Consider the following 576,716-nt stretch of genomic DNA (forward strand, 5'->3'; position numbering starts at 1 on the left):
TTGTACCATATTGTGCTCAGCATGTTGATCAGAAAAAAATATTCAAGGAAAATCTGTTGCGAGCAAGATTTAAGCTATGCTAAATGTACTGATTGAATTAGTTATTTACTGTCTTTTCCTAAATCAGTATGGATAAATACAATTTAGGGACATCTTTAGGACAACTCTAGAATCAGAGAGGATGATAGAGAATGTAGACTCATCCTGTTCCCATGTGGTTTTGATTTTGCTAGGTCTCTACTATATCCACAAAGCCAGAAACTTATGAATAAGGCAACAACTATTTGAAATACTGTTCTTAACTAAGTATTTGAAGGTAACTAAAGTATTGTCAACTGTAGGTTGCACATGTTACCTGGCTTTTATCATTTTATTGCATAATAAACACTGATCAGTAAATCTGAGATCTGTAAAGATAACCTTTAATTTCTGATGGTAAGGAATTGATCATAGATTGTTATCATGTACTCTTCCATTTCAGTAAATATATTCACATTAGTTATTTGTTAAAAGCTTTTTTGTTATTGTTATTGTACCTAGATTTGGAAACACTGATTCCTCTGAAGACAGAGGAGATCCTCAGAGATTATTTGTATGGGCTCCTGAGAAATGTCCTAGGGACAGAAAACATTGTTTTCTTCCTCACTTAGGAAAGACAGATAGATTCTCAGAAGACATATGGATGGGTGACAAGTCTGGTAGAAGATAAAAGGGTAAGTGGATGGAGGTTGAAAGGGAGGGAGAAACAGAGAGAGACAGAAAGACAGAGACAGGAGGTATCAGAGACTGGAATAATCAGAGAGGGACTGAAAGACAGAGACAGAGAAAGGAGTGGAGTAGCTAAGTGTTTTCTGCCAACAGATTCCATTGGGATGATTGACGAATGAAACAACTGGAACTAGAGCAAAGGATGTGTCCAATTAGTGAACTTTACATTGGCTGAGAATTGATATGGATGGTGAAATGTTTCTTTCTTCCTAAAATTATTGTGTTGTTGCTTCTTCTGTTCAGTAAAGATGGAAGTCTAATCCAAAGATGTTTTTTTCCCTCTGCTCTTTAATGTTATAGTTGTAGTTGCCTTTTGTTTAATTAATAGCAAAAAAAATCAGCTTACTCTAAATAAAATTAGGTTTATCCTAACTGCTCCTGGTTGCATTATTCATTATTGATAAAGGGAGAGAGGAAGGAGTCAATGAATGGCTTATGACATACAGAATTACCAAAAAAAAAAAAAGATCAAGGCTTGAACCCTTAGTCCTGGTTGAGGGCTCCGAAGTAGTAGAGAGAGAAACGAGGATATGGATTTTTTCAATTTTTATAAATCTCTCAAGGAGGGCAATAAACCTTGTGGTAACAAATCATGTGAATTCTAGGCAATGCTAGAACCATGAGTAAGCAGATTTAAGTGGTGAGTAAAGAGTTGGATACTTTTATTTAGAAGCAAATGTCTCAGGCAAATTTGTTCCTCTCTTAGCTCTCTCAAAAAGGGATTTGCTTCTGAGTGAAAGATGGAATAGAGGTAACTGAGATTAACTAAGGGAAAGTTATGTCCCTGAAGCCCACTGAGGGAGAAGTTGGGGAAAAGTAGCTTGGTCTACATTTTAAAGGGTCAGCCTGCCTATTGTCCTATGACGTCCAAATGCCCTCACTATTACATTATTATTCTAATAACCTACTCTTTCCAGTTTCAGGTCTATGCCCTGATCTAAAAAGAAGTGGAATAGAGAATCATATCACTTTTGGCAGTTCTGAAAATGAAAAGTTTCTGTCCAATCTGCAAAATTAGCTGAAGTCCTTTGGCTGGGTAGCAGCAGATCAAAGAGTGAGAACAATCCTGAGACAGAGCTGTCATGAAATAGATTGTTTAGAGTCCCTTCCAGAGAATGCTCAGATAGCCTTTTAAAGTTCAGATAAGGGAAGGCTACTTTTAAAGCTATAGGCATAAAATAAAAAAGGAAGAAATAGAGAAAAAAACACGTTAGATTCCTACTTTTTCATTTACAGTTTAAAAGCAACAGAAAAATGGGTGCTTGTGCTAATGATTGCCACTATTGTCTTTCAAATGGTTGCTGTCAGTTTCCAGGTATTGGAAAAAATAATACTTTATGCTCTTTGTATAAGCTTATATGTGTAGGAAATTAATAGAAGGAACCTATATATGAGCTAAAACATTCTAAATATTTTATATAAATAGCCAAAAATGTTAGCACTGAAACTTTAGAGAAACCTGGTCTGTGATTTCTCTTATAGATAAGAAAACTGAAGGTGAAAGAGGGAAGTTATAATTAAAGTCATCTAATTCAGAGGTATCAAAATCATTGTCCTTGTCTACCTGAACTCCCAAGTATGTCCTGAACCAGATTAAGATATAAATGATAAACATTTAACAAAATGAAAAAAAAGCACAATGAAATATAGATAAAACTAATTTCTAATTTTTTAAGTCAATATTCATTTCTCTTTGATTTTGATATTGCTGATTTAGTCAGAGTTGGGAATACAAGCCAGATCTCCAGACCCCTAGTCTGGTGCCCATTCTACCTATATAATACTGACTCCTGAGGATATAATGGACAAGCATTAATGCCCACAATGATATGAGAAATGGGCTGGGAATCATGAAACTAAGTAACTGGACCTGGTTCTACCATTGATGCTGGGTGATCTTGAACAAATGACTCCAACTTTCTTGGCCTCGGTTTCCTTATTTACAACATGAAGGATGGTTGAATTGTATGGTCACTAAAGCCCAAGACAACTTCAATATTCTGTGATTTTTGGTTCTTTATGCTGCAATAAGGTACAATTTCTAAAATTCCATAGTAAGACAGCATGTCAGGAAATCTTTTCATTATTAATGGTAGGCACTGGACCAGGATTTACCCCCCCTCCCCAACTTCTGTTTTTATTTTAAAGCAACTGAATATTTATGTCTCTCTTGGCAAGATCAAGTCAGTTTGCACATGAATATATGCAGTTGCATTTTGTCCTGCTATGGTGACCTGCATAGTCCATTGTTGAAACAGTCTGATATAATGAGATAGTTATTTTTGTTTGTCTCAGCAGATAAAAGAGTTTTCATTTTCTTAGCTTGTTTTTCTGGAAGTGATCAAAATGTTTATTATCAAAGAACATTATTTTTTCAACTTATTTTATATGTTATGGCCAGATGCAGCTCTGGGAGGGGATGAGGTTCAGGGATCTTCTTTTTCTCCAAAGTAACATAGAATAATGGATCTGATGATTAACTAGGACATCTGGAATGCCTTGTGCTAATATTATCTCTTGTACTCACTGTGTTATGTTTAATTTGGTGAATATCTGCCTCAGTCTTCCCATCTATAAAGGAGATATGGAAACTCCTCTTTATTAGTCTATTAATTCTAAAAAGGATTAATAAATGTTTGCTGAATTGAAATGACTTCTTACCTCCCCACAGGGCTGCTGAGGATTAATGAGACTGAAATGTACTTGAAAGGACATAGGGACTATGTAGCACAGCATGGAAACAAAAAATTTGGATGGATGTTTTCCAGCCACAGTTGATAAATTAAGGTATTGTGGATGGATCCTAGAAGACTTTTAAAAGCCAAGGTCTAAGCTTTAATAATATTAATCAAACACTTCTACATAGTTCAAAACTTGTACATAATTCAACATTTCTGCATAGTTTAAAAAGAACTTTTAGTAGAAAACCTATTTTGTGAAAACTTGAGCATTTTGTATGAAATATCTCGACTGAGATTGGTGCAACTGTGTTAGAGAATTTAGGTAGAGAACTGAACAGGATGATACTTGATATAACATCCTGTGCTATATTATAAAAATGATCAAGAGTAGTAGTTGTTGTTCAGTCCTGTCTGACTGGGATCCCGTGGTACTATATATGTGCTATAGCACAACAGGCCCTTCTATCCACTATAGCCTCAAAAAGTCTATCTCAGTTCATGTCATCATTTCTCTTTGTGATTGCAATTTGGGGGGATTTTCTTGGCAAAGGTACTTGAGTGCTTTGCAATTCCTTTCCCCAGCTCATTTTATAGATAATAAATCAAAGCAAACAACTAGTAAGAAATCGAGGCCAGATTTGAACTCATTAAAACGAGCCTTCCTATTTCAAGCCCCATGCGCTTTCTACTGTGCTATGTAGCTACTCAGAGCAATAGTGTCAAACTCAAAAAAATGGAGGCTACTATACTGCACATAAAATTTTTTGTGAGCAACATAATGATTTCGAATACTACATATCAATATTATCTTTGTCTTATTATAGTTTTGTTTCTTCTGTTAATTATTTACTAATTTAATTTTAATCTGGTTTCTGCAGCAGTTAGGAATGTGGTAAGCCACATGTAACCTGATGACTATGTTTGAAATCTTTGAATTTACAATACTATTTTCTGTCCTGAAGTATTAGTACAGTATATTAAAGGCAAAACAATGGCTTGCCATTTTTCCCCATAGTGGTTTTCAATTTTCATGTAGGTCTGACAGCATCCAAATGTTGATCAAATTTCGCCCTTTTATTAAGGCAGATCTCTAAGGATTCTTCTAGAGGACTTGAAATCAGAGGCTTCCTGGCTAATCATTCCTTCTACTGGCATATACTCCTTTCCATATGAGCCCATTTGGTTTTTTAGAGTTCCTACTTTTGTATCTTTAGTTCACTCTACTTCTATACCCTTAGTAAATCATATAATTTTCTTGTATATCATTAAGCTTACTTTTAAAAATTGTATTTTAATTATAAACTTAAGCACTAGTAAAAGAAAATTATCAGGTAAATAAGTAAAAGAATTAAATCACACATAAAATCTTAAATCCCCAGCTCGTTTACATTTTTAAAAAAGCCTTATACATTTACAAATAAAAAAAAATCTTATTTTTCCTGGTCTCAATTTTGAGCTTTTTCTTCCATAAATTGGATTTTATTGACATACTTGCATGCATGGGTGTATCTATGTATGTGTTTACACACATACATGTATAAACACACACACACACACACATATATATATGTCTTTAAGTATATACATGTACATATATTCTAGCCTGGAAGTATCAAATCAGCTTGCTGCATATATGTGGCCCACAACACTCCAGATAGAATGCCAAACTCAATCAAAATGCAATTCCTTTCTGATTTAACGTGTTGATATATTAATACATAAATATGTGTAGTTCTTTATGTAGCCCATAGGGATCCTTATGTCTGGTTTAATGGTTCCATTTATATTTGAATTTGACATCATTGCTGTAGTTTATTTATGCCATTATCTCTACCCTTTTATTTCTCTTTTGGTCACCTTCAATAATGATAACTGTGAGAATCATGGAATATAGTACACGGACTAAACAAATCAACAATCAGCAAGCATTTATTAAGAACTCCTATGAGCCAAATCTGAGCCAGTGCTAGAGATACAAGTCAAAAGGGAAATAGTTCCTGCTCTCAAGGAACTAACATTCTCTTGGATGATGACCTTTTCTCTTAGGAGTCAAAAGGTGCCTTAAAAGTCACCATCAAGAACATGAATGGCTGGGAAAAGAGACAAGATAGTGATGAATAAAGAATAAAGAATAACAAATGAATTGTTTCAGCACTCTGCTGGAATACATGGAATATTAAGAACCAGAAGACAGCCCCTATTTATATTTGCTTAAGGCTTTAAGAGAGTTTTCCAAATTAGTTGTGATATCTCCTGGGTAAAAGGCATAAAACCTTGCAACTGGGGAATATAGGGGGGCAGTAGGAGAAATGGAGAAAAATGGAAAAATGGAAAAAAATTATGGAGAACAGATATTTTTGAGTATAGCTCTTATGTAAATAACTACTTGTTTTAAAATTGAAAGCCAAGTTCAAATCAAAATCAATAAAAGTGACACTAATATAGCTAATTTGCTTCAACTGTCAGTGAATTCAACATAGCAATTACTCACTATGAAATATGCAAATAGGGTCAAATTTGAGGTGATTCGAATCAAATCTCTTGATAGAGGTGCAATCTTCTGTCACCTCACAGTCAGTCAGTGTAAACTCATGACACAAATGGATTGTGTAGTCATGATTCTTGCTGCATTCCAATAAGAAATATGCATATGCAAAGTTAAATATTTTTTCAAGGAAGTTATGAGTATTAAAATATCTGTATTTTTCTATGTCATTCTTGTTGTCAAATTTAAAATAATGAACTGGTTTTCCCCAAACTTTACAATATTAAAACAATAGAAACATATCTACAATATTCATAGGTAATTATTTACAATTTTAAACAATTAAATTTATTTACTTATTTTATTTTGATGTGAAAGAATTTTTGATAGACAAAGATTTTATTAAAGAGAAAAGCCACTTCAGCAGTTGAAACTACTATAAAAAAAAAGACAATTGAAATAATTAGTGAAAATGAAAATACAAAAATCCAGAATGTAAAAAGCTCAAATCTGGAAAATAGAAGCCACTTTCTTTTCCAAATAGCATTTGCAGGTAATGTTTATTATGTTATAGATGGAGAAGAAAGTCCGTTTTGTCTATTTTTATGCATGCTTTAGCTATAGATTGCATGAAACCTATATAATAAAAAAAATCTTCACAGTATACATTCAGAATATGTGGACAAGACTAGAAAATAATTTCAGGAAAAAAATGGACAGGATATTATTTCCTTAATATAGGGAGCTCTGGGCGAGCTAATTCACATTGACCTCTTCTCTGGAATAGAGAGAGGTGATTAAGGGTACTGAGAGGATTTATGACTTGCCCAGAATCATATATATGTCCAATATGTATAAAAGGTGGGTTGAACTGAATTTAGATTTTCCTGACTCCAAGGCCAGCTTTTTCTATGTACTATATGACTGTTGCTCTCAAAGAAAGAAGTAGATGCTTTTAAAAAGAAAAAAAAAGCCCAAAACTTTTCTGAAAATCCTGTTTTCAGAATTAAGATATTAAGAGGATTGTTTGCATTTTAGAAAGTTAGAAAGTTGTTTATAGAAATTCTAAGTATAAACATTTTAAGGAAAAATATTGATGGTACTTACAATATTTATAAAATCAAAGTGATTCTTGGTTAATCATATATAAAAGATGTAACATGCAGCTTTAAATAGTTTTATTTGCATAAAATATGGCAAGATGATCAATTATTTTTAAGTTGAAAGTTCTGTGTGAACAATTCATTGAGAAACTAGTCATTTTATATTGTACTATATATGAATAAAGCAACAGATGTAATTAAAAGCTATGTGTGCATGTGATATAGTATTGAAATTAAAGTCAGAGAAGTTTTGTTTTTACTTCACTATAGTACATAACTGGCAAAAAATACAGGCAATAAAATATTAAGGTATTAAAAAAGTCTTTTAAAAGTGTTTATATTTAGGTGGAGCCATGATGGCAGGAACTTGCCCAACCTCTTCCCCCAACTGCTTCAAATTCCTTTAAATAATGACTAAAATTTTAGAATATCAGAACACCATAAAGAGAGAGCAGAATATTTTCCAGCCAAAGACAACTACAAAGTCATCAGAAAAGGTCTAGCATACAGTCTTACTGTAGGCCCCAGCACAGCCGGGGTCCCAGCCTCAGTCCAGCCTCTGGACCCACACCAAAATAGCCGGTACGGTCAAAGGACCTCTGAAACAGTGGCAGTCCTGGTGGCTTCTAGACCTCTCAGCCCAGAGCCACCTAAAAGGACTTAGAAGGTCCAGAGAAAAGGTCTGTGGCAACAGAGTGGGAGTCTCTCGCATAATCCTAGAACAGGCCATGTCAGCACGTCCCCAACCCCAGCACCAGCAAAGCAGGACTCTGTTGATGTTAATAACACTACTAGGCAATAATATCAAAAGGGATTTAAAAAAAAAACATAAAATATATTTAGTAGCTCTCTTCTCAGGGCAAAAAAACTGGAAATTGAGGTGATGAATATCAATTGGCCAATAACTGAATAAATTATGGTATTGATTGTCATGGAATATTATTATTCTGTGGGAAATGATGAGCAGGATGCTATCAGAAAAAAACCTGGAAAGTCATCCATGACTTCAAACAAAGTGAAATGTAATATATACAATGTAATAGTAATGTTCTGCGATGACCAACTGTAGATGACTGCTATTCTCAGTAGTACAATGATCCATGACTTCTCTGAAGGACTTATGAAGAAAATCCTATTTTTACCCAGAGAAGAAACTGCTTGTGTCTGAATACAAATTAAAATATTCTCTGTGGCTCTCTTCAACAATGAGATGATTCAGACTAGTTCCAATGGTCTTGTGATGAAGAAAGCCATCTACACCCAGAGAGAGAACTGTGGGAATTGAGTGTGGACCACAACACAACATTTTCACTCTTTTTGTTCTTGTTTCCTTGCATTTTATTTTCTTTCTCATTTTTTCCTGTTTGATTTGATTTTTCTTGTGCAGCAAGATAATTGTATAAATATGTATATATTAGATTTAACATATATTTCTACCATGTTTAACATATATTGGATTACTTGCCATCTAGGAGAGGATGTGGGAGAAGGGGGGAGAAATTGGAACACAAGGTTTTGCAAGGATTAATATTGAAAAATAATCCATGCACGTGTTTTGAAAGTAAAAAGCTTTAATGAAAAAATACTTTCTCTACTGTTTGTAGGTGGTTTGTTTAGTGGTCATGAATCTGTTCTGTGTTTAAACAAATAAAGGTCTAAAGAATAATTAACAAAGTTGATGGAATTATAGAATGATTAAATATTTGGTGACCATTTGATCACCTGTGAATATACTTTCTATGAAGTCAGTCAAGGCAGGAATCAGAAAGAGATCAGTGATTTGTGTTAGTCCTGTCAAGAATCCAGGAACCAACGTATCAGAAAAGGTCACCTCACTTTTTGTTAACTATGAATTCTTTGCCATGCCAATGGTAGTGTAAAGACTCTTGGGATGAAGAGATAAGGAGGCAGTGGGCACTTCTTCCTTATTCTTTTACTTGCTCTATATTGTCTTTTGTGTTTCTCCTGTGTAGAATAGAATTAAGTGGGTAGGTTCATCAGATCATAGATCTAGTACAGGGAAGATCTCAGGGGTCATCTAGCAGGACTCCCTATTTTAGAGCTGAGGAAACTGAGGCTTAAGAATGTTAAATGATTTGCTCAACATCACCTATGTAGCAAGCATCAGAAATGAAAGATGAGAAACTTCTATCATCAAGGAAGTAAGTCTTGATCCTTTGGAGTTTCCAGAGTAAAGACCATGACTCTTTATGGAGGATGGAGAAGTTATGGAATTATGACAAGAGGCTATACCTGGACTCCAAAGGTCCAAGATCTTTTGTTAAGTAATCAAAGAATGGGCAACTGTTTGCATTACAATATTTTTACCATAACCACTGACAGATTGGTCTCCAACATAACTCCAGCATTTTCTTCAACACCATCTCTCTATTTCTTCCTATAGTCAACTTTCAGTGGAAGTTGGGAATATGAGCCCCTTATAATGGAAAGGGGAAGCTAACTTGACTGGCAAATTTTCCCTTCCACTCTTCCCAACACACTCTTTTCCCAATACTATAGTATTGGATTCTATGCTTTGAGGGAGTTATCCCTCACTCTAACAGAGTTTTCATTTTTTGACAGGAGAGCCTGAGTAGTACAGAATTCAGTCATGGATGGGTTGTGATTACACTGATTTTCAAAACCTATCCCTCCTTCTTCTGAAGGATGGCACATCTTTTAACCATGGAAGGCACATCTTTATAATCTCCCAGGTTTTCAAAACCTGCTTTAATTCTTGCCTTTTAATTCAATTTGAATTGCCGTCTTCAGAATTAAGACTGATCTCCTAATTGCCAAATCTGATGATTTTTTTCTATCTTCACTCTTCTTGACTATTCTGGAGCATTTGACACTTCTTATCATCCTTACTCCTAGACAATTTAATTTTACTATTTGCTTTGTTCTTCCCTTACCCAATATCTCCTCAGTTTGCTTTAGTCAATTGGTAGCCATATTGTACCTCCTAAATGCTGGTGTCCTTACAGAAGCACACACAAACATAAATAGGAATTATGTTTAATAAACTCAAAGAATCTAGTTATAGAAGGTAGACTTATTATTTGACAAAACTGCTGGGAAAACTTGAATTCCTATCTACCAGAAATTAGTTTTAAACCAACACCTCACACTATACACCAAGATAAGCTCCAAATAGATTCACAATCTAGATATAAAAGATGATAACATAAATAAATCTGAGGAACAAGGGAAAAATTACCTTTTAACACTATACATAGTGAAAGAGTTCATGACTATAAAAGTGATAGCATCACACAAGATAAAATGAATGTTTTTATTACATAAATTTCTCCCCCCCCCCCCCAGACACACACCCAAACTAATGTGGTTAAGTGAAAAATAAAACAGGTTACTTTGGAAAAAAAACACTTTGTGACAAATTTCTCTGATGAAGGTCTCACGTCCAAAATATGTGATAAATTAATTTGAATTTATAAACCTAAATGATTAAAAGATATGAGCAGACAGTTTTCAAAGGAAGAAATCCAAATTAATAGCAACCATATTAAAAAGCTCTGAATAATGACTAATTAGGAAAATAAAAAGAAAAGCATTTTTGAGGTTCTACTTTACACTAAGACTAGCAAAGAGGGAAATGACGAATATTTGAGGGATTATGGAAAAATAGGTACATTAGTGCATTGTTGGTGGGGCTGAGAATTGATCCACTTATTCTGAAAAATAATTTGGCAATATTCTCAGAAAATTATCACTATGTATATCTTTTGATTCAATTATATCATTACTAGACCTCTACTTCAGATAAAGAGGAAAAGGACCTATACATACAAAAATATTTTTATTAGCTGTTTTATGGTAGGCAGCAATTAAAACTGGTGAGCATTTCAGTTAAAGCACTGGGCTTAGAATCAAGAAGACTCATCTTCATGAATTCAAATCTAGTTTTAGACACTACATGACTCAGGACAAGTAACTTAACCCTATTTGCCTCAGTTCCTCATCTTTAAAAAGAGCTGGAGAAGGACATAGCATACCACTACAATATTTTTGCCAAGTAAACCTCAAATGAAGTCACAAAGAATTGGGCACAACTGTCATGACTTAACAACAAGAAATTACAAACTTATATGAAGAGTAGCTATACAAATTGTGACATAGTAATGCAATACAATTATTACACCATAAAAAATGACAAAATGAACAATTTTATTTATTTTTTTTTCTTTTTCCTTTTTATTTATTTATTTATTTTTAATAGCCTTTTATTTACAGGATATATGCATGGGTAACTTTACAGCATTAACAATTGCCAAACCTCTTGTTCCAATTTTTCACCTCTTACCCCCCCACCCCCTCCCCTAGATGGCAGGATGACCAGTAGATGTTAAATATATTAAAATATAAATTAGATACACAATAAGTATACCTGACCAAAACGTTATTTTGCTGTATAAAAAGAATCAGACTCTGAAATATTGTACAATTATCTTGTGAAGGAAATCAAAAATGCAGGTGTGCATAAATATAGGGATTGGGAATTCAATGTAATGGTTTTTAGTCATCTCCCAGAGTTCTTTTTCTGGGCATAGCTGGTTCAGTTCATTACTGCTCCTTTGGAAATGATTTGGTTGATCTCGTTGCTGAGGATGGCCTTCCATCAGGAATTGGTCATCATATAGTATTGTTGTTGAAGTATATAATGATCTCCTGGTCCTGCTCATTTCACTCAGCATCAGTTCGTGTAAGTCTCTCCAGGCCTTTCTGAAATCATCCTGTTGGTCAAAATGAACAATTTTAGAGGAAACTAGAACTTTAGGAACTCATTCAGAGCAAAGTGAACAGAAAAAGAAGAATCATTTATATGATAATAAAATTATAGAGAAAAACAATTTTGAAAGAATTTGTAATTCTATCAACGTAATGATAAGCTACAAGTCCAGAGGTTGAAGATGAAGCAGACCTTTTAATTGTTAGAGAAATAATGAACTTAAGATGCAGAAAGAAATATACATATTTAGACAGCCATTATGGGAATGTGTATATTGCACTTTTATACTGAAGGTTTTTTTCTCTCTTTTCTTCTTTTTCTTTCCTTTCTTTTCTTTTGATTCATTTGATCTATGGAGTAATCATAGTGTCAGATAAATTAATCTTGCTTTAATCTTTACATTGCTTTTTTGCATTTGAGCTCTTCTCTCTTCTCACAGTTACCACTCTAGTTTAGATTCTATTCTCCTCTAGTCTGAACTATTGCCAAAATCTTTTATTTGGTTTTCCTGCCTTAAACTTATCCTTACTCCAAACTATCATTTACACAGTTGCCACAAGTTTTCCTAAAGTTCAGGTAAAACTGTGTCACTTTCCTACTCAATAAAGTACTATGGGTTCCTATTGATTCTAAGATTGGTTATTTCATCTTTGTCACATTCTTACAAAATTTCCATATTATGCCTGATTAGTTGTACTGACACACACATACATGCTTTATAAATAAAAGGAAATATACATAAGATATGTGCTTAAAATTTTTTTTAATTAGTGAGTGATCAAGAAAAAAAAACCCAACATGAAAGATAACTAATTTAGAGTGCTTGGTTGAAATTTAGTATATTATTATAGTATTGATTTGCCATGCCTCTATATATATTTGTTATGGAATAGGTAGAACTTATGGAATAGGTAGTTAGGGCTATTGCTTTCTTATATTTTCATAGGACTATGGGGGAGGGCTGCATAACTTCAGGGGGCTACCAAGCCTTAACTAGGATGCCTAGTTTTTCTGTCCCTTCTTCACCCTCCTTCCATGGGGGACAAGTTCAATGTTCTTTCCACTGAACTACAATGCTTATTTTTTGCCATCACAAGTCATTAGGTACAAAATGCTTAATTTGGAGTGTATTTAAATATTTGGAAGAAAATTTCTAATCCTTATAAAGATCATGAACAAATTTAACCAAAATCCTATCTAACTAAGAAGAGAAGGTTACTGAATGCAAATTCAGAATGCAATCTAGGATGGAGAGTCATATATCCTGGAGCCTGTGCCAGATCCTAAACTTGCAATTCAATTCAAGTCATCACTCCTTGTCAAGTCCTTCCAGGTCCTGCTTTCACATAGACCAAATAAGCTATAAAGCATCATGATGTGGAACTATACTCTTGAACCATAACATTTACTTATCTCCTATCTTTGGGCCATACCTCAAAAAATAGACACACATCCAATAGTATCATAGATTTAGAGTTAGAAGGGAACCTTGACAATCATCTAGTCTGATGAGAGATTCATTGACTTAAGGACACACTAATAATAAGCCATAGAGCCTGGAGTGGAACTTAAAATATTTAATCCCAAATCTTGTATCTTTTTAAAAGATCAATATACTTCTTGGACCTATATTTCTGTCTATATAGATTATAGACTACTCTGAGGTTTCCAGAATTTAAGTACAACATTATTTGCCATTTGTTATATTTATCCATACCTTGTTAGCTTTGTAAAGATGAGCCATAGAAAAATAACTGATAATGTTTTCTCTTTCATGTATAGTTAGTTATACTGAAACAACTGTAATCCCAAAGGGGAGGGAGTAAGCTCCATTTGTGGCAGAGCAATAATACCACATAGAAATGATGGTTAATAAAGTTTAATTGCTAATCACAGGATCAGATGGAAAACAGACATCCATGGGAAATAGTACAGGTATGTGGTTCCTGTTGCCCCACCTTCCACAGGCAACATATAATTTTGCTGTGTGGCAGGCTGATTGAAAGCCTAGAGCCACTCAGGACTTCACTCTATATAGACAGATTTTAGACAAAAAGCTGATTCAGCATTATAAGAGACTGCCCCATTACCCGTGAAATGAGGCAGTGAGGTTGTGTGGGCCACTGGGATGAGTGCAATCCCCGAAGTACTCAATAAGAAATGAGGAGCAGGGAACCAGGAAACCTAAATCTAACTGCCACAGCTAGCAAGCAACTGAGGGATGAGGAGGCAGGGTGAGAAGGAAACAAAACCTGGTCTTCAGTTAGTTGTCACAATGCATCCTGGGGTCAGGGCTGAACCAATCAAACTGGATTTTGCTAGTTCACAACAATCTAATAGAAACTGTCTTTCTTAGAAGCCTTGCATATAAATCTCTTGAGAATTATAGGATTTAGAGTTAGAAGGGTACTTAGAATCATATAGAACAATTTCTTTATTTTGCAGATGAAGAAACTGTGGCCCTGAGAGGGGAGGCAAATTACTCAAGTTCATATAGATAGTAACACTGGGAATTTGTAGTTATATCTAAAATGTGACTGACAGTGCAGTGCATTCCACCACACTGCCTCTTGAAAATAGTAAAAAGTGAGATGCCCTTTGGCTGAATGAAACAGATGAGAAAGGTTTAGTGGACTTCAACAGAATAAAAAATTGCTGATGGCCAGCAGTACTGAATGATATATCATAAGCAAATGATAACTTTAAAAAGAATACAAAAATAAATAATCTGAATTAAAGATGATAATTTTTGGTATTTAGTAGATTGGTTATCTTATTGTGTCAGATAATAATAGATGGATTAGACTGGGATAGAAAAAACTAAGCGTAGTGGAAATAGCTTTAGGTTAGATGTATATTAAGTACCAACTATATATCTAGTATTTTGTTTGGAATTATAGCAATACAGAATTATGAGATGGAATCCCTGCCCTTAAGGAGCTTAAAGTAATTGGAAGCGCAACATTAAAAAACTATGTGGCACTGAATGTTCAATTTGTGAAATAAATTTGAAGGGTGGGAATTCAGATGGAGAGAAAATTAATGAAGACTAGAGTCCTCAGAGAATACATCATGGAGGAAGCATAATTTGAATTGAGTCTTGATGGGAAAGTTGACAGAAATCAGGACACTCAACAGCATTCATTTAGTCATTCAGCATCAACTAATATGCAGAAGATTATACTAGGTGCTTCTGAAGGAACAAAGAATAGATAAGACATAGTCCCTGCATTCACAATGCTTACAGTCTACTGAGGGGATAAAGCACCAATAAAATTAAGTATAATAGGCTGCCTGGTACTATGTGATTGAGTGTAGCAAAAAAAACGAAATTACAAAAAAACCTGAAGAAAACAATATGAGAAAGGCATGGAATGGAGAATTAGTGTGATTTATCCTTAAAATAATGAGATTGATTTGACTGAAACAGAGAGTTGACTCTGAGAAATATGATAAATAAGTTTGGGTCAAATTATGGAGTTCAGAAAGAGACATGAAACTAAGAATAGACAGATCTGGATTCTCATCTAACTTAAGAGACTCACAGAATGGTAAATATGGAAGAAGTTTTAGAAAATATCTAGTCTCACTCCTTCTAATTTTATAGAGGAACAAAACGAGGCCCAGAGAGAGGAAATTATTTGCTTAAGTTTTTAACAGAGATGGAATTCAGACTCAGGTCTTTGATTTCTTAGTGTAGAGATCTTTTGGCAAGCCCATGCTTCCTTTTGGATTCTAGATAAATATTCGTTTTCCTTCCCTCCATTTCATAACCCTGATCAAGGAGGATACTTAGGAGGGAGAGCACCAGACCAGCATCAAGAATATTTGAGTTCAGATCTCATTTCAGACACTTTTTTACTGACCTAGGGCAAGAAGTCACTAAGCCTTTCTCAGACTGACTGTTCTGAGTGAGTGACTGAGACATATTCTAGGGTTGACTTGAGGTTCAAATGAAATTATGAATATACATATGTGTGTGTGTGTATGTACATATGTATGTATGCATATATCATGCTGCAAACCTTAAAGCATTTTAAAATACATAAATTATTAATATTTCGTTTTAGTGTTTTTACCACTTGTCAATTATTTACCTAAGCCATTGTGTATTAAGAACTATTTGTATTGATGGTCTCAAAGGTCCTTTCCAGGACCAAAATTCTGTTATTATTATGAAACCTGCTCCAACCTATTTATTTATCCCAGGGACATTTGATATTTGGGGTATAGAGAAAAGCACACTGCATGTCATTTGTAACTTTCCTCTGCTTTCTATTTCCTTATTTTCAAAAGCTCTTTATTGTATCTTCCAAATAGGAAAAAAAAATCCTCTGCTTTAAAAGGGCTGCTCTTTGAAAAAGGTAATTCTGAAAAGCACACTGTAACTTTCCATTCAGTTCAGAAGGATTCATATGCATGTAGCATCTAAAGAGAGGGGGCATTACAAAAGGGCCATTAGAGAGAAGTTTTAATGTACCAAGTGCTTTCTACAACATGGATTTTTACCCGATACTGCCAGAACTATTTAGTTGCTGATAAGATAGTGCTTTTTATAACCTTACAAATAGTGAATATCTATGTATACCATTTTGGATTTAGCTTCTCTTAGCTCAGCACTGGATACCTGCCATGAACATCTATTGTCTTGAGCTTAAAAACCTGAATTTACAGCCTATTAGATTGGGAGGAGTTCAGATATGTATCTTCACTTGAAGTGGTCATATGAACCAAACTCTAAAGCAGCTTTTACCATTGTCAATGCTTTCTCTGAGCCAATGTATATCAAGTGTTATTTTCAACCAGAGGTCAATGGACACTTCCATGAAAAAGAGGTCTATCTGGTGGATATTGGCATTTAAGGCATCCTGAGCCTAAGAGCAATTTCCCTTTTCACTTAATAGGTCTCTGGAAGTATTGTCAGCAGATTTTGTTCTCCTTTGTGTTCACCTCGGGCTGTGCAGGGAATACTAAACAGAGGTGGATCTAAACATAGAAGCCTGGCTTCCTCTCCATGGAGATATGGATCACACAGATGAGGAGTCAAATGTGTACTTTTTGGGTTGCTTTTGCTGTCTGTTTCTTAGAGGGTAGCTACTGCACCCTGCTGGCCTATTTGGTCTCTGTTTGCTGTGAGTGTGTGCTTGTAGGAATAGGTAACAAAAGGACTTAAATTTGAAGAAAAATAAAGAATTTGGGAAACATCAATAATCATCTTGGGGAAATTAATGTTTTTGTCTTTTTGACTCTACTAGTGATTTCTTGAATATTCTAAGATTCCCCCAAGTGAAAGGTGGAATATTTGAGTAGTGTTTCTATATTGCAACTATATAACTTATGACTTTTTTTTTTTTTTTTTTTTGGTAATATCCAGGGCTTTTTCTGATAGGCTGTGATGTGGTTAGAAAACCTAAGTTTGAACTCCAGCCTCACAGCTGGACACCTGTGGAATTCTGGCACCCTTTTGGGCATCTATTATTTTCTTTTTATTTATTATAAGGTCACCTGACACAATAATCTGCAAAGTTACTTCTGATTCCAAGGTTCTAGTATTAGAAGTCCTTAGATAGTAGGGATACGTTTCAGCATGCAGCCTCAAACCTGTAAATTAGCCAGAACATGAAGAAAGATGCCACTATAGACTGACCCTTATATTAAGTTCCCTTCCTTAGTTCTAGTTTGGATATCAAAGGGTCATAGATAGGATCAGAAATCTAGAATTGAAAAGGACCTTATAGATCAAGTCTAATTTCCTCATTTTAAAGCTCAATAAAATGAAGTTCAGAGATAAATATATAGTTAATGGAAGAGAAAGGGTTTAAATTAAAATAATTTAACTTTAAATCCAGCTGTTTTTCATGGCACACTGATGCTTGTGGAGGAAAAAACACAGATACATAATGGTGATCCCTAAACTTCCCCACACTCTTATCAGCTCAACATTCAATACATAATGAATGAAAAAATCCCCTACATCCCTCTAACAATTCCAGCTATGCTTTTCTTAGATTAAAGTGTTCTCTGAATTCATCTGTCTCTACAAATCTACACATGCTTCAAATAATAGTTTGGGTGCCCTGTCTATACACTGCAGCAATGGTGATCACCCCTTTTCTTCATTGTATATGACTCATGCCCCCTCTGTATGTTGGACATGATACAGCGATAGATACAACTTCATCCATGTCTTTCTTCACAGCTCTTTTCACTTCTGACATCATTAGTAAAGCATCATACTAGCTTAAACTGTGGGTCATTCTGGGGTAATACTCCTCAAGTTCTTGGGAAGTCCTGAGATAGCTCTAGAATTGTAGAATCATAAGAGATAACTTCAGTGATACTCTAGTCTAGTCCAATTCCTCTCTGAAAAAGTAACGTCCTCTAAATATATTCATCAAGTGTTCATCTTTGCTTGAAGATGAAGAATCCATTACCTCCTGAGAAAGTCCATTGTACCGTAAGGTATTCTGAACTAGTCTCAGATATCCTAAATCCTGAGTATTAACAAATAGTATTAACAAACATCCTCCTCTGTGTAATGTAATCAAGATTTTCAAAAAAGATTATAAAATCCTTGGCAATACATAAGCCAATGAGTAGGGAAAATTACAGAATGATACAAAAATGAAAGAGACCTTGGAGTCTAGTTGTTCAAACCCTCCATTTACAAGTAAAGAAAATGAGATCTAGGGAGATTAAGCAATTCAGATAGGAAGTGTCAAAGGTGAGCTTTGAATATATGTCCTTGTATTACAAAACCAGTGCTCTCAGATTCTCCAAAAAACATAAACAAAATTGTCTGTAGGTTTAGCGTTGGAATGGATCTTAGAAAGCCTATGGCACAAATCCTTACTTGAATGGCTAGTTGGCACAGAGGATAGAGTGCCATACCTCGAGACAAGTTCAAATGTGACTTTGGATACAGCTTCAGTGTCTGTAAGATTGGAATCATAATGCTCTCTCTTGAGGTTATTGTGAATAGCAATTGAGATAACACGTGTATATAACTGGAAAATCTTAAAGTGTTATATAAGAATTATTATTATTATTACAGAAGAGGAGGTTGGGATTCACATAGGTAAAGTAATTAGAACCTGCATTTAAATCCAGGTTCTCTATTTCTAATGCCAAAGCATGTTTTCAATTCAGTAACATTTTTGCAAAGCACAAATTCTCAGCACAAAGTATTGTGCTAGATGCTAAGTATACAAAGATAAAAGCAAAATACTTCCATCCTTTGAAAGGTTTATGTTCTATTGAGGAATATATCTGGTACACAGAGAAAGAAATGAAAGGTAGTTTGAGGAGAGTGAGAGCATAAAAAATAGGAATATCAGGGAAACAGCATGGAAGAGGTGCACCTCAGTTGGGTCTTGAAGGAAGACAAAAATTCCAAGTAGGTGAGAAGGAAATGCTTTCCAGGCATATGGGGCAGCTTATGTGAATGCATCAAATTGGGAGAGAGAATGTCAAGGGTAGAAAGCAACTGGTAATGCAGTCTGGCTGGAACACAGAGTGTGTAAAAGGGAAGTTATATGAGATAAGGCTGGATAGTTATGTTGAAGCCAAACTGCAGAGATCCTTAAATATGAATCTAAGGAGATTATATTCTGTCCTGAAGGCCATAGGTAGAGTAAAATTTTTTTTTGTGGAGAAAAATGACATGTTCAGATTGGTGGCTTGCAAAGATTAATGTTTAGCTCTTGTGTGGAGGATGATGGACATGGAGAGAAACTAGAATCTGGCAGATTATATTTGGGAAGCTATTGCCAAAAAGGGATGGATGCAAAAGGCATTATAGATATTCACAGAACTCCTTGGTTATGCAAGGAAGTTAAGGGAGAGGGAGGAACTTAGAGTGACTCTACAATTTGCAGCAGAATTATAGCTAGGGTGGAGATATTGGGGCTTTGCCCCAAGGTTCTGAAATTTAGAGGGTACTATCAGCACTGGTAATCCCTCAGCAGGTAGAAACAACTTAAATATCAGGAATAATTAGGGAAAATGAGAAATTACCATAAGGTGCTTCATCTTGTTTTCTTTTTCCTAAGAGTACAAGCCTAATTAATTCTTGCATGGCCTGGCCTTGCCCTGTTTCTCCCCTCAACAGTGGATTTTTTTTTTTTTTTTTTTTTTTTTTTAAGCAGCAGCCTCACAATATATGAAGAGATCTTTTGTTAGGAATCTCACTTTCCCCATTAATGGAACAAATTTGGTTATTTCTTCCATGGAACCTTGTGTTTTGAGACCTGAAGTTTCTTTCCAAGGTCTTTCTTCCTTCACCCCATTGAATTTCTCTCAAAATGTTCATTTAAATGTACTTTTTATGTTCCTTACGCTTGAAGTACTTGGTGATATTTGCCCTTAGCATCAGTCTGATAGTTATAACTCTGTTTATAACCTTGGTAAACTGAGAGGATGATAAGCCCTTAACAAAAATATGGAAATTGGAAGAAAGAGCTGATTTAGTGGGAAAGATGATGAGCTCATCTTTAGACATATAGATTCTGTCATGACAAACAAATAGTTATCCAGTTAGAAATGCATGTAAGATTAGAATTCAGGACAGAATCAGGCTATACACACACACACACACACACACACACACACACAGAGAGAGAGAGAGAGAGAGAGACAGAGAGAGAGAGACAGACAAAAGAGAGTCAGAGAGAGAGAGAGAGAAACAGAGACAGAGACAGAGAAGGATTCATGACAGAGTCTATCCAATCACAGATGGTGACAAGCTGCTTTGAATTGAAGAGATTTGTCTAAATATCTTTCTTTCCTTCAGAGAAGCACATGGGGAAAAATTTCTTCAATTTGAATCAAAAGATCTACATTTATGATTTTATTCTTCTACTTACTATGTATATGACTTTGAGCAAGATAGATAACCTCTTTATGCTTTGGTCTTCTCATTGTTAAAATAAAGATAATACTCTACTTAACCTCATAGTAAATCAATCAACAAGCATTTATTAAGTGCTTACTATAAACCAGGCATTGTGCAAAATAATGAAGACACAAAGAAAGACAACAGATCACAGTCTCCATTTTCAAGGAGTTCACATTCTAATTGGAGCAGCAAAATTAATATACATACAGAAAACATACTCCTATCTCCTTATTACCTCTGATAATTCTGAATCATCTCTCCCTTTGAGACAGTAGTTATATTTCTGGGCTTGCAGTCATGAACAATATATATGTGCAGTGGAGAAAAGGAGAGAAGAGAGGAGAAGAGGGACTAAAAATGACCTTCTGTTGAAGATAGAATCTGAAATGAATCCATAGAACCAGAAGATTAAGTCATGAGATAGAATGACTTTAAGTAATAATTATAGGAAGACTGAAAAATAAGAAAGGATTAGGTTGTAAAGGGTTTTAAACATCAGAGGAGTTTCTATTTGATACTGGAAGTATTAGAGATCTCACAGAGATGTGCTAGGGATGACATGCTTAGAACTACCTCTTAGAAAATTACTTTGGCAGTTGAGTGGAGGTCTGGAGTAGGAAAAGACTTGAGGCAGGGAGATCAACAGGAAAGTATTATTACCTTATTAAAAGTATAATGATGAGAGACGGAGGGGGTTCATGGGAAGGGAAAAATTATAAGATTTGAAACCAGTATTAATACAGAGTGAGTTAAAATGAGGAGTTGAAGATAAAGATGAGTTGTGAGCCTAGGGAGACTTATTAGGAGGAATTTAGGGGAAAAATAAATTCTGTTTTGGAAATATTGCGTTTGAGATGTTTACAGGACAACTCTTTTAAGATATCATAGTCATTGGTGATTCTAGACTGCAGTTTAGAAGAGATACTAGGTCTAATATAGATCTGAGAATTATCTGCGAAGTGATAAGATTACTAATTAAAGATAATATACAAGGAGAAGAGTAGGACCATGTTGGAGCCTTGAGTAAATATCCAAAATTAGGGGTCATGACATAGATAAAGATTTAGCATAACTAATGTGTGTATGTGTGTGTGTGTGTGTGTGTGTGTGTGTGTAATTGAGGCACAAGTTGTGGATGGCAAATGAAAATTACCCCAGTACTAGAAAGAGAGATATGGGAAGTATCATTAGGAGGAATCTGGGAATTAGTGAGAGCCAGAAAATGGAAAGGAGAAAAAAAGGTCTAGGATGAAAGTCTGTTAACTATGAAGCAGGTTTTTTCCAAGAAATCATGGTGGAAGAGCTGTACACATATGGAGCAGTAGGGATGAGAAAGATGGGAGTAAGAGAGCAGCTGGCAGCTGGGGATGGGGGATAGGGTTTGTACATTAGAAGTCAGAAGTCAAGGGAGGAAGGAAGGAAGCAAGGAGGGGAAAGCATTTATATAGGGCTTACAATATTCCGAGTCCTTTACAAATATTATGTCATTTGATCCCCACAATAACCCTGGGAGGTAGTGCTATAATTATCCCCTTTTGCAGATGATGAAACTGAGGTATCCAGATACTAGGTGGGTTGCCCAATGTCACACAGCTAATAAATGTCTGAGGCTGAATCTGGAGGCAGATTTTTTTTCTGACTCCACATGCAGCATTCTCTCCATAGAGCCACCTGGGTGCCTAAGGGGTTAAGTACCTATTGAGTAAGAAAGAGAGCTCAGAGGTGAAAAGAGATAGTCTGGAAAAAGCTTCAAGGAAAGATAGAACTTGGGCAAGACTTTGAAGCATCTAGATAGAAGGAGAGTGCATTCCAAGTATGTTGTGAGCCAAGTAGTGAGGCAATAATTCACTCGATTTGTGAGGTGAAACCATGACTAGTTCATCTTTGTTGGACAGGAGTGTTGTAGCAGTAGAAGATAAGGTTAGAAAGGTTGTTTGCGGTCAGATTGATAAGTCTAATAAGAGTACATAGCCTATCCAAGAAATACTACTTATTAGTAATGATTCACTTCCACATCATCCTTTTATTTTTTAAGAGGAGAAAAAAAAAATTATGTCTTGGCTGGTGTCTTATCCATAGATCTCAAAACATTACACAAATTGTAAGTCTCCCCTTTCAACTTCTTTCCACCTGGTGTCAGGTAAGAAGTACAGAATGGAAAAAGCAAGCCAGATCTGAAGTCAACAGGATCAGGCAGGTAAAAGTTTACAGCCCAAAGTAAAAAAGTTGGGAGACATAAAAGGATGATTGATTGAGTCAGTCATATTTAGCAATAGGGACAGAGGGAGTTTACATATTTTAGATTAGGGAGCAAATGCCTAAGAATCCAATTATCTGGAGTGCTTCATTCTATTTGGAGCATCTCATTAAAAGAAAGATGGAGCTAACTCCCCACAAACTGTAAGAAAAAGGGAAATAATCTACAGGAATTATTTATGGGCTGACAAGATGAACTAAGAGAGAATAATTATAAGGATAAAATCCATATAGCAGAGATTAATAGCAGACAAGTTAAGCATGTACACGACCAGAAAGGTATGAATATTAAAGAAAAGAGAGAAATTATTTAGAATGCTGTACTATAGTGGACAGTATTAATGAGATGAAATTAGGAAAAAGATGATGGAGGCAAAGACTATTAGATGGCTGAGTGGTTTTCCAGTGGAAGTACTATAAGCTGCATTTCCTCCTCCTGCTCTCCCTCAACATCATCAAACAATATTCATTAAGGACTTCTGAGTACAAGTACTGTATTAGGCAATGTGAAGACAACAATTTAATGCATACAAAATTCCTCCATTACAGCCCTCTGAAATAGTGTCTCATTCTGATGTGGAGGTGACCTTGAGTTCTCAAAAATTATACACAAGTTGGGAAAGTTTAGAGTATGGGCTTGTTAAAGAACTGGGTATCTTTTTTTTTTTTTTTTTTTTTTTTAGGACTAATCTAGTTATGCCACAGTATACTGTATTTTCATTTACAGAAACTTATGAAGACTGTTTCCCTGGTTCTAGAAGTTTTCACTCTATATTTGTATGAATAGCATCTATCCAAATGAAATCATGGAATCATTAAGTATGCAAGTGTGTGTGTGTGTTTTAAAATCATTTTCAAATTTTAATTTCCTCCAAACTAAATATAGATGTTAAAATTCACTCATTCAATAAGTTTTTAAGTATAAACATTTAATAAAATGCACTAGATGTGGGGAAGGTCACAAGCCCATAATCACATATCTAGCTGAGTGACTGAGCTAGGATTTGACTTAAGGTTTTTCTGACTCCAGATCCAACATTCTCCACTAGGCCACGAAGCTGCTTGAAAGTTATCTCAATAACTGATAGAGATAAATGCTATAGTGGGAACTCAGGAAAAGGAAAGAGCATTGTGAGATAAGAATCCTCATAAAAGTCACTGGACTAGTCACTGGAGTATATGCAAAGACATAAATGAAACAGTCCTTCTCAAAGAGTTTAAATTTTATTGGGAAGATGGGGATTGATAAAATCAGCACAGGTAAATTTTTAAATGATTCATATTAAATGCAAAGTAATTTGAAGGAAAGTGTGATATAGAAGAAAGAACAGTGGTTTCAGAATTAAGAATTTTTTTGCTTAGTTGAGTCTAAATATTTGTGACCCCAAGACCATATTATACCAATCATAGGGTTTTCTTGTCAAAGATTCTGGAGCAGTTTGTCTCCAGTCGATTAAGTTAAGCAGAAGTTAAGTGATTTCCTCCCCTCATTTTTTAGTTCTGTTTCTTTCTCCAGTTCTATTTGTCTTTTATATCCTTAAGTATTCAATCACTCAATAAGCATTTAATAATCACCTGTTATGTGCCAAGTACTAAGATAGGTACTAAACATACAAACTAAAAAATGAAATAACTGCTGTCCAGAAGAACCCTCCTGTCTATCAGGAGAGACATCATGAATATGTATAAACATATTTTAAAAACACAGGACATTAAGGAATCTTTTTTTTTAAGTGAAGAGTGAGTTTATTTAAAATATGGGGGAAAACAATCTGCACAAAGGCACTCAGATGAAGAAATGAATGAAGATGAAGAAGACTGTGTGTGAAGAATAGCAAGATGATCAATTTGATTGGACTTGAGATTGTGTAAAAGAGAATAATTTGTAGCCTTTATAAACTTTGAGAATCCTTATTTCAACTCCCATTGACATTAATGAATTGGGTTTTCAGAGCAAGGCTCATCACTGGCTATGATCTGCCTTAGATTACAGGGAAATGCCTCCAGGATAATGGGATTTCTTTCTTTAATATTATTGGTTCAACCTCCCATTCTCATTTATTTTCCTCAATATCAATTACCAATGATTAGTGCTACAGTATCATTTAGCCACTTAAATTAGTTAGCTTTTATAAAGGAATATTTTGCTTTGAAGAAACAGCAAGAATGGAAACACAATACAAACATTTCATTATAACACCCAGAGGCAAATTCTCCTTTCTTACATTAGTTTCTGGACAAAGTGAGCTCAAACTTAAAGCTATTAGCAGTAATATTTCATTGCCCAATAAGATCACTTCTCACTGTGGCATCAAAGCAAGTGGAATATAGCAAGTGGTAGCATAGCAAGTTCCTCTTCTGGGAACTTCATGCTGATTGAAGGATAGATCCACTACTGGAACAGGGTCCCTGTTGATATTTTTTGTTTGTGATAATAGGTTTGTGATAATAGACTGCAAACTCTGGCATGGACTCCTTTTCCTGATCTATCTTTTGCATTTCAAACTCATCAGGTCATAGTTATCTCCAATATGGATGTCTTTTTACAATTTACATTTACAATTCTATGTAAATTCTATGTACTTCAATAAAAAGTGCTGGAGGCCTTTCTTCCCCTTTCCCTCCAGACCTCCCAAGAGGAGGAAATCTTGTGTATGTTTGTTCTGTTTTAGCTTAGTAGCCAATGGAGGGATCCATTCTTCACCATGTGGCAAATAAACAGAAAATTATAGGATACCTACATATATTCCAAAATCCATATGGGGTAGGGGGAGTTGCATCAGACTAAATCCTTCCACATTTTTCTAAGGTGTTGGCTCTCATAGAACAGTCCTTGTTATACTATTGTCCATATTTTTAAAAAAATGCTTTCCTTAACAAAATTGCCAGGATGAGTTTTAAACACATTGCACATATCTCTAATCTAGAACAGTTCTCTGTGTTACTGGTGAGTCATAAGCATTGTCTTTTCACTTGTTTCTCTAGCGTCACAGAGGAAAGTCTCAAAATAGTCAGCACTGCATAGATCTTATACAGTTCCCAAATAGAGTTATGCAAATTCAGCAAAGAAAGAAAGTTTCACAAAATTTATCAAAGCTTACTGCTTGCTTCCTACTTAACAAGGGCTTTCCTTGGTGTTTAAATAGACTTCTCTAATCAAAGGTAATAAAGGAAGGCAAAGAAAAATTATATCAGAAAGAAATCAAGTCCCTTTAGATCTTCCTAGAACATATGGATCTCTTTCTGAAAAGATTTAGGATCTGTAGCATTATTGCCATTAATATTAATAAAACATTTATTAAGGGCCTACTACCTCCTCACCTTCTATCAAAAAAACAAATTGTCCCAGGGAAAACTTTTTCATGAGTCCCTCAGTTCAGAGGGCTATACCACCTGGGATCAGGACACAATTTTTAATTATCTTGTTCTATGCAAGCCACACCAAATTTTCTCCAGGAGTTCCTATATTATACAACTCATTATAGATACAGGAAAATTTCCTCTGAGTTCCTCTACCAAAAGATATTTCACATTCCCCACCTACCGATGGATTCTTGCCTCTACAAAGACAAACTTATTGGAATTTCAAACACAAAATAACAAGACAAGTAGATCAAATCGAAACAAAAACGGGGTAAGTTAAATCCTGAACAAATATGAGAGTCCTCCTCATGTTAAATATATTAAACCCTTGAAGTTGATTAGTTAGGGTTTTTAGGCAAACTTCATCACATTGACCTGGATCTCATTAAAAAAAAAGCCATCTAAGTCTGTTTCTAAAAATCCCAGCAAAAATTGGGACACAAGCAAGTTTTACATTTAAAATGAATAGAATTGAATCATAATATTAAAAATCCCAGAGGGACCTTAGAGATTATTTAGTCCAATGAGTCTTCTTATGTAAATGAGGCCTAAATAGGGGAAACAACTTGCCTAGCATTACAGAGATAGGATTTGAACCAAAATCACTTAATTCCAAATTCAAGGCTTTTACTGTCATACTACTGCTTCTGCATTTTTTAGTCATCAAAGTTAAAGGGCTGGTGGTGGCAGAAAATTATCAGAGAAAAATCAGGGATGTAGTTCAGAATGTCATGTGGAACTGGCATGCTCTAAGTTTCAAAATGCAGCAAGGTCAGTGTAGTAGAACTGGTTAAGGAGCATTAAGTGAGTTGTCTGGAGCCAAAGAAGTAATATATATCAAAAGTCAGGATTTGAACCAAGGTGAGCGTAGCTCAGAGAATGGCTCTTAATCCATGCTGTTTCTCTTTATAGATAGGGACTGAGAAACAATATTAATGGAAATGCCAAGAAAATATTATGTAGGCAGTAACTATCTTCCCACTAAATGAACATGTAATAATGCTTAAGTTTCAAGGATATGCTACCTAATTTGGATTTCTTAAGCAACACTTTCTCTGCCTCACTCTAGAGGAATTTCCTAATGTTTCTACAGCATGCAATGTAATTATTTCTATCCAAGATATCAGCTCTGGCTACTTCGATTTTAAAGTAATCTCTCATTTTGCCAAGGGGAATTCATTAGAGTAAATGGTTATTTTCTCCCTGTCATGTTTCATTAAAACATGGGAAGGATCAGATCCACAGAAAGCAAAGAGACTGGGACTATAGGTCTGTCAAGGAGTGGGGAAGCTCCCAAATAACTTGAATCACTTTAGCTGGCAAAGAAATATTGAAAATATAAAATCAACTTTTATTTATTTATAGTATTTTTTAAAGTTTGGCCATAACATCTCCACTTATAGGAGTAGCTGGTTTCAACGTCCAGAAGACTGAAACTGATTGAATTTCACCTCAGCTATTAGCAATATTATGAGTCCTGGTGAAGAAAGATAAAGGAGCAGGTAAAGAAAAAATTGTTATCCTGGAAATAATACCATTTCTGTAAATACATACTATAATTGACTTTCTGAAATACCTAACTAGGAAATAGACACAGAATATTTGGAAATTGGAGCCAGATTCCAGGTAGGAAATCCACTTGAATGCTGATGCATATTCATTTTTGCAATTTATCCCATTGTAATTTCTAAAATAACTGAAAGGTACAGATTAGAGAAAGGGGTAAAGGCATAGAGCTAGAAGGGACTTCAGAGGTCCTCTAATCTAACCCCCCCCCCTTTTTTTTTAACATATGGAAAACTGAGGCCCTTAAGGATGACTCAAACCTGTAATGATTGCTGAGTGCTTTTCTGGAGCCACCATATCATCAAAAGTCTCAACAAAACTATATATTTTCCTCTTGGTTCAGCCTCACTTTCTGGGTAGCTCCATCTCTATGCCAGCTACCTTGCTCCTGTGCAAGAACCTTCCCCTATGTCCTCTTTCCATCTCCCCTTTATGTGCTGTCGTCTCTGATTAGAATGTAAGCTCCTTAAGAATACAGAATTTTTTTTTTCACATCCCCAGGACTTGCCACACTATTTATCAATACTAAACACTTAATAAATGCTCTATTTATCTCTATCATCTAATTCTCATTGTCCAAATGATCTTGAAGGTAACTTCCAGTTCTAAAGCTAAGGTCCTATAAGAGAAAACAAACATTTGCTTTCTCCAGGTATACCTCATGTAATTTCTCATGAAAATTAAATAAAAGGAGATTTTCTAGAAGGGAGATAAGAATACTTTTTTAGGCTGCTGGGTAACTTTCAGTAGGCTGATTGCTGGATTCCTTTTAGCCTTTTGCTTCTAGGTCAGACCTCATTTTTCATGACAATATCAGCATCCAAGAGTAATTTGAATTAGACCTGGCCAAGTCTTTTAGGGAAAATAGGGTGAAGCCAGTTTCTTCAATCACTTTTTATTAATATTCAAGGAATATTAAAACTCTTTTTTTTGGCAGGGAGAGGGAGATAGTAGATTAGGAGAAAACGATTTTAGATTTTGAAGTAAGGAACATACAAAATCAAATTCATGGCATCATAGAGCTAGGAGCATTCAGACATTTTTCAGTCTAACTCTCTTATTTTACAAGGAGAGAGGTTGAGGAACTGAAGTCTAGAGAGGTTTAGAATTCCTTAAAATGATCATTCTACAAAGACTGTACCTCCAAGCCCATTTGTATGTTTGCTCTCCTCATTTGTTGTTCAGTCATTTTTAGGTCAAGTCCAACTCTTTAGGACCCCATCTTGGGTTTTCTTGGCAAAATAAAAATGTAAAGTAGTTTGCCATTTTTCTTCTCTAGCTCATTTTTACCTATGGAAAAAACTGAGTTAAACATGGTTTAGATGAGTCTTCCTGACTCCAGGCCTATCTAATATATCACCTAATTAGTGGATTGGAGATCACCTCATTAGTGGAGAATCTACTGTATTACCTAACTCTCCCACATTAGTGGAGATTTATTATTCAATGCTCTGTATCTGTGCAGAGGACAGAGTTATTAAGAACTTAGAATAAGAAAAATCTTGTCTTCTAATTTCCATTTTCAAAAGAGAAGAAATAGCATTCATATTCCCTTTAAGTCCCTGAAGGAAGAACAAGACTCTGAGAAGAGATCAACTTGTAGAGGAGCAGTCATCTTGACAATGTTCCTATTCCCAGCTTACTATACTGGAGACTATGGGAATTTCCCTTTAAATGAGAACTGGGACCTCCTTTCTTGGTTAAGCCAAGATTTTGTGTTCCCAACAGAAGAATTCATTCATTCTGTGCATTATCTCATGTCTTTGCTATTGGCTTGGATAAATTGGTTTATTTGTTATTGTTACATATGTTCATAGTGGAAATGACATTTGGTGAGGTAGGAATCAAGCCTTAGATATATATATAGCTTGTGACATGCTTTCCCCATTAAGGCAAGTGATCAGGAGTTCAACTTGAATCTAACAATTATTTCTCTTTATTCCAATGGTCATAAAGATGGCTTAAACAGGTGCTGTAGAGTTCTTAGAACTTGGTCAGACATTGAGGATGCCAAGGTCATCCTATTATTTTCCCACCAGATTTCCATGACTCAGAAAGAGAGAATGAGGTTGACATTTGTGCAACCTTGCCCCATTTGAAACCAATTAATCTGCAAGTTAAGACATAACCCTGTGTTGTCATTGGTCCTCTTTGAAAATAAAGGACAAGCAGCAACAAAAAATACTAAGGGATTAGAGAGATATAATTCTAGTCCAATAGCCTTTCTTTCAGAGGAGAACAAGGTAAACAGCCTCTGATCAACCTTCTCCTCCCCTCATGGCAAGATTGTATTCTAGTTCTAATAATTATTAATAGAATTACAAGGAGTGGCTAAAAGGAAGCTTAGAGACCATCTACATATTACAGATGAGGAAAGATCCAGAGAGATATAATAATTTGTCTAAGGTTCCTAGTTATTGGTGGAGCCCAGGTCCATGGATATAATCACACAGGCCAAATAAATCTTCTTGGATAGAAGTAGAACAGGGAAAGGAGAGGTCATTTTTACTAAGGGATGCTTTCTTAGAAGAAGTAAAGTGTGAGCTGGGACAAATAGGGTGGGACAAGTTTAACTTTTCGGAAAATACTATCTTCATTTAACTGACATTTATGTACTAGTTTACAAAAAGTTTTAAATACACAATTACATTTGATATTCACAGTAACGCTATAGATGACAAAACTGAGACTTCAAGAAGTTCAGTGACTCCTTCTAGAATCTGGGACTTCTTTATTCCAAATTCAGTATTCTTTCCATTATCCCTAAATGGTGCTATATACACTACAAAATGATACTTTTCTCTTATTGCAGACAAGCATTAGTTATCAGGTGTTAAAAGAAAAATTAGCCCATAGAAATTCTCTTCCTCCAGCAATCAGGACATTTTTCTGATGTGAATATTCCATCAGTTGTTAGCGGGGAGATTGAGGACTACTAGGTTTTTTTCTCTCTGAAATAATCAGTGGTGTTTGAATATGACTGTAATCAGAGGGACAGAAAGGGAAATGGCTCTCATTCAAAATGAGAGATGGGGGTGGAATTTGGGGGTTGTGCCTTCAAGAAAGAGGGAGGATATGAAGGGGACGTCACCAAAAGGAGGACTAGCATCCTTAAGACTATTCTGTATTGCCCTCTAGACTCCTTACTTATTATGACTCAAAATATCAACAAATAGCCTTCTGAACTAAAAATGTCTTCCCAAGTCAGCTTCCCATCTGGAAGGATGTATTTCTCACCAAAAACTATTAAAATGGTTTTCTGTAACAAATTAATCCTCAGTGAATTTCAAAACTATGAGGGAGCTTTCCCTGGGATCTGATCACTCCAATATATCCTGACTTTTTTTTTTAATTATACTGGAAAGAGCCTTGGTTCTGGACTGAGTAGGCTTGGATTCAAAACTCACTTCTGATGCCTATTACCTATATATCTTTGGGCAAATCACTGAGATTCTCTGGGTCTCAATTCCTTCTTCTGAAAATGAGATGGCCTCTGGGGTCTCTTTTTTGCTTTATAATACTGTAATTGTCTGGGCATTTTAGATCTGCAAAAATTGGAAATCAATCTATGGAGTAAAGAGAATGACTGATATTTTCCTTGATGTGAATTAGTCTAACACCTCCCACAAGAAAGTAAAACACACAATTCTAGCATGATAATCTATAAGCAACTTCTCTAATTTTGCCTATTTGAGCCAATTTTGGAAATGAGGATAAGAGAATGTTTTTCCAGAGGTTTGAGTATAATTGTAGCTCCCTTTTGGGTATGTGTGATGGGTAGTGAAGGGACATCTTCATTGTTTCTTCCCCACTTTAGAGTGCACTTATATATTAATTATTTCATATCTACACTTTTAAATGGCTGATGTGCCAGAATTCCATGAATATAGTAAAGAGAGATAATCTTTAACGATCAGCCTCTTCTTTCCGTTGGCTTCAGAGCATAAGGACTATTCTATGATCTTTAGAAGCTCACTCTTTTTTTTTTTTTTAATAACTTTTTATTGACAGAACCCATGCCAGGGTAATTTTTTACAACATTATCCCTTACACTCAATTCTGTTCCGATTTTTCCCCTCCCTCCCTTCACTCCCTCCCCCTGATGGCAAGCAGTCCTATACATGTTAAATAGGTTACAGTAGATCTTAGATACAAACAGAACAGTTCTCTTGTTGTTAAGGGAGAATTGGATTTAGAAGATATAAATAACCCGGGAAGAAAAACAAAAATGCAAACAGTTTACATTCATTTCCTAGTGTTCTTTCTTTGGGTGTAGCTGCTTCTGTCCATCCTTGATCAATTGAAACTGAGTTAGATCTTCTCTTTGTCAAAGAAATCCACTTCCATCAGAATACATCCTCATACAGTATCATTGTTGAGGTATATAATGATCTCCTGGTTCTGCTCATTTCACTTAGTATCAGTTCATGTAAGTCTCTCCAAGCCTCTCTGTATTCATCCTGCTGGTCGTTTCTTACAGAACAATAATATTCCATAACATTCATATACCACAATTTACTCAACCATTCTCCAATGGGCATCCATTCATTTTCCAGAGAAGCTCACTCTTTGAAGGCAATGGAGTTGTGACTCAGCAGACAACGTATTCTCTCTGCATCTGCATCTGAACTGAAATATTGGTTGTATAGTGATGGAGGGTGGATGATTGCAGTGGGACCCTTAGGGATAATTCATCAAACATATTTAAAGGGGTATGAACCAGTGACTGGTTGACCTCAAATTTTCACCATTCTTTAACACATTTTAATTAGTCAGGTTCTTTCATAAGACCTAAAAATATAAATTTAAATCATAAATTTAAAAGAAACTTACTCCCTCCTTTCTTGAAATTTGCTTCTCCCATCTTGATTTTTTTCTCCTCAGATCCAGATTTCCCCATCTGAATTTCCAAGAGTTGTTGAATTGACAATGCAGAAGGGAGATAATGGATATTTTTCACTCTTCTGCAATACAATTCAATAAACATTTGATAAATATTATACTAATGAATACCAAGTGCCATAGGAGAGAAAGGAGAACTATGATGTAAAAAATGAACAAGGCTCTATTCTCAAGGGGCTTACTTTCTACTGGAGGAAACAAGATAACTATAGATAATTGAATATGAACAAAGTAATTAGGAGCTTGGGGAGGGGGAGGAGTCTTAACTCAAGGGACTCAAGAAATACCTCATATAGAAAAATTACCTAAGCTGAATCTTGATTCAGAATTCTAGGGTTCGAAGAAACAGAGATTAAGAAAGAGCACAATCTATCATAGGGCAACTACTAGAGCATAAAAAATGAAATGTTTTGTAAGGTATTGTATTGTATAAGAAAGAGCAAGTTGTTTTCTGTGGATAAGTTAGCATGACTTCTAATTCCCTTTCTATCTGTTCCATTCTCCAGTCTTGCCTGGCATACTGTCACTTTCTCTCTCTCCCCACTTCTCTCTACCCTTCTCTCCCCCCCCCCCCCCCCCCCACCCCCCCCCCCCCCCCCCCCCCCTTTCTTTCTCACCTTCCCTGGCTTCCTTCAAATCCAGCTAAAATTCCACCATTTACAGCAAGCCTGCCTGATCTTTTTAAGTTCTAGGACCTTCCCTGCCCTAGTCATTTCCTATTTAGTTTGTTTATTATGTTTTTGAACATATTTGCTCATTATCTTCCTCCATTAGATTGTAAATTACTGGAGGGCAGTGACTGTTTTTTGCCTTTCTTTGTAACCTCAGTAGTTGGCACAGTGCCTAACCCATAGTAGGTGCTTAATAAATGCTTAGTGACTGATTTCTTAGCATAACCCCTTTGTTTTGAACTCCAGACCTGTTACCGTAGTGATTTCTTTCCTTGGATTCTCTGCAATCTTTAAATCTTTCCAAATTGTGGCACTTAACACTACACAGTTTTATACATGTGGTCTAATCAGTGGATAATACAGAAATACTGTCACTTCCTAATTCTTCTTTGAAGTAGCCTAAGGTAGGCCTCTATCTTTTAGACTAGTTGAACTAATAAAAGTCCCTTTTAATTATTTTCTATAATGACTGATGTTCCTTCCAGGTCTAAAAACATACAAACAAATGACAAAAATACTCCCTATGAATTTCTAAAATAAAGAATAGGGGGATTAAGTTATAGGTACTTAATAAAGTATTTAATTGATACTTCAAAGATCCATGACTTTCTTGTCTAACAAGAGTATGTGAGAGGACTATTTAGGAAACCACTGGTCACTTGATCTCCCCAGTCTACTTGATGAAATTACAGGGTCTTTGCTTCAGAGTAACCCTGATGAATAACTTTGTTACACAGGTTATAGAATTTTTAATTTTGAAGAGTAAAATCAGATTAATACTGTGGAAAGGTACTAGAGCAAGAGAAGATTTATGTTCACATCCCACTTTTCACAGTTAATACCTATTTGACCTTTTTCATATCACTTGACTTCTCTGGGCCTCAATTTCCTTATATATAAAACAAGTGTATTGGACTACATGACCAATAGGGTCCCTTCTACCTCTAAATTGATGATTTTATAAAGTAAACTTTCCCCTTCTACCCTAGCTTCTACCCTAGTCACCCAGTCCAGTTGCTGAAAACAGATATGCAACCCACATTCTCAAAAGAACAGTCACCTCTGAAAAGGAAGGTACTTATGCAAAAATCCTTGGACAAAAAATGTTCACGGATGCAAATACTTTTCGCCTTCCCGTGGGCTTTAAAGCAAAGGAATATGTGGCTGATTGAGCCAAAAATACAGCCTGTCTGGCTTTCATTTGGAACACCACCTGACATGGCCAATTTTTTTGGATGGTACACAAGCTTTTTTCTGCAGAATGAAATCATGCTGCCTTTGCATTTAGTCAGTCCTATAAATTGTCCTATCTATTCATGCAGTATATTTTACCATCTATAGAAGCTTATAATTCCCATTAGTACAGTTAGGATTTTCAAATTCACATAAGGAAAGGGGGAGGGGAGGAGGAGAGCTAGAAGGCTTATTTTTTAGTTGCAGGTCATTAAGTATTTTAAAGAAGAAAAGTTATTCAGCATCACTGATGATATTGGAGTCTTTTTTTTTTTCCGTCTTCCTCAGCGAGGGAGATTTCCTCAATTAACTAATTCTTCTATGATGACACCAGCATTATTGCCAAGAAAGTTGCTAAAAATGCACCTTACTTAATCATCCATTTCTCTATGGTTGGGAGTGTGAGTTTCCATCTTAAATTCTATGGGGCACAAATGGGGTGGAAAATATTGAGTTGGGATCAGAAAGCTTCAATAAGAAACTTGGGAAGCTACTTACTATGTGGCTGACCTTGAATAAATGACTTCACCTCTAGTTTCTTCATCTATAAATTGAGGAAACAGATTTGAGGTTCCTTGCAGGTCTATGCATGATTACATGACTTGATTCTGTGTGTCCCATATGTTTATAATAGTCTCTCTATTCTCCCTGCATTTTCTTTTTTCTCCCTGACCCTTCTGCCCTCAAACAAGTTTTATCCTGCTCATTTTGTCTCCAAATTAATATTCTTGAAACAGTAATATTCTTGAAATATTATTTCCATGGCCTGGGGTAGTAAAATTTGAATCTGGCATCTAGGACTTTCCATTAGAATTATAGAATTTGAAGGGGTCTTCATAGAGCTATTTAGTTGAACCTGGACCCCAAAAGAATTTCCATCATATGCTATAGCCAGTTCTTCAATCCAGAGACAGCTCAGTATCCCACTATTTGACTAATTTATACTTCTTCAGACAATATAGATTTCCATGTAGATAGTCCTATCCTTGCTTTCCTCATTTCTCCCTCTTTGAATAACTTTCTTCTTCCTTTATTTCTTTCTAAATCCATAATTCCTTCCTTTAAATTCTACCTCAGATCTCACTTCCACCACGAAGCCAAAAGTAATGTATTTCAACTATAAACTCCCTCAAGAATCACTCACTTGGTTCTTTTTAGATGTTGCCCGGGGTCTATTTTATGACTCCACTGCTAGATTACAAGCTCTTTGAAGATGATTATATGATAATGATAATAATGATAGTGATAACCTTTTTCATTCATCTATTACTCTACCTATATCTTAGAATCATAGGAGCTATTTCATCCCACTGGCTGGGACATTCCCTTCCCCTTACCTTTTCCCCATCATCCCAACATAGGCTATATTTTAGACTTTTGAGAATCATAGTTCTTTTAGAAAGGAGGAAATCGAGACCCATAAAGTTCAAGTGATTTGCTTATCATCAAACAGCTAAAACAAAAAAAAATCTTCCTGATTTCTAGTGTGGCACTCTACCCATCATACCACATTGTCTCAAAGGTTTCATATTTCTTCATCTCAAAGTCTGTTTATCACCAAATTTTTTTTCACAAATTAGACACAGAATGATGATTTGATGATTGATCTCAGTTTACTTCATGAAGTAAAATATACTTCATAAATTTTGAGTTAGGCAGTTGATGATTGTCCAAGCCCCTCATTTTTCAGGTGAGGAAACACTCTCAAAAGTATGAAAGAACTTGACACATTATATTACTGTTTATTTTAAATTGTCATTACACAAATATTTATCTACCATTTGCCATGTATATAATTCTATTTATTCATTCCCAAGTTAAATTATAAGTTCCTGAGGGAAAGAATTACACACTATGTTTATATGGTACATAGCAACTGGTAGTGTACTGGGCACACTGGAGTTTAAATATTTGCTGATTTCATGAATGAATGAAGTAGAGCTCATTTCATTTTTATGATTTACTAGTAACCTTTCTGAATTTTGCTTTGTCCCCATTATTTAACTTTGAAAAGATTACATAATTCTTTGCTAGCTTCCATTTCCTTTCTGTATTTAGAAACGAATTCCCAGAAATGAAGGGGAGGGAAGACATTAGCAAGATAAAGGAGAAAAATGCGGGTAGGAGATAAATTTAATACAGAAATATCACTTGAAAATTTTGTTTTGTGGTTCCCTCCACCTCATCTTCTAAACCTTAATACTTTTTTTAAAGCTAGCTTTAAGTTGACACGAAAATATATTTTTAAGGTCAGCCTTCCATCTAGCCCCCAACCCACATTCCCAAACATTGATTTAATCTGTTTCCATAGCCTTTCAGTTAGAATGGAAGGAATATGTTTACTCATGGTTGGGGAGTTAGAATCCAATTGCCTTTGTAAGGGAAGAAAATAGTTTGGTATTTGACCTCTTGGTTATAATTTTTCATTAATTGTCCATGATAAATCCTGGGTATACTGGGGGCTGGGATGAATAGATAGGCATAAGAATTACAAGGAGAAAAGGAGAAAAAAGAAAGATTTAGGGATGATCTTCAAAAAACTACTGTTCCCTTCTCAGAAATGAAGAATTTACGGAGATTGCTGACTTGGGAGAAACATCATTCAACAACTTTTTAATTTGGAGTATGACAATAATTTCAGAACACTTGTTAAAAGTTCATTCATTCATTCAATATTTATCAAGTGCCAATGTTTACTAATATACTGTGCTAGGCATAATGAATAACAGAAATAAGAATAAATTCAGCTTCTACTCCTAGTAGATGAAAGCAGGAATGGATAAGACAATAAACAGATAGCTACAATAGAAATTGCTGTGTTATAAAAATAGAAATCAGTAATTGTTATAAAATAAATTAAAATAATATACTATGGTAGGTGGGAGAAAACAGCAAAGATAATATTTTTTTTAGGTTAAGTCAAGAATGGCTTCATGGAAGAGATCAATTTTGAAGGGGATCATAAAGAATGTTAGGATTTTGACCAACCCACAGATGGGGAAGGAAAATAAGGCATTACAGGTGAAGGATAACAAAAATATATGTGAATGGGAGTAATTGGAAAAAGAATTATAAAAATAAATAGCAAGGTAGACAAATAGATAAATAGAAAAAAATAGTAGATACCTTAATTAATCACTTCTTATGTACCAGGTACTTTTCTAAGAACTAGACATAAATAAAAAACAAGCAAGTCTATGCCCTTCAAAGGCTTACATTTGAACAGAGGAATACAATACATAAAAGGAAGCTGGAAAGAGAAGATACATTTGTGACATGGGTTGGAAATCATGAGTGGAAAATAAAGCAGATATAAAAGTTCACTTATCAAGTATTGCATCTCAGAAGCAGAGTTTAAGATTTCATTTGTGGACTACTACATCTTCTAAATTTTTTTTTCAAATGAATTGCTGTCTAATCATCTGGTCTTCTCCAAAACTTGTCTTTATGAAGTTGAATTTTTGAATCAATGTGTAAGACTTTACATTTATTTTGATTATATTTTTTATTCAACTTCTCCCAGTAATTTAACCTGCTAAATTACTTTTGAAGATTAATTTTGACATCATATATGTTATGCATAGCAGTTTGGTTGAAATATAGGCAGCATAGTCTGAAAATGGTGGCCAGGAAACACAAGAAACATTGTGTCTAGACTATAAAACCAAGTTAAATGGTTGAACTTGAATGCCAAGTTAAAGAGTTTGGGCTTTTGTAGACTGGTACAATAAAGAGTCACTAAAGTTTTTGAATAGGGAGTTGATAGGGTCAGACTTTTATTTTAGGAAGATTAAACTATCAGTACTATGTAAGTGGGAGTAAAGGTAGGTAAGATTAATTAGGAGACTATTACAATAATCTAAGTGAAAGGGCAAGAAAGTACAAATTAGAGTGATGACAATGGGAATAGAAAGAAGTGTACTGATATAAAAGATGTAGAATTGTTTACTATTAAATATGAGAGGTGAAGCTATGAGAAAAACCATCACAGAATTTCAGAATTGAAAGGGACCTCAGAGATCATCTAGCACAACATTTATCTGGAAAAGAATTCTCTTTTATAACATGCACAAGTAGTTATATAACATTTGTTTAAAGTCCTCCAATTTGGAGAAAATGACTGCCTCTACTAGCTCTAATTCTCGTACAGATTTTCCCTTGATTAACAGATTTAATTCCCATCTGTGCGACATTGACCTCTGGGGCAAAACAGAACATCTGTCTTCCAAGTGATAGTTCACACCACTACAATCAACTATCCTATATCAAGTCTTCTCTTCTTCAAACTAAACTAAAAGAACACTAGTTCTTCTAAATCATTTTCAGATGGAATGAACTCGAGGTCCTCAACCAGTCTAGTTGTCCTTCAGACACTCCCCAGATTAACAATGTTTTCCCCCAATTATGACACTTAGAACTAAACTCTATATACCAAATATTGTCTTATAAGGGAACAATATAATGACACAAGAGTAAAATTTGATGCTTTATAAATTTTTTAAAAAGTCTGATAGTATATTAATTTTCTTGACTGTCATGTTACATGGTTAATTCATCTTGATTCTGTGGACTACTACATCTTCTAAATCTTTTTTTTTTTTTCAGATGAATTGCTGTTTAATCATCTGGTCTTCTCCAAAACTTGTCTTCATGAAGCTGAATTTTTGAACTAATATATAAGACTTTAACATTTATTTTGATTACATTTTATTTTATTCAATTTCTCCCAATAATTCAACCTGCCAAATTATTTTTGAACATTAATTTTGACATCATATATGTTAGCCATATAGACCTTCTAGAGTTATGTCATTGGCAAAGTTATTAAAAATAGTACTTAACCTTTATTTGAGTCATTGATAAAAATAAGAAATGCACATGGTCAAAAACAGATCTCTGTCTCACTCACTCTAACCTTTATTTGAGTCATTAATAAAAATAAAAAATTCACATGGTCAAAAGCAGATATCTGTCTTACTAGAGGGAACATCTCTTTTAAAACTAACATTTAGCCATTAAGAACTACTCTTAGGGTTAGCTATTTAATCAATTAGGTGTTCTACTAGTATTCAAAAAAATTGGATAAATAATATATTATATCATATGTCATCTGACTCACACCTGTCCTTTTCCACCACAAGAAAAATATGAGAACTTAAATGTTTTGATAAAGTCTTGCTAAACTTTATTTACATTGTTACTATGATAAGGAAATAAAGTTGTTCTACCTTTTGTTCTTGATGAAGTCATGATGTTCTTTGTGATCACAACTTTTTTTTTTTTTGGATATTTATTAACCACCCCTTAAACATGTAGTACATGTAGGATCTGGGCTCACTCTCCCAATCTCCATTCAAATTAAGTCAGCAATCATTTATTAACTACTTACTGCATGACAGACACTTTGCTAAGCACTAGAGATAACAGAGAAAGGCAAAGATATAATCCCTGTCTTCAACGACTTATTGTAATGAAGAAGAAAACAAACACCAAAGTCAGAAAACTAGTGGTACCATCTATTCACAGTCAGAGTTGGGACTCCCTAACCTAGCATTTAACATTTTTTTCCCCTTACTTGAAAGCTACCAGGGAGAAAGAAATTAACTTCATCTGTTCAAGCTTTTTATATGCATACACTCAGTTCAAACTTAGCTTTTCTTTATTCTGCAGCAAGCCAACAGGAAATAGAACACCATGCTGGTACGTTTTCTGAAGTTAAGAAAGAATGTGTGTACATAATCCATATATATATATATGCACATGAACACACACATGCACAAACACAAACAAGCAGGAGCAATTTCACCAACTCTCTAAGTGGGTTGATAGAAGGGCAAGCATTCTGAATATGCTATAAATACTGGGCTTTCCTTAATCAGACACCCAATTACAAATATAATTCATAAATCAAGCTCACTAGTTGAAAGTTTGTGGGTCCCATTGAATTCTCTTTTATTAAAATCAGGACATTTGCCTGTCTGCAAAGCTATTATCAGTTTCCCATTCTCTGTAATCTTTCAGATTACTGAGATTAGCTCAACAATTATAACTGCAAATTCTTTACGTATTTTAAAATGGAAGCCCATCTGGGTCAGATGATTTTTATTTATGAGAGGAAATTATGTTCTTTTAAGCTATTGGTTTATATTGGGTATTAATTGTGCTATCAGCTGTTCTTTTTTTCCTACTCTTTCCAGTCCAAACTCTATTCTTAGAAGGAAAAATAGAACCAAATAACAGTTAAATATTTCTATCCTCTTTCTGTCACTAGTTATCATTGTCCCACTTATTCTAAGCAGAAATCCAGACCATTCTTTGGACATCCATTATCATTAACTTTTTTCTTCTCTAAAATCTCTAAGATGGAATAGTCATGTCTCCTAAATTTGCTATCTTTTCCATCCAAGTTGCCATTCTTTGTGTCTGAAAATCAGATGCATTGGAGTTTTTTTCTGTTTGATTACTTCTACATAAAAGGTCAATGGATTAACAGAAATATGGGAGGTAGGGGATGGAACTGGTTTAGGAAGATAACAAGATCAATTTTTGTTGTGTTCAATTTAAGATGTTAGTGAGATTTTAAGATGTCCTGCAAGAAACTGAAGGCAACATATTGTACTCACAAGAAAATTTGGAAATGGCAATAGAAATATGGGAGAAATCTGGAGAGAGGTGATATTTGAAAACTTTGGAGTAGTTTAGATCACCAGGAAATGGAATTTAAAGAAAGAAAATCACTTAATAAAAACAATATTGGGTAAATATGTGCTGAGTAAATAGAAGTCAGTAAAGGTTATCTCATCTTAAGCCTGAGTAATATAAGGGTAGACATACATTTTTCTATTTTCTTATCAATAACTTGATTATTTAAAAAAAATCTTTATCAGTAGATGAACGAAGGAATCTTGAAGGCATAAATTGTTTTCATTTTGCTTTTGTGTCTCTAGAATCTAGCATAATGTTTTGTACATAGTAGGTGCTTAAATGTTCACTGGATTGAATTTTTATTACTTCTTTTATTTTAAATAACTCCCAGGCTTGTTTTTCTGATATTTGCAGTTCTATTTCACATTTACCTCTAAATTATGACCTGAATTGCTTGCTTTTTTGTTTGCTTCTTATCCATTAACCCACTATATTTTATTAGCTTCAGTTTTTTTCTTTTAATGAATCTTTCTTTTGTCTAAAAGTATTCAAGCTGCTATACTTTCAAAATGTGCATTACCTTCTTAATGTTTCTGATTCTAATATTAGAAGATCATTACCAACTCTAAACCTTAAAATTATATTGAAAAGCTAATACCGATTTCCCTTCTTTTTATATCACATGCTCTCTCCTTCCCCTTTAATAGGAGTCATTGTCTGTGTTCATGCTTCAGATTACATGCCAAAGAGGGCAGCTGCCTCTGAGGAGTGCCAGGTACACTCAAGCACATTCTGGATTTTGAAATTTTCAAATGGATGGGTTTTAGACACATTCTTATCTACTCTTAAGTGTGGAGCAATTCAGGCTCTTCATGTTTTCCTTGAATTGCCAACTGGAACAAAAGCAATGTCTGCACAAACTGGGAATTCCCTAAATACTGAGCATCTCTAAATACTGCTTAAGAATTAAATCCGCATAATAAATCCTTTAAAAAGCCAAGTTTTACTTTTATGAACCTGCTAATAAACCCTGAGTCGTGTGACTTATATTAAGGAAGGTGATCTGAAAAACTGATTCTAACTATTACAGAACCCTAATGGGCAAAGAAAAATAGTGATACAGTGATATATTGGTTAATGAAATTTTGGGGATAAAATCTGATTCCTAAAAGATCTTAAAAGGTTGGGACGTTGGGCTAATTTGCATGAGATGAAATTCAATCAGGATAAATATAAAGTCTTATTCTAGGGTTCAAGATGTTGATTTATATCAGAGATATGGAGACATGTCTAGAAAATAGCTCATCTAAGAATTTTAGTAGATTGCAAGTTCCATAAAAATTAATGGTATCTTATGGAAACCCAAAAAGCTAATACAACCATGGGCTACATTGAGAGCATTAACTTCCAGGATGAAGGAAATTAGTTCCATTGTACTCTGCCTTGAATCAGGCCAAATCTGAAATGTTTCATTCAGTTCTAGACTTCACATTTTAGAAAGAACTTAAATACAGTACAAAATTCAGAGTAGAACAACCCAGATAATAAGAATTCTGGAGTTTATGCTGTATGAGGGTTGGTTGAAGGCACTGGGGCTAAATTGAGGTATAGTGAACTGGTGGTTTGGGAGTCAGCAAAACTGGGTTCACATTATAGATCTACTACTTCCTACCTCTGATTTTGGGAAAATCACTTGGCAGGTCTGGAGCTCAATTTCCTCATCTGTTGAAATGAGGGAGTTAGCATTTCTTGCTATAAATATATTATCCTGGACTTTCCATGCCAAAATGGCAGAGTGAGGAAGAAACTCCCAGGAACCCTCCAAAATTTCCCTCCAAACAACATTAAAAATGTCTCAGAATCAATTTAGAAAGGGAAAAGCAACTTAGCAGCACAGTAGGAAAGGTCTGTCTCATTGAGGTGGGAGGGGAGCCCAGCAAACAAGTGATAGCAGCAGGGAATGCTGGAAGGGTTCTGCAGCAAAGCTCTGAGCCTGGAACAATCTACCAGCAAAGCCTCACCTCCAGCACAGGCCACCAGGAGACCCTGTCCTTGTATAAGCCAGAAATGAAGCCTCTGCCTTAGGGAAAGCAAGCAGCAAAATCACAGCCTCAGAACAGAGCGTCAGGAAGGCTCCACTCCCAGCATAAGTCAGCAGGAAGCCCTTCCTCCCCTGAAGGCTAAGTAGTAGCTAAATTCTCAAACCCAGTGAAAGCCAGCAGCAAGGCCCCAAGCCCCTGTACAACATCTTTGAGACAATTTAGGAAAAGAGCCCTATTCTAACATAAAAGAACAAAATTACAAAACAGGCAGAAAAGTGAGTAAAAACAAAATAAAAAACTTTATTATAGAATATTACTATGGTACCAAGGAGGATCCAGGCACAAACATAGAAGAGGAAAAGTGTCAAAATGGCTACATGTGAAGCCTAAAAAGAAAAATGTAAATTGGTCTCAAGCTTCAAAAGAACTCCTGGGGCAGCTAGGTGGGACACCAGAGCACCAGCCCTGAAGTCAGGAGGACCTGAGTTCAAATCTGACCTCAGACACTTAACACTTCCTAGCTGTGTGACCCTGGGCAAGTCACTTAACCCCATTGCCTCAGTAAAAAAACAAAAAACAAAACACACACAAAAAAACTAAGAACTGGCAGAGTTTAAAAAGTATTAAAAAAAATAAGAGAAGTAGAAGAGAAAAGAGATGAGAGTAATGCAAATGAATTTTGGGCAAAAAAATTCAATAACTGGTTTAAGAGAGACAAAAAATGTTAAAAAAAAAAAAGAAAAAGAAAAAGAAACCCATGCAAAAACTCATTGAAATAATTCATTAAAAAACAGAATTGGCCAAATAGAAAAAGAAGTACAAAAATTCATTGAAAAAATAATTTCTTAAAAATTAGAATTGGACAAGTTGAAGCTTATGATTCCATGAGACATTGAGAAATGATATAAACCAATTCAAATCTTCGTCCCTTCTTCCTCCCTCCCTCCCTCCCTTCTTCTTTCCTTCCCTTCCTTCATCTCTTCCTTCCTTTCTTCCTTTCTTTCTTTCTTTCTTCTTTCCTTCCTTCCTTCCTTCCTTGAATTCTCTTACATAAAATGACTAATATATAAATGTTTTATGTGATTGCATATGGATAACCCCATATCATACAGGTATCTCAGGAAGATGGAAGAGGAGAGAAGGAAGGATAGAATTTGGAATTCAGAACTATAAATGAAGGTTAAAATTCTTTTTACATGTATTTGGGGAAAATATTCTTAAAAATTACAATCTTGTGATCCTGTGCTGCCTCATATTTTGGAAACTGTTTCAATAGAATTTTATTTCTTTGCAATCCTATGCTTTTTATTTTATGCATTTAATTTTGGAGGGAAGCAATTGGGGTCATGACTTGCCCAAGTGTCGGAGGCCAGATTTGAACTCAAGTTCTCCTGACTCCAGAGTTAGGGCTCTAACTACTGTACAACCTATCTGCCTCTTCATCCTATGCTTCATCCTATTTTAGGAAAAAAAAGATTTAAAGTAGACTGGATAGCTATTTGTAAGATTTTGATAGGCTGTCACCAAAAGACAGATTAAACTTGTTCTGTTGACACAAAAATGTAGAATTAGGAATGATAGGTGAAGAGTACAAGAAGGCAAATTTATTAAAAAAAATATGATGGAATGGTTGTTTCAGTAGGTAAGGAGAAATCTCCCCTTCCTTAGACTTCGTCACAGAAAATTTCTGTTCCTTATAAAGTGAGGTTTGTTCTCATTAAAATAAAACTGGTGCTTTTTTTTTTTTTTTTCATTTCAAGCTCACTGTATTTTAATTCAACAAATATTTGAGGCACAATGGATAGAGTACTTGGCTTGGCTTGGAATGAAGAAGACATCTTTAGGAGTTCAAATCTAACTTCAGACACTTACTAGATATATGATTTTAGGCAAGTAGCTTAATTATGTTTAGCTGAGGTCCTATGTATGTATGTAAAATGAGCTGGAGAAGGAAATGGCAAAGCACTCCAGTATCTTTGCCAAGAAATTCCAAAAGTGAGGTCACAAAGAATTGAACATAATTGAAACAACTCAACAACAATAAAAATGTATGTCTGTCTCTCTATCTGTTTTTCTGAGGACAGACTAAGCTAAGTACAAAAAGATTCATCACCAGAAGGCTGGACACTATGAATGTGTGCAAGTTGTTGTCCTCTGTACTTGAGAAGGACTAGAATGACATCACTGAGTTGGAATTAATGTGTAGTGTGCTCGACTGTGGCTGATGAGACCAACACAAGCTCTACCACAGGTCAGGCACAAATCATCCAGATAATGGAGATGGTTCTAAATTTGCCCACCTTACATTTCTTTTGAGTTACTGTAATTCTGCTTTACTTATAAAACATAGTATCTTCATTAATGTGGGCATTGATACAGATGGTCCTATGTCAGTCTCTATGTATCACAATTAATTTCAGAGTTTTTCAGAGAAATTTTGAGAGTATACTTGTATCACTTTTTTTTCCCACCTCCTTGCCTAGCACTTTATTTTGCCAAATAATTTTTGAATCTTCCTAAAGCAATTCAGCTGGAAGCAATTCAGTTTCCTGGAGTGGTGTTGGTACAGGTTTCAAGGCATACAATAAGGTCACCATGAAGTGTCTGTAGATCTTCAGTTTGTTAGGTACCTGATATCTCTTCTTCTCCATGTTTTCTTTTACAGTTTCCTAAACACCAAGCTAACTCTGGCATTGTGTATGTCAACCTCATCATCTATGTGTACATACTGGAAAATATACAGTCAAGGTTAAGTGAATTTATACATGGATACATCTATAGATCTCTGTGTATACATAAACAAAACATACATAAATGTGTATATATATATACATACACACATATACATATATAAAAAGTAATCTATACACTTTCTCTGTACCCATCTTTAAATAACTATGTACCTATTGACCAATTTCTACATATCTATCTCTGCAGAACTATCCATCTATATGTTTCTTTTTACACTTATCTCTCTCTCTGTCTCCTTCCTTTCCTCCCTTTCTCTTTCCCTCCTTCCCTCCCTCCCCCTTCTCCCTTTCTCCCTCTCCCTCCCCTTCTTTCTCTCCCTTTCTCTTTCTCTTTGTCCCTCTTCATCTTCTCTCTCTCTCTCTCTCTCTCTTTCTCTCTCTCTCTCTCTCTCTCTCTCCCTCTTCCTCTCCCTCTCCCTCTCCCTTTCCCTCCCTCTCTTTCTCCCTTCCTCACTCCCTCCCTCTCCCTTCCTCCCTCTTTCTCTTCTCTCTCTCTACATGTTTGGATATCTGGAATGGATTTGGATGGGGTGTAGAAGATAGTGTGGGGTGTGAGTATCCTCAGAGATAGTTAAGTAAAGAAATGGGTACAAAATCATTAGTATTTTTCTATAGCATTGACAAAAATCAGGAAGATAATAAAAAATAATAAAAGATAAAATCCATTCAAAATAGTTATAACATGCATAAAAACCTGGCAATTAATTTACTAACACACACACAAGATTATATGAGTACAACCACAAAATGCTCTTCATAATTATAATGGAGATCTTAAAATATTGAGAGAAATTTAGTACTTATGTCTATACCAATATATTAAAATGATTATGATGAAAGTGTTATAAATTCATTTATAGATTTACTATTATAGCAATCTACTTACCAAAACCATACTTCATATAATTAGGCAAGAAAATTCCTCCATTATTTGAAGGAATAAAAGTTCTTAAATCTCAAATAAGAAAAATGTAGGAATAAAGCAGGCAGAGCATTAACAGACTTTGAACTACCTTATGGAGCTATAATTATTGTAATTATTTTGTACACTTCAAAAAATGGCAGAATAGAACAGTAGAAAAGATGGCATAGACAAGGATTTGAAGCAATTGTAATTGTACACATTGTAAACATTTGGCCAGTATTTTACAAACCCAAGAACATAAATTATTGGAGGTAGGGAGATGAGAAGGAATTCTTACTTGATAAGATTGATTGAGAAAATGGAAACACAGGTTAGCAGAAATTAGGTTTATAGTAGCATATTCCACCAAATATCACAATAAGCTCCAAATTGGTAGGTACTTTAAAGATAAAGTGTCAAACTTTAAAAAAAATAATAAAATAAAAGAACGAAAGATTTCCCAACTATGTTTGTGGGGAAATTTTTTTAACCAAAAAGAAGATAGGTAATAATAATCAACAAAAACATAAAATTAAAGAGCTTTGTTAAGGACAAATAGAACACAGTGTTTCTATTGGGCCTATGTCCCAAAGAGATCTTAAAGGAAAGAAAGGGACACACATGTGCAAAAATGTTTGTGGCAGCCCTTTTTATAGTGGCAAGAAACTGGAAACTAAATGGATGCCCATCAGTTGGAGAATGGCTGAATAAGTTATGGTATATGAATGTAATGGAATATTATTGTTCTTTAAGAAATGACCAAAAGGGTGATTTTAGAGAAGCCTGGAGAGACTTACATGAACTGATGCTAAATGAAATGAACAGAACCCGGAGATCATTACACACGGCAATAGCAAGACTATATGATGATCAATTCTGATGAACATGACTCTTTCCAACAATGAGATGATTGATGCCAGTTCCAATGATCTTCTGATGAAGAGAGCCATCTACACTCAGAGAAAGGACTGAGGAACTGAATGTGGATCACAACATAACATTCTCACTCTTTTTGTTGTTGTTGACTTGCATTTTGGTTTTTTTTACTCATTTACTTTCCTTTTTCATCTGATTTTTCTTGTGCAGCAAGATAATTGTATAAATATGTTTACACAAATTGGATTTAACATATATTTTAACATGTATAACATATATTAGATTGCTTACTATCTAGGGGAAGGTGTTGGGGGAAGGAGGGAAAAATCTGAAACACAAGGCTATGCAAGGGTCAATGTTGAAAAATTATCCATGCATATGTTTTGAAAATAAAAAGCTTAAAAAAAAAGAACAAATAGAAGAATCATAGGATATCATATTTTGACTTGAAACGTATATGAGGGGTCACCAGATCTAATTCCCTCATTTTACCAATGAGGAATTTGAAGCCTAGAAAGATTAATTGATTTTTCCAAGGTTACATATTAGCAAATGTTTGAGGTGAAACTTGAATTGGGATCTTCCTGATCTCATGTTCAGTACTCTATCTCATACACCACCTAGAAACATGACAAGTAAGTTTAAATCATGGCCTAGGGTCTCCTTAGATTAGGTTTATGCAAACCAAGTTATCATTGGTGAGAACTTGATTAATCCAGTATAGTCTCTAAGATAAAACTTAGATACAGCTTGTGTCCAGGATCTCCCCTAAAGTGTGTGCATAATAGGATCCTTTCCCACAAAAGTAATCAATGGACAATATGGTACTACATATAAAACAGCTTTAGTTTCACCCTACAGAAAGTACATAAGAAACTAATGACTCTTAGGCAGTCACGAACATAAAATATAAGAAGCATAAATCATTTAAATAGCCTCAACTCTCCCAGAAGGAAATTGAACTTGGGATTTACTGACAAGATAGTTATTGTCATTTTAGTGAATCCTTCTTTCCCACAGATTCCTACACAACCTCTAAAACACTCATAGTAACATTCTGTGGTTTAGACTTTTCCCAGAAGGTAAATATGTTTAATTGCTTGCTGAATAGGCAAAGCTCTTTTCACTAGACTTGTACTGTCTGATCCATCAGCTCTCTTCTTTAAGTAGGATGCTATGTAAGAACCTGTGAACTCTCTCCTTAATTAATTAAAAATAGCATTTATATTGAGTTTTAAAGTTTGTAAGCACTTTTATAAGATATTATCTCATTTTATTTTCACAACTCTGGGAAGTAGACTATTATCACTCTCAATTATACAGATGAAAAAACAACCAGAAAAAAATAAACAACCTAAGTTCCTACAGCTAGTTAAATGTTTGAAAAAGAATTTGAACTCAAGTGTCCTAGCATTTCCCGCTATACCACCTATTTATCTTAATCCTCTAAGGAATTGGACATGTTAGGACATCTTATTTCTCTAGATAGTCTAAGGCTCAAACTCTTGATTTCAGAAAGTATTGAACTTGGAGTTCCCCCACAAGACAACTTTCAAAGCTGGAGCTGTTTAGGAAATCTTTCTTTCTTCAAAAATAGATTCTGGGATCAAACTGCCCTAGAAAGAACAATGTAACCAAAAGATCACTAAAAGAAAGCCAAATTCTGAACAACTGAAAAACCAATAGTTGTCCCTGAGACTCAATAATGAAACATACATCCTTTCTTTCAGCAGAGAATTGGGCTACTAGAGCAGAATATTTTATATATAGTCAGATGTAATCAGTATATGAGATGTTTTTGCATAATCCTTTTCCTAGGGAGGGTACAGTTTTCTTCCTGGGATACAAGAAAATTTAGAAATTCCTATAAATGATTTTGATGAAAAATTTTAAATTAATACTCTGGTGGAGAGTTTCCAATTTAAAAAGTATTTTATACACTTAATATATGTAAAGCTCTTTGTTAAATGATAAAGGAGATAGAGAAACAAATAGAATATGTCTTTACCACTTAGGAGTTTAAAGTGGAATAAATAATAACTATAATACAAAAGAGCATCTCTTTGTTTTTGCTCTCACTGATAGGTCTAATGTATCCATACTTACTCTCTTTCCCTGCTGAATTACTACCCACACTTTAAAGGCCAAATTCCATACCACCTCGTCTAAGTATCCTTCCAGGATCTTCTTTCATAATCAATTTTTAATCAGATCTCAGGCAGCATTTTGCTTTAGGATTCTCTAATGAACTCAAGATGTGATAATATATATTATCTATGTTTAGATTCCATCTCTAATTGATTGGTTGCTATCCTTAATTCAAAGAGAAGACCAAAATCATATCACTATGTTGGGGTCAAAATATACTTGTCTGACTGTGATCAGACCAGCAGGAGTTCAAAAAGAGCTTATTAGTAGACTAGTAACATGCCTAGAAAACATGAGGGAAGGAGCCATGTCTTGAATAAACTCTGTCTCCTTAGGGGCTAGCATAGTTCTCTATATTTAGTAAGTTTTTAACAAATGTTCATAGTTTTAGACTATGTATAAGAAAGGTATGAACAAAGGACTATTAGAATCTAGAATCAGGGGACATTTTAGGCTGCTAAGAATTGAGAAGGCTCAATGGAAGAGATAGATTAATGCCTTTACAATATTTTATACCTCAGATGTGAGATATTCCAGAGAAAACTTTTTGAGGAAATGATTACTGCCTTCCAGAAAAATCCTATGTGTGATTAGGTCATATAACTTTGGGACAAATAATTATATTGCTATTCAACAAAATAAAATTCATGATGTATAAATAAAACTATTGTTATAGACCAAATATGCATGGAAACCAAAATATCTAGCTCTATCATTGTTCTAAAAATCTTTGCCTAGTTTCCTTAATCGGGGCAAAAATACACTTGCTCTTATGTTTATTACTGAAATCCATGGTTCAGCACTACCTAATCCTGGGTTCACATGCTTTGGGCATACATTGATCAAACTTAATCTTTGGGGCTGAACTAATAGATTACTCTTTATTTGGGACACATTACTCCCAGCCTGAGTTAACAATGGGGAATCTCAGAATATAGCTCATGTTTAGGTTTCTAGAGATGTGGATAAAATCAATCTCTGAAGTACATATAAACACTTAGCTTAACAAATTTATTTCTCTGATGTGGGACAGCTTTCATTTCACTCCACAGATAATGCCAAAGATATAAAGGACTCATAGGAGGCCATAAGTCATACAGAAAGCACATAAATGATTCACAGTAATCCATAAGCAATCAATAACATTTCTTCCTAGAGTGGACCTTACTTTCCTGTAAAGTCTTAAACATGTCAGTCTCAGTGCCACTTTGTAGTTTGGCACTTCTCTAAGAAGAAAATTGAAATTGGAGCTTCTAAAAAGGTAACACCTTGATATTATGATGTTCTTTATTCCCATCAATCCACAGTAGGACTACTATAAGATCTTTGATTCCTCCAGAATGGAAACACACCAGGGGATGCTAAAAAAGAAACATCTCTTCCCATCAGACAAACCATATATTGTGATGGTGAATTAAAGAATCCAGGTTCCATAGCCTCATGTGGGTTGTGTGGATAGAATTGTAAATAGAATACCTTTTGTGTTTTTTTTTTCCAGCACTGAAGGTACACATGAACAATCTCAAGACAAGAAACACATTTTTCAGGAGATTCCCTTTCTTTCAATAGAGGATTTGGTCTTTAAGCTCCTGAACTTGTATCATCCATGAGACAATCTCCTAAATTAATATTGTCCAAAAAACTACCTCCTCTTCCCCATAGAAGGGAGGATTTCAAGTAAACTTGTTCAGGAACCTCCCTCTCAGGTCATGTTGGGGAGTATTTGTTAGATTTCTCTCCAAAGCTCAAGAGTAGTGACTCTACCACTCCCCAGCCTATTTGCTGTCCATTCTTATACAACAAAAATTCTATCTTGGGCCCTTAACCCTAAATAAAAAATGAAAAAAATGAAAGTAAAGGGAATTTAAGAAATTGGGGACCAGGAATTCTCTTTTCAGATGATGTGAGTGATCATATTTCCTTCTGACATGTGCTTATTTCGGAGTTACCATTATTGTCTTCTTAGAGTGGAGTGTATCTTCTTTCTCCCTCATACCTATATATCTATTGCGTTCTCTGGTTCATTCTGGGGAGGAAAAAGGGAATGGTGAAAAAGAAAAGTTGAGTCTTCCATAAAGACTCCTTTTTGTCAGGGAGCAAAACAGGTAACACTTTGAGAATTTATTCATCCTCCTTAATCAGTGATTGATGCATAACCTTACCCAGACTCATAATTGTTCAAAAACTCAGATTAGGGGTGAGGGGCATCAAATCAAATAACAATTGCTCCAACCCTTCCACAGAATATATTTGTCTCATTGTGTTTTCTTACCCTCTTCCCACTTACTATCTCACTCCAAGTTTTTGGATAATGTGGGCAATAAATATATCCAATTTGAGAATTTTCTGTTCATCATTTCCAGCTGTAAATTTTGTGCATCCTGGCAGCTTGAAAAAACAGAAGTCAGTTCCCTAAAGCAGTTGTCAAGAGGTACTGAGACAGAAACAGACTATAAAATGGGGCCTTAAATGAACCCCTCTTCTTATTACAAGTAAAAACTACACACATTAGCCTAAATATTTGCTATTTGGTTTAAAATCAATCCTGACTGCAGTCAGTAATTATTGATCATCTTTTCCATGCACAGTTGTAGCTTTAGGGAGAAAAGGGCCTCCATGGCAACTCCTCCTAAAATCCCTCATTTGGGTTCCAGATTGTGAAAGCAGCACACAACCTTGAGTGTGCTTTATGCTTTATGCCTTCTCTTTTTTGTGACCTTGAGAAGGACTGGTGTCTGATTGACTCAAGGTATCCTATATCTTGATCATTGGACTGGTGAGAGATACTTTCAGGCTTAATTTGTTATGATATGTTGTTGGAAAATTTAATTTGTTGAGAAAACATGAAACAAATCAGTTTATTTCATAGGCCTGACATCATTGTCTGCAGGGTGAGAGTGGTTTTTTTAAGGACATTTTTCTCTAGGACAGTGAGGAAATCATGTGGCCTGCACTGCCACCTTGTTAGTTAAGGACAGAAAAGACTTTAATGTTTAGAAAAGCCTCAAGTCTACATAAAAGATAAATTTAATCTTCCCTTAACTAGGCAATCCTTTCTCCTGGGATTATTTAGTTGGCAGATCAGAAGCACCTGGCTTTGAACAGGAACTGAATACAGACATCTGTATTTTCTAGAGACTAAATTAAAGTGTGTGCTCAAGTAGTCTGTACACTTAGACTCTCTAATCCTTTTCTCAAATCTGTCTCACCTGTTAGGTTTGCACTATGATGCATTGGAAGCAGAATAGTTGGGCTATGGGACAAGAAAGTGGAAGAAGCCAACAATAATTCTAAGGTGTGTTTGTGGGGAAAGTTGACAGCTTTTTTCTAATTCTGATATTATCTATAAGCAGCAGTAAAATAAAAAAGAATAAAATCATTTAGGCTGGTGTTCCTAAACTGGATCAAAAGGAGTTAAAGCAGAGGAGCTAGTGAGACCTTATTGTGGCTGAGCAGTGAGGCTCTGGAGTTGGTTACCTAATAGTAATGCTTGAATGTCTGAATTACCTTGTATGTATCTCTTTATTTTGTTCATCTGAAAAAGGTTCATAGTGGGCTATGTTGTAAGTGTGAAATCTTAAGTATGGAGTAGACCAAAGGAGCTGTGTGTGGTGTGTGACTGAGTCATAGTTAGCTATAACTAAATTCCTGGCAATAATCTCTAAATTCTTCCCCAGTCTCTCAAATGGGCCTGCATGAAAGTTTCTAGAGTTGTGGTAATCAGTAGACATGGGACTGTAACAAGGAATAATAGATGCTTTCTAGAATTCTCAAGTTCTATGTATACATATAGATAAGTATAAGGTTTTATAAAGTGGGGGAAATTTCTACTTTGTTTCCTTTTCTTCTGTTTCCCTTGTTTATTTAACTACTCAATGCACTTCATCTCATCAATATTTGCCCTTAACAAAAGACCCAATATTGGCCATTTTCACTTTTTTGAGCCCAATCCCAATTACGGAATGAAAGACTTTTTACCCTATGAAAGTAGTTGGAGAGCTATTTGAGTGAGCTAATAATGTCCTTCCCCTATGGCCTGAAAAAAAAATAGCACATGGACACTCTTGCCTATAGATATATCCAAAATCTCAACAGAAAACATTATGACCATTTGCATATTATAAAATATTTTAGAGAAGAGATATTTTTCTGTATCCATGTTTTGCCTCCTAAATTGACAGCTTGCCTGATCATTTCATTGATCTCACTTTTTTTGGAGCTCCTACATTTGTCACATAACTTAGTGCCTGATTATATACATCTAATATTTTTAACTGCTCTACAAAGTCCAACTCTGATGCCTTATCATGTTGTAATTTGAGTTCAACTTAAAGTCTGCATTTGCAGAGGTTAAACTTTGGTAGGTTCTTTCATTCTGGAAAGACTGAGTATGGCCCTGGCAACAGACACAAATCTCCTTTTTGAGGACTAGCCCAGTTAAATACAAAAACAAAACAAAAAACTGACAACTTGATAATAATTTTTGTGGCCATTGACAAAAATTGAAATTAAGAAAAATACATAATGATCCTCAGTCATATCTGACTATTTTCCATTTCTATAACAGAATAGTTGGAAAGGGAAACAGATAGTACTAGAATTTATGTAACTTATTAATCTATAAACTTTGATTTAATGATTGGTACTCTATATGTGATTTCTTTCTCTAATAAGCAACTAATATCCATATTGTTGAAGTTGAATCTTATTGGTCTTAACATTCCTATTATAAGCAAAACCAGAAGGAAGAAGAAAGTTGCAGCTCAGTGGAAAGATGGATCATAGGTATTTCATAGGCAAGGTAGTTAGCAAAACTAGTTTTATCATGTGCAAAGGCAACAACAGTTATCATTTCCTGGCATTCCTTATTATTTTAAATCACAGTACTGATGATGAGTATTCCCAAATTAACAAACAAAAGTAATTTAACTTTATACACTAAAATTAGTTGCTAAGGATGAGGAAAGGGAGAAATTTTATGAAGAATTCAATAAAATCATCTGAATCAAATCAACATATATTTTAATATTTAATAACTGCATTGGAAAAGAGGAAAAATGAGGATATGTTGGAAAATACAATTTAAGAAAATAATGCATGACTGTGGTTTATTTATATTGTGGTTTATAAAAATATTTTATTTATTTTATCTATTTTTACAAGCATTTATGACATTTATTCTCTTTCTAATCTTGAACTCTCTAGTTGAACAATTAAAAAGATTCACAACAAACACTAATACTCTAGCCAAAAAAGCAAATTACTACTTTGCTTATGTTAGGTTCTGAATTTTAAATCTATTATCTCTGTAGCAGGGGGAAGATAACTTGTTTCATTGCTTCATCTTTGGACCTCTGGAATCTTTTTTATTGTATTAATCAGAACTTTAAAGTCTTTCAAAGTTGTTTTTCCTTATAATGCTATTGTTATTTTGTAAAATATTCTACTAGTTCTAATCACTTCACTCTTCATCAATTCCTACTTTCCTTTGAAGCTGTAAATGTTCCTCTTACTTATAGCACACTATTATGAGTCTTCTCTTTTTTAAGAAAACAGCAGTTGCTGAAAATGTCAAGAACCAAACAACATCACAAAAATAAAGTAGGATATATGATATATTTTAACAGACTGAAAAGGAACTATTATTTGATATGGGAGTTAATCCTTAATCAATCAACTGTCTATGTTATTCTAACATTGATTTATTTGAATAGATTAAAAAAAAAGAAAAGTTAGGACAAAGAGAAAGTCCTCAAATACTTATCAATGAAAATTGGGAAATGGATAATAGAAATAACATTGACCCCAATTATAATAGTCTTATACAGAAGTTTAACCAATAAATATACTGTCATAATAAGAAGGCAAAAAAGAATGCAGAAAACATTTTACTTGCCAAACAAAAAGAAATGAAGACCAAAGGCAACATTGCTTTACAATATAGACTTTTTAAAAAAAATCTTATGAAGAAAGATTTTGGATGATTATCAGCAAGATCATATTGTAAAACAGGGCAGCAGTGGAATATAGGTCCAATTAAAAACATTTGTCAAGAAGCTCAACTAAGTACCCAAAATGTCCTTAAGAATGAAACACAACATAAAGGAAGCTGAAAAAGAATAGGGAAAGGTAAAATGAGAGGAAGAAAAAAGAGGAAAGAAAGGAGGAAAAAAGGGGAGAGGAGTAGCAAACTGTTAAGAGCAAGAGGGAGTATATATATTCTAGTGAAGCCAGAAATTTAGTCAAAAAGTGGAATGAAGACATGGTTGGCCTTGGCATTATCCTTAAAATGGGGGTTCTGAGAGGAAATTAAAAAAACACTCAACAATGAATGATATAAATATGTAATTTCTCATCTATTAAAAATCCTTATGAGATATATCAATTTTGTTGTTGTTATTGTTGTTCAATTGTTTTAAATGTGTTTGACTCTTTATGACTTGATTTGGGGTTTTCTTGGAAAAGATAGTGGAGTGGTCTGCCATTTTTCTTCTCTTGCTCATTTTACAGATGATGAACTAGAATTAGGTGATTTGTCCAGGGTCAAAACCTAGTAAACATTTGAGGTCAAATTTGTACTCAGGAAGCTGAATCTTTCTGAATTCAGGCCTCACACTTTATCTTGTGTCACCTAGTTGCCTATTTATCTAATTATCTATCTATAAATCTATAAATAGAGAACAAACTTGATGAGGGTATTAATAAGAAACAAGCAGACTTTTGGAAGTAATATTCAACAAAGAACCACATCTTAACAAAATCAAAATTTTCTGAAAGATTTAAAAAACACAATAAAATCTCATTATGCTTATTGGTTGTTGACTATAAAAAAGCATTTGGTTCAGGAAAGCAAAAAGTCTTCTTAAAGACAATTTTTCTATAAGATAGCTTCCCCATATATATATATACATATATATATATATATCATTCAAGAATCTCTGAAAGATTCAATTAAAAATATTTATTAAGCACCTACTATATACCAGGCACTATGTTAAATGCCAAATAAAAGAAGGATAATCATTGCTTTTAAGGAGCTTATAATCTAATGAGAGAAGTCTGAACAAAAGGAAGCTGAAAATATGGGGAAGGCCAGCAGGGAGTCCCCAACAAAGGGATATGATGTTTATGGAGTTCATGCACTACTAATAGAACAACTTATAAAACTGAGAGAAGCAAAACAATTGATGGAAAATGAGAATTACTTGGAAAATTCAAAGCTCTTTTTGAGGGAAAGCTTTGGGAGGAGTTGACTGTTCTAGCCTCCAATTCTCCAATTAAAGGCAGAGGCCCTTAAAGATCTGAGATAGTGTTAAATATCAAAAAGGTGATTCAATCTGCATAGTAATGCAATTTCTGGTGATCAGTTTATTCTGGGAGAGTTCTGATGTTTCTGAATAGGAGTCCATGTGAAGCAGAGCAGGTGATGGAAAATGGAGAGCAAATAGAGATCTGACAAAAGAATTTGCTTTGTTCAATGATCCTGTGTATAAATAATAGATAAGGCATAAAACATGCATATATATTCTTAACAAAGGTATTTGTCAATGTGAATGAGATCCAGCATGGAGAACTAGTTGAAGAAGGTTATCCTATAGAGCATAGGGTTTTCTAAAAGTTCTCATTAGCAGATGGTATCTTACTGGTTATATGAAGCCCTGGGACATTGCAGAGCCTCTTAAAAGATATCCATTATCATTTTTTACTGTGTCCATGCTGTTTCTTCAGCTCAAAATTAAAGAGCATGCATATTAGTTCAATGTACTTAATTTAGTCTTATCCTAGCTTGCAACTAATTACCAGGAGACATTAGAAAAGTCTTTGTCCCATTCTGGGTCTCAATTTTCTTGTCTGCAAAATGAGGGCGTTGGTATAGATGATCTGCCAACTTTGATATTCTTTGACTGCAAGTTGACCAGAGAAGCACTGGATCAACATCTCTGATTGATTACATAAGGACATTACCTTGCCCTTGTGTATTACCTTGTGATACATTGTGAGCATTAACCTGTTGCTAAGTCCTATTGACAGAAATGATTCCATGTTTGATCACTGATTATCTATGGATCTACTAAGTGGTTTAACCAGCTTAATACAAGTCAGGCACATAAGGCTCTCCTGATCATAATGAGTTTAGTAAATTTTTCTAATTATAGTGTCCTTATGATCAATAAGGGGTGGTGGTGGTCATAGGCAGCTCACTCACTATTCCTAATGTCCTCTTCCCAGTTGATCCCCATGCATCTTTCTAGAAATAACATACAGATATAAGGAAAGAGATACACAATCAAGAACTTACTGGGTTGAACATGCTACCAAAGTCCAAATAACTGTCCATGATGATCTTTAAGATTTGCACACTTATTTACATGTCTGTGAGTAATAAACAACCTGATGTCATCCTGGAATATTGGTGTTCTTTCTTGCTACCTTATTCCACAATCTTCTCACATCATTCCTTGGTAGGTATCTAGGCTGACCTGGCTATTAAAAAAAACCCAAACAATTCTTTTATTTAGCTAATATGATAGAACTTGAGGGAAAAAACCAGAAATAATGAGACATTTCTGGTCCTTGTTCAATGTGACATAATTCAATGTGGCAGTAATCCTTAAATTTTATCTATAAATCCTTCATACTTTTGCTGTATCAACTTTAAATTTTTTTTGAGGGGCATGTGATCCATTTCCCACCAGAAATCACACAAATAGAAATGTTTCTAAGGTAAACAAAAAAGTTGCAATTTTGTGCTGAATTAAATATGATGAGATTCTAGAAACTTAAGGAAATGTCAAATAAGTGGGTCTTTCTGATAACACTACCATAGTCTTTAATGGTTTATCTATTCTATGTGGCTTCATCATATGCTGATTCACTCATTTGAATGGGCTAAAGTAGAAAATTATAGCTGATTATGGCTATTTTCCTAATAGTAACAAGGGACAAATCTCATTTAGAGAGGAATTTCTTGTTGTAAGAGGATTATTAATTGCCATTATGAAAATTTAATAATTCTAGTTCTTCCATTATCAGTCAGAATGTTTCAGCATGTCATTTAATCCTGAAAAAAAATTTCCTGAATGAAATGAAGGTGAAGTATACTGATATTCCCTCTAACTTGAAAATTCCATTCTTCCACATATACATCCTTTAAATTTAATTGTAGAGAAGTGGCAAATGACAAGCCCTGAGGCATCCACTGCTTTTGCAAATAAAAGAATTCAATTTTCCAGCATAGAAATAGTTTGGAGAGTTTGCTAGAGTGATAAGCAACAGCTTAGTGATTCTCTTCTTTTGGGAGAGTTTATAGTGACTTCATTTTATCAGTTAACATTTATCTAAGAATTACTATATAGCTAATACTCTCCTGAGGGCCATGAAGATAATAAAAGATTAAAATAGGTCTTGGAGTCTTCAATATTTGTAGGAAGTTAATACATAGAAACATGAAACAATCAATGAACAAAAAGTAGCATATGTTCTGTACGTTTTCTGAGACTTATTGGAGACATGAGTTATAGGATGAACAATGCTATTCAGAAAATCAGAGATATGCCAACATGGAGGCTCAATACATAGACATTCTTATTGGAGACCTTCCTGGGAAAATATTGTAAATACAAGTCTCTGTGAAAAAGTTAGCTACTGGTGAGTATTTTCAGTGTTCATAAACTCTGATATACCTTGTATTTGCTTTCCTTAACTTATTAAAAACAAAAACAAACAATAATTCCCTCTTGTATTATGAGTCATGTATCTAATGCAAAAAATTAGAGAAGTTAGTGACCGGTCTCTAAGTTTGTGGGTACTAGATGCTGAAGTTCTGAGATTATTTATTTGGGGCCAAATGAGCCAGAGAAACGAAAAGTTTCCCAAAGTATACTCAGCCCTTTTATATCAGGAGGGACACTTGGATATGAGGTCATAAGAATAATGGGAAATAAAATAAAATAATGGATTCGGATTATGAAAACTCTTGAAATCACTGTTTCCCTGTGAAACAATTGTAACCTTCTGGATGGTTCAAATGAAATCTTCTTGGAAGTTTGGATAGAATTTTTGATTTTGTCAAGGGTTCTTATAAATGGCATCATACTTTTTATTGTATTTTGAAAAATCTAATGTAGGCATAAACTTTAGGAAATATAAGAAAAGCATGTTATTTTATATTTTGTTATTTGAGATATGAATGCTGACTAGTGATTGCCACTTTTACTTCTCTTCCTCTTTGATTAGAAAGAATGTTAGATTTAGAGCCAGAAGATCTGGGTTTAGAATTCCATTTTTTCTACTTGTTATCTTGTCACTTTGGACAAATGACTATCCTTCTCTGAGTTTCACATTTTGGTATGTGTAAAATTAAGGCTTGAGTTGGATAATCTCTTAAATTCTCCTCCAGTTCTAATTCATATATTTATAATGTTTTTTAGTGATCCCATGCAACTTGGGATCTCAGATTGGGTTTCTTACTGAGATGAATTATCTAGGTTCAAAGTACTCTCTGGGTTCATACTGTTAAAACTATAGTTTACAAGTCCCCATCTATGAGTTTATCTTTCAAAAGTTTGTTAGGGGACAGGATTACCTTAGAGTGAAGAGGAAAGGAACAAATATTTATTAAGTACTCACTAAATGCCCTCACTTTCCAAATATTATCTCAGTTTATCCTTAAAACAACCCTATGAAATGGATTCTATTATTATCCCCATATTACACGTGAGGAAACTGAGACAAACAGAGCTGAAGTTAATTGCTCTGGGTAACAAAGTTAGTAGTAAGTGTCTGAAGTCATGTTTGAACTCAGATCTTCTTGATTTGAGGTGAAGCTCTCTATCCACTGTACCATATAATTACTAGACTAATAAGAAGTTTTGCATTAAAGCATTCCTCTACAAATATAGGGCTCAATCTGTTATGCCACAGTTCCTTTCTAATGTCCTGACCCAGTTTCCCTAATTGTCCTATTCAGTTACTCTGCCTCAGGTTATAACCATTCCCTCTTAATGTTAGGATAAAGGTCTTATATCTTAGACTTAGGCTATAATCATTCCCTCTTAATGTTTGATGGGATAAAGGTCTTTATTCATTTTAGACATCATTGGAGTATCAGGACCCTCTCAGGTAGCTCCCATTATGTCATCTTAGATGCCTCCCCCCATTACGTCATCCCCATCCAGGTACCTCCCCCATTATGTCATCGGTCTTGTTACCCTATAAAAGAATCTTCTATCTGACATTCAGGGCTGGATTCTTTGAGACAATAGTCTCATTCAGCCTTGGGACCAACCATGGATCCATTTGGTCCCAGTAAATCCCTCCCATTTAATAAATTATTAAAATACTCTCTAATCTCTATTTTTCTCAGTTTCTTGCATTACAAATCTTATTCAATTATACATATCATAAATAAGGAGAATGAGCAAGTATGGGGATAACATATGAAGGCTCTTCAACATGGGTAATACATGGTCTCTAGTGTTGTACCCTTTATGCTTCATCATGATGTACTTGTAGACTGCTCCCATCTTTGCAGAATGTGGCATCTCTGTTTGACTGAGCATGTGGCTCCATTGCTTGACTATAGTCTTTTCCACTTCCAGTTTCTGGCTCAGTTTTAGATGTCAGCTAATGTACTTTCAAGCTCTTAGAGGGAGAACTAGATCTGTTACCCTAGGACAAGTGGGAAGATTTCCAAGTTCCTTTCTCTTTCAGAGTCTAAGCAATAACACTGTTCCAGGGGCTAAGCTCTCTGTCTTAATGATTCCCTTCGTAGAAGATTCGAGTTCATGAAGTCATATCTTTCTTTGGCTTTCCTTCTAATGCCAAAAGCAAATCCATCTTCTACAATGATGCACTTCTGCTACCAGATGCCATTGATATAAGTTCTTTTATCACTTTTGAACTCCTTCTAGTTGGCACAAATAAATAAATAAAAAGAGGTTGAGAAAAATGAAGAAGAAAAAAGTTACCAAGGCATTCCATTTTCTATCATTTCTTCCAATTCTTATTTGGATCTCTCCATTCTTTCATAGACAAATAGGTCATATGAATTTTCTGATACCTTTAATTTTGTTAAGGTGATTAGGAAGCTGACACTCTGCTATACTATGAACCCATGAAAGCATAATTTGAAAATAATTTTCTATTGGCTATGACATTGGTATTCAAGCAACTTTTGTATCGGTATTTGCACACACATACAGGTGTGCATGCTTTTATGTGTGTGTATGTATGTGTGTGTGTGTATTTCTGTGACTATATAAATTGGTTATGGATTTATTTTCAACTTCACCTCTGGATCTTTGGATAAAATGCATCAACTTCTTCAAATCTTTGATATAGGCTATAATAATTACCAATGTGTCTGTCTCCACAGTTTAAGTAACATGGGTATCATTTTGGCCCTTCCAATCCACATGGATTTGACATTTGATAAATGTCAAGATACCAAATGCAATTGGACTGGCTCATTAGAATTACTGTCTCCCTATCATTAAGTAAACTTCAATAGATCTTGGAAGAATCAGTCCAACCAAAACATTTAGTCCCAGTTGCCACCACTGATATAGAATGGCATGTAGCAAGGACCCTAACAGCATGAGTGGAGACAATTAGACAGGTCTATATAATAAGTAATTCTACATGTGGAATAATTTGAGGTATCCAAGAAATCTTTCCATCCTCACCTTTCTATTCCTACATCATCTCCCATCATATCTCTATTCTTTATTCTGTTAAGATACAGAAAATTCTGGGACTAGTCAAAAAGAACACATCAGCTTGGCAATTTTAGCCTGACAAGTAGGCTTTTTTGTATTCCTTTGTATTCCTTGGCAGCTGCCAAGTGCACTAGAGCCAGGCAAAAGTTGTCTAGGGCCAATGTGAAGAATATTTGTGCTCTTAGGGAATCTTGGTGAGCATACAGTCATAAGACAAAGCAGCTATGTGGTACAGTGAATAGAGTACTGGACTTGGAATTAGGAAGATGTGAGTTTAAACCCTATCTTAGACATTTTTGAGCTGTGAACCTTTGGAATTTATGTAATTTCTATCTTACTCACTTTCTTCATTTGTAAAATGAGGATAATAGTATTAATCTTCCTCAGGGTGTTGGGAGGATAAAATGAGATAATATTTGTAAAATGCTTTACAAATCTTAAGTGCTATGCAATTGTTAGCTTTTATTATTATTATTGATGTCATAATTATTAGTATTACAATAAGAAAATAGATATCTGTTGCTGAAGAGGTTAGCATTAAGTGTATGTGGTAGAAACCTGGGATAGTATTAGAGTGGACAGTGATGTATCAAGTAGGCATAGCAAGGGTGTCCTACTGGAAACTCAAATATGGGGGCAAGATCCTAGGTACCTAAGATGTAGGTCACAGAATAGGCAGTCATAAAATCATGGGACAACAAAGACTATAGGGTTCAGTAGTTCAGCTAGGGAGAGTGAGTCCCCAGGAGTGACTTGCCTGGAGTTAAATGGAAACTTAAATCTATACCTTTTAACTCCTATTTCAGGGTACTTTCCATGATGACAGACCACATTTCCATAATAAAAAAGATATGGTAGAAGTCAATAATAAGAACTACAACACTTAGTGAGTGAAAAACTTGGCCTATAATCCTGAAGTGAATTTTTAGTTATACAAATGGAACTAGGTTTTCAGGTCCCACCTTCCAAAGGCATCAGGAAGAAAGGGAATGTTATATGAGTCTATTAGGTAAATCACTTCTGAATAAATGGGTGATAAAACTTTGAGCTCTTGTATTTTTAAAATTATATTTCTTTTGTTTTTAAATTATTGAGCATTTATTGCTTGTCCCTCTCATTTTTTCCTACCCTCAGAAAACAAAACAAAATAAAAAATCCCTTGTAACAAAGATGCCCAGTCAAGCAAAACAAACCTCCATATAAATCTTATTCATGGCATATTTAATCTATCACTTCTCTGTGTATCATTCTTTATCATGAATTCTCTGGAATGGTCATTAATATCAGTGCCCTAATGGAGTTCTTTAAAATTTCCAAAGTGTTTTTTCCTTCCCTTCCCTTCCCTTTCTTCTTTCCCCTTCCATTTCTTTTCTTTTTCCTTCCCCCTTCCTCCCTTCCTTTCCTCCTGCCTCCCTTTCCTCTTTCCTTCTTTCCTTCCTTCCATCAGTTTGTAAAAACATACACAGGTTTTCCTGAAATTATTTCATCATTTCTCTGAGCTCCTATTCATTGATAAATCACAGAATCTCAGAAAATTTAAAATGGACCTCAGAGATCATTTAGCCCAACCCAGGTCTGAAGAGAAATCTTCTTAATAACGTGCTTGTTGACTAGTCATCCACTCTTGAAGACTTCCAAGGACAGGTTTTCTAGCAAAGGCCAGAAGACCAATTGTTGGGATTGTTATAGAATCAATGAAAAGATATTTATAAAATTCTTTACTATAGATCTATACACACACACATACACACATAATTTACAAACATGAAAGTGAGTTATTCCCTGTCCTTAAGGAGCTAGTGTTCTTTTAGGGAAACACTATAAGGAGAAATTTATAAAGGGGTGGTGGCTAGAAAAAGGTCTTTTGGTCTGGGAAGTCACAGGAAGGGTGAATGGATCCACAATGGCAGGAGATTGACATCCTTCTGAAGAACTTCTACTGTTGATTTGATTGCTGTTTCTTGTAGAGGGTCACAGTCAGTGGGGAAACTCTGGGTAAGCTATAAGACCCTTCAGCCCAGAGGGAACCTGCAGACAGTGTCTGGTTAGACTCCCCATCTCCCTTAAGGGTTCTCAGCCTTCTTAAGAAGTCAGGGGGCGGTGACATCTGTGTTAAGATTGAAGCAGAGTGATAGCAAATGGAAGAGTGATACAGGTGGCAAACTACATACAATAACAAGTTGTTTATGTGGTCCCATGTGCCCAGTCTTGTTTTTGTTACATTATAAAAAGGTAAAAGCCCTTGAAATAAATGGACTCCATTTTTCCACCACTCTCAGGAGTCCTGCCTCATCACTTCTCCACTAGGAAGGTATATTTTAATCACCCCAGTGTGGGGGCTCTAGAAAGCAATGGTATGTTTTGTCACCCCAACTTGGGGGCTCTAGAAAGCAGGACTCAATATTTTAATCACCCCAATTTGGGGCTCTAGAAAACAGGACACAATAGTTTCTAAAGCCAGATGTATAAAAGAAGTGGGAGAAGAGAAATGTTATGCTATGACAGAAAGATAACTTACAATGAATCATGGTCAAGGGTGGGTACCAGTTAAATAATATAGACTCTCATCAACCAGAACACAAGTTCTAAGGTACAAGGGCTTAACTTCTCATGGGCATTGTCACTGGCAGTCCAGTTTGAAGGGGTCCACAATAGTCATAAAAACAGAATATAAGATGGAAGGGAGAAAGCAGAGATAGGTTGGACCTCATGGTATCTGGGGTCTCTTTCAATCCCAAAATTTGGTCATCTCTGAGAAATTCTGAGGCTAAGAGAAGGGAAGTGATTTTCCTAATGTGACTTAGGAATTTGAATCCATGCTGCTTGATTCTGAATGCAGTGTTCTTTCTATTACATTATGAGGCATCTCCTCAAATGGAGATGAGATACTTTATTTATAGTTTGAGCAAAGCCGACTTAGCCAGTTTGGGGTTATGCAAGTGTGAACGAATTGTTTTCACTTGAACAAAGCAGAGTGACTTTATTTGGATCTGTATAACTCAAATATGTCTGACACAATAAACTTCAACCTTGGCAAGACTGTAGTCTTTGATTAAGGAGGGAAAAGCTGAGCTTAACTTGAAGAAAACCAGTTAAGTGTTCTTAATGTGATAAAGTACAAAATGATAGATCTCATCCTGGCTGATGGAAGGATGTTTTTGCCAGGTTTCTAGGTCAATTCAAAAAAGGCCACTGCAAGTATGATTGCCTTCCTCAATGCAGGGAGTTAAATGGTACTGACTAAAACCTTTCTGTAATTTCCTCTCCTTTTACTTCCCTTCCCTTGTTGCTTATATTTTAAAAGAAGGAAAGTAAATATAAATAAGCATAAGAATTTTGTAACTTCATCCTTAGGCTAAGAATGTCAGAACTCAGATGATCAGAAAATGCCAAGCGGAAGTTTTGTCCATAGGGCACTGACAACTGGATAGTGACATGCATATGTATGTAGAATATTTAATATCTGCATTTTTTTTTGTAAGAGTGATATATTAAGCACATGTAGTTTTGTAGACCTACATATGACTTCAGGAAAATCTGATTAATTAGAATTGATACTATTTAATTAGAATTTAATTAAAATTGATTATTTAGAATTGATTATTATTTAATTTTAACAATTAGTAATGGTTTAAATAGTAATAGAAATTACTATTTAGAATTTATACTATTTAAATACTATATATTGGTACAGGTTCAATGGTACTATTGCTCATAGCATAATATTCACAAATTATCAGAGCTAGAAGGAACTTAAGAGATCGTCTATTCTAAATGCTTAATTTTATAAAGAAGGACACTGGGGTAATATATTGGGAAAAGAACTTAAGTTCAAATCATACCTCTGCTATATTCTACCTTGGGACCCTGGATCACATCACTCTTTCTGGGACTTATTTTCTCCTTTTAAAAACATGGGGGTTAGACTAAATGACCTAGAAGATACTTTCTCCTTTAAAGTTATCCAAAATAGCTGGAAGAATGGAAGGTATTTGATTTGATTTTACTGAAGTCATATAACCAGCAAGGTCAAAACATCAAAGGAAAAACTTTTCAATCTTGCACTGCAATAATAATAAAAAATAATTTGAGCACCCTCTCAATATGTATATTTACTTATATGTAAATTATAAATTTGTAATACTTGACTGGAAGCTAAATGGGGCAGAGGATAAAACACTAGGTTTAGAGTCAGAATGACTTGCATTCAAATCCAGACTGGGACATGTAATCTGCTATATAATGCTAAGCAAATCAATTAATCTCTACCTCCCTTAGTTTTCTCATCTGTAAAAAGGAAATGATAATAGCACTCATATTCCAGAGTTGTTGTAAGTATAACATGAGATAATATTTGTGAATAATTTTGAAAACCTTAAAACACTGGAAGCATGCTATTATCACTACCACCACCACCTCCTTTTAATTATGCATCTTTGACATATACTCTCAGGTATTTGTCAACTCTCACTCACACTGATAAGCTGGATAGCCAGAAGGCTGACACATCTCCTCTGCACAATTCTAGAAGTATCCCTAAGGCATTGGGGGGCTTTTCTCTAATGCTAGAGCTCTGTGATTTCCCCTAGGTTATTAGTTTAGAATCAATTTAGTCAGTCAACCTTAGTTTTTAGAAAGGAATATTTACTAAGGTTTTCTTCTTAGTAGAAAACACCTCTTCAAAATTCTGCAACACATTTTCCTACAATCACATACAGAGTCCAAGGGAAAAAGTTGGCTCAACGTTAGGAAGCAAAGGAAGACTATCTTCTGGAATCTCTCTCTCCTGGCCTTTTAATTTAAACATTATTATTATTAACACTGATTGGCCATTTTATACATTTATACAAGACTATGATTAAGATTTTTAAAAATTTTTAAGTCAATTCAAACACTCTTCTTGTATAATATGACTGTACTTCATCTAGTGGACAATCAGAGACATTGAGTTGATAAGGCTTTTCACACAGTTAGATGCCTTTTAATTAATTCAGTGTAGATGTGGTAACTTCACTGGGTAAAATATGAGATTCTAAAATTTTATCACTTACCCTTAGTTGAGGTAGAACAATTTGATTTATTCCACCAACCCTTCCATTCTTATTTACAGGGATATGCTGGATTTGTGCTGGAATAGTTCCAATGGACTAAACAGAATCTGATTATTAAATTTTCAGGGTGAACATTTACTCTTCAAAATCAATAAATACCCTAAATTGGTTTTTTGTATTATTTTGTTGATTTCTAAAATTAAGAAAGTGTTGGAAGAAATGTCAAAAATGTAAATTAAATTTAAAAGTGTGTTGACCTTACTACTTTCTTTTTGGGGGGGGGGTGATGAGGGAGGTATAAACATTTACCTTTACAACATTGCTTACATACATTATAAAATGTAAAAACATAAAGGATAAAAATCAAGATAAAATGATTTTAGAGTCGATAGAGAGTCATTGAAGTTTATTGATGAGGGAGAGATTACATTAGTATATCTATGATTAAGAATCATTTTGGCAGCTGTGTGAAGGATTAGAGGGAATAGAAATTTGAATTGAGAGAAATTATTGCAATGGTGTGGTTGAGAAATGATAAGGACTTGAAGTGGAGGCTATTGGAAGGAAAAAGAAGAAAAAGATGTAAAAGTTGTTATGAAGGTAGAACCCGCAAGACATGACAATTGGTTGGAGGCATGGGAAGAAGGGAGAGAGAGAGATTGAGGATGATAGCAAGGTTAATCAGTCAACTAGAATTTATTGAGCATCTACTGTGTGCCAGGCACTGAATTAAGCCTTGAGGATACAAAGAAAGGCAAGACATCCTTACTCTCATGGAATTGATAGTATAAAGAGAGACACAGCATTCTTTTGGAAGAGTAGATTGCAACTCATCCACAATTATTTCTGCTCTTCTATTTACTCTGTCCTCCACAAAAGGGAAGGTATGGGACTTTTAGTTACTTTTCATTGTCAACATTTAGAGTCTAGCTTCTGAAAGTGCTTATCCCAATCTGGATATGAGAGAATGGGGGCCAGATACAGTAATAGAATATTTGTAAAGGCATCTATGTAGTTGCTGCTATGAATGTTTGGAAACTTGAGCTTGCAGAGTGGAAAAACTAGTGTGGAGACTTTGGGAAGATAAATATAGATTGGTTGTTTTGGAGATGAACTACCCAAATTATTCACTGTAGCAGGTCTAGATGTGACACATTTGCCATTTTCTCAAAGGCTGATAATAAGCTCCTAAAATAAGCTGATGGCCCCTTGGGGTAAGTCCCTGAAAGCCCAGGAGCCCATTTCTTCAACTTTGTAGACCACTTTCATAGAAAATAGATCAATGAGCTTCAGCCCAAATTTAGTTTCAAATTTTACCTTCGACAATTAATAGTTTTGTGGTTTTAGCCCCATCAGTAATCTTGTATAAACCTCAATTTCCTTATTTGTGTATTAAAGTAATAATGACACCTACCTCACAGGATTGTATTGAAGAACAAATGAGATAATTTTTGCAAAATGTTATGCAAACCGTAAAGACCATGAAATATGAGCTAAATGGAAGAACTAATTCTATGAGCTTCCATACAAGTGTTCTTTCCATTATATATATTTCCATTATACCCTGATGCTACCTTGCTAGGATTTTCTGTGGTCCTTTCCTATTAATTAATTTGGCAAAATAATTTTAAGGGATATTTTAGACTAAAATCATCTAGACTACATTTTCCTTTCCTTTTCATCTTTTTCTTCTTCCTGTCTTCTCATCCTCTGGTTAAACTATACAAGAATAAAGGAAATAAGTATTTATTAAGGACTTATTATGCTTCAAATACTTGCTAAGACCTTTATAATTTTTTTATTTGATCCTTACAAAAATCCTGGGAGATAAGTAGTATTTTTTATTTTCCACTTTACAGTTTAGGAAATGGAGGAGGCAGAAATAAGATGTTCTCAAGGTTAGGACTACTAAGTATCTGATCATTGGTTTTGACTCCAGGCCCAACATTCTCTCCACTATCCATATGATGACTTATGATAATGATGGTGATGATAATGATGATGCTCTTGTCACATCTGAAACAATGTGCTCAATTCTGAGCACTAACATTTGGGAAGGTTATTTATAAGTTGTAAAAGATGATTACCTAAAGGTCAAAACATCATATTGTTATGCCACAGTCTCCTTGAACTGTTCTACCTCAGTTTCCCTGCACTAGTTTCCTTAATTGTCCTGACTGAGTTTCCCTGAATTGTTCTACCTCAGTCTCCTTAACAGTTCTGCTTCAGTCCTCTTAGTTGTAAACTCCCCCCCCCACTCTGGTCCATTAAGACTGAGGACCATTTGCTCTAAGGTTATAAATTGTCAATGTGAGACTCAAGATGAGGGGGAGATCAGACTTCCTGACTCCTAACTCCTTCTGCCCTCAAGAATTTATGACATTATCCCTCTAAAATATTCCAAAAGATGAGACTATCCTGGATACCTCATTGACATCTTTACTTCTGTGTATTCAAACATTCTGACTCTGGCTTCCAGTTTCCCCCCATCCTGCTAGAACCAAATTTATGGTCTTGAAACTTCCTACTCTCAATGTTCTGATTCCACCCCTGCCTTGGTCTACCCCTGTCATGTCATTGAGAACTCACATTCACCACTGGATACTTTGAGATGAGAGTCCTGTTCAGTCAATTATATTCTCCAATTAATAAAATATTAAAAACTCTCTAATCTCTATCTTGCCTCAGTTTCTCTGGCATTACAATATAAATTTATTAAAAGAACTAGTAATTCTTAAAGGTGACTCAAGGGGGCATAATAGGTGTCTTCAAGTATTCAAAGAATCATCATGGAAAAAAGAGATGAGAATTTTTATATTCAGTCTCAATGGAGAAAATCAGCCCCAAGGAGTAGAAATTATAGAGAGATTCATTTAGTTTTGATGTCAGAAAAACTCCCAATGAAGGGGATTGATAACAGTACCTCCCCAGGGTTATTTTGAGAATCAAATGAGATAATACTTATAAAGGACTTTGCAACCTAACAGCTATGTAAATGCTAACGATTTGTTCTTAGAGCCATCCAAAAGTTCAACCAAGAGATAATAGTTCTAATTCATTGCAAAGTCTTCAAATAGCAGCTGATTGATATTTATCTAGTATGATTTAATAGGCATATTTTTGGAGGTTATGAATTGCACTAGATGGCTACTGATATTTCTTGTGACTAAATTTTTGTAATTTTATGAAAACAGAGGCAATCCTTTGGATTTGGGAACACTATAGCTATTTTATTTTCTCAAAATATTATGTATCAGATTTTTTGGGGACATAGGTATATCTATAATATACATTATAATAACCAAGCCTAGACCCAGAAAATAGCTGATAAATTGTTCCTTCTTTGCAGAGAGGGCAGATTGTGGGTATAACATGTTGCAGGTATTGTCAGACATGATTGATAAGTTGATTTGTTTTGTAGAAATGTCTTTTTTTTTTTTTTTGTTACAAGTAAAAGCTGCCTGGCATGATGGACACAGGAATGAATGCAATATGTGTGTGTTTTGTGTACACACACACACACACACACATATATACACATATATTTATGTTTTAGTAGGTTATTCAAAGTCTTTAATGATACTGGCATAGAGAGTGAGGATGATAACTTTATGCAAATCTACCTCATTTAAATCCAATTCATGAGCAAGTCAAGACATTACTTATGTTAGTGGTCCTCTGAAAATGAAGAATGAACAATAATAACAACTCTATATATTACACTGTGCATATGTGCATACGTTTGTGCACATGTATACAGATGCTAGGGTAAAAAACGATAATGATATCAGTGACAAAGCTTATCCCATGAAGTGATTTCTTTTTGAAGGTGGTTATATTACTTCTAGCTGTGCTGTCCATAATATATCTCTTTGTATTCCTATTATCTTGTCCTGAGTAGCTGATGAAGAAACATGAGCTGAGTACTGATTTGCTAGGGATTTCAAGTGAGTCTCTTCAGCAACCTTCATGACAGAATAAGGTTAGGGAACTTTGGTCATCACTATGGCAAGCTGTCAATGATGATATACTGATTGAACAATACTAATCCTGAGCACAGGATCATTGCTCTGATAGATGAATTCATTAGCTTTCTCCCAGGGGTGTAGAAAGAAAGATATATTCAAGAGTATTCTGAATCTATTAAACAACAAAACACAGAAATAGTTTTCAAAATTAAAAAGCTGCTTATTTTCAAAACACCTTTTCTTTTTTCCATTGATGGTCTTTGTCATCACCCTTATTTAATGTGAATCTAGAGTTCAAAGAAAATAATTTCAGTGAAAAATGGTGTTTTGAGCCCCAATAATAGTACACATTTAGAAAGCACCTTAAGACTGGGAGAGTACATATATTATCTCATTTGATCCTGACAAAAATACTAGGAGGTATTATTATTATTATTATTATATTATTATTATTATTATCCTCACTTTACAACTGAGAAAATTGAGGCTGACAAAGGTTAAGTGACAGGTTAGATTTCCTTACTTTACAGATGAGAAATTTCATTGAGGTGGTCAGAGATTCAGTGACTTGCCCAGGATCACACTAGGAAGTAACTGAGGCTGGATTCAAATTCAGAACTTTTTGACTCTAAGTCTAAATGTTTGGTTTTCTTTAAAATTATTCCAAGGGATTAATGAGGGGGGGAAAGGGGTTTGATGTATACCCAAATGTTTATGACAACTCTGTGTATATGTATGTATTTTAACACAGAACTAATAAAGTAGATAACCAGTGATTTTTAGAGTTGGAAAAACAGAATATAATACATGAATTCTATGTAATATTACTATCATATGAGTAATGATGAATTTGAAAAATTGAGAGAATGAGAACTGTTTATATGAATGAATGAAGAGTAAAATAAGCAGAACAAGGAAGACTATATAAAATGATTACAATATTACAAACTGAAAGAACAATAAAATTAAACTGAATTATAAGTAATTATTATAACCAAGCCTAAACCCAGAAAACTATTGATAAATTGTACCTGCCTTGTAGAGTTGGTGGATTATGGTCATGAAATATTGTTTATGCTGTCAGGCATGATTGATAACTTGATTGGTTTTGTAGAAATGTGGGTTTTTTTGTTTTTTGTTACCAGGAATGGCTCTTTGAGTATCTGTGTGTGCATGTGTGTAAAAAAATGGACATATTCAGATAAGAATGAAATTATATGAACAAAGCACAAAAATAAAAATATTTTAAAACATTTTATTTTTAAAGAACAACTATGCTGATGTTATTCCAAAGATGTACATTTGTTTTAGGACCAAGATTAATTTAGAATCCTAAATTTTTAAAACTAAAAATTCTCTTAGAAAAGATCTAATCCCAACAAGTTTTACACATAAGGAAATTTCCCCAAGAGGGAAAATTATCTATATAGGAATGTCTATAGTTAATTAGAGGCAGACCTGGGATTAGAACTGAGGTCTCCTGCTTCCCAGTCCAATGTGCCTTTCTCTGTGTTATAAAATGTTGACCTTCAAGAGTTAGCAATAGAAAGAAAATTCACATATGCACATGTTATACATATAATGTGTCCCACAAACCTAGGGCCGTTTCTGTAATTAAAACTAGAGTAGTTTTCTGTGGTTAAAAGTTTAAAATGATGATTTTTGAGGACCTTGTATAGAGAAAGTGATGGATCACAAAAACCAATTTTTCAAACTTTAAAGGTCATTTATTTGTAAATTTACACACATCTGCTAATCTCTCCTACTCCCCCTTTCTGGTACATTGCCCTTTATGAGATATTGACTGTTTCTCAGTGTGAAGAGGAAATGAAGGCAAAGATAGCTGGGAGATAGTAAAAGGGAAAGATGCAACATAACTAATGATCATAAGTAACCCAGACTAAGGGCCTAAAGGAGATTGTAGGTAATGAAAAATATAACTTTGTTGTAGCTTGTTATAGTTAGATTGTAGCTAAGGAAAAATGTAACCTTGTAAACACCAAACTTACAATGCTTTCTTAGGTAGACCAAGTATAAAGATAGTTTGGACACTAATGAAATAATGAAAATGTAAATTATGACCTACAGCATTAACATTCATACTTGACAATTCTAGCACATACCCTCTTAATAAATGTTTGTTAATTGATTGATAAGAGAGATTCTCTTACCCCAGGGACAAAAAAGAGATTGATGATACAAGGGGAAATAGAGTTAATCAAAGAAACAAAGCCCTGAAGAAGAAGATAATCAAAGACACAAGTGGAAGACTTAGCTTTTGACAGGAATGTTACTTATTTTAAAAAATGGTGGAAAAGAAAGGGTAGATGAAAGAATAGTGAAGTTTTGAGGTGACAAAAAGGAAAACAAAGGAAGTTTCTGTAAAATGACCTTTATTTTAGGAAAGTAAAAAGCAAGGTCATTTGCAGAGTGAAGGATATATGTGGAATTGGGCACCTGAGAAGAATAGAGATCATTATACATAGGTGCCTTTTCATTCTGTGGGTTCTTATCTGTTATATACCTTAAGTTTTCCTACGAAGTGCTGCCCAACATGCCGGAAGACTCCCTGTAGTTTTTTCTCTATTCTGTGAGGACCTATGGCTGTGATGATTGTTATTACAATTATAAAATAACCTGAGATTCAGACTGAGTTTTGAAGACAATTAATCGGAGAAAAGCTAATAGATTGGGAAAATAGAGAGAGATAAAAAGGGACTAAATATTGCCAGGAAGTTTGAGTGATATTCAAGGCATTTTAAAGGTGAAAGACCAAGAAACAGTGGCCAGAGAAATTTCAGAATTCAAGATTTTAGGAATGGGGGATAGTTGTGAGCAATAACCAGGAGTAAGGTTTGCATTTGCCCTGGAGCATCAGAAGAAGGGAGAATAAAGATCATTGGAATGGAAGCCACAGAACTGTGAAGACAATTGAGATTAAAGGGATCATTAGTTATCAGTGTGGATACTGAAATCACTAAAGCTGGAACAGAGTACAGGGTTGAGAGGAGGAAAGACTAAAGCCAGGTGCTAAATTCATCACTAAAGAAAGAAAATGGTTTGAAGATAGCTAGATGACACCAAGGATGGAGAAAAGTTGATACCAATGAATGATGCGAGTTTCCAGAGAAGATATGTGTGATAGCACTTTGTTCATAATGTTTCTAAATTTGAGAAACAACATTGAGGACTGATTTCTGGGATATGTTTGTAAGGCTTGACAGTGATTTTCTGAGATATTTCTTTTTTTTTTTTTTTATTTATTTATTTATTTATTTATTTATTTATTTATTTATTTATTTATTTATTTTTATTTAATAGCCTTTTATTTACAGGATATATACATGGGTAACTTTACAGCATTAACAATTGCCAAACCTCTTGTTCCAATTTTTCACCTCTTACCCCCCCACCCCCTCCCCTAAATGGCAGGATGACCAGTAGATGTTAAATATATTAAAATATAACTTAGATACATAATAAGTATACATGACCAAAACATTATTTTGCTGTAAAAAAAGAATCAGACTCTGAATTATTGTACAATTAGCTTGTGAAGGAAATCAAAGATGCAGGTGTGCATAAATATAGGGATTGGGAATTCAATGTAATGGTTTTTAGTCATCTCCCAGAGTTCTTTTTCTGGGTATAGCTAGTTCAGTTCATTACTGCTCCATTAGAAATGATTTGGATGATCTCGTTGCTGAGGATGGCCTGATCCATCAGAACTGGTCATCATCTAGTATTGTTGTTGAAGTATATAATGATCTCCTGGTCCTGCTCATTTCACTCAGCATCAGTTCGTGTAAGTCTCTCCAGGCCTTTCTGAAATCATCCCCAGGCCTTTCTGAAATCATCCTGAGATATTTCTAGAAACTATTGCGTCAAGAGGTTTGTTTTTTAGGGACAGCTAGGTGGTATGGTGCTCTACAATGTTACATCTAAAATCTGTGTGACTCCAGGCAAGGTACATCTCTATTTGCCTCAGTTTCCTCATCTGTATGATGAAAATAATAACCAAACCTATCTCATAGAGTTGTTATGAGGGTCAAATGAGGTAATAATTGTAAAGCAGATATCATAGTGCCTGACAGATAGTAAGTATCATATAAATGTTAGCTACTACTATTGTTACTATGTGTAATTGAAAAGTAGCAGTTAGGATAATAATGATAATAATAATGGCATATTTCAGTAATACCTTAAATTTTACAAGTCATTTTTAGGTTGATAACATTATAAGATAGTGTAGCTTGCCCTGGATCAGTCATTTAGTGCTAGGGCCAATATTTGAAAAGCCTACCTAGAGTTTTGGGCTTTTAACTCCAGTGTTCTTTTCATGCTCTGATTTTCATATATTGAACATCAGTCAATATTCAGAAGGAAAAGAATTAATTGAATGGAACTTGTTATTACACAGGACTCATAGCATTTTTTTTCTTTTCTTCTCCTCTGCTAACCCAATACAATCTTCTGGATTTTCTAGACTGATATAGATTTGGGTCACAGCCTCTGCAAAGTCATCACAATAGCTTTATGATATAGGACCCTAGCTTAGGCTTCAAATAAGAGCAGTCATTTTCTTTGCTTTTTGATCCTTAATAATAAGACCCACTCATTCTTTAGGGCCTTAGCACACTTGCTAGAACTATATGACCATTGATACTTTGGCATCAGGAGTTTCTTCAATAGAGGAAAGCACCAAAGTTGAAAAGAACACTGGCTAGAAGAGGGTATTATTTCCAGGAGCTGTAAACTCTTCAGACAATTTTGACAGGGACAGTAATCCCTCTTCTATAACAAGACTAGAGAGGTTGGGTAGATTTTTTATTCTGTTTTGATGGGACAGAGTGGTAATGCACTCCAAAACCTACTGTCAGATACTTGGGGTACTGCTCTTGGAAACTGTCCAGAATGTTCTATGATAAAGGAAGGATACAAGTATTTGTAAGTAATTCCTATGTACCAGGCATTCTGATAGATGTTTTACAAATATTTCAAAGGATCCTCACAGCAATCCTGGAAGACAGTGCTATTATTTTCCCCATTTTATAGATGAGGAAATTGAGGCAGATGGAAGTTAAGTGACTTGTCCAGTGGCAGAGGCCAAAGGACCTGATGGCTATCTAGGGCACTGGTTACAGGAACAATTGATCAAAATGAAAGCAGCTATATTTTTATTAAAGGATATTGCTTCACTGTAGAAGAATTGTGAATTCTTAGGACAGTTAGATGGTAGAATGGATATTATGTCGGGCTTGGAGTCAGAAAGATTTATTTTCTGGAATTGAAATCTGGGTCTCAGGTACTTCCTAGCTATGTGATCCTAAGAATTCACTTAACCCTCGTTGTCTCAGTTTCCTCATATGTAAAATGAGCTGGAGAAGGAAATGGTATCTTTGCTAGGAAAACTCCAAATGGAGTCTTGAAAATTCCAACATGACTGAAAAAGACTAAATAACAAATGCAAGATAAAAGGGAGTTTTCTGGGGCTAAAGAATGAGGATTTCTAAATGAGGCCTTATGAAGCTTCTGATGGGTACTTTAGGAGGCCATCTGATGGGAATTTCCTCAACTCAGTATGATGACTTTGGATCTTGGATCCCATCTTGGATAGTTATTTCCTCTGTGACCATAGACAAGTCAGTATATTCTGAGGTCTCAGTTTACTCATCTGTAAAATGAAGAGTTGTACTAGTTGGCTTCTGAAGTCCCTTCCATCCTTAGATAGACCAAAATGATAAGTGTGAAGAGATTGGAGGCAGGGACACTATTGGGAGAATCACACCTATAATATAAGAACCATCTTAAACCTTTGGAGTGTGTTTGTGTTAGGTGGGGGGGGGGGGCTTAGAGGATATACTAGGGGACACAAAATACAGAAGCCCAATAGAGACTAGAAGATTCCTTAGGAAATCAGTCCTTTTATAAATTGTTAATTATTACTTTTCCATTTTTAGAAAAAAGATGGATGAAACCATAATCTTGCTCTGCTCTGCCAAAAGCTTTGTGTCATTAAACAATGTTTTTCCTTTGCTTTAGTTATGAGCACATTTAGTGAGGACAGAAATGAAGTAGAATGCTATCTGATTACAGATGCTTGCAGAACTCCCTGTATCTTTGCTATACCACAGAGATCAGGCTCTTATAAGTATCATTCCTCCCTCTCTCTTCTCCTTTCTTTCCTTCCTTCTTCCCTCCCTCCCTCTCTCTTTTCCTTCATTCCTTCCTTTGTTTCTTCCTTCATTCCTTCCTTCTTTCTCCTTTTCCAACCCCCTCTGCTTTTCTCCTCAGAATTATTTGTCTAAACTTAGAATGTCATTGAGAAAGATGAAGGAATTTAAACTTTTGGAGGATTTCACATTCTCATTTAGACAAGAAGCTAAATTAATGTTGAAGTATATAAATCCAACTGTTTTGTTTCCATTGAAATGGCATTCTCAAGGAATGGTTAGTGCAATATTTAAGGAAAAATCTTCCATGCATAAATAGGAACATATTGCTGCTCCTCAGCACTTTGTAATTTGGCTGTAGTCTACCTTTTTAACTTATTTCATACAACAGTCTTTCATGCATTCTATATTCCAGTCAAGTGTCCTGAATTCAATATACACTTTCTTATTGCTGTGCTGCTTAAAATGATTCCCCTTCTCTTTATCTCTTAGAAGTCTTAAGTCCCTTTAAATCCTAGTTCAGGTGCTACTCACAGTAGGCCTTTTTTGCCTGCTCCCTAACTACATCCCCTTTCTTGTTAGTGTTCCCTCCATTTATTACTCAGTATAGGAGTTGTATCTCTCTAGTAGGATGCAAGTCCTTTGAAAACAGGGACTGTGTTTTGTTTTGTTTTGTTTTTTGTCAATTTTGTCAATGGGGTGTCCCCATTATGGTATTGTTTTTTGTCCTTCATTTTTGAAGAGGACCAATGACATCATGGGTGATGTCTTGATTTGCCTATGAATTGGATATGTGAGGCAGAGGTACACAGAGTTCTCAGCCTCACTCTCTCCAGCGAGTCCAAAGGAAAGACAAAAATCAATACATTTGGCAATATCCCAGAATGCAGTGGATGACCGTGGTGCCTTCATTGTGTGACCAAGCTCTAAGCACTCCATATACCTGCTTTTGCTACTATCCTGGCCAAATTCTCCCATTCTGTTGGGGGAAGTCTTCACAGGCTTGAGATAGAAATCTCCCTAATTCACTGACAGTTTTGAAGCTTGTTGGATACTCTCCACCTTATTTAATCTATCTCCTAAAACAGTGTAGGGCGACTAGATATGCTACAGTCAGTGTGTAAGATATATTTCAATAGGTCAAGGGCATGGGCTTATTGGTCTGTAAATTGTCAGCATAATCCTATTCTTATTGGTTGATATCCTATAGTCTGAAAGCTGCTTGAGGTTCCAGTAGGTTAAATGACTTAATCATGGTCACATATAACAATCTCTTTGCATATAGTATATGCTTAAACATTTGTTCAATTTCTTAAATCTATACTTGAATTATTGACAACTTCCTTGGGCAGACACTTTCAAAATGTAGTTGGAAAACCTTGAGAAAGCTATGAGAGATCAAGGTAATCTTTTGCATAGATATTTAAAAAGCAAGACATTTTAAAGAAAATGATTTTTTAAATTAAAATTTGTATTTTATTCTCTACCAAAATATTTAAAAGATTCTACTACTGAATTTTTAAAAATCTGGTAATGTTAACACAACTAATATTATATTCATATATTAGAGATTTTTTTCCCCCTTTCTCACTTCCCCAATTGAGAAACACCATTTTGTTTTATATTCTTTGCTTTTCCAAGAGAGCTGTTGTGAACATTTTTGTTTGTCTTTAATCTCTTTGGAGTATGTATGCAGCAATGATTTTTTATAATGAAAATATTTTTCACATTTAAAAAGAAAATATATTAATAACAGCTAGCATTTATATAGTACATGATTCACTTAAATCCAAATCAGGTCAGAGACTACTGAGTTTGGATCCTGTATTAGATGTATTTGGGTCTCTCTGACTCCAAGTTTGGTATTCTTCCAACTATATCTCCTAGCTAAAACAGATCTTTTCTCCTGAATGTGGGAGGAAGAAAAACAACTTTTGAAAGAAAGTTTTAGTAGTGGGGCCAAGATGGTGGAGAAAACACAAGTCTTTTCTGAGCTCTTCCCATGACCCTCAGATTAATTAGCAAATCCAGCTTTTGAATTAGTTCTGGACTGACAGAATCCACAAATATTGGGAGTGTAACAAATTATCAGCAGGAGATAATTTCTTTTCTTTTCTTTCTTTCTTTCTTTCTTTCTTTCTTTCTTTCTTTCTTTCTTTCTTTCTTTCTTTCTTTCTTTCCTTCCTTCCTTCCTTCCTTCCTTCCTTCCTTCCTTCCTTCCTTCCTTCCTTCCTTCCTTCCTTCCTTCCTTCCTTCCTTTCTTTCTCTCTCTCTCTCTCTCTTTCTTTCTTTCTTTCTTTCTTTCTTTCTTTCTTTCTTTCTTTCTCTGTCTGAGGCCAGATTTGAACCCAGGTCTTCCTGACTTCAGGGCTAGTGCCCTATCTACTACATCACCTAGCAGCCCCAGAAGATAATTTCAAAGATTTTAAAAATTTATTTGAATGAATGTTGAATGAAGAATAATTTCTCCAAAAAAGGTCTGTTTCACTGGAACACTGATACATTGTTGGTGGAACTGTGAATGGATCCAACCATTCTGGAGAGCAGTTTGGAACTATGCTCAAAACTTATAAAACTGTGCATACCTTTTGAATGAGCAGTGTTTCTACTGGGTCTATTTCCCAAAGAGATCTTAAAGAAGGGAAAGGAACCCACATATGCAAAAATGTTTGTGGCAGCCCTGTTTGTAGTGGCTAGAAACTGGAAATTGAATGGATGCCCATCAATTGGAGAATGGTTGGGTAAATTGTGGTATATGAATGTTATGGAATATTATTGTATAATTAATGACTATAGTAATCTAGTATTTGACAAACCCAAAGACCCCAGATTTTGGGATAAGAATCCAATATTTGATAAAAAATAAACTACTGGGAAAATTGGAAACCAATATGGCAGAAAGTAGACATTGACCGCACCATATATCAAGATAAGATTAAAATGGGTTCATGATCTAGACATAAAGAATTATATCAAACATAAGATAGTTTACCTCTCAGATCTGTGGAGGAATAATAAATTTGTGACTGAAGAAGATCATTATTTACTACAAAATAGATAATTTTGATTATATTAAGTTAAAGTTTTTATACAAACAAAACTAATGCAGACAAGATTAGAAGGGAAGCAATAAACTGAGAAAACAGTTTTATATTCAAGGGTTTTGATAAAGACCTCATTTCTAAAATATATAGAGAATTGATCCAAATTTATAAGAATTCAATCCATTCTCCAGTTGATAAATGGTCAAAGGATCATGAACAGACAATGTTCAGATAAAGGAATTTAAACCATCCCCAGTCATATGAAAAGGTGCTCTAAATCATTACTGATCAGAGAAATGCAAATTAAGACAACTCTGAGATACCAATACACACTTCTCAGATTGGCTAAGATGACATGAAAAGATAAGGACGAATGTTGGAGGAAATGTGGGAAAACTGTGACACTGATATATTGCTGGTGGAGTTGTGAACAGGGATCCAACCATTCTGGAGAGCAATTTGGAACTATGCCCAAAGAGTTATTAAATTGTGCATACCCTTTGACCCAGCAGTGTCTCTACTGGGCTTATATCCCAAAGAGATCTTAACGAAGGGAAAGGGACATGTATGTACAAAAATATTTGTGGCAGCCCTTTTTTGTAGTGGCAAGAAACTGGAAACTGAGTAGATGCCTATCATTTGGAAAATGGTTGAATAAGTTATGATATATGAATGCTATGGAATATTATTGTTCTATAAGAAACTATCAGCAGGATGATTTCAGAGAGGCCTGGAGTGATTTGCATGAACTGATGCTAAGTGAAATGAGCAATACCAGGAGATCATTGTACATAATAATGGCAATATTATAGCATGATCAATTCTGATGTACATTGTTCTCTTCAACAATGAGATAATTCAGACCAGTTCCAGAGAGAGGACTGTGGGAATTGATTGTAGTTCACAACATAGTATTCTTACTCTTTTTGTTGCTTGCTTGCATTTTTTTCCCATCATTTTCTTTTCTGGTATGATTTGATTTTTCTTGTACAGCAAGATAATTGTGTAAATACATATGCATATGTTGGATTTAACATATTTCTAACATGTTTAACATATATTAGACTATTTGTCATCTAGGGCAGGGGGGTCTGAAGGGGGGGAAATTGGAACACAAGATTTTGCAAGGATTAATGCTGCAGAATTATCTATGGATATGTTTTGAAAAATAAAAAGCTTTAGGGGCAGCTAGGTGATAGAGTGGCTAGATCACCAGCCCTGAAGTCAGGAGGACATGAGTTCAAATCTGGTCTCGGACACTTAACACTTTCTAGCTGTGTGGCCCTAGGCAAATTACACAACCCCAAGTGCCTCAGCAAAAAAAAAAAAAAAAAAAAAAAAAAAAAAAAAAAAAAAAAAAAAAATTAAATTAAAAAAAGTAAAAAAATAAAAAGCTTTAAAAAAAAAGAAAGTTTTTAACAAATCACACATTGTTCCAGTTTATCCAATTCATAACATTGCCTCATTGACTCAATAAAATATTGTTCAACTAATGCCTTTTTTTGTACCAGATATAATGTAATGGGAAGGCAGAATAGTATAACAGAAATAGAATTTAGAGTCATAGAATATGGATTCAAATGCTTCATTGTAATGGTGTAAATTATGGCTTATGTATGGTTGGTGTAAATTTGGATAGGCCACTTTCCCTCTCTGAGTTTCAGTTTCTTCTTTTGTAAAATGTGGTGTTTGATTTGGTCTCTTCCAGCTCTAATATTTAATGATCCCAAATTAATTTAATTTCCTGAATAACCCATTCAGCATCAATATCAGTCATCATCATCAGTCATATACCATTTGTGGTATAAATATTTACTTATGATATTCAATGCTAATAATTTAAATACACCACACAGTTATTATTTCACCAAAAATCCCACTGTTCCATTAATTTAGGAGCATTTTTGCAATGGTAAATTCAGATTAGTGGGACAGGTAACTCAGATTTTTCATAAAATTATCTTTTGTCCTATCAGAACGCTCCAAAGTTCTCCTTTTGGGATGGCATGAAGCTCTGTATTTTCTACCCCAAATCCAGGAGGAATTTCAAAAGTCAGGGGAAAGTTATGGAGATATCAATGGAGATAATAGTAATAAGAACATTTAATTGGCAAGTAGGAAACTTGGATTTGGTTTTGCTATCAAATAGCTGTGTGAACTTAGAGACAAGTTCTTACCCTTCTAAAGGCCATAATTTTCTCATCTTCTGAAAGAATAAATAGGACCACATGTTCTCTGAAGCTTCTTTGAGCTCTAATATTCTATACATATGCAATGATGTCTGTTCTCTTCCTGATAGAAACCCCTTAAGCTGGAGTTTTGATCAATAAGAATAGTATATCATAAAGTAGGAGAGTTGGATTTGACTTCTCATATTGCCAGATGACAGTCTTATTATGATCCTTTACTTTCATTTAACATTAAAGTCTTCTACTTTCATGAAGATAATGGTAAATGGGGCAGCTAGATGTTGCAGTGGGTAAAACACTGAGTTTTACTAGAGTCAGGAGAATCTGAATTCAAATCTGTCTTCAAACCCTTAACACTTATTTCCCCAAATCATTATTGGGGAAAGAAGAACCTCAAGTTTTACATCCATATCTTATTAGTTTATTAGCTGTGTGATCCTTGGCAAATCACTTAATGCCAATTGTGTCACACACACAAAAAAGATATTGATAGATTCAGCAAATCACAGCAAGTAGACAATATCTTGACTAATTAGAAATTGCTTAACTCACTACTAGAAGATTCAGTAGTGCGAAGCCATTTCTAATCTCTCTAGTGGCTAGTGCCATCCTTACTCAATATTTTGTATTTATTTTGCTAGTTATAATTATATGCTTCTTCCCTTGATAGAATGAATGTAAGCTTCTTGAGGGCAGAGACTATTTCCCTTTTCTTTGAATCCTCAGTTCAAACATAGTGTAAGTACTCAAATACTTGATTAATTGTTGAGATATCCTTAGAAAAGAACTCTGGACAATAACTTGTTTGTTTTCTGGCATTATATTAAACTAAAATGTTCTCTTGACCAGCATGTCTGGTATGAAATTTTAGAAATCTGAAATTTCTAAGAAAAAAAAAATTGTGTTAGAAGAGACATTGAATAACTACTTAGCCTAACCCTAGGTCCCTGTTTACAGGTCAGTACACTAAAGAAATTAAATAATGAGCCCAATTGAAGCAGCTACAATGTAATGATAGCTGTTGTTCATAATGATGTTTCAGAAGCCATAGAAAATCCTGAAATAACTTTAAATCCCAAATAAAAATTTAAATTGTGCTCATCTGTCCCTGACAGCAAATATCTACACACACACACACACACACACACACACACACACACACACAAACACACTCCTCCTTGCCCTTGCTCTGAAAATATTAAAGTGTTTATTAGGAGGAACAGAATGTAAGAATTGATTTTTAAGATCGTTTGTGGTCTGGTCTCTTAAATTTCTTTATCTCTTTGGTTCAACTGACTCTAGTCATTTACTTACAATAGAAATGATTTTACTTTCTATCCCTGGAAGCTCATCAAGATAAATCTGAGAAATGTTATGTTCTCTCCTTGTAAACTTTTTTTCCAAAAAACTGAACCTATGCCAGTGATCCCCCAAAAAGTTTATTCTGATATCAAAGTGTACAGTATCCTTTTGTCCCTGAGCAAATGGGGATGATTTTTTAAAATCAATGTTTAGCCTTGGTTTCCTCAATTGCAAAATGAAGAAAGTGAACTAAATGATGCTCTGAATTTTTCTCAACTCTCAGTTCTCAAATGCTAATTTCATTTTGCAGCTTTTAGAGTTCAAAATTAAATGTTCTCACATCAGTTTGTGTATTTAAAAAACCAAAAAATAATACTCAAAAACAAAACAACAAACTTGAAAGGTTTGGATAACTTTAATGAAATTTTCCAAAATTCTTCAACATACTGACTGAAAAGTTAGGCATTATACCCTGTGCAATGGAGTACAGAAAATACTTATTTTGATATTTGAAAGATTCATAATTTCATCAATGCCAGTACCAATAGATTTCAGAAAATTAGATAACTTGAATGAGACAAGAATACAGCTATATTTTTAGAAACTTTTAAATGAAATTCATCCTCCTTTTCAATTATTAAAAAAATAGCATTCTGAGGAATCAATAGACTTCTCTAACAAAAATGTTAAGAATCCCTGCCTAATGATTACTTTTCTAGAGTGGTTCTGGCCAAAAATATTCAACAAACTTGGAAGAGTTCTCCAAACTTAGCTAATTTGTGCCTACAACAATAGGTATCTAATCTCATTTGGCCTGTGGTTGAAATCTTTTTAGTTTGGTAAGACCTACTAGCAGAACTTTCAAAAACTCAGGGCCACCCCTCCTAGAATGTGAAGATTTTTAGTGGAGTATGGGACAAATACCTTCTTTTCTGAAACCTATAAAAGAATTATTAGTTAAATTGTTCTAGTTTCTGAAAGCTACAGAATGTATATAGCAAGACTGTCCCCTCACATATAGCATGGGAATGTCATTGTGTGGCTTGAAGGACGATAAAACAAATATATCTTGCCTCTTCTCCCTCCAACCTTCTCCAAAAAAAGTAATTCCTACTAAGAAGGGAAGTGGAAGATTCAGGTCAAAAGCTTTGCCAATTTGTTCTTCTCAGAAAGATGGGGTACTGGACTAAAATAACATCTACCTTCTCCTTTAAATATTATTAATCTAGACAAAATGTTTTTTTAGACTCAAACTAAACTGTTCAGAAATCATTATTGGGGAAAGAAGAACCTCAAGTTTTATATCCATATCTTGACTCCCCTACAAATACTAAGTCCACAATGAATACTTCTAGCAATTAGCAAAGAAACCCATTTATCCAGTCCATAGTAAAACAAATCTGAGAATATATACATAAGAGAATATATAGCAGTCCATATAGAATGAAAGAGATCTCTGATTGGAAGTTAGAAAACTCATTTAGCTCAACAGAAGGAGAATTCCCAGATTTCATCCAAAGAGAAATTCCTCAAAATCTCTAGTATATATAGTAAGCTGGAAATATGGACATGGTAAAGACTCCCAGGTCCTTTAAGTCAGTGTCTTTGAGAGTCTTATTTTTCCTTTAGCAACGTGAAATAAGATTGTCTATCTAGTTGGATTCTGGTATTTGTCTGGATAGACTAGTGTACATATCCAGCTAAATTCCACATTGCATCTCTCAGCAGATTTTTCTTTAAATCCAGGCAATTATTTTACACAGTATTCAAGTGTACATGTCTGACTAGACTGGCATATGTGACTTGCTGGACTGTGTGGATTATCATACATGTCCAGCTAGATTTCTGTATATGTCTGGCTGGACTGATAAAGTGTTAGGTCTGTCACAGCAAGGTAGCTACTGGTCCTTAGCCCTGGTACTCTGTCTTTCCTCCTTGTGCCAGTCTGGATCTGAGTTTCCTTCTCTGTGTAATGGGCATGATCATACTCTAGTGCTATAGTGATGTAATTGTGAGAGAATAGATGGTAGGTTCTCATGGAGAGGCAGACCAGAACCACAGTAAACTATGATATGCTATGTTATGCTATAAATACTATATGCTATGTAATATATGATATATCTAAATATGTTAGAGTATAGCACAGAGTAAACACGACCAATATAGCACAGTACAATATATATGATTGAATATTACAGCAGAGTTTAATGTGTTACATGGGGAAAAGAGTGATAGCACATAACTATGACAAGTCAATTATCACACTGAAATGATAAGTCAATCATTATGTTGCCATTATAAGTGACAGATAGGGTTCTGGTGTTACAATTCAATCATAACACCAGCATGAAAAGTCAATCATCATTCTGATGTAATGATTGACTTCTTGCACCAATGTGATAAATGATTTATCATGCTAGCATGATAATTTAGTCACCATACCAGTTATATCATTTATTATGCTGATGTGATAAATCCTTTGTCAAAAACACACATAAATATCACTTATTATCCTTCTTGAATTTCTCCTTTGACCAGTAATATTCTACTTGTAACATAATAACTATGGTATTTTTTTAAAGCAAAAAATATTTCTATGTGTCTTTCACAAAGCTTTAAGAATCTTTTGTTTTTTAATTCTTGTATCTTCAGTATTGATCTTTGGGCTTTTCAAATAGTTGGAGCCAACTAAAAGCTTATTGAATAATCTATTTCTTTCATTGAAACCTTTTATAGATTCTCTTCCATAAAGCTTCTTTTGAGGTAACACATTTTAAGCCTTAACAAGATACTGTAAAAGGAAGATTAAGTTAAAATTGATCAAGACAAGGACATCTGATGAGTTTATTTTCTTTAAGACCATAAAAAATGGGGTAAGATGTGGAAAGAACAATACTGTGTGCTTGCTATCCTACCTTACCCTAAATTATACTATATTATACTATACTGTACTATATCATACTACTATACTGTACTGTATTATGCTATAACATACTATATTAGACTATAATTTTACACTTATGCTTATTTAATTACATTATAAATTTGGCTTTACTATACATGTTATATTTTATATTATTTATAACATTCTATTTTATATAGCTTTGTGAAAGGTAGTATAGCATGTAGTATAAAGTATAACATGGTATAGAGTAGGATTGCATATATGTCCATGTGGGCTATTGCATATATCCATCTGGTTTATTGTACCTGCCCACCTAAATTGGTGTTCATGTCTGTCTGAAATGGTGTACAAGTATAGTTGGATTGTATACATCTAGCTGGACTCTCATAGAGTAAGACTGGATTCATGTCTGGATTGGTGTACGTGTCTAGATGGACTTGTTTACCATATGTATTCCTTTCCATGTCTGGCTGGACTCCTACACATTAGCCTGGGTGGAGGTAATGTTAGGCTTTTCTTAGCAATATGTTTATGGGTCTTTGGTCCTACAATCCTATTTTGCCACCCCTCACCTATTTGAGTTTGAGTTTCTTTATGTATATGAAAAAGATGATTCTACTTGACTTCCTAAACTGTAGTGCTCTCATGAGAGAATGAATGGAAACCAGTCTAGAAGTATAGGATATGATGCTATGCTATATAATGGTATAATACTATATGCTATGCTCTATACATGAGCCACCCCACTCCACACATTTTCTTTTTATGTTTGACTTTCTCTGGGATGGCCTTCTATAAAAATTATGTTCATTGCCATAACATGCTGTCAGAATATGTAGCCCTTTTGATTCCTGATTCCATTTCTCATATTCCAATCAATGAGTCTTTAAGAAAGGACAGAAGTATAAATTTTATCCATTATGTTATCCAGGGATATAGCTCTCCCCTTGATGAGCAGATTTCTTTGTCCTTTTTTAATAGAATAAAATAGTTGAACAATTGCCACTCCTTTGGGACATAGTTGTATTTCTGTGATATATTAAAAGTAGTAGTTAAAGTGTGTCTCTTAGGATCAATCTTCCAGATCCATTATTTATTGCCATCTGGTCCTAAAGTTGTGTTTTTATAACATGTACATTCCTTCTTTTGGCATACCTAATTCACTAATTGGCTGAAATCATAGCAAGGGACTATTAACTAGTGTTAAGGATTAGGATAATAGGGGCCTAAAATTGGGGTTGAGTATATTCAGAAAAGTTGGTATCAATGAGAAAAGTCAGATCAGTTTGATTAACAAAGAATGGAAGATGTGGCGTATCCTAGCTGTGTTTTATTGTATATACACACACACATACACACATCATAGTGTCCTATACAGGACGATACTCTACTTTATACTATACTATACTGTGTTCTACTACATTGCACTATACTATAGTGTATACCAGTGGTTCTCAAAGTATGGTCTAGAGAATCCTGGGGATCTCTGAAACCCTTTTAGAGGGTCTACAAATTCAAAAATAGTTTTTATTTCCAATATGGTAAATGTCTATAAATATAATCCAGATAAACAAAAACTCTTTGGAGAGATCCTCAATAATTTGTTCTGAAAACAAAAGTTTGAGAACCACTGGTGTATACTATGCTATATTGTTCTATGCTATACTACACCAAACATCGTCTATACTATACTATTTGGGATAGTTACATGGTACAATAGATAAGAGTACTGGTGCTGGAGTCAGGAAAATCTGAGTTTAAATGTTGCCTAAAATATTTACTGTTTGACCCTGGACAATTCACTTAACCCTTATTTGCCTAATTATTCATCTGCAAAATGAGGACACATTCAAGAAGAACATGGCAAACCACTCCAGTATCTTTGTGAAGAAAACTCCACAGACAAGTCCACGAAGTTCCAAGGAAACAGCCATAATTGAATAATCAAACAACAGAAATAGTGTAGTATTCCATCTCATCCCATGTCTTATTTAGTTATGCTATACTATGCTATAGTGGGCTATATATACTATGATAGGTTACACTAGGATATACTTGATGTTCTGTTATATATTATACTATACTTTGCTACAATTAGCTATGCTAGCCAAACATTTATAGTTAGTCTACAAGACATATGAGTCCAACCAGATGTGTACACCTGTCTAGTCAGACACTTACATGAATCCAGGTATATGTTTTTTGGAATCCAGTTAGATGTCTGTGCTGTAGGCATTTGTTTGGGTTTCTTTATATCCTAGCATTAGCTAGCTGCCTTCAAGCTGGCAAGAGTGCCATCCATTTTCTTATGAGAGCTTCACTGTAGCAATAGGCATCAGATAGGCTCAAATATATTATATGGATATGTGCCAATAGAGCTGGACAAGTACACCAGTACAAGCAGAGGTATACATCAGTGGAGCTGGACATGTATACCAGTCCACCAAGAAGTATACACCAGTATACAAGAATGTATACATAAATACTTCAGATGGACTTATACATGAATTTAGCTGGATGTTTGCATAAACTGGATTATAACTAAACCCTCTTGAAGTTTACTTTCCCTGTAATATTCTTCTTTTCACTTTTCTTATTGCTTTTTGTTTAGTAGAATGTATAAAATATGAGTCCTTTGTAGGCAGGGACTTATTTATTGATGACACATGATAGTGCTTGTTAAGTTTTTCTTGACTTAAATGAATGAATGAATGAATGTCTAAGAAATTGATACTATTCTTTGAAAGAGTTGCAAAACGTTCTAAGTTCTTGAATTACTTTGCCAGAAGAGATCTTTATATATTTCAGAATTTTTTTTTTTGTTGAGTAGAGCAATAACCCCAACCAGAAACTGTTGGAAACATGTCCTTGCTGTCTCCCTATCATGATCAGATTAAGGTAGGTGTTTGTGGAGGTAGGGAACTGAATTTCTGAGAGTTTAGCCTACTTGTTGTAAGGAATTGTTATCTTGTCTAATGAAACTATGTATAATAAATAGAAAAAGCATATACTTTACTATTATTTACCTGTATTCATTTATAAGTTTTATAAAATCTTCATAAGTCTTATAAAGTTGCATACAATACATATGCCTATTGCATACGTACAGAATTTTCTCTAACACAGCTTAATGTAGCATTATATATTTTTACTGCCTTGTTGCACGATTGGGAAGCAGCATAGCACAGTCAGAGCTGCAGAGGTTAGAGACTGGAGTCAAGAAAAACTGTACTCCGGTCTTGCTTTGGACATAAACTAGCTGTGTTACCCTCTAGCAAGTCACATAATCCCTCGGTGCCTCAGGAAACTGAGACTATAAATTTTAGATGAGTCAGTGATCTTCATTAGTGAAGGAACTATCTTTAACAGGAATTCCTAACACTGATGAAGCAACAGTTTTGTACACCTTCTATTCTACATACACCCTTCCCTCAATCAGAATTTTGCCTAATATTGAACTTCTTTTCTCTTAAAACCTCCAAATCTGTTTCATTCAAATATGTATTCATAAGTACTCAGGATAAAAAGCTTTATTCTTTTGAATGTAATGCACTGTTTCTCATCAATTATAACTTACCTCAAAAGCAAGCTAGTACAGGCCATTTACCTGGCATTTTTCTTTTCTTGCCACAAATAAATAGTTTCATAGCAGGACAAGAATTTTTAGCATAAACGAGAACTTTCAATGATCCTTTAATACTTTTGTCTGAGACTACCAACAGAAGTTGACCTTGATTTTCAATTGTAGTAAAACATTCATAAGTTTTGACTGATGGCCCTGATATTCAGGTTAGTTCAATAAAAGATTCACCAACATGAAGTAATTTAACTTCTTCAGGGCCCTGAGGCCTCATCTGCAGCTATGAGAGAAACAATTTATGAAATAATAACTTTGGTAAGCACTGAATTTTTTAATAGAACTTTGCTTATCTTGGAGCATTCATCATAAGATAAGGCTTCACATGATATAACAGATAAAAATATACTCAATTGTTATCTATCATTTTACTATGTAAAACATGGACATGCTATGTGGCTTTCAATATGCAAGAATAGATATCAGAGTATCCACTGAAGTAGAGACATCTCCCATGTCCTCGTCATGCTGTCTTTGAAGGTGACCTTATGTCTTCCAAGGCTTTGGAGTCAAACTCAAATTGAAATCATTTCTTGAGGGGACTAAATGTAAATCAACACATGCTATGTTCACTTTTTTTCTTTTTCTTCTGCTATTTTTCTCTAATGGTTTTTCCCTTTTGTTCTGATTTTTCCCTCCCAACTTGATTTATAAGGAAACATATAAAAAAATGAAGGTACATGTATAGCAAAAAAAAAAAAAAATGGCTTTTTAAATTTTACTGGGGAAAACAAAAATTACAAAAAAAAGAAATCAGTTCCTGAGGCTGCATATTGACTTCTTGTTAAGAACCATGCCTAGGTGAAGGGGCAGGTCAATTCTCTGAGAGGCTCTACAGCTGTGAATCATAAACTTGAAGGAGTTGCAAAGCAGCCTTCACAGATGTTCCTTGTGGATTGGGAATGAAATAAATTGGAGGCAAGAGGGAAGAGGAGAGAGGTCCAACAATGCAATTGCCTCTCAGTCAAAGATTCAGAGAACAGCAACTGCCTCTCAGTCTCTTTGTATCATCATCTTCCTCTCACATAAAGAGATCCATTCTACAGCTCTGAATTAGATCTCCAGCAGCCACTGTGGGTGGCTCTCATATCACAACAACTTCTAAAGCCACAAATTAACATTATTTATATTTTATTGTGTCTTTATTTTGTTAAGCATTTTTCAATTGGGGATAAAAATTTTAGAAATAATAACTCATAAAACTATCGACTATGGCACATAGAAGTTCCACCATAAGTTAGTGGAAGGAGTACCTGCAACAACAGAATTTTAGCTGTTACTGTAACTTGTGACTCAGCACCCCCATTGTTAGGTGTGCATATATATATGTGTATGTATATACTCATATCTTAGTCTCCAAAAGCATAAGCAAAAGAATCTCTATATTCCACTCAAGTACTCAAAATACTCACACCCATTCAAACTCCATATATATATACACACATACATGTAGGGTATAGGACAATCTTATTGTACTCCATACAAAATGAAAAAAATGTTAGAAAAGGATTCATAGGTGCTCACATAGAGCCCAGCTTCTTAAACTGTGGGTCATAATCCCATATGGGTTCTCATAACTGAATGTAGGGACCACAAAATTGTAATTCATTATCAGTAAATTTGATTTGTATGCCTATTTTATATACCTATTTACCAGTGTCATGTAAAAACTTCTTGATGAAAAAGGGTCACGAGTGGAAAAAGAATAACAATATTTGTGATAGAGCATTAGACTTGGAGTTAGGTATACCTGAGTTAGAGTTCTGCTTCAGATATAGAACAATTCATGTGATTTTGGGGCAAGTCACTTATAATGTTCTTCAACCTTATCTTAACCTTATGTAAAATGGGGATAATAATACTAGCATCTACCTCACAGAGTTGTCATGGATCAAATGAGATAACAGTGCAAAGCATTTTACAACCTTAAACTGCTGTTATTGCTATTTATTACAGCTCACAAATTAAAAGGACTAAAGAGTTTGAAGTAAGTTTTGTAGCCATGTAGTCCAACCTAACTATAAAAGTATTCCTTACTATAACATACATAATAAGTGATCATCAAACTTCTTGAACTCTTTCAAAGAGGGGGAAACTATCATTTCTCAAGGCAGCCTATTTCCATCTTAGAAAGCTTTAATTCTTGGGATTTTTTTTCCCTTTTTCCTGAAATCAACATTTTCTTTTTGTAATTTCTATGCATTGTACCTGGTTATCTCCTGCAGGTTTAACAGAACACGTCTAATCCAGATTAGACTCCAGATCTAATCCAGATTTTAACAACTGATAAATCTCTCACTATGTAAAGCTAACAATTATGTCTTCCTTGACTTTTGTCCAGGCTAAACATTCTCAGTTGCTTTAATGATGGGGTTTTAGATTGAAGGCAAGGTATATAGGTATATAAAATGGTTATACAAACTGAACATTTACTGATAATAGATCATAATTTCATAACCCCTAAATACATATATACATACATACACACATATACCCTATATGCAGTCATGAACCAGAGTTTAAGAAATTTTTCATCCTAAGTGCCTTTCTATTGACATTTTCTAATTTATCAATGTTTTTCTTAAACTCTTCTAACAAAATATAAACAGAATTCTCCAAGAAAGGTCTGATGAAGGCAAGATACAGTGGAGCTATCACCTCCATATTTCTGGTGGCTATGTTTCTCAATGAAACCTAAGATCATATGAACTTTCTTTTGCTACACTATTGACTTGTCATATTATTGACATACATTAACCTAATAATTCACTAAAGTTCCCAGATGTTTTTTTCTGAACAACTGCTGGTTAACCACACTTCACTCCTATCACACAGATAGAATTGATTTTTTTTGTACCTAAGTATAAGACTACATATATTTTTACTAAATTTAATTTTTATTAGATTCAGCCCAATGGTTTAGCTTGTCAATATTTTGGGGGGAGATTCTGACCTTGACAACCAATGTGTTAGTTATTCCTCCAAGCTTCATCATCATCCCCAAATTTAAACAAACTGAACCAAGCAAAGATCCCTAGAATGCTTCATTAGTGACTTCCTGACATATTGACAATATGTTATTGACAACTATTTCTTCAGTCTGGTCCATTCAACCAATTCTGAATAAATGTTACTCTTTTATGGTCTCCCTCATAAGGAGAATATAAAATACTTTCTGTAAAACTTCACTGAAATCTAGGTGTGATTTGTCATTCTCTTTCTTTATTCATTTAGCAATTCCATCAAAAAAAAAAAAAAAGGGAATGAGGTTAGACTAGCATGATCTATCTTTCTGAAACCATTCTGGTTCTTTGTAATAACCATTCCATTTGATAAGTATTTACTAATTATCTCTTACAAAATGAATTTTAGAATTTGCCGAGGAATCAGCTTCTCTAGCCTATAGTTTGCAGACTCTGTTCTCTTCACTTTAAAAAAAAATGGACATTTGCCTTTTTGCCAATTTTTTGTTACTTCTCTTACTGCTATTATCTTTCATATTTTACTGATGGTAGCCTAGCAATCATATCTATCAATTCTTTCAGTACCTGTTTATCTGGGTGAGGTGACTTGAATTTCTAAAGGGCAACTAGATGCTCTTTTGTTATCACATTACTTATTTTGGGTACTGATGCCCTATTAGTAAATTTTATTCTATCATTTCCAGTGCAAAGGCCATTCTTCTTGACAGAAAAAAAAAAACAGGGGAAAAATAAGAATTGAACATTACTGCCCTCTCTTTGCCATAAATTAATTATCCTTGTAATATCCACCTTAAGCAAATGTTCTATTTTTTCAATCCCTCCCAATATAGCTAAAACAAATGAACAAACAAAACAGACAAAAATCTTTGGCTTCCTTCAGTAGTCTAAGCTCATTCTAAATTTCTCCTAAAATTATTTTGCTAGGACTCATATATTCATTTTGTCACCTGGTCTTACTTTAATCTTCTGTACATTACTTTAAACATATTAGTTGATTATTTCTCTATGCATCCACATGAGGACAGTTAGGTGGCACAGTAGATAGGGCACTGGGTTTGAAATCAGGAAGATTCATCTGTTTGAGTTCAAATCTGGCCTCAGACACATCTTAGATATGTGACCCTGGGTAAATCATTAACCCTGTTTGCCTTAGTTCCTCATCTATAAAATGAGCTGGACAAGGAATAGGCAAACCACTCCAGTATCTTTGACAAGAAAACCCCAAAAGAGATCACAAAGAACTAGATGTGACTGAAATGATTGAATAACAACAATGTATCCACATTGGCCCCTTAAGGTAAATACCATTTTCCCTTTTTTTTAAATTGAGGCAATTCTCTTCCCTGTCCAATGAGTTTGCAGTTTCCATAGGGACAGAATTATTCCTCCATATTCATAGCACTACCTGCAATTTGGATCCTCCTCAGGAGAAAAACAAAGTTGGGATTGCTAGGATCCATCCTTCTGACATTCTTGTACCATAATTTCATTGTCTGGTTAATTCTGCATTCCATATATCTGAATACATCCCTAAGATGTATAACACCTCCATTTTGAATGGGATTCTAAATCATTTTGACATGCTATGAGAATGAAAAAATTTAGGACTTGGGGACTTACCTGAATATGAGGAGAATTGTACTGATTATTTATATATTATTGTGAATCCTTTCTGTGTCTTATATTCTTTCTGTGGTGAGTTGAAGATTGCTCTGAACCCCATTAATGACTTGTATTGGGTTAGAGAAGCATTTACCCTTTTCTGTGGGGATTCTAGACAACATGAGTTATAGTGGTAGATTTTCTAGCGGGACCTCTGACAGAAGTAATAAAATCCAGAATTGCTGATTTGAAATTTATCCTAAGATTGAACCTAGCCCATGTAAGTGTAGAACTTGGGGACATTGAATAGTAAATTACATTTTAGGGATTAATACCAATTACTGAAAGTTAGTGGAGATTTTTTTTCAGGTATGGGTTGTAATAAATATTTGTTGAGGTTCTTTTCATTTCTGAAATCTGCTGAGGTTCTTTTACCTCTGAAATTTTTGTGAGCCTATGAAAATATTCATAGCAATATTTTGTAATAGCAATTCAGTTTTGGAGAGAGCCACCTATAGTCATGGTTTTGAGAAACGTAAGTCTCTCCCTATGACGACAAAACAACTAAGGGGTTTTCCCTAATTTAATACTAGGTATATGACTGGATCTACCTTCCTAATAGCATTAAAGTTGTAGCTTTTTACTCCTAAAGTCGTTTTTTTTTTTTGTTTGTTTGTTTTTTTTTTTAATGGGGAGGAAGTGTATACCAGTTGATCAATTCAGTTGAGAATAGAAGCTGATAGCCAAATCTGTCTCCATTTCCAGTGGTGTCTCACTTGTCATTAACCAAAAGGGACAATGGCATCAGGAAGTCGCAATCAAGCAGGGGCCATGAGACCAGCTGGTTTCACACCAGGTGACACTAGAAGGGAACAGATCCTGTGAAGACAGTTTGACAGCAACAATAGAAGATATTCTGTAGTCCTGCAATATTAGGGGTTCAATTCATCCCTATGTAAATGTTCCCTAGCCTCCCATGCTCTCTCTATATGTGTGCCCTTCCATGTGGAGAGCTCGTTATGAATTTTGCTTGAGAATTTCAATTCTTCTCAAGGGTGATGTGTGTTATGAAAGAATATATTTCAGAAGTATCAAACAGCAGGCACAGAATCCTCAAGTGTAACCAAAACTAGATTAATATGTAACTGGAAAATAACAACAGAAATACCATCTCCTAACATTTATATTGTACTTACTATAAGCTGGCACTGTGCTAAGTAAGCACTTTATAATTATTATCTCATTTGATCCTTATAACCACTTTGGAAGGTAGATGCTGCTATATTGTCCCCTTCTTAAGGATAGGTAAACTGAGTCAAACAGAGGTTAAATTATTTTTACAGGGTGATACAGGCATTATCTGAGGCCACATTTAAACTCAGGTCTTCCTTAAATCCTAATATGATATCCACTGTGCCACCTTAATGAAACATAATCAGACACAAATGTTAATTCCTCTTTTTCTAAGTCAATATGTGGCTGCAGGTATCCCTTCTTATTTGAATTTGATACCACTGTACCACTTTTAAGTGTAGGAAATTAATGTTTTATTAATACTTTCTTATTATGCTATTTCAGTAATGACTTACACTAAGTGTGTTTACTGGCTGATTGCATAACACATTGGTTGAATCTGAATCATCTGTAGTCCATCACCTTTATGTAGAAGTAGGATAAAATTATGGTTTTTATATTCCCATTACTTTGCATATTATATGTTTGCTGAATTGAATTATACTGCAGTGCTCCAGGTCACATAACTGGTTATTGGTAGATTTGGAACTAGAATCTACCTGTTCCATTTCAATGTTTTTCTGTTCCACTCCACAGCTTCCCATAGGTGCTACGTGTGAGAAAAATACTCTATAATCTTTAAATACTGTATAAATGTGAATTGTTCTTATGAATACATTGTTTCCTAATCATCATATAAAGATTATGTTGTTTTGTAAAATAAAGCAAATCAATTGTGATACTTACCTATGTCTAGTTAAATAGCCTCACATCCTCACACTCTGGTGGCTGTCATTTATTTTCTGTTCTATGATTTATTAGCTTAAGGATAAGAGAAAGTCAGGACAACTTGACAATCCATCTTACTAAAGTCAATGTTCTTCATTAGATTACAGCTTCCTTAATTTAACTGATTTCATCTGTGGGTATTTTTACCTTTCCCACTCTCTCCAGCTCCCCTCTCCCCCACTTCAATTTGTTTCAAGCTGATTTTCAGGCAAGAAAATTCTTCTTCATGTTTCTCGCTCTTTCCTAGAGCAAATCCACAAGTAGTAGTATCTATCTAAGTTTTAAAACGAGTAGACACACCCCAAATAAGAGATAGCACATTCCTTTCTGACTCTTTAAATATAGAATTGTATGATTGAGAACATGATTCAATGTGAAGATAGAAGAGAACTGTCATAACCTTGACAACAGTTATGTGACTGGAAAAATCATTTTAACTTTTCTGAACTTAGATTTTCCCCAGCCCTCACCCCACCTTTGTGGTGTGATAATCCTAGTATTGCTCATATAACAGGGTTTCTTGGAGGTTGGCTTATATAAATGTGAATTATCATTGGTAATTAGATATAAAATTCTTGCATTTCTTACATTCAAAATGATTTCTAGATGATCAAGGTGATGGAACTATAAAAATTTCAAAGAAAAGCCAATTCCATTCATCAAATATTTGTTAAGTGATTACTAAGCACTACACTAGAAGATATAAAGTTTAGCTGAGAAGCAATTCCCGGTCATAGAGAACAGAGAGAAGAAAATAAAACCCCCGTGCATATAGCTATTTTACATATGCAATCTTGTTTGCCAAAGTGCAAACTACAAAGTACACGGTATCTAGCAAGCCTCAGCTTGTGTTTCAAATCTGACCAATCCATGTATCCACGGGGGGACATCAATAATTACAATTTTCCCTTTTTCCTTATACCTATAAAAAGGTCCTTTGTGGATTGGGCCTGCCATGCTTCCTCTCCCTTGTGTTGCTTTCTCAAGTAGGAGCTTTTCAAAGTCCCATGCTCTCTGTATTCTTATTATGACACAATTTCCAAGGGTTCTTACCCTATAAGTTTTAGTGTATTTTCCCATATTTCAACTGAATTTGTATTAAAGTGTTGATTTGAGGGCATAATTTGTAATGATTCCTAGACTCAAAAATTACCAGTTATGGCTTTGAGTTGAAGAAATTTGAGATAGTGTGGAGAAGACTGAGAGTTTATATGATAAAAGGTCTTCATATGTTTGGAAAGTTTTTATGAGCAAAGAGATTTCATTTTGTTGTTTGGTCCCAGAGGTTAGGTCTAGGAGCAATAGTTTGAAAGTTAAGAGAAGCAGAATTATGCTCAATGTAAGGACAATTTTTTAATAATTAGAATTATCCAAAGATTAAATAGACTTTTTACTTTTGAACTCAAATATTTAATTAGGATCGCTATAATTCAGCTGAATAATGGGTTAAATAGTCTGATTTGGGAATAAGTTCCCCAGTCTGATTTGGGAACTTAGTCACATGTACAACATTGTACTACAAGGGAAATTTATTTTATGCCCAAATACTTGACTAATAAATGATACAACATACATACACATATATATGCATATATATAGGTATGTGTTTGTGTGTATGTAAGAATTATGAAATAATTTCTCCTTTGATGTTTTTCGAGAGGCATGTCTGTAGTTGGGGTAAAGAATATAATTTTCCATTTATGACCGTAGGTAAGATTTTTCTCTCAACTTAAATGTCGGGATTGGAGCAATTTTAACCATGCTGAAATCAATTCTATTGGGAGTATGCATGGCTAACTATAGAGATGCCATTCCCCTTGACCTAACTGGGCCTTTAAAAATGTACTAATTATTTCATACACAATAAAGCAATTATCCATTTGGCATATGATTTGCTGATGCTATTAGGCTGGACTGGATGCAAATAGTGCAGTTTGATTCTGATTGGCTGGGATGCTGAATTTTGCAGAGCTCTTAATCAGTTTAACATTATCATGGAAAGAATCAGTTCCTGCATTTCCAGCAGAGAGGACAGCAAAGGAATTTTGATTATGTAACATTCAACTGATCGATCACAGCATAATCAGATTGGAAAGGAATGTAGATGGCCTCTCATTTGTCCCAGCCTCCTCTGAGGATTACAGAGAGGGCATCCAGAGTGATGGGTTCCTGTTGTATAATGCTGCCAAAAAAGACTTTTCATGACCTTTCTCAGGGACTCAGCCTTAGGCAAAAAAATGTAAATTAGGGCAAGTCCAATTTTGGCATGGTTCATTCATCCACATGGGCATGAAACCATTGATTCATTCAGCTATGTATTCAATAAAGTTTATTAAGTGCTTACTGTGTGTAGATCCCTTTGTTAAGAGGCATACAGTTTAGAGATCTCTCAAAATGGCACAATAAAACACAAATAAGGACTAACTGTTATATACAATTTCACATAATAAGTATGTGCAAACTAAAATGTGTAGTAAAGGGCATAAGAAAGTGTTGTATGAAGTTTTTCTCCCTCCCCACATATTCTATATGTTTCTCCTGTTTTGCTTCTATTTGTGTCAATATAATAGGAAGAATGGTGAAGGGGGAGGTGGAAGAAGGAACAGTGGTTACTTGAAGAGAAGAAATTCCCCTAGGATACTCTTTATAGCAAGGAATTGTGGAAGCATTTGATGCACAGAAAACATTGCAAAACCATTATTACCAGAGTATATAGGGGAAATAGACAATGGGAATGAAGCAATAGAAATTGAAACCACTGGCCTGCATCCAGTGTTATGCAAGATCATAGTGATAATGATTGACAGAGACAGTTTGGTATCTTAAAGGAATATATATTGAGTTTAGGTCAGATTCCTGCCCTTTAATATTATCTCCCATTTACACTGTATATATCTTCTTTGTAGAAAGTTGCTTCCATATTGTCTCTTCCATTAGAATATGAGGTTTTTTAAGGGCAGGGACTGTTATTTCTTTGTATCTCCAGACCTTAATAAATGTTTCTTGATTTCACTGCTGTGGGTGAATAATTACAATGTATTTCATAACAAGCAAGTTACTCACATGAGTCATCTGGAATGCTAAATGACCACATTTTAAATATCCAAATCATAAAAATAAAGTACTAATGCATCATTTATTAGGGGTAGTATCGTATGGTGAATAAAGTACTGGACTTGGGAGTCAAAAAGACATGCATTTGAATCTTGCTTCAGATACTTAATAGTTGTGTGGTTCTGGGTAAGTCACATACTCTCCCAGGGATTCAATTTTCTCATCTGTAAGATGAGAGCCATATTTTAATAATTCCAAGATCTCTTCCAGCTCTGTGTAAGTCTAGAGTTCAAGTTTTTCATGTTCCAGAACTAATTCACAGAATACCTCAGGACCACAGCCACCCTCTAGCTATGAGCTAACGTAGGCAAGAGCCCTCCATCTCTGTATGGCATTAACTGAGAGAGAAATTGTCCCAGAATCAATTGCTAGGTACTATTGACAGTCATAACCATCAATGATGCTGAGATATGATAAAAAACAGTTTATTAATCTGAGAGCATAGACTCACCATATTAAAAAAAAACAACAACCAGTGAGTCCTGAAAAGTCAGTACTTTTTGTAGCATTAGGTAGCTTTTGGTTACTTAGGCATGGTGGGCATAAAAGAATTCTACAGAAAGCAGAAAGGGAAGATAATGATTTACACATCAAAGAACAGATGGCAGAAGGGAAGTTCTGTGTCAAGTAAAAAAGGAATTGTGAAGTCATGCCCAATTCTCTATGATCCCATTTGGGGTTTTCTTGGCAGAGATAATACAATGATTTGCCATCTTCTTCTCAGCTCATTTTACAGATAAGGAACTGCGGAAAAGAGGTGTAAGTGACTTACCCAGAGTCACACATATAGTGTCTCAGGTCACATTTGAATTCAGATTTTCCTGACTCCAAGGTCTGCTGTGCCATCCATTGCACTACCAAGCTAGCCCTGGATACTGGTCGGTAAATAAAACATAAATGGAATTTACATACTAACCATTCAACATTGGAACTACAACTGGATTCTGCAGACTGTAGCTTTGTGACCTATTCAACTAGAATAAAAATGAAAGAAATGACTCTTAAATCACCATTCCTAGAGAAAGAAATGCAAGGTAGCATGTATCAGGAAAAATATTAAGATGTAATAATAAGAATAATAATAGCATTCATCTGGTGCTTTTGGGTTTGCAAGACCCTTAACAAATACTATTTTAAATTTATTCTTATGAGGTAGATGTTATTCTTATTATTACTTCACAGATGAGGAAATTGATGAGGCAGGAAGAGGTAAAATAATGTGTCTAGGGTTTTACATTTAGTATTAAAGGACAAACAAATTTGAACTCAGTTCTTCTTGGTTCAACATTCCAACCACTGTGCCATATAGTTACCCTATGTTGCACTTCATAGTTACATGGTATTTTAGAATTAAGTTTTATTTATTATCATTTATATTTATTTATTATATATAAAATATACATAAATATATAATTTTTGTATGTATATATTATTATTAGGATTATATAATCATTATTCCCATTTTACTGATGAGGGAAATAAGTTTCCTAGGTTTAAAAGGATCTGCCCAAAGTCACAGAGACTGATATGTCTATAGCGAAGATCCAAGCTCAAATTTTTTTATTATTAATTCACAATTCATTACAATCATGCTAAACTCCTGAACAACCCCATAACACTTAGGCTACCCAGAGCTTCTACTGATGTTTGCCCTCCCTGGACCTCCACATTATCTGAGTCTTTCTTGTTCCACTGGATGATTAAAATTTATCCAACCTCTTGTTGAAAAATAATCCAGTCAACCAATCCCCACTGAGCTATTTGTTACTAATGATGACTCCTCCCAAACTGGTATTTTAAAACAGAAATATTTTAAACCAGATCAATGAATCTCTAATATAAGAATTTCTATAGTGTGCCAAGCATGTGAAGTAAATGTTTTTAGTCATGTGAGTTTTTCTGGTGCTCTGCAAATCATGCCACATTGATCATTAATTAATCTAGGTATTTATTTCCCCAAACTAACCTTTTGTTACATAAATGCTTCCAGGGTCATATAAGTGGCTCTTTCCTACCTAAGATAAAAATCTATTTCTTTTTAGCCATATTGAAATCAAGAATAGATAGTTATTAGTTCCTTGAAATAATTATCTAATCATTATCTCCACTCCATTCCATTCTACACACATTAAACATCTATTATATACAAGTCATTGCATTAGCAACTGGGTATGAAAAGATGAAAAAATGATGAATCTCGGCCCTCAGGGAACATATAGTCTAATATAGGGTTTCCCAACATGATGTTCATGTTAAAATACTTTGATAATTATGTTTCAACATAAATTGGTTCCTTTGTAATCCTTCATATTTCATTTTATCCCATTTAAAAACATTTAAAGCATTATTTTAAGAAAGTGTCCATAAGCTTCACCATATTGCCAAAGAAGTGAAAGACAAACACAATAGGCTAAGGATCTGTAATAACCTGTCAGAGAAGGAGATAGAGTGGGAAGTAGATGGATGTGGCTAGTAAAGAAATAATTTTAATATCAGGTACAATATGAATGGGGTAAAGGGAAGCTTTGGACAAATTGTTCTCAGGATGCTTGAAGATGAAGAGATCATTTAGCTAGTGGATTCAGGGAATTTTTCAGAGATGATATAACACTAGAATGAGTCCTTGAAAGGAGAAGACTTCAACAGGAAGAAATGAAGGTATGAGTTACAGGTCTGAGTATGGACTTCAGTATATAAATATATGGAGAAGGGAGAGGGATAAGATTGAGGAATAGTTTATAATCTGGTTTGTCTGGCATACAAACTACATGAGGGGAGAACAGTATGAAATAAGACTGAAAAAGGAGGTCAGAGACAGAGAGTGGAGGTTATTTTTTTAAAAAAGTATTTTATTTTTCCAAATATATGCAAAGATAGTTTTCAACTTTCCCCCTTGCAAAACCTTGTGTTCCAATTTCTCTCTTTCCCTCCCTCTGCCTGCCCAAGACAGCAAGCAGTATGATACAAGTGAAACATGTGCAGTTCAGATTTTTATGGACAGCTAGTTTAAAGATGGTTATCCTCCTATTGCTTTAAGACTTTGATACAGCCAGAATTATTAGGAATTTTTTCCTCATATAAAAGCTAAATTTGCCTCTTTTCAAAGTGCTAGACCTAGACTCAGGAAGAATCATTTAATGAGTTCAAATCTGCTTAGAGTTTAGAAAAATTATTATTTTCTATTACATTAATAATCAATTAGGATTGGGTTTTTCCCCTTTTATTTTCTTATTCAAGATTCAGCCAGCCACTCCGTCTCTGAAGGATATTGCTGATAGATGAGATTGCCTAAATCCTTCAGGTACATGATCTGTGGTCTTAGGTGGGAACCCACTCAACTAGAAAATTTGACAAACAGAATTTAATCTAGATAAATTCTTGTATTTAGGAACTGTCTATGCCTTTTTAGGTCCTCCATTATAATTTAGGGCAACACAATTTAGGAAGGAAAAAACTAATCAGCTTGGTCGGAGTAGAAATGGATTCCTTTGTCCAGATTGCTGCAGGCAATCTTGATCTCATGATCAAATCAAATTCTCAATAGGAGGAGCTGAAGATTTTAAGTCCACCTCCTCAGTAATATATCTACCTACTCATTAATTGTTCACCAATCAGAGTTGATTTTTATCTGTCAGGGACACCTCCTTTTCCAGCAGTATTTAAGCATTCGGGATCTCCAAGGTTTTGTCTTTGGTTACTGAGGGAGATTGCTGATTATCAATTTATTAATTATTTATTATCCCAGTTAATAAATCAATTATCAATTATCCAGAAAACCCTTCTCTTTGACTTCTCATTTAGGGCTTCAGAAAAGTTTACAAGGACCTATAATCAAAGTCTTATTAAAAAAAAAAAAGAAAATAGTATCTTAAATTATATAATCGATGTGACTTTTCAATGGCTTAAAAAGGATATAGCTATGATAGCAACAGTTCAACAATTTCTCATGTTTAAATACTTCATACTTTTGGACACAAATTGAATGGCTGAACAACAACAAAAATGAAGGATGGATTAGATGTGAAGAAAATTGTGGCAGTGAGACCAACCAGTGCATTGTTGCAGGTGTGAGGCAATGAGAGTCTGTACAAGGGTGATAGCCTTATCAGAGGAGAGAAGGAAATATCTGAGAAATGTTATGAAGGTACAATTGACAAGATAGATTGGATATGTGATGGAATGAGAGAGTGAGGAGCTGAGAATGACTTCTATATTGTGAATGGTTTGGGTGAATGGTGGCACCCTTGACAGTAATATGGAAGTTGAAAAGAGATGAGATTTTAGGGAGAAAGACAATGACTTTGTTTTTAAATGTGTTAAATTTGAGATGTTTATAAAACAGCTGGTTTGAGATGTCTACTAGACTATTTGGAGATGCCAGGCTGGAGACCAGAAGAGAGATTAGAGATAGATTAAGTAGCAAAGAGGAAGAAGTGATATGCTTAATATCACATTACTACTAAGTGGCAGAACCAGGATTAAAGAGCACATGGATTTTTAATCCAGCATTCTTTCCATCATAGCTCACTAACTGCCTCCAAACATAACAATATATGTATCTATATATATAGTTATGATGACATACTTCTATAGCACTTAAGACTTAAAAAAGTACTTTAGTCACAACAAATCCATGGTAATGAAAATGGTGACCAGATGAGGACCCTGAGGCTCACAGAGAGAAAATAACTTCACAACACATGTGCTGTAGAACTAGAAGAAATTATAGAGTGTATATTCCTCTGCTGCCAGGTAGGACAATGTATAGAGAACTTGATTTGAAGTTAGGAAGCCTTGAATCTGAATCCTGTGTCAGTTACTTATTAGGTGTGGGACCCTATAACGTCTCTCAAACTCAGTTTTTTCATCTGTAAAATGGAGGTAATAATAGTTGCTACATCTTAAGGTTGTTGTGAAGATCAAATGAAATAATTTATGTAAAGAGCTTTGTAAACTTTGAAATATTATATAAATGCTGGATATTATTATTATAACTCTTCATTTTATAGATCAGGAAACTGAAGCCTTAAAGAGATGCATTACCTAGGGTAATGGAGCCAGTAGGTAGCAAAACTGGGATTCAGACTTGACCTGATTCCAAACCCAATGCTCTCTTCACTATATCACGCTGTTCCTCATAGGGTCATGTAGTTTGTAAGGGCCTTGGCCCAATTTTTCTTATTCTAAATCCATTGATCACATCCCAATAGCTTAAACAATTGTGTGAAAGTAACCTGGGGGAAATTTTCCCATAGTAAATCATATACATTCCTCTGAACTCTTAATTTTGAATCATTTGAGTTGGTGGGTTGCCAGAGAAACACTCTAGATTTTTAAATGAAAACCATTTAATTCTGTATGCTCTAATAATTGAAAACAATTCAATACCAACAAAAGTAATAGCACTCTATATTAATCAATCAACAAGAATTTATTAAATTCCTACTATATACCAAGCACTGTGCTACACACTGGGATTACAAATTCAGAGAGACAATCTCTGCCCTCAAGAAGGTTTACATTTTACTAATGGCAGTGATCCTTAATCTTTTTTGAGTCATTAATTCCTTTTGTTGTCTAGTGAATCCCATGGATCCTTTCTCACCATAATACTTTAAATGTATAAAATAATACAATATGATTACAAAAGAAACCAATTATATTTCTATGGCTACTAATAATACCTAGTATTTATATATTCCTTTGTAGTTTACAAAAATATTTTTTAATCCTCAAGACCTATCCTGGGAAATAGGCACTATTATTATTTCCATTTTACGCAAGACAAAACCAAGACACTGAATAGTTAAGTAACTTATTCAGGGTCACATGGCTAATGTGTCTGGTATCACATGTGAACCTAACTTCTAACTCATATGCTCTATCCATAGTGCCACCTAGCTGCCACCTCTAACTAAATACAGTTTTCTGAATATTTTTTAAAAACAAATTCATAGGCTCCAGCTTGAGAAGCCTTTATTGGAGGGCATAACATGTTATTCATATAAGAATATGCAAAATACCTGCTAAATAAATATAAGGTAATTTCTGGAGGTTTTAATAAATGCTCACTGTAAAATGAAGGCACTGGACTAGATGGCCTTGAAAGTTCCTGTCAATTATAAATTAGACAAAGCTCTTTAGTAGAAAAAATTCCCCAGACAACAACTTGTCCTACAATTCTAATAACAGTCCTGTATGAAGAGGAGTATACATATGCACACACACATATCACACCTCTTCCACACAACACATCCTTCTACCCCATCACTGCCCCTTCCCCTTTCTCTGACCCTCCCCTCTTCCCCATACACATAGCCTTCTGGCATCTACTAAGCCAGGAGAATGTTTTGCTTTTTTATCTCCAGGACGGGGATAACCTTCATCATTGTGTAAAATCCACCTGGAAGCCTGCCTATCCAGAAGGATAGGATCAAAGTTGCTCTCTCTGATTATATCTTATTGACCCTAAATGGAACCCATTGCATAAAGGTTTCCCAACAAGTCAACTTCAATTGACCACACAGAGAAACATTACAAAGAAAAGGTCTATAAATTCCTTTACAGAGAACCTCTGCACCGCCAATAGAGAGTCCCCCAAAACTCCCTATCCTTGCACCAAATCCTAAAGGGTTACAGGGGAGCCAAACCTCTCCATTTGGTTCCCTGAACCCTGAACCTGCCACTAAACCTTATTATTTAACTCTCTGACCACTAAAAACCCTAATTTCATTTTGGTTCCCTAAATCTAAACCTTATCAATTTGAATCACAAGAGACTCTTTTGAGGGGGGTCCTATTATTATCCCCATTTTATAGGTAAAGAAATTGAAGCTGAGACTTGGAGACCCTATCACTATAAAAAAAGGTTAAAAAAGAAGAAGATGGGAGATGATGGGTGGGAGAGAGAGGGAAGAGACTGGCCTCATTACTTCTGTTTCATGTGATCTGACCAGGATCACACTGTATTAATTCTTTGAATTCAACACTTAGAAATATTCTACATTTTTTTGGAAGAGGAAAGTTACTAGGATTTAGATGAAAAGATACATTAATAGTTAATGTTCTCATAGGCTTTAAGACTTGCAAAATGCCTAGCATTTATAAAAATTCCTGTTATGTACCAGGTAACCTCTGTGTTAAGATAAAAGTATGTAAATTCTCAAACACCAAACAATCAACTCCCTAGTCCTATCTTCAAGGAGTTAATATTCTACTAGAAATACAATCTCATTTATTCCTCACAACTGGCTAAGAGAAATACCTTAGGTATTATTATTCTCATTTTCAGATGAAGAAACTCAGTTTTAAAGTTTAAATTACTGGCCTAAGCTTCAGAACTGGGCTTTGGACCCAACTATTCTGACTCCAAAAGATAGACAACAACAAAAAAATTAACAAATGTTAAAACACTTATACTGTGCTTAGTGCAAAGGAAAAGCAGCGCTGAGATAAGATTTTGTTTCTCTCCTTGAGAAGCTTATTGTTAAGTAGGGAAGGGAAGGATAGGGAAGAGGACCCAATTCCTGGAATTAGGAATGACTAGGTTTTGAATTCTCCCTCTGATACGTCCTTAACTGTGTGACTGAATAAAGTACTTAAGTTTCTTGAATCTCCATTGTACACTTCAACAACAATACTAGATGATGATCAATTCTGATGGACGTGGCTCTCTTCAACAATGAGAGGATCCAAATCAGTTCCAATTGATCTGTAATGAACAGAATCAGCTACACTCAGAGAAAGAACACTGGGAAATGAGTATGGACCACAACATAACATTTCCACTCTTTCTATTATCTTTTGCTTGCATTTTTGTTTTTTCTTCTCCAGTTATTTTTATCTTCGTTTTAAATCCAATCTTTCCTGTGCAACAAGATAACTGTATAAATATGTATACATATATTGTATTTAACATATACATTAGCATATTTAATATGTATGGGACTACCTACTGTCTAAGGGAGAGGGTGGGGGGAAGGAGGGGAAAAGTTGGAACAGAAGGTTTTGCAAGGGTCAATGTTGAAAAATTACCCATGCATATGTTTTGTATATAAAAAGCTATAATAAAAAATTTAAAAAGAACTACTTTAGCTGCATTCCATAAAAAAAAGTTTCCTGAATCTCAAATTTCTCATTTTAAAATGAGTATTTTACAATACTAATACTTGTAGTACTAACCCCTAAAAATTGTTTCAAAATGTATATGAGACCCCATCATAGTGGAAAATATGTAAGAGCAGTGAATTTGGAGTTTGAATATCTGGATTCAAATCTGTTTTCCCCCTTTCTGCTTCCTTGAGTGACTCTTGCTAAATCACTTCATCTCTTTAGGGCTCAATTTGGTAAAATGTAGATGAGATGACCTTTAAGGTAACTTCCAGGTCTAAATCTATAATCTTATAATGTATGTAAGGCACCTTGCCCTATAATGTATGTAAAGCACCTTTTAGGTCTATATAAATTTCAGCAGTTATCATTAGAGAACTAAAAACATGATAGCCCTTGATAGTGATAATACACATCAATTTTATATCAGAGAGGTGGAGAACAAGATGCTAGGTGAGGTCTCAGGAGAAGGTCATTGATCTGCTCTTTGATGAAAAGCAGTGCCTCAGGAAGATGAAGGCTTCATTTCATTAGTGATGTCCTGCACTTTAAGGATTAAACAGACAGCATCAGCCTGGGTAGGAACATCCAGGATTGTTTTCTTTAGCAGATGATTTTAATTAGCTGTCTGGGACAAATGCCATTATCTTTGACAGTTCAATATTAACCTGTTCTCCTGAGCTTATATATTTTTTTAAGTCCTAATTCTTTCCTCATTTAATCATCAAGGAGGGAGAAAAACCACACCAAAATCCCTTGGTATAAATATTGTCCTAAGACAAGCCTTTGGGTCTGTCTTTTTCTTTTCAAACAGTCTAGCAGCATAGGTGGTATGGTATTATTTTCTGGCACGTGGCTCCTCCAATCAGGCTCAAAGTTAGTAATCTGTGAAATTCATGATAATGATAGCTAACATTCATAAAAAAATTTGTGTATATAAAACAGACAAACAGAAAAGATAAAAAGCTAAAACACTTATTAAACACAATGTGCAAAGCACTATGCTAAGTGTTTAGGCTATAAATGCAAACAAGCAAAGCAATCCTTGCCTTCAGTGAGTTTACAGTCTAATGGAGGAAGATAGTACATGAAGGGGAGTGGGAAAGAAGAGGAAAAGGGAGTTTGTACCACATTTGACATCATATGGAAATATCTGAGAATTGATTGGAGGTTGTGGGCAAGATATTGCATTGAAAGTCACATTGTAACTAAGTGTTAATATTTTTTTTAAAAATCTATCTCCTTTTTATTAATAACTTTTGCTTTTTATATAAAATTCATTTCCAAATATACTATCCCCCCTCTCCTATTTAGGGAACCATCTTACAATGTTGTTGTCATTCTGTATATTGTTTTCCAGGTTGAGTTTATTCTCTATCATTTGATTTGTTTTCCTTTTCTTCTCTGAATCTTCATATTTAAAATTTAAATTTCTACATATTTAAAATTCTACATGTTCATAGTAATATCCAATTACATTCAAGTAATTTATTTAATCATTCCCTACATACCCCGATGGTCGACTATTTTGTTTCTAATTCTTTACAACCACAAAAATTGCTGCTATGACCATTTTGTCTTTAAGCAGTCTGTTGGATCTTTGGGTCAAAGAGCTTGAATAGATTGCTTACAAAATGGTCACAAATAACATTATAAAGTAGACATAAAGGTCTACTCCTGTCCTCATATTTCAGATTCAAAAACTGAGCCTCACAGAAGTAAAGTGATTTGCTCCTGGTTACAAAAAAACTAGTTAGTATTAGAACCAGAATTTGAGAGTACCTATTAATGCTAGGAACTGTCTGCCTGAGTCCAAATAGAGGACTCTGCTATAAAAAAAACTGCCTCTAGTGTGGCATGGACTTCTTTATTTTGTCTATTTATTCAGGATGAGCTGAATAGGGTTTCTTAAAATTATTACAGTTTTAAAGTTCCTCTTTATCTGAGAAATGTGAATGATTCTGAGTGGAGAGATATTTAAATATACAAGTTCAGTGAATTGTTTGTCTCCTCCTCAACTCTCAGATGACTAATTATGCATGGTTTGAAGATAATCAATTATACCATGGACTGATACAAATCCTTTGATGCTCCTGTGGAGAGCTGTGCCAACAGTGTCCAAAGCCAGGGTCAGAGCTTCAAGAAGGTTTTTCCACATTCAACAAATGGACGGAATAAAATGTTTGCAATATTGGCAGAAGTGTTATGTTCTTGAGACTAATGCCATAGGCCAGGTAACTGTTTGGGAAGCTTTTTTCTTTCTTCTTGGCTGAATTTCAAGGTTGAATGGGTATTTATAATTAGAGTGTCATCTCAGCCTTAATTATAGCAATATAGCCCAGTGCTAACGTTCCTGTTTCTCTCAACCCTGTGTGCCCCTTAGTTACATCATTTCCCTAAAACATTTATTTAACCTATATAAAGCTGTTTACCATCAGTTTTATGATTACTAAATCAAAGAAAGATGAAAAATTACTTTGAGTTGTAGAGCAGGAAAGGATCCTAGAAATCACATATTCTAGCTCCCTCATGTTTCAAAAGGGAAATTGAGGCAGAGAAAAAAAATTGCCTTGCCAAAATCATGGAACCATTTAGCTGAATGAAGGAACTAGAACTCAATTTTTCTATTACTCTTATGTTTCTTAAAGATAATTCACATTGATTCAAATAGTTTGTTAGTACTTTTGTTAGTTTTTGCTAGTACTGAAGATCTGAGTTTCACAATTATTCTACCCATATAGATCATAATCTATCTATGAAAGTAAAGTTGAAGCAAATTACTTGGGGCAAAGTAACAAATCTGTAGGCTTATGCAATAGAACACAATCTTTCAAGGAAGGAAATGGATCTTCAATGAAGTAGGAGACTTTCAGTCTTCAAATAAGAAGACTCAAAAGAAGCATAAAAAAGTAAACAGGAAAGAAAAAAGGAACACATTATTTAAAGATTAAACTGTTTACATCCCTATGTTGGATGATGATACTTATAACTCTTAAGAACAGTTTCTTTTATAAGGGCAGTTAGAAGGTTTACACATTTGATGTTATGATTTTTTTTTTAAAAAGACATTAAGGGGTAGAAAAAGGATTATACTGGGAGAAGAGGAGAGGAGAGATAAAGTGGAATAAATTAGATCCCCTGAAGAGGCATTAAATACCTATTATAGTAGAGAGAAAGAAAAGAGGAGAATGAGTGCAGTCTGAAATTTAATGAGATTTCATTCAAAGAGGGAATAACATACATCCTTAGTTGGATATAGGAATTTATGAAATTCCTAAATTATCTTTATAGGGAAGTAGGAGAAAGGGGAAAAAAGAGAGGGCCTGAATAGAAGGGAAGGCAGAAATGATAGGACAAAGGGGTTTGAGAAGGGAGGAGGGAGGATAAAAGGGGTGCAGGCTGAGGAAGGAGATGGTCAGAAACAAAATACTGGTGAGGAGGGACAGGATGGAAAGATAAAAAAAAAAGTATAAACAGGGACAAAATAAGATGGAGAGAAATTCACAGCTGGTAATCATAACTATGAAGGTGAGTGGGATGAACTTTCCCATAAAATGGAAGTGGATAGTAGAATGAATTAAAAACTAGAATCCTACAGTATGTTGTTTAGAAGTAACATATCTGAAGTAGAGCAATTTACACAGAGTAAAGGTAAAAGGCTGGAACAGAATATAATCTTCAGTTGGGAAGCAAAAAAAAAAAAAAAAAAAAAAAAAGCAGGGATAGTGATTCTGATCTCAAAGAAAAAACAAAAATATGTCTAATTAAAAAATATAAGGAAAGAAGCTATATCTTCCTAAAAGGTACCATAGACAATGGTCAATACTAAAGTAATAGTCAATACTAAACACAGATGCACAAAGTAATACAGCATTCAAATTCTTAGAATTAAATCAGTTACAGGAATAAAAATACAACAAAACTATTAGTAAGGGACTGCAACCTCTCCCTTTCAGAATTAGATAAATCTTACCACAAAATAAACAAGAAAGAAGTTAAAAAGCTGAATAGAATCTTCGAAAATTTAGATATGACAGACTTCTGGAGAAAACTGAATGGGGAAAGATAAGAATATGCTTTCTCCTCAGCAGTATATGGCATCTACACAAAAATTGACCATGTATTAGGGTATACAAATCTCACATTCAAATGCAAAAATGCAGAAATAGTAAATGTATTCTTTTCAGATTATAATACAATAAAAATTACATGCAATAAAGGGCTAAGGAAAATAGACTAAAAACTAATTGGAAATTAAACTATCTAATCCTAAAGAATAAGTAGATTAAAACAACAAATCATAGAAACAATCAATAATTTTACCCAAGAGAATGACAATGAGACAACATACCAAAATTTATGGGATGAAGCCAAAGTAGTTCTTAGGGGAAGTTTCATATCTCTAGATGAATACATGAATAACATAAAGAGAAGATCAATGAATTGGCATGCAACCAAAAAAGCTAGAAAGAAAAGAAATTAACAACTCCCAATTAAATACCAAATTATAAATTCTGAAAATCAAAAGAGAGATTAATGCAATTGAGAGCAGAAAAATTATTGAACTAATAAATAAAACTGAGTTGTTTTGTGAAAAAAAAAATCTGCCTAATCTGTTATATCATTGAGTTTACTCACACATGAGTGAGTCAGATGTTAGACTCACTAGAACTTTTTATTGCAATTGTTTTTGTGTAATACTAAATGAAAAATGTGTTCAATTCAGTACTGCAGTTTGCAATGTCTTTCCTATGACAAACATTTTTTTGTGGGTTTTGTTTTACTGTTCTTCCAACTTCAAAAGGTTTGTACCACACCATAATATAATATTCCCTCCTGGTCCCTCTGAAGGCCTTTTCTTGCTTTCTGAGGATTAATCAGGCTGTTTCACAGCAATAATTTCTTAATTCTTCTTTTTTTTATTTTTTAAACAAAACTTTCTTTGCTTTTTGGTGTTACTGACCCTGTTTCAATGTAGGTTTCAAAGATCTTTAAAATGTTTGACTTCTGCATGCCAATAAATGCTGCCCTATTTCTAATAGTCAATGAAATATCTATTCGAGAACTTCAACTTTTGCACATTTCTTTGGAGTACCACCTATTCTTAAAATCCATAGAATTAAATACACAATAGAAGAATGCATTGAATGCATTGAATGAATGCATTGAATGAAGTTCCATCTAACTCCAACTTTATTGTAGAAGAACAGAACTGGAAAAACTGAATATAATTCAACCATTCAAGAAGATACCAATTCTGACTGTGAATAATGGAGGGAAATTACGGGCCTAGAACACTATGACCCTAAGTTTAATGATGGTGAATCTTTGTGTCTATAGACAGTTCCTGTAGAAAGAATATAAACAATTTTTGAGTAAAATGGTAGTATAGCACATGCATTATACATTTGTGATTCTGCTATTTCAAGTTTTCCTTGCTTTTTTCAGAGAGAACTTACTTCCCAAGATATTTTCCTCTCAGTAGTCCAATTGCTATTGATCATATTCTTTAAAGGTTCCTACATGAAGGGACTATCTGTTAGTATTTATCCAGAAAGTATTTCTATTTTCTGAATCTGCTCTCCACTGAATACAATATCTCTAACTGGGCTACAAATAAATAACTACCTTGTGGAGATCACTCTGTAGGTTTATCACCTCAAAGCTTAACATTTAAATCTCAAACTTGACATACTCTGAGATTCAACTACCTTCAACTACTTATTTATGTAATGCTCACACAAATGTGGCTAATTTTCTTTTTCAGGAAGTCATATTCCTGCTTTCTTGGTTCAATCAGAGAGGAGTTCAGACCAAAAAGAGATCAGAGAATACAGAAGTGTAATGGAACTTTTATACTTTGTGTATTCATTCTAAAACTTTTGTAAATAGATCAGCTGAGGTAGCAATGGCCACCTTTCTTTCCAGGCCCTGCAGCCCCCCCAAAAAACAAACAAACAAACAATCTGAGATATGGGAAAACCTTAGCTTCAAAGGCCAAGGCCTCCTACTGCAGCTTGGCCATTTCCAGTTGTTTTGATCTATACCTTGCCACTGGCCACAGATGGCTCACAGGGAGTGAGGCTGGTGGCTTTGCATAGTCAAGCTTCACTTAAATCCTATTCACTGGAAAAGCATGATATCACTTTCCTGATGTTATGATCCTCCTTAAGAAGGAAGAACAAATAATACCTACAGAATCCTGCCCAATTACTGGTAGAATTGTCACTGGTTAGTTGTAGTACATCAAGGTAACTAAGGGAAGGCTAGGGCGATTGGCATTTGGTTCTGTGAGTCACTATTTTCATATGCTTGGTGTTGCTGCTGGCAGTGAAATTTTGCAGTGGGAATGGGAATTTGGAAGCAATTTAGTTACTATGATCCCAATAGATGGCACTAGACTAAACCTGACACCATCATCATCATCATCATCATCATCATCATCATCTGTTTCTTTTACTGGCACAGCTCATGTAGTAATTTTTTTCATTGCAGTGCTATAAATGGAAACAGGATAAAATTTTGGTCAGAAGACCTAGTCATTCATCCCAATTCTGCTGCTTATTACTTATGTGACTGGAAAATCAATCAATCAATCAATCAACATGCATTTATTGAGCACTTATTATGCAACAGGCACTGGAGATAAAAATGAACATTTAATTCCCCTAAAGAACTTATATTCTATTTGGGAGATAATATACTTAATTAAATATACAAAATATATATGTAGGATATGTGTGTCACCAACCATGCTGGCATGATATCTATACTTCCTTTTATTCTCTTTGGGTTGCCTTACTCAGATTAACCTGACTGCACACTGGCAGGTTTTGGGAGGCATGGTAGTGGAGAGCTTTCTCAAAAACCCTGATCCATTCTGCTCACTCCCAGAGTCCTAGGAGTAATCCTGGTATAAATGCTTCTTCTCTTTCTTTCCCCTTTCCTTGCAAAAACATAGCAGAGAGACACATGAGTATGAAAACCTAGGTGTTCAGGGAAACTCATGACTGTATTGTAAAGTCTCTCATATGGAATCATCTGTACTATATATTAATTTCATTTTTTATGAAACTATTCTCCTGTTGACTGGAGTTACTTTTCTTTACATGGGTGCAGTGTTTTTTTTCTTTTTTTTTTCTTTTTTTTTCAGAAACATAGTTTTTCAGTGAAACAGAAACCTAAGAATGGAGAATATAGAATTTCAAGGCTGAGTTCTTTGGTTAGAGGCAGAAGCTTTCTAAGTGACCATTTCTTTTAATCTGGAGAATCAAAAAGTGTCTATCTGCTCTCTGGACCCTAAGGAGTTTTCCTATTTACTTATTTCAATATGTAGGTGATGGTAAAGAGCAGCACTGACAAGCCTGGTTAGCTCTTTATATAACAGAAAAATTCTTTCATTAATGAGATCTCAAAAGATTCTACACCAGTTACTAGCCTTGTTTGTCCTCAGTTAGCTCTCAAGTTATAGGTGGTACTTAATAGCAATATAGATAAGCCCAACCAGTTCTTCTCACAGTGGCATTATGTTTTTTTCAATGAGCTCTCAGTAATAATTAGATAGAGGCTGACAGGGAACAGTCGTGGGAGCTTGAGACAGTTGCTCTAATTTTCCGATTTTCTTCCACTCTATTTCTTTCAAGCAATAGGAGGTAATCTTCTTTTCCTATCTCCCTCACTGCTTCTCTCCTTTCCTTCCTTTTTCCTTCCCTCCTTCTTACCCCTCTCGCCTTTCTTTACTTCTCTTCCTCCTTCTCCTTCTTTTCAAACAGCTAAAGATGTTTTCTTCTTTTTTCTGATCTCTGATTTTCTCTTCTTTCATCTGCATTTTCATTGTAAATTGCTTATGAAATTATTGTAACCAAGGGAATGGTGGGAGAAGGCATGTCCAGTTCATTAGATACTCACCAGGAAAGACCACAGTGGAAACAAATGGGGAGTAATGTTTCAATCATATTTTAATAAGGCATAGAGACTTGAAGGGTGCAGAAACAGATAGTATGAGGACAAAAAATGGGGTGGTAGAGGTAGCATGAAGAAAAGGATGAGACAGAAAGATCACAGAAGTAATTATGGATCACAGTTGAGAGGACTTGAGCAGCATGGACCTATAACAGATGGTGCGACAAGAGTTTGGAATTTTATTTTAATAGTCTATTTTTGGTAGGGGCAGACTAACTCTTATACATGCCATTTTAGGGTTAGTTCATTGACATATATATACACACATCATCTCATTAAGCAACACCTGATGTTTTGCTGTCCTATTGCAGATATCTAGAGCTTATCTGAGTTTATAGATCATGGGCAAATAGCTGGATGAGAGAGACTCTCCCATACAGTAGCTGTCTTCTCCTGATTTAGCATATAATCTAAGGATTTTTCTAAATTGATTTATGAGACAGTTTGCAAGTAACTATTATATTCTCTTAATCTATGGTCTGTAAGTGACTTCTAAATTCATTTTCTAAGTTCTCTTTTCTTATTTATTATATTAGAAGGAAGTGGTAGTTAAAGAACCAGAACCAGATACAATTTTAACTCACTCAGGGCCTCCTCATGAGGAGGGATCCATTTCTATACTGGGATTGAGAAATCAAAAATCCAAAGTACAATACTTATCATACAAACAAATAAAAAGTAAATTTTTCTTAGAGTTTCCAAGCATTTCTTTATATTTATGGTTTCTTTTCTATATCTTTCAAATCCTTGCAAACAAATTATATGTAAATGAGCTGCTGCCCAAATATGCATTGAAGTCATTCCCCCTTTTAGTCAGTACTTGAGTTTTTGAGGGACATGCTTTCACTCAGGTCTTCTCAAGCCGATTGTGTCTCTTCTCAAATGTTGTATCTAAGAGGCTGTGTCTGTCAAGTATTTTATCAGTGTTTCTACCCTTTTTGTTAAATACAATATTCACAAACAAAAAAAAATACCATGCATATAAAAAAATGATAGTTGAGTATGTGCATGCATATGTACATGGGTAAGTGAGGAAATGCAACTAATAGTAAGGGAGATCAGGACAGAAAGATATCATGTAGGAAGATACACATGGGAAGAAATTTTGAGGGGGAAACCAGGGATTCCAAGGAGGAGAACATGACATAAGAGTATGCTTTAAGTATTCAGGATAACCAACGTAAAGGTACAGGGTTAGGAAATAAAGTATAAGAAACAGTAAGGCCTTGGATGATAGAGTACAAGAAAGGAATAATGTATAAAAAAAGTTTAAAAGGTAAGTGAGGGTACCATAATGTGAAATGCTTTAAAACTAAACAAAGAGCAGATTCCTCCCTTTCTCTAGGTTTCAGTGTTCTTCTCCTATAAAATTAAACAATTTTACATAATGATCTGTAAGGATGAAGTTTTAAAAATCTTGCATAACATTAATAAAAACATCTAATCTTTTTCTCCATCTTTATTTGATATTTTTCTTTCCTATCTAAGACATCTATAAAAATCTGATGGAAAATCCATGTAATCAACTGGCTTCCTATCTTGCTGCTTACATAGAAAGAACTATGGAAGGGATTGAACTTTTCTCACTCTAAGATGTTTAAAATCTTAGGCTTCTTCTAGTGCATAGAAATATATTGAAGCTTTAGCTTTTCTTTGTGGCACTTTCTATTTGCCATATGAAGAACCTTTCACAAAAAAGGTGAGAGTTTGAAAAATAGTTTAGTATGGAGTTTATATTATCAAGAAAAGATATCCAAGGAGACATAAGAAAAGGAAATTATGGTTTTCATTTATTCTCTCTACCATCACCCTGGACTTTTATTCTGAAAAAAATTCTATTCTTCCTTTTTTTCTCTCTCTCCTTCCCTCCTTTTTATCTTTTTCCTAACTTCATTTATTCATTCAACAAGCAATTATTAAGTGTTTACTATGTATCAAGGTACCATTAAAAGGAATAAGGGAATTTGGAGTAAGGGGAGCCTTTGAAGGGAAAATGATTAATTTAATTTAGGACACGTTGAGTTGGAGGGCATGTAGGAAAAAAAAAAAAGTTAAGTAGACTGGAAATATTAGGACCCAAGAAAAAGATATATTCATTGTGACATCCTCTGCATAGAACATATTCTAATTTTTTTTTTTTAACTGTGTGTCATGGACCCCTTTGGCAGTCTAGTGAAGCTTATGGATCTCTTCTCTGAATAAGGTTTTTAATGCTTAAAATAAAACACACAGAATTAAAAAAAAATATTTTTAAAATTATAACTGTATTAAAAATCTTTGTCAGAGAAGGAATTAATTACATGACTGAAAACACTAATAGGGAGAGTATAGAGAGAAGAGAAAAGAATAGGACTGAGAACAGAGTCCCAGGGGATATTAACATCCAGGAAATAGGGAAGGATATAAAATCACTGAAGAAACAAAGGAGGGGGTGATCACACAGGTAGGAAAACCAGAAAATCAGTGTCTTCAGAGCCCAGTAATTATCCAGGAAAAAAAAAATGGTCGGGAATGTCAAATGCTGTATAGAGAACAAGGAAGGAAATGAAGACTGCTGGGAAAAAAATAGATGTAATTTAAAAGCCATGAGTAATTTTTGAGAGAGATATTTTTGTAGAAAGCCACATTTTAATGAGTTGAGTAATGAAAGGTTAGTAAGAATATATAGATGGTGAGTGTGTCTATTCTATTCTTTCCAGAAATTTGCTAGTGAAAAGGAGAAAAGAGTTGGGACAATAATCTGCTTGGGATGATAGGGCCAAGAAAAGGTTTATTAGGCTGTTGTAATCAGAGAAGGGAATTTCAGAATACAGAATGACAGGATATCAACGTTGAAAGGTTCCTCAGTATCTATCTAGTCCAATCCATCAGGAAAATGGAATCTCTCTCTCTAACCCTGCCTGACAGGTCTCTGCTAAAGATATTCAATAAAGAGAAAACTATTTCCTTCAAAGACAGCAAATCTACTTTTAGATAGTTCTACTTATAAGCAAGATTTTTTTCTCATGAGAAGCTTTAATTTACCTCATTGCAATTTCAAACAATAAGCACTTATTACTTATTATATGTCAGAGATGAACCTAATACACTAGACACTTAGAAATATTAATACAAAAAGGAGATAACCCCAAGGAGGTTAACTTCTTCTCATTCTCCAGGTTCTGTCTTCTGGGATCCTTCAAATACCTGAAGATAGATGATATATACTCTACTGAGTTTTTTCTTCTCCAAGCTAAACATTCTCTTTTTATTCTTTCAACTGATCTTCATATATTATACTTTCAAAGTCCTTCATCATTCTGATTGTCCTCCTTTTGGATACTATCCAGAATCAATGTCTTTTCCAAAATGTGATGATAAATATAGTATTCCAGATATAGTCTGACTGACCATGTCAGATAATTAAAATCCAATGGCAATTTCTCAGTCCTTATTCACCCTAAACCTCTCTGCATCCTTTAATACTATTGATCACTCTCACCTTCTTGATATTCCCTAGTTTTTTTGGGATTTTCTCCCTATCTATCTGACCTCTCCTCTCTGGCTCTGTTGCCGAATCCTCTTCCAGACCACGCTTACTAACTGTAAGTATCCCTCTTTACTTCTCTCTTTCATTAGCTCCCAAGGATTAAATTACCATTTCTGTTGATAATTTTCAAATCTACCTTCTTTGTCCTAATTTCTTTGATGATATTTAGTCTTGATCTCCAAGTGTTTTTCAGACAATTCATTATTTTTCCCCAAAGGCCTCTCCAAAGCTTACCTTCCATATTACTGTACACTAATATCCTTCAGGCTCAAAATCTAGTCAAAACATTGATCCCTCACTCTTTGCCCCCTTATTTCCAATTTATTGTCAAGGCCTTTCAATTTCAACTTTGCAAAATCTCTTGCATATACCCCTTGTCCTCCTTCATCACCAGCACTACCCCTTGAGGGTAGACTCTCATGACCTCATACCAGGATTATTGTAATAAAATTCTGATGAGTCTAATTGCCTCAAGTCCCTCCCTACTTCAATCTGTCCTTTATTCAGCTACCAGAGTGATTTTCCTAAAGCACAAGTCTGATCATGTTACTTTCCTACTTAATAAACTCAAGTGAGTTTCCAAGATCAAATGCAAAATTCTCTGTTTGGCAATTATGGCCAATGTTCTTGGCTATGACTATGGTTATGGTCTTAATGACCTGCCCCCTTCCTACCTTTTCAGTTTTTTTATACCTTAATCCCTGTTATATATTCATTGATTCAGTAACACTTGGCTTCTGACTATTCCAGGAACAAGACACTTCATTTTTTAGCTCTGGGCACTTTCTCTGGTTGTTCTATAAGTCTATATGTTCTCAGTTTTGCCTACTGACTTCCCTATCTTCCTTTAATTCTCAACTTATATCCTATCTTTTACAGGATACTTCCCAAACTCTTGATTCCAGTGTCTTTCCTCTCTTAATACTCTCCTTTGTACCACATATGTACATTTCTTTGTATGTAATTGTTTACATGTTGTCTCTCTCATTAGATTATAAGGACTGTGGTTACAGGGACTGCCTTTTTGTTTTCTTCAGTACTTAGCACAATGTCTGGAACATAATAGGCATTTAATAAATGTTAATTAATCGAGTATTTCTTATGGTGAAAATTATCTCTGTGGCTTATTCAGAGTTGAGATATAGTATATGGGAATTAAGGAAGAAGAACTGAAAGACCAGGATATCTAGCTCTATTTATTAGCCTAACTTAAATGCTACTTCTTCCTAGGATCCACTGGAAAAGTATCCTGGCTTTGGAATCAGCAGACTTAAGTTCAACCTTGGTTATCTTTAGGTAAATTCCTTTTGTGGTGGTGGGAGGAGAGGGTTTGATTAGATGATCTCTAAATTCCTTTTAGCTTTAAATTTATACTTATAGATTTGATTGTTTCTTTTTTTGATTCTTCTAGTCAGCATTGAATCTCTCTCCACTTAGCCTTTACTTATAATCTTCTAATGCATTTATCTTATGATGTATATTTTAGTGGTCTGGATTTGTGTTATTATTCCCTACTTGACTATAAGCTCCATGAAAGTAGGTACCATATTTTATCTAAACTTTATATCATTCTCAATGTTTAATAACCATTTGTATTAATTAATAAATGTTAGTGGAGCTGAATTGTATGTATTTGTATATGTATATATTTAAAATTAATCCAAGAAGGAAATGGATTGTCTCTAAGGTAATTTAAGACATGTTTGGTAAATGACAGCTTATGATGAATTCTTCTGAGATGAACATTTTGAAAACCTAAAGACCACCTGAGTTGGAAGTTAAGTGAAATTGAAATGATAAATAATCACTATAGATAACCCTCTCATAGCTGTTTTACTAAAGGAAGCAAGAGAACGAAGGAGTTTCTTCCTTAATGGTTTCAAAGGAAAGATAAATGACATTTATTTATGGCTCTGCTTTTAAAAGTTTTATATGCTTCTCTCACTCGTGTATTGTAGAAACAGATAAAACAATTTAAAGGATTCCAATAAAAGCGTCTGGGCTTTGATTTATCATCACATCCTGCCAGCTTGCTCTCCTGCGTCAAAAACTCCCTAGGGTGGTATAATCAAAAATGGAGAGTGCTTCCAGAATTTTGTCCTTACCCTTGGTGAGTTGTCTTGGCTTCAGGGCAATTCTCCAGGTAGCCTAGCACTACTGAGAAACATCCAGTTCATTATTTCAGGATCAAAGCAACAAGAATAGAATTGATTTTTAAATAATCATATTCTGTCTCAGTTCCACAGCAAAAGTGCAACTCTGTGATGACAATTAACTCTTTCACCCCCCAAAAAAGTAATTGGAATTAACTCTTGTGGTATAGTAGGAAGAACAATGAAACGAGAAGACATAAGTCCTGGTCTCAGCTCATGTCTGACTCTGTGTGACCTTGAACTAATCCATAAAGCTCTCAGGTCTCATATTTCATATGTAAAACAACATGATTAGACCAGATGATATAAGTGAAAGGATCATTTATTAAGTGCTTATGGACAAAGCACAGAGGATACAAATAGAATAGCTAAACAGATCCTGTTCTCAAGGACCTCACAGATTCTAATAGGGGAGAAAACACATATGGAAAATGTCAACTGTGAGTCAGATTTCATATTTAAGGACACCTACTCTGACACTGAATGGCTCATTTAAGGCAAAGATTCTTAAACTGTGGGTTGTAATCCCATTTGGATCATGTAACTAAATGTGGTAGTTTTGAAATTATGATTTATTATCAGTGAATGTTTGATTAGTATACCTATTTTATATACCTATCTACCTGGGGTCATATAAAATTTCTTGGGTGAAAAGGGATTGTAAATGGAAGAAGTTTTAAGAAGCCCTGATTTAGGGAATGGTTTTGTTTATTCTATAGCTAGCTGATGTGGGATGGTTATTTGTATAAGGTGGAAAAATTTAACTGTTAGACTGCAATAGAAAGAGAGATAGACTTTCTTTCTCCCTTGGAATATAAGTACCACCAGTCTTGTCCAGCCACTCTCCTCCTCCCACTAAGGCTGACCTGCTCTCTAGTCACCTCAGTTGGCTCTATCTCCTACAGGGGAATTTCTCCACCACCTGAAGGAGAATAATAGAAAAGGAAGCATGACCACATGTCCCCTAATATGCAGGAACTATTATTTTTGCCTCTTAGTGGAGAATTTAGGATTCTCTATTTATGAATTTATGATTACTCTATTTTTGGAGATTTATAAACTTAGAAAATCAGTAACACTGTCAGAGAACTCATGGGTCCCCACTTAGGAACTCCTCCCTATAACAACTGAAACAAAAAGTCCCTTTTACCTTTGACTGTAAATCTTGCAGTTACTTCCTCCCCCTATTTTCTTTTCACTCCAGTGATGTTTACAAATTAGAGAAGGTTTTCTTAATCAAATATTTGGTACAAGTTAGCATTAGTGCTAATGAAAACAGAAAGTATAAATATAAGTTTTTTGAAAAAGGAAAACTTTGGAGTTAATATCTGCCCACATGGGCAGTTAAAAACTTGGAAGTATGGAAGAACAGACAAGATGGGGAGATACAGAGCATGTCACCAACTTTTATGAGATTTTCTGGAGACATAAATTCTAACAAATGTTAATCTGTTTTAGCTACACTTCTCCTCAGGAGTCCAACAAGTATAGGTAACAATGGCATCAGTAGCAGAGGCTGCCAGTAGTCTCTAATATATTTTCCAATACTCTCCTCTCTCACCATCTCCCTTGAATTGCCTTCTTGAAGCCTTTTCCTCAATCATATTAGGAGCTTTCTCACTCATTCCTTCTAAGGGGTCTGACAATACCTCTTACAATAGTTTCATCTCTAGGAGAAGAGAAATAACATTGCCTTATTTCATTTCCACATTTCCCAGGGACTCACATAGCCAAATACTTAAAGTCTTATTCTTTATTCAGAGAACAGGACATCACTGAACCACTACATTCCTCCCTGCTATCCATGGCAACTATAATCAACAGTATATACAATAAGATATAGTAAACTAGTCATCACAACTTACTTGATTTTCTACATATCTAAATTACATATCAAACATATCACACAACATGTCATGAAATATACACATATCCATAGAATATCAATATGAATAACAGCAATGTAAAAGTAAGGTAATAATACATCAGTTATAATTATAAGCTAGGTAGAAACATAACTTATGTATTAAAAACAAACAGAAAAACTATGTATGCAATGGATTAACATAGCTATAATACATATAAAATGAAGTCAAATTTTATTAAATTAATTAATTTTATGATTTTATATAGTTTTACTGGTTTTATAGATGAGAATGGATTTAATTACAATTTAATTACATTTAATAAAAAAGGGAAATAATAAATAAAACTTAAGCATATTCAAATTATTTAGTAATTAATAGTTATCTCAATGAATAAATTAATTTAATCTGCAAAGCATACATTATGTGGGTCAATTTTAGAATTTTCCTCTGACAATATCATTTCTATATGATCTATGTCTAGCTGGTCACTCATAGAAGAGGCCTAACTGTCCTATGACCTATTGAATCACATATCCCCATACTGGAGCTAGTTGATGGTATGAGCTAATTATAATGCTCTATTATCAGAATTATAGATATGTTAGCTTGACCCTGACTTTATAGAAGGTCCAGCCTGACTAGCAGTGATACTATACTCTGCAAAGTGTGTCTTATCTATAACAGAATGTTTTGCTTGAATTCTGTCCCCACTTACTGGGTACTATTTTCATCAGTCAAACTTTGCATAACTGGTAGATGGTCTTTTTTATTTAGAGCCTAACAAGTTCTATCAAACTTTGCCTTCCCATCAAGTAGTACAATTATAGGCAATGAGTTGAATTGTGATCCTTTGCCAATTTCTGGGGCAATTTTGTACATACATAAGTTTGCTTAGTCTTGTCACAAGAGATATGAAGTAGTTTTCCATGTATTTGGAACTCATTTACCATGAACATCACAATTTCATATCAAAACTGTTATTTTGATTAAAAAAAAAAACTTGAGCATTTTACTGTCATATGATTTTGTCAACCCTCTGCTAAGCTAAGGTTGTGGTTACATAATGGAAATTTCTTTTGTCTTTCTCAGTTGAGAGATCTACTGTGAACATCTTCTGTCTCTACATGATCACAGATAATAAGACATAAATTGATAGGCAGCCATGGCTGATATTTAGTCATTAATAGGTTGGATGTAAAGTCTGTGACCATTATTTATGATAGAATTGCACATCATTCCTGGTGGAGCTGTGTACTTGTACTAGGGAAGTAACTAGGCTTGCTTTAAGTTTTGTTCAAGTCTCATTGTTCCTAATATACCAATCAATATGCCATTCTGTCTATCAGTCTTGTTGAGGATGGTAAGATATAATTCTATATTTATTGATACCAGTCTAAGTGGATGTTTCCCACCATGCTCCTCTCCATTGCTCTGTGGGAGATCTTTAACTGATCTCCTTAAGGAAAGGGACTGCTTTATTTTTGGTTTTATATCTTCAATGCGCAGATATATGCTAGAATTAGTTGAGTTGATTTGATTGTTAAAATTTCAATATAAGCACTTACAACTTGAATATTGGCAAACAGTAAAGATTAAGGCTTGATTTATTATTTTTCTGATTTTCTAGACAAATATTGGATAAAATATTACTAACACAAGTAAACTTAAAAGTGTGTCATGCATACTTTTTGTTTGTTTCAGAGACTGGATTGTCAAACATTTATCAACACACTCTTTCCTACTCCTCCATATATAAACTAATATATGTTTAGTGATTGATTAATTCATTCATAAATTGACTGAAAATGAATTTTTTACACACAAATAAATCTCTTTGAAGAACTGGTAGAATGTTCATTATTTATACCCAAAGGTAAAAAATAAAGCTTATTGTTTATTACTTGTTTTTATATCACTCTCATTTCTCTTCCCAATCTTTACTCTACTTATCTTACTTGGTTTTCATAATTCCTTTTGAACTCTTCCATGGTCTGAGACCAAGTTTTGTTTTACTTGGAAACTTTAGATTTAGGACCTATGACTTTGATATCTTTTTTGGAGTGTGTGTTTTGATCTTCCTTGTCACCTTAGTAACTTTCTGTGGTCAGGATCTTTTACTGTTGTTTGCTCATTCTTCCAGCCTATTACTTGACTTTTAACTCTTTGTTAAAGGAGGGCTCTGTTTCCAAGAATGAGGGCTGTATTGTCCCAAGCTTCAAGGATTTTGTGCAGCTGCTTTCAAAGAGTCTTATAAGCATCTGTCAATTCTTCCAAGGTAGTATAATCCAAGGAGAAGTTTGTTTATTGCTCTCCTGGCCTATGTTCTGCTCTATGAGTTATTACAAGCACTCTTTTCTGCCATGGAACCCTGTGGCTATAAGTTCTAGTGTGATAGTATTCACCCTGGGACTGTGAGCCAGGACTGCTTCAGTGCTACTAAAGAGACCCCTATAATCTCCTCAATGCCCTTATTGCCTGTGGGCTAAGACCTTCAGAAGCCAACACCACAGCTGCTGTCTCAGTTACTCCCAAGGCCTGCTCCTGGTTTGCTGAGGCTACCCTCACACCTAGTCCCTGCCTTTACTCTACCAATATTTAGAGAAGTATTAGCTTAGTCTAAATAAGCAAATCTATCAAAATAGATGATGTTCTAAAACACATTCATCATGACAGAATGGAATTGAATTGTATCTCACCAAGAGGTCAACACTTAGATGCCAGTTTTTGAAGCATAGAAGTGACCAGATTGTGGTGTTCAACTAACTCAGACTCCATTCAAAATTTACACTCTTTACCCTGTAGCCAGGTGAATGTAGACCTAAGCAGGAAAAGGAGAGATGAAGAATTAGGAAGCCAGAGAAAAGAAAGCACATTCATGGAATCTAGAGAATATAGCTCAAGAAGGTGAGAGGAAGAAGTTAGAGAAGAGGTGTATCCCAAATTTCCACTTCTTCCAAGCTAGTAGATGGTTTTAACTGGATATATAGAATTATATCTTGCTATCTATGACATATCTATATATTTCTATATAGGTAAAAGAGAATAAAAAATGAGTTATCCTTTACCTACTCATATTCACTAGTCTATCAACCAAGGAAAAAAAGGGGAAAATAGAGAAAGAAGAGGTGTACTACTAAAATCTTCATGAAATCATTGGACTCAAGAGTTGGGAAAACTCAATTACCATCTAGTATAATCCACCAATTATACTATTGATTATGGAATCAGACAAATTGAATTTGAATCTTAATTCTGCTATTTACTACCTATGCAATCTTGGACAAACTACTTCCCATCTCTGCCATTTGTTTCTTTCATCTTTAAAATGAGAAGGTCATATCAAGACGAAGCATTTTTAGATTCTTTTAAAGCACTTACTACATTCCAGGAACTGTGAAAAATCTTTTGAGACATAAATATAGTATGGGGAGAAGTGTTTCTTCCCTCAAGGAATAGGGGATACAATATGAGGGAAACAACTTGGAAAAGATTTCTATGATCTTGGGTTCTCAGAGGTAGAAAGTACCCTTTAGTTGACCTATACATGAAGAAAGTCTTTCTCTATAATATCCAACAGGTGGACATTGAGTATTTAAAGACCTCTTAGGATGTTATATCTATAACAGCTGAATTTACATGGGGCCAATCTATATGCAGTGATGAGTCTCTTAATATTCTGGCCTCAGGACAAGACACCGTCTATCACTAGGACCTTACTAGCTTTTCTAGGTAGATAGGTCACACTTTAATTATTCCAAGCATGGTCTAGGTTTTGTCCTGGGGCACTTAATTTTAGAATAATAGCACTTTGCTCACTTGGCAGGTAAAAGTAATGGAGCTAGCAATAGTTAGAATAATTAGCTAAAATAGGCTCCCTCAACAACATTAACAAAGACTATAGCAATGTTAATGAAAATTAGATAAAACAAAGTCAAAAAATGTGTAGTTTTAATGACTGACCTTGTCCATAGTCCAGAGAATGGCAAAATCATAAAATCACTGAATTTTAGAATTAGAAAAGACCTTACAGACTACATAGACCAAACCATACCTGAAAGGAATTTCTGACAAATGATTACTCACACAGTATTTTCTAAAATACTTTTATTGAGGAAAGGCTCTATTATCTCTAAGGCAAGTCCTTTCACTTTTGGAAGGCTCTAATTATTCAAGATTTCCAGTCATTAAGCCTAAATTTGATACTTAGTAATTTCCACTTGTTGCCATTGGTTCTGACTTTTGGGGCCAAAGAAAATAATTCTAGTATCTCTTTCACATGATAGAAATATTTTTAAAGATAGATTGTTTTTCTCTTTTACAATGCAGTAGCCCCAATTCTTTCAATTGATATTTATGTGACAATGCCCCTCTATCATACTGGTTGCCCTGCTCTGCTTGCCATTCAGATTATCAATGTTCTTTTAAAATTTTGTTTTCCAGAATGAAACATTATGCTCTTGATGTGGTTTGATGTGGGACCCTCACCTTCCTTCTGGAAGCTCTTCCTTTCTTGATACAGCCCAAATTGTATTAGTTTTTTTGGGACACATATTGAATGCAAGTCCACTAAAATACTCAAAGCCTTTCAGATTAATTGATGTTTAATCACTCCTCCTTCATCCTCTACTTGTGTAGTTGATTTTCCGATTCTATCTTGTTAGATTTAGCTCAAGGCTCTTATCCAGTGTGTTAGCTATCTCTCCCAACTTCATGTGACTTTCAAATTTGAAAATCATGCCACCTATTCCTTTATCCAAGACGCTGATAAAAATGCTAATCAACAGAAGACCCATACTGTGGTATTCTACTGTAGATCACCTGTCCAATTGACACTGAGCCATTAACTACTCTTTCAGTCTGGCAATTCAACCAGTTATGAAACTAATGAAATTTCTGTCTAATCATCATTTCTCACTCTCTTTAAACAAAAATAGTAACAGATTCTCCTAATAAGTGTCTTACTAAAATCCAGGTGAATTATATCTATAGCAAGGGTTCTAGACATTGGGGTCTAAGAACTTTAAAAAATATTTTGATAACTATTTTAATATGGGGACAGCTATGTGGTAGAGTGGATAGAGTAATAGGCCTGAAGTTAGAAAGACCCAAGTTAAAATCTAGTTTCAGATATTTTATTATCTATGGGACCTTCGTCAAGTTAACCCTGTTTGCCTCAGTTTCCTCATTTGTAAAATGTGCTGGAGAAGGAAATAAACCATTCAGTCTCTTTGCCAAGAAAACCCTAAATGGGGTCATAAAGAGACAAACATGATTGAAACAACTGGACAACAAAAAATATTTCAATATAATTGATGATGAATTTATTAGTAGCCATATTTCAATATTATATTTTATTCCTTTAAAATATCAGTCTGAGAAGAGGTTCCTCCACAAATTTCACCAGATTGCCAGTGGGATCCACATGTTCCACAAGTGTCCTGATTTGTCATTGATCTCAACCATTAGTTTAGTAACAGATTGGCATGATTTAATGAAATCACTTCTTTTCCTAGATGTTCACTCAATAATTCTTTATTTGTCCCAATGAGCATTTTCCTATGCTCATTGGCTTATAATTTCTAAATTCTATTCTCTTTGCCATTACCTTTAAAAAAAAATGGGACATTTTCTTTTCTCTGCTTCTGTATACCTCTCCTGTTTTCTGTGATTTTTTTTTCCACTATCCCTAATAATAGCTTAGCAATCACACATGCCAATTCTTTAAGTTCCTGAGAAAATCGTTCTCCTTAGCCCAGTTACTTAAATTCATCAATAATTTCATGGGAACTCTTTATTTCTCTTTAGCTATGTTGAGTATCACCACTTAGGAACCATCTTTGTTCTGTGATTTCCATTGCAGATGATACAGAAAACATCAAGAGTAGCTGGGACTTCTTTCCGTGTTATTACTCATCAGATCACTATCCTATATATCCCATATAACACATGGATTCTATGTACTTATTTATCTTCCTTTTCTCTTCCATGTGGCAATTCCTCCAGAAAAAAAAAAAAAATCTCCTTCTTCCCTATCACATTATTGTTGACCTTAACTTAAGTTGAACTTAACTTAACTAGGAATGCTAAAATCCTGACACTATAGAACAGTGTCATGTTCTCATTTCACTTTTTGCTACTTTCTATTCATATCTTAAAAAAACAAAACAAAAAACTAAGTTGTTTGGAAAATTCCCTATTCATCCACATTAATCTCTTCAGTCAACTTGTTCTTTTCTCTTTTTTCTCATTAAAATTTATTTCCCTTGGTATCTTCAGAATTTCAATTTTTGAGAGTTTCCCCATTGCTGCTGGGTTGACATCTCTTATGTAATTATAATTCATAACATTATACCTACTTTTTACTGGAACAATTTCCAAATCTAAGAATAGGTTAAAAATAAAAATATGCATTTCTCCTTTTGTTGGAAAACGTGAGAGACTATAGGTTTGGAATATAACATACACTGTCTGATGTGATTGATTTAGTGATTGGTTTTTCTTAGCTGGTTTTTTCTTCTTTCTTATAAGGGCTGGTTTATTGGGAAGTGCAATGATTGATGATTTTGATATAAAAATAAAAATCATCAGTAAAACAAACAAAAATAAGCTTCCTTCCACTTGTTATTCCCTAGTCCACTCCTGAACTTCACAACATCCCAGAATCCTATTGCTTTGCAAACAGTTCCTTCACTGGACTTGGAGCTCAAGATCTGATATCTCACTAAATTTACTCCTTAAAAGGTGCATTTCATGTTACTTTGCCTTTTTTTTTTTTTTTAAGCACTCATGGCAGGTGGTAGCATGGCAGGTAGTTTGGACCTTCCAGATAGGACCTCTATTATATTATTTTAGTCATTGAGATCCCAAGGTCACCTCCACAGTCCCTGAAAATGATTTAGTTTGGGTCTCAACAATTGCAGAAATTTCATTTTTATGCCAATTTTTGCTTTTCCAAAGCAGTTCACACATTTATAAGTAGGATATTAAATAATGATAAGTCTGTGCTGCCAGGAACTCAGATAACATACTCTGACTCCTATCCTTCAGGACAAGGTTAAAAGAACACAGGGTTGATAAGCTCAAAGTTCCAACTGTTTTTTCCATGCTTAAAAAAAAGAGTTTCAGAATTTGTGCAGGAAATAAAAAGCAAAATGCTTCAATGTTGGTTTTTCTCATATAAAAATTGGTCACAATTCCAGTAGCAAAAATGCTCCAGAAGCAATGCATGTGTGTGCACATGCATGTTTGCATCAGCTTTGGGAGTGAATGAGAGACTTTCTTCTCATTAAATTAGTACAATAATTAATCATTACCTTTGATTAATTGTGTTACACTTCCATGATTTTTTTTTTTTGTTACATGTCAGTATTTTGAAATAGTAACTTTGTACATTTTTGACTCAGATTTTATATTTTCATACAATCAATAGGTAGATTATCACTATGAGATATGATCTTCCCATTTTTACAAAAGCAAGTTTCATTTGATCCTCACAATAGATAGGGGAAATATAAATGTTCCTATTTAACCACCCAACTGCACTACTGAAAAAGATTCCTAACAGATTTTCTCAGTTTCACATTCACTTCCCTCTCCTCAAGTTCAGGAAGGGTAAGAAACTAGCCTGTTCTCCATGGAAGTACAAAATTTAGGTTTTTAAAAGTATTCTATAATCTTTCTGTGTTACTCCTGAACTCTAAATTCTTCAGTAATTACCCATGTAAAGTTGAACTCTGTCTGGTCTTCCCCACCCGCATTCCAGGCCCTTCTTTATTTGGCATTACCATACTCCCTTAACTTTATCATTAAAATGTATGTCCCTTGAGGGCAGGGTCCATTTTTGCTTTTTCTTTCTATCCCCACCACGCTTATATACATAGTTAAAATTTAATAAATACTTGCTGATTGTAAATTGTAGTGTCTTTACTTTGTCAAAAGTTAATTCTTAGAGCATAAGGAATTGTAGAGATGAAATGCAAATTATTGTTTAGAAAATATGCTTCTGCCTTTCTTATCTGATCATTAGTGAAAAGAGGTAAAAGTTGATTTTTCATTAGAGCATTCTCTTCTTTGGGCTTCTCTAAAATATCTGATATGAGTCCAGGTGTGGCTGGTTATAACTTACATCATTTACTTGTTTGTAATCCCCAGAGAACACATTGAGGCTTTGGTTCTCAGGAATTCATTTCCATGATTCTGTGTCTTAATTCTCCTTACAATAAGGAGACCACACTTCCTTTGTGCATTTTTCTCTTGTTATTCCATTTCGTAATCATTGGATGACACTCTTTTTTTTAATTGCCTTCTGGTGCTAAAATGAAAGACACTTACCTGTATCTCTGTGCCTCTGTTTGCAGAGGCCATAGGCAACACAGTCATATACACTTGATCTAAGAAGGTTTACAATCAATCTGAACAGGAGGCTTCTGTAAAAAAGCCCAAAGTCATGCTTAAAAGTGTAGTCTAAGGGAATGGAGCAGCCGTGGGCAACTTCAGAAACTCTCAGTAGTCTGCTGGATGTTTCACACAGAGAATCCATAAAAGGCTTTGTGAATTCCTACTGTGCTATGTTTGTGCACTACAGAGTCAGGAGGGGGATAGCTCTTTGCTTGGATTTCCATTATTTGAGGATCAAATAAAACAACCTAAATCCTTCTCTGCTTCTCTCATGTGGCTAGTCTCAGGATCACATGAGCCAACATATGTAAAAAATGCTTTGCAGTCCATAATACATTGTATAAATGCTAGCTGCTGTTATGGGCCGAGGAGGCAGCAGGGAATAATGGATTGTACTTGTAATGAGAAAAGATGTGGGTTTGGATCCCAGTTCTAATATTTTCTAGCTGTGGGAACATGGGGAACTCACAATCTCTATGAATTTCAATTTAACATTTGTAAAAAGGGGATAATAATCTTTGTACTATCTTCCTGAGAAACAACAGGAATAATGGATAGAAAGTCAAATTTAAGAGCTATAAAGACCTGGTTGGTTCCTGGACTGCTTTTGACCATACTGGTCAAGTGATCCATGGGAAGTTACTTAATCCCTTAGAGCTCTAAACAAACCTCTAAGACTGTAAGGTTAAGAGAAGTGGTACATCTGCATTGTTGAAGGACATTAATTCCCCTCAAAGTTCCTTATAATTAATGGAATACCAAATCTAATCCTTATTTCTATTATTTTCCATTTTGTAAACCTTAAGGCCCTAAATAAATATTTGTTATTCTTATTAATAAGAAACAATAGAGGATGTTGTCATTGCAATTATTAAACAGATGCTAAATCAAAGTGGGATTAGAGGAAGTAATACCAGACTTGGAATTAGAGAATTTTGGCCTGAATCTTCTCTGGCCACTGTAATGTCCTGTAATCTTGGGCAAATCAGTTTTCTAAGCCTCAAGTTTTGTACCCAGACTAGATGACTTATTTGATTCCTTCCAGGCTTAATATTTTATCATGAAAACTTTACTTTCTTTGCTTAAAACACTTGTACCCAACAGGAACTTATAAATATATGTCCAGTTGAATAGACTTTCTTCTTTGATTATCCATTAGTGTCTGGTTAGATTTAAAAACAAATTCCTTTAAGCAGTGCTTATATTTTTATAGTATAAACCTTCTCTCTAGTTCTCAGGCCCTAAGAAATAACTTTAAGATTTTTCTAATTAAGTTAAATGAAATATTAAATATAATTAAGCCAAATCCCTTTTGTCACATCCTTTCATTGTTTTTCCTTCTAGTAATGCTTTCACATTCACAAGATAGGTTCCATAGAATGGCAGCTACTTTGGGTTCTAGTCCTAATAGGTGAGCTTCCCATTAATAGTAATCTGATAGTCCCATTGGCTCTTAAGCAAAGATATTTGCTAAAAAAGCATAGTAAAAACAGTAACTACAAAATATCTTCCTCTCCATCAAAATTTGGGTACTTTGCCGTAAACAAACACAGTGCCCCTGGAAAAATGCTTATAGATAATATGATTGTAGTGAGATATGTTTGGAGAACACAAAGCAACTCAACACTAAAAACTGAGGGATTTGGAATTCCTTTAGTTAATCTCTGCAGTCCAACTCTTGATTAGATTAATTTGATTAAAAAATTCAAACAACTCATTGTTTTGTGACAGATCCTCTAGGTTACTGATACTCAGCAATTTTTTAGTAACTGGTCATTAAATCTCTGGTTGTACATGGTATTAAGATTATGTGATCATAGATGTGGAGCTGTCAAGAACTTCCAAGGCCTTTTAGTTCAATCTTCTTTTATATCTAAAGAAACTGAATCCCAAAATTTTAGGTATTAAAGGAAGTCATAGCATCTGACTCCAGAGTCAGTCTTTTTTTTTTTTTTTTTTTTTTCTTATCACACTTCTTTAATTGTGACTTTCCCCCTAAAATTCAAAATTGTTAAAGATGCCTTTGGGAAATTTCTCAAAAGTAAGAACATATTCCTGCAACACTCATCCCCAACCCTATAGTGCTTTGCACAAATACTAGGTGCCTAACAAATTGAATTGCATTGCTAAGTAAGGCCTTTTACATCTATTTTCATTGATTAGGTCTTCCTGATTCCACATCCAGCCTTCTATCTGTAACACCATGCTGTTTTTCCATCATCCTATTCTGACTTTTTTGAAGTAAATGAAAACATCTAGTAAATATAAACAGTGTACATGTACATTCATTTCATTTTTTGATTGAATGGGTTTCATATCTAAAAGAATCTGGCTCAGCCCAAGATTCCATTTCCTCTGGTACTATAAGCAAGGGTGACTGTACTATTAAGCAAAGTCCCCTGCCTAAGCAGTGCCTGGGTTTGTAAGAAAATCTTTAAATTACTGTTTTTAGCTCTGTTCATGTTTGTGATCAGGTAGAAGCTGTGGTCTGGTTCCCAAAAGGGAGTTTTAAAAGAAAATCCAGGGGAAAAGCTGTAAGCTTGCTACAGCAAGCCCTTCAACTTTGAGTCAATTCTGGCCTTGGGCATGAGAGGAACTGAAAAGAATAGGAAAGGGTTATATGCCCAAATCCCTGATTTTTGTTTCCTTAAAATGGAGGTTATATATATTAAGAAATGGTATAGAATCCATGAAGATTGTAGTTGAGATTCTCTTGCAATAATAAAGTTTTTAATTTGCTTCAGAACCATTGTATCTAAAAAATAGCCTTTAGTATCTCATGGACAAATCTACATTTTTAAATGTTTATTTTCTTATCAATGGGTACCTGAGGAAATGACATCATTGCTTTAGCATAGGCATTTCAGTAATTCCTCCTCACTCAAGCAATCAATTATAAGTATGTATTAAGCACCTCCTATGTGTCAGGGGCTGTATTAGGAACAGGGGATACAAAAACAAAATAAGGAACTATTCCCTGCCTTCAATGAAGAGAGCTGTCTGTCCATTTCAGAGAAAGTGTTTGAAGCTAAGAAATGGGCAAAAGCTTAAAACTGAGGAAAGCAGTAAGCCTTTTTTTTAAAAAAGTATTTGGCTTTTTAGATCATAATATCATATGGCTTAGCTTTTAAAAATCCGTTACATTTTTCCCGAATTGCTTTACTATCTCTCAAGGAAAAAGGTTTCTAAATTTTCAAAGTTTTCTGGTTTTTTCTTCCTTGGCTGGAAGATCATTGAGGTGATATATAGCTTTTTCAATTTTACCATCTGCTATACTATGTGCCCTGCATCTTCAAAGCACTTCCCAATTCTATATTTCCTGTTAATATTTCTCTATGTAGACCAAATCTGATATTGGACTTGACTTTTCTCTTACCAACAGCTTGGTTTGGGGGGATCTTGGGGAGAGTTTGAGGTTAGACCTGTGATTTCATTTGTGGAGGGAGCTTTAAGTAGAGAGGATTTCTCCACTCTGCAGATCAGCAAGGCATAGTATTATAGAACTTCCTAAGGACAATGAACAGTTCAAAGATCTGTGCAAGGTCACACAGATGCTTTCTGTCTTAAAACCATATTTTACTGATATTAAAATCAATTATCTGTGTGATTTTAGGCAAATAATTTCTTACTCCTCATTTATAAAATAAAGCGATTTGACTAGATGACTTCTGAGATCCCTAGCAATTCTAGTGTTATTCTATGAGATGATTCTATTTTGTCATTCTCTTAGGGTCAGGCCTTTTCTATACTGTGTATCCTGACAGTGCAAATGGACTCCAGCAAAAGGAGTGGGCCCCAGGGAGGAGCAAGCTGACCCTTTGGAGTTATCTAGTGTAGACAGAGGTATCCTGTACTGAAGCCCACTGTTACCTTACACAATCAGGAGGTTAAGCAATAGATGTCAACCCCTAGGCTATCTTGTATAAACAGAATGACCAGGATCACCAGCTGATTTACTCTTATACACAAATTAACATAGTTAAGACCTTGTTTTGGTTCCTTTTCTCATAAAAGATCCCACCTTTCCTCTTGTTAATTATAAATTCATTAGGAACTTTCCCTGCCTTATGGTGTTAAAATATCACCTTAATCTGGAAATAGTTTGAGTCTGTGAATTCATTCCAAACTCCCCACATTCATGACTTGATGTATCTCAGCATGACTTGTTGGACTTCATCATTTCTATCTCAAAATATCAATTAGAGAGGAGAAGCAAAAACTACAAAAAGAAATAAACCTTTGAGTCGAGTTTTCCTTTATAGAGACATGAGGGGAGTCAAACAAAACCAGGGTTAATAATGGCAGCAATTGAAGAGTGTAGTTAGTATCTTTGATGAGAACAGTATAGTTAATATCTTTGATGGGAACAAGGGAAATTTTGTTTTCCCATCTTATCAAATTAGCAGATGATATAAACTGAGTGGGGAGAGCATAGCTGTCGAATGATAGTCGGAAACTAAAAATATATTTCCAGATTGGAGGCCTAGGCTAAATCTAAAAAGATGAAATTAAATAGAGAAAAGATTTTCACATAGATTTAAAAAGTCATTTCTACACATATATAAGTGGAATAGCATGGTTCTATAACAATTTGTCTGAAAAAGATCTGAGAATTTTAGTGCACCACAAATTAAATATGACTCAGGAGTATTGTGTGACCTTAGGGAAAAAAAAAGCTAATGTGATCTTTAGACATAGCATTCAGGAATAAAAATTCTTTTGTACTACGCTCTAGTCAGATCATACCTTGACTACTGGGTTCTGTCCTGTGATTGCAAATTAAGAAGGACACTGACAAACAGAACAGTTGAAAGCAATGGCAATCAGGATGGTAAAGGGCCTTGAGACCATAAACATAAGGATGAGTTGAAAGAAGTAGGTAGGTTTATTTAGTCTACAAAAGAGAAGATTCAATGGAAGACATGAGAGTTTTCATGAAATAAAGAAAAATCAATGATCCTATAACGAAAAAACCTTGTTTCAAATACCAACTGTTACACTCATTAGCTGTGTAGCTTTGATATATTACTTCATTCCTCCAGACCTCTGTTTCTTCATCTGTAAAATTAGGAGGCTGGCTTAGGTGATCTCTAAATTCTCAGCTTTAAGATTCTATTACTAAACTATTTTAAAGGTGTGAGAATAGCAAAGTTACCATGTAAAAAAAGTGAAAAGTATCTTCAAAGATAGACTAGTTTTACCCTGTCTGGGGGAAAAAAATGTATATATACATTTCAGACAGAAAGTGAATACCTCATTAAGTGGTTTTGTTTAAATAATTACTTGACACTGAATTGTTCTTTGAAAGTTGCTCCAAAATAATGGCTCTTTCCCCACCTCCCTCAATCTGCCTCTCTTACCTGCACAGATTGATGATGGTTGAGGAAAAAGGGGAAATGAGACATCTGGTTCAGAACAAAGCTGTCTTTTAGCTAGGAATCAACTTTACTTGTTCCTTAAACCACAAACAGCAGTCTGAGAGAGGACTAAATGCCAGGTTACTGTTTCATTCTGTAATATCAAAGATGTTGATCACATTTAAAGCTTAGAGGGCATATGATTTCACCATCTCCAACATGTTTTAAGGCTTGTCTGCTTTTTTTTTTTTTTTTAAAGAGAAATTTGGCTGCTGCCATTAGGAAATGTTAACTATCTTTTTTTTTGTTTGTTTGTTTGTTTTGTTTTGTTTTGTTTTGCCTCCAAGCAGGTATAGTATATTTATTATTATCCCTGGTATCATAGAGTTTGAAGAATATTTTCATTGTGCCTGTTTAAATATTATTCAAACAAACAAAGGGGGTTCATTAGAGAGACTGTAGTGGTGGATAAAGGACCAGCCTTAGGAGATAAAAATACCTTTTTTCAATTCGTGCTTCTGACACACTGGAGAGGTATTATTATTATGGGCAAGTCGCTTAACCTTAGAAAATCCCAGTCAATTCTCAAGGACTAATATCAGAAAATGGAGCTGTCCACCTTGATGAAATCACAGATCTATTTTTTTTTTAATCCCTTTAGTGTAATTACTTCAAATGTTTCCAATATCTGAAAGTTCAGTTTAAATAAGGATCTAGATTGGAAGAAGCCTTGGATGTAACTTACTCCAACTCTTTCATTTTATGTATATGCAAAAGGCTTAAGGTAGTTTGTTCAAGATCAAGCAAGTAGTAAATGATAGGGCCAGAAACTGAAATAAAAGGTTTTTATTTTGTTTTGTTTTTTAATGCAGAGAATGGTGTCATTAATGTTGTTGCTTTTTTTTTTTTTTTAAACTACTACACCATGCTACTATTCTGACTTTCAGCATTGGGATAAGAATTTTTATGTTACACTGATATCAGTCTTTCCAAGACTGGCATGCACAGATCAACTAAGAGAACTCAATTCTCAATAATTTTTGCCTCTTATACTCATCTGTGCTCAATTAATAGTGAATCTTCCAGTTCTCAAAGTTCTCTATGCCATCAGACTACAAGCTTTAGTAGGTTTTCCTCTTATAGAAAGATTTCAGGTATGGTCTCAGAAGAAAGACTGTACAATATCTCTTTTCTGAGGATTAACCAATTAAAAAGAGAGGAGGAAGGGAGGGAGGGGGAGAGAGAGAGAGAAAGGAGGGGAGAGAGAGAGGGGGGAGGGAGGGAGTGATAGGGAGCAAAGGAAGGAAGGAGAGAGGGAGATGTAGAGCAAGACTCAGCCATTCTCCAAATGATAAATTTTAAAGGATTATAGTCATCAATTTTCAGAGAAACACCATGAAAAAAATTATGTTAATTGCTAATAATTAGAAAAGGAAATTAAAACAAACCTGAGGTACCATCTTACACCCATCAAATTGAGAAAGTAGATGAAAAGAAGAAATGAAAAATGCTAAAGGGCTTGTAGGAAAATAGATATTTTAATGTACTGTTATAGTTATTTTTGTGATGGCAAAAAATTAAAACCTGAGAGATATCCATCAATTGGGGAATGAATGAATAAGTTAAATTATATGAAAATGATGGCATACTATTGTGCCATAAGAATGAAAGGGATAGTTAAAACAAAACATAGGAAAACATATTAACTGATGCAAACTGAAGTGAGCAAAACAATCAGAATAATATATCCAATAACAATAATAATATTTTAAAGGTAAACAACTTTGAAAGACTTTAAGAACATTAAAAAAAGTTTAAGAATAAACTGCAAATGTTGTCTACCTCCACATAGAGAAATTATAGAATCAGAATGCAGTGCTTTCTTTTGTTTTTAATTGGACCCGACTAATGCCAAGAACTGTTTGATTTTTACCTCTGTATTTCCAGTGCTTAGCACAAAGCTTGGTACATAAATAAGTATGTAAAAAATGCTTGTTGAATTGAATGCGATCTTTCTCCTTTGACTTCATATAGTACTTTGTTTTGAACCTCAGTAATAAATTCATTATATACTATCATATTAAAAAATTGCACCATAATGGATATATCTATTGACTGACTAGCTTTCTTGGCTTCCTTCAAGTTCTCAGGTAGCTTCAGGAAGTCTTCCGGATCCTGCTTAATGTTTTAGTGACTTCCCTCTGAAATTACTGTCAGTTTTTCTTGTAGACATCCTATTTATACATAAGAGTTTGCATGTGGTTTCTCCCTTTACACTGCGTGTTCCTTGAGAGCAGGGATTTTTTTTTTTTTTTGTCTCTCTTCATAACCTCAGTACCCAGGACCAAATAAGTATTTAATAAACACTAGTTGGCTGACTGGATAAAGAACCCTTAAAGTAAGAAAAAAACAAAAAAACAAAAACAGGTTGAAGTACTGCCATTTGCACTACTGGCTGTGTGACTTTAGGCAAGTTATTAAACATCCCAGTATCCCAAATAACTTTTAATACTTTAGCTTGCAGTGCAAATATCCATCTGTATTGGGAGATATAGTTTTTACATTTTTAGTTTCCTCTGCCAAAGAAATCAAAAGTCTGGTGTCCCTCAGACTTGGAGCAATAAAATTACCTCTAGCTTGTTTAGTCATGACTTAACTTTTCATGTCCCTGTTTTGGGGTTTTCTTTGCCAATATATCTGAGTGTTTTGCCATTTTCTTCTCCAGCTCTTTTTACAAATGAGGAAATTCAAAAAAATAAGATTGCAGGTTAAGTGACTTGCCTGGGATCACACAGGTAGTGTCAAAGATCACATTTGAATTCAGGTGTTCCTGACTCCAGGCCCAGGACTCTATCCACTGAGCCACCTAGCTGCCCTATGGTGAACTACTTGATGATAAACTGTTCTATCAGAACAGTCATCTGTGCTCAATTTTGTTTGAGAAATGCTTAGGGAATGAATGAGTGAATGATCTAGCTTCCTGTGAATGTGTCTTAGATATATTTAAAAGTCCTTACTTTCTCCAGCAGTTCCTTATGAGATAGTAAATCCGAGAATTCTGTTGTGTTTACTGTTGTTCTGGTGTTAAGGGGTATTGTATAGCAAATCTGAACTTTCACAATGTTGCCTGGTCAGGACTTTTCCCTCAGTTTCAATCACAAGTAGAGGACTAAAGGGAAAGAAAAAAATTTAAATCTGCTAGAATTTCTAGGTACCCTGACACTTGCTAGCTATATTGGCAATTAGCACTAGAATATAACAAAAAGCATCTGTTTAGCATCTGCTGTGTGTAAGACACCATATTCTATGCTGCAGGAGATATAAAATTCAATTAAAATATATTGTCTGACCACCGTGGAGCTTATGTTTAGCAAGGGCTAAAACAAACAGCTAACATAAAACCACATATGAAGTGTATTAGTGACATGCATAGTTAAGTAATATGTGAGGTCGAGGGAGGAGGTTATATTATTTACTAGGCTTATTAGTAAAGGCTTTGTGCAAAATGTGACATTTGAATTGGCTTTTTAAAAATGAGTAGGATTTCAGTAGGTAAATGGAAAAAAAGACATTTTCAGTCATAGAAATAGTGGGACCAAAGTTGGTCACGTGTGAGAGATGAAGGCAATTGCCAGTTTCAGCCATAAAGAGTATTAACAACAAAATAAATAATAACTACCACACTGAAAATTATGTTTCAGTTAGGTACATGTACAAAAAGTAGTGGACTATTTCATGGCTCCACATCAGTATAAACTACCTCCATGGCTCAGAATTCTATTGTCCCAATGTCAGTATAATGTGCGTTGGGCTATTTACTGGATGGATTGGTACTAACTCATTCACCTATGGATATCCTCTGCCTTAAATGGTATATCCTCAGGCAGGAAGGGAGTCTGAAAATGGGGAAGGCAGCTAAGGGACTAACTTACACAGAGGAGGAACACATGATCCAGACCTCAAAGACACTGTGGTCAAACTAGCTGAGGCAATAAAAACGTATGTGGGCAAGTCTAGAGATTTCTACATGTTAATGGAAGGAGAAGTGTGCCAATCATTTCAACGTTGAGGATTATAGATAAGGCAAAGATGACTGAATATGTAGTCAGAGGACCCAGTACTTTATTAAATCAACAGTTTCCTAATCTGTAAAATGAAAGGGTTGGACTAGATCCTTAAAGTATTTTTCCAACTCTAGCTTCTATAATCCTACACATACACTGTATTTGACTTAGATAAATGGCAAAAGCAGAAGGAACCTTTTGAGGTATTTTTATTTTTTTATAATTATAAATTGTATTTACTTCCAAATATGTATCCAGATGGCCATATTTGAGAACAAATTTTTTTAAAAAGAGAAAAAAAATCAGTAGTAAAACCAACTAAAACACCAACAGTGAGTGTCTGATTGTATACTCCACATCCATTGCTCCCAACATCAACAAAGAAGATAAGGGGCTAAGTAAATTTCTTCATTTATCCTTCAGGAACAAGTTTGTCATTATGATAACACAATGTTCAATTTTATTTTCTTTTTCTTTTTACATTATTGTAGTAATATGTTTGTGTGCTTGTACATACACAAACTATATATATATATATATATATATATATATACACATATATATAATTTTCTTGTTTCCCCTTAGTTTATTCATATCATTTCATTCAAATTTTCTCATGTCTAAGTTTTTCATATTTGTCATTCTAAAAATACAGTGGGACTTCTGGGGCCAAGATGGAGTAATGAGAAAGGAAGTTTCTGAAGCCTTACCAAATTCTTCTCCAAACCACTAGAAAACTGCCTCAGAACCGGTCTAGGAGAAGGGAAGCAGCTTACCAGCACGGCAGAAGAGCTCTGCTTCACTGGGGTAGTAAGGGAGAGAGAGCCAAGAGCAGCAGCAGCAGCAGCAAGCCTCACAGAAGAGGCCCTGCAGCAAGGCTCCAAGCCTGGGAATTCCACCTAAGGCATTGTCCTTCTGCAAACCAGCATCCTTCTGGCATATGAGCAGTCAATTCAGCACAGCAAGGTCCTACCCCAGGACCTCTCTCAGCACAAGCCCCCAATGAGGCCCCCTTAATTATTAGTAGTGAAGTCCCACCCCAGGGCTGGCCAACAGCAGGACCCTACCCCGAGGAGATTGCCAGAGATACCCTGTTTCCACAGCAACCCAGCAGGACAGTCCCCCTGCTGGGATAGATCAGTAACAAAATTACTCCCCCAGGCTCTGCAATCAGAGGCCCAGTTTTCATAGCAACCCAGCAGTAGGGTCCAACCAGCCTCTAGATCCCTCCTCTAGGGCCAGATGTCAGAAAGACTGTTTCCATAGCAACCTAGCAGAAAGGTCTCCCCTCTGGAACTGTCCAGGAGCTAAACCACATACCCAGGGGAGCTCAATGGAGAGTTCCACACCACCCAGTGCCAGCCAGAAAGGAAGCCTAACCTTCAGAGGAGGCAAGCAGGGAAGATCTGAAGCCATGGGAAAGCCAGCAGTAAGACAGAGTCCCAGATTGGTGACAATGTAGAACCACAGCCCAACTCTCATAAAAAACCCAAGTAATATTCACACACACACACACACACACACACACACACACACAAGCAGAAAAAATGAGCAAAAACCGAGAGCTTGACTAGAGAAATATATTATGGTAAGAGGGAGGCTGGAGACATAAATTTAGAAGAGGACACTAGTGTCAAAATAGCTATGCAAAAAAAAAAAAATGTAATTTGGTCTCAGGCTCTAAAAAAGAATTCCTGGAAAAGCTAAAAAATGAATTTAAAAAAGCAAATTAGAATTCATTGAAGAAATGCCAAGATTCTTTTTTTGGTCACAGCTTTCAGGTGGTTCAATTATTTTTATATTTTTTTCTTCTTGATCTGTTCTCCAGATCCATTGTTTTTCTTATAAGATGTTTCACATTCCATTCTATCTTTCTATCTTTATTATGTTTTGTTATTTCTTAGTGTCTTATAGCTTCTTTGGCTTCTCTTGCTCTTCTAATTTTCAAAGAATTATTTTCTTCTTTAAAGACTCTGTATCTCCTTTTCTAGTTGGTTGACTTTTTTTTTTTTCATAATCTTGTTTTTATTTATTTATTTTTGGATGGTTCTTTTTCTTTTCTTTTCTTTTTTTAAAATAGGAATTATTATTATAAACATCTCTATTCTTGGAGTGTGGGGGATGGTGCCTCTAGCTTCATTTCAGTTCTCCCCTCTGACTTGGAACCCCAACCAAAAGCTTCACCCTCTTAAAGTGCTGACAGACAGCAGCATCCCTGCCCCACTACTTCTGCACTCACTGGGTGAGCTAGTTCCTTTTCTCCCAGGGCTATATCTTGCAGCACAGTTGGGCCTGGTGATCCTAATCATCTGATATTTCCTCAGGCTTCCTGGATTCAGACCCTTGACTTTCTAGGCTGTCTGGGAGGTGAAAGTTCTTCTGATTTAGGCTGAGGCTCCCTAAGAGCCTAACTGCCCTCAGAGCTCAGCACTTATTTTTGCAGAGATATCCTGGAGGTGTTTGCACTTCACACAGGTTAAACTCCAATCTCTGTTTTGTCACAATCTTATTTATTTTTCATTAGTCTATGTTTTCCCTGAGGCACAATTTTGTTTCTTTTGTGGGGGAAATCTGGAGAGCTTTGCATTTTCTGATCTACTCTTTCATCTTCTCAGAATCCTCCCATTAAAACAATTTTTTTTTTAAAGCACAGTTCCAAATTGCTATTCATTATGGACAAATTGTTCATACTTCCACCCACTTCATACCATGGTGCCTATCTTTTAATAGCCCTTGAGGGCAAAGGGCAAAGAACAGCTATTTTTATTTTTTGTTATTTTGGGGAATCAATTTTGGGTGTATATTTCTCAGGGTTGTTTTGATTTACTTTCCATGTTATATTATTTGATGTGAAGTACATATAATTGTTAGTAATTTGAAATTTTTTGAATTTTTTTTCATGTTCTTTGACCACTTGTCCATTGGGAAATGGCTCTTGATTATTTATTCACTTGAGCTGTGTTTTAAATGAACAAAAAACAATACAGTGTAGTAAGTGGGAGAAACGAAGTTTTTTTTTTTTTTTTTTTTTTTTTTTTTTTTTTTTTTTTTTTTTTTTTAATGCATCTCTCCTGAGTAAAATCTCAGAGTCTGAAAAGAAAGGACTATGCAGCAATGAAAGAAACAAGATGAACAAAAATGTAGTATTTCTCAGGGGCACAAGCTATCCCTATTTTCAATGCTTTGCTTCTGACCTTTCCTTTAAGGAGAAGCTTAGTGACATTTAAAACACTGAAATTTCCCAATAGTATTCCAACCCATTCTATTCTTTTCAATTTTGGATGCAGGTCCTTGTCCATGTGTAGTATCTGCCTTACATACATGTGCTAATGAGTGAGCTTTTTGTATTATACATCCAACTGCACATTATAGGTAGTCTTGACATTACATTTTTGAAAATTCACTTGAGTTTTTTGTGAGAAGAGTTAAGAACAAAATCTTGAAAAAAAATTCCTCTGGAGATATGACACAAACTTTTTTTATCAAAATAATATGACTAGATAAGATCAAAGGAGTATAGTGAGTGTAAAGATTAAATTGTGGACATTTTGAGGAGGTGTCAGACTGACCAACCTTCATTCCATCCACATGTGTTTCTGACTTTCTGGACTTGAATACCTCAGTTATTTCCTTCTTCCCCTATAGAATTCTCCCTAGGTCTGATTTAAAAAAAAATTTTTTTTTCAACAGTATTTTATTTTTCCAAATACATGCAGAGCTAGTGTCCAACATTCACCTCTGCAAAACCTTGTGTTCCACATTTTTCTCTCTCTTCCCCCTACCTAAAGATAGTAAGCAATCCGATATAGGTTAAATATGTGCAATTCTTCTAAACATATTTCTATATTTGTCATGCTGCATAAGAAAAATCAGGTCAAAAGGGAAAAAACACAAGAAGGAAAAAAAGCAAACAATAACAACAAAAATGGTTTAAAAATACTATGCTCTAGTCCACATTCAGTCTCCATAATGTGGATGGCACTTGCTATCACAAGTCTATTCATATACTGTAACTTATTCAGCCATTCTCTAATTGATGGGCATCCACTCAGTTTCCAGTTTCTTGCCACTACACAAAAGATTGCCACAAACATTTTGCACATATGGGTCCTTTTCCCTCTTTTATAATCTCATAGCCTGTGTCTCCATTTTGAGGAGGGATTCATACTTTCATTGTACTTAACCTGTTTTTTAACTCTCATTCAACAGTATACTATCTAATTTTATTAAATTTTAAGCTACAGGAAGAGAGGTGCTGTGTTCTTTAAATTGCTTTTGTCAGGATGTCTGATTTCTTATTACCTGTGTGATTTACCTAGTCTTAAATTGTAGAGGACCACAGATTTTGGGGAACTCTGAGAAAAGTATACTTGAAGCAAAGATACTTACAGCAGAGTGTTAACTCAGTGTGAATGATGAGATGATGATTTTCTAGTTCACACATACTTAGTACTTTTGTATGGTGATGTAATGGTTCTCTAGTTCACACATACTTAGTGTGCTGTAATGATGTAATCACACTGAGGTATTTAAGGGCTGAGAGGACTGGAAATAAAGACATTCCATCTTTGACCATCCTTGTAAATCTCCTGCCTCCTGCACTCCTTCACTAAGATCAAGGCTGGTTCTGAGACACCTCCAGAAAGCTACTCTAGACACTATATTTTGGTGCCCGAACAGGGACCTCAGAAGAACATTACATTAAATCACTGGGTATCGCCTTTAACAAACTGAGACCTGGGAACAACCTCAGCGTATAAAGGCCAAGGTCTCTCAGTGCATTTTTAGGATATCTCCAATCATCCTGACCTATGTCTTGCCATTGAATTCAGATGATTCTGGAGGAGAAGGCTAGGATGAGGGCTTTGCACAGCCCAGCTTCACTTGCAAGTCACCTTCACTGGTCCTTTTAAGAATGAAGGACAAACAATAACTATGGTTCAATGGACAAATCTTTCTGGGGTTCAGTTTCCTTAGATACAAAGTAGAGGATGACCTCTGAGGTATTTTTAAATTCTAAATCCAAGATCTTATGCTTTCCTCTCTGGGTTTATAACTGATAATTTGAATACATCTTATTTCTGAATATTTCCAATCTTTTAAAAAGAAGACAAAAGATAAATGCACAAATTTTTTTTTTGAGAAAGAAAGAATATTTTAATCTGTATTCAGACATAAGCAGTTCCTTCTCTGGGTATAGATAGGATTTTTCATCATAAGTTCTTCAGAATGGTCATGAATGATTTTTACTACTACTAAAAATAGCAATGTTATTTACAGCTGGTTATTCCAGAATATTGGAATTAAATATACAAATTTCATGGCTTAGCCCCTGGGGCTCTTCTCAAAAACAATATCTTTTTTTTGGTCTCTTTATTGTCTATTTATTATTATTGAGTAGGCATACAAGAGCCATCTTTTGCCTCATTTCCCCCTTTTTACTAGGAAGGCTTTTAAACTTTAACCTTGATTAAATATTTTGATATCTGGTCAAAATATATCAAAATATCTGGTCCCCTACCTAAAGTTTTTTTTTAATTTTGTCACAAAACCTCTTTCTTTTCCATCCATTGATTCCTTTTCTAACTGATTTTCTTTACTACTTCAGGGTTTGAATGAGACAGAACCTGGTTAGACATTTGTCCTTATGGAACATACTAGAGATGTGTCCTCAAATGGCTTTTTAGAACACTGCTTTCTACATGCTTTGAAGTCTTTCTGAAGGCATTTTTGGTATCTCAGGACAGCCATGATTTTTGTACTCTTCTTGGATGGTTTCTGACTAGGGTGGTAGAAGTTCCTTCAAAGAATTTTTCATTTTTTTGTCTTTGTAATTTCTTTTCTGAACAAAGTACTTGGCATCTATTGGGTGGTTAATAAATTATTGATTGATTAATAACATTGATAGAGCTAAGATTTTGAGACAGAAAGATCTGGATTTGAAATTCATTATTTATTTGATCAAAATCAAGTCCCTTAATCTCTCTGATTCTCAATATCCTCATTTCTCATTTGTAAAATGACAACTAAATAACTAAATCACAGATTTATTATGATGATTAAGTGAATATATGAACATATATATGAGATATGTTTGCATATGTATGATATGTATACATATACATTATATAGAACAAAGTGCTTTGGAAACAATCATGCTACATAAATGCAAGTTATTAATAATTAATAATCATGAATCTAGAGGAAGGAAGATAATCGTGTGTGTGTGTCTGTGTGTATGTGTGTGTGTATGTGTGTTTGTGGATGTGTCCAGTGAAAAAAAAATTCTTCCCTTCTATATGATCCTTTTTCTAACCATTCTTTACATGCTCCCAAGTTCACAGCTGCTTAAGATCCATGAGAAGACAATTTAACTTTTGTATTTCACCCAATACTTAACAATGAAGTTTGAAGTTAGTAGGTATTTAATAATTGTTTGGTGAATATTAAGTTGATAAACTAAATGATTGGGAAACATTTGTATGAAGAACATTTTAGTACTGATGGTATTTAATAGATTTCCTTTTGTTCTGTTTTGCCTTGTATCATATTTTATGTTTATTTTCTTTTCTGTTTTGTCTACATGGGAGGAGAGGTAAATAAAGTGGTCATTTCAAGTAAATTGACTGTCCAGGATAGTCAAATAAAGGGTTTGGTTGACTTACACTGAATTACTAGCTGTGCTAGTGTGTAATTGGTTCAACAAATAATTAAGTACAACTATTAGAAAAGTCCTTAATTTAGTGCCAAGAATAAAAAAAAAAATTACAGACTTTGCCTTTAAAGAGGTTACAGTCAACACTAGGGGGATGTGACATGTATACAGATGAATTTGTTGAAAAGTAAGATTACTAGAATAGGAATCCAGGAAATACAAATCATCCTAAATAAATTTGAAGAGGGGATCAATTATATTTAGTTGTAGGGATGAAAGAAGTGGCACCTGAACTATGCCTTGAAAGAAGAGAAGGATTTCAATGATTATTATCACATAGTAGGTTATTAAATAGATATTATAATAAATAAATGTTGAAAAGTCATGAGAGAAACTATTCCAAGCATAGCAGTTGGTCTTTGTGAAGGCCTGGAAGAAGAAGAGAACAAGATGAATTGGCAAACGGCTTCTGGATAGTCATTTGACTGGAATGAAAAGTACAAGAAGAAAAAATAGCTTGAAATAAGACTACAAATGTAGATTGGATCCACATTGCAGAGAGTCTTAAAAGACAGGTTGAATGAACTTTTACTTTTGCCCAAAGAAGCAATATGATACAATGGAAAAACATGGTTTGGAGGCAGAAATCTTGGCTTAAAATCAAGATTTTGCTATTTTAAATTCTCATAAATTGGGTAGGAGAGGATGAGAGTATGAATTAAGTGGTAACAATGTGAATGCAGAGAAGGAGAATGGAAGTGGTAAGTATAGTAGACATAGAAGCAATTAATCAAATATTGAGGAGTTAGGAAAAATTTGGAGTCAAAGATGGTCTAGGAAGCACATTTAGGCTGCACAATGTCTAGAATCTCAACTTGGTGACAGATAAGTCACTTAAATTCCTTCAATATTATTTTCCTCATGTGTAAAATCAGGATAATAAGAGTACTTACTGCTTGGGGTTGTTGTAGGGATTAATGAGGTGATATTTTTTAAAGCATTTTACAAATTTTAACTCACTATCATTATGATTTTTATGGCTTAGTCATTTTTGTCATGTCTGATTCTTCATGATCCCATTTTGGATTTTCTTGACAAAGACACTGGAGTAGTTTGTTATTTTCTTCTGCAATCATTTTATATATGATAAAACTGACTCCAATATGGTTAAGTGACATGCTTAAGGTCACACAGCTAGTAAGTGTCTGAGGTTGGATTTGAACTCAGGTCTTCCTGACTCCAAATTCATGTCAGGACCACCTAGTTAACTCAGGAGATAATGGAAATTATTATCCTCATTTATTAATTATTATTATTTCATCACTACTAATTATTCAAAAGTTGTTAATTATGCTTTATTATTGTTTTTCTTAATGGAGCAGCTAGGTGGCAAAATGGAAGTTAGGAAAGTTACAAAAACCCAGCCTCAGACATTTATTAGCTGGACAAGTGACTTAATCTGTTCCCTCAGATTCCTCTTCTGTAAAACAAGGATAAAAAATAACATCTACCTTCAGAGTTGTTGTGAGGGTCAAATGAGATAACAACTCAGTGTTGTGTCTGATACATGATAAGTGCTGCATAAATGTTAGCTATTATTATTATTATTAAGAACCCTCAAGGTACAGGATACATAACTTTGTGATTTAAGTAAGGATAAAACTCTTAAATTCTGCCATACCAGAAATGACTACTCTCATTAGTATCAGAGAAATATTCCTAATATATAGCGCTGATCATCTGACTCAACTATTTAAAAACCTTCAATAGATCTCCATTGCCTAAAATAATATCATAGCTTTTTAAGTCTACAATTTATGAACATCTAGAATCTGGTATCTATTCATAAACTTGAAAAGAAAAGTATGTTAGAGAGAACTTGGATGAGCTTAAGTAGAGGGAGAAACAAATATTATTGTGGGTATATGCTAGAGATCCTACATTCAGAATGAGGGAATAAGTAAGAAATTCAGGTAAACCTAGCATGAAGGCATGATTTCAATAATAGTGGGCTTCAATTTTCTGGATTCCTTCTAGAGTACTATGCCAAAGCAAATTTTTTTGCTTCTCTCAATTATATTTTTGTCCTTTAAAATGTATAGGAGATGATGAAAATTTCTCTTCTGGATTTGATTTAGATAAACAAAGAGGATCTAGTAAATAAAATAGAAAATCAGGAGGAAGCAACTCATTCGTTCTTAAATTTGGTGATACAGAAGAGAACAGATGAAACACAAGTAACTTCATATGAATCTGATGCAGTATACCTTGGGATATCCTTGATGTGAACTCCTACAATGTCATTACTTGAATAGATATGTCATTTTGGGCTAGCTCACTTTAATCGACTGTTCTCACACCAGCAAGTGTAGATTTCCAGAGAAAGATTTACCACCATGTAGTAACATTCAAATTCTGTTGGAGTTCTATGAATAACTCTATTGAAGAGAATATATTTCTTACCACTCTTGATCATAAGACCTTACTATTCCATTACTAGTCACATAACCAGCCATTCATAAAAATTACACTTTAGAATTAAAAAATAGACATTTACTTAACAAAATAATAATAATATTAGAGCCATGACAAAAAATACAGTTTCAAAAGAACCTGGAAAGACTTGTAAAACTGATACAGAGGGAAGTGAACAGAACCAGGAGAACAATTTAAATTATAAAAACAAATAACTTTGAAATATTAAAAAATTCTGAACAATTTAATGACTTATCATGATTCCAAAATACCAAGAAAGAACATTACCTCCCTTCTATAGAGATATGATGGACTGAGGACATAGAATAAAACATACATTTTTGGACATAGCCAATGGAGGAATTTGTTTTGGTTGACTATGCATATTTTATATAGGTTTTGTTTTTCTTTTTTATGTAGGGGGGCAGAGCTTTGGATAGAGTAGAAATAAATGCTTGTTAATTAAAAAAATAAAATCAAGGGATGTATATTTGAAAGGAATAGCAAGAATAACAAGAAACAGGATCAAAGACTTTGATAATTTATTTGACTGTGCTCTGATAAATATTTAACAACTTAATATCAAAATTTTTGTTATGTTCCCAGTAAATTTTTCCTTATGAAAAACAATCCCTCTAGTTTCTGATGTGTACATGGTAAAATCTAGAATTTATTTCCTTTCATATTGAATAGGAGAGACAGGAAAGTTTACTGAAGGGAAGAGATGCAGAAACCAAACAAAAAGATTGGAAACCTCAATGCTACACAATTTCTGAGATGCCTTGTAAATGACGTATTCTGTGATATCTTCATAACCTTATTTTATATAACCCTTCATACTGCTGCCAACTCAGAATGTTGGCCAGACTCCAGGGGTTGCTTATGTTTTCTTATATAGAAATCTTTGTTTTTTATACCTAACTCTTGGAGAAACCTGCCCTACCATTCTCTGTATGAAATCCTAATCTTTATTCAAGATCCATGAAGTCTTCTCTCCTTTCCCTTGTTCTCAATCTCTCATCACAATATTTACATAATATCTGAACGTGTTTTCTTAACAATTATCCTACAAATCAATGTTATTCTTCCCATTTTATATATTTGGAAGTTCATATAGGTTAAGAGACTTGCCCTTGATCACAAAACTAATTATTGCTGTTCAGACTTGAATCCATATCTAAGTATAACACCATACTGCTTCACCTACAGCATTCTGTGTTTCTCTTTAGTATGTAGAGTGCAATTAATGTTACAGGTCTTTTATGTATTGTCTTAATCTCCAGTACCAAAATTCATCAGAACAAATATTAAATCTTATTTTAACTTTCTCTCATTTTACTTCATTACTTTTCAGTCAACTTAATAGAATCCATAATGTTTAAAAATATTTCTTGAATATTGGATTGAACATTGATTCTGGAGTGCTTTCCCTATCCAGCTTTATTTGTGTATATTTGTGTGTGTCAGACACACAGACACACATACACACACTTTATTCTGTTCCCACGCTGCTTAATGACTAAAAACTATTGTGTTAGGTATGTGAAAAAAAGATAAAATTCTTTCCAGTACTTACCTGTTGCTAAATTATAAATGTGAGGAAAAAAGAAGAAATATTGACAGAAAGAAGAGATTAATTTCACTTCATGTCATAGGCCTCAGGTTTATGGGGGAATGCCCTTGTTTTAAGGATAAAATATCTGGGCTCAAATTCCAACCTAGTCGCTTATTACTTATGTTACTATGGACATATAAGTTGTTTCCTCTTCTGAAAAATAAGGGGTTTGGGCTAACCAATTTCTAATTTCCCTTCTAGCTATAAATTCTATTTAGCTTTAAAGAAAGAATAAAAATGTTGATGTTATATAGATGTGTCTCTACTTCTTTGATTCATATAAAGAGGAAATGATATAATTCATTATTTTAGAAAGTCTACAGTCCTCCTTTTCTGTTTCTCTTTGAAAGTTCTAGTATTGGGTACTAAAATTTCATTTTACATTCTGGACCAGTTTTTGCTTCTGTTCTTTCAAGATGATGATGTTAGCATCTCATCTGCAGATAGGCTAGTATGGTAAGAACATAGTCTTTGCTCTGATTAGCACAATAAAAGTATTGGAATGGGGGGAGCAGGGTAGAGATCATAATAGATGATCTTGTAGAAAGATCATCATTTTCTAATTGCAGCTAATTAAAGTTTTCTTGTCACAAACTCTCTCATCAAGCACAAAGATGATGAAAAAAAAATGCATTACAGCTGGGATCCATGGTGCTTTTAGAACTCTTTTCAAACATTTTCTCTTCTAGAAAGGCCTTATTAAACAAAAGAACAAGAACTAGTGATCACTAATTAGCATTTAGTTTTGAGTCTACTGCAACACTGTGTGCTCCAAGACAAAGAACAGAACCAGCTCTTGGAAACCTCATTTCATAAAATGTTAGAGATGGAAGGAGCATTAAAGATCATCTATCTGAGACAGGTTTTTTTTTTTTTAAACTTTTTGGCAGTGTGGTAAAGGCTATGGAGTCTTTTTCAGAAACATTTTTTAAATGCATAAAATAAAATACATAGCATTACAGCCACCAATTATATTGAAAGGAAGTTATCAAAATATTAAAAAGAAAATGAAAAACAAGATCACAAACCCCAGGTTCAGAAGCCCTATTAAAGACTAATTCCCTCACCCTTTTTTTTAACAGATGGGGAAAAAATGCAGACGAGAGAGGGGAGGTAGCTTAAAGAGGCATCATAGTAAGTTTAGTTGGAAAATATATAGACTTGGAATTTGGAGATGAGTCATAATCCTGGCTCTACCATTTATAATATACAAGATTTTAGACAAGTAATTTCCCTTCCTCTGATCCTGACATCTTAAGGAGGAAACACAGTAGAATAGTAAGACCCCTGGATCCGAAATGAGAAAAACTGGGTCCCAAATGCCATGTCTGATGTCTATTTCCTATTTGATATAGGGTGAGTTACTTAACTTCCGTGGCCTCAAGTTTATTTATCTGGATAAAGGAAGGAACAAAACAAACATTTATTACCAAGTGCCTATTATGTGCTAGGCACTGCGCTAAACATTTATAAATATTAATTGTCTCTTTTGATACAATATGGATGAGAGGATGGGAATGATCTCTGAAGGCTCCTCTAGTTTGAGATCAATAATGTATTAAATATTTACTCTAACTACTTATGCCATTGTTTGTGAGTGAAATAATCAGAAGACCCTTCCTCCCATTCACCCCTCATTGTTTCCTCTCTCTAGCTCTTATTTCCTGAACTGGAGATTTCCAAGGAATTGAGCATGTTCTTAGTCTCTTTTTTGGGGGGCTGGTCCTTTACTGAGGGATATCTATATCTATATCTATATCTATACCATCAGAGGTTTTAATTGATCCTCCTGTGCAACTCTTACTACTCTTCAATCCCTCCCCTTTCCATGCAATCAAAAAGGATTACCCACCAAGAAAGAAAAACTATCCATGCAATAAACTCAAAAGGGATAGATAGCTTATGCTTCTCCTCTGAACATGTGTTTTGGGACTCTTGACAATGTCCTTCAGATTTAATAGTTTAAATTATAATAAAATCTGAAGGACAGTGATGTTGGCTGCTCACATAACAGTGAGAGTATGTATTTGTCCAGTTAAGCCTGAGAGTGGCTCTTGGTACTATAATAGAATTTTCTGCTTTGTGTTTTCCCTGTGTATTATGAACTCTAGTTATCCTTGGGGCTTAAAGTTTAGACTTTAAGAGATTGTCCTTCAAGTTCAGTTCTGAAACAGAGACAAAGAACCAGAAAAAAAAGAAAGAAAAACAAATAAACAAACAAACCTAATCCCTCTCTTTAGAGGACAGGCTATCCTATAATTGAACCTGACTTTATATGAGCCTAGGCTTCTGGTTCCTTAGCAGGAAAGGTGCCCATTTCTACTCCTTTGAACCAGTGGTTCTTTAAACTAGGAACACCACTTTGTAAATCATAAATGATATGTAAATGTAAGTTATTATTAGTTCCATTGAAAAAATTCTCAATCTGGAATCAGTGGGTTGGGGCTTCAGATTTTGGCTCTGTATCTCATTTTATATAAGACTGATTTTAAAAAAACTTATCTAGTTTCTACAAATCCCAGTTTCCTTATCTTTAAAGTAAGGGCATTGGATTAAATAACTTATATGACATCTGCCAGCTCTAAACTGATAGCCTACAAGCATCTTTTGTCTTCAAATTTCTTATCTGTAAACCAAAGTGGTTAGACCCTACATCTCTCTAAACGAAGTGTTCTATGACTTTGTCCAAGGTTACACAGATTAGTGAGCTGCAGACCTAGAATTAAGATTCCAAACGTCTTGCCTTTTTATTCTGTACTATGTTGTTTCTTAATGGGTTCAAAAATATGACTAGCTGCAAGCACAGTTAGAAATGTCTTCAGAGTCTCAGCTCTGTTGAATCTAGAGGACATCAGATATAACTCTCAGCAAGGAGGAAATGATTTTGATCATTGGAGTGTATCCTTAGAAAAAATGATAGTGGCTAGAATTGTTTTTTGAATTTTCATATTTTAAAGATTTTAAAATTTGAAGTTTGTGAGAAGAAAAAAGGAAAAGCGAGTATTTCATTTTGCTCGTGTTTTTAATTGTCAGATACATGTAGGAAAAGAAAATTTTAAAAAATAACCATCCAGAAAGAATAAGGTAGCATAATCATAAACTAGTAAAAGAAATAAATGTTGGAATTTTAGCAGCTTGCCCAAGATTATATTGCATGACAGACATCCCCTGATAGACAGTGGGTGCCAGGTGTTTTATACTGAGTAGGAATAATTTGTGTGCAGACAAGTAGAGATAAATGATAAAAATTACTAACTTAAAATTTAGAGATGGCCTATCATGGACCATGCCTGACTCCTTTATCAAGAAGGATATTGAGCAGAGACATTAGCAACATATTTGAAATAAGAAGGCTTATTGAGAAAAAGACCAGGGGAATCCTGGGATAAAAGAGAAACATGGAAGCTTTGTCAGTCCAGCTGGCAAACTTATGGTCTAATTTGTCAATTCAGGTAATGTCTACTTGAATTAACAAGTACAGTAAATTCAAACATTCTAATTTATGTTATGGTTACCTTGTGCTTTTCTTTTCTTTTTTAAAAAATTGTTTTACTTTAAAAAATTAACAAGAATCTGTTTGTTCTCCCTCCTATATCCTCCAGTGGTGAGAAAAACAACCTAAAATCCATATAAAAATAAACATAATGAAACAGCAAAACAAAATCCTAGAATTCAGCTTCCTTTTAGTGATGAATTATTTGTCATAGTAATTAATTTATAATATTTTACATATATTGTGATTTTTGTTGTTTATCTTTTATTGTGTCTGTTTATATAAATTTCCCATTTTTTCCTGAATATTTTTATATTCATAAATTCCCAATATATAGTATTACTCTAGTGCATTCATATAATTCATGTAACAGTTCTCTTGCTCTCTTCCCTCCATCCTGGTCATTCCTCAGTTGATCAAAATCTGCTTTGTTTTCAAGTCTTTGCTAACAAACATTGCTATGAATATTTTGGTACATTTTGGATCTTTGTTTTTCCTCTTAGACTTCCATCAAGTACATATTCAGCATCAGATTATCTATACTTAGGATATATCAAACCTTCTCTTACATTATTCCCAAGTGATATCCAGAGAAGATGGACCAGAGAAGTAAGACTACCATCATAATATGCCTAACTTTTTACTGTCCATCTAATACTTAATATTCACATTTTTAATCATTAAAAATTTTTGCCAATGGCATAGTGTATGGTAAAACATCATATTTCTTTTATCTTTTACCTCTTCTCTATTTATGAGTTGGAACATATTTTCATGTGTTCATTTATAGTTTGTAATTATGTTTTGAAAACTATTCAAAGATATACCCTCAATTAGGGAATAGCTAAACAAATTGCGATATATAAATAGGAAAGAATATTATATAAAAAACAATGAACTTGAAAAATTCAAAGAAACAAGATTTAATGAAATCACAGAGGGAAATAAATAAATCCAGGAAAATAAAATATAAACTATATCAGTGAAAATGAATTCAATAATAACTGCAACAACAAAAAGAACATGACCAAGCTTGATTCAAAAAATAAAAAAAAAAATGTTCTTAGCTCTCTTCATTGCAGAAGAAAGGGACTATCAGTTGGAAGAGATACTAGCAAAGTGTTTAAGGAGCATAAAGAAAAGAAGTGATCTTTCCCCTCCTGCATGGATATGGAAGGAGAAAAGGACATGGTAAGAAAGCAACTTTTGGGTCATACCACCTTGTGGTACTAGGAGCAGTTAAATGGCACAGTGGATAGAGTGCTAGCTCTGGAGGCAGGAAAATTTGAGTTTGAATCTGACCTGAGACATTTACTAGCTGTGGTACCCTGGGCAAATCACTTTACCCAGTTTGCCTCAGTTTCTTCATCTTTAAAATGGGAACACATGAGTAGTAAATGGCAAACCACTCCAATATGTTTGCCAAGAAAACTCTGTGAACTCACATAGACTTGGCTATGACCGAATGATTAAACAACACCAGGTGGTACCATAGCTACACCGTTCTTAGAGTTGACGGTATGCTGAAAACCCTATACAGAGGCAGTTGAGTAGCACATTGAATAGAGCTCAAAAAGGAGTTCAAACACAGCTTACAAGCTGTGATTTGCTATTGTAGTCGAGTCATTTCAGTTGTGTCCAATTCTTGGGATCCCATTTGGAGTTTTCTTGACAAAGATACTGGAGTGGTTTGCCATTTTTTTTTTCTCAGGCTTATTTTACAGGTAAGGAAACTGAGGCAAAAAGGATTTAGTGACTTGCTCAGGGTCACAAAACTAGTAAGTGTCTGAGGCTGGATTTGAACTCAGGTCTTCCTATCTCCAGGTTTGGTATTCTATCTACTGTGTCACCTAACTGCTCCTAGTGTCACTAAGTGGAACCACGTGGAAGTTGCTTTCTTACATGCTAACTTACTAGTTAAGTGACTTTGGACAATTTGTGATTCTTTAATGGCTCCAGTTTCCTCAAATGTAAAATGGGGAAAGTAAATCTCACAGAGTTATTATGAGAATTAAATGATATATTGGAAAAGCTCTTAACTCAGTGTCTGGCACATAGTAGGTACTTAATAAATTCTTATCACTTAAGAGTTAGGAGAAGGAATTGGGTTTAGAGATTATCTTGTATCAAACTCAAATAGAAAGGGGTGACCCCTAAACCATACATAATGATCCCTGTGGATGGCATATTGACTTAGAAAACTACATGTTCATAGATTTCTTTTTTACATTTTTACATCAAAATATTAAATTACTTTAAAATCTTTTGGGGACAGTACTTGGATGGGTTATAGCTAAAGGTGACCCCTGGACTGTATATCTGACCCCCTGATCTAGTCCATCTCTTTCATATAAAAAATGAGGAAACTGGGGCTTTGTGATATCAGTGACTTGCTTGAGGTCACACAGATAGTAAGGAACAAAGTTGGAATTAGAACCAGATCTTCTAATTTCAAATCCAGCATTCTTTCCAATTATGTCCAACTGCTTCCTCTTGCTTGTCTCATGAGTCCATGTGATGCCAAATATTAGTTCTAAAATCAGGAGAGTCTGGGATCAGTCCCTACTTTGAACACTGATAAATTTTGTAACCTTTGGCAAATCACTTAATTTCTCTAAAACTCAGTTTCTTTACCTATAAAAAAGAAATGTTTACCTACATAGTATCTATATTACTGGGCAATTGTAAGGATCAAATAAGATAATGCCATATGAATTATTTCTCAAACCAGATGATTTCCTTGTCAGGTCCTTTCTCTTCCCCAGTTCCTAACTTTTCTCTGAAATACTTGCTCTTCTCATTTTTTTTAACCATTAAACATACATCTGAAATATTTTAATGCATTTTTATATGTTGAAGTTTTCTTAAAAACAACAATAGAAATGTTTCAAAGTATTAACATATCTTAAATCCATATGAGCAAAAAATGAAGAGCATTTTAAAACAGAGAATGGAATATCATATTTGGAGAGACCTGAAGTATAATCAGTCTAACCTCTTAATTATATAAAGGCAAAATCAGAGGTTCAGGAATGCCAACTATCTGATTTGTAATTAATAATATCAATAATGTTGATCAATAATACCAACTGAAAGTTATATCTTTTGAGAAGTTCTTTATAACATTTTAGAAACATTACACACCCACACCCACACCCACACACACACCCACACCCACACATAATAATACAGCTATTTCTGGCCCTATTATTGGCTCCCAGACTTCCTAACTCTTCTGTTTGGAATTTTCCAAAATTTCTGGGGCTTTCTTGGCCTGGAACATCCAAGCATCCTGTTGACTTCTTGAATTATAGCATCCTTCTGAAAGCTGTCTACTTATCCTATCAATAAGTTCCTTCTAAAGTCTCCATTTTGTAGAAGATTTAGGCTGGTCTTAATTCTCCTCTTCTTCCTTTTCCTAATTTCCAGAATGCCAAATCTTAGGGCAGGGATTATCTTTCTTTTTGCTTGGCAAATGTATCCTCAGTATGACTCTCTCTAGTTTTAAGCCTGTATAACACTCACTTTGGGCTCATTTCCCAACTCACTCTGGTACTAATTAGTGGGATCACTGATAAGTTGGACTATTAAGAAGAAGGGCTACTTTCAGAGTTCTAAGACTAATATTGAGATTGTATTCCAAACTTTGGCAGTAATTTGTAACTTGTTTTCTTGCTATAACTTTTGAATAAATGCCTTTGTCTGCTAATCAGCCAAAATGGCCAGAAATAAACACAAATTCAAGGAATAAGCTTAGATGATATCATAGTAAAATGGTAGGAGATTTCATTTAAAGGTAACACATGATCAAGGTAACTGAAAACTTGGACCCTGCAAGATCTTTGCCTTTTTTTCATTCTCTACGCTCTAGAGGATCAATTCAAAGTTCATTGAAGGGTATTGCTGTTTAATGAGTCACTCCATGGTTCAAAGGCACTCCTCTAAAGACATGGCAGGACAGCTGAATGAGTTCAGTTATTGCTAGGCTGTATCATTCAGGTCACTCAGTTACGATCAGGGTCAGGCAAATTATTTGGATGCTGAGGTGCTCTGGATGGAACAGGCAGATCACCCAGGACTCTTCACAGAATAGTATCTGATGGATAAGCTCACTTTTCAATAGATTGTTACAGTCTCAATCACCTCTATCCTCTGTTTTGGGTGGATATGGTAGAGTTATTTTTTTTTAGCTCTATTGTTACCATAGTCTCCCCAGAGCAATAACAGTCAACCTAAGAATGGAAGATTTTTCTCTTTTATTTCTTAATGTCTCAGCTCTGAGCTTTGTCACCTCCAAGTAAGAGATAGGAGAGGCAATTCTTCCTGGGTTAGCAGAAGCTTCACCTAGTGAGGGAATCCACTAGCCAACTTGCAGTCCTAAATTCTTATGAGTGTCTGGGGACAAAGGTATTGAAGCCTATCATTCACATTCATTGGCTTATTGACCTCTTCATATGAAATTGAACTATTGAAGTTTTAGACCCTTTCTAAGGTGAAAAAAGTTTCCTTTGTATCTGAAAGGTATTTATTCATTTCTTTTCACATTTGAATTTTTGCTTTTACCCTTCCTAACCTCCAATAAAATTTCAAAGGGAGAGACTGTTGCTTTTTTATATCATAACAAATTTCTACAAAAAGAATATCCTAGACAAGACAGATAAACATCTAACATTGCCAAATAAAGTGGAGCCCAGTCTAAAGAGATATGACATAACTAGTTACTAAAATAGACTCTTTTCAAAATCAACTCTCTCTGTATAGTTAGATGGTTGACTGGTTATAACAAAGGTCAGAATTAATACCATTTTTTAAAAATGGACTATTGTGAAAGTCTTTCAGATGTCTTCCTTAGTCAGTGAACTACCATTTGCTTTGGGATATAAATAAAAGCAAAAATCAAAACTACAACAACTTCCCCTTTCCTCCACTTCAACCCACCCACTCAAGTCTCTATTCTCAAGGAGTTCAATGAGGAATTCAGAAGACAAGAATTTATTAAATACCTATAATGTTTCAGGTACTATGCTAAACACTTTACAAATATCATCATGAAACTATATTCAAATAAGACTTTATATATATATATATATATATATATATATATATATATATATATTTATATTTATATATTAGGGGCTAGTCTCAAAGGAAGGTATTTAGATTAAGGAAAAACCAGGAAAAACTTCTTGTAGAAGGTGAGATTTTAGCTATGTTGCTCCCCTGCCTCAAGTATCTATCTACTCCAAAATATCTTATACTCAGCTGTCAAAGTGATCATAAAGTGTGGGTCTAACTTTATTCAGTAAACTCCAAGGTCTTCCTATTATATTCAGGACTAAATTTAAAATTCATTGTTTGTTTGGCTTTCAAAGCCCTTCATAATTTGGTCCCCTTCTACTTTTCTAGTCTTTTTGAATGTTATAATCTTGTTACACACATATGCTCCTTACACAGTGACACTAGTCCCCTTGCATTTCCTTGCACTAGACTCTCCATCTCCTAACTACACATTTTCACAACTATTTGCAGTTATAAAGCTCTTTCACATTCACATACTAATTAGATGCTTACAGCAACCCTGTGAGATACATGGGACAGATGTTATTATTCCTGATCTATAGATGAAGAAACTCAAAATTAAAGGAGTTAGGTGACTAACTCTCTATAACAAAGTTGTTAAATACTTAAACTAGTATTTATATTCAGGCCTCTTATCTAAAGTCTTATCTTTTATTTTGTTTTGTTTTCCCAAAACACTAAACTGTCTTTTATTTAAGAATGAAGTCACATAATCTTCTCCATCAGTCAAACAGAATATTCTGTCTTTCTCTTAATGAAATGGCATATAGTGAGGCTGTTTATGCCATGCAAAATTACCTGGAGCATGAGAAACCTAGAGGGAAAATGTGATTACCTATTTTACACAATATATATTGCATAATAACTGCTAGTTGACAGCTAAATTGAATGAATGTTAATTTTAAATGAGAGAAAACAGAAACAGTAATTTATTTCTATAGCTCAAAAGTACGTTTCTTGAGGATGCAAGATAACTTGGGAGGATTGAAATGTGCATAGAACTGGAAAATAAACAACAGTTACCTATGAAAGAAAGCTATTTAGATTTCTACAAAGCAGAGTTGCTCTGCTTTTTAACAATTTCATCTATCACTGTTAATATCTTGAAGTCTAATCATTATTCTGGTGATCTTTGGATGTCAGATATAATCATTATCTAAACCTCAGGTCCTATTTTCCTTGCTTCCCTTTTCTCTTTTAGGAATAAATGTCTCTAAGCCTAATTCTTTGAAATATGGATCCATGATTCTGTCTTAAAAGCCAGCAGAGGAAGAAAGGTCAAAATAAATATAATGACATAATTTCAGTGATGTTCCAAAAGTCTCCATGCCCCACAAATATTTTGCCTGAAATTCTACCACTGATATTACATTATTTTGCCTTAAATTGGACAGAGGCTTTGTCCTCAGTTAAAATTAAAATATATCAGTTCATGGACTGTTGCAGACTGTCATAGACTACTGAATCAGAGAATCACAGAATTTTAGATTTCTTAGGGCTCTCATGAGCCATCTAGTCTAACACATAAACAAACCAACAAAAAAAGGTTATCATTATTATCAAGTGAATGAATAAATGAACAGCATTTATTTTAAGTGCTTGCTATTTGTTAGCATACATCAATATGCTAAAATGAGACGATTACTACATTTTATTAGGAGAGACAATTTATATAAAGGAGAAATCAAGGGAGGAAACTTTGGTCTCTTTGGTCATAGGGAGTTTCAGTGGAGCCAGAATGTAATATATTGCCTTTTCTACTAGTAATGGAAGCCTTGAGAGGAATATTCTCAAAACAAGAGCAACTAACCAACCAATTAATAAACATTTATTAAACACTTACTATATGCCAACCAATATGCTAAGCAGTGACGATATAAAAAAAGAGGCAAAAAACAGTCTGCTCTTGTATACAAACAAATATATACAAAGCAAGCTTTATACAGGGTAAATAGGACATAATTAACAGAGGGAAGGCAGTAGAATTAAGAGGGGTAGGGAAAGGTTTCTTGTAAAAGGTAAGATTTTAGTTGAGACTTAAAAGAAACCAGTGAGTTCAGTAGTTGGATCATAGAAGTTTGAGCAATCCAGACTTGGGGGGCAGCCAGAGAGAATATTTAGAGCCAAGAGATGGGGTGTCTTATATGTGGAATAGCCAGGAAGTCAGTGTCATTGAATCAAAGAGTAAATGCTAGAGAGTAAGGTATAAGAAAATTGGAAAGGTAGGAGGTAGGTAGGGTGTGAAGGCTCTGAATAGCAAACAGAGCATTTTATATTTACTTCTAAAGGAAATAAGAAAATTCATGTCTGAGTCCTTTCATCATACATACACATAAACATATATGTATGTGTATATGTTAGGGCTCTCATCAACCATCTAGTCTAACACATAAACAAACCAACAATGTGTATATACTTATACATACATATACACATATATTTCCATTCAAAATTGATTTCTTGTGCACAAGTATAAGTCATATTAATCACTTCTAAATATCATCTTATTAGAGGCAGAGAAATGTTTATCTCATGGAGATCCTTTTGAGTTTTAACTCTATCATCCAGTGTGTATGCTATCATTCCTAACTCTTTATAAGGCTGATGCGGGAAAGATTCTAATCTTTGATTCCCAACCCCCCTTAGTTAATGTAAATTACCCTTTGACTCACAAATCCTGGTCCCTTTGAATTCCAATAGAAAATCTGGACCTGTCCCAGCCCCACCTGGATCTGAGCCAACTTTGTTTGGGGCTACACCCAAAAGCCTCTCGAGCTAAGTCTCCTATTACAAAAGGGCCACACTGGGAACCCCTCTTTGCAGAGATTCCAAACATGCTAGCCATGTGAGGGCCCTCTGTCCACTGGACCCTCTGTCCAGTACCCTCCTTATCTCTACCTTCACCTGTCTCCTACTTCTAAACTCAATAATAAACCTCTTTTATCAATCTAGCTCTTGGGCTAATAAATGCTTTTATTGGGGACTAAGCGCCGCTACTAGACCTCATTTACCACCGTATCCTTGCGCCGAATCCAAGGGGGTTGCAGGGGAACTCTGTTTGACTCCCTGTACCCCAAACCTGCCACTAGACCTTAACTAAACCCTAATTTCATTTAGGTACCCCAAAGCTAGACCTCAACAAGGCTATTGTCCAAACTTTTATTGAAATCATTGGCAAAAGCATTAAATATCCCAAGGCCAGGCAGGGGTTCTTGAACCATTCCACTGAACACCTCCTACTATATTGACATTGAATCATTCCTGTTTCTCCTCAAGTTCCATCATTCAATCAATTTCTTTGCTGTTTATTTTGTATTACATGACAGAATTCCATGTCTTTTTCATATGAATACCACAAAATATTTTATTAAATGCTTGGCTAAATAAAGGGTTGTCATTATTCCTTTGAACTACCAGTTTAGTAACTATCAAAAACACTTAAAAAGAAAATTAAGTTACTCAGATATGATGATGTCTTGCTAAATCTGTGCTGTAACTCTTTGTGAATATCTTTTGTGTATATCTTGTTAAAATCTCAGTTTGAACTCTGTTAATCAACTAATATTAGATAAACCCCCTTTCTTATTCCTCATTGGAATTACTTCTTTTTGGGTCTTCAGAATTTTATTTGTCTTTAGATCATTATAACTAGTGGGAACCTCAGTGGTCATTTATTTCAACAATCAAAATTTTTTCAGAAAATAAACCCAGTGAGTCCAAGTGATGCCAAAAGTTATCAGTTGAATCAGAAGCATAACTGGTTTTAGAATCCAAGGCTCATGATACCCTTTTAAAGGTTTCCTACTCCACCCACTCTGTACCACATTAGCACCAGTATTAATGCAGAAAGAACGAATACAAAATACATCTACTTCATAAAAATCACCTAAAATTCGTATTGAATAAAATATCACCTGGATCAAATTATACAGTCTCAGAGTAGAAAGAACCTAGATAAAAAATTGAATTCAATCCATAACTGAACAGACATATCCTCCACAACATCCCTGAGAAGTAATTATCCAACTTTTTGCTGGAAGACTTCCAATGATAACTCTAATGAGGCAGCCATTCCATTTTAGAGAATTCTAATAATTAAGAAAATTTTCCTTACATTGACTTATAATAATTCCACCCTTCTGCTAAACAAAATAAATTTCTTATGTGTTAGGCCTTTAAATATTTGAAGATTTTTTTCTCTCCTCAAGACTAAACTTCTTTCCATATTATGGCAACTCAGATTTTTCCTAATCTGGTTACCCTTCCCTGGACATGTGAATTTTTATCAATCCACTTAATGAAAATGTAACACCTAGAAGTGATATCATATCTATTTCATTCTGGTCATCAGACCTCTCTCAATGTAGCCAAGGTCACATGAATATCCATGGGTAGTACTGAAAATAATGATTTAATTTTTGAAAGATTGGCTAGTTCTACAATAGAAACATCATTGGGAATTTCCTTTCTTACATGGTTTTGAAGATTTTGATTGTTGCTCACCTGCGGAGCTGAAATGGGGGGAAGAAAGGTATTTTATGTTTTTATAGAACTGCCTTTGTTATTTCTAGTTCTTCTCCCTTTAGAAAATCAACCTCTTTCTGGGAATGACCTTTTGAGGACCAAAAAAAAAGTACATTCCTGACTAAAGAGCAGAAGGATTGAAAAAGAGAATAATGTTACCACCCATCGTGTTATTCAGGTGATTATAATTTTAATAGTTATGATATCTTGGGTAAATCACCTTTGCAGGGCTTTAATTTATGACTCATAAAGTTAGAATAGGATCAAATACCTTCTATTTCTTTTAAAAAAAGATATCTTTTGCAAAGTGAAATGAGCAGAACCAGGAGATTATTGTACATGACAACATCATAATTTTACGATGATCAATTCTAATGAACATGACTTTTTCCAACAATGAAATGATTAATACTAGATACAATGCTCTTGTGATGAAGAGAGCCATCTATACCCAGAGAGAGGACTGTGGAAACTGAATGTGAATCACAATATAACATTCTCACTCTTTTTGATGTAGTTCATTTGTATTTTGTTTTCTTACTCATTTTCATTCCTTTTTGATCTCATTTTTCTTGTGCAACAAGAGAATTGTATAAATATGTTTACATATATTGGATTAACATGTATTTTAGTATGTATAACATACATTAGATTGCTTGCCATCTAGGGGAGAGGGTAGGGGAAAGGAGGGGAAAATCTGAAACACAAGGCTATGCAAGGGTCCATGTTGAAAAATCATCCATGCATATGTTTTGAAAATAAAAAGCTTTAAAAAAAAAAGAAAAAGAAAAAATATTTTGATCAGAAACTATAAAAAAGATATCTTTTCTTTTTATATTTCTTTTGTTTCCTAACATATCCCTCCTTATTTATTAAGAGAACCATTCTTTATAACAAGAACCAAATGCATTGTTTTAAAAATAGTTGGTCAAACTGAACAATATCATTGATATTTCTACCTCCACAATCCTTCACCTCTGAAAGAAGGGAGATACATTATAACATTTCTTCTTTGGGACCAAGAGTCATCATTATAACTCCATGCTTTTTAAATTTTTGTGAAGTAGATGAATTTTGCATTTCATATTTCTGTCTTCTCCTTTTATAGCCTATTTTATTGTTGTTTAGTCATTTCTATCATTTTTATCCAACTATTCATCATCTCATTTGGTATTTTCTTGGCAAATTTTAGATTTTTGTTGTTCTTATTTGCATTTACTTTATTATAGTCATTGTCTATATTATATATCATATACATTGTTTGTGTGATTTTTTTAAAAAAGTTTTGCTTACTTCACTTTATATCAATCCCCATAAGCTTTCACATGCTATATTTATCATGTGCGTAGTTTCTTATTGCACAAAAACATTCCATTGACTTCAAGTATCATAACTTATTTAGCCAATCACTAAATGGACATTTGCTTTGTTTTCATTTCTTTGCTATTATAAAAAGTGCTACCATAAATATTTTATTTTATATAGAAACTTTCTATATTTGACCTCCTTAGGATTTGAACTTTTGAGTCACTTTCTTAGCATATTACCAATTTGTTTTCTAGAATGGTGATTAGAATTCACAGTTCCAACATCAATTTATTCATATGCTTCTCTTTCCCCAATCCTTCCCTCATTGACAATTCTCTTATCATCTTTGCCAATTTGTTAGGTATGAGGTAGAAAATCAGAATTATTTTGACTTTTATTTTTCTTACAATTTATTAGTGATTTAGACCATTCTTTCATGTGATTATTAATAATTTGTGACTTTGTTTTGAGAGTGTTCATTTATACCTTAGATTACTTGTATATTGGAGAATAGCTTTTGGTGTTAGACATTTATGTTACTTCACATTCTGTCTTGGATGTCAGACTATCACCAGAGATATGCATCATGAAAAAATTTTTCCCAAATGAACTGCTTCCTTGTAAGCCCAATTATGTTGATTCTATGTACCTTTGAGGTTGCCCACCTCAAGATTACTGATCATAGCTGATGCCTTTTTGATCCCAGAGTTCAAATACCAAATATTCTTTGCTGTGATAATAGGAAAATTAAAGCTTTATTCAATTGCCTTTCCTATATTGAATAATAATGATGATGATGATAGCTGGCATTCATATAGCATGTTAGGATTTACAAAGTAATTTACATATGCAATATAATTTTATCCTTACAACAATTCGGGGAAGTAGTTGCTATTAACACCCCCGTTTTACTAATAAGGAAAGTTAAATTGAGGAAAGTTGAGTGACTGCCCCAGTTACACAGCATTTGAGGTATGATTTAAGGGGTTTTTAATTTGTTCTTTTTCTAGCTTTTTTAGTTGCAAGCCCAATTCAATGATTTTTTTCTTTCTCTATTTTATGCAAGTAAGCATCCAGAGATGTAAAATTTCCCCTTATTACTGCTTTGGCAGCATCCCACAAATTTTGGTATGTTGTCTCATTATTGTCATTTTCTTGGATGAAATTATTAATTGTGTCTATGATTTGCTGTTTCACCCATTCATTCTTTAGGATGAGATTATTTAGTTTCCAATTACTTTTTGTCTATTTTCTCCTGGCCTTATTATTGCATGTAATTTTTATTACATCATGATTTGAAAAAAAATGCATTTACTATTTCTGCCTTTCTGCATTTGATTTTTGAGGTTTTTATGCCCTAACACATGATTAATGTTTATATGTCCCATGAACTGCTGAAAAAAAAGTAAACTACTTTTTATCTCCTTTTAATTTTTTCCAAAGATCTATCATACCTAACTTTTCTAACATTTTGTTTGCCTCCTTAACTTCTTTCTTATTTTGTGGTTTGATATATCTAGTTCTGAGAGAGCAAGGTTGAGATTCCTCACTAGTATCGTTTTGCTGTCTATTTCTTTTTGCAATACTCTTAACTTCTCTAGGAATTTCCATGCTATACCACTTGGTGCATATATGTTTAGTATTGATATTGCTTCATTATCTATGATAACCTTTAATAAGATATAGTTTCCTTCCTTATCTCTTTTAATTAGATCTATCTTTGCTTTTACTTGATCTGAGATCAGGATTGCTACCTTGTTTTTTTTTTCCCCTCACCTGAAGCATAATATATTCTGCTCCAGACCTTTACCTTCACTCTGTATGTATCACTATGCTTTGAATGTTTTTTTTTTTTTTTTTTGTGTGTAAACAACATATTGTAGGATTCTGGCTTTTAATTCATTCTGCTATCCACTTCTGTTTTATGGGGGAGTTTATCCCATCCACATTTACAGTTAAAATAATTGATTCTGTATTTCCTGCCATCTTATTCACCCTAAATTATGCTTTTCTCTTTTCTATCCCCTCTTCCTCCTCCCCAGTATTTTGCATTTGATGATCCCCTCCCTCAAATAGTCCTCCTCCTTTAGCTTCCCTCTCCCCTTTTTTTACCTTTACCCTAATCTGTTTTTCCCTTCTATTAGTCTTTCATTTCTTACCCTTCTTTCCCTCCTACTTCTCTATAAGGTGAGACAAGTTTTTTTTATTATACTAAATATGTTTGATATCTTTTAGAGCCAAATCTGATGAGAGTAAGAGTCATACAATGCTCATGCCCTTCTTTTTTCCTTCAATTACAATAGGGTTACTTTGCCTCTTTGTGAGATGTAATTTCCCTTATTTTATCTCCTTTTTCCTCTTCTTCCAGTATGATCCCCTTTCTACCTCTAGTTTCTTTTCATATTATCATAATTAAATCAAATTATACCCGCATTCTCTAAGTATACCCGTAACAGAAATATAGTTTTTTTTTAATAGCCTTTTATTTACAGGTTATATGTATGGGTAGCTTTACAGCATTAACAATTGCCAAACCTCTTGTTCCAATTTTTCACCTCTTACCTCCCACTCCCTCCCCTAGATGGCAGGATGACCAGTAGATGTTAAATATATTAAAATATAAATTAGATACACAATAAGTATACATGACCAAACCGTTATTTTGCTGTACAAAAAGAATCAGACTCTGAAATATTGTACAATTAGCTTGTGAAGGAAATAAAAAATGCAGGTGGGCATAAATATAGGGATTGGGAATTTAATGTAATGGTTTTTAGTCATCACCCAGAGTTCTTTCTCTGGGCGTAGCTGGTTCAGTTCATTACTGTTCCATTAGAAATGATTTGGTTGATCTCATTGCTGAGGATGGCCAGGTCCATCAGAACTGAACATCATATAGTATAGTTGTTGAAGTATATAATGATCTCCTGGTCCTGCTCAAGAAATATAGTTCTCAAGAGTTCTCTCTTTTTTACCTTTTTATGCTTCTTGAGTTCTGTGTTTGGAGATCAATTTTTTTTCTTCAGTTCTGGTCTTTTCATTAGAAATAGGTGAAATTTACCTATATCATTGAATGTCCATCTTTTTTCCTGAAAGATAATGCTCATTTTAGCTGGAAGCTTATTCTTGGCTGTAATCCCAGTTCCTTTGCTTTTTGGAATGTCAGATTTCAGGCCCTTCATTTTTTATTTTTATTTTTATTTATTTATTTTTTTTAAGGGAAGGTGCTAGGTCCTAACTGTGTCTCCTTGGTATTTAAATTGTTTCTTTCTGGCTGCTTGCAATATCTTTTCCTTGATACTATAGTTCTAAAATTTAGCCACAATATTTTTGGGGGATTTAATTTTGGGGTCTCTTTCCTGAGGTGATTGGTGGATTCTTTCAATGGCTACTTTACTTTGTGATTCTAAAATATCAGGACAGTTTTCTTTCATGATTTCCTATAAGATAATGTCTATTTTTTTTTTTTTTTCATCATGGCTTTTAGGAAACCCAATAATCTTTACATTGTCTCTCCTAGATCTATTTTCCAGGTCAGTTGTTTTTCCTAGGAGATATTTCATGTTTTCTTCTATTTTTTTCATTTGTTTTTGTTTGACTGATTCTTGAAGTCTTACTAAGTCATTCACTTCCATTTGTTCAATTCTAAATTTTAGTGTATTATTTTCTTCAGTTACTTTTTTTTAGCATGGAAACTAGAATGCTCTGACTCTGTGCTCCAGTTTCTTGCCTCTGTCTCCCTATGTTTCCGTCTGAGCTTGGCAGATTGCCCAATTGAAACAGACTTTTTTCTGAAGTTCTTCCAAGGTTTCTTCTAGAAATGTGTTATACTCCAAATATTTGTGTATTCTTTGACTCCAAAACCAGTTTAGAGACTTAATCTGCTGTTGGTTTGCGGGAAGGTCAGAGGAGGTCATAGAGAGTCATGTCTGCTCTTGCTGTCTTGGCTCTGCCCCCACCAGTTCAGTCTTTCTTGATACATGGGAGAATTGTTCTTTACCCTAGAAAGATTATCAGCTTTATCTAATACACTATACATATATTCCAGAATTCTCATTAAGATGAATCTCTAGTAAGCAGCTATAGTTGTATCACAGCCTCTAAACTATATTGTTCAGTGTATCATAGAAAATCTCTTAGGTGAATACCAAACAATTTTGTGGTAAAGGCAATGTTTTTTGAGTTATTTACAAACAAAATTCGTCTACAGCCTTAGAATCTGGGGAGGAGCCTCCTTTAAAAAAATTTAAAATACATTTTAAAAAGGCTATTTTGTTTTAATATATTTTTAAATATTGTATTCTCTGAGAAGGGATATGGTTCTTTTAAAACTAGAAAGGGGAAAAAAAATCCATTCCTATTATAGGTAGCTAGTAAAGGATAATTCAGTAGATATTAATCAATAAATGTTTACTCTGGAATTAAAGGACAAGAAATGTCTATAGCTTTAGAAGGAAATTTTATTTGTGTTTAGAAAAGACCAAATTTAGAATTTTCATATTTTTGCCTGAATCTGTGTCTTTTCTTTTGTCCAGGAAAAGACAGAAAATGAAAAACCTAAGGTATGACTGGAGAGGTTGTTTTAAGAGGAGTTTTTTCCATTATAATTCTGTGAGTTAATTTGAACAAATATTATTTTCATTTTGCATCTGAAAAAAACCTGAGCTTCAGAGAAATCAAGTGATTTGCCCAATTCACTTAGGTAGGAAGTGACAGTACTCTTATTTTCCTATAATGTTAAACCTGTGAGGGACCTTATAAATTTACAAAATTAAGAATCTTTTTTCCTTTCTATCACTTCCATTTTGAAACATATGCCTTATCTTCCTACTAAGTAACCTACCCCTTATAACACAAAGTAAATAAGGAAAAGAAGAACCAAAAGATAGTTCAACAAAAGGAAACGTGTCAATCAAGTACATGCAATATTTCTAATTTATTGTTGTTCTTCATTGTAAAGAAAGGAGAGAGCTGTATTTTTTTCATCTTTAACAAACATAATCATTAAAATTCTACAACTTTCTTGACTTTCAGTTTTGCTATTGATGTTGTTCACTTATGTTTTGTCTCTATGTAATATTGTTTTCTTGATTCTTCTTGATTCTTTTTCATGCCTCTTCTTCACACTAACTAGCCTCGTGCTTCATTTCTTCCTCTCTTTTGTTTCTACCTTTGTTACTGTTTTTCCATTCTATTTTTTCAAAGTAAGAAATCAATCTTTTGGTATTAGTTTTGTCTCCAAAATATAGTAGAACAGCAACAAGATTATGTGATAATCAATTCTAATAGATTTGGCTCTTTTCAACTCATTGTTGACTGTATAGTATTTTCATCTTATTTATTGTTGTTTTCTTTCTTATTTTTTTTCCTTTTTGATCTGATTTTTCTTGTGCAGCATGATAAATGTGGAAATATCTATAGGGAGAAAAGACCCCAAAACCCAAAATATATTAAAAGAAGAAATAATGGCAGCTCCATATATTTATCTCTCTCAGAAATTATAGAAATTATATCTATGGCACCATAGATATATACGGTTTTATTTTCCTGAATTTTTTCCTTAGAGGAAATGGTAGGAGGAACCCAGAAGAGGGAGCTCTAGAGACAAATTGCCTGTTCCTTCTGATTTATTCACCCAAATTCAAACCTCAAAAACACATAGATTTCCAGTGTGTTTCTGGGGAATTCTCTCCTTTAGGTATAGAATTGTTGAGAAACCCCAGATGTTTAAAACTGGTTTGTTAATTTTGAAATCTTTATTTGAAAAGTACCATGTGGCTACCACCTCATCTATTAAACAACATTGAAGGGATTATTTTTCTCACCTAAATTTCCTGTTTCTAAAATCCTGGATTTTCCATTAAGGAGGGTGGGATTACCTATATTGCCTCCTTACTATCTGTTCATAAATCCAATTAGATGAAAAATAATCTAACTACCTTCATTTAATTATACCATGTAATAATAATAGTAATGCTTTGCATCTACACAGAACACTCCACCTTCAAAATGATTTACAAGTTTTAGCTAATTAATCCTCCTCTTAGTTCTTTGAGGTAGAGAGTAATAGCTAGAGGGAGGCCTATGGGGAGGTAAAAGTCAGTAGGGAAAAGATGGCTTATAGGTTCCCTGGGGAAGTGGATTCATATCTCTCTCAATGATCAAAGATTGCCTTTCTTTTATCTTCCCATCATTCCATTTTTTCTTCTTCCCCTTTTTCTTCCTCTCCTCTACATCTTTCTTCCCCTTTTCTTTCTTTCTCCTTTTCTTTCAAACCCATTAAATGGGACAGTAGCATAGGACAAAGAGCAGAGGCTCTGAAAACAGGAGATCTGCATTCAAAACATACCTCCTATATTTCCAAGTCGATGGGGCTCAGTTTCCTTCTCTATTGAAGGAGAGGATTTATTAGATAGCATCTGAAGTACCTTCTGTCTTTGTGCCTAATTCCTTTCTTCTTTCCTTCCAAAAATATAAAGCAAAACAGCATGGTACAATGAAAAAAAAGACTGCTGGATTTAGATTGAGAAGTTTGAATTCCACATCTGCTCTTTCTCTTTTTGTAACTTAAGCAAATCATCTGAACTTTGTGGGTCCCAGTTTTCCCCTCTGTCAAAGTGTGGGTTAGAGAAGAACATTTCTAAAGTCTCTTCAAAATCCAAAATCCTATAATGACATCATTCTATTTACTGAACACCCAGCACATATATGGATACCACCTGGATTACTCTTAGGTTAGTCTCTCAAAGAGTTGTTCTTGGGGAAAATCAATATATGCAGATGAAATAAAAACTTAATAACTATAATAAGGGGGTTTATGTTATGTTCCAAATGAATAATACAGGCCATTACTGTAATAAGAGAGTGGAAAATCACTGGAGCTAGAGTAGTCAAGGAAAGTAGAAACTGAGATGACCAGTGGAAAGTGAGTAGAATTTGGGTGGGGGAGAGACTATTTCAGATGCAAAGACTGGACAGGTTTTTACCTGTTTGTTTGAAGGTTAGCACATGGGCCAGCATATTTGGAATGAAGGATAAATGGAGGGAGAAATAGGAAAAATTCTGAAAGACTATAAATGACAAACCCAGGAATTTGGAATTTATCTTATTGATTTATAATCAATACCTTGGATTCAAATTTGAGTTCTGTTGGCCTGGATCAGATGTACTGGATTCAAATCTTGGAAGTCTGACCTTTGACAAGTCACTTAAACTCTCTGTGCCTCAGTTTCCTCATTTGCAAAATGCGGAGATACAGTAATTAGTCTCTGACATCCTTTCCAACTCTAGATCTTTGAATTCTATGAACCTGTGCGTCCTTGATCAAGCTGCCTAATTTTATGAGATACCAGATTCCTCATCTGTCCTATAAGGGGTTTGGGCTAATCCAATGTCTCATAACCTTTTTAAGAAAAAAAGAAGTCATTGACCTTACTGTGAAGTTCTTTGGTAGTACCTGTTGATTAAAAAGCTTCATTTTGGTCCAAGCAAACAAATCTTGCTATTTTTCAGATATAATGTTCCTTCTCTCATCTTTGTGCTTTTCCAGAGATTGTTTCTGATGATCTCCCTAGCTTGCTTCATTCTAATTCAAGTACTACCCTCTAATCAAGCGCTACCCTCTAAGTAAGGCCTTTCCTGATCTCCAACTGCTAGTTCCTCTTGGAATGATCTTTTATTTTATTTATATAAATTTTATGAGTCTGAAACTTTCAGTTACTCTCTTTGGCCATACTTGTAACTGGTGTGGTGAAAATAAAGCTACACTTACATATATACACATTCTTATTTCCAATAGAATGCAAACTCCCAGAGGGCAGATATGTTCTCATTTTTATCTTTGTATTTCTAATGTTAACCTAGCAGCTGGCATCTATTAAGTGCTTTAAAAATTCATATTCAATTGATATATGATGATGTGTATATGGGCTCATGGACCATTTGCAGCAACTTCTGGGACTCTCAAGTCCCCAACTTGGGAGCCACTGAAGGAAATTATTTTTAAGATACTCTTTTACTCTAAACTTTAGGATTTTATAATCTACATTGTAGTTGTGATCCAGGGGAATAATAGTGTCTGCAGGTGAAAATGGCTTGAATTCAGGCTGAGAAATTACAATTTGTGGAGTTCCCAACATGATGATTTATTCCCTTTATTCAGGAATAGCTCTGAATTGCCTTCTGGCCACAGAGAATCTGTTCTGTGTAAAGGCTCTAGAGAACTATATCCTCCCTTACATCCTCAAGTCACAATATTTAGGCTGTCACCCTCACTACAGATGCCTTTTCCCTCCCATCTTGTCCTCAGCAGTAATAGAAAGTATCTCTTCACTTTCTGTCTGTAATTCTCCATACACTTTAAAATTATTACTTAACTGCCCCCGATCCCCGCCTTCCTTTTTTCAGGTGAAATCATCCAATAAATGAGGAATTTTGGGAGAAAGGCAGCAGGGCATGTTCAGCAAAGTCAGAGTGGTTAATACAAGCTGGGGCCTTGTTAAACATGGATATGCTGCAATATAGGTTACCACATAGGGTGCCTTTACTGACTCAGAGGGTTTTTGCTGTGGTCTTTCTTTCTTTCCTTTTTGGGTTCTTAAAAAGAAGAGATCTCCTGCGGCTATGAAGTGAGTCACCTAGGCTGTTAATTGAACCACAGTAAATTAAAGCTTCATAATATAAATCCATCTTCTCGTGATGACAGCTACCCTTGGGAGGTGTTAGAACATGTAGAGAAGGAGGTGTATACTGTTCACAATAGAGGTGGGTAAAAGACTCAAAGAGTGCAGGAAAGGGGAAGGAGAACATGTTTATAGTCAAAAAGCTTTCATTCAGAGCCTGTGTTCTTGTGAGAGAGACAGAGAGACAGAGGAGGAGGAGGAGGAGGAGAGAGAGAGAGAGAGAGAGAGAGAGAGAGAGAGAGAGAGAGAGAGAGAGAGAGAAAGGGAGAGGGGTAAGGAAGAGAGGAAGCCTGGTAGTCTTTATAGCCTGAGGAGAGATCCCAGGGTTTCTGAGGCCAGAGCTGTTTTCTGCTACAAGAGAGTTCTGAAACAATTACTCTTCAGTCTGAGACTCACTCAAATATAGAACAAATTCATCTGAAAACTGGCCAAGGAAAAATGAGCCCTGCTAAAGTGGTATTAATTTATTGGCTTTGTCTATTCTGATCTAATTTCAAGTAGTTCAAGGGTATGAAAAAAAGAGAAAGAAATACCAAAAGTCAAAGAAACTCACCCAGAGTAGAAATCAGAGCTATCTCTGAAATTAAGCATGAAATTAGAATATTGGAAGAGAATGCATTTTGAGGTCACACTTGTTCCTTTCTAGAAAAACTCTCTGATTAAGGAACTTCTTGGGAAGGAAGTTTGTCCAAATGAAAAAGAAATGAATTTAAATTCAGAAAACCTAACTTAAAGTTTAAACATTGCTTTTTATGCTAATGTGACTTTGGAAAAATCACTGAAATCTGTAAGCTTTGGTTTCCTTACCTACAAAATTAAGGGGTTTTACATGTTGTCTAAGATCTCTTCTGTCTCTAAGTACTTTCTTTACTTGTATATTAACAGTACAATTATGAACAGATCATTTCCTTTCTTTGATTGTTGGAGTGCTCATTTGTAAAATGAAGGAAAAATTATACTAACATATTGATGTTTCTGGACTTAGAAGTGTCCGCCAGAGTAAGGTCAACTATTTCACTTGCCTTGGAGTACTAGAGATACTCCTTTAGGAACAAGGTGTGATTTTTTCTAATACTATTGACTTAAGGCCCTATTTATTTACCTTGGGAACAAATACTTCCCTGTACCAACTAAGTCTCTAAGGAAAGTATGTTCAACTTATTACAGTCTCTACATAGTATTTGCCACTTTAGATTAATTTCCAAATGCCAGTGGGATGATTCCTTGTCTCAGCAACAATTGGACTGGATCCCTCAGGTCTTTCCACAAGGCTAGTTGGCTTCAAATCTTCCGTGATTTTTGGGACTGCCTCTCCTGATCTTTTGGAGCTCTAAAGGTTGTGGACTTTTCGATCTTCTTCACCTAAAAACAGTAAAGAGTAGACACAACAGAGATGAAGCTTACATTGGGGCTAACTTGATTCCCTTTTCCAATCCAATCCCCAATATCCACTATGACAACAACAGGAACATGTTGCAGTCAGTCTATCAATCAACACAAATTTGCTTTTTAAAAATGTACTTTACCATGTGCCAGTTTACTATGTATTAAGTGCTGAAATATACAGACAGGCAAAATCATTGTCTAAGAGCTAACTTTGTTGTGGGAGATACAAAATCCAGAAGATTGTACATACAAGATATAAACAGTATAAATGGAAGCTAATTTTAAAAATGTATTTTTAAAATTTAAATACAAAAGGAAAAAAAAAGAAAAGAAACCATTGTTAAATGCACAATAGAACGTGAGATGATTCAAAATGTGAAATAATAAATTTCCATTTCAAGAAAACATATAAAATAGATATTACACATTGAATTCAGAACTGTCTATATTTTCTTTACAAATGGAAGTTAATTTCAAAGGGAAAGTACTAGCAGTGTATGGCAGCTCCATGATACAGTGGATAGAACACTGGCCTTGGAGTCAGGAGGATCTGAGTTCAAATCTGAACTCAGATATTTATTAACTGTGTGACTCTAGGCAATCACTTAATCTTGTTTGTCTCAGTTTCTCATGTGTAAAATGAGCTGAAGAAGCAAATGGTAAATCAGTCCAGATTTTTTGCCAGGAAAACCCCAAATGGGGCCACAAAAGGTTAGATATGATTGAAACAACTCAATAACAATAACTGACTAGAAGTAGGGGTAGGGTGAGGGGTATTTAGGCTGGGAAAGAAGTTTTGTGGAAGATAGAGTCTGAATTATGACTTGAAGGGAGACAGGGATGCCAGAAGCTAGACGTGAAGATGAAGAACATTTTAAGCGTAGGGAATAATCAATGAAAAGGTACTACATTAAAAGATAGAATATTGTCAGCAAGTTGTGGCAGGAAGGCCAGTGAGTGTTAGAAAAGTGAAATTTAAGAGGTCTAGAAAAAGTTTGAGAAGGGTTTTAAGAGATAAAAAGATAGATGCCAGATTTAGCCAGGATGGCTAAACAAGTTACGATATGAGTATAATGGAATATTATTGGTCGGTAAGAAATGCTGAATAGGCTGACTTTAGAAAAGCCTGGAAAGACTTACATTAATTGATGCTAAGTGAAGTGAAAACAATCAAGAAAACATTGTACACAGATTATATAGTGACTAACTCTAGTGGACTTGGATCTTTTCAATAATGAAGTGATTCAAGGCAATTCCAGTAGAATTGGAATGGAAACAGCCATTCACATTCAGAGAGAGAACAATGGAGATTTTCTGTGGATCAGAGCATAGTATTTTTAGCTTTATTGTTGTTGTTTGTTTGCTTTCTTTTTTTTTTTTTTCTTTCTCATATTTATTTCCTTTTTGATCTGGTTTTTCTTATGAAGCAGGATGAATATGGAAATATGTTTAGAGAAATTACACATGTTTAACTTCTATTGGATTGTTTGCTGCCTTGGAGCGGGGAAGAGGGAGAAAAATTTGGAATAAGGTTTTACAGAGGTGAATGTTGAAAACTACCTCTGAATATATTTGAAAAAATAAATATTAAAATGTGAAAAAAGACAAAGAGAAGATTTTATATATTATTTTGTTGGTAATATGGAGTCATTGAATTTAATTAAGTAAAGGGGTGACATTGACAGGGGGTGTGTGTGAAACTGTTTTCCCTTTTGATCTGTAAAATTAACATTTTGAAATTCTGTCCCCTTTGATTTCTGGCCTCCCAGACTCCAGAGAGTCTATGAGAGTGTGTTTCTCAGGCTGGGCCATTTCTAAGGCAAAATACCCCCATTAATAGCCAGATTTCCATTCAAATCCAGGCTGAAAAAGCCTTCAAAGTAATTTCAATTGTGAGATCCTGGTCTAATAAGCTCAAACTGTCCCCAGTACCCCCCACCCCAAATCTGCTCATAAAATAGGTTTCTGCTCTTTCATTTCTTTGCAGAATGTTCAAAGCCTGCCACTGTGGAGAGATCCTGTTCTCAGCAAAAAACCTTTTGTTATTTCTCTGCTAGAACTTTGCCACTGAAGAAGTCAGTCTTTCTAGCAAAGCTGGCTTCTCATACAACCATAAATTTCCCTTTTTGTTACCTAAAACTCTTAGGATTTGTGAATTCTTTCGCACTGACCAAAAGGGGATTCCCACAACTCTCTGATTGCCACTAGAACCCGTTGATAAGACTTAAGTTTTTAGAAAGATCACTTTGGCACCTGAGGAGAAGATGGACTGGAGTCAGGAGATTAATTAGAAGGCTGCTGCAACAGTCCAGGTGAAGAAGGTCTGTACCAAGAAGCATCAGAGAAAAGAAGGTGAGTTACACAAGAGGGGTTGCAAAGGTAAAAATGGTGTCTGACTGGGTCAAATAAGTAGTATGAGTGAAAGTGTGTGGATTAGGGGATGACAAGATTTCAAACCTAAGTGACTTGGGAAGATGGTACTTGGATGATATTTGGGATATATCTAAGAGAGTAGGTATTAGGAAAAAGCTTATGAGTTGTGCTTTAGACTTGTTTAGTTTGGGATGTTTATGAGAATTTCAGTTCAAAATGTTCAAAAGGCAGTTGGTGATGTGAGGCTGGAGAAGAGGAGAACACTTAAGGCTGAATATGTAGACATGGTAATAATCTACTTAGAGGTAACCATTTGAACCCATGGAGCTGATGGGATCACAAAGTGATACAGTGGAATTAAAAGAGAAGGGAATTTAGGAGAGAAGTGAGGGAAGCAACCAAGTTAAGATTGAGTAGTTAGAAAGATAGGAGGATTAGGAGAGAGCAATGTCAGAAAAATGTGAAGAGGAGAGGCTATTTAGGAGCGAGGATGAGGTGTTAGCAGTTGCAGAGAGGTGAAGACACATGAGAACCGAGAAAGTGGGAAAAGTACAACATTAGAACTCAGAAGACCAGAGATGAAGTCTTGCATGTGCTGCTTAGTACCTCGTGTGAAATAGAGTAAGTTACTAATCTTCCTTGTGCCTCAGGTTTTTCTTATTTATAGTAAGGGTGTTTGACTGTTAAGGAACCTTTCACCTTATATCTATGGTTCTCTGAACACCGATCCCAGTTACATGAGCTACAAAAGAAGGCAAATGGAAGTAAAAAAGAGAGAGAGAAAGAGAAAGAAGACAGCCATCAAAGACTCTAAACATTCAAAGACCACTAGGAAACAACTTTGTCTAATGTTTGGGGCAGAGTGTATGATGATTGCTACTTCGACTCCATGTCCAAAAACAACAGCAACTTCTTTGTCTGTCTCTGATCTATGGGAATGTAGAATTCCAGACAAACCACATTCCTCTTCACAACCTCATTTTACTTCTTCCCCAGAAATACTTAACTCTACAAAAGAAAAGAGTGTACTCAATTTTTGAAGCCATCAAGGCAACTGTGTCCTGGACAATTCAGAAACCTACCTGAAAAAGCAACTTTTGAAACGTTTTTAGGACTTAAAAAAAAAAAAAACCCAAAGCAAAACAAAAAAGTTTTTTGGGGATTACAAAGGAGAACATTATGTAAAGATTCTTGCCCTGGGGATACATGATGGCACTAATTACTGTGTACTGGGGGAAAAATCCTTTTCAAGATCCTAGTTGCTGATGCCATATATTCAACAGCTGCTGCTTACCCAGACTTTGTTTTTAGTCATTTGTCTTTTAAAAAGGTGATTTTTAGTAATCCCATCAGTTCCCGAGGGTGCTGTTCCCAGTGCCAACATTTTGGAATTATCGAGCAAATGTGGGACTAGGTTAATCTGTCTACCATGACTTTCTTTGTGAGCTGGTTGCCCCCTCCTTCCTATCCCATCATTGAGACAGTTTGGTCTAATTGTTTGAACATGGTTCATATTTCATCATAGGATTATAGAACTATTTCCAGACTAAATCTGGAAGAGACCTGAGAGGGCCTTGCCTAATTTTGCAAATGAAGAGAAAGAGGCTTAGTGAGGATAAATAACTTGTCTAAGACAATGTCAGAGAAGGAAATTGAACCTGAGCTCTTTGAAGAGTCAGTAAATACTCTTTGCATCCTACTATGTTTCCTGCATTGGTTTCTTAAACATACACATTGCCACTTCTGAGCTTTTTCTTCTGGTATGTTGATAATCTTTCTCTCCTCTTTTCAGTTTTATCTCCTTCCATTAGAATAGCAATTCTCCAAGTGTGATCAAAATTATGTTCCCAAAACACTTTAATTTCTAATATGGTAAATACTGATAGATAAACCTATACAAACAAACAAACAAACAAAAAAAAAACTTTTATGTTTCTCAGTACTTTTTAAGAGTATAAAAAGTTCCTGAGACCAAAATTGGGAACAGAATAGCAGTGCTAGGCAGGACCTCAGTTATTTTGTTATTTTGTCCCACCCCTTTATTTTACAGAGGAAACTAAACTCTATAGATAAAGTTCATGCCAGAGCTAATACTTGAATCCAAAACTTATTTTTTACTTATAAAACCTTGGATTGGAATAGCAGTAATAGTTGACTCCTACATTTTACTCTAAGGTTTACAAAACCTTGATATTTAGCACTTCATCAATCCTCACAAAAACTCTTTGAAAAAATAGTAGAAGGTATAATCCTGATTTTATGGATGAAGAAACAGATTCAGAGAGGAAATGGTCATACAGCTAGAAATTGCCAGCTTTGAATCCAGGCTTCTCTTGTTTCCAATAGTAGAATTGTGACCCAGTACACTTCTATTGTATTATATTATTTCTCTATACAGACCTACCTTTCTAGAAGGGACCTTAAGAACTGACCATCTAATTCAATCTTCTCATTTTATAGTTGAGAAAAAAGACTTAAAGAAGGGCAATGATTTTCCATTAGTCACACACCAAATAAGTGAAAGGACCAGTACTAAAATCTTGCTCAGTTTTTGGGACTTTTGAACAATATGACTTCTTGTGAGGCTAAGTCCCAATCCTGTTTGGACAGCTAGATGATACAATGTATAGAGTGCAAGGCCTGAAGCATGAAGCCTGATCTTCCTGAATAATTCTGACTTCAGACACTTAGCTGTGGGATCTTGAGCAAGTCACTTTTTATTTGTTTGCTTCAGTTTCCTCACATGTAAAATGAACTAGAGAAGGAAATGGCAAACTACTCTAGTATCTTTGTCAAGAAAGACCCACATGGGTTTATAAAGAATGAGCAAAATGACTCAAAAATAACAACAGTTTCATTTGTTTATTCATGAAAGAGACATTTATTAACTATTTAATATATAGTCCCTGCCCTTAAAGAACTTGTAATTTAACAAGAAGGATAAGATGTGCACACAAATAACTAGTTAGAAGATCATGTAAGGTCATACAATTTATACAAGCTACTGTGGAAAGTAAGAAGAAGGAACCTGCAGAGATTAAAGAAAGCTTCATAGAGCTGTGGGGATGTGAGGTGGATTGAATGGATGAAGGCAATAAAGCATTTATTAAGCCCTTACTATATGCCAGGCACTGTTGCTAAGTAATAGAGCTACAAAGACAAACATTCAAGGTAGTCTCTGTCCTTAATGAATTTATATTAAATATTTTATTTTACTTTTAATTTATGGAATAAAACAAGCATTTCCATAACAATACAATAAAAAAGATGAGTACATATGAAACTAAATCTACTACTTAAAACTTGCTATTCTTTTCAAATATCCAGCAAAATTATTAGGTGTGAAATGGTAACTCAGTTGTTTTAATTTGCATTTCCCTAATCAAAAGTGATTTAGTGTACTTTTTTCATACGCCTATAGATAGCTTTGATATCTTCATCTGAAAACTGTTCATATTCTTTGATCATTCATCAGTTTTAATTTGTATTTCTCTAATCAATAATGATTTAGAGCATTTTTCTATATGACTACAAAATGTTTTGATTTCTTCATTGGAAAATTATCTGTTCATATCATTTGACTATCAGTTGGGGAATGACTCATACATATTCTTATACCTTGGGTAAAAGTCATTGCATTCCTCCAAACTTTTGTTTGCAAGTATTGTGAAGTTACTGTCTTCTCTTGAGGATCTTTAAATTTGCAATAGCCTTTGATACTGGTTTCTTTCTCTCTCTCTCTCTCTCTCTCTCTCTCTCTCTCTCTCTCTCTCTCTCTTTCTCTCTTTCTCTCTCTCTCTCTCCTCTCTCTCCTCTCTCTTTCTCTCTGTCTGTCTGTCTCTGTCTCTGACTGTTTGTCTTTCTCTTTCTGTTTCTCTGTCTCTCTCTCTCTTTGAATTGGGACTTTGTGCCAGAGTCAGATCAGGCTCTTACTCATGCTGAACTTTTGAATGAAGTGGCCAACCCTTCTTGATCTTGCTTGGGTTTCTTGAGTTTTTATGCAAACCTCCCAGGTTTCACCCTATGCATCTTTGAGATTCAAAGAAAGGTATTTGGAGAGTACTCTCTGGTGACACAGAATAAACTTTTAGAGACCTGAGAGCCTTTGGGCCTGGTCTGGTCAGAACCCAAATAGTCATTATCAAATTTTGCTCCTCAGGGTTTCCAAGGTCTTAACTTTGGGGCTTTCTGACAACCCTGTAGCTTCTGCAGGCTCTGCGTTTGCTGCTTCTGGATACAGAAATTTTCATTATACTTAGTCCCATTTCCATTCATATTGATATTCATTTAATTCAATATCTTCCTTTTCCATAGAATTCTGCATGGGTTTTATATATTTCTACAGGGGAAATTGTTACCTACAATAACTTTTTATTACATTTCTTAATCATAGTTCAGTTAGGTAGAGACTTAAAAGGTTTTGATAGTAAAAATATATAGGAGCTGAGCGGCCTATATCTTATTCAAGTAGATATCTTTTCAAGGACCTTAAATTCCAGTAGAACACTATATGTTTCCCAGGGTGGCATAGTTGATAGGGAAGAAAGAGTGAATAGAAATTGGAAGCATAAGAAAGTTATTTAATATATCCTTATGATGAAGAAAGTAAAGACTACTGCTCTCAGAGTTAGAGAAGGGAAGTGGCTAGGAAAGCTCATAATGATGGCTAGGAAGTAGCTTGGATGGGGCTGAGACAGGGCAACATAAAATGAAGTTCATCAACATGAACCTAGACCATCAGAATTGCTTAAGGATTTTTATAAATAGAGGTAGGAATTGAGGAATGAGAAGGAATTCTTTTTAAATTGATGCAATTGAGTAAGCAAAGTCATATACAAAGGGAAGGATAGGGTTTATTCAGGGGAAAGTATATGAAAAAGAGCCTATGGGAAGTTAAATAAGGAAAGTAAGTTGGGGCCAGATCATGAAGGGCCTTGAGTGTCAATTTAAGTATGTACTTTATTTTGTAGAACAATGGATTCTTTCTTATGGTCCACACATATTATAGAGTATTCATGCAAATGAAATGCTTAGGATACTGAGTACACTATGCACAAAATGCAGAGCATAACTTGATAAGCAAATTTTTTTTAGAACAAATAAATGTCTCAAGTTTATATATTACTATTTTTCAAATGTGTCCAAATGCAGTTGTGATTAATAAAATATGAATTCACTTAAAAGTGTTACTGAATTCATAGTGGCTTTTTAATATAAATTTTATTGCTATCTTTTGGTTTTAATATCATATACATTTTAAAACATGTGCTTTTCTCTCTTTCTCTCAGAGTACTTTTTCTTATAACCCAGAATATAAAAAAGAGCTTTTCCTTATAAAAACAAGAATTAAATGGGGAAAAAAGTCCAGTAAATCTAACTAAAACATGGAAGAAGTTTGAAATTTTCTGCAGCATTTCATATCCATAGTCCCTTATGCACACATAATATACATACACATTATATACAAAGTAAATACAAAGTAATTTTAGGAGGGTAGTACTATTGTTGGGAACCAGAAGCAGATCAGGAAAGATATCATGGAAGACATGACATTCTAGCTAGGCTTTGAAAGAAACTAGAAATTCTAAAAGCCAACACTCATCTTTTCTTTCTCAGAAACCTATTGTATTTATGATCATTTATTAATATTAATGACAAAAATCACCTTTCTCTAGGATTTTAAAGTTTATGAAGCTCTTTCCGTCTAACAACCCAGAAAGGTAGGGAATGCAAGTATTATTATTTCTATCTTATTGATGAGGAAATATTATCAAATTAATCTTAGCTAATTAATCTTTAATTTTTCTTATATATGTTCTATTTCTCTAAGAGTATAAGTTTCCTGAAGGCAGGAATTTTATCTTGAGGTTATTTCTCAAATTATATAGCATAGTGCTAGACACCCAGTAATGACACAGTATGGGAACACAATATGAATAATTATATTATATGTTATCTGAAAAACTAACAATTAGAGTATGCCATTGCAAAGAACCTCTTACAATGCCAGATTGCAATAGACAATATAATTGTGAACCTTATAAATCTACACAGCATAGATTTAGCTAATAATCAAGTGGAGGACAAAACCTTTTCCAATTAACCAGAATCAATCAATAATTAGAAAACATTTATTAAGCACCTATACTTTTGAAAAGAATTCACAAAACACATTCTAAAAATTTCTCTTTCCCAATCTAATTAGCCATTTAAAAAAAAAAATTTAAAAGTGTCTTTCACAGGGCTAGGGAGATTTTTTCCTTTGGCCCAAGTGAGAAGAGAAAATACAACTGAGGAAAACTAAACTATAGCTAACCCTGGGCTAGATAAAGGGTTCAATTTATATTATGTGCAACTTTTGTTTTAAGTATGTATCTTGGAGAAATTCAGATTAATATTTTCCCCTTCTTTCTCCGTCTTCCTCAATTATAACCATAATTTCACAGTGATTTCCCCCCTCTCATTTGTCATATGCAAATCACTATATGAATCAATTTACTAATGGTATTTCCTGAAGAAAATATTTCATTTTCAGTAGTTCTCTCATTAAACTTTTAATTAAAGTAAAATTGACAACTCCTACCAAAAATATCACCACATGAGACAAAAACATTTTTTCATGAAGTTTCATTTTTTATTTATAAAATGCAAAAAGATTTGAATCTTTAAATAGTACTTGGAAACATAAGTACAAATTATTAAACAAAATATATTCAAAGCAAAAATAAGTTAATTTGGGGGGTAGGAGAGGCACCTAAGAGAATCAGGAAAGATCTAATATTGGAGGTAACATCTAAATTGAGCTTCATGAAAGCTATGCAGAGATGAGAAGAGAGTAGATTCTGGGCATATGAGACCATCTTTGCAAGTGTAGAAATCAGAGATGGAATGTCTTAAATAAGAAAGAGGTCATTTTGGCAGGAAAGTGGAGTACATGAAAAAGATTAATAGTTTGGACAATATGCATACTTGATCACTTGTTTGCTTTTGCTTTACCTAGAGCTTTTAGGTAGTATAGTGGATAGAGTACTAGGACTGGAGTCAGAATCAAGTCTCAGACACTTATTAGCTGTGTGATCCTGTTTGCTTCAGTTGTCTCATCTGTAAAATGATCTGAAGAAGGAAATGGCAAACCACTCCCATATTTTTGTCAAAAAAATCCCAAATTGGGTCATGAAAAATCAGATACAACTGAAATTACTGAACAATTCTCTCTCCTTCACTCTGTCTCTCTGTCTCTCTTAAAAGTCAGGGAATATTATTGATGAGACCTTATAGTATGACATAGGCTTGAAGGAATCAGCACAATTTAATTTGTAAACAGGAGTATCTGAATATCCTTTGATTTGGACTCTGTACATGGGCATTCTCTACCTATCTTGCCCTAGTAAACAAATTTGCTGAGTCTGTCTCATTTTTTTTTCTGCCTCATCTGTACCACAAAGTATCAATATTCAAAGTTAACTTTGTTATTGAATTTCTCAAATGTATTCTCAAGAATACATTCAAAAGAGCGTATCACAAATTTTTGAAAAGGTGAATTGTATCTATCATTCTTAGTGTACTTACTGTAGCTTATTATAGTTCTCTTTTTAAAAACTTATTATGGCTGGCTGAATGTTTCTCAAAAACAGCATGCATATTGTATAATAGTTGTGACACAAACCAAAAACATTAGGAAATCATCTTTGACTTCTCTGGGGGGTACTTCTAGAAGCTTAACTGGGAAATGTAGCTTTTCTTTGGGACCCAAGATTTTACTATGCAAATTAGAGTTGGAATGATAATTCTTATAAATTATATGTCAAATCCTCAGGTATTCTCAAAAGGATGTTATGGGAGATAAGAAAGTTGACATATTAGTCAATAGCAGATGCTATATGGTATGTCTTTTCTGTTGGTAATGATGCTATACATATCCTTTGCATCTTTTTTGAAACTTCTCCAGCAGAGATTTCTCTGGAGTGCATTTGATCAATTTAAGCTGTTCTTGCTAACTTTGTTTTCTTAAGTGCCAATTCTCTCTCCTTCTTCAGTTTTTTGACTATCATAAATTATGAAGATACATTACTGTAGAAGTACTGCCAAGTATAATCTCATCAGCTCCCAGGAGGTACAGTTATAATCTGTATGAAGATAATTCCCAGATCTATATATCTATTCTAACAGCTATTGGACATTTCTAACTGGATGTTCTCAGAGACATCTCAAAATCAGTTTGTCTAAAAGAGAACTCATCTTTACCCCCAAATTCTCCTTTTTTCTGAATTTCCTTTTTACTGTTAAGCATACCACCATCTTCCCAGTTATTCCAGGTTGCAAACTCGGCATCATACTTGACTTCTCAGTGTCACCTTGCATTTCCAAGAAAATCTCAGAAACTTTGAATAGAAATTATACAAATAGATAAATAAAAAAGCAGTTTTGTAATTTCTATCTTCTCCACTTCTTTTGTATATATCCTCTTCTCTCTACTTACACAGCCACCACCCTAGTTTAGGTTTCTTACCTTTTACTTTAACTAGTACAATAAGCTTTTTTTGGTTTCCCCCTTTCAAGCCTCTCCCCTGCTCCAATCAAATCCAAACTTCAAAAAGCTTCCAAAATTATTTCCTTAACCCTAGCTCTGATCATGACAGCTTTTACTCAATAAACTGACGTAAATTCTGCTACCACTAGGATCAAATATAATTTTTTTTGCTTGATCTTTATTTAAACTCTTCAAAACTTGGTTTCTTCCCAAATTTTTCATCTTTTCCCTCTTCACTCCTCTTGATTCACTCTACAATTCAGCCACATTAGTACATTTGTTCTGTTTTGTGTATGCCATTTCCATCTCCCATCTCTGTGCTTTTGTACTGGCCACTCCTAACACTTGAAATGCTCTCCCTTCTCATTGTTCCCTCCACATCATTGGCTTCCTTTAAGATTTAGATTCAAAGCTTCCCACTGAAGAAAATCTTTTCCCTTTCTAATTCTTTTGAAACCTAATTGGTGAAAAGGTTAGTAGAGGAAGATGCCCAAAAAAAGTGAGATGAGGAAAAAGAGAAGAAGAAAAGTAGTTGTCAGTGAAAAGTCTCAGAATTTGATGAATTAAAAGTGAAATCTCTGGCTGAAAACTAGGAGGAAGGGCTTATGGTTGGAGGTCTGAAGAGAGATGAAACAGTTTAAAACATTTGCTGTGGACAATGGATTAATCAATTAGGAAATCAATTAAAGAGGAATAAAATGTCTTGTTTCTCTGAAGAACCAGTTGAGATTAGGTAATATAAATTTATAATGGATCTGGATTACATTGTTTCATTATTTCCTCTGCAAGGGAAATAAGGGTTGAGTACTGTATAGAACTTCAAGGAGTTCTCAAACTTTTTAAATAGGGGGCCAGTTCACTGTCCCTCAGACTGTTGGAGGGCCGGACTATAGTAAAAACAAAAACTTTGTTTTGTGGGCCTTTAAATAAAGAAACTTCATATCCCTGGGTGAGGGGGATAAACGTCCTCAGCTGCCACCTCTGGCCCACTGGCCTTAGTTTGAGGACCCCTGTTACTGTCAGTTACAAAGGGGTTCAAATAGGAAAAAAGTGGAGAATATAGCTAATTAAACCAACAGGTCAGAAAGACAGAGATCAGAGGTTTAGAGATTGTAAAGCATAAAGATGAGATGATGAAAAATATTGGTTAGTAATGGAATTCCTTGTCCTTCATTGGATTTGGTTGGCCAAAAATATCATGTTTCCACCAAAGTAAATAGATCTCTTGAAAACTCATTACCATACAAATTGACTCAGCTTTTAATACTCAACACCTTCTTACTTCCCTTAGTTGCTACTTCCCTCTGACTGGAGGACTAATGGATAGAGCTTTAAAGTCTTTCAAAGTCTTCTGTTATAAAAGACTCAGAACTTTCCAAGTAATTCTTCACTTTCCATCTATGACTGCTGTGCCCCAAAGTCCCCCTCTGCTTTTCAGTGCACATTTTGTTATTGCCTTCTCCCTTAGACTGTAAGGTTCTTAAGGGCAGGGACTGTATTTCCTTTTCTTATTTGTATCCCATGTGTTAAGTATAGTACCTGACACATAGTAGGCACTTCATTAATATTATTGAACTGAACTGAAAGCTTGTGGGTGAGAGTGAGGACAAGTTTTTGCAACTAAGGTGAAGAAGACAGTAGATCAAGAAATGGGGATGTTAAAGTATTTAAGGGAATATCTATATACTAGTTAGAGGGCAGAAGGTAGATTTGCTCTGCACTAAGCTTTAATGATACAAAGAAAACCCAAAGAAATCCCTACTCTCAAAGAGCTCAAATCTAACTGGAAAGACAAAATGCAAATCTATATGTTCAAATGAGATATGATCAGTATACAAGTTAGAAAAAATTTTGTAAAATATTGTATTTCAACTAAGATTTGAAGGTACTTAAGGAAGCAGAAGGCAGAGATCAGGAGAGACAGTGTTCCAGTGAACCAGTGAAAAATGCATGTAATCAGCAGAGTGTCTTATTGGAAAAACAACAATGACACTGTATAGAAGAGTATATGGTGTGTCTGGGGAAAAGTGAGGAGTAAGATATAAGAATGCTGGAAAGATAGAATTATGGGGTCAAATTGTGAAGGTTGTAAAAGCTAAACACAGGAGTTGGATTTGATCCTGGAGGCAATACGGCAGCCATAGAGTTTATTGACCATGATCAGTCCTGGATGGTAGGAAGATCAATTTGACAATTGAGTGTAGGATGTTATTTTGAAGAGGACCAAAGACATCATAGGGTGATGCTGTGATTTGCATGTGAATTGGATTTACATAAGGCAGAGTTGCACAAAATCATCAGTCTTATTCTCTTTTTCAGAATCATCAAAGTCCAATGGCAAGACAGAAGTCAACACGACTAGTGATAGTGCAAGATGCAGTACATGATCTTGGCATCTTGAATGTCTAACCTATCTCTAAGTGCTTGATGGCGCCTGCTTCATCGGTCTTCATGACCTTCAGAACAAATTGTTCTCATTACCCATTCATTACCCATAATCACATCCATGATGCCAAGGAAACTCATAAAACTCTTAGAATGAGGTAATGAGGCAGGGCATTGGCAGATTGAGGAAAGAGAAGTGTTGCAAAGGTAGAAATGACCAGACATTGTTAATTTTGTGATGTCAAATCCTATGACTTATTCTGATAGACAGTAATAGTGCATAAAGATTATTATTCTCAAACTTTGCCTCGAGAATACAAAATCCTTGACCTGGCTCTGAGTTAGAGAAAAGTCACAGGGATGAATCTACTGGCCTGACAGCAAAAGTTCACTGATAAAACAATAAAGCAGAAGATGGATGTTTTTGATCAGAGATTCTCATATATTATGTCCATATGTTTCTCACAAAAGCCTCACAGATAAAATCTGCAAGCTAGACATTCCCTACAGAGTTTTCTTCTACCTGCACAAATTGACACATTTTATAAGAACAGATGGCGGGAAGTAGACAAGGAAAATGGTCCTGTAAGCAATTTGTCCATTTTGGTGATAGCCAGGGACATTTTGGTCCTGTCTCTACAGCTTGACAAAAAGTTTTCTGAAGTCAGGGACAATGTTCTTATACCTCTTTGTAGTTCTCATAATAACTGGAGAAGTGCTGGATACAAAGTAAGGGGTAGGTATTATATAGTGATTGAAAATTATAACTGTATTCCACTGAATACTTTTCTGGGATTCCAGATTCCAGATGCTAGTTATTTCGCACTCTCATTTTTGCACTTTCCCTGAACATCTGGAGATTTAAAAAAAATATGATTTTCCTTAATGGCACACACAAAGAAGAGCTAGAAAGAATATAAAAAGAAGGCATGGAAAGAGCATAACTTCAGATATCAAAAAGATGCTATGGAGGCCTGAAACAGAAAAAGTAAGGCTTAAGCTGATCTATCAAAGCCCAAGTTGGTTCCAAGAACAGAGTCCAATTTTCTGATGTGAAGCACATACTAACCATTGTACACCTATGTCAAAGAGTAGAGGCATTTTAATTGCTTTCTTCCCATAATTCAAAATTGTGTATCATCCTAGACAATTTACATTGATACCAACAGTGGATTATGATTTCCAGAGCTCTTCCAATATCAACTCTTCCTCTTTTTATGCTATTATTTTCTATTATTATTGATGAAATGAAGTATTCTTTCATATCTTTTCAAATTGTTTTTGATTCTTCTTTAGAGAATTGTTCCAACAAACATTTGTTAAATACCAAGTATAGCATGGGTTGTTATCCACAGAATATTATTCTGCCTCCTTGTAGTGTTCTTCTACTTTCTCAAGTGATCACTTGCAATCTGACTGGAATTCAAATTTTGACTTAAACATTTACTTGCTGTGTGGCTTTAGAAAAATCATTTAACTTCTCAGATTCTGTTTTCTCATTTGTAAAATCAGAATGATAATACCTTCAAGCTACCCATTTAAAAGAATTATTGTGAACAAAATGCTTCACAAATCTTGAAACTATATATAAACATGAGTTATTATATTATCATGTTATATTGTATATTTTAACCATCTATGTTATTACATCATTTTCCTATCGTATTTTGAACTGTAATGTTAAGTAATGTTTTGTCTAAAGGTAAGGGGTTTGTGTGGGTAGATACAGCTTTTATATATAATGGTTAGATATTATATGAAATTAATTGATAATAATCATTAATCAATAATAATAATTGTTATTTAATAATAAATTCCTTATTTGTTAATTATATTATTGAATCATATGGCCCTTTTTGCAGGGTAAAAGGACCAGCATTGCTATCACTATAACTTGAGGAGGGGGTAGGCAAACTCTCTTTCAGTTTCTAGGAGGAATATTTGATAAGAATAACATCTTTGTATAAATATGTAACACACTGACATGATATCTATCTATGTATAATATTTATCACATGTATAATATATTACCTAGAACAATATTTCCATATCTTTGGGCTTCCCCAAAGTATGAGACTGAATTCAAAATGAAAGACATTTTCCTAATCACATTTAAGGGGAAGCTGGGTAGACCTTAGGCCCTCCCCATTTAACACTAGTTACACAAAAGATCATTATGGTCTAGTAAATAGTAAGTAAACCCATTAATCCAAGCTAAACAGCAAAAACATTGAAGATGTCTTATGGATTAGAATATATCAGAAAATACAAAAGAATAAATAATTTCTTCAGGTGAGACCAGAATAAAACATATCAATTCAAATCAGGAAGAAGGGAATCGCTTTGCTAAAAGAAGGTCCTTTCTCAGTAGTATCTAGAACTATAATATCTGGAAATCAGGAACATGAGTTGAGCGACTATGATACAAATCTGTGCCTCAGAGGATTTTAATCCTCCATGCAAAAATCTTTCTCCATCACTTCCAAAAGAGATATTTTCTCCAAATGTTTCCATAAAGTGTGTTTGGTACCCAATCAATCAAACAATAAACATTTATTAAGCGCTTACTATGTTCCAGGCATACTCAATACCTTACACAGTGAGGCTATAGCATCTTGCCCAACATTTTCTTAATCTATTAGAAGTCAGATCTTCCTTTGAGTAACAGCATAAAAACCCACTGCAGTCTTATATGGAATCTGGTTAAAATAAAATTTCTAATTTTCCCTGTATCGAGAATATGACTCTATGTACAGAAGCTTTTGGTATTATTATAACAATTAGTTTTAATAGATTAATGAGACAAAATAATTCAGATTAATGTATCAGCCAGTTCTATGTTATTCATATGCCAAATAGGCTATAAAAAGGAGCAGCTTTTCAAGAAGAGGATTAAGGAAGAATCAGAACTAGATTTCTAAGATATCTTATAGTTCAAACATTCCAGTATCCTACCATTAAGCACATAGTGAGTAAGTAATATGAAACTATTGAACTGATTCTGACTCTGAGTGATTAAAAAATGCTAAAAAGGCCATATTAGTCCTTGTAAATTGGGATTGAGTATGGTAACACTCAATGGTAATCTGGCAATGGCAGAAGATAGAGCACTGAGAGAAGCATAATGCCCAGAGGATAGGAAATGATAATATTATTATTAGAGCCCCTATGGTTATTGTGCTTAGGAGGAGAAAATTTATTAAAAAGAAGGAAGATTTTTGGAGTCAGAGGACCTGTGTTCAAATCCTGCTTTTGATTTATACTTTGATTTTGGGAAAATCACTTTAGGCTGCAGTTTCCTTTTCTGCAAAATGAGGGTATTGGACTAGAAGGCTTCTAAAATCTCTTCCAACTCTTGATCTATTATCCTATAAATATTAATGCCATATTCATAGGAAAAATTGATAAAATTAAATTTGTCTTGAAAAAGTTGAAGTTCTTGGTAAAGGAAATGGAAAGTCTTTCAAAGGAACTATATATATCAAATCTAAAGAAGAGAAGATGTAGATGAGAATATAACTGCCTTTATTTGTTAGAAAAGCTGACATTCTATTAAGGGATTACACTCATTCTGTTTGACTCATAAGTGTAGGACTAGGAAAAATGGGCTAGATGTTACAGAGAGATAATTTAAGTTAGTGTTAGGAAAACAGAAAACAAAACAAGCACAACTTCGTATCAGAGTGAGCACAGTCAAAGCTGAAGGGACTGACTTGGGAGGTAATGGATTCTTTCTCATAAGAGTCATTCCACTGAATACATAAGGCTATTTTACAGAGGATTCTGTTAGCCAAAGTGACCTCTAAATCCCTTATTAACTTGAAATTCTATCATTCTATTGCAATTGATGCTCTTTAAATCATTATAACAACAAGCTTGTTTTCCTAGCTGCTTATATGAGATTAGTTTTAGTTTATTGATAGCACTTATATAGATCTTTGCCTCCTCATGAACACACTTTTGTGAGTAACTTCCCTTTTTAATAGCTTAGATTGCGTCCCCAGAGATTTATGTTATGGTGTTCCCAGGGAACAGATGGAAAGGGACTCCTACAGCTTAACTTAATAGAGCTTCATTAATATTTCCAGACCCTTTTCTACTTTCTGTGTCTTATTTTTTTCTCACTTAACAAAGCACACACACACACACACACACACACACACACACACACACATACACTCACACTCACAAAAAGACATCATGCAATGAAGAAAAGAGAAAATTAACCAAAAGGAACTGTCATACAGAGGGGATCTTTTCCCATGGCATTTCTGTCTCCAAATAGATAAGCCTATTGTCTAGATGGCTTTATCTTATTTCCAATGTTCTTTGGATATGAAGAAAGAATATGATAATTGGAAATCTAACTAATTGTAATTGGCTTCTTTGCTGTTTCTTAGCAGTGTTATCAAGAATTTAATCTCCTCCATCCTTCCTCTGGAGAATCATCATAGTGATTTATTATTATGTTTATTCTTTTTTATATCCTTATTAGCATTTGCATGGTCACATGAGAACAAATACCCACTGGCCTGGGATGCAAGAAGGAAGATGAGGGTATGCATCCCAGAGGAGTCAGGCATAGTCTGAAAGGCATGATCAGAAATCAAAATGTTCATAGTATTAAAAGTTGTAAGGGTCCTTAGAATTAATATGTAGTATATTCATTCATTTTATAGATGAGGATAGTGTGACCCAAACAGGTAAAGTGATTTACCTGAGACCACATGGGTAGAAAAATCAGAAGCAGAGTTTTGAATTTCAAAATCTGGTCCTTTTAATTCCAAATCTAACTGAGACTCTATTTCAGCAGTATTATCTTCTGTTATTTGGCAAATCACTTTGCCTCTTTGGGCCTCAATTTCATCCTGAAAATGGGAATAGCAATATTTGCAGAAGACTTGGCATTGGGTCCAGGTTCTAGCTTGTAGTCCTGGGCAGGCTACTTCACATCTTTGAGTAGCAAATTCCTCATCTGAAAGAGATGGGCCTGGAGAAGTTGATCTCTCTCAAAGTGGAAATTCTGTGTTTCTATGGAAAATTCTATGAAACCTAGAAAGTACAATGTGAATTTGTACTGGTTCCTCCTCAGTTTTTGAAAATTCTCTACCTGTATTATGGAAACAATAAAGCAGTTTATTCTCAGTGTTATAATTTAAGGAGCACAGTGACAGAAAAAAAGGATGAGAAAAATCTTATGGTGTGGTAATGCTTTTGGGAGAATTTGCTTAAACCTTTGATTTGGCATCCATCTGAATCGATGACTCAACCTTAGCTTTTTCCTGATACTCTAAATCTTAGAATTAGAAATCACAAGTGTCTATCAATTTCAAATAAGATTTAAGATGATATGAAAGTGTTTTTTAAAATTTAAATTCCTATGCAAATAAAAGTCAAAAGAACTGGGTTCTAGTCATGAATCTGCAAATAATTTAGATATCTGATCTTGGTCAAGACACTTCCCCATATGGATTTCATTTTCCTCCTCTGTTAAACAATCAGGTTTAACTAGATGATATTTAAGGTATCTTCCAATGCTGGTATTCAAGAAATCTGTGAATCTATTAACACAGAACTGACTTTCATACCTAGATATATAGGTTGGGCAAATAAGATCTTGGCTCAAGGGAAATAACTTAGGATGGGGGGGGGGGAGAGACCCTCTGCATTAGTCCATATAAAATGGGTCATATACCTTGCAATCCTCTATTTGCCTAAATCATAAGGCATAATCTTGTTTCTTCCCAGCTCTGGTCACCTTCCTTCATGATTTTTTCCCTTTTAAAAATTCTTAATGAGTAGAAATGCTATATGAATAGAAAGACTGCTGCTTCTACCAGATCTTATACTCAGGTTAGATTTTTCTTTGAGCTTCTAGTTTTTGGTCACCTCCTTTCCCATTCAATCATTCAATAAATATTAAGCATCTACTCTGTACCAGGCCCTATATAAACAGCTGAGGAAAATAGGCAAAAAAAACCTATCTCTGCCCTCAAACTAATCTAATGGAGAAGAAAAGTATGCAAGCAAATATAAAAATAAGTTATATATAGGATAAATAGTACATAATTAAAAGGCACTAAAATTAAGAGGGGTTGGGAAAGGCTTACTGTAAAAATACTGTACTGAAATTTTAATTGAGAGTTAAAGGAAATCAGGAGAGAGAACACTTTGGACATGAGAGACAGTGTGTCTTATACATAGTATAGTAATGAGACCAGTGTCATTAGATCAGGTACTAATTATGTAGGGATTTTAATGCCAGAAGATTTTAACTTTGATCATAGAGGATCAATGGGGATCTACTGGAGTTAACTGAATGGAGGAGAGAGGGATAGAGAATGGTGTGGGACATGTTAAGACTAGTGATTTAGGAAAATTAATTTAGTTATTTCCCTGTGCAAATTATTTTGCTTCAGATAGAAAAAAAATTCTAGTTATACCTCATTTTATACCCATTTCTAAAAATCCCTAGATCAGTATGGCCAAATAGCCCTTTTCTTCTTAAAATCTTATTAGCTATTATAGAATATGGAAGTCCAGAATACCAAAAAGAATAAAAGCATATATCAAGAGCTACAAAAGATTGATTACTATTATCTATAGTTCTAGTAAGGGTAATGCTCAAAGCTGTTTTTCTTAAAAGCCTACGCAAACATAAAGCAACCCCCTAACCTAGAAAACAGTCTTCATCGATCCTATTATTAGCACAGCTAAATATATTGTAAATTACTTGTGTTATTGAAATCAGGCTCTCTGAGATATGTTTTCTATGGCTCAGTTTCTTTCTATTGTGCTATAGTTTTATTATATGGGTAATAATTGATACCTTTTGACTTTGAAGTATAGGGATTGGTAACCTTTCAAAAGTACAAGTTGAAATAACACTAAACTTAAAGTAAGAAAACTAGCATTCAAGTCTCTTCTATTACTAACCAACCATATAACTTTGGGCCACTGAAATCAATGTAGATTCACTTGGCAAACCATTTTATTAATACCTGCTATGTACAAGGCACTCAGCTGGGCTCTATGAATATCAAAGCAACTACAAAATAGCCTGATCTCAATTGCAGCCTCAAAGCACTCATATGACTGTGATATAGCAGAGAGAAAATAAATGCCAAGAAGAGATCTAGAGAAAGAGCTTTGAGAAAGCCCATTACAAATCTAGGAGATTCATGGTGTATTATTTCGCGAATGAGAGATCTGAGGCTCAGAAAGGACATATGGCATAGTTATGGTCACATAGCAAATTAGGGTGGGAGCTGGGATTTAACCTTATTTCCTGCCTACTCCTGGACTCTTTTTTGCTCCACCATGTGGTTGGGCTAAACTTCAGTTTTCTCATTTATAAGATGGGAAAATATTATACTACTTAAATTATAGAGTTATTATTGTGGAGAGCAATTTGAAACTATTCTCAAAGAGCTATAAAATTGCATATGTTTTGATCTAGCAGTACCACTGCTAGATCTGTACCCCCAAAGACTTCCAAAAAAAGAGAGAAAAGGACCTATTTATACAAAAAAATATTTATAGGAGATATTTTTGTGGTGGCTAAGAATTGGAAATGAAGGGGATGCCTATGAATTAGGGAATGGCTGAACAATCTGTACTATATTATTGTGATGTAATCTTATTGTGACATAAGAAATGACAAGCAGGATAATTTTAGAAAAATTAGAAAGTTTTAACATGAACTGATACAAAATGAAATGAGCATAATTAGGAGAACCTTGCATATAGTAACAACAATATTGTACAATGAAGAATTGTGAATGATTTATTCTCAGCAGTACAATGATCCAAGACAACCCCAAAGGACTTAACAATGAAAATCTTGACCTATGTTTTCCTGACTCTTACACCAGCTCTATAACAATTCTCCCATGCTGTTACTAATTCTTCTTATTGTTAATATAATTAATAAATAATTGTTACAGTTATGTTTTTACTAGGTTACCATAAGGTGGCATCAAGGGAATCAATATTTTTAAATGAGTGTGAAATAAAAAAAAAAATGTTGGCAGTACCATGCTCGCTTGTTGAAGAGTAGATTGTTATCAAGGAAAGCAAGAATGCTTTACCTTTTGTGACAAAGAACTCTTCCCATAGATATACAATTAATACTTTGAATGCAAATGTAAAATTATTTACATCATGATTTATTAAAAGATCTTTACACATTGAAAATTCTTGAGAAAGAAAAGAAAAAAAAATCCAATCCTGGCATGAAGATGAATGACTAATGTATTTTGATCTCATATGACCTCTTCTCTTTGCTGAATTTCATTTGTACCTTTATTATCTATCAGAAGTGATACTCTGCTATTTTCTAGGAATCCAAGTGTTCCTAACATAGAAAGTGTATTTGAGATTCTATTCAGTAGAATTCAACAGAGCATTTTGCCCATTTCTAGGGTAAAATTTTCAGGACCAAAAGATGTTTCTATTTGTCAAAGTGTTCCTTCCAGAAGGATTATTCAGTTGTGAGGTAATGAAGTATAATGGGAAGAGCCTAAGATTAGGGGTCAGGGAACCTGGGCTCTAACTCCAGGTGTTAATTTACTCACTATATGTATGAATTGGGCCTTAAGTTTCTTCATCTGTGAAGTGAGGGAACTGGACTTAATGACCCTATATAAGTTCTCTTTTAGCTATAAATTTATAATCTATTATTTGGTTGCTAACTGAAGAGACTTGTAGAAAAGAAATCTCTTGAGGATAGCAAGAAGGAGCAGCAACAGGGAGCAATGTATAATATCTTATTAGAGAAACAAGATGAGAACTATAGGAAATAACCAGTACTAGATAAACAGAGGTCACAAAGGTAAGTACTAATAAAATGGAACAAATCCTGACTTAACCTTGCTGGAGCAATTATATAAGTTCCTGATGGATATTGCTACTTTTTTATAGTGAAGGATTTGAGTCTTTTTTGTTTCCATTAACATATAAATAAAATTGTTCATGTTTTGAGCCTATATACTTATGTAGGGGACCACCTGTGACTAACCTTGAGGAAAGGTCAGATAATTACATTTTCAACTCATCTGTATGGGAGCAATAAGCCAAAGAAATGAAGATTCCTAAGGTATAAGTATCCCCTTTATAGAAAGAGGAAGTCTTTGACAAGAGCCATAAATAAACTCCAAGAGAGACTTCATTTAATGTTAGAGTCAAAGGACAAATGGGTCAGCCCGGTGCAAACAGGAGGTTGAACTTGAGTGGCCCAAAAGTAATTTCTGTGACCAGAGACCGCCAGTCTTATGTCACCAACTATTGAGATAGCTTCATATTGGGAGATATCTTCCTCTCTGATTGTCTGTGTATCTGACCTCACAGACCCTACTTAAGCTCAGTGAAGGAAGAGGTCAGCCTCTTTTTCCTGGAGTAGCTGAGAGGTAAGGAAGCAGGTAGTGAATATGTGGGTCTCTCGCAGACCTGGTGTCCATGTGGGAGTTAACAGGGCAGGGCAATATGTGAGCAAGTATAATAAAATACTTTAAGTTTGCATATGGCTGTTCTTGAGGGGGCTATCCATTTTAAAACTATGGTTTTGAAACCATAGCCAGAGACCTCTGAAGACCTCAGAATGAGGTAAGCTGGGTTAAAGTTGGTTTACACTGCAAAGGTCAGTGGCCAGAGGATTCTCTGAAGCCCTGGGAATTAGGAGAGACTGGCAATGTAAAGAAATGCAGAGTGGGACTAGGACTTTCGCAAATGAAGTGACTGCCCAGGGTTAAGCATTTTTTCTTTACAGAATTATACTGACCCATTGGTCCAGAGTTATGATTGGAATTAGCCAACAATAATTCTGTGTATTTGTTTATAGAAAATGTTATTGTTCATCATCTTATTTGGTTCTCACAGCAACCCAGTAGTTATTCTACTATTCAGGAATTGTTATTTCCATTTTACAGATGGGGAAATCAATATTTGTTGGACTTAAGTGTCTTGGTCAAAGTCACATAGCTAATAAGTGTCATTAGAATTAGGATTCAAATTCTAATCATTTGATACCAAGTCCTATGTTCTTTCTCACAACTTATACCTGAAACAAATGCCCTTCAGTTAACTTGGCAATGATCACTGGGAAACTATCAGTGGTTTCTTAATTTTTAAGTCTGATTCTCCCCTTCACCTCTATAGGTCCTTCTTGTCCTCTCTTCAGAAACTGAAAATTTTGACCATCTTTTTCTCCTGGCTATTTCCTTTTTTCTGGGTTTTCTTGGTTCTCCTCCTATCTTTCTGACTATTCTTCAGTCTCTTTTTCAGGCCCTTCATTCACATCATGCCTCCTATGAGCAAAGATACTCCAAGACTCAAGTCCTATTTTCTCCTTTACTCAGAACGTTCTTAGATTTACATAGGATCCTATTTTCTCTCCTTATCTCCAGTCTTACATCACCAACTATGAATTTGAAATGTCAAACTAGAAGTGTGAGAGACATCACAAACTTTGTATATCTAAAACAGAACCATTATTTCCCCCTGAAACTCATCCTTTTTCTGATTCTCCTATTTTTATTGAAATTACAATTGTCCTTCCAATCTCCCATGTTTTCTACTTCAGTGACATTCTAGACTCATCACTTATTTGCTCCTATATTTCCAATTACTTTCCAAATCTTGTCATTTCTGTCTGTACAATATGTCTTACATTTATCCTCTTATTATTTTTCAAATAGACATCACCTTAGTTCAAGGATAAGGACTATTGCAACAGTCTCCTAATTGGCCTATCTGTTCCAAGTATCCATCCACTCTAATCCATTATCTATACAGTTGCCAAAGTGATTTTCCTTGAGTACAGGTTTTACCATGTCACTTTTCTATCTAATAAATTCCAGTAGCTTCTTATTGCCTTTATAATCAAATATAACTCTCCTATTTGGCTTTTGAAGCTCTTAACAACTTGGCCCCAAACTTACCTTTTCAGTGTAATTATACATTATTCATCATCCTGTTCTGTTATATTTATATTGGGTTTTTTGCTTTTGCGCTCTGTCTCCATTCTCCATACCTTTGCCTAGAATGACCTCCTTCATCACTTAGCCCTTAATTTTTCTCTCTCTTAGAATTCTTTACTTCCTTCAAGATCAGTACAATGACTACCTTCTTTATGAATCCTTTATTTATTTCCTTGATTACTTATGCTCTCCTATAAACAATTCAGTATTTATTTATTTGCCATTTTTCTACATTTACATATTCATATGTATTTTCCCTCAATAAAAACTTAAGCTCTTTGATAAGAGAGATTGTTCCATTTTTATCTTTGTATCTGCAGCATTTAATATAGTGCCTGGCACATAGTAGTTACTTAATAATTGTTTGTTGATTAATTGATTGGTTCATTGGTTGGCAGAATCTTAGAAACTACTAGTTGGAAGTAGTTGCCAGCATTAACTAAATTCTTCAGGATTTTTTTTTTTTTTTTTTTGCTGTAAAATAAGTCAGAAAATGGGCTGAATGCATAGTTTCCTCTCTGTTAATAGGAGAAACATTTTCTGAAATTCTTTTTTGTGAATGGAAATCAGTTACAGAATTATAGAATTATAGAATATCAGATCTGTATAGAGGGGCACAGATAGTGGGGAAACTCTGGATGGGGTATAAGACCCTTCAGCCCAGAGGGAACCTGCTCATAATGTCTGGTTCAGCTTTTATCTCCCCTAAGGGCTCTTGGCCTTCCTGAGAAGTCAGGGGGCTGTGACTGTCTGTGTTATAATTAAAGCAGAATGATATGTGGCAAAGAGTCATCTACATACAAAGCATAGTATATAGTTAGTGCATGCACAGTGTTGCTGTAGTTATATAAGTGTATAAGGTTATATAAGGCTGAGAGAATTTGGAATAAATGGACTCAATGTTTGACCATCTATGTGAGTCCCACCTCATCACTCTTCTTCTAAGACCAAGAATTCAGGCTGGTACCGAGGTCCTGCAGAGAGATAGTCCAGACACAACATTTGGTACCTCAAATGTGGGGCCCTAGAAGGTACACAACATTTGGTGTTCAACGTGGAGCCTTGCAAAGCAGGACACAAAGCAGCTCAACTTAGCGAGTTCAGTAGAGGAATCCCTGTGATCCACATAGGATAAGTATAAAAATAGGCAAGTGGGAAGATTCAGTAAGGGCTAATCTAGTCACTTTTGTTTTCCAGCCAAAATGGGCAGATATTAACAATAGAGCCTCCCTCTCCAGGGGAGTATAAAACATGCTTAGTTAGGTTAGTAGAGAAGCAAGGTTTGTTGGTAACTCAGAAACAGATCACTGAATTCTCAGAGGTTCTGGGAGTGCATGTCTCCTTGGCTCTCTAAAGAAGAGAGTTTGGAGCCAGAGATGTGGAAGATAATGGGAGAACTAATTGAATACCATGGAATACAATTGGCTTTAACTACAGTTTTACAAGTTTTTAAATGAGGAAAGATTTTAACTTGGGTGACCAAACAAGGTGAGAAAAACAGTCAGGCCTTATTAGATATAATACTGGAGCAACTTGACCAAGGCCACTTACAACCTCTCCAAGTCCTTGGAACTCCACTGTATTTGCTGTAAAAAAAGAAATCTGGAGAATGGAGAATATTGACTGATTTGAGAAAAGTAAATGAACAGATGGAAGCTATGGCAGCTCTTCAGCCTGGACTTCCATCTCCTACTCAATTGCCTAGAGAATGGCCTCTTTGGGTTATAGACATTAAGGATTGTTTCTATTCTATCCCTTTAGATAAAGAGGATATGAAAAGATTTGCCTTTTCAGTGCCCAGCATTAATTTAGCTGAGCCTTATAAAAAATTTGAATGGACAGTTTTGCATAGGGAATGAAAAATAGCCCTACCATGTGTCAGATGTATGTGGCTGCTGCTCTTACTCCAATATGAAAAACATTTCTAAAAATTATGGTATTACATGACATGGATGATATTTTGGGGTGTGTACCTGAGGAGCAAATGTTAGAAGAATGCCTACAAAAGACTATAGCAACACTAAGGAACTACCCATTGTATGTAGCCCCAGAAGAAATTGAAAGGCACACTCTTTTTCAATATTTAGGATATAAAGTCTATCCCAAATACTTACAGTACAAAATTTCTTTAAGAACAGAGAATTTTGGGGCATCTAGGTGGCACAGTGGATAGAGCACCAGTCCTGAAGTCAGAAGGACCTGAGTTCAAATGTGGTCTCAGACACTTAACACTTTCCTAGCTGTGTGACCCTGGGCAAGTTGTTTAACCCTAATTGCCTCTGACAAAAAAAAAAAAAAGAATAGAAAAGTTGAATATCTTAAATGACTTTCAGAAATTGATAGGAGATATCCAATAGATGCATCCAGTGTTAGGCTTAACTACTTATCAATTACAATCATTGTATGACATTTTAAGGGGAAGTACTATTGCTTTAGATTTGCCATGCCGGTTTACAAAAGAAGCCTAAGAGGCTCTGAGAGAAGTTGAACTGGCTTTATTCAATGTGGTTGAAAGAGTCACTCAAAAACCCTTGGAAATATTGGCTTTTGCTACAAAAGAGGCACCCCAGCGGTCCTTCATCAAGGAGACAGTGTGATAGAGTGGGTGAACCTCCCAACACAACCAGAACAAAGCTTTATTCCTTACCCAGGGCTTGTGGCTAGAATCTTATTAAAGGCCATTAAGCAAGTAATAACAATTACCTGGGATAAGACCTGACAAGATATATATGTATATATCTTTTATACCAATGCACAAATCAATGTATGCTGTGAAACCATCCCAGAGTGGAAATTTTTTTTGGCCACAGCTCCAAATTTTACACATAGGTCTTCTTTAAAGATAAACTGGCTATTACATAATTGGCCATGGAGTTTTTGAAGAAAAATTCTAAGATTCCTCTTAAAGAGCCAACCAACTTTACAGATGCACCCAAACATAACATTTGTGCTATATATTCTCCTGACTTAGCTATAAAAAGAGTAGTCAGAACTTCCTTTCAGTCCACTCAACAGAATGAATTATATGCAATTCTGCAAGCTCTTACTTATTATCCAGGAGATGTAAATATAATATCTGATTTGGTTTATTCAGTGAGTGTGGTACAAAGAATTGCCACAGCACAAATAAAATTTTTAGCTTCTAACATATTTCAGCTCTTTAAGGAACTTCAAGAACTAGTGAGAATATGTCTAGGTTTTATATCTTACATGTCTACTCACATACAGGACTTCCAGGTCCTGTTTTTTTATGGAAATTCAAAGGCAGATTGCTTTCTCACCATGTTAGCTAATACTCTTTTATTTCAGGCAGCCCAAAAATCTAATTCTAAATATCATCAGGCTGCACGAGCTTTACGTCTGCAGTTTGATATAACAAAAAAGGAAGCTTGGAGCATAGTAAAAGCCTGCACAGCTTGCTTTCCTTTCCACACTCTTACGCTCCCTCCAGGGAAGAACACTCAAGACCCAATGAAATTCAGCAGATGGATGTGACCCATTATAAATCTTTTGGTCACCTATCTTTTATCCATGTTGTTGTGGACGCCTTTTCAGGATTTACCTTTGCAGTACCAACAGCAAAGAGACAGCCCAGTTTGTCATTGAATTCCTTACACAGGCATTTGCAATTATGGGTGTGCCACAAGCAAAAAAAACAGATAATGGACCTGCATATACTTCTAAACATTTTGCACACTTTGGTGCACAGTATCAGATTTCACACACCACTAGAACACGCTTTGATCCTTGAGGACAGGCAATTGTAGAGAGGAGGAATAGAGACATGAAGACACTCCTCCAAAAATAGAAAGAGGGAGCCATAGGTCCCCTAGAGAACTTCTAAATTTAACCCTTTTGATCCAATTAATTTTTTGATTTTTGATGAAGATGCACTGGCTCTGGAAGACAGGTTTCATAACCTGCTGGAAGGGCAGTGAACAGTGTGAGCAGCTCCAGTATCTTTAGATAACCACCAGGTGATGTAGAGAGATCCAGAAAGTGGTGAATGGAAGGGACCAGATAGGTTAACTGCTTGGGGGAGAGGGTTTGCTTGTATCACTACAGATGGAGAAGGAATCAGATGGGTGCCAACGAGGAGCCGTATCTACCTTGTCCATTGGAGAGAGAAAGAAAAAGAGAAGACCCTCAAAACAAAGGAGAAGACCCAGGAAACATTTGACTGTGCCCACTATTGAAAGAGCATGGAAGTTAGCCCTACATGTATGGCAATTGACTCATAAACATCAAAAATAATTGTTAATGAGACTGATGCAGGACTTTAAAACCTGCAGGAATTATTGGACTCCCTGATACATGAAGTGATGAAATAAATTGGCTTTGGATTATCTCTTGGCTGTTGAAGGAGGTATATGTGTGGTTGTGAATCGATACTTATTTTCTACCCCTTCTTTCTGGGACTCATGGAAGTCTTTTATAATATCTTGTTTATTCATCTTGTTTGTTATATTACTACTTGTTTGTGTGATATTATTACTTGCTTATGTGATTCCTCCTGTGGTGATGGATTTAACCACTAATGTATTCCTGCTTCAATTAAAACAAGAGAAAGGGAGAGATGTAGAGGGTCACAGACAGCAGGGGAACTCTGGGTGAGGTATAAGACCCTTCAGTCCAGAGAGAATCTGCTAACAATCTCTGGTTCCGCTCCCCATGTCCCCTAAGGACTCTTGGCCTTCCTAAGAAGTCAGGAGGCATGACAACCTGTGTTGTAATTGAAGCAAACTGATACCAGGTGGCAAAGAATCATCTACATACAATAGCAAGTTGTTTCGTATGTGCAGTGTTGCTATGGTTATATAAGGGTATTAGGGTATATAAAGCTGAGAGAATTTGGAATAAATGGATAAAATATGACTCAGGCTGGTACCAAATTCCTCCCGAGAGCTAGTCCAGACACAACAGATCCGCATCAGGTCTGGAAAGTATTTAAGAGCTTATCTAGACCAATTCATACTTGACTAAGAATCCTTTCTTTACTTCCCCTGCCATCCCAGAAGGGTAGATATTTATTTAGTGTCCTCATAGAAAAACCTAGTCCCCCTAGGGGTGGGGGACCCTATTATCTGTACTTTTACACAATTCTGGTTATGAAAAAAAATATACAATAAAAATCTGAAATTTGTCTGGCTGCAGTTTCCATCCTTTTTTCTTGGTTCTAACCTCTGAGATTAAGCTAAATAATTCCCATCTTTTTTCTTATGATAACATTTTGAATTCTTAAAGACTGCTATCAAGTTTCCTACTTTTTATTTCACTTGTTCAACTAGCACTGAATCTATCTAGCTCATTTAGTGTATATCTGTCTGCTTTATTCATGAAAATATGCTGAAAGAATTTGTCAAGTGCTTTTTCAAGGCCTAAAACATTTATTCCCTTGATCTACTAATCCAGTTATTCTGTCGTGACCTTGTTGCATGATTTTAAGTGGTTACTACTTTTCTTTAGAAATGCTCACAAATCATTCTTTCAAAAATAAGTTCTAGAATATTACCATAAATTGAAATCAATCTCACAGTATAAGTTCTTGTTTTTGAAAATCAGGGCTCTTAATTTTTTTCCAGGAATGATGCACTTTTCCTGTTCTCCATGTTCTTTGAAAGATCTATGACATCTTCTCAGTAATCATAGCTTCTAGTTTTCTCAGTACACCTGGGATATGATTTGTCAGGGCCTATATCTTCATATTATTTAGGACAGCTGGGTATTACTACCATCTCCTCACTTATTTTTTGTTTCTATTCCTTATTATATCTTTTTGTTCTATCTTTCCATTGTTACATCTGTTCCATTTTTATCTTTGTATCTTCAGCATCTAGTATAGTGCCTGACACATAGCAGTTAATTAAAAAATGCTTGTTAAATGACTGATTCATTGGTTGGCAGAGTCTTAGAGATCATTAGCTTGGAGTAGTTGCCAGTATAATCAAATTCTTTAGTATTTTTCTGATGCAAAATATGTCAACTAAAGTACTGAATGTGTAGAGCTCTCTTTGTTAGCAGGACATTGCTTAACTGCATATGAAATACAGAGAAAAAAAGAAATAGAAAAGGCTTTTCAACACATAATGTAGCTGTATTCTAAATTGTCTACTTGTTCATAGGTGTGAGTAAACCAACTTTGTGATCTGGGACATTTCCCAGAGGTCTCTATATTTCCTGTTAAGAGATGAGAAGACATTTCTGCCCTAGAAAAATGAGTAAAACTGGGGAGGGGGAAAAGTTCCTTGGTTTATAGTATTTTCCAAATTGAGTACCTTGCTGTTGTGTTGAATGTACCTATAGGATCTGACTAAGCTTATTCTTTTGTGTCTTCACCTCAGTAGCCTCATCACCTTTGTTTCCCATGAAACTTTGTTTCATTGATGTTAAGGCACTGTACCAAAGTTGCGTAACTGCTCTGTTGTTCATGTATAGCTCCTGGCTATATACCATAATGCTCAGTGATGTTGCTGAGCCTTTTTCCTTACAGACCTCATCAGTTCATAAATCCTCTTGTTTCACAGACCAGGAATCTCAAAACTTCTTCCTAAGAACAGTGTATAAAGAAGGAAGGTGGAAGCAAGAACAGCTGCCAATGTGTTTCTCTCCAAAAGCCATGCCATAGTATGACTGATATAATTTTTATGCTTAATTCTAGTTTAACTCTCATATATGCACGTATATATGTGCATACAAACAACTTTATTGAATTCCATATTTGTTTATTAAGCACCTGCTATGGCTAAGATGTTGAGCTAGATTTGGGGCAAAGACCAGAATAAAACAGTTTCTGACCTTGGCCAAGAAGCTTACATTCTTTTCTTAAAATGTCAATAGTATTTTATTTTTCCAAATACCTGTAAAGGTAGTTTTCAACTTTTATTTTGGTTAAGATTTTAAGTTCCAATTTTTTATTCCTCCTTTACTTTCTCCCTCCCTAAGACAGGAAGCAATATGATATAGATTATATATGTACAATCATTTTAAATATATTTCTATATTAGTCATGTTGTGAAAGAGAAAGCGGAACAAAAGGGAAAAACCATGAGAAAAAAAGCAAACAAAAAAAGGTGAAGATAGTATATTCCCTCTGCATTCCCTCTCCATAATTCTTTCTCTTGATGCAGATGGCATTTTCCATGACAAGTCTATTGGAACTGCCTTAGATTGCAGCATTGATGAGAAGAGTTAAATCTATCATAGTTGATCATCACATAATCTTGCTGTTATTATGTCCAATGTCCTCCTGGTTCTGCTCACTTCACTCAGCATCAGTTCATCGAAGTCTTTCCAGGCTTTTCTGAAATCAGATTGAAGAGGCTTACTTCAATGTGAAATGTACACAAATAAGTGTAGAGTCATTATGCTGTAGCAGAGTAATAATAATCTTGGTTCAAGTTCTATCTCTGATACATACTTCCTGTGTGACCCTGACTAAGTCACTTAACTTAAAGTGCAGATCTGTGTTGTGGGGGGAAACTTGTTTTGTTTTGTTTTAATTGTTTTATTTTTGCTGGTTTTATATATATATATATTAACTTTTTTTTTTTTTTGCTGAGACAATTGGGTTTAAGTGACTTGCCCAGGGTCACACAGCTAGGAAGTATTAAGTATCTGAGATTAGAATTGAACTCAGGTCCTCCTGACTTCAGGGCTGGTACTCTATCCACTGTACCACCTAGCTGACTCTATATTAACTTTTAAAATGCACATTTCTTTACGAATACTGATGGGAAAGAAAAATCAGAACAAAAGGGAAAAACCATGAAAGAGGAAAAAAACAAAAAAGAAGTGGACATAGCACGTGTTGATTTATATTTCATCTCCATAGTTCTTTTTCTGGATATATAGATGGCATTTTCTATTCAGAATTTGCTGGGATTGCTTTGGATCACTGAACCACTGAGAAAAACCAAGCCTTTCATAGTTGATCTTCTCATAATCTTACTGTTATCATATATAATGCATTCTAGTTTTGCTTGTTTCTCTCAGCATCAGTTCATGCAAATCTTCCCAGGCCTTTCTAAAATCAGCTTGTTCATCATTTTTTATACAACAGTAATATTTCATTACCTTCATATATCACAACTTATTCATCCTTTCCCCAATTAATGGGCATCAACTCATTTTCTAGTTCTTTGCTACCACAAAAAGAGCTGCTACAAACATTGTTGTATATAAAGTGCGGTTTCCCTCCTTTATTATTTCCTTGGAATACAGACCCAATAGTAGCACTGCTGGGTCAAAGATTATGCCCAGTTTTATAACCCTTTGGGCATAGTTCCATATTGCTCTCCAGAATGGTTGGATCATTTCACAACTCCACCAACAATGCCTTAGTGTCCCAGATTTCCCCCATCCCCTCCAACATTTATCATTATCTTTTCCTGTCATCTTAGCCAATCTGATTAGGTATGAAGTGGTATCTCAGAGTTGTTTTAATTTGTATTTCTCTAATCAATAGTGCTTTAGAGCATTTTTTCATATGAGGAGGGAACTTCTTTAATAGAAGTTTCCTACACTGATGGGATCTCAAAATTTAATTCAAAATATATATAAAAGACATAATAAAAGAAATTAAATTCATGAGAGATAGAACAAGACTAACTAGGGAGAAGAAACCTTCATAGAAGAGGTAGCATATGGGTTGATCTTTGAAAAAAAGAGAAGCATTATGAGAACATAAGATTAAGTTAAAATTTTAAGAAGTAGTTTCTAAGACAAGGGCATACTAGGTATGTCTGACATCCATAACTATATAAATATGGGAGATAATGAATTTAGAAAAGGTTAGTAACTCGTTATGGTAAGAATATATACTTTGTCAAGACGAATAACAACACAGCTAACATTTATATAGTATCTTACACATATCTCATTTGATCCTCATCAAAAAAAAACTCTGAAGGATAGGTGATAGAGTTTTTGTAGCTAGAGGTTAAATGGCTTGTCTAGAATCATGTAGGCAAAGGTCTTAGGCAAGATTTGAATTCATGTCTTTTTGACTATGAAGTCAGTATTCTATCCATGTGCCATAAAGCTGAAAAGTAAGAAGTGAAAAAGATGTAAAGTTTTAAATACCAGGATGAATATTTCTGTAATGAGGAAGCCCTGAAGATTGTTATGCAGAAGAGAATTACACAGTTATATAGGTTTTGGCAGCTTATTGAGAATGAATTGGAAGAAATATTGGATCTAGAAAATTCAACTATGATAGTATGGTGGCATTTTAGGTAAGAAGTGATGAGGACTTGAACTAAGATAAAAATCATTTAGTTGGAGAGGAAGGGATGGATGCAAAAGATGTTATGGAAATAGAACCTTCAACACTTGGAGGCTGATGCATATTGAGGAAGAGGAAATAGTAGATGATTGTAAAAATATGAAGTTGGATAAATGGTGGGAAACTTATGTCTTCAATGGAAACAAGAAAGTTTGGAAGAGGAATAGGTTTGTGGAGATTGATAAATTGCTATGATCCACATATCATATATCCAAGCGATGGTGTCCAGTAGAGAGTCAATTATCTGGGAATGAGATTCATGACAAAGAGTATGGCTATTGTATGTAGCTTTGAAAGTGATTTGCAGAATTGCAAAAGTCTTAGGAACACCGAGAAGAAAAAAAAAACAAAACAGGAGCCTCACTAAGAGAGACACCCTCACTAAGAAAGCTGGAAATGGATAATGATCCAGGAATCTGGATTTAGGAGGCTAAGCAGATAGGGAAATATTGACATTAGAGCCAAGAACCTCTGGGAGAAGAGTACAGTTGAGAGTGTCAAAAATTTCAAAAAGTTGAAAAGAAAAGACTAAGAAATTTTTTTTTCCTGAAACAATTGGGATTAAGTGACTTGTCCAGGGTCACACAGCTAGGAACTCACATTTTAATTCAGGTCTTCCTGACTTCAGAGCCACCACTCTATCCATTGCATCGTCTAACTGCCCCAGAAATCTTCTTTTTATTTCATATGAGATTTTGGTAATCTTGGCATGAGAAATTTCAGTCATATTAGAAATTAACAAATGAATTTGTAGAGTGACAAGGAGAAATTGTTTTATATGGAGTGATGTGGAATATTTTCTTAGTTTAACTTAACTATGCCAAACATAACCAAAATTCATGGTTAAGAAGTGAAACATTTAGTTAACTAGCTTTTTATCCAAAGCATTACAAACAAGTGGTTGGAATTCTTTTTAAAAAGTCATATAAGCTAATATTTTTTTTACTGAATTTCTAGAATAAACTCTCTTTGTAGCTATAAAGAATCATAAAGAATTCATTTATTTAGTTTAAGTAAAAAAAAAAGGGAAGAAGACCTTTAGAAGTTAGATTTTTAATTCTTTTTATTATATTTTTTTGATGTACTGATGCCATTCAATCCTGAAGTTTATACCTTTGGAAGGAAAAAAGTCCTTTTAGGAGAGCACAAAACACCTGAACTTTCTATATGCCACCATATCCACCATCACAGATAAAGGTTAGTCAATCGACTACAGAAAGCAAAGATAGAGAGTGAGGGAAAATAAGACTTTCATCACATCATTTATAGCCAGAGGCTGCAGTCAATTATTTATCCTTTCATAGCTCTGAATAACTGTATGCTTTGAGGTCCAGGAGATAGTAGAAGTTCCATGTTCTTTCTAGATTTTGAGAAACAGTTAGGAAATTCTATTCTTCAAATTCAGTTAATTTCATCATGATTTAGCACATGTTCAGATTTGTAAGTATTAGAGTTTTGAATATTCGTAAAGGATAGATGATATTTTCTTGAAGATAAGCTATCCCCATGAAAGGAAGAATGTTGCCACCAGCAAATTAAAAAGGGTGAATGATGAATCAACTTTTTGCTTTTCTTCTGCTAGTGGTTAAAGCTGAATCTCTATTTCTCTCCTTCCTTGTCTTTGTGTCTCTGTCTCTATGAGATTTTAAGGTTTTTTACAGAGTTTTATATCCCATTTGATCTTTTGTTATTTTAAATTTTTCTCATCTCCTTTGATCTTAACAGAGTTGTGTGGTAGGTATTGCAGGTATTATTATCCCCATTTTATAGATGGGGAAACAGATTTGGAGCCACTAAATTGCTTACCTGAGGTCACAAAGTCAAAATCAGGCTCAAGACTTGAAATAAGATTATTTCAAATTCCACATTAAGTATACCTTCCACTACACTTCATAGCTTCATATTACTTACCAGTCTCAGAAAGAAAAGCTTTGTTGTCTCATAGAACACTATTTCCCTTGATTACAAGGATGCCAATTAAACAGATAGCAGTAATATCGTGACTAATGAATCTAACCTGATATCTTCTCAACAGATTATATTATCTATTTGGGATGCCCTGTGGTGGCTTTTGGATTGTTTTCAGTCATGTCCTGACCTGATGTAACCCCATTTGGGATTTCTTGACAAAGATACTGTAGTGATTAGCTATTTCTTTGTCCAATACATCTTACAGAGAGAGGAACCAGGGCAAATAGGGTAAAGTGACTTGCTCAGGGTCACTTAGTGTCTGAAGTTAGATTTGAATTCAGGTCTTTCTGACTCCATGCCCAGTACTCTATTTACTATTTCATCTAGCTATCTGTGATGCCCTAGTCTTGCACAATGATACAGGGTATAACTATTATGTAGCAGTGTTCTTTGAATTAGAGGAGTCTTTTTTGGCAATCTCATCTGTCCCCCTCTTCTCATGTTAAAATAGCTCACTATCCTCTCCAGATATCTTCCTTCCATTCCTTATTACCTCCAACACAGCATTCCAACTGCCACCCTGGATAATCCTTCATTAATTTTCCAGCCCAGATCCAACATGCTGCTACTCTCCAGTTATCTTGACGTATTATCATTGTGTATTAATGCACGACTACCCTTCGTCTTCCCCTTTTGAGCTCTAATCAAATCAACATTATCATTCCTGGAAAGGATCAATTAATACTGCCTTATGATTCCACTTTCTACCCTTGTGACTTCCAAAACATTCCAACCCTCCTTCAAAATTATTGTCCTCCCCTTTGAAGATAAAATTTCTCAAGGGTATTTTCTTGATTTTTATTTTTATATCTCTTATACTCAGCAGTAAGCACATCATACTTAATAATTGTTTTCCTCTTTATTCAAATAAAATTGGTCCTCACAGATTGCAGAATGTTGAAACCATAATAAACCATATTGTTTACAGAATAAAGATCAAATTCCTTAGCTCAGCATTCAAAGCCTTACACTACCAGGCACCACCCTGTGTTTGCCGTTCACCTCCATACATTCCATGTTCCAGACAAACAGGATTACTATGATCTCTTAATGTCCAAAGGTTACCTTTATTCTCTTTTATTTTTGTACCTTTGCTCATATTGTCCCTTATGTCTGGAATACCCCTCCCAATATATGTTTGACCTTTGGTGTTTGAATCCATTCTTTATAGTCTAACTAGAATGCCATCCCCTCCAGGAAGAATTCTACAACTAGTCCTTCTTCCTTTAAGAATGATTCTCTTCTTCTTCAGACTTTGCTCTTTGCAAATATTGCTCCAGGGGTAATATTATTGTAGGTTATAATTAGTAAGTTACAATTATCAGTGTAGGTTGTAATTATTGGTGTTTCTTGGTACCTTATTAGTCTATGAATTCCATGAAGGCAGAGACTGTCTTATCTAAACTGTATTACCTTTCCTTTTCCCATCTGACCCAACCCAGAATATTTCAATGTATATAATCAATACTTTAAAACTGCATTTAAAAATTTTTGTTGGTGATTGTTCAATAGAAAGAGTCTTGGATTAGAAGTCTTAAAATGTGGTTTCAGTTCCTGACTCTGACAGATAATCTTATATAATTTTGGATAAGTCATTCCTTCATGTTGTATCTTAGTTTCTTCATCTGTAAAATGAGAGTTTAAACACGATTATTTCGGTGATCATAGATTTTGAGATTTGGAATATAACTTAGAGTTCATTTAGTCCAGCTTCTACATTTTACAGATGGGACACTGAAGTGCAGAAAAGTAAAATGACCTATTTAAAGTATCAAACATGTTAGTGACAGGAAGAAGACTCAAACTCAGAACTCCTAATTTCTAGTAAAATGTTCTTTTTACTATACTAACTCCAGAGCAAATTAGGTTCAATTTATCACAGGAACTATGGTGGAAGACAATAGACAATTATAGCAAGTATATTAGGCAACCAAATAGAGTGAATTAAATAGAACTTGGACATACTTCGGTTGAATACCATAATTTTATTAGTTTTCTATGTGCTAAATTAATTGCCAAATCTTAAAACGAAGAATTTGTCTTCTTTTCTACTTAACATGATCATATCTCAGGTCATTCTTTTTCATGGGGAGGAGGTTGGGGGCAGCAGTTATTGTAATTGTGGTTCAAGATGAACAACAGTGCTGTGTTTGATGTCAAAACACGTTCCTTGTCCTATTTACTGCTTTCACTTCAGAGCACCTCTGTGCTTTTGTGTTTATTTGAACTGTTCACCTTTAGGTCATTCTCATTTATTTTTCTGCTTTGTTTGAGCCTTATGGGAAGTGAGTTGAAAGAGAGGCACAGCCACTCTGGGACTGGAAATCGTTCTGGTCCATTACCTGAGTGTGAAGCTTCTCCTGCATCCCCTGCTTCCCCAGTGCCACTCTGGAGTGAATGATTACACATTCAAGCCTCTTTAACCCTTGCAATGTCCCTTGTTCTCCCCCTCCCCCATAAGTTGTTTCCTTTTCATGACCTGATTGTCGCTCCCTTTCCCTCTGCTGGCTTCAAGGAGTAGGTACCACTCTTGCTGGATTCAGCTAGCACACAGACTTTTGATAAAGCTAAATAGAGTACAAGAGATGAGGGTGGGGGGCACATAGGGGAAGAAGTAAGAGAGCTTCATACTAGCACAAATTATTAACCTTCCACCTGAGACGTGGCATGATTATCCCTGGATAATGGATATTATCCAGCCCTTGGAAATGGAATCTGGCTTGGGTTTTACCCTGTTGGTGACATAAGTGAATGGATATCAAGCAAAATAATCACACTTGATATCTTACAGCAGCCGCTCAATAGTTAAACAGAAGGTTTATTTCCTTACTAAATAATAAAACAGTAAGGGGATGAAACATTAATGATTTTATGGTTATAGAGTGATAGATTTGCATGCATGACTTAAGTCTGAGAATCCCAGAGCTTCAGAGCTGGTTAGGAAGCTCAGAGATCCTCTAACCCAGACCCCTCATTCTTAGAAATGAAGAATTTAAGGTCTAGAAAGGGGAGTCACTTGGTCATTGTCACACAGCAATCAAGTGATAGAAAGTTTGCTGGATGTAGAGTGTGGCTCCCTAGCAGTAAGGGTTTACCATTTTATATTGGTGAATAAATATGAAAGTGAAATAAGACTGGATGGTGGAAGTTATTTCCAGTAGTAATTTATTTGTATACCTGGTACTCTCAGTACCCATCATAAAGATGTGTAAGAAACAGTTTACATGTCCTAATTAGCGTCTACTCTCATACCCAGGGACCATTAAACTGAGAACTGAGCAGCTAAAAATCTTTTGCTTTCCTTTCCTTCACTGAGTTCTAAACAACTTAATATTCTAGGTAAATTAGGAGAGGTGCACTCATGAAATTGAAGGTCTATTCAAAGAAGTATTTTCATTTACACTAATCATAAAACAATGGATAAAACCTCTAGGTTACTGTTAGACATCAGCCTGTTAATGAGCATTAACCAATCATAGAATATAAGCAATAACAGGGCCCTGAGAGATCAGAATCACAATATTGTTGGGGTTCTGGAGTTTCCCAAAATATATTGAGTCTTTGGACCACAGTTGCAGATGTTCCAAAAGAATTTGGAAGTGAGAAAATTTCTTAGTCAAGAGGCAAAATTTTATTATAATTGTAATGCCAATTAAAGCATCCCAAATACCAAGTGAGGGATACAACAGAATGGGGAGGACAAAACAAAGAACAGAACAGGGTAAATGACATCATGGGATTGGAGTTCACAGGATTGGTGGGACATTTGTTAATGGGGGCTAACAAGGACCCCCTTTCTTCTTTCATGAAACTAAGTGCTCATTGTTTGAATCCAGGTGCAAGATAGCAGCCCAGACTTTTGGATGACAAACCAGACATCCCTGATGGATAGCTGAGTGGAATAAAGATATTAGACCCAACTCCCTTTCTTTCACACACATTCTCCAAGGTTGTGCTACAATATTCCCAGTAGTTACATTCCTAAGGTAGCTACATCATTCTCAAGACAAAATGAGCCTGAGGTGTCTTGAAAAGTATTAGGCTCTCTACTGCTTCATTCCCAAGATCAAGTAGCTTGGGGATAATTACTACAATATTCCTAAGAGTTGCACCACATCAGTATCATTTGTTATTGTTATTCAGGCATTTGGTTAAATGTGACTCTTCATGAGTCCATGGACCATAGCATACCTATAATGTCCATGTGATTTTTCTTGGCAAAGATAATTGATGTTGTTGGCCCTATCCTTCTCTAGTGAATTAAAGTAAATAGAGGTTAAGTGACTTGCCCAGGCTCATACAGTTAATAAGTGCTTGAGGCTGGATTTGAATTCAGCTCTTCTTGATTCCAGGCCCAGTGCTCTAGCCACAGAACCACCTTGCTTCTATAGTATCATAGGACATAGATTTTTAGGATTAGAATGGTACCTCAGAGACAATCTAGTATATAGCTCTATTTATAAATGAGGCTTGATGATTACATATTTTGGACATTAGTCTGCCTCCTACACTCTGCAATCCACCCAAACCTCCTTCTGTTCCTTATATATGACACTATATTTCCCATCTCTGTTCCTTTGCATTTGCTCATCCTATGTGCTTGGAACACACTCTCTCCTTATTTCCATCTCATAGTCTTTCTCTTTTTTAAAGATGAACTTCAAACACCATTATCTGCATAAAGCCTTTTCTGATCCCTTCACCTGGTGTCCTCCCTTGCAAACCATCTTGAATTTTTGTTACTTTATGTACATTTGTATTTATTCACTTTATATTTATGCTGTATGAATTTTTATGTACTCGTCAAACTGCTTTAGAGTAGGAATTGTTTTATTCTTTGTACTCACATATCCAGTGTCTTGCAGAGTACCTGGCAAATAGTAAAAACTTTCTAAATACTTGCTTATTAATTGATTGACTCAGAATCATCTTAAGTTAGTGACAGAGCACGAACTAGAGCCATGCTCAATGACTAAAACTATGGTCTCTTGACTATCAACAAAATGAACTTTCTACTTAGGCTGTCTCCATAATGCTATACAAATTCATTTTTGGAGTCACTTGATAAGGTTCCAAAGCAATCCCCAAAGCAAATAGACATTCAGAAAATGCGCAAGGTGGTTTGTTCTTACCAGAAATGCCAACTAGGCCACAATTCTTTTTCAGCATTACCCTTACTCTGGCAATCACATTGCCATTCTAAATTGGTGACTAAATATGAAAATGAAAGAAATCTATGTGAAAGAAATCTATATGCTTTTAGTAAAGAGGTGGGAGTTATTTTTAATAGTAATGCCTTTGCATACTTGGTGTCCTCAATACTCATTATAAAGATGTATAAGAAAATCTAACATGCTTTAATTAAAGTCTACATTCTTATGTCCAAGGATCATTAAACTGACTATTGATTGGCTAAAAATATTTTGTTTTTCTTTCTTTCACTGAGCTATGAACAAAGAAGAATATATAGCTATGTATGGATATATAGGTCTTTAAATGGGATATTGGAGAGTAGACATCCTTGTTGCTTATGGATGGAATTTGTATCCTACTTACTTGATAACCTTTGACAAAGCCTAAAAATGGAGAGTAAAAGGAACTGAGGAGACTGTCATAGTTGTTGGAAATGGGGTCCCAGATATTTGGGGCTTCATATAATCTTGGTCTTCTCATTGCTACATACCCACATATCTTAGAAGAGAATACAATAACAATAACAACAATTACATTTATATAACACTTTAAAATATATAAAGGGCTTTGTAGATATTATCTCGATTCTCAAAATAACTCTTTAGTATCCCATGTTAGAGATGAAAAATAAAGCAACTGAAGTTAAAATGACTTCTTCTGGGACACACATAATTGTCTAAGTTGGGATCTGAACTCTACTTCAAATCTTTTGTACTTTAAGTCTAGTACTTTATCATATATATCCTTTGGCTGGCAAAAAATAAAAGTAATTTACCAAATATTGTAGAGGGAAAAAGTCAGAGGACCTGGATTTGAATCTTAGCTTTACTTCTTTCTTTTTGTGTTATTTGTATTATTGTTTTAGTAATAAACAATGGAGGAAAGAGTTTGGCTATTTGCTTCATCAAAGTGTTAGAGAAGAATGGAATCCCAGAGGAAGCTAGTCCAGCTTATATCTAAGCAAAAAACAACAAAAACAACAACAAACAACAAACTGACATTCATACATTGTTTTCATATTTGCCAAGAACTTTCCTTAAAATAACCTGGTGAAATAGACAATGTAGTATTATCATACCAGTGTTAAGAATGTAAAAACTGGGCCTTACACAGTGGTAAGTGAATAGTAATGGAACCAAAAATTAAACCTACGTCTCCTGATGTCCAACTTTTTTACTCAAAGATGTCTAATGAACTAGTTCATTCTACTTCGAATAACTCTCATTGGAAGAAAGTTTTCCCTTCTATATTTGTGTGGGATGGGTGACAGACCTCCTTCCCCAAATTAACTAATCAGAGACATCTTCAGGTATAAAGAGAAAGCATTTATTTAGTCCCTTCAGGGAGAGACCCAGATACCCAGGAGGCATCTGAGCTCTGGCCGTGTGCTCAACTGGACCAGCAGAAGTAGTAAAGCTGGTTAAATAGCAAAAGACCCGAATCTTTTCATTGGGTGGACTAAAAAGGAAGTAACCATTATTGATCAATGATCATCAAAGTTGTTTGCTTCCTGTGGGTCACCTCACTTCCTGTCACTTTCTAAAACTGACCTAGGGTCTGACCTTTAGAGATCTCTGGGCCTAGAGATCATGTGTTTTCCTGTAACCTGGGGCCCAAGGACTGATATTCCAGCTCTGCCAACCTCTGGGCCTAGTCTCACCTACTCTATCTTGTACCAGGGGTCCTCAAACTACACCCGTGGGCCAGATGCAGCAGCTGAGGATGGTTATCCCCTTGCCCAGGGCTATGAAGTTTCTTTATTTGAAGGCCTACAAAACAAAGTTTTTGTTTTTACTATAGTCTGGCCCTCCAACAGTCTGAGGGACAATGAAGTGGCCCCCTGTTTAAAAAGTTTGAGGACCCCTGTGACATAGACTTTTTGAGAAAACACCTGGTCTTGTAATCTTTCTCTCTTTACATTCTGCTTATTCTCTGGGTCCAAGCAGAATAAAATATCTTATCTTCCAAAAAAAAAAAAAAAAGATAAAACCCCAACAAGCCAGCCCTTGAAATATATAAACCCAGCCAACATACCCAGAAGTCGATTTTCTAGTTAAATGATTTTCAGATTCTTTGACCAGTCTTCATGTGGCATGGCAAAAACTTCCTCCCTTTCTAGCTTCCCCTTCTTTCCAGTTTATCAATGTCTTTTTAAATTATATTCCCTGGAATTGAACTCATTACTCCAGATGTGCTCTGACTGGGGTAGAGAACAGCAATACTTATTCTAGGTATCATAGTTCCCTTAATATAGCCCAAGATCAAATTAGCATTTTTTTCTGGCTGCCAATGTCATGGAGAACAATAATAAGATTAATAACTAGTACTTATATGGCTCTTTAAGAATTGCAAAATGCTTTACATACTTTATTTCATTTGATCTTTACAACAACCTGAGGTATATGTTACTATACTCCTTATATAGCTGAGAAAACTAAGGAAACATTAAGTAACTTACTTAGCATCACAGAGCTAGAAAATAGATGAGGTAAGATTTGAATTCAGGTCTCTCTGACTCTTATTTCATCCCCATTTCTACAGTGCAACCTATCTACAGAAATAGGCTCAAAGTTCACTGGCTACTAGTTTGAGAAACGATCTAGAATCCCAGCTGTTACTAGGGTTGAGATATGGTAAACTTAAAAAACAGTTCTTTAGTTTTCTAAATCATGATTCCTGTTTTAATTTTTTTCCCTCTGCTGCTTTTCAGTTCCTTATAGACTGCTTAAATTTTTTATTATTAGGGCAACTAGATAACACAGAGGTTAAAGCCCTTCCTGCTCCTCCCACTCTGCCAAAAAACTTGGAAGACTTGAGTCTTCAGTTACTTACTAGCAGTGTGACTCCAGACAAGTCACTTAATCTGTTTCCTCATTTGCAAAATGGGAATAATAATAGCACCTATGTCACATTATTGTTGTGAGAATAAAAAGAGATAAGATTTGCAAAAAATTAACATAGTATCTGACACATAGAAGGTATTATATAAATATTAGCTAATATTATTACTGTATTTTTATGTGTGGCCAGAGATATGGGAGCCAAAAAAAGTTGATGTAGTGGAATCCTTCTCTATCCCTCTGTTGTCCTTGGCTACTAGAACTGTTAGGGAATAATATTTATATGTAGATGTTTTAGGGGAAGTTCAGGTTTAATTGTAAATGTTCTCTCTTGTCTTTATTTATTTCTCCCTCCTAAAATGTTGGTCCAGTGTAGGAAGGGTTTACAGCTAGTGTCAGCCAGACCCAGGGGATTAGAGAGTTCCTAGAATGAACTCACTATTGGGTTGCCAGGACAGTTATCACTTCAGGTCTACTTTTGAGCCTAGCCCAGCCCTAGATGATCTATTGTGTTTATCCCAATCCAGTTTCTACCTTGGTGTTTCCTAAGCTCTAGCATTCCCCAAATGATTACATTCCAAAGGCTAATGCACCAAAATAAAGTTTTATGTATAAGCCAGAATAAAGTGACACAGAAAGAAGTGAAAAGAATATTCAGTGGGAAAGAGGAGCTAATCAAAACAATGGAAATCCCATAATCTGCCATTCTGATGGAAAGGGATGGGATTTGGAGGAGCAAAGAAGAGGCCCATGACAGGGAAACATGTCATCTGAAACATTCAGTCTTAAGCATAGAGAACACACTTTCTATAGTCTTGATGCTGGTCTAGTGGTAGAGAATTGATGTGAGAATCCCCTCTTTGGTCGGAGGGGCAGGTTCAATGTGAAAGAATTCATGAACCCGAAATTTTAGAGGTGAAAAAGGAAGTTTTATTTTTTCACTAAGAAGCTTTCTCTAAATGCACACTTGTATTTTCAGTGTCTTTCCAGATGCAAGGAAGAAACAAGTTGCTCCCTATATTTATCTCCTTCAAGATGGAGAATGTGTATGCTTTCCCCAAAATCTTTCTCTTCTCTTGTATATTCTTTGTTCTACTCTAAGTTGTTTACTGTTTACCTTTTAGGAAAGAGATTTACTAGCTATTTTTGATGATCTTTTATACAATGAGCATTTGGTAGAAGGAAATTAAAATTGGAAATAATAAGTTACCTGTTACTGTCCCCTTGAGAGAAAATGACTTTTAATCTAAAATCTTAAATCACAGATTTTTGATATGTTGGTAGATAGATATAATTCTAATTTAATGTCTCTCTTGAGCTCACCCAGACACATTGGTCCTGAACACTGCCTGCTCCTCTCCCAAAAGTTTGCTGGTAGTATCTTTCCTACCCTTCTCTTACTCTCCACAAAGGATGGAAATGTATTCTCTCTTGGTTATGAGATATACATGGAGGCCAGTCATATCCTGTGGCTTAAACATATATATCTATTAGGTGGAATATGGAAACAGGGATCATTATCTATACATTACAGATAAATAAATAGACTCAGAAAGTCTGACAGACTTATGAGAGCTCAGGATTTGAACCTAGGCCTTCATGACTCCAAATATAGTATTCTATCTACTATACAACACTGCCTTCCAGAAACCTCTAGTCATGCTAAATTGCAAACCAATTGAAAATTTTATTTTTCTGTAGAGCTGTTTAGTTTGATAAAGGTTTTTTAAGTCCATGGAATAAGCATTGGCATTTAGACTGACTGGTCATATTGACTTGGGACAGCTGGAAACATTTTAGTGGCAAATGGTAAGTAGGTTCTCACTAATGCACACTATGCAGTTTGAACTAAGAGAATGAAAGTGGAAAACTGGTGAGTTGTCCTCTGTGTGTATGTTAATGCTTCCTGATAGGGTGTTGTAAGCTGAGTCAGAGTTTCTGGAAGATGAGAGTTGGGACAGAGACTTTTAGACTTTTTTGGGGGGTTAGAGATAAATTAAGGGAAAAATCAGATAATCTTATACAAAAGGAATTATTAAAAACAATGACAAGTGAGGAGAAAAGAAAAAAAACAGGCTGGGGGGAAGCCAGGGCATCTTGCCTGAGGTAGGAAATTTGGATCAGTACAGATAAAAATAACTAAGAAGCTGACTTCCTAGAACTAAGTGAAAGAAACAATCAATTTTCTGTGTGCATTGATGGGTGATGGGCTAAGGGATTATGGATGTGTGTATGTGTGTGGGAAAACAGATGAAGTATGGCTTAGAACATTTTGATCTGTGGCTCAAAGAAAATTAAGATATTATAATAGAAATACTGGGCAGTATGGTGGAAAGCACATTAGCTCTGGAGTTAAACTTCTCAGATATTAATCTTGATTTTTCTCATTACTACCTGCATGATCTTGAGCCTGTACTTTCCTCTTTCTGGGCTTCCTCTACTGTCAAATGCAGGAATAGAAACATATTTCCCCTCAAATCCTTTTTCATTTAAATTTATAATTGCTAAATGATGAGAACAGCTGTTTTTCTGATATTGCCTGCTTCTTTGAAGGCAAAGTGATTAAAATTGAGGTAAGTCTTACAGATACAAGTTAGGAGTATGGAATTCCAAATCCCTGGGAAATGTGACTGGCTTTTGGAGAACATTCCTCATAATTATGATAATAACAGCTAGTATTTATATAGTATTTTACTTATATAACTCATTTACTATAACAATCCTGTAAGGTAGGTACTATTACTTTCATTTTACAAATGAGGAAACTGAGGCATAGAGAGATTAAATAAATGATTTTCCCAGGGTCACATAGCTAGTAAGTAGGATTCAAACTCAGGTGTTCCCAACTCCAAGTCCAGAATTGCACCAGGTGCTGGGTCTTCTCTGTGCTAGCTTAAACAGAGGTGCCTAAGATGGTAATAGAAGCCCCCAAAACACAGTAACAGGGAGTACACTTGGTTTCAGTGAAGAATTAATTTAATGGTATGCTGCTTAATGTTTAACAAGTGAATTTCTGAAAAAGAAATGTGGCCATGACATATTTTTAAGTTTAACTTTATATTAATATTTCATATATCACTTTCTTACTTCTAGACAATTGAAATAAAAAACAATAAATCACATCCTGGTTTGTAACATTTGCCCATTTCTGAGGTATAAATGCTCACACTGAAAATTTAGTCATTAGCTCTTGGGTTGCTTTGAGATGGCTCCAGTGAATTCCTGAATTAATCTTAATAAAACAGAATTTGTAAATCTCATGATCAGGTTGGAAGGCAGGGTCCAAGAATCAAAGAGAAGTCATCCTAGGACATGTTCAGGATGGTAGAGAGAAAGATTACCTTGTTCATCTTTTCATTTTTCTTTCTAGTACCTTGCACACTATAGATGTTACATAAATGCTTATTGAGATGAACTGAATTGAATAAACTTTCATTATTTCCTGCAAGACCAGCATTGGTGAAGTCCTCTGCCCCTTGGGAGCTTTTGATCTAAAAGAAGGTGTAGAGCTTGCAGGTGATTAAGGATTTGTACCTGTCCACAAAGTCAGACATCAAGGCTGGGAAAGAGTCCTGCCAGGAGGAACCCTGAGGTTAGAACACATTTTCTATTAGAATTATTTTAAGGCATTAAGCTTCTTTAACTTCCTTATTTAACTCAAGGCTTCAGGAACTGGAACCATTTTTTTTTTTTTTTTTGCCACATAGTGTTTGAAAAATATCTTTTGAATAAATGAATTTTTGCTAATTTCTGTACCACACAGAGTCAGGGATCCATGATTTCATTGATTTGGAGCACTCATCCATTAACATAATTTTCTTCCCTTCCCTTCCTTACTTCTTAAGTTTCTGTGGCTGAAAAACATTATGATATGGTAGCCAGTTCTGTAATCCTGAGCTGCTTTTTACTTAGCTAGGTTGGTTGTAGTATATATATATATATATATATATATATATATATATATATATATATATATATATATATAATTTCACAGACTGCAGATAGGCTTATTTCCTTGGATACAACAAAATCAAATAACCAAATTCCATACAAAAGTATTCAAACCAAAACCTCTTTAGATTCTATCCCAATCTGAGCCTAATTTATAGCCCAAAGTCTAGGATTTTGGGGAAGATGAGCTCTTCTTGCATATTTCTATTTTATACCAAGTGCAGAAACTGGAACCATTTCAATAATAGAGAGTGGCTCTTTGACTTTCTCTAAGCTCTGAAAGCAAAACAATATTACACTGGAGGCATTCTGCAATACTCCTGAGAAATGTTGCCAGTTACATTTTATTGCTTAATTATTTTACTTGCCTGTCATTAATTAGCTAGATCTAGTCCATGCTTGCTGTAGCCCTGTTGGTAGTGGATGATTTTTCAACTGCTTTAGTATTGGTCGCCTGATTAATGATAAATTATTTTAAAATGCTAATAGGGCATGCCAGAGAGCCAGAGTTCTAGACTGACAGCTCAGGAAAGAAAAATGCCTCTGAGACTAGAAGTAGCCAGCAACCATTTCTGAAACCCATTTCTTATTGATTGGAGGCACAATTTGGAATAAGTAAAAGCCTATTTTCACTTATTCAACTTTACTTTGTAGTGCAGTTAGGTTTGGGATCCCCACAGGTTTTTAGGGGATGCTAATAAAGAATCACCTTCCAACAAAATAATGTTTATTTTACATAATCTTTCACTCAGCAGATTTGAAAGAGGGACCTTGCTTTCTTGTTTCTTTCTCCTTCTTTAGACAACTTAAAGATCTAAACTCTGACTTGCTTTTCAATTCTCCTTCTTTGTAGTCCTTTTTAAATTGACACATGATCCTGTTGTCTAAAGAGACCTTAGAAGTCCTTGAATTTAATTCACTCATTTACATATTTACAAATACTCTGAATTTACTCTTCTACTTTGACATCAATCATATCTCCCTCTCTGAAGGGCCTTTATGTAGCTTTTAGAAATAACATTGGTTCATTTTGGTGGTTCATTTTTAGTGGTTCTCCACTATTAGCTGCCAGTTTTTTTTTGTTCAAAATTTAACTAATTTCACTTAACTAATTAATATCAATTAGCCTTTTCTTTCTTTAAATTAAAGCTTTTTATTTTCAAAATATATACATGGATAATTTTCAACATTCACTCTTAAATAATCTTGCGTTTTAAATTTTTTTCCCTCCCTTCCCTCATCCCTTCGCCTAGATGGCAAATAATCCAATATAGGTTTAACATGTGCAATCCTGCTATACATATTTCCACACATGTCATGCTTCACAGGAAAAATCAGATCAAAAAGGGAAAAAAATGAGAAAGAAAACAAAATGCAAGTAAATAATAACAAAAAGTGAAAATGCTATGCTTTGATCCACACTCAGTTCCCACAGTTCTCTCTCTGGGTATAGATGGCTCTCTTCATCACAAGACCATTGGAGCTGGCCTGAATCATCTCATTGTTGAAGAGAGCCACATCTATCAGAACTGATCATGATATAATCTTGTTATTAGCATGTATAGTGATCTCCTGGTTCTGCTCATTTCACTTAACATCAGTTCATATAAGTCTCTCTAGACTTAAATCATCTTGCTGATCATTTCTTACAGAACAGTAATATTCCACAATATTCATATACTATAACTTATTCAGTCATTTTCCAATTGATGGGCATCCATTCAGTTTCTAGTTTCTTGCCACTATAAAAAGGGCTGCCATAAACATTTTTGCATTTCTGGTTAGTTTTCTCTCTTTTATGATCTCTTTGGGATATAACCCCAGTAGTAACACTGCTGGATCAAAGGGTATGCCCAGTTTGACAGCCCTTTGGACATAGTTCCAAATTGCTCTCCAGAATGGTTGAATCAGTTCACAACTTCACCAACAATGTATCAGTGTCGCAGTTTTCCCATGTCCCCTTCAACATTTGTCATTATCTTTTTTTGTCATTTTACCCAATCTGAGAAGGTATGTAGTGAAACCCCCGAATTGTCCTATCAATTATCTTTTTCAAAGGGATATTAATTTCTAAGAAAGAGAAATGCTAGAAGTTACAAATGTTACCCCCTCCAAGCCTTAGAGAGCCTCTTTCCTATAGTAACACAATCCCTAAGGAGAGTGAGTTCAGATTTAACCCATTTTACATAGCCTTTGCTTTATCAAGTACAATTCCAAATATAGCATAAACAATTGACAGATGAGTCCACACCTCTGCTATTGCTTGATAGGGCTAAATAGGTGACTCAGTCCTTCACTATTTACTGTCTGGATTCTTGAAAGTCCTAGCATAGATTCTGTTCCCAGTCCTCCTGGTGGTTCACTCCTTTTGAAGTTCACAATGTCATTGTCATTTCTAATCTATTATTCAGATTAAAAAAAGAAGAGACATAATAGAGGTAGAGCAGCAGAAGGATTTTGTGAATCCTGATCCATTGAGGCTCTGGGTGAGAGGGCTAAAAGCCCATTCTATACCCAGAAACCCTCAGCAGCTCACCCTCCTCCAATGCCTCACAGACTAGAAAGCCAAGAGACCCTTACCCTAGCTGACTAGTGCCTTTTGGATGTGCACCAATTTTCTCTGCAATTATCAGTCAGTTACCTCATCACATGATTAACACACTGGAATTGGCCACAGGACATGCTATCAATTGAGGAAGAAGACATTTTTATTATATGTCACCATGTCTTTTTGGAAGCAGATTCCTGAACCTTTTCCACTTCCCCACCCTTTATAAATAAATAAGGAACTTGTGGTTCCTTGGAACTACTATGGAAGTGACTAACGTACCACTACAAAGCTCACTGTTATCTGTTGTGTGACAACATTTGTGTTTTTCTTGGCAAACATCCTGGACTGGTTTGCCACTTCCTTCTTCAGCTCATTATACAGATGAAGAAACTGAGGCAAACAAAATTATGGGATATTTAACTGTCACTGTAATCTGTATTTGTAAGCAAAAGGGAGGACTAGAAGATTTGTGAAACGATTGTGAAGAGATAAAGTTCACCGTTTTACCTTGGCGATATAATGTGAAAGTGAAAGTGACTGAAATGTTACTACTAAACTGTACCTGTATTTGTAAGCAAAAGGCAGAAGAGATAATAGATTTGTGAAATGACTTTCTGGAGAGATAAAGTTCACCATTTTATCCTGGTGATACAGTATGAGAGTGAAAGTGACTGAAATATTACTAGTAAACAAATGGCAGCTTCTAACATTCCTTTCCTCCCTATTCTCATTATAACAATATTTAAAAAAAGTCTGGCTTTCCTTAATTAATATATGTTCTCCTCCACTTACAGGTCATTGTGCTGACAAATAATGGACTAGAAACTCTACCTCCCTTCTTCAGATAGGTTACTTTTCTAGGTCAACCAGGAAAATTATAATCCAAAAATTGAAGGTACTTAGAAATAGATGTGAGGCTTTATGCCTTAACAACAATCTGGTGACTTCTAAGTGGGTCATTCATACATTCTCCTCTATTAAGTTTAAGACCCTAAATTTTATAAGGATTTTTGAGACAGTAAAGGAATAAACATTTATATAAAATCTACTATATGCTAGGTGTTTTGCTAAGCACTTTACAAATCTTGTATCAATTGATCCTTACAATAATTCTGGAAGCAAAGTGCTATTATTAACCCCAATTTACTATTGAGGAAACTGAGCATAATAGTGGTTAAGTGACCTGATCAAGGATATACATCTAGTAAGGGTCTGAGACTGCATTTGAACTCAGATCTTCCTAATGCCAGGCTCAGCACTGTATTCACTGTACCACCTAGCTGCCTCTAACTAAAACCTATGTCAACTATTCATATCAATTTACACTAAGACTACAAAATAGTATCTTAGGAGGTAGCTTGGTAGAAGGTAAAGGACAGGAAATTTTGAGTCAGAATATCAGAGCTTTGCTACTTTCTATCTCTGTGAAGTTGAAAGAAAATCACCTAATATTCCCATTCTCTCTATCTGTAAAATGAACATTTGGCATAGATTATCTCTAAAATATCAACAATCCAACCCTAAAACTCACAAACTTGTAGCTCTTTTTAAACACCATAGATCTTATGTGGAATGCAATTATTTTTGATAATGTCAGCATAGAAGAGATAACACTTAAAAAACAATAATAATCCAAATCAGTTGTCCTGACCTTTTTTGTCCTTTAGGTATGCTAGTGTGCAAGGGACTTGCTTGATTTTCTGGAGACCCAAGATTTCTGTCCTCCTTGCACTCACCTAGTGACCTCCCCTAGAGATATAAATGTTCATATTGAAAATTTAACAAGCTTTTCTAGTCACTTTGAAATGGCTCCAGCATACCCCAGGACAGTTGCATTCTTCTAGTTATCCAGGTTTAAAAGTTCAGTAATCTTTGATTTCTTAATTTAGCTTACTAAAATCCTTTGCAAAATTGTGTCATTCTAGCTCCATGACATTTTTTTCAGTCTTATCTCTTTTCTCTACTCATGTGGCTCCTTCCTAACTTCCCTCCTTTCCCACAACTCCACTAGTTTTTACAATATGGACTGTTTACAATAAATTTTTAATTGTTATTTCTGCTCTAGACCCTCTTGTCTCATCCATAAAGCTGTCCAAATCATATTTCTAAAGGGCAAGTTTGACCTGTATTTAGGAAGTATTGTGCTATTCAACAAATGTAAGTGACTTCTTATTGTCTTTAGGTTAGATGCAACCTCTGTTTGGCATTTAAAGCCTATCACAACGGAGTCCTAACCTGATTTCCCAAACTTATAATAATTTCCCCTTTCTTCCCCTCCCATTTGCACCCAGTTATTGTCCAGGTTTGTTGTTCTTCATATGTGACAATTCTTGTCTTAGTATTAGTAATTCTGCTTCTTCTAGATATAATTACCTCTGTCTGTTAGACTTCCACATTGCCTTTAAAATCTAACTCAAGCACTACTTTTTATAAAAAAAAATCTTTTCAAATCTTCCCCAAATCCTATATTTGTTTAGGTGTGTGTGTATGTGTGTGTGTGTGTGTGTCCACAGATAAAGATCCACATACATTCATACACATAGTCTTCCTGATGGAAAATAAGGTCCTTGGAGACAGGCAAAGTTTTATTTTTGCCTGTGCTAGGCACTGGATATTACTGAATATTACTGAAATTTATAACCACTAGGAAATCTCCAGATTATGCTTGGGCTCCTTTGATTGAGGCAGCCCTGAAAAGTGAATATTGGCACAAACCTTTTATCAAATATACTTTTTTCACTGGTGACTCCTTTTTGCCTGAGAAATTTTTTGTGCAACCGTGGATATGTAGGTATATAAAATAGCTACACAAATCAAACATTCACTGAAAGTAAATCATAATTTTGTATCCCCATATTCAGTTACAAGACCAAATGGGATCCTGACTCACAGTTTAAAAAGCTTTGAATTACAGCACTGGGGACTAACCTAATAGGACTACAGGGCAAAAACAGAGCTCAGCATCAATAATTGCCTAATCAGAAGAGGGGAATAAGTAGTATTAAACCTGTTAATATAGGCATTCTGGGAATGCAATAGTAGACACAGGCACACAGTGATTCAAAAGTTTGACAATAGCAGCAGTCTGTCGCATAGTCTGCATAGATTTCCATGGAGGAATATTCTAATGAGGTCTCTTTGGACCAGTACAGATATACAACTCTTGTCTTGCATTAAAATTTTGAACCTCAAGCTAATATTTCAGAAAAGTCTCCCTTCTCTTGTCAAAGACAGAAACAAGAACAAACAAAACAGCTCCTCCCCTATCTTTTTTTCTCATTGCGAAGAGAAACCTCCAAGTAAATAACCTCAAAACTCCTGGAACACAGAGTCCCTATCTTTTTCTCAGTATCTGTTAAATTACAGTTACTGCATGTGTACAATCTATATTTTTTTTTCCTTAAATAAAAAGGAAGATTTCCGTTGGCTTAGTTTTTGCCTGGAAGTATTCAGTTAATCAACAAGCATGTCTTAGATACATACAAGCTGCCAGATACTGTGCTAGTATACAATACAATAAAACCATCCCAGTTCGCTAAGGAAGAGAAAATAACAAATACACACAGGAGCATTCACATACACAGACTCACACACACACACACACACACAACATATTGAAGCCCTAATCAATGTGAAAGACATCTTGTAATAAAGATCGGTACAGCATGGCACATTTCTAAGAAGCTTGAGTTCAAAAATATTTAAATTTGACCTTGGAAAAACACATGAAGAAAAAAAATGAATAAATGAATAAAACATCAGAAAACAGAGTAAAAAAGATTATGACCTAGGCTATTTTTCAGAAATACATACAACTGTGGAAGGAATAAAAAAAAACATGGAAAAAAAATAGAAAGTTGAGGGACAATAAAAATGTGATCCATTTTTGATTGATTGATCCAATTATTCTATCCTGTCATGATCTAAGAGCATATGCTTATTGCCACTAAACTTTGTTATTTGATAATGTTACAGTGCATCATCTACATTACTAATAAAAATGCTAACCATAACTGACCAAGCAGAGATCACAAGACATTTCTCCCTTCAAGTTAATATTATTCTATTACTGCCCACTTTTGAATCTAGTCATTCTAGTATTTCTGAATCCAAATAATGGCACTACCATCTCAACAGTGATAAATGAAGCAGAAACAGACAGACAAGTAAAAAACTCTGGGCTTATGTTCTGAAGTAGCCGATAGGCTTATGGCAAAGAAAAAATGGGGGTAGGACAGTTGTTGAAGAAAATTTGAGATAATCTGTGTTCAATCTGAATTAGCAGTCAGATATGGCAGAAGAACTGTAAATAGGATATGGGAGGACATAAGGAGGATATGGAAAATGCAATATTAAGAAGAAGGTTCAGAGGTGGGTTTAGGAAGAATCTGTACTTAGATGAAAATAGATGAGCACATCCAAGGTGTTGCTTCAGGAAAGATCAAGGACAAAAGCCTGACAAGAGAAGCTTATAATCAGGAAAACAGTTCCAAATGGAGACAAGATAAATGGCTTGCTTGTTGGTAATTTTTAATGAAGATGGAACAGATCCAGACAATTTATAAAGTAAGGCTTGGTCTTAATTCACTCTCTTTCTAATTAGGGCTGTGTTATGGTAAACATCTCACATCAGCAAGTTTTAGTCTTGTTCCTAATAACTGCGACTGATGTTGTACAAACAGATGAATTAAAGAAGCTTCAGAGGTCCCACTGATTTCATTAAATAGGTAAACATCTTGGAGCTTCTGATCTTTTCATGCTAGAGTATTTAATTTTAGTAGTGGTTTAAAGAGCACCAAGTGGAGTGAAGTTCATATAAATTAAGCTATGTTTACCTCTGTGAAATAATCACCAATTCAGAAAAACTCATTGGAGTAATTGGGCATCATTGAGGAAGAATGAAAAGAAACTGTCTTCATCTGCATTACAGAACATAACCCAATAAAAAGAAGGAATTCTGGTTTAATAAAAGTTGTGATATGGATGCTTAGTGGTCTGCATTTGTCATAAGTGGCTTAAGTATTCAATGGAGACTTTTTAAAGTATAAAATTAAAAAAAATAGTATGGGGACATAGTATGTTTCAGAAGAAGGAACACTGGATTTGGAATCAATCTGGATTCAGTTCCTAGCTTTGGCTATGTGTGTGACTTGGGCAAGCTATTTACCCTTATAGGGTTTTAGTTTTCTTATATGGAAATAAGGAGGCTGAACTAAATGACTTCTATAGTGTTTCTCAGTACTTGAATGTTAATCCTGTACAAGATGAATGAAGCATAAGTTTCTGGGTTTCCAAGTCCTAGTTGTCAGTTGTTAGGTTCATGATTTTGAGTAAATAATTCCACCTTTCTATACCTTCATTTCTAGGTGCCTGCACTACTCTTTGAAGATGAGAACATCAGAAAAGAAAATTCATAGACAACCATAAGAACAGGTTCAAGGGAGTGAAAGGGCAGAAGAGATAAATAAATGTCTGCTTGGCTCACTGGAATAAGAGGAAACATGACTAGAGAAAGAAGTTCTGAATTAGATTCAAGATGAAGTGATATGTGACTAAATCTGCTAAGGACAGCTGGTATATCAAAGAAAGGAGGTGCTAGGAGGCTGGGAGTCATTTGGGATAGTGTAATCAAATAACCCAGTCTTAAATTTCATCAAGTCTATTGGGAAAGGAGCTTAAGTTAATGTAATATAAACTTTTCTCCTCTTGACAGACAGAATCAAAAAAATGATTAGGGCAGAATATTGTATACCTTGACATATGAGGTCACTTTGTTGGCCATTTTTGCATAAATGTTTTTCTTTGTCACAATGGAGGGTTCAATTCAGGAGGAATGGGGAGAGAAATATTTCCAGAAAGGAAAATGAATGAAAAAACAAGAGCATCACTAAAACTTAATTTTTAAAAAGGACTAATATAAAAGTACCCAAAATATTTGGTTGAGTGAAAGCAAGTTATCATGAAAATTTATTTGGCAATACTGTAGCAAATCAAAGGAATGTGATCTTAAAGGTATGGCCTCAAATCTGAAAGGGACTTTAGTGATCATCTAGTTCCATCCCTTCATTTTCAGTGGATAAAGAATGGAAGGCTCATTTAGTGACTTGTCAAATTCCAAACAATTCATTACTTACAGAACTAGGATTTGAAACTTAGTCCTCTAAATATCTCCAAATCTAGGGCTTTTCCCCCCACTGTACAACACCACCAGTCTTTGAACCTAATGTTTTCTCTTTCTTTTCTTTTTTTTCCTTTTTCTCTTTCTTTTTTTGCTAGGCAGTTGGGGTTAAGGGACTTGCTCAGGGTCACACAGATAGGAGGTGTTAAGTATCTGAGGTCAGATTTGAATTCAGGCCCTCTTGACTCTAGGGCTGATGCTCTATCTACTGTGCTATATAACTGCACCCCCTGAACCTAAGATCTCGTTTCTCCTAGAAATGAATGCTATCTGTTGAACTAAGTCAACTTGATTTTTAAGGGGTTTGAGATAATGATAGAATCAAGTAATAGAGGGAGTAGTTGAGTGTACAATCTAAAAGTTTTGGGTTCAAAGTAACTTCAAGCAAAGCACTTCATCTTTTAGGATCTCAGTTTTCCCCTCTTTTGACTACAAAATTGACTACAAAAATAAAAGGGGTACCTGGATCACCTCTAAGGTCTTTTCCATCTGTTAACTAGTATCATTATCATTTATAAAATGGGAATAAATAAATACATATAATATATGTTTATAAGTAACACACACATTGTTAACATACTCTGGATATAAAACAAAACAAAACAAAATTCTAGATTTAAAAATAAACCCAATAATTAAACCTTTTTGTACCACCAGGACACAATTAAAGTTTTCCACTTTTAAACTTATATTTCTGTTACAACCCCTTGATATGGTGTATTTTCTCTACAACTACCCTAGGAACAAAACAAAGATGCCAGTAACAGTGAAGACAAAGTGAGTACAGAGAGCAAGTACTTCTGATATTGGTTCCCCCATAGTACTTCAAAGAGACTATAATGATACTAGTGATAACAAACAATAATAACAACAACAAAAACTCAAAAGAAGAAACCAAAAGGTTACAAAGTGGAAAATAAGTATTACCAAGTCTATTTTCTAGAATGGAAAAATTTGCTGGTGAAATCAATCAGCATTCCCTTTAATGAGAAAAAGACCAAATCACATATAGACTACCAAAATGAATAAGGGGTGAGTGCACATCAGAATGCATTGTTTCATTTTGGAATCCTTAGATCAAGTAAATGTTCAGATCCTCATCTAACTTGTTCAACCTCTTCCTGTCATTTTCTTGTCAGTGTATTCTGTCTCCAGTAATCAAAAGCTCAGCCAGCTTTCTTGTTCTTGGACCTTTGGCATTATTAGATCTTCCTCTTTGTTTTTCTCTGTAGGTGGCAAAGCTGAGAGGTAAACCAGGTCTTCCTATTTCAATCCCCATGGCAACATTTCTCAGGGCTGCATTATGTAGTTTAAAAAAAAACAAAACAAAGCAAAACAAAAACTAATAACCAACAAAACTGTACTTAATGTAAAAAGACCTTGATTTTAGTTTTGACTCTGCCATGAACTGCTGTGACCTTAGGAAAATCATGAGATCCAGAGCTGAAAGGGATGTTGGAGCCCATCCTGTTCTACTTGCTCATTTTACAGATGAGAATGCTGAAGTTCTGAGTGGCAAAGTCACTTGCTCAGGTCAAACAAGCAATAAGTAGCAGAGCCAGAATCCCTCCTGGCTGACCACTTAATGTATATAGCATATACATGTTGGATGGGGGAAGGGGGTGTGCTTCTTGTGTAGAGTGCCTGAGATCTCTACGAATTTTCAAATTTTGTGACTATTGCTTTACAGCCTCCCTGAGATCATCTTTTTTCCTCAGCTGTCAAATGATAGGTTTGACTAGTTGATCTCTAAGGTCTCTTCCAACTTCAGAATTTTATGGCATTTGTGAAACCTTTATCTTCTTTTCACTTCAAAGGAAACATGAGAAAAGATTACATATCCTCTCTCATTTTAGACCTGTGGTTTTTTTCTCTGACCTTGGTATCTGAATGGGGGTGGGAGGAGGTCATGGGAAAGTTTTGAGAGGATGAATTCCTTGATTCAACCAGACAAAATTATCACTTTAATTTGCCAAGCATTTATTAAGTGTCCTATATTTAAGACACTATAATGGGTGCCTAAGAATAAAGAGATAAAAATGAAATAGTTCTAGCTCAAAGGAACTTTTTTTTTGGTGGATGTAATACAGAACAGGGTAATACTGGGCTGGGGAGGGCGTGAAATTTTTCTAGGTATGAAAATAGACATAGCATCTAAATTTTCTTTAGGGAATCTCGGAAACAGACAAGAAATTCAGCTGGAGGTCCAAATTTATCCCTTATAAAAGGAGTAAAAGTAATACAAAATAACTCCATATGAATGTGGAGATCTCAAAAAAGGTATTAAGTATTTGGAATTAATCACTTATAGTTTCTAGACCATCAAGCATTCTCCATTTCCTGTTGAGAATATGTGGCCTCATGTCATAGTAGTCAGTGTACTTAAAAATGAAAAAAAAAGAAAATGGACAAGGGTAAGTTCCTAGAGTGTGATCTAGACAAATTGCAGTCATCAGTATGCTAGGGATGCAACATCCATATTGTCCACATTAGTTTACAGCTATCCCTTCTACATCATGACTTTCCCCATCAGAGTTTCAGTATATTGTGTGGCAGCACAAGAAATTAAATGGGAATTTTTGGGGTGTTTTCTTTAAGTCACAGAAAATACATGAAAGCCAATAGACAACAGAGAAAAAATTTAGAAACTCAGGAATGAAAAAAAAATATGTATAGTATTGTATAATATCAATGTATTTTATCTTTAAATATAAATGTATACAATTTTTACAATAAGACACAGTAAACACCCCATAAAACAACCAAAAAAATCATACTTTTTCTCTGGTATGAAAGGAGGGCCAAAAATTTTATGTGAATTGGGGTAGAGGAGGGGCAGCTGCAATTCCTTAACCTCATGATTGGGAAAGTATAACTGAATATACTTGTAATGAGTACAGAAATATAATAGTCATCAATACTTAAGCATTTATTCATCCAAAAGTCACATCAAAAGAACTGGTTAGACTTCAAGGAAGTATACTAAAAACTGTATAATTACAATATTACAAAATGTGGGAGGAGGAAGCAACCCAATAATTCAACACCCTTCCCCCAGTGGATCCTTGTAATAAAAAAAAACTAAGTGGAAAAGTACTTGATAGAGAATCTCTCTAATTGAAAACACAAAGGCAACTCAAATGAATCTTGTGTGAATTCCTTCATTATAGCACCTACTTTGGGTTACTTCTCAATTTGTGCTCATATTTTCTGGTTGGGTTCTTAGTAGGTAGCTGCTATCTAAAGTTCTGGAAGTCCTGTGGATCTGGACTTTTTTAATCCTATAAATCATGAGCCCCAAATGATATCTTTCCCAATATAATTTAGCTAGGCGATGCATATAGGTCTTCACAAAAGCATTTACTAAAATGACATAATAAAAAATTAGCCACAAAATATTCTTCCTTCAGAAGCCAAGAATCCATTGTCCACTAATATATATAGTATTAGAGGCAAATGTGGACTTGAATTAAAAATGCATTGTTAGTGGGAAATATATGCAGCAAAGGCTTTTCTCATATTTCTAGAACTTGAATTCCTTTTTCTCCTATAAAGTCATCATTAAACATTCCATATTGGCACAGCATCTCTGCTGTGTAGATTGTTCAGTTGAATACTGAAGATTTGAAACTCTCTACTACTCAATTTTAAAATGCTAAAGATAACTTTCTCTGAGTCTTTGGCCAGTGGTTTGGTTCCAAAAATCCTGCTCTTTGAAGCCTTAAGTGACTGCCTCTCAATATCTGTCTTTGTGTGGTATATATTCCTCTGCTTTGTCTACAATGCTTCAAACTCCTCTACTTTCCAGCTACTGGATGGAGTATCTCCCTTTGGGTTAATAGCACCATTTTTAGACATTTTTGTCAATGAAAGAAGGGAAGAACAGAGAAATCCTCTTAAGTCATTGCAACTTCTTGCACTTTCTACTGCTTTCCAAAATGCCTTGGGATTTAGCAATTTAAAAAATCTTAAGGGGGTATAACCAATTTATTTACTTGATTAATCCTTTACCTCTTCTAATTCAATCTGAGAGGTTTTCTTACTTCATAAAGGGATCAAAGTTTTCTCAACACTTTGTTTCTCCAATGTTCCCTCAACATCTCTACCTATACTTCAAAGAGATTAAACTGGTCATAAGAGTCCTTGAAGAAGGAGAGAAGAGTCATAGTATTAAATAGTATTAAATGTCATGGCTCTACAGAAGTTGAGGGGGCTAAATATGAACTTGCACATAGTAGGCACTAAATCATATATTTCTTATGAATGCACTCTCATGATCTCCCTCTTTACTACTTCATTTGGTGATCTCAAAAACTACCATGGATTTAATTACCCCTCTATATGCTGATGATTTTCAAATCTACCTTTACTTCTATAATTTCTCTGCTGACCTCCAATTTTTTGCCTCCAACTCCCTTTCAAATGTCCCAAACTCCATGTCCAGCAAATATCTTAAATTCAGCCCATCCAAAACAGAATTCATCTTTTCTCCTAAAACCTGCTGCCCCATCAACCCTCTGTTACGTAGAGCAGGGCTTCTTGAACTTTTCCTACTCCTTTTCACCTGAAAAAGTTTTATGTGACCCCATCTTGAATCTGAGCCAAGGTGTTTCTGGCAGCAATTGTGCATGCACAGTGTTATGTGTTCAAAACCAAAGCTACAGTGAAGTCACACAATGCAACATTGGCAAGCACTGCCAGAAACACCTCAGTTTCATTACATGTTTAATTTTGAACTAATTTTTGATCATTACATTTATAAACTTTTTACTATTTCCAAATTTTTCCTGACCCCCCATATTTAGTTTTGTGACCCCATATGGGGTCATAATCCACAGTTTAAGAAGCTTCCCTGTAGAGAGAGATGCCATCTTACCAGTCACTCAGGTTTGTAACCTAGGAGGTAAATGAATTTCGCACTATTTTACACACTGAATATTTAATATGTTGCCAAAGACTATCAATTTTGCCTTTGCAATATCTCTCAAATACAGTCCCCTTCTTTCCTCTGACACTGCCAACATTCTAATGCAGGCCATTATCACTCCACACCTGGTTATTGCAATAGCCTGTTGGTGGATCTGCCTGTCTGAAGTGTCTTTTCCATTTCAATCCATCCTCCATTCAATCATAAAAGTGTGTGTCAAAATCTAGCAGGGGTGGGGAATCAACACTTTCCATGCCCCAACATTCAATAAAATCTTGTGGCTTCCTGGAAGTGTCAAATAAAAAGTGCTCTGTCCGGCATTGAAAGACTTTCATATCTTTGCTCCTTCCTAATTTATCAATCTTCCTTATTCCCCTGCTGGTATTCCTAGTGGCATTGGTCTCCTGGGTATTCAAAAAACAAGACATTCAATCCCTTGACATCAGGCATTTTCTCTGGCTATCCCCCATGCCTGAATTCTTCTAAATTTCAACCCCATCTTCTATAGGAAACTTCCACCAACCTCTTTTAATTCTAGTGCCTCCTGTTAATTATTTCCTATTTATCTTATATATATATCTCTTGCTTTGTACAAACTCCTTCATAGTAAAGACTGTTTAACTTTCTTTGTATCCCCAGCACTTACCTTAAAGTCTGGCCCATAGTAGACACTTTTTTTTTTCTTTTAGCTTTTCTATACAAAACATATACATGGGTGATTTTTTCAACTTTGACCCTTGCAAAACCTTTTGTTCCAAATTTTCCCCTCCTTCTTCCACCCCCTCCCCTAGATGGCAGGTAATCTAGTAGACATCTTTTAATAAGTGTTTATTAATTTAATTGATTGGTTTTTCATGGGTAATTCAACTCAAAAGGAATAATTGCTATTTCTATGGTATTTTACAATTTATAAATCAATTTGCTTACAACAAACCAACCAGGTAGACAGTAGAAAAACCAAGAAATTCAGAGAGATAATTAATCTAAGGTGAAATAGCTAATCAGTGTCAGAGCAAAAACTAGAATTCACACATCCAATGCTCTTTCTATAATGTTTTTTTTATTATATGCCTTTTACATTTACCAAATACTGTAGGGCACTTACTTTGTGCTAATATGGTTTCTATGTTATTTTTATGCAGATTCCAGGTCAATAGTGAATTTTGATTCCTTGAGAGCTTCCAACCAGATTTTGGTCTTTATCTTTCTCTCCACAATATCTCTGACATTGTTCTGTGTATTTCTTTGTCTTCGGGTAACATAGCCATTCTGCAATTTGACTTATTTGTCCAGATGGAAGATAAAATAATACATAAGAAACTGTTTCAGAAAGAACTCATGAAAGGCTGTTATTCAATTCTGTGAATAGATTTGGTAATAGACGACTATTGGGGATCCAATTGAATTCAATTCAAGGAACTATTTATTAAATAGTGTTTTGTTATAAGAGGAAAAACACTAGATTTGAATATCAATAATCTTGGATTCAATTTTTGTCTTTATTGAATATAATATATTATTTTGGATAAGTTTCAAACTCAGTTTCCTTATCTGTAAAATGGAAGACAGGATGATGGTGTTAAAGGTCCCCTACCTCTAAATCCTACTGTACTATGATCTTTTATGTACCTAATATGTGCAATATGTTGTTCTAAGGCAATGAAGGAGATACCTTAGTATCTCAATAAATGAGATATAATCCTTTCCATAAAGTTGCTCACAATTTAATAGGAAAGATAAATTGAATGCAATATAAAATATACAATGTATGAACTGAGGAAAGAAACCTTTTGATTCTAAGTTTGTAGCTCCCCGTGCAGTGGAATGCCATGCAAATCTTCCATGCAAGGGGGTGGTTTGTCTAGGCTCTAGAGCATAAAGTATACTAAATTAGAATATTTAAAATAATGCTGGAGAGATAGAGAAGTATTAAATAGTCCTGGGTACAGTAAGTGATGCCCTGCTCTGCCCTCTGCTCTTTTCCCTTCTCTTCACTTCCCATTTCCTTTTCTCTCCCCTCCCCTCTCTTCCCTTCTCCTGTCTCTTTTCCTCTCCTCTCCTTTTCCTTTTCTCTCTCTTCTCTTTTTCTTTCCTCTCTCTCCTCTCCTCTCCATCACACTTGGGCAAGAGATATGAAAAAGGTTATATTGACTACCAAGATGTTACTTAGTATTATTATGTAGTTTCTCTGGCATACATCCCAGATATATAAAGTCTTTAGGAAAAGATTACTAGACTCCATAGCAGTTTTATCCATGACTTCAGTGAATTTTTATTGATTCTATAACATGATGTACTCTTGTTATTGGCATATTTTGTAGGAAGCAGATTCATGGAATTTTTACTTAGGTGAAATTTTTAGAAACTAATAGGGGCATTTATTACTTTCACTTGTTCCTTGGAAAGGAACTGGGGTAGTTCTTTCCTTAGAGATGAGGAGGTGGGAAGATGGGAAGGGACCTTAGAAATTAATAAATTATTCTAATACTAAAAATGGCAATTTTTACAAATCAATCAATAAACACTTGTTAATTGCTTACTATATGCTAGATACAGAGATAAGCCCTAAAAATACAAATATAAGCAGAAAGGGTTCCTGTCCTCAAGGAGTTAATTTCTTTTTTTTAACCTTTAACTTCTATTTAATAACTTACTAATGCCATAACAGGAATAAAATCTGTTTAAAATTTTATTTTCCCATTCCAAGAAATTCAGGCCCAAAGGAATATGCTGCTCATGATGCTTTATGCCCACAGATCTGCCTTAGAAATTAGCCCTATCATATTTTTAAAATTTTGGAACCTAGATCATGATGGTTGACATTGAAGATGAAGTATTATAGAGAAATTTTACAGAGAAGTTACAGAATGTTTTTAATTGGGTCAGAAATGATTGGAAGGAAGAACACCATGCTGTTCCTTCTCCTCATCATGCAAGGATCATGCTTTAAACCTTCAAAGTTGTCCATTTAAAGATAGGGAGGGATAACTATTTTTTTCCCTTTTTAAATAAAGCTTTTCATTTTCAAAACATATGCATGGATAATTTGACTACATTGACCCTTGCATGGCTTTGTGTTTCAGATTTTCCTTTTTTTTTTTTTTTTTTTTTTTTTTTTTTTAATTTAATAGCCTTTTATTTACAGGATATATACATGGGTAACTTTACAGCATTAACAATTGCCAAACCTCTTGTTCCAATTTTTCACCTCTTACCCCCCCACCCCCTCCCCTAAATGGCAGGATGACCAGTAGATGTTAAATATATTAAAATATAACTTAGATACATAATAAGTATACATGACCAAAACATTATTTTGCTGTACAAAAAGAATCAGACTCTGAATTATTGTACAATTAGCTTGTGAAGGAAATCAAAAATGCAGGTGTGCATAAATATAGGGATTGGGAATTCAATGTAATGGTTTTTAGTCATCTCCCAGAGTTCTTTTTCTGGGTATAGCTAGTTCAGTTCATTACTGCTCCATTAGAAATGATTTGGTTGATCTCGTTGCTGAGGATGGCCTGATCCATCAGAACTGGTCATCATCTAGTATTGTTGTTGAAGTATATAATGATCTCCTGGTCCTGCTCATTTCACTCAGCATCAGTTCGTGTAAGTCTCTCCAGGCCTTTCTGAAATCATCCTGTTGGTCATTTCTTACAGAACAGTAATATTCCATAATTTTCATATACCACAATTTATTCAGCCATTCTCCAACTGATGGACATCCATTCAGTTTCCAGTTTCTAGCCACTACAAAAAGGGCTGCCACAAACATTCGTGCACATACAGGTCCCTTTCCCTTCTTTATAATCTCTTTGGGATATAATCCCAGTAGTAACACTGCTGGATCAAAGGGTATGCACAGTTTGATAACTTTTTGAGCATAGTTCCAAACTACTCTCCAAAATGGTTGGATTCGTTCACAACTCCACCAACAATGAATCAATGTCCCAGTTTTCCCACATCCCCTCCAACAATCATCATTATTTTTTCCTGTCATCTTAGCCAATCTGACAGGTGTGTAGTGGTATCTTAGAGTTGTCTTAATTTGCATTTCTCTGATTAATAATGACTTGGAGCATCTTTTCATATGACTAGAAATAGTTTCAATTTCTTCATCTGAGAATTGTCTGTTCATATCCTTTGACCATTTTTCAATTGGAGAATGGCTTGATTTTTTATAAATTAGAGTTAATTCTCTATATATTTTGGAAATGAGGCCTTTATCAGAACCTTTGACTGTAAAAATATTTTCCCAGTTTATTGCTTCCCTTCTAATCTTGTCTGCATTAGATTTGTTTGTACAAAAACTTTTCAGTTTGGTATAATCAAAATTTTCTATTTTGTGGTTAGTAATGATCTCTAGTTCTGCTTTGGTCATAAAGACCTTCCCCTTCCACAGGTCTGAGATGTAGTGTTTCAGATTTTCCAAGGAGTTTATTTCTAATGGAGAAAGAAATATAAACAGAAAGCTAAAGGAAGAGCAAAATTTTCTAAGGAAGTATCTTGATACAGAGATTTAAAATTTTAACTTGGGGAGGAATGAGACATGATTGACTTGGGGGCTTTCTTTAAAAGGAGGTTCTGAGTGGACCTGCCCAATTGGAAGGAGAAATTAAAGAAGAGGGGATAGTTTCAGTGAGTGAATTCCTGAACTGGAGTTTAGCTTCCAGGATGAGGAGTTAGGATACAATGGAGGAACTGCTTCCTTTCTTGTGACACCAGAATAGGATGATAGGGATTAACAGAGCAGCCTGAGTGAGACAACATGGAGAAGGAAGGAGAAAGTGTACTAGGGTTTAATGAGGCTCCCAATGAAGAGAGAGATGTAAAAGATGCTCTTGCATAGTTACACAGACATCACAGGATTAAGAATCCTTGATTCTTGAGATCATTTAGCACAAAAATTCTTAATCTTTTTTAGGTCACGAATCCTTTTGGTAATTGTTGAAGCTTATTGACCATCCTCTCAGAAACATACTTTTTAACTTCATAAAATAAAATACATAGAATTACAGAGAAATTATTTTCAATAACATTGAAATAGTTATTGTTTTTTTTTAAATTCACAACAACTTTGAATATGTTCCTAGTTAACTATTCATATGCAATCCAGTGCCTTCATTTGACAAAGGGGAAAACTCAAATACAGAAAATTGAACTAACTAACCAAGCAGTAAATAGTTAAACTACTACAAACTCAATGCTCTTTCCAATCTCCTACTGGAAGGTCTCTTCCTGATGCTTCTATAGGTTTCTGATACAAGTAGGGTTTTCAGGGAAAAGCAATAGAGCTGCCCCTAGGCAGGGAATTCTTTTTAAAAATCTTTTATTTATTTTATCTGAATTTAAGAAATAAAACAAGCATTTTTATAACATAATAGAATAGAAAAAAAAAAGATGATTGTACATGCAATGGCATATAAGCCAACTTGCTATTCATTTTAACTATATAATAAAGTTATCATGTAACTTTTCCCCCTTTTTTTCTTCCCCCCTCCTAAAATGGCTATCGATACAAATATTAATATGTTTGAAAATATTGCTATACATACTACTAATTATCAGTTCTTTCTCTGATGCAGATAGTGTCTTCTTTTATATATGTCCTTTGTAGTTAATTTGGGTATTTATAATAGTCAAAATGACTTAGTCTCTCAATTGTTTTTAAAACAATATTGCTGTTATTTTATATAATGTTCTCTTGGTTCTCATTTTGTTCTTTGTTATTTTGTGCAAGTCTTTCAATGTTTGTCCAAAATCATTGAACTCATCACAATCATATGCCATAGTTTTTTTTAGCCATACCTCAGTTTCCAGTTCTTTGTCACCATGAAGGGACTGCTAAAATATTTTAGAACCTATAGGTTATTTTTCTTTTTCCATAATCATCTTGGGAAACAGACCTAGTTTGGTTAAGGATATGAATAGACAGATAATTATAAACTTTCCTATGAAGTATACTCACTCTTTCCTTACTAGGGGCCAATGGTCCTGAAGCTCACTCTATAAGTTATAAAACAGCAAAATAAATTTACAGTACCTGTGACTAAGCACCATCCAAGCCAACATAATCACTTAAACATAGTAATACAGGAAGAGTAAACTTTTACTTTTTAGTCTCTAAAACATTGAGAACCTTGAAATGACAACACTTCAGAAAAAAAATTCACCACCTTATTTAGAGTAAGAATATATACACTTGATACTACTAACTAAAATTCTTAAAGGCATTTTGTTTTAATTTAGTTGTTTTTTTTTTCTTTCAGTCAAGTCCAATTCTTTGTGAGTCCACTTGGAGGTTATTATTATTTTTTTTTTTGGCAGAAATATTGAAGTAGTTTGGGTAAACAGGGTAAAATTAGTTGCTTAGGGTTGTGCATAGCTAGTAATTGTCTAGGTCATATTTGAACTCAAGTCTTCCTGTTTCCTAGTATTTTATCCACTGGGCTACCTAATTGCCTAATGCTAAGACTTACATTTATGTAGCAACCTATTACTTTTTCTTCCTACTGGAAACAAATATTTTCAAAAGATGTTTATGATTTATATATATGTAAATGTACATATATATATATATATATATATATATTTGGGTCTAGTGTGTTTGTGTGTCTGTGTGTGTTTATGTGTCTCTGTGTGTGTAATGCTAGCCATCTCTAGGGTAGAAGTTTAGAGGAGGGGAAAAAAGGAAAAAAAATACATGATAACTATATGTTTAAAAAGAATAGAAACGTGTAGATAATAGATTAGTAGTTTCATGTGTAATCATCTTTTTTATTAACCTGTGTTATAGAAATGCTTATTTTATTCCCTAAAAATAAAAGAAATAAAAATTTTTAAAATATGTTTGTGCACATGATAATATGAATTACTCAATTGTTTTTTAAATGTCATATAGCCATGGAACTATTCTTGATTCCTCACTTTCTCTCACCTTCTACTTCTAAATCCACTATTTTGTGAAGTTTACCTCTATTATTAATCTCTCATATATTCCATTTTCTCATTTAGTCCAGGTCTTCATCACCTTTTTAAAAATTTTTTATTAAAGCTTTTTATTTGCAAAACATATGCATTCCTCATCACTTTTTTCCTGGACTATTTTAATAGCCTCTTAATTGATTCTGCTGTCTCAGGTCTTTTTTCCTTTTTACTCTTTCCTCCACACAGTTCTAACCATAAGGTATTTCTAAAGTACAATCTATCTCACTCTCCAGCTAAAAAAAATTGACACAGTGTTTAGACCACCAAACTTAGAATCTCCAAGAGCTGAGTTCAAATCCAGTCTCAGAAACATAACTGTGTGATCCTGGTCAAGTCACTTACACACACACACACACACACACACACACCCCACAAGAACACCCCCCTCCCTATTTATTTAAATTTCTCCATCTGTAAAATGGAGATCATAATAGTCCTTATTTCCCAGTATTGTTATGAGGCTCAAATAAAATAATTATTATAAAGCATGGCACACAGTAAGCATTATATAAATGTTAGCTATTTATCATCATCATCATTATCATCAAACTCCAGTGGTTCCTCATTGACTCTAAAATAAAATGCAATCTCCTCTATTTGGCATTTAAAGCTTTTTACAATATGGCTCTAGGCCACCTTTTCAGATTCATTGCACATTATGCTTCTTCATCCAATCTACAGTCTAACTAAGCTATCCTACAAATGTCATCCCACCTCTGATCTATGCGTTTTGCACAACATTCCTTCCCTCTTTCCTTCCTGATCTCCCTACCCTACCCTACCCTACCCATCCCCCCTCCCCGCCCCCAGCATGTATTCCCATCTCATTTGTCTCTTCTTCCTAGTTTCCTTTAGAACTCAATTAGGATTATTAGTAATCACAGAGGTCCTCCTGACTCCAAGACCTGAATTCAAATCCAACCTTCCACATTCACTAACTGTATGGCCCTGGACAAATTATTTAACCCCAATTGTCAACTAAAAGAAAAAAAAAGAGTAAAGAAAAGAAGGAAAGAAAAGGCTTCTTGGGGAAGGTAGGATTTAACCTAAGTCTTGGGAGTAGTCAAGGAAACCAGGAGACAGAAGGGGATTTCAATTTCTTTACCTGTAAAATGAGTGACTTGGACTATATCATTTCTTTGTTTCTTTGTTTTTATTCCTTCTTTCTTTCCTTCCTTCCTTCCTTCCTTCCTTCCTTCCTTCCTTCCTTCCTTCCTTCCTTCCTTCCTTCCTACCTACCTTCCTTCTTCTCTTTCTTCCTTCATTTTTCTTTTTTTTTAATGAGAGAGGAAATTATTTATTTTTACATATGAACTCAAGCAAAATATACACCACACACTTCATCACTCTCTTTCACATATCCTGTGGTCCATCCAAATTGCCCTTTTTGCTGTTTCTAACACATGACATTTTATTTCCTATCTCCATATTTTCTTTTTTAAACCCATTGAGAAGGCAAAAATTTTACTATTACATATATGAAATCATGCAAAATATATTTCTATGAGTTTTTATTTTCTGCTCTCCCCCCCCCCACCCATGCCTAGAATTCCTTCCCTCCTAACTCACTGCATCTTAAAGTCCATAGTTTTCTTTAAGGCTGAACTCAAGCACCATTTTTTTACATAAAGTCTTTCTGATTTTTCTAGCAGTGGAAATCCTGCTCTATTCCCAATTATGTTGCATTTATTTTGTATATGACTATATATGTACTTGCCGTTTCCCTGGTTAAATTCTAAGTTCTTTGTAGGTAACGACTGTTTATTATTTTTTTTTCTCTTGGTATTCTTAGTACTTAGCATTGTGCCTGATACAAAATAATGTCTAGATAAATGTTTGTTGATTAATTGGTGGCTTATTCTCTCTGAACTCAAAAGACTTTCTCACATGATAATATCTATATTAGCTTATAAATAGCAAAACTTTCATATACCCACAGTCATCTTAATACCATGATGAAATATCTACACAAGACTTCGGGAAAGAGGTCATGGTATTTCTCTGTGTAACCCCCATCACAAAATCTACTGATATAGGATTCTGTTTATTGATGTAGATACCTATACTGCAAAAGGGTAGCATAGAACTCTATTTCTCTTTCAAGATTCTTGGGAAGGAGGTGCATAGTAGCTAAGATGGTAAAGTCAGGGACTTCCCTGAGCTCTCCTCTAAATCTCTTCAAATACCTTTAAGTAATGACTCTAAACGAATTTTAAAGCATCAGAAGTCACAAAAAGATACTGAAACAATTTTACAGTTGAAGACAACTTAGAAAGTCAACAAGAAAAAATAACATTAGATGGGAGTGCAGTGCCATTCTGTGTAAGATGTGCCAGCACAGCCACAGATACAGCCACAGAAAACCAGGAGCCTACTTTGGAGTCTCTGAATCAGTGGCAGCAGTGGTGGTTTCCAGACCTGTCAGCCTATAGACACCAAAGACAACTTAAAAATTCAGCAGGAAAAGTTTGTAGTAGTGGGATGACAAGGGAATCCCAGAACACCAGGAGTGGACTTTGAGAGTCACCAAATCATCAGCAGCAGCAGCAGAAGCAGCTTCAACAGCAGAAGAGACCAGTGGCTTCCAAAGGTCTCACCCTACAGATGATAAAGGGGTTAAAGCTGGTCAGAAGGAGATTATAGGGGTCTCTTTGCCAGCAGTGAGATAGGACTCAACTGCTTTGCCTATGCTCATATCTTGGTACAGTCCTGACATAGCTCCAGGGTGAAGAAAAATACTATTAAACTAGAATTATAGCTGGAGTGGAGAGGGAACCCTCCTCATAGTTCCAGGGCAGAAAAGAGTGTTTGTGGTTTCTCACAGACCAGAGGACAAGGCCAGAGAACAGTAAATACACTTCTGCTTGGATCATACCACTTTGGAAGAACTGGAAACTTTTAGGTCCCTATAATGATCTCTAAAAACAGCTGCACAAAAACCATGAAACTTAGGACATCGGTATCTTAAGAAAACCCAATTAAGGGGTGAGAGAGGAATGTATTGGGAGAAAAGGAAAAAGAGAGGTAGAATGGCAGAAATTATCTGCTATAAAAGAGAGGGAGAGTAAATGAACCTTACTCCTATCAGAATTGGCTCAAAGAGGAAATAACATACGAAGAAAATTGGGTAGAGAAATCAAACCTATTTTGCAGCAAAGTAAAATAGGAAGGATATAGGAGAAGAGGGAAGGGTGATAGGAAAGAATATTGGGGAAGGGCCAGTAAAACGTATATCAATTTTGAAGAGGGACAAGGTGAAAAGAAAAAAGAGAATAGAATAAAGGGGGAGGTGAATATAGTTAGCAACAGTAATTGTGAAAAGAATCTTGAAGCAAGTTTCTCTGATGAAGATCTCTGTTCTCAAACATATAAGAAACTAAACCACATTTATAAAAATATGAGACATTCTCTAATTGATAAATGATGAAAAGATATGAACATTTCTCAGGTGAAATAATCTAGCTGTTTGTAGCATATTAAAAATATCTAATTGTTAAGTCCAAGCTAGTTCCCTGGAGGCCTCAGAATCAGCCAGAGTCAGGATAAGCAAAAGTCTTTGGTCTTTAGGGGGAGAAGTGAAAGAAGTAGGCAAACTGCCAGGAGTTAGCCAAATATCTCTTCTTGATTCTGGAGTCCAGAATGTCCATCTTTCTCCTAGTCTTCCTGCAGCTAAATGAGACTCTGGCCTCTGTCACCCCACCTCTTGCCTACAATTATCTTAACCCCAAACTTTGAGCCAGCCCCAATGGTTAGCAGGGCCATTTTCCCCAACATATGCTGATAGAGTCATTGTCTTATATCGAATAGGTAATTAGTCTTAAGTGCTTGGTTGTATGATTCAAGCATACCTTTTTGGAGTTTTAGCCCTTTACATCTCCCACTTTCTTTTGTTTTAGAACACAGGTGGTCACATCCCCTCCCTGATTTCTCAGGAAGAGAGATGAAAAACACCAAAGGGAAGTGGAGAGTCAAGCCAGATATTGTTAGTGGGTTTCTGGGCTGAAGAGTCTTACTAGAAACAAGTATACACAAACCCAATTAGCATGAGAGGTATTACACAAGCATACAGCAATAAAGCCCAGGCTAGCAGTGATGACTCTCCCCACAGCTGGTGCAGGCTCAATGTGGTGTAACAAACATGAATTGTACATGCAAGTAGTGGCATAACAAATATGAATCAACATGGTTGTAAAAGATTTCCATAAGTCCTAGAAGGAGGGTATGTAAATAACAATTACACATACTTCAGCAACCAAGAGATAGTCAAAAACCAATCTATGTCCATTACTTCATGTGTCAGGGAATCTAATGATTCCTGCGGATTTTGAAGTCTTGCAACAGTCTTATCATGTCTTATAGAATGCAATGATTTCTGAGGGTTTTCAAGTACTGCAACAATCTTATCATTTCACAGAAAATCCAATGATTCCTGAGGGTTTTCAAGACCTACAACAGTCTTATCATATCTCAGGGATTCCAATGATTCCTGAGGGTTTTCAAGACCTACAACAGTCTTATCATATCTCAGGGATTCCAATGATTCCTGAGGATTTTGAAGTCCTGGATCAGTCTCATAAACAATTTTTGATGTCCATGAATCAACCGCCACAACTGCCATGCTCTTTCAGATTCAGTCAGAATCTGGGCAACTATCACCAGATTGCTTATTAGGTGTCTGTATCAGTAAACCTGATGCTACTACTTCTCCTGATTGATAAGTCACACATTGTCTAACTGTATTAGTGACTGGGATATTAGCTACACATTCCCCAGTTTCCCACATCAGTGTATGGATGAACACTGTTTTGTAAGTACTCTCAGGAGGTGAAATGGTCAAGTGTACTGTGCCTGGGGGCAAGGGATACATAGGCTGGAGAGGAACAGATTTCACCTCTTCAGGGGGTATCTCAGTTGTCCCAGCTGCATACAACTCTATTCACCCCAATTGTAATCCCTTTCTCCCATCAGATTGCTTCTTGGCTGATTGGTCATGTCTGTGTACTAAACTTCTAAATGCTCTCTGGGTGTAGCATCGGCTGCCATCATTCCCCAAGTATTTTTTGTTTTGGGCCCTGGGGCTGGGTCCCCCATCCAGTTTCCCTGAATCAGTCTAGATTCTGAGGCCCAATGGAAGCCTCTGTTGCATTTTGGACATGGGGTTTTGGGTCTTGTTCTCCCACCCTGTTTTCTCACTCTGTCTCTTTGCCAACATTGAGCTTTCAGATGCCCTACCTTATCACATTGAAAGCATTGACAAGTCTCTCTGGAAGTTCCTTGCCAAAAGGGACCCTGTCTTCTTATGTTCGGATTGGGAAGTCTGTATCATAGCCTTGGTTTAAAAAGGTATTTGTTGAGCAGGACCAGAAGATCATTATTTACTTCAACAACAATACTATATGATGATCAATTCTGATACATGACCCACTTCAACAATGAGATGAACCAAATCAATTCCAATAGAGCAGTAATGAACTGAACCAGCTACATCCAGGGAAAGAACTCTGAGAGATGACTATGAACCACTACATAGAATTCCCAATCCCTCTGTTTTTGTCTGCCTGCATTTTCGATTTCCTTCATAGGCTAATTGTACACTATTTCAAAGTCCAACTCTTTTTATACAGCAAAATAACTGTTTGGATGTGTATACATATATTGTATTTAACTTATACTTTAACATATTTAATATGTATTGGTCAACCTGCCGTCTGGGAGGAAGGGGTAGGAGGAAGGAGGGAAAAAGGTGGAACAAAAGGATTTGCAACTGTCAATGCTGAAAAATTACCTATGCATATATTTGTAAATAAAAAGATATATATATATATATATATATAAACTAAAAAGGTATTTGTGCCCACTGTGGTACAGCATCTTGTGTTCTCTTCTAAAGGAGCATCCTTGTATAGTCCTAGTATAATCCTTTAAAAAAACTTATTAGCATTTTTTTTAGCAAGTTGCCTTATCATAATTTCTGTTGCTGCATTTCCATCAATAGTTCATATGACAGCTGTCTGCAGAAAATCAGCAAAGGGTTCATTTGGCCCTTGTGCTATTTTTGTGAAGGTCTCTCCTTTGTCCTGTTTACCCAAGGTAAACCCCATGCTTTGATAGCAGCAGCAGCAATTTGCTCATTTGCTACTATGGGGTAATTAACCTGTGCTGAAGTGTCTGCATAAGAACCTGCACCTGTTAGTTGGTCACAGGTGATTGGAGTATTAACTTCAGTTTGCCTATTTGGTTGGGCTTGTATCTTACAGAGTTCACTATATTCAGAAAGCCACAACAAGTTTTGTCCAGGTTCTAAGCATATTCTTTCTATAGATTTCCAGTCCCTAGGGATTAAAATTTCATAAGCCAAATTCTGTAATAACATCTTAACATAAGATGTGTAGCCCCATAAAGAGTGCAGACCTTTTTTAGGTCTTTGATGATTTCTAGATCAAAAGGAGTGTATCTTCTACTTTCTTGACCTAAAGAGTCAAGTTGTTCAATCACAGGATACATTTCTTTTCTCAAATCAGCTGTATTCTGCCCTTCCTCTGTGGCTTTAAGTAGTGCCTTTTGTAACGGGGTCATAGGAGGGGGTGATTGAGGGGGGGGGGGGAGGTGCTGGTGATATCACTGCCCCTTCCATTCCTCTTGCTCTCTCCATCCAGGAAGGTGAAGTTGATGGGGGAGGGTCAAAAAACGTGCTTGGGTGTCAGTGGAATTAAAGCTGGGCTGTGAGTGAGAATCACATTAAGTTCCCCATGCCCTCTGGTGATATTTCCATAACCCTCTCCAGTCTCTTCCTCTTTTTCCTCACACTTCCTCATTTGGCTGTTCTTAAAACTTTTTTTTTTCTATAACTTGCAGCATTCTTTAAGGCCAATTGTATTAAGTATGCATATAGAATGTTTCCTTAGAAATTGAATCAGGACCATTATCATTGTAATATTCACATAGTTGATCTACTAGTTTCCAGTTATTTGCCTCTATTTCTTCTTCCTTGAAGAACCAAGGGTGCATCGTAATGTATTTACAAGTCCATCAATCTGCTCCCAAGTTACAATCAAACTGTCTCTTTTTCAGTCTGAGAATGCTTTCAGTAAATCTCCTTTGGGGTGGGGTTGGAAGTGGGGATGGGGAAGAATCTTTTCCTAATACCTGCCCCATTTTAGCTAGAAAATGAGTTACTAGTTTAGCTCTTAACAAAGTTTCCTGATTGTCTATTAAAATACTAACCCTATTGCTTGGTCACAGGGACTTCTTCAGTGAAATTAGGGTCCTTGGTTCCCATGTTGGGTGACAAAATGTTAAGTTTGGACTAGTTTCCTGGAGGCCTCAGAATCAGCCAGAGTCAAGATAAGTAAAAGCCCTTGGTCTTTAGTGAGGAGAAGCAAGCAAACTGCCAGGAGTTTTGCCAAAGATCTCTTCTCAATTCTGGAATCCAGAATCTCTACCTTTCTCCTCCTTATCCTGCCACAAAGTGAGTCTTTGGCCTCTGTTACCCCACCCTCTAATCCTTGCCTACAATTATCTTAACCCCAAATGTTGAGCCAGCACCAATGGTGAGAAGGGCCATTTTTCTAAACATATGTTAATAGGGCCATTGTCTTATACAAAATAGGTAATTAGCTACAAGTGCTTGGTTGTCTAATTCAAACATACCTTTACACTCTAAGTCACTATTGATTGGAGAAATGCAAATAAAAAAAAAAGTTGAAATACTACCTCATACCTATTAGACTGACTAATTGGACAGAAATGTTGGAAGGAATATGGGAGGGAAATGAGACATTAATGCATTGTTGGTGGAATTGTGAACTGATTCAACCATTATATAGAGCATTTTGGAACTATCCCAAAGGGCTATAAATTCATGCATATCCTTTGACCTAACAATACCACTACTAAGCATATATCTCAAAAGATTTTTTTAAATAAAAAATTGAATAATAATTTTTAAATAAATTATTTTTTAAATAATTTGTACCATTTGTACAAAAATATTCATAGTAGCTCTTTTCTAAGAACAAAGAATTAGAAATTCAAGGGTGCCTATCATTCAGGGAATGGCTGAATAAGTTGGTATGGTATGATAGGATGCTCTCAGAAAAGCTTGGAAAGACTTCCAAAGTAATAACAATATTGTAGGATGATAAGTTGTGAATGACTTTTCTATTCTCAGCATACAGTGATCTAAGACTACTCCAAAGAACTTATGATGAAAAATGCTATCCACCTTCAGAGAAAGAACTGATTGTGTCCGAATACAAATTGAAGCATGCTTTTTAAAAAATTACTTTTCTAATGTTTTATTTTGATGGTGATAGGGACATTTATGTTCTATTTTGCAACATGAGGTGCCTTCTCAATGTGGGGGGAAGTTGCTAGAAAGGCAGGGAGAGAGGATCTGTAACACAAAGTTTTAAAACAAATGTCAAAATTGTTTTACATATAATTGGAGAAAATAAAATGTTAAATAAACAATTAAAAAAAAAAAAAAAAAGAACAAACAGGACTGATCCCCTTTGGGAATTCATTAAGCTTCAAGTTTTCTTTGAGCATCAAGTTGCTTTGGGAGCTCCTGGATTTTACCTTGGAGAGAGGAAATGATAAAGATAAATCCTGTTTTAGGTTGCTGAAGGAACACTCTGTAAAAATATAAAAGCGGGTAGTAGTTTCCAACATGTCTTTGTCTCCAGCTTGCTACCCTTTAGAACATAAAGAGTTTCCCTTTGGGTGAGATCTAGAGCTTTTTTCTCTTGGTTAAGCTGAGTTACCTCACTCCTAATGGATGCTCCTTCATTCTGTATTGTCTGGTATATATTCTCCTATGTATATTTTATCTAATTTCTATTTTACTATGACTTAAAAAAATGGGTTTTCTTGATATTCTCTGTTAATTGGAGAATTGGTATTTGGTGAAAAAAGAGTGAAGCTTTGGATATAGATCTTGGGTTCCTCCCCCCCATCCCCCCAGAAATAATAAAGTAATAAGAAGTTAAGTAGAACATATCCCTTAATAATATTTAAGAGAGCAGATAGATATACTTCCAACCCAGGAAATCCTTTGAGGAAAGCAAAGTGGTCTTTAGGCTCAACTTCCTAATTCTCCTTTTGGCAGGAATAAAACTCTCCCTTGGAGAAGGGTTGTGAAAGAAGTTATAATTATCTATTTGATCTCCCTTTGAGCAACTCAAAAAACAGTATGTAGAACCATATTACATATATGGGGCCCATTATCATTACATCTCAAAATACAAAGAGGTATTGGACCATTTGTTTTGGAGAGACATTTTCCTTCCTGATAAACAGCAAAGGGAAAAGAATATGGCTCCCATAAAATATGAACCTTTTGTAATCACTAATAAACAAACAATTTAGAATCATGTGATCAGAGTATTAGAATGATTACACAAATATAATCACACACCTCAGAGTTACATATATTCAATATTTCATTCTTTTTTTTCTCCTTGTGCCCTTCTGAAATGTCCAGTTAGTGACTAGGATAATCAGACATTCACAGTCAATAACACAAACAAGATCAAGAGAAAAGTTTGGTTCTAATGAATTACCTATCACCCACAAAAGAGTTGTCTGTCAATGCTATCTGATTTTTTAATTTTTTATTCTATGTTTTGTAAGGTAATATCATGAATTCTTTTGTTGGTTGTCATGGTAATGGTTATGAAAAATATGATTCTCTGGAAAGGGACAAAGTTTCCTCTAAAAAGAAAGGTGCCAAGGGAGTCTTGTAATGCTGAGTCTTATGATCATTCTGAGTATTAAAAGAAAGTGAGGCAATAATGTAGGGGAAATGTACACCTTCATTACCCTTGTCTCTTAGAATCCCAAGTTTTCTTCAAGACTCAGCTCAAGCACTCCATGATATATTTTCTGTATCCTCTTACATGCTAATGGCTTTTCCATCAATTAATTGTATTTACTTTGTATATAATTTACATGTATTAATTTTGTACATACTTTTATGTATGCATATTCTTTGCTTCTATGGAATGTAAACATTTTGAGGGTAGGGACTATTGGTTTATGATTTGTTTGTTTTATTGGTTTATATCTCTAGTCCACAGTACTGGGTATCCAATTTGTATCTCCAGCTCATGGCTCATTTAAGGTACTTAAATGTTAAAAATAAATGTTTGGGGGCAGCTAGGTGGCACAATGGATAGAGCATCAGCCCTGAAGTCAGGAGGATGTGAGTTCAAATCTGTTCTCAGGCACTTAACACTTCCTAGCACTGTGATCCCTTGGCAAGTCATTTAATCCCAATTGCCTCAGCAAAACAAAACAAAACCTTAAAACAAAAATAAATAAATAAATAAATGTTTGTTGATTGACTGAAAGAATTTTTGAATGAAGACTTGTATCAGAGACCTGGTTGGGTTATTAACTAACTGTAAGAACTTGGTAAAGTAATTTTATCTCTATAACCCTCATTTTCTCTAAATCCAAAATGGTGAGGTTTGATTTTATGCTCTCCAAGGCTTATTATAGCTCTAAAATTCTATGTTGCTTTTTGTGAAGAAAGTAAAGATAGCACATTGGATGCTGAGATTTTTATAGGAATATCCATGATCATTATAGCTGCTTTTTAATGTCAAAAGATGCAGGTGATATTGTTACTGATAATGTTCAAAGTTTGAAGGTTCTATATATACTCTATATAACTGACTTTTTGCTTACATAGATTAAAGTCTTTCATGAAGTTTTATTCATCCTCATAGTTACAACCAAAAGGACCAACACCCCTACACATATTTATTTAAAGAGTTTTAGAAAGTCCTATGATAATTTGACAGGTACCAGTAAATAATAGGAGATGGAAATGGCAAACCATGCCAGTATCTTTGTAAGTACCAAATAAGATCATGAAGAGTCAAACAATGACAGCAATACATTAATACTAGAGATGTAGAAGTAGAGGACCAAGGATTGAGGGAGGTAGTGTGATATAGGGCAAGGAGTCAAAAAAATGTGCTGTGTTTGCCGTCATAGGTCCTAGGTTTGTATACCAGCTTTTCTATGATCAACCTGTATGATCAACAGCTTCCCTGAGCCTCAGTTTTCTCATTCATAAATGAAGGAGTTGAACTAGATGAGCTTGTAATACCTTTTGTGTTTTACCAGACTTTGAAAGTCTGGTGAAAGTTATGTGTCACTTCTCAGGAAAAAAAAATTATTTCAGATATATAAAATGTAGAAGATTTTAGTGGAAACCAGTTATAGTGAAAGGTAATTATATATGTGTATATGTATATATATATTAAAAAAAAAACTTCAACAACTTCAGATAAAAACTTCTTTTACAGTTTTAAATTTACAATTCTAAATCACTGGTTTGATGACCAGTGATTCTAACAATGTCTTGAACAAGAATGAATTTCTTGGTTGTTATATAACTTTGCCTCTATGTTTTTCAGTTTTCTTATTGGTGAAATATAGGGGTTGGGCTAGATCCTTTGGGTCCCTTCCAGCTTTGATGACATGCCTATAATTCTAAGGTGTGTTTTAAGATTTATTTAAAATTTTAGCTGTTTATGGCTTCTATTTCTTTTTAGACCCTCTTATTCTCTTTGGGCTTGGAATCTCAGTCCTTGGACTGATACTAATAATAAATAATGTGTAGCATTTACTATGTGCCAGGTACTGTACTATGTGTTTTACAAATGTTATCTAATTTGATGCTCACAACTACCGAATTTTTATAACAACATTAAAAGACTTCTGCAAATTTTCTTGTCCTGATTGAGCTGCAAAATGCCAACATCTGGATCTAAAGTAGCTTTTACAATGTCAGAAGTATTTAGTGAACCTTGAAGGATTCATTGAGACAGCTGTAGCCTCTGCAACCTTCTTGGTTTTGGCAATGTGGCATATATGGCCATTAAGTCATTGCATATTCATGTGTCCCTAGTGTTTCAAGACATACCAAGGTCCTAAGATACAAATTTTCTTTCAGTGTTTATCCACTCCTGCTGATAGCCGACGCTGCTGTCCAGTTCTGAGAAAGTGTTGACTCTAAATAGAACTGACTTTATGTTCAACTAAGTTAGGTCTCTACCTGAAAAGAGACCATGTGAAGAATGAGAGAAAGCAAGAACAAGTAAGTATTTCATTATATCCCAAACACTGTACTAAATGCTTACAAATATTGTCTCATCTGATCTTCACAATAACTCTCAGAGATAGGGGCTCTTAAATATCTCTATTTTATAATTGAGGTGCGTGAGGCAAATATATATATATATATCTTGCCCAAGGTCTCATAACTAGTAAGTGTTTTAGACTAGTTTTGAATTTAAATACTCAGGAGAGTCCCTAGCTCTGGTAGAAACATGCAAAGTAACACTAAAAGGATAGGCTTTCTCTACTTCTGAGGCTAACTTGTGTCTCTTTGAAAAGATACCTTGTTTCTTTGCCTTATTGCCTGTATTTTGTTTTAAATGAAAGAGATTAATTTACAAGCTCTGAGCTTAAGAGTTTTGAAAGTTAGGCTCAGCACTATATCCACTGTGCCACCTAGCTGCCATGTATATACAGTATAAATGAAGTGGGCCACTATACCTGGACCTATCAAGATTAGCTCTAATTTTGAGAGCTTTGAAAAATTCATCAATAAACAAATAAACAAGCACCCAACAACCAAGAGAATTGGGAGATGTAATGGTGTAGTGGAAGGAATGTTGAACTTGGAATTAATAAGACCTGGGTTAGAATTCCAAGTTTTTCCTTTATTACTCTTCCACCGACCCCTTACCAACCATATAATTTTGAGTATGTTATTTTATTTTTTAGTGACTACATTTACTGATATGTAAAAGGAGAGTATTGGACTCAATGATCTATAGGATCAGTGATATTTGATTCTATGGTCTCTTATTTATTTATTTATTTATTTTTGCCCTTAATTGGAGTTTCCTTTGGAAATGTGCAGAATATAGCTTCAATATAGCTTGTCTACATCTCCATGTTTAAGATAAAAGAATCTCTCGCTCTGATGGAAGCACTCAGTATAACACTACAAGGATGGGCTCTTTCTTCCTCTAAGACCAACATTTGTCCTTATGAAAAGACACCTTGTTTCTTTGCCTTAGTGTGTGTTCTTTGTTTTAAATGAAGGAGATTGATTTGGAGGCTCTGACCCTGAGAGTTTTGGGGATTGTCTCCATTGTACCAAAAGTCTCCAGGATTTTGGGAATTGAAACCCCATATTTGGTTTTGCAGGCAGCTCAGCACTAATGGCCAGAGGCATGAGGACCTTAGGGACTAAGCATTAGCTCAGTTGGGAACTCATAAGGCAGTGAGTCAGCATTTGGACATGACTTGGGCCCAACTTTGGTGGGACCAAAATTATGTAGAAACTGTGCTAAGAATGATCCCACTCTACCCAGACACTAGGACAATGTGTCCCTGTATAAGGAGAAAATGTCTGTACTTTTTTCTTACTATATCTTTGAAGTATATATTCCTTTGTAAAAGCTAATTAATGTTTAGTAGCCAAATGGAACCAGGGAGCTAATATCTGATAGCTGTTAGTGATGAGAACATAATCAGTGAGGGCTTGAGCTGATGACAATAGAGAAGAGAAGAAGTGCCTTGTGGCACTAGTAGAACCTGTGAGGAAATATAGTAGTATGGCCCTGAGATATGAGTAAGGGCAGAGGATATTCAGTATATATAGATATAAATATAGACATATCTATATTTATATCTATATATCCATTTATCATGGAGCATTTTTTTTCCTATTCCAGGCTCTTTCCTTCCATTGATCTGCCTCATAATTCCACTCAATTTTGCAACATCACCTCTGTACTGACAATTTCATATATCTCTTTAATGTTAAATTAGTGAAGAATGCCCTGTGTACTTTGGGGGAATATTTTCTTTTTTCTTTTTCCTCTATCCATTCCTAGCTCTTCTGGAAAATTTTCCATCACTGAATTGGAAAACTGTGAAGCTGAAATTTATTGTTGAAGCTGCTCCATCACATATATAAACCTTTGTCCTTTTTCCTGAACCTAAGGTCCTGTCCTCTGTTCCAATCTTCTCATGAGTCAGGCAATTTTTGGTGAAGGATTAATTGGCCTCAAGAGGCTCTCTGATTTCATAAGGTTTGGGATCTCTTGATATGGAAATAAAGCCCTCTACCAGCCATGTAGTTCAGTTTAAACTAATCTAATAAATCCTAGTGAGTTGCCCGAGGCCATAAGGATTAAGTAATTTGTCCAGTATCACAAGACCAGTAAGAATCCAAAAGGGATTTTAGCTCAGGTCTTCTTAAATCCTAGCATAGTACTCTATCCACTATATCCTTATATGTGAAATATAACAAATACATTTATCTCATATTATATTGTATTGCACTCTTTCCAATCTATACCAACCTGCTTACCTACAATAAAATAAAAATGCAAATAGAAAAAATATAATTTATCACCTCATATATAGAATAATATCAGTAGGCCCAAGAAATAAGATTTAGAAACAAAGTTTAGATAAACTATATGGACTGATTAATTCAACATGCATTTATTAATTCTCTCTTATTTTCAGAACCTTTCCTAGGCATTAGAGAAAACACAGTTCTTGTTACCAGAGAACAGTAAGGGTAAGACAAACATAGGGAACTTTAATATACAATATTTTTAGATCAATTAGATGGATATAAGAGTTAAGTGAGATGTGAAAGGAAGATTATTACTGACAGGAGAAGTCAGAATATTTCATGTAGGAGGTGACATTTGAAATATGCTTTAAAGGTTAGGTGGGAATTTAGCTGGTTAAGGAGAACAGATAGAAGATGATACAGACAAGGATAGAATGGTGAGAAAGTTTGAGACATGTTTGGGGAAGACAATTGTTCAGGGAAGACAGAATTATTCAGTTTGACTGAAATATTGAATTAGTAGAGAAGAGCAATATGAGTTGAGTTTGGAAAGTTATTCATGGTGCTAGATTTTTGAGGACTTTGTATGTTAGGCAAAGTAGTCTGAAATTACTATTAAATATGCAAGTATTATTAGCCTAAACAAAAGAGAGCAAGTGGAAATTCTTAAAAAAGAAAAGAAAAGAAAAGGAGTTTCATGATTAGGTTGATGGATAAAGAAGGTACAACTGCATGTATGTGAAGAATGGATATATAAAATAATTCATATTTAATAACTACTATATGAGGCAGGGGTTAGCTTTTTCTTGGCCCTTCAATTCTGAGCTATTTTATATCAAGGTGCCCATTTAGTCCATAGTCTTGTTTTGCAAGTAAACCATCTTGTTTTTCTTTTATACTGATTTCTCCCATTAGGCATCAATAGTTTTACGTACTCCTGGATTTCTATGAATATTCTGAACTTAATCTTAAAACTCAGCAAAGGATATACTGCTAAAGTGAATATCTAACAATATTCTATTTTCTCTGTCACTATCTAAGGGTTTTCATAGCCCATTGCTTATGAAAGCAGAAGGTTTGTGGATTTTTTTTTTTAATAAAGCAGTACCTGAAAAATATCCCATTGAATACAAAGCAATAGAACATGGCTATCAAATTTTGCTTTTAGACCTAGGATCTCCTAGTACTTATTAGCTCTGTGATCTTGGACAGATCCCTCAAATTCTTTAGATTCAGTTCCTTTATCTGTTAAATGAATCAAAGATTCAGAAGGGAAAGACCTTTCTAGTTTACAATATGCCAGCTGCCTTACATATGATATATCTATATGCAATTATCATAGGAAGGTGTCATTGCAAAAAGTTCTGGTCAAAAAACCCAGAAGAAGATGCAATCAGGAAAACAAACATACAAAACAATGAACAAATGTATATTTCTAGATTTTTTTCTAATCTGTAATAGGAGAGAATTACACTACTTTGGGTATCAGCCATATAACTAGTTTTGAATACCAATTCAGATACTTACTAGCAAGCAAGTTAATATTTATGATTCTCAGTCTTCTCCATAAAATGGTAATGCCCTAATGATGTTAGAAAAAATGTTGAGTGGAAACTTAGATGATGCATATAGAATCTAATTTATAATCTAAAAAAGTAAATTTATATAAAATTTCAAATATATGTACTTTTATTGATGTGGATATTACCTTCATAAATATAAATCTCAAGAACTACTATGGCTTTATAGATTCTTTTTAAGAGTTGTTCTAATTGAAAATTTTGTTATACTGTGCCACTCTACTGATGAGTCTCTAATAACAAAAGAATACTCCATCCTTAAGCCCATATACCAAGGCTTTTCTAGCTTGGTAATATCTTCCAGGCTTTTTTCTTCATTGAAAATTGAAAACCCATTTCCATGTTGCATGAAAGTATAATAACAGGATTTTTGTTACTTGTCTTGACCTGTAATTTTACTGGCAAAAAGAACTCTAAATGAAGTAGACCACTGTTTTAATATTTATGATCTAAAAGTGTTGCATTCTTTCCAGATGTTGGTAGATGACAAAGTGATTATTAAGAGACTAAGACTGAAACCCCTAATAATGATCTCTTAGGAGTAGTGGTCTGAGGCACAGGACTGAAGGTCTGCATCCTAGCAGTAGTTTTGCCATTAACTCACTCAGGAATTACTTTTTCTTGGCCTCACTATGTATGGAGTTTTCAAGTAAGACTATATCACCCTTAATATGATAGCTTTCCAAGGCCTTTTAAGGTATCTACTTTCACCCAGTTCTCACTTGTGGTTCCAAGAAGCTGTAGCATGTGCAGTGGCCCCACTGTAGTAAAACCATTTTGGCAGATGGCATAAACCTAGGTTGAGGGTAACCAAGTTCATATAAACAAAATCTTTTTGGTGTCCTCAATGATTTTTTAACCATGTAAAGAGTTAGTTCTGATATGAACTGGTTTGAGAACGACTGGTGTAGAGTATAGAGGGCTAGTCTTTTTAGTAACACTTTGACACTTTCTATCTGACACACACTGACTATTTGTCACTGACCCTCGAATGGTTCTGGTAGCTAAGACTATAAATTATAGATGAATTGCTAATACAAAATGGTAGAGAGAATTTCTATACCACAAGTTTCTGATTTTTGGCTAAAGTATTTACTTTATCCAAGAAAAATGAGTTAATCCCATTACCTCTAGGGGCAATGTAATATAAGGGGTGTGTGCTCCCAGATGCAGACCAGGAAGGGAACTTAGTAGCCATTTAATACAATCTCCTCCTTACACATAGGAAGCCAAAAGGATTAAATGATTTGCCCATAGCTAGTAAATAATAAAATTGGGAATCAAATTAATATCTTCCAATTTTTTCTGACTTCTAAACAAGAGCTCATTCTACTATACCAGTTGCCTCTAGCACTTATTTTATCCTAGTTGGATGCTAATACCAGCTCTGCCTCTAGCTATATAACTTCAAGCTGTTTGCTTTATCTCCTTCCTAGGTAACAGACTACTAACCTTTAAAATGAGGAATATGACCTAGTTGGTTTCTTAGATTCCTTTGAACACTAAAATTTTATGAGTTCAATTCCTTTGTCGTGGTTCTGCAAATAGAAACAGAATCTTTATACATCACTATAGTCATCATCATTGTTACTGCCTTTATTGGAAGTAATGATCAAATAATACATGGTCAGAATAAATAGTAACCTGTTTATCCTATGGCAAAATATTAATATTTAGAAACTTTAAGAAGTGCTAAAGGATAATAAAACGAGGCCTTTTTTTTTCTAGTTCAATTACATTTAAGAAGTGTAAAAATCCTACTATATGTAAGGTACTCAAGATATAAAGATAATTTTTTAAAAGTCTTTTTCCCTAACTACTTTATATTCTATTGAGAAGGAAGGTGGGTTACATGTATGCTGGTAAACGTAGTAGAAGGGTGAGAATAAAGGAAAAAAGATAGAAATTGAAAGATGCTAGGAAATTGGAGGAAGGATAAAGTTCCAAAAACTGTGGGCTTCACAAAGTATAGGACATCTAAGCTAAACCTGGAAGGAAGATACAGATGAGAAGATGGAGACTGTCAGAAGAATATCCCAGATATAGGAGACTGTCTATACAAATACAAAAGTAGGAGATGATTTGTTTAGTTTAGAGAATACCACATGTTTGTTAGGACACACACTATATAAATGTGAATGATGTGAAATAAGGTTGAAAAAGTGAGTTGGAACCAGTTTTATAGAGCCTGTAATGCTAAGGAGATTTTATATTATGTTTGGCACAAGAGAAGAAATCATTGAAATATTTTTATTTTTAAATTATTTTCATTAATTTAGGATCATATGATTTATTTTCTTCTAAAAAAAATCTAAACTTGGCGAATCATCAAATAAGAGTTTCCATATACATGGTAGATAAGAAAAAGATTGCACATGAAACTGTAAATTTCTTCTATACAGTTTACTTTAAAAAAAAAAAGTATGTAAAAATTCAGCATGTAACTTTCAAAGTTATTCTGCTTGCTGTGATTCCTTTTGGCTTTAGGAATATTACTTTGGCACCTGAGTGAAAGTTAGATTACAGAGGGGGAAGCAAAAAAGAAGGAAGTTCAATTGACAGGATAATGTTTGACCTAGAATGGTGGGCATAGAAGTGGAAGAAACAGAGGTGACATAGGAGAATGGGAATTAGAATTGACAGGACCTACAACCAGTTTTATGTGGAAAGTGACAAGGCAAGTATAAGTACAAAATTGTGAAGGGAGGTGCCTGGGGAAATGGGAGTACCTTTGATAGGAAAAAAAAAATACAGTTAAGTAGTGTCATAGGATTTAGAGAAAAATATCAGTTTTGTAAAAGTCAAGGTTGAGGTGCCAATGGAATACCCAGAAAGGTGAGAATAATTAGAAGTCAGTAGAAAGAATAGGGTTCGATATATTGACTTTAAAAGATTTTTAATAAATTATAATTGAATCTGTGGCACTAATGCAGAGAGGAGAAAGAGAGAAGAACAAATGCATCTGGACAGAGTTTTAGAGGATTTTCACACTTAACAGTGATGGTAATTCAAAATTAGAGAACAAGAGAATTTAAAAGTTGATAAAAACATTAAAAACAATTTATACTAGGATACATCTATAAAATGATGTTAAACTGCATATAAAAGGAATCTCCCCTATAATATATCCAAACAAACTTCTGTTTAATGACATCAAAAAAGGTGGTGCCCACTATTTTTCAAGGCAGTCCTTTATAGTCCATTTAATCAAAGATAGGGAACCAAAGGAGAAAAAATAAAAGAAAACAATACTATGAGAACTGAGAAAAGAGAAATAATCATCTGTTTCAAAAGGCACAAAAGAGCTCAAAGTAATTCAAAACTGAGATAAGGCCACCAGATTTTCAGTGAAATCATTGTAAACTTTGAGGGGAAAGTTTCAGTATTTAATGATGTGGTCAGAATTAAGATCGCAAAGGGTTGAAAAAACCCAAACTTTTATCATCTTCTATTAGAGTCCTCCTCCTTTCAAACCTCATTTTGCCATGAGGGTGGCATATAATCAGTTACTTATTCATTTAGTTTATCCTCCTTATCCAGTCAGCTCCTAAATTTTGTTGTTTCTATCTCCATAATATCTTTTCTATATATCTCTATCTCTCCATTAATAAAACCATTGCTCTAATTGAGATTTTTAACCATCTTTTCAGATCTATTGCAATGTTCTTCTATTTGATCTCCCTGCCTTATCTTCCTGATCCAATCTATTTCCATAAAACCAACAACTATTTTCCTAAAGTGTAAGTCTGATCATAATATTTTTTCATACAGACTCTAGTGGTCTTTTATCACCTCTGGGATAAAATATAAATTCATCTATATGTCCTTTAAAGTTTTTCACAACTTCACCCTTTCTATGTTTTGAATGTTCTTACTATATTACTCTCATTCCCATTCTCTGTGATCTATGTTCTGTTCATGTGACATGAACATCTTCTCATCTTTGCATTTGTTGTACTTGGAGAAGAGAATTAGGCTGACTACTTTGTGCAATTCTGCCTCACTCAAATCTAACTCACATATAAATCAAGATATCATGCTTATGATGCCATTGGTCCTCTTTGAAAACAAATGATGAACAATTTGGAATGTACTCCTTTTTCATCTCTACCTCTTGGAATCCCTGGTTTCCTTCAAAATTCAATTTGAGTGTCACTTTCTGTGTTGCTTTTCCTGATCCGCATAGCTTCTAATGCCTTCTCTCCCAAACTACTTTGTTTTCATTATGTATATCCACTTTATATGTATGTGCTGTCTCTCCTGATAGAATGTAATCTCCTTGAGAGTAGGAACTGTTTCACTTTTGCCTTTGAATTTTCAGAGCCTAGAAGAGTAAAGCATTTAACAAATACAAGTTGATTAATTAATATAGGCCTGTTATCCCAGTAATGTTACCCAGTTATTAGAAAGTTGGTCTAGGAGCCAGGAAAATCTAGTCGTAAGTCTTGACTAACATATATTGGATGAATGTCTCCAGGGAAGTTATTTACCTTCTTAGTGTTTAGGGTAAGTTTCTAAGACTATGAGTTGCAGAGAAAGTATTGCCCTTCATTGACTGGTAGAGATGAAATCATAGGTCCAGTGTCTATCTAAAAACTACCGTACTACTCAAATTCAGTGGCTTGTCATTAAAGGGTCAGCTTCTAGATGACAATTTTTTTTCAGTCCCAACAACTTAATAAAGGGTTACTTCAATAAGGCACTGGAGTTGTAATCTGCACTAATGAAGGGAAATCACAGATCCTTAAAGCATGCTTGAAGTTTGGCTTCTTTAGTAAACACCTACTGTATGAAGTGAATATGGTCTAGATGATTCTCTTTCTTTTATTCTGGGAGTTCAAAGTTTAATTTATTTCTTAAGAGTAGTCTGTAATAATGACTGACATTATAAGAAATTCCTTAACTCTAATTTCTGATATTGTGTAACCACTATGGCCAGGTTTGCACCCTACATAAATATACCCTGAGACCATTGTCTAGCTCCAGTTAAGCAATTAAAATGTATGAGTAATACTGAAACATCCTAGGACTGATGGGGGCAGTTACTTCCTGTTCTATCCTAGAGGGAAACAAAGTAATTATTCACCAGAAATAAAACCAACAGGAAAATGTGAGCAATATTATCTTCCTGGAACTGCAGAGAGCAGTGAAGGAAATATTAGGCAGCTATGAAGTACATAATTATATTCAAGAAGTTAGGAGAAGACTTCCTGAATGAGGATTTCCTGCAGCTTTCCTTCTTACTACTGGTGGAAATAGGGTTGCAAACTTAAACATAGGAAGAATTTCCTCGTTTCTAGTATAAAGAGGTAATCAAGATTTTGAGGCAACTAGAATACCAGACCCAGAATCAGGAAAACCTGAGTTCAAAGCTAGCCTCTAAACCTGGGCTCTTAACTATATTTGTAAAATAATCTAGAGAAGAAAATGGAAAAAAAAATTCCAATATCTTTGCCAAGAAAACCCCAAATGGGGTCACAGAGTTGGACATCACTAAAACAAATGAACAACACCAATCAAAATTTCTACTACCATTTCCCTCTTATCACCAACTACTTAGTTTAGGCATTTCCCATGGAAATAAAAACATGCTGATCCTTCTTGGTTACATTTATCTTCTGTCTGGGTGTGTTTTCCAAGAAATTAAATGTGTACCTTGGCCTTTTCTGGTGGTCTTTTGAGTATGCACTTATGTAACACATGTACCCTAGTCTCTTTGCTATGTAAACATCAGAATCCTGGTTTCACTGATAGAGGTATAGTAATAAAGATGATTGTCTATTAGGAAAAGCTATAGTCTATGCAGATTTTATGCTGTCAGCCTCTCTTCCCTTTTGTCAAGCTTGGTATGACTCTTCCAGTTCTTCCTCAAAGGAGGGTCTGAGTCAGTTAAGGGGAAGGTATCTTACTACCCTGTCTATCTTGAAAGCTATGGTGACTGCTAGCACATTGCAGAAAGTGTATCTGTTGCTTACATAAGTCCAGGAGTACATATTAAGACTATCTGTTGCTTTGTGTTTCTATATTGAGCACAAGTTATATTCAAGAAGTTGAGGGAAGACATCCACCTACTCCCTGATACCAACTCCAAATCAAACTGTCTCCATTTTGACAATTATTCCGCTGCCCCACAAACCTTCCTTCTGTACCACCTTGGACTTGGCCAGGAACTAGACTTGTATCTCACTTTGTGACCACCAGGATTAAATCTTCCTTTTCTGAGTAGAGTTCTTCCCCTTTCTAAGTGCCCTTTAAGTGGTGTTTTTTTTTTTTTTTTTCCCATTTGAACGTAAGCTATTGAGAGCAGGAACAATCTTACTTATATTCTCACCACTTAGCATAGTGCTTGGCACATAAGTACTTCATTAATATTCTTTCCCTGTCCTTCTCTCCTATACTCTCTGAAATGGTTGCTCTTAGGGCTTTATGGAAACTTTATGAGTTTAAGCATTTTAATGCTTTCCAGTCCCAGTTCGGGTTGCTTAGCAGGAGATGATGCCTGCAACAACTTCTTGAATGAGAAGAGGACCACTTCTAGTTGGAGAGAATGAATGAAAGGCCTAAGAAAACTGAAGCCAAGTTCTGGTTTACCAGAAGATAAGAGACCTTGAATGAGTTATTTCTCAGATAGTTCAGTTCTGAGGAGAAAGTGGAATGCCTATTTAGCAGTCTCACAAAGTGTTTCATGTTTTACAACCTACAAAAGGCATTTCTTGAGCCCCAGATAATTAGTGTTCTTTACCTCAAATCCTGAAATTATTTTGCATTTACTTATTACATATCATTGTATACTTAAGATGTATATATGTAGTTTCTGCTAAGGATCACAGAATGATAGTATTATAGGACAAGAACTGGGAAACTTCAAAAGCTCTCTTGTCCAAACTTCCACATTTTATAGATAAGGAAACCGAGGTCAAGGCAGGTTATATGATACCCAAAGACACATAGGTTGTAGGTATCAGAAGCAGGATTATCCCCAGGTTCTGTAGAAGGGATTGCTTCTTTCTTGTTTTTTAACAATTAGTGATTGTCAATTGTTCTACTTTCATATAGTAGGTACTCAACAAATAACATCACAGATTTAGCACTGGAAAATACCTAAAAGATAATTTGGTCCAATCTTCTCATTCTATAGTTGAAGAAACTGAGGCCCAAAGTGGGGAAGTATCTTTTTTTGAGTCCCACAATAAGCAATAGAATCACAATTTACATCCATATCTTCTAATACCAAATCCCATGCTTTGTGTACTGTACCATACTGCTTGTCCTTGCTCAATCAATTGAATTAATTTAAATTACACAGTGATGTTATTTTTTTTAAAAAGAAAATGTAGAACATTAGTAAAACATTGATCTACAAATTGCTTTTTTTTTTGAAAATGTGTTTGCTCAAAGCTAGTGAGTTTATTTCCTTCCTGATGTATCTTTGGTGAGGTAACACTTCTGCTTTGCTGATTAATCAATGACTTACCTAGTTTATGGAGGGGCAAGATTGAAACCTCAGTGTCTTACTTCAATATCAAGTTCATGTTTCTACTTTTTTATTGTTTCCATCTAATCAATTATGCTTTTGAAAATGTGTAATCATTTCCATCTTTTTTTCCTCACCCCTCTTCTCTGATACTGACAATAAATAGACCTATAAACTCTTCTTGAGTCAGGTCCTAGAGATGACATCCAGCAATTAAATTAATTCAGGGTTTTTTCCACGATTAGTCTAAACATTCCTAAACTTCCTCCTATTTGGGAGGATGAAAACATGAGTCAGCCCCATAGCCTATCAGAGAGATCAGGGAGGTGAAGCGTGTGCTTTCCCTTCATCTTTGGAAATGTCTCACCCTCAACTTTTATAGTCATACCAAAATTATACCTTTATCTAAGGAGGAGACACCTTGCCCTGACTCTGACTCCCTGAGTCAAGGGTGGAAGCAAAAATTTTCAGATTAGGTGACCTAGATTATTAGAAATAGTGTCCTCAAATTCATCCAGTAGAATTTTACCTAACATATTACCACATTGATAGTACTCTATTCTACCTTTGAGCTGTTTCTATAGGAAAATGCATTGCAAACCTTAAAACTCTGTAGACATCAGAGTTTTATTGATATTTGAACTACAAGGGAGGGACCAGAGAAATCCTCAATTTATAATAGAAGAAACTGAGACTCAGAAAGAAGTGACAAACTCAAGGTAACACAGATAATGGATTTGTGATTCAAACCTAGACTTATGAATTCAACATCACATCTCTTTTCTGCTATGACATATGACATCAGAATCATTATCTAAGAAATTTAAAATATTTTACAAACATTAATCAGTAGTTCTCAATTATTTTACCTAGAAGATATTATCCTTAAAAATGAAATTGGTGATTTAGAAAAAATAGCTTTTTAAGCAAAAAGAAAAATTATGATTACAACATCAGAAATGTGGAATTCCCACACTTTAAAAAAGTCACAAGATCATGATATTTTTATGTCTTTATGTGGTGAGCCTCATTATAATTAAGCCTTTGAACAAAATTAAATATATATACATATGTGCATACATGTATATACATATATACATATGTGTGTGTATATATATATATATATATATATATATAATAGTTAAGAAGTCTTGTAATAGTGATTCAAAATTAGTAGACGTGCAAATTGTGCATGTTTATACTTCTTTTATTGGCTTTAGTAAAGACCTTGATTGGAGATATAAATAGAGTAATATGTTGATTGAGCCTAGATCCCTGAAGTAAAGTATGATAGTTATGTTGTGGGGAACCCTGAAACTGTCCTGACTCCTTGAACCCTGCCTCTGTGAAAGACCTATCCAGGAAATCAAGATAAAGTGGTTTCATCCTGTTATCTTGGTGGGACTAGTTGAGTCCAGGACCACTCCTACTTAGCCCACACTGGAGATCTAGATTTCTATTGACCTCTATTGAGCTGAAAATTGGCTCTACTACTCCCAGTAAGCTTTTCCATTCTACTGGAAATCTAGGCCTGGAGGCAGTAATCTCATTCAATTGAAACTTCTATTCAATTCAAAGATTTTAGTCTGCTTTTAATTCAAACTACTGCCAACCCTTAGCAAAAGTTTCAAATTATAAAAAGGGGCAACTTGGGACACTTCTTTGCAGAGGCCCAAAGCAGGAATCATGCCAGGCCAAAGGATCTCCCTTGGCATATCTTCCTGTGAGGACCTTCTGCCCACTGAGAAGGCATTCTCTTCTCAGTGTCAGCCGCTCTTTATCTTTCTCACCTACTTCCCTAACAGGACTACATCCCTCTTAACCTCTCTGTCAAGATTTCTCTGCTAGGAGATTTCTCTGCTAGGAACTTAATCTTGTCACTGAAAATTCAGTCTTCCTTGCAAAGACTGACTTCTCAGTTCCAACAGTAAACTTGTTTTGTCAGTAACTTTTTGGGTTTGTAAATTCTTTTATGAAGGACCTGCAACTGACCAGAAGGGGTCCCCACAACTCTCTCCCCTGCACCAAACCTCATCAGTTACAAAATTTAAATTTGTGACAATCAAAAAAACATTTTTTGTGGGCATGAAGAACAATAATCAAGGCAAGATCTACTTAGAACAAAGACATGGCTGATCTAAATAAAAGAAGTATAAATGATAATTAGTATGACTAAAAATATTCTTTGCATATTAATTTTTCTTAATATTTTTATTTTCATCTTAATTGAATGATGTTATTAATCTATAACTGATTCATGTAAGCCAAATCAAACATATCCAAGTAAACAAGATGGAAGTAAAATAAATAAAAATGAAAAGATGTTAATCTTTCAAGGATTTTTCAGCTTGAGAGTCAGCATGTGTTTCATGGATGGAAAGCCTGTTCCAGTACTCAGAAGACCTGGGTTCAAATTCTTTTGACACATAGAGGTTCTATAGCTCTGGGCAAGTCACTTACATTCTTTGTGTTCTGGACATTTCTCCAAGCCCATTAGTTTCAGAGAAGGTGCTGTTCTTCATTGATTTAAGGTCTTTTCTCATGTTGGAGTTTCTTGGACCAATGAAATCATAGGTCTAGGTTCTACCCTTTCTCAGTATGAGGTTAATTATATTCCCCTGAACATTGTGAACTTTTAATTCTAAACTAAGGAAAGACAAATGTTCAAAATAAGATAATTTTATAAATGAGACCCTAAGATTTGGCTTTTTTTCAGATTTGGAGGCTTGGTGAGGACATGGCAAAAAGCCTAGCCCCTTCATGTGGCTTTTGGTGGAGATTTGCTACTTAACCTTAGGAGAAGAAAAAAGTAAAGGAAGTAAAAAGGAACTCTCACAAGCCAGGACAGGCCAGTACATGGAAGGGACAAGGAAGAAAAGGTTTGCATCTGGTTAAACTCTGGGAGCTGACTCTGAGGAACACTCCCATGTGGGTAAACAAGAGTCCTCAGGCTAGGATGAATCAGACTGATCTTATCAGTACCTCTGTTGAGGGGTGAGAAATGAGGAGTGAGAGATACTCTAATAGCAATGGGGTTCCAGGCAGGTGTTGTAGGTCTTTGCAAAAGAATTCACAGTTCCCAATCTGCAAGCAAGGTTTTTGGCAAAAAATATGTTTATTTTCACTGAAAAATTACTCAGTGGCCAGTTCTTGATAGGAATTAGCTAAAGTTTGGGTACTGAATCTTGACTTTTATCCAGCCTTCTGTGGTTTAGGGCTAGGAAGTGATTTAGGGGCTAATTTTCAAATTCAAATGATTATTTCCCAGACAAAAGTGATTCCAAGATGAATTGGAGGTAGGAGATTCCCATGGGAACCAGGTAGGTGAATGTGGATCATTTTGAGGAATTTCCCCAGACCAGGTAGCCCACCCTTCACAAAAATCAGGGGACACAGTTCTATTTCATCACCTTACCACCATGTTCTTCTTTATAATCCATATCTGAGAAATAAGACTTCAATGTCCACCAATGTAAACCTGGGATGTGCTAACAACATATCTAGGCAATGAAGGGAATACACAGTTTTCTTTTTGGTAATAGAATGACATTTTTGAAATACAAAAAGTCAAAATTTGGTAGGAAACAGCTTAGTATAAAGTTCCTTTTTTCAAATTTATCAGATCAAAACTGATCTCCTAAGAAATTTTTTTTTTGATGTGGCAGATATTGAAAAGTGGGGTGAGATGCAGGCAATGTTCTACAGAATTAAAGAATTTTAGAGAATAAAAGAATCTTACATATGATTGAATCTAGGCCATTAATTGGCTATGATGCTTAATAGTTCTGTATTTGAAAGTAGAACAATGGAGAAGTATGGAACTTAGTGTTATGATTACCTGAGTTTGAATTCTGACTATGCTGCTTTTGAGCTCTATAATTTTAGGAATCTCTCAGCAGTTGAGATCTCAAAGTATACTGGACTGCATAGGAGATTTTCTTTTATTGGATGGCTTCAATAACTGGAATGACCACTTTGGGGGTGTATTGTTTTTAATTCCTTATTGAACTAAATGGTCACCAAGATATTTTCTAACTGTGAATTTCAGTGATTTTATAATTCTGATTTTGATTCATGATTTTTGATTCATGCTACCTATTCCTGGCTACTTTTATGTCTAATCCTTGCATTTTATTTTTTATGTTTCCACTCTGACAAGTAATAGAGACAGAATATTGGGCAGGTAAAACTTCATAGGAAAGTGGCTAATTATCTTATTAGCTTTTGTATGACTATACTGAGAATTATGCTATCAACCTATTTTTCAGTAAATTATAATTTACTGTATATAAAACCATATTAATCAAATCTATATTTTAATAATTAAGAGTATATGAAAGTAGTCTAAGGAAGTTAATGTGTTATTTGAATAAAAAATGCTTTCTGAATGAAAATCAGGAATAGGTCTAAACTGAAGCAGTAATTATTATCTTTATCACCTCAAGTTCTTTGCATAAAGAAACAATATCTAGAAAAACATTTCTATTTCAACAGCTTTTTTTAACTTAAATTTTCTCAGACTATATAGCATGGGTCTATCACTATGTAGTTTGTAAAAATGGGAAAATACTGTTTTAGTTTTGTAATATATTGAAATTTATTTTAAATTAAAAAAAAATCTTATCTTGAAATAAAACCCTATTGTTGTAGTCCAAGATTGTTCCAAAGCAAAAATGTGACATCAAGATAGTTTGTGCTTGATGTTCTTATAGCCCTTCAACTGCTCCTTTCCCAACTTGGAAACCCTATTGCTTATCTCTTAGGTACCAGGCCATCCATGACATCCTCCCACTGTAGGACTTGTAAAGGGTCCATTCTCCACTTAAAATTCTTGTTTTCCCCCTTTTTCTAAATTCACAATATTTGTCCTGTGTCCCATTGTTTCAATGCCCCTATTTTCTACATCTAAAGTTTTAATAATGGTGTCAATATTAATTTTTCTACAGAAGATTTGCATTTCACAGAGGCACTGGGTTTGGTTAGAAAAATCTAGGTTAAAAGCTTTCCTTTCATTACTATTTTTGGCTTTGAGCAAGTCATTTTGATGGGGTGAACCCTGAAACTGTCCAAGTTCTCCTCTGAAAGAGGCCCACCCTTCAGGGCATTGAGTGGTCTCATTCAGTTGGAGATTATGGCCAGGGACATGGTCAAACATGCTATTGAGTTAAAGATTAGTCCAGAACCACTCCCAGTAGCTCAAACTCTCAAGATAAGTAATCTCTTTTCAATTGGAGATCTAGGTCTGGGGCATTGTCAACATTGACTCGAACTCCCAGTTAATTAATCTTATTCAATTTTGAATTGAATTGAAGTACTGGATACCTGATAAAAGAAGATTCTGAACCCCAAATCTTCACAGAAATCCTAAATAGGATTATGCTTGCCAAAGAAGCTGCCTTCTTAGCAAGCTGCCCTGCCAGGACTTTTTGCTCACTAGTGAAGATATTCTCTTCTCAGTGTTAACCTTTGCTATCTTTCTAACAGGACCTTTTTGCCCACTAAGAAGTCTGTCTTCCTAGCAGGCTGGCTTCTCAGTACCAATAAATCCCTTTTGCCACGCAGATTTCAGATTTGAGAATTCTTTCGCACAGGACTTGCAGAGGGGATCTCCCACTCCAATTCTTTCCCCTCATCACAACTACAACTAACCTCATCAATTTCCTTTTTCTAAACCTCAATTTCCTTCTTTTTAAAATGAAGGGAAGGAATTAGATGACCTCTGAAGTCTCTCTATAAATTACCCTGTGTTTTTGCAAAACTGTTGCAACATAATGAATGAATGGATAGATGACCATTTATTAAGCACTTACTCTGTGCTAAGCATTGTGCTGAGTTCTAAGGATATGAATAGAAAGAAAAATTATTGATCTGAATAAAGTTAAATCCTAATTAAAAGAGGGGCAGTTAGATGGCACAGTGAATTAAGTGCTAACCCTGGATCCAGGAAGACATGAATTCAAATAGCTGTGTGACCCTAGGCAAGTCATTTAACCTGTTTGCCTCAGTTTCTTATTTGTAAATGAGCTGGAAAAGGAAATTCTAAGTCCCTACCATATGCTTGCCAAGAAAACCCATGGAATCATAGCATCAGACATAAATAATTGACCCACCCAAGAAAGAGAAGATAACATTTTAAAGAATGCTCCATTTGGTGTCAGATATAAAGGCCTAAAAATCGTTAATGTTCAACAGTGAAGCAGATAGCAAGGTCCAGGGGTCTTTAAGTTAATATAATTAGACCAGTTAATAGTGTTAGGGGATTTTAGGGCATATAGTCAAGAAAATGGTAAGGCTTGAAGCACCTTAGGAAACAGTAGTAGGACATATGTAAAGACCATCTCATCTGAAGTAATAAAGTTCTTGATATCCAATTCAACCAACCCTTTTGAAAAATCAAGTTAATTCAGGCTAAAGGGCAAAGGCGAGGAGTAGAAGGAACCATAGTTGTTAAGAGTAGAAATAGTCCCAATGTGAATTATCTGGGTATGAATTCAAGCCCAAATTAAATGCAGTCTGCAATACAAAAATCTCAGTTAATATGTAACCTCTTATGATATTCTTTTCTGTTACTTTCTAATAAATTTTGCAAAAATAAAGTGTGTAGTTAATTCTTGTGTCTCAATCTCCTACATTACATGAATTATATAAAGGCAGAGACCATACTTAAAGTAAAAAGGGCTAATATTTAGCTGTAGGGATGAAGGATTTTTGTTGATCAAAATATAGCACAGGAACAATTGGCATTGCTGTAGAAAGATATGCATAATAAAATATGACTTGAGAGATAGAGAGAGCAATGATTTTATCCACTCAATTGACATTTTTTAAAATTCAATATTAGTTTCATGCCAATCAGAAAGGACATGGGGAATATCTAACTTTAAGTTAAATAATTATCTGTAATAGAGGACTTTGACCTAAGATATAGATATAGGATCCCAAAAGATTTAATTTTATTTTGGGAGTGCTCTGTCTGGCTGTAAGTAAAACATTATTAGGGAGGAGTTCTAGTCACAATATCCCAATAAACTGGAACCAAGATGGCTTGAGTATCCTTGAAGAGGTGAACAACAGGTAAAAGCACCCAGGAGAGACTCTAATTACAATCAGCAACAAAGACAGTACTTACCTGAGACTATGTGAACAATAGTCGTCATAAGACCAGGGAAGCAAATTCACAGCACTGTGTTGAACAATTAATAAACATTTATTAAGAGCTTACAATGTGGCAAGAAATTAGAAACTGAGTAGATGCTCATTAATTGGAGAATGGCTGAATAAGTTATAGTATATGAATGTTATGGAATATTATTGTTCTATAAGAAACAATCAGCAGGATTATTTTAGGGAAGCCTGAAGAGACTTACATGAACTGATGCTAAGTGAAATGAGCAGAACCAGCAGATCGTTATACACGGCAATAGCAATATTATACAATGATCCATTCTGATGGAGGTGACTTTTTCCAATAATGAGATGATTCAGGCCAGTTCCAATGATCTTATGATGAAGAGAGCCATCTACACCCAGAGAGAGGACTGTGGGAACTGAGTGTGGATCACAACATAGTATTTTCACTCTTTTTGTTGTTGTTTCCTTGCATTTTGTTTTCTTTCTAATTTTTTTCCTTTTTGATCTGATTTTTCTTGTGCAGCAAGATAATTGTATAAATATGTATACATATATTGGATTTAACATATATTTTTAACATTTTTAACATATATTGGATTACTTGCCATCTAGGGAAGGGGGTGGGAGGAAAGGGGAAAATATGGAGCACAAGGTTTTGCAAGGGTCAATGTTGAAAAATCATCCATGCATATGTTTTGAAAATAAAAACCTTTAATAAAAAAGAAAGAGCTTGCTATGTTAATAAAGCATGGAGAAGCCCACAAAGAGTGGAGGTGTGTGTGTGAGCATAATTCCTGTCCTGAAGAAGCTTACATTGGATTGAGGGGGGACAGTTTGATAATTTAACTATATACATATAAAATATGTAAAAAGTAATTAGAACATAATTTAGAAGGGAAGACATGGGGATGGATTACTGAGAAGAGCCTTCTGCAGAAATGGAATTTAAGCTGTCTTAAAGGAAACTAAGGAATATAGGAGAAGATTAAAAGGGCAAGCTTCCAGGTACAAGGAAAATTCAGAGAAAAGAAACTGGAATTGCAGAAACTGGATTGTAGAGTATGTTTGATGGAGTAATGTATATGATTGGAAAGATAGGAAGGAATGAGGTTATGAAGGCTAGTTTTAATGTCTAACTGAGGATTTAATATTTGAGCTTCGAAATAATTGGAAGTCTCTGGAATTTACTGAGTTGGGGGACTGGATAAGGTGATATTGTCAGCCCTGTGACTTAGTAAAATCATTTTGATCATTCAGTGAAGGGTTACTTTGAGTAGGGAGTAGGAAGATACTTGATGAAGGGAGATCAAATAGAAAGCTACTACAATAGTCCAGACATAAGTTAATGATGACTATAATAGGGTGGTTGCCATGTGAGTTGCAATATGTATATGAGATATTTGAAGGTAGAAACAAGATTTGATAACAGATAGCAAATGTGGGGTGAGTGTGAGTCAGGAATAGATGTTATCAATGTTGTGCTTGAATAACTGGAAGCTTGGTTATTTCCTCAATGAGAACAGGAAAGTTTTTAGAGAAAGATGATAAGCTCTATTTCAGAATATTCAGTTTCAGATGTTTATGGAACATCCAGTTCAAGAGGTCCAATAGGCAGATGGAGATGTGAGAAAGGAGGAGAGAAAAACAGGAAAGAGATAATTTAATTATATACATATAAAATATATAAAAAGTAATTGGAATGTAATTTAGAATGGAAGACATGGGGATAGATTACTGAGAAGTGCCTTTTGCAGAAGGTGGAATTTAAAAAAATTTTAATAGCTTTTTATTTACAAGTTATATGCATGGGTAATTTTACAGCATTAACAATTGTCAAACCTTTTCTTCTAATTTTTCCCCTCCTTTCCCCCACCCCCTCCCCTAGATGGCAGGATGACCAATACATGTTAAATATATTAAAGTATAAATTAAATACAAAATAAGTATACATGTCCAAACCATTATTTTGCTGTACAAAAAGAATCGGACTCTGAAATATTGTACAATTAGCCTGTGAAGGAAATCAAAAATGCAGGTGGACAAAAATATAGGGATTGGGAATTCAATGTAATGTTTCTTAGTCATCTCCCAGAGTTCTTTTGCTGGATGTAGCTGAACTGTAGTTCAGTTCATTACTGCTCCATTGGAACTGATTTGGTTCATCTCATTGCTGAAGATGGCCAGGTCCATCAGAATTGATCATCATATAGTATTGTTGTTGAAGTATATAATGATCTCCTGGACCTGCTCATTTCACTCAGCATCAGTTTGTGTAAGTCTCTCCAGGCCTTTCTGAAATCATCCTGTTGGTCATTTCTTACCAAACAATAATATTCCATAATATTCATATACCACAATTTATTTAGCCATTCTCCAATTGATGGACATCCACTCAGTTTCCAGTTTTGGGCCACTACAAAGAGGACTGCCACAAACATTCTTACACATACAGGTCCCTTTGCCTTCTTTATGATCTCTTTGGGATATAAGTCCAGTAGTAACACTGCTGGATCAAAGGGTATGCACAGTTTGATAACTTTTTGAGCATAGTTCCAAATTGCTCTCCAGAATGGTTAGATGTATTCACAATTCCACCAATAATGTATCAGTGTCCCTGTTTTCCTACATCCCCTCCAACATTCTGCATTATCTTTCCCTGTCATTCTAGCCAGTCTGACAGGTATGTAGTGGTATCTCAGAGTTGTCTTAATTTGCATTTCTCTTATTAATAATGACTTGGAGCATCTTTTCATATGACTAAAAATAGTTTCAATTTCTTCATCTGAGAATTGTCTGTTCATATCCTTTGACAATTTATCAATTGAGAATGGCTTGATTTCTTATGAATTAGAGTCAATTCTCTATATATTTTGGAAATGAGGCCTTTATCAGAACCTTTGACTGTAAAAATGTTTTCCCAGTTTATTGCTTCCCTTCTAATTTTGTCTGCATTAGTTTTGTTTGTACAAAAATTTTTCAATTTGATATAATCAAAATTTTCTATTTTGTGATCAGTAATGATCTCTAGTTCTTTGGTCATAAATTCCTTCCTCTTCCACAGATCTGAGAGGTAAACTATCCTGTGTTCCTCTAATTTCTTTATAATCTCATTCTTTATGCCTGGGTCATGAACCCATTTTGACCTTATCTTGGTGTACGGTGTTAAGTGTGGGTCAGTGCCTAGTTTCTACCATACTAGTTTCCATTCCCAGCAATTTTTGTCAGACAGTGAGTTCTTATCCCAAAAGCTGGGGTTTTTGGGTTTGTCAAACACTAGAGTATTAAAGTTATTGACTGTTTTGTCCTTTGAACCTAACCTATTCCACTGATCAACTAATCTATTTCTCAGCCAATATCAAATGGTTTTGGTAACTTCTGCTTTATAATATAATTTTAGATCTGGTACAGCTAGGCCACCTTCCTTTGATTTTTTTTTTCATTAATTCCTTTGAAATTCTTGACCTTTTGTTTTTCCATATGAACTTTGTTGTTATTTTTTCTAGGTCATTAAAATATTTTTTGGGAGTCTGATTGCTATAGTGCTAAATAAGAATTTAAGCTATCTTAAAGGAAACTAAGGAATATGGGAGATTAAAAGGGAAAGCATTCCAGATACAAGGAAAATCCAGAGCAAAGAAACTGGAATTGTAGAAACTGGATTGTAGAGTACATAAAGAGAAACTGGGATAGAGACGAAGACAGAGAAGAGAAAGAGAGGGAGAAGGAGAGGGAGAGATGGAAAATAAGAGAGAATTGATAGGAAAGGTTCAGTTAAGAATATACAACATTCATTTGTAGTCCCCCACTCTGCATGGTTTGAGGATTCAGTTCTCCAGTTCTCCAGTCTCCAGAGACTCCAGTTCTATTTAGCATTCTTTGAATAGGTAGCTAAGGAGGCAGATGGTAGAAATTATGTAAGATTGTTGCTTGACTAGGTTTGATTGGTGATAAGATGGGGAAGCAAAGGAAGGGAGTATAGATGATAATGTAGAATTGAATTAATTCACCATGGGATCAAGCAAGGGAATTTTCTTGCATGCTATTTCATGAAGTGCTCTTGCTATGAACTGACTCTGTCTTCTGAGTGACCAGTAGGAAAGTGACCAGTAGAGGCTTGCAAACTACAAATAGAAACCTAAAGTAGCTGTTTAAGGAACTTCATGTGAGAGAGATATACCTGGAAGTACATAGAGATTTGAGGTTTATTAATCACTTTATACTTTTAATAAAAATGTGATTTTTATAAAATAATTTGTGTGATAGGTGATATAGATGGCAAACTAATCCTCAAAGAGGTCAAATTACTTCTGTATGGTCAAACATCTAGTAAGTGTTAGTGATATTCATATATAGGTCTCTCCCAAACTTTGCCACTATAGCTTTAAATTCATATCTTTTTTAGTTTTGCTCAATGTTCTACATGGAGATGGTATTTAATAAAAAAAAAATTGTTGAATGAAATCTGTCTCCTGACTTCAAGTCCAGTGCACTTTTTACTACAGCATAATGAGATTAGGGAAAATAATTGTTGACAAGAATACTGTTACTCTCTTAAATCAATCAGCATTTGACAGCCATTAACTCTACAAATCTAAACAAGGTAGACTACAAGGGACTGTTAACCTTGGATCCAGAACTTTACAAAAAATTTAATAGCTATATTTTAGGATAATAAGTTTCTTTTGTAATTCTAGATATTTTATTTTATGAATATAAAGATATTATTCTAAGAGGTCTATAGATAACCTGCTTAAGGCCCAAACACTGTGACATTTTCCTTTTCCAGATATTGATAGAGTTTTTGAGAAAGCTACTATTGAATGGGATCTCAGGCATGACTTTTGGACCCTTGCTTAGCACCCTACAAGGATTCTATAGCATAATTTCCAAGTGAAAATCACTAAGTAGAACTTATCACTGCCTCCTAAAATTACAAATTTGCCCATGGTATTGAGAAAAATCTTCTCCCAAATGTTGGTAAAATAAATCTAGTTCTTAGAAAATACAAAGTTCAGGAAACAACCAAAAAACCATATCCACCTGATAACCTGAATTCATAGAGTGTAGAGCAGAAGGATAAGAAATCAACATAAAGACATATAGCACATAACACTGCATGTTAAGTAAATTAGACACTTGCAAACAAAATACTGTTAGTTTCCATGAGAGAATTTTTCTTATTGAAAGAGATTAAGAGTAGACTTCCTGAGAAGGTGATATTTAAGTTGGGTTTTAAGGGATAGATAGAAATTTGACAGATAAAAGGAGGGTAGAGAGATATTCCAGACAGAGAATTGTGTGAACAAAGGCACCTAGGAGAAGAACTCATGTGGGTATATGTGTGTGTGTGTGTGTGTGTGTGTGTGCATGTGTGTCTTGTCTGTCTGTCTGCCTATATGACTGTTTACTTGTATTGGGAAGGATACAGCTGTTTAGTTTGACTAGAATAAAGAAATACCTGAGGGGATTATATAAGGTTGAAAAGAGCCAGCAATGTCAGATTGTGGGATAGCCTTGCATGTTCAACAAAGGTCTAACTTTACTTGGTCAGCAATAAGAAATCACTGAAGAAATTGGAATAGAGTTACTTTTCTACATGACAAGATCTAAGCCTTAGAAAGATTAATCTTCCTCAGTGAAAAGAGAAGGTTGAAAGAAGAAGCATGCAGGGACCATCATTTTTTCCCAACTTCTTTAGAGCTTATCTGATGGCAATGGTCCTCCAAATCAAGAAGAGAATTGGGGGTAGATAGGTGGCAAAGTGGATAAAGCCCTGGAGGTAGGAGGATCTGAGTTCAAATCCAGCCTCAGATTCTTAATGCTATGTAACCCTGGGTAAGTCACTTAATTGCCTGAAAAAAAAAAAGAGGGAGAATTGTCTTTTCGTTGCTGTTATTTTTGGTATGGAATTGTGATTTCATTTTAACAAGGATGTCCTATACCTTCACCAATGCAGATCAGAATATCTTGGCAACTTAGAGAGTTTCCTAGGGCACTGAGAGGTTAAGTAATTTGTCAATATGTTACAGACAGGATTCAAACTCAAGTTTTCTAATTCTGAGACTGACCCAGTAATCATTTACTTTATATATAACTTATTTTAATCATTCTTTTCTTTTTAAATGTTGAGTTCTAAATTTTCTCTCTCCCCATTTTGCTGAGGAGGCAAGCACTATGATGTTAATTATACATGTAAAATCAAACAAAACCTATTTCCACATAAATCATACTGCCAAAAAAAAACCTTCAAGAAAAATAAAATGAGAAAATTATACTTTAATTTGTATTCAGAATTACTCACTTCTCTCTCTGGAGGTAGATAATATTCTCATCATAAGTTCTTTGTAATAGTCTTGCATCATTGTACTGATCAGAGTAGTCAAGTCTTGAAGAGAAGATCATCATGACAACATCGCTATTACTGGACAAATTGATGTCCCAGTTCTTCTTACTTTGTGTCAGTTTATAAAGATTTTGCTTTGCTTTTCTGAAATCACCCACCCTGGTCATTTCTTATGAATAACAGTACTTCATCATAATCACTTGCTGCAAGCTAATTTGGCCATTTTCCAATTGATGGGTATGCCCTAAATTTCAAATTCTTTACCATTTCAAAAAGAGCCACTATAAATATTTTTGTACATATAGGTCTTCCCCCTTTTCTTTAATCATTTTGAATTTGACCTAGTAGTGGTGTTGCTGGGTGAAAAGATATTCACAATTTTATAGTTTTTTAGGGATGATTCTAAATTGTTCTTCAAAATGGTTAGAACAGTTTACAACTGTACCTTTAGTGCATTAGTGTACCCATTTTCCCCCAGACCCTCCTGCATTTGGATTTTCTAATAGGTATGAGGTTACTTGTTTTAATTTGCATATCTCTAATCAGTAGTGATTTAGAGAATTTTTTGATAATGACATTTTTGATAGTCATTAAATAGTAATTAACAGTATATTAAACACTTAAATGATTAAGTGGAAGAAATTAAAAGCATGAATTTATCTTGTCTATGTCCTATATCAAAGATAGACTTATTTGATCTCATTTTAATCATGTATATATATACATATATATACACACAAATACATCCCTCCCCACCATATATGCATGTCCACCAAAGTCATACTCCAAAGTTTGTATTATTATCTTTACTGGAATTCTCAACAAGTCCTGTAGTTTCCATGAAGTGCAACCTCAAGAAACTTCTTCCAACTTGTAAAAATTTTGAATATAGTCTAGCGTCCCCTTTGAGGACTTGCCTACACAAGTGTGTATGTGTGTGTGTGTCCATTAGATGTTGAATTTCTTCTTCAACTACAGAAGTTGTAAAATCAGTAATAATGTGAATTAGTAGGAATTATATCAGTAATAGTTAGTCAAAGGAGTAAGTCAATCATTTAGCCAATCAATATTTATTTATTAAGTGATTACTGTGTTTCAGCATAGCATTACTATGCTAATGTTGAATCCTATTTTATTTATATGTTTTATGTAGAAAGGTGATAGTCAATAGACATTTATGAAGTGCCTACAGTGTGCCTTTCAATATACCAAGCACTGGGGATACATAAAGTGATAATAGACAGTCCCTGCCTTCAAAAAGCTTACAGTCTAATGGCAAAGACACACACACACACACACATACACACACACACACACACACACAAATTATATAATATGAATCAGAAATAAGAAAAAGAAGGCACTAGAATTAAGATGTATTGAGAAATGTTTCCTGTAAAAGGGTTTTAGTTGGAACTTAAAGGAGATGCTGTAATAGTACCTGAGTTCAGATCTGACCTCAGAATCAAACTGTTTAATTCTAGGCAACTCACTTTAACCTGGTCTGCCTCAGTTCCTCATCTGTAAAATGAGCTGGAGAAAGACCCAGTATTTTTGACAAGAAAACTCTAATGGAGTCACAAAAAGTTAGACATGACTAATTGACTAAACAACAAAAGGAAGCCAGGAAAGTCAATAAACAGAGATGACAAAGAAGAATAATCAGGGGACAGCCAGAAAAAATGCCTAGAGCTACATTGCCTTATGTTAAGATGTTACTAGAGAATTTAACTTATGAAATTTTAACCCCTAGTGATTGGAAACCTATAGCAAAGACATGTTTAGAACCTAGACAAAACTTGTGGTTTTTTGAGTATAGTGAACTCTGTAGAATACAAGCTCAATGGAATAGGCAAACTGGAGTATATTAATACTAGTCACCTTTGATCAACTAGCAGCTATAGGTCTTTTTGCAGAAATTTTAGAGCAGATTAATTACCCTACAACAGCATATGAGCAAATTGCTTCAAAGCATAGCTCTCCCAGGAAGACAAGATAGAGGGAAAACCTTCATAAAAATAGTGCAAGGTCCAAATGAACCCTTTGCTGATTTTGTGAGATGTTTGCAGACAGCTGTCATATGAACTATTAATGAAAATGCAGCAAAAGAAATTATAACAAGACAACTTGCTAGAGAAAATGCTAATGAAGTTTGTAGAAGGATTATACTAGGACTACACAAGGTTGCTCCTTTAGAGGAGATCATAAGATGCTGTGCCATAGTGGGCACAAATACCTTTTATATCACAGGTTTTGATGAACATGGGAAGGCAGGGTCCCTTTTGGGAAGGGACTTCCAGAGAGACTTGTCAATGCTTTCAATGTGATAAAGTAGGACATCTAAAAGCTCAATGTTGGCATAAAAACCAGGGTAGGAGAATAAGACCCAAAACCCTATGTCCAAAATGCAACAAAAGCTTCCATTGGGCATCAGAAAGTAGATTGACTCAGGGAAACAGGAAGCAGAGGCTAGTTACAGGGCCCCAGACAAAAACCACTTGGGGCATGATGGCGGCCAATGTTACAACCAGAGAATCTTTAAAAATTCGACATGATCAATTAGCTGAGAAGCAACCTGATTGGTTAAAGGGATTATAATTAGGGAGAATAGAGGTGTATGCAGCTGGGACTATTGAGATATCACCTGGAGAGGTAAAATCTGTCCTGGTCCAGCCTATGGATCCCTTGTCTCCAGGCACAGTAGGTTTGACCATATCACCCTTTGAGAGTGTTTACAAAACAGTGTCCATCTATACACTGATGTGGGAAACTGGGCAATGTGTAGCTAATATCCCAGTCACTAATACAGTTGGACAATGTGTGACTTATCAACCAAGAGAAGTAGTAGTATTAGGTTTACTGATACAGATGCCTAATAACCAATCTGGTGATAGTTGCCCAGATTCTGACTGAATCTTAAAGAGCATGGCAGTTATGGCGATTGATTCATGGACATCAAAAATTGTTAATGAGACTGATCCAGGACTTCAAAATCCTCAGGAATCATTGGAATCCCTGAGACATGATAAGAATGTTGTAGGTCTTAAAAATCCTCAGGAATCATTGGATTTTCTGAGAAATGATAAGATTGTTGCAGTACTTGAAAATCTTCAGAAATCATTGCATTCTCTAAGATATGATAAGACTGTTGAAGACTTCAAAATCCTCAGGAATCATTGGATTCCCTGACACATGAAGTAATGGACAATAGATTGGTTTTTGATTATCTCTTGGTTGCTGAAGTTTGTGTGACTGTTATTTACATGCCCTCCTTCTAGGACTTATGGACCACTGGGATATTAGCTACAAAGCCACTAATGCAGGTAGACAATGTGTGACTTATCAACCAGGAGAAGTAGTAGTATCAGGTTTCCTGATACATATTTCTAATAGGCAATTTGGTGATGTTTATCCAGATTTTGACTGCCAACAACAGAATTCTGGAATATTTTGGACTGCTGCTATTACAGCTGACCATCCTATGCTCACTATCTATGTAAATGCCATACCATTGGAAAGGTTGGTAGACATGGGTGCAGATCGTAATCTTTAGAGGTACCAATTGGCCCAGTCATTGACCAAAGATTAAGGTAGACACTTATATGTCTGGCATAGGAGCATCAATAGCAGTTGGAGTTAGTGCTACCCCTTTGAGATGGATATTTGAAGGTGAAATAGGAGATTTTACTCCTTTTGTAATAGAAAAAAATCCCCATCAATTTATGGGGAAGAGACATCTTACAACAGTTAGGACTACAATTGAGTACTTGGCTTTTTAAGCAGGGCTGCTGTTGAAGGCCTGCCTGCACTTTCACCTTTTCCTATTCAATGGAAAACTGATATATCACTGTGGGTAGAACAGTGGCCCTTAGCAAGTGATAGAATTCAGGCCTTATTAGATATAGTACAGGAGCAACTTGATCATGGACACTTACAACCTTTTCTAAATCCTTGGAATTTCCCTGTATTTGTTGTAGAAAAGAAATCTGGAAAATGGAGGATATTGACTGATTTAAGAAAAGTAAATGAACAGATGGAAACTATGGGAACTTTTCAGCCTGGACTTCCATCTCCTCAATTGCCTAGAGAATGGCCTCTTTGGGTTACAGACATTAAGGGTTACTTATATTCTATCCTTCTAGATAAGAGGATATGAAAAGATTTGCTTTTTCAGTGCCCAGTGTTAATTTAGCTGAGTCTTATAAAAGATATGAATGGACAGTTTTGCCACAGGGAATGAAAAATAGTCCTACTATGTGTCAAATGTATGTTGCTGCTACTCTTACTCCAGTAAGAAAAGGATTTCTAAAAGTTATATTGTTACATTACATGGATGATATTTTGGGGTGTGCATATGAGGAGCAAATGTTAGAGGCAAGTCTATAAGAGACCATAGAAACACTAAGGAACTACAAATTGCATATAGTTCCAGAAAAAAATTCAAAGGCATGCTCCTTTTCAATATTTAGAATATGAAGTATATCTTAAAGTGCTTACAGTACAAAAACTTTCTTTAAGAACAGGAAAGTTGGGGGCAGCTAGGTGGTGTAGTAGAGAGCACCAATACTTAAGACAGAAGAACCTGAGTTCAAATTTGGTCTCAGACACTTAACACTTCCTAGCTGTGTGACCCTGGGCAAGTCACTTAACCCTAATTGCCTCAGCAAAACAAACAAACAAACAAACAAACAAACAAAAAAAAAAAAACCCAGAAAAGTTGGAAACTTTAAATGACTTTTAGAAATTGATAGGAGATATCCAATGGATGCATCCAGTGTAAGGCTTAACTCTCTATCAATTATAACCATTATATGACATTTTAAGGGGAGACAATGCTTTAAACTCAGCACACCAGCTTACAAAAGAATCTCAAGAGGCTTTGAAAGAGGTTGAACTGGCTTTATCCAATGTGGTTGAAAAAGTTACTCAAAAACTTTTGAAAATATCAGTTTTTGCTACAAAAGATACACCCACAGCAATCCTTCATCAAACAGACAGTGTAGTCAAGTGGGTGAACTCCCCAGAAAACCAGATCAAAGTCTTACTCTTTACCCAATGCTTGTGGCTAGAATTTTATTAAAGGCCATTAAGCAAGTAATACAATTATCTGGGATAAGACCTGACAAGATATATAGCTTTTATACCAATGTACAAATTAATGTATGCTGTGAAACCATCTCAGAGTGGCACATTTTATTGGCCACAGCTTCAAATTTTACACACGAGTCTCCATTAAAGATAACCCAGCTATTACATAATTGGCAATGGATTTTTGAAGAAAAGGTTTCTAAGCTTCTTCTTAAGGAACCAATATCTTTACCGATGTATTCAAACATAACATTTGTACTGTATACTTTCATGACTTAATTATAAAGAGAGTAATCAGAACTTCTTTTCAGTCCATTCAGCAGAATGAATTGCATGCAATCATGCTAGCTCTTACTTATTATCCAGGAGATGTAAATATAATATCTGATTCAGCTTATTCAGTAGGTGTGGTAGAAAGAATTGCCACAGCCCAAATAAAATATGTAGCTTCTAATATATATATATATCAGTTCTTTAAGGAACTTCAAGAGCAAGTAAGAAAGAATCCAGGTAAGATTTATATCTTGCATGTCCACTTTCATAGTGCTTTTCCAGGTCCTATTTTTTGTGGGAATTCAAAAGCAGATCACCTTCTAACCATGTTAGCCAATACTCCTTCATTTCAGGCAGTCCAATAATCTCATTTTAAATATCATCAGGCTGCTCAAGCTTTACATTTGCAATTTGGGATAACAAAAGGAGCTAGGAGCATAATAAAAGCCTGTACAGCTTGCTTTCCTTTCCACATTCCTATACTCCCACAAGGGAAGAACCCTCATGGTTTAAGACCCAATGAAATTTGGCAAATGGATGTGATCCATTATAAATCTTTGGGTCATCTGTCTTTTATCTATATTGTAGTAGACATCTTTTCAGGATTTACTTTTGCAATATCAGCAGCAAAAGAGACAGCCTGAGTAGTCACTGAATGCCTTATACAAGTTTTTGCCATTATGGGTGAGCCACAAGCAATAAAAACAAATAATGGACCTGCATATGCTTCAACATTTTGCACACTTTTGTGCACACTATCAGATTTTACACACCACTGGCATATCTTTTAATCCTCAAGGACAGGCAATAGTAGATTTGAGAAACAGTGACATCAAGATACGCCTCCAAAAACAAAAGAAAGGGGGAGTCACAGGTAACCCTAGAGAACTTCTAAATTTAGCTCTTTACACTATCAATTTTTTGATTTCTGATAAAGATGCACCAGCAGACAGGTTTTATAACCTGCTGGAAGGGCAGTGTCCAGTGTGAGCAGCTTCACTATCTTTAGATAATTGCCAGGTGATGTGGAGGGATCCAGAAAGTGGTGAATGGAAGGGACCAAATAGGTTAATTGCTTGGGGGAGAGGGTTTGATTGTATCTGTACAGATGGAGAAGGAATCAGATGGGTGCCAACAAGCCGTATTTGCCTTGTCCATTGAAGAGAGATGGAGAAGACCCTTGAAACAAATAAGAAGACCCAAGAAACATCCCGTACTTCTATCACTGACTGTGCCCCCCACTGAAAGAGCATGGCAGTTATGGCAGTTGACTGAATATCAAAACTGTTGATGAGACTGTTGCAGGAATTCAGAACTTGCAGGAATCACTGGATTCCCTGACACATGAAGAAATGGACAATAGATTGGTTTGCGACTATCTCTTGGCTGCTAAAGGAGGTATATGTGTGATTGTTATTCTTTTAGGATTCATGGACATGTATAATTCCTCATGTTGATTCATATTGTTTGTTACATCACTACTAGCCTGTGTTATGTTACTATGTGCTTGTGTAATACCTTCCAAGCAGATGTATTTATGTATACTTGTTTCAAGTAAGACCCTTCAGTCCAGAGGAATTTTGCTAACAGTATGTGATTTAGTGTTCTCACCTCCCTGAGAAGTCAGGGAGCGTGATCATCTCTTTTTTTTTTTTTTTTTTTTTTTTTTCACCTCCCTTCCTGAGAAGTCAGGGAGGGCATGACCACCTGTGTTCTAAAACAAAAGAAAGGGGGAGATATAGAGGGCTGGAACTCTGGAGAAAATACTTGAAACAAGGATACTTACAACAAGGTGTTAACTCAGTGGAATTGATGAGATAATGATTCTCTAGTACATATATACTTAGTATGGTGATATAATGGTTCTATGGTTGGCACATGCTCAGTGTGATAGTGTAATTATACTAAGGTACATAAAGGCTGAGAGGACTTGAAATAAGCAGACTGGAGAGAGACTCAAATGAGTGTGTGCTTGAGCTTGAGCTCAAACACAAACACAGAGGAGACACAGAAGACAGAGACAGGAACAGAAATCCTCAAGAAAGCTAGTCCGGACATTACAGATAAGTTTTATGGTATAGTAGATTAAGTGCCAAATTTTGGTCAGGAAGACCTGGGTTTAGATCCTTTTTCTGACAATTATTAGCTATGTAACCCTGGCCAAGTCATTTAATAACTCTGAGCCTCAATTTCCTTCTCTGTAAAATGAAAAGGTAAATCCTTACCATTCCAAATCTATGATCCAATTATACAAATGTATATATATATATATATATATATATATATATAGAGAGAGAGAGAGAGAGAGAGAGAAAGACTGTACCTGTGATTTCATTCATAGATCAGTTATTTCTCTGCAAGTTATAGTTGTCGCCTAGAGAATTATTAGTTTAAAATCACTTGCCCACAGTTACACAGCCAGTATTTGTACTTAAACTCTGGTTTTCTTGTTTGTCTCTATATATACTATGTCATATTGGGTATCATTTTATTTATATGTGTGCATATGTAAACACACAGATATGTAGACTCCTTTATAACAAGATTTGTGTGTGTGTATATATACCTATACATATACTTACATAAAAAGTAATCTATGTAACCTTATTTTACTTATTTGATGCCTATTCTGTCCTGTCCTGAACATTTCTCCAGTCAAGTACAAGAATACTTTTTAGTTAGAGGAGTCCCCTTACATGGGATCCAGGGGATGATTGTGGTCCAAGAATGGATTTTGGCTTGATTATTAAGGAGTTCTTGTATAAAGCATTTATTAATTAAGAGAATTAAATCCTATTTCAGAACTGTATCTATGACCACAGTGAGCTCAAAGGTTACACTCTGAACAGGTAAAATCATCAGGAATTTGGTAGTAATTCTCCAAGTAAGAGATGGGATTGATCTTCATTGAAATCGTAACATGCTACAGTCATTTTTCCAGGACAGGATATGACAAAACCAGACATTAATTCAAACAACTTTAAATCTGAAAAAAGAAATAGTTCTCTCTATGGTGATGGGCTTTTAATCTTGCTAACATAAATTAGAAGATAGGACAATGAAGTTATTTTTAAAAATCCTTCTATAAAGAAATCAATTCTATACAAACTCAGAAAGTATTGCTTTATAAGTCAATGATGTCCACTGATTTCTTTCCAGAGAGAGGTCATGATATATAATAACATTTGTATTATCTGTACAGTGATACTATTTATCATTAGTAGTAAAGAAATATGAGAATCAAAAAGAAAACATAGAAGAAATTTTTAAAAAATTAATTATCCTAATTTTGAAATACATTCTATTTTCTATTTTCATTCTATGGGAAATCAACCTATTTCTAGATTCTATATTCATATTTCTATATTCATTCTTTTTTCTATAAAAGAACAGAATAGAAACAATGTGAAATTTTCATATATGTAAATGAAATATACAACTTTATTTTTGTTATACATCATAAACAGCATAGTAGTTCTATGGCAAAAGCAGGTTTTAATATGAATCTAAATAGAAGTACCTATAGTATAGAACTGATCTCTTTATCACAAAACTGTCCTGTAATTATGGACTTTAAACCCTATAAAAGGGGCAATGTACAAAGAATATCTTTTAAACAAGCAAACAAACATATTCATTAGAATAGTCAGTTCTCTATATGGTACAGGCAGATATGATCATAATTAACTTTATACTTGCATATATATATATATATATATATATATAGTTTGAAATGAGGCCAACTGTTTCTGTATGTGAGTAAAAAGACCACTGCTATTTCTCATATTTAATGATAGTTTTGCCTTCTATTATCTCTAAACGTGTTATTTCTAATAAGAGCATTCTTTTAATAATGAAATTTGTTTGAAGGTAGATTATTCCTTATTCTGGTGGTTAGTGAATAGTCCTCTTCTGGTAAGGTTTAAGACAGAGAGGGATTAAGTGATTTGTAGGTCAGATTTAGGAGAAAGGTGTTCTCACTCCCAATCTTTTATTAAAGCAGAAGTTACAATTTTTTATTTTTGGATCTAGAACTAATAAATACCCAGAACTTTGTCACCAGATGATGAGCAAAGCGAACAGTATAAAATGGCAATACTTACTTACTCTGTTGGCTACTTTATAATTTCTAGGTCACAGATGGGTATGGGTTACTGAAGCAGGAGATCTACTCTTCTATTCTGAGTACTCCTTTTACCTTTATCTAAATGTTCACTTTCCAAGGCATACCTAGGTTCAGCCCCCATACATTTAATGAATGCTCAGTTGTCTCCTAATAATTTAAAAGTGAAATCAAATTCTTTTCCTCCATTCTATGAATAGATGTGAGTGACCATTTTGGTTTAAGGTACATTTGACTCATAATGCAGCAGAAAAGTACTAAATTATCTTGTCTGAAACAATACATGTCCATTTATGTGAAGAATTAACTGCATACTTTCAAATAAAAGAATTAGTTCCCCCTATCTTTACATTATCTATTTTAACCAAGGGCATCACCTAATGTTTAGATAAACAGCAGCAATTTTAGAGTAATGACTAAAGAAAAATTCTCATAATGGAATATCAGTTGGCAAAGAAAAGAATCTCTATCAATGTTATGATGTATTTTTTCCCCTCCCATGACCCACAGAGATGCTGAAGAAAATAATTTCATGCTTTGTTACAAACATTCATTAGAGTAGTCAGTCCTCTATATAGTACAGGCAGACATATTTATATAGAGCTTTATCATACAAAAATATTTGACTATTATTTAACAAAACCTCCCCAAAATAAGCTACATATGTTGTCTGGTGGTTTTACAACCAGCTTAAATAAATACTTAAGTAATTTAAGAGCTTAACCACAATAAAGTAAGTACAAAAATAGAATACAATATTTAGTTTAAGCTAAGTGTCTTTAGGTCTTTCTACAGGCAGAGAGATAGGTAGATATCCTTTTTATAATCACCTAATTCTCATCTGGTTCAGCATGATATCATGGCACAGACCCACCTTCAAAATAATAAATATTTTAGCAGTTTGTTGTACCATTAGATTCATCTAAATTTGATGTTCTTTCCAAATATCTCAGCTGAGCCTCCAATTTCTCTGTCACTCAAAGATTCACTTCTCTTGCTGGAGAGCCTCCAGACTCTTTTGAGATGAGAAAAGTTTCCTCTGGGGAAGCAACAAATCCTTCCTTAAGTTCTGTCAGACAAGTAGAAACTTTAGGGAGATTAAAAGCAGTCCACGATCTGTTCTGTGTATCCTCCATCTCAAGGAAAGTTTCTGGGGAAGAAGGAAAAGACCAGAGTTATCAGTGCCAGGAACCTGGAAACATTCAAATCCCAAGTCATTAGGGTACCAAGTTTCTTCTTTGATTTTATGACAGTCTCTCCACTTTTAAAATAACTGGTGGGATTTTCTAAAGAATGAGAAAAGAAATTGTATCAGGGGTCTTTCTTTGTAACTAAATGCTTGATTTTTATATCTTAGGTTCAAACTCTAAATTCAAATCTTTTTTTCAAGGCCTTCTATAATTCTCTGCCATCATCTTTTTCTAGATAGTAATAAAAAATGTTCTCCATTTCATACATATAGAAACTGAGGTTTACAGAGATTAAGTGACTTGCCCAATATCACCCAGCTAATAAAAATCCTCAGATAAATTCTTATTCAGCAATTTATCAATCTAAGAAAACTATGCACAGAATAAGCTGAACCTGAAGTCAGAAAGAATGGAATGTACTTTGTTCTCTCTATGCATTTACCATTCCCTATGCCTAAACTGGTTTCTTCTCCTATTGAATGCTTATGCATCCATTAAAGACCAATTTAAATGCCACCTCCTTTAGGAAACTTTCCTTGATCTTTTTCTTCTCCATTAGTGACCACCTTGTTTCTTCAGATCTAACAGAAATCTGTTTTGCTGATGTCTAATGGACTTACCATGTTACATTGAATATTAAAACTAGGGGCAGCTAGGTGGCACAGTGGATAGAGCACCAACCCTAAAGTCAGGAGGACCTGAGTTCAAATGTGACCTCAGACACTTAATACTTTATAACTGTGTTACCCTAGGCAAGTCATTTAACTCCAATTGTCTCAACAACAAATAAATAAATAAATAAATTCATCTTCTTAAAAAAAAAAAAAGAATATCAAAGCTACCTGTGTCTGCATTTTATCCTGCACCTAAATTGTGAGCTCCATGAGGCCAGACAATATGGCTGACATAAATTTTTAAGACTAGGTAGAGAATGTACTTAATAATTTTTAAATGAATGAATGAATGAATGAATGCTTGCATGTAATTTCTCTAGCAATTCAATTTCAAAAGCATTCATTAATTAAATGATTGCTACATGAAAACATTTTTCTATCCTTAACCACTTCAGTGGACCTTGGGGTTTAAACTTATAGCCACTCTAAAGAATCATGAAGAATGAAGTGAAGATCTTTGAGTATTAAAACAGTTACTGCTAAAACTTCAAAGATTTGAAAACTACAATTCACAAAAAAGCAAGAAAATATTTGAACACATATAGATGTCAACTTTTTCAAAGGCTTCAGAAGTACTCATAAGCTTTATTGAATGAAATGCTTGCCTTTTTGATTACTACAGAGTTTCAAGTCTAGGACAAAGGGGAAGAGAAGAAAGGCCAGACTTGATTCCTTACTTGCTTATTTCATTTATTCTGTTTCTCCACTGCATTGTTGCATATGTTGAGACCAAAAAAATTTGGCCTGTGCTCACACTATAGTGTTGTCTTAGACAAAAGGTTTCAAAAAAGGTAGCACAAAACTCTAGATTGGAAATAGGCTTGATAGGATTGCTTGGCAATTCTTGCCTCACAAAGTCAGTGGAAGTTGAGACTTGTAGTTTAACTGTATAGAAAACTGCTAATTCCCACTCCTTCCCACTTAATTTTTTTTTTTACCCTCCTAAATTGGGGTAGCATAGAGAGTTGCCTTCAAGTCAGAAAGATCTAGATTCAAAATGCTGCCTCTGATGACATTCACGCTTTATGACTCTGGGCAAGTTATCTAATCTCCCAGTGTCATAGGCTGTAATTTACAGAGAATGTGCTTTACTCCATTGATGAAACCAAAGTTCCCTCTTTACACTTCCAAAAAAATCCCAAACAAACACATACACACACACAACAAACTAACAACAAAAAACAAACCAGCAAAAAAAACTCCTCTAATCAAAATTGAACCATTGATTTTTGAAGATATTAGTGCACTCAAAGGAAACCCAAATCATCTGGATAGTGTGGTTATGAATAATGGAATAGGATTTCAGTTCTATTTTTGTTGGGCACTGGTACTAGGGATATTACTAAGAATGAGGTGGGTGGAATTTGTATTGTCCTGTGAAATATTAATTGTTGGATCAGCAAAAAAGTGAAAAATCTAAACTTACCAAAATGTGTATTTCATAGTATTTATTTAAAAATACAACTGACTATATATGATATCAAATAAAAATATAAAATCAAGGCATGAAAGTTGTTGAATGATATCTGTTAGCTGTAACTGCCCAACCAGTAGGAACCTTTGAATGTGACACTTTCCTTCTCCCTGGTCATTGATTTAAAATCTACTGATACTAGAAAATGTTGCAATTTGTTTGCGTTCAAATGTAACCCTGTTTTTTGTGGATTGGTCATATGGTTGTGGTTTTTCTATCTTGTGAATATTAGCAGTGACTATATTATTATTTCATTTTTTTTCATTTTTCGTGAGTATTTTGGGCTGATTTCAAGCAGAAAACTCCAGAGCTCATTAAAAGAAGATGTAAGTACATAGTAGGCATTAATGAACATTTGTTGAGTTGTTTTTGAACACTGTTGAACTAAATTGACTTTGAAATTATGTGTAAAAACATTCATTTCACAAAATATTAATTCAGCACCTATGGCTAAACTTTGGATTTTCTCTGATATGTCAAATTAAAACTGACTGTTTGGAGAACAACTGGAATGAAAAAAATTAAGAATTCAAAATAATAAATGATGAAAGGGACAGGCAGGAGAAACTTGGGAAGATGAGATTGAATTGATGCAGAATGAGGTGAGAAGAACCAGGAGAACAAACTATATACTAATAATATTGTAAAGACAACCAATTTGGAAAGAGTTAAGAATTCTGATTAATGGTCCTCTCCAAAGGACAGAGATGATGGACTTCTGCTGCAGAATGAAACATACATTTATATACCTGAACAACCAGTAGACTTTTAAATTTCTTTGTTTGACTATTCTTACTCATAGAAAGGGTTTTTATTTTCTCTTTTTTCCAAAGGGGGAATTTGATGGGGGAGGGGGACACTATTGATTGAGTTTTTCCTTTACCTCCCTAAAATTCGTCATTGAAATATTTAAAATGCACAAAAGAGAATGGAAGGAAATTTCAAAATGAAAATACATATAGGAAATCTTAGAATTTAATATGTTGGATTGATTGTGTGCTTTTTACAAAGGTAAACTGTGTGTAACAAAGATTTATGGTTTCATATACTAACCTCTTTTTTTGTAATATTGGGCATATAGAAATGCCTTCCTTTTGTGTGTGTGTTTAAGTTAAGTTAAGAATAAAATAATAAAAGAACAAAATAAAATGAAATTAATATAACTTCTCACTGCTCCCTCTTCTTCCCATCACCCTAAGGGAATAGTGTAACTCCCTAATCTCTTATCCATTATTCATGGCTAACCAAGATAAATGTATCTGGTTTCTATATTCTTTTTGGTGATTTTCTAGTTTTGATGTTTTGTGAATGTATCAAAAATAGAAGCAGCCAAGTTTTGAACCAGTGAAGATATTTATAAACCTAACTGATTCTTCAGTTAGAAATCATTTAGAACTCTTTAAGTATTAGTACATTGACCTCCTTTGAGGTATTGGAAGGCATCCGATTAAATAATTCCACTCCCCTACTTAAGAAGCCTTTGAACACACACACACACACACACACACACACACACACACACACACACTTCCCTTCGTTTCTTTGAAAATTTACTGTAAGATCAAAGGAGAGTCCCATATGAATTACACAAGTGTTCCTACCAAACAGGGATTGTGGGGAGGAGTAGAGATCCTGTTTATAATGTACTCATAGGATTGAAGGAATGGGTTTCAGGAACTAGTCATTCCAGTGGAAAAAGTCTTTGTTTACTTTCCAGATCACAAATAGTATATTCCTGTTGCCACAATTGTTGCTTCACTTCCTGTGTTGCTCCATAGGACTGGAGGCTTAGGTATTTAGAGATTATTTGGCCTCTCCTGGCTTCTCTTCTGAAGAGTCCATTATGTTTGTAGGCAATGAATTATAGGAGGTGGTTTTGTGGTCATGAACAAAGATTAGTACATTGCTTTTTCTATGCCCTTAATGTGGTGGAGGAGAGGCATGTATTAATAAGAGTTAAAATCTATCTAGTGTTTTAAATTTTGCCAGAATGTTTTAATGTGACATTTCATCGAAGCTTCACTAACACCTTATCAGGGTAGGTATTATATTCCCCATTTCATAGGTGTAGAAACTGAGGCTTAAAGAGAGATAAAGTGACTTGCCCAACATCACAGAGGTAAAAAAAAAAAAAAATCTTCAGAGCAATTCTAATCCAGATAATATCAAAGACAAAGAGGTGACCCAGTAGTATAGAGAGCTGTGCTTGGAGTCAGGAACACCTGAAATAAAATCTGACTTCAGATATTTTCTAGCTATGTGAACCAAGGCAAGTCCCTTAACCTCTGTCTGCTTCAATTTTCTCATCCTTAAAATGGGAATAATGGCAGTACCTACTTGCCAGGGTTGTTGTGAGGATCAAATGGTAAATTTGTAAAGAGTTTAGCACAGTACCTGGCATGAAGTAGGTGCCTAATAAATGCCTGTTTCTTCTTCCTCCCCCCTCCTCCCAAAAACCAGTTTTCTATCTATAATCTTGCTGCCTTTTCATATCTTTGTCAATGTTCTGGAAATTAATAAATGGGATCACAGACCTAGAATTGAATGGAATTTTCTGTGGTTCAGTTGTGTTCTACTCTTTCTGACCTGATTTGGTGTTTTCATGACAAAGACATTAGAGTGGTTTGCCATTTCCTTCTCTAGCTGATTTTACAGATGAAGCAAACAAGATTAAGTCACTTCTCCAGGCTGATACAGCTAGTAAATATCTGCAGCCAGATTTGAACTCAGGGAGATGAGTCTTTATGATCGTCAGCTCTGTCTACTACACCACTTAGCTTCCTAAGCAATCTTGAAGATTATTTAGTCCACTCATTCATTTTATAGATGAGAAAATTAAGACCCAAAGAAGTTAAGCAGCTTACCCCCAAATTGCACAGATAGTAAGGTTCATAGTATCATAGTTCTAGAATTACAAAGACTTCATAAGACATTTAGTCCAAACTCCTTATTTTACAGATGTAAAAACTGATTTTTCCAAAGGTTACATACACAGGGGAGGACCTGGGATTTGAACCCAGATTCTCTGATCCCAAATACAGTGCTATTCCCATTCATACATGGAGCCAGCTAATAGGTAGTCAGGGATTTCATTCCTGTCCTGGGCCTAATGGACCACATGTCCCAGATGAATCTTTTGGGGAAGTATGTTAAATTTGGAGTGAGTCCTGGGTTTGATTCTTATCTTTATGCTTTCTAGCTACATGGCCATGGATGGCCAAGTCATTTAACCTCTCTAAACCTCAGTTTCTATCTCTGTAAAACAGGGTTAAAAACCTACTTTACAAGGGGTATTGCAGAGAAAGCAGTTTATAAACGTTCAAATACTAAAAAAATGTGAGTTGCTGTTAAGGCTGACATTTGTTATAGCACACTTTGTATATTGTGTCTCACTTATCAACCTTCTCTCATGCTGACATAAAACAATCTTGAAAATGAGCAAAATCCTTCTAGGATCTGACTAAAGGAGAAAGGATAGTAAGTGAATTTAAGTGCCTCAGATTATTTGTATAAATTCACAACCCTGTGCTTCTATCCCTTCATAAAAATCAGGTGACATTATTGTTTTCTTTTGGCCAGAGGGTGGGGAGGGAAGCAGTTAACTCTGAAACCACGTGCTTCTGTCATACAGGTAGACAGCCTTCACTGCCCAAGCAAACTTCCTGTATTAGTTCCTAGTTTGAAAAGTAAAGCTGGCTTTGGAAAGATTACTTAATGAAAGGAATTAGTTCATTCCTTGCAAATCACTGTTTTGGTATGAAGAGGGGAGTGAGGAAAAGAAGTGCTATTATTCAGAGGCTTTCAGATTTTATTTCTGTGAATTCAGGTGTCATTTTCTGATCTGCACTCAACATTCAAACCTGACTCCCACTTATCTGCTTAAAAGCAAAGCAAGATTCAATTTAGCTTTGTAGGATATTGGTTTAAACCTTGCAAAGAAATTTGCTTTTCTGTGTACCTTTTACATAGTGTCTTAGGCAGTATCTTTTAAAATGGACTTTCAAAATACACTTTGTCCTTTATTTATAGTTAGGCTCATTCCACAGATCATAAAGATCCCAAGACTCTGTTGTGCCTTGTCTACTAGGCCTTTCCACTTTGGCTACTCTTAACACTAGCATCTTTCTCTCCACTCTCCTACCTTCCCCTAAACATATGCAATCACATATTTCCCCAGGCTTTTACTAGTCTAGAGTCTACCTCTCTCACCTTAAAGATGTGAGAAATAATCTTAACCGAAAGAGATCCTTTCTACTATTGAAGGACTCTGGGGAAGATGTGTTTCAAAAGAAAGGGCCAGAGGCATCAACTTAAACTTCTAATCTGTAGCAGAATAATGCAAAGTCCAGTTTCTCTGAAAATACCTAACTCTGAGTTTTCCTTTGTGCATATTGGTGGCAAGGAGGAATTGGTATTATATAGTGGATCATTGCTAGAGGTACTTAGGTAATACTTAGGTATTACATCAACAAATAGAATTCATCCTAGTTGTCCAAAAGGAGGGGATTGACCTATTGCATTAGAAACAAAGAATTGGAGAATGTTAGAACTAGAAGAAACCTTAGAAATCATTTATTCTGTTTTAAAGAATACCATTTTCAGATGATGAAACGCTCCAGCCCTGAGATTTAAAGTGACTTCCTTAAGCTCAAAAAATTAAAAAGCATCAAAGACAGTGTTAAATGTAGTCTCCTAACATTAGGTCCAGTATGTTTCCTCCAAATCATATTGATTGGAAACAATTAGAAGATAGTTGCATAGATAGAGCTGGAAGAAACCTTAGATAACATCTATTCAAACCTATTCATTTTACAAATGAGGAAAGAGAAATCAAAAAAAGTTAAATGACTTGCCTAAAATCACCCAGCCAATTAGTAACAAGCCCAGACTGAGAGGTGGAAATGACTTTAGAAGCCATTTAGTCCCATCCCCTTATATTCCAGATGAGAAGGAGCATAATTCAACTTAAAACTGATGTTTTCTTCAGTCACAACAAGGTGCCAAATCAGAAAATATTTAGACTCACACAAAAGCCTATGAGTTAATTTAAATAAATTATATCCCAGTAAATTCTAGCTCCCATACTTTGACAAGTGTTGAAAACCTGCTCAAGCTATCCCAGGCAACTTCAGTTGGCGCCTAGAAGGAAATGTGATTGGTGTCTGACTCAGAGACTGCATATCCTGTACTTTTTGTACAGTGGAGTTAAGCACAACTTTCACAAGAATGGAAAGACCCCTTATTTGCCCAATAAAGCCAGACTATTTTGATGAACACAGGTATATTTAGAGTGTTCTACTGTAATCTTAGGATAATTTCTAAGTTATTTTATGCTTCTTTTCACCTGTGATCCAAGAAAGATGTGTCAGTTATGACGCAAGAAACAACAGGAAATGTACCAATATTTTGTTCCTCTCCCCCTTCCCCCACCTCCCCCACACACAAACTGGGCCTACTTTAGGACAATAACTGGAGAACTCTGCTCTATTTGGGGCTCCTGGCACCTGGCCAGATGTCATCCTGTTTTCCCTGGCATCCCAGGATCCTCCTTTTATTTCTATCAGTCCTCAAACTATTTCTTGGTCCCCATTACTACAAACTATTGATTACTTTTATTTCCTTATCTAGCATTAATTAAGCAAATTAAGCCTACCTACCTATTTTAGGAGAAATTCATCACAAAAACCCTATAAAATGACAAGATTGGGCTACATGATCTCTGGAGTCTCTTCCAGTTCTAGTTACATGGTACATGAAATGTGCTGTGCTCTTAAGACCAGTTATACAACTCAGTCACTCTCCTATCCCAAATGCATTGTAATGCCCTCCTCCCCACTTTCCTTTTCCAATTCACACATATGGGAATCATTTGGGACTGGCCCAAGACACACCTTGGTTTTACCGTGCTTCCGTGGCTTCGGGAACCAGCTTTTTACCAGCTAAGTCTTGGGTGCCCTTGCTCTGAGTCTCTTTGGCCTTTTTACAGGTATATAGCCATTTGATAATCCGGGCATTGCGTTCTATCACTGATGTGGTGCTGGGAACTTGCTCCGTCACCTCTTCTTCCAGCAGCCCCTCATCTCCACTGGGATGGGAGAAGCCGCCTTCGGAGGTGGCCATGCTAACGCTGCGGATCTTGAAGGATCGATGGTCCCATCCTGCTGAGAAGTTTTCCTTCCCCAGATCTTCCACCACCTCAGGGTCCAGGCCACAGTACTTAAAAAAGGTGTCAAACTCTGAGAAGGATTTGGAATAGCGAGAGCTGATGTCAGACTTGGAGCGGTGCAGGCTTCTTCTCTTCACTTCCTTGAAATCAGCTGGGGCCACATCTGCCTTCATTGGCATCTTGTCCTGCCCGGAAGGGTCACCAAGGCGGGTGGTTGCTGGGGAACTGGAAGGAGCAGTGTCCTTGTTGTCCACTCTGGCCTTGTTTTCCGCTCCGGGCTCCTCACTCTCCAATCTCGTCTCCTCATTCTCCACTCTGGGATCTTTCTTTTCCAATCTGGTCTCTTCACCATTCAGCCCGGCCTCTTTAGGGTCCATTTTAGCTTCTTTTCTCTCCAGTTGGGTCTCCTCACTTTCCACTTTGACTTCCTCCTTCACTCTGGGCATGTCCAGTGACACTAACATCTTTTCTTTGCTGGGACTCTGGAGGATCTTCCTCACCAAGCCCCCTCTTGTGTGCTCAGAGCCTTGGCCTTTGACAAACTCACACTTCTGGCGATAGATAATGAGGGAGTCCGGCCTCAGTTGCCTCCTGGCAATTATTCTCCGGGTCACGGGAAACACTTGGGGAGTGGGGCACCAGATGTCCCGGCTCTCTGACTCTTTTCTCCCTCTCAAGTCCTTGCTGCTCCTTCTGCTCTCCACAGAACAGGTTTCTCTGCTGCTCTCTGAAGCTGAGTTCAGCCTGGCAGGCTCCTGTTTGGTGCCAATTACCTGCTGGCTTTTGACATACTTGGCCTTATCAGCTGCTAGTCTCTCCACAGCACTCTTCTTGGCCCGGTCTCCTCTATCTATCTGCCGGCGCAGGTACTCGGGACCCTTGTGGAGCAGCCGGGTCGTGAGGGAGGAATCCAGGTCGGAGAGGGCATGCATTCCCAAGCTTGCAGTGAGCTCAGTTGGCATGTGTTTGGGGTGGCTGGAACTCAGGGCAGAAAAAAGCAAGAGGCCGGTGCTAGGGCAGCCTCCCACATTAATGTCCTGGGAGCTCAGTTCAGTTCCAAAGTCTTTAGTTCATTGCCTGAGGAGGGGCAGAAACTCCAGCTCTCTAAGCATAAGTCAGTCTGTGCTGTCTACAGCACCAACTCCACACCTTTACCGGCAGCTTGCTGCCTTTCACGGATACCTTGCCAGGGAACCAGCCCTCTCGCTCACAGCAGCCAATCCTGAGGGAGTGGGACTGTCTGACAGAGAGAAGGGGAGTCCAGGCCAACTGCACTGCCTCCAGGGAAGACAAGCCCTAATTAAAGTATTTACTTAGCATATGTTATCTGCAGTCTCCTCTTCCTTTGTCATATTTTGAAAGAAAAAGAAAACTAAACTTAAAAATTGAGTAGTCTCATGGAGGCTAATATGCCTCATCCTAGAGACTGAAATTCTTAGGGGGAAGGGAAAAGGAAGAAGGCAGGGGAGGGGAGAGTAAAGAGGGAAGGAGGATGTGGAAGCTTCAGCTATCCATGACGAGTTGTAAAGGAAAGATTTGCTGGATTTATAGTCAGGAGAGCACAGTTCTAGTGGTTCCTCAGTCAATAATTAGCAGTGTGAACTTTTGACAAGTAACATAGTCAGGATCCTTATCTCCCTTTTACTAAAATGAAAATGTTGGACTAGATGTTCTTGAAAATCGAGTTAGGAAATTCAAGTCTAGCCTTAGACATTTACTAGCTGATTAAGTCATTTAACTTCTGCCTACCTCAGTTTCCTCAAATGTAAAAAGGGGATGATTATACTTGCACCTGCCTCCCAGCATTGTTATGAGAATCAAATGAAATATTTGTAAAGCATTTAGTATAGTAGTTTGTATGTCATAGGCATTTTATAGAGATTTGTTTTTATTCTACTTTCCCATCAGAAGGCAGGAGCTCTGAGTATTAGTCCTGGTTCTGCAACTAACTAGTAATTTGATTTGGGAAAGTCATACTGCTTTAGACTTGGAAGGGATCTTAGAGAGAATATATTTTATCTTAATTCAATTTATAGTTAAGCAAGGTGAGATCTAGGGAGGCTGTTACTTTTCCCATGTCACATAACTATTGGTACAACACCTGAAAGTATTTAGATGACAGGATTTTCAGTTTAATACTTTTAGATCTACAGAACACTTATCTTTTCTGTATTTCAATATTCCTATTTAGTAAATGGGGATACTAAAAATAGCCCCTAGCATCTATAAGAGGGTTAAATAAAATAATGTATATAACACAATTTTGAAAGGCATAAAACCCTATACATAAATAAAACAATGTATATAACACAATTTTGAAAGGTATAAAAACTTATATTTATCATTATGTTGTTATGTTTCTGTCCCAGAAAGGGAAAAAAATTATGTTTACAAAAGTAAGAAAGGAGTGAAAATGCAGATATTCAACACGATGAAACATACACAAATGGTATTTACAAGTTTTCATTCTTTCCTAAAATTGCAAGAATGACTACAAAATTATGCCAGGCATCTGAAGGTCCAAATTATTTCTTACTTTACTGAAAATGCTAGGAAGATCCTGACCTTTCAAAGGTTCCAAGTGAATATTTTTTCCCTAATGAAACTAAAACAGCAGGTAGGACAACAGGATTAGAAGGCATGTCAAGACAATCCAATTATTCTGTATCTCAAGTCCTGGGGAAAAAATATTATGGAACCAATAATCAATGAACTTGAAGCGCATTTAAAAATGGGAGTGTGAGTGGAGTAAGTCAATTCATGTACACCAGATGATGTTGTTTTTCATTCTGTGAAAGAAAATGGGTAATTCATAGACTCATAAAATTTTAGACCTAGAAGCTACCCTTGGACTCCATCTGATTCAGTGTCTCATTTTATAGATGAGGAAAGTACTGAATTATGAGTCAGAATATTGGATTTGAATACTTTGTCTTCTATTTTTTAGCTATATGAACTTGAATGAGACTCAGAGAATTTTAAGAGATTGTAGATATTACCTAGGCCAATTGCTTTCTGAAGCACAAATTTCTACTAAATACCCAACAAATCATCAAGTGAATTGGTCCAACCATTCTGGCAAACAATTTGTAACCAAATCCCCCAAAGTCATCTAACTATTCATATCCTTTGACTCACTGATGTTACTATTAAGTATATGTCCCAAAGAGGGCAAAGAAAGTAAGGACTCATGTACAGGCATATTCAGGCATCAGTAAAATTTTTATTACAGCAAATACCAGCAGCATTTTACTAGCAACACTTTTATTATAACAAAGACCTGGACATGAATATTATTGGGGGATATTTGAACAAACTGTAGGGTATGTTTAATATAACACATTAGGGGCACTATTCAGCTGTAGCCACAGATACTGGTGACCTTTATTCTTTACTCAGATCATGTGGTTTGCCTTGGTTTATCTCTGGAAAAGGCTGATATCTCCCATAGGAGACTGGGTTCCTTGTTGTCATTGGCCCATCATCCCTGCTCCAGAGTTCTGGAGAAAGTTGCTAATTATAGTAACAATCATTGCTCTAACATCCAAGAAGAGATTGAAATAAAGAAAAAAAAAAGGGATGCCCTATGCATAATATGAAGTGGATATAAAACAAATCATTTATTCTTACTAGGAAAGCAATGTTAAACCTAGCAGAACAACAGCACATAATATGATTCTGTAATTTAATATATAATTATGGATACAGTTGACAGAGAGACTGATTGGTCTCACAACATTAAAATAGCTATGTAGTATGGAGCACTAAACTTAGAGACAGGAAAACTAAGTTCAAATATTGCTTTAAATACTCATTAGCTGATCAAGTCACTTAACTTCTCAACCTTATTTTCCTCCTCATAAAAATGGGAATAATAATAACAGCTTCTTCCTTAGCTACCTAAGGTTATTGTGAGAATCAGATAAGGTAACATCCACAAAGCTTTGCAAAACTTTAAAGTTCTATATAAATGATAGTGATGATTTTTATTATGGAGTACTGCTAATTAAGGGTTTCACTGCAGCATCTGCCGTGAAATCAAAAACCAAGACTGACTTTCTTGTGACTTTTCTCTCAGTAGATACTCCTTTATGACCAGTCTATTCTTGAAAATTCTCAGGTAGAAGATGTTGTTGCTTCTTATAAACCTTCAGACCATTCACATTCATGAGGTGATCTACTGGAAGAAAGGAAACACAAAAAATTAAGGGGTTGCTGGGGACTTAGGCATAATTTTGTCTAGTCATGATTTTAGCCCCAGTTTTCATGTCATGGGATAGATAAGGCATCTTGAACAGATAAAGGACTCTGTCCTTCCTGACTTCTATTTGGAATCACATTTATTCACCTAAAGATTTATAGGCAAAAGAATACCAGATGGAAACTGTAATTTTTTTTTTTTTTTTTTTTTTTTTTTTTTTGTGAGGCAATTGGAATAAAATAACTTGTCCAGGGTCATACTAGGAAGAAAGGTTAAGGGCCTGAGACTGGATGGGTGCTCTATCTGCTATGCCATCTAGCTGCCCCATTTTTTTTTTCTTTAAGAAATCCTCTGAATCCTAATTTTGTCCTCCTCAACAGCCAATCAGGAAACTCTCATTTATGGGTGTTATATTCTGAAGTCTGGATCCCAAAGCTCCCTCAGAGCTGATTATTGGGATAGTGATGAATGATCCAATAATTGAAGAGTCCCATTACATAGGAATATAATATATTTTTATGTTATAGAGGACAGATATGAAGAATTCAGAAAAACTTGAGAAGGCTTGCATGAACTGATGAAAAGTAAAATTATCTCATGGAGAGCAATCCTAAAATAAATTAACTTTTGTCTAAATTCTTCAACATAGTAGTTCAAACGCTGATTGGTTGTATTCATGACAAGTTTTAGTTTTTTTGGGGGGGTGGGGATTTTTTTTCCTTCTAAGTCTGTTGGTACATGTAAATTTACACATAGCTTTAATTTGAAAAAAATATTTTAGAAGATCCAAGAAGAGAACTCCAAAGAATAATTGCTGGATGAAGTTTGAAAGAAAAGGGAATTATTAAATCCTATCTAGAATGGGAAGGTTAAACATGAATATGCCTTATGTTTCTTAGAGTAATCTTTAAGGATACATATTGACCAGAAGAATTGTTAAAAAACTAATGAATGAGATAGACTCTGGTGAATGTATATAAACAGAATCCAGTCTGAGAGAGCTTTTGCTAGGAGGAACAAGCTCTGTCCTCGGTTTTTTCTTTAGATTTTGGGGCAACCTATCTCATGAAGGAAAAAAGGAACTAGAGAGGTATATCTGGAGATTGTTTTCCCTTGTCCAGAAGACCTGAGACTTCTGGGTCTCAAGATCAGACCAAGTTCTCATCAGGAAGAACTAAAGACTTTTAGCCTAACTCCTCATTAAATGTCCATCAATCAGGGTTAATTTTTACTTGTCAGAGGAATTCCCTTTCAAAAAGGATTTAAAGCATTTTAGTGTCTTTCATTACCAATAGAAATCACTGATCACCAATTTATTGATTGCCAGCTAACTTAATTACTAAATAATAAACTAAATTACAAATTACTCAGAAACTCAGTCTTTCAATGTTTTCATTAGTCACATATTACTTTTTTTAGTTCTGCTCATTTTTTCTTTAATAGCTCATAAAAGTTCCCCAAAATATTTATTTTTATAATCCTCATATACTGTAAATTGTACCACTAATTCTGTTCAACCCCCTTTTGAAGCACTTCATATGAGTCTTTCCAGGTCTCTTTAAAATAACCTATTTACTCATTTCTTTCAGCATGATAGACTTTCATTATACTTATTTATCACAATGTATTCAGCTACTACTCAATAAATCAGTATCCTTTGGATTAAAAAAAAAAACAGAACAAAATACTTTCTGTATATAATTACACTTCTTTGTACTAAATGCTCTCCAAGTTTTTTGTTTTTGTTTTTCCCAGCCCCATGACCTTTGATCATAAGCCTTTTTACAACCTTTGTACCTTTTCTTGGTGGGGCTCAAATATTGGCGATTTCATTAGTGTTTAATTAGCCTCTTGGAAGAGTCTCTGAAGGCCTGGTCAGAGCAAGTTATAAAAGGAGATTAAATACAATCACTCTTGATTTTTCAGCAGAGTCTCTAATAATAATAATAATAATTCTCCACCTTCCTTTAGTATTTAGTTTTATAAAATGTTTTAACCATAATAGCCTTATATTCATTGTCCCCATTTTACAAATGAGAAAACTGTAGCATAGCGATATATAATGATCTACCTACATTTGGATATCTTCCAAAGTATTAGACCTGAAATTCAACCCAAGTCCTTTTTTTGATGCCCATGAACTACTCTAACCTAGCCTTCAGGAAGTTTGTCAGTTGATAACTCCAACTGTCTACAGGCAGAAAGGATGTTAAGAAAAAAAAAATCTCATTATTTTCTCTTTAAAAATCAAAGGAGTGTGAAAGGCAGTGGGAGAATTTAAAGAAAGAAAAATAGGTGAATAAGTATGTGAACAATAATTTATTTCACATTAACTTACTTCACAATAATTTATTTTAAATTATTATGTGGTTTTTTTTTAGTGCTCAAGTTGACTTTCTCCTCCTTGTGAATCAAAATTTTTGTGGACTTAATAAAAAAATAGCAACAAGAACAAAAAACAAGTTCTCCTTTCCTGTACTATAACAATAAAATGCACACAAATCCTGAATCATGCATGAAGAGCAATATTCTATAATGAAAACAAAATTGTATTTGAAGTCCTGCTTTTGCCACTTACAAGCTATGTAGTCATGGACAAGTCATTTAATTCTTTAGGGGTTTTTTTTTTGGTTTATTTCCCCCTCCTACAAAATGAGTGATTTCAACAAAATGATTGATCCATTCCACTTCTATCTCAGAAATGAAATAATATATTCTGTCTTAGGTTTGAAATAACCTATCATATCTCCCAGGATCTTCACAGAATCATTGATTTTAGATCTAGATGTCACCTTCAAGGTCATCTTTCAGAAGTCTATATAATTAGAGATGGAAGGACCTTTAGAATTCATAAATCCAATCCCTTCTTTGAGGCCCAGGATCATTAAATTAACTGTCCTAGATCACATAATTAATAAGGTCTTGAGGCAGAATTGAATTTTGGTCTTCCTGAATCCCAAATCCAACAGTCTTATGAAACAAATCATACTTTCAGAAATGCAAATGTCAGGTGTGGAATGTAGTCCAATGCCCTTATTTTACAGAGCATAAAAGTAATTAAGCAATTTGTCAAAGGTCCTTCATATAATAAACAGTGGTCTTCCTTTGCATTTCCAATAGCTGACTCCAAATCTTCTGCTTTTCCACATCACCTGAATCAAACTTTGCACTTTCATTAGACATTAGGCACCAGCAGTTACTAAAAGGTCACTGAAGGAAATAGGCAGCACTCAATCAATAAACAATAATTAAACTCTTATTATATGCCAAGCATTGTGTATAGCACTGGAAGGAATCAACAGAGTGACCAAAAGAAGATCACAAAAGAATATTCATAGAAAGTATAATTTTAACTGGGCTTGAAGGAAGCTGGGGAAACCAAGGATTGAAAATGAGGAGAAAGAGTATTCCAGGCATGGAGCACAGTCCATGAAAATGACCAGAACTAAGAGATGTTTGAACAATAGTAAGGAGATTATTATCATTGGATCATAGTGTATGGAGGATAAAGTACAAGGTTTAAAAAAGACTGGAAAGGTGGAAGAAGGCAGATTATAAGAGACTTTGAATTCACTCCAGAGAGTTTTAAATTTGGTCTTGGAAGTGAAAGGAAATTATTGCAGTTTATAAAGTAAGAAGCAGGAGTAGTATGGTCAGACCTCTGCTTTAGGAGATCCCTTTAATTGCTGAATGGAGAATACACTAGGTAGGAAAAGGCTTGTGACAGGAAGTAATCACATTGATCACAATGACTTGATGAGTTATTCACTAGTGTCTGATCCCAAAAGGAGGCATATGCAAGAAATATCATGAAGGCAAAATTAATTAGCTTTGGCAACAGATTGGATATAACAGGTGAGAGACAGTGAGAAGTTGAGGATGACATATAGATTTCATGACTGAGTAGCTGGGATAGTGGTTGTGCCTTAACAGTAATAGGGAAATTAAGAAGGAAGTGTAGGGGAAAAGTAATCAATTAAATTTTGGACTTGTTAAGTTTAAGATATCTCTTATTCTGTTTGACATATCTAAGTATTAGTTATATGAATCTGAAAATTGGGGAAAAGATCTAAATGTAACCTTAAAAGTCATTTTTCAGGAGATGATAAAATTAGAGATAGAAGGGCCATATATTTTAAAGTTATAAGCATAGAGATGACAATTGAAATTATGGGACTTAATAAGTTTATTAAATGAAAATGGTATAGAAGTTTAAAAGATAAGGGCCCAGGAAGTACCCTGTAGAACACCTAGTTTTTGTGGTTGTTACTAAGACAAAGATCCAGACAAGGTGACTATGAAAGAGCAATCAGATAGGTAGTAGGAGAACCAGGAAATAGTCATGTCCCAAAAGCCTAGAAAAAAGAGTATAAAAGAAAAGAGATAATTGACAATGTCAAAACTTGTAGAGAGGTTAAGAAAAATGAGGACCTCATGAACATTCCTTACTTTTTGCCATTTCCTCAATGAAACTCATTCATTTTACAATAATCTTAGTAATAATGATATTAATAACAACAAGCATTTAAAGGTTTTCAGAATATCTTAAAAACATTATTACATTTATACAAAAAAAAAAAAAATCCCAAAACCTAAACCAATCAAACCATGTAAGGCATGTACTACTGGTATTATTCTCCTTATTTTACAAAGAAACAAACTGAGGTGTCAGAGAGATTAAATGATCTGAGATCACAAAGCTAGAAAGTATCAGAGGCAAATTTGAACCTAACTTTCTCAAAGCTAATAATTTGCATTTCCCACTTAGATAAGAGATTAAATATTTGCTGAGGCTGTTTTCCTTGTATGTTCCTCCCTAAGGTTGGTGATATTTAAACTCATTAGGAAATGTAAGCATATATTCAATCATTCAATCATAGATGGCCATAATTACTGAAAAAAAGAAAGAAAGAAAGAAAAAAAGAAAAAACAAAAACCTCTTTTCTTAATTATCTTTGGGAAGGCAAGTGTAAACAGAAACACATTTCACTAATATACTCATTCTTTTCCCCTGCTACAGACAGTCACAACATGTACACAGATGATATGTATAAAGCTTGTTTGTCAAATTTGTTCATCCAAATTCAAATGAAATTACAATACTTTAATTGACTATTTAATAGAATTACTATATTTTAGACCATGGAATATAGCTATATTTAGAAATGTTTTTGTATAATTTTAAGCAATAAGTTCTCTTGAATTGATGAGTTAACTAAGACTTGCAGACTAGATTTTACATTTCTCATTGATTTCATTTTCTAATATCTTTATTGTGAATAGACTGCTAAGTGGAAGAGATAAAGCATATGTCAGGGCATCTTTTTAATTTTTACACAATTATTGCCTTTTGTACAGTGATGTATTATTTTGGTCAACGGTTTTCATTCTTTAAAATCAGTTGAAAAAGAGGAAGGCAGAAATAATTTAATATTGAAATGGCATTGTGATCTCACTGATATAAAATTTCTTCTTTCCAAGCGTGTCATCTATACCTTCTTCTGTGAGGTTCTTATACATGTTTTTGTCCATAAATATTCCCTGGAAGTTTACCCAATGGATCTTACTCCATGGACCTTTCTTGGTGTATTCTACTAGAATATGCAGGTATGGAGTATCAGTATTCTCTTTTTGCTTGCTGCATGTCTGGTCCTATTTCTGATCTTACATTTCTCCAAAATAATTGTTTACATTATTTTTCTTGCATAACTCTTAATTGATAGAGTTTTATAAATTTCTGACATACACTTTGAACTTCTCCAATGTTCTTTGAGTATCCTGTCCTTCAGTTAAAGTTCTTCAGGGGCTGTAGGATTCTACAAAGCACTGTGAAAATAATATCATGACTTAAAAATAAAATTTGTTTCAAACAGAAACTTGAGGTCACTAAAAGAATGGCACAATTTTTGAAGGTAATCTAACTTACCTTTTTTATTTTATTCAATTCTGCATCCAGCTCATTGCCCATCTGCAGTGTTTGTCCAAGATACATGCACAGATAACTAACAATTTCATCAAGCTTGCCTCTCAATATTAATAATCTCAGGGTTATTTAACAAAGACAGTGATTCTTGAGTGATTCTGACATGTGCATGGGAGAAGAGCTTTTAAGGGAGCATTTTGTTCTATCAAATCAAATGAACTTAGGTAGTCAACAAACATGAATACAACAAGATCTTCTAGTCTTTATTTCTTTGAGTCAAATGCTTGACTTCAAAGATACAGTCTGATGTAGAATGTTGTTTATAAAATCTTGACTATTCCCTTCTTATGCTTTCATCAAGCATGTCCTTAAAGCATGTTTAAGATCACCCTTATGAGGGTGATATATATATATATATATATATATATATATATATATATATATACACATACACAATAAGGTCCATTTTACCCTTAAGTGTCCTCTCTTTATGATATCCTAAGAATGGTTCTTCACTGATCTCCATATATTATTCATTGCAGTGTCTCCTTTGTTGGTCTAGTCTACATGTTTTTACCATTCCCATCTTTGTGTTACTTAATGTAATTTATACTTCTTCATGTAGCATAGTATGAATGTCATTAGGGATTTCAAATGTGTATAATTATTGGAGAAAATACTTTCTTGATAGATGTTTTTCATTTTTGTCTGTAGGTTATTCTGTTTAAGTTTCATCCTAAAATATTCTTGGTATGACTTTATGAGTCTCTTACAAAGTGAGTTTTCATTAAACTTGCTTCCCTGATTTAATTCTTTCTCCAGGTTTTCAGTCATATTTATAATGTTATACTATCAAATCTCTATATTTTCTAAGATAATACTCGTCTTAATATCCCAGCATCTTCCTCTAGAACATTTTTCTAATGAGTTTATATTTTAAATTGGGGCTGCCTTTGACTGCCATATCTCTGTACTTGGCAAATTTATAAGCTCTTTTAATATTGCTATGGTGATTAATTTACAGAAGTTAAATTCCTTACAAAATGGTTTAATCTCTATTTATATTAATTCTTCTCTCCCACCTTCCCTGTCCATTTTTCTTTTTTTCTTCCTTCCTTTCTTCCTTCCTTCCTTTCTTCTTTCCTCTCTTTCTCTCTCCCTCCCGCCTTCCTTCCTCTTTTTAAAAAAAAATCAGCCAGTTTTTTTTTTTCATTCAACATCTTCTCTGGACTTCTCTAATCTGCACTCACACTTTCAGATTGGGACTCTAGAAAGCAACTGTTAACTCACTATAGAGGGAAAACTTCTGTACTTCTAAAACTATAGTTCATAACCCCCCACTGTAGTATTTCATATTAGTGGCAAATCTAGTAGACATGATTAACTCTTAGAAAAAAACACTTATTAAAATTAAAATGGTATAGCAATTATAAAATATGCCCCTCCCCTAATATACCTGGGATAGCCTCTCCAGAAATATACACAATTTTAATGGAAAGAGTAGGCATACATGGAATACAAGAGTAATGAGGCATATAAGTGGCAAAAGAAACTCACAATTTCTCATACTGTAGAACCTAGAGGTCCTTCTGTACTCCGACAACTTCTCTCACATGACCTTTCTGTGTAGTTTGCTTAACTGAGCTTCCAAGATCTTCTTTGGTTAACCTAACTTCTTTCTTTGTTGACAAGAATCATATTTCTGATGCTGATCTTTTCCTGGTCTGATTCTCTTTCTCTCTGAATCTGTAAATATCTTTATTTTCTATGGTTTTACTTTGAACTCTCACAAAAGAATGAACTCAAATTTCTAAATTTCATGTTTCCTCCTGGTCATGTTGCTAATAGATGCCAAGACTGATGCAAGGAAAGGAAATAAATTTAATTCTCTCCCATTTTGAGGATGTCCTTCAAATGTAGCTCCCAGACTGAAATGGCTCCACTGAAATTATGTAGCCCTAGCTATTTAATATCCTGGTTTGTGAGGGTTAATTTATCTGTAAAGCCAATTGATTTATTCCCTTCTGGACTCAATCAAAAAGATGGTCTCATTTCATAAAAGATAAAAGTATAAATACATCTTGTTTAAACATTAAAATATCATCATGTGACTAGATTCTATAACAACTGAGCTGGGTATAGAATGTATACACACATACACACACACACACACACACACACACACACACACACAGATAGAGAGGGGAAAAAAACCTTCCCCTCATACTCCGTCTTCTGTCTACCAGGTAGGCATATGCTGTCTTCAGTAAATCAGCCATGATGCGTTTGACAAAAATCCATATAGCACACTTCAGAAATTAACATTCTTCCATAGGTGATGTGAGTATTGCCCTCATTTCCAGAGTCCTGATTAAAAAAACAAAAACAACAACAACAAAAAAACTTTAAGAAACATTGTTTTACAAAGTTTTCATAGCTTTTCATACTCATACTATGTTCTGATAAGTTTTCATACTATTTGTCTTGAGGACTTGCAAAATAAGAAGAAAATCATGCTTTTTTGCCTAAGAAGGAAAATTTGGTTCTTATAGAACTTCCAGAATATTTAGAACTCTTCTTGTAATGTTTTAAGACCTGAAATCAACAGAATCAATCCCCTCATATTTCATGTGAGGAACCAAACCACTTTGTCTTGTCACTTTATAACAATACACATGCTTGGCTTAAGGTGCCTCTATCTTCTGGGAAGGGGCATTTCTGCTTCGTCCTATGTCAAGTATCAAGAGTTATATTGGGCATGGGGTTAGAGAGGGGCAGATCAGGCTACTCATTCTCTTATATTAAAGAAATATCCCTCTTTTGGGTTTACAGATTTGGCTCAATCCTAGGAAACAGTGGAAATCCTCTTGGTCCCTGAACCATTTAGGACATCCAAAGTTTCTCTAGTTATCCGTGTAATACATGGGGATAGACTTCCAAATGGAAGTCTAAATTTTGTTCTCATTAGGATAAGCAGTGCAATATAAAATGAGAGGGACAGAGAGAGACAGAGAGACAGAGACAGAGACAGAAATAGAAACAGAAAAAGAGACAGAGAAAGACAGAGACATAAAGAGGAAAAGGAGGAAGAAGAATAAGGAAGGAAGGGGGAGGAGGAGGAAGAGAGAAAAAAGGAGGGGAAAGGAGGAGGGAGAAGGTAGTAGGGGAAGGAGGAAGATGAGGAAAGAAGGGAGGGAGGGAGGGAATGAGGGGAAGAAACCCATAAAAGCCACAAATAGATGTGGGACTTCGAAAATGAGATTAAACAGTTGGTTTAATGATTAGCAATTTTTAACTCAGTTAGCAAACCTGATCTTAACTGGATCTGTGGTCTGTTAAGCTCTCAGTTAAGCTGTCTTGACTTACAAAATAATAAATCAAATATTTTAGAGCTTCTTAGGAAGATCTAAAGAAAAAATATTAAGGATAAGTTCCTAGTATTCTCTAGCCAAATTATTAGGCATCAGTATTCTAAGGTTACAAAATTCCATGTTTTTCTTATTAGTTTTTATGCTCATAATGGAGATAACAATCCAAAAGATATTGATACATAAATATTCAAACAAAATTCATCAAAAATTATCCAATGTTTGACCTGTCCAGCAATCACATTGGAAAATTATCCTATTTAAAAAATTTAAAGTTGTAAACCTTTTTCCAGTGGATCTTTGCTATGGCAACAAAAGAGAAGTATTCTATGTGAAAAATCTCAAAATGGGTTTTTGAATATGCACAGGAGATCTAAAAATACCCCAGATGAAGCTTTATAATACTGTTTAAAAGGAGAGTATGATGATCACTCCTACTTGTCCCTTATTTTACCTCGATGTGTCCTAGATAGCTTTTTCTTAGGATCATCTTCTCTACCTTTTTTCATACATGGAAATAGAATCAAAGGTTTTTCAAGCCATTCTCCAATTGATAAATGGTCAAAGGATATGAACAGACAATTTTCAGATGATGAAATTGAAACTATTACCACTCATATGAAAGAGTGTTCCAAATCACTATTAATCAGAGAAATGCAAATTAAGACAACTCTGAGATACCACTACACACCTGTCAGATTGGCTAAGATGACAGGAAAAAAATAATGATGAATGTTGGAGGGGATGCAGAAAAACTGGGACGCTGATGCATTGTTGGTGGAGTTGTGAACGAATCCAACCATTCTGGAGAGCAATCTGGAATTATGCCCCAAAAGTTATCAAACTGTGTATACCCTTTGACCCAGCAGTGCTACTACTGGGCTTATACCCCAAAGAGATACTAAAGAAGGGAAAGGGACCTGTATGTGCCAAAATGTTTGTGGCAGCCCTGTTTGTAGTGGCTAGAAACTGGAAAATGAATGGTGCCCATCCATTGGAGAATGGTTGGGTAAATTGTGGTATATGAATGTTATGGAATATTATTGTTCTGTAAGAAATGACCATCAGGATGAATACAGAGAGGCTTGGAGAGACTTACATGAACTGATGCTAAGTGAAATGAGCAGAACCAAGAGATCATTATATACTTCAACAATGATACTAAATGAAGATGTATTCTGATGAAAGTGGATTACTTTGACAAAGAGACCTAATTCAGTTTCAATTGATCAATGATGGACAGAAGCAGCTACACCCAAAGAAAGAACACTTGGAAATGAATGTTAAGCTGCATTTTTGTTTTTCTTCCCAGGTTATTTTTACCTTCTGAATCCAATTCTCCCTGTGCAACAAGAGAACTGTTCGGTTCTGCACACATATATTGTATCTAGGATATACTGCAACATATTCAACATATACAGGACTGCTTGCCATCTAGGGGAGGCAGTGGAGGGAGAGAGGGGAAAAATCGGAACAGAAGTGAGTGCAAGGGATAATGTTGTAAAAAAATTACCCTGGCATGGGTTCTGTCAATAAAATGTTATTATAATAATAAAAAAAGAAGATAGAGGTTGTAACAGGGAAAAAAAAAGAATCAAAAGTTTTCTAGATCTATAGATTATATTGAGCTTCCAGAGACAAAATGCTTCCAACAAAAAACAGCTCAGTTTTAGATCTCCTTAAGAGTCTAATCCAACAGGGGCAGCTAGCTGGTCTAGTAGATAGAGCAACAGCCCTGAAGTCAGGAGGACCTGAGTTCAAATCTGACCTCAGACACTTAACACTTATTTGGGCAAGTCACTTAGCCCCAGATGCCTCAGCAAAACACACACACACACAAAACAAACAAATAAACAAGAATCTGATACAAATTGAATCCAATGTGAAACAGAAAGCTTAAACAGCATGTAAATACTATAACTGTCATTGGAGGTGGGTGAAAACCTACTTTTATGAAAAAAAAAGGAAAGTGGTAAATTCATATGAAATCCATAATTATTGTCTTATATTTCACAGTGACGTATGAATGACTAGCAAAGTGCTTTTCCAGTTTCCTGTCTTCTAATGATGGAAGGCTACCTCCATTTAGTCAAAGGCATCATAAACTTATCAACAAATGATGAAAAGACCAGTGATCTCTCCAAATGTGATCCAATCATGTTTATCTATATAAAACAGTCATCATTTGTGTCATTCACAAATCTTTAAACACAGAAAAATAACGACAGAGTAAAAAAAAATCATGCCAAAACAAACCCTAGTGGTAAAAAGTGGTATAAATTATCAACTTGGTGATTATTGAACAAGGTACTCAAAGGACCACAATATTCATACAGTGTATCTATTTTTTAAAAACACCTTTGGCAAAAGTCTTCAACTTAGTTTCACATTCTTATCTCACTTATATACTACAAATATAACATAGGTCCAGACATATTATGAACAATTTGGCTTCCACATAGAAAATTATCCTCTATTTATACCATACCACCAAATTATACCATGTAAAGAATAATTGTTTTAGAAGAATTAGAACAAATATTTAGAACAATTAGAACAATCTAAAAGATACTCCCCAGACAAGATATTACATCCATTTACAGATGAAGATATATTTGAAAAGTTGTGATTTTTTTTTTCAGTCACATAGGTAGAATGTGAATGCCATACCTAGTACTCAAACAAATCTTTTGAGTTCCAGTCCAATTCATTCTTGCTACTATATATCATGTTTTCTTTTTAATGTAATAAAGAGAAACTTATGAAGGATATGGTAAAGTGAAACATGATACTTACATACTATTGTTAATTATTCATTAATTTTCAATGGGAGGTTTCATGATTCAGAATGAAGAAGACATGAACTCAAATTTGTCCTGAGACACTTTCTTTACGGCCCTGGGCAAGCCACTTAATCTCTATTTGCTTCACAAAATAAACATAATAATACCACTTATCTCACAATATTTTGTGAGGAGCAAATGAGATAATAATTGTAAACTATTTAGTATAATACCTGGCACATAGTAAGCTACATATAAATATTATCTATTTGTAGCTATTATGATCACTTGTAGATGATATAGAGAGGATTCCCCAGTCAACAAACATTAAATGCTTACTATTGTGTCAGATCTTTTGTAAACTCCGGGACTTCATTCTGTCCATCCTTATCTCCTTACAACTGGACTCTATCTACTGGGTCCCTAGTCTTTGATAAGTGAGTTTTTGCTTTATGTATTTGGAGCAAGGCCTCCACATCAATTTCTAGCAATTTGTGCACATACATTCCAGTTTAGGTTGAGGCTGAAGTAAATAACAGGAATAACTGACATTACAGTTGTGAAAAAAATGGCAGATATGGAGTGAGGACACTTGAATTTGAATCCTACTTCTGTCATTTAATCTTCCTGAATTTTTTCTGATAATCAAATTAGAGCACTGGACTACTTGATTTATAAGATCCCTTCTATAAGTGTGATTGTGAACTGTCATCTCTGAGTTCTTTTCCTATTCTGAGATTATTGAAGAAATATTAAGCACTCGGGATTCTCAAGGGCATGAATTAAACTTCTCTAAATCTTTTTTAAAATTATTATTCAATTTTATTTTTAAAAAATGCTTATAATTTATTTTAAACTTTCTTTTAAGAAAAGAGTTCAGGGACAGGTAGGTGGCACAGTGGATAGAACAACAGCCCTGAAGTTAGGAGAACCTCTGTTCAGATTTGGTCTCAAATCACTTAACCTCAATTGTCTCAGCAAAAAAAAAGAAAAAAAGAAAGAAAGAAAAGAGTTCTAAATTTTATCTGTCCTACTCCTCTCCTCCCACTGAGAAGGCAAGCAATATGATATCAATTATGCAAAATATATTTCCATATTAACCATAGCACAAAAAAGTGAGAGAAATTTTTAAAAATGAGAAATATTTTAATTTGTACTCAGGGTTGATCAGTTCTCTCTCTGAAGATGAATGATATTTTTCATCATAGGTCCTTTGAAATTGATCATTGTATTAATCAATCAAGTCTTTCACTGAATGAAAAATGAGAACTCTATAGAGTTTTTCAGTAGAATAGTTTGTCAATCTCTAAGAAGTCAGGCTTTAATTACATTTAAAGCAAAGTGCTATAACACTCCACAACATTTCCTAAGTCTGTTCATTTCACTTTGTATCAATTCATACAGTTTTTTTTTATGTTTTTCTGAAATCGTTTCCATCATTTCTTATTGAGCAATTAATTGTACTCCATCATAATCATGTTCAGCCATTCCAAAATTGATGGATATCGCCTCAATTTTTAATTCTTTGCCACCACAAAAAGAATTCTATTCTATTATTGATATTATATTATAAATACATATCATGAATAAATTACATTATAAATATTATTGAACATATAGATTCTTTTATTTTTTTCTTTGATCTCTTTAGGATACAGACCCAGTAGTGGTATTGCTAGTCAAATGGTATATACAGTTTTATAGTCGTTGAATATAGTTCCATCTTGTTCTCTGGAGGCAAACCTTTTGTTTTGTTTTGTTTTGTTTCTTCTTTACCTTCCCTTCCCTCTGCCCACATGAGGTATTTTACTCTTATCTTTGGGTGCTTTGCTCAAAGCAATAAAAAATTTTTTTTACTGAAACCTTACAAGATATCTTGTCATTTACTAGGCTAGCACCATGCCTTAAACCCAAATCACTCTGATTCTCATTGATTGACCAATAATAGGTTCCAGGTCAAGTTCTACTTGGTCATTATTTGGGTCCTGATTGGCTCAGAGTGAATGAAAATAGTAATTGTTTCCTTTTTGGCCAGGAACCTTGAGGGTCTTCCTATATGTGTGTGTGTATGTGTGTGTGTGTGTGTGTGTGTGTGTATGTGTGTGTTATCTATATCTAAATTTTTATTGACTAGTTAAAAGAGGCTGTTCTCTGCCTCATTTCTTACCTACTCTCAATCACTGATTAGGCATTACCTAAACAGTCAGACTGAGACTTGTTAAAGACCTTAGCTTAAAAAGGTCAGGGTCTTCCACTGTATCTAGCGAGGGTCATCTCCAGTGATCTTGATCTACAACTTGCCACTAGAGCCAGTGATCTCTGGAGGACAAAGTGAGGCTGGTGACTTTGCACAGTTCCTACCTCACTTCAGTCCAATTCATTTGCATGTCATGGCATCACTTCTTTGATGTCATGGTCCTCTTTGAGAACAAAGGATAAACAATAGCAGTGTTGTCTAGAATGGAGAACAGATTTTTCTTCAGAGTGGAACAATTTACAACTCCAGTAAGAGTTCATTAATGTACCTATTTTCCTTTATCCCTTCCAGCACTTGTCATTTCTGATAAATGTGGAGTTTTACCTCAATGATTTTATACTTGCATTTCTTTAATTGGTAGTGATTTAGAGCATGTTATGTTCCTATAGATAGTTTTGATTTCTTCTTCTAAGAAGTGCCTGTTCATGTCTCTTGAAAATTGAACAATTGGGGAATGACTCATTTTTATAAATTTGATTCAGTTCCCTATATATTTGAGAAAAAAGTTTTTATAAGAGAAACTTGTTATAATTGTTTTTGAGATTGCTTCATTATGTATAGCAAAATGTAGTTTTCCTGATTATCTCTTCTAATTGGGTCCATTTTTGCTTTTGTTTTATCTGAGCATGATTGTTACCCCTGCCATTTTTGCTTCAGTTGAAGCATAATAGCACTCCTCTTGGCCTTGGCACTGTGGCCAGGTCCTCTACTCTTCTACAGTAGCAAGCATCTGTGCTCCTCTCTGCAATGGAATGTGCTCTTTGGGATCTATGAGAAACACTCATATCTGTCCTGATACTGCAATTCAGAAATGTGTATGGGCAACAGAGTTGCCAATTTGTTCCACCTATATCTAGTGGAAGCAAAGGATTTCCTATAATATTTTACTGACACCACTTACCAACTCTGGACTGGAAGCTCTCAAAGCTGCTGATTCTTCTATTATCTCATCTATATACCTCCAAGACCCTCCACTGGTGTTGCCACTGTGTACATTGAGAGCCAATCCCCATCCAAGTGTAACAGACCTTGCCAATATCTTCCTAACTTGTCTTTGATCAGAAAAAACTATCACTCTCTTACCTGTTCTTTGCTGCACCATTCCAAAATTTGATTTGAAGCATTATTTTAAAGTTGTTTGAAACAGAATATTTTGAATGTTTAGATAAGTTGCTATTTTCCATCATAGATTAAGAGAATCTCAGAATTAGATGACAAGTCCATGTTATCTAAACTGACCCATATCTGAGATAGACAGAGACAGAGACAGAGACAGAGACAGAGAGACAGAGACAGAGAGAGACAGAGAGACAGAGACATACACATACAGAGAGAGAGAGAGAGAGAGAGAGAGAGAGAAAGAGAGAGAGAGAGAGAGAGAGAGGCAGAAAAAGACAGAGGGAGAGAGACAGAGAAAGGGAAGGAGAGAAATTTCACCACTTAAGGGGAAACTCCTCAAAGTCTCTAGTGTATTAAGTCAGGACCAGGGACATGATAAAGACTGCCAGCTACTCCTTTTCTTCTCAGAGTCTTTTCCTTCAGTAACTTGAAAGGAGGTTGGAGTTGGCGCCTATCTTCCTTCTTGAAGTGGGACACTAGAAGCTGTCAAAATGACCCAAAGAAGACTCAAGAAGAATAAAATTCTCTTACTTTTATCAGCTCCACTCTGCTTTTCATGTAGTTCAGGACACACATGTCTGCCAATAAGGAGAGAATCACATATCAGTGGGATATGGGCTGTGATAGATTACATGATAGTTAGATAGAGAGATAGATAGATAGACTTAATGTAGTATTTAAAACAAATGTTCTAGTGGAAAGAACAGAAGAATGTTCTATTTCTGTCTGCCATTGACTAGGTGTTACGAGGCAAATATCAGACACTTTCAGGTTTCTTATTTATCAAGTAGGAATACAACATCTGCCTCTGAGTTCTCAGCAAGAATTTTGTGAGACTACACACCTGTCAGATTGGCTAAGATGACAAGAAAAAATAATGATGATTGTTGGAGGGGGTGTGGGAAAACTGGGACACTGATACATTGTTGGTGGAGTTGTGAGCAAATCCAACCATTCTGGAGAGCAATCTGGAATTACGCCCCAAAAGTTATCAATCTGTGCATACCCTTTGATCCAGCAGTGTTTCTACTGGGCTTATACCACAAGGAGATACTAAAGAAGGGAAAGGGACCAATATGTGCCAAAATGTTTGTGGCAGCCCTGTTTGTAGTGGCTAGAAGCTGGAAACTGAGTGGATGCCCATCAATTGGAAATGGTTGGGTAAATTGTGGTATATGAATGTTATAGAATATTATTGTTCTGTAAGAAATGACCAGCAGGATGAATACAGAGAAGCTTGGAGAGAATTACATGAACTGATGCTAAGTGAAATGAGCAGAGCCAAGAGATCATTATATATGTCAACAATGATACTGTATGAAGATGTAATCTGATGGAAGTGGATTTCTTTGACAAAGAGACCTAATTCAGTTTCAATTGATCAATTATGAGCAGAAGGAGCTACACCCAAAGAAAAAACACTGGGAAATGAATGTAAACTGTTTGCATTTTTGTTTTTCTTCCCGGGTTATTTTTACCTTCTGAATCCAATTCTCCCTGTGCAACAAGAAAACTGTTTGGATCTGCACACATACATTGTATCTAGGATATACTAGGACATATTCAACATATATAGGACTGCTTGCCATCTAGGGGAGGGGGTGGAGGGTGGGAGGGAAAAACCGGAACAGAAGTGAGTGCAAGGGATAATGTTGTAAAAAATTACCCTGGCATGGATTCTGTCAATAAAAAGTTACTATAAAAAAAAAGTTGTAGAGAAAATCACCAATGTCACTATTACTAATTTTTGCAATCCAATTTCTTTGTCAGATTATTACTACTCCTAGTTGAGGAAAGTTATTTCCTGATTGTTGAATATTAATAAAAATAACTTTAATCAATAAAAAAAGAATTTTGTGAGAACAAAATGAAATAATAAATGTGAAAGTACTTTCAAAAGTTAAAAGCATTATATAATATGTAAGGTATTAAATGTAAGGCACATGGCAGAAGGCTATATTGTCCTATCATTTTTATGGATGGATATCATACTTTTGCTTGATTAAAAAATATAAATCTTTTCTGTACTTCATTAAATTATAGGAAATATAAAAGTAAAAGACAGAAAATAAAAATAATTTGTTAATGTAAAAAATCTAAAACTAGTCTACATTTTCTCAGAGAATCTTTGAGAAGTTAATTCCATCATCTCCAATTCTCTTTTCTATTTCTCCTAAAATGGCTTAGATAAAATTTTTACAAACAAGACAGTAAATATTTTGAAATGAAGCAAAATGATACTTAAATTTTCCCAAAAGAGAAATGTCTCCCTTTGCTTCAAATACTTTAAATATATAGTGATGAATGTTGGTTTTTAACAATAAAAACAGAAAAAAATAACAAATACAAAATCCTTTGTAAAATTTTATAAAGTTCAATAAATTAAAATACATTAAAAGCAACCCAGAACTTTTGGATGTTTATAAAGATAAATATAAAATACTGGTTGGATTTTATTAATTTCAACAAGTTTTGATTAAAAATGCCTGCTATGTAACAGGCATTGTGCTAAGCAATGGAAATGCAAAGGGGGGAAAAAGTAGTCTTTCACCCTAATGAGTCTGGTTTCATACTCCTTTCACTTAGCCTTAACTCTTTGCCCTTTATCTTTTCTATTCTCCACTTCCCTCCCCCTTATCTTTTGATTTCACTTCAGATAAAACTAAACTGTTCTGGGTCAACATCACCACCTTGTGGTCACCAAGTTCTTTGAGATTTCTTTTCTACCACTTTATTTCTTTTCACTAAGGGGAGTGATACCATGCATATTGTATGCTTTCCATTTCTCTCTATCTTTTATCTCTCATCACTCAGCTAATTATAACCAATATAATCTCCTCATACATATACTATCATATGTCTCAATCCTTTCCGTGCTTATCCTTTCTAATTTTCTAATTTTACAGTTACTTTATTCTTCTGATCTTTGTCTCTATAACTTTTGTTCCTTGTTGTTTCTTTTAGGAATAAAATGATTACCCTAGCCATTGATAATAAACTTTAATACTAATTATTCAGCTACAACAAAGCAAAATATTTTAGAAATTAGATTAGATATAATAAAGAACTTATGTGATTATATCTTTAAAAAAAAACCCTTTGTTGATTGTCAAAAGTGTCTGTGTGAATCTCCACAAAACTTTATTTCTCCTTTCATCTTCATTCCATTAAATTTATTTCTTTTCTCAAGTACCAGAATACAAAGTAAATCAAGCACCACTTCTTATTCAATTTGATCACTGTTTCATTTTATTTACAAACACTCCTCTATTTATAAACCCCTGGCTTTCAAAACATATGGAAATAGTTGGCCCTTCCCCTGATTAGAAAAATCAAAAAGAAGTATTCCTGGTGTCATTATATCCTTTCTTGATAATTTAATATGGTCGTTGAGTAGCATGGTGGGGAGAAAAGAAGAAGTAGAACAAACAATGGAGCCGCCGAATTTCTATTATAAACTCAGAGAATATCAGAATTATATGACAGCTTCATGGTCAACTAGTCTGACCTATATCTGAACAAAATCAGTCTCTTACAACATACACTACAAGTAGGTACCTATCAAATCTTTGATTAAATCGCTACAGGGAGAGAGATCAACTACATCCCGAATCAAGATGTTCTATTTTGGTCCAATTCTAATTGCTAGAATTGTTCCCCAAAAGTCCAAGTCTTACTCTTTGCCAGACCCTGCATCATTCTTATTCCTATTTTCTTGGACCAAACAAATTTAATTCTTAAGGAGCTTTTCAAATACTTATCTATTATGTCCACTCCTGAGTTCTCTTTAGGATAAACTTCTTTAGTTCTTTAACTGATCCTCATATGCCATGACTTAAACATTCTCCATCTTGATCTCTCTACTTTTTACTTTTTGCAAATTCACTATAGAATCAATAAACGAAATAGTAGTAACATAAGATTAGTACTATATTTTCAGAATGTACTCTACATCTATCTCTTAGAATTCTTTCCTTTATTGAAGGATAAGATCAGTTATTATACTTTGACTAACCCAATTGTTAGTCCTATCTTTCTCCTCACATTACCTCATATTAACTAATGTGTGAGAATGTTATATTTTTCCAATAGAATTTAAGTTCTTATAAAATAAAAAGAGTAAATATCAACATATTTTATATTTAATTTTTATACTTTTGTTTTTTTAATATAGTAAAAGTTTTTTTTTTCTTTTAGAATTAGGTTAAAAAATTAAAATTCAGTGGAAGCAATTTACAAGATAAACTGAAGTCATCTTCAGCAATATCCAACCTTTTCCATAATGGTTGCTAGGATATTCAGCAGTTCATGAATTATGCTCACATATGCAGAGCTCTAGATGACATCCTTTATGAACCATCCTTTTTGAATCAGCCCAGATTCTAAGTTTATGAATAAGAATATAGTAAATAAATTTCCTATAGTCTTTGCCCTAAAGTTCCCAGTGCTTGGAAGTCAATGATAGAAAGATCCCATTTGAATCAAAATTTTATTTTGATTGGTAGCTCAAATGAAACATGAAATATGAAAATTTAAAGATATCTCTTTCCCAAGTGTTCATATGGACTATTTGTGCCTGAATTGTGATGGAGCTTTCCAGACTTATAGTCATTTCATCAGCCATAGCTGGAGAAGTAGTACATTGATCCTTGAATTATAAGATCATTTTGTGACTCTTCAATTATGGAGGAAAATGAGAGTAGTTTGTTGTAGCAAAGAAATGGAAAAGGAAAAGTAGATATATTTTGATTAAAAATGTTAAATTAACTGTTAGGTATATGAATGTATGTGTATATTACTACACTGTGAGAAATTATGAACGCAAAAAAATTACAGAGAAACATGGAAAGGAAGATTTCTAGGAAATGAATCATAATCTAAGTAGAACAAGGAAAGCAATATTGACAATGACTGAAACAATGTCAATGGAGAGCAAAAAAGCAATGAAAATCAAACCAAATACTACAAAATTATAATGAACATGCTTGTCTCTCCAAAAAGAAGTATCTTAATATACCTTACTCTCTTTGCAGAAATAAACAAGTATGAGTTTGGAACACTTAAACATTAAGTCAGATTAAGTTGATGAGTTGGCTTTTTTTTCTTTCTTTTTTCTTTTAAAGAATTTTTTTTGGAAGGAATGAAGGAGAGATATTTTGAAAATGTAGGTTATGCAAAGGTGAAAGATATCAATTAAAAAGGAAAACATCAATTAATTTTTGTTAAACTATTTCACAAAAATTATAAACAAGTCAATTCACCTTTAAGTGACTGTTTTGATATAGGGTATGGGGTCACATGGTGTTTAAGATTATTGATATTTTGCACCCTTAAATTCTTTATAAAAATACAACTGTTTTATATTTTAAAATACAAATATCATTAATACCAAATTTGTAAAAGTGCAAGAAAGTTGTGCGCAAAAGATCTGATAATCCTATTGCAAACTCTCTACATAGAGAATTATTCTTATAATCAACTTCTTGTTAGTAGAAAATGCATTTGGGGTTAGGAATTTTTCTCTTATAATCCACAAAGGTCTTCTATCTATAGAGGCTTAATGTAAGGGAATGAACAGGTATAATAAGATGCTCTACTTATGGGATGGAACTCTCTTCACATTCCTCTCTTTGAGAGGAGGAAGGCAGAAGGCCCAATAGAGTGGGTACTTGCTAAAGCAGATGACAGGAAGAGTTAGAATAGATACAGATACAGACAGAGGCAATCAGAACTCCTCCTATATGAAAAGCAGCACTGCTGCAAACCAAGAGTGGAATGTGAAAGAAGCAGGGGAGGCAGAAATAATCTTGTAAAAGATGGACTTATCAACTTGCCATCTGGGGGAGGGGGTGGGGGGAAGGAGGGGAAAAATTGGAACAAAAGGTTTTGCAATTATCAATGCTGAAAAATTACCCATGCATATATTTTGTAAATAAAAAGCTATAATAATAAAAACAAGAAAAATGGACTTATAATCAGCAGAATGGAGAAAGGGAGAATAGAGACCTTCATATGCCAGAGAATGGAGCAGATCCTGAATTTACTGAAACTGAAGAAAATTCTGAGATAAAGGCATGTGATAACTCAAATCCCTTTATCTCCTACTTCTGCTTCCTGGGGGAAGGGATTCATCAGTTTCCATAATGCTTTCTTAAAAATCAGTTTTTTTTTTTTAAACTTCTTTCTTCCAAAATTAATGTAGTTAACTATTGCATTGCTGATCAATGTATTTTAATAGTCAAAGGCAGTAGAGAGAAGGGAGAAACATGAGAGACAGAGAAAAATTTCATAACTGCATAATATATTAACCAGAACTTGCCCCCTCTTGGGGGTCAATATGAACAAATGAAAATTATCATTTCTTTTTTTTTTTTTAAATAACTTTTCCAGAATAGTGAAGAAAAAGAAAATGTCAGCTGACAATTTAGTTGTGTTAGGAGGAAAGTTATGACTGGTATGAGAAGTAGCTTGCAAATTATTTTATTTTTCCATGATTTCTTTCCCCTCTCTGTCCCAGTTTACTCAGAAAAGAAAACTATCCTCTAAGAGATGTAGAGCTGAGGTACAAACTATAGAGAAAGTGACATCAGAGAAGAGGAGTCACTGGGAGTAACTGAGGAAAAAATGATTCCATTCATAGAGAGGATACAGAAGAAAGGATGGACTTGACTTCTTTACCATCATAGCACAACAGTTCTACCCTCCATAACCCTATAAAACAGCAATTACACAAGATGAAACAGCATGGATGGATTGTGTTCTACATTAGTGGAAGGACTATTTATACTGATGAAATTATCTTTCCTAATAACTTAAAAGACAGAATATAATTTTGTTGTTGTTATTGCAGTAGCAACAGTTTTTTTTGTCTAATTGCATTTTTTCTTGAACTATTCAAATTAATCTTCACTCCCTAAGAACAGCTATTTTAATTATAAGCTTAGTGACTATCAACAGAAACATTGAAATAAACAAGTAGAAAAAAATGAAATCACACAGAATACCTAAAATTCAAAACTACGGTTGCATGATAAATTTAATAAAATAACACAATTCTTTTATTGGCATCTGTCCTTTTCCAAACTCTTTTCAGTAAGTTTTTTCATTGTATTTGTGGTATGAGCTCTTTTTACATAATTAATGTACACACACACACACACACACACATATACATATTTATAGGTTTGATTTTGTTTTCTTCATGTAACATTACTAAAAATAAATTGTTCCACATTTCTTCATGTTTTTCCTATTTGTCATTTCTTATGGTATAAGAATAGTCAGAATATTCCATTGCATTCATATACCAAAATTTTAAGTTAGTTCCCAATTTTTAAACACACATGTTGGTTCTAGTTTTGTATTATTTTATGAAAAAAACCTGTTATGAGTATTTTCTTCCATTTACCTTTCCTCCACAGATCCTACCAATCACATTCTGAGTATACTCTTAGTAATGTGGCCACTGGGTCAGAAGATAGAATTAGTTTTATTATATATATATATGTATATATATATATATATTTACATATATATATATATATATATGTACACATACACATACATACACACATACTTATTTGTATATAATCCTTTCCTAAAAGTTCTGGCAACAGCTTCTATAGAGCTACAAGACAAAGCAAAGAAAAAGATAAAAAAGAGGTTACCCAGTTGGGGCTTGTTCTTAGAAGAACCTGATCAGATATCAGGGAGATATTTAATCTTTCAAGTACCAACAGACTTCTATTTAATTTAACTATATCAAGATTAAATAACATTTTAACAACCAAGGGTCTTCTCCATGCAGGAATTATAGCCATTCAAAAGTTGCTGAAAGCAAGTAAATTACAGTCCTACTATTTCAGCTTCATTGGGTTTTATTCATTAACAACCACATGATGCAAAGTCACACAGAGGCTGTCAGATCTTATCATTCCAGTGTCCCAGCCAGGTTACAGCTGTGAGGGAATGCCAGGGAATTCCATTGCAGGTGAAACCCAGTTATCATATTTCTGGAAGGTATTCTTGTCCAAGATAATGTGTGTGTGTGCAAGTATGCATGTATGTATGGTTGTGTGTGGGGGGGTTTCCTTGGTGTGGCTACTGATTCAGGTTTTTGTTTCTTTTTTTTTTTTTTTTTTTTTTTTTTTAGCTAAAACTGATATCTGTGGAGACAAGAGCCATCAAAGCGCCTAAAGAAAAGAACTGGTGTGTGGCAATAATGATGAGCTCATAAATGAGGAAAGGAAATACATCCTAGTGTAGGAATTATGCTGCTCATTTCTTTTTGGGAGATGAAACTATAGTTCTGAATTTATTTTTCTCTAGGGACACAAAGGAATTAATGAGAGGGGGATAATTTGGCCTTTATCTCAGAGAGGTAGAAGATAAAATCTTGATTCCAGCAAAGAGGTACTCTAGCATCATGACTCTTTAAATGGCATATGTGAATAGATTATGAGGCAAAATGTAATAAAGTTGTTGTAAAGGAAGGCTCTGAAACAACATGGGGAGCTTGAAGTAAAGGTCTCTTTTATATCTTGTTAATTTTCACTTTTTGGAATGCAGTGAGAACTTGAAATAAGAGACAAGAATAGAATTATACCAATGAGCTTTCAGTGCTGCTTCCCCATTGCTGGACTGAGAATATTTAATTGCATAACTACTTTTTACAATTCCTTATCACTTAAATTCAATTCACCTGCAAGTCAAGACAACACTCATGATGTATTGGTCCTCTTCAAAATAAAAAAAGATAAAAACAAACAAACAAAATACCACAACAAAATTTAATTGCATTTTCTATAATGGAAATCAAATATTTACTAAGTACATCTATGTATCGGGCACTGTACTAAGTGCTAGAGATAGACAAAACTAAAATAATATCTGCGTTCAGGAAGTTTACATTCAATTAGTATGGACATTCAAAGTTGTATTTATTCTCAATGTATTGGTGTCTGCCCAAGAAGAGAGTTTACTTATTTACTGCCTAATGATTCTCACTAGCCCTGAATAAGAAGATGGATTCTGTTTAGTCTGGGTCAGAGAAGGTTCATTAATGACATCACTCTGTTAATTTGGGGCTTTTCCTTTTTTTGGTCCTTCTGCAATGAGTGTAATTCAATATTAAAACTGGAGAGAAGGTGGGGTTGTCCTTGAAGTATAGATAAAACAACCCCACTGTAATATCTTCTAAAACAGACAACTCTTCTCCAGGAAGAACTGAGGACCCCATTGTCTGGTTTGGGAAATGGATGTTCTCCTCCTTTCATTTGATAGCTAGGTGGCTCAGTAAATAGATGGTTAGATTTGGAATCATAATGATCTGAGTTCAAATCCAGTCTTAGACACCTAGTAAGCTGTGGAATTTGGGGCAAGTCACTTAACCTGTTTCCTTGATTTCATGCAATGTAAAATTAGGAATAGCAATGGCTCTTACCCTATTGAGTTATTAAAAGGATCAAGTGAAATAATATTTGTAAAAGAGTCAGCACAGGGTTTTACCTGTTGCTTTATCTCAGTTTAGAATGAAATAGTAGCTATGAAAATGATTTATAAACTACAAAAATCTAAACATATGTTAACTTTCCTTATTCTCATTCATGATAGGAAGGACATATTCTTCAATTGGATATGTCGCTAAGATATACCCAATTCTCTTTGCTGTATGTAGATGGGTGCATGCAACAGTAATAATAATGTCACCTTAATGTTTAATAAATAATATCAGAACTTTCATATAGTGATTTTTAAAGTATTTTTTCGCACTAATCTTGTGAAGCAGGGAGCAAAGAGATCAATCAATCAATCAACCAGTATTTATTAAATGTTTATTTTATTCCAGAAATTCTGCTAGTCACTGCAAATAGAAAGGAAAAAGAAAACAGTTCCTCTCCTAAAGGAGATCACATAGTAGTTGGGAGAGACAACACATAGTTAAATAGGAATATAATAACATTGAAAGCATGCACATATATTAGAACACAACAGATTGTAATACAAAATGAATTCCAGATAGTTGAGGGAACTTTGAGGGAAACAGGGAATTCAAGAAGCAAAAGAGGAGTGGATGTGTACACATCTAATACAATATGCTAATACAAAGACATAAATACTAGGAATGAAACATCCATTGTACAGAACAGTGGATGGGCTAATATGGTTTGGATTGTAGAGTGCATGCAAGGTTGTTGTCTTTAATTCCTGAAGGGGACAAAAATGGCATCCCTCTGTCAGAGTCAAGGTATCTGACTATAGCTGATAAGACCAATATGAATTTGGAAAGACTCTACCACAGGTCAGGCACAAATAGTTCATATGGCTGTTGGAATGGAGATGGCTCTAAATTTGTACATCTCACATTTCTTTTGAGCTACAGGAATTCTGCTTTGCTTATAGAGCATAGCAACTTCTTTGATGTGGGCATACCATGCTGGGTAGTCCTGTGTCTCCCTTGTCTCACAATCAATTCCAAAGTTCCTCAGATTTCAAAAGTGTCCTTATGTTGCTTCTTCTGACTTCCATCTGAGCACTTGTGTGAGTTTTTTATAATATAGTCTTGTAGACAAATGTATATTTGGCATTTGAACAATGTGGCTATTCCATGAAAATTATACTTTCTGCAGTACAGTTGAATACTTGGCAATTCAACTTCAGAGAAAACTTCAGTGTGCAGTATCTTAACTTTCTGGGTAATCTATAGAATCTTCCTAACACATTTTAAGTGGAAATTATTTGCTTTCCTGGCATGGTGATAATATGCTGCCCAAGTTTCATAAAAATGCAGCAATAAAGTCAACACAACAACTCTGTAAATCTTCACTTTAGTAGGTACACTAATAATTTTTCTCTTTCATACTTCAAAGTCTTCCAAACACTGAACTAACTCTGTCAATATGTGTTAACTTCACCATTTATATGTACATCCCTAGAAAATATACTGCCAAGATAAATGAACTTAACCACAACATTCAAATCTCTCTATTTGCTGTAATTAACGGTTCTATGTATGAATGGTACAGTGCTTGCTGGTAGAGAATTTTTGTTTTCTTTGTGTTAATTATCAGACCAAAATTAGCATAAGAAGCAGAGAATTGATCCATACTATGTTGCATATCAGTCTCAGAAGCTGCACTGAGTGCACAATCATGTATGAATAAAAAGTCATGCTTACATGAACTGATGCTAAGTGAAATGATCAGAGCCAGGAGGACATCAATATTATACTACGATTAATTTTGATCAACGTGACGCTTTCCAACAATGAGATGATTGATGCTGGTATCAATGATCATGTGATTAAAAGAGCCATCTACATCCAGATAGAGGACTGTAGGAACTGAATGTGGATCACAACATAACATTCTCACTCTTTTTGTTGTTCTCTTTCATCTTGTTTTCTTACTCATTTACTTTTTTGAAAAATCTGGTTTCTTTTGCGCAGCAAGAGAATTGTATAAATATGTTTAAACATATTTTAACATGTTTAACATATATTGAATTGCTTGCCATCTAGGGGAGGAGGTGGGGAGGAGGAGAAAATCTGAAACACAAGGCTATTGCAAGGGTCAGTGTTGTCAAATTATCCATGCATATGTTTTGAAAATAAAACGCTTTATAAAAAAATTAAAAAGCCATGAACCAATTTTTCTTCTACTTTAATATTGCCTTAAAGTGAAATAAATTTTAATTAAGTTAAATAATTTGCTGTCAGTGTGGTAGCTTACTTCAATGTCATTTTTTATTTTCATTGAAGGCTTCTGATGAGATCATAAAAGCATTATACTAAAAAACATGGAGGCAAGCACACAGCCCTGTTTCATATCACTGGTGACTAAGAAAGAGTAAGAACATTGTCCATTGTTCAGAACCCATTCAAATATGCCATTGTGGAACAGTATTCAATTCTAATGAACTTCTCTGGGCAACTAAATTTTGTCATGATCTTTCAAAAGCCCTTGCAAGTGACATTATCAAAGGTTTTGGTCAGAGCAATGAATGTGGTACACAGATTTCTGTTTTGTTCCAGGAATTTTTTTTTCTGGAGTTATCAGTGACACCATATCAGCTCTTTCTGAAACCACACTGGTTCTCAGACAGATGACCATCTTCCAGGTGAAGGTTGTGCTTATTAAGGAGGATTCTGGCAATCTTGCTGCAGTGATTAAAAGAGACACTTCTGTGACTGGCACAGGAAAACCTATTTCCTTTTCCTTTATAGAGATACATAATGGAGGCATCTTTGAACTTTTGGGATAACTTCCTCTCACCATATAACCTGAAAGATTTCAGAAAGCTTTTGTATGGACCCCTTGCCTTGTAAATCTCAAACACAATGGAATCAATACCAAGCAATCTGCCACAAAAGAGGAGCCTGAAGGAACTTAAAATCTCTTTTTCAGTTGGAAGTTTGACTAGAGATGGATTGCCTTCAACCTAAGACAGACAGTTAATGGTTTCAGCATTGGTTGGTGATGGTACGTTGAGAATTCCATACAAGTATTCAGCCAGCTCTTCAGGAGATATTAATGTGATGCTATCAACTCTGAGTAGTTGAAATGTTCCATAGGTCTTTTGCTCAAAAGTTGTTTTGAGGGCATTTGTATACTAATAACCAGTGTATAACTAAATTTCACATGTGTTGTTACTGAGCCAAGAATCCCATATCTTTCTAGGCTTCACTTGTACTTTTACTTTTGATGTCATTAAATGCTGGTTTTTTAGAGACAGATAAGTTTTCCTGCTGGTAAACCTATGTAATTCTCATTTTTCATTTATCAGCTTCTGAATTTTCCTATCATTTTCATCAAACCAGTCTTCTTTGTTAGTGTTCTGACCCAGATGAATAAATGTGTTGCTGTTGCTGTATACCAAAGATCTTAAAACTGCCCATTTTTTCTCCGTTCCATTGCCACCACTCTTGTATTGGCTCAGATTTCTCTCCAAATAAGCAACAAACTATTTACATTTGGAGAAGCACTCTAAAAAGTCTTCTGTTAGTGTTGGCTTGAAAGTTGCCATTTTTGTGGAATGTGGATGGTTAGCATGGAGAATATATGTCTCTGACTAGCCCAGTACTTTGTTTCATGCATCACTCTCACCTTTTGTTTCTCTTTTTCTTAAAACAACAGTCTATTAAATATCAGTGTTTTCTGTGAGGGTGCATTCATGAAATTTTATTCCAATTAGGTAAATGGAAGATAGTGTTAGTGACAAAAAGTTCATGAGATGCATAAATCTCCAACTGTAAGTAAGTAACCATTGCTATTGCTGTTTTTCACTCCATACCTCTCAAAGATTCCCTTCCATGTCTGACAGTTTGCTTTTTTTTTTTTTTGCATTAAAATCACTCAGAATTCTTTCATCACATTGATGATGAGAGTCTCCAATCTTCTTAAAATTTTTCTTTGATCTCACCACGTTTTTTTTCATGGTGGGAGTATGTGCACTGACAATGGTGGCATGGCAATTTCCGGTAAATGGTGATCACATTGTCTTAAATCTTAATTTTACTTCCTGTGGAAGGCATATAAACTTGTTAAGTAGATTAGTTGATTGTGAAACCAGCCTCAACCTATCACTTTGGTTACTTCAGAAGGAAAAAAAATGTATCCAGCTCCAACTTTAGTAAATTGGCCTTCATTTGTCAACTTAGATTCACTCAGAACTGCTAATAAGATCCTTTTTAGTTCTCTTACAATAAGAGTTGTTCACTTTTCAAGTCCACTGAATTTTGTATTGTCCATAAGTGTGCACATATTCCGCGTACTAATGGCCACTTGAACCATCTTTGCAAAAGCGTGTGTGTATGTGTGTGTGTGTGTGTGTGTGTGTGTGTGTTTGTGTGTGTGTGTTGACTATAGGTACAATCCCCACCTCCCACAGTAAGCAGGGAATGTCTGGGTTAGGTGAAGCAGATAATTTTAAAGGCACTTTTTGTAGTCTCTTCCTCATGCCAGGAGATGAACAGCGAGGTTCTTAAAAGGTAAAAGCTGCTCCTACTTCAGGTCCATTGAGAAGACTAACTTATGTCCTGGGATATGTATGTTCAGGGTTATGACTACAGCTCCTAGTATATCTGCACATGATGTTTTGCCATTTGTCCATCACCACATCACTCTGAGTAATGTAAAAATGGTAAAAATCATGTGGGTGATATCTTTTGACTCACACATAAATTGAATTTAAATGAGACAAAATTTCACAAAGTTGTCAGGCACATTTTCTTTTCCAGAGTCATCAGAGTTCAGTGGCAAGACAAAAGTCAAGACAACTAGCAATGACTTGGGATGGAGTGAATGACCTTAACTTCTTTGATGGCTTTGTGATAGTTAGAACAAATTATTCTCATTTACCCATTTCATTGGGGAAAGTGTTCATATGCTTGACATAAACATGCCCCTGATTCCCTGATAAGTTTGAGATCCCTCAGTTAATCTTCAACTTGGTTTAGCACATCTACTGAGGTGGTTTTACTAGTATGTGTGGCCACTCTGCATGCTATAGGTTCTTAGTGCCTCAGGTGAGAGTTAGGTGAAGGTAGACACCAAAGGTGAATGAGCAGACCTGAAAAGGACTCAGCATGGCCTCATACCAGAGGTACTAGTCATCCCTGAACATTCCATGGAACCTTAGAGAAATAGATTCATGTATTAAGAGTATTCCTGGGGAGCCATTAACTTCTAATCCTCAACTTCCCTTAGATCTTTTCCTCTTCATGAGTCTCGGATACAATGAAGCCTTTGACCAAATCATTTTTTTGATCAAACCAAACATATCTGACTTTCAATGATTCTAATTTTATAACATGAGTTGGAAGGAGTTATTTATTCTAGATCCTTGCTGAAACTGCCCTGTATAATAGGTTGGACAGGGAATCTGTTTCTGTCAAGTATCTGTTAAGCAAACAATCACAGAATCATAGATCTTGAGCTGGAAAGAATCTCAGAGGAAATCTAGTTAAATCCCATCATCCAGATGAGAAATTTGAGACTCAGAGAGGTTATACAGATGGTATGTAGTACACAATTTGAACTCAGGCCTTCCTTACTCAAAATCCTCTGTACTATAATCTCTGTAGCTAAAATTTAAACTTCTTAAAGCAGAGTCCTGCTTTGGATCTGAATAGGGCCCAGTGCAAGGTCTTGCAAATAAAAGGAGCACAAAAGAATTATGTTAATAATGTTATGTTATTATTAAGGGATGAATATTCTTTTTGGTTTTATTTGGCTATTAGCATCCATTTTTAGTAGTTGTTACTTTGAATCAATAGGGTTAAAAAGTATCAACCACATTTTAATTATAACAAATGTTGTCTTAGTGTAAGTTTTGTTTTTTTGTTTCCCTCCATAAACAGATGTCTAATTACAGTATCCATAGTTTTGTTTATAAGCTTGACATCTGTTGCCTCATGAAGATAATGGGAAATCTCTAAATTGAATATGAAGAGTAAATTAAACATTTTTAATTTGCAAAATTATTCAGTTTGAATCTTTAATGAATAGAATCTAAGGTTTCTTTAATTCTGTTATAAATAAAAAATGACATTACTAATTTTGTTTTTCTTTTTCACTTATAGTAATGAATAGCTATGATATCATGTTACAATTAAAATGATTGCATTTTTATAATAATAATCGTATATATATTTGTATATTACTTTATGGTTAGAAAAGTACTATATATACACATATTTAATACACTTATAAAACAATCTCATATGATAATAAAAGATAATAGCAATTGAACATTATTTAATTGAATGCTAATTGAATTGCAACAGTGATTGAATATAATACTACAAAGTAGGTTCTACAAACAATATCTTTCTGATAAAGTATTATCTTCTTTAGATCACTTTTTAAATTCTGTCTCTAACTCTTAGTTCTATATTTTGTATATAATAGATACTTAATAAATTGTTGTTAGATCCAATTAAATATTTATATTTTAGATGCATCTCATTTGGAAAATTTCACAGAGATTTCAATGAGCCAAATTTTCTTTAATATCAAGATTATATTAAATAGAAACATACTTCAAGGCTGTAATCATAACATCACAGCATTTAGTGCTATATGGGACCTTAGAGTTCATCTAACCCAACCATAATCAAATATATAGTTTTGAAACAATGCAAGTTTAAGATAATCTAAGAACCAATGTAATGGTATATGATAGACTATTGTGTTGCCATTTGTGCACCAGCAGTTATAAACAAGAAGATGGAGAAGGAGGAACAAGAAAAAAAGATTGGATAAGATAAGAACAAGAAGGAGAAGGTGTCCGAGTACAAAAACAAGAACAAGAAGTTGAGTAGGTTTCTAGGGGTGATGGTTTCTCCTTTCTTGCAAGTCTTCAAGCAGAGACTAGATGGTCTGCTCATGAGTATGTTGTAATGGACAATCCTTTTATGTATGGATGGTAAAATCTTTATGGGGAATCATGGTCAGGAATTCCATAAAATTAGGTGTAAACAGGTTATGATCCACATTGGAGGAGCAACAAGTACACTGATGGTATCATAGGTCTACTGAATTGCAAAATATTCAAAATGACAGAACTGGCTACATGATTTATATTATCATTATGATTGTTAACAATAACTAGTATTTACATAGTAATTTAAATTTGGAAAGCTATTGTAACATTATTTTGTTCTCATAACATTAGGAGGTAAGAGCTATTATTATCTCTATTTTATAAATGAGGAAACTAAGGCAGGTAAAGGTTAAGTGATTCACAAATATGTCATTTCTCCTCTCTAGGCTCCAGTTTCTTTTATCAGAAAAATGTGAGGATTGTGTTGGCTTTCTCTAAATCTCTAAACCCTCCTCCAAGCTTGAGATGATATGACTCATAAAGGAAGTATCAGGTAGTTATTTGGGGTCATTTGTACATCTATAACTCTCAGTAAAACAATATTATTGTCAAATAAACACATAAAAAGTTTAAACTGTTCATTAAAAAGTGAGATTATTAGAAACTCCTCTCTGATCAGACTTCAGAAGTAGTTGACATTTGCAGTCATATATGAGTCATTCACTACTTGTAAAGACTTGTTGAATATTTAAGAAACTCCAACATCAAACTGTTATAAACAAATCTTTGACTTAAACTTTACCTATCTTATGAATGTATGTGTTGCACAGAGATCAGGAATGGATGACTGGTAGGAAGTAAAGAAGATAGGAAAGTAAAGTAGGAGGGAAAGAAGGTGAGTAACAGCAAAGATAATAAAATCTTATGATATAAATCTGTTAAAAAGTATGCATAGTTGTGAAAGCTGGCTCTGAAGGCTCAAGAAAGAACTTTCCAGCATCACTGGGAAATTACTAATGTGAATTAAATTCATCAGACACTTGCAAATATCACAACAATTGGGAGCATAAATGTCTGTTTATAGTACCTCTGGTTAGTGCATAGCTATGATGGTATCACTCCTTCATTCAAAAATCATTAAGGTTTCCTCCTGGATTTACATAATTGTTGGTGGTCATACCTATTATGTTGAAAAACATCCATATGACAGAATTTTACTCATATTTGTTTGCCCATATCCCCCAAATCTCAAGAATCCATAGATTTCCTTAGCTTATCATTTAAGGACTTTCAGCATTTGACTGAACTTAACTGTTTTCAGAATTATTTTACAGAATCAGTCAACGAGCATTTGTCAAGAGTCAAGAGTCTACTATATACCAGACACTGTGCTAGGTGCTAGATAAATAAAAATAAAATTGACACAGTTGCTGCTTTTAGAGAACTTAGATTGTATTTTGGGAAAACATACACACATCTATACAGAATAAGAACAAGGTAATTTTGACTGTGAAACATTAGCAGCTGGAGGTTTGAGAGTGAAAAGAGGAGCAGGGTTATAAAGAAATGCTTTATGTAAAGCTCAGCATCTCAAATGAACTTTAAGGAACTCAGGATTTCTAAGTGATACTTCTCTATTTCAGAAATTTCATTTTCAGATCTAGTTTTGGGATCATTTCCTCCCTGAAGTTCTTTCTTATTGACTTAGCTGAATTCATCATTCTCTTTAGGGAACTTTCAAAGAATTTTATTCATACTTCTACCAAATATTAATATTTTTAAATGTATATTTAGTGGTTGCTGAATGATTTGTAAGAAGATAAGGAGAAGTATAAAAGGCAGCATGTTATGGATAGAACTCTGGTTTAGGGCAAAAAAAAAAAAAAAAGAACTTTCTTTAAGTCCTCCCTCTGACACATACTAGCTATATGACCATTGGAAAGTCAATTAACCTCTTAGTGCGTATAGCAACTCTCTAAGACACAAATGAATCACTGATTTGCATCAATGAAAGGAATTTCCTTAATGGAAACTCCTCACATCATGAAATCACTGGTCTGTTTTGAAAAAAGTGGAAATCATAAAGGATGAGAAAATGCGGATGGCTTCCTTGAAAAAGCACAATTATATCAATGAAATCCTGAATCTCTCAAAACAGAGTAGTGATAATGTCTTATGAACTAAATTAAAGAGATTAATGAAAACAGAATGTATCTTACTCATCTTTGTATCTCCAGCACCTTTCAAAAAATAGGAATATAATAACTGTTTCTTGCATAATGACTTTCTCTACAGCTATTCCTTCCTCAATTGGACAGCAGTGTGATCTTTGACTTGGACATAAAGAGAGAAAGGATAGTAGTAGGAAAAAATGCCTTGATGAAGTTGCAACTGTGCAATGCCAAGCTCAAGGCCATGGTCAAAGAAAGGAACACTGGGACTGGCTGTGGTTGGAGCAAAATTTTCCTTTCCGGGCTTAGTTGTGAAATTAATTTACCCTGTTCCAAGGTATACTATCTGTGATTTGACATATATCTAAGACTGAGAAAATTACTATTCTTTAATTTATTCCTGAGTCCACAAAGATCCTACATCCCTTCCCTATGTCATGAGTTTCCTTTAAGAATGTCTGCCTCTTTATCTAAAGAGTTGAACATTGCTTTTATCTGCTAGATGAGTAGTGATATTTGGGAAGTATACAAATGCAAACTGAATTTCCTGGAGGTCCTGAGTTGAAGTAACTCTTGTGATATCTAGGAAGGTTCTGAAATTGAGATAAAAAGAAGGCTAATGGTGATCTGGCAGATATTTTATATTCTGTATTATTTCCTTGTTGTCGTCTTCTGATATGATAAATGTCAATTTTATTATAAATAAATACTTGATACAGTATCCATGTATATGCATCTTCTTATATGGAGCCAGCTCCATTATATTAAGGACATTTGAGCAGGGTAAGTACAAGGAAGTAAGTGAACTATTTCAATGGGTGGAAGTTTGGAGATAATTTCTGATTGGATAAATACATAAATATACACACAGGCTGATAATAAGGTAGCAGAGTCCCCAAAAGGAGATTGTGATAAATGTTTATTAACTCTGTAAGCCATTAAGAACATGGTGGTTAATTATGGTTTTTTTTTCCCCTATGAAATATATGCAGACTATTAGAGTGAGTATGGAACTCACAGGACCCAGATTTTCTTTATAATAAAGAATAATATGAGTGGCTATCATTGACACCAATGGCTAAACACAAATAAAATTTAATTATGTCTAACCACTGAGATAGAGGAAGCCAAGGACCAAATAGATGATATGATCAAAAATCTCAAAAAGTAGTGAGCATTTTACTTAAATTTCTACTTCTGATTCTTCAGTAACTTCTGTTCTCTCTTTCATTTTTCTTTCTTGGCCTTTCTCTTATTTCCTTTTCTTTTCTTATACTTTAACAAAAGAGACTAGGATAATAGGAATAGTTCTGAAAGAAATGCTTGTTGTACAATTTTGAGTTTGTAAATATGAAAAAAAAAGATCTTGCTGATTCATAACTGACAATATTGACTCATGCTCCTTTGTCATTTATTGATTTAAAGAGCTTGTCATTGCATAAGGGTGGGGGTAAGAAATCAAAAGGATTATTTGGATGAAATTTAAGTAATATAAATTAATTTATTAAGTTGTCAAAAGATATGAGATATTATTTCACAAAGGATGTTAAACTTAAAAAAAAAAGTAGCTCTATTTTTTTTTTTTAAAGAAATGTTTTCTAGATCCCAAGCAGGTGAAATTCAATCTTTCCAGCTACCAAATGGGTACTGGAGCAGACAACATTCTTCATTCTCAGACAAAGGCTCCTTACAAATATTATGAGAACCAGACTAAATGATAAGCTGACACACATACGTTTTCTTAACAAAAAAAAAAAAAAAAAAAAAAAAAAAAAAAGGCTGCAGTGTGTTTCATCTTGAGTCTAAAACTTGAAATGGTGACCTTGAAACTAGATGAAAGAAAATATTAGGGTTGAACTGATAGTCACATGTTTGTAATTCTCTCTTAAAAAGCTTTTCAAGCTATTACACAGATGCTAATCTTCAATAAATATGCTCTAAATATCCATTTGGTACTTTACACATTACCTTAACCTGTTGTGATGTAGAAATAGGAACAAATGGGTCTCCTTATATCTAAAGAGAACACTAATTATTTTGTTTCATATAGTACCTACAAGATAATTGCGAGAAAAGCCAATGGCCCAGGCTTTATATAGGATATCCATTGACTAGCAAACTTCTGTAATCTATTGTGCCTTTAATATCCCTCTATAACCTCTCTTTTCTTTCATCTGCCATACATGAAATCTCAATACTTCATTCTCATCTGCCCTTTTTTCAGTTTACTGAACTTAAAGGGACTATGAGACCTCCAAAACCAGTAACTTAGAATTTGTTATTAAACAGGATGTTAAATGATGGATGAGCTATGTTATAGTGGCATTTCATAACTAATTAATACAATCAATAATTTATTCCATAGCCTAGGAGAGAAATTTATTGATTATAAAAATTTCTTTTTAAAGACCACAAAAAATTGGGTTGTTGTTATAAAAAATATAGCCATGAAAACAGATGCAAGATGCACTGAAATGTGAGCCCTTGGTTATATTGTAACCCCAAATCACTATTTGTCACTTATTAGAAAGTATAAAATGCTCCTATTAGAAATGGACATTCTATAGATCTAGGTATCCTCTATGTATCCCTTTTGACCTTAAAGACTGAGCAGAGAGGGAAGGTCTAATAAATATGCTTGAATTGATTCATTGAAGTTAAGATTTAGAAGAGAATTTAAATATTATCAAGACCAGCCCTTAACCTCCAAGTCTCAGTCTTTTCACATGTTAAATGAAGGACTTGGAATAGATAGCCCCTAAAATCTTCTCTAATTCTTAAGTTATGATTTTGTGATTTTATCAATCCAGAGCAAAACACGAAAGCTTCTGTGATATCCCTGCTAAGAAGTCATCAAGTTTTTCCTTGAAAACCTCCACTAAGAAGGAACTCAGTCCCTTTTGGGAGAGCCCAGTACATGCTGAGATAGCGACACTTCTTGTAAATAATACTGATTAAGCCTAAATTTACCACTCTGTCGATTTAGGCCAGTTCCAATGATCTTGTGATAAAGAGAGCCATCTACACCCAGAGAGAGGGCTGTGGGAACTGAGTGTGGATCACAACATAGCATTTTAACTCTTTTTGTTGTTGTTTGCTTGCATTTTATTTTCTTTCTCATTTTTTTCCTTTTTGATTTGATTTTTCTTGTGCAGCAAGATAATTATATAAATATGTATGCATATATTGGATTTAACATATTTTTACCATATTTAACATATATTGAATTACTTGCCATCTAGGGAGGGGGTGGGGAAAGAGGGGAAATTAGAATACAAGATTTTGCAAGCATTACTGTTGAAAAATTATCGATGCATGTGTTTTGAAAATAAAAATCTTTAATAAAAAAGTTAGAAAAAGTTTTTAAAAAATAAATAAAATTACTACTCTGTGACTTTTGCCCATTATCCCTAGTTCTGTTTACTATTTTAAAAAAGGAATTGTAATGCCAGAGAAACTGAGCAAGATAGAGATTAGAGAGTATTTAATAATTTATTAAATATTTAATAATTTATTAAATAGGAGAGATTTACTGGGACCAAATGGATCCATGGTTTGGTCCCAGGGCTGAATGAGACTATCATCTCAAAGAATCCAGCTCTGAATGTTGGATACAAGATTTTTTTTTAATAGGGGTACAAGACCAATGACATAATGGGAGAGGTACCTGGATGGGGATGACCTAATGAGGGGAGGAACCTAGGGTGAGGATGACATAATGGAGGCAGGCACCCACCTAGGATAACATAATGGAGGGAGGTACTGGAGAGGCTCCTGATATGCTAAAGATGTCTAAAATGGATAAAGACCTTTATCCCATTAAACATTAAGAGGGAATAAGTATAGCATAAGGTCTAAGATATAAGACCTTTATCCTATCAAACATTAAGAGGGAATGGTTATAATCTGAGGCAGAGTAACTAAATAAGACAATTAAGGAAACTGGATTAGGACATTAAAAGAGAACTGTGGCACAACAGAATAAAGGGTCTATAACTTTACTTCTGTCGGTCAGCTTTTCAAACACTTAAAGACAATTATTATTTTCTTTCTATACCTATATGGTTAGATTTTTATTCTAGTCTCATCCTTTTAGAGGACAAGACTTACACTCAGGCACTGTGCTAGGGATACAAGTACAAAAAACAGAACAATCTTTGCTGTATGAACTATAGTCTAAGGAGACCTATCATGTGCTAGGTACTGAACAATATGCTGAGAATGTGAATTCAAATAAATAACATATTTTATGCCTACAAGTAGTTTACATTATAATGGCATGTGTATGTGGGGCAAGAAAATAACACAAGGGAAGTGGAAAGTGTTTGTATGGGTGGTGGTGTAAGAAATATGATTATTTCTCTCCTATCTTAATAACCACTTATTATAGAGGAGATTCAGCATTTTTTTTTTCCTTCTCATTTCCTCATTAAGAAATCAGCCCCTCAAGAAACTGGAAACTGAGTGGATGCCCATCAGTTGGAGAATGGCTGAATAAGTTATGGTATATGAATGTTATGGAATATTATTGTTTTATAAGAAATGATCAGCAGGATGATTTCAAAGAGTCCTGGAGAGATTTATATGAACTGATGGTGAATGAAATGAGCAGAACCAAGAGATCATTGTACAAGGCAACAAGATTATAAAAGAATGTATGCTTTAGGGGTATTGTTGTGGGCAGTTCTCTTTTAATGTCCTGATCCACTTTCCCTAATTATCCTATTCAGTTACTCTGCCTCAGGAAAATAACCATTTCCTCTTAATGTTTGCTAGGATAAAGGTCTTGTACCTTAGACCTCAAGCTATAATCATTCCCTCTTAATGTTTGATGGGATAAAGGTCTTTATCTATTTTAGACATCATTAGAATATCAGGAGCCTCTCCAATACCTCCCATTATGTCATCCTTGGTGCCTACCCCCATTAGGTCATTCCCATCCAGGTACCTCCCCCATTATGTCATTGTTCTTGTTAGACTATAAAAGAATCTTGTATCTGACATTCACTGCTGGATTCTTCAAGACAATAGTCTCATTCAGCCCTGGGACCAAACCATGGATCCATTTGATCCCAGTATACATCTCTCCATTTAATAAACTATTAAATTGTTCTCTAATCTCTATCTTGCTCAGTTTCTCCAGCATTATAATATAAATACATATACACACATATGTGTGTATGTGTGTATATGTAAGTATACATGTGTATATATGTACATGAATTAGTACATAAAATAGAAATACAGAGTAGATGGAAGGTAGTCTTCTGGAGAAACAGAAATGTAATGGAGGGTATTTCTGATTAAGGAAAGTTCACAAAGGTGGAATCTAAAAGTAAAATTATATAGTATTTTCAAGAATGTAAAGGGTAATAATATCTCTGCTTTTCAGATTTGTATTCTCCTTCAAGATTTATCTGATGTTGTACCTCCTCTATGAAGTTTTCACTGAACTTTCTTTCCTCTTCCACCCCATTCCAACTAGTAGCATTCTCTCATTTTCAAGTATTCCAAGAGTTCTCTTCAAAGTGGTTTATTTCATTCATATTATATGGGCAAAACACTGGAGTCCTCTTCTGCTTTCCCCTTTCCTTCATAAGGCAGTCTTTTAGGTTCATCAGCGATATAAAAGAATTTTATTTTTCAAACTTAATATATACTGTACTTAACACTTGTGTAATTTTTATTATATTTATATTTACATAAAAGACTTTTTGTATAAAAGTCTTTGAATAGCTAGAATTAAAATTCAGCTATTAATCTGTGAAATTTCTAGAATACTAACTATATATTTTAGCAAGAACAATTCATGTATACTAAGAATACTTAGTTTTTAATTACTTTTCCCCTTAAGCAAAAATAACTTTTGACCAAATAAAGTGGGAGATGGGGGGAGAGAAAATAATTTTTTGAAAACTTGGCTTGAAAATAATAAATATATCCAGATAAATACCTAGAGAAGATTCCAAGAACTGACAAATTTTTTTTTTTTTTAATTATAGCTGTGTTCAGACAATGTTTTAATATTAGGATGTAAAAGACTTCTCTTGATACCTCAAGGATTACTTTTTTATATTTTTTCATATTTTGGCCAACAGTAACTAGAGCCCATTAAGTATTTACCCATTAAGTATTTCTCATCCCTCACAATATAATAGAAAAAAAGGTTTTTACTATAAACATTATATTGATGTGCTTTGATTATAGCTTGGGTTGTAATGTAAAAGATCCTGACCATGGAATCAATTAAGATAGGTTCAAGACCTAGTTATCCACCACTAGTAGGCTAGTAGCTTTGTAATCTTGGGAAATTCTCCAATTCTCTCTGAGAAATTTCCTCGTCCGCAAATTAGAGATAGTATTTGCTAAAAAGGTGGCTTTTCATCTTGTTCAGGTAAATTCCTTTACATAAGCTTTTGATATGATTCTTCATAATTTCCCCCCATGAAGTTCAGATAAGAAGTGGTTTAAGGATAAGACACTGGATTGCTATACAAAAACTGAGACCATTTGCCCTGATTTCTCTCTTCTCTCTTTCTCACCCATATCAATCAGATGCTTTCTGCCATTATCTACTTAACTCCTGCCTCATACAAAGAGATGGCATTACTCCTCACCAATATTAACCTCTCTACTTGCACATATGATTCCATTCTATCTATCTTTTTTAAGAAATTGGTTGCTCCCTCTATCAATCATCCTGGTTCCATCTTTTTTCCCCCAATCTGTTTCTGTCCCTTTTGCCTACAAGCATGCTCATATTTCCCCTATCCTGAAAAAGCCCTCACTTGATGTTTCATCCATGTTACTGTCTTATATTTCTTCTGCCCTATGTGATTGAAAAAAAATCAGAAAGCATCTGAGGACTGTTGAGATTCTTGTTCTTCAAAATATAAGAGTTCTCTCTGGGAGAGAGGGTTTCTTGGGGAGGTTTTCTGGAGGCAGCTTTAGTTTCAGTTACAAGTAAATAATCACCCAAAATCACAGCCAGCTGATAAAAGTTCAGATCTTTTATTGTGTCCTTTAATATAGCTCGGTTAGCTCAGAGGCCTATCTCTCTGCTTGGTTCCAAGAGCTCTTGCAGCTTTGTCCTTTGCCTTTGCTTTCTTCAGCCTCCAGCCAGCACCAAGGTGGAAGATGCAATGAATCTCTCTTGTCTTGGAGAGAGGGCTCGTGGGCTTCCTCCTAGAGTGCTCCTCTCTGACCCCAGTCAATGTTTGTAGTAAGTCTCTTCAAGCTCTAAGAGCTTCCTCTATGTATATGATCTCCCAAAGGTTAACTCCTCCTCTGAGAAAGAGGGATTATGGGTTATCTCCCAGAGAGCTCTCTGGCCCTTAAGAACTTCAAGGGAGATGTGAATTCCAATATCTCTTTCTAAATCCTGAAATCTCCCAAACATGTGAACTCCAATGAGTACTTAAATATTTCTTGCTTCTATGAGCTCTCTAAAGTTGTGAACACAAGCATCGTTTCTCAGTTGTATTTAGTACCTTGTTTCAAGTTCTGGCCCAAAATATCTCCTTCTAAGATCAAATCAATCATATTGAACCTTGCTAAATTAGATAATTATTGTTTCCATCAACTCTAATGGCTTAACAGTTTGTAAAGATTCCAACAGAGGACTATAATTTTTGATAAAAGGGAGAGGTTAGGAGTCACTGAGTCTGAGATAGGAGATATGCTTACCTATTTCTAAATAACCCATTTGCAATTTATAGCTCTATGGGATGCTAATGGTCAGGGTTCTCAACCCAAAAAGTCAGGAAGGGGGGAGGGGATTGTCATTGAGGCAGAACAATTTAGGGAAACTGAAGTAGAACAATTTAGGGAAACTGAGGCAGGATAATTTGGGGAAAATGAGGCAGAAAATTAAAGGAAACTGTGGCATAATATTCCATACTCTCTCTTCTGAATATTCAAATCATTGAATTATCTTGGAGGGTCTGAGCACCATTATTTTGACCAACCCTATTTGAAGTAGATAATCCAAAATAAAATTAGAAAAATGCAAGGACCTATGGTAAGGTCAAGTCTCTTCTAGGTAACCCCAGAGTTAACAGCATTACAAAGGCTCCCTATTGCAAACATGTTAGGTCTTCTGCAGTTTTGGAGTACCATCTCAGATGGGGAATCCTATTTGATATAGACAATTCACTCTGAGTTAGGTGGTCTGCAGTTGTTGGTGCACTTAGCTCAACATCTGTTAATAGAGCAGCAGCATGCTCAATTCAGTTTGGGCTGATTCATGCTAGAAGGGACACTACATGGCTGTCAGAGATTCCAAGGGGGAAGGGTGAGACCTGAAATATCCACAGATAGACCTTGCTCCTAGGATACAGAAAGAATCCGAATTTCTGAGTAGAGTGTCAGAGTGCGCCATTAAGGCAGACAAACCACAAACTTGTAGAGGCCTGATACCAAACTGCAATGTCTTTTGTGAATGCTGAAATACTAATTAAGGAACTGGGATAACAGGACTTGAGAAGCAGATTAGAGAGACTGCGAGTTATAAGATGTCTGTATCTTGGAGATTTCCAAGGGTGATTTCTGATTGTTCCTAAAAATAGGCAATCAGAAGATAGCCCCTAAAACTGAGTCTGCCAGGGCAATTCCAATAGAATAAGGGGTTTCAAAGTTAAAGCATAACCAGCAATCACAGTCCAGTTAGGGTTTAAATAATAAACCAAGAAAGGAATAAAAATTAAAAAAAAAAAAAAAAAAAAGAAAAAGGATTCCTGGGAGAGCTTTCAGTGATAAGGGACATAAAGGCAGGAGTGGGGGAGAAGTGCCTGAGGCCAAGTGAATAGGAAACTAGGGGTTACTTTCAGGTACTTTTGGGAAAAGTCCACCAGCTTTCCTGATCTCTAATCTCATATCCTCCCCTTTTGTTTTATCATAGGAATCATCCAAGGAGGGGTAAATATTTTCAAGTAACCATCCCATGTAAATCTTGAAAGTGAATTAAAGTTCCTATACATAACAGACTAGTACAGTAGGCATTTTCCACTCTGGAATTTATCTAAAGATCCCTCAAACAATTTCATGTTCTGAAGGGAACATTATGATCAATTAGATAATGCAGATATTTTTTACAACAGTTACCCAAACCCAACATTTTTATCCCAAATCTTAAACTCACAGTTATAGGGGACCCAGTCAGGATTTTAACAGTAATATACAGTAATAGGGAACCCAGTCAGAATTTAACATTCATCAACCATTTCAGTACCCCCCCAAATCAATGAGGCTCAAAGTCCATTAGGAGTAGGGGCAATGTCTCATCTTCTAGAACTGCTTTCTACTGAGAATGGGTGAAGAGCTGACTATTCCAGGGAGGGGGTTGTGTGCTGTATTGAAAACATTCAAAGTATCCAAAGGTGTTGAGTCACTGGAGCCACCTGACAGTGGCTGCTGGAGATCCAACCCAGACCTGCAGAATGGATCTCCTCTGTCTCCCCCAAGGAGACTGAGAGGCAGTTGCTATTCTCTGACCTCTCTGACTGGGAGGCCATTGCATTGTCTAACTTCTCTCCTCTTTCCTTTGTCTCCAATTTATCTCATTCCCAGTTCGCAATGCCAGTATCAACAAAGGCTGTCTTGCAACTCCTTCAGATGTTAAAATTCACAGCTGTGGAGGCTCTTGGAGAATTGATCTGCCACTTAATACAAAGGGCTGATTTAGGTCCCAGAAGTAGGTCAATATAGCTGCAATTTGACCAAATCTAGAACAAAAAATAAATCTAAGAAATAACGATTAAAACAGTCTGATCATACAAAGACTGGTTCACAAGGACTACTACAAAATGTTAAGAGCCCAGGATAGACTGGCCATCACCTTCCCATGCAAAAAAACAAGTTTGTGTCATAGGACAAGCATAAGGTTGTCAGCTATAGTCTCAATAAATAGAAGTTAGGTCTCACAGACAACTGTGCCAGTTGTCTTCTCATTATTTAGAAACCTTTAAAAACCTGAATATCTATAGACATAAATATCCAGTAACAGATAGATGATCAGGCTAAATACTCATTTGCCTAATTATTTAGGATATATTGATTACATATAATCGGATTGGAAACAGCAAGGTATGAAATAATTGAATTGCATTAATGGTTGCATTAATGGTTTCTATTGACCATTTGTTCTGATCATAGAAATCAGTCACAGGAGGAAAAAAACACCCAGGGACATGACTATAGCATAATATAATTAGTTAAAACTGATTGTTCAGCACATACAGGATACAGAATAAAATAGCCTTAACTCAGTTTTACTCCAGGTAATTGTCCCAGTAACTTTTAGAAGATGGAGCTTTAAAACTCCCAAATAATATTTACAGGCCCAAGAAATTTTACTTCCAGTAACAAATCCCATTAACCAAAGCTTCAGATAAATCTTAAATAGATATTTACCATGACCTTATATTGATAACAGTAAAAGATGTATCCCAGAAAGTTCACACAATTATCTTTCATATTTAAGTCGATATTTTATTAGGTGAACATTATATGAATCATTTTGCTTTAAAATGCCCAATACATAGAAAAATTCTAAATTTCATATTGTCTATAACAGAAACATTCAAAAGGACAAAAACAAAAACTATTATTCTCAGTCTCTTTAAATAATGGAACAACTTTAAGATGATTCCACATAAAAGAATCTGAAAGATTCTTAAAAATATCAGTTAAATTTTTGGAAATAAACCTACCAAATTATAAATCACATTTATGACCATATTCCTTAAACAAGGAGACTATTATGCATTTAAAGAAACAAACATTCAGTCAATTAATTTACTACAGTAAAACTAGGGTGTCCCTTTAAATAAATGCCTTCTGTAGCAATGACAGTGAACTTATCTCCATTTCCAAAGAAGCAAGGAAAAAGCAGTGGGGATGAAAGGTGAGTTAAATTTTCACCTTTGAAGCTAAAAGATTCTTTCCCATTTCTCCCTCCCCTACTCAACTTCTTTTTATAGTTAACTTTTAGGGTGCCAAATTCTTCTCAGGATTTACCCAACCAGTTTATTTTTTTTCTTAAAATCACGTTTCTTCAATTAAAAGACTTGCCTCTTTTCTTTTTATTTTTTCTTTCTACTTAACTCTTCTCTTTTTCTAGACTTGCCTGTACTTAATACTGTCTTTCTTCTTCTCTCTCCTCCTTCCTGAAATCATTCAACCTTCAATTGTTCCTACAAATCAATCTTTCTTAAATCACTTTCTTTCTCCTTTCCTTTCCTTTTCCTTCAAAACTTTTAAGATTCACAATACATGAATAGCTAAATAACTCCATAAAACTCACACACATGTTCAGCAGAACTGATAAATTTAAAGCATAATTTATAATGTTTACAGATTACCCAATATATGTTTCAGAAGGTAATATACTTTATCTAATTAGAAGCATGTGACCTCCTCAGGCAAATTATCAAAACTTTGTTTTAACAAGCTATTGTTAAACTGAATTAAATTAAATATAACTTAAAAACATTTTTTCTCTTTAGTAGTAAAGGTTCAATATTCAAACAAATTTCTAAGATCTTATACTCAGAATAAACATATCTAACATGCACAAGGCGTTTCAGAATCACAATACCACTTTAAAAAAAAATTATAGACCTATAAGCTGAAAGGATATAGCTTTTCCCCCATTTAAGTAAGTTTCCTAAAATTCCTAATCAAATGTTGCAAACAAATTGAATTACCAGTTAATTATATATATATGGATACACACACACATATACATATACATATATATATTTTTTTTTTTTTTAAACTGACTCTCAGAGACTTTTTTCCCTCCTGTCTGATTTTTTTCCCCTACAGCAATTAGCATCAACTTTTGTACTCTCTCTTATCTTATGCTAAACACATTTGCAACATTGAAATGATCAATTGCCAAATTTCTTAATTATTGTTCTTAAAACTTAACAGAGCTCTTTAAATCAATGAAACAGACGAACTGATCACACAGAACACAAGACAATGATCACACAAATGAAACATTTAACATAAAAAATCCCCAGAACCCAAACTTGTGCCTGGAGGCACCCAGATTTATTGTCCAGAGATATATTCAGACCAGACATGTGTCTTAATAGACACTTAGAACAGATGGCACTCCAGTAGTGTCCCACTGAGTACCTCTTAGATTGTTGTTTTGTCAACCTATCATTTGGAAACCTAAAGGTGCTAGCAAAACAGAACAGAACAGAAAGAAAACCCCTTACCCTGCAGGGATTTTATAACAGACTGTTTTATGGCCAGGTGAAGGTGTCTGCAATGACTCTTGCTGCAGCTGAAAACCGTTCCCCAAAACTGGTATCTCTAGAACAATCCAGAGTGGCTAGCCTCTCCAAACAAAAAGTCCAGACCTCAGTTGCTCCAAGGCTCCAGGTGGAGACTTGTAGGTCTCTAATATCTAATCCTGCTCTCATATCTCGCTGGGGTCTCCAAAATATAATGCTGGAGAAACTGAGGTAGAGATTAAAGAGTTTTAAATATTTTACTTGAGGAGAGATTGTGCTGGGTGCAAACAGGATCCATGTTGCCCCCAGGACTGAATAAGTCTCAAAGTATCCAGCAACAAGTAAAGAATCTAGTGATCAGAAGAGACAAAAGCAGGAGGATGGGATAAAGCACTGGTAAATGGACCATAAATTTGGTTCTGACAGGTTGGGGGTGAGGACCATAAATTATGATAAGAGGGAGAGGTTAAAAGTCACTCAGTCTGACATAGGAGATATGCTTACCTACCTTTAAATGACCCATCTGCAATTTATGGCTCTATGGAATGTTAGGTCAGGGCTCTCAGCCTTAATTTATATAAATTCTAATGGTCAGGAAGGAGATTTGCCATTGAGGCAGAACAATTCAGGGAAACTGAGGCAGGACAATTTGGGGAAACTGAGACAAAACAATTAAAAGAAAATGTGGCATAACAGTTTGAATCATCTCATTGTTGAAGAGAGCCATATGTGACTGAAATTCTTGAAAAACTGTTTACAATAAATGCCTCCACTTTCTCTTCTCTGACTGTCTTCTTAACTCTACAGTCTGATTTCTGCCTGACCTTATCTACTGAAACTACTCTCTCTGGAGTTATCAATGATTTCTAAGTTGTCAAACACCAATGGCCTTTTCCCAATCCTAATTTTCTCCTCAATTTTTTTCTGTAGTCTTTGATATTGTTGATAATCCTCTCTTCCTTTAATAGTCTCCTCTCTAGGTTTTTGGCACACCATTCTTTCTTGGTTCTACTCAATAAGAGTACTGATTTTCAACCTTTCTTTGATAGATTCTCAATTCAGAACCTCAAACTATGGGTGTCTCATAGGGTTCTGTCCTGGGTTCTCTTCTCCTTCTACTTGGTGATTTTATTAACTTCCATGGATTTAATTACCATCTCTATGTTGATGATTCTCAAAGCTATCTTTCCTATTCCAATTTCTATCCCATCATCTAATCTCACATTTCTAATTGCCTTTTAGAATTTAGAATTTAGAAACTGTATGTCTAGTAGATATCTTAGATTAATTGTATCCAAAACAAAACTCATTATTTCCCTCTCCCTCAGCCCTCCTTACTCCTGCCTTTTCAGTTCCTCCCAGTAGTTCAGGCTTGGAGTCCTCTACTAGTTCCAAGCCTGAGTCCTCTAGATTCATCTTACTCCCCCACAATACCCTTCTATCTCCACCATATACAATCTGCTGCCAAAGCTTGTTGATTGCTCTTTTGCAATATCTTTTAAATGTGCCTCCTTCTCTTTTCTGACATGGTCACCACTATAGAACAGGCCCTCATCATCTCACCTCTAGATTACTTCTAGTAGGTCTTCTTGGTCTCAAATATCTCCCCATCCTCCATTCATCCACTGAAGTGATATTTCTAAAAGTCAAGTTTGACTGTGTAATACCCCTTCCTACTCAAGAAGTTCCAAAGATTTCCCATCACTTCAAGGATAAAATACAAAAACCTATTTAGCATTCAAAACATTGTATAACCTAACCTTTCCTATATTTCCACTCTTTTAATACTTTATTACTCAATATAGACTCTTTCATTCAATGACACTAGCCTCCTTATCTTTCCATGAAAAGGACACTTGCTCTAGGCATTTTATCTGGCCATCCCCCATGACAGGAATATTTTCCTTTCTCATCTTCCTCCTCAACTCTGACTTTCTTTAAGTCCTAACTAAAATCCCATCTTTTATAGGAAATCTTTCCCAACCTCAATAAATTCTAGTTATTTCTCTCTGTTAATTATTTTCTATTTATCTTTTACATAGTTTATTTGTATATATTTACTTTCTGTCACTCTCATTGAGTTGTGAGATCTTTGAAGGCAGCAATACTCTTTTGTATTAGCACAATGCCTAGCCCATAGTAGGCTTTTTTGGGGGGGAAGAAGGATGGAAGAGATGGGCTGAGACAGTCAGAGTCACACAATTAATAAATATTAACTGTCTGAGGCTGAATTTGAACTCGGTCCTCCTAACTCCAGCATCAGTGCTCTATCCACTGCATTAGCTTTCCCATAATAAAATTTTAAGAATTCTTAAAATACAAATAAACTCAAACCCAGAATCCACAAACAGTTCTGGAGTTGAAACTCTCTTTGGTACTTGCTGATGCTCCAGCCACACCCAGCTAGCCTGAAGGGTGACTTTTCTGAGGAGCTAGCTTGGAGGTGTTTACACTTCAGATAGGTTAATCTCCAGTTTAGGATCTTTCTTCAGATATTCTCAAGTTATATGAGGAGAAGAAGAACTACTTTGTGTATAGATAAAATAACTATGAGGGGAGGAATCTGGGAAGATGGCAGAGTAGGTTGGTAAATTTCAAGTTCTCTCGATTTCCCCCACAAATGGAACAAATTTTTGCTTCAGGGCAAACATAGACTGGTGAAAAATCAAGAAGAATTGGGGCAGAACTGGGGTCCTCATGATACAACCTGAGAAGGTCTGAGAAAAGACTCCTGGGCCTGGGGATTAACCTGTGTGAGGTACAAACTCCTCTGGACTAACTCCTCAGAAACATTAATTGGGGACCTCTTGGGCTGGCTGGGTGTGGCTAGACCCTTAATAGGAACCACAGAAACTTTCACCCCTGGACAATTTGTCCTGGGGGTCTGAGTCCAAGAAGGCTAGGGAACCTTGGCTGATTGGGAATGCCACACTCAGCTGTGTTGCTGAGATGTGGCCCTGGACCAGAAGGAACCAGCATCTGGTGAGTGTAAGGGCAATGGGACTGGGACATTGCTGGCTTTGACACTTGAAGGAAGGGTTTCAGGGCAGAGAGGAGAGCTGAAGGGAAGCTTGAAGCACCATTCACCTACCCCACCATTAGAGGTGCTTACATTAATACCTCTTATTAAAAAAATAAATGAACCAGCAAAGAAGAAAGAACTCAACCATTGAAACCTATTGTGGGAACAGGGAAGACCAGGGTTCATCTACAGAGAAGGACATTTTAGTTAAAAAAAAAAAAAAAAAAAAAAAGCTTCTATTCCAGAGTACTGTGAAATGGCTCCCCACTCAGAGAGAATTTATAGAAAAACTTAAAAAAGAATTTAAAAGTCAAATGAAAAACATTGAGGAAAAACTAAAAAAAAAAATGATTCAAGAAAAACAAGAACCTTATGAAAAAAATGTTAACTAACAAAGAAGGTATATAATCTCAAAGATGAAAAAAATTCTTTGAAAATTAAAATTGGGGGGGCATCTAGTAGTGCAGTGGATAGGGCACTGGCCTTGAAGTCAAGAGGACCTGAGTTCAAATGTGATCTCAGACAGAATACTTTTTGCCCACCTGAATTTTTGATTTCCTTCACAGGCCAATTGTACAATATTTCAGAGTCCAATTCTTTTGGTACAGCAAAATAACGGTTTGGACATGTATACTTATTTTGTATTTAATTTATACTTTAACATATTTAATATGTATTGGTCATCCTGCCATCTAGGGGAAGGGGTTGGGGGAAGGAGGGGAAACATTGGAACAAAAGATTTGGCAATTGTCAATGCTGTAAAGTTACCCATGCAATAACTTGTAAATAAAAAGCTATTAAAAATTAAAAAAAAAAATAAAGATATTAAATACACTGAAAAAAAGATTCACATCTACAATAGGGTAGCTCAAAAGAAAGATTGGCAGTTAAGAAAATAAAGTAATCATGTAACACAAATGAGGTGCAGAGGAAGAATAAACACAGAAGTATTAGAGGGAGGAGGAGGGCTCATAGTTCTGAAAACCTACTCACATAGGGAATGGGTTCAATAGGCAACACTGCATATATATTATGGTATATAAGTATGTTTGTATGTATGTATACATTTTGGAGTTTACATATATATGTAAACTCCAAAATCTATAAAGAAATAACGGGGAAGGGATGGGTGAATGGGGAAATAAAAGGTGAGAGAAGATGGGAGAGTAATCCTTGGATGGGAGGAGGTTAAGTAACAGCAAGGCACATTATGGGACAGAATTTAAAGATTCAGCAGGGATAGGAAAGACAGGTATGTATATGAGAAGTGTATATGTTTGTATATATCTACATATGTATAGGCAGAGGGCTGGAACTCTGAAAAGGTGTACTTGAATCCAGGTACTTAAGGCTAAGTACCTGCTCAATGTGACATAATGATTCTATAAACATATACTTAGATGATATGGTGATGTGATGGCTCTCCTCACAATTGGTGTCTGCTGAATATGGTGTGATGAGGTAATTGTAGGGAAGGATTGGTGGGCTGAGGGAAAGTGTCAGAGTCTCTCTGCTGCAGCGTGCTCAATAGGGAAGACTTCAGGTTCCAGACTCCAGAATCCTGGATCCATCTTTGATGAGCCACGTGGCAGCTTGAGTGCCTCCTTCCCTTCTTCTCCTAAAGACCTCCTAAAGCCCTCCTTCTTCCTCTAATACTCCTCTGACTGTCCTGACTGTGACTGATCCTGAGGCCTTCCAGAGAGCTAGCCCAGACATTACATGGATACATAAATATATATTGTCTTAATTGTAGTTTGCTTGGGAGTGGTAGAAGGGATGAAAGGAGAAAGAGGAAATAAAGTAATTAAGGTGCACAATGGATAAGCAAAGAACAATTCAAGGAAGTAAAGAAAAAAATGACATTCATTGAATTTCTTCTACTAATATTTTTTGATCTGATAATTTGTTATATATTTTGAATCCTCCCTTATGTTCTGCTGGGCATATGACACTTTTGTTTTGAATTCCTTTTCAGGTTTTGTGTGTGTATGTGTGTGTGTGTGTGTGTGTGTGTGTGTGTGTGTGTTCTTATTCTGTTTTTTCAAATAAAATAAATTTAAAGAAAAAGAACAAACAACTGCTTTGTATAATTGGAATGTACACTCATCTTTTATACCTTACTGAACATATTTTCAGGACAATCTAGTGTCAAACAGGATGAAAAATATGTCCTGTTTCAACAAAAATTATGAATTTTTTCCCAGCACTGGATTACTAGATCTTTTCAAGCTAATTAGTTTGGAGATTATGTGTATTATGTGGCATAACAATTTCTATTTAAATATTTTCTTACAGTTTTATGAATCAATGTTATGATTTGGTGGTTGTGAACAACAGTTTTGTCTTTAATGGTGCTCAGGTTCCAGTAGAATGGAATGTCCAGTACAGTATAATATTCTATTTTATTTTGGAATTTACATTCAAAGTATAGACATTTATCATCTATTTATTAGTTTAAAAGAGATAATGATCTTCTGCATTTAATAGAATCTCTAGTTACTTGATCAGACCTCTCTATGCTCTGGTTGAAATAAGTTTTTGCAATTTGCTATGATGTGTTGCAATTTCTATTACTTCATTTGTAATCTACATTGCTTCATAGGCCTAGGTTACTTACATATAACTTTTCTATCATTTCTTTTGGCAATGACTCAGTTTCAAGTCACTATAATAAAATCCCTGTAATGCTTCTACAAAGCAAATCTACCTACCTCAACTTTATTTGATTTTTTTTTTGATGAACATTATCATATGGAAGATGGCTTTTGATTCTTGTGCCTTAGTGTTTTATAGATATCATCTGAAGATAAGCTACATTTGACAGATTCAGTGATATAAAAAATTTATATGTCACAGTTGCTTTTTGGTGTGATGCCTACTTGTTCCACAAATATTTCTGTAAAGTTTTAGTCTGTTTATTATGGATGCTGAAAATATCAAGGATCCTTTTCCTCTTTTCAGATAAGAAGATATTGATCTTTCCAGAGATGCTTTGGTTAATTATCTTTGTATAGGTTGTTATATGCTAAACTGCATGATCTGTAGTCCATTTTAATCATTCAAAATGTGATCTTTCAATTAAGTTTTGACTTTAGGATGTCAGGCAGTCTCTTAACAATTACAATGTTAGCTTTCTCCTTCATAGCCTTATGCCTGAAATGGTTTGCTTGGATTATACTATTTTTTAAAAAAATTTGAATCATTGATAAAGTAGGTGAAGAATTTCTGATGTATTTTTGTTTTCATATCCCATTTCATTTGTTTCTTCAAGTTTTTTTAAGCTATGCATGACAACTAAATAATGATGTAATATTCTAATACAGATTTTCCAGCACATCTTTAATAGCAATATCACTTTTACTCACTGGTTCATTCTGGACTCTGGATTCAAGCTCCAAGCCTTTAGTACATTCTTTCCTGAGGAACTTTAAACATTTTAGCTTTATTGAGTCAAAACTGCATTTTGACATTATTAGAGAAAATTTCCACAAGAAGTAGGTGTTTGATGTACTTTTAGGTAGAGATATCAAGTAGTTAATATTATATTTTAACTTTGTCTTTGACTTGAAAGCCACCATGAGTTTAGGAGTGATAATAATGAATTTAAGGCTTGGTAAAATCATAGTGGGGTTAAAATTATCTTTCTGAAAAATGCTACATTTTATGTAATTCTTTTTTGACTTTATAATATTGGTGGCATGTATAAACCAGTTTTCCATGTGCACAAGAAATGTTCTAGCACTTTTGCTTTGGGGATCAATTATATAGTTATAGTAAATATCCAGACAATGAATATGAAACTTAGGCAGAGATCTTGTAATCAGCAATAAAGGTACTATCAAAGTTATACAGTTTTCAGCTGTTTTGTTCAATAATCACCAGATCAATAATAATTTACTCTTTATAGCACTAGTAGTTTTAGGAACTCTACTATTGCTCCTTAGCCAATATCGTTATTTTTTTTTTTATATCTTTACAGAAATTTTTTGATGATACAGACAATGGAAACTTTGAATAATGTACATTAAACTTGATCTCTTATATTTTGGTAATAAATAGATGATGCTTGTTTAAAATGGTGAAATCAGATTTCATAGGAGACTGATAAAATTATTTGCTAATAATTCATACACAATCATGATATATCTATTTAAGCTAATAATTATGGAACTTATCTAAAACATCTTCCAATATTGTAAAGAATTTAGGTTTAAGAGATACCTCTTCATATAACCAATTATTCACAGTCATTATACTAAAGATAGGCTTTCTCTTTCCCATTTAATTCAACTTGCGTTTTTATTATGTCAGCTTTCGTTTAACCATGCAGATAATCAGAAAATTTCTCTATCTTCCTTTTTTTGGGAATTCTTGCTCTCCTTTAATTGCTTTGCTTCTCAAACCTCTATAATTATACTTTTTGAGTAATATTGACTTTAAAATGGTATTCTTTTCATTTATATGACTACTTTCATCATCTCTTTTTGATTTGCAACTTCATTCCCCTTATGGCATATATATTTTATGGGTTTGGTGTCAAGGAAGTTATTATTAATATCCTTGACCTTATTAGAAGAAAAACATATTGGTTCCTAAGATTCAATGATAAATATGTTATACATAAATTAAATTAATGTCATATCACACATAAGGACATATGGAACTGTTCTAATTTTGTCTTATCTCAGGTAGCTAGCATAGTTACTGGAATAGAGCTAAGTTTCATATATACTTGTTTAATGGCAATGAATTAAATATAAATCTTCAAAGAAAAAATAATGAAAATGTAATTTTTAAATTTTTTTTTGTAACTGTGCTTATACATTTTTTGTAACTGTGTTTATAATTTTCTTTTGATAACTGTGTTTCCTATCAGCGTATCTATAGTATATCTTACATACCTATAGACCCACAGGTAATGTCTTCCTGTCATCTTCAATCCATAGCAAATGATTCTATCCGAAACAAAGAAATACACAAACAACAATGTACCAGAAACCCCACTGTGAAGGCCACATATCTAATCATAGAAGAAAATAAAGGCAGACTTGTGCAGAATGTAGCTTTCTATCCCTTGATCATTCTTAAAAACTTTTGTCATCAGTTACCATTTCAGCATACATTTTGGTGACCTTGGATTTTAATGAACATTAGTCACTTAGAGCAAAAGCTCAGGTATAATCAAGTGAACATATAATAGGCCTCTTTGTCTAGAATCTTGTTTCATCAATGTTCAACTCATATAGTTTTTGCTGCTGCTCTATTATTAAGACACCTGCACCACTCCATGAAAAACATTTTCATAATGAGACCATAAGTGTAACTGATAGATTCAGAATAGGAGTCATATTATGCAAAAAGACAAACACTAGAGTAAATTAAAAAGAAGAAAATGGTCTTTTGATTTAGCTCCTACATACTGAAAAGTTTACAATGGGAGGCATTATTATGTCATTTTATAGAAGATTGCAATATACTGGCAAGAGGGTCTTCACATGATAATGCTATTTGGAAAATGCAATCTATTCTGGAAGAATTATTATCTAAATATCTCGTGGCCATTGGTTGATATCTTGAGTCAACAATAGCTTTTTGTGAAATAAATAAATATTAATTTTTCATTGATATACTGAATAGACAAAGTAGATGCCCAGAAAAATCATGGACGGAATATGCATGATAATATTGGATATTAGAATTTGAGTTTAAATTTGAATAGGAAAAAATTATAATTGCAAAAAAGTCTTTCAAAAAAAGACTTGTAATTAAAATGCCAAATGAGAGTAATGGGTGTAATATGATTATTGGCTATTACCAGATGGAGAAATGAAGTTCCAGGAAGTTTAAAGCATTGTATGGGCCTTACATGGCAGGCTAAACATGAAGCCACTAAACATAGCCTATCTCCTTGTGATTTTTTGTTCCTTTTTCCTCTATTTCCTTTGCAAGGGAGAAAATAGTAGAAGGATTAAAGACAGGTAAGAAAAAATTGAGGATAAAAACATTCCATTGATGAACCTTTCTGTTTTTGAACATTGATTTCTGTTATTTTTACTATATTCTCTGCATCTCAGTAACACTAGACTTCTTGCTGTTCCTTGAACAAGACCCTTCATTTTTGGTCCCATGCATATTTTCATTAGCTTCCCATCATCCATGCTTGGAATTCACTTTCTCCTCATCTCCATCTCCAGGTTTTCCTGGTTTACAAGTTCCAGTTACAATCATAATTTCATAACAAAGCATTTTTCTAATTTTCTTTAATGTTAGTACCTTCCCTATTAATTATCTGGCTTCTAGTGTAATGCCAGAGAAACTGAGGCAAGATAGATATTAGAGAATATTTAATAATTTATTTAAAAGGGAGAGATTTACTGGGACCAAATGGATCCATGGTTTGGTCCCAGGGCTGAATGAGACTATCGTCTCCAAGAATCTAGCAAACAATGTGAGTTCTCAATGACATATACACATGGCTCAGACTCAAGGGGTAGACTGGGGGTGGGGGGTGAGTCAGGGTGCTGAGAGTGGGACCAGGACTCTGACAAGGTGGGGTGAGCCACCAGAGATGGGATGACCTAATGGGGGGAGGAACTTCGGAGATGGGGAAAGGCATCTTGATAAAACATTATCTGACATTCTGATAGCTTGGGATGGGGAGAGGCATTTTGATATTCTAAAACATAAGATCTTTTATCCTTATCAAATATTCTGATAAAGAGGGAGGCGTAGTTTCACAGGACTGAGCAGACAATTATAAACTGAAGCAGAATAATTAGGGAAACTGAGTCAGGACAATAAAAGAGAACTGTGGCATAACAGTAGATCTGCTCTGTTATTGAAATACCTGCAAAGTTCCATGCAAAAGTTTTTCATAATGAAGCCATAATTCTATATGTAGAGCTATTTCTTTCTCTAACTCATTTTGCAGATAAGTAATTGAGGCAAACCGCATTAAGTGATTTGTCCACGGTCAAGCAACTAGCAAGTACCTGAAGCTGGATTTGAACTCAAGAAAATGAGTCTTTCTGATTCTAGGACCAGCCTTCTATGCACTGTGCCACCTGGTTGACCTGCCTGGTACATAGCATGTAATTAGTAAATGATTATTGATTGACTGATAATAATCTATTCAACAGTAGTTTGGAGTTGAGCTCTACCTTATTCTATTTTATTATTTTTCTAAAGAATAAGAAAAATAATCTGATTCTGTTGAGGATTTAAATCACTTTTCATGTTGGAGAAATAATTTCATTAATGAATTTTTCTCCATTAAAATTATTTCTTGATGCTGTCTTTTGGTATAAAGAATCTTGGAAAGAATGTCAATGGAATAAAAGGTCTTGAGGTACCTACCAAGGTGGAAGGCAAAGACTTTGAATATGGACTGACATATTCCTTGTGTGAGTCAGGAAGATTCTTCTTTCTGAACTTAAATCTGACCTCATACACTTGCTATCTGTATGATGCTATTTTCCTTAGTGGTCTCCTCTGTAAAATGAGCTGAAGAAGGAAATGATAAACTAAACCAATATCTGTGCCAAGAAAATCCAAAAATGAGGTTACAAATAGTTCAGATATGACTGAATAACAACAACATTTCTCCTGTGGGTTTGTTGTATAAAAGATTTGTTAATTGTTTGGAGAGACTCATCATCAAAGGGCAGACCATTTGGAGATACATATTTTTGTTTTTTCCTATCCATATCCATTCTTGAAGATATCTACTAAAGTAGAGGGGAATCTGTGCCAATTGGGGGAAGAAGAAACTATTTAATGAGATTAGAGAGCCTTAATATATTGGTATTTGTTCTACATATTATAGGGGCAGCATGATAAGATGCAAAGATGCAAAGAACTCTGAACTGGGAATCAGAAATCCAAGGTTTAAGGCCTGGCTTGACTCTTTCTCAGTGGTATGATCTTGAACAATTCACTTCCCCTCTTTCAGTCTCAGTTTATTTTTCTATAAATTAGAGGTAATAATATCTTTTCTGCTACTTCCCAGACTTGTTTGTGATCCCAATGAGGTATTGTGTATAAAGCATTTTGTAAACATAAAGCATTATGAAAGTATGAACTGATGCTATTATTTTTAACAATCCAATTTCTAGTTTTAAAGTAGTTGCAAAAGAATCAGTTGTAGAGATGAGAAGGGCTTTAAGTATCTTGCAACTTTCTCATAATCCTCTTTCTATAAGAGAACATCTACTTTCTACACATTCCTACTGTGAAAAAATAAACATTTTAAAAGGAAAATTAATTAGTTTATTTTATGGAGGTCATGACTTTCAGTGGGAAATTGTTTGAACCTAATAAAATATGCCAGTAAAATCCTTATTTCAAAACATTAGACTCTTTCTTGTGGAAGATAATTTTCCAGATCTCATTTCTGCATTACTACCTACAAATGAGTCATTCTGAATCAGATTTTCTGTTTTATCAGTAACTTCTGCTTTTGTTCCATAAAGGGGGAAAAATATGAAGGAGCTTTATTATCTTTTTCTCAAAACCAACTCTTTCTCAGGACTTTCTCCTTTTGGTCCATGGCTCCAGTATTCTCTCTTTTTTTAAAAAAAAATTATTTAATAGCCTTTTATTTACAGGTTATATGTATGGGTAACTTTATAGCATTAACAATTGCCAAACCTCTTGTCCCAATTTTTCTCCCCACCCCCTCCCCCAGATGGCAAGATGACCAGTAGGTGTTAAATATATTAAAATATAAATTAGATACACAATAAGTATACATGACCAAACCGTTATTTTGCTGTACAAAAAGAATCAGACTCTGAAATATTGTACTATTAGCTTGTGAAGGAAATAAAAAGTGCAGGTGGGCATAAATATAGGGATTGGGAATTCAATGTAATGGTTTTTAGTCATCTCCCAGAGTCCTTTCTCTGGGCGTAGCTGGTTCAGTTCATTACTGCTCCATTGGAAATGATTTGGTTGATCTCATTGCTGAGGATGGCCAGGTCCATCAGAACTGGTCATCATATAGTATTGTTGTTGAAGTATATAATGATCTGGTCCTGCTCATTTCACTCAGCATCAGTTTGTGTAAGTCTCTCCAGGCCTTTCTGAAATCATCCTGTTGGTCATTTCTTACAGAACAATAATATTCCATAATATTCATATACCACAATTTATTCAGCCATTCTCCAACTGATGGACATCCACTCAGTTTCCAATTTCTAGCCACTACAAAAAGGGCTGCCACAAACATTCGTGCACATACAGGTCCCTTTCCCTTCTTTATGATCTCTTTGGGATATAAGCCCAGTAGTAACACTGCTGGATCAAAGGGCATGCACAGCTCGACAACCTTTTGAGCATAGTTCCAAACTACTCTCCAGAATGGTTGGATTCGTTCACAACTCCACCAACAATGCATCAATGTCCCAGTTTTCCCCCATCCCCTCCAACAATCATTATTATTTTTTCCTGTCATCTTAGCATGGCTCTAGTATTCTCAAAGGCTGGGCTTAAGCTTCATGATCCCAACCTATTCCACAAAATATAATTAATAATAACTATCATATATTTATTGTTGACTCATAAAGTACTAGGTTTCTGAGGGAGACAAAGAGTTGTAGAGTTCAAATCCCTACTTTGTAAATAAGGAAAATCAAGCCTAGAAATGTGAATTTACTTGACCAAGCCCACCTCCTTCTTTCTGACATACATACAGAGTAACACCTCTAGGATATAAATTAGGTTCCTTGACTCTAAATCCAATTCTCTTCTTAATAAATCAAGTGTAGCCTATAAATAGGTATACTTTCAACAATCTCCCTAATATGATCATTTTGCTTCTGTTTAAAGATGCTTAATGGGTTAGAGCCCATTTTTTTCTAGAGTTTTAACTATGAGGAAGATTTTTTTTCATTTAATCAAAATTTGATTTGTTGAAGCTTCCTCATCATTCTTCCATTCAGTGTTCTTTGTTCTGCCCTTGAGGACCAAGTGAGCAAGTTTCTGTCCCAAGATAACTCTCCAAATTCAGCCATAGGCATTCTTGTTTTCTGGGATTGGATATATAGACCTTGAAACTATTTGCATAGAGAGGATTATTTGAGACCATGAAAAACAATGAGTTCTTTCTGTGAGAGACTGGAGACAGATAAAAGAAGAAACTCAGGACTGAGGCTTGGGGTACTTGGAGTACTTAGAGCTAATGGGAATAACATTGATAATTATCCAATATTTGTTCTGTCATTTCACTTTCATTATAAGCTTTTGAGGGGAGGGAGTTAGTGTCACATTCAGTATGTGTTCATTAAGTGTTTATTTTTGATGACTATGACAAGCCAATAATGCAATATGCAATAATTGGAAATGTACTTTATATGGAGACAACACCTTAATATATGTACGTTTCTGCTAAGACTATATAGGTACTTTGTATATTTTAGTGACCAACTAGAAAACAAGATGGATGAAGCCCACATATGATATGTTTGTCAGATTCACAGAAGATATACAGCTAAGGGGTAAATTTAATAAAGTTGACATCTGAATAAGAACTTCATAAGTTTTTAGCAAGCTAGTATTATAGGACAAACAATGAGATGAAATGTAATGAGTTTTGCAATACATGATGGAGAAAGGCATGCATGGACAGATAATAGTTTGTGTGAAAATCATTTTAAGATTTTAGTAATCCACAAATTTACTGTTACAGAAACTAAAAGAGTAAATATGACTCTAGCCTTCCTTGATAGAAACTGCTTACTACATGAGGGATGTTGTAGTTTGCTTGAACTCTACCATCTTCAGATCACATCTGGACTATTTCTGATACCAGATTGTAAAGAAAATTAACAGACCATAGCATTTTCAGGGATAAGTAGAAAGAATTTTGAAGGGATTGGAGCCCAAATTATATGAGAATCACTTAAATATTTAAGTAGGAATTTTAGCTCTTACTCTGCTAAAGAAATGCATGTGTTTAAATTTTTATATTCAATTCAGTTCAGTAATTCAGTAGTCATTTATCAAGCACCTACGATGTGCCAGGCACTGTGCTAAGCTCTGGGAGTACAAGTAAGAAAAGGAAAGACAGTCCCTGCCTTCAAAAAACTTCTAGTCTAATGAGAAAAGATAACACAAAAGGATATGTGTCTATCCTTGTCACATGATCTGTGTCACAGATCTTGTCACAATACTGTGATAGAATTAACTTTAGAAGATAGGGTCTGGGACTGGGATTTTTAAGGAAACTTTCTCTTCCAGTGCTTACCTTCTCTTCAGCTTAAGTATTAAGAACTGTCTCCTGCTAGAGCAGAGCAGAGCAGAGAAATGATTTGCTCAAAATCTTACAGCTAGTATGTGCCAAAAGAAAGACTTAAAGCCAGACTTTCCTGATCCAGAGGATACCTATTTATCCACTATGCCATACTGGCCCAAGAATTAGCTATGAACAAAATAGATTATACAAATCTCCACTAGTAAGTCAACCTAAAGGGAACTGATCTTTTAGTTTTAAATGACCAACTCTGCAGTCTACATTGTATTGATATTCCTAAAATTATAAACCACAAAGCTCTGTTGGTCCATCCCTTAAATTATGACCAATTGAAAAAAAAGTTTAAAAAAAGAAAGGCTAATCATTGTACCTGACTAATTTGAGTAAAAGTCCCTTCACTTTTAACCCTCTAGGAGATGGATAACTTTAGATGAATTGTCATTTTACTAGCATTTAAAGATTTTAAAGACCTTGAAGTATACTGTTCCATTTGAATTTCACAGGAAATCATATTATCATATTTTACAAATGAGGAAACTGAGGATCAGGGCAGTGACTTGCCTATACTCACACAGAGTGGTGAGATTTAAACTTAGGCCTCTCTACTCTATTAACTATGTCATATTGCTCGCTCTTTTGAAGCTAGAAACCAATTAGTATGGAATAGGAAAAAAAAAAAACCTCATTCCCAAGGTCATAATTGAGCACTGCTGAAAGAAGCAAGAGTTGTTGCCTCTTGAAAGACACATCTTTCCCTGCAGATGGTACAAAATTGACTACAACTCATGTTATGTGACAGGTGGGATTATGTTATAATTTTCACAGGATGTTAGAATAGGACAGGACCTTAAAGATCACTTCATCCCTCCCCTTCATTCTCCAGATGAGGCTATTTGACAGTGTGATATATTTTAGTACTCAAGATGCATGCTTACAACCACACCACCACCTGTTCATTATTATACTAAGTGTCATGTTATTGAGTAATAAAATAAAGAGATGTTGACAGCACTATAGTTGCTCCCCCTCTCCAAACATCTCTCTCTGTTCCCCCCATCTCTTTCTCTCTCTCTTTGTCTCTGTCTCTTGGTTTCTATCTCCATCTCTCATGTACTGTTTCTGTCTCTGTTTTTTTTGTTGTGTCTATCTGTTTCATTCTCTCCTTCTTCCCCCTTTCCTTTTCTCTTTCTTTTTTTCTCTCACACACATATCTTCTGTACCAAATATCTAAAATTCAGAATCTTATCTTTATTTATCCAAGCATAATGTTTATTCCCCCTATCTCTACCCCATTCAAACTCACAATTCAGACATTCTGTAGTTAAGCATAATTTGGAAAGTGAAATTGAGCAGCCAGTATAAACAGCAAAAAAAAATTTAGATGCTGAAGTCTGGTAGGGTGATTGATGTTTGAGGATTTAAATCTGCTTTTTCCTTGCTTCTCCTTTAGTCACCCAAAGGATATTGCTCACATCTCCAAGATTTTTATGATAGTTCTCAATCTTTGGTGGGAAAATCAAATTTTCAAGCCATTGTCCAAGGAAATTCCTTTATCCCAAGCCAGAAAGATGGGTTTCCTGGTTTAAAATTACTTTTCTGATTTTAGAGTCCTAATACAATAAACGGGGAACAAAATGCTTTCTTTAAAAGAAAAGATTTATGATGTCTAGAGATAACCCCAAACATCAAGCCAGTGAAGATGCCTATCAAGTACTTGAAGGTGACCTTTTCCTTCTAAATTTTTAAGTTGATGCATTTTGTTTTTGTTTTCCTTAAAAGCACATGTCATCACTAAAATAGCTATGCTTCCTCTCTCTCCTCAAGTATTTTGTAGTTACAACTTTTATTTTAAGGATTTTTAAAGGAACCAGCCAGATATTTTGGTTGAACCTCTCTCTTTGCCATGCATCTTAAGATTTGTAGAGGTAGAAAACAAAACAAAACAAGTATGTATTTGAAAAACACATGTATTTGAAAAAAACAGCACAAATTTCAATATGAGACTGGTGCAGTAAATCTACTGTATATTATTGTGGTATATGTGTTAATCTCTTTCTGTTACATATTGAACATTAATAAATGTTTCTCTTCTGGAAATACCTTATGGGCAACTAAATATAAAGATGAGAGAATGGAATGGTTAGTCTGAAAACTTTATCTAACCTGCAATTTGTTTCAATTCAAATAATTAAATTTAGCAAATATTTATTAAGTTACTTCTATAAACAGGCCTTGTAGTAAACACTTAGGTGACAGGGAAGGATTAAAGATTAAGATATACCCTTATCTAGTTTATAGAACTATCAAGGATCTGTTTTAATTTAACTATCAGTTCTATTCAGCAAGCATTTATTAAGTACCTACATGAGCAAAATGAGAAATAGTAAGCATAATAGACCCTGGAGTCTACAGGTCTTACCTTTTGATATATATTAGCTATGCAAATATGAATAATTCACTTAATTTCTCAATTCCTGAAGAAAATGACTAATGTTATTATATGTTGATAAAACTTATAGACAAATAATTTAAAGGGACCTTATAGGTAACTTAGTCCAGCTGCTTCATTTTAAAATTGTGGAAATTGAGGCTTGAAGAGATTTAATGGTTTACCCAAGGCTACACAGAAAGTTAAATGACAGAAGAAGAAGCTTTTATCTGTTATAGATGCTGAGCTGCCATCAATGAAAGAAGTTTTCATGCCAGGAATTCTCCATACTGATTAGGGTTCTCCTTGCTGAACCAAAAAGGACCCTCTAAATTTCTCATGAGAACCTGAACTTAGCCTCACATTAGATCAAAGTGTGCAAGACCATAGAGTGATCTTGCCTATTTCTGTTCTTCTGCTTATTTGGGCATCACACCTGTGAGGTGCTTTTACAAGATAAGATCAGTTACTGTTCTTTAAAAATATTGACTCTGGAAGGTCTCTTTAAGCCCATTTCCATCATTGTATGCATCTGGTTATTGCTTTAGGCTGTGAGAAATATAATTTTTTGTGTGTAACAGCTCCTTGATGACCTAACTACATTCTTTTTGCTTCTGTATCACCTGCTTCCTTTGCTAGTTATAATTGTATATAAACCTGTGCCTCAGATACTTTAGATAGAATGATTTGAGGTAGTCCCATCAATCAGCTAGCTTATTAAACTCTCCACTTTAAAATTAAATCAGTCTCTACTTGCCTCAGTTTCTCTGACATTACATCCTTAGGCCAGAAACATAAGACAAAGATGAATAGGCAAAAACCAAAAACACAAAACCTCCACAGTCTTGGCCACAAAGGAATATACTAGTAGATATAACATGTAAAGAGTTAAGTGCATACAAATAATTTGATCCTACACTGGAGAAAATTTCCCTTAGGAAATGACACCATACACTGAACCTTGAAGGAAAATACAATTTTTAAGAGGCATAAATGAGGAGGAAGTGAATTCTAGGCATGGGAGCCAATCTTTTCAAAGGTAGAGAAGATGAATGGTGAGTTCAAAGAAGAAGATTGATTTGTCTGGAAAACAGTGAATACCAGGGTAGTGATGGGAAGTCAGTCAGGATTTGATGGGCAAATTATTAAAAAATAGCATTTAGAATTTTTATTGTTTCAACTTTGCTATTATACAGCTATGGGATCCTTTGGATGAGATATTTAACCTCTTAATGCTTCAATTTTCTTAATAAAGAAATGAGAAGAAAGGTCTTGGAAATAGATGAAGTCATGAAGAGAATTTGTTGAGGTTGGGAAGTGACCCCAAAAGGTTGGGGTTCACAGACCAGTGAGGTGTCAAAAGAATTTGCAGGCTTGAAGCCATATGCAAATCAAGGGGCAACATTTATTGTAATTGTAATGCCAGTTGAAGCAGGCTAAATTCCAAAAGAATTTATCAAAATACCTGAAGCCCGGAGACACTTTTATCTAGTTCTTCATGTCATTGATATGCTAATTTTATGGCCTATAGGTAAAACTAAGGAGTGGTTTCAGGAATTTGGTTATCATTGTCCAGCAGACCTAGAATTATCTTAAAGCTAGAAGACTTCAGAATCATTGAAAAACAGATTGTTAGAACAATAGCATCCTAAAATTAGAAAGTCTCAGGATCATTACTATATCTTCCCTAACGTTTAAGGGAAGACATATTATTAAATTCTTTGGCCAGAAGACTTTTACAATAATTGACAGACATTGCCAGAACAATAGCACTCCAAGGTTGGGAGGGGGGAACCTCCCTAGTGCTGTCTCCCCTAGAAGCTATACTCCTTCAGATTGATTTAGAGTCCACAGACCTGTGCTGATCCAGATCTATTTCTTACCACTTGTACGTCACTCCATGTCCCTTGGCCTCTCAGTTTCTACTTCTGACAAACAAGGCAGATAGAAAGTGGATAAAAGAACCTCTAAAGTCCCTTTCAATCCTCAATCTTATGACACAGATTAAAATGTTGTTAAGAAACTCAACAAAATTTAAAAGCAGAATTGTCCCTATTCTTTGTCTTTAAAGAATGAAACATCGACAAGTTACTTATTTGTATTCAGCTAATATATTTAAATATTAAAGCAAGAGAACGAATCTGAGATCAGATATGTTACAAGATGTGTCTTTCAGTGCAAAAATTTTTGTAATGTTGAAAATGACATCATGATTGAACATATTTTCATAGATTCAAATGTTCCTGTTTCCTGACATCTGGTTCCAAGTCAGTACATGTAGCAATTAAGGATTACTAAATACCCTTCCAGCCTTTCCTGCATTTCTGATGGTAAGTGCCACCTGTTCTCTTCTCTTAAGTCATTAGTATTTTCAAAACACTGAGGAAATCTGAAGGTAAAAATCATTAGGCTTCAATCAAAACAGTAAGAAAATGTGCATCCATTCCTTATTCTAATAACCAGAACACAAACACTGTGTGCTTTGTCTTAGGGTTGCTTATGATAAAAGCAACCCTAAGACAAAGCACAGGTTGCTTATGACAAAAGGCAAGAATGTACTTAATATAATTAAAAGTTTTATAGAATTAGGAGCTATTATCATTAGTGTAGAATTTCTGTGCTTAGATCCATGGATAGATTTTAGAGGGCCCTATGAATTTGAATGGAAAAAAGAAAGTCTTTATTTTCACTAACCTATTAATGAAATTGATTCATTAAATTATGTATGTAAATGACAAATCATTCTTCTTCACCAGAAGATCAAAGAGGTTCATTCATGACATTCAGAAACATTAAGAATTCTTGCATTAGGAAATCACATCTAAGAACTAAAATATATGACCACTAGATATATTAACAGTCATATAACCATAATCCTTATTTCATTCTATTCAACAAGCATTTATTAAGTCTCTACTTTGTGCAAATCATTGTGCTAGATTGGAAATTCAAAGACAAAAGCAAACAACTTTCAAGGAATTTACATTCTATTAGGAGTAATGGTAGATAAATAGTGGTGAGTCAATAAATATTTATTATATGCCAACTATATACCAGGCATTGGGCTAAGCATTAGGGATATAAAGAATAGAAAAACATAATCTGTATTCTCAAGGAACTCACTATTCTAATGGAGAAAACAACATATAAAGAGCTATGTACAACCAAGATATATATAGGACAAATAGGAACTAGTAAACAGAGGGAAAGCACCAAAATTAAGAGACGTCAGGAAAGATTTCTTGTAGAAGGTAGGCTTTCAGTTCAGATTTTAAGGAATCTAAACAAGCTAGGAGGTAGAGATGAAAAGAGAGATCATTCCAAGTATTGGGGAAAGCAAGGGAAAAACGTACAAACTTAAGCGATAGATGATATTGTGTCAAGAATAATGAGGAAAAACAATGTCACTGATCACCAAGTAAAAGGGAAAGGAACTTTATTAAGATATAATGAAGCGGGCCAAGTTATGACAATGTTTGGCAAAACATAAAATCTTATATTTGATCCTAGAAATGACAGGGAGCCACTTGAGTACAGTGACTAGAAAGATAACATGGTCATACCTATACTTTAGGAAGATTGCTTTAACATCTCAGTGTAGAATGGTCTTGAAGGCAGCGACTTGTGGCAGACAAATAAACCATCAGGCTAATGTGTATGAGGTTATGTCCTGTACCAGGCTGGTGAGAGAAGGTCTTAAAAGAGAAGGGGGCATTTACCCCATATGTTACAAAACTAGAATAGACAGGACTTGACAACAGATTGGATAAGGGGAAGATAGAAAAATGGCATCGAAGTTGCAAGTCTAGGTGAATGAGAAGATAATGGTATTTTTAATAATAATAGAGAAATCAGGAAGAATGATAGATTTTGTGGGAAAGGTAATAAGTTGTTTAGGACAGTTGAGTTACAGGACATTAAGTTTGACATTTGAGACTGAAGGTCAAACAAGACTTTAGGGTAAGCAGGAAATCTGAATCATATATATCAAGATGATAGTTGAATCTATAGGAACTGATGTCATCACCAAGTAATGGAGGAAGAAGAGAAATGAGCCCATGACAAAGCCTTCAGTGATACTCACAGTTAACAGGCATGACTTGAATGAAGATCAACACAAAAGTATCTCCTTCACCATGAGCACTGAATTGAGTTATGAACAAAGGTGTAACCAACGTAGGAAAGTGTCATCAGTTGGGAGCCAGGACTCAGTACAAGACAGAATGAGAAAGGAAAAGGTTTAAGCTGAAAGAAAAAGCTGATTAAAACTTTATCCTGTGGGTGAGATTTAAAGGATAATGATAGCACTCTGGGATCTTTAACAACCTCTTAGTGGGAATAGTTAGTAAGAATAATTAATTAAATTAAGGGCAAAAATTGTTTGCAAAATGAAGTAGAAACGGTATGTAGTATGACTACAACAATATAAATAAAAACAACAACAAAACAATGTTATGAAATTGTTATGACAAAACTTACCTCCAAGGAAAGACTTGAGAAGCTTTCTCCACTTCTTTGTAGTTTCAGATAACTATGAGTACAGAATATTGTTTATACTGTTAGAATTTTTTACTCTTATTTAGTTTTGATGAACTTTTTTATTCTTATAAAGGGATGCATCTCTGGGACTTGTGAGGGGAAAAGATTGATTGGGAAATTTAGGGAATATAAAAACACATTACAAATAATGTTTAAAAATTAAATATAATATAATGGTACCAGATGGGAGATTAGGATATGTTCCTTGCTTCTCCCACCTAGTCCATGACCCTTCCTCCGTAAACTAAGAAGGCACTTCATGACACTTAATTGAGGCATAGTTTGAGTATTTGACCTAGGAATCAAATATCTAAACTCTGACAATGTGCAAGAGTAAAGAAATACTGGGCCAGAGCCCTGATTGCTAAGATTAGGCCAAACAATGACTGACTTCTATACTAGTTACTAGTATAATTTCAATGAAATATTCTAGAAATCACAAAAAGTCTTGGATAAAAGAATGCCAATTAACATTCTTCATCTGGCATCATAACAATTTGAATGTTTTCAGGCTGTTAAGGATAGTCCACATCTGCTGCTTTGCTAAAAACACTCTCACATACACAGTTACAGAGATGACAACTATCTCCCTTCTATCCTTTTTATTGGTGATAATAACAGTTTCCATGACAGATTAAATGATTTATTTTAAATATAGCTAATTATAAAGTAAGATACAATTTATACATGTTCCTTACCTTTCTGTAAAGTAGAAAAGTGTAGTTTGATTATGTCTAAATATGATCAAATGATGTTTTCTGTCTAAATATTCTCTAACTATATTCGAAAGTTTTAAAAATTCCACCTCTCATATTTTTTAAAAAATTAAATATCCATACAATGTAATGCAATTTCCACTAATAAAAAGTCACAGTGAAATAAAATGTCATTTAAATCTGTTTAATAATGAACAAATAAATAATTTTTACATCTTAAAATAAATTATAGGGGATAAATCTTCTAAATAGTGCCCTATAATATTTTGTTCAACAAATTACAATAGCAATTTAGCCATCATTAAATTGATATTTTGATGCCTTATTTCTGTGCAATAGGAACTGGGGCAGCACTATCTTCTTTCACATAGATTATTTGCAGTTACTGTTTAAATGGTCTCCCTGATTTAGGTCTCTTCTCCATTATATCCTAAAGTATAGCTGTGTCCATATTGTACCCTGCTTAATGGGCTTCAGTGGCTCCTTAGTACATCTAAGATTAAAAAGTCAAGCCTTGTATTTGAAGTATTAAAGCTTTTCCTAACCAGGTCTTTTTTACATTCCCACTCTCCAGACTTTTACTATTCCTCTCCCCACTCTCTACAAATCAATTTTAGTAGCTTACCCTTCCTTTGTGCCTTTGTGCTGTCTGTACTTCATGTCTGGAATTTATTGCCTCATCCTCTCTAACTCCTTGCTTTTCTGTCTTTTTTCAAGACTAATATTCAAATTCTTTCTAATAGGAGGCTTGTGTAGGTCTCCCCAGCTGTGGGTGTGGTCTCCTCTGAGATTATTCCCCATCTATTTACTCTATTTTTCTTCCCCCCTTTCCAAACTCTCTCTGTCCCTGTTTCTCTGTTTGGTTCCCTCTGTCTCTCTGTCTCTCTGTCTCTCTATTTCTCTCTCTCTCTCTCTCTCTCTCTCTCTCTCTCTCTCTCTCTCTCTCTCTCTCTCTCTCTCTCTCTCTCTCTCTCTCTCACACACACACACACACACACACACACACGCACACACACACACACACACACTTTAACCTATAATTGGCCACAAATTTTGGCAAGCCCCACTAAACTTGAAAGTCTTCAGGGACAGGCACCTAGTTGGGCACAATATGACTATTGTTTGAAAGGCCAGACTAGCTAAGAAGGAGGAGACTAATTTTCAAAGATCTGATTTCCAGGGAGAGGATTTTTTAAAATGGGAATATGAAGTGACTATTTACTAAGGAAAAAAGGGTTCATCATTTTCACGAGGGCAAAAAGTTCCTATGCAGATCAAGCTATGGAAAATTTAAAGTATTTAAAATCACAGTAATTCAGCAAACACTTCTTCCCGTTGGTCTACACCTCTCCATCTCCCACAGAATTTATCAAAGTATCATGTGATGTAATAGGTCTTCAATAGAGGTATATTAATGATGTTCATTGATCAGAATGCTACAGAATATAATCTTCTTAGGATAATGAGACACATCAATAGGATGGATTGGAAAGGCCTTCCTAATTCCACAGCCAGTTTTCTTTCTATAACATCATGCTGTCTTTCCACCATACTATTCTGTGTTTTAAAGTAAGTGAAAAATGTCTCATAAATATAAACATTATATACATATTTACATTCATTTCATTTTCTGATGGAGTGGCTTTCATATATAAAAGAATCTGGCTCAGTCCATTGCTTCATTTCTTCCTGTGAAATAAGCTGAGCAGACTGGACTATTAAGCAAAGTCCCTTGGCTAAGCAGTGACTGGATTTTTTTAAGAAAAATCTTTAAATTACTCTCTCTAGTTTTGCTCATGTTTGTAACCATGTAGAAGATATAGTTTGATTCCCCAAAGGGAATTTAAAGAAAATCTAGGGGAAAAATTCTGTAAGCACTCTGTAGCAAATCATTCATTTTTTGAGTCAATTTGTTTTTGCTTTGGGCATGAGAGGAGGTAGAAAGAACAGGAAAGGGTTACATGCCTAAATTCCTGGGTTTTGTTTTCTTGAAATAGAGGCTATATATTAAGTAGTGGTGTGGAATCCATGAAGATTCTCTTGCAATAATAATCAAACTTTTTAGCCTGCTTCAGAATCGTGATATCTGAAAAATAATATTTCATATCTCATGGACAAATCTGCATTTTTAAAATGTTTGTTTTCTTATCACTGCCTCAGGAATTGACATCATTGTTTCAGTATAGATATTTCAGCAATTCCTTATCACTCAAGCAATCAATTATAAATAAGTATTTATTAAAAATCTACTATGTGAAAGGTGCTATACTAGACCTAGGGGATACAAAAACAACAACAAAAAAGGAAATAATCCCTGTCCCTAATAAGCTTACATTCTATTCAATGAATGAAGAGAAATGGCACCCCATTTCAGAGATTATAAATTGAGGAAAATAGTAGGTCTTTTTTTAAATAAAAGGGGGTTTTGGCTTTTTAGATCATATCATATGACATGGTTTTTAAAAATCATTTACAATTGTCTGAATTACTTTAGCATCTCTCAAGCAAAAAGGTTTCTACACTTTCAGTTTTCTGTTTTCCTTCCTTTGCTGGGAGATCTTTGAGGTTATCTATAGCTTTTTTTAGTCTTTTGGTCTGTTTGCTCATCTGACACCTATATACCCTGCATCTTCAAAACACTACCTAATTTTCCTTCCTTATGAATATTTTTCTATGTAGACTAAACTTAATATTGAATCTAATCAGAGTCCAATTAATAAGGATAACTTTTCCCTTAAAATGAGAAAAAATTAATTGGGATTTGGAACTCAGATACTCCAAGTTAAGTGCCCTTTCCATTATACAAAGCTATGTAAAAACTAAAACACTGATATATTCCACCCAACTCTATTAAAATAATGTGCAAAGACAATCAAATCTGAAAAAAACTTTTTAAGTCATTTAGTTTGGCCTTTTCTAGTTTTTAGAAGAAGCCACTGAGGCACATAGAAAAGAAATGATATCTACATCCACCCAAAAGATGAGTGGAAGAGTCAGTGTTTGATTTCAGTTCTCCTGTGATTCTTTACTTTGACACAAGTAGCTCCTATTAAAACAATTATAATAGGAACTAGTTGTTTGCTTTTTTTTTCCCCCTGGCACATTCAGATCTAAAATATATACCTTCAGACTCAGTTACACAAACTATAGTTAAAAACATCACTTTCCCTTTAAGCAAGCTCTTGTTTCCAATTGTAGCAAATGTCTATCCTTTTTTTTGTAAGAATTTATAACTTTATGCTATTTATTAAGTTCTGCTAAAATGAAATCTTGAATGTTTTTTTGTGGGTAACAGATCACAGAATTTAAAAACATTAATGGTTAAGAAACTTTTGGTCCCAACAGCATATATGCAAATATTTTAAAGAAGCTGAATTGCCAAAGCCATCTGGCCCAATTCCCTTTTTTTTTTCTGATCTTTCTCCTTTTTTCTCCCCATCCTTCCTTTTTTTCTTCCCATTATTTCTTATGACTCTTCACTTGATGCAATGTTTTTCCTGCTATTACTCACTCTAGTGGAGGCACTTGACTTCTGTTGGGAAATGAAGATGTGCACTATGGATGAGAGTGGGCCAAAACAATGAAGAAAGATTCTGGTGAAGTGGGTACAAAGGATATTATCACTGAGCTATGTAATCAGAAAAGGAGAGAGAATGCTATGTGACAAATCAAGATAATCAAGTCATAATCAAAAGCCCATAATCAATGAACATCATTATCCATTGGAATTCATGTATTTTCAAAAAATATGAAAGAATGTTCTTAGGATGCCAGGCATACTTCCTTTGGAAGATTTGTGGTAGGGCATTGACAAGAGTTAAACAAGAAAAGGAAAAAAAAGGATACAGTTGTATCTTGATCTGAATTGTTGGAGGGGGAGAATCAACCATATTAATGAAATTACAAATTTAGGGAATATCAAAGTTAACATTAGAAAAGATGACATTTACAATCATTTTTGTTATCCAGTGATACTGATGTTTATGATAGCATATTCCAGGTAGAGTACATTGAAATTGTACCACCACTATCCCTGATAAGAGCAGGTAATCTTATCTAGGATTGTATGGAGGAAATTTCCTACCATTAGAACCCCAATACTAGTTATGGGTCATGTCCATGGTATGGACTGATTGATCTATCCATCAGTTTCAACTGTTATAATTTAATATTGATTGACAGTTCAATCACTTAGTGATAGTCAACATAGAAATGCTAAACAATACTGAATTCACCATTGTTTTCCCTTTTTCTTCCTTTGATTCATCAAAAGAAGATCTTACTTAGCTTGCAGTATCAAGATGTAAAATGTCATTGATGTCCACCTCAACTTTTCTTTGATTGAGTTTTTATTCCTTTTTAAAGCCCATTTTAAATATCCCTCCTTTAAAAAACTTTCTTCTATCCCCTTGTTTAATAAAGACTATTTTGTCTTTATTTCTCAGATGGTCTTTTATTTAAATAAACAATTACTTATTTAATATTGTACATTAAATTATCTGTATTTTGTTCTTATTCTTCGACTTTATTGTAAACTTGTATGTGTTTTGCTGGTGGGTGGAATGAGAAGAAGAAGCTATCAGGAAATGTATCTTATCAAAATTTTGTCTGCATATTGGTCTGTACCTGTTCGGTATTCAGTAAAAGTTTGCTGAACTGTAATATGGGAAGTCCCTGGCCACTTTATGAGAAACAGGTGATGCAACAGACAGGACAATGTCCAGTTAAGCATGAGCATATGCAAATAGGGACAATGGTATTGAATGATTCTAAATAATTGACCCAATGCTTTTCTGCATATTTCTCACAATGCCAGTTCAAATAACAAACAAATAACAAACAAAATAGTGGGTACTTATGGAATAAAGTAACATCTCAGTTAGTATTTGTACATATACAGAATCTGGCTGCAACTCATTGTTCTAAACTTATCTCATTTCTCTTGTATATTCTTGTTCAATTGGACTCATTGTATTATGTATCATCTTTTATTTTTTAATCTTCATGCATATTACAGGCCATCTCAATCTGTAATACAACTTCTTAACTCTATCATTAAATTCCTTCTCTTCCCTAATAACACTAACTGAAAATATTCTTTCTCACCTTTATTTTTCCTAGAGTACTTTGTATCTTTTGTTTCCACATTCTATTTTGCACCCTACAGATTGATTATATGCCCTATTATCCCCACCTGATAAATTGTAAACTCCTTGAGAATGAAGACTAAAAAATTCTTTTGGGGGTGTCATCGAGTGCTTGGAGCCTTCAAAAAATATTTAATGAATACTTACTGAATTGAATTGAACCAAACCCAATCTACATATTAATGCTCAAACAATTGAGAAAAGGGGGAAAAAGTCACCCTGGACATTTTAGAACAAGACACAACAAGACACAAAATATTATTTTTCAAATAATATATTAACAAGGAAAGAATTATTATATTACTCTGGGACAAAGATTGCTTTAGGCAGAAGTCCTTCCTGTTGAATACAAATTGTCTATCACTGGCTATACATGTGGCAAGGAAGAATTCATTTCCTTAATTAGAGAATGCATGTGATGATCAAATACTACTTCAGAAATTTTGTGACATGGTCTATATCATTGTAATTCTTTTATCCTCATAGGTATATTACTTGAAGAGAGAAAAGACTTTGAGAAAATATAGGTTAAGTAACACAAATATTATCCCAAGCAGTTTTTGAAGAGAAAAAAGATTTTGAGAAAATATAGATTAGGTAACACAAACATAAACATAAACATAAACATAAGCAGCTTCTTCTCCTGGTTCTACTTTTGATTTTCATTTGTGTCATCATGTCTTAGTTTAAGTCTCACACTGGAAATTTCCTCAATACCTGGGGCCCCCTCACCCTAGAATATCCATCAGTTCCTTTGACCTCTTTACGAAGAGGGTTGGTCCTTGAAGGTTTCTTATTCTAGAACATTCTTCTGCCACATTGGCTCCTGTTTCTGATTGGTGAGTATCTTTCAGAACCTTCTTTTTGTAAAGGAGTCAGACTCTTCAATTTTTATTCTTTCTTAACTATTTTTCTGAGTTTCTGGATTTTAATATTATGTCCCCAAGTATACTGTTTTCCACTTTCTCATCCTTTTCCCTATCTTCCTATTTGTGTGTTATCTATTACTATTTTTATATAAATATATAAAACATAATATAAACATAATGATTTAATAAACATAATAGAATACAAAATAAAATTCTTATTTTTATTTGTTCTTATTTATTTCCCCAAAGCTTAGTACAATATCTAATACATTATAAGTTTAACAAATATTTGTCACCTTACTTTTGTGTAGAATGGAATGATGAATCAATTTTTTTTTTCATGAATCAAATTTTAAAAGGATGAAATAGGATAAATTTTAAATCTTTTATTTTAGTTTTAAAGTCAACTCCACAAAGAGAGGGAGGGAAAGAGATTTCTTAAATGCAACATATGTGGAAAAAAAACTCAGAATTTTAGATGATTATAGATTCAATGTGATTCAAGATTATTAAGTAGCAGTCAAAAATATTAATCTTATCACAGGCTTCATTAAGAAGAGTAGCATCTTGAGTCTTTTTCTACAAAATGGCTAATATAGAAATGTTTTGCCTGATTGCAATTGTATAACCACTATCAGATTGCTCATCACTTCAGGGAGGGAGGAAGGAAAGAGAAATACAAATTGAATTGTAAAGCTTTAAAAACATTTAAAAATGTTTTAATATTTTAATTGGGGTAGAAAATAAAATAATATTTAAAAGGGAGGGAGTAATATCTAGAATGAATATAATGATTCTTGTGTTCTTAGTCTTCATCTAATCATACCTGGGTCATTATGTCAAATTCCTAGTCCCACATTTTTAAAGGGAAATTGAAATATGGAAGCATTTTTACAGAAGAGTCTTAAGGATGCTGAGCAGTCTTGAAATCAAGTCATACAGGAAAAGAACTGGAGATATCTAGTCTGAGGCAGAGGTCTTTGTTAACTCAGAGGTAGACACAAATTTATTTTCAAATATTTGATAGTTTATAATATGGAAGATGATTTTGTTGTTCACTTATGTTCAATTCTTTCTGACTGCATTTTTTTTTTTTGGCAAAGATACTGGGTTGGTGTGCCATTTCCTTCTCCAACTCTTTTTACAGATGAGTTTACAGTTTACTGAGGCAAATTAAGTTAAATGATTTACTCAAAGTCACACAACTAGTTAGTATCTGAGGCTAGTTATAATCTCAGATATTACTGCTTCCCAGCCTATTACTCCATTCACTGTACCACCTAATCATTCTGGAAGAAGATTAGATATTCTATTATTCAAGAAGGAAGAGCCAGGAGTAAATTGGTAGAAATTACTGGGGGCCAAGTATTTGATTCACTTAAAAAAAAAAAAAAACACCTTGAAAGAATTAAAGATTTCTTTTTAGAAAATCTGAATTAATTGAGGTATGAATGTAATGGAATATTATCATTCTATAAGAAATCAAAAATTTATACAAACTTATGCTAAGTGAAGTGAGCAGAACCAAGAAAATACTATACACAGTAACAGCAAGATTAGGTGGTGATCAACTGTGATGGACTTATCTCTTTTCAATAATGAGATAATTGAAGGCAATTCTAGAGACTTGAAATAGAAAGGGAGAGAACTATGGATAATGAATGTTTTCTTTTTTCTTTTTCATGGTTTTTTTTTTCTCTTTGATCTAATTTTCCTGTGTAGCATGATAAATGTGAAAATATTTAGAAAACTGCACATGTTTAACCTATATTAATGTTGCTTGCTATCTAGGGAAGGGAAAAATTTTAAACACAAGGTTTTTCAAGGGTGAATTTTGAAAACTATCTTTTCATGTATTTTGAAAAATAAAAAGCTATTAATATAATAATTAAGTTGCAACAACAGGATTATACTATGATCAATTCTGATGAACATGGCTCTTTTCAGTAGCGAGGTGATTCGGGTTAGTTCCGATGGTCTGGTGATGAAGACAGCCAGAGAGAGGACTGTGGGGACTGAGAATGGATCACAACATAGTATTTTTACTTTTTTGTTGCTTGCGTTTCTCATTTTTCCCTTTTTTGATCTGATTTTTCTTGTGTAATATGATAATTGTAGAAATATGTGTAGAAGAATTGTACATTTTTACCATATATTGTATTACTTGATGAATAGGGGAGGTGGTGAGGGAAAGGGAAGGAGAAAAACATTTGAAACACAAGGTTTTGCAAGGGTGAATATTGAAAATTATCTTTGCATATGTTTTGAAAAGAAAAAGCTTTAAAAAGAAAAAAAAGAAAAATTTAATTTCAGGCAACTATTGCTGAAAAACATCTTTCTTTTGTGTTTCTTCTGTCCAACCCTTCCCTGAATTATGGTTTTCAAATATAAATCTCCACAACCTCTTCTGGTCTGTGGACCCCCTTGTATTTTGTACTGGGGTGCCTTAGCACTAGTATATAATTTTCCTTCCAATAAAACTTTTTTGCTTTTTAACTAAATTGAACTCCTCTTCATTTTGAAAGGTAAGCTTTGCCCAGTTGACAAGTGGATTTTCCACAGAAGGACTGGTTGAGGGAAAGCAGATGACTTGCATTCTGCCCTGTTGAAAGAAATGTCCCTCATGAAGAGATCACAAGCCCATTGAGGTATAAAAGGTATGTGAAATGCAACACACTTGCACATGAGATAAGTACTCTACTACCAGAGCTGTCTGATCAAAGGCTATATGACCCTTACCTGGGGATCCAACTCACATTGTAGAAGATTCAATTATCTGGCAAGGATTTCAATTTTCTTTCAATGTTGAGATTGTATGCTTCATGGTTGTATATAGTTGTTTTCAAATTGCCTCCCCCTTCAAATTGTAAGATCCAAAAGAGTAGGGAATGATCTTTTGCTTTCTTTGTAACTCTTGTGCTTCCATGTAGGTACTTTAAAAATGTTTGTTGACTGACTAACTTCTGTATTTTGGTTTTTCCAAGGCCTGCTATCCAGAAGATTGAGAGCTAGAAGAGATCTGAGAGAGTATATAAACTTCATTTTATAAGTAAGAAAAATGAAGTCTAATGAGGTTATGGGAACTGTTCAATGTCACAAAGGAATAACAGCTTGGATTCAAAACCAGACTGTATGATTATAAATCTAGTTCTCTATCCATTAAAGTATGTCTGTCTTCAGAGTTAGTTGACTAACAGGAAGAGCTGGTTGAACAATACCAATTCAATCTTTCAATGTTCAGAAATTTATAACATGCAATTCTCTGAGGTCATTTTGCATAGGCACCTTGAGGCATTTCTGGTAGGACATATTTCAAATCAATCAATAGCCAAATAAATCAAAGCAATTTTTTTTTTGGCAGTTACATCTGGCCTCCCTCCCAGGAAAAGGTTGGCACATCTAGCACACTCATGTACCTGACCTGAGCAAACTTCCAAATGTTACTTTTTTCCAAATAAAAATGATCATCTTTCAAATCAAAATGATGTGACTTTTTAGAGATTGAGTAACAATGCTCCTGAAAGGATCCAGCTGAGATAAAACATCAGTCATGGTGGTAGTCAAGCCAAAAATATTCTTTTCATTGTATTAAATAAGTCCTTATTCTTTGACTTTCTCATAGGTTCCCTTTTCATCAGACAAATAATAGCAGTGGAAGAATGATGGGTGAAAGAAGAATCTACATGGAAATTATTTGTAGTGTTATTTTGAATACCATATCTTCACACCAATTCCTAACTCCATAAATCATGAGATTTTTTTCCATCCACTTCAGTCTTATAATGAATAAAATCCTGGTCCTGGAATTAGTAAGACTTTTCCTGAGTTCAAATCTGGCCTTGGGTACTTACTATCTAATCCCAGGAAGGTCACTTAACCCTGTCTACCTCAGTTTTTTTTTTTTTTTTTTTTTTTTTTTTTTTTTTTTTCTGTAAAATGAGCTAGAGAAGGAAATGGCAAATCACTCTAGTATCTTTGCCAAGAAAACCCAAATTAAGGTCACAAAGAGGCAGACGTGACTGAAATGACTGCACAAGAAAACTTGCAAGTGAAGAATGGATTATAAATGCTCAGTATGAGATGTAGGTTTAGAAAATTTATGTCCTCAGTAATGAGACTCTGTTCAGATCTCCAGATACCCATCTCCTCTAAAATGGTGTATAGTTAAGTTATTTTTCCCAGTCAGCTTTTGTTGCTGACTTGTTGCTGACTCATGCTTGTAGCTTGAGGGGAATCTTACAGCATGAAAATGTGTCCACTATTCTACAACTCATGAGGAAGCATGCTATGCATGCATATGCCCTCCAATTACTTAATGTGTATCTTTGTAGATGTAGGGATTTTGATAGTCCTTGCTATCGTTGTTAACAACATACATAAAGATTAAAAAAGGAATTCCTTCTTTTCTTAGGAAAAAAAGAGAATGCTTTAACTCTTTTGAAGGATATGTCCCATCTCTTTTAAGTCCAAATTATCAATGCAGTCAATTGTGATTTTTTCATATTGCTTTTATACTTTCATATTTATTTTACTCATATTACTTTGAATTTGATCCAGCCCATTCTTTCTTTACAGGAAAACTGAGTTCCAAAAAAAGGAAGATTATTTGTCCCAGCTTTTGTTTACGAGTTGTTTGTCATGCCTGACTGTGACCGCATTTGAGATTTTCTTAGCAAAGATACTGGAGTAGTGTGCCATTTCCTTCTCCACTTCATTTTACAGATGAGAAAATGGAGGCAAACAAGGGTAGGTGACTTGCTCAGTTGTGCCACCATTGAATTTGATTTGAATTTGAATTTCGGATCTTCCTGTTTCCAGGTCTAGTGCTCTGTTTAATGAATTATCTAAGTTATCCTGCCCAAAATAATGTGATTCTATATGGTCATCTAAGTCTTTTGATCCCAATGCTCATTTAACTCCACCAGGCTTCCTAATCATTAGAAACAAGTTGATTCAGTATCAATTTACGTCCACTTAATTATATTATCATCAGTGGCCAATCAATTCTCTAAGATGTAAAACATAGGTGAAGAGATCAGAGAGGATCAGGAATATCTAAATTTAAGATAGGGTGGTGATAGTATAAGTGGAGGGAAGAAAAAAAGGGGATGGAATTTATAAGATAACTTTATTATATATTTAAGTGGAATGGTGAGTTGTACATAATAGATTAACAGTTTCATGTACAATCATCCTGTTTATTATGACTGTATTATGAAAATATTTGACTTATTACATAAAATAAAAAAAAAATTTTAATTAAAAATCAAAGAAAGAATTCCTAAGTAATCAAGAGCATGAAGATCATGGAACATCTAATTAAAGGCTGGGAAAGAAGAGAATGAAAAATAAATGAAAACTCATAATTTTGCCACATTTTATTTTAGTTATAGGTTTATTTTTCAAAGTGGTAGAGAATGAAGTATTTGGCTTAAAGTTAGTCAACAAACATTTATTAAGTATTTACTTATATACCTTGTGGCGGCAGCGAAGTGGCTCAATGGATAAAGCACTGAGCCTGGAATGGGGAAGATCTGAGTTCAAATGTGGCCTCAAATATTCACTGACTGACTCTGAGAAAATCACTTAAAGTCTTTTTGCCTTTGACCACTAGGGAAGGAAATGACAAGTCACTCTGGAATCTTTGTCAAAAATCCTGTACATGGTCACCAAGAGCCAAACATGACTGAATGACTGAATAAATATTCCCTACATTATAAGGATGAGGACATGAAAAAAGTGTGTGTGTGTGTGTGTGTGTGTGTGTGTGTGTGTGGAGAAGGGACCCATCCCTTTTCTCAAAGAATTTCCATATTCATGCAAGAAACAACATGTAAATAACTATGTACATATTAAGTAAAGGGAGCATAATCTCAGCAGGAAGGTACTACCAATGGGGGGGACTTAGGTTTGAATACCAAGTAGCTACCATTTAATAGATGTGTTCTCCTGAATATGTTTTCGTGATATGAATCTGGAAAATAAGAGAATTAGATTGCACAATCTCTAAGATTCTTCTTGTCTCTAATCCTATAATGCTCTGATGCTGCCTAGATTGGATGCCCTGCCTCAGCCAAGTCAGTTGTTTTCTCAGTTGAAGGAATTATGTAGAAGGCAGGAACTCTGAAAAGGTGTACTTGAATCCAGAACAGCAGAATACTTAAGGCTAAGTACCTACTTAATGTGATATAATGGTTCTATAAACATATACTTAGATAATATGGTGATGTGATGGCTCTCCTCACAATTGGCACCTGTTGAATGTGGTGTGGTGAATGTGTTGAGGCAAGGATTGGAGGGTGGAGGGAGAGAGGCAGAATCTCTCTGCTTCATCAAGCTCAGCAGGGAAGACTTCAGGCTCCAGACTCCAGAGTCCAGGATCCATCTTTGATGAGCAGCTTGCCTGCCTTCTTCACTTCTCCTCCTAAAGACCAAGGACTTTGACTGATCCTGACTGTGACTGATCCTGAGGCCCTCCAGAGAGCTAGCCCAGACATTATAGAATTATTCATATTTAACTTGAAGAAGAGAAGACTCAAGAAGACATGAGACTAGTGTTCAAATATTTTGAAGGACTGTCATATGGAAAAGTGATTAAACTTGTTCTGGTTGGCCTTAGAGGACAGACTAAGATCAGAGCCAGAGTCAGAACCAACAAACATCTGGCAATGGCTAAGAAACAGAGTGATGAATCAGTGGAATACATTAGGTACAAATTACTTTACAGTAGATGACCATAATAATCTAGTATTGATAAACCTAAAGATTCAAGCTTATTTGACAAAACCTGCTGGGAAAACAGGATAACAGTATGGCAGAAAGTAGGTATAGTGAGATATTTTACCAATATCTCATTATATTCATGCATCATCAAGATAGGGTTAAAATAGGTACATGATTTACACATAAAGAGTGATATCATAAGCAAATTAAGAGAACATGGAATAATCTATCTGTAAGGTTTATTACGGATATGAGTAAAACTTACAACCAAAGAAGATATAGGAGCTTTTTTTGGTGATGTTTAAGAATTAGAAATCTAAGGGAAGTCCATCAATAAAGAAGTTTCAAAGTCAGTATTCCAGTATGGGTGTATTGACTCCAAATAAAGATCTTTTGGTTTTCTCTTTCCTAACACTCTACTATTGCATCTGTTCTCTCTATCACATCTGTATTGCCTCTGTATCACATCTATCTTATGGAATTCTTGGTCTCACATTTTAGTAATGACATTGACAGAAGAAGGTATTTGTTGAATTGAATTGAGAGTACCTTTCCATAAGTTGTGTCATCTGAGGATAAGTTAAAGAAAACTAGAAGTTTTCTTGGTAGGTGGATGGGTGGGTAGGAGTTGGGATGGGGGAGGAAAGAGAGAAAGAGTTGCTTTAAAAACAGCTAAGAGGCCTAGTGGATAGAGTGCTAAGTTTGAGTCAAGAAGCCCTGAGTTCGAATCTAGTCTCATCCATTTCTAGCTGTTCTAGGTAAATCACTTAAATTTTGTCTGCCTCAATTTCCTTATGTGTAAAATTGTGATGATAATAACACCTGTTAAGATCAAATGAGCTATTATTTATAAAGTGCTCAGCAAATAGTAGGACTTCAATGAATGTTTGTTCTTTTCCTTTCTTTTTACCTATTTGAAGTTCTATTTTGGGGAAGAGACCTTAGATTTGAACTATTTAACTAGAGAACATAACAGGAATCATGAAGGAGAAATGGTAAAGCAGCCAATTTTGGACTGACACAAATGGGAAAAAAGAACATTGCCTTTAGAGTCAAAGGATCTGGACATAAATCCTTTCTCTCATTCTTACCTTTTGTTTTAACGTGAAATCACTCAACTTGAAATCACTCAACCCCTCTGGACTAAATAGTTGGACTAGAAGGACTCTGAAATCATTTTGATCTCTAGATTTATAATTTTATGAACTAGAGCAATCCCTAAGTTACATGGTCTACTTTGGAGGTAGTGGGTTCCCTCTTCTTAAGCCCTTCAAGGTTATAGGGATACTGTTAAGGGGCTCTTAATGGGGATATTATTAAGGGATTTCTTGATCAAATGTGGATAGGACCAGATGGAATTTGAAGTCTTTTCTAATTTCCACAATATATACTTATGTGATCTAATATGCTAGGCTTCTGCCTTTTATAGATAAGGAAGGACATTGAAGATCAGGGAGAAGTATCTTATCCACGATCACATAATTTCAGAGCCAGGAATGGAACCTACCTACAGACCAAAGTTCTTTCCCCTATGTCTTTCCTCTATATTCCTCTATATTTTTCCTCTATACATATATTCCCCATTTATATTCCCTATATATCCCTTATATGCCTTTGTTGCATTAAAATCAATGAAATGTAAAACTGACCAAAGACCATAATATTCCTAGTTCATTTAAAGCTGCTTTTACACTTGTTTAGAATTCATTTATAATCTTTTTCTACTCACATTTTCTTGTAACACTTTAGGGACTTACAAGCTGCAATATTTATTAGAATAATTAAAATAAGTTGCTGAATAGCTCAATAAACTCTAATTCTCTAGGTTAGAAAAAAGGAACATACCTAAATCGTTACCACAAGAATAGTGTTCTATTTTTCCCTCCTTTCTTTCCTCCATTTTTTTGATCTGCTCTAACCCTGGCTAGAGAATGATGTTCAATTCTGGACTGGCATCCTTAAACTGGAGAGAATCCAAATAAAGACGAGTAGGATTGCCAAGAGTCTCAAGATCGTGTCATATTAGAATTGGTCAAAAGAACTGGGGGGAGGGGGAGGGCAGTATTAGCTTTGAAAAGAGACTTAGTGGGGAAAAGAGTTTTCTCAAGTATTTGAAGGGTTGTTGTGTTGAAGAGGCTTTAGAATTCTTCTTCCTGGCACCAGAGAGCAGAATTAAGAGCAATGAATAGAAGTTGCAGAAAAACAAATTGTAGTACTTTATATATATATATATGTGTGTGTGTGTGTGTGTGTATACACATATATATGTATGTATAGAATAAAATAAGAATTTCAATATATAAAATGATTATATATGGAACTGCAAACCTATTATGTACAAGTTGCTATTCCTTTTAAATATATAGTAAAATTATTCATAGAAATTTATTTTTGTCTTTTTTTCTGTCCTTCTCTCCCTCTGAGATGACCAGTATTATACAATATATTGTCATATATACACATACATATTATAATATGAAATTATTCTCTATATATTTCTATTTATCAATTCTTTTTCTGCATGCAGAAAGAATATTCCTTTATATGTCCTTTCTAATTAATTTTGATGTTTATAATAGTCAAAATGATGTTCACTCAAAGTTGTTCACAAAACATTATTGCTGTTATATATATATATATATATATATATATTTCTCTTGGTTCTGCCCATTTCACTCTTTATTATTTCATGCAAGTCTATCCATGATTTAGTAAGATTATCATTGCAGTTTGATATCAGCAAATTGTCTAATAATGAAAATGATCTTTTAAAAATGGAATGGCCTGTCTTATGGTTTTATTTACCAGGAGTAGTTGGTGGCAAAGTAGATAGAACACAGGCTTGGGAATAAGGAAGACCTGAGTTCAAATAAGGTCTACTAGCTGTGTGATCCTGGACGGACTATAATAGAATTTAAACATAACTATTTTAGTACACTATAAGTAATGTTATTCCCATTTTTTTATAAGGAAATTGAGACTTAGCAAGATAATGCCCAAAATTACATAGTTATTGTCTTAGAATTGTGATTTAAACCCAGATTGTCTTATTGTGTCAAATGTTTTTTTCATCATACAAGTATTCTTTCAATGCTAGAGGGGACTGGTTAGACTGATTAGAAAAATAGGAATGTTTACATATTGTATGTAATTCCTTGGGGTCCCCAAATCACTCACAGTTCATTTTGTCTTAGAGATTCTCATCTTGCTCTTCAGGATCTGATTCTTATTTGAATTTGAATACTTCTAGAGGAATAATACTTGGAATTATCATTCACACCACCTTCTAAATGAAGTATCTGAGTTGTAAGAAAGATGCTGAATGGGGGTGAAGGTTGTGAATGTGACTGGAAAAATGAGAAATTATTGGCAGCTTAATTAAGATTAATTGTCAAAGACAAACTTTCTAACTTTAACATTTTTGCCTATGGCTAGATTAGTATAGGTATCTTGGGTTCTTCACTCTCCCTCACCTCACCTTTCTATTTAGTTGCTGAATCTTCTTGTTTCTCTATTCATGGTATCTCTCCATTAAGCTCCTCTCTACCATGCAGCAACCACTTCCCTCCAGGCCCTCATCACCTATCACTTAAATTACTGCATCAGCCTCCTAAATATTCTCTCTGCCCCAGTCTTCTCACCACGCTAGTCAAACCATACAATGCTCATACTTGTATCTCAAATGCCTAGCACAATGCTTGGTACACTTAACATAATTGATTGAGTGAATACTTTATGAACTTTGAAAAATAACAATCTCTCTTTATTTGGCTTTCCTTATCTTTAATTCTAGAGGATTGTTCTAGATGACCTCTTAAAGTCCCTTTCAGCTTTAAATCGCACAATCCTAATAGAATGAGATCTGTGATTCTATTTTTCCAAATCTAACATACTTTGAACATCTCCCCCAATTTGGCATAAGAGAATTCAAACATTAACTTTTGAGTTAGAGAAACTACTTGGTATGATTATTGTGCTACCCATTCTCTGTCTGATCTAAGGCAAACAGGGGAGAAGGTTGACTAAATGGCCTCTGAATTTTCTTCCAGTTCTAGATCTATGATCTTATTATCTTATAATGTCTAAGGTTCATGACAGCTCTAGGAAACACATCTATTTGTCCTTCCTCTCACATATCAGATGGTTATGGGGCAGCTGATGGCAAAATGTTTCACTAACCAGAAATACCAAGCTAGTATGTAGAAACACACAGCTCATCAAAAGTTTAAGCAGCAAGTGAACTAAGAGGTCAGTTCCTTAAAGTCCTTTATAATAAGGGTTGCATTTTCAATCTTGAGTAAAAACTTGATGAATATGATATCATTGAGTCTATTGTACAATGTGTGGGTGGCCCAATGCTAAATGTCCCACCTGATAAATGGAAGCAATAATAAATAGTATTCAGTGAGTATACTAAAGGAAGGGATGACTGACAAAGAGGCAATGGGATCTGAGACACAGTTCCCTACCAGTATTCATTCCCCTATAAAATACATTTACCTACCTTATGTTGTTTTATTCTGGATTGACACTCTTAGTGTCCTAACAAGTTGGAAATCTGTGAACCTACCATAAATTGTATGTTTTTCAAGTTCCTTTGCAGGGTATTTGCATAATGCTGACATTTTAATGGTCTCATTTAAAGTTAGCAACTTGGACCACCTGTCTATAATTCCTTGGGAAACCAATGATAGGCTGTTTCTGTGGAAGTTTAATTGGCCATATGACATTTTAAGAAGTTTTGTTTTCTTTTCTTTTGATAAGAAAGCATCCACAGAGGAATAATATAAACTTTTCATGGTAAAGGTTATTGAAGAATTGACAGAAACCATTGCTAGTAGAGAAAAGATCTGCCACCAACAGGAATCTTCACAATTAAAGTAAAGGGTAAGGAATATGTTGATTTGAAGAGTTGGTTATTTGCATATGTAATTGAGGTATACTTTAAGACAACGGCATACAAATGGATTGTAATCAGCTCATTCCACATCTTTGACTTCTAAGCTTTTTTGGAGACTGATAGTGCAATGTTTTGAGAACTGACCTCAAGTTCCAGAAGACCTTGTAATGCCAGAGAAACTGAGGCAAAAGAGAGATTAGGTTTTTAAAGTATTAATAGTGGAGAATTTGGACTAGTTGACACTAACAGGCTGAATGCGACTCTTGTCTCAAAGTACCCAGCAATGAGCAAGTACTACCAGAGAATTTTATAGGACTCAACTATCAAGAAAACAAAGGTAAGGGGCGGGGCACAAAACATGGGTGAATGGAAATTCCAGGAAAGATAATAACTTTAGTTCTGACAGGATGGGGGGTCAGGAAGGTCAGGGGCAGGAGACAGGGGTCTGAAGCAAAAATATGGTGAGTGATACCCAGGCATTTGAGATAAGCCATCTGAAATTTTATGACTCACTGGAATGTGAGAGTGACCAGAGCTTAATAGAATAATGAAAGATGGGGTGGCCACATCATTTTATTCAGGATATAGCATAAAAATTCAGGGAACTGAGGCAGGGAAACTGAGGTATTACAATTCAGGGAAACTGTGGCATTTCATCCTATCTCAGTCCTGTGTCTAACAAACTGAATGTGTGATTCTGAACAAGTTATCTTATTTTTCTCTGATTTTCCCAGGCAATTACCTAAGACTCTAAATTTTAGAGAAAGTTCAGATCAGTTAGATGTTTCCTACATTAAATCCAGCAGCAAAACAAAATAAAAAGAGGTGTCATCAAAATTTTCATTCCTATGATTCCTTGGAAACAAATCCTATGTGCAATCAAACGAGCATGCCTAAGTTAGGTTGGTGCAGATGACTAATCTTTAAATGTTTCTTGCTTATATTCATCATTAGCAAGACCTACATAATCCTAAATGCCCTGATGGAAACTAGATCTTTAATAATTCACTTCCTTCCATAATGTGACTTAAAGGATCATAGACTTAGAGCTGGAAGGAACTTGAAAAGCCAACTAGTCCAACTCCTCATTATTCAGATGAGGAAACTGAAGCCTATAGATGTGATGTCACAGGTCCAAGATCATATAAATAGTAAGTAGTATATGAAGGCTTTAAACTTAAGCTGCCTGACTCCAAATCCAAGGATCTTTCTTTTGCATCAAGCTATTACAAATGCCACCTCATGTGACAATATACCAAGCAGTTGCCTAATTTTTCACATTTCATTGGTAGTGCATTGTAGATACATTCAATTTTCTTGGGAATGATCCCTATATTTCAAAGGATTTATTGTAGAGGACTTTGTGGAAGAGAAAGAAAGCTATAAACATACATTGCAAAGAAAAAGAAGAGTTAATTCTATTGATTTAAGTTGTTTTCACTAAATCTTATTTTCCTCTAAAAAAAAAACAAATAAATTCAGTCATTAAATGTTATGTTTCTACCTGTTACTGCTACTGGTCTATTTGAAAATGACCATTATCCACAGAGTTCAAGAACAAGAAGTAACTTAGAGATCGTGTTTCTATGAAAAATACGCTAAATCTGGAGTTAGAAGACCTTAGTGTAAATTCTGACTTTGCTCATTATTTATCTGTTATGTGACTTTTAGCAAGTTACTTCCTATCAATGGGTCTCAAATTCCTCATCTTGAAGATGAAAAGGATCAGTATATACAATCTTCACAGTCCTTTTTTAGCTACAAAATTTTATAATCTAATTGATTCATGTAATTCTTTCATAAACTGAATGTCCTTTATCCCAACTCCCACTCTATCTAGTTGAATCTACAGAGTGCTGGCTATAGTTCCTTCAAAAACAAATTCTGGGGGTATAATTCTATAAGCTTGTATTTTCATTCTGATATATTCTCTTCAATATTAATCACCACTTACAAATAATATCTCCCATAGCATTACACTGCAAATTTTACCAGATAATATCAATTGGCTTTTATAAAGAGATATTCAGTGAAAAGTCAGGAAAACAAAAACATTTCCACTAACACCAAGGACCAACTACTCAGTCTTCACTATCTCAGTCCACAGGGAGAATAGGCTCAGATTTAAAGATTATTTTACAAAGTATTCATACAATTTTATTCATCCACACCATTATACCATACTTATGAAGGCATCACAAATGATGGATGAGTTAATCCAATTGCAGGTCTTGCTCCCACACCCAATAGCTACCCACAAATTCTGGAATGGACTCTAATTTTTCTAACTTGATGGCTTCCTCTCCCAATCTTCCAAAAGAGTAGCCTAGATTGTTGTGTCTAAAACTGTTTTAGCTAAGGTTAGAAGAAAATAGAATAGGAACAGAAGAAGCAGAAAGATCATGAGCCTATGGCTTCACATAAACCTATTTAGGGAGAGTAAGCAACCTATGTTGTTGTTGGTTTTTTTTTTTTTTTGGTTGTTGTTGTTTTCAGAATATTTTATTATTTGGCAAAATTTCCCAAGATATTTTCATTGAAGCGATTTAAACAATCTCTTGGCTAGAGAGGAAATTTTTCCTATATTTGGATGATATCCTTGTCCAGTAGGGTCTCCAGTTTAGTAGTCTTGGGGTTGGAAGTTTGAGTAAGTTATGAATGCATCTTAGCAACCTCCAGAGAAAAGGCTGCAAATACTTTGGATCTTTCTATATAGTTGTACCTGTTTATTTTCTCATTCTGAGAGTGTTCTCCATCATCAATAGCTCCTAGTAGTAGCATCATCACACTCGTTTGTATAATGTCCTGGATTGTTTTAGCAATTGGAATAGTTGATCCATCTTATATGATATCAGTATCTACTCCAAGCACTGTTTTAATTGCTTTTCTTGCAGCCACATACTGAAAATCATAATTAGCCACCCATGGTGGGACTCTCAGTATCATAGTTAAATTGTTGGAACTATTGTGTTGAGAGAATATATCTTCAAGGGGCTTTATCACTTGTGTCTCCACAACAGAAATATTCATATGAAGCACTAAGCAGATTGAAAATTTTCTTGTTACTTGGGCAGGTATGACTGTTTTAGTTCTTGTTTATCAATTGCTCCTTCATTCTCATGGATAGAAAAAGATGGGTACTACCACAGATGCATGAGGATTTCCTCCTTGGTGTGAAATAGGAATTTTTCCACTTTGGTTACTATTTTGACATTATTCTAAGTTCAAATCAATAGTTTCATACATTTTCATTTCTTCTTCTGAAAGGGGAGCCATATTATTACAAATTCCAGAGATTAGAATATGACCTGAAGAATCTAGCAGGCTTCCAAGAAGGGAAACCAAATTAGCCATTGGCTCATTGAGGATGCCACAAAACTTCCTGAATGAAAATCTTGATCCCTGCATTTCAACTCCAGTGAAGTATATGTTTCCTCAGGTTCCATAGGTAAGTGATGGCTTCTTGCTAATCCACAGGCTGTCTGACATGAAAATGTAGTCAACACTAGGTAAGAAATGATCTTTTTCTCTTCTGACAAACTCATGTAATGAAATTTAACCTGCCTCTTCCATTCCTTCAATTATAAATTTAATATTCACTGGGGGTGGAGCCAAGATGGTGGAGACCACACACTTTTCTCTCTGACCTTCTTTACAACTCTCACAGTAATTACAAAATCCAGCATCTAAATTAGCTCTGGATGGGTAGAACCCATAAATATTGGGAGTACAACAAATTATCAGCAGAAGATAATTTTAAAGATCACCAAAAAAAAAAAAAAAAAAAAAAAAAAAAAAGTCTGTTTCAATTGGAAACAGGAGGGAGACAGCCAGGACAACCAATACAAATGCCAGCACAGACAGCTCAGAGTAACAGGAGGGAGAATTTACTGGATGAAACAGACCAGAAAAGATCTGTTTCAATCAGAAACGGGAGAGAGGAACTGAAGCACAGTTGACCACAAACACCAGAGTAGACAGAGCAGAGCCCCAGGGCAGAGCAGTCTCAGTGTGGTGGTGCAACCTCTGGAGGGCAAAGAGTTTGTGGGAGGAAGCAGACCAGAGAAGGTCTGTTTCAATCAGAAGTGGGAGAGAGACAGTGAGGCATGGACAACTGACTACAAACGTGAGCAGAGACAGCTCAGAGCAACTGAGAAGTGGAGTCTCAAGGTCACTGAGCAGACTCTGACCACAAACACCAGGACAGACTGCACAGAGTCCCTGGGGCATTGCTGATGACTCCATGTCACAGAGCCAGCACCAGCAGTGAATCAGCACTGACCCAGCGCAGCTGCAGTGGTTTGGAAAACCTCTCCCATTCTAAAGACAGACCTTAACTTAACTTAAAAAAAATTAGTAAAAAACTAAAGAGGACTCTAGCAATTGACAGCCTTTATGGTGAAAGAGAACAGATTTCAAACCCTGAGGAGACTAAAGGCAGATTGTCTCCAGATCTAGCTCCAAAGGCTGAAATAATCTGGTCCCTATCACACGAGGCTCTCCTAGAAGAATTTTAAAAGGATCTTAAAAGACAGCTAGAAGAAAAATGGGGAAAGGAAATGAAAGCCTTGCAACAAAGTTTGGAAAAGGCAATACAAAATAGATATAGTGAAATGGAAAAAGCATATAATTCATTAAAAGATAGATTTGATAAACTGGAAAAAGAAAGCAATTCTGAGAAAAACAGAATTTATGAAACAAAAAAAGAAAATAACTTAAACAAAATTTGTGAAATGTAAAAAGAAAATAACTCCTTAAAAACCAGAATTTTTGAAATGGAAAAAAAAATTCCATAGAACAAAATAACTCATTCAAAAATTCAATTGGACAAATACAAAAAGAAGTAAAAAAAAAAAGTAAATAAAGAAAATAACACACTAAAATTCAGAATTGAACAAATAGAAATGAATGACTCAATAAGGCAACAAGAATTAATCAAGCAAAACCAAAAAAAAAAAAAGAAAAGAAAAGAAAAAAATTGAAAAAAATATAAGATACCTAATGGGGAAAAGAACCAACCTGGAAAATAAAACTAGGAGAGACAAATTAAAGATTATTGGATGCCTTGAAATACATGATGAAAAAGAGCCTACACACTATTTTTCAGGAAATTATCAAACAGAAATGCCCAGATGTCATAGAATCAGAAGGTAAAATAGACATTGAAAGAATTTCATCAATCACCTACAGAAAGAGATCCCAAAATTAAAACTCCAAGAAATATTGTGGCTAAATTCTAGAACTATCAGACCAAAGAAAAAAAATACTACAAACAGCCAGAAAAAAACAATTCAAGTACTGAGGAGCCACAATAAGGATCACTCAAGATCTAGCAGCTTCTACATTCAAGTATTGAAGGGCCTGGAATCAGATTCCAAAAGGCAAAGGAACTTGGTATGCAGCCAAGAATAACTTATCCAGCCAAACTGAGCATTTTCTTCCAGAGAATGTCCATCTTTAAAAGATGGACAATCAATGAAATAGGTGAACTCCATTTATTTCTGAGGAAAAAAAAACAGAGCTAAACAAAAAGTTTGACCTCCAAATATAGACTTAAGAGAAGCATAAAAATATAAAAAGAACTCTTAAAAACTGTATTTCTTTTATGGGTATACATAAAGAATACATGTATACTTTGGTTTACTGTTATAATATAAAAAAGGATGTAGAGGTAAAAAGGAAATTGTAGCAGAAAAAGGGAAAAGTGGAGGTACTACATCTCATGAAAGGACAAAGGAAACTTATTATATCTGAGGGAAAGAAGGGAGGAGAATGATCACGATGTGAATCTTACTCTCCTCACAATTGGCTCTAAGAGAAAATATTAGACATATTCAGTTTACAGAGAAACTTCTTTCATCTCATTGAAAAGTGAGAGGAGAAAAACAAAAAGGGAAGGGGTAGGATAAATAGAAGGGAATACAGAATTCAAAAGGGAAAGCTTTAGGAAAAGTGGGGGGGTCAATCTAAGGGAGAGGGAGGGATCCTAAAGAAGAAGGGATGTGTGAGGCAAGTGGTGCCCATAAGTTTAATACTGGGGAGAGGGGTAAGGGGAAAAACAGAGAAAAGCATAATCTGTGATTAACAAGATGGCAGGAAATACAGAATTGATCATTTTAACCATAAATGTGAATGGAGTAAACTCCTCCATAAAGTAGAGGTGGGTAGCAGACTGCATTAAAAGCTAGAATCCTACAATATGTTGTTTACAGGAAATACTTGAAGCAGGGCAATACATACAGAGCAAAGGCAAAAGGCTGGAGCAGAATTACTATGCTTCAGGTGAAATAAAAAAGCAGGGGTAGCCATCCTGATCTCAGATCAAACAAAAGCAAAAATTTATCTAATTCAAAGAGATAAGGAAGGGCACTATATCTTGCTAAAGAGCAGCATGGATAATGAAGCAATATCAATACTAAACATATATGCACCAAGTTGTATAGCAACTAAATTCCTAAAGGAGAAGTTAAGAGAACTGCATGAAGAAATAGACAGCAAAACTACAACAGTGGGAGATCTCAACCTTGTACTCTCAGAACTAGATAAATCAAACCACAAAATAAATAAGAAAGAAGTTAAAGAGGTAAATAGAACACTAGAAAAGTTAGGTATGATAGATCTTTGGAGAAAACTAAATGGATACAGAAAGGAGTATACTTTCTTCTTGGCAGTTCATGGAACCTATACAAAAATTGACCATATATTAGAACATAAAGACGTCAAATTCAAATGCAGAAAGGCAGAAGTAATCAATGCATCTTTTTCAGATTACAATGCAATAAAAATTACGTCCATTAAAAAGCCAGGGGAAAGTAGACTAAAAAGTAATTGGAAACTAAATAATCTCATCCTAAAGAATGAATGGATGAAACAAGAAATCATAGACACAATTAATAATTTCACCCAAGAGAATGACAATAATGAGATCCCACAAAATGTGTGGGATGCAGCCAAAGTGGTAATAAGGGGAAATTTTATGGGTCTAGAGCCAACTTGCATGAAATTGAGGAAATCACTTGCAACTAAAAAAGCTAGAAAAGGAGCAAATTAAAAATCCCCAATCAAACACTAAACTTGAAATTCTAAAAATAAAAGGAAAGATTAATAAAATTGAAAGTAAATAAAACTATTGAATTAATAAATAAAACTAAGAGTTGGTTCTATGAAAAAACCAACAAAATAGATAAACCCTTGGTAAATTTGATTAGAAAAAGTAAAGAAGAAAGTCAAATTGTTAGTTTTAAAAATGAAAAGGGAGAAATTTCCATTAATGAAGATGAAATTAGAGCAATAATTAGGAGTTACTTTGCCCAACTTTATTCCAATAAACTTGATAACTTAAATGAAATGGATGAATACTTTCAAAAATATAGGTTGCCCAGACTAACAGAGGAGGACATAAGTTGCTTAAATAGTTACATTTTAGAAAAAAAACTAGAACAAGCTATTAATCAACTCCCTAAGAAAAAATCCCCAGGACCAGATAGGTTTACATGTGAATTCTAACAAATATTTAAAGAACAATTGAGTCCAATGTTATATAAACTATTTGAAAAAATAGGGAATGAAGGAGTCCTGCCTAATTCCTTTTATGACACAGACATGGTACTGATACCTAAACCAGGTAGGTTGAAAACAGAGAAAGAAAATTATAGACCAATCTCCCTAATGAATATTGATGCTAAAATCTTAAATAAGATATTAGCAAAAAGATTTCAGAAAATCACCCCTAGGATAATACACCATGATCAAATAGGATTTATGCCAGGCATGCAGGGCTAGGTCAATATTAGGAAAACTATTAACATAATTGACTATATCAGTATTCAAATTAACAAAAATCATATGACCATCTCAATAGATTCAGAGAAAGCATTTGATAAAATGGAACTATACTCAGAAAGTCCTCAAACTGTGTATACCCTTTGATCCAGCAGTGTTACAACTGGGATTATATATATCCCAAAGAGATATTAAAGAAGAGAAAGGGACCTGTATGTACAAAAATGTTTGTTACATCCCTTTTTGTAGTGGCTTGAAACTGGAAATTGAATGGATGCCCATCAATTGGAGAATGGCTAAGTAAATTGTGGTGTATGAATGTTATGGAATATTATTGCTCTGTAAGAAATGACCAGCAGCAGGAATACAGAGAGACTTGGAGAGAATTACATGAGCTGATGCTAAGTGAAATGAGCAGAACCAGGAGATCATTATATATTATAATATATGAGGATCAATTCTGATGAAAGTGTATATCTTCAACGATAAGAGGATGCACAGCAGTTCCAATTAATCAGTAATGAACAGAACCAGCTACACCTAGTGAAAGAACACTGGGAAATAAGTGTGAACCACAACATAGCATTTACACTCTTTCTGTTGTTTGCTTGCGTTTATGTTTTTCTTCCCAGGTTAACATATTTAACATATATGGGTGCCATCTAAGGAAGGGGGTGGAGGAAAGGAGGAGAAAAGTTGGAACAGAAGCTTTTGCAAGGGTCAATGTTTAAAAATTACTCATGTATATGTTTTGTCAATAAGAACAATTCACTGGGATATTTTGGTTTAGGGCTTTGAAGGCAACCACTACATTAATCCAAGCTAAAAGAGGTCCTTTGTTGTCTGTTGTTCCTTGTCCATAAAGTTTTTCATCAACTTCTACCAGGATGAAAGGATCTGTAAAATACACTGTGGGTTTCTTTGGATCATTACCAAATTCAGCTAGAAAAATGGGAGGTATTGGAAGGATCTACCCATCAGGAAGTTGTTGAGGTCCCATGTCTAGTAAATCTCTACTGGCTTCTAAGTGCTTAAGCTTATCTGTAGCTATGTCCATCATTTTGAAGATTTATTCTCTGATGTGTGGTAGGGCTTGAATAGAATCAATCTCAATGACCACCCACTCCTTAAGAATTGAATAAATTCATTTTGATGAGATCAATGTATTGGAAGATATTCTCTAACATTCCAGAGGAAGGAGGGGAGGAAGAGAACAACTAATCTTCTTTCAGAGGGAGGAAGAGGACTGTGAATATGGAGGAGGCTTATACTTCTCAGGTTTGATTCTATTTGCTCCAGTCACAGAGGTTGGTTTACATTTCTTATAATGCCTGTATTACATTTTTCTCACCCACTTAGAAGCTTGACAGTTCTTGCCTCAATAAAATCTAGGAAAGAAAAAGATCTTTGAATAATTAATCTTTTTAAATTTTTCAAAATGATTTTAATTGATATTTTCTGTTTTTTAAATCATGATCTTAAGTATCTCTCCCTGTCCTCCTCCTAGAGAACTTTCCCATATTCATTCATTAATGCAACAAACATTTAATATTTATTAATTTTTTATTAATTATTTTTATTATTAATTTAGCATTGTTAGGCACTATGCTAAATACTGGGAAGACAAAAGATAATCCTTGACCTAAAACAACTTAAAATCTAATGGGGGAGACAACATTCAAAGAAATATAAAAAATGAGGGATGTTCGGGATATATAAGAAATAGATAAAAGGGAAAGAAATGTCATTAAGAGGGGTTGGGGAAGATGTTCTGTAGAGAGTATGATTTTAGTTGGGATTTAAGTAAAGACAGAAAGGTCAGCACTTGAAGGAGAGGACAGAAAACATCCCAGGAATGAGGGAGAGCCAGAGAAAGTGTCTGTTTGGTGGATCTTGTTCATGAAAAAAGCAAGATATAGAGTCATTGAATCCAGGATGATTCCTAGGTTACAAGCCTGAAGTACTGGGAAAATGATGTTACCCTCTACAGCAATAGGGAAGGCAGAAAGTTTAGGGGGGCAGATAGTATTTTTTTGGTAGGGGGAAAAAATCCACACAACTTATCGATACAAGCCACCAAAACATGTACAATGTTTCTTATCTCTCTTCATTCAAGTCCTGTTTGATCTTTATAATTTTACTACATTTACTTTTTGATATACATTTTTTTTTGGTGTACAAGTGTTCTTTTCATTTGCATACATAGTTATTATGTATACTATGTGTATTACATTGGTGCCATTTAAAAGCACATAGTTCTGACTTGACAATTTACCAATAGATTTTTTTTTGTCCACATGATATATAGAAAGGAAGGAGGCAGCCAGTAAACTTATTAAATGGAGAGTCAGACCTGGAGTCAGAAAAATCTAGGTTCAGATCTAAACTTTGACCCTGTTTGACTGTGGGAAAGTTACTTAATCCTGTTTGCCTTAGTTTCCTATCTGTAAAATGAACTGGAGAAGGGAATGGCAAACTACTCCAGAATGTTTGCTAAGAAAATCCTAAAAAGGGGTGCAAAGAGTCAGAGATAACTGATTACTAAAACAACCACAAAAATGGAAAGAAAGCAGTAATAAAATGCATATGCATGTTCTGAAGGAAAAAGCAGTATCCTTCAATGAAAATATCTTACAACAGGCTACTCAAGTATTTAGCTGGAAGAATGGATTAGACAGAGTATGCTGCACATGTTCCAGAGCACTAAACCTTCATTAATTATTTCCCAATTATATTTATAAAATTGCAGTAAGGATGCGGTTTTATAAATCATAAATCACTATTTTTTATTTCCTATTTTCAGTATCCATGATTTCACTGGTGAAAGGACCTCTGGGTAAGTGAATTACCCTTTAGCAAAGTAGAATTGTAATCCTTCTTCAATCTAAAGGTTTGTTTGGAGACATTGAGAGTTTAAGTTACTTGCCCAGGGTCAAAAGTCATTGTATGTGAGAGGGAAAACTTGAACCTAGTTCATTTTAAAGTCACTGGTTCTATATCCCTTGGCCATGCTGCCTCTGAACATATTTTTGTGCTGCTTATCATTACTATCTTCCATCCTCCTCCTCATTATAACTGTCACCTAGTTCAACCCTCTTACCTACCAGGGGAAAAAACCTAAGACCATCGTAGAGGTAAATTATTTGTCCAGGATCACATGGCTACTCGATGACATAGATTTTCTAATTAGGACTCGCTTACTAATTAATGCTCAGTACTCCATCCTTTTTCCCACCTTTGAATCATCATTATAGGTTCTTGGGATTTGGAACTTTTAAATATTTGTGTTCTGCAACCTGATATTGGAATCAGTGACCCATATGGTGAGTTAGAATATGATTCATTGTTAACCTTTATGGGCTAGTCATAATTATAATCACATGGGCAGTATTCCTGTTGATCAGGAAGTCTTCATAGAATAATTGGATGGTTATTACCTTTCTACTGACTAATGAGCCAAAAGAATAAAGTTTCTTTTCAGCTTATCAGAAACTTGGTGTCATGTTAACTTAAAGGAGAGAAGGCAGAGGAAAAGACAGTAATTAGAAAAACTGCAATTTACTATGTGGTAATACTGTCAAAGCTTCTGAGATGTGAAAAAGAAGTAGATATTTGTTAAATTCTTTCCCCTCTATATATGTATTTATGTAGAATGGTAACCTTTGCGATATAACACTGCAGGTATTGATTTAAAATTCTCCTTTCTGGAATTCTTGGTAGAATACATTCATGTGTTTTAAACATATATTTTGCATTTAAAGGGTACTTAATAAATTTTTCTTATCTAAATTATTCTACAATCCCAGATTTGTTTTCAGTCATTCAGCAAGCCTTGAAATTGGTGACAACTCTGAGCATATCCCATACATATGCACTGGCTTTCTAATTTTTCTCCTTTCCTCAATCAAGGAAATACAGAGTTGGAGGCAACTTCATATTATCTCAAAAAAAAAATAGTAAAAAGAAAAACAAACACCTTAGGAGGTTAGAAGAGACAATCCCTTTGATTCCTGTTTTATTTTAAATCTTTTGGGTAAAGCAGACAAGGCAAATAATGTTTAGGGGGCTGTTTTCTGTCTCCTGTCTTAGTCTGTAATTCACTGGTAAAGAATTTGCAAAAATGAATTCTATTTATCTGATTTCTCTTTTGTTGAATCTATTTTCTTAGCCATAGAAAGACATCTGACAAGGTCATTTCTCTTTTGCAGAATTCCCTGGTTCAACCCATTGCAAACCATTTATAATGCTTTGGAATTAACACCATGATGCCACTCTATTCATTCCCTGATTCTCTGATTGCAAGACTGCTTTGTGCCTTTTGTGTTTTGACATTAAAGCAACTAAAATTCACTGAGGCACGGAGCATTACAAATGTAAAACAATTTGCTATTGTTTGAAAAGTCTTTCAACTGCAACTTTTGCAAATTAGGCACCTATGAAAATACAAAACCTTTTATTTGAAGATTGTAGTAAGGGACACCATAAAAGCAGTCTTTCAGAGAAAGCTGTATTCATTTATTTATTCATAGCACAAACATTTACTAAGAATCTAATATAGGCAAGGTGCTGTGTTAAATGCTCAGGGAAATATTAAAAATAATAATTCTCTTTAGAGTTTGCAAAAAACTTTCTTTGCAACAAATATATGAGATAATTTCTGCAAGAATTATTGTCTTCATTTTACATCGAGGAGACTGAACTTCTAAGTGAGTAAGTGGTTCATCCTGAGCTCCATTCTTTTTTTTTTTCTTTCCCCCACTTTTTTCATTTTATTTTTCATAGTATTTTATTTTTCCAAATACATGCAAAGATAGTTTTTCATCATTCAGTTTTTCCAAACCTTGTGTTCCACATTTTTCTCCTCTTCTCTGTCCTCCCAAGACATCAAGCAATCCAATATAGATTAAACATGTGCAATTCTTCTAAACATATTTCCATATTCATCATACTGTACAGCAAAAATCAGATCTAAAGGAGGGGAGGGAATGAGAAAGAAAAAAAGACAAAGAAACAAACAACAACAACAATGAAAAGGTGAAAATATTTTGCTTTGATCCACATTCAGTCTCCATAATTCTCCCTGATCTCCATTCTCAAGGTTGTATTTGAATTCCAGGTATACCTGGCACCTTTTGCAATTTTGTTATGGCCCTTTCCAAAGATAAATGAGATAGAGTTTTTACTTCCAAGTAGTTTATAGTGGGAAATGATGGAATAAGATAAAAAATTAAACAATAAACATGAATATGATAAGTGCAACAGAAATATAAAATGTCATGAAAGGAGATAAGGAAGCAGTAACACAAGTTACTAATGATCTAGAAACTATGTGGAAGAGTGAAATGAAAGAATATTGACTCATAGCAGAAACCTGGATTCGAATTCTGCCTGTGACACTTGCTAACTGTTCATTCTTTAGGAAATCATTCAGTCTTCATAGGCCTCAGTTTCCTCATCCATAAAATGAAGACATTAGATTAGAAGGTCTTTGAGGTCACTTCCCTTTAATTTACTTCCTAGCCACAACCATATGTCTGGGCCTAGTTCAATGGAGGAATTAGACTTCTAAGGTCACTTTTATCAATAACTCTAATGACCCATGTCCTGTGGAAACTGGAAAACAGAAATCTAAACCAGGTTTGGCTATTGATTTACTGTGTAACTTTGAGGAAAGGTATTGGAGCACAGGTCTGAAGGCAGAAGATAATGTAAAAGCAATCTAGTCCAAACATTTTATTTTGTATTTGAAGAAAATGAATGAAGCATGGAGATATTAAGTGGCCTAGATAGAAAGCATCAGAGACAGGATATGAATCTAAGTCCTCTACTACACTGTAGCTAGATTAAGTGTCATTTTCCCACATGTAAAAGAAAGGAAAAAAATCTCAGCTTTCCTTTCCCTACCTGAATTGAGGGATTAGATAATTATACTGTAATTATTTGATGAGTAGTATGGTTCTATTGCTGAATCATCAATTTATTGGCCCTGTGAAAGCTGTGTGAGCAAGGTACTTTTACAGAGAGTAGTTTACCCTATCCTACAGAGACTGACCTATTTAACAATATTACAGGAAAGAATAATTGATACAAAATCATATAACTAGGGAGAATAAAGTCAATTTTAGGAGGTAGATACTATATAATTATAGGGCAGAATTTCGTAAGTTGCATATTATCTATGTTAGACATAAACAACCTTAACTTGGTTCTTATGAAAAATTATGAACAAGTACTGTAAATCATGAAAAGATAGTTGGCATCCCTCATGCTGAAGATTTATATCTATGCTTTTTCTTCTGATTTACAGGTTATTAAAGGAAGGAAAAAAGTGGGGTTGTTTTCAATTCTCAGATGTTAAGATTTTACACTTCCCACAGGTGGTTCCTTCAAATCAATTATACTGGTTAGTATTGAATCTAAGATGGTCCACAGAAAACCTATGACTAAAGGGCTTAGGGAGATTATAGAATGGAGCTACATATAAAGGAGGTAGGACCTGTGTTATTTTTCAGTGGTATATAGCTAATTCCCACCCACCTGCCTTGGCCTTCAAAAGATTCATGATTATTTATTCTGGACTTTGAAATTTAATTCTTTAGTCAACCCTCTAGGGAATAAGAATGGGACCTTTGCTTGGGACACTCATGATGATGAAAGTTTGCTTGTTTGATAGGCTGAGTCAACAAGAAAGTCTTTCTAAAGGACCTATTATGTAAAATATTCCAGGGGTCTGGTAGGGGGAAAAAACTTCATAAAGATGACTGAGCAGTCAAGAACGTGAAATCATTCACTTGGCAGAATAGTAATGCCCCTCAGGATTGTAGGCATCAGGGGTGGGGGTGGGGATGTTTGATGAGGTCACTGCAGTGAGAACTAAGGAAGACAGTTATTTGTTAAGGACATACCATGAATGCCTCTGTGCCAGCCTTGAACATGAAGGCTGAGAAATAGCATGCCAGCACAAAATTATTATTCATGAGAACATACACTGCCAAGGTCCTAGAGACATGTTGATTCCTGAAATGGAAGAAGAAAATCCTCTCTCAGCCTGCATCTTATTCTAGTCCTTGGATTTTATGCTTCGTAGAGTGGAGATGAAAATGGCACAGAATACTAAAAAATGATGAAGGTTTGCGTATTTTGCCTAATTTATGAAGGGTGGCAAAGATTACTCCTGGCTTCTTTTGGCTATCATAACCAAATGATACTACCAATTAATAACAAGCTAGCATTTATAGAAAGTTTTAAAGTTAGCAAAGTGTTGTGTAGATATTGTTTTATTTGATCAACAAGTCTGTAAGGTAGGTCAGCCCTATAATTATTGGCTTTTTATGACCAGAAGAGAAAATTGAGACCAAGAGGTAAAATGATTTACCTATCCACAGACAGCTAACTAAAATCTTCCTGACTTCAAGTCTAGTAGTACTTCAACGTTTTTCCCTGTCTACCTTTTTTAAAAAAAATTTTTTTCTAAATGGTGCATCAAATCAGAAGATTTTAGGTTCTCCAAATTTCTCCCACTTACTTTTGTGAATTCTTTCCTTATATTAATGATTTCTTGAGAAGTAATTACTATAATGGTAAAATTTCCCTTCATCAGAGAGCTAAGCAAGCAGAGAGGATGTTGTCTGGTAACACAATTGGACCACTAGCCTTTCCATGAAATATAATGAAAATTCACTGAAATTGCATCATATCATAATACAAATTTCCCTCATTTCTCATTTGAGATCTATATGCATCCTGACAATCATAAAAAGATGTGGGTTTAAAATATCACCTTCACCAGTAGGTGAGTGAAAGTGAGGCAAGTAGAGTTGAACAGCACTTTGCCTGAAAAAGATCACAGAATTTTAGTCGATTAAAAACTCTTAAAATGAGGCTGCAATGTGTTGTGGCAGCCACTGAAGTTAATATGATCCCAGGATTTCTTAAGAGAAATCTTGTTCATTTGTTCTTGAAAATAACCATAACATCAGGGAAATGTTGTGATGACATACTGAAATAACAAAGACATTCCCAGAATTCAAGGAATAAGACATATTTTGCAAAGATTACTGAAATAATCTGATTCATCTTTATTCATTGAATCTCTTTTCTCTTTAATCTCTCTTCCTTGGAGCTATCAGTGATTTTCCCAGAGTGAAGATCTAACTTTATCCCACCCACTTAAACTTAAAGGGTTCTCTATTGCCTCTAGGATCAAAATATAGATTACTCTTTCAGTTAGAGCCTTTTACAACCTAGTTTTAGCTACTTTTCCACTCTTTTTAAAAAGAATACATTACCTTTTTACATGTTATTCCCCTTCATATACTTGTTGGTAAAGACAAACTGATTTTTTTTTTTTTTTTTTACTATGCCTCCCATACAACATTCCATCTACCATCTCTGTGGTTGTACCTCATGCGTAATATGACCTCCCTGTTTACTTTCAATTGAAGGTGACGTTTTTGGGTCTCTAAATTCCTTCAAAACTCTGCTCAAGATATACTATATGAAGTCTTTCCTGATTTTTGACACGTCTCCCTTAAAAAATTGCCTTTTGCTTATTTTATCTATATTTATTTATATAAATGCTACCTCCCTTTGTAAGATGTAGGATGTACCTCTTCAAGTATACAAATATTTTTGAGGGCAGAGACTGTTTCAGTTTTGTGTTTTTATTCCCAACATCCAGTACAATGCTTGGCACTGAGTAAGCATTTAATTATATGGTTGGTAATTTACTTGCAGATTTTATTCTGCATTCTACCTTGTTCATATCACATTTGGAATAGTGTATTCACTCCCAGATACCACAATTTTGTAAGAAGATACAATGGTAAATATCTAGAAGAGGGTAGCCAAGATGAAAAAGGACCTCATACCTGCCATATGAAAGTTACTTAAAGGAACTAGAGAAGTTTATTCTGGGGAAAAGAAGAATCAGCTGTGGTATGATAATTATGATCAAATATTTAAATGACTCTGATCTGGAGAAGGGATTAGATCCATTCTCTTTGGTCCCAGAAAGCAGACTAAGAGCAACGGTTAGAAAATGAAAAGAATAGAACTTAGGCTTGAAGTCAGGAAAGCTTTTTAACCATCAGAATTGTCCAAAATTAGAAAAAATTGCCTTGGGAGGTATACTCTTCTTTTCACTGGAGATGTTCAAGTAGAAGATGGAATTCTCAGATATGTTATAGAGTGAAGATTCCTTTCTTCAATGGTTTGATTGATTGGCCATAGAACTCTCTTCCAATTTTGAAGTCTTGGATTCTGGCTGAAACTTTCTGAATTTTGAATCTGATACCCAAGATTGTTTTCAACATGAAATTCAACACTTAGTAATTACTGTACATTGGAAACATTGTCAGTCATTTTTATTTTGTCACTGGACTCTGGAAGAGAAAGTAAGCCTTATGACTCTGAACACTTCTTACTTCACTTAAACCCAATTCACAGGTAAGTCAAGATATCACCCTTGTGATGTCATTAATCTGTTTTGAGAAGTAAGGCTGAAAAACAACAATTTGTATACTAGAAACTGTAGCTACAAAAAACACCAGGGTTAATTTCACTTCTGACATAAACTGACTATAAAACCTCTGGATAAATCATGTAACTTCTGGTTCTCTAGACAACCCTTTCAAAGTCATGATAAAGAAAAATTTCAGCTCTGAGGACAGCTCTGAAGTCAGGAAGACCTGAATTCAAATCTGATCTCAGACACTTAGTATTTCATAGCTATGTGACTCTAGGCAAGTCACTTAACCCCAATTGCTTCAGCAAACAAAAGCAAAAAACAAACAAACAAAAAAAACAAAAAAAGAAAAATTGCAGATCTGTATCAGTAGGAGTTTCCTTACTGAGAGTTTCCAATGAGATGGATCTGAAAGATAGCATCAACAAAAAATATGCTAGCCATTTTGCAAACTGCAAAATGAAAAAATGAAAACTATCATTTGCCCTCAAGAAGCTTACATTTTACCAAGGAGAAGCAACATGTAAACAGACAAATAAATATAAAATATATTCATTGAAAATATGAAATAATTTCAGAATGAGGTAAATACTAATAATTGGAGGGATTAGGAAAGGTTTCAGATAGAAGATATTTCACCTGACCTTTAAAATCATATTCTTAGAACTAGAAGGAACTTTAGAGATTCTCCAATCTCCAATCTCTAACCAGATGAGGAAACAGGCACAGGAAAGTTTATTCTTTTGTACAAAGTGTCCTATTGTTTAAGTAGGAAAGCCTGGATTTCAGCTTAGATTCTGACTTTACAGCATGGTAACATGTTGATTCTTTCCTCAAATGAAGCCGTGAATTCTAAATGGCAGATATGATACAAAAGAGCATTCCAAGCATCGATACAGCTTATACAAAAGCAGAAGTGTAGGAAATGGAATGCCATGATAGATGAACAGCAAGAAGTCTGATTTGTCTAGAATATAGGGATCAAGAAAGGGAATAATATAGTATCTCTATAAAGGGTAACAAAGTGGTTCAATGGATAAGAGTGTTATGCCTGGAGTCAGAAAGACTCATCTTCCTAAGCACAAATCCAGCCTCAGACACTTGATAACTATGTCATACTGGGCAAATTCCTTAAGCCTGTTTGCCTCAGGTTCTTCATTTGTAAAATGAGTTGGAGAAGGAAATGACAAACCACTCAGATGGGGTCACAAGGATTTGGACATCAAAAACTGAACAACAACAAATAGAAAAATAGATTGAAATCAACTTTTAAATGATTTTTAAGTGGAAAATAGAAGAATTTGGAATCATAGAATCAGTAGACAGCCACCTAAATTATATGCACACGCACATATATGTGTGTGTGTATGTATACATATATGGTAGTTATATGAATGATGTATTGGGATAGGAAGAAACTAGAGACAGGGAAATAAATTATGAGGCCATCTCAGTGGTCCAGGTAAAAGTAAGGATAATGGTTCAAACTGGGACAATGACCATTTAATTGGAGAGATGGGGTTAGATGAGTTTTGTGTTTTTTCTTGTATTTTTTCCCATAGTACTGTATATATGATTGGTTAAACGGGCCAAATTAGTTTAATACAAATGTCCTAATGTTTCCAACATGTTGTAAAAATATCTTCTTGGTCTTTGCTGATGATAAAAGAAATTTATTGATCTTCAACTATAAAGCCAATTATTCCCAAACCCAAAATCAACTAAGTGACTTTGAATCATTTTATAATAGCATGAATATCATAGATTACAAGAGAATATACAAATAATTCCATAATCTCATTGATACAGATGCTTCCTTCACTGATGTGAATTACATCCATACATAATAAAATGAATGCCTGTACTATTTTATTCTTATATAATATCATTTAACAATCCCAACAATATATTAATCAATCAACCACTAGTACTTATTACTCTCAGATACTATACTAGCCACCTGGAAATGCAAAGATAAAGATAAGATAGTTCCTGCCTTCAAGGAGTATACATTTTAAAAGATGAAGATCAATATTTACATACCATAGCTTCGAAAAGACAGAAATACAATGTTACATAAAAGCCATGCCTTATTATTTTATATATTTGTGTTTATCTACATTGTGTAGCTCACTGAGGATGACAATCACAGTTTAGGAGTTCGATGTTTGTCACCTCTTACTGAAAACTCTATTTAAAACAAAATAAATCAAACCAGATGCTATGTGATCCTAGGCAAACCCTGATTGACTTGAGGAAAAAGAAAAACAAAACAACAAAAAATAAAGAATCAAAAAACCCCCAAGACCTTTGGAAATGGTTTCTAGAGAGTAGAAGTACTGTCAATTGTATTCATGATATATAATTTCAATCTTTTAGGGACCCATGGTGTTTTCACTGTGGATATTAATTCATATATGCATTTAACTTGTCTTTTCTGATTTGTGCTCAATATCTTCCATTAGCAATTCATGAATTTATAGTAAACCTGATGATGTCAGTCTCTGAATTTAGCTTGTTGTTGTGGTTCAGGAAGATTAATGAGAATAGGCAGTATACCACCAAGCTATAAAACCATTGCGAAATACTTATTTTAATTAAAAATTACATCTTTTCTATTTTTTATTTCATTTACAAATTTTTTTATTTTACAATTTTCCTAAACTAATGACTAAGATTTAATCTCGTACCCATGAATGAGGAATGATTAGACTATATTTTATGTTGCTCTTTTATAGCATCAGAGGAGTGCTCTTTTGTAGCACCAATTCTGGGCACTCAGTAGACATTCATAGCTTATTTGCTTAATTTCAAGATGCTGACTAGAATTTCAAAGAGAAGATTATATTCTCAAAAAGACAATGTTAATACTAGTGTTTTAAAAAATAAGATCAAAAGCAGTATTTCAAATATATAATTATATAATTTCTGATTGAATAAAAGTGATGCTTCTCTATGAAACAGTTCATGTCCTTCTCTCCCATCCCTCACCACAGGTCTTTCTATTATATATTCTCTTTCAATTCAATTGAATAAACATTTAGTAAATGCTAAGTCAAGATCAGGCTTCCTCTATATAGGAAATCACAATTTCAAAAGTAGTAGAAATCACTGGCATTAATATAGTGTATTATAATTTGCAAAAAAATTTGACATCTTATCTCATCTGATCCTAGAGGCAAAGGCCCATATGAAACTTTATTTATTTTTTTTTTAAATAACTTTTTATTAACAGAACCCATGCCAGGATAATTTTTTACAACATTATCCCTTGCACTCACTTCTGTTCCGATTTTTCCCCTCTCTCCCTCCACCCCCTCCCCTAGATGGCAAGCAGTCCTATATATGTTAAATATATGGCAATATATCCTAGATACAATATATGTGTGCAGAACTAAACAGTTCTCTTGTTGCACAGGGAGAATTGGATTAAGAAGGTAAAAATAACCTGGGAAGAAAAACAAAAATGCAAACACTTTACATTCATTTCCCAGTGTTCTTTTTTGGGTGTAGCTGCTTCTGTCCATTATTGATCAATTGGAACTGAGTTAGATCTTCTCTTTGTCAAAGAAATCCACTTCCATTAGAATACATCTTCATACAGTATCGTTGTTGAAGTATATAATGATCTCCTGGTTCTGCTCATTTCACTTAGCATCAGTTCATGTAAGTCTCTCCAAGCCTCTCTGTAGTCATCCTGCTGGTCATTTCTTACAGAACAATAATATTCCATAACAATGAAACTTTATTTCATTAAAATTAATAACATATTTTGTCTGTAAGAGGTCTGTGACTCTTCATCAAATTATTTGCTTCATTCTCTGATTCTCGTTTCCTTTTCACTTCCAACCTAAAATTTTGTTTGTCATCTTTGGGGAAGAAGAGGGCAAGGTTAAACAATTCTTCAGGATCTTCTCTGGATATATCATCATCATCAGGAGAATAAAAACTAAAGGAGAGGAAAAAAATCAAATTTCTATAGTTTAATGATTTATGAAGTTTTTCTAAATCAATTCTCCAAGTTTAGTAAGGTATGCAATCAATGAATAAGTCTAACCTTTTTTGTCACTACTTAAACAATTTTTGGAAAGATATAACTACTTTAATTTTCTCACCTGTGAAATAGGGTGAAATAGTTGGATAAAACAAATTCCAGTGTCCCTTCTAGAAATAAAATTAATCATGTTCAGAGTCTCTGAGATCAAAGGTGCCTCGGAGATCATTGAGTTCAACCTACATGTTGAGAATCCCTTTGACAACCTTTCAAAGAAATGATCACATAACCTTTTATTGAAGGCCTCCTGTGAAAAATATCACCTAATAATCCATTGTGATTTTGAGTAGCTCTAATTACTAGAAAGATTTTAATGAGATCAATCCTAAATTTCTTTGTAATGTCTACTGATTTCTGTCGGTTGTACCCTCTGGGGATAAATAGATATGCTTAATGCTTCTCCCATGGAACAATCCCTCAAATACTCAAAGACAGTTGTCATGACCCCCTAAATCTTTTTTTTTTCTCTGCATTCATCTCTACTTCTTTCTACTGATCCTCATGTGGTATATTATTGAAGTTCTTTAGGATCCTTTTTGCCCTCCTTGGGATATTCACCAGTTTATCATTTTCCATCTTAAAATATGATACCCCAAAATAAACAAAAACAAAAACAAAACTATAGATTAGAATATAGTTATATTCTAATAGCCACTAAAACAAGGAGAAATATGATGCAACTATTATGTCCTTGATGCATTAAGACCTTTGCTGCTTCTTGATTTAAAATCATGTTTTTTACATTTGTGTACAAACATCCAAAACCATGGTTTTTTTGTTTGCTTTATCACTGTCCCTTTTTCTGTTTTTTGTTTTGTTTTGTTTTTCTTTTTTGATCTTGTGATCTATGGTTAATGGTGAATCTGTGATTTCTGCAACACTGTCTAACCCTATAGTTATCTCTTTACCCTATAAATTTGGTTATTTTATATATTTCTCATGCTTCATATTTTCTTTGCAGGTTCTGCAGAGCCATTTTATGAGCCACACAAGAAATTCAGTTTCACTGATTTATAATCACCCTTCTTTCTCTACTGTGAATGTATTACTCAGATTGATCACCTACCTTATTCACCAGACATCGCTCTGTCCAAAAAAAAAATCTAATAATAGGCTTGATTTGTCACCATTGAATATACCCACAGATTCTTAAGAAGATTCCCAATAAACGGTTGTAGCAATGTTTGGAGTAATGTTCCTATTGTTTTCGCCCAGTAAGAATGATGAAGGTGACTCCTTAAAGTGATTTGTCATTTGTGTATGTGAATTCTTATTTATGTTTTGAAAAAAAATCACATTGCTATTACATTATACTATATTACAGCCACAAGACTACCGTACTGCATTATATTATATTATAAATCATAATACTAATATAGTCACACCCTGGGCAAAATAATTTTGGCATTGAAATAAATAATATTTCACAATTTGAACAACAGCAATTCTTTAGGAATCCAGTTGTTTAGCTAAGTTTTTGCCCCTACTTTGTGACAATTTTCCAATAATACTTTTTATATGTGCCTAGTACTTTGCTCTCAATATCACTGCTAGATATTTTTAAATGAAGACATTTGTACAGAGACTGTCAGAGGTAGTGGGGTTTTAGAGTTCTACTCCAACCTCTCAATTTTATAGATGTGGAAACCAAGGCTTATAGATGTTAAATGATTTGCCTAAGATCACATTGCAAGTGACAGAGGCTGCATGTCATTGTAGGCCTCCTCAAGGTAAATCAGTCATCTTCTACATCATAATGTGGGTACATATCAAACCTGATTCTTTATACTTCATTGGGTATAACAAGGCCCCTCAAAAAATTTTATGGAAATTTTATATGATGCCTTAGACTTTTCCAATAAATTTCTTATTTTGGACAAAAGAATTTTATATTTGATTCTTAAGGGAATCCACTGAAAGGAAAACTAAAGGGAGCCCTAAAGTTTATTGAGTAGGAAGGTAATATGATAATGTCCACATTTTAGGAAAATTACTTTGCTATCTATGAGGAAAATGGATTAAAATAAGGACAGACCAAAGACATGGAGACAAACTAAGAATCTAGGAAGTAAAATACCCCCCTGAATAATTTTGTTTGCATTTTCCCCTTTCCTGGTTTTCACTAAAAGTTCTTCACCATGCTCCCTACTCTGGTTCCTGATAAATTCTTAGTTCATCTTCTTAATATATAATGTGCACTGCTCTGTTGCCCTACCCCATTTATAATCATTCTTTTTGTTCTCATTTTTGTTTTTCTTTCCTCTCCTCTTCCTTTTCTTCATCTTATTCCTTCTCCTCCACTTCATCCTCTTTTTTCTCCTTCTTTTCCTCCCTGTTCTTCTTCTCCTCTTCTACCTACTTTCCCATCTCTTTCTAGCTCTCTCCCTTCTCAGTTTAAAGCCTTTTTACAAATAGATTATCAAGACTGTAGTAAAAATTATTATTTTCATCACTTGCTATTAGCACACTCAAACCTTTGTTCCCCTATTTTTAAAGTGACCATCCTAAAGTCCAAATCCCATTATAAGAAATTATAAGAAAATGTGTCTAATGATTAATTTAGTTCAATGTAGTGTAATTTCATAGGGATAGGGATTATTTCTCTCATACCTCTTAATATACATTTAGAGTTTAGTAAATCTATTCATTAATATTAGTACATATTTTATATATCTTATATTTAGGGGTAATTAGATGAGGTTAGATAGATTCTTTCATATATTAAGCCTCAGAACTTTAAAGTATAAATTCACTTGTTTAACCACATGAAGCTAATTAGAGAATGTACACCATTTTGGTTGATTGAGCAAGTGACCAAGTTCATCTTGGTAGAGATGACTTAATGATTTGAAAAGTCACCCATGGGGAATTAGCCATGAATTCTTGGCCAACATGTAACCCTTCTTAATCATCTGTCTGCTGGCCAGTTTAATAAACCTCTTTAGCCCTTCTGAATAATTAGACAATTTCTTATTGTCAGCTAATGAAATTTTGAATTTTACTCTATATCATCTATATCATCTGGGTATTAAAAACTAATGCCCTGGAAAAGGAGGTATCTCAGATTATGAGAAATATCTGGTCATTAAAGCAAGCCAGGTCTCTTTCATAAGTAGACATTAGCTCAGAGCTCTGGTTGATGTTTTTTTGTTTGTTTGTTTGTTTGTTTTGTTTTGTTTTGTTTTTTGCACTATGGATATTTTGAAGCCCACAAAATCATTCTTGTAATCAACTGTCTCCCCAAATCTGCATCTCCTTTTTTCAAAACATTTGCTGTCTATCTGCAACAATGAGGACAAAACAACCTATGCCTTTAAAGAGAGCCTTGATTTCTTGGCTTAATTGTGATAATTCTAAACAATTCTTTCTGGGTTCTTCCTGGAATCATTATTTCTGTCCAGAAAAATAAGAAGCATGGAATTGTGGGTCTAATCTATTAAGGATTCTATAGAAATAAAATCCTCATTTTTTCCTGTCCTTAAACCTTTTGTAATTTTTTTGGTTGCTCTTGTGCCAGTTCCCATAATGAGTTGCCTGTTGAATTTCCTTCAGTGATCCTTGTAAATTCTTACGCTCATGCTTATACTATTTATTACTTAGTACTAATCAATGAAGATTATCATACTTATGACCCATTTGCAACCAACAGAGGTCAAGAGAGAGTACATGGGAAGCATTAAACTTCTGTAGCTCTTGTCCACAAATTTTAAGCTTTTAACTGAGGAAAACATCAAAGAAAGAGCACTAGATAAGAAGTGAAATAAAGGTCTTTATATTTATAGCATATTTGGAAACTATGTGAGAATTATGAAATTTATAGTATTTAAAACATCATGAGACTTTAAAATTGATTTAGTTTAGTATCCTCACTTTACAAGCAGAGAAACTAAGAAGACTGACTTTCTCAAGGTCATAGAGCTAGACAGCTTGTTCTTATAAAAATAATCATACTAGGTTTCATTTTTATGCTATGGCACTAAAGTATAAAATACTTTTAAAAAGTCACATCCTGCTAATATAAAAATCTGTTAAAAGGCATTTGAATGTAATTGATGTCAATAGACTCCTAAATTCTCTGTGGTTAGAAATACTGAATAACACACAACTACTTTTAGTCTAGTATTTGTCTGATTTAAACAACTCCCTTTTGCATATTATATATTATCCATCTCCCAGTTAGATGACCTTGAGAAAGACAAGTTACCAGATTAAGTTGTTGGACTAAATGATAGATATCTAAGGTACCATTAAACTCTGTGACATATTAATTCTGAAATTTTAACATTTTTTAATGAAAGAGAAGGGGGGAGAGAGAGAGAGAAAGAGAGAGGTGAGACAGAAGAGAAAAGAGAGAGACACAGAGAGAGAGAGAGAGAGAGAGCACTAACTAAAACATAATGTAGCAGAAAGAGATTTGGAATCAGAAGACCTAGCTTCAAATCACAGCCCTATCATTTAATAGCTGAGTGATTTGAAGCAAGTACCTTTCACTTGATGTACTTTACCCTTTTCTGTAGAGTAAAAAGGTTGTACTAGATATGGATTCTTAACTTTTTGTTAGGCACTCCTTTGCCAGTTTGGCAAAGGCTGCAAGCTTTTTGACCCAATAATATTTTTAAGTGCTTAAAATAAAATAAATGGATTTATAAAGGAGAGCAATTGTTTTGAAGTACAGTTATTAAAATATATTTGAAAAAAAATTTAAGAATGCCTGGATAATCTCTATAATACCATCTAGCTCTAAATCCTAATGTAGCTGAAAGGAAGATTTCCTCCTTCTTCCCTTCTTCCCTTCTTCCCTCCTCCTTTCCTCCCTCCATTATTTGCTGAAGAAAAAAGAGATAGAAGTGAGCACCATGTTTTGGCTCCTTTTTGATCAGGCTAATATGACCTTGTACTGTTTATATTCTGACTAGGACAGCTGTCCTTTATCATCTAGTTCAGGCAGACATATTTATATAGTTTGTATCTACTGATTGCAAGACTCTACCTCCTCTTTTCCTAGTTCTAGTATGTTGCTGGCTGATGGTTGGATTTCAAAGGAAAGTGATTTATGTTTCTGGTTTTATTTAGATTTGATTCCCTTCGTTTCTGCAACTTAAAGAACAAGATAAACATTCTGCCTTCTTTCTTGTGTAACTTTTGAAATGTTTTTGATTCTCTGTCATAGGGAAGGTGCTGAAATATTCAGGGCAAAGTTTGGTGTGCCCGAAGTCTAAGATCACAGTTTTAAAAGCCTGAAAGGGAAGGGCCATTTAGATGATATAGTTCAGTCTTTTCATTTTATAGAAGAGGAAACTGAGACCCAGAAAGGAGCCATGATTGGCTCAAAGTCATGCGGAGAGGCAGAGTGACAGCCGAAATTTGGATGAAAAAGTGTTGGAATCATTGTATATTTTGTGTTATTGGAAGTATGTTTGAGCCAAGATAATATCAATGTTCAATATGGCTAATATTTTGAAAATTTATTGAACACATTTGTCTAGTTCCTATCACTCAATGGAAACAAGGTGGGCTCCTGTCAATCCCACCTTATAGTGAAGATAAATGCACAGAATATTGATAAAATAGCATATTGAAAAATTATTTCCTTTCCATACAGCTTTCGGATGTTAGTGTACTTGTTCTAAGGAATAGTTGTTTATCTAGCTGTCATCTATCTATTTATTATAAGGAAAAGGAAGAAAGGAGGGAGAAAAAAAGGGCATGTAACTGTGAGGGAGAGAGAGACAGAGAGAGATGGAAAGTCACAGAGAAAGACAGAGAAGGAGGGAGAATGGTGGAGTTAAGAGGGGTTAAAAATAAACATTTACAGCATCTTATGTATAAGGCACTGAGTTAAGTGCCTTATAAGTGGCTTATTTGATCTTCACAACAAATGCATTATTATTATCCTCATTTTACAGTTCAGGAAACTGAGATAGACAATGGATTAAATTATTATTTGCCCAAGGACACACAGCTAATAAGTATTTATAGCTGTATTTGAAATCAAGTCTTCTTGACTTCAGGCCCAATACTTTGTTCAATATGCCACCCACTGCTTCTGATTCAGTACTAACTGTCTGATTGTGGAGTTACCTAAACTTTCTATGACTTAAGCAACTCTAAGACTTTAGGATAAATTTCATTGTCTATGAAGATAGTTCTCACCCTAACAAAGTCAAAAATCATGTAGATGGATTATGGGTGTACGTGAGTGAAAAGGAATTTTCTTCTCCCTTTTTAAACTATGGCTATAAAATGCTTAGCTAATAATAATAATAATGTATGTATATATACATATATACTTATGGATGCATTTATACACATACACATATACATGTATATAGTTTAAAAAAAGATTTTCAAAATACTTACTATAGAACTATTGTTCTAACAATCTTGTAAAGTGAGTGCTACAAGTGGATTTATTACTATCTCACCAATGAAGATGCTGAGACTGAAAACTAATTTATTCTTAAGTCCCTACTATCTATGCTAAATACTTGGAATACCAAGAAAAGAAACACAATCTCTGTCCTCTAGGAGTTTACAGTCTAAGGGATGAAGATCACATATAAAAGGAATCAGAGAAGATTGAGGGGGCATGGAATAGCCACAAAATTTACCTGAAATCACACAGGTAAATACCTAAAGAGAGATTTTATTATAGGTCATTTTGACTCTAGGTCTAGCAGTGCATCTACTATACTATACCAGTTCTCAGCTTATATTATATGACTATAAGCAAGTCATGCTTACTAGTGGCAGAATCCTAGTCAGAGACATAGGAAGAAATATATAGGTTTCAAAATATTATCTTTGCAGATCTAAACTTCCAAAGCTATGGGAAAATATCATCATTAGAAAAAAAAACCTTAGTCTTCTTAAAGTCTGATACTCATGATTAATACATAATTAACAAAAAGATTAGTGTCATCCTCCCTGAGCTATCCTATGGCTGTCATTCTCAAGGATAATTTAAATTCTCTGTGCTGTTTTTACTTTCTTAGGTTCCTATTTTTGACAAGATTAGGTATATAAATGAAGAAAATGGTCTATGAGGAGGGAAATAGGAAAAGTAGGGTAGTAAAAATCTAATTGGCATGAAAGGTGTCTGTCTGTATCCCAATAGAAATAAAGATAAGCAAAAATTTAGGTTAAAATGCAGAAAAGAACTGGCATGTTTAACCCTGACCATAATCTACTTTCTTACCTTGTTTCCATCATTTACCACATGACTACACTCCTAGATTTCATCATGATCTTCAGTAACTCATCATCAACTCTGAAACTCACACTTCCGTGACATTCTCTGCCCTTGGAACCTCTGTCTCCCTTTGATGGGAAAAGGTAGAGGCTGTGTATCAGGGAGCATTCCTAGATACTTCATTGAGTGAGGACACCCAGTATAGCCATCTCATCATTTCCCATCTGGTTGTATTCTTCTGGTCTTCATCATCTTCTCACTCTCACCCCATAGCCAGTACTTTACTTTCCCCCCATCAATCTTATCAGTATCTTTTGGCATGTTGTCTTCCTAGATTGTAAACTTTTTGAGGGCAGGGAACATTTTACTTTCTTTGTATGTCCAGAACTTAGTATGTAATAGTACATAATAGGAACTTAATAAATTAATTACTCTTATTCTCAGCTTCTTCATTGATGAGATGGAAATAATTACTCTGTACATTTGCCTCACAAAGTTGTAAAAATCAAACAAAATAGTATTTACTAAGTTTACTTTAGGGGCAGTTTGATGGTTAAGTGAATGGAATACAAAGACTAAAGTAAAGAAGATATGAGTTCAAATCTGGCCAGATACCGACTGGCTTATAAGCTTAGCAAGTTACTTATTCTTGTTTGCCTCAGTTTCCTTATCTGTAAAATGAGCTGAAGAAGGAAATGACAAATCACTCCAGTATCTTTCCCCAAACCCAAAAACAAACCATATGGGGTCGTGAAGGTTGGATGCAACTGAAAAATAAATGAACAACAAATGTGTTTATACACAATGTGTTTATTATTATTGACTAATTGACCCCATTTATATCATTCTGAAACTGAGGACAAGGAAAAAGGAAAGGTTGGAGGAAGAGAAGGACAATATAGAAGAGGATCAGTTCAGAGCAGAACACAAAGATGAAGCAAGAGTCATGTTCAGAAACAGTTAATTTTTCTTAGGGAGACATCAAGGTATGATGGGAAGAATAGTGGACTTGGAAATGCATTCAAGTTCAAGCATTACTATTTAACTGCAATTTGACTTCTCTGAATTGCTTTCCCTCCTAACCAAAATGCGAGAGTTAAATTGATAATCTAGAAAATTCTTCTCAGTAGAAGTCTTATATTCCTATGAAAATTCCCACCATCCTCCACCATTGTCTTTGATCAAGGTCTCTCCTTTGAAGAGTGTCTTGTCATAGAACTTGAGAAAATTGGAGAATTCATTTTTAAAAGGTGATATATAATATTAAGTAGGTAGAATCTCTAAGAAATGTCCTGCCAGTCTATTACAGATAATCTGATGATCATTCTAAGCACAATGAAATGGATGAGCCATAAAAAAGGAAAGGATAAATAGCCAGAAATAAGTGTTTAAAAGAAGTCTGCAGACCTTTCTTTATTGAAAAAGATTTTTTTCTTTCAAGAAACTCTTATTGTTAAATTAAACTTTGTATTAAACTGAATTATTTTCAAATGTACCACAGAATCTGTGGATCAACAATTTCTTTTTAAGAAGAACAAAATGAGACAATATTTTCATTCTTCCATGCAGAGAGATATGGTATTTGGGGTATACGGATCTTCAGGAAGACTAGCACCATTGATGGGAAGGTTTGCTGAATCCTTTTCAGAGCTGTTTATTCAACTTTGGTGTCCACTTTCACCCAGCTCTAGGAGCTTTGTGGCTCTAAGAAGCTGTAGCATGTGTATCAGCCACACCCCAATAAGCTATCTCAGCAAATGGGCTAAAGCAGATTGAGGGAAAACAGTAGGCTTCAAACCCATCAGTGAGTTAAAGGGATGTATACCCAAGTATGTGAAGACCTCTCCCAGTGGAACTGGCGGATGAAGGAGACTGAAGTATAGTAAACATCAGAGACAAGAGGACATAAACCTAGATTTTTGGACAGTGCTCTTTCCATTATACTAGACATTATACCATGTTCTTTTCATAAACAGATGATTAGCTATTACATTGATCCTACAATGAGAAGAATCTGGATTCTGTAATAGTATTTTTAGTCCAAACAATTTTCCCATAGATTCTCTTATTTTACTTTAATAACTAGTGGTGAAATAGAATACATGGGACATTCTTATTATCATTTTACACTTTGAGAAACTGAAGCACAAAGTAAGTGATTTTCCCCAAACTTAATAATATTTATCAAGTACTTAACCATGAACCAGTCACTATGCTAATTACTAGAAATAAAAGTACAAAAACAAAAGATGGTTCCTGCCCTCAAGGAGTTTACAATCTAATAAGGGAAGACAACATGCAAAAGGAGGCTGAAAATAGGGTAGTAATGGGGATTCTCTATGACTACACTATAAGGGGGAATGTTGAAGAAGTAAAAGAAGTCCCAAAGTAGCTCAGGCATGTAATAAATGAGATGTCTGAACTGAAGCTCTCCTAGAATGGCGGTTTTGGAGTTCATGACTCACCTTCCAATCAAAGGTGCAGAGGGAAGTGATGAAGTAGAGAACAAAAACTGATAGGATTTTCCTCCCAATATTATATAGGTGGAAGAGAAGGAAAGAAACAGAAGTTTCTTTTTACTCTGAGTACTATGTCCTTTCTATCAGATTATTCTGGTCCTAGAAATATGAATATGGATGTATGTATACATCCCATCTGGAGCTTTAAGGTATATTTTGTTATGAAAATGGCATGTGCTTCTCTATATTTATCTTTCCTGAATATTTTTCCTAAGTTGATCACTCATTTCTATGAAATTGACTAAGAGTTATTCACAGCAAGAAATTTTTGGAGTTGTATGAAGACAGAATGGGTTTATAATTGGTTAATTACCCTCTCACAGTTTAGCAGGTCTAGTTTTCTAACAACAGAGAGGAAATATATGTTAATAAAATTTTTGTCTAGCAAATTTTTTTACTTTCCTCTTTAATTTTTTTAGTTTGAATATCTCCTTAGTTACTGATTCTTTGTTAAACAAACCTTAACAAATTATATTGAAACCATGGAAATTTTCCTTTAATTTGAAGTTGAAATTCAGTTAATTACAACTGAAGCTTGGTGTTTTATTATTTGGAATATGAAAAAGACAACTTCCTCTTTTAAAAAATTAAGACATAAATTATCTTGTTACATTTGTGAAAATGAGTAAACTTGCAGCATACTTCTTGGATTTTTTCCAACTTGATAAGAAATGAAGATTCCGAAGTGCCATTTCATGGAATTTATAGGAAAGGAAGTCATGAAATGTTCACTTAGTTATGTCTCAGCCTCACATCCTATTAGTCATTGAATGTGTAAGTAATTTGAAATTTTGTGACTGTTAGTATTAATTAGTAGAATGAATAAAAATTTATAAGGAACATACAGCACACCTAATATTTGGGGCAATTTATTGCTTTGATAATTAATTCTCCATTATCCAAAGACTGATGAAAAAGTGTTGATAAGATAGTACCTAGATACTAGTTCATGAGCAATAATCTTTCAGACTTAGAAAACCACTGGGAATTTCAAAAGGCTACAAATGGAAGAGACCATTAGCTTGAAAAACATGACACTATGAATCTTTTCCTTTGTGTTCTAGTTCAGCTTTAAAACTTATGCTTATTTATTCTAAACTAGATTGTTGATAATTAGTCAAGATAGATAGATATGACAAGATTGTTTCAGGATAAACTCAGCAAATCAGGGGGAATGAGGATGGGGGGGAGAGAGAGACAGAGAGATGGAGAAAAAAACAGAGACAGACACACAGAGAGAAACAGACATACAGACAGACACACACACAGAGGGTTTTGTAACTTTTTTCGTAATAATTTTTATGAATTCAGAGAAAGGATAAAAAGGAGCTATAATGTAGTGAAAAATGAAAACCTGTGACCTGAACTCAGTGAAGAAGCATTTTTTTAGCCTAACAAAAATATATGAGATTATAAATTATAAGGAAAAGATTTGTTGCTTGGTTTAGTACTGTACAAAAATTGGTTTTCAAAGTTTAGCTTTTATTTTTTTCAACTAGCTTTCTACCACCGATGATGACAAAATTCATCATAAGGAAAAACCATCATAGTATATCATTATCAATATAACAGTATCTTGCTATATGTAATACCTAAGTAGAATATTTTTCATGGATTTTGAGTTTGTACTAGCCAATCATATTTTATTCCTCTAGGCTCTGTAGTCTGTTGGAATCACATGGTGGCTTGCCAAGAACACGGGTCTTTAAGTGATACTGTAATAGACAAATTGTATATACATATTGGTTAGTAATTGTATACTTGTGGGGAAGACTAATCTCAAAAATACTTTCAGAGGAATTGAATCATGATGAGTGCCAACTGAGAAAAAGAGACAAGGTGAAGAGAAAGACAGAGATGCAACAAGGGGAAAGGAAGAAGTCAAGTGAACACTAAACTGTATAGAAATTTTATGATTGCTTGGGCCTAATAATTTATATGATTGAAGGTAGATCCATGGAAGTTGTGGTTAATGTTACATAGATCCCAACATGGATTAGAGGAATGTAGCTGATTCCAGGACATAAATTGGACCATTTCATTAGTGAGATGAGTGACGTGGTGAAATGAAGTCATACAAAATACTTAAATCATATTTTAATTTTCTTTATGTCTTTGAAGAAAAGCCAACTACTAGGAAGATAAGAAGGGCTAATAAAGTCTTCATTATGTGTTTTGTATATAGTTAATGAAGTCTTCAAGATAAGTTGGATTATTTTCATTAGACATTGAGAAAGATTACAAATAAGCCAAACGTGTATCCTTATGTTTGAATCAACAATCCCATATTAAGCAATGCTATGTGATACACTGTAGTAGAATTTGGCACTGAAGCTTGAAAAAAGCTTCAATATTTGTGAAGATTATCATATCAAATGGAAACTTTTTCTGTTTGGGTTCTCAAGAAATTTTTTTAGAAAAAAGATTTTAGATTTTTAATTTTTTATGACAATTTTGTTTTGATAATACAAGATGAGTGTTGGAAGTGATGGGTATCAGTGCACAGAGAAAGCTTTGCTTTAGAAGGCTTTCATTGCTTGTCATATTTGAGAAAAGAAACTAAAAATGGGTGATGAACAAGTGATATTACATGTTGGAGAAAAAGTAGTAGGCAAGATGAAAAAGCTCTGGCTTAATCCTAGTCTTCTGTGTAAAATATGATCCAAGACTACCTAGTGTAAATGAAGATGGCCTAAGGGAATAAAGGTAGAAGTAAAGATTTTAAATAGCTGATGAGCATCTGAATTGAGGATATGAAGAGGAAAGAAGAGTGGTTATTACCACCAGGATGATAAAAGGCTACATAGAGATCAGAGGTATAGATTAAGGCAATGGAATCAAGACATGTTTGAATCAGGAGTGAGTGTAATAAGCAATAATTCTAGTGATTGAAACTACAATGCATGTAGAAATTAAAGGTCAGGTCAAGCAGTTTCAAATACATAAATATACATATACCTATATCTGTATTTATTTATATATCTATTTCTAGATTTGCACATACAGACATACATCTAAATGCAGAAAAAAGCAGTAGCATAGAAGTTTAACAGTCAGACAAGAGCCATAACACAAAATTTATTAATTTGACAAATATCATTGAGTGCTTACTACATGTTGGGCATGTGTTCTTATGATTATGATAATTATATTTCAATATAATTAGTTTCCTTTGTAATACTGTGTTCTTTTTTTATATGTTTAGAAACATGGTTCTGAGAAGGGAACCACAGGCTTTACCACACTGCTAAAGGGGTCTATTATACACTCACACACACACACACACACACACACACACACACATTACACACACAGAGTTTAGGGGCTTGTACACTACTTACTTTCATGGCCCTCTGCCAGATAATGGGGAAAGAAAACCAAACACAGCACAGGTTCTCACACTAAAGAAGAGAGCATGTATACAAATAGCTATGATATAAGAAAGAATGTAATAGGAACAAAAAAGGATTCCAGACAAAGTATTATAGTACAATTTAAGGAGAAAGAAGACTTAATAGAGGAATAAGTAACTGACTTTAAAGAAAGAGAAGAATTTTAGCTTCAGGGATGCAAAAGTGAGTGTTTTACAAATATAGGACACAATTTGTTTTAATTTATGTAAGTAGGACAAAATCAATCGACAGTCAATAGCACAATTTGTCCAGAACATAGGATGTATGAAGAGAAACAGTACAAAATAATGCTGGAAAGGTATGCTCATTCAGACTGTGGAGGCTCTTATATACCATAAGAAGTCACTAATAGTTATATATATAAAATTAAGAGTCTATAAAGCACTTTGTCAACTTTTAAAGCACTATAAAATTCTGAATTACCATTATTATTAGTAATACTAGTAATAAGAAAAGCTAACATATATATAGAACTTACTGTGTTAAAACTGTGCTAAACACTTTATAATTATTATCTTATTTGATTATTAAATGGGTGAAGTCAAGTGTCTTTGCTATTCTGCATATGATTGACCTTGGTCCTTTGTTGCCCCAAATTTTTATTAATGACTTCAATAAAGATGTTATTTAATTATCAAATTTATAGAGAAGCATAAAGTGGAGAGAGAGAACTATCATACTAGCTGATAATGAAGATTAAAAAAAAATATTGACAAACTAGAATAATGGGACAGATAAAGAATTAAATTTAAAACAAAAAAAAAATGCTTATATCCAAAAACTTACCTTCACAAGTGAAAGGTGGTAGACACATATCTGACAACCATTCACTTGAAAATTATCTGGAGGTTTCAGAGGACCTATAACTCAACATGCATGAATAGTATGATATGACAGCCACAAATATAAATGTGATCTTGAGTTACATTGAGAAGACCAACACCCAAAATTAAGTAATGGTCCCATTGTATTCTACCCTGATCAAACCATATTTACAATGTTGTGTTCTATTGTCAAAGTCACATTTTAGAAAGAATATTAATTAGTTAAAGAATATCCAATAAAGGACAAAGTTATATCACTGATTCTGTGACTCATTTCCCCATGCCCTACTTGGGGTTATTTCAGTGGTTCTCTTCAGCATGCTAGAGCATATCAAAAGTTTTTACTAGGTGTGCTTCAAATTATATGGAACTTCACATTTACAATCTAGTGCACATAAGTCTCCTGCTCCTTGTCTTATCTCTCACAACAAAAGATAGCATTAGGCTATGAATAAAGTTTGAGAAATACAGGGTAACACATAATCAACTTCCCATCAGCAGGAGCTAATGATCATTTAGGAGCTGAAAGTTATCTGAAATGGTTCCTGACAAGGTGATTCTTGTAATCAAAATATATGGCTCCAGACATGTGGGAACAGGGCTGTTTACTACCTACAGTGTCAGAAATTAGAGTCAAGCCCTTAAGTATTTGCTTCAGTGATGGCACAATGTGCTCCATGAGCTAAAAGCAATTGCTGTGAATAATGTGTACATTGGAACAAAGAGGGGATTATTTTATAGTTCTGGAGAAATAGAGAAATACATATACACATGCTAGAAAGATACTCTTGCTCATTAATGTGAATCAGTGCTGTCATGTAAGAAGGCATTGAAACTATATTACACCTCATGGGTATTCAGCCCACTGCCAGATTTCCAAATAAGAAATCTGACTGATGGATACAGACAGAGTATAAAAGCAAGAGACAGGGTAGGCAGTTGGCATGCTGGCAAAATTATGCAATGTGATAAATTTCCTTAAGCTTTCCTTTGTGGGTGCTTTATTTGTCTGATTCATGTGTTAGTATCTCTTCAGGCTACTGCTACAAGACCCTTCGTAACCCATAGGGAAGGCAAAGGCTGCTTTTGTAATACACAATGATAAGAATCCTAGACCAGATCTCAATCACAGATCAAAAATCTAGTGCTGGAAGAAAACTCAAAGTTCAATCATACCAACTTTTTTTGTTATAAAGATGAGAAAACTAAGTCCATCAATTAACATTTATTCCAATTGTTGTTTAGTCATGTTCAAATCTTCCTGTCCCTTTTTGGGGTTTTCTTGAACCTCTGGAGAACTTTGCTATTTCCTTCTTCAGCTCATTTAATAGATCAGGAAACTGAGGCAAACAGGATCAAATGATTTGCTTAGGGTCACATGCACAGTTACTAAGTGTCTGAGGCTGGATTTGAACTCAGGTTTTCCTCACTCCAGACCCAGAACTTTATCTACTGCACTAACAATTTAAAGCTAATAAAGCCTAAAGGCAACTCAGGAAAAGCGTGATCAAAGAACAAAGTTATGTTTCAACAAAGTCAAATCCTAATGTCCCTTGCCTAGAGGATGGCTTCATGAAACTTCCCATTAAAGTAGTGTTTCTCTCCTTGGTTTGGGGACTGACTCTATTAAACGGTTCATCCTCAAAGGCCTTAGCTCCTACAGTGTTACCTGAAAACTTGAGTGGTCACTCCTCTATGTTTGACATGGTTAATGTACTTTAACCTTCTTTACCAATTTGTCATTACACATTTTATTATTAAACTATTATTAAAATTGTTTTAGAATTATATGTCAGCTGCCAACATCTTTTACAATTCAGCTTTTAAAATTCTTACTCCTTAGGGGATTTTTTTTTCTGTGAAAACTCGTAAGACCTACAATTTGCAACCATGAGACCTATTATTTGAGGTATTTTGCATTTATTGAAATCAGAAGATATAATTTCCCTTAAAAATAAGGATTCTAAACTATCATTTTCTTTAGGGGAATTTTGATTAGTCAACATGTAGAAATGTGGTTTCCAGCTAGCTTCTTAATGAAATCAGTACCAAAACAAAGCCATGTGGATCTGAAAGTAGAGGCACTAAGCAATGTAAACAGCATTCCTCAGGTCCATCAGAGTCTATACTTTCTTTACTTTGACTTCCTAAGAATGTAATGTCTTCTCTCAGATTCTAGGGTCCTATAGATAATATATACTGAGGAAAAATACTTGATTCAAGTAAGAGGACAGAATCTCAGAGATGGAAAGGATTACAGTAAACAACTAATCAAACCTGTGCTTAGACAAGATTCAATATAACAATTTTTTACAATATAACATTCCTGAAAATTGTCTTAGACTTTGTCTAAAAGCCTTGATTGAGAGGAAAACTTCTACCTCTTGAAGCAATCCATTGCATTTTGGGGCATTTCTAATTGGGAAGAAGGGACAGCTAGGTGGGGCAGTGTATAGATTGATAGGCCTAGAATCAGGAAGACTTATCTTCCTGAATTTAAATCTGGTCTCAGACTCTAGCTGTGTGCAAGTCCCTTAATTCTGTTTCAGTTTGCTTTTCTGTAAAATGAATTGGTAAATGGGTCAAAGGATAAGAACAGACAATTTTCAGATAAAGAAATTAAACTAGTCACATGAAAAAAATGCTCTAAATCACCAGTGATTAGAGAAATACAAATTAAAACAATTCTGAGGTATTATTTCATACATCTCAGATTGGTTAAGATGACAGGAAAAGTTAATGATTAATGATGAAAGGAATGTGGGAAAATTGAGACATTAAGACATTGTTGGTGAAGTTGTCAATTGTCCAACAATTCTGGAAAGCAATTTGGAACTATGCTCAAAGGGTTATCAAACTATGCATATCCTTTGATCCAGGAAAGTCTCTACTGGGTCTGTATTCCAAAGAGCATAAAAAAGGGGAAAGAATCCATATGTGCAAGAATGTTAGCAGTAACCTTTTTGTAGTGGCAAGGAAAGGAAAACTGAATGTTTCATCAGTTGAAGAATGATTGAATAAGTTATGGTATATGAATGTATTGGAATATTATTGTTTTATAAGAAATGATCAACAGGATAATTTCAGAAAAGCCTGGAGAGACTTACATGAACTGATTCTAAGTGAAGTGAGTAGAACCAAGAGAATATTATATATGGCAACAACAAGATTTTGTGATGATCAACTGTGAAGGAATTGGCTCCTTTCAACAATGAGGTACTCAAGCCAATGGACTTGTAATGGAGAGAGCCATCTGCATCCAGATAGAAGTCTATGGAATTGAATGTGAATCACAACACATTTTTGTTGTTTGCTTGCTTGTTTTTCTCTCATTTTTTTTCCCTTTTGATCTGATTTTCTTGGGCAGCATGATAAATGTGGAAATGTGTTTAGAAGAATTATACATGTTTAATCTATATTGGATTACTTACTATCTAGGAGAGATGGGAAAGGGAGGGAGAAAAATTTGGAACAGAAGGTTATGCAAATGTGAATGTTGAAAACTATCTTTGCATGAATTTTGAAAAATAAAATGATATTATAATACAACAATAAAAATAAAAAGAACAGTTCTTTAAGAATGTTGTATTTTAAAATGGGCCATTGTTTCACACATAATTTTGGGAGTCATTAAAAATTTGCAATTTCATAAAAATAATACAGCTTGTTTTCTCCAACTATTTAATTCTTGGCCCGTCGTCCATTTGCAAAAAAGATCCAAATTATATATACTGATGAAAAAACTTCATGGCTTGTATATTTAATTGTTTTCAGTTAAATCTGGACAGCAAGAAGTCTTTATATAGTTTTTTTTTCAATATTAGGTGAAAATACTTTGATTATGAATATCATATGGGAAGCTTTTCATTGTTGCATGATTTTAGTGCAAGGTACACAATGTTCTTGCATCATGAGTAATTCCATCAGCAGAAAAATTCAAAGATTCTTAGCACTTGTAAGGTATTCTTCAACTTGGATACTGCACTGGATCTTCTCCATGGTAATGCTAAACACCTTTGGAAGATACATATTTCCCTGTCTTATACCTTGTCAGATATTGATAATCCAAGGATTGCAGAATAAAGTTAGAAATGGAATGAACAAAAATTCTTTTAGAACACAAGATTTTATCTTTCAATCACATAGTTATTTCTGGAAAGGTATCTGGGGGCATGACTTGACTATGAGGAATCTGATTTTGAACTTCAGTTTTGTTGATAACCATATGCATAATCTTTGACAATTCAATTGATTTATCAGGAATTTGGCTTCCTCATCTATACAACAGGGAAAATAACATTTGTATTTCCTGCCTAACAAACTTGTTTAGAGGGAAATTTTTTGTACTTTACAATACTATAGGGAAAGTGGGTTATTAATGTTATGGCCATGATTGCTTATTGCTGGTATTAGAAACTATTGTCATGAAGGATGTCCTAATCAGATATCAAAAATCAAGAGATTTCATACAGAGAGAGAAGTTCTTTAAATGTTCTTGTTTGCAAATGACATTGTGTTAATCACATCATTACACACAACTGGATGAATATCTCATTGAATTAATCTAACAGTACCTGTATCTTGAATAGTGAGATAGAGAGACAGTGAATTCTGCCCAAAATGGAACAGGAGGAAGATAGTGAGCTGGATTACTTTTGAGATTATATATGAGCTACCTTAGAGACATTACACATTTGGTTCTAGACCCTCACAATATATTATTATTACAATATAATATTGTAAAAGTGAATCACATAAATTTTATGGTTTTCCAGTGCATATGAAAATTATGGCTACATTATAGCACAGTCTACTATATATTCTACAGTATTATAATCTAAAAAAAGTAATAAATTAAAATACTTTATTGCCAAAAATGCTAACCATCACCTGAACATTGAGTGAGTTGTAACCTTTTTGCTAGTGGAGGATATTGTTTCAATGTTGGTGGCAGCTAACTAATCAGGGTAATGGTTGCTGAAGGTTGAGGTAGCATTATCTTAAAATAAAACAGACAGAAATTTGCTACATTGATTAACTTTTCCTTTCATGAAAGATTTTTCTGTAGCATGGATGCTGTTTAATAACATTTTACCCACTATAGAATTTCTTTCAAAATTGGATTGAATTCTCTCAAATACTCCTACTGTTTTAACAACTATATGTATGTAATAATCGGTGTGTCTCAGGGAATAGGGAGTCCTGAGGAGAGGGAAAGATGCAGGGGAATGACTAATTGATGTTACAGGTTAAAACACACGCAACATTTATCAATTAAAGTTGCCATCTTACATGGTCATGGTTTATGGTGCCCCAAACAATTACAATAGTAATCTCGAAGAACACTGGTAATTATGATCACCATAATAAGTATAATAGTCATAAAAATATTCAATATTGTAAGAATTGCCAAAACATGACATAGAGATATGGTATCAGCACAAATTGTTAGCAAGGTTGCGCCAACAAACTTTCTTGATGCAAGATTGTCACAAACTTTTAATTTGTAAAAACAAACAAAAAACAAACTTATAACCCTTCCTTCTGTAACATCTGCCAAGTACAAAAAAGCAAAGTACAATAAAGTGAGATATATTTGTATCAGTTATTTACTATGTGCCAAGAATTGTTAAGTATGAGGAATAAAAATAAAAAGGTGAAGGCAGTCCTCTCAAAGAACTTAACCTACAACATAGAGAATAAAGATAAGAAGGAAACAAGCATTATTAAGCAACTACTATGTGTTATGCTTTGTGCTAAGTGCTTTACAAATATCATCTTATTTGGCCCTCACAAAAAAACTTGGGAAATAGATGATATTACCATCCTCATTTTGCAGCTGAAGAAATGAAGGCAGATTGGTTAAGTGACTTGCACAGGGTTACACTTAATAAATATCTGAAACTGAATTTGAACTCTACTCTTCCTAATTGCAGACCCATAATTCTGTCTCCTATCTCCCAGCTACCAAGAAGATTTGTGTTTCCAGAAAGAATTATTTGATATTATAAAGTTAGAAAAATGTTGACTGAAATTATAGGGGATTTGATTAATAGGTCTTTCCAGTAGCAATAGCAGCATTAATTTTATAATGATTCTATAACTTTCATTGACAGAGAATGAAAGCAAAGGGCACATGAGGAGAAGATGGCTGAGAAGAAAAGCAAAGCATATCCAAAGCTAGGTTAGTTACTACCAAGTCATGTGAGATGAGATACTCACCAATCAGGACAACTTTATCTCAGGACAGAACTTCTACAGTCAAAAGGGTTAAATTCTTTATGATGTGGTCTTTATTCTGGATGCAACCTGATGGTTAAGGAGAAAATGATGCAATAGGTGGAGGAGTGATGAATTTGCAGCAAAATGATAGCTAGCACTTTACATGGTCCTTACTAGTTGCTAAGTTAGAAAGTTTGTGCCAATAAACTTACTTGATGCAGGATTTCCACAACATTTTTAATTTGTAAAAACAGGCAAAAAACAAACAACCCTCCCTCCTGCAACATCTGCAAAGTGCAAAAAATCAAAGTGTGATAAAATGAGATTTACTTGTATCAGTTATTTACTGTATACTAAGCATTGTTAAGTATGCCCCAGTCCTAACTGGACTATCAAGGTCTGCCAAGGAGAAGAAATCAAATCCTTTTCCCACATGACAATCATTAAAATACTTAAAGGCATGTCTCCTTTAAGTGCTTTGCAATTATTATCTCATTTATGTTCATAATGATCCTGGAAGACAGGTGCTACTATTAACTCCATTTTGTAAATGAGAAAAGTAAGGCAAACAAGGGTTTGTGTGACTTGCCCATAATCACTCAACTAGTAAGTGTCTGGAGCCAGATTTGAACACCTCTTCATCAGGTACAATATCCATTATGTCACCTAGCTTCCCAAAGGTATATTTATTTTTGTTGCTGAATAATAACAATGATAACTTATATTCCAGAAGTACAATAGAACAGTTTCATTGAGGAGATATATGGCATGAAAAAGGAGTATGAGCCAATCATGTGGCAAGAGTTGAAGGGCTATCCTAATAGACATAGGACATTAAAAGACATTGAAGAAGGCCAAAGTTGAATGAATTCTCTATGAGAGATTTACAGGAAGAACCACAAAATTGCACTTAGGAGGGACCACCAAGGACATTTGATCCAAGCCATAACTAATCAAGAATTCCTTAAACAAAATTGACAAGTAATTTTTATCTTCTTGAAGAGCCTTGACAGGAAACTACTTACAAGACTCCCCATATAATTTTTAGATAGGCTTCTTAGGAAGATTTTCTTTTCTTTGAAGTTAAAACTTCATATACTCATTTGTCCCGAGTCCTAACCATTTTTGCCAAACAGAAGAAATCAAATCCCTGTTCCACATGACAACCATTAAAATAATTAAAGGAAGCTCTCATGGCTCCTTCATTTACTACCTTCCCAAGCTATTGTTGTCATTATTGTTGTTGTTTTCCTCCAGATTAAAGATCCCTAGTCCCTTCAACCAATTTGCATTTTTCTTGGTCACTAGTCCCCTCATCATATTGGTTTATTTCTTCTAACTATGTTTGTGTTTTTCCATTGCCATGCATAAAATATGGCACTCATAACATCTGAACACAAAACTCTAGATGTGATCTTAGCAGGAAAAGATACAGAAGAATTATCACAGGAATCACACAAAATAAAATCAATTGGAATTTTCACTCTCAGTGGGGGAATATCCATCTTAATGAGACAAATGGAGCCACAAGTGTGTATTAGTGTTCAAACTATTCAAATCTCCATGTATTTAACTAAATGTATCCTAGGTTTCATAGAGCTTTAATATTCTTTAAGCCAACATATTTACTCCTTCTATGTAGTCTAGACTCTTAAGAAAATTTATTAACTCTAAATCTTATGAGAGTTGTATATTATCAATTATGATCCATGGCAAGACAAAGAAATAGAACTAACCAACATTATTGAGAAATATGGAAACTTCTTGCATAATCTATCCATCATATTGTATCATAATTAAATCATACTTAGATGTATAAAAGAAAATGATAGATATTAAAGGAATTTTTGTTCCCTTATAATAACATTTATTACATGAAATCTTTGATATTTTAAAATTTTTCTTTCCCTATATGCCTTGCTCATATTCGATGGAGATATGTCTCTCAAAAATATAGTGTAGTGAAAAGTAATCCAAAACTTAAAACTGAATTAGAGATTGTAAAGCAGATGCTATCTAAAGAAAAGATGTTGAAATAATTTTGAGTTATTTTTGATTTTGAGTTTGATTTTGGGTCTAAATCTATTTCATCTTCAGAAGTTAAGACATTCCACTACCACTCCCAAGATCAATCAGTGAGTTAGTCAGCTAACAAGAATTTATTAAGCACCTACTATGTGCCAGGTACCATGCTAAGCACTGGAATACAAAGAAAGGTAAAGCATAGTTACTGGTATTAAGGAATTCATAATTTAATGGAGGAGAGAACAGGCAAACAACTATGTACAAACAAGCTATATACAGGATAAATTGGGGTTAATCAACAGAGAAAAGAGGTAGTTGAGCGAGATAAAAACATAAGTTTTTTATTCCTAATGCACTCATATTTCCTTGTTATATGGTTTTCATATTATAGACAATTAATGCTAGATTGGAATCAAGAAGACCTGGGTCTTATCATCTGAATGATTATGGACTTTTAACCTGTTTGTGACTCAATTTCTTTATCTGTAAAACAAGAAGATAACTGAGGTGCCTATTTCAGAGGGTTGCTATGGGGCTCATTTGAGATAGCATGTATAAAGTGTTTTGCAAATTTTAAAACACATGACAAAAATATATGATGGTGATGATGTCTGTGCTTAGAGAATAGAGCTTGCTACTACTCTCTAAATCTCTTAAATAACTCACTGATAAAGAAGTAATGACAACTCTTCCATGAACAGATTTTTAAAAAGTTTTCCTAATGCTTTTTTTTAACATTCTTTTTTTTGAGTTCCAAATTCTTTCCTTCCTTCAGTCCTTCCTCCACTCATAGAGAAGGCTAGCAATATAATACCCATACCTGTGAAGTGATGAAAAACATGTTTCCCTATTAACCATGATGCCCCTCAAAAGTAAGAAAATAAAGTAAAAATATGCTTCAGTCTGCACAAAGAGTTCAGCAGTTCTCTTTTTAGAGGTTGATACTTTTGTTCATCATGATTCATCTAGGATTGTCATTGATTATTGCCTTGATTACAGTAGTGGAGTCTTTTTATAAGTGATTATTCTTATAATATTGCTGTTACTGTGTAGAAAATTCTCCTGTCCTGCTCACTTTGCCTTGCATAAATTCATCTAAATCTTCCCAGGATTTTCCAAAAATATTTCCTTTATCATTTCTTACAGCAATATTCAATTAAGATCATAAACCTCAATCTGTTCAGTCATCCCTCAATTGATGGGCATCCTCTCAATTTCTAATGATTTGCCATTACAAAAAAGAACCACTATTATTATTTTTACATATTTGTCTTCTATTTCTTCTTCTCATTGCTATTGCTAGAGTAACAGTCATGATAATAGGCATCCTTATTTCACACTTGATTTTAGTAGAAAGACTTCTAGTTTGTCCCCATTATAAATAATGCTTACTGATTGTTCTAGATAAATGCTTCTTACCAGTTAAAAAAAAATTCATTTATACCAATATTTTTTTTTTATTTTTATAGCTTTTTATTTACAAGTTATATGTATGGGTAATTTTACAGCATTGACATTTGGCAAACCTTTTGTTTCAATTTTCCCCCTCCTTCCCCTCATTCTCTCCCCCAGATGGCAGGTTGACCAATACATGTTAAATATGTTAAAGTTTAAATTAAATACAATGTAAGTATACATGTCCAAACAGTTATTTTGCTGTACAAAAAGAATCGGACTTTGAAATAGTGTATAATTAGCCTGTGAAGGAAATCAAAAATGCAGGCGGGCAAAAATATAGGGATTGGGAATTTTATATAGTGGTTCATAGTCATCTCCCAGAGTTCTTGCGCTAGGTGTAGATGGTTCAATTCATTACTGCTCCATTGGAACTGATTTGGTTCATCTCATTGCTGAAGATGTCCACATCCATCAGAATTGATCATCATATAGTATTGTTGTTGAAGTATTTAATGATCTCCTGGTCCTGCTCATTAAGTTCAGCATCAGTTCATGTAAGTCTCTCCAGGCCTTTCTGAAATCATTCTGTTGGTCATTTCTTATAGAACAATAATATTTCATAATATTCATATACCACAATTAATTCAGCCATTATCCAATTGATGGGCAACCACTCAGTTTCCAGTTTCTGGCCACTACAAAGAGGGCTGCCACAAACATTCTTGCACATACAAGTCTTTTTCCTTTCTTTAAAATCTCTTTGGGATATAAGCCCAGTAGTAACACTGCACAGTTTGATAACTTTTTGCACATTGTTCCAAATTGTTCTCCAGAATGGCTGGATGTATTACCAATTCCACCAACAATGTATTAGTGTTCCTGTTTTCCCACATCTCCTCCAATATTCCACATTATCTTTCCCTGTCATTCTAGCGAATCTGAGATGTGTGTAGTAGTATCTCAGAGTTGTCTTAATTTTCATTTCTCTGATTAATAATTACTTGGAGCATCTTTTCATATGGCTAGAAATAGTTTCTGTTTCTTTGTCTGAGAATTGTCTGTTCATATCTTTTGACCATTTATCAATTGGAGAATGCTTGATTTCTTATAGAGTCAATTCTCTATATATTTTGGAAATGAGTCCATTATCAAAACCTTTGACAGTAAAAATGTTTTCCCAGTTTATTGCTTCCCTTCTAATCTTGTCTGCATTAATTTTGTTTGTACAAAAACTTTTCAATTTGATATAATAAAATTTTTCTATTTTGTGATCAATAATGGTCGCTAGTTCCTCTTTGGTCATAAATTCCTTCCTCTTCCACAGGTCTGAAAGGTAAACTATCCTATGTTCCTCTAATTTATTTATAATCTTATTCTTTATGCCTAGGTCATGAACCCATTTTGACCTTATCTTGATGTACGGTACTAAGTGTGGGTCAATGCCTAGTTTCTGGCATACTAGTTTCCAATTTTCCCAGCAATTTTTGTCAAACACTGAGTTCTTATCCCAAAAGCTGAAGTCTTTGGGTTTGTTAAACACTAGAATATTAAAGTTATTGACATATACCAATACTTTTAAGTGTTTTTAATAGAAATACAAACATGGCTAAAACAAACATATACTTTATCACAGATTTCATAGTTGGGCATGTATCTTAAGGTCTTTGGCAAAAGAACTGGTTCTTCATAACTCAAAATATTTTAGCACTAATTTGTTGTGGTAGAAAAGATCTGAAAATATAATTTGTATGTTGGGAAATAGCCAAAATAATTGAGATAAATAATGGAATAGTGCTATGTTAAGAAATACTAAATATGGTGAATACAGGGAAGCATGGAAAGACTTACCTAAACTGAGGCAAAGTAAAATAAGTGGAACTAGGAACTAGGAAAGACATAATGAGTCTAACAATGAACAATAGAAAAAGAAAGAACAGCCCACTCCCATCCACAAACATACCCCCCCCCTTAATGAATATAATGAAATTATAAAGAACATGTTTGGTCCCAAAGAAGATATATGAAGAAACACATCTCCCTTTGCAGAGTTTGGAGAAGAGTTCATAGAAATGTAGTATTTCATATAATGTGATATTTTTCCAATGCATTGACAATTTTGCTATTTTTCTCTTCCTATTCTTTTTTCTTTTGTTTAAAACAATCTTTTTATTAGGCTTGGCTCTTTAGTTTTCAGAAAGGGAAGGTTTACAAAGAGAAATCTAGGAGATATGAAAACAGAAAACATAATTAAAATCTATTTAAAGAAACTGGTAAAGAACTATTAAAGAGAAATCACATTTATTCATGATAAATCTTAAAGAAAATACTGAGTGGTGTTATAGGGTGATGTTATAGAGGTAAATTTTGCTTATGTATAGGATTAAACAAAATGCCTTAAGGGAAAACATCAAATACTCAGATTTTGATTCTGAATTCTTCCAAAAGGTGCTTTTACTTCACCTTGTTCATTCCCCAAAGCTAAATTACATACAGTGGATGGCATAGCGTGTAAACTGGAATCCTGATGGGATGATCAAAGCAGTGGAAACTAAATTAAATATTTGATTTTAAAATTCTAGTTCACTAAATGATTCACTGTTAAAGAGAAATTATTTAGCCTCGTTTCAGGCACAGTTCCATTGTCTATAAAATCAAAAAGCTAATATTTAACAATGCTCTTGTAAACCTTGTAAAAACATTTTTCATCATGAGCTGACCTATTTAAACTATGAAGTTATTAAGTCTCATGTTTCATAATTATATTAGTCATTCCTGTCAGAATGGCAGCTGCCCCATTCTGTCGACTTAAAGGGTCTTGAAGTTAGAAAGAATTTCATGTAATATCTAGTCTCACTTCTCCTGAAACATAAATTCTAACGTAGTCTTTTGATAAGTGGTCATCCAGCCTTTACTTGATAACTTGGGTAAGAAAGAAACTGATACTTTCTGAGGTACTCCATTACTGTTTTGTATCACTCTAATTGTAAAGTTGTTTTGTTTTTCTCATGTCAAAACAAAACAATCTCATTCTGTCCTCTAGAACCAAGCAGAACAAGTCCAACTGATAACAAAGTTGTTCCTTTTTAGGGCATATAGGTGAAGAGTAGGTCTAGGGCCAAACTTTGCCCGCTATCATTGGAAAGGTCTGTTTGCTGAGTGATAAAGGAGTTTCTTCTGCATAAGTTTCAGGGAAGTTGAGTATTAGACAAGATATATTTATTATATATAAATTATTTATTATATATATTATTATTACATTATTATATTATTACATATTATTATATATTAATAATGACAGCTGATATATTTAGGAAAATTTTTGACATTGGTATTCCATGAGAATAGACCAGGTTGAATTAGATGTGTAGAGGTTGTGATTCCAAAAAATAATTATCTATAAGAAAAGATTGGAGAATTAAATTACTCCTCTTAAGGAGGAAGCAGAATTCAATTTCTTTCTTTCACTACTCACAAAACAAATATGAGCCTTTAAATCACTTTCATCTGTGTGTTTTTCTAGATCTAGGTTCTGAGTATCATTTTAAAGATTTGAATAATCAAAAATGTTTGTGACATTGTTACCACTTGTACTATTAATGAATATTCAAAGTCATTGGTGAGGGAAAAAAGAGATTAGCTCAAAAAGCAAGATAGACAAATTATCTATTTGAATTAGTCTCTCATAACAACTTAGTGTATATAATTTGCCACAATATTAATATATTTTGATGTATTTCTCTAAATTATCAACTCAGTGAACCATAATGAACAGCCTTGCTCATTATTTTTATTATTATTACATTATTTTTTAAGGAATAATTTGGAACTTTTGGAAAAGTTAGTACATTTTTTTTTATTCTTTGATTCATTGACTAAAGTACTAGATATACATCCCAAAAAAGCTAAAGACAGAAGTAAAGATCTCATGTATTCCAAAATATTCACAGTAGAGTTCTATTGCTAAAAGAAAAGCAGGTACAAAAATTGACATACGTTGAAGAATAACTTGGAAAATTATGATATAATAATATAATGGCATATTATTGTGCCTCACTAAATGACTGGATAATCTAGAGAAATTTTTCTGACATATAAATTGATAAAGAGTGAAGTAAGCAGGATGGAAAGAATAATGTAAATAATTATTAAAAAGGTAAATGACAATAAGAGATGTCTAAATCCAAATCATTATGACTGTAACTGACCTTAGCAAAAGGAAACTGATAATGAAATGCTTTCCTTCTCTTGGTTAAGGAGTGGAGGAATTTGATTTAAGCATATGCTGTTTGATATGATTATTTTCTTGGTTAGTTCTGCTTAGTTGTAGTCTGTTGTCAAAAAGAATTCTGGGGATAGGGTCTACTCGGGAAGTAATAATAATTTCAAAACAATAAGAACAATCCCAAGGACTAGTAAGAGGCTGAATAGTTGAGAAGAATGGACAAGCAAATGAACTGGTCAAGAAGCATCTATTTATCTATTTTATGGGTCAAGCAATGTGCTAAGTGGCTAAGTGAAATAAATAGCCAAAAGTGAAGCCAAAAGGTTGCCTGTCTTGAAGGAACTTACATTCTACAGAGGAAGAAAGTTTATTATATAAGCATGTATACATTACATAAAAATAAGTGCTGGACCTTTGATTTTGTTGATTTAAAGAACTTCAAGATGAGTTTAGAGTTTACTGAAACAGGTTGGCAGACTTGCTGCAACTTATACTTTCAGAAAGTTGTCTAAAACAGTGAAGTTAATTTATTTGTCCATAATTCCAAATCTAGAATATCTCAGACTCAGATCATCTTCCTGGTGTCCAGGCTAATGCTCTATCCACTAGGAAATATCTCTATATAAAATAGATAAGAAGTGAATTTGACCCTTAGGATTAGGAAATAATCATATGATTATGGATTGAGAGTTAGAAGGGACCTCAGAGACCACCTAAACCACCCCTCTCTATTGACTAACAGATGAGGAAACTGAGTTTGTAACTTGTTCAAAGCAACCCAGATAGCAAGCATAAAGATGGAAATTGAACCCATGTCACTAGACTCTTCAAGCAGTACTCTTCTCACTATATCATAATGTCTCTCTTAGCACAGTTTCCTTTTGAATACTATATGCATTTGAGCTGTCATAATATGGGAGTTTGTGAGTAATAATTAAACAGTAATGATCACAAAGTAAGTTTCCGGCAATCAATTTTAATAGACCAAATGGCCAGATTCTGAGAATTGAGCACATCTCTACAATTCACATAATGATCAATAATGACAATTCTGTTACACACAAGATTCCACATAAATGTGGAACCTGAAAATCAGTAGGAGAAAATAATAATTCTGAGTAATAAGCAGAATACACACACATACAAACATACATACTTACATACACATATACCCAATATATAGAAACATGATTGTGTTGTGTATATACACATAAAAACATATAAGTATACATATTTCTTAAAAACAATGTCTTAGGAATCAAAATTTCTGCTTTTTGTTTCAGGCATTTTAATTTTTGCTAAAAGTCAGTAAATGGGATGACAATCACTGTATACATCCATTTGAAGATAGTTTTGACTATAAGGGACACAGGTTGCCTACAGGGGGTACAGAGCTCTGAAGCCTCTGAAGTGACTGACTCTTAATGAAGAAAGTGCCTCAAAAAAAAGCCATCAGGTCCACAAGACATTAGACATTAGACAACATCATGATCAAAACCCAGCTAAGTGTAAGCAATTATAATCCTCAAATAACACAAGGCCAAGGCCTCAAACTGGAATAGGAAGAAGTGTGTTTCAGAGGCCAACCCTAACAAAACAAAACAAAATAATGCATGTTTACAAGTTAGTCCTTTTGTGACTACCCAGACTTTGCCTAGAAGCAAAGTACATTGAAATAAACTTTGCAGGGGGCCCTCCCTCATGTTCCATGTACATGTTGAGCAATATGCAAGAGGTCATGAATGGAAAACAGAATCTCATCAATCACTAAGATGAATTTTGGCATTTTTCTCAACTCCTTTATTTAGACCAGAGACAGGAATGTATCAGTATGTGCCAGCTTAGACTAATAAATCTTTGCTCCTTAACTTGGAGACAAACTGAGTGTGCAAATTCTTTTGCCAAACCTACCACATGGACCAAGGGGCCCCAATATTGTCAGGGTGTCTTCTGCTTCAACACACTACAAGCCATCCAACAACTTGAAAGCCATCTAGTTATACCCTGTTTTTTAGGAAATGAGGAAACTAAGACCCTGGAGATGAAGTGATTTGCCCAAGATTATATTACAAGATTTTAAGAGTCAATGTTCTTTCTATGACACCATTATGTTGCTGTTCATTGATCTGCCTGTAGGGCCAGATATAACAAATCAATTCATATAACATCTTTTCAAATAATTGAAAACAGTTATCATATCCCCACATAATTACTTTTTTAGGCTAAGCATACCTACTTTCTCCAAATAATCCTCATATATTCTAGACCTGAAGCCTTTCATCATACTACTATCCTTCCCATGAACACTTATAAAGAAGCCCAAGACCAAATAAGTACTGAAGAGGAAAATGTACAATGAGACTCTCAACTTTCTATCATTGGAAACCATTCCCCTCTTAATTCAGCACAACATAACATTAGCTTTTTTTGGCTGTCATATCAAAATTCTGGAGGTTATTTATCAGTGTCACTTGGAATGGAAATTCCTGAACTGATTGAATTAAGAAAGAGAAATGAAGAGGCTATGAATGACAGGGAAATATAATAACTGTTTTGTCACCATGGAAGTTTTGTTGGTGACCACCCATATTTTGAATGTTTATGAGCTCCTGAGCTTCAAGAGAAGGAAGTTACTTTGACCCTAGAGGCAATGAAGCTAGATGCAATGGAGATCATTAGATTATGAGCTTCCTAAAGGCAGCAACTGTTCTAGCACAGCTAAAACACATAGTAAGGGCCTAATTAATAATTATTGACTGACAGACCGACTATAACACAAAGATGTGAGAAGCAGGCATGGGAAAAATAGGAGCAAGTGGTGGACTTCAATGACTTGATAGTAGAAAACATAGACAAACAAAAGTATAAGAAATGGAAAGCTCAGCCCCAGGATAGCCTAAAGGAAAAGGAAAAAGTACACAAAATTCATGTTTAAAATAATAGACTATTAAAAATACTCACTTGGAGCCATGCATTTTGTTCTTGGGGACTAGCTGCTTCCCTGTTTCCACAGACCCCTCTTTAGTTTCCTATTCTTATTTCAGAAGTCTTGTAAATAAAGCTGTTCCCTCTTTGAGAAAGGATAAATAAACTATGATTCCATGATAATATTTAGACTTAATAGTAATTACAATTGTGAATTTTTTATTATTACACATTATTAATGTTATTTTGCATTAGTTTTAGGAATTTCTTGACACTTTTTTAAAGATCAAGCTCTGTAATAGGATCTCTATCCCTTTCATGGATTAGATCATTCCTGAAGTCAGAAATAATTTTACCTAACTACTATGAGTCTTATTCTGTAACTACATCTAGTGGATTTCTGTTGACATTGCCACTTTCTTTTTTTTCTCTGACATACTTATAAATCAAAGATTGCATTTTCAGAATTCCATGATGCAGATTTTTACTATGCTGAGAGTCTAATTATTGCTTTTTTGAAAAGGGAGAGAGAAAGATGTAAAACCATGTTGTGAAAATTCTCTGAGGAAATCTTCATTTTGAAAACTTTTCTAAAAAAAGACCAAATTAAAAACCCCCAATCAAATACTAAATTGGAAATTCTAAAATTAAAAGGAGAAATTAAAAATATTGAAAGTAAAAAAACTATTGAACTAATTAATAAAACTAAGAGTTGGTTCTATGAAAAAGCCAATAAAATAGATAAGCCTTTGGTAAATCTGATTAGAAAAAGGAGGGAGGAAAATGAAATTAGTAGTCTTAAAAATGAAAAGGGAGAACTTTCCACCAATGAAGAGGAAATTAGAGAAATAATAAGGAGTTATTTTGCTCAACTTTATGCCAATAAATTTGATAACCTAAGAGAAATGGATGACTACCTCCAAAAATACAGACTTCCCAGACTAACAGAGGAGGAAGTAAATTGCTTGAATAGTCCCATTTCAGAAAAAGAAATAGAACAGGCAATTAAACAACTGCCTAAGAAAAAATCCCCAGGACCAGATGGATTTACATCTGAATTTTACCAAACATTTAAAGAACAATTGGCCCCAATGCTATATAAATTATTTGATAAAATAGGGAATGAAGGAGTCCTACCAAATTCCTTCTATGACAGACATGGTACTGATACCTAAACCAGGTAGGCTGAAAACAGAGAAAGAAAATTATAGACCAATCTCCCTAATGAATATTGATGCTAAAATCTTAAATAAGATATTAGCAAAAAGACTACAGAAAATCATCTCCAAGATAATACACTATGATCAAGTAGGATTTATACCAGGAATGCAGGGCTGGTTCAATATTAGGAAAACTATCAATATAATTGGCCATGTTAATAACCAAATTAACAAAAACCATATGATCATCTCAATAGATGCAGAAAAAGCATTTGATAAAATCCAACATCCATTCCTATTAAAAACACTTGAGAGTATAGGAATAAATGGACTTTTCCTTAAAATAATCAGCAGCATCTATTTAAAACCATCAGTAAGCATCATATGTAATGGAGACAAACTGCAACCATTCCCAATAAGATCTGGAGTGAAACAAGGTTGCCCACTATCACCGTTACTATTTAATATTGTATTAGAAACGCTAGCTATAGCAATAAGAGCTGAGAAAGAGATTAAAGGAATAAGAATAGGCAATGAGGAAGCCAAATTATCACTCTTTGCCGATGACATGATGGTATACTTAGAGAACCCCAGAGATTCTGCTAAAAAGTTATTAGAAATAATCCACAACTTTAGCAAAGTTGCTGGTTATAAAATAAACCCACATAAGTCATCAGCATTCTTATATATCACTAACAAAATCCAACAGTCAGAGTTACAAAGAGAAATTCCATTTAAAGTAACTACTGATAATATAAAATATTTAGGAATCTATCTGCCAAGGGAAAATCAGAAACTTTATGAGCAAAATTACAGACCACTTTTCACACAAATTAAGTCTGATCTAACCAATTGGAAAAATATTAAATGCTCTTGGATAGGGCGAGCAAATATAATAAAGATGACAATATTACCTAAACTAATCTATTTATTTAGCGCTATACCAATCAGACTCCCAAAAAACTATTTTAATGACCTAGAAAAAATAACAACAAAGTTCATATGGAAAAACAAAAGGTCAAGAATTTCAAGGGAATTAATGAAAAAAAAATCAAATGATGGTGGCTTAGCTGTACCAGATCTAAAATTATATTATAGAGCAGCAGTTACCAAAACTATTTGGTATTGGCTAAGGAATAGATTAGTTGATCAGTGGAATAGATTAGGTTCAAGGGATAAAACAGTCAACAAATATAGCAACCTAGTCTTTGACAAACCCAAAGATCCCAGCTTTTGGGATAAGAACTTACTGTTTGATAAAAATTGCTGGGAAAATTGGAAACTAATATGGCAGAAACTAGGCATTGATCCATACTTAACGCCGTACACCAAGATAAGGTCAAAATGGGTTCATGACCTAGGCATAAAGAACGAAATTATTAATAAATTAAAGGAACATAGGATAGTTTACCTCTCAGACCTGTGGAAGGGGAAGGTCTTTATGACCAAAGCAGAACTAGAGATCATTACTGATCACAAAATAGAAAATTTCGATTATACCAAACTGAAAAGTTTTTGTACAAACAAAACTAATGCAGACAAGATTAGAAGGGAAGCAATAAACTGGGAAAATATTTTTACAGTCAAAGGTTCTGATAAAGGCCTCATTTCCAAAATATATAGAGAATTAACTCTAATTTATAAAAAATCAAGCCATTCTCCAATTGAAAAATGGTCAAAGGATATGAACAGACAATTCTCAGATGAAGAAATTGAAACTATTTCTAGTCATATGAAAAGATGCTCCAAGTCATTATTAATCAGAGAAATGCAAATTAAGACAACTCTAAGATACCACTACACACCTGTCAGATTGGCTAAGATGACAGGAAAAAATAATGATGATTGTTGGAGGGGATGCGGGAAAACTGGGACATTGATGCATTGTTGGTGGAGTTGTGAACGAATCCAACCATTTTGGAGAGTAGTTTGGAACTATGCTCAAAAAGTTATCAAACTGTGCATACCCTTTGATCCAGCAGTGTTACTACTGGGATTATATCCCAAAGAGATTATAAAGAAGGGAAAGGGACCTGTATGTGCACGAATGTTTGTGGCAGCCCTTTTTGTAGTGGCTAAAAACTGGAAACTGAATGGATGTCCATCAGTTGGAGAATGGTTGAATAAATTGTGGTATATGAAAATTATGGAATATTACTGTTCTGTAAGAAATGACCAACAGGATAATTTCAGAAAGGCCTGGAGAGACTTACACGAACTGATGCTGAGTGAAATTGAGCAGGACCAGGAGATCATTATATACTTCAACAACAATACTATATGATGACCAGTTCTGATGGACCAGGCCATCCTCAGCAACGAGATCAACCAAATCATTTCCAATGGAGCAGTAATGAACTGAACCAGCTATGCCCAGAAAAAGAACTCTGGGAGATGACTAAAAACCATTACATTGAATTCCCAATCCCTATATTTATGCACACCTGCATTTTTGATTTCCTTCACAAGCTAATTGTACAATATTTCAGAGTCTGATTCTTTTTCTACAGCAAAATAACGTTTTGGTCAGGTATACTTATTGTGTATCTAATTTATATTTTGATATATTTAACATCTACTGGTCATCCTGCCATCTAGGGGAGGGGGTGGGGGGGGTAAGAGGTGAAAAATTGGAACAAGAGGTTTGGCAATTGTTAATGCTGTAAAGTTACCCATGTATATATCCTGTAAATAAAAAGCTATTAAAAAAAAAAAGCTTTAAATAAATAAAAAAAAAGAAAACTTTTGCACTTTCTTATTCCCATAAAGAAAGGAAAATAGTGAAGATTATTTGAGAATAAATGATTTGTTATTTTTAGTTTAAAGGCTGATAATAAAAAATAGGTAAATGAATATGAGTTTACTTTGTGCCAAGTGGAATATGTTCTTGCATAAGGACTAATTTTGGCAACAGGAAGACCTTTTCAATTCCTGTTTAAGAAAAATACTGATCTTGTGATTCAGGGTAAATCATTTAAGCTTTTAGAACCTCAGGCAACTCTCTGAAGTTATAAGTTGTAAAGCAGTTGCCACTTAGTATTGGTAGAGGGAATTTCCTAACCAGAATTTCTTTACACTAAAAATGTCAGAGGTTCAAGCTAAAAATATATGTCTAGCATAGTATTAGTCACTGGGTATACAAATATAAAAAAGTAACAGTCTTTGCCCTCAGGAAAACATAATCTGCTGGGTCTTAAAAGTTGTTGGCAGAAACAAGGACAGAATTTATACAAAGTAATTACCAAATAATTCCTCCTGTGGACTGTGCTGTTCCTTGGCAATGTATGAATTATTTTTGTTTTGTTTTGTTTTGTGGAGGCAATTGTGATTAAATGACTTAGTTAGGGTAAAGTGTATTGAGGCTAAATTTGAACTCAGGTCCTCTTGCCTGTACCACCTAGCTGTCCCTAAGGTATGAAGTTTTGATGTGCTATCAGTTCTACTCTCATAGAGATTCCAATCTAGTCAGAGAATGCTAAGTCTGTTACTGGTGTTGTCACATAGCAATAAAATGGCCATTTCTAATCATCCTGATCTATATTTTGCCATCAGACCCACATGGCTCTGGAGGAGAGAGTGAAGCTGGTGATGAGGCACAGCCCTCCTCTAACTTAAATCCAATTCATGACTTTTAAGTCATTACATCTTCTTCTTGATAGCATAATTCCTTTGAGAGAACAAATAATAATCTGTGATTAGCAGTAGCTACCCCACTGGGGACCCAATTGGCCAGTTCAAGTTGGACAGTACTTTCTTTCTTCATTTTTTTATTCTTTATTCCCTTCCCCCATTTTTTCCTTTTCTCCTTTTCTCTTCCCCACTTTTTCCTCTTTCTCTCTCTCCTCTCCCTCTGTCCACATAGGGAATCATACCTTTATATATGGATGCTCTACTCAAAGGAATATAAATTTAAATCACTGAAATCTGGCAAGAAATCTTGGGTTTGTGGGCCAGATTTATTTTTTATGAACCATGCATCAACTTTGTTTTTTTTATTATAGTTTTTATATACAAGACATATGCATGGGTAATTTTTCAGCATTGACTCTTGCAAAACCTTCTGTTGCAACTTTTCCCCTCCTTCCCCCATCTTCTCCCCTAGATGGGAGGTATACCAATACATGTTAAATATGTTAAAGTATATGTTAAATGCAATATATATGTACATATTTATACAATTATCTTGGTGCACAAGAAAAATTGGATTTGGAAAGAAAGTAAAAATAACCTGAGAAGGAAAACAAAAATGCAAGCTGACAATAACAGGAGTGGAAATGCTATGTTATGGTACACACTCATTTCCCATAGTTCTTTTGCTGGGTGTAGCTGGTTCTTTTCATTACTGAACAATTGAAAGTGATTTGGTTCATCTCATTGTTGAAGAGAGCCACAGCCATCAGAATTGATCATCATATAGTATTGTTGTTGAAGTGTATAATGATCTCCTGGTCCTGCTCATTTCACTCAGCATCAGTTCATGTAAGTCTCTTCAGGCCTCTCTGACATCATCCTGCTGGTCATTTCTTACAGAATAGTAATATTCCATAACATCCATATACCACAATTTATCCAGCCATTGTCCAACTGATGGGCATCCATTCAATTTCCAGTTTCTAGACACTACAAAAAGGTCTGCCACAAACATTTTTAAAATATGGGTATGTTTTCTTTCTTTAAGATCTCTTTGGGATATAAACCCAATAGTAACATTGCTGGATCAAAGGGTATGCACAGTTTAATAACTTTTTGACCATAGTTCCAAATTGCTCTCCAGAATGGTTGGATGCATTCACAGCTCTACCAACAATGCAACAGTGTCCCAGTTCCCCACATCCCCTCCAACATTCATCATTATCTTTTCCTGTCCTATAGGCAATCTGACAGGTGTGGAGTGGTATCTCAGAGTGTTCTTAATTTGCATTTCTCTGATCAATAATGATTTGGAGCATCTTTTTATATGGCTAGAAATAGTTTCAGTTTTTTCATCTGAAAATTGTCTCTTCGTATCCTTTGGCCATTTATCAATTGGAGAATGGCTAGAGTTAAGTCTCTATATATTTTGGAGTTGAGGCCTTTACCAGGAACTTTGATTGTAAAGATGTTTTCCCACTTCATTTCTTCCCTTCTAATCATGTCTGTATTAGTTTTGTTTATACAAGAGCTTTTAAACTTGATATAATCAAAATTTTCTATTTTGTGATCAATAATGATCTCTGGTTCTTCTTTGGTCACAAAATCCTTCCTCCTCCACAGGTCTGAGATATAAATTATCCTATGTTCTTCTAATTTATTTGTAATCTCACTCTTTGTGCCTAGATCATGAACCCATTTTATCCTTATCTTGGTGTATGGTTGTTAAGTGTAGGTCAATGCCTAGTTTCTGCAAAATATCCAACTTTCCCAGCAGTTTTTGTCAAACAGTGAATTCTTATTCCAAAAGCTGGGGTCTTTGGCTTTGTCAAACACTAGATTATTATAGTTATTGACTATTTTGTTTTGTGGACCTAACCTATTCCACTGATCAACTAGTCTATTTCTTATCCAATACCAAATGGTTTTGGTGACCGCTGCTTTAGAATAACTGGTACAGCTAGGCCACCTTCATTGACATTTTTTTTTCATTAGTTCCCTTGAAATTCTTGATCTTTTGTTCATCCAGATGAATTTTGTTGTTATTTTTTATAGGGCAGTAAAATAGTTCTTTGGGAGTCTGGTATAGCACTAAATAAATAGGTTAGTTTAGGTAGGATTGTCATCTTTATCATATTCACTTGACCTATCCAAGTAATATTTTTCCAGTTGGTTAGATATGTCTTTATTTCTGTAGAAAGTGTTTTGTAGTTTTGCTTATATAGTTCCTGACTTTCCTTTGGCAGATAGATTCCCAAATATTTTATACTATTGACAGTTATTTTAAATGGAATTTCTCTATCTCTTGCTATTGGATTTTGTTAGTGATATATAAGAATGCTGATAATTTATGTGGATTTATTTTGTATACTGCAACTTTGCTAAAGTTGTGGATTATTTGTAATAGCTTTTTAGTAGAATCTCTGGGATTCTCTAAATATATCAATCATCACAGCATTGCAAAGAGTGATAATTTGGTTTCCTCATTATGTACTCTAATTACTTTAATCTCTTTCTCATCCATCTCTTATTGCCAAAGCTAGCATTTCTGATACAATATTGAATAGTAATGGTGCTAGTGGGCAACCTTCACTCCTGATCTTATTAGGAATGGTTCCAGTTTATCCCCATTATATATGATATTTACTGATGGTTTTATATAGATGCTACTGACTACTTTAAGGAAAAATCCATTTATTCTTATATTCTCTAGTGTTTTTAATAGGAATGGATATTGGATTTTATCAAATGCTTTTTCTGCATCTATTGAGATGAACATATGTTTTTTGTTAATTTGGTTATTGATATGATCAATTATGCTAATAGTTTTCCTAATATTGAACCAGCCCTGCATTCCTGGTATAAATTCTATTTGGACATGGTGTATTATCCTGGGTATGATTATCTGTAATCTCTTTGCTAATATTTTATTTAAGATTTTTGCTTCAGTATTCATTAGGGACATTGGTCTATAATTTTCTTTCTCTGTTTTCATCCTACGTGGTTTAGGTATCAGTACCATGTCTATGTCATAAAAGGAATTTGGTAGGACTCCTTCATTCCTTATTTTTTCAAATAGTTTTTTATAACATTGCAATTAATTGTTCTTCAAATGTTTGGTAGAATTCACATGTAAATCCATCTGGTCCTGGGGATTTTTTCTTTGGGAGTTTATTAATAGCTTATTCTATTTCTTTTTCTAAAATGGGACTATTTAAGCAATTTACTTCCTCCTCTATTAATCTGAGCAGCCTATATTTTTGAAGGTAGTCATCCATTTTACTTAGCTTATCAAATTTATTGACATAAAGTAGGGCAAAGTACCTGCTAATTATTGCTCTAATTTTTTCTTCATTAGTGGAGAGTTCTCCCTTTTCATTCTTAAGAGTAACAATTTGATTTTCCTCTTCCCTTTTTCTAATCAAATTTACCAAAGGCTTATCTATTTTGTTGGTTTTTTCATGAAACCAACTCTTAGTTTTATTCATTAATTCAAAATTATTTTTACTTTCAATTTTATTAATTTCTTCTTTTAATTTTAGAATTTCAAGTTTAGTATTTGATTGGGGGTTTTTAATTTGCTCTTTTTCTAGCTTTTTAAATTGCAAGCCCAATTCATTGATTTTCTCTTTCTCTATTTTATGCAAGTAATCCTCTAGAGATTTAAAATTTCCCCTTATTACTGCTTTGGCTACTTCCCACAAATTTTGTTATGTCATCTCATTATTATTATTCTCTTGGGTGAAATTATTAATTTTGTCTATGATTTGCTGTTTCACTCATTCATTCTTTAGGATGAGATTATTTAGTTTCCAGTTACTTTTTGGTCAATTTTCCCCTGGCTTTTTGTTGAATGTAGTTTTTATTGCATTGTGATCTGAAAAGAATGCAATTTCTATTTCTACCTTTCTGCATTTAATTTTGAGGTCTTAATGTTCTAATATATGGTCAATTTTGTATAGATTCCATGAATTGCTGAGAAGAAAGTGTACTCCTTTATGTCTCCATTCAGTTTTCTCCAAAGATCTATCATACCTAACTTTTCTAATATTCTATTTACCTCTTTATCTTCTTTCTTATTTAGTGGTTTGATTTATCTAATTCTGAGAATGAAAGGTTGAGATCTCCCAATATTATAATTTTGCTGTCTATTTCTTCTTGCAGTTCTCTTAACTTCTCCTTTAGGAATTTAGATTCTATACTACTTGGTGCATATATGTTTAGTATTAATATTAATTCATTATTTATGCTACCCTTTAGCAAGATATGGTTTCCTTCCTTATCTCTTTTAATTAGGTCAATCTTTGCTTTTGCTTGATCTAAGATAAGGATGGGTAACCCTGCTTTTCTTTTTACTTTACCTGAAGCATTATAGATTCTGTATCAGTCTTTTCCCTTTATTTTGTATGTATCACCCTACTTTAAATGTGTTTTTTGTGAACAGTATATTATAGGATTCTGGCTTTTGATCCAGTTTGCTATCTGCTTCCACTTTATGGGAGAGTTTATCCCCATTCACATTTATAGTTAAAACTACAAATTCTGTATTTCCTGCTATCTTATTATCCTCATATTATACTTTTCTCTTTCTTTTCCCCCTTCCATCCCTCCCCAGTATCAAGCGTATGAACACCACTTGCCTCATGCAGCTCTCCCTCTTTAGAATCCCTCCTTCCCCCTTAGAGTCCCTCCACCTTTCGTATACCTTTCCCTTACTATTTCTATATTGCCTTCTATTTATCCTACCCCTTTCCTTTTCCCTTTTCCTCTCCCACTTTTCAATGAGATGAAAGAATTTTTTCTGTAAACCAAATATATCTAATATTTTCTCTTTGAGCCAAATCTGATGAGAGTAAGAGTCACACAATATTCCTCCCCCTTCCTTAATTACCTCAAATATGATAGGTTTCCTTTACCTCTTCATGAGATGTAATTTCCCTGTTTTTACCTTCACTTTTCCCTTTTTCTGATACAATCCTCTTTCCACTTCTAATTCCCTTTTTTTATATTATAACAGTAAAGTCAAATTATACAGTTCTCTAGAGTTCTTTTTATCTTTTTATGCTACTCTTGAGTTGTATATTTGAAAGTCAAATATTTTTTGTTTAGCTCTGGCTTTTTCATTAGAAATAAATGGAATTCACCCATTTCATTGAATGCCCATCTTCTTCCCTGAAAGAAAATGCTCAGCTTAGCTAGGTAGTTTATTCTTGGCTTTATTCAAAGTTCCTTCACCTTTTGGAATATCAGATTCCAGGCCCTTTGATCCTTTAAAGTGGAAGCTGCTAGATCCTGAGTGATGCTTATTGTGTCTCTTCAGTATTTGAATTGTTTTTCCTGGCTGCTTGTAATATTTTTCCTTAGTCTGATAGTTCTGAAACATAGCCATAATAGTTCCTAGAGTTTTTATTTTGGGGTCTCTTTCAGAAAGTGTTCAATGAATTCTTTCAATGGCTATTTTATCTTCTGATTCTATTACATCTGGACAGTTCTCTTTGATGGTTTCCTGGAAAATGGTGTCTAGGCTCTTTTTTTCATCATGATTTTCAGGGAGTCCAATAATCCTTAGATTGTCTCTCCTAGATCTATTTTCCAGGTCTGCTGTTTTTCAAAGTAGATATTTAACTTTTTTTTTCTATTTTTTCTTATTTTCTTTCTTTTTTTCTTTTGGTTGCTTGACTGATTCTTGATATCTCATCAAATCATTCATTTCCACTTATTCAGTTCTGATTTTTAATGAGTTATTTTCTTCCTTTACTTTTTTTTTTTTTTTTTTTTTTACTTCTTTTTGTCTATGTCTAATTGAGTTTTTAAATGAGTTGTTTTGTTCTATGGAATTTTTTCCATTTCACAAATTTTTTAAATGAGTTATTTTCTTTTTCCAATTCACAAATCCCGCTTTCCTGGGAGTTCTTTATCTTTTCCAATTCACAAATTCTGTTTTCGTGGGAGTTCTTTACCTTTTCCATTTCACATTTTAGGGAGTTATTTTCTTCTTCAAATCTTTCTTTTAATGAGTTATATGCCTTTTCCATACTCTCTTGCAGAGCTTGCCTTTCCTTTACCTATTTTTCTTCTAGCTCTCTTTTAAGATCTTTTAAAATTTCTTCTAGGAGAGCCTTGTATAGTGGGGATCAGGTTATCCCCCTTTGGGGTCTATATATATGTCTGCTATTATATATGTCTATATATCTATTAGTCTCCTCAGGTTTGGAAATCTGCTCTCTTTCAGTATAGAAGCTATGTATAGTTGGAGCTCACTTTGCTTTTTTACTCATTTTTTTTAAAAAAAGCCTTTAGGTCAAGAAGGTTCCAAGCTTCCACTACAGAACAGGGATGGACAGTGGCTTTCCTGTGAACAGGCTGCAAATAGGCTGTGAAAGAGTGACTGCCCTGTAAAAGAGCAACTGCCCTATGGAGAGAGGTTGCATTGTGATTGTGCTGAGTCACTCCTAGCGCTGAGTGGGTGTGGCTAGGTCCTGTTTAACTCTGGAGTTTTGGGATACACTCTATCTTTTGCGTTTGTATAAGTTCTCTGCTGATCTACTGCTTTGAAACAAAAGCAGAGCTACCAGAACTGTGGTACAATCCTCCCCACAAATTCTCCTCCCACAGAGATTACACTCCACTCCTAGTTGACTCGGCGTGCCCTAGATTCCGTGTTCTGCTTCCTTACCTGGACTGACTTCCTCCTGCCCAATCAAGACAGACCTTTTCTGGCATTCTTCCAAATTATCTTCTTCTGGTAATTTGCTGTACTCCCAATATTTATGCATTCTACCAATCAGGCACTATTTTAGAGGCTGAATTTTGGAATCAGTAGTGAGGGTAGTAGGGGAGCTCAGAATGAAGTATGTGTCCTCTCTGCCATCTTGACTCCACCTCCCCATGCATTAACTTTATTACTCTAAATCATTCTACTTTTCATTAGCTTGGCCAACAATAAGTCTCAGGCCAAGCCTTTCTTAGTTGTTATTTGAATTTAATGACTCAGAACAAGTGGAAATAGCAATTGTTTCTGTTTTGGTCAGAAATTCTGAGAATATTCCCCTTTCAGATTGATTTTTTTGAACTAGGTAAAAGTGGCCATTCTTTGCCTTTTTTTAAAAAAATCTAGTCTAAAAAGACCAAAGCCTCTCATTGCATCTAGGACTATCTCCACTTATCCTGATTAAATAGCTTGTTCAGATGGCTTGGGAGTAGAGAGTGAGACAGTTCTTTTGCAATTCATGGAATCACCTTTCTGATGTTATAGTCGTCTTCAAGAATGAAGGGTAAGCAATAATAACAAAAGCAATGATACATGGAATACAAGTCTGAAAAATTAAAAATGAACATTACACAAAAGGTAACAGAGAGGCTTATGATGTCTATAAGCATACTTCACTACATAATAAGGAACTTTGACAGCTAGAGTTGCCTATGGCTTTGAGTCAGTAAGTAGATTGCCCAGGGTCACATAATCAAGAAATGTCAAAATCATGATCTGAACTCAGGTCTTTCTGACCTGGACATAAATGACCCAGAAAAGGAGGTAAATCTATGATATAATAAAAGAAAGCAATGGCAGCAAATGGAGAGTTCTAACATCAAACTAGATCCTCTGAAATGTTAAAGGACTTAGAATAAAGCCACCACTATGTTGAGTAGGTTATCTGTGGAAGATATATGAAAAATTATAGTAGAATTATGTATAATGCAAAGGCATAGACTAAGTTCCACATGAATAAATGAAACATCACAAGTGAAATCATAGCACTGTTAAAATATTGAATGAAGAGAGATAGTTTACTGAAAAAGACATAAATTTGAAGTCAGTTGACTTACTTTCTAAACATACCTTTGTTATTCTCTAGATATGTGAATTTTGGCAAGGAGAATCTTTGGATCACAGTTTCCTCTGTAAAATGAGGGGTTCAGACTAGATGATCTCTAAGTTCTCATCTAGCTTTAAATCTATGATCCAGTGACCTTATGAATTCATATTTATATAACTCTTCACATTTTTCACAAAACTCTCTTTACAATAACATTGTGAGGTAAGCTGTTGAAATAGGTAGGTATAAAAGATGTCTTCACTTTGATTTAGCATAATTGTTAGTGCAAAGTTATGAAACTCTCATCTGCAAAGGGAAAGTAGAATTCATGGAGAGGCAAAGCAGCACCATAATTCAGAAGCTGCTATTGGAATATTAGAATTATTTCTGCTTGATGAGTAAATCATGCTGAACTTTTCAGCCTTATTATGCAAGGATGAAAATATGGAATCATTTGCAGACTTTGCCAAATGATACTGGATCCACAGAAAAGGAACACTCCTGACCTGATAAAGACAGTGCCAAGCTTTGTTAAAATTTAATATGACAGCCCTTTGAATCCTAGACAAATCAACTACAATCATTAATTGTCCAGTGACTCTCAAAGTGAGGCTCAGTCAACATATTATCAACATTTCAACACTTCAAATTCAGGGAAAAATTATCAAACTAGTAATTCTGAGTTCCATTAACACATACACATTAACAAACAAACAAAAATGTAGAAAACCCCCAAATATCTCATGCTACAATTCATTAAAATGTTTTATTTCTATGCTATTAATATTGTTAATTCATTCATTCATTCATCAAACATTTATTATGTGATACCCTCATATTGAATTGTGCCAATCACTACTAAGATATGAAGTTTTGGTAAAGGAGATTCAGAACTACTCTTATGGAGATTACATTCTAGTTATAGGAAGGTAAGTGCATTATTGATGTTGTTATGAGCAGTGAGACAAGGAATTACAAGTCTGAAGAATTAAAAATGAATATTATATAGAAGGTAATAGAGAGGCTTGTGTTGGGCATGAACACACTGCAATATATAATTGTAATACCTCAGTTTCCCTGAATTATAATACCTCAGTTTCCTTAAATTCTAATTAAATGTTGTAGACAAACTGAATTGCCATTTAGTTATATATATGTGTGTGTATGTATACTCACTCTCAGAAGTTTGATTAGATAAAGAAGCTATTTTTTTGCCAGTTTTCTTTTTTTTTTTAAAAAAATAATTGCCATCAATTTCTTTTGTTCCCTCTCTTACTTCCCCCTATGCAGAGCTGCAACTTGATTCATATAAGGTTTTATTGTCTTCCCCACTTTTTCTAATAGGCTTTTGAAAAGACTGCTTTTTTACCATATTTTAAAAGCAGTCAAGTTTTCTCTGTTTTTTTTACTTTTCAAATTAGTGTAAACAGGTTACAATTAAGTATAAAGTATGTAAGTATAAAGAAGTAAATAACCATAAGCATTTTGTTTTATGCTAATCATCTTTGCAATACTGAAATGACCAATTATCAAATTTCTTAATCATTGTTCTAAAAATTTAACAGAACTACTTAAATCAACAGAATAGGCAAATGAGTCACAAATACATGGAAGAAAACCAAGTGCCCAGTTTCCCTAAAAGAGTCCAGGACCAGCCAGCTCAAGGTTCCCTCCAGCTGAGGCCTGCTGATATTTAATCTCTAATCTTGCTCTCAGATCTCATCTCTCGGTGCCTCCAGAAATGTAATGCTGGAGAAATTGAAACAAGACAATGATTAGGTTTTTAATATTTTAATAGTGGAGAATTTGGACTACCCAAAACTTGCTAGCTGAATAGAACTCTTGTCTCAAAACATCCATGAACAATTAATTCCAGAGACTTTTATAGGGTTCCAGCTATCAGGGAAACAAGGGCAAGGAGGAGCAGAACACTGGATAAATCATAATTTCAGGAAGTATCATAACTTAGTCCTGACAGATTGAAGGTCAAGGAGGTTGGGATCAAAAGACAGAGAGTCTGAGGCAAGAGATAGTGAGCACTACCCAGGCATTTGAGATAAGCCATGTGGAGTTTTATTACTCACTGGAATGTGAGAGTGACCAGAGCTTAATGGGATAAGGAAAAAGGGGGAGTGGCTTTAAAATTTTATTTAGGATATAGCATAATAATTCAGGGAAAATGAGGTATTACAATTCAGGGAAACTAAGGCAGGGGAATTGAGGTATTACATAATGAACTGTGGAAAACATAAGACTAAAGGCTGCCTTTGGGGAAGTATATGATAAGGAGAAAGGATCAGTTGATCAAACAATGAAGGTGAGAAATGACAGATTAACAGCCTGAGTATTCTATTGGTAGTTAACCTTTGTAATCTCAGAAGGATCTCCAGCATGATCTTAACTATTTCTCAAAATTCACTCTCCCCAGTAACTCATTGGAATTATTCAAATCACATTGAAGAAGGTTGTATTTTTCTTTTTCTTTTTTTTTTTTCTGGAGGTTGCATTTTCTATGGCCTTTAGAGTGACTATACCTTTAAATCTTTGGGGGGGGGGCATTGCAACCCTTTTAAATCAGCCTGTTGAAGATGAAGGAAGGAGGCAAGTGAAGCACTTAAAAATTGTACTTGACTGGGTAGAAGTAATTTTTGAAATCACATTCTACTCAATAACCTACAAACTGTACATTAGGATGGTAGAGACTCAATCAGGAATCCTGCTCCTCCTCTCAACGGGAAGAATTTTGTAGCACAAAAGACCAGGAGCTAAGATAGAGAGCCAAGTAGAGGCAATAAAATTAAGAAATAGACACCTGGACCCAAGTAACTCGAATGTGCAATTTATCTGCCAACTCTTAATGGAATAGAATGTTCCATCTGGTCCTTGTTTTTGATAAATGACCATTATCTTCTCTTGACACTTTGTCTCTGGGTGCGGTGATGTGGTGGAAAAGCTTTGTACTGAAATTGTAAGATTGTGATTGCCCAACTTCTCTGAATAATTTCCCAATTCCACAAATCGTTTTCAGGAACAAAGGTGAACAATCTCAAGTCAAGCTATTAAATGATTTTGTTTTCTCTTTAACAAAGGTCTTTAGGCCTAATGTTGCCTTATAATTTACTCTCATACCAGTATCTGATCACACAACCATTCCTGGACTTCTTAATAAATTGTTAATGCTTAGGTTGCTTTCTATTGTGCTATATATCCAGAGAATGATAAAGCTTTTAGCGGACTTGGAGACCATCTAGTCCAAAAGTTCTTAATCTGTGGTCAGCAAATATATTATACACACATGCATATATATATAGTATATGCACACACATATATACACATATATGTGTATACATACATACACATGTATAGAGGTGGCATATGTATTTATATATATATATATTATACATATACACAATATATTATACATATACACATACACAATTATACATATTGTGCATGTATGAATAGAATATATGCCCTCCATATATGTCTAAATAAATATGTGTGACTACATATAAAATACATACTATTCATTGCTAAATAAATAGTATAATATTTTACAAATATACATATATACATAAGAGGTGCTATATATAAAACTAAAAAATATGTGTTTATCCATATGATATATATGTGGATAGAGATGTGTTATATAGCCATATCAATATATTTAATATATTTATTTACACATATCTACATTTATTTGTTTATAAGATATCTTCCAAACACAGGTCAATATATCTGTATATATTTGGTTATATTTATATATCCATAAACATGTGCATATACATATATAGCTGTATAGTATATATTATTTGCCTTCACAATACCTTTTATTTTATGCACCTAAAAATATTATATTGAGAAAGATTCCCTAGGCTTCAGCAGACACTCAGGATTTCATGACATTCACAAAAGGTTAGCAATACCTGCTCTAGTAACCAGAGAATATAATCACAGACTTAGAATTACAGTATATTAAAGCTTTAAAGAACTTCAGAGACCATCTTGTCCAACTCCCTAATTGTAAAGATGGTGGGGAGGAGGACATAGAGAGATTAAATGCTTTGCCCCAAATCATAAGATGTAATTTGGTGGAGGAGACAAAATAGATATAATGTTAACCCTGAAGTCAGGATTTTAATCTATACTCAAACATTTATTATCTATGTGACCCTAGATAGATCATTTAACCACTGTCGGTCTCAATTTCCTCAACTATGAATTAAGGAGAATAATTGAATTTACCTCCCAGAATTGTTGTAAAGTTAAAATAAGATAATATATGTAAAGTGCTTAGCATAATTCCCTGCACCCAATAAATGCTTTCCCCTTTCTCTCCCCTCTATCTAGACTTTCTCATACTTCTTGGTAGCTAAGCAACTACCAGAACTTGGAGGAACTTCCCTCCATATAATGCACCAAATGGGTCACAATTTAGAATTAAGGTCATCCTACTTTATCTATAAGAGCAAGTTGCTCCTTTAATGTGTGCCATCTAGAATTACTCATTTCTAAATTAGTTAACTAGAACTAGCTATCAGATAGGAAAGAGTAGGGAGCAGAGTCGAGGCATTTCTGCCTTTTTGGTTCATTGAACAGAGGAAAGGGAATATTCCAAATACCTGTGTGTTAAGGCCTTACTTGTTCTTTTCAAATTAGATCATGCTTTCCTAATCATGTTCCTTTTTGCTAGGATCTAAATTTGTTTCCCAGACTTGAGGGTGAGTCAATATATTGTTTTCTATCTTCTTCATTCTGTCACCTTTGAAGGTCAATTCTGAAGATCCTTTTACCAGAAAAGGAGTCAGTTTTTAACTGACTTCTTTCTCATTAATAAAGAGGGAGTTGCCTGCACAAAACATACCATATGCATCATGACTTAAAATAAAAGCAGTCCTGTCCTATCCTTAATAGAAAGCTGATCCCTAAATATATGACCTCTTGAGAACCACTTTTTCCTGAGATTTATTGTACTGACTAGAGGCAAGTGAGAGAGCGATCCTGGTTATTTTGTCTGTCTCCAAGCCCCATACAGCAATACCCTGCTCCCTGCCTCATACCTTCCTCCCAAACAAAAAGCTGTAAGACAACAGTGTCAATTATTGAATATGATGTCAAGTAAGATAGAAAAGATGGTTTTGGAGCAGTAATGGAGAAAAAAAACAACACTCAAATAATTTCTACTCATATAAAGAGCAAATCAATCTCATTAATTTTCTGAATATGTATGTTTTTAAAAGGATATTTCAACACATTTATCTTATTGAATAATGTTAAATAGTTGCCAAATTGGCATTTTAGAAGGAAAATTTCAGGTCAGGGTGAGGGAGAAGAAAAAGAGGAAGGAGAATTGAAAAGTATGCCTTTATATAACAAGTATTTCACTTATAATATATACACATATATATATATATATATATATATATACATGCATATATATCCTTTGAGATCAAATTTGCAGTTTTTAATAATACCATAAAGCTAAACTATAAATGAGTAAAAAGACAGTGTAATATAATTTTTAAATAAAATAAAATTTTACTGCTTTCAGTTCTTGAGGCTGAACAATTCCATAGTATAATGGAAAATTGTAAAGCTTGAAGTTAGAGGTCCTGAGATCGAATCCTACCATTTACACACTGGGTGAGCCTGTCCACTTGAATTAATTGCTTGAATTCTCATTTTCCTTAGCTAAAAATGAGAAGCTTGGACTTCTAAATTCTGCAGTCATAGGATCAGCAGAGGGAATACTGTGTCATTTTATAATAGTAGTAAGTATTACAGATTTCTTTTTAAAATTCTGGCTTTAACCTTAACTATGTGAGACCATAGCCTGCTCCTTTATACTTTCTGAATTTCATTTTCCTCATCTATATAATATGACTTGCAAAATATACTACTTTCATGAAGTTTGTTGTAAACAAAGCTCTTTGTAACTCTTAAAGTTAGTTTTTAATCTTAATAGTTCTTCCACTTGACATTGGGCCATGCACTTTGTAGGAATTTAGTAAATGTGTAATGAATTGAATTGAATATAAATGGAAGGTATCATTTGCATTGCCAAGCAGATTCTTCCAGATACAAGGTCATCTAAAATGATGTAGTTTATGGATGTATTTCTTAAAATATGGTGTCCAGAATCAACTGGATTCCTCTACTTCTCCCATCCCTACATGATCTGCAGATTACATAAAAAGCAATGATCACCTCCTTCATGCAGGATATTGCCTTCATTTAACATAGCTTGTGAATACAAATTCTTTTTTGTTCTTTATACCAGAGTGCTGACTCATTAAGCTTACATTCATGAAAATTTCCAAATCCTTATTATAAAAATGGCTACCTAGATACATTACCCTCTTGGCATACCTGTTCAATTTTTTTTGTTTGTTTTAAAACTCATATCACCTCAATTTCATCTTATTAGGCTTGGCCCTAATTTTCTACCTATTTTAATACTATTTTGGACTTCACTCATTTCTGTCATCCAATGTATCAAATATTACTTTCAGCTTTGAATAAATATCTTAAGTATGCTTTCACCTAGAAATCCCTGGTTGGGGCAGAACCAAGATGGCGGAGAGTAGACAGGTCTTTGTCTGAGCTCTTTTTCATTTCCTCCAGATCAACACCAGATCAAGCCTCTGAATCAGTTTTGGGGTGACAAAATACACAAATATTTGGAGTGTAACAAATTTCTATCAGAAGATATTTTGGAAGAATTTCAGGAAAGGTCTATTTCAATCCAGTGTGGAGAGTGGGGTTGTGGTTTGCAGTCCAGCACAAGTGCAGCACAGTGCAGGGAGACCAAGAGGGAGTGTCCTCCATATGCAGGGGGAATCTAGTGGAAGGCTTTTAGCTAAATTACAGCAACATTTACTACTCTGTCCTGGATCAGAAGCCAGTGGATCATCAGACTAGCTGTGAGACCTTCAACACAGCTACAGAAGGCAAACAGTGAGCCTCTGAACCCCAGCATAACAAGCAGAACTTGACCATGCTCACCCAACACAAGAAATAAGCCAGCAGCACTGACCCCAGGGTAATGGGAAGCCTGTATAGGAAGCTTGGGACAATCTCTGCTTTTCCCTAAAAGCATATCTCAAACTTTGAAAATGACCAAAAAAGAAAAAAAACAGCTCTGGTCATAGATAAATTTTATGGAGATAGGGAAGAACATAATTCAAATCTTGAGGACTCTAAAGGATAAACATCTAAAGATGAAGGCTCAAAGAGTGATATAAGTTGGTCTCCATTTAAAAAGGCTCACTTGGAAGAATTTTTAAAAGATTTTTATTTTTTTATTATAGCTTTTTATTTACAAGATATATGCATGGGTAATTTTTCCAGCATTGATAGTTGTAAAACCTTTTGTTCCATTTTTCCCCCTCCTTCCCTCCACTCCTGCCCCCAGATGGCAGGTAGACCAATGCATGTTAAATATGTTAAAGTATATGTTAAATACAATATATGTATACATGTCCATACAGTTATTTTGCTGCACAAAAAGAATTGGACTTTGAAATAGTGTATAATTAACCTGTGAAGGAAAAACAAAAATGCAGGCAGACAAAAATAGAGGGATTGGAAATTCTATATAGTGGTGCAAACTCATTTCCCTGAGTTCTTTTGCTGGATGTAGCTGGTTGAATTCATTACTGTTCTATTGGAGTTTATTTGTTTCATCTCATTGTTGAAGAGGGCGATGTCCATCAGAATTGATATCATATAGTATTGTTGAACTATATAATAATCTCCTGGTCCTGCTCATTTCACTCAACATAAGTTCATGTAAGTCTCTTCAGGTCTTTCTCAAATCATTCTGTTGGTCATTTCTTACAGAACAATAATATTCCATAACATTCATATGCCACAATTTATTCAGCCATTCTTCAATTGATGGGCACCCACTCAGTTTCCAATTTCTGGCCACTACAAAGAGGGCTGCCACAAACATTCTTGCAATACAGATCTTTTTCCCTTCTTTAAAATCTCTTTGGGCTATAAGCCCAGTAGTAACACTGCTGGATCAAAAGGTATGCACAGTTTGATAAATTTTTGAGCATAGTTCCAAATTGCTCTCCAGAATGACTGGATGTGTTCACAATTCCACCAACAATGTATCAGTGTCCCAGTTTTCCCACATCCCCTCCAGCATTCCATATTATCTTTCCCTGTTATCTTAGCCAACCTGACAGGGATGTAGTGGTATCTCAGAGTTGTCTTAATTTGCATTTCTTTGATTATTAATGACTTGGAGCAACTTTTCATATAGCTAGAAATCATTTCAATTTCTTCATCTGAGAATTGTCTGTTCCTATCCTTTGACCATTTATCAATTGGAGAATGGCTTGATTTCTTATAAATTAGAGTCAATTCTTTATATATTTTGGAAATGAGGCCTTTAAGCTTGATTTCTTATAAATTAGAGTCAATTCTTTATATATTTTGGAAATGAGTCCTTTATCAGAACCCTTGACTATAAAAATGTTTTCCCAGTTTATTGCTTCCATTCTAATCTTGCCTGCATTAGTTTTATTTGTACAAAAAATTTTCAATTTGATATAATCAAAATTTTCTATTTTGTGATCAATAATGATCTCTAGTTCTTTGGTCATAAATTCCTTCCTCTTCCACAGGCCTGAGAGGTAAACTATTTTATGTTCCTCTAATTTATTTATAATCTCATTCTCTATGTCTAAGTCATGAACCCATTTTGACCTTATCTTGATGGACAGTGTTAAGTGTGGGTTAATGCCTAGTTTCTGCCTTGCTAATTTCCAATTTTCCCAGCAGTTTTTGTCAAACAGTGAATTCTTATCCCCAAATCTGGGGTCTTTGGGTTTGTCAAACACTAAATTATTAAAATTATTGACTATTTTGTCTTTTGAACCTAACCTATTCCACTGATCAACTAGTCTATTTCTTAGCCAATACCAAATGGTTTTGGTAACCACTGCTTTATAATATAATTTTAGATACTTTATAATTTTAGATCTGATACAGCTAGGCCACCTTCATTTGATTTTTTTTTTTCATTAGTTCCCTTGAAATTCTTGACGTTTTGTTTTTCCATATGAACCTTGTTGTTATTTTTTTCTAGGTCATTAAAATGGTTTTTTTGGAGCCTGATTGGTATAACACTAAACAAATAGATTTGGTAGACCAAAACTACCTAAAACAATAGGTAGTATTGTTATCTTTATTATATTTGTTTGCCCTATCCAAGAACATTTAGTGTTTTTCCAGTTGGTTAGATCTGACTTTATTTGTGTGGAAAGTGTTTTGTAGTTTTGCTCATATAGTTCCTGATTTTCCCTTGGCAGATAGATTCCCAAATATTTTATACCATTGGTAGTTACTTTAAATGGAATTTCTCTTTGTAACTCTTAACTGTTGGATTTTGTTAGTGATATATAAGAATGCTGATGGCTTATGTGGGTTTATTTTGTGTGCTGCAACTTTGCTAAAGATGTGGGTTATTTTCAATAGTTTTTTAGTAGAATCTCTGGGGTTCTCTAAGTATAGCATCATATCATCAGCAAAGAGTGATAATTTGGTTTCCTCATTACCTACTCTACTTCCTTTAATCTCTTTCTCAACTCTTATTGCTGAAGCTAGCATTTCTAATACAATATTGAATAGTAATAGTGATAGTGGGCAACCTTGTTTCACTCTTGATCTTATTGGGAATGGTTCCAATTTATCCCCATTACATATGATGCTTAGTGATGGTTTTAAATAGATGTTACTGATTATTTTAAGGAAAGTCCACTTATTCCTATACTCTCAAGTGTTTATAATAGGAATGGATGTTGGATTTTATCAAATGCTTTTTCTGCATCTATTGAGATAATCATATGATTTTTGTTAGTTTAGTTATTAATATGGCCAATTATACTGATAGTTTTCCTAATATTGAACCAGCCCTGTATTCCTGGTACAAATCCTATTTGGTCATGGTGTAGTATCCTGGGGATGATTTTCTGTAGTCTTTTTGCTAATATTTTATTTAAGATTTTAGCATCAATATTCATTAGGGAGATTGGTCTATAATTTTCTTTCTCTGTTTTTGTCCTACCTGGTTTAGGTATTAGTACCATGTCTATGTCATAAAAGGAATTTGGTAGAACTCCTTTATTCCCTATTTTTTTATCTTTTTCTGCTTTTCTTGAATCCTATAGTTGGAGGCAAATTTTTTTTGTTTAATTCTGGTTTTTTCCTTAGAAACAAATGGAATTCATCTGTCTTATTAAATGTCCATCTTCTTCCCTGGAAGAAAATGCTCAACTTAGCTGGGTAGTTTATTCTAAACTGAGCATTTTCTTCCAGAGAAGAAGATGGACATTTAATGAAACACATGAATTCCATTTGTTTTAAAAAAAGATTTTTAAAAAGAGTTAGAAGAAAAATGGGGAAAAGAAATAAGAGTTGTGGAAAAGGAAACATAGAAATTGTCTGAAGACACTCCTGAAAAATAGTTTTGCTGAAATGGAAAGAGAAAACAACTCCTTGAAAAAACAGAATTTTGGAATGGGAAAAAATCCAATAAACAAAATAACTGATTTAAAAGTTAAATTGGCCAAATGCAAAAAGAGATAAAAAAAAGTAACTGAAGAAAATAACTCATTAAATGTTAGAATTGAACAAATGGAAGTGAATGACTCAATGAGCCATCAAGAATCAGTCAATCAAAACCAAAAAAAAAAGAAAAGAAAAAAAGAAAAAAAGAAAAAAGAAAAAGTGTAAGGAAATGTAAAATACCTCATCAGAAGAACAACTGACCTGGAAAAATAATCCAGGAGAGGCAATCTGAGAATTACTGGATTACCTGAAAATCATAATGAAGAGCCTAGACAACATCTTTCAAGAAATCAACAAAGAAAACTGTCCTGATATCTTAGAAGCAGATGGTAAAATAGTCATTGAAAGAATATACTGATCACCTCCTAAAAGAGAGCCCACAATGAAAACTCCAAGGAATATTGTAGCTAAATCTCAGAATTATTGGATTAAGGAGAAATTATTGCAAGCAGCCAAAAAGAAAAATTCAAATATTGAGTAGTCACAATCAGGATCACTCAGGATCTAGTAGCTTCTACTTTAAAGTATTAAGGAACCAGAATGATATTCTGAAGGGAAAAGGAACTTGGACTACAGGCAAAAATCAACTGTCCAGAAAAAGTAAGCAATATCTTTCAGGGAAAAAGATGGATATTCAATGAAATAGGGGATTTTCATTTATTTTTGATGAAAAGACCAGAGCTGAACAAATACAGAACTCAAAAGAAATATAAAAAGGTAAAATGGGAAGAAAAAACCCTACATTTTTAAAGGTTAAAATGTTTACCTCCCTATAATGGGAAGAGGATATGTTTAATCTACTTAGAGAATGTAGGTACAATTTGACTTTATTGTGAAGATATAAAAAAAGAAACTAGGGTGGAAAAGGGATTATACTGGAAGAAAAGGAAAGGGGAGGCAAAATAGAGACTTATTATCTGAAAAGACAAAAAAAAACCTAGTACAGTTGAGGGAAAGAAGAGAGGAGGATGAGCATTATGTGAACCTTAAACTCATCAGAATTCACTCAAAGAGAGAATATCTGACATATTTAATTTTATAAAGAAACTTTTTACCCTAGAGGGAAGTAGAAGGGGAAAGGAGAAAGGAAAAGGATAGGCTGATAGAAGGGAGAATAGCACTAGAAGGTGAACGGGATAAGAAAAAGGGAAGAGGTTGCAAAGAGGGACAAGATTGAGGGAAGGGGTGGTCAGAAGCAAAGCACTGGGGAGGAGGGAAAGGGAGAAAGGAAATGTGAATGGGATGAGCTCTCCAATAAAATGGAAGTGGATAACAGACTGGAATAAAAGCCACAATCCTACAATATGTTGTTTACAAGAAACACATCTAAAGCAGAGTGATACATAGAGAATAAAAGTAAAAGGCAAAATCTTTTTTGCTTCAACTGAAATAAAAAAGCAGGGGTAGAGTTTAGATCAAGAAAACTTTAAAAATTGATCTAAGTAAATAGATTAGGAAAGAAACTACATTCGCTGCATAGATAATGAAGCAATATCAATACTAAAAATATATGCATATAGTGGTATAGTATCCAGATTCCTAGAGGAGAAGTTAAGGGAGCTGCAAGAAGAAATAGATCACAAAATTATACTAATAGTGTATCTCAAACTTGCTCTTTCAGAACTAGATAAATCAAACCATAGAAAGAAAGTTAACCAAAGAAACCAAATAAAGAAGTTAAGGAGTTAAATAGAATTTTAGAAAAGTTAAATATGATAGAACTTTGGAGAAAATTGAATGGGGATAGAAAGGATTATGGTTTTTTTTATAGTGGTACATGGAACCCACACAAAAAGTGGTCATGTATTAGGGTATAAAAACCTCAAAATCAAATGCAGAAAGGCAGAAATATTAAATACATCCCTTTCAGATCATGATACAATAAAAATTACATGTAATAAAGGACCAAAGAAAAATTGACCAAAATTTAATTGAAAATGAAATAACTTATTCCTAAAGAATGAGTGGGTGAAACAACCAATCATAGACATAATAGATAATTTCATCCAAGAGAATGACAATAATGAGACAACATATCAAAATGCAAGGGATCCAGTCAAAGCAACTCTTAGGAAAATTGTATTTCTCTAGATGGTTATGTGAATAACAGAGAAAGAGAAGACCAATGAATTGGGCATGCAATTAAAAAAGCTAGAAAAAGGTTCTACCAATGAAGAGGAAATTAAAGCAATAATTAGGAACTATTTTGCCCAACTGTATACCAATAAATCTAATGATCTAAGTGAAATGGATTAATACTTAGAGAAACATAAATTGCCCAGATTAACCAAGGAGGAAACAAATTAAATAGTCTTATTTTAGAGAACAAATTAAATAGTTTTATTTTAGAAAAAGAAATTGAACAAGCTATTAATCAGCTCCCTAAGAAAAAATCTCCAGGGCCAGATAAATTTACAAGTGTATTCTACCAAACATTTAAAGAACAGTTAATTCCAATACTATGCAAACTATTTGGAAAAATAGGAAAAGAAAGACTCTTACCAAATTCATTTTATGACACAGATATGGTGCTGATACCTAAACCAGGTAGGATCAAAACAGGGAAAGAAAATTAAAGAACAATTTCCCTAATGAATATTAGTGCAAAAATCTTAAATAAAATATTAGCAAAGAGATTACAGCAAGTTACCACCAAGATAATACTCCATGGCCAACTAAGAATTATACCAGGAATATACCACTGGTTCAGTATTGGAAAACTATTAGCATAATTGACTATATCAATAATCAAGCTGACAGAAATCCTATGATTATCTCAATAGATGCAGAAAAAGTATTTGACAAAATGCAACACACCTTCTTATTAAAAACTATATTAGTTTTCCTTAAAATGATCAGTATTATCATGTGTAAATGCAATAAGCTAGATGCATTCCCAATAAAATAAGGAGTGAAAGAAGATTGTTCACTATCACAATTAATATTCAATATTGTACTAAAGATGTTAGCTTTATCAATAAGATAAAAGAAATAAGTTAAAGGAATTATAGTAGGTAATGAGGAAAGAAAATTATCCCTCTTTGCAGATGATATGATGATATACTTAGAGAATCCTAGAAAATCAGTTAAAAAAAACTACTAGAAACGACTCACAACTTTAGCATAGTTTCAGGATACAAAATAAATCCACACAGATCATCAGCATTTTTATGTTACCAACAAAATTCAGCAGCAAGAGATAAAAAAGAGAAATTTCATTTAAAATAATGTAGATAATATAAACTACGGGAGAGTCTACCTGCCAAGCAAAGTCAGAAAATATATGAACACAATTACAAAACACTTTTCACACAAATAAAGTCAGATCTAATCAACTAGAAAAATATCAAGTGCTCATGGGTAGGTTGAGCTAATATAATAAAAATGACAATGTTATCTAAATTAATCTATTTATTTAGTGCCATACCAATGAAATTCCCAAGAATTTATTTTATAGAGCTAGAAAAAATAATAACAAAGTTCATCTGAAAGAACAAAAGGTTAAAAATTTCAAGGGAATTAATGAAAAAAATGCAAATGAAAGTAGCCTAGTTGTACCAGACCTAAAAGCATATTATAAAGCCACAGTCATCAAAACCATTTGGTACTGGCTAAGAAAAAAAGTAGTCAGTGGAATAGGTTAGGTTCACAGGACAAAATAGTCAACAATTACAGTAATCTAGTGTTTGACAAACCCAAAGATCCCAGTTTTTGGAATAAGAACTTACTATTTGACAAAAATTGCTAGGAAAATTGAAAATTAGTATGGCAGAAAATAGGCATTGATTCATATCTAACACCATATACTAAAATAAAATTGAAATGGATTTATGATTTAGACATAAAGAGTTATAACTTTAAGCAACTTAGAAGAACAAAAGATAGTCTACCTCTCAGATTAGTAAAAGGAAGGAATTTGTGGCCACAAAAGAACTAGAGTACATTATGAAATGCAAAATGAATAATTTTGATTATATTAAGTTAAAAAGTTTTTGCATAAACAAAACCAATGCAGACAAGATTAGAAGGTAAGCATAAAACTAATAAAAAAGTTATATCTAAATGTTGTGTTAGATCTCATTTCTAAAATATATAGAAAATTGACTCAAATTTATAAGAATTCAAGCTATTCTCCAACTGATAAATGGTCAAATGATATGAACAGACAGTTTTCTTTTTTATTATTATTATAGCTTTTTATTTACAAGATATATGCATGGGTAATTTTTCAGCATTGACAGTTGCAAAATCTTTTGTTCCAACTTTTCCCCTCCTTTCTCCTACCTCCTCCCCCAGATGGCAGGTTGACCAATACATGTTAAATATGTTAAAGTATAAGTTAAATACAATATATGTATACATGTCCATACAGTTATTTTTCTGTACAAAAAGAATCAGACTTTGAAATAGTGTACAATTAGCCTGTGAAGGAAATCAAAAATGCAGGCGGACAAAAATAGAGGGATTGGGAATTCTATGTAGTGGTGCATAGTCATCTCCCAGAGTTCTTTTCCTGGGTATAGCTTGTTCAATTCATTACTGCTCTATTAGAACTAACAGACAATTTTCAAATGAAGAAATTAAAACCATTTCTAGTCATATGAAAAAATGCTCAAAATCACTATTGATTAGAAAAATGCAAATTAATACAACTCTGAGGTACCACTACATACTTCTCAGATTGGCTAGGATGACAGGAAAACATAATGGTGAATGTTGGAGGGAATGTAGGAAAACTGGGACACTAATACATTGTTGGTAAAATTGTGAACTGATCCAACCATTCTGGAGAACAATTTGAAACTATGCCCAGAGGGCTATCATTTACAGCTTTACATAAGGTCTCTTATACAAGGCTGATGACTTTGCACAGCCCTGTCTCACATCAATCCCATTCACTGCCAAGACATTATCCTACTAATATCATTGAGCCTCTTCAGGAAAAGATGAACAATACAACAAAGCAGATGGACACAAATTCATGAGTAAACACCATTCTCCAGTAAGAGGTCAAAGGACTGAATAACAGTTGGTTAAAAAAAAGTACAAGTTATCAGTAAATATTTGAATAAAAGTTTGAATTAACCAATAATCAGAGGAATTAAATTCTCTAAGATGCTAATTTATGTTCAGAAAATTATTAAAGGTAATAAAATTTTATAAAATTCAATATAGTACTACCATAGAAAAACTAATTCACTAAAACTCCATTAGTATATTTGGGATATTTTTTAAAGGAAGAAATAATGGAATTATGCAGGAAAAGGTCAAAAATGTTCATAACTGGTGACCTCACTATTAGTTTTAAATGCTAAATATGTTATTACCTAGGTAGAAAATAATTATACAGATAATCTTAGAACATTCCAGTGCAGTCCTTCATAACTTCATGTCTTGATGACTACAATAGCTTCCTGATGAGTCTGCTGCTCCTAAATCTTTCCTATACCAATTTATTCTTCATTTAGCGATTAAAGTGATTTTCCTAAAACCAGGTCTGATCATGTTCCCTCTTATCCCCAGTTCAAGAAACTCCAATAGTTTTCTCCTGCCTACAAGACCAAATACTAAGTGTTTAGTTTGTTACTCAGGGTGCTCATAACCTAGCCCCATCCCTTTTCCTTCTAGCTTTCTTATATTTTACTTTCTGACACTTGCTCTTAGGTCTAATGAGAGTGAACTCCTAATCCTTTCATGAATAAGACACTCCATCTCTGTGCTCCAGGTACTTTCTCTGGCTTTCTTCCATGTTTGAAATGCTCCATCTCCTCCACCCCAACTTCTTATTTCTTTGGCTTCTTCTAAGTCCCAAATAAAATCTCACCTTCAATAAACCTCTCTTAATTCTAGTGCTTTCTCTCCATTAATTACTTCCCATCTATCTTGTATACAACTTACTCTTTATATATTTGTTTGTATATTGTCTCCTCTATTCCATTCTAAGCTCTTTAAGGACAGGGAATATTTTGCTTCTTTTTGTATCCCAAGTACTTAACACAGTGTCTGCACATACTAAGTATTTAATAAATATTAATTGATTGCTCTTAGAGTCCAGAAGTGATGCAGAAAATTTTCTAAATCATAATGCTGATTGATTTTTTTCATTTTCCACTTGTTGTCTTTCATTTGTCATTTGTTGTCTTTCTTGTTTATCTTTCAGGATTATTGATAGGCTTTGGGTTTAACTAAGTTTCAAATCAAATTTTTATAAACTTGTTTTTCCTAACACTGAATTTAATTTTTTAAAAAATGAAACCATTATGTTTTATGTTTTCATATTCTTATGTCTTATAGTCTTCAACCATTTTCTATAAGATATTGCAAATGAGTGTGTATTTAAAACCAGAGTTGCTCCTGGTTGTCATTCTTCTCCATTTCTTAAGGAGATAAAATTTTTGTTTGATGGGGTAGTTCTTGGCTTCTTTTGCCTTTCTTGTTTATAAAAGTTTAATTTCTAGAGGTAATACTGGTAGTCCTTGCATTTGCTTTTTTGTGACTCAATTTCCTATTCTTTTCTAAATGATCATATTGGAGATATTTTCATTGCATTTTATTTTAATTACCCCATTGGCAGTGTCCCTGAAGAGTCATCATCCAGCCTCTATTTGGTATCTCTTAGTAGGTTGATATGCATAGTGGGAAAAACTCAACTTCCAGGTTTGTTCATTCCACTTTTGATTAAACCCTTTAGGAACTCCCTCCCCACTCCTAGCCATTCTATCATGAAAAAATCTTATACTCTACAGCTTCCATGCAGTTTCACAATCAGGTACCAAGCAGATCAAGATTTGTAGCTTTTGTATATTACAAGTCATTTAATATTTGAAGATAAATTTCAAATTTTTGCTAGGATAAACACTCTCCAATTTCATCAAGCAATTCTCATGGAGCATAATCTCTAAGATCCTCAATGTACTGTTTACTTGCTTTTAAGTGGTGTCTGGATGTTTATTATCTAGTTTTGGGTTTTCTGGACAAAGATATTGGAATGATTTGCCATTTCCTTTCCTTAGAAAAAGAAAATGAGAAAAATAGGTTTAGGTTACATATTCAGGGTCACATAGCTAGTAAATGGTCTGAGGCCTGATTAGAACTCAGAAAGATGAGTGTTTCTAGTTCCAATTTTGGTGTTCTATACATTGTGCCACCTCAACATAGGAATTACCTACTTTTGATGTGGTCCAGTTTGAAAATAATAATCCATCTTGGGGCCTGATCAGTGCAGATTATAGTAGCACTATGAACTATCAATAATATGTTTTTCTTTTTTAAAACAACAATTATGCTTTATATTAACATTCATATTTTCTAAAAAATTGAGTTCTAAATTTTCTCCCTCCTTTAGCTCCTTTCTTATACATCGAGAAGAGAAACAATATGATATGAACTATATTTATATATGTGTGTATATATCAAATATATGTAAAAATATTTTTCCATATTAGTCAGGCTGCAAAAAAGCAAGGTAAAGTGAAAAGTACATTTCATTCATTTCAAGAGTTTTCCATCACAATCATATACCACTACTTGTTTAGTCATTATTTAATTGATGAGCATCTCTTCAATTTCCAATTCTTTTCTACCACAAAAATAGCTGCTATAAATAGTTTTGTACATATAAGTCCTCTTCCTTTTCTTTTGGAATATGGATAAATAGAGCTACTACTGTGTAAAGGGATAAGTACAATTTTGTAGCCCTTGGCCATAGTTTTAAATTATTCTTCCAAAATGGATAGAGCAGTTCACAACTCCACCAACAATCTAATAATGTACTTATTTTCCTATGTCTTCTATAGCATTTGTAGTTTTTCTTTTCAGTTATATTAAACAATCTGATGTATGGTATTAGGTGATACCTTAGAGTTGTTTTAATTCGCCTTTCATGTCTTTCTTAATGTGGTCAGAGATTATATTACCATATCATGATATAATCTCAAATAGAGCTGGTAACTCATTAATACTCCCCAATCTTTATCATATGATGCCTTTCATTTTATGTAGTCAGCTAATATTTATATAGATTCTATATTGCACATACTAGAATGCTTTCTCTACATCATATCTATCTAAGCACTATCAGACAAAAAATCTATTTAAAAACAAGTATAAAATCTATTTTTTTCATTACTTTATCTAGATTGATTGCTAATGCTAAGTCTGTCAGAAATAAGAGATATTCATGGGGAAAAATAATCAGTGTTTTAAAATATCCCAGGACACTCCTGAACTGGCATCAGAAGCACTTTGATAAAACAGCATGAAATTCCATAAAAGTTATTTTGCGAATTTGCCCTCTAGTTTTCAATAGCTAACAATGGTATAAAAACAAAATTGTTTGAAATATACATCAAATACTGAATAATATAATTGATTTTATAAAACAGGGCATCTATTATCAAGTTATTTATTTTTAAAATTATTTCTTTATGTGATTCATGAACTAGAGCTGCATGCCTATAATTTTGTTAACATTTCAAATGGCCATGGAGTGACAGAACCCACAAATATATGAAATGTAACAAATTTCCAGCAGAAGATATTTTGGAAGAACTTCAAAAACATCTGTTTCAATAGGGCATGGAAGGAGGCAAGCACAGGCATAGTGCAGAGATCCAGGGCAGTGTGGCATCCTGCATACCGGGGAATATAATGAGAGGAATCTACAGCAGTGTTGGCCACTCTGTTCTGGTTGCAAGCCAATAGCTCAATAGATTAGCTGTAAAACATCCAACACAAATACAAAAGGCAAATAGTGAGCCCCTGAACCACAGAATAATGTGGGACCTGGCCCATTCAGCCCATTCAGCACAGAAATTAGTCAGCATCCTGGCCACGCCCACTCAGCACAGAAGTTAGTCAGCACCGACCCAGCCCAGCCACTGTCACCTGTAGAGGAAGCTTGGACAATCTCCCATTTGCCCTAAAAGTAGACCTCAACTTTTTAAAAATGAGCAAAAAAGCAAAAAGAACTCTGACCATAGCTAGTTTTTTTATGGAGAAAGAGAACAGATTTCAAAACTTTAAGACACTAAAAGCAGATCGCCTTCAGAGGATGATATGAATTGGTCCCCATTTCACAAAGCTCTCTTGGAAGAATTCAAAAAGGAACTTAAAAAAGAGTTAAAAGAAAAATGGGTAAAGGAAATGAAAACTTTGCAAGAGGGTTTAGAAAAGGAAACACAGAAATTATCTGAAGAAAACTCCTTAAAAATAGATTAGATGAAATGGAAAAAAAATAACTCCTTACAATATGACAAAATAGAAAAAGAAAACAACTCCTTGAAAAACAGAATTTGAGAAATGGGAGATAATCCATTGAACAAAACACCTCATTTAAAAATTCAATTGGCCAAATACAAAAAGAGCTCAAAAAGATAGCTGAAGAAAATAATTCACTAAAAATTAGAACTGAACAAATGGAAATAAATGACTCAATGAGACATCAAGCATCAGTCAAACAAAACTAAAAATATGAAAAAAAAAAAAAGAAAACATAAAATACCTCATTGGAAAAACAATTGATCTGGAAAATAGATCTAGGAGAGACAATCTAAGGCTTATCAGACTTCTTGAAAATGATGATGAAAAAAAGAGCACACTCCTCATCTTTCAGGATGATTTTCCTTGTCGATTATCAAGGAAAATTGCCCTAATGTCCTAGAACCAGAAGGTAAAATAGTCATTGAAAGAATTTACTGATCACCTCCTAAAAGAGACCTCTCAAATTCAAAATGAAAACTCCAAGGAATATTATAGCTAAATTTCAGAATTATTGGATCAAGGAAAAAATATTGCAATCAGCCAGAAAGAAACAATTCAAATATTGAAGAGTCACAGTCAGGATTACCCAGGACCTAGAAGCTTCCACTTCAAATATAATGTTCTGGTTGGTTTTCTGGAGGTCTCTGGACCAGTCTTCTTTTCAGTCAGAGTAATCACCACAAGAATAGCCAGGCATTAAAGTCCAAATCCTTTATATCTCCTTCAAAATCTTGTCTCCTTGTCTGGGGCTTTCCTTAAAGTAGTCAGTAGCGTCTATGTAAAACCATCAGTAAACATCATATAATGGGGATAAATTGGAACCATTCCCAATAAGATTAGGAGTGTAACAGCGTTGCTCACTATGAGCATTACTATTCAATATTGTATTAGAAATGCTAGCTTCAGCAATAAGAGAAGGACAAGAAAGAGATTAAAGGAATTAGAGTACATCATGAGGAAACCAAATTATCACTCTTTGCAGATGCTATGATGGTATATTTAGAGAACCCCAAAGATTCTACTAAAAAGCTATCAGAAATAATCCACAACTTTAGCAAAGTTGTAGGAATCATCAGCATTTTTATATATCATTTACAAAATCCAACAGCAAGAGATAGAGCAATTTCATTTAAAATAAATGTCAATAGTATAAAATATTTGAGAATCTATCTGCCAAAGGCAAGTCAGGAACTATATAAGCAAAACTGTGAAACACTTTACACACAAATAAAGACACATATAACCAATTGGAAAAAATATTAAGTGCTCTTGGATAGGTCAAGTGAATATAATAAAGATGACAATACTACCTAAACTAATCTATTTATTTAGTGCTATACCAATCAGACTCCCAAAAAACTATTTTACTGACCTATAAAAAATAACAACAAAATTCATCTGGGAGAACAAAAGGTCAAGAATTTCAAGGGAACTAATGAAAAAAAAATGCCAATGAAGGTGGCCTAGTTGTACCAGTTCTAAAACTATATTATAAAACAGGGGTCACCAAAACCATTTGGTATTGGCTAAGAAATAAGACTAGTTGATCAGTGGAATAGGTTAGGTCCACAGGACAAAATAGTCAATAACTATAATAATCTAAATATTTTGAGTTATGAAAATAAACAAAAAAGAAACTAGGGACATTGATAGAATCCTGGAAACCCTAGATATGATAGACTTCTGGAGAAAACTGAATGGGGTAAGAAAGGAATACACCTTTATCTTGGCAGTACATGGCACCTACACAAAAACTGATCATACATTAGGACTTAAAAACCTCACTATCTAACGCAAAAAGGCAGAATTAGTAAATGCTTCCTTTTCAGATGGTGCAATAAAAATTATATTAAAATTGGAAATTAAATAATCTAATTCTAAAGAATGAGTGGGTCAAACAACAAATCACAGAAACATTTGATAATTTCATGTAAGAGAATGATAATAATTGATCAATATACCAAAACCTATGGAATGCAGCCAAAGCAGTTCTTAGGGGAAATTTTATAGCTCTAAATAGCTACATGAATAAAATAGAGAAGGAGGAGATCACTGAATTCGGCATGCAACTAAAAAAATCTAGAAAAAGAACAAATTTAAAATCCTCAATTAAAATCCAAATGAGAAATTCTGAAACTCAAAGGAGATATTAAAAAAATTGAAACTAAGAAAATTATTGAAGTAATTAATAAAACTAAAAACTATTTTTATGAAAAAAACTAACAAAATAGATAAACCTTTGTTGAATTTAATTAGAGAAAAGAAAGGAAAAAAAATTACTGGCATCAAAAATAAAAATGGTGAACTCACCACCAGTGAAAAAAGAAATTAGAGTAATAATTAGGAGCTGTTTTGCCAAACTCTATGGCAGCAAATCGAACAATCTAACTGAAATTTAAAAATATTTAGAAGACTATAAATTGTCCAGATAAACAGAAGAGGAAATATATAACTTCATTAGTCATATTTTAGAAAAAGAAATTGAACAAGTTATTTTTTTCTTTTTTTATTATAGCTTTTTACTTACAAGATATATTCATGGGTAATTTTTCAGCATTGACCCTTGCAAAACCTTCTGTTCCAACTTTTTCCCTCCTTCCCTCCACCCCCTCCTCTAGATGGCAGGTAGACCAATACATGTTAAATATGTTAAAATATATGTTAAATACATTATATGTATACATGTCCATACAGTTATTTTGATGCACAAGAAAAATCAGACTTAGAAATAAGGTAAAATTAACCTGAAAAGGAAATCAAAAATGCAAGCGGACAAAAACAGAGGGAGTGAAAATACTATGTTGTGGTGCACACTCATTTCCTAGAGTTCTTTCGCTGGATGTAGCTGGTTCTCTTCATCATTGAACTAATGGAAATGATGTGGTTATTAATGAATTACCTAAGAAAAATATCTCCAGAGCCAGATGAATTTATGAATGAATTCTACCAAACATTTAAAGAACAATTAATTCCAATATTATGTAAGCAATTTGGAAAAATAGGTAAAGAATAAGTAAAGAAGGAGTCAACTTTCTCCTATGACACTAATGTGGTACTGATATATAAACCAGGAAGAGTCAAAATACAGAAAGAGAATAACAGACCAATCTCCTTCAACTATGAATGACTCAGTTCTTCTCAGTGGTTCAGTGATGCAAGACAATCCCAATAGACTTTGGATAGAAAATGCCACCTGCATCCAGAAAAGGAACTGTGGACATTGATTATAAATCAACATATGCTATGTTCATTTCTTTTTAATGTCTTTTTCTCTTTCATTTTCCCCCTTTTGTTCTGTGTAAAAACAAACAAACAAATAAATAAAATGATTTTTTAAAAAAAGAAAAAGTTAAAAGAGCCTGGACAGCATTTTTCAAATTATCAAAAAAAAAAAAAAAAAAAAAAAAAAAACAAAAAAAAAAAAACTTCCCTGATATCCTAGAACCAGAGGGGGAAAAACAGAACCTCCTCCCCCAGAAAATTCAATCTTCAAATACAAGACTCAAGAGAACAAGAAAGAAAAACATATTATTCAATAAGATAAAACTATTTACATCCCTATAAGGGAAGATGTACTTATACCTCTTGAGAACTGTGTCTCTATTAGGGCAATTAGAGGGGATGTACATTGACAGAGGGTATGGGTATAAATTGACTTTGATGTGATGATATAAAAAATAAATTAAGGGGTGAAAAAAGATTGCACTAGGAGAAGAGGAAAAGGGGAGAGAGAAGAGGGTAAAATTGCAGAAATGCAAAAGACCTATTATACTAGAGAGAAAGAAGGAAGTTTTTTCAAAGCATTGTTTGAACTTTATTCTCATTGGATTTGGGTCACAGAGGAAATAACATACCTACTCAGATAAATATAGAAATTTATCTTATCGTGTAGGGAAGAAGAAAAAGAAAAGGAAGAAAGTGCTGACAGAAAGGGGCAGATTGAGGTAGGTAGTATTTAAAAGCACTCGTGAGGAGGGACAGGACAACATGTGAGAAAAAAAGTGTAATCAGAGAGGAAAAAAAGGATGGATGGAAATCGACAGTCATCATAACTATAAATGTGAATGGGACGAAGTCTCTCATGAAACAGAAGTGGATAACAGAGTGGATTAAAAACCAGAATTCTATAATATGTTGTTTATAAAAAATACATTTGAAGCAGAGAGATATAATAGAATATAGAATAGAATATTTTATGTTTCAATTGAAGTAAAAAAAAGCAGAGGTGGCAATCTTGATCTCAGAGAAAGCAAAAGCAAAAATAGAATTAATTTAAAGAGAAAAGAAAGGAAACTGCATCTTGTTAGAAGACACCACAAACAATGAAATAATACAAATACTAAACATACATATGTACTAAGTGGTAAAGCATTCAGTTTCTTAGAGGACAAGTGAAGGTGAGTTACAGGAAGAAATAAACAGCAAAACTATACTAGTGGAGATTTCAATCTCTCCCTTTCAGAACTAGATAAACCTCATCAAAAAAAAAAAAGAATTTAAGAAAGTGAATTGGATTTTAGAAAAGTTAGATAGGATGGACCTCTAAAGAAAATTAAATTGAAATGGAAAGGAATATACCCTTTTCTCAGCAGTACATAGAACTGTATCAAAATTAACCATGTATCAGGGCATAAAACTCCCAAAATCAAATGCAGAAAGACAGAAATAGTAAATTAATCCTTTTCAGATTATGATGCATCAAAATTACATATAAAATATCTGGAAAATAATTATTCTAATTCTAAAAAGTAGGTGGGTCAAACAAAAAATCACAGAAACAGTCAAGAAGTTTATTGAAGGGAATGACAATAATGAAACAGCATACCAACATTTATGGTATGCAACCAAAATAATTCTATAGGGACATATCATGTCACTAAATGCTCAAGAGAAAGATGAGATCAAGGAATTGGGCATGCAACTTTAAATGCTAGAAGAACAAATTAAAATTTTCCAGTTAATGAAATCAAATGGGTGAATTCACCAACAATGAAAAGGAAATTAAAGAAAAAATTAGGAGCTATTTTGTCCAATTGTATGCCAATAAACCTAAGAATCTAAGTGAAATGGATGAATATTTATGAAAACATGAATTTCCTAGCTTAGCAGAAGAGGAAATAAAATACTAACCCTATTTTAGAAAAAGAAATTGAATCAACCATGAATAAATTTCTGAAGAAAAAGTCTCCAGGGCCAGATGGATTTACAACTAAGTTTTACCAAAATTAAAAAAATATAATTCCAATAATGTATAAATTAAATAAACAAAGAAGTCCTACTAAATTCCTTTTATGACACATATATTTTACTGATACCTAAGACAAAAAGAGTCAAAACAGAAAAAAAAATTATGAACCAATTTCCCTAAGGGCTATTCATGGAGAGAGGGAGAAAAATTTGGAACTCAAAATCTCATTAAAAAATCAATCAATCTTTTACCTGTCAAAATATATAATATAATTTCACTTAGCACAGGTAATTACAGCAGAGTGAAACACTGGGGGACTAAATGATTAAAGATTCCATTAGTATCCCCAAGAAATTTTGCACTGAGCAATGGAATCAGCTTTCTGGACCAAATTTTGTTCCTTCTCCCAGATGATGTAGTATTTTAATAAAACTTACTGTCAAGAATGATAAAAAAAAATAGACTGCATGCTATTCTTAGAATTAAAGAGTGAAAAACAAAAGAATATTTGCTTCAAACAAATAGGAAGGAGAAATATACAAATATCTTTCCCAGTACCTCAGAGGCATGTGGTTCACTTTCCATACCACCCTATTCTGAGGGAAAGCTCAATTCCTATATAAATTGCTCCCACAAAGTGCTTGTCCAAAACTATCATCATTGCCACCTTCTTATGACCTGGAGACCTGAGATCCTTGATATTTAGGAATTTGTTCAACCTCTAGCCTAGGTTTCTGGATTCCCAGATCCCCATAACTCAAACTCCTTGACCATATCATAGAATTCACTCCTACCACTTAGAATTAAAAAAAAAAGAATAAAAAGACCAAAGACATGGGAATTGAATAAAATAAGATATTAAAGCCTTCCTTCTTACTATATGGTGTGAATGAAAAACTTACCTCTTAGTTCAGAAATAATTGTTGCAAAAGTCATGTCAAGTGCCAAACCATTTTAAAGGTATGGCCTAAACAGTAAGAAAAGGATGCTTTCAGTCATGTGGTTAGGTTATAATATCCAGGCATAGTCTAGTCATCTTCTCCTGCAGAAGCAATTTTCTATTGTCTTCTTCATGGGTGATGTTTTCTACACATGTTACATATTATAGATATTGTTATTAAGTTGAGAGGTTGGATCCTGGAGCAGAAAGAGTGCTAGGTATTGAGTTAGAAAATTCAGGTTCAAATCTTGGTTTTTCCATTCGCTAAAATGCTAGACTCAGAGACAGGAAAACATAAGCTAAAATCCTTCCTCAGACACCAGACCCCAGAATACTGGGCAAATAACTTCTCATGTGAAAAATGGGAATAATAATATAAGATATTGTGTATGTCCATTGTGAGGATAAAATGACATGATGCACAAAAGTTCTTCATAAATCTTAAAGGGCTATATAAAGGTCAGTAGTTGTCATACTCATTTAAATTTTTTTTTCATTTAATTTCACTGGGCTTCATTTTTCTCATTGATAAAATGATACTCAAACTAACTAGTCTTTGAGTTCCATTTTAGCTCCCTTCAGTTGAATTCAGCTTTAATTTCTTAATTATTACTTGCTAAACTCTGGGAATACAAAGTAACAAAAAAAAAATTAATTGCTTTAAAAGACAAAAAATAGTGACATTATGAAAAAGTTCAAGAACAATTGATATTAAGTTTAAAGCCATTTCAAATTATCAAATACTGATATGTGAGGGTTATAAAGTGGGTAGCCACACTTGCTAAATACTTTTGTGTCTGAAATTTGGAGACATGGACCATAATACCATAATCAAACATCTCTGGTCACATAATGCTGACATATCCTCACTCCAGGTTAAGGAATTAGGAGCCAAAAAGAAATTCTGGAGTAGTGAAGAGATGACTCTTAAGTATAAATACACAAACATTAAAGCAAATAATTTCATTGTGAAAAATGCAGTTTCACAACTTCAGTCCCAACTGTAAGGGTGAGAAACTATGAGGGTCTAAATGGTATCATTAGTTCCAATTCAACCACTAAATTCAACCACTTCAACAAGCATTTTTAAGTGCCTACTTAAGAAGTATCAGATGGTAGAAAAGTGTTTGAAATGAGAAAAATTCCCAGCAGACTTTATTGTAGTCAAAAGGTGCCTTTTATTGATGTGAAAAGGCTCATGGGCAAAATAAAAAAAAAAAAAAGATTTAGCAATGGGCTATGAATAAAGGGAGATTTTTAAAGGTCAGAAGGTAAAGGAAAGTGAAAGCAGAATCTAGGGAGTTTGGAGGAGATAACGAGGGTCTTTAGTCAAGAACAAACTTTTGAACCTCTCCAGGGCACATTCCGGATTTGTTCATTCATATCCCATTGGGGTATCTTGAGTTTTTTCCTTCCCACCCAATTTCTTTGTAGGTATTGTCTTCCCTCACTAGAATATAAATCCTTTAGAGCAGGGACAGCTTTTTTTTGTGTATTTGTATTTCCAGCATGTAGGATAGTGACTGACATATAGTAAGGGCTTAATAAATGCTTGTTGACTAATTGACTGACTTCATAGAAGTTTACAAATGGAAAACTACATTTGTGGTGTTATTAAAGATTTTTGCTTAAAGTCAATAACTTCAGCATCATCCAGCCATAGTGCTTATCCCTCTTGCTATTATAATTCCAAAAGAGATATATCTCTTAAAATTGGGACTAATAAAATCTTTATGTAATCTACTGTGTAACTGTTTTCTTTCAGCTTCTCTTTTTCTATTCAGAATAAGCCAAGAATTCTTGTGAATAATTCATATAATTCTTTAAAATGAGAATAACAACCAAAATAACTTCCCTTTTTATTCAGTTTTGTCCCTGCAGAACATGTTGGATAGGAGAAAGGATGAAATTGACTTCAGAGCACTAGAAATTCTGATTTGAGGCTACTATTCCCAACTGCTCAATCTTCTTTGTGCCAACATGTATCTTATAGATAGTTTTCTTTAAGTGAAAATGACCAGGGGCTTTCTGCTAGAAGCATATGTAACATTTATCAACAATCTGTTGTACATGTTCTTTCAGTTTACATCACCAGTATGCTGTCTCCTGAGATTTTCTTTGACAATTTTCTTTGCTGAAGTGAGCCTGTAATTGCAAACTGTGACTAGAGTGTGGTTATTCTAGCTGAAATATGGTTTAGAAATAGTTCCTCTGAAACTCCAGATGTTTACAAAGAAAAGGATTTATTAATCTGTTTTATTTTTTGGGGGGGGGGTGTTTCACATTTGGTAAAAATTCCTCTACGTAGTTTTTCAAAAATTGGAAGAAATCTATTTTAGCTATTTCTTTACTTGAATGAAAAATAAAATTATTATTACTGCTGCTGCTGCTACTACTAGTACAAGTACAACTACTCTACTACTACTACTGTTACTATACTACTTCCACTACCACTACCACCACCATTATCATCACAATAATACTGGTAAAACTAGAGGCAACTAGATTGTACAGTGAAAAGAGCCCTGGATCTGGTATTAGGAAGACCTTAGTTCAATCCAGATTCAGACACTTATTAGCTATGTGACTCTAGGCAAATCACTTCATCTCTGTCTGCCTCAGTTTTCTCATCCATAAATTGGGGTTAATGTAAGGATCATATGAGATATTTATAAACTGCTTTGCAAACCTCAAAGTGATATATAGATACTAGTAGATATCTTAGAAATAGCAAAAAGAAGGAATTGTTAACATAATGATAGAACAATTTATCATCTTGATCAATTCAAACATCTTGTAATTTCAGTAAAAAAAAAAACCAAAACCAAAATCAAAACAAACAAACAAACAAAAACACTCCATCAGCTAATAATCATGCTGTCAAAAATGTCCTGTGACTTTTTCTGAATTTTTTCTTTAGCTTTTAAAATGCCTTGGCTTTGGGAAAGTTTCCAGGATAAATCAGCATTCCACAAGAAACATTTTGAGTCTACTCCCATTTTTACTGCACTCTCTTGAAATTATTTTATAAGTACTGTTTACATCATAGTCTCCTGGTTATAATATATAATTCTTGAGAGTTGAGACTGTATTTTTGTGTGTGTGTTCTCTAAACATCTGGAAAATTATTTCATTAATGTAGGGAATTTTTGGTGAAAAATTCAATCTTTTGATAAAAACCATTTGGTCTTTGATAAAGACTAATTCTGCTATTTCTTATACTCTTTAAAAGTAGTATGGAGTATTGAGAAGTCAATTGACTTGCCTAGAGTCCCACAGCTAGCATGTGACAGAGGTATGACATGAAGGTAAGTCTTCCGGATTGATGAGGGATTTAATAGCCTGCTATAGAAGAATTTTTTCCATACTTTACTCAACTCTCCACCTTTCCTCCTCTTGCTGAGTTGCTTAATTCTAAAATCATAATTTAAAATAACGTCTTTGTTAGTGGAATTGTTGTGAGTAGAATTATTGGTCTACTCATCAAAGCTTCTGCAACTTTCCAAATAAAATATTTCTCCCTGACAACCAATCTCCAACATGTATTATCTCACACAGTAGAAGAGAACATCCTTAAAGTTAGAAACTATAGTAACTTATTCTAGTATGTGGTACATTTGGGAAGCTGCTGTACATATAAAATAATATCAAGAGAGAACAATAAAATTGGGAGTATACCAGAAATGTTTCTTATAGAATATAGATTTATATAGAGGGTTGCCAGAGGGGATAGAATGTTGGACTGGGTATCAGAAAGAGCCACTTCAAATGTAGCCTAAGACACTTGTAAATTATGCGATCCCTGAGCAATTAATTTATACTTTTTTTTCCTCACTTTTATCTTGATGATAAAAGGAGAAAGTATTCATAAAGCACTTTGCAAATCCTAAAGTACAATGCTAATGATTATTAGTATGGTTGGGAGACCATCTAGAGTTTTAAAGATATAAGTTCAAATCCAACCTCAGACATTCATTAGCTATGTGATCCTGGACAAATCACTTAACAAGTTTTCTCATCTGTGAAATGAATTGGAGAAGGAAATGCCAAACTACTCTACTATCTTTTTTACTTAATTCCTCTTTTGGAAAGAAATTTAAATTATGGCATATAGCATATCTACTATGTCATAGTACATTATTAAACAGTGTATTGAGTTCATAATGTTTCAACCAACAATCCTACTATTTAATATGTGTTCTAAGGAAATGAAATGTCTTATAGGCAGTTGGAGAAGTTGGATAAATAGATTAGAGGATCCTTTACATAGAAATGATCTGGGAACTTATGAGTTTATCAAGTGAAAATATATACACATGTATGCACATACACTCGCTCACACACACACACACACACACACACACACACACACAATGCTACTATGACTGGACATGACCTAGATAAACATCCAGGAAAGCTAACTGATAAGGAACAGTAGGATAAGTAACAGGAGAAACAGAAGAAAAATAGTGTTATAAATACCTGGAGATAAAGAACATCAAAGAAAAGAAAGGGATTGCCAGGGTTAAAGGTTTCAGGGACATCAAGAAGGATGAAAACTGAGAAAAATCCATTAGATTTGACAATTAAGATATCATGAGTAACTTTAGTGAAAGCAGTTCTAATTGAATAATTGGTCAGAAAACAGATTGTAGAAAATTAAGAAGAGAATGAGAGGAAAGAAAATGGAGATAGTTATTGTAGACAATGTTCTTTACCCCCCTTGTAGTATTTTATTTTTGTAAATGTAAATATAATTTTCAATATTTATTTTTGTAAGATTTGTGTTCCAAATTTTTTCTTCCTTCCTTCCTTGTTCTCCCACTGCCCAAGGCAGAAAGCAATCTTAAATGTATTATACATGTACAATCATTTCAAACATATTTCCATATTTGTCATGTGCAAAAAATATCAGGCCAAAATGGGAAAAAAATTAAGAAAGAAAAAGCAAATAAACAAACAAATAAAAAGGTAAAAATACTATGCTTTGTCCACATTCAGACTCTTGCTGGATGGAGATGGCATATCCACATCCCAAGTGTAGACAATGTGCTTAAAGAAGTTAATCACAAAAAAGGAAGAAAACTATGATAATAGGTTGTAGGTCTGAATGGATCAAGTGAGGTTTCAATGAGAGACATATACATGCTTGTAAGCATTAAGGAAGTAACAAGTAGAACAGGGAATATTAAATATAACCAGGACAGTGGACTTAATAGAGAGAGCAATCCGCTGGAGGATAAAGGTTCAATATATATCAAAACATTTGTAGCAGCACTTTATAAAAAAAACAGGGAATTCATTGACTAAGTGAAAAAACTCCAGTATATGAATAATATAAGGTATCATTACACAATAAAAATGAAAGCTATGAAAGATTCAGAGAAACATATAAATATTTGCATGAACTGATATTGAGAAAAATAAATCATAAACTAAACCAAGAAAATGTTATGCAAAATTACTTCAACAATATAAATGAAAACATCACTAAAAGGGTAATGAATTATGAGAATAGAAAACTCAGTGACATTACTAAGGGTGAGACAATGAAACTTATTTCCTAATCCACTATTGAAATATTAGAGAATATGAAGACAGAAATCTGTATAGAATTTTAGATTTACTCAGTTTGTTTAATTCTTTTTCTATGTCACATATGAAGGATCAATCAAGAGAAATTGAAATGGAAAATGATTGTGACACAAAAATAAAAGACACTAATAAAACATTTTTTAAAAATAAAATAAATATTTGTTGAATTAGACTAAATTTTTTTTCATTTTTTTTCTTTTTTTGTTAATAATAACTATAACTTTTTATTGACAGAACCCATGCCTGGGTAATTTTTTACAACATTATCCCTTGCACTCACTTCTGTTCCGATTTCTCCCGTCCCTCCCTCCACCTTCCCCTCCATTTCCCTGAGATGGCAAGCAGTCCTATACATGTTAAATATGTCACAGTAGATCCTAGATACAATATATATGTGTGCAGAATCAAACAGTTTTCTTGTTGCACAGAAAGAATTGGATTCAGAAGGTAAAAATAACCCGGGAAGAAAAACAAAAATGCAAAGAGTTTAAATTCATTTCCCAGTGTTCTTTGTTTGGGTATAGCTACTTCTGTCCATTATTGATCAATTGAAACTGAGTTAGATCTTCTCTTTGTCAAAGAAATCCACTTCCATCAGAGTACAACCTCATACAGTATCATTGTTGAAGTATATAATGATCTCCTGGTTCTGCTCATTTCACTTAGCATCAGTTCATGTAAGTCTCTCCAAGTCTCTCTGTATTCATCCTGCTGGTCATTTCTTACAGAACAATAATATTCCATAACATTCATATACTAAAATTTACCCAACCATTCTCCAATTGATGGGCATCCATTCATTTTCCAGTTTCTGGCCACTACAAACAGGGCTGCCACAAACATTTTGGCACATATAGATCCCTTTCCCTTCTTTAGTATCTCTTTGGGGTATAAGCCCAGTAGTATCATTGCTATATCAAAGGGTATGTACAGTTTGATAACTTTTGGGCATAATTCCAGATTGCTCTCCAGAATGATTGGATTCATTCACAACTCCACCAACAATGCATCAGTGTCCCAGTTTTCCTGCAATCCCTCCAACATTCATCATTATTTTTTCCTGTCATCTTAGCCAATCTGACAGGTGTGTAGTGGTATCTCAGAGTTGTCTTAATTTACATTTCTCTGATCAATAGTGATTTGGAACACTCTTTCATATGAGTAGAAATAGTTTCAATTTCGTCATCTGAAAATTGTCTGTTCATATCCTTTGGCCATTTATCAATTGGAGAATGGCTTGGTTTCTTATAAATAAGAGTCAATTTTCTATATATTGTGGAAATGAGGCCTTTATCAGAACCTTTAACTGTGAAAATGTTTTCCCATTTTGTTGCTTTCCTTCTAATCTTGTTTGTATTAGTTTTGTTAGTACAAAGGCTTTTTAATTTGATATAATCAAAATTTTCTATTTTGTGCAATAATGATCTCTAGTTCTTTGGTCACAAATTTCTTCCTCCTCCACAAGTCTGAGAGGTTAATTATCCTATGTTACTCTAATTTATTTATGATCTCATTCTTCATGCCTAAATCATGGACCCATTTTGATCTTATCTTGGTATACGGTGTTAAGTGTGGGTCCTAATTTCAGTCATACTAATTTCCATTTATCCCAGCAGTTTTTGTCAAATAATGAATTCTTATCTCCAAAGTTAGGATCTTTGGGTTTGTCAAACACTAGATTGCTATAGTTGACTATTCTGTCTTGTGAACCTAACCTATTCCACTGATCAACTAATCTATTTCTTACCCAATACCAAATGGTTTTGGTGACTGCTGTTTTATAATATGGTTTTAGATCAGGTACAGCTAGGCCACCTTCATTTGATTTTTTTTCATTAATTTCCTTGAGATTCTCGATCTTTTGTTCTTCCATACGAATTTTATTGGTATTTTTTCTAGATCATTAAAATATTTTCTTGGAAGTCTGATTGGTATAGCACTAAATAAATACATTAGTTTAGGGAGTTTTGTTATCTTTATTATATTTGCTTGGCCTATGCAAGAGCACTTAATATTTTTCCAATTATTTAAATATGACTTTATTTGTGAAGAAAGTTTTTTGTAATTCTGCTAATATAATTCCTGACTTTCCTTTGGTAGATAGATTCCCAAATATTTTATGCTGTTGACAGTTATTTTGAGTGGAATTTTTCTTTGTATCTCTTGCTGTTGGATTTTGTTGGTGATGTATAAAAATGCTGAGGATTTATGGGGATTTATTTTGTATCCTACAACTCTGCTAAAGTTAGGGATTATTTCTAATAGCTTTTTATTAGAGTCTCTGGAGTTCTCTAAGTATACCATCATATCATCTGCAGAGTGATAGTTTGGTTTCCTCATTGCCTACTCTAATTCCTTTAATCTCTTTCTCGACTCTTATTGTGGAGGCTAGCATTTCTAATACAGTATTGAATAATAATGGTGATAATGGACAACCTTGCTTCACTGCAAATCTTACTGGGAAAGCTTCCAGTTTTTCCCCATTGCATATGATGCTTACTGACGGTTTTAAATATATGTTTTAAATAAATATAAAATAAATATTTTAAGGAAAATTCCATTTATTCCTATACTCTCAAGTGTTTTTATTAGGAATGGATGTTGGAATTTTTCAAATGCTTTTTCTGCATCTATTGAGATGACCATATGATTTTTGTTAATTTGGTTATTGATATAGTCAATTATGCTAATAGTTTTCCTAATATTGAACCAGCCCTGCATTCCTGGTATAAATCCTACTTGGTCATAGTGTATTATCCTGGAGATGATTTTCTATAATCTTTTTGCTAATATTTTATTTAAGATTTTAGCATCAATATTCATTAGGGAGATTGGTCTATAATTTTCTTTCTCTGTTTTCAACCTTCTTGGTTTAGGTATCAGTACCATGTCTGTGTAGGAGTCCTTCAATTCCAATTTTGTCAAATAGTTTAAATAGCATTGGAGTTAATTGTTCTTTAAATGTTTGGTAGAATTCACATGTAAACCCATCTGGTCCTGGGGATTTTTTCTTAGGGAGTTGGTTAATAGCTTGTTCTATTTCTTTTTCTAAAATGGGACTGTTTAGGATATTTGCTTCTTCCTCTGTTAATCTGGGCAAGCTATATTTTTGAAGGTATTCTTCCATTTCATTTAAATTGTCGAATTTATTGGCATAAAGTTGAGCAAAGTAACTCCTAATTATTGCTCTAATTTCTTCTTTGTTAGTGGCGAGTTTTCCCTTTTCGTTTTTAAGACTAACAATTTGATTTTCCTCTTTCCTTTTTTTTAAAATCAGATTTACTAAGGGTTTGTCTATTTTGTTGTTTTTTTCATAGAACCAACTCTTAGTTTTATTAATTAATTCAATAGTTTTTTTTTTCAATTTTATTGATCTCTCCTTTTATTTGTAGAATTTCAAGTTTAGTTTTTGACTGGATTTTTTTAATTTGTTCCTTTTCTAGCATTTTTAGTTGCAAGTCCAATTCATTGACCTTCTCTTTCTCTGTTTTTTGCAAGTAGGCCTCTAGATATATGAAATTTCCCCTTATTTCTGCTTTGGCTGCATCCCACACATTTTGGTATGATGTCTCATTATTGTCATTTTCTTGGGTGCAGTTATTAATTATGTCTATGATTTGCTGTTTCACCCAATCATTCTTAATATGAGATTATTTAGTTTCAAATTATTTTTTGGTCTATTTTCCCCTGGCTTTTTCTTGAATGTAACTTTCATTGCATCGTGGTCTGAAAAGGATGCATTTACTGTTTCTGCCTTACTGCATTTGAGTTTGAGGTTTTTATATCCTAATATATGGTCAATTTTTGTATAGGTTCCATGAAGTACTGAAAAGAAAGTGTACTCCTTTCAGTCTCCATTTAGTTTTCTCCAGAGATCTGTCATATCTAACTTTTCTAGTATTCTATTTACCTCTTTGACTTCTTTCTTATTTATTTTGTGGTTTGATTTATCTAATTCTGAGAGTGCAAGGTTGAGATCTCCCATTAATATAGTTTTGCTGTCTATTTCGTCTTGCAGCTCTCTTAATTTCTCTTTTAAGAATTTAGATGCTACACCACTTGGTGCATATATGTTTAATATTGATATTGCTTCATTATCTATGCTACTCTTTAGCAAGATATAGAACTCTTCTTTATCTCTTTTAATTAGATCAATTTTTGCTTTTGCTTGATCTGAGATCAGGATGGCTATCCCTGCTTTTTGGACTTCACTTGAAGCATAGTAGCTTCTGCTCCAGTCTTTTACTTTTACTCTGTATGTATCTCCCTGCTTCAGGTGTGTTTCCTGTAAACAACATATTGTAGGACTCTGGCTTTTAATCCATTCTGCTAACCACTTCCTCTTTATGGGAGAGTTTACTCCGTTCACATTTATGGTTAAAATTACCAATTCTGTATTACTTACCATCTTGTTAATCCCTGTTTATGCTTTTCTCCCTTCTTTACTCCTTACCTCCCTCCCCAGTATTAAACTTGTGAGCACCACTTGCTTCTCATAGCCCTCCCTTTTTAGTATCCCTCCTCTTGCCTTAGAGTTCCTCCCCCTAAATTACAAGCTATACATGTATTCTTTATACATCTTTATAGCAGAAATATAGTTCCCAAGATTTCTTTTTACCTTTTGAGGTTTCTCTTGAGTTCTATATTTGTAGATCAAACTTTTTGTTAAGTTCTGGTTTTTTCATCAAAAATAGGTGAAATTCACTTATTTCATTGAATGTCCATCTTCTTCCCTGGAAAAAGATGCTAATTCTGCCTGGGTAAGTTATTTTTGGTTGCATACTGAGTTCCTTAGCCTTTTGGAATATCATATTCCAGGCCCTTTGATCTTTTAATATGGACGCTGCTAGATCCTGGGTAATCCTTATTGTGGCTCCTCTATATTTGAATTGGGTTTTTCTAGCCGCTTGCAATATTTTTTCCTTCATCTGAGGGTTCTGGCATTTGGCCACTATATTTCTTGGTGTTTTGATTTTAGGATCCCTTTCAGTAGGTGATTGATGAATTCTTTCAATGTCTATTTTACCCTCTGTTTCTATGACTTCTGGGCAGTTCTGTTTGATAATTTCCTGTAACATAGTGTCTAGGCTCTTTTTTTCATCATATTTTTCTGGGAGTTCAATAATTCTCAGGTTGTCTCTCCTAGACCTATTTTCCAGGTCTGTTGTTTTCCCAAGAACATATTTGACATTTTTCTCCATTATTTGATTTTTTTGATTTTGCTTGACTGATTCTTGTTGTCTCCTTGAGTCATTCAATTCCATTTGTTCGATTCTGATTTTCAAAGAAGTATTTTCTTCATTCACTTTTTAAATATCTTTTTCTAATTGTCCAATTGAGTTTTTAAGTGAATTGTTTTGTTCTATGGAATTTTTTTCCATTTCACCAATTTTATTTTTTAGAGAGCTATTTTCTGTTTCCTGTTCACTAATTCTATTTTTCAATGATTTGATTTATTTATCCATTCTGTCTTTAAATGAGTGGGATGACTTCTCCAGACTCTTTTGCTGAGCCTCCCTTTCCTTTTCCCATTTTTCTTCTAGCTCTCTTGTAAGAGTCTTTTAAATTTCTTCTATGAGATTCATCTGTGCTGAGGACCAGATGTTATCCTCCTTTGGGGATTCAGCTGGAGACAATCTGTTTTTAGTCTCCTCAGGGTTTAGAGTCTGCTCTCTATCCATATAGAAGCTGTCAATGGTTAAGGTCCGTTTAAATTTTTTGCTCATTTTGTCAGAGAAGAATCAAAGACAAACTAGCAAAGAGAAAAAGAAAAAAAACCCAAATGGAATCTGCTTTTTTGGGGGGGCTGAGGGCTGGGTGGTGTTACCAAGCTTCCTCTACAGACTGCGGGGGGCAGCAGTGAGGCCCTAACAGGACAGTGATGGCTTTGCTGTGCCTGTGCTCTGAGACTCTGAGAGCGTGCTGAGACACTATGGGGGAGGGATGGCCAGGTCTTGAGAGAGACTCCAGCTGTTCGGGGTTGTATTCTTCACCCCTTGTGTTTTTAGCTTCTCTGCTTGTCTGCTGGCTTGCTGCTGGGGCAAAGTATTCAATCCTATAGCAAAGCTCTCCCTGAAGAGACGGCTGAGATCACACCCCACCCCACTCTGGTCTGCTCTTCTGTGAGCTGCCTGCCCTCAGCCTGCACCTGATCTAAAACCATCCCAGCCATCGAGCAAAAACAGACCTTTCCTGGCGAATCTCAAGGATGTCTTCTCTTGGTAATTATTTGTGGGTTTTTTTTTTCAGTTAAGCATTAATTCAGAGGCTTGTCATGAAATGAATTCTGATAGAAAATGCAGAGCTTATGCAGCTGTGTGTCTCCTCTCTGCCATCTTGGCCGGAAGTCTCAAGTTAGACTAAATTTAATAAAGCTTAGACACTTAGTGAAGTGGCATAGTAAAGTATAAGAACTGGAATAAAGAAGACAAGTTCAAATCCAGCTTCAGACAACTGCTGTGTAACCCTGAATAAGTCACTCGATCTCTTTGTGCCTCACTTTTCTCATTGGTAAGAAGGAGATAATAATATCAGCTACCTTACAGGGTTATTGTCAGTTTTAAATGAGATATTGTGAAATGTTTTTTTAAACCTTAAAGTGCTATGCAAATATTAGTTATTATTGTTGTTTTTGTTAAATATCAAAATTGAATTAATCTCAGGGGCCATATAGAAACTTTAAGAAGAAATCTTAAGTAATTCTAGCAGAATAAACTCTTAGTTGCCATCAATAGTTGCAAGTTTCCTTATGTTAAACTTAATATAGTTGCCAAAATCTAATGTCTTAAACAAAGCAGAGCTTTTCAAACTACATAATTGTAGAATCAAGGATAAAAGAATTTGGTTCAACTGAAGAGGCAACAATATATAATTTACTACCTCTTACATATGTCTGAACCAATCTTAAAGATGAGTTTATTAGTATTTGTTAAAGCAGCACAGTTAGGGCAACATTAAATAAATGCCAAGAAACACAGTTTGGTTTCATATATATTATAATAAGATCACAATTGATTCATACAATTTCAGTCATTTGTTATAGCTCTTATGGTGACAGCTAAATGAATGGCATGGAACAGTGCTGATAGGTTATCAAGTTGAATAGAATGGTTAAAATGAATCAGATCTACCAGTTCTTTTGACTTTACTTATATGTAGGTAGCCTACATATGTCTTAAGACAGGCTGCCTTGGCTTAAGAATCACATACTTGTGTCTTGACGTTGAACTTTTCTTTTAATCAATGAATTTTGTGTTTACATGTCATTATTAATATATACCCACCAGTGAACCAACCTATACATGTCACAATATAACCTACATTCTATTATTAACAGTCCTACTGAAAGAGAGGAAAAACATGTCTTATCTATTTTTTCAGAGTGAAAATTGTTCCATTTGATTATCTTTAGTGCAATTTTCATTTACATCATTGTTGTTATGGTTTCTGTTATAGTCTTGGTTCTCTTCTCGCTACTTTCAGTCTCTTCTTTCAAGCTTTCCCATTTTTCTCTAAGCCCTTCACATATGTCATTTCTTACACAGAAAAAATGTTTTCATTATACTGACATAGCACACTTTGTTTAAACATCACCAGATTGAAGACCAAGTACTTTATTTTCAGTTTTCTGCTACCAAAAAGAGTATTTCTATGAATATTTTGCTATAAATGAAGCCTTTCCTTCTGATAACTGACTTTCTTTACATATATACCTAGTCAGAGTCAATAAATCAATAAGTATTTATTAAGTGCTTAGAATGTAATATATAGGAGATAAAATACAATAATAAAATAGTCCATTCTCTGTAGAATCTTATAGTTTATTATAGTGAAGTGGTAGGAAAATTTAATCACTTTTCTCATATAATTTTTCATCATTTTCTAAAATTACTTGACAAGCTGACAAGTCTATAAAAAGTACCTTAGTATCATGCATATATTTTGTTTTTGTTCTCCATCTCATTTATTCATCTACAAATGGTTAGATTTCATCAAGTTTAGGCCTAGAATCAAACTTTGTTTATAAGTCACATTTTTCTTTAAATGGCTGGAATTCATCTGCTCAAAGTTTCCCACAGTATCTAAGGTAATCAGTCAAGGAAATAAAAATATAATATATAAGAACAATAAAAAATAAGATTAAACACTAGGAAAAATATCAGAGTTCATCTAGTTCAGCCTTCTCATTTAATAAAAATATTGATCAAAGCCTATAATCAATAAAACATTATTACAAAAGCAAGACTTTCAGAAAAGCATCAATATCTGTAAGAAGGTATACAAGTGAAAGAGTATAATAATTAAAGGACTGTGTGTTCATTGACTCAGCAAATGTTTACTCCAGGTATAAATTTCTAATTCAATGCACTAAGGTGAATTTACACTTGATATTGTAATGCTGGAGAAACTGAAGCAAGATAAAGATTAGAGAGTTTTTAATATTTTATTTGAAAGAGAGAGTTTATACTGGGGGCATATTGCCCCCAGGGCTGATGTCCAAAGCATCCAGCAACCAATATGAGTTCTCAATGATATATATATATATATACACACACAGGTGGCTCAGCTACAGGGATAGACTGAGGTAGGGGCAGAGTCAGAGTACTGAGAGCTGGAATGGGACTATCAATCAGGTTCTGACAGGGTCGGGGGAGGCACTGGACATTCTGATAAATTGGGATTACAGAATGGGGAGAGACACCCAACATTCTGATGATGTTTAAGATAAAAGGTCTTTCTCCTTATCTGGATCATCATGATTAGGAAGGAGGAATGGTGTTGCAGGATTGAACAGAACAATTAGGAACTGAGGCAAAACAATTCAGGGAAACTGAGTTAGGACAATTAAGGAATGAGTCAGGACAATAAAAGGAAACTGTGGCACAACAATATGTTTCAAATAAGGCTGTTTTTTTATTTGAATATTTTAGTTCTTTCATTTGATTCAAAACCCTTCACCAGAAGACTAAACAAGTTTGATGCTCTTTGGTCTTCATAACGAAAGGCTAGTTCCATAAGTTCAGCTAAATGTTTACAAATGGATTTTTTGAGCATTTCCTTTCAAATTTAAATTGATTCTTTTTTTCCTTTTTAATTCTCCATACACTTTCAACTTGCTGGCTCCTCCTTGTGGATGTGTTTCCTCCTGCCTATAAAAAATATTATTTTCTCTTTTAATGGAAAAGTCTATCTACACATTTCTACAGGCATAGTCTGACCATCTCTGATGTTAGAAATAAGGTTGAGCAAACACACTTCTACTTTCCACGTTAAAACCATTGTGCCAGAGACTCTTGTGACTTTCACTTTAGTAGAACAAGAACAAGAAGGAAAAAGAGGATGAGGAGGAAGAAGAAAAGAAGGAGGAGGAGGAGCAGCAATAGGAAAGGATCTCTTGCTTACACCATTGTTGATATGTGGCTAAACTAACTTTATTTGAATCTCTTTGTATGGGAGACATTCACTAATCCTCTAATTCCCTGAACAACCCAATCCCTTCTTGCACAGCTCTTAATTCTTTGGAAAATTTTCCTCAATTTAAAGCCTCATACATTAATGTAGAGATAACTTTTGAATAAAGCAGAAATTTCCAAACTGCACAATACAATTGGAATCAAGGGCAAAAGAGTTTAGCTTAAGGTGAAGAGGTAACAATAAATGATTTACCACCTTGTGCATTTGGAATAAGAACCTGAGTCAAATGAAACTGCTCTGACCTATAAATGTACTACTCTCCACACAATTGTTTGGCTTATTGACTTTCCAAACCTCAAATAAATAGGACTTTAGGGTGGAGAGAAGTTGTTTTTTATGGTGGTGTTGTGCAATACATTTATTTTAGCCTCCACATAATCAAAGAAGTGAATCAGAATTTGATTTGTGGTAGGGACATTAAACTGTTTATGCACATGATAGATGGAATGAAAGTTAAGAAGTACCTGTGTTTTCTCAGAGAGTGTTCCCTTAGGAATCTCCAACCAGTTGCAATATCCAGAGAGGATGAAGAACTATTGTTTTCCATTTCTCATGTGTTTCAAGTCAATTCTTATTCATGTTTAATGTTTTTCCCCTTCTCAGAATATAAATAGTTGTCTCCTGGACATTGATGAAAAAAATCATTGACACATTAAAGGTCCATTTTTAGTTCCATAACTCAAATAAGATTGCAATATGTTTTTAATCCTTGAAAAGAATGCTTAATATCGCAATTAAATATCTTTCCCCAAAGCATAAATTATTATACTTTGTCACTTGTAAAATAAAAATGTGGGTTATGTTCATAGATAAACAGCTTGCCTGGAAGACATTTGGATGCATTAACTAAAGTAAAAGTAACCTCTTCAGCTTACTAATAACTTATTTCATGTTTTTTTTTTTTTAATCTTAGCAAAGACTTGACTTCAAGATGTGAAATATTCTTGGCTCCTGGGATCATTTTTTCTAATTATTCCAAACAACCAGGTCACCTGAGATGTGGCCAATTTATTGTAATTGGTTGAGAAATTTGGTATTAATATTTACTATTAATATTCCAAATCAAAATATTCAGCATTAAAATTGATTCATAAGAAAACTTAGAGTTAGGTCAAATTTAATGACCATTTGTCTGGGGATAACCAGACTAGACCAGAAAACCTACAGAAGGTTTTCCTTCCCTGAATCAGATGGCTTAGGCCCCATCCTAAGTCAAATGGGGCCATTTATTTCAGAAGAGAGTAGGTATTTTCTTATTTCATTGCTGATTACAGAATAGGTATGTAATAAATACCTGTTGGTTGACTGATTATAAACATAATATTCTCAGAAAACAAATTGACACTAGTAAGGTTTAGTTCATGACTTGGCCTTCAAAAGAAATTTTTGCCCTCAAATGATTAATGCTTCATCCCTCCATGGACAGGACAAGAGTAACTAATTCAAACTGGTAGTTATCCAATCTTATAATATGAAAGAACATCATAACAAGCCTAGATACATAGTTATAATATCTTTATTTGTGATGAAATGGAACCACTCCTTTAGAGGTAGGAGTAGGAGTTAGGAGGTGTAGCAGCATTTGTATATAATGCAATACACTTCCATCCTTAATGCCAGAGGATAATGAATCTGAATATTCTCATTAACTAAGAGTCAGCACATATATTCTGCCAAAAATTACAAATTTCCAGGTTGTTTATTAAATGAAAAAAGACACTCAGTGTTGAATTGCTACTAAGTATAATTTCATTCTTATTTGAAGATGCAAAAGGAATTTCAAATTAGCTAGGATTCATGTAAAAAATAGACAGATGATTAGTTTGAATCTATCCTAATTGCATGGCATAATTGAGAAATATTGTCTTTTTCTACAATCCACTTTGTCATCTATCTTTTTCACATAAAGAACCAAGATGAAAAACAAAGTCTGGCTATTTGCCCTTTCAATATCAGCAATTATAAATGAGAGTTATCTTTAGCATCAATTATATTTATTATTCCACATTGCATGAAGATTGGTATACAATATAATTCTCCTAAGTTGTAAAGATTTCAGGAATTGACCTATTGTAGTCTGCTGGGGACCAGCATACAGGGGAACAATATTGATCTTTGAGGTTGATCACTATGATAAATTTTTTTTATCAATATGAATTCTTCAAAGCCACTTGTATGTTGTAGTTGTGATTTCTAATTGTAAAAGGAGTAGCTTATGAAATTTTAAATATTAGATATTTTAGTATTGGAATATTATTATTCATTATAGTTTATTATACTTGCTTTTTATCAAATCCTTATGATTTTAAGACAATATTTTAAAATTTGCAATACCATCAATGTAACTACTGCTTTTAATGGTGTTGGCTATAACACATTTATAGTTGTCATCTGGTTTTTTCCTATGTACACTTTTTAATACTCCATTAGGAGGTCTCTCCAACATTATGAGGACTATCTTCTAGACACCATGACATTGTAAATATATATCTATTCTGAACAACAATTGGAAGAAATAGATTTCTTTCATTTTCCCTTGTTCTCAATATGTGACTAGCTATTGTCTTACATAGCTAGTCTTACATCTCTCTAAAGAGATACTTTCTCTCATTTATCACACATAGTGCCTCATTGCTAATGTCAAAATCATAAATATTTACCATGCTTCACTATATTACCTTGTCATGAATTTATTAACTTAATAAGTATTTATCCTATGAATTTCAAGCATTTGATATCAATAGATGCATGTTGACATAAATGTGAGATTTGTTTCAGGTTGAAGACAGAAATTTTTAAAAAAATAAAATAACAAATGTTACTTTTGTTTAAAAAGATACCCATGAGCAAAATGATAAAATAATTGCATTGATTGAATGCTACTTGAACAGCTGAACTCAGAATTGTTACTAAATTTTCCATATCAATTTGAATAATAATCTCTAATGAAATGCTCCAAAACATCCCATTTGGCCCTGCTCTATTTTCACATATTATCCATAATATGTGGAAATATCTTTAAGAAACTTGCAGATAAATTGTCAATGTTGTAAAGTTTCCCATACATATAACCTGTAAATAAAAGGCTATTAAAATCTTAAAAATAAATAAATAAATAAAGTTTGAGGATGCCATAAAAAAGAAAAAGAAACTTGCAGATGACACAAAGCTTCATGATTATGCTAGATAGTGAATGACTGAGTCAAGATCTGAAAAAATATCCTGACAGGCTTGAACACTGACATGAATATTACAAAACGAAATTTAATAATGATAAATATAAGGTCTTGAACTTAAGTTCAAGGAATTTAATTCATAAGGTTAAGATGTGAAAAGCAAACCCATACAGTTGAGTATCTGAAAAATATTTAGAGACTTTAGTGGACTAGAAATTCAATCTATAGTATATTATGATCACATGTATTATGATCACAACTACAATAATGTTTTAGGAAATAAATTGGTAAGCTAGAGAGTGGTTAGAAGAGATCAATGAAATGGGAAAGGATCTTGAATACATGCCTTATTATGATTGGTTGATAGAAATAGGGATGTTTATCCTGGATAAGAAAAGAGTCAAGAGCTACAAGATAGGAGTCTTGTAGTATTTGATGAGCTTCACATTGAAGAGGCATTACACTTATATTTGACTTCAGAGGGCAGAATTAGAGAAAGGGTTGGAATTTGCAAAAAAGAAAATGTGGCAATTCCCTAGATAGAACTGATAATCTTTGAAGTCTGAAATTTCACTTCTTGAATGTATTGTAATAGAGTTGTCTTTAAGCATTATGAGTTGTACAATATGGCTATTGAAGTCCCTTCTTCTACCTATAGTTTGAAATATCTTGAGAATATGAAAGTAGAGAATGCTTTTATGCAGAATTTTCATTGAATATCCTCTGTAATGGTAGCAAACAGCTTTTAGGTCTTTGATATTTGTTATCAGAACAGTTGAAAAATTTATCTCTGAATTTTGTTTTTCTTTTGCATTTTCAAGGAATTGTGTATAATTATATATACATATATATTACACATCTCCATCTCTATCTATCTATCTGAAATACCTTATTGAAAGAGAATGTTAGAAGTCACATGTTATTTTCTTTAAGTGGATTTTAAGGTCAACAAATGACCTTAATAACCAAAACAAGATCTTGTATTCCTTGTATCTTTCTAGTAATTTTATTACTGGAAAGAAGAAATCTGTTGCAAAACATAATTCATGAAAGTCTGCTCCATTTCTCTTATTTTTTATAGGACTATTATTAGCTGCATTTTCTTGATCCTTTTCTTCAATAGTGATATCTTTTAGCATTTTTTCTAAGCATTTGGATATTCTCATCTTCATATCTTGAGAATTTATTCTTCAACATTCTCAAAATATTGTTGCTCTTTGTTGCTTCCAACAGGGACTTCCTCTATAGCTTCTTGGTTTACTCCAATCATTATACCTAACTTTATTTTCTTTAATTAAGTCTGTACTGCCTAATGTTAAACAATAAAGATTATGATGCCAAGTCCAAATATGGTGGCTCCATTGTCAATGATGGAGAAAGGAGTTTTATAGAAACTTAGCTAAAACAATTCCAAAAGACTCATGATGGAAAATGCCTTCTACATCTAGAGAAAGAATTATGCACTCTAAATGCAGATCGAAGCATATTATTTTCACTATTTTGTTATTTTTCCTTTATTCTAGTGCTGATTCCTCTTTCACAATATGACTAATGTGAAAATATGCCTAATAAGACTGTACATGTATAACCTATGTCAGGCTGTTTGCAAGATCAGGGGAGAAAGAGCAGTGAAGAAAAAATGGAAATCAAAATCTTATAAAAATAAATGATGAAAAGAAAATCTTGACAGAACTTTTCATGAAAACAAATGCCAAACCTATTTGTTCTTAACTTTCCAATTTTTCTTTAAATACTCTTATCAGAAATAGCCAAATATGTCAATGGATAAAATATTGAATTATAATCAAGAAAATGAGTTCATATAATCCCTCAACACTTACTACCTGTGTAATTTTGGGCAAGCCAGTTAAGTTCTTTTGGACTCAGTTTCCTCAGCTATAAAATATAAACCATAATGACACCTATCTTACAGGGTTATTAGGAGGATCAAATGAATAATGTTTGTAACGTATTTACTTAGCTCAGTGTCTGGAACATAAACAATTAATAAATTTTTTTCTCTTCATCGAGTGTTTTTTACTTTGACTCTGTTATTTTATGAAGTGATATTACTTACAAACTTTTAGCATCTTCTTCAGTAAGATTTTGTAAGCTGTTTTACATTCTAAACTACTCATGGTTGCCTCATGGTTGCCAAATCTCTTTGCTTGGCAAGGAGAAAAACAATGCTTCTTAACTGAGGTGATATCTAGAATCTTTAGAGTCATTGTAAAAAAACTAATTTAAATTAGTTAAACAATCATACAAAATGCTATGTCTTTGTCATGTCTGTATTTTTATCTTTTTCTCATTTTTCTAGATTGATTACTTTAAAATGGATTGGATTGGAGTTGCCTCATTTGCATGCTGTAAATTATCATTTTAATTTTTAAAAATCAATTTTCTGTTGTTGTAGTTCAGTCATTTCCGTTGTTTTCAACTCTTTGTGGCCCCATTTGGGATTTTCTTTGCAAAGAAAAGATTGGCTTGCCATTTTTTTCTCCAGTTTATTTTACAGATGAGGAAACTGAGGCAAACACCATTAAGACTTGCCCAGGCTAGTGAGTGTCTTAAGTCACATTTGAATTCAGTTTGTTCCTGACTTCAGGCCCTGTACTCTATTCATTGTGCTATCTAGTATTGATTTTTATCTTTGCTCTAACATGAACTTAGTGCACTATATTTTTAAATCCTATTTTTTTCAATAAATGCCATATTATACATGTTATATGTGTGTGTATAATGTTATTTTGTTGTTAATGTTGTCCTTCATTCTCAATGAGGTCCATGGCAATAGGAAGGTTATGGCATGACTTACAAATTAGCTGAATTTAAATGAAGGATAGTTGTGCAAGGTCACCAGACTTGTCCTCTCATCCAGAGTCATCTGCGTCCAGTGGTAAGATATAGATCAGACTGGCTAGAGATGGCTGGGTATGCAGTGGGAGAGAGCCTTTTTAAATTAAGATCTTTCCCAGGTCTCAGTTTGACCAAGGCAACATCTGTTCAGTGATTAAGGCTAGGTAAGAAATTTGACAAAGAATGGCCTCTTTTACACAATCAAAAAATCAATTTGGAAGGGGTAAACCTTTGGGGTTTCTGATCAAAATAGAAACAATTGCTATTTACACTGAACGGATGACTGATGATGATAACCAAGGCATGAATAATATGACTTGTAAATCAGCCACTGACCATTGGTTCACTCAACATTTATTAAAAATCTACTATGTGCAAGATACTGTGCAGTTACTGGGGCGATACAAAAATGAAAACTATGAAGAAAATATATTGTCCTTAAGATGACTGTCCTCTAGTAGCAAATATAAATGATATGTGAACATAATAATAACCTATAACATGTACAAATAACTACGATTCAAGATATAATTCCTAAGTGTTACAGCAAATCATAAGCAAAAAATATTGTGGAATAGACGGATAAGTAAAATCATTTTCACTTAAGGAATTCTTCATGAGGAAAGTGACATAGAGCATCTGAATCAGGTTTAAACAGGCAGAGATGAGGAAGGGCAAGGCATCAGTTGTAGGAAAATAGAATAATGGATATTAAAGAATCAAAGTAGAAAAGAAATGAGAAAACATTATTGAGGGAAATAAATGATTTTTTTTATTTCTTTATTAGTTGCTTTTTAAACCAAGCAGATTAATACAGAGTTAAATATGCATTTGTATGTTGAAAGATAAATAATTAGGTAGACATACTCCTGGCTTCTTATTGATAACTCCAAGTGATAAAATATATATTTTTTGTTTAAATATTGCCTTCTCTATTAGACTGAGAGCTCCTTGAGATCAGAAACTGTCTTTTGCCTTTCTTTGTATCTCCAATGACTAGCAAAGTACATGAAAAGTAATAGTGCTTCAAAGATGAACTAGAGATCATTATTGATCACAAAATAGAAAATTTTGATTATATCAAATTAAAAAGCCTTTGTACAAACAAAACTAATGCAAACAAGATTAGAAGGGAAGCAACAAACTGGGAAAACATTTTCACAGTTAAAGGTTCTGATAAAGGCCTCATTTCCAAAATATATAGAGAATTGACTCTAATTTATAAGAAATCAAGCCATTCTCCAATTAATAAATGGTCAAAGAATATGAACAGACAATTTTCAGATGATGAAATTGAAACTATTTCCACGCATATGAGTATTTCAAATCACTATTGAGCAAAGAAATGCAAATTAAGATAACTCTGAGATACCACTACACACCTGTCAGATTGGCTAAGATGATTGGAAAAAATGATGATGAATGTTGGAGGGGATGCGGGAAAACTGGGACATAGATGCATTGTTGGTGGAATTGGGAATGAATCCAACCATTCTGGAGAGCAATCTGGAATTATGCCCAAAAAGTTATCAAACTGTGCATTGATCCAGCTGTGTTATCCCAAAGAGATACTAAAGAAGGGAAAGGGACCTGTATGTGCCAAAATGTTTGTGGCAGCCCTGTTTATAGTGGCTAGAAACTGGAAAATGAATGGATGCTCATCAATTGGAGAATGGTTAGGTAAATTGTGGTATAGGAATGTAATGGAATATTATTGTTCTGTAAGAAATGACCAGCAGGATGAATACAGAGAGGCTTGGAGAGACTTACATGAATTGATGCTAAGTGAAATGAGCAGAACCAGGAGATCATTATATACTTCAACGATACTGTATGAAGATGTGTTCTGACAGAAGTGATTTCTTTGACAAAGAGAAGATCTAACTCAGTTTCAATTGATCAATGATGGACAGAAGCAGCTACACCCAAAGAAAGAACACCTGGAAATGAGTGTAAACTGTTTGCATTTTTGTTTTTCTTCCCAGGCTATTTTTACCTTCTGAATCCAATTCTTCCTGTGCAACAGGAGAACTGTTCAGTTCTGCACACATATATTGTATCTAGGATATACTGTGAAATATTCAACATGTATAGGACTGATTGACATCTGGGGGGAGGAGGTAGAGGAAGGGAGGGATAAAATCAGAACAGAAGTGAGTGCAAGTGATAATACTGTAAAGAATTTTTTTTCAAAATAAAAAAAATTTAAAAAGTAATAGTGCTTAATAAATGCTTATTTGATTGACTGCCCACCATTGCATTGAAGTCCCCAAGTGTTTAATGTGTTCTGACTTAATTTGGAAGATGTTTTTGAGTTCATTAATTTTAAAACTTTTTTTAATTAATAAACTTAAAAACAACAAAAAGATTTTAAAAACGTAAGAGTACTACACATACCTAGGGAAAGTCATTTTGTCTTTTAAAATTTTTCTCATAGGTAGCTATGGTTAAACAACTAATAATTTCTGGGCCTCAGAAAGAATATTTTTGTACTTATGAGATTGTTGGATTGAAAAGTCCTACTGATGATAAGTCTCTTCAAACTTAGTTAAATTGATCTTTGGAAAGTTTACATAGCCTGTTACAAAGATCCTTTCTGAGCTTTTCTATAATGGAAGAAACTTGTAGTCTTTATATCCCACTGTGCAATTTAAACCTCAGGGACATGATAAGGCAATAGGGCAAGACTTTGAGGAACAAGTCTTTTGAACTGGAATGTGGGAAAGGAGAAATCAGCCTTGTAATTTCATGAGTGTAGAGCACTCCCCAAAAGGACATTCCCTCTAGCAATGAGCATTTTTTCCTGCAACTTATAGTTTAGAATAGTTGACTGTGTAATTCATCCACAGTCAAACAACCAGTATGTGTAAAAGGCAGGACTTGAGTCCAAATATTCCTGACATTAAGTCTCTAAGACACATTGCATTTCTACATTTTAAATAATTTTAAATCATAGATCTAATTCCTGAAAAGTCAAGACAAAAATATTTATTAAGTTCCCATTATGTTCCAGATAGTGTGCTAAGCATTGAGAATACAAAGAAAGGCCAAAAACACAAAACACTCTCAAGGAATTCATTCATATTCTAATGGTAGAAATAACACTTTGTGTCTCTGTGTATGATATATACACACATACATACATACATACTATGTATGTATGTGTGTATATATCATACCATCATTCAGTGGGATTAGGAAGGCTTCATTGTGCCCCAAAAGTTATTAAACTGCCTATCCCCTTTGACCTAGCAATGCTACTACTTGATCTGTTTCCCAAGATGAGTAAGGAAAAACAAAAGGAATCTTTATATTCTAAAATATTTATTGCAACTCTCTTTGTGTTGGCAAATAATGAAGAATGAAATGAATAGAACCAAGAGAATTTTGCACATGGTAAGAGCATAATTGTATTAACAACAATTTTAATCAACTAAGTCATTTTAACTATTATAAATACTCAAATTATATTACAACAAAGGCTCTGTGAAGGAAGATACATGTAATGAATTAAGTTTTAGACATGGGAAGAGAATATACCATTCTATGAACAATGAAATTATCATATGTGCTACTATGGGACAGTTTAACTGTAAAATGTAAACTACTTGAAAGTAAGAATAGTTTAATCCTTTGCCTTTGTATCCTTGCTCTCTATCACATGGTCTGACACATATTTGTTGATTAATAAATTGATTGATAACCTGGTAGAAATATGATGTAGCAACAACTATAAGAATCAACATTGGACTCTTATTGAAAATGGCTGAAAATCATGTCTCAGAGAAAATATAATGGAAAATTTCCCAAAGTTCTACCACACAGCATTTCATGGTAAGACCTTATTTTCTCTTAGTGAAAACCTTTCTGTTTCTTCTTGGATAGATCCCTTTGGTTTCAGCCTAGAGAGGTTATCTGGTCTTCCATATCCCTGAGGAGAACAAAAGAGGACTCCTTGACAACTCACAGTCTTTCTGGCTTTATAAAGAATGGATGAATAATGAAAAAGTTCTTCAGCCAATTCATTGACCAGTAGTTGCAAACACTGACAATAGCTGTCCTCCCCTGAGTCCACAGACATTTGGGTGAGGTTATACATTGAAACCTTTCTTGTGTTTAGCAACAGAAGGAATGTTCAGAAAAAAAACAGAATCCTTGGGCACAGACACTAGTAGTAGGCCTTTGATTATCTAACTATGTTTCTTGTAAGGACTTTAAAATAAACTATTCTTATACTACATTGTTATTCTACAATACTGAGGTAATTAGGTTCAACTTTGATCTTAGACATTTACTAGCTATATGACTTTGGACAAATCATTTAACCATCATTTTCTTCATCTGTAAAATCAGAGAGTTGAATTAGGAAGTCCAAGATTGTTCCTAGTTATAAATTTTTACTCCTTTGACCTTGTCCTATTTTAACTGCTTAACAGAACCTAAAGTTATAAAGGAATTTCAAGTTACCTTCATAGAAAGACATAAAAATGTTTTGTTGAATTAAAAAGAAACTTTTCTAACAGTGATCAGATTGCTTCATAGCTAAGGTCTATCCCAAGCTGAGACTAAGTAAAATGGGAAAATAGTGATCAAAAGGACAAAAATAATGGAGGAAAAATGTAGGAGATATGCAGGCTAGACAGCCTTACTAGCTCTGTAATTATGAGCAAGTCACTTACTTTTGCTCAGCCTCATTTTCTTCATGTATAGAATGGGAGTAACAATACAAAGCATTTCTTATAGATATTTTGGGGAAAATGTTTTACAGACTGCTACTATTTAAACATGAAGTAATGATAATAATGATAGCAGCAACAGCAATAACAGAAGCCTTTTAGGCTCAAGCATCTAAAGTTCAAATACATAAAAAGATATTGGAGATAAAAACAGGGTTTCAAACTAAATGATATATACTTCACTTGGGCTACATTATAGCAGTACTCTTCATAAAAGTACAAAGGGGAAAAAAGGGAGGAAATAAACATTTACTTTATTTAATACATACTATATGCCAGTCTCTATGCTGTGTTTTATAAATCTTGTCTCATTTGATCCTCACAACAACTCTGGGAGGTATTTGCTACTATTTTACATTTTACATCCCATTTTACAATTGAGGACACTGAAGCAGACAAGACGTTAAGTGACTTTCCCAGAATAATACAGTTTATAACTGTCTAAGCTCAGAGTTAAAACTCAGATCGTCTTGATTCTAGGTCTAGCAACCTAACTACTTCGGTGTAGGATGCAATATAGGAATGGTGTATTTTAAACTCCATACAGGAAACATAGTTAGATAACCAAAGTTCAAAAATGTACTTATAACAAATACACTTCAATTATAATCCTATTAGGACCTACCTGCTGTACTTCTTGCTTTATCCTTTTCCTTAGGCAGTGTTAGCCATATTTCTTTTATGTGAATAACCTTCAATCCACTTATATGTTGAAAACATTTTCTGTCCATACTTGATATTAAAAACTCTTTTCACAAGACTATTATAGTTCAAAATCTATTTTATTCCTATATGTTCAACAGTGATGTACTTGCCTTGTCATATCTAGTCTCTTAGATTTTAGACCTTTGTCTATTTTCACCAAGATCTGATTACTCTCTCCTTCTTACCTCTACTTGACCTCCTGTTCCTAGTCCTTTGACTTATCCTTGGCCATGAATACTCAGTATTTTCTAGTCTCTGCTGTGACCTCTTGGCTCCCACACATTTGATTCATTCCTGACAACTGATACTTCAAACTCCCTAGTCTCTACTTTGACCTCCTGAATTCCATATCTTTGGATCATTTCTACCCTGCCAGCAACTCTTGACTTGCCAGTACAAGATCTGGACTTCTGCCCAGCCCTTTCTTGGTTCCCAGTCCCACTCCCCACCTGACAAACCCAACCATGTTGTCACCTATAACTTATCATGACAAATGAAGCCCAAATGGCATGAACTCCAAGGATGGCATTTAAGCAAAACTCTCCTGGATTTATTCTTCATGTTCAGCTATACTGACACATGTCCCTGTTTTACCTATAATCTTAAATTCCTGGCTCTCTACAGAAATTCCCTCTGGTAACATTGTCCAGGCACTGTCTTTCACTTTCAATGGAGTTGCCAAATGTGTGTAAATATTTTTCTCTTAAACTATAATACTTAAAGCTGAGATCTGCATATGACTCTGGAATGGCTCAGCTCTTGCCCCAACCCAAGAGATCTGTTCTGCATTCTGCCAAATAAAAAAAAAAAAACTAAAGAAAAATAACATTGAGCATCTCTGCCTATAATGTTGATCCCCTTGGGCAGCAAATTGAGCACTGCCCATCTGTGTTGCTCTCTAAGAGTTTTAGAGCAGCTGTGCTGTCACATGGCTATAGGCCAAATTGAGATCACAGAAACTCCAACAGGAACCCAGGCTGGATAAAAAGTCTTTCAAGGGGCCTAATCCTTGTTTCAGGCAGTGAATAAATATCAATTAATTCATATGTCCATAGCACTTCCAGATTTATAGAGCATATCAAAAATATTTGTACTGAGATCTGAAAGCTAGAAATGTAACTAAATAAGGGAGGCACCTAGGACTTTGCCTCGAGCCACTAATATCTTGAACTGTACTTCTGGAGTCCACTACTACTTCATTCCCTGGATTGATTGTCTTATTTCCTCCCACTTCTCTTGGGGCCCTCATTCCCTTTGTCTTCTACCTGAAGCAAAAACAATTGAGTTGAAGAAGAAAAAAAGGGAATGATACAGATAAATGCCCATTCCAATAAGATACATGCAGATATTATACTTGTTTGATAGGTTGATACTTTGGCTTCCTATAAACTGGATATTTCATAAGTAATCATGTTAATTTTAATCGTAATTTTACCAATGTTTGATTAGGTAATTAAATAGCATTCTGGTCAGCCTCATATTATGACTCCTTCTACCAGAAAGTAAACTCCGCTTGTGTTTAGCTGCAACTTCCAATTCCATCTACATCACAACTATATTTATCCCAGGCACAAGTTTTCTAATTATAGCCTTCTTCAAAGATCCCTGTGAGTAGGAACTACTTTGTGCCTTGTTGGTCTGTCAAAGTCCAACATAGTTCTCTGATCACAGTAGGCACTTTAAAATGCTTATTACTTTAAAAGATAGAGATCCTGAATATCATCAAAGACAAACATTAGCAAAATTGTAACAACTTTCTTGGTAATAGTGATAAAATGGAAGCAGTCCATATATTCAATTACTGGGGAATGGCTAAACAAAAATAATGGAATATTATTGCTCCATAAAAAATGATACATTTTAAAACTACAAAGTGATCCAAAGTGAGCAGAACAGAATCAGAACCATAACATACATAATAACTCTTATGTTATTTAATGGGGAAGTGAGATGACAGAAATGGAAAGAGTGATGGTGCTGGCGTAAGCCAAACCTAATTTGAAATCTTGTCTCAGACTCTTTCTAGCTCCATGATCTTGGGCAAATCTTTAACTTATCTGAACATGTTTCCTTATTGGAAAAACAGATCTATAATAATAATTAAACATTAAAATAAAAATATATAGCATTTTAAGCTTTTGCAAAATACTGTATAAATATTTTCTCATTTTTCCCTCATAAAATCTTGGAGGAAGGTTCTATGATTATTCCCATTTTACAGTTAAGGAAATTGAGGTAGACAGAGGTTAAGTTACATACCTAGAAAATGTATAAGCTGAATTGTAACCAAAGTCTTCCTGACTTCAAGTCTAGCACTCTTTCCATTGAATCACTTAGTATAATAGTAGTAACACCTAATATACTAAGCTTTTTTAAGGATCAAATTATATAATATATATATAAAATGCTTTTGGATATCAAAGTGCAATATAAATAATAATCATATTCCTGAAAATATAGTACATACATGAAAAAGAGATCCCAAAGAAAGCATAATCGAGTGAAAATTTATCAGTAACAATAATGAATAAAAATTAATAATAATAATAGCTAAAAGGATTGAATTTGGAGTTTGAGAACACATTCAAGCTACTATTACTACATATCTACGGCCTTTGAGATCTTTGCACCTATTTTATCATCTCTCAGATTCAAAAATTTGCAAAGATGATTTCAAGGTTCCCTTAGAGTCTGAATCCTATTCTATGAAATCAGAAAGCACAAAAGAATAGAAGATATTTTTGCTATTATTTTTGTTCTAGTTTATATATGTATATATAAACATATATGTACATGTCTGTACATAGACCAAACTTTCTTTGATATATAATACTATTATTTATTTTGTTTGTAGACTTTGTAAGTTGTTGGATACTATGATTATAATGAAATCAATGTTAACCTGTAATATTAATATTATGATTATAATAAAATAAGTTAAGATATATTAATAACATTAATATTGTATATCATTAATTATAATTATAGTTAATAGTTATATATTATATTTATACTTATATAAATATATATTGATAATTGTTCATTATAGTTACATATTATGTGTATAATTTATACATTTAATATTACATATATAATTTATATATTATATTTACACATATTTAATAATATATTAAAATCAAAAGTAAATGAAGATAAAAGGCTTGGGAGTCATGGTTGGAAATCCTTAGAGTACAAGATATAATTGTCAATTATTGTAAAATATCTGAGTTGCACTCAGTTTTCCTAACAAATAGGGGAATGTATATTTGATGGATTATGTAACAACAATAGATAAAGGCTGAACTGTGGCCAATGTTGAGTCTGTCAGAAAAAATTCAAGAAAAAGCTGTAATGACTAGGTAATGGGCCATATGGATAAGTATGGATAAGTATCTATCGGAAGCTCTGAAGCTTCAATTGAAATTTGTATTTTGTCAAGTAATTGCTAAGAAAAAATTTGTGGATAATTTTACATTCAATAACACATTTGTTTCCCCACAATTCTATTCACTTCATTTCAATACATATTTATTAAGTACCCTTTATCTGTAAAACTTTGTGATAAATTGGGTTAACTAAGTGGATACTGTGGATATGTGCTGGGCTTGGGATCAAGAAGACTCCTCCACCAGCCCTGAAGTCAGGAAGACCTGAGTTCAAATCTGGCATCAGACATTTAACACTTTCTAGCTGTGTGACCCTGGTTAAGTCACTTAACCCCAATTGGCTCAGCAAAAAAAAAAAAAAAAAAAAAAAAAAAAAGGCAACTCCTCTTCCTGGGTACAAATCTAACCTTAGACATTTGTTAATTGTGTGACTCTGGGAAAATAACTTTGCCTCACTTTCCTTATCTGTAAAAAGAACTGGAGGAGTATCTTTGCCAAGAAAGTTCCAAATGGAGTCACAAAGAATTTGATATGAATGAATAATAACTATAGTAAATATAAATAAGTATGTTATATATTACTATTAAAGAACTTAGAGCTGGATGAGACTAGTCTGTAGCCCTTCTAGATTAATCATCATTTCTCAAAGGAGAAAAAAAACTAAAATCTAAAAGGGGGGAACCACATAGTAAGTTGAAGTTGTGGTAACTAAATTCAGGTTCTTTGATGCCTGATTCACTATTCTTCTCACTATACAACATTGCCTCCTACAAATAATAGTAATATTTACATTGTAATGTTTTACATTGGAATAGTTTAGTTATATATATATATATATATTTGTAATATAATTGTTATAGTAATTGTAATAGTTTAGCTTATGTTTGTACTTTGTAATTTACAAGGAGTTTTACTTATTTATTATTATTATTATTTCACAAAGCAAACCTGAGAAAACAATAGTTCAGATATTATTATCTGCTAAACTCATATAGGTAGAAAATAACAAAAATAGGATCCAAAATCATAGCTTATATCTTCACAGATTTTTGACAACAATCAAGTTATTTCACCTGTCTAGTCCTCAGTTTCCTCATCAATAAAATACAGTATTTGTACTAAATGATTTCTAAGGTTCCTTCTAGCTCTAAATGTATGTATATATTCTCCTGAAATCAAAGTCTCTTTCCATTACACTCCCAGTAATGTGATAACAGCAAAGAAGAGATCCAGAAAAAAGGAAGGACTATAGGCTTCATGGAAGAGGTATCCTGAGGTAAACATAGAAGAAAGAGGTAAATTTCAAGGGATGGAGAATCAGATGAAATGTTTTCTAGAGATGGAAGAAACCCTTCCAATAGCCCAGAAGCACAAGAAGGCAGAATCAAGTCAAACAGCTGTAGTCCATTTTGGCCAGCAGACAGCATGTGAGAGTAATGTGAACTAAGACTAAAAAGTAAGTGTAAGATTATTTTGTAGATCTCCTAAAATACCAGGCCAATATAAAGCCATGACTTTATATTTCACATAGTAGGTAACTAGAAGCCATTAAGCATTGGGAGTTTTTGTTGTTCGTTATTTTTTGTTTTGCTAATGGGTGCAGAAATGAGCGGAAGAAAAAAATGGAGTGATTAGACCTTCCTATAAGTAGGATATTATAGCCCCTCTGTAAAAATAAATATTGAAAAGGGAGGGGGAAAGACAAACTAGAAGAATATTGCAGTAGTCCAGGCAATAGACAATAAGAGTCAGAACTAGAGTGTTAATAATGGGAGTAGAGAAAATAGAATGGAAGGATTATTGTAGATCAAGAGTCCTTTTTCACTCCTGTCAAGGACCTTTTGGCAATCTCGTAAACCATCTTCTCAGAATATTTTTTTTAAAAATTAGTTATTGAAGGAAATTTCATTTATAGGGTTAGTGGAAAATAAAATGTAATTTTCCTCCCATTTCAGTTCATAGATACACTATAAACTATTTATGGATTCCAGTCACTGAATTTCAGGCTAAGAAATCCTCTTGTAGAGGACCACTCATGAACATTGGAAGTGAGGAAGAAGGAAAAATAGATTAGATTAGATTAAGCATTAAGTTCTTACTTATATACCAGAAAATGTGCTAAATTCTGGGAATTCTAAATAAAGAGAAGAAAACCTCTGATTTCAAGGAGCCCATATTAGAATTGGGGATTAAAAAAGGTTGGAAGTGGAAGGAGGCATAGAGATAGCTACATGAAAGCAGGTTGGAAAAATCAAGAACTGAGACTGAGAAATCAGAAGTGAGCATGACTGTTTTTGTTTCTTCCTGAAATGAAGTTTTCAGAAAGGAAATCTTTAATCAGAGGAGAATACTAAGAGATGAAAGCATCTCTAGCCCAGGCAGGTTGTTAGAATGAGATGTAAAAACTTGGAGAATCATGAGCTGAACCAGCTCTGAGCTTTTGAGACTTCAATTATGGAGGATAATTACAAAATAGAGAAAGGACAACCTGGAAGAAAGGTTAGAATGAATAATCAAAACCGTAAAGTGGAAAATAAGGATTGTCTCTAGAGTTGTAGGGCCCATGTCCAAATCCCAACTCTGATACTGGCTTTATTTGTGACTTTTAGCAAATTATTGCAAGAATCTCAGCCAACTCATTTATAAAATTTGGGAACTAGATCCCTTTCAGCTCTAGATCTAAGATCCTAGATGTAATTTTAAGATGTGGCAGAATATTCAGGTAGAGATATCCATTGAACACTTGAAAGCACAGGTTCAAAGTTCAGAAATATGATCAAAGGTAAATATGTAGATATGAGCATCCATGTAGTTAATGGTCTTGTGACTTCTGAACTTTGTTGTGACACTCTTCTCAACTACAGCTGCAGGTATTCCTCCCATTCTTTCTCTTTTTCCTTCAAGGAATTCTCTATCATATTGGGTTCTAAATTTTAATTGTACTCACATATTATCATGACTTTCAAGCTGAAGAGAACCATAAAAACCTTGTATTCAAACCTCCTCAGTTTACAATGGAAGAAAAGAAAGCTCAAAGTCTGAAATTATCTCAAATAGGTAATAAGTCACTAAAATATGTTAAATTTGCAACTCTTGGGTGAAAAAATAATCCCTACCTGTTCATTAATTGCAATCATAGAGGTCCAGTCTTCTTGATCTTTTACTGAACTTCCTCACTTGGGACTGACAGACTATTTCCAATTTTCAAAGCTAGTTTTTGACAATAATATTTATTCCTCCCAATGATGCTCAATTAAGATTCATTTTGGTACAGGAAAATTAAAGTGGGCATTTTGATATTATCCCTCTGTGACTACTATAGTACAGGATGCTACCCTGGTCTTCTATCAAGACTGTAGATGAGCTGTTTGAACCACTAGAATAAATGAACTGCCCCATCCCCCTCTATTGTGATTTTCATACTTCAAAGCAAAATATAGTTAGTATTTTCCCATTTTTCCAGAAAACAGGTGATTATGGCTGCAAGTCCTATTGAAGCTTCCATAGCTTTAAGTTCTTTGGTATTTGGGCTGCCTAGTAAGTAAAATAGTTATTTATAGCTATTTTGTCTAACTTTAAAGTCCATGGTTTGAGATGAAGGGGTAGAATTTAGCTCATTGAGTTAAGATTTTATTCTGGGATTTTTGCTTAAGTCTGTTATGGAATTTTTATAAACTGGGTAATTTTTGACATTATCCCAGAGTATATCTATTAGATACTCTGTGAGGAAAAAAAATTGAAAAGAAGTTGAGCTAGTAGAAAACTGAGGAGTCGGGGGTGGCTGCATTTGTCCCTGGGTGTACCTGAGAGGTACTGTTTATAGACTAGCATCACACACCCACATCCTACAGATGCCTAGAAAAGTATAAAGCAGATGTCAGAATGTTTCTAAGTGTTGGAGAAGGTACTGTTAGATGGGATGATATTGGTGACAGGATAGAGAAAGGAAAGAGAAAAGGAGATAAGATCAACAATATGAATAAGGGAATAAAATCTTTATTTACTTTATTATTCTCAAATATAAACAGATCTGATTCCTCCCCTTTAATGGGAACATACACACACACACACACACACACACACACACACACACACAGAATCACATACACATACACACACAAATAGCATAAAAGTGGTTTAGTCTCTTGTAAAAACTGACCTTTTCCTTTCTTCCTCATACTTTCTGTGGTGTGACAGAATTTGGGGCACTCATCCATCTGTTTCACTCATTCTTTTTGAATTTGCAACAATCCTAGCCCATATGCCGTATTATAACAACTGATATTTCACAGAGTCTAGAAATGTCTTTTCCATTTTAAAAGAAACCATTTCCAGCATACCTATATCATTTAATATGTCTCATTTTCTGATATTCTGAAAATAGTTACAATAAGTGACTCTTGGTCATAGCCATTTGTTTCCTGAAAGTCTTTTGGGCTTAACCATTGGGAGATTGTACTTAGGTTTCAGAATGCATTTGGTTAAGTCATTATATAATAGAAATGTAATCAGTCAAACTTGACTCTTCTTCCTTCTCCTTTACCATCCAAAATCAGTTTTCAAGTCTCATTGATTTTCCACAAAAAATTTTTTCATCTGTCCTATTCGTTCCACTTACTATTCTATATCAGATCCTTATCATTCTCTCATCTTACAAAATATATAGTAATCTCATAATTTGGTTTCTCTGCCTGCAATCATTCATTTCTTTCCTTTCCAATCATTCATTTCTCTACATAGTTTCCATAATAATCTTCCTAAAGCATAGCTCTAATCATGTCATTCCCTTGATCAAGAGATTTTTGTGATTCCTTATTGTCTTTTTGAGAAAAAAAGACAAACTCCTTAATTTAAGATCCTCCACAATTCTGACTCAAATCTATTTTTCCAAATTTATTTTAAATGACTACTTTCATGCACTTTACATACCAGATAAATTGGAATTACTAATTGTTTCCAGAATACAACATTTAATCCTCTATGTCCATTAAGTCATCCAGGCCATCTCACATCCTCTTAATTCTACTATTTGGACCTTTATATTCCTAAAGTAAATTTCCTCCAAGAAGACTTCTCTCATCCCTCCCTCTAGTGTTTTTTCTTTCTCCAAATCACCTTTTATTAATTTGTCTGTGTAGATGTAAAATGAAAGTTTCTTAAAGACAAGGATTTCCTTTGTCTTTGTAACTCCAAAACTTTGGGCAGTAATTAAAACATAATGGGTACTTAATGTATTTTATTTTTGAGATCCTGAGAGATTAAATTAAACTTGCCTATCTTTGTAGACAATATGAAGTCATATGAATTCCTACACACAAAGGATGCTGATTAATGCACCAATACTAACAAAGAGGAAAGGTTCTAGTGGAGCACCAGCAATTAATCTTTGGTTAATTACTTAACATACTACACATATTTATGAATAATAGATAAATGTAGAGGTGGCTTCATGAATGTACTTGTGGAGTACATGAAAAGTAGAACAGTTAACGTGCTACTGGATGGAAAAAAATCAGCATTCAAAAAATATCTTAATCTACAATGATAGACTATTTTAAACAAAATGATATTGAACAGGGATGGTAAAGTTATTTCATTAATATGGGGAAATGCTTCATAAAGAAATCCTCACTACTAATGGATAGCATTTAGTTGTCTTGAATCTTTAGTTATAAAAAATTGCCTGAAGTACTTGTCCCAAATCATACAGTCACTATGTATCAGAGAAGGGACTTGAACCCAAGTATTCTTGACTGTATGACCACTAAGTTTTCTATTTACTACACCATTTTGCCTCTCCTTAAATAGGCATAAATGTAAAATTCTTGTTTGGTTCAGCAATTCAAATTTTATGATAACAAAATGGAAGAAGTATAACTAGGTAATAATTCAGTTGGAAAACCATAAAAAAAAGTAATGCCATCTTCTGCCATGTTAATAGTTACATTCAAGAGATGCAGCTCTTCTGACTTTGGAATCAGGAGGACCTGAATCTGGCCTGAGACACTTATTAGCTATCTGACCCTAAGGCAAGTCACTTAATCCTTTTTGCTTCAATTCCTTATGTGTAAAATGAGCTGAGAAGAAAATGGTAAACCATTCCAGTATCTTTGCCAAGAAAGCCCCAAATGGGGTCATGAAGAGTCAGACAGTACTGAAAAAACAAAACAAAACCCTGAACTACAACAATAAATATTCACAATAAAGGAGTGCATTATTTTCATGTGAAAGTTCAAAGATTCAGGTTCTCTCATTAATTTGCTTTTTGACTTTGGCAAAGTAACTTCTACTTTTTAGGACTTAGTTTCCTCTCTTAAAAAATTAAGAAGTTAGATTGGATCTCTCTACACATATGAGGCATGGTATATGTTATATAATGGAATTTAAAATAATTAGACTTGGTGGTTATTAAATCCCAACTCTTAATGATGCAGTGATATAGTCTTTGGCATTTAATTTAAAACAGTAAACCAAGATGCAATTACTTTGACATCAACTACTGCTGTGGTCACCATTATTCTACAAAGGAAAGCTTGACTTGTTTTGTCAATATAGAGTTGACTGTGATTTAAGTTTTTCAAGAAAAAATGGGTTGTTAAATATTAGCTTACAAAGAACCTAGATCAATACTAGTTTATACCACTTGCACAATTTCAAACATAAATCCTCTTTAAAGGAGAGACATTTTAACCCACCAAGGAGAAAGAAGAAAATCAATGTTTTGTTACTAATATTTGTTATTGCTTGTAGAATGGATGGCATAAATTTAAAAATATATGTCTATCTTTATTTTTATTTGCTTCCTGGCTGAAATAGTATATTAAAAATTGCTCTCCCTAGTGCCCTAACTCAGTAAATAAGACCTTATATCCTTTTCTATTTAATCTTAATATGTTTCTTCTTCCCCATGTACTTAGTTTCTATGTATCTAAGAAGTAAAAAAAGAAGCTGTCAAGTGAACAGCTTTTAGTCAATCTTTCCTTAGAGGTTTTGACTTGCACTCAGTTACAATCTTGCTTTAGAGAAATTGTGTTTCTTTCTCCATATCTTAATTGCCCATCCCTTTGGATATATGGCAAAGGTTTGGATATATGGCAAAGGTTTTTTGGCACTTTCATAGGGTCCGTGATTTCATCAGGATGAGCACTCTATTACTGCCAATAGCAATAGTTCTATTACTTAGTAGATATATTTTGAGAACTATGGTCAAAATATGTATCTTAATCCGAAGATAGGCTCCTCTGAACTTAGCCTAGTTCCTTAAAAAAAACAGACTCATAGTTTATTGTTGTATATTTACTCAGTCTTTCCAATCTGGAAGATCCTGCCAGACCTTGATTTAGCCTTTGAGAAACAAGGATCCACTACACACTAAGATGAAACAAAAGAGAAGTCTTATGTAGAAGACCTAGTGCTTTACCAGTCAAAAGTGTCCAGAAATAGCCACTTCAATTATGTTAAAATTCCAATTTAATTAAAAAAAAATTAAAGTACTGAACATGAAATCAAAGAACTTGATGTTTGAATTCAGGTTTGAATCCCGAATCCTAGTCCTACCACTGCTAATATATATGAACTTAACCTAGTCATTTGATCTCTCCCTAAGTTTCAATTTCTTCACGTGTAAAATGAAAAAGTAGGGCTAAATGTGGGATTGAAACTAAACTTGTCTCAATGAATTCATTGCCTGCTTTACTATTTCCTTCCCTAATCCAACTCTTACTTTCATCCTGGGGACCTCAACATAATTGCTGATAGTTCCTCAAATGCCTAAATTTCTCAGTTCTTTCTTTTATTCAGCTCTTATGACCTATTGCTCCAATCTCTCTCAAACACATATATATATATATATTGTCAAAATATTGACCTTGCCATGACCCATAGTTATCCCATTTTTATAATCAGGAGATAGTATGACATAGAGGTTAAGAAACTGGGCATGGAATCAACAAGATCTGTATTTAAATCTTCAGACAGTTATTTCCTTGTGACTGGATAAGTAATTGAACCACTGTGTTCCTTAATGAAGAGGCTAAACACAATGGTATAAAGGGCTGGAACTCTGAAAAGTTGTACTTGAATCTAAGACAGCAGAGCACTTAACGCTAATTACCTACTCAATGTAAGATAATGGTTCTATAAACATATACTTAGATGATGATGATATTATGGCTCTTCTCATGATTGGTGCTTGCTGAATGTGTTGTGGTGAATGTGTTGAGGCAAGGATTAGAGGGTTGATGGAGAGGGTCAGAGGCTCTCTGTCACAGCAGACTCAGGAGGGGACACTTCAGGCTGTAGACTCCAAGTAGAGTCCAAGTTCCATCTCTGACCAGTCATGTGGAGCCTCCTTCACTTCTCCTCCTAAAGACCAAGGACTTTGACTGATCCTGACTCTGACTGATCTTGAGGCCCTCTAGAAAGCTAGCCTGGACATTATACAATGGTTTTTCATGTTTTTTCAAACTCTGAATATAATCCTATTAATTCTTAAATGCTTATATGTGCTCATAATTTTCAACCATTTCATCTATCTCTATGCCTTATGACCTTTAACTCTTTTTCATCCTTATTGTAATCTTCAGTCCTTGCACCCAAAATACTTTATCAAGCAATCACAACTATACAAAACTTCCTAAAGTTATAACCATTCAAAAAGTTCAGTGGACTAATTTAAGAGATTGATGAATTCCACTTAGATTTCTTTAGGATGGAGGGCCACTTAAATTGTATGTTTTAGTTGGGATTCTCCTCTCATTATTTTGTGATTTTATCATTCTGTCATTCAACTAGGACCCGATCACTGGGAAAAATATATGTATTTCTGATGGATTCCTTTTAAAATTAATTATTCTTTCAAAGCATGTACTAATCACAGTTGTGTCCATATTGCTGAGTATATCTCTTGTTATTGTTGCTTTTCTAAATTTTGTTGATCTGAGCCATAGCCCAGGTTGCCCAATCCTGATTAAAACTCTCCTGACAGGCTGGTGCCTAGGCCACTGTACAAGACTAATGGCGATATACTGTAATTTCAAAGAATGAGGTAGAACAATTGGACAAGAAGATACTAGATCCTAGAGGCAAGAGAGGATAACAATGAAATTGGAAGGGGAAACAAGGAAGGAATAGAAATCAGAAGAAATGCAAAAACAATTTTGTCTGATTTTATAATTTTACTTATTGCCTATCTTGCTTACATAAGTCCTTAATTTTAGAAATTGCCTTCCAGATGTGAGATTATAGATATTTAAATTTGCCTTTGTCAAAACAACATCAAAATAATCAGTTTCAAAGTGAAAAAAAATTCTCAATTTGCTCTATGTTCACATAGCCAATGTTTCCTTGCTTTTACCTCTTTGAACTCATTTATATAAATTTGTTTATTCTGTTTGTTCAGTCATTTCAGTTATGTCTGACACTTTATAATCCATATGGGATTTTCTTGGCAAAGTTACTGGAGTGTTTTACCATTCCCTTCTCCAGCTCATTTTACAGATGAGGAAGCAGAGGGAAAAGGGTTATGTGCCTTACCCAAGGTCATAAACTGGTGTCTGAGACTGAAGACACTATATTGCCTTGTATATTTACTATAAGTAAAATCTGACCCTCTTTCATGTATTCATTTTGTTAAAATATAAATCAAAACAGTAGGCCATGTAAGTATATGTTTTATATATTTTCCTCCTCAGTCTATATATTTTCATAGTTTGAAAGGTTATTGCTCAAATGACCAGATTATATGCATGCTGTCAATTTTCAATTATCTATATCACAAGTAGATTATCCCTCTTGTAGGTTATCATGGGATATGTATAATCTTGGCCTGTGTTCTCTATATTAAGAAAAATAGTTCTAGGTTTCCTGGAGTTGTCAACAGTTATGTGCTGAGGGAATGTAAACTCATTTTCCTATTAGTCTGAATCAAATGTAATCAAGCGAGAAAATCAGCTGCCCTCCCAAACCACAGATTGCATTTGAAAGCCAAAGAGACATAATGCTTACATTAACCCCTGCCTAGGGTTATCTGCCTGACAAACACTCTTTCATTAGGCTCCATCATTGAGAGTTGGAAACATTAGATATTTCTCCTTCTGGCATGGCTTTCTTGGCCTATAACTTAAAAATTAACACTAAAAAGATATTTGGGAAAATTGGTTTGAATGAGACAGAAAATAATCTGAAAGAAGAGGATGATAAACAAAATGATCACAATAGCATAAGGAAAAAATAGCACTAAAGAACAGCAGAATTCAGATCAATGGATAATCATCCTTAACTGTAAAACAAATGTGATTTTATATACCTCTCTTCACTTGGTGCAAAGGTAAAAGACTAGAAGGAAAATGAGTACCACATTGTCAAGTATAATTGGTATTATATATTGTTCCATTTGATGAACTTTGTATAGGGTGAGTGAGCAAAGTATTGGGACATGACAACAATAGGGAAAAAAACACATAGTATTAATAAAATGCTGCTGTTTTTAAAGTGCAAGGTAAAAAAGAAGATATTATTTCCATTAGAGTTTTTTCAATTATTCTGATCTGTCAGTTGAAATGTTTAGATCCATAGCCTCAAAGGATTTCCTTCTGAAAATTAAGTTAATTATATTATCTCTACTATTACAGTATCTTCACATTAGATTTAAATACAGGGTGATTTTATGGAGCACAGTCATCAATAAACTTTCTGTGAATCTAGTGAACTGAGTGCATTGGGCCTTCCAATATGTGACTTTTACAAAGGCTATAAATTAATGGTCTATATGCTCTTCTTTAATTGGTGATTTAGAAGCTCTGTTAGAAATAGTTTTAATACTGATGAAAAGAGATGAATGTCTCATGTGAATGAATGTCATTAGCAAAGCAGCAATGTAAAGATCAGTTAAGTGATAGCGAAGAGACCCCTAGATGTAAAAGATAAATTCTAATCATGCTTCATACACTTACTAGCTTCCTTAATCAGGACAAGTAAAATGGTGACAAAAAGCAGCACTCACTATACAGGGCAGATCAAATAAAGTAACATGTGTTGTAAAAACCACATAGAACTGTGGTAATGTTCCTTATTATTATTGTAGTAGTATTATTATTGATTTTATATACTGTAGCATTAGGACAAGTTGTTTTTCTCCCTAATGCTAAAGAAGAATATTGAAAAGGAGTAGTCTCTTTGCTCCTATCCAGCTTGAGCCAAATCAGAGTATTACTTGATACCAAGAATGACATACTGTAACAGACATTTTAGAGTCTCTAGTACAAATATCTAAGTCTAACACTTAGCATATAGCAGGTGTTTAATAAATGCTTGTTGATTTGGTTTAACTTGACTCATATCTCAGTTTATTAATCTGTGAAATGAAGCTGTTACAGAAGAGAATTTCAAAAATCCATACTTGCCTAACTTAAGAGACTGGAAAAGGTCCTTGTTGCTGTTCAGTCATTTAGTCCTGTCCCACTCTTTGTGACTCCATAGACTAAAGCACACAAACCCTTCTTCCTCCAATATCTCCTAAAATCTATCCAAGCTCACATTTGTTATTTCCATGATATTATCTATCTATATCATCTTCTATCACCCCCTTTTTGTTACTTTCAATATTTTCTAACAAGGATCTTTTCCAATGAATCCTGTTTCCTCATTGTGGCCAAAGAATTTAAGCTTCAGCTTCAGTATTTGTTTTTCCAATGAATACAGAGTTAATTTCTTTAGTTACTGACTGAAACCATTTAAGAACTCTCAAAAGTCTTCCACAACCATAATTCAAAAGCATTAAGTCTGGCACACTCAGTTTTCCTTACAGTCCAATTCATTGAATTGAATGAAAACAACAGAGCTTTTGGAAAAAAAAAACTATTGAACTGTATCCTTCAAGAGGAGGTAACAAATATCATTTGCTAGAAAGTTGAATTGTGGAGAGAGAGCCACATTGTGGGAGCAGAGACAATAGTTAGGGTTTGGCTTGGGTTAAGAAGCAGGGTAGAAGAGGGTTAGAATAGAAAAATAGGATATTGAAGGGGAACAATGACCGCAAATGGATGTACCACAGGAAAAGGATGCACTTGGGAGAACTATAGTTTTCTTCAGGGTAGGCTTCCCGGAGGAGGTGATTTTTTTTAAACTGAGTTACAACATTGCTAAAAAACAACAGAGCTTTAACTATATAGATCTTTGTCAGCAAGATGATATCTCAGCATTTTAGTATGTTGTCAAGATTTGCAATAGCTTTGCTTTCAAGGATGAAGTGTCTTTTAATTTCAATTCTGTAGTTGTCATCTTCAGTGATCTTGGAGCTCCAAAATATAAAATCTGATACCATTTCCATTTCTTCTTTATTTGCCAGGAAGACATCATGATTTTAGTTGTTTTTTTTAATGTTAAATTTCAAGCCAGTTTTTACACTCTCCTCTTTCACTCTCATCAATAAGTTCAATTAGGAAGCCAATTAAGAATTAACTTCTTTACTTTCTGTTTTTAGAGTGATATTATCTACATATCTAGTATTGTGGGTATTTCCCCCTACAACCTTAAATCCAGCTTTTGATTCGTCCAGCCTAGCATTTTGAATGATGTACTTTGCACATAAGTTAAATAAATTAGGTGACAGTATATATAGCGCCTTGTCATACTCCGTTCCCAATTTTGAACCAATCAATTGTTCCAGGTTCAGTTCTGTTGCTCCTTGACTCACACACAGGTTTCTGAGGACACAAGTAAGATGATCTGGTATTTCTATCCCTTTAGGAATTTGCTATAATTTATTGTGATTCCACAGAGTCAAAGGCTTTAGTGTTGTTAACCATGGCTGAGCATACTATTGGTTTTGACCCAACTGTTTTATTCTTTTTGGAGCTATTTGTAGCTGCCCTCTCTTCTTCCTTAGTAATGTATTCAATACCTTCCAATTTGAGGGCCTCATCTTTTCATATCCCATCTTTTAACATTTTAATACCATCCATGGAATTTTCTTGGCAAAAATGTTAGAGTGGGTTGCCACTTTTTTCTCCAGTAGATCATTTTTTGCAAGACCCATGGAGACCACAAGTCTAGAACTAGAAGTGAGTGGCTTCAGAGACTACCTAAACCATTTATTATAATCCCCTTACTTTATCAATAAGAAAATCAAGGTCTATGGCTATCATAACTTGAATAATACCAAATAGTTAAGAAGTCATAAAATTAAGATTTAGATTCAGGACCCACTGGAAAAGACCCTGAAGCTGGAAAAAAGTTGAAGGTAAGAAGAGAAGGGGATGACAGAGGAGATAGATAGATGTCATGGAAACAGCAAACATGAGCTTAGACAGACTTTAAGAGACAATGGAGGAAAAGGGCCTGATATGCTGTAGTCCAAGGGATTACAAAGAATGGGACATGAATAAATGACTAAACAATAAGTTATCAGGCAAATCTCTTAATGTTAGGTAAATATGGACTGGAGATTTTCTTCTGCAACAGCTTTATTTCACAGGTTATTAAATTGAGATGTAAAGAATTAAATCAAATCAAATCAACAATTTCAGTTTTCTACTTTCATTCATATTTTCACTGTCATTCTACTTTTCCAAACTAATTTTTACAAATGAGGAAATTGAGATTACAAATGGGAAAATGACTGTGTACAATGACACAAATAAGAAATAGCTAAGAGGGGACTCAACTATTAGCCCTATGACTAAAAACCTATAGTTTTAAATCTGATTTGGGGGATAAAGAAAATGAATACCTATTCAGAAAAGTGTTATTGCTGCAGTGGTCAAAAACCCTTTGATCAAAGAATATCAGTCTGCAAGGGTTCTCTTTGATTTGTTATGATGCTAACCTGAGGTTTTAAGGCTACATGTTTTTGATGCATTTGTAGCCCATTAGTTTTACTTCCTTTTTCTATCAATTTGTTCTCCAATAAAAGGATATAATAGATCTCAACATAGTGATGTCATTTTAGTCTTCTTCAAACACAAAATTCACCAACCAACCATAATGGAATGTAAAAGAGGAACACTGTACTGGGACGAGTGCAGATCCATACACTAGATTCAAAGGGATGTCTTCTTCTGTCTAGTATTATTTCATGGGTCAAGAAGTCTGCCAATAGTCCCCCAAATCTCCCTATCTCTTACTCATGGCTGTCAGAAATATCAATTTATAAATCAATTAATAGCTAACATTCCTCCCAGACTTAATTCTCTTTAGTATCAAAATGAGAAAAAAATATTTTTTAATAAAGCTTTTTATTTTCAAGGCACTATACTGCCCTGTATAGTGAAAAAGCTTCAATTTTCAAATTATCCTATGCATGGATAATTTGACAACATTGACCCTTGCATAACCTTGTGTTTCAGATTTTCTCCTCCTTCTCCCCACCCCTCCCCAAGATGTCAGGCAATCCAGTATATGTTAAACATGTTAAAACATTTTAAATCCAATATGTATAAACATATTTATACACCTCTCTTGCTGCACAAGAAAAAATCAGATCAAAAGAAGAAAGTAAATGAGTAAGAAAACAAAATGCAAAAGTAACAACAAAAAGACTGAGAATGTTTTTATAGAACAATAACATTCCTAACATTTGTATACTATAAGTTATTCAATCATTCTCCAACTGATAGGCATCCACTCAGTTTCCAGTTTCTTGTCACTACAAAAAGGGCTGTCACAAACATTTTTGCACATGTGAGTCCCTTTCCTGGATATTAGAACTGTAACAAACTTTTGAGCTGATTTATTCTAATCCACTTATTTTATAGATAAGAAGCTAAAATCCAGACAAAAGAAAATTATTTTCCAAATTTACTTTGGTAGTAACAAGCTGTGACTAAAAGCTCTGTCTTTGAACTCCTACTGTCAATGTATTTTTTGCTATTTAATTACTTCAGCTTAGCAAGAATTTATTAAACACCTTCTGTGTATAAGGCACTGTACTAGCAAGTTTAGAGGATACAGTGATAAAGCTATTACTTCCCTTGAGGATCAGATAATCTATTGGGTGGATACAACATGCATACCGAGAAGTAAATACAAGATATTTCAAGGAGAGAAAGGGCACTACCAACTAGGGGAATCAGGAAACATCACCTTTAGGAGATAGCAACAGAGTTGAGCTTTGAAGAAAGCTAGGTATTTTAAAAGACAAACATAAGAGGAGGATATGATACAGGTATGAAGAACAACCAGGGCACTTAGACTATAACATAGATTGTGTGAAAATGAATGATGCAAAGTAGAAAGAAAAATAAAAAGTGGGCTGGAACCAGATTTTGATGGATTTTGAATGGCAAACTGAGAATTTATATTTTATGATAGACATAATAGTCACTGAAGATTTTTTGAGTAAAGTGAAAACATTATCAGACCTATGTTTTAGAAATATTATTTGATAACTGTGAAGATGGAGTGAGACAATCTGGAAAAAAAGGAAGTCAGATAGGAGCTTATTTCAAAAGTTCAACTGAGAGGGCTTGAGGGCTTAATTATATTGTTGACTGTGGGAGTAGCAGAGAAAATGATGTGACAGGTAACCATGATCTTAAATGTGTGTGTATGTGTATACATATGCATATATATATATATATATATATATATATATATATGCGTGTGTGTATGCATGTGTAAATGTGTATATCTATTGTATATGTATAATATAACATACGTTTGCATATGTATAAGTACGTACACAACACCCATATAAAATCTATGTTCCATGTGCATAGGTATGCATATATATGTATCTATTTATGGAACAGTAATACACATGGCTATATGTACATATTTAAATATAAACATTTAAATAAATATATGCAGTGTCTATACATAGTTGTAATAAGCATGTCTGTTAAATTGATGAATGTCTACATGCAAAGTAATCAGAGAAGTAGATTAGTGCAGGGAATTGAGTTCACTTTAAAGTGTCATTATGAAGTTCACTTTGAAAAAAGCTTTAAGGCAGGCAACCCAGAAGACATGATATTTTCTACCTTAGGCAAGATTTGAAAATTTCTGATCCTATAACCTGAAGAGGATTCAATCTTTACTCTAACACCTGTGATTTGACTTATCACAAAATAATTGACTAAAGGCCATGGAATGTGATTTTCTGGCATTAAAAATGTGTATGGTTATAAAATGATTTATATTAGAGTGTTCCTCCTTGTGTTCCCCTGCCTCTGTATTGGGCCTTAGAATACTATTTCTCTGATTCTAGCTTTATAGAGCAATGTTTGATTAAGAGAGAAATGGTCAAAATATTCCTGGATGCCAAAAGGAAGAAAAGGAAAGACCCTACAGAGAAAAGGCAAAGAATAAAAATTAAGAGTTTTAAAACAAAGGGAGTATTTGGGAATAAAACCCAAGAAGATCTGAAGTGCAAACACCTCTGGGCTAGCTCCACAGAAACACCAAATTGTTAACCCTTGGGCAAGCTAGGTGGTTGGAGCCTTTGCAGGACCCACATCTCCTGTACTGATTGTAGAATTGGGGGTCTGAATCCAGGAAGACTGAGGGAACTTCAGCTGATTGGGAACATCAGATCGAACTGTGCTGCTGAGACATGGCCCTGGGCGAGAAGGAACCAGCACAGGATGAATACAGAAATAGCTGAGCAGAGACTCTGCTGGCTGCAAGCATTTGCAGAAGGGGGAGCTCTTGACTTGAGGTTCCTGGTTAGAGAGGAGAGCTGAAGGGAAGTTTGAGACACCATTCCCCTACCAACAATTAGAGGTACTTACACTAATACCTCTTATTAAAAATGATTTGACAAAAAAGAAAAAAAAATAACATCATTGAAACGTATTATGGGAACAGGGAAGACCAAGGGTCATTTTCAGAGGAGGTCATTTCAGTTAAAAAAAAAAAAAAGCTTCTGCCCCAAAAAGTAACATGAAATGGCTCCCTGTCCAGAGAGAATTTACAGAAGAACTCACAAAAGTATTTAAAAATCAAATGAGAGACATTGAGGAAAAACTAAAACTAAAACTTAAAAAATCATCCAAGAAAAATAAAATTATAAAAAAAAAACAACTAGAATAGGAGGCACAGAATCTCAAAGATGAAAATAATTCTTTGAAAGTTAGAATTGGGCAAGGGGAAGCCAGTGAAGCTATGAGAGATCAAGAAATAACAAAACAGATCATAAAGATCAAGAAAATAGAACAAAATATAAAATATCTTATAAGAAAAATTACAGATCTGTAAAACATATCAAGAAAATAAAATAAAAGAATAATCAGGCTGCCAGAAAGTTCTGACCAAAAAGAGAAGCTTGACACAATAATGCAGGAAATAACCCAAGAAAATACTTCTGGAAGTGATAGAACATGAGGGGAAAGTAGAAATAGAAAAAAAAATCCATTGAAGAGAGCCTTTGTGAAAAACACACAGGAGATTATTGCCAAAATTTTTGAAATCCCCATATCAAAAAGAATTTTGGGGAAAAAACAAGAAAAAAAATTCAAATATCCTGGAGGTACAATTAGAATTGTACAAGACTTATCAGCAGCTACAATAAAAGACTATAGGTCCTAGAATCATATATACCAACAATCCAAAGAAATAGGCCTGTAGCCAAAAACATCATATTTATCAAAAAAAAAATTATCTATAATTTTAATTGAGAAAAAATGGGCATTCAATGAACTTGCAAATTTTCAGGTCTTTTTATCAATCAAACCTGAACTTAACAGAAAAATTAAAATTAAGATCAAATATAAAAGATCATTTTTAAAGGAATTTAACAAGAACAAATTGTTTAAACTTGGTCAAATTATTTATGTTTTTACATATGTATGTATATATGTACATTATATCTTTAAGATTCGCATCAACAATAAAATAGTTCAAAAGAAAGATTGTCAGGATTAAGATAAAAATAGTAATATGTCATACAAATGCAGTGCAGAGGAAGAATAGACACAGAGGGATTAAAAGGGGAAGAAGGGCTCATAGTTCTGAAAACCTACTCACATTGGGAATGGGTTCAATAGGCAACACTACATATATACCATGAAGTATATAGCACCCTCTAAAATCTATAAAGAAATAAGGAGGGAGGGATAGGCAGATGGGGAAACAAAGGATGAAGGAAGAAGAGAAAGGAGAGATCCTTCAGTGGGAGGAGGTTAAGTAATAGTAAGGCAAGTTAGGAAGTAGAGTTTAATTAAAGAGTCATTAGGGATAAGTAAGATGTGTATTTGTGAGCTCTGTGTGTGTATGTGTGTGTGTATATATATATGTATGTATATATTTACATATGTATACATAACTATATATTTTCTTAATTGTAGCTTGCTTGGGGGGGAGATGAAAAGGGGAAAAAGGATAAAGTAAATAAGGTGTGCAGCAGAGAATCAAAGAATAATTACAAGGAAGTAAAGAAAAAGAATATAATTTCTTCTACTAACATATATATATGTGTGTATTAGATATATATGTATTCTTTCTTAATTTGGTAATTTGTTGTTCTATTGAACTGATGTTCTTCTGGGCACATGACAATGTTTTCTTTTGTTTTGCTTTGTTTTATTTTCTTTTTCTTTTCTGTTTTTCTTTTTTTTCTTATTCTATTTTTTTTAAATAAAATAAATTAAATTTAAAAAAGAAAGGAAAGAGAAAAAAAGAGTTTAAAGAGAAACTTTAACTCTCTGGCTTATTTTATCATAGATGCATGAAACACCAATCCCTAAGCATTCAAAAAATTTTAAAATATTTCTTGCAAATTGATCTTTAAAACAATTAGTTGGTTTTTTCACCCTTTTCTAAAATAAAATGGCTTATTTTGAATTAAACTAGGAAAAATATATCAACTGCCATAGTTACCAATTTTAAAATGAATTTGCCATACAATAGAAATTGGATAGATCTTGTGAGCTAAATAAGATTTATAGTCACAGTTCCATTCATTCTGTTCTCCAAGTTCTCATGTTAAAAATTGGATGAGTAAAAGGTTATTGTGGTTAGTGTTTGCACATAGAAGCCAAAACAATTTTGCAGAGATATACATTATATTAGAGTGGGATCTCCCTGTAACTGGAGATTTTGCCAGAGTCCAGATGTTTTCCAAATTAGCATGAACCTTAACAAACACAAACAGATGCTTGATTAAACATTGAGGTCAGACTTTTTTATTTGTTTTTTTCCATTTCACTCCATAGACTGGTAAATGATGGAAGAGTATTTTGATGGTTTACAGATGTAAATCAGCTCCATATTTTTGCCTCTTTGTGGTTTTTCATTATCTATTGCTTGATAGGAAAACAAAATAAGTATGGTTTGAAATCTTAAAAAATGATCAGAGTTTTCATGTTCATTTGGGAATTCTATCATTCCAGCTCTTGAAAACATCAGCAAAACTGAGACTTAAAGAAAAAGAAATCATAAGGATAAAGGCACATTTTAAAAATATTCCAAATTAATAATTTCCTAGACATTACTTGTTTTAATTAGTTTTTAAAAGTGAATGTTGGCCAGTTTAGATATTCTTACTAAACTTTTTTTATGTTTATATGTTATACATATAATAAAATCTTAGAGTTATAAGGAAGTGTTGAAGTAATACAGATATACTATTTGTTCATTCATTGAAACCCAATTCTTAATTAACCTGTTTTTTTTTCCCCCAGGGTTTAATGCTAGGTTAGTAAGTAGCTGAATATTATTTCATATGAATTATTTGGAAGGACTTTACTTGCCTGATTCATTTTAGTCTACTTCTGCTCATTGTTAATTAATTTCAATCAATCAATAAAACATATTAATTAGACAATGTGTACTCAAAATTGTATTAGTTGTCTGGGAGTTATGAGGCAAGCTTCATTTGGAGATTTCTGACTTCAAGGAGATTGCAATCTAGTTGATCAATATACACATTCAGCATGTATTTTTAGCTGTAGCTTCAGTTGCAGTACAAGAGTGATGGTAAAGATATAATTTATAATACACATTAAAAAGAACAGATTGGTCATATCTAAAGAATTGGAAAAATATTAATTGCTCTTGTGTAGGCTGAACTAATATAATAAAAATGACATTTCTACTTAAATTGGTCTATTTGTTCAGTGCCATACCAATCAAACTGCCAAAAAAGTATTTTTATGGAGATAGAAAAAATAATAACAAGACTCATTTGGAAGAACAAAAGGTCAAGAATATCAAGAGAATTAATGAAAAATAGTACAAAGGATGATGGTCTAGCAGTACCAGATCTAAAACTCTAATATAAAGCATCATGAAAACCATTTGGTACTGGCTAAGAAATAGTGTGGAACAGTAGCATAATTAGATACACATGACACAATTAATCAATGAGTATAATGTAGTATTTTATAACCTTTCAAATTCCAACTTTTGGATTAAGAACTCACTTTTTGGCAAAAATTACTGGAAAAAGTGGAAAATAATGTCAGAAATTTGGCATGGTCATACATCTCACACCTCATACCAAAATAAGGTCAAAATGAGTATATGATTTGGGCATAAAGGTGATGCTATAAGCAAATTAGGAGAGAAAGGGTTAATTTACCTGTTAGATCTTTGGAGAAGAAAGGAATTTATGACCAAAGAAGAACTAGGGAACATTATGAAATGCAAAATGGACAACTTTGATTTTACTAAATTAAAAAGTTTTGTACAAACAAAGCCAACAGAAACAAGATTAAAAGGGAAATACAAAGCTAGGAAAACATATTTTACAGCTAGTGTTTCTGATAATGGACTAATTTCTAAAACATAAAATAACTGTATTAAATTTATAAGAATATAAGTCATTTTCCAATTGATAAATGGTCAAAGGATATGAATACAGTTTTTATATGATAAAATTAAAGCCATCTATGGTCATATGACAAAATGCTCTAAATCACTATTGATTAGAGAAATGAAAATTAAAACAGCTCTGAGGTTGTTTTATCTGAGGTCACTTCTCAGATTGGCTAAGATGACAGAGAAAGATAATGATAAAAATTGAGTGGATGTGGGAAAACTGCATTGTTGGTGGAGTTGTGAAATTATCCAACCATTATGGAAATAAATTTGGAACTATGCCCAAAGTGCTATCGAACTGTGCATACCCTTTCATCCAACAGTTACTGGTAGGTTTGTATCCCAAGGAAATCATAAAAAAAGATAAAAGGACCCACACATACAAAAATGTTTGTAGCAGTTCTTTTTGTGGTAGCAAAAATTTGGAAAATAGGGAATGGCTAAATAAATTGTGGTATATGAAGGTGATAGAATACTAATTTTCTATAAAAAAAATATTGAACAAGCTGATTTTAGAATGGTCTGGAAAGATTTACATGAACTGATGCTGAGTGAAACAAGCAGAACCAGGAATACATTGTTCAAAGTAACAGCAAGATTGTATGATGATCAACTATAAAAGACTTGGTTGTTCTCAGTGATTTAGTGATCCAAGGCAATCTCAATAGATTTTGGAAAGAAAACACTATCTCTATCCAAAAAGAGAACTATGGAGATTGAATGTAAATCAACATATTCTATATTCACTTTTTTTCTGTTTTTTTTTTCTCTCTTATGGACTTTCCCTTTTGGTTTGATTTTTCTCTCCCAACATGTGTATTTTAAAAGTTAATATACATGTATAGACAGAAAAATAAGATAATTAATAAAGAAAAATAAAATAAAGTTTTAAAAACAGAATAGGTTGAATCATATGTGGAAAATTGTGCAGTACTTCCAATTATCCTAATGTTCTTCCTAACACAAAAAATTTATCTTTCCAATGCTAAAGGAGATAGGATGAAAACAAGTTTATTTTCCACTGCTATATGCCAAAAACATGTTCCCAATTGATCAGAAATTACAATTCCCATGGATGTCTAGGCCCTAAGAAATGAACATAGTGGTAAGATGGGCAAGACATCAAAAGTTTTAGACATCATCTGAGATGATGGGTATTTGTGATAATGGAAGGAGCAGTGGTATAAATGAAAAGGAAAACTCAAGAAGTGGCCATAATGGCAAAGGAAAGGGGAAGAGAACCTGCCTGCTAGCATTTTTGGGGAAAGAGAAAGGAGCCTTGATTTTGCCTAACATGCTATTAAACAACAGATACCATGCGTAAGAAATCCATATGTGAAATGAATGGAGATTCTCACTTTTAGATTCTACCACACAAAGATCACTTGCCATGGACTCAGCAAACTTTTATATAAATTTCAGTGAAGAAAATTTTCTTCTTTATTAGGTTAAGAGCCTAATCTTCAGAAAGTATATCTATCTTTTTTAATTTTGTCATGTGAAGGTTAATACTTTATTCTGGTGAAAATATTGGAAGTTGGAAAATACTTTAAATTAGTTCCTTTCCCCACCCCTTGATCTGTGGAAACCCCCTCCTCCCCACAACAGAGCTAATCTATACAAACTCAAGTCCTTAAAAGTTATAGCAACAAAACAAAGGAAAAAGAAAACATAAGATGGGGAGCCAGAAGTATCATTTGATGTGGACCATTGCAGTGCTGTTCTTTTCTGTTTCTTCCTTGTCTTTCTTCCCTTCTTTTCAGAGAGGAGGGCTGAGAAGATTAGTACATCCAGTCTCAGGAAGGCTGCTACAATTACTTGGCTGACCAAATTCTGGAAGCTGAGCATAGATACATGATCTGAGTTGTCACTTTCCTCATCACTGTTCAGAAGGGCAGAAGGAGCTAGAGTGTTCTCATCTTTCTTGGAGGTAATTTTGGTCCACACATGCTTTTCCAACTCTAATATCTGGGCAAAGGAAGGAAAGGGAAACTCTTCTTCCAACCTCCCTATACAGAATGAAAGGTTGCCTTGATCATCAGTGGGTGACAAAAAAGCCAACATAGAGTCTGCTTGGGACCCTGGACTTGTGCTAAGAGGAGAACTTGTGCTGGCTTGCAAGCAAGAACCAAAGTAGGAAAGACATTAAAGACAGGAAACTGCTACAGATTCTTCCAGGGGGTATATCTTAAAAGTTTTTTCCTTTGCTGTTTTAGACTTGATTAAATACCAAGTTTTAAAAATGAATGTCTTTGTTCACCTGTCTTTTTCCAACTTTAACTAATGTTAGAGTTTCCTAGCTGAACTGGCTTACTCCAAACAAAGTATACTTATCATTCAAAATGATATTCAAAATTTTTAAAAAATCATTCAAAATCCCTATCGGACTTGGTAATCAAGAGTTCAGTGGCAAATGGCTACACCAATATTCCCCCAGATGAGGAATATGTCTCTGGATCATAAAGCATCACTATCTTAGAAAAATCACAATTCTCAGTGACCCAGGGAGATAAAGAAAAGATGCATAGTGAGTGTGAATAGGTTGAAGCATATTTACAATGAGTACTATGCAAGAAATGATGCAAAATATGCTTTATTATTATAAATATTTGTTGAACACATTTATTACTTTTCTCCTAATCTCTCTTCTTCTGAACTCTTGACACTCATGCAATATATCTAATTAGCTGTCAAATACTTTCATTTATAACTTAATATCTATTTTTCTCCTTGTTTTCACTTACACAATCACAATTCTAGTTCATACTCTCATCATTTCTTGAATTTTATCAACTACTTTTTCTTGTGCAAAGATCTGCAGGTGGTGATGGAATACTATGTAGTATATAAGGCTTGGGTTTAAAGCATTATCTTGATGATGTAACCTGAATTTCAAAGTTCATTTTCATGGTTCATTCTCTAATTGGTGGAAATTGATTATTTTTTTTAAATTAAAGCTTTTTTTATTTTCAAAACATATGCATGGATATTTTTTCAACATCAACCCTTGCAAAACTTTGTGTTCCAATTCCTCCCCTTTCCCCACTCCCTTTCCTAGATGGTAAGTGATTCAATATAGGTTAAACCTGGTAGAACTATATGTTAAATCCAATATATGCATACTTATTTATACAATTATCTTGCTGTGCAAGAAAAATCGAACAGGAAAAAACGAAGGAAAAATGCAAGCAAACAACAATAAAAAGAGTGCAAATGCTAAGTTTTCACAGTCCTTTCTCTGGGTGTATATGGCTCTCTTTGTCACAAGAAATATGGAACTTTGAGACATTCATACATGCTATTTAGAATTGGAAGAGATCCTTGTTCTATTTCCCTAGTAAATACGTGGTCTTGGATAAAAGCTACTTGGAACTCAGTTTGCTGCACTTCTGTCAGATTAGTGGGTTGCTTTTTTCTTTTTTTTTTTAAACAATTAGTTCTTTTTTTATTTTTAATTTTTTTTATTTTGAAAAAAAAATTTTTGCAACATTATCCCTTGCACTCACTTCAGTTCCGACTTTATCCATCCCTCCCTCTACCCCCTCCCCCAGATGGCAAGCAGTCCTATACATGTTAAATATGTCACAGTATATCTTAGATAGTATGCAGAACTGAACAGTTATCTTGTTGCACTGGAAGAATTGGATTCAGAAGGTAAAAATAACCCGGGAAGAAAAACAAAAATGCAAACAGTTTACATTCATTTCTCAGTGTTCTTTCTTTGGGTGTAGCTGTTTCTGTCCATCATTGATCAATTGAAACTGAGTTAGATCTTCTCTTTGTTGAAGAGGGCCATGTCCATCAGAATTGATCCTCATACAGTATTGTTTTTGAAGTATATAATGATCTCCTGGTTCTTCTCATTTCACTTAGCATCAGTTCATGTAAGTCTCTTCAAGCCTCTCTGTATTCATCCTGCTAGTCATTTCTTACAGAACAATAATATTCCATAACATTCATATACCACGGTTTACCCAACCATTCTCCAATTGATGGGCATCCATTCATTTTCTAGTTTCTAGCCACTACAAACAAGGCTGCCACAAACATTTTGGCACATACAGGTCCCTTTCCCTTCTTTAGTATCTATTTGGGGTATAAGCCCAGTAGTAGCACTGTTAGATCAAAGGGTAGGAAATTGATTATTAATATTCCTTGTCCACAAGATGGATAGAGTTGGTGAGAGTTTGGTAAAAGAGAGATGCTGGGCTTTTGGAGAAGACACCATGATTCCAAATTCCCTTAGGGTCCTTCTGGAGGTAGATGATTCTGCAAAGAAGCTGATACTGAGAGAAATTAACTCTCCTTCAATTCTGCCTCCTGCATGTGGGGAACATTTAGTAATCAATCCCCACCAATAAGGAGATTCCTATGCAAATGGTCTTTGAGGTCAGAGTTTCATTGACATTTAAATGGAGTTCCAGTAGAATTGGAATATGAGCTCAAAGTATATTTTTTATGCCCATGTTTTGAAGTTCATAGAAACTTTGAATTTCACCATCTTGATCTAAATGGACATGGCTACAATACAAACAAAAACATTTTTTAGATAAATACAAGATCAGCTTCCCAGCTTGACATTGTGGAATACAAATTAGTGAAGTGTCTCTTGGGAAAGAGTTCTGTCACAGAAAAAAGAAGCAAGAGCAAATGACATAAGAAGCAATGGTTCTTATTTTAAGGAAGGATAAAACCTTGGGATATGCTTCATTATAACCCAAACAAATATAATATCACTGTTGGACTATTCTCTTGGCAATATTAGAAACACAGACTCTTAGACAATTGTTAAGAGAATTGTTAAAACATACCAGTTCAGAAAAAGGAAGTGAAAAAGCCAATTATTATATATTGTAATACTGATAAGAAAAAGATATTAAAGGCTCACAATCCAGGATACTAGTTTGGATCATATTAAATCTCAGACGGAGTTAAATTAACTTGTCTATCATTACATAGCAAGTATATATGACTATTCACTTATACTCTTTTTGTTGTTGTTTGCTTCCATTTTTGTTTTTCTTCCCTGGTTATTTTTACTTTTCTAAGAGAACTGTATAAATATGTACACATATGCTGTATTTAATATATACTTTGACATGTTAAAAAATAAATTAAAATTAAATGTAAAAAAATACTATGTCATCTGATTTCAGGCCCATGTTATATGTTACATTGATGCAAGATACAGAGAGACATATGAATTGAATATTACCTTTAAAAAGATTGTTTTTATAGAGAAGAATAAGATATATATTCTCTTCAAAACAGAGATCTGAATTCCATCAATCTAAGTTTCAAATTCAAGTTCCAACACCTAATAGATAAATAACCGGGGGGAAAGCCATTGGAGTTCTCTTAAATTCTGTTTTCTCTTCTTTAAAATAGTAAGGGTAATACTTTCATTACCTGTCTCACATGGTTGTTGTGAAGTAGTCTAACCCCACAAAATACAATACGTATGAATTATTATTACAGGACAACTAAGTGGTGCACTGAATAGACTGCTGATCCTGGAGTCAGGAAGATTCATCTTTATGAATTCAAATCTGACCTCAGACATTTATTAGCTGTATTTGCCTCAGTTTCTTCATTTATAAAAATGAGCTAGAGAAGGAAATAACAAACCACTTCAGTAACTTTGCTAAGAAAATTCCAAATGAAGACTCAAAGAGAATCTGAGACTTTTTCATGGCTGAACATGACAACAACAAGAAAAAATATTATTACTCTAATAATATAAAATATTACTTATCAGAGAGGTATATAATCTATGAGTTCACTATGAGATTCAATAAGGAGGTTTCCAGTAGCAAAACAAAGTTCTCAGGCAAGGGAAACAGGAAAGGCTGCAAACAAGAATTGATATTTAAATTGGCTCTTGAAAGATTTTTCTTTTGTCAGAAGAGATTGAGTAACCTTATTTAGAGGTGTTTGACACATTTTAACTAAATCTTCTTGGATGAGGATCAACAGAAGCTACTCAAAATGAATGTCTTTTTCTTCTATTATAAGACTATAATAAAAGTTGAAATATATCAAATAAAAGTTGAAATATATCATGTTTCATATTTCTTACTTTAATACCATATTAATTCAGTGAAATTATGTTCGCACCAATATATGTTCTTCTACATCATTCATGTAACTCATAACCAATTTATATTTTCTCATCTCTGCAATTCTTATTCATGTCTTTCCAGGAATTGTAAAGGGATTTCTCAATGCTATTCTCTGGATCTTTTAAAAAATATTTCTTGAATAATAGTGGAGTGTGCACTGTTGCTACTCTTTTGTAATCACTGCATAAATAGCCCACCTACTTTTATGGTTATTTATTTAGTTTCCAATTATTTTTTGGTCTATTTTCCTCGGCTTTTTGTTGAATGTAATTTTCATTGCATTGTGATCTGAAAAGGATGCATATATTATTTCTGCCTTTCTGCATTTGAGTTTGAGGTTTTTATGTCCTAATATATGGTCAATTTTTGTATAGGTTCCATGAACTTCTGAGAAGAAAATGTACTCCTTTCTGTCTCCATTTAGCTTTCTCCAGAGATCTATCATACCTAACTTTTATAGTATTCTATTTACTTCTTTGACTTCTTTCTTATTTATTTTGTGGTTTGGTTTATCTAATTCTGACAGTGCAAGGTTGACATGTCCCACTATTATAGTTTTGCTTTTCTTCTTGCAATTCTCTTAATTTCTCTTTTAAGAATTTAGATGCTATATCACTGTTTCCATAAGGAAACAGCCTTAACCATTATACTTTGTTTGGGGGATATTACAACTTTGTTTACTGCTATCTGCGCTATCACACAAAACAACATCAAAAAAATTGTAGCCTTTTCCACATCAAGCTAATTTGGCCTAATAATGGTAGCCTAAATCAACCACACCTAGCATTCCTGCATATCTGCACACAGGCCTTCTTCAAAGCAATACTCTATGCTCCGGCTCCATCATTCACAGCCTTTATTACACATTATTCATAGTCATATTACATGTTTAATAGTGATATTTCTTCATTATCTATGTTACTCTTTAGCAAGATATAGTGCCCTTCTTTATCTCTTTTAATTAGATCAGTTTTTGCTTTTGCTTGATCTGAGATCAGGATGGCTACCCTTGCTTTTTTGACTTCACTTGAAGCATAGTATATTCTGCTCCATCTTTTTACCTTTACTCTGTATGTGTCACCCTGCTTCAAGTGTGTTTCCTGTAAACAACATAGGATTCTGACTTTTAATCCATTCTACTAGCCGCTTCCTCTTTATGGGGGAGTTTATCTCATTCACATTTATGGTTAAAACGACCAATTCTGTATTACTTGCCATCTTGTTAACCCCTGTTTATGCTTTTCTCCTTTCCTTCCCCCTTACCGCCCTCCCCAGTATTAAACTTGTGAGCACCACTTGCTTCTCACAGCCCTCCCTTTTTAGCATCTCTCCCCCCATCTTAGAGTTCCTCCCCTTTTCTTACCTCTTTTCCTCACAATTTCTATATTCCCTTCTGCTTAGCTTACTCCTTCCTTTTTCACTTTTCCCCTCCCACTTTGCAATGAGGTGGGAGAAGTTTCTTTGTAGATCAAATATGTCTAATATTTTTCTCTTTGAGCCAATTCTGATGAGAGTAAGATACACACTATGTTCTTCCCCCTCCCCTCTTTTCTTCAAATATAATAGGTTTCCTTTGCCTCTTCATGAGATATAGTACCCCCAATTTACCCTTTTTCTGGTATAATTTCCTTTCAACCTCTAGGTTCTTTTTTATATTATAACTATAAAACTAAATCATACATGTGTTCTTTATGTATATTTATAACATAAATACAGTTCCCAAGATTTCTTTTTACCTTTTTATGTTTCTCTTGAGTCCTATATTTTGAGATCAAACTTTTTCTTTAGTTCTGGTTTTTTCATCAGAAATAGATGATAATTCATTGAATTTCCATCTTCTTCCCTAAGGGAAAAAATATGCATTTTGGCTGGGTAAGTTATTCTTGGCTGCATAGCAAGTTTTTTAGCCTTTTGGAATATCAGATTCCAGGTCCTTTGATCTTTTAATGTGAAAACTGCTAGATCCTGAGTAATCCTTATTGTGGCTCCTCTATTTTTGAATTGTTTTTTTCTAGCTGCTTGTAGTATTCTTTCCTTGGTCTGATAGTTCTGGAATTTAGCCACAATATTTCTTGGAGTTTTGATTTTGGGAATCTCTTTCAGTAGATGATCGATGAATTCTTTCAATGTCTATTTTACCCTCTGTTTCTATAATACCTAGGCAGTTCTCGTTGATAATTTCCTGGAAAATAGTGTCTAGGCCCTTTTTTTCATCATAATTTTCAGGAAGTCCAGTAATTCTCAGATTATCTCTCCTAGATCTATTTTCCAGGTCTGTTTTTTTTTTTTTTTCCCAAAAAGGTATTTAACATTTTTTTCCATTGTATCTTTTTTTGGGTTTTGTTGACTGATTCTTGGTGTCTCCTCGAGTTATTCATTTCCATTTGTTCAATTCTGATTTTTAATGAATTATTTTCTTTATTTACTTTTTTATTTCTTTTTGTAATTGTCCAATTGAATTTTTAAGTGAATTTTTTTGTTCTATGGAATTTTTTTCCATTTCACCAATTTTATTTTTCAGAGAGCTATTTTCTTTTTCTAATTCACTAATTCTGTTTTCCTTGGATTTACCTTTTCCAATTCACTAATTCTGTTTTTCAGGGACTTGATTTCTTTATCCACTCTATCTTTAAATGAGTGGGATGACTTATCCAAATCCTCTCTCCAAGCTTCCCTTTTCTTTCCCCATTTTTCTTTTAGCTCTCTTGTAAAAGTCTTTTTAATTTCTTCTATGAGAGTCTTGTGTGTTGGGGATCATACCATATCACCCTTTGGGGATTCATCTGGAGACAGTCTGTTTTTAGTCTCCTCAGGGCTTGAAATCTGCTCTCTATCTGTATAGAAGCTATCTATTTTTAGAGCTGTCTTCTGTGTTCTCATTGCCTGCCTGCAGTCTGTGTCTGATCTAACCATCCCTGCCCACAAGCAAAAACAGACTTTTTCTGACGAATTTTGAGGATATCTTCTGTTGGTAATTATTTGTGTTTTTTTTTTCAGTCAAGAACTAATTCCAAGGCCTTGTCATGAAAAAACGTATTCTGATAGCAAGAAAGAGCTTAGATAGATGTGTGTGTCCTCTGCCATTTTGGCCAGAAGTCTGAATGTATGTGTATCTTAAAATGACATGTTTGTTGAAACCTATGTTTAAGTTGTATTTCAAGTCCTTTCATAATCCTTTTATATTAACATAGATAAATAAAAACAGCTTGAATCAAAGTTAAAAAAATGCATTATTGATGCTAACATCTTTTATTGAGGCATTTTTTTTGTGGTTTGGTTAAATCATAATACCTTCCCAATGAAATTTATATCCACATAATGTCCTGAAAAAAACTAAATGCTCTGCCATAGTGTATGTAATAGTTCACTCCCATAGTCTGAAACTTCCCTAGCAAGATGAAGAAAGTATATGTTATCATTCTTCCTCTGGAACCAAGATTCTATTTAATCTGTGTGTTCTCGTGTTTTTTAATATTATTTTTAATTTGCATATTTGTGGTCACTCTAAGAGTAATTTGAATTAGACCTGGCCAAATCTGAATAGAAAAATTAGGCCAAAGTCAATCTTTTTATGTCACTTTTTATTAATGTTCAAGGAATTCTTTTCATGGAGGAGATGTAAATTAGTCAAAGGTAATAGATTTTGAAACCAGGAATGGACAAAATCAAGTTCCTGTATCACAGAGCTAGAAGGACTCTTAAATGTTTTCTAGTCTAATTCCCTAATTTTGCAAGGGGGAAAACTGAGGTCTAGAGAGATTCAGAAGTCCCCAAATGAACATTCTGCAAAAACTGCTCCAGGATTTGTCAGAATGCCAATGGGATTCCTTGATGCACAAGAGTGTTTTACTTTGTATGTATGTATTTTTTATTAAAGCTTTTTAATTTTCAAAAGATATGCTTGGATAATTTTTCAACATCAACTCTTTAAAAACCTTATATTCCAATTTTCCCTCCCTTCCCCCACTGCCTCCCCTAGATAGCAAGTAATCCAATATATGTTAAATATGGTAAAAATATATGTTAAATTCAATATATGCATACATATTTATACAATTATCTTGCTGTACAAGAAAAATGAGATCTAAAAGGAAAAAAATGAGAAAAAAATAAAAATGCAAGCAAACAACAACAAAAAGAGTGAAAATGCTATGTTGTGGTCCATGCTCAGTTCCTACAGTTCTCTCTCTGGGTATAGATGGTTCTCTTCATTCCAAGATCATTGAAACTGGCCTAAATCATCACATGGAAAAGAGCCATGTCCATCAGAATTGATCATTTTATAATCTTTTTTTTTTGGCTTGTACAATAATCTTTTCATTCTGCTCATTTCATTTAGCATCAATTCATGGAATTATCTCCAGGCCTCTCTGAAATCATCCTGCTGATCATTTCTTATAGAACAATAATATTCCATTACATTCAAATACCATAACTTATTCAGGCATTATCCAATTGATTGGCATCCACTCAATTTCCAGTTTCTTGCCACTACAAAAAGGGTTGTTATAAATATTTTTGCACATGTGCATCTTTTCCCCTCCTTTTAGATCTCTTTGGTTTATAAATTCAGTAGAAACTTTGCTGGATCAAAAGGGTATGCATATATTGATAGCCCTTTGGGCATAGTTCCAAATTGCTCTCCATAATGGTTTGATCAGTTCACAACTCTACCAACAATATATTAGTGTCCCAGTTTTCCCACATCCCTTCCAACATTCGTCATTATCTTTTCCCATCATTTTAGCCAATCTGAAAAGTGTGTAGTGGTACCTCAGAGTTGTCTTAATTTGCATTTCTTTGATCAATAGTGATTTAGAGCACCTTTTCATATAACTAGAAATGGTTTCAATTTCTTCATCTGAAAATTGTCTGTTCATATCGTTTGACCTATATGTTGTATTTGCCATACATAGTACTTTCTCAAGTCATAGGGAAGGTAAAAGATATCCTTACTTTGTCACTGATTTTATTGGACAATCTCCTAATGCTTATCCATTGCAAATAAAAAATTTATGGTCATGGAAAGATGATAAGATCATTTTTTAAAGTGGTAAAAAGCAATGATCAAAATTATTTTGTATTTTAGTACAATTCTTACATGAATATATTCACTTTTCCAATAAAAAGTTAAGCTATCCAAATAAAATTCAAATGTAAGGCTAACAGCTTGAGTTTTCCACATCTAACATTAAATATTGCACCTCAATTATTTAATATGGTATGCACAAATGAAGCCAAATTTGAGATGAATTAAATCAGATCTTAAAAACATATTCTCTATCACCATCAATTAGTATATATTCACGAAATAGATAATTTGTATCATAGAAATATTTGTAGCATTTGACTATTAAGTTTGCAAAGCCAAAGTTAAAAACACCATTGTATATTATATTTCTTGACATAATTTCATTTTGTAAGAATAATATGATAATCTGATTTCAATATAAAATACATATATCTACACCTATATATGTATTTTATATTGAAATAATTTGAGAATAGTTATATTCATTTGAAATTTTTGACCTTTAAATTTAAATATCTTAAAATTGTTAGTGTTGGAATAGCAGGCAAAAGTAAAACAAGCTTCACCGAAAACTCCTTTTAGCATATCTAGAAAAGCCACTGATCTGAATTGTAAAGAGGTAATAAAATAAAGTCATAGAGAGAAGACTTACCCAAGATGGAAATAGAAAACCAAGTCTCCAAAGGAAGACAAGATAGAGCAATTTAAGAGCAAAATAAGGCAGATGAACTTGTCCCATATTGAGCACTCCATTATAGAGGTTATGTACCAGAGCAACATGAGGTTATAGATCCATAGCAAGACACCAAAAAATCCATATGTAAGTATCATAATTCTTATACCCAAGGATGGCATTATGTTCAGGGGTAAGACCAGTTTTAGGCCCGAGTGGTCTATCAAGAAAGCAGTAGCATATCCTTTCTAGATATTTCCTCCAGAAGTGAGCAAATCCCAATTCTAACATCAGGTCTAACGTTGGGAAATAGACTGCAAATGTCATTATAATGACAAGTATTCAGTACAGAAACATAGAAGAAGAAAATGACTCCAAAATATCTATAAGTTAATCCTTGAAGAAAAACATAGCTTGCCCACACATTCAGCTAGCATGCCCATCAGAGATGAACCAAGAGATGAACTTTTAAAAGAGTTTTAAAAATCATTTTATAAATAAAATCAAAGTGCTAGAAGAAAACAAATGAAAAAATAGACCTAAAGAAGAAAAAAGTGGCAAAGGAATTAATAATCAGACAGAAGTGACATCATACATTGCTTAAGTAGAAAACTTTCTGGTAAATTTAGAATGGATCAAATAGAACCCAATGATTTCACAAAGCATATGGCTAAAGGAAAAAAAACAACTTCCATGGGAAAACAGATAGAAGAGAAAAATGTTAATCATTGGATTACCTGAAAGTCATAACCCCAAAATTCTAAGCATTATATTTCAAGAATTTTTAAAAATGAAACTGCTCAGATCTCTTAGGACCAGAAGGAAAAGCAGAAATAGAATTTACCTTTTACCTCCAAGAAGAAACTCCAAAAGGATAACTCCTAGAAACATGATAGTCAAAACCCAGAACTTTCTACATCAATCAAAAAACATTGTGAATAGGCAAAAAGAAAGAATTCAGGGGCTCATAACCACAGTCAGGATTACACAGGATTTAGCAGTCACCATTCCAAAGAACTGGAGAGCTTTGAATACAGCCTACAGAATTCAAAAGATATAGAGTTACAAAGAAGAATAACTTACCCAGCAAAAGTGAGTATAATCTTATAAGAGGAAAAATAAGTTTTTAGTGACATAGAGGACTTCCAAACATATGCTTGGAATTGCTTGCATTATGCTATGCAGAAATTTTGAAGTTAAAACAAAGGTATTAAGAGAAGCAATAAAAAGATAAAATGAATAAACAATGATAGATGACTAAACAAGGACAAACATAGTATTCCTCTGAATGAACCCAATCATCACAGACAATACAGGAAGTCTAATTAGGTAAGGTCTTTGAATAATTTTATGTTTTGATGATTTTTGAAAAAAGAATGAAAAGACAGGCAAAGAGAAACATACAAGGGGAGAAAAAGAGAATATTAAGTTAGGGAAAAATATTTCACATTATCCTGCTACTCAAATAGTGATTTGTATAAACAAGAACCAGGAGATTGGGAAGAGACTGACATTTGATCCTCCCTCTCAACTGAAATGATCAAAGGTGAAAAGCACACACAGATATGGATATAGAAATAAATTTCATTTATCAGGGAATTTGGAAAGAAGGGGGAGAAGGGAGAAGGGATTAGAGGGAGGATAAATTAAAGGAGGAATTAGTCCTCAGCAAAACAAACTCTATAAGTAAGTACCAAAAAATTAATAGCTTTTTTGAAGTAAAAAAGAATGACAATTGGAGGAGATTGCTATCAATTGGGGAATGGATGAACAAATTTGACATGTAAATGTGATTTGATTACTATTGTGCTATAAGAAAGTAAGAAAGGAGTAGTTGTAAAGAAAGCTAGGAAGACTTATATGAACTGATGTAGAATCAAATGAACAGAACCAACAATAAAAATTGGTAAGAACAAAGAACCTTGAAATAATTAGAAACTCTGTTCAGTGTAATAAACAAGATACCCATTTCCTGCTAGTAAAATAAAGGTGTCAGAGCAGAGAATTAAACATATATTTCAAACGACCAATGCAGAAGTTTTTGATTTGCTTTGTTTTGGTTGACTATACAAAATATTCTTTTTTTTTCATTCACAAATTGGGGAAGAAAATAAGATAAAGAAAATATGAATTATTTAATGGTTTTAAGAATTAATTTAAATTAAAAAAATATTTCTATATTTTAAGTAAAGTATTATGTTTAGCTAGTGATACTTTAATCTCCAAAATAATAAAGTAAATTTTATACAAAAATATCTCATTCAAACTTAATCTATCACATTTTAGTAGATGCTTTTGAAAAACTAATCTAAATTATCTGAAAGCTCCTCAAATTCATATTGTAATGCCAAAGAAACTGAGGAAAGCTAGAGATTAAAGGTTTTTAAATACTTTATTAGAAGAAGAGTTTGGACTAATTCATTTTAGCCAGCCAGGAGGATGGAACTATTGTCTCAAAGCCTCCAACTCATAATGGAGGAATTCCAGAGATTCTTATAGAGCTACAGCAATCAGGGAAACAAAGGCAAGGGGTGGGAGGAGGAGTAGAGCACTGGTGAGTGAGAAGTTCCAGGAAAGGACTATAAATTCAGTTTTGAAAGGTTGGGGGGAAAGAGCAAGGATCATAAATTCTAATAAGTGATGATGCTAGAGACAGGATATCTGAATCAGGAGATGGAGTGAGGGGTTGCCATCTAGGTATTTGCAATAAACCATCTGAATTATCTCAATCCTAATGGCCAGGAAGGGGGGTTGCCACCAGGGAGACTGAACAATTCAGGGAAACTGAGACAGAACAATTAAAGGAAACTGAGGCAGAAAAATTTAGGGAAACTGAAGCATAACAATATTGTGACCAAAAAGGAACAAAGCAAATTTTTAAAAGATTATAGCTATACACCATATTTATAAAATTCAATACTTTATAAAATAATTCTTTTTTTATGTCTCCTCCATACCCCAAGTTGATTATTTTGAGGTAACACCTAGTTAATTACACTTGTAAAGTCTCTTTTCTTTAAATCTTAAAGCTAGAAGAGGGCAGGAGAGAGGAACAGGAAGTAGGTTAAGTCCTACAGCATTTCCTGAGCCCTGATACTTGGAATTATCATCAAAAGGAGATCCTGACATAAGCCCCTATGCTCTCAAACAGAGCCTTCTGCTACAACCCTTCCCAAAGAGCTTAGTCAGTCAGTGTCTCCAAAGTCAGACCAGCCCTTGGCATGCCCTACCCAGTAGGTGTCCAAGTTCTCTGGCAATGCCTAACATAAAAGTACAAAATGGGTAAAACATTTACTCTCTAAAAATCATTTCTTGTTTTGCTGTGCTGCTAACTCCCTCATGGAGGCTAGACCATTGATTAAGTAAATTTTAATAAATGCTTTTATTTGATTTGAAGATGGCCTGAGTTCCAAATCCTTTTAAAAGAAACTGCAAATTGCTTGCTCAGGTTTTGATTTTAGTCTTTCCAGGTTGTGAGACATTTAAAGAAATTCACTCTATTTATGCATTTTTTAGTCTTAACCTACATTTAGAATGGAACTTTTATTTATGAATTGTCCAAAGTTATCTTGCTATTTAAGTAATCACCTTTTATTGGTTGGAAATAATTCTTTGTTTTTCTGAGAAATAACTTTCTGGGTTGAGGACTTAAGTTTCTTAACTTTTTATATTGTTGTTCAGTTGTTTCAGTCGTGTTAACTCTTCATGATCCCATTTAAGATTTTCTTGGCAAAGATCCTGAAGTAGTCTGCCATTTCCTTTTCCATACATATGTGTATATATATGTGTGTGTATATAGATATAGATATAGATATATAGATATAGAGGGATAGAGATGGATATAGATATAATCTTATTTTTTCATCATCTCATTCTTGTATTAAACATGTATGAAATTTATATAGGCATTTTTATACATAATATTTTGTGTATATTTTAAATGATAATTGCTTTGTCATTATAGTTTCAAAGTTTAAAAATATGTCTATGTCACTGAATATTTGTTTTTCCCTGTTGGTATCCTACGATTTTTACCTATTTTCAATCTACTCTCTCTTCAATTCATTTAAGAAATTTCCTGGAATTTAGTAGAAAGACTAATTTCTACTTAACAATTTTAGCAAATGCTCAAGATTTTCTGAATTTCCTTCTGTGAACTATAAATATTTCAATCAATTTTGGCTGCATTGCTTTATAACATTTTTCAGGTTGGGTCAGGATTTGTTTTTTGCTTTCACTATTACTCCTACCATTCTGTCTTCCAATAAAATAATTCTACTTTTTATTAAGACACAATGAATTGATTTCAATATGTACTACTAAAATACTCAATTAAAATTCTTTAGCTGCATCCAGTTTCTTCATTTCTTTTTGTAATGTTTACTAATTCAATTTCTTTCTTCAAAGCTCTCAGTATATTTATTAGATATTCTATTATGTTATTAGATAATCCTTCAATTTTCTTATTCTGTGAATGATTTCATTTTAGTGTGCTTTTCTTCAGGCATTTTGGCCTCCATTTTAAAAAATAAATATTATTTTTTTAAAAATCACGTTATAGTTATCAAAAGTTAGTTATTTATGTTTCTTTAAATTTTTCCATCATGATAATTTTGATTCTCTTGAAACTATCATATGATTGATAACAATCAAGTATTATCAATGGAATATTGAGTTTTTATTGAAGTAAACCACTTGCACTCATTAAGAGTACTTAGAAAGTTTTTCCTCTATGTGACATGTGAATTGATGAGCATAAACAATGAGCTTCAGCTCCTCTGACCTCCCTATCTTACTCCTAACTCCTTTTGTTGTTTCTGTTCCCAGTAGGGAACAGATCTCTGAATTCATTAGTATAGAGAATTCATGGTGAAGAAACTCCTTTTATCAGTGTTGAAAAGTTAGGTGCCTTGACCAGGTTTACACAAACATCAGGTATTGAGAAAAGAGTCAAACTTCACCCTTCTTGACTGAGGCTACTTTTTCATCCACTCTACCACACTATATTTCAGAAGTAACAGTCCTATTAAGTTCTTCTAATGTTATTGGTAGCATAAATGGAACACTGGACTTAAGAGGCAGAAACTCTAGTTTTTTTTTTTCTATATTTGTCATGTAGCTAAGTAACTTTGATTAAATCACTTTATTTGTACATGCCCCAATTTGCTGAATGTTTGATTTTTTCATGACCTTATTTGGGGTTTTCGTGGCAAAGTTTTTGGAATGGTTTGTCATTTCCTTCATATAGCTCATTTTTTCATGTGAGGAAACTAAGGCAAACAGGGTTAAGTTACTTGCCCAGGGTCATAAAGTTTGTAAATGTCTGAGGACAGATTTGAACTTTTGTATTTGTGTCTATGTCTAATTTCTAAGGTCTTTTCAAGATCTTCCATTGTAGGTTCTTAATTCTAGCATCTATTCTGACTCTTACAATCTATGATTCTATAATATGCTAATGATCCCAAGTTATACAATAGTAATAATAGGTCACATTTATATAGTATCTATTATGAGCAAGGTACTGTGCTAAGCCCTTTGCAAATATTGTTTCACTTGACCCTCACAAAAACCCTATTATTATTCCCATTTTATAACTGAGGAAATTGAAGCCAAAAAAGTTAAATGACTTAACCAAAATAACACAGCTGGCAAAAATTTGAAGAAAGATTTTTAATTCTGGTGGCAATATTGACTCCAGGCTCCAGTCACCTAATTACAACTCAATGTGCATAAAATGGGTAAAATGAAGCCCACTAGATTCAGGTAATTTTTCTTGTATATAATATGTTCTTTTGACTATTTTGGGAGCAGATGGTCACATCAAGTATTTGGATTTGACTATAAGCAAAGAGAAAAAATTAGTTGACATTTCAGTGGTACTTAAAGGGCTACTCATATAACATCTCACTTGTTCACCAAGGTAGCACTGTGAAATAAATACAGAAGACATTTTTGTACTTATAGAGAATAAGTAGAGAGGTTAAATAATTGTGATTACACAGTCATTGAGATAGAAACATGGGCCTCTTCTGACTCCAAGTCCACTATTCATTCCAGCACACCATATCTTGTAGTCAATAAGAAGCATTGTAATAAAAGGAGCTCTAAAATTAGTCAGAGGAACTGTGCTGTGTCAAAGATAACATAACCTGTTACCTTCCAAATGTAAAACTTGATGTAAGTCATTTCATCTCTCTAAAATAATTTTGTCTTTTTCAATCTTGTATCTATTCAGATCTTATATCTGTAATATGAGAGTTGAACTAAATGATCTCTAAAGGCTTTTCTAGTAATGATTACAATGCTAAATAAGAATTCTGCATGAGGATTTCCACAAAAAAGTATATCTTTTCTAATCACTCTTGATCCCTAATATTCTTATTAACTAAGATACAGCTAAAAAGTCCAGCAAAGAATGCATATCATTTACATATTCTTCAGAAGACTCTAGCTTCCAGGAATTTCTATTAAGAAATCGAAATCTCACTGCCATAAGTTAAAAAAAAAACATAGTATCCCCTAATAATAGTCCCTAAAGGGGACAAAGTTCTAACAAAAATTAACAATTAATTTTAACAGATTGCAATAACTTGATCAGGAGACAGAAAGATTTATAGATATAGATATAAATATCCCCCACAATATATGTGTGTGTATGTACTATCCTGTTCTACTTAATGTCTAAAAATCTAATTTGCTTAATTACTTGAAAAAAGGAAATTTCATCAGTAAAAATCCTATTTTGTAATGGTTTGATGTTCATAGTACATTAGTATAGGCAAAGCAGTGTAATGAAAAAAAAATTACCGGGGGGGGGAACTAATATTGTATAAATTTTGAGTCAAAAAGTGAACAACAACAACAACAAAAGCCCTTTGATGCAAATTTCTCAATCAAGGTCTCATTTTCAAGATACAAAAAGAGCTGACTCAACTTTATAATCATAAGATCTCAAGATATTGGTAAAAATGGAAAATATACTAAATTACTAATAATTAGTGATAACCAACTTAAAATATTGATGTTCTGTCTCATCTGTTAGAATGCCAAAGATGATAAACAATGGAAAAAGTGAATACTGAAAGGACTGAAATTAAGCATACTTATTCACTCAGAGAAATAAAAGAAAAATGTATGAAAAAAGTATATACAAAAATACATTCCAACTCTTTTTATAATAGCATGTAATTGAAAGCTAAAAAAATGATGTTCAGCTGGGGAAATAGTTGAACAAATTACATTGTAAGAAATTATGGAAGGGATGATTTTGGAAAAATCAGAAGAGTTGTATGAACTTGTAAAAACTGAAATTAACAGAGCTAGGAGAGCAATTTATATAACATTGTAATTATAAACAATTTTGAAAGACTTAAATATACTGATCTATGTGATGCCTACCATTATTTCAAAAAATCAATGATGCTAATGCCTCATAAGTCAATGTACTCATAATGTAGAATGAAACTTTTTTCCACATAGCTAATGTAGAAATTTCTTTTGTTTGACTATACCTTTTTATTACATTAGATTATTATTTTTTCAATCTGAGGGTAGGTAATAAGGAGGGTTAGAACAGGGATAGGATTCCCTCTATCCCACCTCCTACTCCCCACTCAAACATGACAAGAGAACACAAAGTGGGCTTGAAGAAATCATAGAAAATCAGGGCAGCTTTGAAAGTTCTATGTTGAATGTATCATATGCTTAAAAAGAAAAGCAGACTCTGTAACTTATTTTGTAGTTTCATGTACAGTCATACCCTTCTGTTATACAAAATATAGAAATGATCATTTTATTTAGTGTTAGGCTAAGGAAGGAAGGAAGGAAAGAAGGAAGGAAGGAAGAAAGAAAGAAAGGAAGGAAGGAAGGAAAGAAGGAGGGAAGAAAAGCAAAGCATGGTATCAGAACACATAAACTCAAATTCAATTTTCTGACACTTAATAGCTATGTAATCTTGAATAAAATATTTCACTAAGCTGAGATTCAGCTTCTTTATCTACAAAATCAGGATAATAAACTTCTGTTTTCATATTGTTGTGGGGATGGTGCTATGGGATCATGCATTATTATTGTTACTGTCAAAGTTCTATGATAGGTAAACAGCTTTAAAGGCAAAGATCAACTAATTGATCAGCAAGCATTTTTAAGATCCTAATAAAGGTTGGATATTGTGCTAAGTACTGGGGATTCCAGTGGAAATGAGGGTTCACATTGAGTGCTCTTATTTATATTTATGTTAGAGCAAATCAAAAGAAGAGATCAGAAATAAAATGGTAAAAAACATTGTTCACTTGAGCTTCTTGGTAATAAAGAAACACAGTTGTGTGGATTTCTATGCTATCCCTGGGAAAGTATTTAATTTCTGTTCAAAATAATGTATGAGAATTTATGACTTTCTCCTTTCATTTGAATTATGTTCTTGATATGAATTCTGTGTTATTCTTTTTTTGGAGTCATTAGAAGAAGTAGAGGGTTACACTTCAGTAGCTCAAGTAGAAAATAGAAAATAAAATTACTTTCTCATTCCACCCTCCAATCACCACCTGATGACTAAAGCAGATGGTAGTGCAATGGATAGACCAATGCTTTTTAGTCAAGAGGACATTCATTCCAATCCCATCTCAGATGCCTGCTAGTTTTATGAACCTTGGGCACAAACTCCCTGTTTCTCTTTCCTCATCTGCATGATGGGGACATTCTTCTGATGGCTTCTAAGATCTCTAAATCCTGTAACTATTTTATTTTGGTTTCTGTTTCCTAGATGATTGTTCTGGAATACTTCAATAATATTTTTCTAGTAGCTTTATCTAAATATATTTCAATCCATGATACTATATGATTGTGAACTCTGAAACATCACAATGTATTTCTTTTCCTTTAATTTCAGGTAATCCTTCCAAGGGCAGTGGAAAAAAAAACATGGAGGGATGCGATTGACTAGTCAACAATAATTTAATAATCTTTTAGTAAAAACATATTATGTGCTTATGTACAAGATCTAGTAATCTGAAGAAAAGCAAAAACAATCTCTGTTGTCAGTGTCTTCATAGTTTAAAGGGGAGACAGCATGCAAATAACATGTACAGAGAAAGTATAAAGAATATTTGAACTCATGAAGATAAATTGTGCTGATTCCAAACTTAGAGCTATCCACAGTGCCACTTTGCTGCCCCATGTACATTTTACTTCTCTGTTTCAATATCTTATTTCCTCCTGCTCTCAGATCACTTTTGTCAATTATTCAATTAATCAACAAGCATTTAAAGCATTTATTACTGATAGGCACTGTGCTAAGTTCTAGGGATACCAAAAAAAGCAAAAAGTAAACAAAAAATAGTACCTTTATGAAACACACAATTTAATGGAACATGTAAATAACTAGGTAGACACAAGATACATATAAAGTATCTTGTGGAAAATAATCTGAAAAGGGAGATATGAACAGCTGTGGGAAACTTGGAAGGCCTACTGTGGAGAATGGGCTTTAAGTTTATTCTTAAAAGTCATCAGAGAAACTGAAGTAAAGAAAAAGTTGTAAACCACACCAGCTATAGGGGTGTTCATCAGTTCAAAGGCACAGAGTTGAAACATGGAATGTAATGTATAGGAAATGGCATGTAGGCCGATCTTGCTAGAATAGGGTATTGAGAGGAGAAAAGTTAAGAGAATACTAGAAAAATAAGAAGAGCACAGGTTATAAAGAACTTTAAATGACAGAGGACTTTCTATTTGATCTTAGAGGCAACAGGAAGTCATTACAATTCACTAAGTAGAAGAGTGACATGGTCAGACCTACACTGTAGAAAATCACTTTTTCAATCAAATGGAGTAAGGAAAATCTTGCAGCATGGAAACCAATAGAAGGCTATTTCATCAGTCCAGAAAAAGAGGTGAATAGCACCTGAACTAGGGCTATGGTTGTATGAGTGACATATGAGAACAGGACACAAGATATATTTAAAAGGCAAAAATGACAAAGAATTTTTTTATGATAATAGCTTTTTATTTTTCAAAATACATTCAAAGACAGTTTTCAACATTCATTCTGAAAAACCTTGTATACCAAATTTTTCTCCCTCCCTCCTCTCCTCTCTGTCTCCCTGGACAGCAAGTAATTCAATATAGATTAAACATGTGCAATTCTTCTAAACTTATTTCCAGATTTATCATGATGTGCAAGAAAAATCAGATAAAAAGGGAAAAATGAGGAAAAAACCAAGCAAACAAACAATAAAAAAGTGAAAATACAATGTTGTGATCTACATTCAGTCTTCATAGTCTTCTTTCTGGATGCAGATGACTCTTTCTATCACAAGTCTATTGGAATTGCCTTGAATCACCTCATTGTTGAAAAGAGCTAAATCCATCACAGTTGATATTACATAATCTTGGCAAATTCCATGATAATTAAACTCATCAAAATAATGAAATCACCAAATAGGAGAGTGTTGAGAGGAACTAAAAGAGCATTTGGTGGAGTTACATGGAAGATGAAATAGCAAAAGAGGTTGAATAAGATATAGATCAAGAAGGAGATCAGAAAGCAAACAGAGAGGAGAGACTATCTAGGGAGCAGAAGTTCATGGAAATACAATTTAAAGGGACTTAAGAGAGCAATTAGTTTTAACTACTCATTTAGGAAATTATGGCCCAGAGAGGTTGTATATCAAAGGATCACAAAGATAGTAAGTAAGTAAAAAATCAAGAATTTTAACCAATGTCTTCCAATGTCAAATCAAATGTTCTTTCTGCTCTGCTGTGCTATTTATGTCTTAACCTATTACCAGATTGTAGACTCAATGAGGACAGAGACAATGTGTTATCTACTTTTCATATTATTAGCATCTAGCACCAGCTTCTGCATAAAGAAGTAACTTTACAAAAGCCTAGGAAATGAATGTGTAAATTTGTACCTCTCTTGATATATAATAATGCATACTAAAAAATAAAGTTCTTCTTAATGGAATTCTTTCATTTTTCAGAATCCACGGGTTAACTAACATTCAGTAAGTCATCTGGCAATTATTAAGGATTCATTATGTGGTAGACACTTTACTAAGTGTGAGGGATGAAAATATAAATAAAATGAGTGTTAACTTCTGACCTCAAGTAGCTTATATCCTAATGATGGAATACAAAACATAAAAAGAGCTGAAGATGAATAAAAGTGTGTTGGGGATCAAGAGGAGTAAGTAAGTCATCTGTTTCAGATTCCAATGGGAGTTAAAAACAGAACCAGAAAAGAAATGGAGGGTGTTTGTTCTGGGGTGTTTGTTCTGGATCTTTCTTCAAAATGGAGATTAGAGGAGGTACTCATCAATGCAAGAAAAAAGTCACAAGGCAGAAAGATTTTTCCAGATGAGAAGGACATAGAGAATCACTGAGGACCACAGAGGAAATTTCCAGGGTGAGAAGTTAGAGAGTAAAAACCAAAACTAATAGAGTAATGACAATTATATGGCTTAGAAAGAGCCACAGAATTAAGAGCAACAGAAAAAGTTTTTTTTTTTAATTAAATTTTATTTTTTCAATGAACAAAACTTTTTCTCTTGCTCTTACTTCCTTCCATCCCACACCCAAATGAGAAAGAAAAAAAATATTGTTATACATACACATATTTGCATGTATGTTTATGTGTGTGTATGTATAGAAAAGCAAGATAAATTTCTGCATTGGCCATATGTCTTAATGTGCCCTTTGAGAATATTATTTTTCTATCAGGGAGTAGAGAGTATGTTTCATCATGAGTCTTCTGCTAGCATGATTGGTCATTTCATTGATAAGAGTTCCTAAATCTTTCAAAATTTTCAACTTCATGAAATTGTTCTTTCAGTACGAATTATTTTCCTACTTCTGCTGGATAAGTATGCTAGCTAAGTCACCATGTTTCTTTTTCTGAAAGAACTTCTTCTGAAAGAGGAATAAAGGATAGTTGTTCCAGACCTTTCCTCATTCAGGAGGAACTTACCTGTGAGAAAAAGAGGTCTAAGGAACAGAGGGTTGTTCCCAGGTGTTCCCAGATTAGAGAGGGTGTAAAAACTTCCAGTGTAAGATGCTAACTGAGGTATGGCGAAGAAATAAAAGAATAAAAATCAGAGCAAAGAATGGAATGGCAGAACACTTTGGCTTGTAAAGATCTATAGAACAAAGAATGCTGGAACAAGTTGTTATTGTTTTTAATTAATTTTATTTAAATCAATAAAAGTCTGAATTCTCTCCTTCTTACCTCCTCTCACCTCTATTTTTCATCAGTTTAAACAAATCTTCCTATGTTTCTCACAAAAGCAGATGAAGACCTACAAAATTTCAGTAATATCAAAGTGATCTCATCCAAGGAAAGGCCAAATTTCTGCCCCCTTATCTGAACTTTGCAACTTTCTAATCATGGTTTGGGTGTGAAAGACATGTCTTTGGGCTTGACTTCATTAGAATTCCAGTATACTGCTGCTGAACTATTAGTCATCTAGAAAGCTTTGATGGTTCAGAGTGATAGAACTTCAGCCACACCTTTGATCTTAGATTCTTTCTTTACTGATGATGGTGGTGGTAGTAGTGGTAATGATGGTGATAAGTAGCATTTATGTACTACTTTAAGAGTGGAAAGGACAAGTAGTGGATAGAACATTGGACTTGTAATCAGGAAGACTTGAAGTCACATCCAGTCTCAGACACATACTAGCTATATGACCATGAGAGATTCTTATTGATTGAAATATTTTATAAATGCAAGAAAAAACATCTAAACCATCTTGTTCAGCTTTGTTTCCTTGTCTATGTGAACCATTTAAAAAAATTAAACCTATCAGACTTAAGTGTGAACCTTGAACCAGTTAAATTCATTTATGAGAGAATGCATCAACCCCTGATATAAAATGGAGAAACTATCCCAAAATCAGAGAAGAAGCTTCTGTGAAAATTAGGTTCCAGACAAGCATAAAGCAAAGGGAAAATTGAGCTGTCGCAAAGAAGGGAAACACTCCTGAGAATCCTTGACTCTAGGGTATTGTGGAGAAGGTCATTCAAACTGAGAAATGTTCCAAGACATGAACTCTATACCCAATTTTTCTTGTTAATTTCTGCCTATCCATAGATAAGCAAATATAATATACTCTTTTACTACTCATTTATTTCAAATAATCTGATTTTTGTCCCAAATACAAAGAGGCCAGGGGTTAACTTGTTCATTTATATTTGTCTCTTTCTGACCTCCTTTCTTGGCAAAAACCCTGGAGTTGTTTTACATTTTTTTCTTCAACTCATTTTAGAGATAAGGAAACTGATGCAAATAAAGTGATTTGCCCAGGATAACATAGCTAGAAATCATCTGAGGCAATATTTGAATTCAGACTCATCTCCCTAATTTCTGGTCCAGCACTCTATCCACTGTGGCCTTTAGGTGCCAGGGAAAAACTAGAAATAGATAAAGTTAAGATTCATAAGGAAAAATCTGTAGAAGGCCTGAACTCTGGAGAAGTATTCTTGAACCAAGGTGTTAACTCAATGGAATTGATGAGATAATGGTTCTCTAGTTCACATATATATTTAGTACTTAGTATGGTGATGTAATAGTTCTCTAGTTCACATATATTCAGTATGCTGTAATGAAGTAATTGTACTAAGGTATATAAGGGCTGAGAAGGACTGGAAATGATTCATTCCATCTTTGAACAGTCTCATGGTCCTGCTTCCTTCACCCCTCCACTAAGACCAAGGAATCAGGCTGATTCCGAGGTCCTCCAGAGAAATAGTCTGGACTTTCCAAAAGTCAATCTTTGATAGTTGTTGGGAATTTTTCCAAACTGGAATCCCAAAACAATTATGATTGAATTTAAAAATTTTCATCTAAAATAAACTTTTTAAAGCTAAAGAGAAAGAAATCAAGTAGACCTTGGAACCATTATATTACCTTCCTCCTCTTACCTCCAAATGAATTATTTCAATAGGTTGCTACACCAACAACTAAAAGACAATAACAAACCTTGGAAAACAATACCCTATAAGCTTCTCCCTTTCCCCCTGCAGTAATTGAACAAAAATTGTAATAAGAAAGCAAGCAGGAAAATGCCTTCCTCCAAAGCAATTAGCTTGCACCAACTTCATCAGCCCAAGGGTAAGGAATATTAAATAAAGAAAGTCTTGCCTATGAGGATAATTGAAGGTAAAAATCGAGAAAGAATAAATCCATTCACATGAAAATGAGAGATGCTGGACAAAGAGTTGTTGGCACTTGGATGACCTAAACACCTCTAACCCCTTGCTAAATATGCAAATGTATGGATGAATTTATCCCAATTCTTTCAGTTTATTGTTGAGGGACCTGAGGTTTAGAGAGGTTAATTGGCTTTTCAAAGTCGTGTGACTGGTGAAAGGCAGAGAGCATCCAGGTTTCTAGCAAGAATGAACCAGTGCAAAAATTTCTTGTGGCCCATTGATTACTTATCTCTATCTATGTCTTCAAATATGCAAAAGTGATTATCTATGACAATTATTTGTTAGTTGAAAACTGTAAATGTTTTTATGTACAGGGCAACAGAATTTTTCCTAGCCTCTTGGTTCCTTCAAATGGAAGCAATTACCATGACCAATTAAATATGGGCATCCTGACTTTGATTAATCAGTTTAACCAAAATATATATGTATGTTTATTGAATATAATATATATTTGCTTATTTATATTTATTTCTAAATTTTAAACAAACATCTATTTATAACAAAATTTATTTATATTTATAAATATATTTTATGTAAACATGTACATAAACATATATATACATACATACACACACACACACACACACACACATATATATATATATATATATATATATATAACAATTTGGTAGTGGTTTTGCCATTCTTGAATTATCACATCTTAGGGGAAAAACAGTTATATTGTGGCTTCAAGCTTGCAAAATGTTTAATATACATTATTCTCCCTTGAGCTTCATTACAACAATCTGATAGTACAGGTGTAGAGGACCAGAGATTTTGGGGAACTCTGAGAAAAGTATACTTGAAGCAAAGATACTTATAGCAGGGTGTTAATTCAGTGTGACTGATGAAATGATGGTTCTGTAGTTCTCATATACTTAGTACTTAGTGTGATATGGTGATATAATGGTTCTACAATTGGCACAGGCTCAGTGTGCTGTAGTGATGTAATTGTACTAAGGTGTTTAAGGGCTGAGAAGATTTGAAATAAGCAGACTCAAGTGTGAGTGAGAGTGTGCTCAAGATCAGACTCCAGACTCCAGACTCCAGACTCTACACTCCAGACTCTCTATCCCTAACCATCCTGGTGGTGACTTTGCTACTAAGACCAAGGCCCATCCAGAAAGCAAGCCCGGACACTACATACAGGTATGATTATTCCCACTTTACAGATATGATCCTAAAGTTCAGCTATGTGAAGGTACTTCTAGATAGTGAGAAATGAATATTTCTCTCAGTTATAACTTATTATTGTATTAGGACCAAAGTTTCATCCTTTTTTTACTTCCTCATCCAGAAATTAATCTATGTGGGAAATGTCTCTTAATGATTTGCTTAAGTCAAGATCTAATCAGAGAGTAAAAGAAATTCTTAGTTTGAGCTTGGGTATTTTCCTGCTCATTTGCTCAGACAGGTCAGGAGAAAGGTTCATTTTTCCTTTGAGCAAGACAAGGGATATGGAAACTGAAGACTCTTTAACCAAGATTTAGTGACCCATTGTATTAAACCAATCAGAGTTGATTTCCATCCCTCAGAAACATTTACTCTTTAAAGGGTATATGAACTGTGATCCTCCACCATTAAGGGGCTGGCCAAATGACCATCTTTTTATTAATAACCTGTTGATCTTGATGGGGTAAACAAAGTAGCTAGGTAGGCCATAGGGAGGGACAATTGATAGGAGAAGATTTTTGTTGAGAATTAAGTGAGCCTGGGTCCTAGCTGAATTCCTTGTAAATTCCTTGCATAGACAAAATTTTCATGATCCCACAATTACTGAAGGCCAAGCTATAAATGTCATTCCTTGAAGTTATTTTCTCTAGTAAATGAACCTACTCGTTGCTAATTGCTTTAAGAGTTATCCTACTTACTAACATAATGGCTTCTTCATTAGGAATTTAGCCCAGCCTTATACTGTCTTCTGTCTTGTTATGATATCTTCTACCTTTAAATAACAAGTTCTGCTAAACTTAGCTGGAGTCTTTCCTCTTGTTAATACTAACTCTCATTTGGAATTTATTTTGCCAGTAGCCAACAGCAAAATCTTTGCCTCCTGATCTAGAGAAAGTCTAAGCTTAGAAATTCTTTTGAGACATCTCAAGACACTGGCCTAAAACCAAAATATATTTTGGATGTTCAACCTCCCACATCCCAAAATTTGAAGGCGCATATAGGGAGAACTGTGGAACCCCAATATATTTTTGGGTTCAGCACTTCAGTATACCCCATAAGTCTTATTAATAAAATGGTTATATTATGCAGAAACTGTCTCTTGAATGTTTTTAGTCATTACATCATTATCACAGTACTAGTCAATGGGCAAAAACTGGATTCAGTTCACTCTGCTTCTGCTGCTCCATGGAAGAAGATGCCCCTCCCAGAATAAGCTCATCACTTGTAAACTGTTTACCAAGCCCCTAACTCAAACCTTGATTGACACCACCTTCTACAGGTTGCTCCCCCTTCTAATTGGAGGGTTTGAGGGAGGAATACCAAAATACTTTCAATGCCTTACTTTACAGAGGGCAGAAAGTGTACTCTTAGTTAACACCCTTTGGTATCTCCTGCCTTGTCTATTTTCAACTCCATGAAACAAATTGCCTTCATGCCTGGTACTCAATAATTACATTTCCTTTCCTACTTCTTTTTGTGTGTTGTTTCCTCCTTTAGATTATAAAATATTTAAGGGCAGGGATTATCTTTTCCAGTACTTAGGAAGTTCTTAATAAATAATCATAGGATTGAATTGGATTGGTGAGATCTGAAAACAAATCTTCTATTCTATTAACAAAAAGACATTGTCTTTTAAAGAAAGTATTTGGGACAAGTAAGGTATATCAGGAGCCAAGAGGAGGAAGCATTCAACTCAATGTTTCCAAATTTTATATATCAAAACTCTTTTAAAATCAATTTCTTGAACCTTATGCATTATTCATGAATCAGTTTTCAAAATAATTTTCTTGTATTTTATTCAAATAGAATTAAGAATTTATTGTTTCATAATAAAAATTAAACACACAATAAAAATTACCACATTGATATGTATTTATGTATAAAATCCTTTAAATGTTTAAATTTAAATGTTTAAATGTTTCATATTTATAACTTTGTGAATAACCGTAATTGTGTTATTAATATAAGATGGGTTTTTCAGTGCATTTTCTAAAAATTTTATGTCATTCATATTATTACTTTAAATTCTATTTCAGATATAAATTAAAATCAATATTTTATTCTTGCTAGATGTGTGTATTGCCCACATAGGTTACATGTTTGTGTCTACATGGATTTGGCTAAATTTGGTTCATAATTATGTGCATCCGTGTATATATACATATGAACGCATATGCATGTGTGTGTGTGAGTGTATACACACACACACACAAGTTATCTTCTGTAAAAGGAGATTGTAATTATTGCCAGAAAGGGAGAAGGAGTTTGGGGTCACAGGACTAGTTATGCTTCTTCTCTTCCAAGAAAGGAGTATACATAAGGATTATATGCATCAATATCTCTCAATGACACTTGTTTATGGTAAATAATTTATCATTCCAAGTTCTTTCCTTGGTCAATATTTTCAAGATACAAGATAAATATTTGACTCTTATTTGAATATCAGTCACAAAAAAACTATTATCTATTGGGAAGAACAAATAAGTCCATAATATATTCATGTCAATACAATAGGAAAGAGAAATAAGAAAAGATATGCATATCAGTAAATGACAAAAAAATACCCAGAGTAGATGAGCTTTCTCCTAGCAAGATATCACAGATCACACAAAAGACAGAAAGAATTTCTAATCTCATCCAAGGGGAAATTCCACAAATTCTCTAGGGAGTAAACCAGGCAATAAGAACATGTCTGAAGTACCAACTCCTCTACATATTTTCCTTCTTCACAGAATCTTTCTCTCCCTCTAGGGACTTCTTCTATAAAGAACCTAAAAACTACTGTGTCCTTCCTCCAAATCAAAAGCCAAAAAAATTTTTTTTTCAAATTTCATCAACTCTGTCCCTCACCAGACATGAAGTAACAAGTCATCATTTTCTCTACCAATGAGGAAAGTCCTATGTAAATGACAGGTTAGAATTCTGGTTATATTTATAATGTCTATAGCAAAAGATCTCCATTTACAAAAGTTAGATGCAATTAATTTAAAGAGACAATGGGGCAGCTAGGTGGCACAGTGGATAGAGCACCAGACTTGAAGTCAGGAGGACCTGAGCTCAAAACTGTCCCCAGACATTTAACACTTCTTAGGTGTGTGACCTTGGGCAAGTCACTTAACCCTAATTGCCTGGGTGTGGGGAGAGAGAGAGACATACAGAGACACACAGAGACACAGACAGAGAGAGAGAGAGAATGTGATACATAGTGGAGAGAAAACAGGGTTCCCTAGGAAACTCTCTAAGATTCTAAATTATATAATAAAATGTTGATTTACATATGTAGAAGAAATTTCTTACTGAAAATTTGGTACACTAGTGAGATCACACTTAGAATTGCTTTGTTAGGCTGGAGCAAAATCTATTATGCTTCAGGTGAAGTCAAAAAAGGAGGGGTAGCCATCCTTATCTCAGATCAAGCAAAAGCAAAAATTGATCTAATTAAAAGAGATAAGGAAGGTAACTACATCCTGCTAAGGGGCAGCATAAACAACGAAGCAATATCAATATCAAACATATATGCGCCAAGTGGTATGGCATCCAACTTCCTAAAGGAGAAGTTAAGAGAGTTGCAAGAAGAAATAGACAACAAAACTGTAATAGTGGGAGATCTCAACCTTGCACTCTCAGAATTAGGCAAATCAAACCACAAAACATATAAGAAAGAAATTAAAGAAGTAAATAGAATATTAGAAAAATTAGGTATGTTAGGTCTTTGGAGAAAATTGAATGGAGATAGAAAGGAATATACTTTCTTCTCAGCAGTTCATTGAACCTATTCCAAAATTGGCCATATATTAGGACATAAAGACCTCAAAATTAAATGCAAGAAAGCAGAAATAGTAAATGCTTTCTTTTCAGATCATGATGCAATAAAAACTACATTCAACAAAAAGTTAGGGGGAAATAGACCAAAAAGTAATTGGAAACTAAACAATCTCATCTTAAAGAATGATTGGGTGGAGCAGCAAATTATAGATACAATTAATAATTTCACCCAAGATAATAACAATGTTGAGACATCATACCAAAATTTATGGGATGCAGCCAAAGCGGTATTAAGAGGGAATTTTATATCCCTAGAGGCTTACTTAAATAAAACAGAGAAAGAAAAGATTAATGAATTGGGCTTGCAACTAAAAATACTAAAAAAAGACCAAATTAAAAACCCCCAATCAAATACTAAATTTGAAATTCTAAAATTAAAAGGAGAAATTAAAAATATTGAAAGTAAAAAAAACTATTGAACTAATTAATAAAACTAAGAGTTGGGTCTATGAAAAAGCCAATAAAATAGATAAGCCTTTGGTAAATCTGATTAGAAAAAGGAGGGAGGAAAATGAAATTAGTAGTCTTAAAAATGAAAAGGGAGAACTTTCCACCAATTTCCACCAATGAGGAAATTAGAGAAATAATGAGTTATTTTGCTCAACTTTATGCCAATAAATTTGATAACCTAAGTGAAATGGATGACTACCTCCAAAAATATAGACTTCCCAGACTAACAGAGGAGGAAGTAAATTGCTTGAATAGTCCCATTTCAGAAAAAGAAATAGAACAGGCAATTAAACAACTCCCTAAGAAAAAATCCCCAGGACCAGATGGATTTACATGTGAATTTTACCAAACATTTAAAGAACAATTGGCCCCAATGCTATATAAATTATTTGATAAAATAGGGAATGAAGGAGTCCTACCAAATTCCTTCTATGACACAGACATGGTACTGATACCTAAACCAGGTAGGCTGAAAACAGAGAAAGAAAATTATAGACCAATCTCCCTAATGAATATTGATGCTAAAATCTTAAATAAGATATTAGCAAAAAGACTACAGAAAATCATCTCCAAGATAATACACTATGATCAAGTAGGATTTATACCAGGAATGCAGGGCTGGTTCAATATTAGGAAAACTATCAATATAATTGGCCATGTTAATAACCAAATTAACAAAAACCATATGATCATCTCAATAGATGCAGAAAAAGCATTTGATAAAATCCAACATCCATTCCTATTAAAAACACTTGAGAGTATAGGAATAAATGGACTTTTCCTTAAAATAATCAGCAGCATCTATTTAAAACCATCAGTAAGCATCATATGTAATGGAGACAAACTGCAACCATTCCCAATAAGATCTGGAGTGAAACAAGGTTGCCCACTATCACCGTTACTATTTAATATTGTATTAGAAACGCTAGCTATAGCAATAAGAGCTGAGAAAGAGATTAAAGGAATAAGAATAGGCAATGAGGAAGCCAAATTATCACTCTTTGCCGATGACATGATGGTATACTTAGAGAACCCCAGAGATTCTGCTAAAAAGTTATTAGAAATAATCCACAACTTTAGCAAAGTTGCTGGTTATAAAATAAACCCACATAAGTCATCAGCATTCTTATATATCACTAACAAAATCCAACAGTCAGAGTTACAAAGAGAAATTCCATTTAAAGTAACTACTGATAATATAAAATATTTAGGAATCTATCTGCCAAGGGAAAATCAGAAACTTTATGAGCAAAATTACAGACCACTTTTCACACAAATTAAGTCTGATCTAACCAATTGGAAAAATATTAAATGCTCTTGGATAGGGCGAGCAAATATAATAAAGATGACAATATTACCTAAACTAATCTATTTATTTAGCGCTATACCAATCAGACTCCCAAAAAACTATTTTAATGACCTAGAAAAAATAACAACAAAGTTCATATGGAAAAACAAAAGGTCAAGAATTTCAAGGGAATTAATGAAAAAAAAATCAAATGATGGTGGCTTAGCTGTACCAGATCTAAAATTATATTATAGAGCAGCAGTTACCAAAACTATTTGGTATTGGCTAAGGAATAGATTAGTTGATCAGTGGAATAGATTAGGTTCAAGGGATAAAACAGTCAACAAATATAGCAACCTAGTCTTTGACAAACCCAAAGATCCCAGCTTTTGGGATAAGAACTTACTGTTTGATAAAAATTGCTGGGAAAATTGGAAACTAATATGGCAGAAACTAGGCATTGATCCATACTTAACGCCGTACACCAAGATAAGGTCAAAATGGGTTCATGACCTAGGCATAAAGAATGAAATTATTAATAAATTAGAGGAACATAGGATAGTTTACCTCTCAGACCTGTGGAAGGGGAAGGTCTTTATGACCAAAGCAGAACTAGAGATCATTACTGATCACAAAATAGAAAATTTCGATTATACCAAACTGAAAAGTTTTTGTACAAACAAAACTAATGCAGACAAGATTAGAAGGGAAGCAATAAACTGGGAAAATATTTTTACAGTCAAAGGTTCTGATAAAGGCCTCATTTCCAAAATATATAGAGAATTAACTCTAATTTATAAAAAATCAAGCCATTCTCCAATTGAAAAATGGTCAAAGGATATGAACAGACAATTCTCAGATGAAGAAATTGAAACTATTTCTAGTCATATGAAAAGATGCTCCAAGTCATTATTAATCAGAGAAATGCAAATTAAGACAACTCTAAGATACCACTACACACCTGTCAGATTGGCTAAGATGACAGGAAAAAATAATGATGATTGTTGGAGGGGATGCGGGAAAACTGGGACATTGATGCATTGTTGGTGGAGTTGTGAACGAATCCAACCATTTTGGAGAGTAGTTTGGAACTATGCTCAAAAAGTTATCAAACTGTGCATACCCTTTGATCCAGCAGTGTTACTACTGGGATTATATCCCAAAGAGATTATAAAGAAGGGAAAGGGACCTGTATGTGCACGAATGTTTGTGGCAGCCCTTTTTGTAGTGGCTAGAAACTGGAAACTGAATGGATGTCCATCAGTTGGAGAATGGCTGAATAAATTGTGGTATATGAAAATTATGGAATATTACTGTTCTGTAAGAAATGACCAACAGGATGATTTCAGAAAGGCCTGGAGAGACTTACACGAACTGATGCTGAGTGAAATGAGCAGGACCAGGAGATCATTATATACTTCAACAACAATACTAGATGATGACCAGTTCTGATGGATCAGGCCATCCTCAGCAACGAGATCAACCAAATCATTTCTAATGGAGCAGTAATGAACTGAACTAGCTATACCCAGAAAAAGAACTCTGGGAGATGACTAAAAACCATTACATTGAATTCCCAATCCCTATATTTATGCCCACCTGCATTTTTGATTTCCTTCACAAGCTAATTGTACAATATTTCAGAGTCTGATTCTTTTTATACAGCAAAATAATGTTTTGGTCATGTATACTTATTGTGTATCTAATTTATATTTTAATGTATTTAACATCTACTGGTCATCCTGGCATCTGGGGAGGGGGTGGGGGGTCAGAGGTGAAAAATTGGAACAAGAGGTTTGGCAATTGTTAACGCTGTAAAGTTACCCATGGATATAACCTGTAAATAAAAGGCTATTAAATTTTAAAAAATAGAATTGCTTTGTTTTTTAAATTAGATAAAATAGATAAATATAGATATCTATAAAATATATAATAATATTATATTATATATGATGTATTATAAAAATAAAATATCTAAAATATAATATACTTTAATATATAATTTATAAAAATAAAAAAATAAGATTTACAAGTCCAAATATTTGTGTTATTATAGTATAACAAAACAAATCATTGCATTTTAGACTCAATAAGACTAAATGTTATCACAAAATTTCCAAATCAATCCATACATGTTTAGTGCCTTTAAAATAGAGAAATTTTTCTATAGACTAGCCATGTTGATTGATAAAAAAGTCTTATGTTTTAAGCAAAGAATATATCAAAATATCATTTTGTAAATTATATATAACTCTTAAATTGTCATATTTGTAACCAATTTATCTTTATGGATCAGTGTATGAATTTGAGGACCTTGCATTTATTTATTTTAACACTCTTTGCTTTAGGTTTTTTTTTTTAAACATCCACTCAATATGCAAAGTTTAGTAAGAAATTTTTGTTAAATAAAGAATTTGTTCCAATTTTATTATCACTAAAGATGGCAATTTCTTCTTTTAATTCATACATATTTAAAATACATCGAGAAAACAAAGCCAAAATTTTACAGTAATAAGAAAATGCATTGTTTGCCTATATATTAGCATGGAATTTTTGTAAAGATATTTCTTTTTAATGAGCCATTTAACACAATGTTGATTTTTCTTGTAATAACTTAAAAATACATAGATTTTTACTCATATTTCTCAAATAAAATGACTGTTCTACATAGCCTACAATATATCCAAATTGTAATGAAGGGTGTAATACATTTTCATTTTAATACTTATTGAGCTCCATAAGGACAGTCAGATACAATTTTTAAAATTTGATATCATTTTTTAAAAATGGAAATTTTTAAATTAAATTAAAATTTTTTTCTGGTGTAGCACTGCCATTCATTAGTTCTTAAAATAATAAATCTATTGAATATCAATAACATAGCATATATTTTTCTTTCTTTTTTTATAATTATAACTTTTTATTAATAGAACATATGCCTCAGTAATTTTTTACAACATTATCTCTTGCACTCACGTCTGTTCTGACTTTTCCCCTTCCTCCCTCCACCTCTTCCCCAAGATGGCAAGCAGTCCTATACGTGTTAAATATGTCACAGTATATCCTAGATACAATATATGTGATAGCACATATATTTCAATTAAAGGCTTTAACTTTATCTGTTACTTCATTCACTTATAATGCAAAATAAATCTTAGTTTCTCAAACAATATATCACAAATATGTTCAAGCATATTGGCAATCCTCATTCCCACTGTGTCATCTAAAAGCAGTCATTTTAAAATATTTTGCATATCTCTCACCAAGCTTATTTTCAACTATATCAATAGCTAATGGTCATACCAACATTTTTATATTAAATAAACTTCTTTAGACTTAACCATTCTGTAAATGATCTTAAACTGGACAAGCAACTCTTTTAAAGACATAGTGCTTGAAAATTTTTGGTTTTTGTCATGAAAAAAACATTTCATTTTATCTTGACTTTACAAAGTATTTTGCACTTTCATTTTCAAGATATCATTTAGAATTATAAGATTTCATGCTATATACCCACAAAGCATGAATACAAAACAAGCACATTATTCTTCCTGTAAAATAAATAAAATACTCCAATTATAAATACTTGAGTTCAATTTGAATTTAGTTGTTACAATTTCAAATTACATCTATAATTGATCTCAAGTGATTTCAATTTTTAAAATGTTGTATTTTGTGAAGCAATGGGAGAACCAGTACTCATCAAAACTAATGGAGTTAGAAAATAGATATTACGATACTTGTAACTCCACAAAAACTACTGAACTTTGAGTTTATATACTTAATCTTCATATGTTGCCTTTTTTTCTAATTCTGAACCATTGTGGCATACCTGGCACAAATCTAAGTTGGTTATAGTGAATGATTTTTTTCAATGAATTTCTGTAATATATTTGGTAGGATTTTATTAATTTTTTTAAAAATTGGTATTCATTAATAATATTGACATAGCTTTCATTCTGTGTTATTTCCTTACCTGAATTAGATGCTAGGACTATAATTATCCCATGAAGGGGAAGAATGCTTTCTCAATTTTTGAGAAAAATTTGTGTTATGCTATTATTAATTATACTTTAAATGTTCTATAAAATTCTCCCCATAAATCTATCAGGATCAGGAATTTCTCCCATTCTCTGCCAACATTTCTGCTATTTTCTTTACTATAATAATTCTATTTCTGAGAAGTAAGGCTACTCAAAATATTCATTTGGCCTTCTCTTATATTGAGTATTTTATATTTTTGAAATTATTCCCTTTTTGAATTCTCAGTTTTATTAGCATATAACCTACTATAGGTAGGTTATAATCTACCAATAATTTTAGGAGACATAAAATTTATGTTTTAACTCTAATTTCTCCAGCAACTTCTTATATTCTTTAACATTATTTGTTAATCTTTCTTTTAGATGTAACCAGAACTGAGAGAGGGGAATCAAAGTATCTTGTCACTAATGTATTACTATCTCTTGTAATTCACTTAATTTTCCTGTCATCAAATTAGATGCTAAAGCATTTATACCAAATAGTTTAAGATTGATATCAATTTGTTTGATATCAAACAAAATTCCAGTTTAATGAATTTTCCTTGTTTATCTCTTTTAATGTTGTAATCTTTTTTTGGGCAGGGGGTTGTTAAGTATTGTTGCATGATTGAAATTTCTAATTTTTTCACATTCATCTGATAGTAAATTTGTTCCAGTGCCTCATTTTTATTTTATAAACACTCAGAGTGAGAAATTGGCCAAAGCTTAATTCTGTTACTTTTTATCTCAGAAGGATGCAAGAGGGTAATGAAAGAATGATTAGTTAGCAGACACTGTAGTAGCAGCAAATGAATTAATATGTAGATCTCAGAGCATGGGCCAGTGGATTCAATTGTTTCATCCTTCCAGAAAGTGGAGGTTAGTAGAAGAAGGGTTCTTGAGTGAATACAGTAGAGATTAGAGATTAGCCTATTGTTACTAGTTCACTAATTTGTAACTTCATTAGGGTTCTTTGTATCTTAGACTGTGAAAATCAATGCAATCACTTTGCCTCTTGAACATAGTTCTTATTTTGGAGAAGTCTGAGAGTTTGTAACCATCAGAGAAAATATCTTGTCCTTCAAGTTGTTAGTAATGTTATGTCACAATTTCCTTTAATTATCCTGCCTCAGTTTCCCTGAGCTGTTCTGCCTTAGTTTCCCTAAATTGTTCTACTTCAGTTTCCTGAATTTTTCTGCCTTAGTCCCCCTGGTTGCAACACCCCCTTTCTGAATATTAGGACTAATATAACTTAGGGCTATTTAATGTAAATGTTTAATCTCAGATAAGGGGGAGATCTTCTATTTCAGACATCTTAGTTCCTAAGGCCTCCTAAATTATAAAGAATTTATGGTCCTCTCCCCCAATCTATCAGAACTGAATTTATGGTCTGCTCACCAGAGCTCTACCCACCTCAATCTGCCCTTTGTCTCTCTTGATCGCTGGAGCCCTATAAAGAATCCCTGGAATTCTTCATTTGATACTGAATGTTTTGAGACTCAAATTCCATTCAGTCTATTGTGGTCAACATGGATCCTGTTTTGGCCCCAGACAATCTCTCCCTCTCAAATAAAATATTGAAAACTCTCTAATCTCTAACTTGCCTCTGTTTCTCTGGCATTACACTTTGGAGGCTTCCCAGCAAGATATGAAGCATGATTAGAGATTAGAGACCTATAGGTTTCCGCCTTGAGGAGACTGAGGTCTGGGTTCTTTGTTGGAGAGGCTGGCCCCATAGATTATTCCAGACTCACTTGGCCATAAAATAATCTGTTTTAAAATCCCTGCAGGATAAGTGGTTTTCTTTCTGTTCTGTTCTGTCACTAGCACTTAGGTCTCCAGAAGAATAGGTTGACAAAGCAATAATCTGGGAGATACTTAGTGGGACACCACTGGTGTGCCATCTGTTCTGGGTGTCTTTTAAGGACACATGTCTGGTCTAAATATGTCTTTGGACAATAAATCTGGGTGATTTTTTTTAAAGCATTATCTGGTTCTGGGTGCCACACTGTTGGCACAAATCTGGGTGCCTCTGGGCAAAATTCTGGATTCAGGGTAATTTTTATATCTGGGGACTCTCTATGAAGGCAGAGAATGAACCAAACTGGACTTTGGAAACCTATAAAAAGACTCCATTTGGATTTCTGAGAGGGAAAAAGATTGTCAGCTTTAAAACTTACCTCACAGAATTCCTGAGATATCAGGAGCTTGCCCTTAGCTTGCATATGTTAAGTATTGTGTGTTGTGTGATCTATGTTTGTGACATGTCCATCTGTTTTGTTGATTTAAAAAGCTCACTTAGAGCTTTTTAAATTAAGAAATTTGGCAATTGATTTCAATTGCCAATGTTCAATTGCCAATTTTAGTGTTGTAAATGTGTTTAGCATAAAAAAATTTGCTTGTGGTTTTCAACTTTTTAATCTGTTTGCACTCTACCTTTAAACTCTGGCAGAAAAGTTTTTTGTTTTTTGTTTTTTTTTTTCCCCCCTGAAAAGCTGTTAGAAGGAAAGGGGCAATAACAAGCTCTGCCTTGGAGAAAGATAAGAGAGACAATAAAAGTTAATGCTAATTGCTTTGGGGGAAAAAAACTCAGTCAGGAGAAAATATTTGATTGGGAATTTTAGGAAATTTACCTTAGGAAATTTAGGAAAAGCCATATCCTTTTGGGCTTATTGATCTATTGAATATTTGGGAACTTAGTTTTTTAAAGTGGTATTGTGATTCTGAAACTATTGCTTTGTGCATCCTAGATTTATTTATTCAGAATATAAGATCTGAGGAATTTGAATATTGAACTGTTACTACTTTTTATTATTTTGTCTATAGTAATTATTTTTATTATTATTTATTTTTAATAGCCTTTAATTTACAGATTATATGTATGGGTAACTTTACAGCATTGACAATTACCAAACTTCTTGTTCCAATTTTTCCCCTTCTTCCCCCCACCCCCTCCCCCAAATGGCAGGATGACCAGTAGATGTTAAATATATTACAATATAAATTAGATACACAATAAGTATAGATGACCAAACCGTTATTTTGCTGTACAAAAAGAATTAACTGCTATTTATTGAGACTAAGGCTGACAGCCATTTTCTTGTCCTGTGAGACAAGCATGTTTCCTTACATAGGAAGCTGCTGGCCAGTCTATACTGGCCTCTCTACATTTTGTAGCAGTCCTTATGAACCAGTCTTTCAATCTCAAACTGTTCTATCCTTTATTTGTTAGATTTGTTTTTTCTTCTAGATTTAGTTAAATCATAGCTATATTGACCTTCTTCTGGGACCTGGATCTGCCCTGTAGATGCTTTGAATGCTTTCAGCACACCACAACCCCCATGGACTGAGAGTCAGCTCTTTGCCCAATCTCAGCAGAAAGCAACTCTAGATGAGACATCACCTGAGCTCCTAATGGACTTTGAGCTTCATTGATTTTGGGGGTATTGGAAATGGTTGATGAATGATTGATTGGATCTCCTATTTCTGTGTGTTTAAGATTTGGGATGAAAAATGTTGGATTAAATTTGTGTAACAGTTGCTGTGAAGGATATCTGCATTGTCTAATTGATCACAATATTCCTTTCAGAACATGTAATTGTTTGAATGATCTTAGATAAGTTCCTGAGTAGACAACCCTTACTGTTCTAGTCTATTATGTATAGAAACTTTAATTCACTTTCAGGACTTATATATGGGATGGTTATTTGGAAATTTATTTACTCTTCCTTGGATGATTCCTGTGATAAAACAAAAAGGGAGGATATGAGATAAGGGATCAGGAAAGCTGGTAGATTTTTCCCAAAAGTACCTGAAAGTAACCCCTAATTCCTATTCACTTTGCCTCAGGCACTTCTGCCCCAACCCCCCTAACCCACCAGTTCAGATTGAATTGAAAGCCCTTCCAGCACTTTTTTTTTTGTCTTTACTGATTGCTTGGTTTATATTTAAACCCTGACTGGACTGTGATTGCTGGTTATGCTTTTACTTTGAAACCCCTTATTCTGTTGGAATTGCCCTGCCAGACTCAGTTTTTGGGACCATTTTCTGATTCCCTGTTTTAGAAACAATCAAACATCACCCTTGGAAATCTCCAATGTACAGGTACCTGTCTTGCAACTGGCGATCTCTCTGATCTACTTCTCCAGTTCTGTAACCCCAGTTCCTTAATTAGTATTTCAGCATTCTCAAAGGACATTTCATTTTGGGATCAGGCTTCTGAGTTTATAGTTTGCCTGCCTTGATGGCCTAAGTGTGCATACTCAGACACTCTGCTCAGAAATCCGGATTCTTTCTGTATCCTAGTAGCAGCACCTGTTCTTCTGGGCAGAGACAGGTGGATCAATTTCAGGCCTCATCTTTCCCCCTTGGAGTCTCTGATAGCCGTGTAGTGCCCCTCCTAGGATGGGCCAGCACAAACTTTTTTGAGCATTGCTGCTGCTCTATAATCAGAGGCTGAGTTAGGTACACAAATGACTGCTGATCACCTGCTTCTGGGAGTGAATTGTCCATCTCAAACTGGATTCTCTGGTTGAGATGGTGAATTGCAGAGGACCTGACATGTTTGCAACAGGGAGCCTTTGTACCGATGTTAACTCTGGGGTTATCAGGGACAGACTTGTCCTTACCATAGGTCTTTGCATCTTTTCTAGTTTTATTTTGGTTTATTTGCTTCACATAGGCTCTGTCAAAATTATGATGCTAAGACCTCCCAGGTATCTGAGGGAAGGTGATTCAATAATTTGAATATTCAGAAGAGAGTGTGGAATATTATGCCACAGTTTCCCTGAATTGTTCTGCCTCAGTACCCCTGGTTGCAACCCCCTTCCTGACCATTAGGACTGATATAACTTAGGGCTGGCTAATTTAGGGTCATAAATTGTAAATATTTAATTTCAGATAAGGGAGAGATCTATTTCAGTCATCTGGCTTCTAGATCCTCCTAAGTTATTAAGAATTTATGGTCCTCTCCCCCAACCTGTCAGAACCAAATTTATGGTCCTCTCATCAGTACTCTACTCCTCCCCTACCCCACCTTCATCCTTCCTGATCACTGGAGCTCTATAAAGAATCCCTGGAATCCTTCATTTGATACTGAATGCTTTGAGACTCAAATTCCATTCAGTCTACTGGGATCAATATGGATCCTGTTTTGGCCCCAGACAATTTCTCCCTCTCAAATAAAATATTAAAAACTCTCTAATCTCTATCTTGCCTCAGTTTCTCTGGCATTACAGTCACATGCTTCAAATGACATGATCACTGAACTTTCTACTATTCTATGCCTTATCTCAAAAGCAAATTCATTTTCCTGCATATGGAATTCTATGATGACAAGACCATTTAAAGACAGCCAGGACTATATTTACATTATTTCAATGGTGTATGTTTATAGTATATATTTAAAAATTCAAATGTAGAAATGATTTTGGATTTCTTAACTAAAGTTTGACAAAGGATATTATGGAGAAAGAATAGTGATCTCCTTGAAATCTATAATCCTGGCACTATTAAAATATGCCTGAGTGAAATAAGCCCCACCTCAAATGATTTAATTCTGTCATGGTCTACCTCTCTTAAAGTCTATGCCATACAGTTTCAATTAAACTTTGACCATTTATGACCAGTATTTTCATGGTACTTCTTATTTGCACTTGAATTTTATTATCCTGTAATCCAGCAGCAGCCATACAATGGAATACTCAGAGTTCACAAAATTAACATTAGTATAAAGTTTCTGACCATGGGAATTCAATAGGAGAGAGAAACAAAATGAATTTCCACATGAACAGAAAGCCAAAGAATCTTAAGAGGCTGCCAAATCTCAGAAATTTCTGAAATATATAAAAATATTATTCATGTGATATGTCAATCATCATCTTTCTCCTCCTCCTCATGACTATTCTTATTATTGAGCACCAATGATCTTAAAGGTACTATTTTTTAAACCTAAAATATTCTTGTAGCAGTTTTGTATTCAGTGAAGGAAATAATAAAAGACTCACTGAACTGAGCTCTATTTAACACCAATTGGTGTTTCACATGGAGTGTGCTTCATACACTTAGGACATTCAATCAAGAGAGCGGATGTTAATCTTAGGGGGGTGTTTGCTCAATTAGATTTACTCTTATAGAATTTGTGCAAATTCAGTTAGTCTACATTACACAGGCAGCTCATGATGAATTAAACATTATGAGAAAAGATTACCAATCCTCAGGTGAAAATAATATTGCATGGTTGAATAATTTAAAAAGTAAATGAACCCATAAATTTACTCATAATAAACTTACACTCTGCCTTATTGGATTATAATAAACATCAACTGTTGCATGAATAAAAAATATGACCTAGATATGTTATTGATGACTTATGCAAGGAATTTTTTAAGGAGAAGGAAAAACAAAATCAAATTTCTATCATCTTCATTTTTCCCACTGGCCTTGAAGTACTTTATAGTGGCCATGGCTTAAATTGGCATTTTCTTAGGCTAAATTGTTTTCCAAAATGATGAGAAAAATTGATAGTAGCATCCCTGTTTCCCTGCATTGAATATTCCATTGTTTGCCATCTTTACCAACTTGATGCATCATATTAGGATTTTAACTTTAATGTTTCACTTCTCTAATCTATTAATATCTTTTTATCTCTGACATTGGATTCACTGATACTGGAATGATCCTTAGGCATCATCTAAGTCAAGTTCCTTTTCAATTCAGGAATTTTTATTACAGTGGGCATGTAGATTTTGCTTAAATATCTCCAGAGACAAGGAATTCCATAATGCTATGTTTAAGAGTTATATTTAATGACAGTCTATGACAAGTTGTGTCACTCTTTCAGAATGTGGAGGCTGATGGGAAAGGAGGTCCAGAATGAATACATTAAGAATTAGGGATAGCTTTTATTTCATTGGTTGTTATCTTATTAGGGTTCTTTGTATCTCAAACTGGAGACAGCTATAGTTACTTTACTTCTTGTATAATTCTAATTCTAGAGATATTTAATAATACCTTATGCATAATTATGAGAATATTTTGAATTATATCCCAAAGGTGCTACTATTTCTGAGATATTTGGGAATTTATTTCTTAATCTAAAAAAGGGATATAATTAACTTATATTATTTACCATATGTAGCTTTGTGAGGAATATA

General features: G+C 34.2%; 1 protein-coding gene and 1 pseudogene across 1 annotated transcript; both read right to left on the reverse strand.

Annotated features, from left to right (window-relative positions):
- Positions 1-291,264: 291,264 nt before the first annotated feature.
- On the reverse strand, positions 291,265-302,670 carry FAM110C (family with sequence similarity 110 member C). Its single transcript, XM_003759157.4, has 2 exons — positions 301,194-302,670; positions 291,265-293,114 (listed from the first exon to the last, which is right to left on the reverse strand). Exon 1 carries the CDS (start codon positions 302,428-302,430, stop codon positions 301,201-301,203), a length of 1,230 nt encoding a protein of 409 aa, XP_003759205.1. The 5' UTR covers positions 302,431-302,670; the 3' UTR covers positions 291,265-293,114; positions 301,194-301,200.
- Positions 302,671-394,108: 91,438 nt separating this feature from the next.
- LOC100916075 lies at positions 394,109-400,425 on the reverse strand (annotated as a pseudogene).
- Between the last annotated feature and the right edge of the window lie 176,291 nt (positions 400,426-576,716).

Source organism: Sarcophilus harrisii, chromosome 2 (assembly GCF_902635505.1).
Source record: "Sarcophilus harrisii chromosome 2, mSarHar1.11, whole genome shotgun sequence".
NCBI lineage: Eukaryota > Metazoa > Chordata > Mammalia > Dasyuromorphia > Dasyuridae > Sarcophilus > Sarcophilus harrisii.

What these genes read in the sequence shown, in the direction of transcription:
- FAM110C (XM_003759157.4), bottom strand. Translation starts at nt 302,430, where the DNA reads ATGCCAACTGAGCTCACTGCAAGCTTGGGAATGCATGCCCTCTCCGAC.